Source organism: Bos grunniens, chromosome 7, assembly GCF_055505025.1.
Source record: "Bos grunniens cultivar Pamir isolate PY7600 chromosome 7, Bosgru_T2T1.0, whole genome shotgun sequence".
Classification (NCBI taxonomy): domain Eukaryota; kingdom Metazoa; phylum Chordata; class Mammalia; order Artiodactyla; family Bovidae; genus Bos; species Bos grunniens.
The window spans coordinates 31,926,430-32,464,688 of NC_141171.1; the positions used below are offsets into that span (position 1 = coordinate 31,926,430).

General features: G+C 37.9%; 1 protein-coding gene, 2 long non-coding RNA genes and 2 pseudogenes across 6 annotated transcripts; 3 read left to right on the forward strand and 2 right to left on the reverse strand.

Annotated features, from left to right (window-relative positions):
- Window positions 1–79,354: 79,354 nt before the first annotated feature.
- On the reverse strand, window positions 79,355–80,862 carry FTMT (ferritin mitochondrial). The gene has a single exon (XM_086410713.1). The coding sequence runs from the start codon at window positions 80,385–80,387 to the stop codon at window positions 79,659–79,661; it is 729 nt and encodes a 242-aa protein (XP_086266839.1). The 5' UTR covers window positions 80,388–80,862; the 3' UTR covers window positions 79,355–79,658.
- A 36,615-nt stretch (window positions 80,863–117,477) lies between these two features.
- Window positions 117,478–123,965, forward strand: LOC147369009 (uncharacterized). Its single transcript, XR_015167075.1, has 2 exons — window positions 117,478–117,964; window positions 118,974–123,965. It is a non-coding gene; the product is annotated as an uncharacterized LOC147369009 (long non-coding RNA).
- A 38,725-nt stretch (window positions 123,966–162,690) lies between these two features.
- On the forward strand, window positions 162,691–452,290 carry LOC147369010 (uncharacterized). Of its 3 annotated transcripts, XR_015167073.1 has the most exons (5): window positions 168,129–168,269; window positions 168,483–168,624; window positions 268,002–268,062; window positions 436,981–437,037; window positions 451,934–452,290. It is a non-coding gene; the product is annotated as an uncharacterized LOC147369010 (long non-coding RNA). The 3 variants fall into 3 exon arrangements; XR_015167072.1 differs by lacking the exons at window positions 168,129–168,269; window positions 268,002–268,062 and adding an exon at window positions 162,691–168,067; XR_015167071.1 differs by lacking the exon at window positions 268,002–268,062.
- Window positions 236,177–238,418, reverse strand: LOC147369011 (PRELI domain containing protein 3B-like; annotated as a pseudogene).
- On the forward strand, window positions 402,288–406,901 carry LOC147369012 (large ribosomal subunit protein P2 pseudogene; annotated as a pseudogene). The gene has a single exon (XR_015167070.1). The product of XR_015167070.1 is annotated as a large ribosomal subunit protein P2 pseudogene (transcript).
- Window positions 452,291–538,259: the final 85,969 nt, after the last annotated feature.

The window sequence follows — 538,259 nt, forward strand, 5'->3', positions numbered from 1 at the left end:
CACAAATTCACAGAATTTGAAGGAGCTGAGGGTGGGCAAAATAAGAACTTCACCTAATCTGACTTCAGAAATTAATTCTACCACGTTTACCTTTGTACCTATTAAATGGAACCTGCCTTTTGTCATATTTTTATTACAGTGTAGCATCAGGAATGGAATCTACTCTCAGTTTTACTTTCTTTTACATGGTTCCTAATATTTCTGTCTCAAATAAATTTCTAGAAAGCCTTTTAAGAAGCATTTATAAGTTTTTTCAGGGTCTTGGTATTTTTCTGTTTACAGAGTAAAATACATAGTTGAGTGGGAGAAAAGTCTGTAAATATTATACATGATTTAAAAAGTTACATATTTTATTTTTTTGCTTGATTTGCAAAAGATAATGCTTATAATGTCACATTGAATAAAACTTTAACTTTGAGATATGCCTGAAGATATTATCCTCTAATATGGAACCAAATTATTCATTTTTTTAGAACTTCAATAACAACTATGAATTGGTTATAGTAATTTAGGTTGACCTAATCTTGATACTTCTTTTGAGCATAGTCAACTTTCAAGTATTTTAAAATTCCTGTTTTTCAAACTTAGGTAATTCTTATAGAGTTATAAGTTTTGACCTGTCCATTTACCACCCTCCTATTATTTACTTAATATTTTTTGAAATAGCTTTTAAATAGAAAATAAAACCTAAGTAATGTTTCAGCCTTTTCCTTATAATCAGAGAAGGCTATGGCACCCCACTCCAATACTCTTGCCTGGCAAATCCCATGGACGGAGGAGCCTGGAAGGCTGCAGTCTATGGGGTCGCTGAGGGTCAGGCACGACTGAGCAACTAAACTGAACTGAAGAACCACAGAAAAAATAGATCTTGCATGTAGTCCTCTTTTAAGAGGAAAGTATGTGGCTGGATTTCTTTCCTTCGCTTGAATGGATGAATGGATGGATGGATGGAAGGATGAATAAATGAGCCACCAGGAAGCCCAGAATAAAATCACAGATTGCTCTATTACTGGTGGTGTTTTAATGATAAAATGGCACATTTGGTAAATATTATTGTACAGACATAAAATCCTCTTGAATACAATCATAATGATACCAAGAGGTATATTATTCTACAGATATAAAAACCTCTGGAATACCAAGATTCCAGAGGTTTTTATATCTGTAGAATAATACCTACCATATATGCTGTTCAATAATTAAAAAGCCACCAGTATTAGAACAATGTTATTATTTCATCCATCCATCTATCTATTCATTCATTAATTCATATATTGAGCTCCTAATATGTGAAAGCACCTCCACCCCTTTACCCTTCGGTAACCATAAATTTGTTTTCTATGTCTGCAAGTCTATTTCTGCTTTGTAAATAAGTCCATTTGTATCAATTTTTTAGATTCCACATATAAGCAATTTCATCTGATATTTATCTTCCTCTTTCTGGCTTACTTCACTCAGAATGATAACCTCTAGGTCCATCCATGTTGCTGCAAATGACTTTATTTCCTTCTTTTTTTTTAATGGCTGGTAATATTTAATTGTATATGTGTACCACATCTTCTTTATCCATACCTCTGTCAGTGGATACTTGGGTTGCTTCCAAGTCTTAACTAATATAAATAGTGCTATAATATACACTGGGATGCATGTGTCTTTTCAAATTACAGTTTTTTTCCAGAGATAGGCCCAGGAGTGGGATCACTGGATCATATGGTGACTCTGTTTTTAATTTTTTAAGGAAGCTTCATACTGTTCTCCTTAGGGGCTGTACTGATTTATATTCCAACCAAAAGTTTATGAGGGTTCTCTTTTCTCCTCACCCTCTCCAGCATTTATTTTTGTAGACTTTTTGATGATGGCCATCCTGACCAGTGTGAGGTGATAAATCATTGTAGTTTTGATTTTTTTTCTCTAATAATTAGTGATACCAACATCCATTTTTAAGTGGAACATGTAAAAGACCAAGTCTCCACTCTGTGGAGCATCTCATCAAGGTGGCCCATTTGGATCAGGATAGTGAGAAACAGATGGATTATAGATAAGTGTAAGGCTAGCTGGTTCTTAAAGCTCTGTGAAAGAGTAACCTAGGTCACAAAAGTTTTAGTTCAGCAAAAAGGACTGAGAATATCTTAATAAAGATGTTGATAATGGCAGTACTTCTGACAGAAATAAGTGCTACTAATCAATTTAATAGTGCTCTCAGACCTCAAACCTAGCTATTGTTAGATAATTGGAAGAACTGGTGCTACTCCATGACACACATGATAGCTTTAAGGAGAGAATTTTGTAAGAGTAATACAGATAGTTTGGGCAGAATATTAGGTATAAACTAGAGTAAGATCAGAGAAGGCAATGGCACCCTACTCCAGTACTCTTGCCTGGAAAATCCCATGGACGGAGGAGCCTGGTAGGCTGCAGACCATGGGGTCAGGAAGAGTCAGACACAACTGAGCGACTTCACTTTCACTTTTCACTTTCACGCATTGGAGAAGGAAATGACAACCCACTCCAGTGTTCTTGCCTGGAAAATCCCAGGGACAGGGGAGCCTGGTGGGCTGCCGTCTATGGGGTTGTACAGAGTCGAACACGACTGAAGTGACTTAGCATCAGCAGCAGCAGCAGCAGCAGAGTAAGATACAAATAGTGTCTACAAAATCAAGTCACATTAATTTATATCATGCAGATTCTAGAGTGTTGTATCTAATTTTGATGTACATTAATTTATTAAACAGTTATTGGATGACAGCTATGTACCAGTCACTTTTAGAGTTCTGGAAATATAAAAACAGAAACTGTTTTCTAACTTAAAGGAGCTTACTGTCGAGTGAAGGATGTTCATGATAGCAATAATTACCTTTCTAAAGAACATTCTCTAGGGACTGGAAAACTCATTTGTGTCTCTCTACAATAAACTCAATGAATTTTAAAAGCTCTTTGTTTGTTGACATATTCATATATCTGTGAACTTTTGTCAGTTCAGAACATATTTATTGACTACCTAATATGTATGCCAAGCATTTTGTGAGAGGTTAGAGAGACCATGACAAAGATTTTGGTCTTACTTTCAAGAAACGCTTAGTCATATGTGATATAGAGCTGACTACATGCCAGTTTTAAAATATATTACTAAGTGAATCCAAACTCAAAGAAAGGAACAAAATATTATGCACAGTCTTGTTTTCTTCTTTTATATTCCTTTTCTCAACTCTTTAGTGCTTTTTGGTTTTATGATGTTTGTGTAAGTTTGGATTTGTTTTGTTTAGGTTAGCAAATCAATTAGGATTCTTGGTGGTGACCAATAGAAACTGACTTTGATTAACTTAAGCAACAAACAAAAGGAATTTAAAGGACACATAATGCATTACTCATAATGGAAAATGAATGTTCAAAAACATAGGCTTTGGGAAAGAACAGAAACCCACTGTTTCTCCAGTGATCTTGGCAGTGAGGACCCATAATCATTTTCCTTGGAAATAACTCAGTTCTGTCTTCTAACTTTTATATGTCACCATCCAATATTCACATTCCTAGGAGAGAGAATTTTGATTGTTCCAAAGTGAGTTATGTGCCCATACCTAGGATAAGGGAAAAATAGCAGCATGATTTATAGTTCTCCTAGAACCACATGGAGTAGAGGAATGGTTTTTCAAGGCAAGAGTGAAAAGAGTAATTTTTAGTCAATTACAGGACAACGGATGCTGAGTATATAAGAACAGTGTTTCTCAAAGTTGAGACATGGATGGCCTCTTAAATGATAAAAAGATGATCACAGCTCTCCTCAGAGTAGTTTAAAGTTATTTCACTTCAACATGATTTTCAATATTTTAAAATGTTCAAACATTTTATGCTTATAAGAAATATACTACTTCCTTTTATAAGTTTGTTGGATGGGGAAGCATAGAAACATGATCACTATTTTTTGTTTCTTGGTTTAAAACAACATGGAAAATTACATGTAATAGTACAGTAATACTGTGTTTCTGTTTTCCTTCCCAATGGGGCTGTCAACTGGTAGCTAAGGGTGGAGAGTAGTTTCCCATAATTTCCATACAACCCTCCTGCGTAATCTTCAAAATTATCTTACCAATCAAATGCAAACAAAACTAAAAGAGAACATAATATTTTTATTTTAAAACATTGCTTGCCTGTGACAGATGATGTTGTTTACTGAAACTTAATCATTGCTCAAAACATATATATGAAACCAGCTGCTACAAGGCAGTTTCCTTTAAGTTTGGAATGTCTGTATCACAATATGCTCAGAGCTACCTCAAAATCTCCTTCATGTTTCTTCACTGAGACAATTTCATAACCATTGTTTTCAGAAACTTTAGTGATAACCGTCTAACCTTCATTTGGCATGAAAATGTTTGTATATTAAGTCCACATCTGTGCTTTTGTCATTAGCTTCAACAAATGAAGCTGTTTAGTTTCACTGTGATAGTATAGACAAATGCAAAATTGTTGAAATGATAAAGCTACTCTTAAGTATAAGGCAGCTATCCAGGATATTCCTGTGTATAAAATTTTAGATTATTATCAAAATAAGTACATTAAATTAAAAGAATTGTCTTGAATAGAAATCACATATCCTAATTGGGCACTGCTTTGGGCAGTCTGATTGAAGAGGCAGGTGAAGGATAGAAGGATAGGAAAGATAATCACTATGGGCAGGACACTGCCTACATCTCTGCATAGCTCTCCTTTCTTTCTTATTTGAACTTGGTTGCCTGGAAAATCCCATGGATGGAGGAGCCTGGTAGGCTGCAGTCCATGGGGTCGCTGAGTCAGGCACGACTGAGCAACTTCACTTTCACTTTTCACTTTCATGCATTGGAGAAGGAAATGGCAACCCACTCCAGTGTTCTTGCCTGGAGAATCCCAGGGATGGGGGAGTCTGGTGGGTGGGGTCAGGCAGAGTCGGGCACGACTGAAGCGACTCAGCAGCAGCAGCAGCAGCAGTAGTCTTTAGTGAATGCACACAGCACTGATCAAGTTTTCTTTTTCTTTTACAAAAAATTTTATTAGGTAGAAAAGAATGAGAGAAACTACACATTTTATAAGATGATTTACTATATGTTATTTGTTGACGCAAATCAGGAAAACTCCTTCTCAAGAAATAGTAGACTTTCATTTATTTATAAAAGGAGACACTTGTCATGAAATTATACATGTGATAGATCCTGGTTCACACTCGGATGGTTCTCCTGCTTTGCAGGCAGATTCGTTACCATCTGAGCCACCAGAGAAGCCCCTTGGATGGTTCTGAAACAATTGTTGTTAACAAATTATTTGAAATTTGAACTTTGTATAAGCAGTTTGTTTCAAGGTGTAATAGAAAGCCAATTCTTTATTAGTAAACATACAACCCTCTTTACAAGGTTGTTGGTTGGAGAAGAATGAAGAATGACTGCCTTTGAAGGAAATTAAATCAGTATTTTGAAGAAATATCAACACACATGTTGCATTATGTGTTGCACACATTGCAGCATTATTCACAATAGTCAATATACGGATACAACCTAAATGTCCTTTGACAGATGAATAGATTAAAAAAAATGTGATGTGTGTGTGTGTGTGTATATATATATATATATATATATAATAGAATATTAATAAGCCATTATAAGGAAGAAAATTCTGCCCTTATCTGTGATAACATGGATAAACTTGGAGGACATTATGCTAAGTGAAATAAGCCAGACAGAGACAGACAGGATCATATGGTATCATGTATATGTGTAATCTTTTTTAAAAAGCTACCTTCATAGAAACAGAGAGAGCTGCCAGGAGCTGGGAAGAGGGTGAAATGGGAGATGTAGTCAAAGGGTTAAAAACTTCCAGATATGCAGATGATACCACTCTAATGGTAGAAAGCAAAGAGGAACTAAAGAGCCTCTTGATGAGGGTGAAGGAGGAGAGTGAAAAAACCAGCTTAAAACTCACTATTAAAAAAACTAAGATCATGGTATATGGTCCCATCACTTCATGGCGAATAGAAGGGGAAAAGGTGGAAGCAGTGATAGATTTCCTATTCTTGGGCTCTAAAATCACTATGGATGGTGACTGCAGCCATGAAGTTAGAAGACAATTGCTTCTTGGCAGGAAAGCTTCTTTGTCATCAAACCCAGACAGTGTGTTAAAAGGCAAAGACATCACTTTGCTGACAAAGGTATGTATAATCAAAGCTATGGTTTTTCTAGTAGTCATGTCCAAATGTGAGAACAGGACAATAAAGAAGGAAGAGCACTGAAGTATTGATGCTTTCAAATTGTGGTGCTGGGAAGTACCTTGGACAGCAAGGAGATCAAACCAGTCAATCCTAAAGGAAATCAACACTGAATGTTCTTTGGAAGGACTGATGCTGAAGCTCCAATACTTTGGCCACCTGATGCGAACAGCTGATTCATTGGAAAAGACCTGGTGCTTGGAAAAATTGAAGGCAGAAGGAGAAGAGGGCTACAGAGAATGAGACAGTTGGATGGCATCACTGATTTAGTGGACATGAACTTGGGCAAACTCCGGGAGACGGTGAAGGACAGGGAAGACTTGCATACTGCAGTCCATGGGGTCGAGAAGAGGCAGATATGACTTAGCAACTGAACAACAACAACACAAACTTCCAGTTATAAGAAGAAGTTATGAGGATCTAATGAGGAACTACCATGATAATGGTAGTTAATAATATGGCATTGTATACTTGATAGTAGATCTTAAGCATTCTCACCAAACACGCACGCACACACACACACACACACGTTAACTATGTGAAGACAGATGTGTTAATTATCTCAATATTGGTAGTCATTCCACAGTGTACATCAAATAACTGTGCTGTCCACTTTAAATATGTACAATTATATCTGTGAATTATTCCTGAAGTTAAGGAAAAATGGTTGTCTAATTTTTGTTTCTAAAGCGATATGAAAATTTGTCTCTAAGTATAGTAATATGAGGTCTTTCTTGACCCATCTGGCAGTACCATCAGTTGGTGGTACAAGAATATGTTCCATGCAGTCTACATTAGCTTCCATTCAAGCCAATCCAAATGGACATAGGCTTTAAATAAAATAGTACGCTTATTATGAAACTATACATTTAAGACTAGTCCCATAGGTACACTGAATCATGATGCTGTATTTCCAGTAGAAATTGGTGAGTTTCTGTGGAAATTCTAGAGCTGCTGGCACATTGCCAAGCCTTAAGAAAAGCTGGCTGGGGTGATTTGACATGAGAAGACCCACATGTTGCTGAAAAAAATTTGGCCTTTTAGCAAACTGACATATTTCTCTGTGAAGAAGCCTAGTACATTTACATGCCAAAAAGAGTTTAATTGACTTTGAATGAAAAGAATTTGAACTACACAAATGTGAAATAAACTCTATTTGGAGGGTAAACACAATAAAAATAAAAATGAATTTACTTAGAAATGGTTAGTTTAGGGTTTAAGACCTTCCCTTTAATGAAATGGCAAAAAATGTAGACTTCATTTATTCTCACTTAGATAAGAATTTATACTGATTATCTGAAGTCAGAGCTAATAATCCCAATCTGTCAAAGGTCAGCTCTTACATGTGGGTTTTACAGTGTGTAAAAACACTCATTTTATGATTTTTCCACTCTGGTAGATTGAACAAAGATTGAATGCTAGCTGCACAGATTTGTGCAAGGTGCTGCAATGAGACAAAGATAAACGGAGCAAGAAAACTGCAGATAAGATACATATACACATTATCATGGCATATTACTGCAGTGACAAGAGAAGTGAGGCGGTAGCTCTAGTAGTACAGAACCCACCTGACAATGCAGGAGACTTTAAGAGAAGTGGGTTTGATCCCTGGGTCGGGAATATCCCCTGGAGGAGGGCATGGAAACCCACTCCAGTATTCTTGCCTGGAGAATCCCATGGACAGAGGAGCCTGGTGAGTTACAGTCCATTGGGTTGCAAAGAACTGGACACAACTGAAGTGACTTAGCACAGTTGTGCATTAGTATAGGAATAGAAACTTTGCACATAGGAAGTAAGAAGGGGGAATGATTGCATACCCAGGTGCTATTAATATAGAGAAAAAATAGATACCAGTCTTTACCTTCATGGAGCTTTCTGTCTTGTAGCAGAAACAGAAGTAGACCAGTAATTATGCAAGTATTTAATCATACATGCTTATGAACACCACAAAGGAGAAGCACAATGTCAGGAGAATATGAAGTAGAAGACCTAATCTACTCTGAATTTTTAACAAAGTGTTCCCTGAGAAGATGGAATCTGAGCAGAGATCTAAAGGAGCTAGGTTACTAGGTTGAATTGGCAAGGGATTAGTTTATGGCATTATTGGGGATGTTGACCTCAGGTAAAAATCTTGACAGTGAATACAGTGGACTCAGCAAAAGAAGGAGAGTTTCCAGGGAAGATCCAAGACAGCCATCTAATTGTCAGAATCATGGCATGATTTGAGGGGAATCAGTGGGAAAAAGTATGGGAGAAGTTGGGGTCAGAACAGAGTGTGGATTTGAATGCCTTTAATGAATACTTACCAAAGTACTTGGACTTCATTTTGATGTTCAGTAATTGTTGAAGTCATTTGAGCCGGGGGTGTACTGGAAGCAGGACAAGAAAAAGCTACTGTCCTATGAATGTACACAATGCGTTTGTGAGGAATCAGTCAGAGAAGTTGCAGTGGAGGTGTTACTGAAACTTCGAGAAGTCTGAATGAGAGTAACCTCAGTGGAAATGGAAGGAAGGTTGGAGTTAGATGTAAGGGTAAGTGGAGTGGCAAAAGTGACTTCCAGGCTTTGGTTGTTTGATGCCAGTGTCAGAATTTCTGGACACAGGGGATTTGCTGACTGTCCAGTAGTAAGGACTCTGTGCTTCCACTGTAGAGAGCATGGATTTGACTCCTGATGAGGAAACTGAGATCCCTCAATCCACAAGGGGATGGCCAAAAAAAAAAAAAGAATTACAAGACTCACACAAAAGGATAAACTTTTAAACTTTTGCTGAAACGTGAATGGGATTTGTGAACTTCAGCTAAGTAAATGCTTTTTTTTTTTTTTTTTAAAGAAGCAGTAATATCTAATAGGTAGACAGGATGAATAAATTCATGTGACAGATTTCATTTAGTACAAAAGTAGAGGAAAAAAAACTGTAGTTTTTTTTCTGCAAATCTGCTTATATGAATGAAATATAAATTATATTTTTAGGTATCACATTAATTTTTAAACTTTTTTTCCCTTTTTTCTTGTTTCCCAAAATTATTAACACTCTAGGGTTGTTAAAGAGGCAGGGAAGAAGTATGTAGGAAAGATTATTTATAGTGTACTTCCTGCCACTTAGCCAGCAGTTTAATGGCTATCCCCCAAGGGAGAGGCTGGCAGCTCTCTGGTTCAGTAATATGAGTCAAAGGGTAGGGTAAAACCAGGTAGCTTGGCTGTCCCTTTAATGAAGCATCTTTACACGATATATAGTGGCTTGTTTACTCTTCTTCCAGAAGCTTAATTTGTGACCCCGAACAATTAAGGAGTGTTTACTTAATTCATTTAAAAAGAAGCAACAGCTAATCCCACTCTGTCTATAATAACCAGCCAGTTGAACCAATTCAAGGCCTCTTAAAATTTTTTTATTTTGCACTTATACAATTTAAGAAGAATGTCTTGCTAGTCCACAATTGTGTTTTATTCATTCATAAAAAGAGTGGAAAGTCTTATTCCACTCACCCTGTAATATGATAGAGTTAACATGTTCATTCAACCTGCATTCACATTTTGTCAACTGTGGAAGTTCAGTGAATTGACTCTCAGTTATTGGATCAGATCAGATCAGTCTCTCAGTCTTGTCGGACTCTTTTCGACCCCAAGAATCGCAGCAATCCAGGCCTCCCTGTCCCTCACCGACTCCCAGAGTTCACTCAGACTCACGTCCATCGAGTCAGTGATGCCATCCAGCCATCTCATCCTCTGTCGTCCCCTTCTCCTCCTGCCCCCAATCCCTCCCAGCATCAGAGTCTTTTCCAATGAGTCAACTCTTCGCATGAGGTGGCCAAAGTACTGGAGTTTCAGCTTTAGCATCATTCCTTCCAAAGAAATCCTTAAGCTGATCTCCTTCAGAATGGACTGGTTGGATCTCCTTGCAGTCCAAGGGACTCTCAAGAATCTTCTCCAACACCACTGTTCAAAAGCATCAATTCTTCGGCGCTCAGCCTTCTTCACAGTCCAACTCTCACATCCATACACGACCACAGGAAAAACCATAGCCTTGATTAGACAAACCTTTGTTGGCAAAGTAATGTCTCTGCTTTTGAATATGCTGTCTAGGTTGGTCATAACTTTCCTTCCAAGGAGTAAGCGTCTTTTAATTTCATGGCTGCAGTCACCATCTGCAGTGATTTTGGAGCCCAGAAAAATAAAGTCTGACACTGTTTCCACTGTTTCCCCATCTATTTCCCATGACGTGATGGGACCGGATGCCATGATCTTCGTTTTCTGAATGTTGAGCTTTAAGCCAACTTTTTCACTCTCCACTTTCACTTTCATCAAGAGGCTTTTTAGTTCCTCTTCACTTTCTGCCATAAGGGTGGTGTCATCTGCATATCTGATGTTATTGCTATTTCTCCCGGCAATCTTGATTCCAGCTTGTGTTTCTTCCAGTCCAGCATTTCTCATGATGTACTCTGCATATAAGTTATATAAACAGGGTGACAATATATAGCCTTGACGAACTCCTTTTCCTATTTGGAACCAGTCTGTTGTTCCATGTCCAGTTCTAACTGTTGCTTCCTGACCTGCATACAAATTTCTCAAGAGGCAGATCAAGTGTTCTGGTATTCCCATCTCTTTCAGAATTTTCCACAGTTTATTGTGATCCACACAGTCAAAGGCTTTGGCATAGTCAATAAAGCAGAAATAGATGTTTTTCTGGAACTCTCTTGCTTTTTCAATGATCCAGCAGATGTTGGCAATTTCATCTCTGGTTCCTCTGCCTTTTCTAAAACCAGCTTGAACATCCGGAAGTTCACGGTTCACGTATTGCTGAAGCCTGGCTTGGAGAATTTTGAGCATTACTTTACTAGCGTGTGAGATGAGTGCAATTGTGTGGTAGTTTGAGCATTCTTTGGCATTGCCTTTCTTTGGGATTGGAATGAAAACTGACCTTTTCCAGTCCTGTGGCCACTGCTGAGTTTTCCAAATTTGCTGGCATATTGAGTGCAGCACTTTCACAGCATCATCTTTCAGGATTTGAAATAGCTCGACTGGAATCCCATCACCTCCACTAGGTTTGTTCGTAGTGGTGCTTTCTAAGGCCCACTTGACTTCACATTCCAGGATGTCTGGCTCTAGGTCTGTGATCACACCATCATAATTATCTGGTTCATGAAGATCTTTTTTGTACAGTTCTTCTGTGTATTCTTTCCACCTCTTCTTAATATCTTCTGCTTTTTTTAGGTCCATACCATTTCTGTCCTTTATTGAGCCCATCTTTCCATGAAATGTTCCTTTGGTATCTCTGATTTTCTTGAAGAGATCCCTAGTCTTTCCCATTCTGTTGTTTTCCTCTATTTCTTTGCATTGATCGCTGAAGAAGGCTTTCTTATCTCTTCTTGCTATTCTTTGGAACTCTGCATTCAGATGTTTATATCTTTCCTTTTCTCCTTTGCTTTTCACTTCTCTTCTTTTCATAGCTATTTGTAAGGCCTCCCCAGACAGCCATTTTGCTTTTTTGCATTTCTTTTCTATGGGAATGGTCTTGATCCCTGTCTCCTGTCAATGTCACGGACCTCATTCCATAGTTCATCAATCACTCTATCTATCAGATCTAGGCCCTTAAATCTATTTCTCACTTCCACTGTATAATCATAAGGGATTTGATTTAGGTCATACCTGAATGGTCTAGTGGTTTTCCCTACTTTCTTCAATTTAAGTCTGAATTTGGCAATAAGGAGTTCATGGTCTGAGCCACAGTCAGCTCCTGGACTTGTTTTTGCTGACTGTGATAGGAGAATGCTTTGCTGGACAGTTCTAGGAATAGTCCTAATGCTGTTCCAGGAAATACCTCCCCCCGCCCCACCCTCCCCCCCCCCCCCCCCCACCATTTACAAGATACTTATGTGTCTGTCCCCTAGCAGATTAGAGGGTTTTAGAGATGCTCTCTCAGTATTTAGGAGTGCATCTTCTGAATCTTTTAAAGAAAAAGTTCAACTGCTATAATTAATTGAAGTTTTGGGGTCAGTTTTATATTCACAATTAACCTGCTTTTGAATTGAGATTTCCATACAATCATTTGGTGACAGTAATAGAAAGACTTAACCAGCTAAATAAGACAAAGCATGTTGTTTTTGTCTTTGGTATTTTTCCATTTGGAGGATGATGGAGATGAAATCATGTGTAATTGAAGAGAATAAGGACAACGCTATGAAGAAAAGCTGTTCAAGCCTTACTGTGCGTGAACTTGAACCTGTGTCTATCCTCTTTCCCCTGTGGCACTTATTTACCCTCCCTGTGAACTGAATGTAGTAATCACGCTTCACTTGATTGAGAGCACACTCTTAGGAAAATTTTCTTTAAAGGCAACATTTGGCCAAGTTTTCCCTGCATAAAAATGCTTCAAACACCCCCGATGATACAATTTTAAAAGGAGAGGCTGAAAATATGAAACCTCAAGAAGAACTTCCACAGACTGGAAATCTAACAAAAGATCATTTGGCAGAAAGCAGAGTAACATTAGCAATTTTCAGAGATTGTCAGTTGAATTGGGACCTGGATAACATTAAGATGGCATATTCAGTCAATTAGGAATAAAGAGGTAAATGTAAACTCTATATATCTCCAAGTATTGGATTTTGGCTTACTTTGCTACCTGTATAGTGGTGTGGAAGAAATTTTATTTTACTGTGGGATATTCCACAGGAAAATGGGTTTCTTTAAAATATAGGCAGATTTGGTGGAAACAATACACTCTAGTTGGTTTAATATAGGGATGATGTGAAGCTCTGCAGTTTTGACAATGTGTTCTCATATCTTATCAAAATACACTTCCTCTCCAATATTCTGTACTCTTAAACGCTTTAAAAAGATATAATCCAGGGTGAAATACTGAAAAAAATTATTCAATTTCACTTTTGTTTGCCTTATAAAAATCCTGGGGGAAATTGCACAGAGAAATGTGTTTGTAGCGTATCCTATAATGTCAGGTATTGTGCTGTTGTGGCTGAAGAATTTCGTAAATACTTCCTTGTATTATCAGAAAGATCAAAATAGAAAATCACCTGGAAGGCTGTTTAAAGTTTCCTTATCTCCTTTAAAAAAGGGCATGCTCTAGTTTAGTAAAATTCAAATAGAAACATAGTGGACGGTTTTTCTTTTTATGTAAATATTTCATTCCTTTCACTGGTGCCTCTTCGCCTTAAGACAGTGTTTCTACTCTGCAATTCAGAAAATGGCTTGGAGGGTTTTTTATGAAGACAGACTGTCTACAGGTCCTTCCAGGCAATAGATTAAAAATGATGTTATTTTTTCAAAGCATGTAGAGGGTATGTGGCCACAACTAACAGTTAAGGTTATGAAATAATATATCCACAGTTATATAAAGTGCTAATTAATGTAAGAAATGTGAAAATTCACTGACTTTCATAATCTGTCTCTTAAAAAGTAAGCCTCATTCTGAAGAGCTCTGGGCTTCCTGCTGTGTGCACATGATTAGCGGTAATGGAAATTAGATAAGCATGTGTAGTGTAAACTCACCCTTGCTTTTACATTGGGCTTGTCAAGTGGAGATCTAAAATGAGATGTGCTGTTAATGCTCCACTGCTCTGTGGACATATGGTAGGCTTTTAGCAAAGTGGCATCCTGGGAGGATATTTGCTTATTTTTCATGCCTGGCATTGAGACACACAGCATCCTCTCCCCTAATGTCTAGTACAGAGTACTAAGAAAAACAAGTGGCTTGTTTTTTGTACTTATGACCTAACAGAGGGTCCCCATTCATTATAAATTATGTCTAATATAAACTTTCATAACTGAAGTTTATTTAATGTATTTTCAATCTATGGTACTCTTCTTTTCTGTCCTAAAGTTTTCTAGAAAAGTCTATAATCTCCTGTTACAGAAAGATTGGAGAATGTAGGATTTAGGAGAGCATGTGGTTAATGTTTTTGAGAATCTATGAGTCCAGCAATGTTTTAATGTTATTTTGTTTAATATTTACCATACACTTTTGAGATAGAAATTATTCCCAATTCATAAACAAGGAAACAAGATGGTTTTGTTCCTTGCCAATAATCACAAAATTTGTGAATGACAAAGTTGTAATTAAAACTCAAAGCTGTAGAACTACACTCTTTCACTCAAGTGTTGGCCATAGCTCTTAATTTCCCCCTACCTTCTGCATCCCTGACTTGGACGGATAAAGTTAAAAGCCTACTAACTTTATATCATGATTCTCTTATCCTGTTACACAATCACCCTACCAGTGAAAATTCACACTCTATGATTATGCAGTTATTAATTGACATTCAGTTTTCTCCCAAAATTCAGTGGGGATATTGAAATGGATTTGGTACCTATTCTTTGCAAATCCTACTATTATCCTGAGTAATTTCTTTTTTAAAATTATTTTTAATTGGAAGATAATTTATTTGTAGTCTTGTGTTGGTTTCTGCAATGTGCTGTGCTGTGCTTAGTCTCTCAGTCATGTCTGACTCAATGCAACCCCATGAATTGTAGCCTGCCAAGCTCCTCTGTCCATGGGGTTCTCCCGGCAAGGATACTGGAGTGAGTTGCCATGCCCTCCTCCAGGGAATCTTCCCTACCCCAGGATCGAACCCAGGTCTTCCACATTGCAGGCAGAGTCTTTACCACTTGAGCCTAAATATGTCCCCTCCCTCTTGAACCTCCCTCCCACCCCACACCTCATCCCACCTCTCTAGGATGACTAGCAGACTCCTGAACATTATCATCATCCAGAAAGGCTCTATCTCTAAAATGCTAAATACTAACATAGAAAAGATTGCTAGTTACCTAGCAACCAATACTTTTCTCCTTCACCTTAAGCATAAAACCCATGACTTGTGGTAAACATAAGTATCTAGAAGAAATATTTTTAATTAATTTAATTAATTTGATTTTTGGCTACACTGGATCTTTGTTGCTCCATGTGCTTTCTCTAGTTGTGGTGAGTTGGGTTAGTCTTCTTTGAGCTGCTCAGGCTTCTCATTGCAGTGGCTTCTATTGTTGCAGAGTAAAGGCTCCAGGGTGCACAGACTTCAATAGCTGTCGGCACATAGTCTCATGGGCTTAGTTATTCTGTGGGACGTGGAATCTTCCTGGACCAGGGGTCAATCTTCTGCATTGGCAGGTGGATTCTCATCCACTGCACCACCAAGGAAGTCCCCGAAGAAATATTTTTTTCTAGATTTTCATATCTCTTAGCCAAATGACAGTTCTGATCAATAAGAGATAAGCAAAAGTTTGTGTAAAACTGTCCTTAAAGGGAGTTGGGGCAAGAGATTACTCTGTTTCCTACTTCTTCCTGGCTTGACAACAAATGTGATACCTGGACCATTTTGAACCATCAGAAGGAAAGCATGAGTTGAAGATGATTGACGGACAAGAGAGTAGGAGACTGGTTCCCTGATTCTTAGACTGTTCTTATCAGCTCTGGGCTGTCTATTTCTGGACTTGCTTTACATGAAAGAAAAAAATAACTCTATTTTTTTAAAGTGAGTATTAATTTATGTCTTCAAATTCAGCCAAGGGTAAACCTGATGTGTTAACTCTCAGACACAGTACCAAGTTGTTCATTATCTCACACTTCAGTGGCTGTCTTCTGATGACCATTGTTTTCCTAGCCAGTCCAGCACTCACAGTCAAACACATGAACAGCTCTTTCACTGACACTGTGGTTATTATTTCCTAGAAAAATCAAAGAATACCATCCCAGACTTTATGCAGCAATCTAGAATTGCCTAGATTTTCTAGACTATACCATTTATTTGCACATTAATTTTCCTTGATCTAGAATGCCAACCTCTCCATGACTCTTCAGAAAATCCTAGTATCTTAAATATCACTATATACAGTATGTAGTATATATTAGGTTGGTACAAAAGTAATTGTGGTTTCTAATGATGAATTTTAAATCATATGACTAGGCTCAAGGGCTTCTCCAGTGGTGTTAATGGTAAAGAATCTACCAGTGCAGGAGAATAAGAGGCATGAGTTTGATCCCTGGGTTGGGAAGATCCCCTGGAGGAGGACATGGCAATCCACTCTAGTATTCTTGCTTGGAAAAATCCCGTGGATGGAGGAGCCTGGCAGGTTGCAGTCCATAAGGTGGCAAAGAGTTGGACATGACTGAAGTGACTTAGCACATGTAGCACAAAATAAGTATAAAATAAATAACAAGTAATATGTCATTAGCAAAAAAATAAAGTGAGAAATATGCATTGAAATGATGTATAATATAGCCACATTTGTTTAAAATGTATTCCAATATCAAATGACAAAGTTCAACAATGTAAAACCGCAATCACTTTTGCAGCAACCTAAGAATATATAATTATGTATGTAACATAATCTTTGGTTACAACTTTATTGACATGATTATACAACACTTCCTCCTGGTCCAGGATACCCAGTTGTTTATATTGTCAGACTTACTGATTTTCAAAACGTTTTCTATTTTCAACAAGTCTGACATTTCTAAGTCATCAATGAAATAGCCTACGAATTTAATTGATGCTAATAGGAGAGAGATGTATACATATATCTTCTAGTATTTTGTAAGAAGAATGTTCAGGGATCATTTGAACATAATGTTCTATATTTGCATTTAAATCTGACAGACATATTCCTCCTTTGTTTTTAAGAAACTAAAACATTTAAAATGATCTAACGAAATATAACTTTCAACTTCAAAAGGCATATGTCCATCCTTTATTTAAATTTTATTGTTGATAATGTCAGACTATTTCTATGTAAATGAAAACAATATCTTTTAATTTAGTTTCATGTAACATTAAAATGTACAGCATAATATCAATGAAAACTGGATTCTCCTGAAAAGTATTTATTATCTAGTATAAATATAGAAACCTATATTTCTATATTCTAGAAAATCTAGAAATCTCTAGTTTAAAAAGCTGTAAAACAAGATTGGGCTGTCATTGCAAGTTATGTTAAAATCTCTACAGCATTGCTAGGTATGATACTATATCAGGATAAATATTGTGATCAATAAATGGTATAAATGCTTGGATTTTCAAGTTATTTACAGAATCTTTAGAAAATCTGAAAAAAATTAAATTTCTGAGAGGTGCAAATGAATCTGCTAAGAACTTAATCATTTTTATGATAATTTCTATTTCATTTGTTTTCTCTTCTAGTTTCTCACTTATCAGCGATTCATAGCTGATTATCTCTCACAGACTATAGAAGATTCTTTAGGTAAGATATGATTTCTTTAATCATTACTAATGATTAAAAAAGTATGTTTTAAAACCTAGAAATATTAGCATTTAACAAAATATAGTTGAGACTAAATTTTTGCTGATGAGAAATATTAGAAGGCTAGTGAACTGATGGGCATTTAGGTTGCTTCCATATCTCAGCAACTGTAAATAATGCTGCCATGAACAGGGGTGCGTGCATCTTTTTGAATTCATGTTTTCCATTTTTTCAGATATACACCCAGGAGTGGAACTGCTGGGTCATATGGTAGTGCTACTTTTAGTTTTTTGGGACACCTTGGTACTGTTTCCCACAGTGGTGTACCAATTTATATTCCCACCAACAGTGTATGTGTCCCCTTTCCCTACTCCATGAAATGCCTATTCATATTTTTGCCCACTTTAAAATGAGTTTGCCCCTTAAAAAAGTAATTGTTCTTTTCTTATTGACTTTTATAAATTCCCTGTGTAGTTCGTTCATGAATTCATCACAGTTTGTGTTCTGGGGAAGCAGATACTGAGAGTGAAACATGTGAATTTTATTAAAGAGTAACACCTTGTAAAGTGATTAGATAGGGACCTCACCACTGAACGACTAACACACACAGACACACACACACACATACACACACACACACCAAGAAGAATATGACCTGAGCTACTACATTCTTGGTCAGCATGACCCTGAAAAAAGCATGATCTCAGTTCACAAGCCGAAGGAGACTCTGAAGGTATTAATAGCTGAAAGCTGACAGCTACCCATACTCTTAGTAATGGGTGAGTTCTTTCTTAAAGGGAATACACATCTCTTCATGTGTGACAGACCCTTTTTTAGTTGTATATATTTATTGCAGATATCCTGTCAGTGGCTTGTATTTTCACACTTTTAGTGTTTGTTTGTTTTTTTTTTTGATGAATATGACTGTCTAATTTTAATGTAGCTTAATTTATTAAAATTTCCATTCATGTTAATTTTGAGTTCTGTTAAAAACTATCCCAAGTTAATTATGGTATTCTCTTAGTGTTACTTACTACAAGTATTATTGTTTTGACCTTGTACCTTTAGATGTACACACCATGTAGAATTGATTTTGGTCAACAAAGAAAAATAGGGGTAAAATTATCTATGTATCTAGCATCATCATCATCATCTGTCTATAATTATCCTTGGACAAGATATATATAGACATCCAATTAACCCAGCAGAATTTATAGATCATTCTTTTCTACTATTCTTCAGTGGCATCTCTGTCATACCTTAATGGTCAATAAATGCACAAGCTTGTTTCAGGGCATTCTGTTTTATTGTATTAGCCTGTTTATCTCTCCCTGCAGTACCCTCCCTGATTTAATTTCTGTGGTTTCAGAACTACTCTTATTATCTGCTGATATCATTCCTTGTTCTGTTTCTTCAAAACTGTCTGCCAGACTTTCTCAATTGATGTCCTCATCTGAATAGAGGGAAAAAAAATAATTTGAGTAAAAATTTTATCAATTCTCTCAAATATGTTACCATTCTAGATGCACAGGAGAGAAGTTATTAATAACTCATGAAATGGAAGTTTTAGGGCATTAGACTTTAGTCCTCTCTTGAAACTCTGGTTGAGATATCTGAGAGAGCTGTTCATGGTTCCTTGCTTTATTCCAATACTTTGGCCACTTCATGAGAAGAGCTGACTCACTGGAAAAGACCCTGATGCTGGGAGGGATTGGGGGCAGGAGGAGAAGGGGACCACAGAGGATGAGATGGCTGGATGGTATCACTGACTTGATGCACATGAGTTTGGGTGAACTCCGGGAGTTGGTGATGGACAGGGAGGCCTGGCGTGCTGCGATTCTTGGGGTCGCAGAGCCAGACACGACTGAGCGAATGAACTGAACTGAACTGTAATATTTCCAGAAAAATTTTATTGGGAGTTTTATGAGTGCAGAAATTAATCTATATTCCCTTTGAAGAAAACCAAAATCTTTACAATATGAAGTCTGAAGTCACTAATATGATATATTGTTCCAATTATTTAGGTCTTCTTTAATCTCTCTCATTAATGTCTTATAATTTTATAAGATCTGATGTATATTTTGTTAGATTTGTTCTTAGATATTTGTTATGTTGAATGTATGTAAAATAACACTTAAAAATTTTAAAATTTTCATTGTTGACATTATTCAGAAATAAATTGATTTTTAAAATATTGACCTTCTAATTCTTAGCCACAATAAATTTACATATTACTTCTCATAGTCATTCTGGAAATTCTTTTAAATTTTCTGCATGTACAATTGTCTATTGGATCTATCTGTGAATAACTACAGATTACTCCTTCTCCAATCATTAATTTTTTTTATTTTATGGCACTGGTTGCAATCTTCATTACAGTCTAGAAAGAGCAATAATCATACTCATTGCCAATTTCTTGAGGGAAAGCTTTCAGTATTTTCCCCTTAAGTACAATGTAGATTTCTTTCTACAAAGGATTCTCCTTATTATATTAGCAATGGTCTTTGTCCTCTTAATTCTACTAATTTTTATTATGAATGGGTAGTTAGGATGATCATGTAATTTTCCCCTTTAGAATATTAATGTTATGAAATACCTAAATTCAAATGTTAAAATAATCTTGCATTCCTGAAATAAATGCAGCATTGTCATTTCCCCCACATTTTGTATCTTATCAGTTCACTAATGCACTGTTTAAGATGTTTGTACCTACGCTCTTGGGAGAGATTTGCCTATAAATTTCATTTGTTAATGGGACTTTCAGTGATTGCTATCAAAGTTATGCGGCTGCTGCTGCTAAGTCGCTTCAGTCGCGTCCGACTCTGTGCCACCCCATAGACGGCAGCCCACCAGGCTCCCCCATCCCTGGGATTCTCCAGGCAAGAACATTGGAGTGGGTTGCCATTTACTTCTCCAGTGCATCAAAGTGAAAAGTGAAAGTGAAGTCGTTCAGTCGTGTCTGACTCTTAGCGACCCCATGGACTGCAGCCTCCCAGGCTCCTCTGTCCATGGGATTTTCCAGACGAGAGTACTCGAATGGGTTGTCATTGCCTTCTCCAAAGTTATGATAGTATTGTGAATTCAAGTGGTCTCATTTTCTGTTCTGAAAATGATTGACTAAAATATATTTGATCTCATCTTAAATTATTTCTTAGTTGATTGGTAATGTCTTTTGTGCCAGAAGCTTTCTTTGTTTAAAAATGTTTCATTATACAATTATTTAATAAACATAGGACTATTCAGAATTTCTATTTTTTCTTAAGCCAATCTTTGTAAATTTTGTTTCCATGAATTTATTCATTTCACTTAAATTGTCATGTTTTGGACATACAATTCTTGGCCTATTTCCATCTTCCCACTATGTAACAGTGGCTTTTTGAAGTTTTCAGATTTAATAAGTGTGCTTTTTCCTACATTCCAATGCATATTTTTACATTTTATAGTGTACTTTCTGGGTCACTTCAATTGGGATTAATAGGAAGTCAGCTATACCCAAATACCTCACAAAACCAGATGTTCCTCTTAAAGCACAAAGCTCCTTATTAATAATTTTGAAAGTTAAAATTAAAGTTAAAAAGTGTAAATGGAACAATAAATAAATGAACAATTAGTGTGTGTACACACACGCACACACACACACACACACACACACAGGATGAGAGAGAAACAAGAAAGCTGAAGCCTGAAAACATTGAATAGGTTACCATGCTTTCTACAAAAATTTTCCATAATTTTAATATATATCAACAAGTCTTAACCTACGCAATTATGTGTATAATATGAAGATAGGTAATGTATGAATTATCCAGGTGTTATCCAGCTTTTAATAAAAATATTTCTCAGAGTGTGCCCCCCAAATAATCAGCAACTTGAAGGACAGATTAAAACCAAATTCCTGAATCCAACCCCACATCTACTGAATTAGAATCTCTCGGGGTAAACTGCAGAAACTGTCCTTGTAACCAGCTCTCTAGGGGAGTTTCAGCCACTGATATTTGAGGTTAATCTCTTTGCGATTAATTTCTTTAGATTAACCCCCTGCGGGTAATATACCAGACTGACTTTACCTTTGTTGTACTGTGCTGTGCTTAGTCACTCAGTCACATCCGACTCTTTGTGACCCAAGGACTGTAGCCTGCCAGGCTCCTCTGCCCAGGGAATTCTCCAGGCAAGAACATCGGAGTGGGTTGTTATGCCTCCTTCAGGGGTCTTAACAACCCTGGAATCGAACCCATGTCTCCCACATTGCAGGCAGATCTTTACTATCTGACTTTATGAGTCACCAGGGAAACCTGAGATGGAGGATAACTGTCTCTAAAGAGAGAAGATACAATATCTGTACAGATATCTGTACAACTGAGGCTGTTATGCCTCCTTCAGGGGTCTTAACAAGCCTGGAATCGAACCCGTGTCTCCCGCATTGCAGGCAGGTCTTTACTATCTGACTTTACGAGTCACCAGGGAAGCCTGAGATGGAGGATAACTATCTCTAAAGAGAGAAGATACAATATCTGTACAGATATCTGTACAACTGAGGCTATAAGAGGAAGACCTTTTCAGACATTTCGTTGATCCAATTTAAAGTGGAAATTGTTTACCTAACCCCAAGACAGTTTATTTGTTTGACTAAAGCCTCATTCTATAATTTTTTTTCTGATAAAGAAGAAAATGAGTTACATAATTGTACTAAAACTCAGTCATAATGAATCAAAGCTGGATATGATATGTGTCTAGATGCTCAAAAATAAATAACTATCATTTGTCACTTCTCAATCTCTACTAAAACAATATCAGTTTAGAGTGGGGGAATATGATCACACAAAATGTATCTTTTTCTAATAATAAATTTTCTTTTTACTTATTGGTGCTTAATGAGTTAACTACAACTGTGTCAATATTTTTACATTCAAACAATATACCTGATGGTAGGAAAGCACAACCATTCTTTCTGTTTTACCTTGAAATGAAAAAAGAAAAGTTTTCTAAGTAAATATTAGAATTTCTGATGATAGTTTCTAGTGATGATGAACTAACGGCTATTACCCTGGGTACTAGGTGTTGTGTGATATTAATAAGCTTCTCTGTAGACCTCATATCTGGGTTTGCTCTACACTGCCTAATGTCATATTCTGCCTTATGTCATGTGTCATACCTTTCTTTAAGACAAAGCAATGTAATAAATTCATCCTATTTATATATACTGTTAACTTGTATATTCCATAACCACCTGGGTTGAACTGGTCTTGAAGCATTGGATGGTATGAAGCTGAGAGAGTGAGTCTTAACATCTGCATTGAGTTTAGCTTATTCATGAGGACAAGGAGATAGCTAGGAGGTATGGTTCAGTTCAGTTCAGTTGCTCAGTCATGTCTGACTCTTTGTGATCCCATGGACTGCAGCACACCAGGATTCCCTGTCCATCACTATCTCCCAGAGCTTACTCAAACTCCTGTGCATTGAGTCGGTGATGCCATCCAACCATCTCATCCTCTGTTGTTGCCTTCTCCTCCCACGTTTAATTTTTCCCAGCATCAGGGTCTTTTCAAAAGAGTTAGTTATTCGCATCAGGTGGCCAAAGTATTGGTGTTTCAGCTTCAGCATCAGTCCTTCATATGAATATTCAGTATTGATTTCTTTAGGATGGACTGGTTGGGCCTCCTTTCAGTCCAAGGGACTCTCAAGAGTCTTCTGCAACACCACAGTTCAAAAGCATCAATTCTTCAGCACTCAGCTTTCTGTATAGTCCAACTCTCACATCCATACCTGACTACTGGAAAAACCCTAGCATTGACTAGATGGACCTTTGTTGGCAAATTAATGTCTTTGCTTTTTAATATGCTGTCTAGGTTGGTCATAGCTTTTCTTCCAAGGAGCAAGCTTCTTTTAATTTCATGGCTGCAGTCACCATCTGCAGTAATTTTGGAGCCCCCCAAAATAAAAGTCTCTCACTGTTTTCATCGTTTCCCCATCTACTTGCCATGAACTAATGGGACTAGATGCCATGATCTTATTTTTGAATGTTGAGTTTTAAGCCAACTTTTTCACTCTCCTTTTTCACTTTCATCAAGAGGCTCTTTAGTTCGTCTTTGCTTTCTGCCGTAAGGGTGGTGTCATTTGCATATCTGAGGTTATTGATATTTCTCCCGGCAATCTTGATTCTAGCTTGTGCTTCATTCAGCCCAGTGTTTCTCATGAAGTATTTTGCATATAAGTTAAATAAGTGAAGTGAAAGTGAAGTTGCTCAGTCATGTCCGACTCTTTGCGACCCCGTGGACTGTAGCCTAGCAGGCTCCTCCGTCCCTGGGATTCTCCAGGCAAGAATACTGGAGTGGGTTGCTATTTCCTTCTCCAGGGGATCTTCCCAACCCAGGGATCGAACCTGGGTCTCCCACATTGCAGGCAGACGCTTTACCCTCTGAGCCATCAGGGAAGCCTGAAGGAGGGTGACAATATACAGCCTTGATGTACTCCTTTCCCAATTTGTAACCAGTCTGTTGTTCTATGTCCAGTTCTAACTGTTGCTTCCTGACCTGCATAGAAATTTCTCAAGAGGCAGGTCAGGTGGTCTGGCATTCCCATCTCTTGAATTTTCAAGTTTGTTGTGATCCACCCAGTCAAAGGTTGGCCTAGTCAATAAAGCAGAGATAGATGTTTTTCTGGAACTCTCTTGCTTTTTTGATGATCCAGCAGATGTTGACAATTTGATCTCTGGTTTCTCTGCCTTTTCCAAATCTAGCTTGAACATTTGGAAGTTCATGGGTCACGTACTGTTGAAGCCTGGCTTGGAGAATTTTGAGCATTACTTTGCTAGCATGTGAGATGAGTACAATTGTGCAGTAGTTTGAGCATTCTTTGGCATTGCCTTTCTTTGGGATTGGAATGAAAACTGACCTTTTCCAGTCCTGTGGCTACTTCTGAGTTTTCCAAATTTGCTGGCATATCATGTAGCACTTTGTAAACTGTTAAGATATATTAGAACAACAAAGTGAGCATTATAAAATATTCATTCCAGAAATCTTCAAATTATTGTCTAAGATATGCTTAAACTTGCCAATGCAGGATTCAAAGATAACATGTTACTTTATAACTGAGATTAGTATTCAGTTTGATTTTGCTTAGTAGTTGCCCATTAAAAAATAATCTTGATGATATTTAAATGAATATACTAGATATTTAACGATGAAGTAATATATTACATACTTAAGAAATTGATGGAATTATTTAATAGAAAGGAATGAAAATGATTCCCTCCTTTATTTTCATCTTCCCATTAGCCCATTATATAGTCAGTATTTTTTTCCAAATACATGAATAAGAAGAAAACTTGCAGAATATCATAAAAATTTAATCAAATCCCTTGCAGGAACATTTACAGACAATTGCTAAATGCTGTAATCACTTCCTGCAGTCTTGATCTTTTATGAGGCAACATAATTAATGTCCTTAATCTTTTGGGAGTTATGTGTAATTATTCTGTGCCTCATCTATCTAGGACTAGGAACTCAACTCTTGAAGGAGAACTGCTCTTACCTTGTCTGCAGTGATAAAGAGTCAAATCCTTTTTCTGAACTTCAGGGATCCATTCCTTGCCATGTATTATTCATTTTAAGTAAGTTAATGTCATTGGGAGTCAGAGTTTCTGCCTTGTATGATAAAATGATTTTAAGTGAGGTATAGTTAATTACTTATCACCTGTGCCCTAGTGTGCTTTTCCATATGGCCTTTTTTTGGCATATGAGTGACAAGAAGTCATCAGGGCAAAATCATAAGCAGAATTTTTATATTAAAACTTTAATGTATCAGTGCCCAGGGCACTAGCTAATTCCAGTTTTCTAGCTACAGAATCTGGGCAAATAATTTACCATCTAGTGCTTCTCAATATGCGTATTTTAGTTCAACTTCTTCTGTCTCTTAAATATAGAATTATCTCCCAAGTGCTTCAGTTGCATGTGTCAGTGACACATGAAGGAAAGTTTTATTAGCAGAACTCCAGTCTCCTCAGGGGTGACATACCAAACCTTTTAAACCACAACTGTCAGTAAAGTTTTGGTGTGAAAAAATCCAAAATGTTCATAGTGGAAAGAAAGTTATAACATTTCTTTTAGTTGTCTTAGATTATAGAAAAGAAGGTAAAATGCTCCTTTACCTTTTATAATTAGGAAACTGTGCTTTAAAATATTCCTTGCTTGACAAATACTTGTTCTGGTACAAGTCTTGTCAACCAATGCATATAATAATTATTGGAACTGAAGAATTAAGAGTGTGAGTGGTTCAGCTCTTTTCTGCCTACCTCAGGGAAGCTTGGGGACAGCAGTCTTGCTGTGTGGGTGGGTTGTGATTTGGCATCATGTTGCTCTTGTGTGTGTGTGTGTGTGTGTGTATGTGTTTAGTGGCTTAGTCGTATCCATCTCTTTGCAACCTCATGGACTGTAACCCGCCAGTCTCCTCTGTCCATAGAATTCTCATAGTAGGCCACTGTTTTTACTTTGTTGGTTGGTTCATTTGAGAGTAGTCTTGTGTCCTATTCCAAATGTGGTCTAAAACTTCTCCCATAATAGGACATGTTACTACTGTGTCATACTGAAATATTAGATCTAGAAAGGTTTTCAAAATTATTTTAGAGTAAATTATTTTATAGTTGAGAAAACTGAGGGCTAGAAGTTAGAAAGATTCAGTCAGGATTACAGTTTAATTCTTTATTGTTTAATGCCATTAAAAAGCTCTCTTAATTCTAAAATAAATTAATACATGTGTGTGATTCACTACTCCTAAATAGGTATCAGAAAACCACAATCAAACCACAATTTTTCTTTTTTCTTATTCGCTTCCCAGGTGGCGCTAGCAGTAAAGAACCCACCTGCCAGTGCAGGAGACATAGGAGACATAGGTTCGATCCCTGGGTTGGGAACTCCCAGAGAAGGGTATGGAAATCCATTCCAGTAGTCTTGCCTGGGGAATCCCATGGACAGAGGAGCCTGGCAGGCTACAGTTCATGGGGTTGCAAAGAGCTGGACACGACTGAAGTGATTTAGTGCAGTACAGCACAGTACAATTCTTTCTCTATGCTGGCTGTAAGAAGGTGGGTACCAAGAAAGCTAGTAGCAACATATGTGTTTTTTAAAGCAGAAATTGTATATACTTTAAGCACAAATGTGAGATATATTTCAGCTTCATAATTTACATATTACATGTTAGTGAAGTTGATTTTGCCTTGCAAAAGGGAATTTGTACTTGGGAAAGATTTTCATTACTATTGCACTTGTCTTAGATGCTTATGATGCTGAATGATAACATTCTTTCAGTTGAGTGAAAAAGGGTGCTTAACTATAATGCTACTTTCCTTACACTGTAGTCATAATTTTATTTTTAAAAATGATACTTTGCATATTGTCATTTTAGAAAGAAATCTTTGATAGAAAGTAATAAAAAAAGAAAGAAGTTTAGTTAACTTCCAATGAAATAAAACTTGCCAAGAAATCAAGGCCAAGTCCAATTTAATAGTGATTAAATAGCAATTATAATTTTAGAGCTATTAAGGCAACAGTGTGAATTGATTTGGGTTCTATTCACTCCGGAGGAGGGACAGACGCACATTGTGTCAACAGATGCAATCACTTCACTACATAATGCTCTGGAGGGAAAATAGGGAGAGCTGAATCTATCATCAGCTTTACCAGTAATTTTGCAGAGCTCCTATTTTGCATCACAGAATTTTAATCTATGGCTATTATTGCTATTCTTGCCTTTTTCTTGTAGAGAGAGTTTGATGGACAAAGAATTCTGAGACAGTGGTAAATTTAAGCAATGTTTTGCATGTTTTCAAAGCATTTCACTACTGAGAATATAGTTGTTGTTATTGTTAGTCTCTAAGTTGTGTCAGACTCTGCAACCCCACGGACTTCAGCATGTGATGATTCCCTGTCCTTCACTATCTCCCAGAGTTTGCTCAGATTCATGTCCATTGACTCGGTGATACTATTTAACCATCTTATCCTCTGCCATCCTTTCTGTTACATAAAGTTGTTGTTTGTTCAACGACTAAATACTTAAGTAAAGTAATGCTCAAAATTCTCCAAGCCAGGCTTCAGCAATATGTGAACTGTGAACTTCCAGATGTTCAAGTTGGTTTTAGAAAAGGCAGAGGAACAAGAGATCAAATTGCCAACATCCGCTGGATCATTGAAAAAGCAAGAGAGGTCCAGAAAAACATCTATTTCTGCTTTATTGACTATGCCAACCTTTGACTGTGTGGATCACAACAAACTGTGGAAAATTCTGAAAAAGATGGGAATACCAGACCACCTGACCTGCCTCTTGAGAAACCTGTATGCATGTCAGGAAGCAACAGTCAGAACTGGACACGGAACAGCAGACTGGTTCCAAAGAGGAAAAGGAGTACATCAAGGCTGTATATTGTCACCCTGCTTATTTAACTTCTATGCAGAGTACATCATGAGAAACGCTGGGCTGGAGGAAGCACAAGCTGGAATCAAGATTGCTGGGAGAAATATCAATAACCTCAGATATGCAGATGACACCACCCTTATGGCAGAAAGTGAAGAACTAAAGAGCCTCTTGATGAAAGTGAAAGAGGAGAGTGAAAAAGTTGGCTTAAAGCTCAACATTCAGAAAACAAAAATCATGGCATCCAGTCCCATCACTTCATGGCAAATTGATAGGGAAACAGTGGAAAGAGTGGCTGACTTTATTTTTCTGGGCTCCAAAATCACTGCAGATGGTGACTGCAGCCATGAAATTAAAAGATGCTTACTCCTTGGAAGGAAACTTATGACCCACCTAGACAACATATTAAAAAGCAGAGACATTACTTTGTCAACAAAGGTCCATCTAGTCAAGGCTATGGTTTTTCCAGTGGTCATGTATGGATGTGAGAGTTGGACTCTAAAGACAGCTGAGTGCTGAAGAATTGATGCTTTTGAACTATGGTGTTGGAGAAGACTCTTGAGAGTCCCTTGGACTGCAAGGAGATCCAACCAGTCCATCTTAAAGGAGATCAGTCCTGGGTGTTCATTGGAAGGGCTGATGTTGAAGCTGAAACTCCAATACTTTGGCCACCTGATGTGGAGAGCTGACTCATTTGAAAAGACCCTGATGCTGGGAAAGATTGAGGGCAGGAGGAGAAGGGGATGACAGAGGATGAAATGGTTGGATGGCATCACTGATCAATGGACATGGGTTTGGGTGGACTCCGGGAGTTGATGATGGACAGGGAGGCCTGGCGTGCTGCAGTTCACGGGGTTGCAAAGAGTCAGACATGACTGAGCTACTGAACTGAACTGAACTGAACTGAAAGACTTAATCCAATATCTTTAACAGAAGATTTTCCTTCTCTTTCTGTTAATCCTTTATATATTTTCCCTGTGTGTAACTTTCTTTCCTTATTCTCAGCTATCACACAAAGCTTGATATCTTGAAAATCTCACTTCAGGTTAGTCACTCTGCTAAGATTCAAGCTCTATTTCTACATGCCAGTTTGATCTTTCCAAATGGATGTCTCATATGCACTTCAAACCTACTAAAGCATCTGAATTTAACTTTCCTGTTATCTTTCTTATTAAACACCTTTCTTTCTTCCAGAAGCTTATTACTTGTGCTAGGAAATTTAGAACTGCTTTGTATAAAGTTCCTAGCTTGGTGTCTAATATGTTAAATTACTAGCAATGATAGCCTCATAAGTACACTATCTTTTCATGAATTTGGCTGCTACAATTATCTCATGTTCACCTTGAGTAGCCTTTATAATGCTGCCCAAAGTGAATACTGGAGTGGGTTGCCATGCCCTCCTCCTGGGTGTGTGTGTGTATATATATATATATATATATACACACACATATATATATATAGTGGTTTAGTCTCTAAGTCATGTCCCACTCTTCCGACCCCATGGACTATAGCCTGCCAGGCTCCTATGTCCGTGGGTTTTTCCAGGCAAGAATACTGCAGTGGGTTGCCATTTCCTTCTCCAGGGGATCTTTCAAACCCAGGAATTGAACCCAGGTCTCCTGCATTGCAGGCGGACTCCTGCATTGTAGGCAGATTCCTGCATTATAGGTAGATTCTTTACCAATTGAGTTATGACAGAAGCCCAAAGGGACAGGAAGGTACTTGTATTCCAAGAGTGGGGAGAAGACTTGTTATGGTGCAGAATGAACCTAGATACTTGGAGGTTGGGATGGAGATAAGAAAGGATCTCAAATGCCACCAAACTTCAGACAGTTTGAGCTCTTGAAGGTTTTTAAAGTTTGAGAGAGACTCAAACTTGTTTGTTCTGCTTCTCCCATCCTGAATTGCTTTTCTCCATTTTACTTAATAGCAAAACTTCAGATATAATCATTATATCTGCTTTGAAGTTTTTCCTGACTCCCACCCTTGTTACATAGAAAGGTGATTAATTCCTGCTCTGGAAATTCTTTATCATTTGTTAACATAGCTAATTCTAATTGTTAACCTTTGTTGACTTTTATCATGTTTTTAATACCTCTGTAAGTGTTTAACATATATAAATTTATGCATACTTTATGGGAAGACACTATTTTTAATCCACATTTTTTAGATGAGAACCTCAGGCAAGAGTGATTAAGAAACTTTGCCTAAGTTCAGACAGCCTGCTAGTGGTGGAGTCAGGCTTTGACCCAGGATGTCTGGCTTCTGTGTCTATGCATATATCCACTTTTTGTTGCCTCCCAATAGTATTTAACACTGGATGCACTGTCATGTACCCCTGTCTTATCCTTGGCATTGAGGGAAGACTCCAGTCCTGTGCAATACATGCATCAGTTTGGCTGTAATAAGTACAATTAGAGGCAATTGAGATGTGAGCCCTTTAGGATTATTCAAATGATAGCTGATTGCAAATGGTTTTCACTGCTAACTGGTTTTGAAAGTGTGATTATCCATAATACTGAATAATCAACTTATTAAAGGAGTGATTATTCATTTTTGTGACTTGCTTCTTTGTTATTTACTGACTTTTCCTTTGGCCCGTCATCCCACCCACTTTTTGTTTTGTTTTGCTATTTCTCTGCTTATTAGTGTACCTAATAGAAGAAAAGAGAGGAGATAAATTCTAATCATACACCCTTGTAAGCTACTAGAGTAGGGAAAGGTTATACTATTGGACAACATAGTGCTTAGGGTTATAAGGTAAATTTTTATGCGTACATACTTATTTTACATTATTTTACATTACATTACTAAAACTCATTTAAAATTTAAGAACCATGTGTTGAGTATTTACTGTGTGCTCAGCTTTGTGGATTACATTAACTGTTATTTTAGGAGCCAGGAAGGGTAAACTTCATCTTATATTTTCACCTTTTATTAACATAGAACCAGTCTGAGAAGTCTCATGTAATAACTTTTGACAGTATGTATTAATTAACTTGACAGTGTTCATAAATACATCTGTACAAAAGCTCTGACTTTAGGAAATTTGGTTCATTTTTCATTGGCTGAGTATGTATGAATCCCTTGCTTTGACATTTACAGCCTCCTGTTATCTTGTATATACATTGTGCTTCAATTGCAGGTCTCGAAATCTTCCCCAAGAGCATTCTACTGGCCACAGTGAGGAAGTTCCCAAACACACCCCATTCATGTGTTCCAGGAAACTTCATTGTGTTACATTTTTCTTTCTTGTAACAATGATTTATGACACCTTTCTTTTCTTTGACATACAATCTAGAATATTTTCAGTTTATTTAATATATGCCTAATAAAAATCTATTCCTGTCTCTTTGGGTGGGCACACTCAAAGCCTGGAGTAAGGCTGAGTGTCATCAGTGACCCTCTTGTTAAAAAAGACCCTTGAGAAAAAATTTGACTCAGACAGCAGGGGTTGGCATTCTCTTTCTTATCTCTTTTGAAATCTACCAATCACTTTTATTGATACCTTTTATATCTTGTCAAGAAGCTAAATGCTTAGTTATCTTAACATTACAAGCAATTGTTTTTTACTGTGGGGAGTTGTATATAGTTATTAATAAATTTAAAGCCTCACACTTTGCATATTTTGTCCAGAAGATGCCTTTTTCCAGACATTGTTTGCTTAAAAATGTATCTTTCATTTTTAATCCACTATAAAAATACAAATAAACTCTGTGGGTACATTTTTGAGGAATCATTTCTAAATAGTAAACCTCTTAAGATGTATTTTAGCTACAGAAATTAAATTAATTTCTGCTTGGTTTCAGGTTGTTCTGTGAGCTGAGGTCCATGTCGTCTAATCATATAATTTATACTTTTTCAAAATGAACTTTCTCACCCTCTTCAAGAGACACCTCTATATTCAGGAAGGACTTAAGCAGTTAAGATTGAGGGCAGGAGGAGAAGGGGACGACAGAGGATGAGATGGCTGGATGGCATCACTGACTCAATGGACATGAGTCTGAGTGAACTCCGGGAGTTGGTGATGGACACGGAGGCCTGGCATGCTGCGATTCATGGGGTCGCAAAGAGTTGGACACGACTGAACTGAACTGAACTTAGCAGTTAAGACAAAATTTTCCTTTTCATTCTATCCTCTGCCTTTGCTTGGGTCATTTGATCTGTTTGACCTTCTCAAAACTCTAGCCTTATGATCCTTTGACTTTCTCTAGTTTAAAAATCTTAGAAATCTGTTCCAGTTCATCAATTTCTACTTAGCATTTGGAACGTGTCATCACCTACAACTGCTCAAGTTGAAAGATCTCATGTCTTTAATCTCAAAGCTTTATTCTTTTATTTCTGCCACAGAACTTGTTCTTTTCCTTCCCTTGACCATTAGTTGCTTCATGCATGCGTGCGTGCTAAGTTTCTTCAGTCGTATTCAACTCTTTGAGATCCTATGGACTATAGCCTCCCAGGCTCCTCTGTCCATGGAAATCTCCAGGCAAGAATACTGGAGTGGGTTGCCATGCCCTTCTCCATGGGATCTTCCTGACCCAGATTAGTTGCTTCACTGTATCACTAATCTCCCATCTGCCAAGCATTTCTAGACTTCACCCGTGTCTCTATTCATCCTAAACTCTTCTAGCAATTGGATCATGTTCTCTCACTCTTATAAAATTTTGGGGTTCCTGCCTTATCAATATTCAAATATATGATTTATTTATACTTGCCTTCTAGACTTATTTTGTGACCCAAAGTCACATGACTTGAAAAGTTATCTCCAGCACAAATCCCATAATTTCCAAATAAGCGTGTTATAAAAAAGAATAAACTTGAAATTAGATTTTTTTTTTCCTGGAGAAGTGTGAGTTGTTCAGCTTGATACCTTTAGTGGAAAATGAAAGAGAATGTAACTGAAAAGATGAATTAGACCTAGGTCAAACAGTAGTCTAAAATACTCCACTAAGAAGTTGAAATTCATCCCATAGATAAGAGGGAGTAGTTGAGAAAAATCTAAGTGGGTGAATAATATTCTTAAAGCTGCATTTTTAGAAATAAAAATGGTGATGTGGGAGATTATTAGCATGTGAAGAATAATTGAAAGCCATCAGACTTGTTTGGAAGCTGTTGAGATTGTACAATCATGAACCTTAATGGCCTGAATTGGGCAGCTGGGGTAAAAATGAAGAACTGTTTCTCCTTCAGTGTGTTCTTCAGTGAACTAGTATTTTGCATTTTATTTGTAATGATCTATAGCTCTATAGGAGAACTTCAGAAAAATCTCTGGTCTCTTTAATAAGATGACATATTAGTTTATTTTCCTCATGGGAAACAAAGGAGTTTACCATACTATTTTTCCTTTGTAAAATCTGCTATGTATATTTCCAGAAATGGAAATATTATACATACTAGAACAAAGGAATTTAACATGTGATGTTTGTAAACTTTTGAAAAGTATTTTACTGTGTAGAAGTTATGCCAGCTTGCTATTTAATTTCTATTAGAGAGGAGAAATGGTGTTTCCCCTCAGTGTTTCACATGGGATAAGACCACTGAACCTACCTGAAATGATTTAAGAGAGTTATAATTGAATTGTCACCAAGATCATCCAATCTCTGCCAGGGACTTAATAAAAATGTTTGGAAGTACTTTCTACTTTTAAAGCGGCCACTGGACTTGACGATATAGCCTGGCTAGGGGTTGTTGGCAGACCCAGTCTGTATTGTCCCAGTGACTCCAGTGAGCTAGGCAAGTTAAGAGTCCTGGATAACACTGCTTGAGAACACAAAACTTTAGACAAAAGATGACAGCCACAAGAATAGCCTGAATGTTCCTTGGCATTGCCTTGGATAGGAAATAAATGTATAGTATAAATTCTTATGAAGTATTTTCTCTCTTTTGTTACTGTGAACTTTCCAACTTACTTTAAAAGAAAAAAAATATTCTCAGGCCTGGGCTGAAGAGGAGAGAAATATCTAATTTTGTCAGTACTGTCAGATACCATTATAATTTTATCATTTCATATAGTCAAATATTTTTCTCTAATTTAAGTTGATGTATTGTCTGCACTGGTAAAATAGAAGTGGCTAGAACCTGTCAGATGGCAACCTATCTTGAAAAAGAATAACAATAAATCAAAATTATATTCTGATGACTCTGATTCAAGTTGCTTGCTATATGACCTTAGTTTTGTATTTTTCCATCTTTTTGAAGATTTTAGGTGGGTGCGTGTAAGTTTTTATGTTTAGTTAGCTGTCATGGAACAGAAATTCAATCATTAACACTTAATAAAGCCTGTGGTATACATTTATTAATTCAGCTTACTCTAATTTGAATGAAACTGATGCTTTATATAAAACTATATCTCTTACTGTAGTTCTCTTTTCCTTCCTCTGTTAAGGTTTGTATATATTTGCTATCTTCTTTCCAACCTTCTGCCATGTTAGGCGTTGGAAAGCAGGGATTGAATCTCTCATTTTTGAATTAGTGCAGCGTCAACACAGTATTACCACCTTTTTTTCACTTAACAGGATAAAAATACCATGAAATCTATCTTAATAGTGCAACTGTTACCCCACATGAAAAAGCATTTTTATTAAATGTTAAGTCTTGAACTTATGTCAATATGGTCATGTAAATATAGGGCATCTTTTACATTTCATTTTATTCAGCAACACTACTTTGAGCACTTAGATTTCAAATTTTTTGTTAGGAACTTGAAATACAAAGAGAAAATGGAGTCCTAGTTGTCTAATAAGGATAATACTTAGGAATTAGAAATCCATTTAGTTTTTCTCAAAAAGAATCTGAATTATTCTTTCAACTAGTTTCCCATTTCACAACATTAGGCAATTATTATGTAGTGGACTTTAGCATGTTAGAAATATGATAATTAATTATTGCCTAGTAGACTATGTGGAAAACGAAGTAGTTTATTTGAGTAGAGAAGAGTTATGAGTTCTGATAGTTTTCAGTGTTCCAGAGCTTTTATTCCTCATTTCACACACACACACACACATAAACCTATACCAAAATGGCTTTATATATGTGTGTGTATATATGTGTATTTACACACACATATATAATTATATGTATATATATACTATATTGTATATATATACTATATGTATGCTTTTGAACAAAGTTATTTTCATTCTAGCATTATCATTGGAGAAGGAGACAATATAAAAAGAGAAGTGTTCTTCTTACTCCCAACAACAAACCCAACTATAGGATGTATGAAATCCTAGGTCAAATAAATCAAAATAAGACCTAATGGAAAAAAAGGAAATATCTATTGAAATTTTTCATGATTGCAATAAATGAGAGAGTGGAAATGAATATTTATGGTTGAATTGATCTCAAAGAACATGAACTATAGTCATAGCTTAGATCTTCTTGGGTTTGGATGCTTCACATTTTTTATTTCAACAATTTTCCATGGATTTCATACATTTCTACATGTCTTATGAACCAAAGCACTGTCTATTTTATCTTAGACTATCTGCTTAAGGATGTTTGTAAAGCAAATACTCTTAGAAGAAGTGGGCAATGTCTTGCTCCAGAGCAAAGCTGATTTACTGTTCACTATAATAAAGATTGGAGAAGGCAATGGCAACCCACTCCAGTACTCTTGCCTGGAAAATCCCATGGACAGAGGAGCCTGGTAGGCTGCAGTCTATGGGGTCGCTAAGAGTTGGACACGACTGAACGACTTCACTTTCACGTTTCAGTTTCATGCACTGGAGAAGGAAATGGTAACCCACTCCAGTATTCTTTTCTGGAGAATCCCAGGGACAGAGTAGCCTGGTGGGCTGCCGTCTATGGGGTCGCACAGAGTCGGACACGACTGAAGCGACTTAGCAGCAGCAGCAGCATAATAAAGATAACATCTACTTTTGGGGCAAAGTTCAAGCAGGTTTACTGCCCATTCCAAGATATTTGGGTTTCCTAACTGCAGGGTTCCGTTCCTGTAATGTGTCCTCCTCTATGTGTGGGTATACCCAGCCCTCTTTGCAGTGACTCATGGGAATTTGGGCTCAGAGAACCGAGCAAAAGCAGCATCTTCTGGCTACTGCACTGCTAGTGCTTTAAGTAACAAATCATGCATTGTTTCTGACTCAGGAGCATAGTGTCGCCCATCAAACTATGGCAGGCTAACTTGTAAGCTCGCAAGTAGGGTAAAAATCTCAAACCCTTCATAGTTCTTAACAGATACAAGAGGTTGATTTCCTATTATAGAATCATATAAATGGACCATCTTTAACTATTTATCAGTAACTTGATATGGAATTGTTTTTATTTTTTTTCCCCAAAGTCATACAGCTTTATTACTATAATTATTATAAATATGACCAAAGCAAGGACAATGGAAGCTTCAGGTAGAAATATTCTCCTAAGAAATACTAAATAGAGTAATTGCATGGTTTTGTTGTTGTTGTTGTTGTTGTTGTTGTTCTTTTAGTTAAATTTTTAGGCTACTACCCTTCTACACAGAGATCTACTTTATCATTTTCACCTCTTCACAATGCTATGCCTTTTGAGATTCTTAGCAGACAAAGTCTAGGTGTATTATAGGAGCTAAATAGAACTACAAATACAGAGCATTTGCAGACCAACCCTCACCCACAACTCTGTGGGGAATCAAGCAAATGGCAAGAGTGTTCTAAATGCAAAGCTTCTAATTTCAGTCCTCTGTTTTGTCTTTTCTGTACTAATGTGAATTTCCATCACGTAGTTATTGGAATCCTTTTTGAAGTGAAGCTTGGACAAGTATTTAATTGAACATTATGTAAGGACTAAAAGGAAAACACTGTATGTTTTAAGTGTACTGTGTGTGTGTGTGTGTGTGTGTGTGTGTGTGTGTGTGTATGTGTGTGTATGCATGTGATGAACCCATTTAGGAAGCCTGAGATGATTTCCCCAAGTCTATTATCAACATCTCTCTTCATAAAGAGAGTTTAGAGAGACAAATACATAAAAAAGACAAGTATTTTGCTCTTTGTCTTCTCTGCATTGTCATTAACTATGGGCTGCTCACTAAGACATTTTAAAAATAAGCCTGTGAATCAGGTAGTGGGGTAAAGCAAATTTTTGGTGTGTAATTTGTTTCTGTGCCAATATAAATTTTTCTTTAGACCATTAACTTTTAGAAGGCAAAGCCTCTGCCTTATTTATCTTTGAATTTTCACTCGACTCCATTGGGTCTGGCTAATAGGAGGTGTTCAGTGAGTGTTTGTTTGTTTGAATTAATGAAAAAAATAACAGAACTAAAAAATAGTAGATGGGCATTCAGTTCAGTTCAGTCATTCAGTCGTGTCCGACTCTTTGCGATCCCAAGAACCACAGCGCACCAGGCCTCCCTGTCCATCCAACTCCCAGAGTCCACCCAAACCCATGTCCATTGAGTTGGTGATGCGATCCAACCATCTCATCCTCTGTCATCCCCTTCTCCAGCCCTCAATCTTTCCCAGCATCAGGGTCTTTTCAAATGAGTCAGCTCTCCACATCAGGTAGCCAAAGTATTGGAGTTTCAGCTTCAACATCAGCCCTTCCAATGAACACCCAGGACTGATCTCCTTTAAGATGGACTGGTTGGATCTCCTTGCAGTCCAAGGGACTCTCAAGAGTCTTCTCCAACACCACAGTTCAAAAGCATCAATTCTTCAGCGCTCAGCCTTCTTCACAGTCCAACTCTCACATCCATACATGACCACTGGAAAGACCATAGCTTTGACTAGATGGACCTTTGTTGATAAAGTAATGTCTCTGCTTTTTAATATGTTGTCTAGTTGGGTCATAACTTTCCTTCCAAGGAGCAAGCATCTTTTAATTTCATGATTGCAATCACCATCTGAGTGATTTTGGGGCCCCCCAAAATAAAGTCAGCCACTGTTCCCACTGTTTTCCCATCTATTTGCCATGAAATGATGGAACTGGATTCCATGATCTTCGTTTTCTGAATGTTGAGCTTTAAGCCAACTTTTTCCTCTCCTCTTTCACCTTCATCAAGAAACTCTTTAGTTCTTCTTCACTTTGTGCCATAAGAGTGGTGTTATCTGCATATCTGAGATTATTGATATTTCTCCTGGCAAGTTTGATTCTAGCTTGTGCTTCCTCCAGCCCAGCACTTCTCATAATGTATTCTGCATATAAGTTAAATAAGCAGGGTGACAATATACAGCCTTGACGTACTCCTTTTCCTATTTGGAACCACTCTGTTGTTCCATGTCCAGTTCTAACTGTTGCTTCCTGGACTGCATACAGGTTTCTCAAGAGGCAGGTCAGGTGGTCTGGTATTCCCATCTCTTGAAGAATTTTCCACAGTTTGTTGTGATCCACACAGTCAAAGTTTGGTGTAGTCAATAAAGCAGAAATAGATGTTTTCTGGAACTCTCTTGCTTGTTCGATTATCCAGCGGATGTTGGCAATTTGATCTGTGGTTCCTTTGCCTTTTCTAAAACAAGCTTAAACAGCTGGAAGTTCATGGTTGATGTATTGCTGAAGCCTGGCTTGGAGAATTTTGAGCATTACTTTACTAGCGTGTGAGATGAGTGCAATTGTGTGGTAGTTTGAGCATTTTTTGCCATTGCCTTTCTTTGGGATTGGAATGAAAACTGACCTTTTCCAGTCCTGTGGCTACTGCTGAGTTTTCCAAATTTTCTGTCATATTGAGTGCAGCCCTTTCACAGAATCATCTTTTAGGATTTGAAATGGTTCAACTGGAATTCCATCACCTCCACTAGCTTTGTTCATAGTATATGGACATATTTTCAGCCAAATTATTGTCAAAAGAGAATTAAGAAAATGGTTTACTTCTGACAGAATAATACGTCTCATTTCAAATATCCAGGTATGTTTTAAAAATGGGTCTTCAATAATCTTCATCTACTCTTTTTATAATTTATAATTTTCCTCATTATAATGGGTCAAATAAACAAATAATTATAGCAAAAACTAACTGAAAGCTTACCAAGTGCCAGCTACTGTTTTAAGCTTTCTTCATTTTTACCTCATTTACCCATCAAAAAGCTAAAAAAAACTATTATCTTTATTTCTATTGTGCAAGTGAGGAAATGGGTTAAAGGGAGGATAGATAATTTGCCCAAGGGCACACAACTGGTTTTCAAGACAATATAGAGTCAAAGAAAGACTGCTTGATTCTAGATTTGTGTCTTAATCAATACTGCCTCTTAGAGAAAGGTTAAAGTACAAGTGCATCCGTTAAAGATAATCCGCATCTGCAGTAACTAGCTGTGTGTCGTGTGTGCTCAATCGTGTCTGACTCTGTGTGACCCCATGGACTGTAGCTCACCAGGCTCCTCTGTCCATGGGATTATCCAGGTATTAATACTGGAGTGGGTTGCCATGCCCTCCTACAGAGGATCTTCCTGATGCAGGGATCTAACCTGTCTCTTGAGTCTCCTGCACTGGCAGACAAATTATTTACCACTGTGTACCTGGGAAGCCCTGACACAACTATTAATAGGTATTAATTGGAGAGGTTAAAAGGAAATTGAAATGTGAACTATTTTGAAACAACTTTCTGTTGTAGCAAACTAGCAGCTGGCTTTAAAATCATTTTTGTTTCTTCATCCTTGGCAAAACTTTACTTTCCAGAGATTCTGGCTGGAGTCCATTAAACCTGGATACTGGAAGGGAGAAAAAAATACATTTTGTACTTGACCCGAGGCTGAACTTTATATAAAGATCATGCCACATAACAGGTGTTAAACAAATTATTTTATGGTAGACTGAGGATGGCATTAGATTCTAAATTGCTATCTCATTTTAAACTGATTTGTTTAAACTGATTCCAGTTTACAGACTATCTCATTCCCATTACTCCTTTGATGGAATTTATATCTAAATCTTAAATGAGAATATGACATTGATTCTGCAGTAAATTTTATATGTGTTTTGTATGGTATCATAGTTAGGAAGTGAAAGTGAAAATCACTCAGTCATGTCCGACTCTTTGCAACCCCATGGACTATATGGTCCATGGAATTCTCCAGGCCAGAATACTGGAGTCGGTAGCCTTTCCCTTCTCAAAGGGATCTTCTCAACCCAAGGATGGAACCCAGGTTTCCCACAATGCAGGTGGATTCTTTACCAGCTGAGTATAAGGGAAGCCCAAGAGCACTGGAATGGATGGCCTATCCCTTCTCCAGTGGATCTTCCCTACCCAGGAACTGAACTGGGGTCTCCTGCACTACAGGTGGATTCTTTACCAACATAGCTATCAGGGAACCCCATAAAGTAACTGGCAAACATTTTCTGATGGTGATTCAATTTTCTGACATTTTAGAGTAATTCTGTATGTGTATAAATATATAGGCTAAAAAAAATTAATAGATCAAGAATCAGAAGTCCTAAAGCTTAGTGGGGATTTCATAATATTATGTAAGGAAATTAACTTCCTCGAAATGGTGTTAATAACTCTGAGTTCTTGGACTTTTAATATTCATATCTAGTGGAGTTCAGGGACTTTTCAAAAGAATGGCCTCTAAAATTTTAAAAATCACAAAAATAATCTAAAATTAATTGATATAAAAACATCTGGGGATATTTAAGGACCACGTAATCTAGTACTGAAACAAGATGTGACGGTTGGTGGTTGGCTTTTACCTTGGGAGTGTTTTTCGACCTTCACACTGGCAACACTTTGGACTAGATGTCTCTTTGTTGTGGATCTGTCCTGTGTGTTATACCACATTTAGCAGAATTCCCGGTGTCTAGATGATAGTAACCCCCTTCCATTTGTGACAATCAAAAATGTCTCCATATGTTGTCAAATATGCCATGGAGGCAAAATTGCCCCCATGGAGAACCATTATGCATTAGTGTCTAACAACAAGTTTAAGTGAAGAGGTACTTCCTTTTCTTTTTTTTTCTAAATTGAAGTGTATGTGTGTGTGTTCAGTTGCTCAATTGTGTCTGACTCTTTGTGACCCTATGGACTGCAGCCTGCCAGGCTCCTCTGGAATTTTCCAGGCAAGAATACTGGAGTGGGTTGCCATTTCCTACTGCAAGGGATCTTCCCAACCCAGAGATTGAACCCAGATCTCCTGCATTGGCAGGTGGATTCTTTACCACTGAGCCACCTTTGATTTAAATTATTATATTGGTTTCAGATGTACAGCATAGCGATTCAGTTTTTTTTATAGATAATGCTCAATTAAAAATTTTTGCAAGATAATGATCATAATTTCCTGTGCTATTCAATATATCCTTGTTGCTCATCTATTTTATATGTAGTAGTTTGTGTCTCTGAATCTCATACCCCATCTTGTCCTTCCTCCCTTTCCTCTCCACACTGGTAACCACTAGATTGTTTTTTATATTTGTGAGTCTGTTTTGCAATATACTTTATTTTTTAGAATCTACATATCACTGATGATATATTATTTTTCTTATTTTAGCTGATTTATTTCATTGAGCATTTCTCTAGGTCCATCAGAATTCTGCAAACGGCAGAATTTAATTTCTTTTTTAAGGCTGAGTTATATATATATATATTTACATATATATATGTATATACACACCACTTTGATGAGAGTTTTTTTTTTTATCATGAATGGGTGTTGAATCTGATAAAATTCTTTGTTTACCTGTATTATCATGTGATTTTTATCCTTTCTTTTGCTGTGTTCTGTATCATATTGGTTGATTTGTAAATATTGAACCATTCTTATATTCCTGGAATAAATCCAACTTGATCAAAGTGTGTCATTCTTGTTATATATTGTTGAATTCAATTTGCTAATTTTTTTTTTAGGATTTTTGCACCTCTATTCAACAAAGATATTGGCCTGTAATTTTCTTCTGTTGTAGTCTTTGTATGGTTTTTGATATGAGGGTTATGCTGGTAATCCATCCTTGTAGAATGGATTTGGGGGTGTTCTGTCCTCTTCAATTTTTTGGAATAAGTATTAGCTCTTCCTCCCTGGTGACTCAGTAGAAAATGATCTGCCTGTCAATGCAGGAGACACAAGTTCCATCCCTGGGTTGGGAAGATCCTGTGGAAGAGGGCATAGCAACCCACTCCAGTATTCTTGCCTGGAGAATTCCATGGACAGAGGAGCCTGGAATATTACAGTCTGTGGAGCTGTAAAGAGTCGGATATGACTTAGCAATGAAACAACAATATGTTTGGTAGAATTCCTTTGCGAAGCCGTCTGGTCCTGGGATTCTATTACCTGGGTATGTGTGCACTGTTAGCTGGGAGTTTTCTAAATTGCTAATTCAATTTCACTCCTAACAATGTACGCGTCCTCTAGGAGTGGAGTCTCTGTTTCCTCCAGTCCTGTGTAACTCCTGTGACCAAGACCCACTAGCCTTCAAAGCCAAATACTCTGGGGGCTCCTCCTTCTGATGCCAAACTGCCAGACTGGGGAGCTTGATGCAGAGCTCAGAACTCTCACCTACATGGGAGAACTTCCATGATATAATTCTTCTCCAGTTTGTGGGTTATCCATCCAGGGATATGGGATTTGAATATATTATGAATGCACCTCTCCTACCATCTCATTGTGATTTCTTATCTTTATATGTAGAAAATGTTTTTTAGTAGATTCCGATAATATTTACTGATGGTTGTTTGGCAGTTAGTTATGATTTTGGTGTTCTCGTGGGAGGTTAGCCCAAGGCCTCTACTCCACCATCCTGTCTTCTCTATCATATTTCTGGAAGAGAGAGGCACTGATTCTTTGCACCCACTCTGAGGAATTTAGAACTCAGTTGAAGGACCTACCTGAGTCATGGGAGGTGGAGCTCATAATAGTTTTAATAGAGAAAAATCTTAGAATACTTGAGTCATCAGATATCATAGGATAGTGTAAACTTTCTGAAATAAGGGGACAAACCTGTACTGAAGCATGTAAGTATTATATTTACATTTCATTGCAGCATAATAATTTCATCTATCACACTACATTAATGTTGTTAATTTGAATATTATTGCTTTTCAATTTTGTTTGTATATATTTTTAACTCATTTTGGTGGTAGAATTAAAGCCCTAAGCATAAGCTCTAAGCATTAAGAGTTTATACATAGTTGTTGCTGTTCAGTGGCTAAGTCATGACCGATTATGACCACATGGACTGCAGCAAGCCAGGACTCCCTGTCCTTCACTATCTCCAGGTGTTTACATATATTTAACAAACATGATAATAAAAATTATCAACACCAGAAAGACTCAAAGATGATTTTTAACATTGAAAGGGATTAGTGCATTTCTGAAGTTTGAGAAACACTGGATTTGAAGTATCAGAGGTTGAATGGAGGCAAGGGCAGCAGATCAATGGGGGAAAGTCATCCCTGATAAATTTGGGGGAAACTCTAGACTTAGATGCTGAACTTGTGCTGCATCATCTTAACTTATGTCAAGCACATAAGAAATTAAAATACCTAAATTTACACCTTAAAAAAAACTAGAAAAAGAAGAAACAAAGAACCTCAGGGTTAGTAGAAGGAAAGAAATGATAAAAATTAGATCAGAAATAAATGAAAAAGAAACAAAGGAGACCATAGCCAAAATCAAAACTAAAAGCTTGTTCTTTGATAAGATAAATAAAACAGACAAACCAGTAGCCAGATTCATCAAGAAAAAAATGGAGAAGAATCAAATAAAAAAATTAAAAATGAAAACGGAGAAATCACAATAGACAACACAGAAATACAAAGGATCATAAGATACTACTATCAGCAACTATATGCCAATAAAATGGACAACTTAGAAGAAATGGATGAATTCTTAGAAAAATATAACCTTCCAAACCTGAACCAGGAAGAAATAGAAAATCTAACAGACCCATCACAAGCATGGAAACTGAAACTATAATAAAAATCTTCCAACAACAAAAGCCCAGGATCAGAGGGCTTCACAGGTGAATTCTACCAAAAATTTAGAGAAGAGCTAACACCTATCCTACCCAAACTGTTCCAGAAAATTGCAGAGGAAGGTAAACTGCCAAACTCATTCTATGAGGACACCATCACCCGAATACCAAAACCAGACAAAGATGCCACACAACAAAAGAAAACTACAGGCCAATATCATTGATGAACACTGATGCAAAAATCCTCAACAAAATTCTAGCAAACAGAATCCAACAACATATTAAAAAGATCATACATCATGACCAAGAGAGCTTTATCCCAGGGATGCAAGGATTCTTCAATATTCACAAATCAGTCAATGTGATACACCACATTAACAAATTGAAAGATTAAAAACCATATGATTGGTTTTTAAGAATCCTTGCATCCCTGGGATAAAGCTCTCTTGGTCATGATGTACGATCTTTTAAATATGTTGTTGGATTCTGTTTGCACGATACTGGATGCTTGGGGCTAGTACACTGGGACGACCCAGAGGGATGGTATGGGGAGGGAGGATGGAGGAGGGTTCAGGATGGGGAACACATGTATACCTGTGATGGATTCATTTTGATATTTGGCAAAACTAATACAATTATGTAAAGTTTAAAAAAAAAAAAACATATGATTATCTCAATAGATGCAGAGAAAGCCTTTGACAAAATTCAACATCCATTTATGATAGGGAAAAAAAAAACACAAAACAAAACAGAAAGCAGGCATAGAAGGAGCATACCTCAACATAATAAAAGCCATGTATGATAAACCCACAGCAAACATTATCTTCAATGGTGAAAAATTGAAAACATTTCCCTTAAAGCTGGGAACAAAGACAAGGGTGCCCACTCTCACCACTACTATTCAACATAGTTTTGGAAGTTTTAGCCACAGCAATCAGAGAAGAAAAAGGAATAAAAGGAATCCAGATGGGAAAAGAAGAAGTAAAACTCACTGTTTGCAGATGGCATGATCCTCTACAAAGAAAACCCTAAAGACTCCACCAGAAAATTACTAGAGCTAATCAATGAATATAGTAAAGTTGCAGGATATAAAATTAACACACAGAAATCCCTTGCATTCCTGTTCACTAACAATGAGAAAACAGAGAAGTTAAGGAAACAATTCTATTCACCATTGCAATGAAAAGAATAAAATACTTAGGAATAAATATACCTAAAGAAACAAAAGACCTCTATATAGAAAGCTATAAAACACTGATGAAAGAAATCAAAGATGACACAAATAGATGGAAAAATATACCATATTCATGGATCGGAAGATTCAATATAGTGAAAATGAGTATACTACCCAAAGTAATCTATAGATTCAATGCAAGCGCTATCAAGCTACCAATGGTGTTTTTCAGAGAACTAGAACAAATAATTTCACAATTTGTATGGAAATACAAAAAACCTTGACAGCCAAAGCAATCTTGAAAAAGAAGAATGGAATTGGAGGAATCAACCCGCCTGACTTCAGACTATACTGCAAAGCTACAGTCATCAAGACAGTATGGTACTGGCACAAAGACAGAAATATAGGTCAGTGGAACAAAATAGAAAGCCCAGAGATAAATCCACACAGCTATGGACACCCTATCTTTGACAAAGGAGGCAAGAATATACAATGGAGAAAAGACAATCTCTTTAACAAGTGGTGCTGGGACAACTAGTCAACCACTTGTAAAAGAATGAAACTAGAACGCTTTCTAACACCATACACAAAAATAAACTCAAAATTGATTAAAGATCTAAATTTAAGACCAGAAACTATAAAACTCCTAAAGGAATACATAGGCAAAACACTCTCTGACATAAATCACAGCAGGATCCTCCATGACCCACCTCCCAGAGTAATGGAAATAAAAGCAAAAATAAACTATTGGGACCTAATTAAACTTAAAAGCTTTTGCACAACGAAGGAAACTATAAGCAAAGTGAAAAGATAGCCTTCAGAATGGGAGAAAATAATAGCAAATGAAGCAACTGACAAAGACTTAATCTCAAAAATATACAAGCAGCTCATGCAGCTCAATTCCAGAAAAATAAATGCTGAATCAAAAAAATGGGCCAAAGCACTAAACAGACATTTCTCTAAATAAGATATACAGATGGCTAACAAACACATGAAAAGATGCTCAACATCACATATTATCAGAGAAATGCAAATCAACACCACAATGAGGTACCATCTCACATCAGTCAGAATGGCTACTATCAAAAAGTTTACAAACAATAAATGCTGGAGAGGGTGTGGAGAAAAGGGAACCCTCTTACACTGCTGGGAATGTAAAGTGGGAATGCAAAGTGGTACAGCCACTATGGAGAACAGTGTGGAGATTCCTTAAAAAATGAAGTAGAACTCCCAAACGACCCAGCAATCCCACTGCTGGGCATACACACCAAGGAAACCAGAATTGAAAGAGACATGTGTACCCCAATGTTCATTGCAGCACTGTTTACAATAGCTAGGACATGGAAACAACCTAGATGTCCATCAGCAGATGAATGGATAAGAAAGCTGTGGTACATATACACAATGGAATATTACTCAGCTATTAAAAAGAACGCATTTGAGTCAGTTCTAATGAGGTGAATGAAACTGGAATCTATTATACAGAATGAAGTAAGCCAGAAAGAAAAACACCAATACAGTATATTAACACATATATATGGAATTTAGAAGATGGTAATGATGACCCTATATGCAAGACAACAAAAGAGACACAGATGTAAAGAACAGACTTTTGGACTCTGTGGGGGCAAGCGAAGGTGGAGTGATTTGAGAGAGCATTGAAAGATGTATATTACCATATGTGAAATAAATCCCCAGTCCAGGTTCAAGGCATGAGACAGGGCACTCAGGGCCATTTCACTGGGAAGACCCTTAGGGATGGGATGGGGAGGGAGGTGGGAGGGGGGTTCAGGATGGGGGACATATGTACACCCATGGCTGATTCATGTCAATGTATGGCAAAAATCACTACAATATTGTAAAGCAATTAGCCTCCAATTAAATTAATTTACAAAAAAAAATCAATGTTCTCTTTTTTATAACTAACAAAATTACAGAGACTGCTCACTGAGTTATTCGGTATATTTCCTGTTGACAATATAAAAAAGTTTATAAACACACTGTTGCCTTGTGTAAAGTGCAATGTGAAAAGAATTCTTATTTAAGCAAGATTGCTTCAATTTTGATCATAACTGAAGACATCAGAAACAGAGATGGAATTGGGTATATTTTCAGGTGACTTTGACAATTTATTGTGTCACATTGTCCAAACAAATCACCCCTTGTGATTTTAGGGCAAGTGTAATGGCCTCACAGGCTGAAGATCATGCTCTCTTCATCTGATATGCTCCCATTCCCTTCAGTTGTTGTTACTTTACTTCTCTGTTGTACTGATTTGAAGAACCCTTGAGACTTCACTGCCCTATATACCAAAGGAACTGGAAAACCTTCTGCTTCCAGCCATAATAATCCTTTGCCTCTTTTTTCTTTCATTATCTTCTTGTGGAGAGTGTTTTGGACTGGTGGTCAGCAAAGTACAAGGGTAAAATTGGTCATGAACTCATCATGGTTGCAGTGGTTGAATTGGAAGCTCTAGCTCCAGGAGAGTTATAGATTATACTCATCCAGTCTATGGCCAGACCACACTGAACATGCCTGATCGTGTCTGAGCTCGGAAGCTAAGCATGGTTGCGCCTGGTTAGTACTTGGATGGAAGATTATACTCATCCTGATAAAAATATAGGCAATAAATCAGACAAAAATTTTACTACAATATTAGGATGGGCCTTTGTTAATTAGGCTCACTCCTTCAAAAAGTTAGATGACTCAGGTTACATTTTAGATACAACTTTTTGGAAAGAAACATTATTTGGTAATTAATTGGACATAATTTTCACAAAGTCTAACTGAAAAGAAGACTGTTTATGCAATTTATCTGTCACTTTATGAGCTCTAATATATAGTACTTATGCTTTGAGGTCCTGATGTTTGAAAAAGGAAATTCTTCAAATTACTGATTTTTGAATCAAGTCTCTCATTCTTATAAATAAAATCAGCATTGTTTGATAGAAAAATTTAAGTCCCTGTTTCATAATGTCAGATTTCAGTAAGATAAGTGAAAATGTAGGTCTAGATTCTTGTCAACATAGTTGGGTTGTAAACCCCAATACTTTTTATGGATGTAACTTGTACTGAGTTTGTTAAAGCTATGGAAAGAAATCCCAAGAAACAGGAATAGAGACTGTAACTTTCTGAAAGTTCATAAGCTCATTGAAAATTGTTTGGACATATTTCTGATTATCTTTGTAAAAGAAACAAGGTCTGATCTCTTCCAAAAGACCAGTCTTCCAGAAGATGCACAAATGTGCTTTATGTATTGACATATTTCTCAGAACTTTAAATTGTTGAAACCAAGTATATCTGAAATTTTATGAAACAAATTCTCTCTTGACTATATTATTTGTTGTCTCTTGAACTTATATTTATATTATAGGGGAACAAGCTGTCATGGTTATTTTAAAATTGCATTTTGAAATTCACTTATATTATGGGTAAATCTGGTTCTATATTGATAAGAAATAAAAAAGCTAAATGATGAAAAATTCATTCCTCTTAAAGATTCAAAAATCATTCCTTTTAAACATATTTTTATTTTATGTTTTAAATAGAAGTAACTTCTAAGTGGAATGCTTTCAGGTATGTGCATCACAAGCTACCTATTATTTTTTATTCTTGAGGAAGAATTCTTTTCTAAGAAGATAATGCTCATGACTGTGGGCATTGAAAGCTGGAATTTCAGGTATCAGACCAGAAAAAATACTTTCAAGCCTTTGATCTGAAATAAAGAGCCATCTGAATAAAGTAGAGACTGATCATCAACCACAAAGAATCTAGACAACCCTTTCCTGGAGCTGGTTTTATAACACTAGAGCACTTTTTCTTCCCTGTTGCAACTTTTCCCCATTGTTCTTATTATGCATGTTTTCCAAGTACAGACTAAAGTATCATGTTTTTCTATTTCTTCTCTGCATCAGAGAGGATTACCTAAGGAATATGGAAATATATTTTCATTGCTAAGTTTTGAGACATATACTTCATTTTCCTTCTATTTCTCTCCATTTTCCTACCTTTCTCCTCATTTGGGGGAGATTTCTTCTCCATCAGTTATAGAATTAACTTTGTGTATAAAGAAAGGCAATGTCTCAGATGCTAATAAAGAATAATTTTCATTGAAGCATTTTTCATAAGATTTGAAACATTACAAAGAGATCTAAATAATTCTTGTCAGAGAGGGAACTCTAATTCTCATGACTTTGGCAATCATTCATTCAGCAACTACTTCCTGTATGCTTAAGATGTACAGGGCACAGTGTATAGCTCCATATATTAATTAGAAATTGTCATCTAAAAAATATAGTCACAACCTGAAAGTAAAGAGTTATTTTAGTTGGTGGGAATGTTTATGACTCTAAGCCTGGGAGATAGCATCTCAGTAGCTCTGAGAAAACTGCTCCAAGGAGGCAGGAGGGGAAGTCAGGATATATACAAGTTTGCAACAAAGGAAGCAGGCACTCTGAACATCAAAGATCAGGTATCAAGTTAAGGAATTTGGCATTCTATGTATGGGAAGATGCAAGCCTCTGGGCTCACAGAATTCATTCTTTTCATATGCATTTCAGCTATCTGAGGCCAATCCTGCTTCCTTGATCACCATGCTTCTTGGATTCTCCCAGCTCCTCATCTTGCATTCGCCTAGCTCCTCATGAATCAAGTGGCAGCATCTGCAGGATCACAGTTTGGGGAACCAGAAATCACTGATGGCTGTGACAATTCTTGTTTATGGATATGGCAGATATTTTCATTTCACAAAATTGCCCGTGTCTTCCTGTAGGAGAAATAAATACTTAATTCAAATTAGATCTATGTCTAGTCAAAGCTATGGCTTTTCCAGTAGTCATGTATGGTTGTGAGAGTTGGACTGTAAAGAAAGCTGAATGCCGAAGAATTGATGTTTTTGAACTGTGGCCTTGGAGAAGACTCTTGAGAGTCCCTTGGACTGCAAGATCAAACCAGTCAATCCTAAAGGAGATCAGTCCTGAATATTCATGGAAAGGATGGATGCTGAAGCTGAAACTCCAATACTTTGGCCACTTGATGCGAAGAACTGACTCATTTGAAAAGACCCTGATGCTGGGAAAGATTGAGGGTGGGAGGAGAAGGGGACAACAGAAACAAGATCATTGGATGGCATCGACTCAATGGAAGTGAATTTGAACAAACTCTGGGAGATAGTGAAGAACAGGAAAGGCAGGCATGCTGTAGTTCACGGGGTCACAGAGTCAGGCACAACTGAGAGACTGAAAAACAAATTTATCATAAACCCACTTGAAGAGCCAAGAATGCTTCCTAGAAAATAAATGGCATTTGAGCTGGATCTAATATATAAACAACAGTTTTACCATGGAAGAACAGAGAAAAGGACATCCAAAGAAAGTAGAAGAATATATTCAAATGCATAGAGGTAGTATCTTATGAAATATAAGGAAGTGTGGTAGACTAAATATTTAAACTTTTTTTTTTCAGCTCAAGACACAGCGTATCACTGACTTTTCCCACTTTTCACCAACCATCTTTATGCTGTTTAACCAACTTTTCCCAGCCCTACCTAGTCACCCCAGTTGAAAGACCTGGTGCAGCTTTGCCCAGCACTTGGAACATTCCTGATCAGAGTTGAAGTCTTATTGATTTCTTTGGTCCCAGCAACAAGGAGAGTCTGGAATCAATCCTGTTATCCTGAATCCAGGTTCAGCTGTGTGGGGGTGGGGAGGTGAGAAGGGGGGGTGAGCTACATACCAGCTCTACCACTTCTTTGGTCCACTGTGCTAAACTTCAGCTAAACTGCCAGTCTCTTCCTCTATTTCAGGGTCCTACTCCCAGCATCCTCATTCCTAGATGCCCTACTATTTTGAAGGGCTTGGTTGGTCCATACTGACAATACAATTGTTTATGTAAAAATATAGTTCCTGCTATCTGTTCTCTTGCCAATGTGCATTTTTCCCTGCTATGAATCTCCTTTAATGTCAAACCTTGACATAACCAAGACTAATGGGTCCACATCACTTTGATACTGCTGTTGGAGCACTGACTTTGTCTATCAGCATCCCTTCTCTCTATTTTGAGGCCAGTTCTAAACTCAGGCCAGCTTCTCAGTGAAACACTTGGGATAATTTTATGAAAGTAACAGAAAACTTATTTGAGCTAATCTAAGAGTGATTGAGACTAGGAAACATTTATTGGAAGAGTATGGGACTTCCTAGGTGGCTCAGTGGTAAAGAATCCATCTATCAATGCAGGAGACACAGGAGACATGGATTCGACCCCTAGATCAGGAATATCCCTGATAAAGGAAAGAGCAACCCACTCCAGTATTCTTTCCTGGAAAATCCCATGGACAGAGGAGCCTGATGGGCTACAGTCCATGGGATCATAAAGAGCTGGACATGGCTAAGCGACTAAGCACACATGCATATGGGAGTTTCTCCCACATAGACAAAAATGTTATAGGATTAAATCTTTGTAAAGGTAATATTGAGTCCAGAGGCAGCAGGAAATGATGGGCCGTTTGTTCAAGATGCCATCACCTCGTAATGAAATCAACTGCATATCTTTTCTCTTGAGATTCTGAGCTTAATTCCAGAGAGAGTTAAGTTCCTTAGAGTAATTGTGTATGTTTGAATGGTCTAGATTAATCTATGTTTTCCCCTTCCATTTGGGCCCCTTAATTGGTGTCCCACAGTCAGTGGGAACAGAGTAAACATCCAAACAAAATGATAGTACTACACACAGAAGTTGTCATGGAGATTGGGTGAGCTATTCCAATACTATCAACTGTACTCAGCCTCTCTTTTTGTGTATGGTCTAAGTTATTTTCTCCACACTGGCTGATACTATTTGGGTCCAGTATGCATCAAGATTAAGCCCTTTCAATGTATGACAATACTAGAAACTAGAGTTGCATTTTCCTTTATGGGGCTTCTTGAAGGATTCTCTTAAATGTTGGTCATCTAGGTTGCTTCCATGTCCTGGTTACTGTAAATAGGGCTACAATGAACATTGGGGTATGTGCAAATTATGGTTTTTTTAGGGTATACACCCATGAGTGACATTTCTGGGTCATATGGTTGTTTAATTTTTAGAGTTTTAAGGAATCTCCATACTGTTCTCCATAGTGGTTGTGTCAATTTACATTCCCACACTACTGTTAAGAAAGTTCCTTTTTATTCACACCCTCTCCAGAATTTATTATCTGTACATTTTTTGATGATGGCCATTCTGACCAGTGTGAGGTAAAATAGATAGCTAGTGAGATGCTGTTATATAGCACAGGGAACTCAGATCGGTGCTCTGTGATGACATAGAGGGGTGGGAGGGAGGTATATGTATCAGATCAGATCAGTCGCTCAGTCATGTCCGACTCTGCGACACCATGAATTGCAGCATGCCAGGCCTCCCTGTCCATCACCAACTCCCGGAGTTCACTGTGACTCACATCCATCGAGTCAGTGATGCCATCCAGCCATCTCATCCTCTGTCGTCCCCTTCTCCTCTTGCCCCCAATCCCTCCCAGCATAGAGTCTTTTCCAATGAGTCAACTCTTCACATGAGGTGGCCAAAGTACTGGAGTTTCAGCTTTAGCATCATTCCTTCCAAAGAACATCCAGGGCTGATCTCCTTCAGAATGGACTGGTTGGATCTCCTTGCAGTCCAAGGGACTCTCAAGAGTCTTCTCCAACACCACAGTTCAAAAGCATCAATTCTTCGGCGCTCAGCCTTCTTCACAGTCCAACTCTTACATCCATACATGACCACAGGAAAAACCATAGCCTTGACTAGACAAACCTTTGTTGGCAAAGTAATGTCTCTGCTTTTTAATATGCTATCTAGGTTGGTCATAACTTTCCTTCCAAGGAGTAAGCGTCTTTTAATTTCATGGCTGCAGTCACCATCTGTAGTGATTTTGGAGCCCAGAAAAATAAAGTCTGACACTTTTCCCACAGTTTCCCCATCTATAATCTAATTCATGTGGTTCTACAGAAGAAGCTAGCACAGCATTGTAAAGCAATTATATTCCATTAAAAATTATAAATTTCTTCAAAAAAATAAACAATGTTTGGTCAGACTTGGGTTGTTTGCCTAATGGAATTAGAATCCAAAAGTCTGTAGTCAAGGGACCACATTTACTTTACTTCTGTTAGACTTGAGAGGAATAACAAGATACGATATCATAACTATAATTCTGGTAAAATCTACTGAAGCTTGAAAATGAAAAAAGTAATTTGAATACAAATTACATCTGTGCCTGTTGTAGTTTAATATATTTTGCAACTGTTAATTATGTAATTAATAAGATTTGATGTTTCTTATTATTGACTTGAGATTCAATACATATTTAAAAAAAATTCTTTCTCTTAAAACAATACTGTAACATTTTAAATGTATGTAGTCCTTGTTTTTTTTTTTTTTTTTTAATGTTGTTTCTAAATACCTGTCCTTAAAACATTTCTCTCTTTCCAATTGATCAGCCATGAATTTTATTGTTTTGCTTCACTTGAACAAAAGCTGAGTGGTCAACATATTAAGACAAGATGATATTTAAAGCTATTTTCAGTTAAAATATCTGTAGTCAGTGATTCTTTGACACTTCATTATATTGCTGGGCTTTATCTTTTCCTCTTGTGATGAGCATCTTCATACATATAAAAGAGTGCTTAGTTCAATAAATTATAGCCAATTTTGTCTCCTAATTTTGTTCGACTGTGATGCTCAGTATGTCAAAGTGGCTAACTTTAGCATTATGTCAACCAGACACTTTTGCAGAGAACTTTCCTCTTTTGATTACTCTCTAATTATTGGGTTGGCCAAAAGGTTCATTCAGTTTTTTTTTCTAGATAGCTCTAGTAGTGATTAGATGTCCAACTGAACTTATTCAAAACAATTTTGTATTGTGACAGCTGTCAAATCAGCATGCAAAAACAAATTGGTGAATTTGTATGTAGCCATTTTGATATTGAAGATGGAAGAAAAAAGCAACATTTTTGGCTTATGCTTTATTATTTTAAGAAAGGCAAAAACACAGCTGAAGCACAAAAGAGATTTGTGCAGTGTGTGGAAAATGTGCTGTGACTGATCAAATGTGTCAAAAGTGGTTTGCAAAATTTCATACTGGAGATTTCTCACTGGATAATGCTCCATGGTCTAGTAGGCCAGTTGAAGTTGATAGCGATCAAATTGAGACATTAATTGAGAACAATCAGTGTTCCATGGGAGATAACCAACACACTCAAAATATCCAAATCAAATGTTTATAATCATTTGCACCAGCTTGGTTATGTTAATTGCTTTGATGTTTGGGTTCCACATAAATTAAGTGAAAAAAAAACCCCTTTTGACCATATTCCCACGTTATTCTCTAATTAAACATAATGAAAATGTTCTGCTTTTAAAACAAATGGTGACAGGCAATGAAAAGTGGATACTGTACATTAATGTGGAGTGGAAGAGATTGTGGGGCAAGTAAAATGAAGCACCACCAACCACACCAAAGGCCAGTCTTCATCCAAAGGAAGTGATGTTGTGTATATGGTAGGATTGGAAGGGTGTGCCTATAATGGGCTCCTTCTGGAAAACCAAAGCATAAATTCCAACAAGTCCTGTTCCTAATTAGATCAACTGAAAGCAGCACTTGATGAAAAGCATCCATAATTAGTCAACAGAAAACGCATTGTCTCCCATCAGGACAATGCAAGACCACATGTTTCTTTGATGACCAGGCAAAAACTGTTAAGCTTGGCTGGGAAGTTCTGATTCATCCACTGTATTCACCAGACACTGGACCATCAGATATCCATTTATTTCTGTCTTTACAAAATTCTCTTAATGGAAAACATTTCAATTTCCTGGAAGACTGTAAAAGGCATCTGAAATGTACTTTGCTCAAAAAGAAAAAGCTTTGGGAAGATGGAGTCCTGAAATTAGCTGAAAAATGGAAAAACGTAGTGGAACAAAATGGTGAATACATTGTTCAATAAAGTTCTTGGTGAAAATGAAAAAAAAATATGTCTTTTATTTTAACTTAAAAACCAAAGGAAGCTTTTGGCCAACCCAGTACATACTGTCACTCAACCAATTTCTAGATATCAATGCATGTACTCTGTCACCAGGAAAAGGTATATCAGGTGGATGAACAACTCAATATAACACATAACCAGGACTGGAGAAAAAACAACTTAGACTTGCTTTTTTTCCCTCTAACAATAGTCTTGTAATATTATCTCAGTTGTAGTACACAAGTGAAATGGTAGCATTGTCAATTTATAAGAAACTCAATTAAAAAGTAAATGATAAGATATTTTCAATTTATTTCTTTGATTGTAACTACTATTTATAGCAATAGTAGTTACATCATCTGGCACTCTTAACTAGAACTTAGCTTTCTGTGCAACACATTTCAGAAATATTTCATGAAAACAAGAAAAGCTATCATATTGTCTTGGGTTAAAAACAGTGTACAAGTTGTAGGGAGGTGGGAGGTGAAAGACTCTCCTGATATTAAATATAATAACATTTATCACTGCACTTCTTAGAAAGCAATGGAACATTTTTAATCTGTGCTCAGCTCCATTGATTTCAATGAATTCTTACCATAAACGCACTGGATCAATCTGGACTCAACTGAAAGCAATAATGTAATATGCGAAATAGTTCTCCCAGTTCTTTGCTGTCAGTGAATCAGCTCATGGTAGAAAACACTATTGATTTCATTTGAAAAGTTGTTAAATATATAGTATGAGTATATAAAAGTATAATTTAAAAAATATTATAACCAAGCCTCAAAAATGCTAATATTTGAAATTATGAAAAATATATATTAGGAATTACCTTAAAATATAGCATATTGAAACACATGACTCTTTTCTATGAGATGTATGATAGGCACATTTTGTTACAGGAAGAAAGAAATCTAAGATTGGCATGAAAGCAATAGATTAACAGAAAGTCCTTATGAAATCCACAAATCTATATTAAATACCTATTATAGCTCAGCATAATGCTAACATGGTAGGATAATGATTTTCAAAGGGTAGAGATGGGGACATAACAGAATATGTCATGGAATTTTGAATTAAATACACCTATTTTTGAAAAGAATTTGAAACTATATCCCTGTACTATATATACCTTCAATATTTTTGAGTGTGAATAATGTGATCCAATTGTTATTGAGAAAAACATGAAATGAAAGGTAATTCAAATGAGTTCAAATATTATGTATGCAATAAATCCTCTAGCGTAAATATGAAAAAAGATGTTTATATTTCTGTGAACATAAAAAAAATCAGGTTTTTTCCATACAGGGTAAATGCTGAACTTATATATAAGGGCTCTGAATTTGATGGAATCCTAGGTTTTTTGTTGCTTGGACTAGCTGTGAAAAGAAGAGAAGCAAAAAGCAAAGGAGAAAAGGAAAGATATAAACATCTGAATGCAGAGTTCCAAAGAATAGCAAGAAGAGATAAGAAAGCCTTCTTCAGCGATCAATGCAAAGAAATAGAGGAAAACAACAGAATGGGAAAGACTAGGGATCTCTTCAAGAAAATCAGAGATACCAAAGGAACATTTCATAGAAAGATGGGCTCGATAAAGGACAGAAATGGTATGGACCTAACAGAAGCAGAAGATATTAAGAAGAGAAGGCAAGAATACACAGAAGAACTGTACAAAAAAGATCTTCACGACCCAGATAATCATGATGGTGTGATCACTGACCTAGAGCCAGACATCCTGGAATGTGAAGTCAAGTGGGCCTTAGAAAGCATCACTACAAACAAAGCTAGTGGAGGTGATGGAATTCCAGTTGAGCTATTCCAAATCCTGAAAGATGATGCTGTGAAAGTGTTGCACTCAATATGCCAGCAAATTTGGAAAACTCAGCAGTGGCCACAGGACTGGAAAAGGTCAGTTTTCATTCCAATCCCAAAGAAAGGCAATGCCAAAGAATGCTCAAACTACCGCACAATGGCACTCATCTCACATGCTAGTAAAGCAATGCTCAAAATTCTCCAAGTCAAGCTTCAGCAATATGTGAACCGTGAACTTCCAGATGTTCAAGCTGGTTTTAGAAAAGGCAGAGGAACCAGAGATCAAATTGCCAACAACCACTGGATCATGGAAAAAGCAAGAGAGTTCCAGAAAACCATCTATTTCTACTTTATTGACTATGCCAAAGCCTTTGACTGTGTGGATCACAATCAACTGTGGAAAGTTCTTCAAAAGATGGGAATACCAGACCACCTGATCTGCCTATTGAGAAATTTGTATGCAGGTCAGGAAGTAACAGTTAGAACTGGACATGGAACAACAGACTGGTTCCAAATAGGAAAAGGAGTTCGTCAAGGCTATATATTGTCCCCCTGTTTATTTAACTTATATGCAGAGTACATCATGAGAAACGCTGGACTGGAAGAAACACAAGCTGGATTCAAGATTGCCGGGAGAAATATCAATCGCCTCAGATATGCAGATGACACCACCCTTATGGCAGAAAGTGAAGAGGAACTAAAAAGCGTCTTGATGAAAGTGAAAGTGGAGAGTGAAAAAGTTGGCTTAAAGCTCAACATTCAGAAAATGACGATCATGGCATCCGGTCCCATTACTTCATGGGAAATAGATGGGGAAACAGTGGAAACAGTGCCAGACTTTATTTTTCTGGGCTCCAAAATCACTGCAGATGGTGACTGCAGCCATGAAATTAAAAGACACTTACTCCTTGGAAGGAAAGTTATGACCAACCTAGATAGCATATTCAAAAGCAGAGATATTTGCCAACAAAGGTCTGTCTAGTCAAGCTATGGTTTTTCCCGTGGTCATGTATGGATGTGAGAGTTGGACTGTGAAGAAGGCTGAGCGCCGAAGAATTGATGCTTTTGAACTGTGGTGTTGGAGAAGACTCTTGAGAGTCCCTTGGACTGCAAGGAGATCCAACCAGTCCATTCTGAAGGAGATCAGCCCTGGGATTTCTTTGGAAGGAATGATGCTAAAGCTGAAACTCCAGTACTTTGGCCACCTCATGTGAAGAGTTGACTCTTTGGAAAAGACTCTATGCTGGGAGGGATTGGGGGCAAGAGGAGAAGGGGACGACAGAAGATGAGATGGCTGGATGGCATCACTGACTTGATGGATGTGAGTCACAGTGAACTCCGGGAGTTGGTGATGGACAGGGAGGCCTGGCGTGCTGCAATTCATGGGGTCGCAAAGAGTCGGACACGACTGAACGACTGATCTGATCTGATCTGGACTATCTTGATTTGTCCCCAACTTTTAAATTCAGAATAAAATCTAGTATAAGATGGCCTAGTGCAGTCATTATTAATCCTGATTGATAAGGTAGAATTAAGAGAAATATTGAGAATTGAGCGCTGACCCAGAAAGGAAGTTCAGAAACTAATTTAGAAAAGAAAATAAAGGATGATGAGTGCCTTATTGACTACTTCCTGAGATGTCTTTTTGTCCATTTGTTAACTGCTTTTGTTTTAGTTAACTGCATTTTTAGTTCAATAAGTTAATAGTCACATATGTTGCTACAAACAACGCTTTATCAAATTTCCAAAATAGCCAATTGGCATTTTTGCTTTTTAAAGGATTGCACAACAGCAATAAGAGAGACCAAGGGCTTTTCTCTGGTTCCATCACCAAGACATCTGATCACCTTTGTAACTAAACTATTTGAACCGTCTGCAGTTTGTTGAACCTTGACCCTACATTAACTGAAGCAGCTTCAAATCCATTACAGGAAAGGTAAGTCACCTTTGTAAGTCAAAGATTATAATTAATTATTTTCATTATAGACTAATGATCTGTGGAGATTTAAGGCTTTCCAAGAGTTGAAGGTACTGTTTTCTGTACTGTGGTGCAGGAGGGAAATTACAAATTGTTTTAAAACTTCAGCCATTTAGAGGAAATCAATTCAGACTCCATCAAAGTAGCATTTTGGACCAGATATTCTGTGGCCATTAGTGCAGAACAGCATTATTTCTTTTACAAATATTGTGAATGATGGATATGCTCTGGCTTATTTTCAAGTTTGGGGAAAGGTCAAATTAAATAGTATTCGTTTATAATAATTCTGATAAACTTTCATTTTTTGCCATATCCCACTTGACACAATTCAATCACTGTGGTAAATGCTTTACACACTTTAAAGTAACACTCTTCAGAACCCTTTCAAGAAAATGAGAAAACAGAGAGAGCTCTATAATTTACCCAAAGCAACACAACTGGTAAGTAAAGAAGTCAGATTTCAAACTCAGACCTGAATTTTAAATCCCTTCACCATTAAGCAGGTGTAATTGCTTTCCCCAAGTCACATGGCTGATGTGTTAGCCAAGATGGTTTATATAAGTTTTTTTTAGACCCTGCCCAAAAAAACCTTATGGAAAGGAAAAAAGAAAATATGTTGGGAGAGTGTAGGGGTGATCAACGTCATTTTTTAAAGTGCTAAAGAAACCAGCTGTCAGGGTCAGGGCTTGAAAACAAGAATAAATTGGACCCATTACTCTTTTCACTTCCTATATTATGGTGGACAAAGAAATTTGGGGCTTCCCTGGTGGCTCAGTGGTAAAGAATCTGCCTGATGATGCAGGAGACATGGATTCAACCCCTAGGTCAGGAGATCCCCTAGAGAAGGAAATGGCAACCCTCTCCAGTATTCTTGCCTGGAGATCCCCATGGACAGAGGAGCCTGGAGGGCTATAGTCCACGGGATCACAAAAGAGTCAGACATGACTTAGTGACAAGAAAGAAATTTTACACATAGTGTTTTGTGAAAGTGTTTTATACCTTTGCAAATACTGTCTGGTTAAGCTGCCATTATTCCTTTTGTCAGCTGTGATAACTAAGACAAAATAAGTGAATTGATTTGTCCAAGGTGGTTGGCTGTTCCAGAAATAGTGCCCAGCCCTCCAGACACTATGCTCTGATAATCTATTTCTCTTTCATAAAGTCCTATTGAATCAATATTCCTATAAGTATTAAAGACTTTTTGATTTTAGTGAGGCTAATGTAAATGTTAATACATTTTAAGGAGAAAACCAATTTGATATTTGAGATTCTTAAGTGAAAAGCAAAGGAGGAAAGGAAAGATATACCCATTTGAATGCAGAGTTCCAAAGAAAGCAAGGAGAGATAAGAAAGCCTTCCTTGGTGATCCATGCAAAGAAATAGAGGAAAACAATAGAATGGGAAAGACTAGATATCTCTTCCAGAAAATTAGAGATACCAAGGGAACATTTCACGCAAAAATGGGTTCAATAAAGGACAGAAATGGTAGGGACCTAACAGAAGCAGACGATATTAAGAAGAAGTGGCAAAAATACACAGAAGAACTGTACAAAAAAGATCTTTACGAACCAGATAATCATGATGGTGTGATCACTCACCTAGAGCCAGACATCCTGGAATGTGAAGTCAAATGGGCCTTAGAAAGCGTCACTATGAACAAAGCTAGTGGAAGTGATGGCATTCCAGTGGAACTACTTCAAATCCTGAAAGATGATGGTGTGAAAGTGCTACAGTCAATATCCTAGCAAATTTGGAAAACTCAGCAGTGGCCACAGGACTGGAAAAGGTCAGTTTTCATTCCAATCCCAAAGAAAGGCAATGCCAAAGAATGCTCAAATTACTGCACAATTGCATTTATCTCACACGCTAGTAAAGTAATGATTAAAATTCTCCAAGCCAGGCTTCAGTAATATGTGAACCATGAACTTCCAGATAGTCAAGCTAGTTTTAGAAAAGGCAGAGGAACCAGAGATCAAATTGCCAACATCCGCTGGATCATGGAAAAAGCAAGAGAGTTCCAGAAAAACATCTATTTCTACTTTATTGACTATGCCAAAGCCTTTGACTGTGTGGATCACAATAAACTGTGGAAAATTCTGAAGCAGACGGGAATACCAGACCACCTGACCTGTCTCTTGAGAAACCTGTATGCAGGTCAGGAAGCAACAGTTAGAAGTGGACATGGAACAGCAGACTGGTTCCAAATAGGAAAAGGAGTACATCAAGGCTGTATATTGTCACCCTGCTTATTTAACTTCTATGCAGAGTACATCATGAGAAATGCTGGGCTGGAGGAAGCAAGAGCTGGAATCAAGATTGCCGGGAGAAATATCAATAACCTCAGATATGCAGATGACACCACCCTTATGGCAGAAAGTGAAGAAGAACTAAAGAGCCTCTTGATGAAAGTGAAAGAGGAGAGTGAAAAAGTTGGCTTAAAGCTCAACATTCAGAAAACGAAGATCATGGCATCAAGTCCCATCACTTCATGGCAAATAGATGGGGAAACAGTGGAAAGAGTGGCTGACTTTATTTTTCTGGGCTCCAGAATCACTGCAGATGGTGATTGTAGCCATGAAATTAAAAGACGCTTACTCCTTGGAAGGAAAGTCATGACCAACCTAGACAGCATATTAAAAAGCAGAGACATTACTTTGTGAACAAAGGTCCGTCTAGTCAAGGCTATGGTTCTTCCAGTGGTCATGTATGGATGTGAGAGTTGGACTGTGAAGAAGGCTGAGCGTCAAAGAATTGATGCTTTTGAACTGTGGTGTTGGAGAAGACTCTTGAGAGTCCCTTGGACTGCAAGGAGATCCAAGCAGTCCATCCTAAAGGAGACCAGTCCTGGGTGTTCCTTGAAATGACTGATGTTGAAGCTGAAACTCCAATACTTTGGCCACCTCATGCGAAGAGCTGACTCATTTGAAAAGACCCTGATGTTGGGAAAGATTGAGGGCAGGAGGAGCAGGGGATGACAGAGGATGAGATGGTTGGATGGCATCACTGACTCTATGGACATGGGTTTGGGTGAACTCTGGTAATTGATGATTACCAGGAGGCCTGGCATGTTGCGGTTCACGGGGTCGCAAAGAGTCAGACACGACTGAGCGACTGAACTGAACTGAACTGAGTATACCTCATATGGAAACTCTTCCTGGTGGCTCAGACAGTACAGAATCTGCCAGCAATGCTTGAGACCAGGGTTTGATCCCTGGGTTGAGAAGATCCCCTGGAGAAGGGAATGGCAACCCACTCCAGTATCTTTGCCTGGACAATTCCATGGACAGAGGAACATGACTGAGTCACTTTCACTTTCACTATACCTCAGACATCTTTATCAATATTGACCATATGAAACCCAGAAGTGTTTGGCACTAAATTATAATTATATAAAAATAACCTTCACTAATACAGATTTCATTAATTCTCTGAAAAATTTTTTTCGTTAAAATGCCTTGATAACATATAGCTATTTTGAAATATAGCATTTGGTTTGTAGCTGATATACACAGGGAAAAATACTTTTTTGGTAAAAATTATTCAGTATTCTTTTCCTAGTATTCAAACATGCTAATAAACATGTTTATTTTGTGCAAACATGGTAATAAAATAAAGATAAAGCTATGGATTTGTTTCTGTGATACTTAGAAATTTTTTTACCTTTTGCTTTGTAAGTGATTTCAGATAGACAGGTTTCCAAATTAGATGCCTTATCCACAAGATGGTGTCCTAACATTAACAACCAATAGGTTGTGCTTACAAAAAGTATTGACTTTACTAGATGAAATGTTTTTCAAGTTGAAAATGTCAAGTGCCATGCATAAAAATAATTACTTCTCAGCCTGTGGTTTTGCGCAAAATATACTTGGGAAAATGTATTGTTCAACTCAATTTGATTAACTCTCATCATAGATTTGTATTTATTTATGATAATGCTATACTGGAATAGTTAGTTCATTAACTTCTAATTTATCTAAAACAATGAGGAAAACTGTTTTCCTTGCAAATCACAACAAATTTTCAAATGGTACAATAGTTGAATTTTGTGTAATGTACATTCTTTTTTTAAATGTCATGAGAAGTTCACTTAAGAACTTAATAGTTTTATCTTGTATTTTTAAATTTCCATAATGATTTGCTTTTGAAATCATGGAGGGTAACATTTAGTTAACCTTGCACCTGAATGCATTTAAAATTTGAATATGATAAGTTGTATATTGTTTTTTGCTTTTAAAAACTAACATTTATTTCCAGGATCCTGAGAAATCTCTGGTTCTAAAACTTCTTACTGGTTATCACTGAATTTTGAACACATATAGATACTTTATAATACCAATTTCTGGGGAAAAGAGGTTGAATACATTATACTACATTTAAGAGAGTCTGAGTAAAAAAAGAAATTGTTTCAGATAATATTAAATAGATTGATAGCCTCTAATTCTGTTTTAATACTAATTTAAAATAAATCTGGACTTGCCCTACATTGAAAACAGTACTTTTGCTTTTAAAAAGGTATTTTCACATGGGAAAATAATCTTAAAAGATGGGAGATGTGTATATGTGTAACTGATTTATGCTGTACACCTGAAACTAATACAATATTGTAAATCAACTGCACTCCAATAAAAATAAAAAAATAAAAAGATAGTTTACATGTTTTGTTAGCTGTTAAAAACTTGTTAAAGAGTGTTTTGGGGACCTTTCTATATTTTCACCCTGAAAAAGAAGTTTCATACAAAATCACTTGGCTATAGTAGAGGGCAAGAAAGAAGCATGTAAAATTGAAATATATAGAATCACTTCATAAGTTCTCTTCTGCATTAGTGTTAATTTTATACAGTTTTGAAAATAAATCTGCAATATATATTTGAAAAAAGTATATACATACTGAACCTAGTGCCACCTTTAGAAATCTATCCTACAGAAATAGAAGTGCATATGATATGATATGTACAATAATATCCACTCCAGCACTTTTCATGGAAACCAAAATAAAAGTACTGTAAGACTGTGGGTCCCCATCCAAAGATGAGTGATTGAATATATTATTATATGTCTATACCATGGAATGGGCTTTCCTGGTGGCTTGGTGGTAAAGAATCTTCCTGGATGCAGGAGGATTTGGTTTGACCCTGAACTAAAGAGCCTCTTGATGAAAGTGAAAGAGGAGAGTCAAAAAGTTGGTGTAAAGCTCAACATTCAGAAAACTAAGATCATGGCATCCAGTCCCATCACTTCGTGGCAAATAGATGGGGAAACAGTGGAAAGAGTGGCTGACTTTATTTTTCTGGGCTGCAAAATCACTGCAGATGTTGATTGCAGCAATGAAATTAAAACACGCTTACTCCTTGGAAGGAAAGTTATGACCAACTTAGACAGCATATTAAAAAGCAGAGACATTACTTTATCAACAAAGGTCCATCTAATCAAGGGTATGGTTTTTCCAGTGGTCATGTATGGATGTGAGAATTGGACTATAAAGAAAGCTGATCACCGAAGATTGATGCTTTTGAACTATGGTGTTGGAGAAGACACTTGAGAGTCCCTTGGACTGCAAGGAGATCCAAACAGTCCATTCTGAAGGAGATCATTGGAAGGGCTGATATTGAAGCTGAAACTTCAATACTTTGGTCACCTGATATGAAGAGCTGACTCACTGGAAAAGACCCTGGTGCTGGGAAAGATTGAGTCAGGCAGGAGGAGCAGGGGACGACAGAGGATGAGATGGTTGGGTGGCATCACTGACTCAATGGACACGGGTTTGGGTGGACTCTGGCAGTTGGTGATGGACAGGGAGGCCTGGCGTGCTGCTGTTCATGGGATCACAAAGAGTCGGACATGACTGAGTGACTGAACTGAACTGATGGGTTGGGAAGATCCCTTGGAGAAGGAAATGGCAATCCAGTCTAGTATTCTTGCCTGGAAAATCCCATGGACAGAGGAGCCTGGTGAGCTACAATCCATGGGATCACAAAAGAATCAGACTTTATTTAGTGGCTAAACAACAACAATACCTTAGAATATTATTTACCTGCTAAAAGAATGTACTAAAGCTTTGGAGCAATACAAATTGCCTAGAGGAAATCTAAACCTATATAAGTATTAATACCTATATATATTAATAGGTATAATAGTGCTTTTGAATGGGGAAATTAAGGAATTTATAATAAGATCTCATTTTAAAAAGCAAAAATCATATATTTATAATATATTATATATGTATATTTATTTGCCCATATGAGACAGTCATGGAAGGAAGCATGGAAGAATTCATATTAGCTTATTTACATGAGCTCCTTCTTGAGGGTTCTTATTGGTTCCCCAGAAAGCAGACTCTGAGATAGAAAATGGAGTGCAGGAAGTTTATGTAGGAGTGGTCTCAGAGTCAACCATTGAAGGGAAATGAAGGATAGTATAGTAGATTAAGCTGAGGCAAAGACTGGGCTAGGCTGCAATCACAAGAGCGGGTCAGTTGAGACCTCTGGAGCTGGGATATTCCTGCATAGTCATTTCCAACTGGACCAAGGAAGTCTTTTTGCTCTACATTCTCTATTTGCCTTCCCCCACCTAACCCTACATGTTGGCTAACCCTCCATGTTTGGATGTGGACTGTCACCAAAAAGGAGGTGTGATATAACTGTAGCTCTGCTGAAGGTGATCCTTAAAAAGCAGGCTTGAGCTGTGAGCATCAACCATCAACATTCCCAACCACTGAAACGGTAAGTGCTTTAGTCCTGAAAGGGCTAGGGAAATTTAGTCCTGAAAGGGCTAGGGAAATTTAGTTGGCACACCATAACATTCTCTAAAGAATAGGGTGAAGAATAATGTGATTGATCGGAGGAGAAAGGAAGAGGTAACCATACAAGAAAACAGAAAAATAATTTTAATAAAAGCATTTAAACAAGTGGTAAATGGGCATTAATATTGCAATGTGTGGGGGTACCAAAGCTATGAAAAATTCATATTTTACCTGGAAAAAACCTTCCAAAACCTTCCTTGACCCAATTTTCTGGGTCATTCTTGCTTTTCAATGTACTGTATTTTCTTTGACAACACCCAAGAAATACAGTGCTCAGTAAAGAAGAACTGAGAAATAAGCTTAAAGATTTTATTTTTAGAAGGAATAAATGTCTGATGAAGGAAATTACATCATTCTCTACACTTACTGCAGTATTTTGGCTATGGTAACTGTATTCTTACTAAGATGCTATATTTGGAAAAAAAAATGTCTTGGGAGAAGAGATAAACATGCTGATAATCTACTGTGCCTTAATATATATTATAGTAAGCCTCTGAACTACTTTTGCTAGACTTTATATACAGCTTTGTAGTTTTCATTTATTGAATAGCTATCATATGCCAGGCAGTTTATTAGGCCCTGGGGGACTAGAAACTACAGACTTAGTGGTTCAGAGCCTTGTAGGAAAGACAAATGCATCAAGGTAATCACAGAGTGATAAACGCCATGGTACAGACAGTTAGAGTGTTATGGGAGCTCAAATGGCTACCCAAACCAGAAGTTTGCAGCCTGAGGGTGTCAAAGCTTTTAGGAAGAGAATACTTCTGAATTGTGGGGTGGATATTTTGAAAACTGAGTAATAAAGAAAATCCAAATAGGAAAAGGAGTACATCAAGGCTGTGTATTGTCACCCTGCTTATTTAACTTCTATGCAGAGTACATCATGAGAAACGCTGGGCTGGATGAAGCACAAACTGGAATCAATATTGCCGGGAGAAATATCATTAACCTCAGATATGCAGATGACACCACCCTTATGGCACAAAATGAAGAGGAACTAAAAAGCCTCCTGATGAAAGTGAAAGAGGAGAGTGAAAAAGTTGGCTTAAAGCTCAAAATTCAGAAAACTAAGATCATGTCATCTGGTCCCATCACTTTATGGGAAATAGATGGGGAAACAGTGGAAACGGTGTCAAACTTTAATTTTCTGGGCTCCAAAATCACTGCAGATGGTGATTGCAGCCATGAAATTAAAACACGCTTACTCCTTGGAAGGAAAGTTATGACCAACCTAGATAGCATATTCAAAAGCAGGGATATTACTTTGCCAACAATGGTCCATCTAGTCAAGGCTATGGTTTTTCCAGTGGTCATGTATGGATGTGAGAGTTGGACTGTGAAGAAAGCTGAGCTCCAAAGAATTGATGCTTTTGAACTGTGGTGTTGGAGAAGACTCTTGAGAGTCCCTTGGACTTCAAGGAGATCCAACCAGTCCATTCTAAAGGAGACCAGTCCTGGGTGTTCATTGGAAGGACTGATGCTGAGGCTGAAACTCCAGTACTTTGGCCACCTTATGCCATTTGAAAAGACCCTGATGCTGGGAGGGATTGGAGGCAGAGAAGAAGGGGACGACAGAGGATGAGATGGCTGGATGGCATCACCAACTCGATGCACATGAGTTTGGGTGAACTCTGGGAATTGGTGATGGACAGGGAGGCCTGGCATGCTGCAAAGAGTTGGACACGACTGAGTGACTGAACTGAACTGAAGGATAAAACGGCCTCCAAAATCACGCAGATGGTTACTGCAGCCATGAAATCAAAAGATGCTTGCTCCTTGGAAGAAAAGCTATGACAAAGCTAGACAGTGTACTAAAAAGCAGAGACATTACTTTGCCACCAAAAGTCTATATAGTCAAAGCTATGGTTTTTCCAGTAGTTGTGTATTGATGTGAGAGTTGAACTATAAAGAAGGCTGAACGCTGAAGAATTGATGCTTTTGGACTATGTTGTTGCAGAAGACTTGAGAGTCCCTTGGACTGTATGGAAATCAAACCAGTTAATCCTAAAGGAAATCAGTCCTGAATATTCATTGGCAGGACTGATGCTGAAGCTGAATCTCCAATGCTTTACCACCTAATGGGGAGAGCCAATTCATTGGACAAGACTCTATGCTGGGAAAGGTGGAAGGTAGGAGGAGAAGGGAATGACAGAGGATGAGATGGTTGGATGGTATCACCAACTCAATGGACATGAATTTGAGCAAGCTCCAGGTGATGGTAATGGCCAAGAAAGCTTGGGGTGATGAAGTCCATGGGATCTCAAAGAGTCTTACACAACTGAGTGACTGAACAACAGGGAGCTGTAAATAGTCTAGTATATTGTAGTCAAGACTGTACGTTGTTTTGACTGGCATGAGGGCATAAGTCTTAGGAGACCATGTTGGAGAAAGAACCATTAGGAGGAGTGGGAACAAGATTATAGTCAGGATCCTGATACAGGGGACAAATAAGATAATTCAGAGAGAGTATAATAAAGCAGCTATTTGTAAAGAAGTGGTGGGGGAGTAGGGCAGGGATTGGACATTTCCACCCCAGGTCTAATACAGCCAGAGATAGAGTGGCTTATTAGAGCCTAAAGACAGAATGGCTAAGTAGAGGGAGCTGCCTTCCTCACAGGAGGCATTGAGTCTGTGGAGGGATGCTGCAGAGCTGCAGTGACATTGAAAGGAGGGAGCTGGGAGAACAAATACCTTGATGGGACTGCAGGGAAACTGTTGTTATGTCCTTGCACGTTAGAATGGAGAGAGGGAGAGAAGAGAGAAAGCTGTTCTGGAAAGGGCAAAGAGAAGATCTCCTCCCAGCATAAGTGACACTTGTAGAATTGAAGATTAAGTAGGAGGTGAGTTGATGGAAAAGGGAAGGAGGCAAACAGAGCAATATGGCAAGAGGCTGTGGCATGAGTGTGCCTGGTGAATCTAGAGATGAAAATAATGCCAGTGCAGCTGGGGTGGAGAGAGCAAGGAGGTGGGATGTGAAGTTATGAAGGCAGACTAGACAGGGCCAGTCATGCCACATTAAATACTTTTGCCTTTTTCCCAAGAGCAATGCAACATCACAAAGGAGTCTGCTCCTGAATATTAGACAGTGGTATGGGGAATAAGTTAACTTTATGTGAAGGTTCTTTATAAATCACACAGTACAATGTTAATAGTACTTAGTGTTATTAAACTTTAAGAACACTGTCTCTATTTCTAGTTTTCTTGAATTCACAATAAATTGGTTCCTATTTTACTATCTATAATAATTCAAAGATACTTATTAAATGAATGAAATGCCTGACAAAAATCAGAAAAAGTGTTTTTAGAATGACACTCTTAACAGAAAATTGGTTTTCTGCTTTGGTGGATATACAGATAATTCTTATTTTTCAGGGCAGTGCAGGGTATAAAAATGATCTTGCAAGTTGAAACCATCCAAAGTGATCTTAATAATCACTGGGAAAATTATGATCATTATATAACCTTTAAATATTTTTTGGCAAAACATGAAATACTCCCTTACTGTTGGTTATCAATGTAAAGGGAAATGAAAAAAATGGTAAAGCCAATATTTATTTAATACTTAAATTTAAAGTATTTTATTTCTTTGAAAAAAGAGACACAAATGGCCTACACAATGAAAAAGTCTTACTAGCACTGCTTTCCCAACTACCGGGTTTTTTTCTTCATTGAGGGCAAATGACATTATCCTTCCAGAGGTAGTCTTTGCATATGTAAGCAACCATACTCACAAATACACTGACAAAATTTTCTCCCTTTTAAAAACCCCCATTCTAAGCAGCTAATATTTATTGAGCATTTGCCATATACCAGAAAATGTGCTGACCTTTCTATTCTTTTCGAGAAGAAAATGGCAACCCACTCCAGTATTCTTGCCTGGAGAATCCCACGGACAGAGGAGTTTGGCACTGAGCTACAGTCCATGGGGTTGCAAAGAGTTGGACACGACTGAGCAACTTTCACTTCACTTTATATTCTTTATTTCATTTAGTCTCCCAGTAAACGTTGCAATAGGCTGTCATGGCAGAGGGAAATCCGTCTCTGAAAATTTAACGTCTTTTCCCAAGATCATGCGTTTGGTATGTGGTAGAGCAGTTATTCTCATACAAGTATTTTGAATTCTCGAGTGCAGGCTATTAATAACCAGACTACACTATCTAGGATCTGTGTGTAGGTCACGCAATAGTATTTTATTAGTCCGACAGTCCTTTTATGGTAGGGGAAATGCTTTTTTACTAATTCAGTCTATGAAAACATGGTGCTCAGGGGGTTTGAGAGAGACTAAGGTTTGTCCAAAAGCATTAGATATCTCTCTCAGGAGATTGTTTGGCCACCATCTGCACTGGGAAATTGGCCAGGCCGCTTGGAAGGAGTCCACTCCTGAGTGCATGTCTATGTTCTGTTCTCTGAAAACCGTCAGGCAGTCCCTCCTTGCTGGGCATTCTCACCCAGCCCGGGAGAGCCCCTGCACTCGCACGTACACACAGGCGTCGTTTTGCTCATTCCAAAGCAAATATACCCAACAAAGTGTCTTAAACCTACATGATAGAAATATGGAGCTTAGGAAAACTAATACGTGCCAAAGTCTGTGCAACTGGGTGCCCTTGGCAGATTATGTTTAATAGTCTGTTGTAAGCAGAGATACCACCCTGGTCAGCTCTGATGAGCAGTTGTGTGTGTTTTCTAGCTGTCTGCTTCCTGAGTGTGTCTCTTGGAGCACTCTTGAAGTGTCTCATTTTCTCCACCATGGACACCTCACCTTTGTTTGTGACAGTGGTGATGCTGAGTGTTTTCTCCAATGTCTTTCATTTGAGAGTGGAAAGTTTGAAGGTGAAGTTCAACTTTTAAAAAAAGTCAGGTGAACTGTATTGGCTTCAGAAACTCTGGGTCAAATTTCAGAAAGAAATGTATACACTCTGTCCTGAGATATTTTGTCATGCAGACTAAGTGCTTCCCCAAGGAAGTTTTCAAAGGAACTGTGCAAAACCTGATTAACAATTGCAGGTGAAGGACGATGACTTACAATAGATGCTAATGTTCAGGGGAATACGCTATATTTTCCCGCCAATCTGAAGGCCTTGACCTTGGCATCATTGGGTGTTTGTGTTCAAGAGTAAAACAATGTCTCAGGATATTTAAGTGTTTGGAGTCATTTCTTTCTATACTAGGTTTTTGTTTAGAAATCTAGTTTCCACTTGGTTCAGCTCCAGGCACATACTCTTTGACTTGTAGCTTTTTATAAATACTAGACAAAGAGCAAAGATTATATCCCATCTGTAAAATGATTTATATTTACTATTTTGTAATAATATCTGGTAAATGAAACTGTTACGGGAAGCACACTGACTGAAACTGCCCACCCTGGCCAGGCACCATAGTAACCATTTGCATTAGTTGTTTTATGACAGGAGGTCCTGGTAAGGAACACAGAACTAATAACCCACCACCAACCACAAGAGTTCAGAAAAGGTCAAAAAGACACCACATGTGCGACCACCTCCCAGAATCCTTCTTGGCATCCATCTTGGCTGAACAAGGCCTGCACCACTGGAAGGACTTTGAGTCAGAATGATTGGCTAAAGACAACCCGGAAATTAATCCCATAAATTAATCACCATAAAACCTGAGACTGCTAGCAGAGCAGTTTTCCTGGTTTCCCTTTCCCTACTGCTCTCCATCTGGGTGCCCTTTCCCAGTAAAATCACTTGATTTGTCAGCATGTGTCTCCTTGGACAATTCATTTCTGAGTGTTAGACAAGAGCCCAGTTTCAGCCTCTGGAAGGGGTGCCCCTTCCTGCAACAAAGCTAATTAAAATATTTCTAGGTAGAGGTTGCTATATCTCAGTAGATGACCTAATTTGCTACTTTTGATCCTGCGTGGCCTTGGCTTGCAGTTGCTTGCAGTCGGGATTTTAGTTCTGGGCCAGAGGTTGAAGTCAGGCAGTGAGAATGTGGAATCCTAGCCTCTAGACCACCAGAGACCAGTGACCAGTGACAAGGCCCTTGCCCGTCAGCTGTGTAGAAATGAATTTTCACATAGAGATGGGATGTAAAGAAGCAAGTAAAGTGCTTATTAAGAGGAAAAAGGGTACATGTGGATAGATAACACAGGTGGGCTCAGAGAGTTCTGCCCTTGTGGTAGTTTGAATTACTTTTGTGGGGCGTTTTTCTGTGTTTCTTTCTGCCAATCATCTTGCTTTGCCTGGTTTTGAGTTTGTATTTGGTATATCTCAGGGTCCTCCCACATGTGTTGATGGATCTCTTAGGATGGATTCTAGCAAAGAGGCCTATGAGCTGGTTGACATCACTACTCTGGGGTGGCACCCCCTCCCTTTTTGAATTCCAAGAAGCCTTCCTGTGCGTGTGTAGGTGGGAAGGTCTCCTTGACTTCAAGAATGAGAAGTGTGGTCTTTCGTCTGGTCAGGGCTTAGCCCCCTCTCTTCTTCATCTTGAAGTATCTGTCCACAGGGCACAAACTCCAGCTTCTCAGCCTGAGACCCATCTATCTCCTGCCTCACTTTATTTGGAAGATTGAGTTCAGCCAGGGTGAAGTGACTTTCAGTTTCATCTTAAAGCTTATTTTCTTAAAGTTTAATTTCTTCCTCTTTTATTCATTCTGTTTTTGGAGGACATGTCTTTCCAGGTCATACCTAGGTTTTCTTTTAATCTTGTGCTCCATTCTCCACTAGAACCTGACTCTATCACTTGCTTCTCAAATCTTTTCTTTTTACTAGCTTCTCTTGTCCTGAAAGCACTCATAGGCATTCTGTACCCTCTAGTAGCTTCAATTACTTAAAAAAGAAAAACTTTTCAAATAAGAATTCTATATTCTCTACCTGTTTACCCCCATGAATATGGCTTTCTATCTCCACCACTCCTAAAGCCACTATTCTGAAATAACAAATGAGTTACTGATTTGCCAACTCTGATGCCCCTTTTTTAAATTGAAGAATTAATGATTTACAATAAAAAAAATCCTAATAGTTACCAGTGAGGGGAGGGGAAGAAGGAAGGGCATGATAGGGATATGGGCTTTAGAGACACAATAGGCCAGGGATGTATTTTACAGCACAGGGAAATGTAGCCACTTTTTTGTAATAATTTTAAATAGAATATAATCTGATGCCTTTCAACCCACAATCTAATTAAGCTCTATAGCATTTGATGGAAACTCTCTCTACTACCATGGCTTCCAAGACAAGAGTTTTTTTTTTTTGGTTTTGATATTTTTATGTTCTTTTTCTGTATCCTGTCAAGGTTTCTTCATCTAATATACCCTAAATATAGAGCTACTTTAATTTTCCAAGTGTCTCTGTCTGGACCCCCCTCTGCTGTCTTTCTTTTTATTAATATATCCTCTCTTCTTTGTCATTTCAGCCTTTTCAATTTTACTTATGATCTCTATGTGGATAACTTTCAGGTAACCAGTGTTACAGAAAATAATGCAGGGGGATAAAAAGACAGGAGTTTGTACTAAAGGGGCAAGATGAAAATTGTTAGCATTGGTAAGATTCAGGATTTTGCTGAATGTCTGGTAGAAGGTATGAGAGAAAGCGAGTGGTCAAGAATGACAAGACCCTAGAAACTGGTAGAATGGAATTTTCTTTTACTATTAAGCAAAAGATTTTAACTAGGTTGTGGAGGATGGAGAAATCAAGTGTATGTTTTTGATGTCTATGTTTCGTAGACATTTCATATTTAATATCAGACCACCTTAACTGCCTCTTGAGAAGTCTGTATGCAGGTTAAGAAGCAACAGTTAGAACCAGACATGGAACAGTGGATTGGTTCCAAATTGAGAAAGTAGTACATCAAGGCTGTATATTGTCATCTTGCTTATTTAACTTCTGTGCAGAGTACAGCCTGTGGAACCAGGGCTGGATAAAGCAAAAGCTGGAATCAAGATTGCCAGGAGAAATAGCAATAACCTCAGATATGCAGATGACACCACCCTTATGGCAGAAAGTGAAGAGGAACTAAAGAGCCTCTTGATGAAAGTGAAAGAGAAGAGTGAAAAAGCTGCCTTAAAACTCAACATTCAAAAAATTAAGATCATGACATCCAATCCTATCACTTCATGGCAAATAGATGGAAAAACAATGGAAACTGTGACAGACTTTATTTTCTTGGGCTCCAAAATACTGCAGATGGTGACTGCAGCCGTGAAATTAAAAGATGCTTGCTCCTTGGAAGAAAAGCTATGACAAACCTAGATAGCAGAGACATCACTTTGCCAACAAAGGTCCATCTAGTCAATGTTATGGTTTTTCCAATAGTCATGTTTGGAAATGAGAGTTGGACCATAAAGAAAGCTGAGTGCAGAAGAATTGATGCTTTTGAGCTGTAGTGTTGGAGAAAACTCTTGAGAGTCCCCTGGATTGCCAGGAGATCAAATGAGCCAATCCTAAGGGAAATCAGTCCTGAATATTCATTGGAAGGACTGATGCTGAAGCTTAAGCTCCAATACTTTGACCACCTAATGCAAAGAGCTGATTCATTAGAAAAGACCTTGTTGCTGGAAACGATTGAGGGCATGAGGAGAAGGGGACAACAGAGGATGAGATGGTTGGATGGCATTACAGACTCAATGGACATGAGTTTGAGCAAGCTCCAGGAGATGGTGAAGGACAGGGAAGCCTGGCGTGCTGCAGTTCATAGGCCTGCAAAGAGTCAGACATGACTGAGCGACTAAGCAACAACAATGAAACATCTAAGGGGAAATATCAATAAATATTTACATACATAATTTATTTTTTTAATTGGAGCATAATTGCTTTACAATGTTATGTTGGCTTCTACCATACAACAGTGCAAATCAGCCATAATTATACATATATCCGCTCCCTCCTGAACCTCCCTCTCACCCCTCTGCTGCTGCTATGTCACTTCAGTCGTGTCCGACTCTGTGCGACCCCATAGATGGCAGCCCACCAGGCTTCCCTGTCCCTGGGATTCTCCAGGCAAGAACATTGGAGTGGGTTGCCATTTCCTTCTCCAATGCATGAAAAGTGAAAGTGAAGTTGCTCAGTCGTGTCCGACTCTTCGTGACCCCATGGACTGCAGCCTACCAGGCTCCTCCATCCATGGGATTTTCCAGGCAAGAGTACTGGAGTGGGGTGCCATTCACCCCTCTAGGTTATCACAAAGCACCAGGTTGAACTCTATATTATATAGCAACTTCTCACCAGCTGTTTTGTTCATGGTAGTGTGTATATGCTGATGCTATTTTCTCCATTCATCCCACTCTTTCCTTCCCTCACTATGTCCAAAAGTCCATTCTCTGTCTCCATTCCTTTCCTTCAAACAGGTGCATCAACACCATTTTTTCTAGATCCCATATATATGCGTTAATATACTGTATTTATTTTTCTCTTTCTGACTTACTTTACCCTGCATAACAAACTCTATGTTCATCAATTTCACAGCTGCTGCTGCTGCTAAGTCGCTTCATTAGTGTCCGACTCTGTGCGACCCCATAGATGGCAGCCCACCAGGCTCCCCTGTCCCTGGGATTCTCCAGGCAAGAACACGGGAGTGGGTTGCCATTTCCTTCTCCAATGCATGAAAGTGAAAAGTGAAAGTGAAGTCGCTGAGTCGTGTCCGACCCTCAGCTACCCCATGGACTGCAGCCTTCCAGGCTCCTCCGTCCATGGGGTTTTCCAGGCAAGAGTACTGGAGTGGGGTACCATTGCCTTCTCCGTTCCATGTCCTAGCTACTGTTAAAAAAAATGGGTGTAAAACTTAGACAGACACTTCTCCAAGAAGGATATACAGATGGCCATAGAGCACACGAAAAGCTACTCAACATCACTAGTTATTAGAGAAATGTGAGTCAAGGCTACAGTGAGGTATCACCTCACACTAGTCAGAATGGCCAATATAAAAAAATCTACAAGCAATAAATCCCGGGGAGGATATGGAGAAAAGGGAGCCCTCTTGCACTGTTGGTGGAAATGTGGATTGGTACAGCCACTGTGGAGAACAATATGGAAATTTCTTTAAAAACTAGGAATAAAACTACAGTATGACCCAGAAATCCCACTAATGGGCATCTACTCTGAGAAAACCATAATTGAAAAGCACACATGTACTCCAATGTTCATTACTGGTGATCTTGACAACAAAACAAAACAAAACAAGGTTGGTGTGGTGAACAGTGAACACAGCCTTACTTGGGAGGTACCAAAGAGAACAGAAAATTTGGACCCAGGAAGCAGGAACAACTTTTTCAACTTTCATTGTAAAAGAGAAAGTGGTAACTTAGTGTTTGCAAAAAGGAATGTAGATCCAAAGGTGAAATTTTTTATTAGAAAAAATAACACTATTTTTGTTTCTCATGGGAACCAACCAATAGAAAGTGAAAGAATAATTGTAGGTGTGACGTCCTTTTGTCCTTGAGTGTGTGGGAGGGTTGGGACTCAGGGCAAAGCAGGAGATTGGTTTTAGAAAGCAAAATATATGCTTCAACCTTTGTAGCAGATTAAAGTGCTTTATATGTGAACACCGGGGCAAATACGTAATCAATTCAATGAGGAGAATATGTGAAGTTCTTCCATGATTACTTCTGAATTTTCAGTGAAATAAGAGGCTTATCAAATGACATTGTGGAAGGAGAGGAGACTGAGAGATTTGAGATGAGAATGTATAATAATTTTCTAGGATAATGGCTATTGAATGTTTTTGACAGAAACATAGAATAAGAAATATCACTATCCAAGATGTAAATACATGAAAACACGCACACACTAAGAATTTCAGGATACAATATCCTTACTTCACTTACTTTCACTTCAATTCTATTTTATTAACAAAAGGTGGATAGCAACTCACTAATCTTATGACACATCTATAGGCTGCAATATGCAGTTTGAAACACACTCATCTAGAGGAACTGAAGAGGACATTTTCTGCAGAAATGTAATAGCACTCCTATGAGGCAAGATAAACCAACTTAAGTATAGACTGTATAGTGAGATTGATCCACATAATCAAAAGCAAATCATCATGGACTCTCCAACCTCAATTATTCCTCTTGTTGTGATTCCTGCTTTTTTTCAACTTGTCTATTCTGTGGTTTGAACTCTACACATTTTCTTCCTATACCCCACTTCTGAATTCTCTTCATTAAAGCATCTGCAAAATTAAAAAGATTCTATCTCTAAACTCTCTCCAGCATGTCTTTGTTTCTATATTCTTTGGTTTCAACATGGTTCAGCCCTTTTTGCTTTATTTTATAGTTTTACTTTTCTATCATTATGATAATTGGTGCCCATGATAAGAAATTTATTTTAAAAAGACAAGTAGCTAAAGAAAATAAATATCAAACACAACATCACTAAGAGATTTTCCAGTTACATTTGTTGGTATATATATTTCCATTTTTATATGCATATATTTTATATAATTTCCCCTGGAAGTCTATACATATGCAATTATATAATATAACCCTACCTTGCAATATGCTTATTTTTAAGATAACACATTGTGAATTTCTGTCCACCTCATTATGTGTTTGACAAAATTGTATTTAATAGCTGCAGAACATTTCCAAGTATGCGGTTTTAAATTGTTTTGTTGAGTTTGTGCAGTCATGTGTGTGTAGCTCTCAAACCTGGTACTGAAGGGTGCACAATTTGCCAAAGACCCAAGCTGCTGTGCTCTAAAATCGATCCATCCCTTAGTTTGTTGCAAGGCTGCACTTCCTATGGCCATGACTCTTTGCAAGCCTATGGACTAACCCGCCAAGACTTTTCTGTCTATGGGAGTCTTCAGGCAAGAATACTGGAGTGGGTTGCCATTTCCTCCACCATGGGATCTTCCCAACCCAGAGATTGGACCTGTGTCTCCTGCGTCTCCTGCATAAGCAGGCAGATTCTTTACCACTGAGCCACCTGGGAAGCCCCTCTTACGGATCACTCCTAGTCAATAACTGAATGCCAGAAGTGTACATAAGCAGGCCCATTTCTCGGATGCTTGATATTCTTCTGATGAGCAATTTTAGCTGGAGGTCTCCCAGACAGGTCTCTCTCTACTCTATTCAATTGTAGAATTTCCTGGAGAACTATGTACAACTTCTCTTTCTTCCTTCTCTCAGGATCAGACTCACACAGAGTCTGAAGTCTCTCTCTGCTTCTCCCAGCTCTTTTCCCATTTCCTTTCAACATCCTTTATTTTTTCCCTAATACAGTTCTTCCCTGCACTTAATCCCATCTTGGCATCTGTTTCTCAGAGGACCCAAACTAACACCAACATTGAGGTTGTTTTCAGATTTTTATTCTCTACAACTAAACTTCTGATTGTTCAACATTTAGCACAGCATTCTTCTGTTGGGATCCCTTTGAAGCACTGCCATTGCTCCCTAAACTGAACCTAACCTTTCCTTCTCACCTCCGTAGTTGGGCTCTAGCCCATCTTTCCAAACACCACCCAGCACTCTTAGTCTAGCCAAAGGTCTACTGACCAAAATACATTAAGTCCCCTACATACGAATGAGTTCCATTCCAAGGGCAAGTTTGTAAGCCCAATTTGTTAGTAAGTCCAACAAGGTTAGCCTAGTAATCCAACTAACACAATTGCATATAGTACTGTACTGTAATGGTTTATACTGCTTTTCACATAAATAATACACAAATGACAAAAACTACGATGTTTCTAATCTTACAGTTTAGTACCTTGAAAAGTACAGTAGGGCAGTATAACATCTGGCATACAGGGGCTGGCTGGTATTGAGCAAAAAGGCCAAGAAGAGATACTGGCTGGAGGATGGAGACAAGGTGGGAGAAAACAGAGTTGAAGGATCCATTTGCAATAGAAGATGGAGGACAAACTGCAATTTCACTCATGCCTGGTGTTGCTGGCACAGGTTCTGGTTTCTTGCTGGATTCAATTCTACTTAAAAAGATACTGTACTACTATACTCTATGTAGTGTGTGTGTGTGTGTGTGCGCGTGTGTGAGCTAGTAACTCAGTCCGACTATTTGTGACCCTATGGACTGTAGCCCGCCAGGCTCCTCTGTTCATTAAATTCTCCAGGCAAGAATACTAGAGTGGGTTGTCATTTCCTTCTCCAGGGAATCTCCCTGACCCAGGGATCAAACCCTGGTCTCCCGCATTGCAGGCAGATTCTTTACCATCTGAGTCACCAGGGAAGACACTCTATACAGTGCTATACAGTAAAGTACACAAAAGCACAACCACTTGCAGAGGATGCACACATGTGACAAAGTACGCCAAACACATGAACTAACTTAACATGATTGGACATGTGAATGCATGCTTGCATCTTTGAACGCTCGAAACTTAAAGGTTCGTATGTAGGGGACGTACTGTATTCTCCTACTCACTTTATCGCCCCTTCTCCCACCTCCCCAAGAAAACATCTGCCCAGCTGATGCTTCTTTTACTCTGGATCCCTTCTTGACTTTTCCATCCTAATGTTCTTTCAGCTTCACTTTAAAGGCCACAGGAATGTGTTTTCTGCAATGTATTCACTCTTTTTGGTATGTTAAAAGGGAGGCTGTATAGTCTATTATCAGATACATAGGTATGGTTATATTATCATTGCTACCATGAAAAGCTAGCTGAGATTGGGTTTGTTTGGGAAACACTGAGCTAAATGAAAAATAAACCAATAATTTTTTTGGTTTGGATTTTGTTTTTAATTTCAAGATTTACCAGAGCCCTGAAAGTGTTAGCACACATTGTGTCTTTCCAAATCCAGCATTTATACTTTTTTAGCTTTTCTTGAATTTGGTTGATCACAAAATCCTTCAAAAACAGATTGCACTTTTAGAAAAGGGTAAAACTTGTTAACAGAACTTTGCTCGGATTATTTTTGCAGTACTACATATCCTTCATCTTGCTATAGTTATTTGCATATTTATCTTACACATATTTCCACTTTAGCCTTTAACATAACGTCTTGAAAATAACAGGCATTTGTTGAGTTGAAATTCATCGATATTTATTGCAGGGTCATGGTCTGGAATAATATTTGGTAACTGTAAAAATTTAGTTTGCATCTATTTCAGTAGCTTTTTTGCAGTCTTTTTTATACCATCTCATTCTGGGCTGGGAAAATCATCTTGATGCTGGGCAAACAGCCATTGTTAACATGGAGCTAAATACATTTTCTCTACAAATCACTTTATTGAGACATTATAAGAGAAGAATATAAAAAGAAAGGAGGAAACAGCTGCCTCTGGGTTCTGGCACACCTTGTTTGTGAAGGCAGCCTTTGGGTTAGTTGTGATTGTTTTCATTTCCAAGGGTATGCTTGTCAAAAAGGTACTCTGCCAGACCAGACTCGGGGGCCCCCATCTTAACCAAGTTATTCACGTGGTCACCTAGTTCTTTGATAGACTTCACCTGCTCATTCAGATAGTGGGTTTCTAGGAAATCGCACAAATGGGGGTCACCTTTGTCTGAAGCCAGAGTGTGCAATTCCAGCAACGACTGGTTCACATTCTTTTCCAAGAGCAGAGCACACTCCATTGCATTCAGCCCACTCTTCCAGTCGTTCTGGTCCGGTTTCTTGATGTCCTGCAAGCAGATCAGTCCTCCCCGCTGGTTCTGCAGCCTCATCAGCTTCTCCGCGTGCTCGGTCTCCTCCCGGGACAGTCGAAGGAAATATCTGGCAAAGTTGTGCAAGGCCACGTCATCTCGGGAGAAGTAATAGGCCATGGACAAGTACACGTAGGAGGCATACAGCTCCAGGTTGATCTGGCGATTAATGGCGGCCTCGGAGTCCGGGTGGAAGTTCTGGCGCACCCGGGAGGGGGCGCCGGCGCCATCCGCCGGCCCCCGGGAAGAGGCGGCTGCGGCCAGCAGGCGGATAGGGGGAGCGGGCGGGTAATCCGAGGACAGCCTGGGGACCCAGCGCGGCAGCAAAGCGAAGCCGTGGCGCGCACTGCGCAGGAACACCAACGATGTGCTGATGTGCTTGGGCAGGAACGAGAAACAGGGTAGCATGGCCTCCCCTATTTAGAAGTAGGGAAACTGAGGCCAGGCCGGCTCAGCGCGCAGTCAAGCGCCGCCCGGGCACCAGATCTGAATCAGAACGCAGCCTTAGGCGACAGCGACTGCGTCACACGCCCCTTCGCTTCCATACTCACCGAATTCCAGGCGGAGGGCTGCTGCGGGCGCGGGCGCGCGTCATTCGCGGTGGGGAAAAGGCTGATAACAGTTATAAGCATTGCCCCCATCGTCGACGCGAGGTTTCTGGTCTTGGGCGTTTCTAATTTACTATTTCATCTAAGTTTAAAATGCTGTCGAAAAAGTAGATGCTGTGACTTGAGTCAAACCTTACTTGGCCTCCCTCTCTGACCTTTTTCTGTCCAAGGACCAAGAGATGGGGGAGACAAGGCAGTGAAATAGGATAAAACAAAAATCAACACTGATTCATCTGAGAGTAAATAAAGGTCCACATCCAAAGAGGATGTTTATAAATTGACTTTCTGGTTATTTTTACAAATTTAAGTACGGAAATAGTTGCCAGTATTGCAGTAGGTGTATACTGGTGCGTGCATGCTAAGTAGCTTCAGTTGTGTCCGACTCTTTGCCACCCCGTGGACTGTAGCCCACCAGGCTCTTCTGTCCATGGAATTTTCCAGGCAAGAATACTGGAGTGGGTTGCTGTGCCTTTCTCCAGGGGATGCCTCCGACTCAGGGATGGAACACGGGTCTCCTGTGGCTCTTGCATTGCGGGCAGATTCTTTACTGCTGAGCCACCAGGGAAAGTGTATACTGGTATTTCATTGTATTTTTAGTTTGCACTTCCATAATAATTAGTGATGTTTAGTATATTTTCACATATTTCTTGCCAGCCATATGTCTTTGATGAAGTGTATGTTCAAATCTTTTTCTCATTTATATATTGGGTCATTTTTTATTCTTCAGTTCAGTTCAGTTCAGTCGCTCAGTCGTGTCTGGACTATTTGTGACCCCATGAATCACAGCACGCCAGGCCTCCCTGTCCATCACCAACTCCCGGAGTTCACTCAAACTCATGCCCATCGAGTCGGTGATGCCATCCAGCCATCTCATCCTCTGTCGTCCCCTTCTCCTCCTGCTCCCAATCCCTCCCAGTATCAGGGTCTTTTCCAGTGAGTCAATTCTTCGCATGAGGTGGCCAAAGTATTGGAGTTTTGGCTTCAACATCAGTCCCTCCAATGAACACCCAGGACTGATCTCCTTTAGGATGGACTGGTTGGATCTCCTTGCAGTCCAAGGGACTCTCAAGAGTCTTCTCCAACACCACAGTTCAAAAGCATCAATTCTTTGGTGCTCAGCTTTCCTCACAGTCCAACTCTCACATCCATACATGACCACTGGAAAACCCATAGCCTTGACCAGAAGGACCTTTGTTGGCAAAGTAATGTCTCTGCTTTTCGATATGCCATCTAGGTTGGTCATAACTTTCCTTCTAAGGAGTAAGTGTCTTTTAATTTCATGGCTGCAATCACCATCTGCAGTGATTTTGGAGCCTCCCAAAATGAAGTCTGATGCTGTTTCCACTGTTTCCCCATCTATTTGCCATGAAGTGATGGGGCCAGATGCCATGATCTTAGTTTTCTGAATGTTGAGCTTTAAGCCAACTTTTTCACTCTCCACTTTCACTTTCAACAGGCTTTTTAGTTCCTCTTCACTTTCTGCCATAAGGGTGGTGTCATGGTTGTTTAATTTCTTATGGTTAATATCTGAATCTTTGATAGTAGTACTGCTTCTGTTCAGGTCTTGTTTATATTATCTATATATTACTTTCCTATATTTCTGTGTGCAAGTCAAATTTCCTGTCTAGGTCAGTTTCCTCAGTTGTAAATTTAGGATCCCCCTTGCCTCCAGTGAGTGGTTGAAAATATTAAATAAGAGAATGTATACAGAGGACTTATCAGAGTGCTTGACATGGAATAAGCACTAGAAATATTGTTTCATAGTTTTTATTGGATAATTTCTAAGTGGTTATTCATAATCAATATATTATTGAGCAAGTGATGATGGTTATTATTGCATTTGGTAAGACTTACACAACTTATAAAGAATGCTGACATGTATTATATAGTTGCTATCATGTATGGGTAGTGAGGTAGAAATTCTTTTATTATATGAACATATCAAGCTTGTAGCTTTGGAGTAAGCTCCCTAGTCTCAAATGAGCTTCTTAAAGTGTACCATAAATAAAGATGGATGCCTCAAATCTAAGCTTCCCTGATAGCTCAGTTGGTAAAGAATCTACCTGCAATGCAGGAGACCTCAAATCTAGTGATACTCAAACTCTGTAGTAGAATGTGATTGATATTCACTGAGCAATTTCTCACTAATTTTTGCTTCTCCAAACCCATTTCTGCTTTTATTTTCCTCAAACTTTTTCTACTCCTAAAATGTAGTTCCCTAAAGAGAGGTTATGAAAATGATTCTTTAGAGTGGTATTAAATGCCAACTGCTCCTACTAGTGTTTTAGGAGAAATGATGCTCTTCATATAAATGCTTATCCCCAAGGTAATAAAAAGCACAGATATAAAACAAATGAAATACATGAGATGTAATGAAAAATAACACCATAAAATAAAATGCACATTTAAATATCACATGTTAACTTGTCAAAAATGTTTCTTTTTCTCATTACAAAATTTGTCATATATTTTGCTAGACTTCTAAAACGCAAAGATCTGGTAGGTGTTATTTTTATCTTATGGACATTTTAAAAAATCTTATGGACATTTTGATTTCTAGTATTCACAGTAAAATTAATGTTGTTATACTAAAAATATGAAAATAGATCATCACCCACCCCTCTTCACAAATCATTTCTTCCTCAGTTTCAATGGCTTCTTTTATTCTTTGAACACCTCCTTAAGCTTTCATGCTTCTCTAGGATTCCCTCTGCTTCTTTACCTTCCTCTCTTCCTTTTTTTCACTGTCTCATGAAATCTATCTCATCTTTTAATTTCCCATCAAATATATTCCCTACTCTTGTAAGTCTTACATAACCTCATGTAGAATTCATGACTACTTTTTGTTGTTGCTGGCAAAAATTTGTTTATCTTGAGAGCTTATCATATATTGTATCATAATTATAATCATTATCATAGTTATAATTCCTTGTGTAAAGTGTATGTATGTGTCCTTAAGGGCAGAACCATCATCTTAGTCATTTTAGAATCCTCAGGCCTAGCATAAAGCTTGACTATTTTTAAAAAGCACAAATAAATCCTTTCAGGTGCCAAAATAGATAGGGACAGAAATTTTTACTTCATATTACATACCAGCTTGGTTGGATGCACTTTTATAAAGTATATTAGTAGATGGCTTCACTTTAAGTTCTCTGAGCCTGTCCAGAAAAACCTCTGTACTTAAATTTCATTCTCCAAATGAATAACAAGATTCACTCATCTCTTCTTTTTGGATATATTGGTTATTTATCTTATATGCTAAAATGCTTTGCAAATTGGAAATTAAAAATTATATGAATGTGGATTGTTATTCATTCAGTCATGTTTTGATTTATGTAATACACATGGATCAAATTTTATGACATTATTTTCTTTAAAGCATTTGGTTGTAAATACTAAATTTTTAAAAAAACTTACCTACTTTGGAAAATATTTAAACAACACTCTACACTTCTGCATAAAATAGATGGAAGCAGTTTTATAATAAGGGAAAGAAAAGATGAAAAGTAACTTCACTCTCATATTTGTTTTTGTAGTAAAGGTATTTTTTTCTCCTGTTTTCATTTCTTTTTATTCTCATTGCTGTTGCTGTTGCTAAGTCACTTCAGTCGTGTCCGACTCTGTGTGACCCCATAGACGGCAGCCCACCAGGCTCCCCTGTCCCTGGGATTCTCCAGGCAAGAACACTGGAGTGGGTTGCCATTTCCTTCTCCAATGCAGGAAAGTGAAAAGTGAAAGTGAAGTCACTCAGTCGTGTCCGACTCTTCGTGACCCCATAGACAGCAGCCCACCAGGGTCCCCCGTCCCTGGGATTCTCCAGGCAAGAACACTGGAGTAGGCTGCCATTTCCTCACTTTTATTCTCATGTTTACTTTCAAAAAAGGTTAGTAGCATAAACAACTCTTCATTTTCACTGATTCTGGTCCTTTCTAAAATTGCTTTTCTGTGAGACGTGACAAAGCCAGGGTGGAGAAAAGTCCATTGATTACTAAGGATCATCTACTTGCTGTTAATAGAGTATTTGAGAATTTTGAATAGAGAACAATAGAGGAAGTTGTCTTGAAAAAATAAAAAGTATCATATATGTATTGCTAGTCTGTGTATTATCACTAGGAAATCTCTCAAAATTCCACAGGGAGTGTTTGGACTCAGCTGTGGAGCCCTTTCTGACCTCACTCTGGGATCCTTTCAAAACTGGGAAACCTTCTGGCTCACCTGATCAATGAGCCAGAACTGAACTCTCAAGGGCAGTACATGCTGCCTCTAAAACTGGAAGAGGTCTAGCAAACTGTTTTGTTCATTTTATTCACCCAGGGTCAGAGGGGCAAGGTGCAGTCACTCTTACTTTACCTTGGAAGAGGTACCTGGCAGGCCTCAAACTGTTAGACTCCAAAAACTACACCAGTATCCTAGCCACTGACTATCTTCCACCTTCTAAACCTGAGTATCCAGAGTATTTCTTTGCTTACCAGATCTGATCAGCTTACTGCCATCTTTCTAACATGATGCCCTGTGGAATGTTCAGATGAGCCAGACTGTCTTTGGACGTATTGTGACAGAGGGCAAGCAATTTAGCATATCTCTGAAGTGAGAATGAGAAGACACACTGCTGCCTATCCTAGGTGAATGTGAACTACTTCAGGTGCTCCTTCCTGGTAGATATTGAAAATCATACATACTCTAAGTTCAAAAGTCACATACATGAACTAGAGGCTTAGTTGACCTGTTTCAGTAAAGATGCCGTACCTAGAACAACAACTTCAATTAGGGCTCCTGTTTGGATAAGTACACTATCCTCCAGTATGATTCATGGGATTTTGCAAAGACTAGATTGGTGACTTAAATGGTGACGTATGTAGTAGTAGTAGGGACCATTACGCTTGCCTCTTTTAAGCCTTTAGGGATGGCCCTGATCGTTGCCATTGTAGCCAGCGTGTGGCACTCATTGGCTTTAAGAACTCTGATGGATGGGGGCTTGTTCTCAGCCTTTCTGTCAGCTCTTATTCCATGTGTCAAGGAATCGGTGTAAGGATCCTGGGACCTGCTAAGTGTCCATTCCAATTATGCATTCAGAACTGAGATGATAACTAGATAGGTCCACAGATATATTGGACCCAAAGTGAGATAATCCTGGGAACCGAGGCCTTTACCTATAACAGCACCCTTTCTAGTCAGTCCTGGCCCACATTTCTGAGCTTCTGATGAATGCTGGTGATTGCCTCCCCATCACATTATATTTTGTCTTGTGTAAACAGTGAGTGCCACCAGTCAGTGGACTGTTGGATCTTATATACCAGACCCAATCTATCATGCTCACTTTCTAAGCCTTTCCTCACTTAGAATTCTGCATTCTGCCAACATTTTCTTACTTAGACCATGCTGAGATTTGAGCTTAATTATTCATATAAGGGTGGATGGAATGAATATCTGTGTGCTAATGGCACCCCACTCCAGTACTCTTGCCTGGAAAATCCCATGGATGGAGGAGCCTGGTAGGCTGCAGTCCATGGGGTCGCTAAGAGTCAGACACAACTGAACGACTTCCCTTTCACTTTTTACTTTCATGCATTGGAGGAGGAAATGGCAACCCACTCCAATGTTCTTGCCTGGAGAATCCCAGGGATGGGGGAGCCTGGTGGGCTGCGGTCTATGGGGTCACACAGAGTCGGACACGACTGGAGCGACTTAGCAGCAGCAGCAGCAAGTCACTTCAGTCGTGTATGACTCTGTGCAACCCTATGGACTATAGACCTCCAGTCTCCTCTGTCCATGGGATTCTCCAGGCAAGAATATTGGAGGGGGTTGCCATACACTCCTCCAGGGAATCTTCCCAATCTAGCGATGGAAACCATGTTTTGTACATCTGCTGCATTGGCAGGAGGGCTCTTTATCACCACCTGACAAGTTCTTTGCAGATATAATCAAGGTAAAAGGAGACCATACTAGATTTGGGTGGCAGTGACTTGAATTCCCACGTGGCACAAGTGGTAAAGAGCTCTCCTGCCAGTGTAGAAGATGTAAAAGACATGGGTTCCATCCTGGGTCGGGAAGATCCCCTTGAGGAGGGCATGGCAGTCCACTCCAGTATTCTTGCCTGGAGAATCCCATTTACAGAGGAGCCTGGTGGGCTACAGTCCATAGTGTCACAGAATCAGACATGACTGAAGTGACTTAGCATGGACACAGCACGTATTTAAGTGACTGGTGTCACTAAAAGAAGAGGGCAATTTAAAACAGACACATAGATACACAAGGGAGAAAACCATGTAAAGTGAGGAAGAGATTAGAGTGAGAGACTCCTTGGTCAAGGAATGCCAAGGATTGTTAGAGATCGCCATAAACTATAAGAGGCATGGAAGGATGCTTCCTTAGCATCCTCAGAGACAGAGTATGTCCCTGCCAATATGTTTCAAATTTCTAGCACCCAGAACTGCAAGAGAATAAATTTCTGTTGATTTAAGCCAATTGGTTTGTAATACTTTGTTATGGTAACCCAGGGAAACTAGATTTATGCTGTTCTACAAACCCGGGCTTGTAGGACACCTGCCTCTGTTGATGCCTCTGTATAGACTCTAGACTAGCTAGAGAGGGGCATGCTTCTCCCTTTTAACAGGAGGAAATGTGCTGCTTTTGCAAGCCAAGAAAATCCCTGTAAAATCTGTCAGTCAAATAAACTTGAGTGCATCTTACCCAGATGTCTCCATTCCAACTCTCTGTCCTTCTCTATCAAAATCCTGATTTTGGTGAGGGCTGCAAATTCGGTCTTCACTGAAATTCTCCCTTCACAATCAAGTTGTATGTCTTGTCTACAGCTCAGGCTACCCTCAGACTCTAGGACAGGGATTTGCAAGCTTTTTCTATAAAGGACCAGATAAATATTTTAGACTTTGTGGACCATACAGCCTCTGTCACATCTGTCAGCCCCACTGTTGTAGTGTGGGTGCAGCCATAGACTATACATAAGCGATAAGCATGTCACGTTCTAATAAAACTCGATTTTCAAAAACAATAGTTTGTCTCATTGTGATCAGGGCAGGACCAGTTAGACAATAGATGGCACATGTAAAAATTAAAATAGTTCTAGAAAAGTTCAATAAAGGGATTATATATGGATATATGTGAAAGGAAGATAGATGAGATAGTTCATCAACTCTGGAGCCAATCTTAAGAGCAGTGCTGTGCTTAGTTGCTCAGTTGTGTCCAATTCTTTGCAACCCCATCCCCTGTCCATGGGGATTCTCCAGGCAAGAATGCTGGAGTGGGTTGCCATGCCCTCTTCCAGGGGATCTTCCCAACCCAGGGATTGAACTGGGGTCTCTTGTGTTACAGGCGGATTCTTTACTAGCTGAGCCACTAGGGAAGCCCTCAAGAGGAGTACTGGTTACCAGAACCCAGGTGAGATTGTGCTGTTGAGAGGGACCCACCTGGGAAGGAGCAATGACACTTAGTCAAGGGACAAAGCCCATTCAGGAAACCTTATGGGAAGAATCCAGGGAAATAAATACATGACCTCGCTCACTTCTTTCCCTTGCATCTCTGGCTAGAGCTCCACACAAGTGTAGCTCCATTTTGCATTCTAAAATGTAAGTATGATTACATCATTCCCTACATCAAATCTTTTACTAATTCTACATTAAACTATAGTCCTGCAAGATACATTCTCCCTTGCTTCTCTGTGACATTTCTTTCTCATTCCCACACTTTTTACACTTCTGAACACTTGATATGCTTCAGTCATTGTACATTTCTTTTTAGACACTGGAATGTACCCTTTTTCCTTTCCCTAAGGAGTCTACAGGCTGTCTCCTCTACCTCGAGCACTGTTTTGCCCAGAAGTAATCACAGAGGGTTTGTGGGTAGAGGGTTAACAAAATCTTTCCCATATCTGCATGAGATTGTGACTGCTGATTAGTCTAGTTCTGTTAAGATGTGGAGTGTATGTCTAGGCAATCTCGCTTGTAGAAAAATTACCTCCGATTGGCAAATTAACATTCTTACTTCCTGGAGTATGGTGACTCTTGTTTCTGGGAATGCCTTTAGTGCATTTGCTATGAGAGATACTGGCTCCTCTGGGACATGAGGCTTTTTAGCAAGGGCATCTTCCATACTCATTTTATGGGAATCTTGAGAGGAAGCTTGGGATATTCTGATGCCGGGAAGCTGTGGTTCTTATCCTCTGTTCTTCTGAGTGGTATGGCGCTAGTCTTGAAATATGAATGTTTAGTTGAATCCAGGAAGGCCCTTTGTGGTTGCTACAGGGACTAAATAGATTAACATTAATTTACCTTCTGACCAACCCCTGACTGCTGCTGCATCCCATAGTCATGCAACTGTGTCTGCCACTCTTCCCTCTGCATCTTTGTCTTCTGGCTAATTCCCACTGTTTTCTTGATTACATTTTAAATGGTTTTTAGAAGCCTTCAGTGAGTCCCATAATCTCTTTTACTAACCCTATTACCAGTCCAGGTTCAATGCACGATACTGGATGCTTGGGGCTAGTGCACTGGGACGACCCAGAGGGATGGTATGGGGAGGGAGGAGGGAGGAGGGTTCAGGATGGGGAACACATGTATACCTGTGGTGGATTCATTTTGATATTTGGCAAAACTAATACAATTATGTAAAGTTTAAAAATAAAATAAAATTAGAAAAAAAATAAAATAAATAAATAAAATTAGATAATATAAAAAAAAGAATAAATTATAATTATCTATTTAGGTTTTTTTTTACCCCAATATATTGAAAAATTCTGATTATTAGGAGAATTTCCATCTTTTTCATTCTTATATTTCTAGTGTTTAAGATGCACTCAATAATACTGTTAATAAAGTGAATTAGGGACTACAATTTCCTCAAGTCTCCAAACTTTCATTTCCAAATAATACTTAAGTAGCAAAGTTAAGGGAGTTATAATTTAACGATTTAGTTGCAGTTCATTTAATAGCTTATTTTTTGTCATGCTCGACTACTACTAGAAGCCAGTGAATAATTATTAATTTTGAGCCTTATATTCTTAGAGGTTGAACATGCATCATCTTCAATTTGATTTGACTTAATTGGATTCAATTCCAAGTAAATATATTGAACACTTGATGCTAGAAGAGTAAGTATATGATATGGTTGGATATTGAGGCCTTTGTGGATTCAAAAAATTGATATAGATGATTTTATTTACAAAGCAGAAATAGAGACAAAGTACCAAACAAGGGGCTTCCCTGATATCTCAGTTAGTAAAGAATCAGCCTGCACTGCAGGAGACCCGGTTCAATTCCTGGGTTGGGAAGATCTGCTGGAGAAGGGATAGGCCACCCACTCCAGTATTCTTGGACTTCCCTTTTGGCTCAGCCGGTAAAGAATCTGCCTACAATGAGGGAGACCTGGGTTTGATTCCTGGGTTGGGAAGATCCCCTTGAGAAGGGAAAGGCTATCCACTCCAGTATTCTGGCCTGGAGAATTACACGAACTGTATAGTCCATGGAGTTGCAAAGAGTTGGTCATGACTGAATGACTTTCACTTTTTTTTTTTCTCCCCACAAGTACAGAACAAATGTATGGATGTCAAGGAGGAAAATGGGGGGGTGGGGTGAATTGGGAGATTGGGATTGACATAAATACGCTGTTGATTGCTGTTGTTGCTTAGTCTCTAAGTTGTGTCCAACTCTCTTGCAACTTAATGGACTCTAGCCCGCCAGGCTCTCCTGTCCATGGGATTTCCCAGGCCAGAATACTGGAGTCGGTTCCCATTTCCTTCTCCAGAGGATCTTCCCAACCCAGGGATCGAACTTGTGTCTCCTGCATTGGCAGGAGGGTTCTTTACCGCTGAGCCACTAGGGAAACCCTGTATACTGTTAATACTGTGTATAAAACAGATAACTAATGAGAACCTACTGTATAGCACAGGGAACTCTATTTAGTGCTCTGTGGGGATCGAAATGAGAAGGAAATCCAAAAAAAAAAAAAAAAAGAGGATATGTGTATATGAATAGCTGATTCACTTTGTTCTACAGTAGAACATTATATAAAGTATAATTTTGTAAAGCAGCTATATTCCAATAAATTTTTTTTTAAAGATAAAATAGAAGAGCCACATTCAATCATTGAAGTTTGACTGCATTAGCATCTCAAACCAAGTTCAGGATTATTAGCGACTGCATTGTAGAGAAGGTCAGATTTGACTATGGTCTTAAAAGAAGTTGGGAGATGGGAACTCTATGCAGAAAAAACATCATGGGAAGTTCCCAAAGGAGAGAGGATATAGTTTCATTTGAACAGAAAGAGGGTAGGCAAAACTTCAATGGCATTTGTTTGCAATAGGGACAGTGTATACACTGTATCTTAGGAGAGAATTGATTTAATTGGATCAAAGTTTTGAATCTTCTAGGTCTAAAGAATTTAATTATTGATGCCATCCTTTTGTACTGTAATATGTTGCAGTTTGAAATCTTTTAAAACAATAAAGTGCATAAAACATACTTGTGCTGACCTTTATATATGCTTGGAGTAACTATTTTAAGTGCAAGAACCCTGGGATGCCACTTCCACCAAAGATGTGCTTTGCCAATGTTACTTAAGTTACATAACAAAGGGTTCTTTCAGTTCATGGGTTGGATACCAACAATGGTTTATGACAATAAATGTATTCTTTTTAAGCTCCATTCTCTCTCAACATTAGCTCAGGACTAAATATGTTTGAAAGAATTATTTTCTTTATAAAAGGAGCAGGATCACATACTTATGTCATAAAATTTTGCTATAATGATTTATTACTTAATTCTGCTATTGTGAATAATTTTATAATTTAAAACAGGATATAGTGATACAACATTTTAAATTTTATTTTTATTTATTTTTAACACCAAATCATTTTGTATTGGGGTATAGTCAATTAGCAATGTTGTGATAGTTTCAGGGGAACAGTGAAGGGACTCAGCCATGTGTATTAATGTATCCATTCTCCCCCTAAAGCCCCCTCCCACCCAGGCTGGCACATAACATTGAGCTGAGTTCCATGTGCTATACCATACATTTTTGTTTGTTATCCATTTTAAATATAGCAGTGTGTACATGACATTCCCAAAGTCCCTAACTATCCCTTCCTCCCTGGCAAACCTGAGTTCATTTTCTAAGTCTGTGAGTCTCTTTCTGTTGTATAACTGAGTTCATTTGTATCATTTCTTTATAGATCCCACATATAAGGGATGTCATATTTCTCCTTTGTCTGACTTACCTCACTAAGTACGATGCTCTCTAGGTCCATTCATGTTGCTGCAAATGACCGTATTTAATTCTTTTTAATGGCTGAGTATTATTCCATTGTATACACACACACACACACACATATATACCATATCTTCTTTATCCAGTGATACAGAATTTAAACATAAACTCAAAACCTTCTCCAATGATCATGAGAAAAGTAATAGTCACTAATTAGCTGTATGTGAGAAGCCCTATACAAGTTATTCTAAGTACTTTCTCTCACTGTATCTTCACAAAAGCACTGTAGAAGGAATAAGTACATCCATTTTGACTGTTTACAAATTAAAGAGAATATACACACATGTAACTCAAGTTTTACATAATCTGAAGGGATTTAGGAAAAAATGTTTCTAATACTTTCATTTTCAATCAAAATAGGAAGAATATTTTAAAAGTTGAATAGTATGGCAATGCTATCTTTAGTGACATGAATTATAGTAGAGAATTTTAGAGCCAGAAAGGACCATAGGGTTTGTCTATTTTACTTATCTGTTTTAAGAATGAAGAAGCTGTGTACTAGAGAGTACTGGCACAGAGTGACAAATTTGGATAGCAACACACTTGCCTTAAGAGTGTATTTTTTTTCAAGTATACTATACTCACTTAATACATGCTCTATTTTCCCAAAAATGATTAGTATTTTAGAATTCAGTAAAATCATGAGATGCTAGTGCTTACTCAGTGACAATGCAGTATGGCTTTCCTTTCTATCAAACAGAATAAAACATTACCTCTCAGTAAAGAATTGCCTATCACCAGAACCTTGTAAACTGAAGCTTTAGATGGCTGTCTAGATAGTTTTATTTTTTGGTTGTAGGGAAAAGTGATGGAGAAAGCAATGGCACCCCACTCGAGTACTCTTGCCTGGAAAATCCCATGGATGGAGGAGCCTGGTAGGCTGTAGTCCATGGGGTCGCTAAGAGTTGGACACCACTGAGCGACTTCACTTTCCACTTTCATTCATTGGAGAAGGAAATGGCAACCCACTCCAATGTTCTCGTCTGGAGAATCCTAGGGATGGTGGAGTCTGGTGGGCTGCCGTCTGTGGGGTCGCACAGAGTCGGACACGACTGGATCGACTTAGCAGCAGCAGTAGCAGCAGCAGTAGCAGCAGCAGGGAAATGTGAAATGGCCATTCAATTGTATTTGTTCAGATTGTTTACTAGAGCCAGTGTAGACAACCACTAACACCATTTGATAACTACCATGGGCTTCCCAGGGGGCTCAGTGGTAAAGAATCCACCTGCCAAGCAGGAAGCTTGGGTTCTATCCCTGGGTTAGGAAGAGCCCCTGGAGCAGAAAATGATGACCCACTCCATTATTCTTGCCTGGAAAATCCCATGGACAGGAGAGCCTGATGGGCTACAGTCCATGGGGTCACAAGAGTTGGACACAGCTTGTTGACTAAAGAACAACAAACTACCATAGTTAGAATATTATATGAGTCCTGTAGGAATCTACATATAAATTCTATTTACAAAAATGTCATAAAATGTTTTGATTTAGCAATCCTATTTTGAGAAATTTATTATAGGGAAAAATATGGTACATAGTAAGTACATAAATACATGTTAATCGCAGTGTTGCACTTAAAAATAAAACTATCATTCATTGGAGCATTGATAAGTTATAAGTTATGAGTTATACAATGAAACATCATACAGCCCTTTAGTAGAATAAAATAGTTCTCTTTGTGTTAATATGGCTGCTGCTGCTGCTAAGTCGCTTCAGTCGTGTCCGACTCTGTGTGACCCCATAGACGGTAGCCCACCAGGCTCCCCCGTCCCTAGGATTCTCCAGGCAAGAACACTGGAGTGGGTTGCCATTTCCTTCTCCAATGCATGAAAGTGAAAAGTGAAAGTGAAGTTGCTCAGTGGTGCCTGACTCCCAGTGACCCCATGAACTGCAGCCCACCAGGCTTCTCCATCCATAGGATTTTCCAGGCAAGAGTACTGGAGTGGGGTGCCATTGCCTTCTCCAGTGTTAATATGGAGAGGTATTCTAAAGATATTCTCAATGGAAAAATCAACATGTCTGTGTTTTTATACACAATTTCATATTTGAAAGGAAAAAAAGAGTGTATATATAAGTGTAAAATATTAATATAGAATAGTTGTGAGAAAGATTAAGAGCAAGTGTACTTACTGGAAGGAGAAATGACAATTTGTGATAGCCTAGAACACAACTGAGCAATTGAGCACACACACACACACACACACAGAAAAAATATATAGATTCTAGAGAATTTCCCAGGAATCTAGGGCTTTTGTATTGTTATAGGTGGGTGTTGCAGAGGCTTTGATTTTAATTACCTTTTAAAATGTTATTCATAGTTTATCAGCATATTTTCTATTACTACCAGAGATATTTTCTATTACTCTTCTTATAATTTGTCCACCTAAATATAACTTATAGTGAAGAAAATATAGTTAAGAGAATATATTTCAAAATTGACATATAAGCTTATTCTTGTTTTAAAAACTAAAAATAATACAAATTTCAGTGCAATAACCTTTACAATTTCTTGTTGCCTTTGAACATGAATAAATTTCTGTTCAAAAAATCTGCAATGTGTTTTAATAAATAAGTTTTGTGGTTCATTTAATTGTAAGCCTAAAGCTAAGTTGTGTATTTATCTTCATGATATAGAAAAATGGTGTTATCAAACTTCTCACTCACTGAATTGATGACATGCACTCATGCATGCCTACTGGAAAAACACTAACCAAAATAAATGAAATATGGAGTTATTTTAGGGTAGTGTATGCAGGACACTTTTGAGACTGTCTCACTTCATCCAATAATTGTTTCTGTAACTATAGATATTAGTCATTTTTACCCAACTAATTTAAAAAAGATCTCACTTTATTTTTCATTCTGCATAAAGTAAGATTGTATTGCTTTGTAGTAAGTACTCATAGGTCTTCCCTGGTGGCTCAGTCGATAAAGAGTCTGCCTGCAATGTGGAAGACCGGGTTCAACCCCCAGGTTGGGAAAATCCCCGGGAGAAGGAAATGGCAACCCACTCCAGTATTCTTGCCTGGAGGATTCCAGGGACAGAGGAGCCTGGTGGGGCTGCATGGGGTCACAAAGAGTCAGACACTACTGGATGACTAACACTTTCTTTTCACTTTCAAACTCATAGGGTACATGGCATTCATAGTTTAGGTCCCTGTTCATAGTCCATTTATAATCCAACCAGAAGATAGATGACTGGGACAAGCATACTATAAAGGCATTCTACCTTTCTTTCCCTCTCTAGCAGATAAAAGAGTTCCTTGGGACAAAATCAGTCACAAAGCTTGCAGGAATTTCATTGCTGTGGAATTGACAGTTATTCACATCTTTTGGCTTTGGGATTCTCCTGACTGTTCTCTCTGATCTCTGTATTGGCCCCCAAATCTCCTACATTTTAATCTTTCCAGCTTAATGTTTTGGATTGCAGGGGTGGCATTGAGTTGGAATGTTTGCTGGGGGCCTGTGTTGTTCCCTAATACATTCTAAGTCCCACCACCTGGAAGAGGACTGCCACATATGATTGTGCAGTTTGAACAAGTGGGTATAACTGAGGGATCTATAGGTGGCCAAAATCCTGCCTGTGATTCCTGTGTAGGCTGTGTCCCTTGAAAAAGGGGGTGCTCATTGTACAACAGCATTGTTCAAGTGTCAATCTGAGACCAGTGGGGTTGCTAGTTTTTAATTTGTATGAAGGCACTGTATGGCTCAGCACTGATCTTGACTTGGAAGAATTTTAATGTTGATCCACATTTTAATGATATTTACATTGACATAGTGATTATGTACTTCAATCATAGGTCCAAGGGTCCAAATTTTAAAAGTTTGAATTTAGTTCTCATCTATGAATTTTTCAAGGACAGGGACCTTCTCTTCCTTGTTTCTGAATTCCCAGTGTCCTGGATATTGACTAGCATATTCAACAATAAGTAGTTTATAAGTGAAAGGGTAAATGAATAAATGATTGATTCACTCAGCTCCAAATATTACATGTACGGGTGGATAATTAGGTGATAGAGAATGGCACCCCTATAGGATAGTAGACTGGATTGTTGTGAGTGATTGATAAATGTTTTGCTTTATTTTCTGATGTGTAAAGGAAAGGCTAAAAGAGTTTACTGTAGAAGTGCCGTTAGTTGTTTCAGTTATGCAAAGATATGACTCTGTGTAAAAAGCAGAGACATTACTTTGCCAACAAAGGTTCGTCTAGTCAAGGCTATGGTTTTTCCTGTGGTCATGTATGGATGTGAGAGTTAGACTGTGAAGAAGGCTGAGCGCCGAAGAATTGATGCTTTTGAACTGTGGTGTTGGAGAAGACTCTTGAGAGTCCCTTGGGCTGCAAGGAGATCCAACCAGTCCATTCTGAAGGAGATCAGCCTGGGGATTTCTTTGGAAGGAATGATGCTCAAGCTGAAACTCCAGTACTTTGGCCACCTCATGCGAAGAGTTGACTCATTGGAAAAGATTCTGATGCTGGGAGGGATTGAGGGCAGGAGGAGAAGGGGAAGACAGAGGATAAGATGGCTGGATGGCATCACTGACTCGATGGACGTGAGTCTCAGTGAACTCCGGGAGTTGGTGATGGACAGGGAGGCCTGGAGTGCTGCGATTCATGGGGTCACAAAGAGTCGGACACGACTGAGCGACTGATCTGATCTGATACTTGATCCATATACCAAGACTTTAGTCCAGAGGTAGCTGAAAATCTGTGATGGAGTCTATTAGAGGTGAAGGAATCCTAGAGGGAGCACAGCATTTCCTGTGGGACACTAAAGATTTGACATCCCGAAGAGCCAGCTCATTAAGATCCTAGCACATTGACTAGTGTTATGGACTGAATTGCTTTCCCTGCAAATTCATATGTTTAAGTCCTAATTCCCAATGTGACTATAGCTGGAGATAGGTTCTTTCATGAGATAATTAGGTTAAACAAGATCATAAGAATGAAGCCCTAATCTGATAGGGTTGGTGTTCTTGTAAGAAGAAGAGGAAGAGACACTGGGATTGAGCTGCACAGAGAAAAAGCCACGTGAGGGGGGAGAAGATGATTGTCTGTAAGCCAAGGAGGGAGTTCTCACTAGAAACCAACCCTGCTGTCACTTTGATCTTAGAGTTTTAGCCTCTAAAAAATAGGCTTCCCTGGTGACTCAGTTGGTAAAGTATCTTCCTGCAATGGAGTAGACCCAGGTTCAATCCCTGGGTGGGGAAGATCCCCTGGAGAAGGAAATGGCAAACCACTCCAGTATTCTTGACTGGAAAATCCCATGGACAGAGGAGCCTGGTGGGCTACAGTCCATGGAATTACAGAGTCAGACATGACTTAGCAACTATACCACCACCACCACCACTATAAGAAAATAAATTTTTGTTGTTTAAGCCACCCAGTCTTTGGTATTTTGTTGTGGCAGCCCTAGCAGCCTAATACAGACTAATTTAAAGCTGATGATTCAAATAGCAGTTAAAAGAGCTATTTTTCTGGTTGGAATTAGACATTTATGGGTTTTTTTGGTAATCAGATTTTTATTTTTTGGCATATGGAATAAACAAATTTTTAAGGTAAAGCTTACTTTTTATCACTCATTATTTCCTTTTTACATTGTTTGACTTGCAAATCTTAGCAATTTGATGCAAATAAATTCATACATGGACCCTTTATGCTTTGGTAAAAGTGTTTTTCATTATCATTCTAAATGAAGAGCTGTTTCATTATTCTTCACATTATGTGCACTCCTCAATATACCATGTGTGTGTGTGTGTAAATACATTTGTGAACAATTCTTCCATGAACTTGTATTATCATTTATGAATAACCTCTAAACATTACCGTCTACTTCTTTTAATGAAAGCAGTTAGGAAAATAAAGTTACCTCTACATTTTTAAAAGTATCTAATTCTCAGTATTCTCAGCATATGTCTTACATGATTGCTAGAAAAAATTTTTAAATGGCATTCTTAAAAATGATGAATCATTGTAACAGAGGGTATTCTGAAAGCCTTGAGAAGACGATTGTTCTAAGAGGTGTGATTTTTGCAGATATCCATAATCATTAGATTCTGTCTCTTGTCACATCCAACAGCTTCAGTTTAGGGCCAACCACAGGCAAGAGCCAGGTCAGGGAGACAGATGTGAAATGATTTTGTCCTCCAAGCATGACATCCCCTGTAAAACCAATAGGTCACAGGATTGGCCTGACTCCTTACTACTTAAAAAAAGTAGTAGGAATCTACTGTGATTCTAATGGTCTGGTACCATTACTTGTTTCAGGAAAGAGAGCTAAAAGTGTAATAGCCTGATATAGAATACATAGGAAAAGATCCCTTAGAAAGCTGTGAGGGTCAAAAGTGGTAACTCGTTGAAATTTTAATCTTTGATGATGCTTATATAAAAAATGGTATAAGTGATTTAGAGCAAGACTTGAAATAAAATTTTTTACTTTGAGGAGAAGATGAGTTGAATGCTGTATGAGTGGCAGATAGGGATGTTATATATATTTTTGATTGACACTGTAATTTTTCCATTTTTTATTTAAAAAATTAGAGGTAATGATATATCTGGGATGAATCAAGTTTTCCAAGTCTTTTACATTTTTGTCTGTTTCTATCTACAATTTAATCCCTTATCTACCGAATCAAAAGAATATTCTTGCCTAACTGAAATGAATTATTCTTCATCAGATTTGGTTTACTAATACTTTACCAGAGGATTTCATAAATTTCATTTCCAAACAGTATAATTCAATATTTAACCATTATTCAATAAGTAGAAATTACTTGTGAAGACGATTATAAATAGTGCAAAAAGTTCAAGTTGTTTTCTTACAATGTTAAAAATGGCCCAACTTGAAAGATATAACTTACTCCATATGAAAGAATACATTATATTTAAGTGTGCTTATTGGAACCTTTAGTGCAGGAGGTGCAGATAACTAAATTGGTCATATTGATATAGAATATTTGAATCAATGCTCACAGATAATGGCTGCTGATTAAGCAAAATTGAAGTTTAGAGGATGTATTTCCAATAAATTTTCAATACAATATGTGAAACACAGCTTTCACCCCAGATGATCCCTAGCTCCTGTTATCCACACTTTTGTATAATACCCTTCCCTTGAGTGTGAGCTGGACTACTTACTGCCTTGCTAATGAACCGAATATGGTAATCGATATGGGATGTGACTTTCAAAGCTGGATGGAAAAAAGACTATGAATTTTAGTTTGGTTGTTCTCTCCTGCCTACTCTTTCTTGGATCATTTACTCTATGTGGAAACAAATTGCTATGTTGTGAGGCAGACCTGTGGGAAGGGACAAGTGAGCGAGCTTGGATGTAGGTGTTCCAGGGCTTGCCAACCCCCACCTGACGCACCTTGGAAGGCCATCCTCTCTCAATCTAGTCTTGTGATAAGAGCTTGACCCCAGGCAGCAGCTTGACTGTAATTTCATAAAGGCTCTGAGCCACAGGCACCAAGCTGTGTTGCACCTGGAGTCAATCCACAGGAACTGGAAGGTAATAAATGTTCGTTGTTTTCAGCCACTAATTTTGTTAAATAGAAATAGAAAACCAGTACACCATGTTTATTAATTCATTAACTAATATTAGGTTATTAAGCCATCTGTCACCTTCTTATTTTAATTGATATAATTTCAAATGCTGTCTTACTAAAGACAGCTTGAGTTGAATAATGCAGATATTTGGCATAGCATTTGAATTGATTTATATTACATGTTGCTGGTATTTTTAGGAGAATTTATGTTTATAAGGGAAAACCTTATATTTACGAGAGTGTATTTGATTCCTAAATTTCAGAAATGCTTACATCCAGGGAAGGCAAGGTGAAAAATTTAGAAATGGAAATTGTAAAATGATAAGATTAAATCCATTTGCTTTAAAAGACTATTTGTCTTTTGATCTATCAGATCACCTTTTGAAGCCTTTATCTAAAATTAATTTTGTATTGCTATTTTTAACATAGTTTTGAAAATGTTTATATCCAGAATATGATTTTTCTGGCCCTCCCTCGTAACTTGCTTCAGTGGATCTATGCCTACTGCTTCTAAGGATAAATAAATACAAAATAATAGAAATCTATTTCCAAGTACATTCTATTAAGGGCCTAGGTTACAGAATAATGATTATTTTACATGGGAACACACTGTCTTCTAACAATTATAGTGTACATAAAATATTCATAGCATTACTGAATGTGTATCGGTATAACAAAAGATATCAACTGATTATGATAGTTTTCATAGATGATCTCAAAGTACTTTTTCAGAGTCAAATTCCTATTTCTGATGTTCCTAAATAGGGCAGCGGCTATTATCTTTAAGAGAAATACACCTGAATTTTAAGCTTCTGTCAATAAAACAAAGAGGAATAGAGTGAGAAGGATCCAGTGACATGCACACATGCTTGACCCCTCCCAACCTGCAGAGAGAATCCAAGCCTTAAATCATAATGATAGTTTAGCTGGATCCAACAGTCATCCTACTCCTAACAGATAATTACTGTGTTTTTCCAGTGGCTGCCAGTTCCCTCTGGTTAGGTCTTCATTTCTAAAAGTGAAGCAAATGCATAATTTCATTGAAATAAGAGTCAAAATATAAATCAAGGAATTTAGACAAAACCTTTGACCGTGGAATGCAGGTCTCTTAGGAATAAAGAGTAGACTAAGCAAATGTGCTTGGCTTTCCTGGTTAAAGTCCACCCTGAATTATCAATTATGTAGGCTGGTCTGGCAGCCAGTATTCTAGCAGCTGTCCATGGTTGTCTGGAAACTGACTCAGCTGCTGCCTCTGCTTGCTCGCATGCATGCTAAGTCACTTCAGTTGTGTCCTACTCTTTGCATTCCTATGGACCACCAGACTCCTCATCCATGGGATTCTCCAGGCAAGAATACTGGAGTGGGTTGCCATTCCCTTCTCCATGGGATCTTCACAACCTGGGGATCAAACCCAGGTCTCCCACATTGTAGGCAGATTCTTTACCATCTGAGCCACCAGGGAAGTCCGTGCTGCCTCTGCTTGGTGACTGTCATAAAGTGACCTTTGCTACAAAGTATACATTAAGAAGTCTCACTTGCTTTCCCCCCCCCCCCGCCCCCTTACTTTGTTTGTAGTGTGTTGATATTAGGCAAAATCTCATACCCACAGTCTAGTGTAATCCTAAGCTTTTTAGCTTGCAACAAAGCACTGAAATGTCACACTTAATGAGAAAGAAAACATCATGCAAAGTGTGAGCATTTCCACTCCTTTGGAAAAACATCTTCCTAACTAGGATAATCAGGTTTTGCTGTGACACCTGCTATACTACAGGAGCATGGGAAGAATCTGAAATGAATTCTTCTTCTTCTGTCTCAGTGCATTAAATGATCTGTTGGAGGAATCTGTCTTGAACAAACAGCTAAATAAGTCATAAATCTCTTGATACAACATGAAACAAAATGTAACAGTGATACTACACTGTATTAAATCATTGCTTTCTCTAAGAGCTATTAGCAGCCTTCTGCTCTATTATCTCAGTGATGTGACAAAGAACAGTGAGATACGTGAAGCCATAGGTATGAGAGGTGCTGTGGCAGAGCTTTGGCACTTGCTGCTTCAACAGCATTGTCTAAAATCTGTCATAACTGGTCATTTTACTAAGACGCAAACTTGAATTGTGTGCATGGTTTGTTAGGATGAGGTGAGGAATGTGTCACCTAGCTTTCTCAGGAGCTTTGTCTAGTTTTGATACCTGCAATTCAAGAAAATTTCACTGGTCCTTACTAGAATTCAGTATCGCTTTGAAGTGCTCAAGTATTTGATAATTTAGGGAAAGTGCAAAGTTATTCAGGTTAATTTTATAAGAATAGAGGCCTGCTAGCAAGCATCACCGACTCAATGGGCCTCAATTTGAGCAGACTCCAGAAGACAGTGGACAACACAGGAGCCTGGCATGCTGCAGTTGCAAAGAGTTGGACGCAGCTTAGTAGCTGAACAACAACAATTAGCAAGTAGAGTTAAGGCTGCTAGAGATCTTCTGAGATCAATGGAACCATTTCCTGGGACTGGACATGTTGTTTGATGTTCAGTCACTAAGTCGTGTCTGACTTTTTGCAACCCCATGGGCTGCAGCACACCAGGCTTCCCTATCCCCCACTATCTCCTGGAGTTTATTCAAATTCATGTCCATTGAGTCAGTGATGCTACCTAACCATCTCATCCTCTGTTGCGCCCTTCTCCTTTTGCCTTCAATCTTTCCCATCATCAGGGTCTTTTCCAATAAGTCAGCTCTTCACATCAGGTGGTCAAAGTATTGGAGCTTCAGCTTCAGCACCAGTACTTCCATTGAATATTCAGGGTTGATTTCCTTTAGGATTGACTGGTTTGCTCTCCTTGCCATCCAAGTGACTCCCAAGAGTCTTCTCCAGCACCACAGTTTGAAAGAATCAATTCTTCAGCGCTCAGCCTTCTTTATGGTCCAACTCACATCTGTGCATGATTACTGGAAAAACTTTGACTATAAGGATATTTGTCGGCAAAGTGATGTCTAATTTATATAAAATTCTAGGAAGAGATTAGGCCGTTGTGAGTGGTTTAGTTCATTCTTCCCAATTAGAGAACAGCACATAAACCGGCCAAAGACAAGGCTGCTTTCTTGATTGAAGATCCATAAGGAGTAAGCTTTCATAACTCTCTGGATACCTTATTATTTGTGTGTTGCTATCCAGAAGGAAGAAAGCAGCCAGGGAGTTTTGGTGGTCATAGTTTTAAGTTTATAGAAAATGTAAAATTTTATGGTCTTGCCTTGTATGCTTCAGGGTCTACTTAGACAAGCACATTTTCTGGCACTAACAGGGCCCTTGAAAATCATGGTATATTGCTGTTCAGTTTTCTGCAGATATTCAGTGGAAACAGTTTTTCTCTCAAACATTTTCAAAACATATTCTTCAAACTAACTTTTGGTGGTTTCCTGGGAGGTAATAACAGTAGCAATTTGCAAAAACTACACCATAACTTTTAAAGAGATAATGGTTTCAGCAGATGCTTTGTAAATCAAAGACAAGCAAAAGACTATTTTGAGAATATCACCATTGCACTGTTGGGTGGTAATCCAAGAAAATATTGACATCCTTGATAGAAACTTACAGTCAACACTTTTTATTTTAGATATCTAGAATTCAGATAGAGTAATGAATGAACAATAAAAAGGGAAAGATAATATTGGGTTGGCCAAAAAGTTCATTTGGTTTTTTACATGCTATCTTATGGAAAAACCTGAACAAACTTTTTGGCCAACCTCAATACTTAAATTATGCTTAGCAGTGACAATAAGGTTTTGAGGAATATGTATGATATTGGCAGATACCAAGTGAAGCAAATAGGACTCTGTATCTTGGCCAACTTAATGGCCAATTTAATGGTAAATTTACTATCTTGCTATGAAAGGGGCAAAGAATAAAAAAAAAAAAAAGTCTTAGTTATTTTTTGTCTAGTTCTCAAGTTTGTTGGCTAGGAACTTTCTGTGAATATTGATGGTACAATATTGTGTTACACAATTTTTCTCCATCAAACCTTGGTAACTAGTTCTCCCTGGGACAAGAAAAATGTCTATGTTAAAATGGGAAAAATCAAGACAACTCTAATGGCTTTTGTTCCGTACTAAGGCACACTGAGCAGAATTGTAGTATCACTTAATGGTTGTGAGTGATGAGTGTTAAGAGTTTCCTAACTCAGCCATTCTTTGAAAGTTCAAAAGAAACTTTATAGGAGCTGTCACATTCCCAGAAAGCACAGGATATATCTGTTTGCTTATCTCAGTGAAGTCCATACTCCTAATTCGTGTCTGGTACTACAATATGCCTGCTCCCCAGAGCTCGTGGGCCCCTGAAAGCAAAGGACAAGTCTTGTTTTGTTATTTCCCACTAATGGTCCTTTGAGAGGTGTATCATCTCTGTTTCTGTGGATCTTCTTTCTCTGTGACAACTCAGTTATGCTAAGTACCCATAGGATCAGCCAAAAGCAGAAACATAAATCAAATTGACATGCGTCCAATTCAAAATCATAAATCAGTTTGACAAAAGTTGAATTTTAAAATGTATGAGCTATCCAAGATTGACTGTGATCTTCTGAAGCTGTTTCAGTAGAAATATTTGGTCATGGTAAATCATTTCGGGAAGATTTTAGAAAAGGTTGACATACAGGCCAAAAACTTGCCTGGGCCTCTAAAAAACTTGGCCATCATTAAAATAACTCCTCCATATCAGTTTTCTTTTTAAAATTGATCATGGACGTGGTTACAGTGACTTACTCTTACATTTGACCTCACTCAGATATATATTTAGTATATTAGATATTTTCAATGAAAAATCCTGTTGTTCACCTTATTTTAAAAGTTTCTGTTTACCTTATAATCTATCCTTAATTTGCAGATGTCTTCTTATTTTATCATGTCATAGTTTCATCCTCATATGTATAATTATTGTCCAGGCAGAGAAAATAACCTTTCAAATTTAAGGTTCTAATATTTCAAATATTTCTACACTCCCTGAATAAATCATTCTGTGCCAGCAGGATCTCTCTGATGACTGAAGCCATGTTCTCATATTAGGGGGTATAATTTTAGACTGCTAGCAAAATACAGGTCTGAGAGCTTTGTCCTCCTATAAATCGCTGCATATTGTGCTGACATTGTGATTATAGCTCTTTAAGTCATTTCCTAGAAGCCCATGATGTATCTGGGTTTAGTAGAATGTTGTTCTTCTGGTGTATGTTTATTGTTTGGAGGATTACTGATACATGACTTCACTTACAGTTTTAATCTCACTCTTTACTACTAAACTGAGGAAATCCAGTTTTTCTCCCTTATATGCTATATACCTCAACATACATATAGAGTACAGTAGCAGAATTCTATGGAATTTTTTTTTTTGGTACTTCTTCAAAATTATAGAAGATGTGAAGATGGATTAAGAGGCAGTTCTTGTAGGAAAATATTTACATGCATTTTAAGAAGATGGAGGTCTTCTCATGCTGGCTGCTGACATTGGTCTTTTCTTGTAAATCCATTTTCCAGGGGCTGATTATGTCTTGTCTGGATGAAGATGATCATGAACAATGTTTCCTCTGTCTGCTCTTCTTCTCCTTCTCTCCCATCTCCTACTCCTCCTTTTCTTTGCCCTGTCCCTTCTCCTCCCTTTCTTCTTTTTCCTCTTCTTCTTTCTTTTCAAGGTGAATGTCATGTTAGTGAAGAAGCATGTAATGGTAGAATGAGGAAGACTGAGGCAAATGTTAGGCAACTCAGGCCCATGATGGCTGTGAAACTTTGGACAAGTGATTTAACTTCTCTCAGGTCCAGTTTTCTCATTAAGATGATAAATGAACTATTGAATGCTAATCCTTCATGAATCTATGAATTTATTTTGTGACCTAGAAAGCACCAGGTTTCACCATTTCTCTCCTCTTGTGGCTATGGCTTCTCCAGAATTTGCTTCTATTCTCATCTCCATTTCCTTGTTTTTGCTGTTGTTCAGTTGCTAAGTCCTGTCCAGCTCTTTTCGATCCCATGGACTGCAGCACGCTAGGTTTCCCTGTCCTTCACTATCTACTGGAGTTTGCTCAAACTCATGTCCATGGAGTCAGTGATGCCATCCAACCATCTCATCCCGTCACGCCTTTCTCCTTTTGCCTTCAGTCTTTCCCAGAATCAGGGTCTTTTACAATGAGTCGGCTCTTTGCATTGCCTCAGTTCAATGAGCCACTCAGACACTGCAGTAGGCAGTGCTGGAGTGCCACTCCCATCCCCCCTGCCCACCCAACATTCACCTGCAGGGAGAATGTCCATGGCTTTCTGACTCTGTGCTTGGGGCATTCTTTGATCCTGGGGGTATGCTGTGGCCCCTGACCAGCATTCTGGGGAGTTACCTGCCCCATGGCAATCCTGAACCAATGAAGGATAGGAATTGGAGAAACTACCTCAGCTTTCTTACCCAGCAGGAGGCAACTCTGAGGGAGTGATCTATTCCATCTCTCAGAGGGTCCCCAGTAGAAATACGTTCCAGTTTTCCACAGGGCAACATGACCCTTATTAGCCTTCTTCCTTTCCCTGTCTCACATCCCCATGAGCTTCCTGCAGTAACTTTCAAAACAAACTCCTTGAATCCAAAGGCTTAGCTCAGTCTTTGTGTCTGGGGAAAATGCTTATTTGTCTACTGTCTGCTCCTTCCTGCTTCTGAGACTGCACTGCTTGTTTGCAGTTTTAAGTCATCATATTCTTATGTGTCAGTCAGGACTCACTCCCTTTACCCCAAATTTGTAGTCAGCATCTCTTCAAGAGTCACTACTGCAGCCCAGGCTCTTCTCTCCTCTGGGACTGCCCTGCCCTTCTGGAGAAATGCCTGTTTTCCATGTCTCTGTTTGACCTGTTTTTCTCTCTCCCACAAACCAAGAAACAATTTACTTAACCAACTCTTGCTCATCCTTGTTAAACATTCCTTCTTTAGGGAAGTCTTCCTACACACTTTAAAGAGGATGATGCCTCCCCACCTCAGTGGCTCCCATTGCCTCCTGAGTTTCTATTCTATTATGATATGAATTACATTTGTAATTACTTATTGACTCTTTATTCCTAATGGCATTATACACTGCATGTTGTTTCTGTTTACTCCTGCAGTTTCAGGATTTAGTACATTTCCCAGCCTCTAACAGGCACTAAGTATACAATTACTGAAGAGTACGTGACTGAACCTAAGGAATTGCTTAGCTCAAATCTTCATTTTCTAGAAGATCAGAGCCCCAAAGATATAAAATTAAGGCAGAGAGTGGAACTAGAATTCAGAAACCCTAACTCTCAGTCCACGGATTATATTAGCATATGCAGTGCTTGCATGCATGCTCAGTCGTGGCCAACTCTTTGCGACCCCATGGACTGTAGCCCACCAGGCTCCTCTGTACATGGACAACTCCAGGCAAGAATACTGGAGTGAGTTGTCCCGCCCTCCTCCAGGGGATCTTTCTGATCCAGAGAGCGAACCCATGTCTCGTGTCTCCTGCATTGGCAGGCTGGTTCTTTATCATTGGCGCCACCTGGGAAGCCCAGCATGTAGAGTAGTCCCTCCCATCTGTGTGATATGTTCCAAGACCCTCAGTTGGTGCCAAAACTATGGATAGTACTGAATCCTGTATTTACTATGCTTTTTCCTATACATATATATCGATAAAGTTTAATTTATAAATTAGGCAGAGTAAAAGAATATCTGAATTGCCAGCGTCACTAGTCTTGCATTCAGGGGCCATTATTAAGTAAAATAGAGTCACTTGAACACAAGCACTCTGATAACCTAGACGGCTACTTAGGGAGTGGGCAGGATACACTGGACAAAGGATGATTCATGCCTGAGCGGGAGAAAATGGGACAGAGTGAGATTCCATCATGCTACACAGAAAATTCCTGGCAATTTAAAACTTCTAAGTTATTTATTTCTGGAATTTTCCATTTAATATTTTTGGAGCATGGTTGATTGGAGGTAACTAGAACCTTGGAAAATGAAACTGTGTGTTAAGAGGGACTACAGTATGCTGCACAATACTTTTTCCTTCCCATTCGATCTGTAACCAAAAACCTTCATGTGCAGTGTTTTGCAAATGAAGTTTCATGAGATGACGGAGCGAGCGAGGGGGCTTGAAGCCTTGGCTGCCTCCGGTTTCCCTTGCTGGTTTTCTATGCTCCCTGACTCCCTCCTTCTTGGGCCCCACCAACCTCCTCCTTCCTCACCCTGTGGCCCTACCCTGTGATCTCTGTCATCCTTCATCCCTGACAGGGGCCTGGCTATAGGTGCAGGAAGGTCAAGGTGGGTGCTTGGAACCTGCAGTGTCTTAGAGTCAGAATGACACTAACTGTCCCCACCAATACTAGTGGCATCCGCCCTGTGGTGCGTCCACTGGGTGCTGCGTCTGGCCACTTGACCGTCCTTCATCCAGGTATGAGTGTCTCCCACCACAGAAGTTTAAAGACCCTTCAGGGTCCCCTGTCTGTTGTAGAAGGGGGAGTCAATGCACCAGAGATGCATGGAGGGGAGTTGACTTGTCCAGATCGGCCTCCTCCAAGGCACAGCTCTGGAATCTCCTACAGGCCAGAACTTAGGCCCCACATCAATGGACAGCCCCATACCTGTGTCACCTGTTAGAGTTTACACTCGCCCCATAATCCCTGTGCCCCAGGGCACTCTCTGGGCTGGCTGTTACCCTGAGGTGGGCCAGGATCCTCTCTTTTTCCTTCTAGATTTTCTGAGTCTTGCTTGCATCTCTCACTTCTATCGGTCTGAAAGGAGCCATATAACATGAACTGTGTAATTTTGGTGATTCTGCATGTAAATTTAATGCTTTGATATTTGCATTTGAAACTAGCATCACATAATAGAAACAGTAAACATCATGCTCTCATCTAAAATGTTAACTGTTTCTTTACTGAAAATGGCATGAAATAGCAAATGAAAAAGCAAAAGGTTAAATAATCTGTGAAAGAAAGCAAGCTTCTCATGTGCATTAAGAATACTTTTCCTCTGCCTTCTGAACAAGGGTGCCCACATTCTCAGTTGGCGTTGGGGCCTACATATTACACAGCCATCCCTTCTATTGCCTACAAGCCTGTCCCTGCACCATGAGGTGGTACACGTTTACCACCTGGTTGGTTTCCACAGAACTACTACAAGTTGCAATAATTGCCTTCTGTAACAAAATAGTTCAGGTAAAAAATGAAGCTCTGGTTGTTCTTTGCTGTAGAACACATTACCCTAAAGCCTAATGACTTAAAACAACAACATTTATTTGATCCCTTCTGGCTCTGAGAGCTGACTGCCTTTGATGTGGCTCTTCTCACTTAGGGTCTGCACGTGTTGCTGTCAGACAGTACCTGGTGAAGGCTTTGTCACTCACATCTCTGGAGATAAGGTTGGATGTTGGCTGGGATTTCAGCTGGAGCTGTGTTCTAGAACAATTAAATATGGTTTCTGTATATGGCCTGGCTTCCTCAGAGCATGGTTGCTGAGATGCTTTAGAGAAAGAGAGAGAGAGAAGCAGAAACAGTATTGTCTTTTCTGAGCTGACCCATCCTGGGAGATCACACAGCATCACTTTCTACTCATTCTGTTTATTAGATGTATGGAGGCTGTGATTATTAGAGCAGAGGCCCATATAATAATGTATGGTTCCTAGGACTCACCAGCAGGACTCGGCGACCTCTCAGAGAGGAAAAATTTTGTCACATGGTTGGTGCATAACCAATGGCAGGTACTTTTGTCTTCAAAACTCATTTTCTGATGTTAAATATAAACCATGGAACACCTTTACCTTTGGTTCTTCAAAGAACACTATTTCTAATATTTGACTTCAAGAGCTGGCTCTATACAAGGATTCCCTGATGGTTCAGACCGTAAAGAATCTGCCTGCAATGCGGGAGACCTGGGTTCGATCCCTGGGACAGGAAGATCCCTTGGAGAAGGGAATGGCAACCTACTCCAGTATTCTTGCCTGGAAAATTCCATAGATAGAGGAATCTGGTGGGGTACCATCCATGGGGTCATAAAGAGTCAGACACAACTGAGTGACTAACACTTTCACTTTCTGGCTCAATCTAATATCTAGCTGTTAGCCTTTACTCAAGCCATTAAAATTTTCTGAGCAGCTGTTTCTACCTAATTTTTGTGCAAATTAATAATAAAATATGTGCAAAATCACTTTGTAAAGTGTAAGTAAAAAATTGCAGTTCCATTGACAAACTCAGTGGCAGTTCTAATTAGTTCTATAGACTTGAGTTTTGCTTTTATGGTGAACCATTAATTCTTCATATAGAATTATTACCTTCTGCACTCTCCTCTCCTTCTCTGTCCCTGCCTGCTTGATTGTTTTTAAGAACAGACTATTGATGATACTCTGTTCTCTTCTTATTTACTATCTTTATAACTATTCTAGTCATATTACCTTCTACCTTAAAACTGTAAGCTCTTGAGTATTTGTGGTTTGGGGAGTGTGGGATGGAAAAGAAAAGCGTTAAGAGAGGTAATGATTTTATCCTTAAAAGAGAGCCGAAGAAGGAATCCCAAGTCAGCTTAACTCTGATACCACTTTACAACATAAATCTGTTTTGATTGATATTGACCTCCAAAACCCTCATCACTCATCAAAAAATTGACACCTAGCTTGTATTGAGTTTTTTATACATGTTTTATTCACCAGAGAAGAAACCTACGCTTCTCAGGTTTTGTTTCCTTCCTCCGTACATGCTAACATGTTCTAGAGTAACTTACATGGCACTGAAGTTCAATACATTCTCCTGATACATTGCTTCATATTCATAGTTTCATTATTGTATGCCCCATAGTCTCCTGCTGTGTCACATTAGATGACTTAAATCTTCTTATGATGAACTCTGAAACCTTTGTTGCTAACATAGTTGAAAATTGTGTCTTCTGCTTTTCTGTTCACTGATTCCTTCTTGGTATTTTAATCCTGCCATTTAAGGAGTGGATATTTCCAACCTGAAAATAAGGTTGTACTGTAAGATTTAACAACAAATGCTTACAGAACACGTACTATGTCTGAGGCACTGTATATCAACATCATTTTATCTTATTGGATAAAATAGAGCATTTTTGTGTGGTTCATTGTAAAAAAAACTGGTTATAGTATTGTTCCTTGGAGTGTTTTATTATAACTCTGTATGTGAAAATGAGATTTCTGTTTTCTCCTAGGGCATTTAACATGCACTTACATTGCAAAGTAGACTGTGTCCTCTGTGAAAATAAGAGCTGTGCTCAACTAGGTTCTAATTCTCAAAGTGGTTAGTATGGTGCTATTTCCTGCTATTCCCTGTACGGATTCTCAAGTACTGTTAAAAACAGTAGTGTAGACAGCGCCTTGGCAATATTTTTAAGACTGTGATTCTGAATTCCCTTCATCGTTTCTTAACTTACAAGCGTCTCTGAATGTAAATTAAATTGGGAAAGTCAGTTTTTCCATTTTACATAAAAATTATTTTTGTTCAAGCTCCTTTTCAGAAGAATTTTGAGGCTTTATAAACCTTTATACATTGGAAATGAAATTCAATACTAACCTTTTCTTCAGCCTCCAGTTTTCGGCTTCTTTCTTTGGTGGTCTTTCATTGGTACTATGTGATATTGCTTATTCTCTTTACTAAAGCGACGGTTCTGAAAAGGAAGGAAAAAAATGCATTTAACATAAGTTATGTGGTAACGTACATAAAAACGTCCTGCCCAAGTGTTTAAAAATTTGTTCCCAGGGACGACCCAGAGGGATGGTGTTGGGAGGGAGGAGGGAGGAGGGTTCAGGATGGGGAACACATGTATGCCTGTGGCAGATTCATTTCGATATATGGCAGAACCAATATAATATTGTAAAGTTTAAAAATAAAATAAAATTAAATTAAAAAAAAATTTGTTCCCAGTATGACAGTACCGTTTGCTGTTTACAGAAAATAAGACTGAGCTTGCCCTTTTGTATTTTTATTACACAGTCACACCTCAGAGATAGTGCAGGTTCGGTTCCAGACCACCACAAATGAGTCGTGTGGTATTTTTGGTTTCCCAGTGCATATAGAAGTTATGTTTATACCATATAGTAGTCTGTTACATATGTAAATAACTATTTCTAAAAGAGTAATGTACATATCGTAATTAAAAAATACTTTATTGCTAAAAAATGCTAAGCATCATCTGAGCCTAGTATTTCTGACACATAATATCAAAGATCACTGACCACAGAGCATTATAACAAATAAGATAAAAATTTTGAAGTATTGCAAGAATTACCAAAGGTGGCACAGAGACACAAAGTGAACAAATGCTGCTGGAAAAAAACGGCACCAATAGACTTGCTTAACACACGGTTGCCACAAACCCTTACTTTGTGCAAAATGCAAAATCCACCATGTTCAGTAAAGCCAAATGAAATCAAAGGTGGAATGTCTGTTTGGGAACCAGTTCCTAAAATAACTGAAGAATTGTCATTTTCATTGAAGATAGAACAATGTCATTCTTTTAGAAGTCTGAAAGAAAAGCCCTGAGGAACTCAAATTTGCTGTCAGCCAGAGATCTCTAAATTTAGCACACAACAGACATACCTGCAGAGCTGATTAACACACAGATTGCTGGGCTCACTTCCCGAGTTTCTGATTCAGCAATTCAGGGACAGGGCCTGAGAATTTTAATCTCAACGAGTACCCAAGTGACACTGATGCTACCTTCTAGAGATTGCATGTTAGGGCCTACTGCCACAGGCTTGCGCTGAGAATCACTTCTATGCTTACTTTTGTGGCATTATAAACTGTGAGGCTCTTTTAACAAAAATAATCTATAACAAGAATAGAAAATAGCTTTATTTGAGCCAAACTAAGGACTAGCCCATGACTAATACTTTCATGACTGCAGCCATGAAATTAAAATGCTTGCTCCTTGGGAGAAAAGTTATGACCAACCTAGAGAGCATATTAAAAAGCAGGGACATTACTTTGCCAACAAAGGTCTGCCTAGTCAAAGCTATGGTTTTCCCAGTAGTCATGTATGGATGTGCAAGTTGGACTGACTATAAAGAAAGTTGAGCACTGAAGAATTGATGCTTTTGAACTGTGGTGTTGGAGAAGACTCTTGAGAGTCCTTTGGATTGCAGGAAATCCAACCAGTCCATCTTAAAGGAAATCAGTCCTGAATATTCATTGGAAGGACTGATGCTGAAGCTGAAACTCCAATACTTTGGCCACCTAATGTGAAGAACTGACTCATTTGAAAAGACCCTGACACTGGGAAAGATTGAAGGCAGGAGGAGTATGGGGACAACAGAGGATGAGATAGTAGGATGGCATCACCGACTCAATGGACATGAGTTTGAGTAAACTCTGGGAGTTGGTGATGGACAGGGAGGCCTGGGCTGCTGCAGTCCATGGGATTGCAAAGAGTCAGACATGACTGAGTGACTGAACTGAACTGAACTGAAGAACCAGCCCAGAAGCCATCTTCCCAGATTACTCTGAGAAGTTGCTTTGGAGAAGCAGGTTATTCAGCATGGTTTTATATCTTCTCAGAACAAAGAACTTTAAACAAATCAGGGTTACATTTCTTCAATGTTTCAAAAAAAAGACCAGCACATACGCAGTGAGTCAGGATGGCCTCAGCACTTGGAGAGGGAGTGTATATCATCAAAGGAGTACCAGCATTGGCATCCCAGGAAGGGGAGCATTTAATTTTTCACATGAACATTTTTTTTTACTTCTGTTCAATGTGCCCTTTTCTTAAATAATGAAAGTAGATGTCCAATGTAGTTGTGATAGGCCATGCATAGGCTATTTCAGTTAACATAAAATTCAAATTAACTCACGTATAAGTCAGAATGACTTCCCAATAACTCAATATATGAACATCTGCCAGCTCCAAACTTTTGGAAGCCTAAATTTATTATTAAACAAATATAATCTCTAAAGATAATTTGAAGTAAGTTATTTTTTTTTTACAAGTAGAATTTTGTGTGCTGTTGTTCAGTGCTAAGTTGTGTCCATCTCTTTGCAACCCTGTAAACTGAAGCACACTAGGCTTCCATGTCCTTCACTGTCTCCTGGAGTTTGCTCAAACTCATGTGCATTGAGTCAGTGATGCCATCCAACCATTTAGTTGTCTGTTGCCCTCTTCTCCTCTTGCCTACAATCTTTCCCCAAATCAAGGTCTTTTCCAATGAGTCAGTTCTTTGCATCAGGTGGCCAAAGTATTGGAGCTTTAGCTTCAGAATCAGTCCTTCTGATGAATATTTAGGTTTGATTTCCTTTAAGATTGTCTGGTTTGATCTCCTTGCTCTCCAAAGGGCTCCCAAGAGTCTTCTCTAGCACCACAGTTCAAAAGCATCAATTCTTCAGCGCTCATCCTTCTTTATGGTGCAGTTCTCACATCCATACATGACTACTGGAAAAACAATACCTTTGACTAGATGAACCTTTGTCAGCAAAGTGATGTCTCTGCTTTTTAATATGCTCTCTAGGTTGGTCATATCTTTTCTTTCAAGGAGCAAGCATCTTTTAATTTCATGGCTGTAGTCACTGTCCACAGTGATTTTGGAGCCCAAGAAAATAAAATAAAAGGAGCTCTCATCTGAATAGTACCTATTTATAACTGCAGTTTAAATATTGCCTTTAGTATTCTATAGCATCTAAAATTGCTTTCAAAATATTCAGTAATTTATTCCAAGAATACTCACTCTGTGGCCACTGAGTCTCAATCCCCTGGAAGAGATACACTAGCACACAGCACAGGTATGGAATTTATAGGTATATTTCTATCATGATGCATTGGCTATAGCTATATGGATTCTGATAGCCATTTGAAAACAAAGCAGACTGAACACGAGGGTTATTATTAAAATATGCCTTTCACACTTCTTGTCCTTAGAGTTCATTCTCAATATAAACTACTCTGACAAAACTGTATCCAAATATTTGAAGTAGTAAAAATTTTAAGGAAGTTTGTCCAGTTATGACAACTGATTAACAGATGGAGCATGAAATTAAAAACAGGAAGTTGGCTTGCTTTTGTAATTCAATTCAGTTCAGTTCAGTTGCTTAGTCTGGTCTGACTCTTTGCAACCCCATGAATCACAGCACGCCAGGCCTCCCTGTCCATCACCAACTCCCGGAGTTCACCCAAACTCATGTCCATTGAATCGGTGATGCCATCCAATCATCTCATCCTCTGTCATCCCCTTCTCCTCTGGCCCTCAATCTTTCCCAACATCAGGGTCTTTCCCAATGAGTCAGCTCTTCACATCAGGTGGCCAAAGTATTGGAGTTTCAGCTTCAACATCAGTCCTTCCAATGAACACCAAGGACTGATCTCCTTTAGGATGGACTGGTTGGATCTCCTTGCAGTCCAAGGGACTCTCAAGAGTCTTCTCCAACATCACACTTCAAAAGCATCAATTCTTCGGCACTCAGCTCTCTTCATAGTCCAACTCTCACATCCGTACATGACTACTGGAAAAACCATAGCCTTCACTAGACAGATCTTTGTTGACAAAGTAATGTCTCTGCTTTTTAATATTCTGTCTAGGTTGGTCATAACTTTCCTTCCAAGGAGTAAGCGTCTTTTAACTTCATGGCTGCAATCACCATCTGCAGTGATTTTTGAGCCCCCAAAAATAAAGTCTCTCACTGTTTTAATTGTTTCCCCATCTATTTGCCATGAAGTGATGGGACTGGATGCCATGATCTTAGTTTTCTGAATTGAGCTTTGAGCCAACTTTTTCACTCATTTCTTTCACTTTCATCAAGAGGCTCTTTAGTTCTTCTTCACTTTCTGCCAAAAGGGTGGTGTCATCTGCATATCTGAGGGTATTGATATTTCTCCTGGCAATCTTGATTCCAGCTTGTGCTTCTTCCAGCCCAGCGTTTCTCATGATGTGCTCTGCATATAGGTTAAATAAGCAGGGTGACAATATACAGCCTTGTATATTGTACTCCTTTTCCTATTTGGAATCAGTGTGTTGTTCCATGTTCAGTTCTAACTGTTGCTTCCTGACCTTCATACAGGTTTCTCAAGAGGCAGGTCAGGTGGTCTGGTATTCCCATCTCTTTCAGAATTTTCCACAGTTTGTTGTGATCCACACAGTCAAAGGCTTTGCCATAGTCAATAAAGCAGAAATAGCTGTTTCCTGGAACTCTCTTGCTTTTTCAATGATGCAGCAGATGTTGGAAATTTGATCTATGGTTCCTCTGCCTTTTCTAAAACCAGCTTGAACATCTGGAAGTTCACGGTTCATGTATTGCTGAAGCCTGGCTTGGAGAATTTTGAGCAGTACTAGTGTGTGAGATGAGTGCAATTGTGTGGTAGTTTGAGCATTCTTTGGCATTGCCTTTCTTTGGGATTGGAATGAAAACTGACCTTTTCCAGTCCTGTGGCCACTGCTCAGTTTGCCAAATTTGCTGGCATGTTGAGTGCAGGCCTCTCACACCATCATCTTTTAGGATTTGAAAGAGCTCAACTGGAATTCCATCACCTCCACTAGCTGTGTTCATAGTGGTTTTCCTAAGACTCACTTGACTTCACATTCCAGGATGTCTGGCTCTAGGTCAGTGATCACACCATCCTGAATATCTGGGTCATGAAGATCTTTTTTGTACAGTTCTTCTGTGTATTCTTGCCACCTCTTTTTAATAGCTTTGCTTCTGTTAGGTCCATACCATTTCTGTCCTTTATCAAGCCCATCTTTTCATGAAATGTTCCCTTGGTATCTCTAATTTTCTTAAAGAGATATCTAGTCTTTCCCATTCTATTGTTTTCCTCTACTTTTTTGCATGAGTCACTGAGGAAGACTTTCTTATCTCTTCTTGCTATTCTTTGGAACTCTGCATTCAAATGGGTATATCTTTCCTTTTCTCCTTTGCTTTTCACTTCTCTTCTTTTCACAGCTATTTGTAAGGCCACCTCAGACAGCCATTTTGCCTTTTTGCATTTCTTTTTCTTGGAGATGGTCTTGTTTCCTGTCTCCTATACAATGTCACGAACTTCCATCCATAGTTCATCATGTACTCTGTCTATCAGATCTAGTCCCTTAAATCTATTTCTCACTTCTACTGTATAGTTATAAGGGATTTGATTTAGGTCATACCTGAATGGTCTAGTGGTTTTCCCCACTTTCTTCAATTTAAATCTTAATTTGGCAATAAGGAGTTCATGATCTGAGCCCTTTGTCAGCTCTTTGTCATGTTTTTGCTGACTGTATAAAACTTCTCCATCTTTGGCTACAAAGAATATAATCAATCTGTTTTCAGTGTAGGCCATCTGGTGATGTCCATGTGTAGAGTCTTCTCTTGTGTTTTTGGAAGAGTGTGTTTGCTATGACCAGTGCATTTTCTTGGCAGAACTCTTTTAGCCTTTGCCCTGCTTCATTCTGTACTCCAAGGCCAGATTTACCTGGTCTTGCCTTGCCTGGTGTTTCTTGACCTCCTACTTTTGCATTCCATTCCCCTATAATGAAAAGGACATCTTTTTTGGGTGTTAGTTCTAAAAGATCTTGTAGGTCTTCATAGCATTGTTCAACTTCAGCTTCTTTGGTGTTACTGGTCAGGGCATAGACTTGGATTACTGTGGTATTGAATGGTGTGCCTTGGAAACAAACAGAGATCATTGTGTGGTTTTTCAGATTGCATCCAAGTACTTCATTTCAGACTCTTGTTGGCTATGATGGCTACTCCATTTTTTCTAAGGGATTCCTGCCCACAGTAGTAGATATAATGGTCATCTGAGTTAAATTCACCCATTCCAGTCCATTTTAATCCAGTGATTCCTAGAATGTTGATGTTCACTCTTGCCATCTCATGTTTGACCACTTGCAATTTGCCTTGATTCGTGGACCTAACATTCCAGGTTCCTATGCAATATTGCTCTTTACAGCATCGGACCTTGCCTCTATCACCAGTCACATCCACAACTTGGTGTTGTTTTTGCTTTGGCCTCATCCCTTCATTCTTTCTGGAGTTATTTCTCCACTGATCTCCAGTAGCATACTGGGCACCTACCAACCTGGGGAGTTCCTCTTTCAGTATCCTATCATTTTGCCTTTTCATACTGTTCATGGTGAGAGAGTCAGTTCCTAGGCAGGTTGATAAGGAGTCTAGGGGTCCCCAAGGAGAGAGAGGTCTGGAATTCTCAAGGAGGAAGAAAGGACAAACTTTTTTTTCTTTCTCCACATTCCTTAGGATTATATAACAATAATGTATCCTGCCTAAGGACAATCTCTGGATTAAACCTTCTGGCTAATTCTGTTATCTTAAAATGTAAATTATGAGAGGTCTTTACAACCTCCAGACATTCTTTGGAGTATATAACTTCATTGTTAACACTAGCAAGTGGGTACTCTTTCTGCCCCCTTCTGATGCCTATGTCAGAAGCTTTCTCTATCTCCTTTATACTTTAATGAAACTTTATTACACAAAAGCTCTGAGCGATCAAGCCTCGTCTCTGGCCCCGGATTGAACTCTTCTCCTCCGGGGGCCAAGAATCCTGGTGTCTTCGCGTGATTCAACAACAACCTTTCATCTTGGGGGCTGGTCTGGGATCCTTCAGGACAAGGTAAGGATGCTTGGAGCTTTAGTTCTGTGTTCTCTTAGCGAATACGTTTTCTGCTGTGCTTTACTAACTCTACGGTGTGCTTGTGTGAATGAATGACAGGCCCTGCGTGAAGCAAGTAAGGAGCCCTGCTCTGCGGTTCCACGGTGATCTCATATGGCTTATGGCAGAAACCTGTCGGGGGCTTATACTGACCTGCCAATGCCAAGAGGCACCCAATATCTCCTTGGGGAACCAACCAGAAATGGGCAAAGTGTGTGGACTGAATTCTCCTTTCTTGGTCAAACTTTTCGGTCTCTTTGACCATTTCATAACTCCTTGGGAATTAGAAGTACTAACCTAATCTATTGGATCATAGACTTGGGACTTGTGATCTATACTGTTATTGTGTACTGTGGCTTAGGTCCCAAACTTGGATTGGTAGTCAAAAAAGTGCCTAGCCTCGCTAGGAATCAAAAGTTTGGAAGCTAGATGGAGCTCTAGCTCCAAGAACATCTCTGAGGTTAAAGGTTACTCAGATTGGGACTGCGATGGGTTTTTTTTTTTTCCTTTGGTCTTAGTGGATCAGAGGAGGCTGTTATACTGGTGTGGTGATACTTGGAAAGAACATCTCAGTTTTATGTTCGCGTTGGTCTTATTGTGGTCAGGAAATACTCAGGGTCGTGCACAGGCACTCAGGTGACAAATGTTTTCCCCAGCGGTCTTAGCTTGGGAGGCATTCCAGAAGGTTACTCTGATTCACCCCAGGTGACATCAGAGGTAAGCAAGGTTAAAGGCGAAGAGCTGGATGTCAAGTAGGGATGCTATCAAGTCTACCCCTGGTACATCCCCACCCCATCTCGGTGGTAGAACCGGGAGGGATGTGGACTGCGCCTGCGTCGGTAAGGGACAGACTAAGTCCGACCAGAAAGGAAAAGCTTTTGGTGTAACGTCTGTCTACACCCCCATCTAGAGCAAGGAGGGACGCCTCCATTAGAAAAATGGCACTGGTCGCTTTTGTTCTCTCTTACAGATGGGAGCTAACAATTTCGGCCTCACTCCTTTGAACTGTATCCTGAAAAACTGGGATAGATTTGATCCCCAGGGCTTCAAGAAGACACACCTGGTCTTCCTATGTGGTACTGCATGGCCACGGTATCCACTGGAGGAAGGTGAATGGTGGCCATTTGGAGGGTCTCTTAAGTATAATACTGTTCTACAATTAGACCGGTTCTGTAAGGAACAAGGGAAATGGGTAGAAGTAGCATATGTGTTGCCCTTTTTCTTTCTGTGAAATATGCCAGACTTATGTCCTAAGGGTATAGATTTGGGCATGAAACCTTCAGCTCCCTCCTGTCCTCTTCCAAACAACTCCTGTCTCAGTACGACCTCAGACTACTTTGGTTTCAGTAGAAACTCAGACCATCGAAGTAAGAGATGAGATGGAGGACAGGAGACAAAGAAAAACAGGTTTCTCCAATCTATCCCTGGGATCATATGCGCAGAGCAGGCAGAGACTGAGGAACAGCCACACAAGCTGTTGCCTCTTTATGAAACACCCACTGGGAGAAATAATCAGTCTGTGAGAGTTAATAAGCCTTTTTCTTATCGAGAAATACAAAGAATCAAGGATGATCTGGGAGACTATTTAGAGGACCCAGAAAAATATATTAGAGCGTTTAAAGGTGTTACTCTGCTTTATGACCTCATTTGGAAGGATGTGATGTATATCTTGGTACAAACGCTGACTCCCAAGTCAAAGACTTGAGTTTTGGGAAAAGCGGTTGCTTATGGAGATGAATGGCTTGGTAATGAATCAGTAGGGAAGAGGGAGAACGAGATAGCGGCCTTCCCCACTGGGAATCAGGCAGTCCCAACTATAGAACCAGACTGGGACTACAACACAGCTAAAGGAAGATGGGATCAGAGTCATTTTTTTAGATGTATTCTTGAAGGACTTAGGCAGGCGCGTTCTAAGCCTTTAAACTATGGCAAATTGGCAGACATAGAACAGGAGGAGAAGGAAGCTCCTGGTAAATTCCTAGATAGACTGAGAGAAGGCCTTCGCAGATTCACTGAGATTGATCCCAAAAGTGAAGAGGGAAAAGTGATCTTAAAGGATAGATTTCTCACTCAGTTGGCTCCAGATATCCGCCATAAGCTATTAAAACGGGTGTATGGACCAAATCGGTCTTTAGATGCTCTGTTACAACTGGCTTAGACAGTCTATTATGGTAGGGAATATGAGGAAAAGAAAGAAAGGCAAAAGAAGACAAAGGAAAAGGCAGAAGCCTTCGCCATGGCTATGAAAAATGTTCTTAAACAGCCTGAGAAAAATGCCCAGAGGGGCCCAGGTGAAAAGGGATGGGCTTGCTATTACTGTGGAAAGGAGGGGCATCTCAAGTGGGATTGCCCTCAGGCATCTAAGCCGCCCCCTGCTCCATGTCTGTTTTTGGTCTTTTGGAAGAGAGACTACCCCCAGAGGCATAGGTCTCCGGGGTCGGACTCTCAAGACAATCAGGACTGAAGGTGCCCGGGGGTCCCCACACAAGCTCCCGTCCTAATTACACCCGAGGAACCCCGGGTATTAATAATTGTGGGGGGCCAATCCATTGATTTCCTTTTAGATACTGGGGCAACTTATTCTGTGCTTACTGAAGCCCCTGGCCCACTTTCTTCCCGATGCGCTTCCATAATGGGACTGTCTGGACAAGCCAAAAGGTATTATTTCAGTTATTCTTTATCTGGCAACTGGGATTCTGTGCTGTTTTCACACGAGTTTCTGATCGTGTCAGAATCTCCCTCACCCCTTTTGGGAAGGGATATACTGAGCCAGGTCCATGCCTCTGTTTTCATGAATATGGAGCCCTTCCTTTCTCTCCCTTTAGTTGAACAAAATGTAAAACCTAGAGTATGGGCTGATGGAAAATCTGTGGGTCGAGCACAAAATGCTATTCCTGTAGTTGTTAAGCTCAAAGACCCGCACGTATTTCCACATAAGAAGCAGTATCCACTGAAACCTGAAGTTAAGGAAGGGTTAAAACCCATCATCAAAAATTTAAAGGAGCAGGGACTTTTAATTCCCTGTAACAGTCCTTGCAACACTCCTATTTTGGGTATAAAGAAATCAAATGGTAAATGGAGACTAGTTCAAGATTTACGAATAATAAATGAGGCTGTTGTTCCTTTACACCCCATGGTGACTAATCCTTATACTCCACTGTCTGAAATTCCTGAATGGAACAAATATTTCTCAGTAATTGATTTAAAGGATGCCTTCTATTCAGTGCCTTTGGCGGAAGAAAGTAAATTTCTATTTGCCTTTGAAGACCCTACACAGCCAGTTTCTCAGTTAACCTGGACAGTTTTGCCCTAGGGATTTCGTGACAGTCCTTACTTATTTGGACAAAGTTTGTCACAGGATCTACAAAACTTTAATAGCTCTGAAGCGGTGGTGTTACAATATGTAGATGATATTTTGCTCTGTACTGAGACAGAGGAAGCTTGTTCGCCAGTCTCAGAAGATTTCTTAAACTTTCTGGTAGGCTGTGGTTACAAGGCATCAAGAGAAAAGGCTCAGCTTTGTCAACAATCAGTTGGGTATCTGGGCCTAATCATATCAGAAGGGACTAGGGCCATAGGCCCTGAGAGAATTAAACCTATACTAAATCATACCCTACCCATGACTTTAAGACAATTAAGAGGATTTTTGGGAATCACAGGTTACTGTCGCATTTGGATTCCAGGTTACGGGGATCTTGCCCAGCCTTTATATAAACTTATAGCTGAAACTCAGCAGGCCCAAACCGAAAAACTGGTTTGGTCTCCAGAAACTCAAAAGGCTTTTAAGATTTTTCAGACTGCTGTCCTGTAAGCTCCAGCTCTGAGCTTGCCCACAGGGTCAGAATTTAATTTGTTTGTCACTGAAAGAAAAGGTGTGGCATTGGGAGTTTTGACACAACCCCGAGGGCTTCACCAGCAACCTATTGCTTATCTAAGCAGAGAATTAGATGTAGTTCCACGTGGGTGGCCCCACTGCCTAAGAGTAATTGGGGCAGCAGCTTTATTAGCACCTGAAGTTTTAAAAATAATTAATGGATGAAACCTTACTGTACTGACTTCTCATGATGTGAGTGGAATCTTAAATTCTAAGGTTAATATTTGTATGACAGACAGTAGGCTTCTTAAGTATCAGTCATTGTTGTTAGAAGGACCAGTAACGAAGCTTAAAGCTTGTGGAAATCTAAATCCTGCCACTTTCCTTCCTGAGAAGGAAAATGAAACACCTGATCACGATTGTTCTCAATTCCTAACTTTAAACTATGCAGCTCGGGAGGATCTAAAGGATACCCCATTAGACAATCCTGACATGGAAATACTTACAGATGGCAGTTCTTTTGTTTGGGATGGAAAGCGTAAAGCAGGTTACGCCGTGGTGACTGCTGAACAGGTTTTGGAAGCAAAATCTCTCCCCCAGGGAACTAGTGCTCAGTTAGCGGAGCTTGTGGCCCTGACCCGAGCTCTAGAATTAAGCAAAGGGCAGCGGATGGGCCTGATAATCTATGTGAGTCTACTTCTGCTGACTCCAAAAATCCTGAGTCTGCCGTTGGATCCTCAAGACAATGTCTTCCTGCCTTGGGCTCACTCCTATGCTGCATTCCTCAATCGGTCTAACTGCTGGGTCTGTGGAGCGCTCCCCTCTTCATCAGTGGAAGGCTTCCCGTGGTGGACATCCCCACTTCAAGGAAAAGACTTTCTCCAAGTCTGTGAATACCTTCGACAACAATCACATGCAATGCCTCTTCTTCATCTGATGACATTTACCAACCCTAAAATGGACTGGTGCAGCACTTTGCACTTTAACTATGGACATGATGTGACTTTTAATTTTGATTCTGAATGTTGTGTTTTTGCTGTTTGCTCCCTGCATCTGTAATTGTATAACTGGATTTGTTTCTAGCCGTATGAAAGCTTTTAAGTTACAAATGGTTGCTCAAACTCCTGCTACTGCTGCAGCTTCCTCCCACTACTATTTGGGGCCCCTGGATCAGATATCCTCAATATGAGGATTAGGAGAATATGTTGCCTCACCAATTTAGGGACAACGCCCCTTGTCAGCTCGTTAGCAGTTATGGAACGAGAACGACGCCCCTTTTCCCTAGGCAACATAATTCTCCTAAAAGAAAAGGGGGGAATGAGAGAGTCAGTTCCTAGGCAGGTTGATAAGGAGTCTAGGGGTCCCCAAGGAGAGAGAGGTCTGGAATTCTCAAGGAGGAAGAAAGGACAAACTTTTTTTTCTTTCTCCACATTCCTTAGGATTATATAACAATAATGTATCCTGCCTAAGGACAATCTCTGGATTAAACCTTCTGGCTAATTCTGTTATCTTAAAATGTAAATTATGGGAGGTCTTTACAACCTCCAGACATTCTTTGGAGTATATAACTTCATTGTTAACACTAGCAAGTGGGTACTCTTTCTGCCCCCTTCTGATGCCTATGTCAGAAGCTTTCTCTATCTCCTTTATACTTTAATGAAACTTTATTACACAAAAGCTCTGAGCGATCAAGCCTCGTCTCTGGCCCCGGATTGAACTCTTCTCCTCCGGGGGCCAAGAATCCTGGTGTCTTCGCGTGATTCAACAACAACCGTTCAATGGGGTTCCCAAGGCAAGAATACTGAAGTGGTTTGCCATTCCCTTCTCCAGTGGACCACATTCTGTCAGACCTCTCCACCATAACCCTCCCATCTTGGGTGGCCCCACATTGCCTGACTTTGTTTCACTGAGTTAGACAACGCTGTGGTCCATGTGATCAGATTGGCTAGGTGTCTATAATTGTGCTTTCAATATGTCTGCCCTCTGATACTGTCTCTCAGCGCCTACCATTTACTTGGGTTTCTCTTACCTTGATCGTGGGATATCTCTTCATGCTGCTCCAGAAAAGTGCAGCCACTGCTCCTAACCTTGGACGTGGGGTAACTCTTCTCAGCTGTAATTAAAATTTTGTTAATTTTTAAAATGAAATGCACAGGGCTGGGTTTTGTTTCTTCTCAGAACAGTTCATGTCGAGTAGCTAATCATTCCCAGTCATTTACTGTCTACATTTAGACACATGGTACTTACATCCCCTTTCTTCTCTCCTTAGTACTTTGTATGTATTAACATTTAAACAGTTCTAGTCAATGGACTTCCCAGGTGTTGCTAGTGGTAAAGGACCTGCCGGCCAATGCAGGAGACATGAGATGTGAGTTAGATCCCTGGGTCTGAAAGATCCAATGGAGAAGGGCATGGCAACCCACTCCAGTATTCTTGCCTGGAGAATCCCTTGGACAAAAGAACCTGGTGTGCTACAGTCCATAGTGTTGCAAATAGTCAGACACAACTGAAGTGACTTACCACACAGGCATTTTGTATATATTGATTGTCTATAATAGTCTATGAGGTAGTAATATTGATCAATATACATATTTTACAGATTAGGAAATAGGCCTAGAGAGGTAAAAAAAAATTGTCTAAGCTGCACAGCAGGTAAGTGATGGGGCCAGGAGCAGATTTTGACAATCCGACTCCAGAACCTACTCTCTTCTCCATTAAGCTCTGCTGACTTATATGATATGATATCTCTGGTACTTGTCATACATTATGTTTTAGCTTATAGTTTGATTTCTATAAATACATATATTTCTGTTCCAATTAATAGTAAGGTCTTTGAGGGCAATCTAGGCTTGCCTATAAAGTGTCAAGCACAACACAGTACATATAACAGGCATTTAATAAGTACTTTTCCATGGACTTGGAGAAGGAAATGGCAAACCACTCCAGTATTCTTGCCTGGAAAATCCCATGGATAGAGCAGCCTGGCAGGCTACAGTCTATGGGGTTGCAAAGAGTTGGACACAACTGAGTGACTTCATTTTCTTTCACTTTTCAATGGGCTGATTGGTGAAACTACTAACTGCTTAATATTAGAAAATACAAATTTATATTTTCCTATATAGATAAAGTTAGCAATGTGCATTTTCTTTCTTAAAATAGATATATAAAACTTCTATATATACCTATATTAAAGAATATAGTTGTATGAATTCAACTGCCATTGTAACTGAAAGTGGGGGGTTTCTGACTGCTTCTCACAAAAGCAAGTAGGTAGGCCAGGTTGGTGGAAAGAAAGAGAGGGAGGGGTAAGGCAGGGTGGCAGACTCCTGTCCAAAGGCCAATGCCACCCCCTCCTCCACCCCCCAGCACAGTGGGCCAGAGGTTTTATAGACAGAGGGAGGGGGCTACATGTAGAAGCAGCACAGCCAGCTTTGGCAGTCATCTTGAAATTGGTCATCAGTGGTCTGATAGCATCATCCTGATTGTTTCAAGTACAGCTAATCTTCAGTTCCAAAGTTGGTCTGTTTCTATTTCCTTGAGGCTAATTCTCTGAATTGTGGCAGTTTATGTTACAACTGAGCTTCCCTGGTAGCTGGTAAAGAATTCACCTGCAATTAGGAGACCTGGTTCAATTCCTGGGTCAGGAAGATGGACTGGAGAAGGAATAGGCCACCCACTTCAGTATTCTTGGGCTTCCCTGGTGGCTCAGATGGTAAAGAATCCACCTGCAATGTTGAAGACCTGAGTTCGATCTTAGGTTGGGAAGATCCCTGGAGAAGGGAAAGTCTACCCACTCCAGTATTCTTGCCTGGAGAATCCTCATAAACAGAGGAGCCTGGTGGGCTACAGTCCATGGGGCCACAGAGTTGGACACAACTGAATGACTAAGTACAACACATGTCACAGCTACAGTCTGGTCATCATGTAGTTAATTTCTCCACCTGGTGGGTGTTTCAGTACCTATAAGACAGGTCACAGGATGTGGCTCAGAACACTACCTACTGCCCTTGGGTGGTGGGTGGTTTAGTTGCTAAGTTGTGTCTGACTTTTGAGAACCCATGGACTGTAGCCCTATGGATGGTAGCCTGCCAAGCTCCTCTATCCATGGGATTCTGCAGGCAAGAATACTGGAGTGGGTTGCCTTTCCCTTCTTCAGGGGATCTTCTTGACCCAGGGATTGAACCCAGGTCTCTTGCACTGCATGTGAATTCTTTACTGACTGAGTCACCAAGGAAGCCCCCTGTGGAGGTACTAAATGTCCTTGACTATTCTTAATGACTACCTTATTATTATTTGGTCTCCTTTGACTATTTTCCTTTGTTTATACATTTTCTCACTTATCTGATTAAACTTATCCTTTGGCTAAAGTTTTTCCACAGAAAAAAGGAAGGCTAAAGACATGGGGAAGTGGTGGGAGTCAGGGGGGCAAGAACCATAGAGTCCTGCTCTGTTTCACTGTGGAAGACATTGCCATTAGCATAATGGTCAGACAGGCTTCAAAATTTGAAATGGAATCAGAAAAGTATTTTAAAGTAAGATACAAAATCAAATTTCATTTAATCCAGTCTCCCTTATTTTACTTATTAAGCAGTGGAGAAAAAGAACTATTCTAGATCACATATATTTAATAGTTACTGGAAAGAACTAGCTCAGGTCTTTTGTTGGTTTAAAAATTGGGCCTTATATGTGGAGGACAAGGAGAGGCTAAAGAAAGGCAGACTACTTCAGATTAATAGGTGGCCATTCTAATAAACAAGGGAATTTACATATGATTCTTGTCTTCACCAACCCACCAGAAGCTACAAAGTTTATATGGAGGCCTTAACTGGGTTCAGTCACATCTACCATCCAGATGGTCTCAACAATACATTGTTCTTTTAAGGCCGAGTCCTTGAAAACACCTTCCACTGTGGAAACAGTGAACAGAGTATGCTTTCCAAAAATGGGGTGAAAGTGAAGTGAAAGTGTGAGTTGCTCAGTTGCGTCTGAGCCTTTGCAACCCCATGGACCATAGTCCACTAGGCTCCTCTGTCCATGGGATTTTTCAGGCCAGAATACCGGAGTGGGTTGCATTTCCTTCTCCAGGGGATCTTCCTGACCCAGGGATCAAACCCGGGTCTCTCACATTACAGGCAGATTCTTTACTGTCTGAGCCACCAAGAAAGCACAAAATGGGGTTCGGAGTCTCTCATTGACTCGGACCAGGTTTTGCATCAACAGGTGGTTACATCCTTTGAAGGACCTCCTTCAACATCTTTCAGTTTTAACTGTCTGAGTCTCCCTATCCCATATAATTTATTCTTTTTGGTTTTTAAGATTGTATTTCTCCAGCTTCCCAGGTGGTTCAGTGGTAAAGAATCTGCATGCCAAACAGCAGATGTGGGTTCGATCCCTGGGTCAGGAAGATCCCCTGGAGAAGGGAATGGCTACTCACTCCACTCTTCTTGTCTGGAAAACCCCAGGCACATTTGGTTCAAATATGGACAGAGGAGCCTGGCAGCCTATAGTCCATGGGGTCACAAAAGAATCTGACAAGATTTAGCAACTAAACAACAACAAACAAAATTCTCAGGCAAGTGTCAATACATTTTTTAAAATAAGTTTTAACTTTTCCCCCAAAATGTGTTCCTTTTAACAAACAAAAAACTCCTGCTGCTGCTGCTGAGTCACTTCAGTCGTGTCCGACTCTGTGCGACCCCATAGATGGTAGCCCACCAGGATGCCCCGTCCCTGGGATTCTCCAGGCAAGAACACTGGAGTGGGTTGCCATTTCCTTCTCCAATGCATGAAAGTGAAAAGTGAAAGTGAAGTCGCTCAGTCATGTCCGACCCTCAGCGACCCCATGGACTGCAGCCTTCCAGGCTCCTCCATCCATGGGATTTTCCAGGCAAGAGTACTGGAGTGGGGTGCCATTGCCTTCTCTGAAAAAAACTCCTAATCTTTACCAATCTAGATTTTTGAACTTCTCAGTTGGAGATATAGAACCCTTTCAAGTTATTCTTTTAAGATTACATATAGACATTTGTGTAGAAGTAGCTTAGTCCTGTGTATTTGTCTTTGTTGTGTAACAAATTAGTGGCTTAAAACCTTTTGCTGAACTACGTAGTTTTTGCAAGCCTTCCTTGAGCTGGGGCTGTGTGGCGCTGGAGCTGAGCTACTTTGAGGAGATACCCCACGTCCAAGGGCAGAGAATCAAGATTGCTGGGAGAAATATCAAACACCTCAGGTATGCAGATGACACCACCCTTATGGCAGAAAGCGAAGAACTAAAGAGGCTCTTGACGAAATGAAAGAGGAGAGTGAAAAAGTTGGTTTAAAACTCAACATTCAAAAAACTAAGATCATGGCATCTAGTCCCATCAGTTCATGGCAAATAGATGGGGAAACAATGAAAAACAGTGAGAGACTTTATTTTTCTGGGCTCCAAAATCACTGCAGATGGTGACTGCAGCCATGAAAGTAAAAGACGCTTGCTCCTTGGAAGAAAAGCTATGACCAACCTAGACAGCATATTGAAAAGCAGAGACATTACTTTGCCAACAAAGATCCACCTAGTCAAAGCTATGGTTTTTCCAGTAGTCATGTATGAATGTGAGAGTTGAACTATACAGAAAGCTGAGTGCCGAAGAATTGATGCTTTTGAACTGTGGTGTTGGAGAAAACTCTTGAGAGTCCCGTGAACTGCAAGGTGATCCAACCAGTCCATCCTAAAGAAAGTCATTCCTGAATATTCATTGGAAGGAATGATGTTGAAGTTGAAACTCCAACACTTTGGCCACCTGATGTGAAGAACTGACTCATTTGAAAAGACCCTGATGCTGGGAAAGATTGAAGGCAGGAAGAGAAGGGGACAACAGAGGATGAGATGACTGGATGGCATCACTGACTCAATGGACGTGAGTCTGAGTGAACTCCGGGAGTTGGTGATGGACAGAGAGGCCTGGTGTGCTGCGATTCATGGGGTCGCAAAGAGTCAGACACGACTGAGTGACTGATCTGATCTGAGCTAGAGCCTCATGATTTAAAAAAGGTCTGAATATGGTTCTTGGATGTGTTTCTTTCACTCCCAGAAACAAAAGAAAAAGGAATTAAAATTACAAGTTGTCTGTCCCCCACAAAGAATGGTGAGACAAGGATAGATAAAGTAGTTATTAATATAACTGACTTTTCCGCTCAAACAAATGAAGAGAAGGAGGCAGATAGCAGGCACTGATTCTTGCAATTCTGAAATGCCACAGGGGAGATGCTGCTGTGTCTTCTGACTCTGGAGCCAGGGGATATTTTTGTTTTTTTTTTTTGTTTTTGTTTTTGCCTAGGGTTTAGTTCTCCTTCAGAGAAGGCACTTCCCAAAGCAAAATTTCTAAGTTTATTTGTGTGTGGTTTCTTTATCCATTGTTCTCCATGAATCTTGACTCTATCACATGGGCGCTTGCTTCTATCTTCTAAAATGTTGCCTTTTCCACGAAAATTGCTTTGTTTGCAACTGAGTAGCTGTCTTAGTTTACTTCCTCGTATAGAAAATTGACATAGAGAGGTTTTTTTTGTTGCTGAAATTTTAACAATCTCAATTTCTTTTCATCTAAAATAGTGGCCTTTTTTACTGATATAACTCCCATAAAATTTTTGTGTTTTTTTTTTTAGATTCTGGTGTACTCTAATCAATGAAATCCAAAATCTCAATTGTTTTTGAAGCTGCCTCTCTCTGTAGATTTAATAAACACCTTTTTGGGTGTTAAACTTTTGTGTGTATGGGTGCATGCTTAGTCTCTCAGTTGTGTTGGACTCTTTGCGACGCCATGGGTTGTAGTCTGCCAGGCTCCTCTGTCCATGGGATTCTCCAGGCAAGCATACTAGAGTGGGTTGCCTTTCCCTTCTCCAGAGGATCTTCCCAACCCAGGGATTGAACCTGGGTCTCCTGCATGGCAGGCGATACTTTACCACCTGAGCCACCAGGGAAGCCCCAAACTTTTGTGTGACCACACCCTTATAATTTTTAGAAGCCTTGTGTAAATCTCAGAAAGGACATTAAGCACTCCTTGAATCTTTCAGGATTTTAACAAAGGCTTTTACAGACACACCCTTGATTTTCTCTTTGTTTTCATTTTATTTTGAAAATATTTTTCTGGTTGGAGATACTGGAAATGAAAATCGGTTTTGCTTTCTGGGCCAAGTCCTACAGCTTTATTTCCCCTTTAAATTTTGCCTGAGAACAGAACCGGTCTCTTTTTAGTTTATCTCTCTCTTGCCATACCTTATCCTAGAAGCTAAAAGAAACCAGCTGACACTTTGAACGTTTTGCTTGAAAGCTATCTTATCAATGCCAACAAGTTGATCGGATAATTTTCTGCCTAACGTGTCACTACAGGTGACAGTTTTGCCAATTGTTCTTCTGCTTCAGCTTTTACAGCAGTTTCCTCACTGCTTTTCCAGCTTCAATTTACTATCCAGTCCTAAATCCAGTGCCATATTATTTCAGGTTAGTTGGTAGCAGAACATCCCTTAAAGGTACCTATTTATACATCATCTAATTTGCTTGTGTAACAAAACCCCAAACCTCAAAACTTACTGTTTGAAAATATAGACATTTTTTAGCTTAGGATTCTGTGGGTCTGCAGTTTGGACTGGGTTCAGTGGTGGCTCTTTTGATCTGTGGTGGGCTTGGCTCAACTTTATTGGGTTAGCTTATGCATCTGCTGTTAGTTGGCAGATTGGTTGGGGGCTGGCTGATCCAGGATGGATCAGACTTTTTCTAGTGATTGGCTAATATCTGGAAGATAAGCTGGCTGAGTAATGTGTCTTCTGTCATCTAGTAGGCTAACCAAGGCTAATGATGATGACAAGAGATCCCCAAATGGCAAATAGCTAAGCTTCAATGTGCAAATGCTTTTCAAGTCTCTGCTTATGCCACAATTTGCTAATAACTTACTGTCAAAAGCAATTCACATAGCTCAGCCATACTCATGCACTGGGGAAATAGACTTGGTCTCTTCTTTGGATAAATGAAGAATTGTTGTTACTTTAACAATCTACTACACTCTGAAAATATTCTCTATGACTACAGTCCATTGTCCACAGTCTAATATTTTCAGTGCCTATGGAATTCAAAAGGGAAATGGGACCTGTCTCATATCTACATTTTTGAGGATGCATTTCCTAGAATAAACTTCAATTCTGTTTATTGTATATGTAAAAATAATCTGAATATGAAATAAAATCAATACTTACCTGACGTTTTAAATCTTACTGTTCTATTGATAATCAATGTATGTATTTCCTTGGTAACTATTGAGTTCCTGTCTTTGATTACTAATCTAAATATTTACATAAAACAACACAGGCAAAGCATATACATGATAAACATTGCAGAAAATACTATTATTCCATAGGAAGTCAACTTTTAATAAATATTTGTGTGTAAATTTTAGTGTTTGTAGTACATAATGGTATGCTGGCTCATGAATTATCTGCTCTGTCTCCTGGTGTGTTTTCCTGAATTATTGAGGCTTAAAAGGTAAAACTAAATTTTCCAAACTCCTTGCAACTTATGTTCTTTGTGTTTATCTGAGGTCTACCAGGCAGATCAACTGTTGAGGTTTGGAAGCCAGAGATACGTAGTATTATGTCTTGTTGAATTCAGGGAGAGATCACCTTGTGGGGAGGATTTTCATTTTTCTTGGATAGATAAAGATGTCTTCAATACCAAAATGCAAATCTGGTTTTTGGATTTGAGTATCAACAAGAAACAAATGGCACACTATTTACAAAGGAACTAATTGTAAAGGTCTGAGTGGTATATAAGAGATCCCAATAAATACAGCAAGAACCCTAGTTTAACAGGAGCAGAGGTGTACCCCAATCTTATCTCAAGGGACTGAGGAAAGGGGAACAGTTGCTGGAATCCAGAGGGAGAGAGAGTTGTATATGGCAGGTTGCCTTGAGGAACACAGCCATCCTGAGGAAACCTAACAGAACAAGAAGGAACCTACATTAATAAGTGCCATACATATACTCTTTATTCTTTCCAGTAATTCTTTCCAGTCTTCTCCCAGTATCCTCCTGGACTATCCAAGGAAAATAAACAGAGGTCATTAGCTTGTGATGGAGTCTGAAAGACTAGCCTCTTACGGCACAGGGAAGAGTGAAATAGAGCAGAGTGGATCAGGAAGAGCAAATAAGAACCCACCTGCCGATGCAGGACACATAAGAAATGTGGGTTGATAATGGTGAATACAGTGGAAGTGAGAAATAGATTCAAGGTATTAGATATGATAGACACAATGTCTGAAGAACTATGGATGGAGGTTTGTGACTTTGTACAGGAGACAGGGATCAAGACCATCCCCAAGAAAAAGAAATGCAAAAAAGCAAAATGGCTGTTTGAGAAAGGCTTAAAATAGCTAAGTAAAGAAGAGAAGTGAAAAGCAAAGGAGAACAAGAAAAATATATGCATTTGAATGCGGAGTTCCAAAGAATAGCCAGGAGAGATAAGAAAGCCTTCCTCAGTGATCAATGCAAAGAAATAGAGGAAAACAATAGAATGGGAAAGACTAGAGATCTCTTCAAGAAAGTTAGAGATGCCAAGGGAACATTTCATGCAAAAATGGGCACAATAAAGCACAGAAATAGTATAGACCTAACAGAAGCAGAAGATATTAAGAAGAGGTGGTAAGAATACACAGAAGAACTATACAAAAAGATCTTCATGAACCATATAGTCACGATGGTATGGTTGTTCACCTAGAGCCAGACATCCTGGAATGTGAAGTCAAGTGGGCCTTAGAAAGTATCACTACGAACAAAGCTAGTAGAGGTGATGGAATTCCAGTTGAGCTCTTTCAAATCCTAAAAGATGATGGTGTGAAAATGCTGTACTCAACATGCCAGCAAATTTGGCAAACTCAGCAGTGGCCACAGGACTGCAAAAGGTCAGTTTATATTCCAATCCCGAAGAAAGGCGATGCCAAAGAATGTTCAAACTACTGCACAATTGCACTCATCTCACACGCTAGTAAAGTAATGCTCAACATTCTCCAAGCCAGGCTTCAACTGTCCATGAACCATGATCTTTGAGATGTTCAAGTTGGTTTCAGAAAAGGCAGAGGAACCAGAGATCAAATTGCCTACACCTACTGGATCATCAAAAAAGCAAGAGAGTTCCAGAAAAACATCTACTTCTGCTTTATTGACTAAGCCAAAGCCTATGACTGTGTGGATCACAACAAACTGTGGAAACTTCTGAAAGAGATGGGAATACCAGACCACTGACCTTCCTCCTGAGAAATATGTACATAGGTCAGGAAGCAACAGTTAGAACTGGACATGGAACAACAGACTGGTTCCAAATAGGAAAAGGAGTATGACATGTATTTTGTCACTCTGCTTGTTTAACTTCTATGCAGAGTACATCATGAGAAATGCTGGGCTGGATGAAGCACAAGCTGGAATCAAGATTACTGGGAGAAAAATCAACAACCTCAGATATGCGGATGACACCACCCTTATGGCAGAAAGTGAAGAAGAACTAAAGAGCCTCTTGATGAAAGTGAAAGAGGAGAGTGAAAACATTGGCTTAAAGCTCAACATTCAGAAAACGAAGATCATGGCATCTGGTCCCATCAGTTCATGGCAAATATATGGGGAAACAGTGAGAGACTTTATTTTTTTGGTCTCTAAAATCACTGCAGATAGTGATTGCAGCCATGAAATTAAAAGATGCTTACTCCTTGGGAGAAAAGTTATGACCCACCTAAACAACATATTAAAAAGCAGAGACATTACTTTGTCAACAAAGGTCCATCTAGTCAAAGCTATGTTTTTTCTAGTAGTCATATATGGATATGAGATTTGGACTATAAAGAAAGCTGAGCGCTGAAGAACTGATGCTTTTGAACATGGTGTTGGAGAAGACTCTAGAGAGTCCCTTGGACTGCAAGGTGATCCAACCAGTCCATCCTAAAGAAAATCAGTCCTGAGTATTCATTGGAAGAACTGATATTGAAGATGAAACTCCAATACTTTGGATATCTGATGCAAAGAACTGACTCATTTGAAAAGACCCTGATGCTGGGAAAGATTGAAAGTGAGAAGTGAAGAGGATGACAGATGATGAGGTGGTTGGATGGCATCACTGACTCAATGGACATGAGCTTGAGTAAACTCTGGGAGTTGGTGATAGATGGGGAGGCCTGGCGTGCTGTGGTCCATGGGGTGGCAAAGAGTCAGACAGGACTGAGTAATGAACTGAACTGAAAGGATGAAATATTAACATTAAATATACTAATAAAATATTATTTAAAATGACCAATGTGTTTAAGTAAATCTTGGAAAATGTCCAAAAAATGCCTCCTATAAAATTTCAGACTTGAGGAATCCTTGAAGTGTATCTGTGAACTCAAAGTTAACATTCCTTGTTCTGAAGAACCATGAATGAATGACATAAATAGATATATATGAAGGTTGTAGTTACAATATTCAATGCTAATACCCTTTGCTACAATGTTAGTTATTGTAAAGAGACACTCAGTTTGTCCAATATGAGCTGGCATATTTTGTGGCACTTATCCTAGTGAGAAAGTGTCTTGATCTAGGGGTTTATCAGCCTATATATAGGAGTCCATATATATATATATATATATGGAGTTTGCTAATGGAAACTGAGATGCCTCTAAAATTGTGAAATAAAAGAACTGATCATTTTCTTCTGAGTTTATAACAATTTGAGAAGTGCATGACTTTGCATCAGAAACTATAATTTGCTTTTACTTAAGTTTTGAGCTCAGCAAGTCACATATTTCCTAAAGTCTATTTGAAGCAAGATAGCATATCTGGTAAAATTTATATTTAAAATTAGGGAAACTATATTGAGTATGAGCTATTAAATTGTTTTTTACATTTTAAAACTGAGCAGTAGAAAGAAAATATGTGGTAATGAATATACATACATAATGGCATATTTTGAGTACATTTGAGCATTCTTTTGTCACTTATAAACCAGCTTTCAGCAACATGTCTTCAATAACATAAATGCAAAATATCTGCTATTTTAAGTAATCTTAAGGCAACTAATAGGATATGTGGTGTATATAACTGTTTTTCCCCTTCCCCCTCCATGATCCACCATCTGGGCTTTCAAGTAGACTTTAGGTGGTTGAATAGGCTTTTGCTCTGCATCTTCTGTTTAAGTTGTTAAGCGAAGTCACTCAGTCATGTCCAGCTCTTTGTGACCTCATGGACTTCAGCCCACCAGGCTCCTTCGTCCATGGAATTTTCCAGGCAAGAGTACTGGAGTGGACTGCCATTTCCTTCTCCAGTGGATCTTCCTGACCCAGGTATTGAACCTGGGTCTGCTACATTGCAGGCAGATGCTTTACCTTCTGAGGCACCAGGAAAACCCTGCATCTTCTGTTTACTTCTGTTTAAATTGTTGATCTGTTGAGAATCAAGACGAGTAAAGATGAAGTGAACTAAAAAATGAAAAATAGTAGAACTGTGCATTGAAAAATGGTGTTTTCTGGACTAGAAACTAAAACACAAGTTACAGGAGTAAGGGGGATATGTAAGGAATATAATTATTTGATAGGTGGTAATAGTGTCATAATAGTGCCTCCCACTATGTTGGCAAGAGATATTATTTTTGCTTTATCAGAGCAGCCAAGTTGTCATGTTTCATTTTTTAAAAAATAATCTTTTATCATAAACTTCTGAATTGGCCAAACTGTTGATTTATTATTCTCTGTGTAGCTGCACTGATCTTCCCACATTATAACTTCTTTTGGAAATTAAATTTTTGTTAGCTAATGACTTCTTTTATATGTATGTTTGAAAAACGTAAGTTGGATGCACTTTATAAAAGAAGGAAAATGGAAGGGCAAATTAGTTGGACTTTGAAACTAACTTGTTACTTAAGTTCTTCATCACCACCAATATGCACTTGAGAGACTGAATATAGAAGTGAAAGTGAAATTCATTCAGTGGTGTCTGACTCTTTGGGACCCCATGGACTATACAGTCCATGGAATTCTCCAGGCCAGAATACTGGAGTGGGTAGCCTTTCCCTTCTCCAGGGGATCTTCTCAACCCAGGGATTAAACCCAGGTCTCCTGCATTGCAGGCAGATTCTTTACCAACTAAGCTATCAGGGAAGCCCTGAATATATAAGTAGGCAATGTATAAAAATAGATCTCTAACCCACAATTTGCAGCAATCAGTTAGAAAGCTAAACAACAACCCCTATAATAATGAGCAACCAACCAACCAGTTCTTGATCAATAACTGACAGCTTCCCTAATTTTTACCCATGCTTCCAACTTAGGATCAACTGGAGAGAGCCAATCAATCACAGAGCATGCCCCACTTTTAATTAGTCCACTTATATCTCCCCCCTGCCAATAGCCTTCAATTAGGGCATACCTGAAACTGTCCCTTTTCCCACTATAAAGCTATTCTTTTTTCCTCCCTGTCTTTAGGTGGCTGCCAAACACAAGTGATTGTAGGTGGTGGGGTGAATTCCTTTCCATACCAAACAATATTGTAATTTGTGTAATCTTTAATTATTTCCATGTTTATTAAGGTTTTCCTTTCTTAGCACCCTGAGAATACATCTTCATTGACTCTCATCATTATAGAGAGAAATAGTCCACTTATGTGCCTTCCCCATGAGCATGAGATACCCTAGAAGGAACTGTGTCTCACAATGCCTGACAATGTCTATTATGTAGTGTTTTTCTAGTGCTCAGTCTCTCAGTTGTGTCTGATTCTTTGCGACCCCAGGGACTATAGCCTGCCATACTCCTCTGTCTATGAGATTTTCCAAGCAAGAATACTGGAATGGGTTGTCATTTTCTCTTCCAGGAGATCTTCTCCACCCAGGAATCAAACCTGTGTCTCCTCCATTGACAGGTAGATTCTTTACCATTGAGCCATCTGGGAATCCCTCTAATTAAATATTAGGTTCTCAGAAATGCTTATCCATTTACTTGTTGAATGGATGGTATTAATAGTAGGAAACCAAGTGCTGTAATGTAAGGACTCTAATCTCAAAACACTTAAATTTCTCATTATTTTTCCAGGTAAAGCTTGCATATGCAACTTTTGATGATACCCAAAGATAATTGGCTAATTTCCGAAGACAAGATAGCATCTTACTGGATTTGAGGACTGCTATTTGGATACAGTGTTTTTACTAGCCTCATAAAATTTCATGACTCATTAGACCATTTTACTCTTGCTCAGTTTTAGATCAACATCCTATTTAGTAGTTTCATTTAGGTTTGCTCTTAATGGAAATTTATTCCTGCCAGCCCTTTAAAATCCCAGTGTTTTGAAATTGCAGGTTTAGAACCATATCTATTCTGTTCTCTTCTCTTTTGTAAGGTAGTTTTATGCTAGAATTTATTTATAAATGACTTTAGGTGAAAGAAGTTGATCAACATTTTCAGGAAAGATATTATTCCTTGAAACTGCTTCTTCTGTATTCTTTCTTTGAGGATGTTCTGTTTCTATTCTGTTCATAGCAATAAACCACAGAGGAGCAAAGTAAACATTTTCTTTGGCTGTGTTCATTCTTCTCCTCTGCCTAAAAATATTTTTCTCCCAATTCCTTGTCTATTGAAAATACCACTTTTTAAAAATTTTCTTTCCAACCTCCTCTACTTCCTGTTATTCTTCAAATATATTTGAGCACTTACTATTTGGTGATGCAGGAATGAACAAGACAGATCCAATCCTTGTCATTCTGAAACTTCTAACAGAATGGAGAAAGATTCACAATAAGTTGACAAATACAACAGCTAAAAATTGTGGAAATTTTTAATTAAATAAACAGGATAATGCAATAGACAGGATCTGAGAATTGGTTGCGATAGTTCTTCAAAGAGTGTACGAGAAAGCCTTTTAGAGGTATAGATATTTAAGATAAAAACACTTTGCCCTTTTTATTTTTCTTATTCATCAGTTTCAAATAATACTTTTCAAAATACAAGGTTCATAGATTATTTTAAATTTTCTAAAATTCCCATATTATGACTTGACTATTGCAGGATGTGAGCCCCAGAGGGAAACACTACCTGTTTTCTTTCTTCTTGAGAGAGTTATTATATGGTCATTATTTAACCAATGATTTTTTAAAATTGTTTTTTAAGTACAGTTATAGAACATTGCCTACCTCAGTAGACTGGATACTTTTGTTTCCTCAACTGAAGAAAAGCAAAATCAAACTTTTCCTATAGTGGGCCATGTGAGCAATTTAGGCTTTCTAAAAAGCCTAAATCATGGTCTGCTACAGCTGTCCAAGTCTGCTGTTGTAGGATGAAAACAGCCATAGGCGATATGTAAATGAATAAGGATGACTGTACTACAATAACCATTTAATTACAAAAACAGGTAGCAGGTCATATTTGGCCCTCAGGCCCTAGTTTGGCAACCCCTCGCCTATCTGATGGTGGTTGTGGACTTAGTTGCTCAGTCGTGTCCGACTTTCTGTGACCCCATGAACTGTAGCCTGCCAGGCTCCTCTGTCCATGGGATTCTCCAGGAAAGAATACTGAACTGGGTTGTGAGTAAGAGTAATACCTGAGGTAGTGCACTTAAGATACTAATCTCAGTGACTTACCAGTGTTCAGTAAATATGTTATCACAGATAGTAAAATTATGATTAGCATCATTATAGATATTACAAAGACTATGGATGTCAAATGTTGGGCAAAATTCTTAGCTTGATGTTGTTCTCTCTTTCTGGTTTTCTCTCATTAAATTTCAGTCATCCATCACTGTTGTATCATACAGACTCTCAGCTCAATCTCACTCTTTTGTTTGGCTGTTGTCGGGCAAAATTTGTCAAAATTTGAGTCATTTGGGAATCCATCTAAAGAAAAAATAGGAAAAAAAGTCCACTAAGTTTTCCTGGTGACTCAGATGGTAAAGAATTTGTCTGCAATTTGGGAGACTTAGGTTCAGTCCCTCGGCTGGGAAGATCCCCTGGAGGAGGGCATGGCAACCCACTGCGGTAGTCTTGCCTGGAGAATCCCACAGACAGAGGAGACTGGTGGGCTACAGTCCATGGAGTTGCAAAGAGTTGGACACGACTGAGCGACTAAGCATAGAAAAGATCCTTCTTAGTCTACCATCCTTCTTAGCCTAAATGACTACAATAGGCAAAATGTGAATCATGTAAAAATTTTTTTTGAAGATAAAAATGACAACACAAAGACAAACATATTAAAGTAGAGCAAAAAATGAGTAAAAACATGACAGGAGGTATAGACGCACCAAAAATTTGAATAACAACTGGATTTTTAAGGAACAACTTTATTCAATTTAAAGCTTACTTGGCATCATCAATAAATGTCTCATACAAAAGAAATGAAAAGAACCACTTTTTATATCTTAGAGAACAAGCCCAGAGGTGAACATATTTATTGAAAACATAAAAATGAATCTCTCCAAAAACAGAGAAACAAGTCATATAAGTGAACTCATTTTTTTTAAAAGAAAGCAAAGACTCTGTACAATGTTATACTTGCTTAAATATTAGATGTTTTCTCACTAAAATATCCAGTTATATTTGAGTTTCTTTTGTGTGTTAGCGAATTGAGCAATAGATAATTGTTGAGGAATTAGTGAGTAGTCTTGAATCACTGTTAACCTAAATATATTTTTACTTAAGTTTTTATAGTTAATTTTTAATGGCAGATCAATACTTTAAATAATATTAAGGATAATAAATGCCTTCTTATCTTGTTCGTGATCCCCAAAAGGCAATGCACTATAGTCAGTATCCCTGAAAACAGTACAATTTGTAGTCTACCTGGCAATTCTCTGTCCTCTCTGTTCTCTGGGTCCCTTTTTGTTTATCTGTATCAGCTCTTAAAATATATATTGTCCCTGGACACCTTACATTTTCATTGTCTTCATGTATGCCTCTCCTTTAACCTCATCCATACTGTGCAGTTTAGAAACAGACAATTTAAAAACTGCTGCTGCAGGTTCTCTAAAAGATCCTTTCAAGTTAGGAGAAAAGATTAAAAAACTTTTGCTGTTAAGAAAAACAGAATGCTTAATTAGATGAAGCAGGAGTGTTTCTATCTGTACCAATGTTAGATAGCATCACTGACTCAGTGGACATGGATTTGAGCAAACTCTGGGGACAGTGGTGGATAGAAGAGCCTGGCGTGTCACAATCCATGGGGTTGCAAAGAGCTGGACACAAGTTAGTGACTGAAAAATAACACAACAATTAATTAATGTATTTTGTGTGACTATATTATTTTTATGGAATGCATTTGAGCTCGTTAAAATATTTGATCCAGAGTGTAATAGGTGGTGGGCTTCCCAGGTGGCACTGGTGGTGAATAACCCACATGCCAAAGCAGGAGACATAAGATATGGGTTCCATCTCTGAGTGGGAAGATCTCCTGGAGGAGGGCATGGAAACCCACTCCAGTATTCTTGCCTGGAGAATTTGGAAAATGTAAAATGTTTTCAGAATTGTTTGAAGATTTTTTTCAGCATGAGATTAAGGCCAAATAGAACAGTGCTAAAGTTAGGGAATATACAAAAATTTACTTTTAAAAGATAAAGTTGCTATCCTTGTTTATTATTATAAATCCTGGTGAAACAATAAATTACATATAATTATACTTGATTACTTGATATGATTTACAATCATGCATAGTCAAAAGCAGAGACATTCTTTGCCAACAAAGGTCCATCTAGTCAAGGCTATGGTTTTTCCTGTGGTCATGTATGGATGTGAGAGTTGGACTGTGAAGAAAGCTGAGAACTGAAGAATTGATGCTTTTGAACTATGGTGTTGGAGAAGACTCTTGAGAGTCCCTTCGACTGCAAGGAGATCCAACCAGTCCATTCTAAAGCAGATCAGTCCTAGGTGTTCTTTGGAAGGAATGATGCTAAAGCTGAAACTCAAGTACTTTGGCCACCTCATGTGATGAGTTGACTCATTGGAAAAGACTCTGATGCTGGGAGGGATTGGGGGCAGGAGGAGAAGGGGACGACAGAGGATGAGATGGCTGGATGGCATCACCGATTCGATGGATGTGAGTTTGAGTGAACTCTGGGAGTTGGTGATGGACAGGGAGGACTGGCGTGCTGCAATTCATTGGGTCGCAAAGAGTCGGACATGATTGAGGGACTGAACTTAAATAAATTGAAAATCAATTACATAAATTCAGTTGTTCAGTTTATTAAAAATGCTGTGGTTAGTTACATACCTAAAAATAAGTATTTAGCAAGTCTGGATGAAAGAAAATCCACAACTGTTTAGAAAGCACATCAAATTGGACTGGTGGGGAAAATCTTCAGTCTGTAAAAGAGAAGACTTTTCAGCTGGGAGAGGACAGGATTGCTGCTTTCAAGTTAACAATAATAAGAAAAAAGCCTGATACATTGAAGAGGTATCAAAGTTTTAGAATATAAAATTCTCAGGGGTATAACTGTGATGTGTGAGTTTTTGCAGTAAGACAGAATTCATGAAGTAAATCAGTGGTTCTGAACCTGTTTTGAGTCACTGAATTGATGGAAGATGTACTTGTCAACAATATGGCAAATATTTATGTAGGATTTCAGGCTTGTAGATCAAGTACTTTGGGGAAGGGGTTTCAATAGATGCCAGATTAAGGATCCCCCTAGAGTAAACGAGAAAACTTTCTAACATATGGAACTGTTGAAAAACTTAATTGTGGACTCTTTCTTTCATTGCTGTTCATTTGATCAGTAGATACAGATAAATTTTAAAAGGTAATATGTTCTATGCATGAGGTTTGTTGTATCTTTCCCTTGAAGCATTTAAGAGTAGGATAACTGAATACCTCCATTTAGGAAAAAGTGCTTGAATATAAATGAATCAATCAGTGATAATTCTTACCAAGAACCATTTGAAATTATTATGGGTACTGAGTGTGCTTTGTATCTAAAACAGTGGAGACAACAGCATTCTAGCATGGATATTGTGTTCATTTGCATTATCTTATCAATTATTTAATTTTAAAGAGAGAGTTCATAAACTCTTCCTATTTAGAGATTTCTCTGAAGATTCTCCCATTTGACTTGCTAGAGAATTTACAAAACCAATATTGGTTTGAGAATGATTTTTTATTGGAGGGAAGAGGATTCAGAACTCCCATCTAATAAAGAGGCAATGCAATTTGCTTAGATACTAGATTAAGCCAACTTTCGCTTGAATTTTTAAATGGTAAAATTGAACGCAGATGCATTATTTAGCATTTTTATCAGTCTACAGTTTTTCATTAAGGTACCTCACACAGGGAAGTAATTATTACAAATTTCTTAGGCATATTCTGAGAGACCACATTCAGTCAAAATGTAGTCCTTAGACCAGGAGCATCAGCATCACTTGTAAGCTTGTTACACTGCAAATTTATGATTATTGCCTCAACCTTCTCCCTCAGAATCTCTCCTGATGTGAACAAGCAACTATTTTAACAAGTTCTCCAGGAGATATTAATGTATGTTAAGGTTTGAGAACCACTCATATAGTTGAACTTATATGGGCTTTGGGGTCAGATAAACAGTCTTTTAATTCTGATTTCTCTATTAACTAATTTTGTAAACTATTGAATCTGTCTACTGAGTGACTTCACTTTCACTTTTCACTTTCACACATTGGAGAAAGAATGGCAAGCCACTCCAGTGTTCTTGTCTGGAGAATCCCAGAGACAGGGGAGCCTGGTGGGCTGCCGTCTCTGGGGTCGCACAGAGTTGGACACGACCGAAACGACTTAGCAGCAGCAGCAGCATACTTGTTTCCTATAAAGAAGGGGTAATAAAAATTTTCAAGGCTGCTAGAGGATACGTGAAAATGTGTAAAAGTAATAGAATCCTCCCACAGAATAATAGGGTGCACAGTAAATGGCAGATTTTTCATACGGGTGTCATGATATATGCTATTAGTTGACTATTTACCTTGTACCAAGGTAACTGCTCTACATGTTTTGACTTAGTTGATCCTCATAGCAACCTTATTTGGTATGTATTTTTATCCATTTACAGAGGAAAAAATTTAGGCATATAATAGTGAATTTTCAGCTCAATGAACAACTGAAAACTGAACAAAGGTTAATGTAAAACTCAGTGATAAATATTTGCTTTACCTTTGCAATTTTTAATTTAAAACATTTGGTAATGGTACTTTGGCTTCTTTTTTGAATCTTAAAAATCCAAAAAAAAAATATTTGTCATTAAGTGCTGATTTCAAATTAAATTTAACCTGCTCATGTCACTGTGTCATCTACACGATGTTTTTTTCCAGTCATTTACTTATGCTTAGTTTCATCTCTGATAGCCTTTCCATGAGCTTTAAATCAGTGTCGATGCAGTCAGTTAAATAATATCAGAAATCTGACTGGTTGCTACATTTAATCATTTTTAATATTTGTATTTGAATAGAAATTCTTTAGTGCATTCTCTGTTTTGTGGTGTGTGGATTGAACCTAAGATAAATTATATGTTTTAGGCTTAACCACCATTTTCAATTTCATTATATTTGAATTAGAAAGTTCCCAGACTATTGGGTTCTTTATTGTCATACTAAAAGGATAATTTATTTTCATGAGAAATATGTCTTAAAATCATGGCCTTTTGATGGAAAAAATGCTAAGTTCAAGGCAAATGAATATGCAAAATATTTGTTCAGGACTGGGTCATGCACTTTTCAAATGAAATGCCCACATGATATTGCTGTGAATTGAAAATTAGTGCCCTCTCACCTGACAGTTCTGATGGCACTCTGAGCACTTTTAATCAACACTGCTTTCCTGATGGTGAATAGTGAGAGCTCAGTGATTAGGAGTTATTTTTTTCTTGATTCCTAATTTTTCCCCACCTCTTGGCTACAATTTTTGCCAGCTCTGTGGGGTATAAACTTGCATTAGTCTCAAATTTTTCTGCAATACAGATAGAAAGATTTAATTACTTCTTTTGTTTTGAGTCTGTGGGAAACTAAAAAGATTTCTAAGTGATCATTCAAAGTTAACTAGGAACTGGTTAAACAAATACATTTTGTGTGTTCTCTTGAACGTAGGAACAGTAAAAATGAAAACAAATTTCTAGAAGAAACGACTTCATAATTTAGTGTTCTCAATTAGCAAATTAATTTCTTCTGTTATTATTTGAAGCAAAACAGCAAACTATCCCTTGTTGTAGTCAAAATTAACATCCTTGTTGCTGATTTAATATTTGATAAGCACTCATTAATTCTTACTGAATGTATGATTCTATTTTTTTTGCATAATCTTCTAGAATAGTCTATTTTTATATGCAATTTTGATTTTCACCATATAGGAGATCTTATTCTTAAGTATTTATCCAAAGACATTACTTTTATCTATAAATTCATTTTTATTGTTGGGTTTTATTTTTTTATGCTTGAAATTGTCTTCCTTTTTAATTTTCAGCTTTTTCAAAGAGAATGATTATGATGGTATTTACAAGTAGTATTGTTTAACTATGATAATGATGAGCTACACACTGATCTTTTTCTATTCTTATTTTTATTTCCATCATTGTCCTTTGGAGTGGGAATATTTTATACAGAATAGTTTGGTAGAAATAGCAGGTTAATGTTTGCAGATGAACACCTGAAATCAGAAAGTGGAGAGGAAAAGAGAAAGGAAAAAGATGAATTAAAAAATCATAGTATAAATCTGTGTGAGTGAGGTGGGTGACATGAACGCACTCTGCAGTGCAAACTTTGTGGCCTTATGTTAATCTAATCAAGAAACTATTTCCCTCTGGTACTGTGTCTATTTCAGGTTGTGAAAACAAAATATGAGTCAACAGTGCTGAGCTCTCTTCAGATGTCACCGTTCTAGGCATGTTGTCATCCCATTTAGAGAATAATCTTGCCTTGGCATTAGAAACTATAGCTAAGATTTCTACTTACTACAAAAATGACAAAATATGTATCCAAAGCATGCACACTAGAAAGTTCTTCTATCATATTACTAAAGTTTGGCTCTTGAAATTAGTGTGTTATAAACATCTTCAGTTCAGTTCAGTTCAGTCACTCAGTCCTGTCTGACTCTTCGCGACCCCATGAATCCCAGCACGCCAGGCCTCCCTGTCCATCACCAACTCCCGGAGTTCACTCAGACTCATGTCCATCGAGTCAGTGATGCCATCCAGCCATCTCACCCTCTGTTGTCCCCTTCTCCTCCTGTCCCCAATCCCTCCCAGCATCAGAGTCTTTTCCAATGAGTCAACTCATCGCATGAGGTGGCCAAAGTACTGGAGTTTCAGCTTTAGCATCATTCCCTCCAAAGAAATCCCAGGGCTGATCTCCTTCAGAATGGACTGGTTGGAGCTCCTTGCAGTCCAAGGGACTCTCAAGAGTCTTCTCCAACACCACAGTTTAAAAGCATCAATTCTTCGGCACTCAGCTTTCTTCACAGTCCAACTCTCACATCCATACATGACCACAGGAAAAACCATAGCCTTGACTAGATGAACCTTTGTTGGCAAAGTAATGTCTCTGCTTTTGAATATCCTATCTAGGTTGGTCATAACTTTCCTTCCAAGGAGTAAGCGTCTTTTAATTTCATGGCTGCAGTCACCATCTGCAGTGATTTTGGAGCCCCCCCAAAATAAAGTCTGACACTGTTTCCACTGTTTCTCTATCTATTTCCCATGAAGTGATGGGATCGGATACCATGATCTTCATTTTCTGAATGTTGAGATTTAAGCCCACTTTTTCACTCTCCACTTTCATTTTCATCAAGAGGCTTTTTAGTTTCACTTCACTTTCTGCCATAAGGGTGGTGTCATCTGCACATCTGAGGTTATTGATATTTCTCCCAGCAATCTTGATTCCAGCTTGTGTTTCTTCCAGTACAGCGTTTCTCATGATGTACTCTGCATATAAGTTAAATAAACAGGGTGACATTATACAGCCTTGACGTACTCCTTTTCCTATTTGGAACCAGTCTGTTGTTCCATGTCTAGTTCTAACTGTTGCTTCCTGGCCTGCATACAGATTTCTCAAGAGGCAGGTCAGGTGGTCTGGTATTCCCATCTCTTTCAGAATTTCCCACAGTTTATTGTGATCCATACAGTCAAAGGCTTTGGCATAGTCAATAAAGCAGAAACAGCTGTTTTCTGGAACTCTCTTGCTTTTTCCATGATCCAGCGGATATTGGCAATTTGATCTCTGGTTCCTCTGCCTTTTCTAAAACCAACTTGAACATCTGGAAGTTCATGGTTCTCGTATTGTTGAAGCATGGCTTGGAGAATTTTGAGCATTACTTTACTACCATGTGAGATGAGTGCAATTGTGTGGTAGTTTGAGCATTCTTTGGCATTGCCTTTCTTTGGGATTGGAATGGAAACTGACCTTTTCCAGTCCTGTGGCCACTGCTGAATTTTCTAAATTTGCTGGCATATTGAGTGCAGCACTTTCACAGCATCATCTTTCAGGATTTGAAATAGCTCAACTGGAATTCCATCACCTCCACTAGCTTTGTTCATAGTGATGCTTTCTAAGGCCCACTTGACTTCACATTCCAGGATGTCTGGCTCTAGGTCAGTGATCACACCATCGTGATTATCTGGGTCATGAAGATCTTTTTTGTACAGTTCTTCTGTGTATTCTTTCCACCTCTTCTTAATATCTTCTGCTTCTGTTAGGTCCATACCATTTCTGTCCTTTATCGAGCCCATCTTTGCATGAAATGTCCCCTTGGTATCTCTAATTTTCTTGAAGAGATCTCTAGTCTTTCCCATTCTGTTGTTTTCCTCTGTTTCTTTGCATTGATCGCTGAGGAAGGCTTTCTTATCTCTTCTTGCTATTCTTTGGAACTCTGCATTCAGATGTTTATATCTTTCCTTTCCTCCTTTGCTTTTCACTTCTCTTCTTCTCACAGCTATTTGTAAGGCCTCCCCAGACAGCCATTTTGCTTTTTTGCATTTCTTTTCCATGGGGATGGTCTTGATCCCTGTCTCCTGTACAATGTCACAAACCTCAGTGCATAGTTCATCAGGCACTCTATCTATCAGATCTAGGTCCTTAAATCTATTTCTCAATTCCACTGTATAATCATAAGGGATTTGATTTAGGTCAGACCTGAATGGTCTAGTGGTTTTCCCTATTTTCTTCAATTTAAGTCTGAATTTGGCAATAAGGAGTTCATGATCTGAGCCACAGTCAGCTCCTGGTCTTGTTTTTTTTTGACTGTATAGAGCTTCTCCATCTTTGGCTGCAAAGAATATAATCAATCTGATTTCGATGTTGACCATCTGGTGATGTCCATGTGTAGAGTCTTCTCTTGTGTTTTTGGAAGAGGGTGTTTGCTATGACCAGTGCATTTTCTTGGCAAAACTCTATTAGTCTTTACCCTGCTTCATTCCGTATTCCAAGGCCAAATTTGCCTGTTACTCCAGGTGTTTCTTGACTTCCTACTTTCGCATTCTAGTCCCCTATAATGAAAAGGACATCTTTTTTGGGTGTTAGTTCTAAAAGGTCTTATAGGTCTTCATAAAACCGTTCAACTTCAGCTTCTTCAGAGTTACTGGTTGGGGCATAGACTTGGATTACTGTGATATTGAATGGTTTGCCTTGGAAACGAACAAGATCATTCTGTCATTTTTGAGATTGCATCCAAGTACTGCATTTCGGACTCTTTTGTTGACCATGATGGCTACTCCTTTTCTTCTGAGGGATTCCTGCCCACAGTAGTAGATATAATGGTCATCTGAGTTAAATTCCCCCATTCCAGTCCATTTTAGTTTGCTGATTCCTAGAATGTCTACTTTCACTCTTACCATCTCTTGTTTGACCAATTCCATTTTGTCTTGATTCATGGACCTGACATTCCAGGTTCCTATGCAATATTGCTCTTTACAACATTGGACCTTGCTTCTATCACCATTCACATCCACAGCTGGGTATTGTATTTGTTTTGGCTCCATCCCTTCATTCTTTCTGGAGTTATTTCTCCACTGATCTCCAGTAGCATATTGTGCCCCTACTGACCTGGGGGGTTCCTCTTTCAGTATCCTATCATTTTGCCTTTTCATACTGTTCATGGGATTCTCAAGGCAAGAATACCTAAGTGGTTTGCCATTCTCTTCTCCAGTGGACCACATTCTGCCAGATCTCTCCATCATGACCTGCCCATCTTGGGTTGCCCCATGGGCATGGTTTAGTTTCATCGAGTTAGACAAGGCTATGGTCCTAGTGTGATTAGATTGACTAGTTTTCTGTGAGTATGGTTTCAGTGTGTCTGCCCTCTGATGCCTTCTTGCAACACCTACCATCTTACTTGGGTTTCTCTTACCTTGGGCGTGGGGTATCTCTTCATGGCTGCTCCAGCAAAGCGCAGCCACTGCTCCTTACCTTGGACGAGGGGTATCTCTTCACCGCCACCCTTCCTGACCTTCAACTTGGGATAGCTCCTCTAGGCCCTCCTGTGCCCGCCCAGCCACTGCTCCTTGGACATGGGGTTGGTCCTCCCAGCCGCAGCCCCTGGCCTTGGGCGTGAGGTTGGTCCTCCCAGCCGCTGCCCCTGGCCTTGGGCGGAGGGTAGCTCCTCCCGGCCGCTGCCCCTGGCCTTGGGCGTGGGGGCGTGGGGTAGCTCCTCCCGGCAGCTGCCCCTAAACATCTTACTGTTGACTAAATTACAATGAGTTAATAAAATTGATATTGGCTTGAGAGATTAACATTGGGTCTGTTTCTTCAACTTCTGTTTTCCTTCTTTAGTTTGAAAACTCTAAAAATGACTCTATAATCTTTTATTTATCTATGGGTTAGAATTTTGCATTTTATGTACTTAAAGAATATATGACTGACTAATGGGAGTACAGGAGAAGGCAATGGCACCCCACTCCAGTACTCTTGCCTGGAAAATCCCATGGATAGAGGAGCCTGGTAGGCTGCAGCCCATGGGGTCACTAAGACTCGGGCACGACTGAGCGACTTCACTTTCACTTTTCACTTTCATGCATTGGAGAAGGAAATGGCAACCCACTCCAGTGTTCTTGCCTGGAGAATCCCAGGGACGGGGGAGCCTGGTGGACTGACGTCTATGGGGTCGCACAGAGTCGGACACGACTGAAGCGACTTAGCAGCAGCAATGGGAGTACAAACTGTAAGATTTTAATCTATCATCATGCTTATCTGTTAATTAGGTAAATGTGAAATAATTGAATAGGTCTGGAATTATTGAAAGTAGTTTAGTCTCCACCTTCTTTAAACTGTGTGCAATTTTCCTACATCATTATAAAAGAACACCTTTCAATTTATGTTTTTATCTTTAGACTCAATAATTCTAGATATAATTGAAATCTGTTATTTTTATATCACTGAATTGAAATAAAACTTTTAAAGCAATTAGGCAAATGTTTCTTCTCCAGACAAATAATCCTATTCCTTGTATATCCTTGTAACATTTTGTGGTTCAAGTTAGCTCTGTTTAACTAGTCCTAGAAAATCTGACTTTACTTACTATTGCTGGGTTATTATAAAGGATGCAACTCAGAAACAGCCAGATGGAGGCAAGGTATTTGGAAAAGGGAGTGTGCCACCCTACCGACATCTCCTTGTGTTCACCAACTGGGAAGCTCTGCAAACCCCATCATTTAGGGGTTTTCGTGGAGGTTTTATTACATAGGCATAGTTGGTTAAATAATAATGCACCACTAGAAAAAAGAGAAAATCACTCAGTTGTGACCAACTCTTTGTGATCCCAGGGACTATACAGTCCATGGAATTCTCCAGGCCAGAATACTGGAGTAGGTAGCCTTTCCCTTCACCAGGAGATCTTCCCAACCCAGGGATCAAACCCAGGTTTCCCACATGGCAGGTGGATTTTTTGTTTGTTTCTTTTTTATTTTTTAAAATTAATTTATTTAATTGGAGGATAATTACTTTACAATATTGTGGTGGTTTTTGCCATACATTGACATGAATCAGTCACACATGTACATGTGTCCCCCCATCCTGAACCCTTCCTCCCACCTCCCTCCCCATCCCATCCCTCTGGGTTGTGCTAGCGCACCGACTTTGAGTGCCCTGTTTCATGCACCAAACTTGGATTGGTCATCTGTTTCATATATGGTAATATACATGTTTCAATGCTATTCTCTCAAATCATCCCACCCTCATCTTCTCCCATAGAGTCCAAAAGTCTGTTCTTTATATCTGTGTCTCTTTTACTGTCTCTCATAAAGGGTCATTGTTACCATCTTTCTAAATTCCATATATATGCATTAATATACTATATTGGTGTGTTTTTTTTTCTGACTTACTTCACTCTGTGTAATAGGTTCCAGTTTCATCCATCTCATTAGAACTGACTCTCATGCATTATTTTAATAGCTGAGTATTATTACATTGAGCATATGTACCACAATTTTCTTATTCATTTGTTCACCAATGGACATCTAGGTTGCTTCCATGTCCTAGCTATTGTAAACAGTGGTGCAATGAACATTGGGGTACACGTGTCTCTTTCAATTCTGGTTTTCTCAATGTGTATGCCCAGCAGTGGGATTGCTGGGTCATATGGCAGTTCTATTTCCAGTTTTTTAAAGGAATCTCCACACTGTTCTCCATAGTGGCTGTACTAGTTTGCATTCCCACCAACAGTGTAAGAGGGTTCCCTTTTCCTCCACACTATCTCCAGCATTTATTGTTTGTAGACTTTTTGCTAGCAGCCATTCTGACTGGTGTGAAGATGGTACCTCATTTTGGTTTTGATTTGAATTTCTCTGATAATGAGTGATGTTGAGCATCTTTACATGTGTTTGTTAGCCATCTGCATGTCTTCTTTGGAGAAATGTCTGTTTAGGTCTTTGGCCTGTTTTTTGATTGGGTCATTTATTTTTCTGGTATTGAGCTGCATGAGCTGCTTGTATAGTTTTGAGATTAATTCTTTGTCAGTTGTTTCATTTGCTATTATTTTCTCTCATTCTGAAGGCTGTCTTTTCACCTTGCTTATGATTTCCTTCATTGTGCAAAAGCTTTTAAGTTTAATTAGGTTCCAATAGTTTATTTTTGCTTCTATTTCCATTACTCTAGTAGGTAGGTCATAGACGATCTTGCTGTGATTTATGTCAGAGTGTTCTGCCTATGTTTTCCTCTAGGAGTTTTATAGTTTCTGGTCTTACATTTAGATCTTTAATCCATTTTGAGTTTATTTTTATGTATGGTGTTAGAAAGTGTTCTAGTTTCATTCTTTTACAGGTGGTTGACCAGTTGTCCCAGCATCACTTGTTAAAGAGATTGTCTTTTCTCCATTGTATATTCTTGCCTCCTTTGTCAAAGATAATATGTCCATAGGTGCATTGATTTATTTCTGGGCTTTCTATTTTGTTCCACTGATCTATATTTCTGTCTTTGTGCCAGTACCTTATTGTCTTGATGACTGTAGCTTTGTAGTATATTCTGAAGTCAAGCTGGTTGATTACTCCAGTTCCATTCTTCTTTCTCAAGATTGCTTTGGCTATTCAGGGTTTTTTGTGTTTCCATACAAATTATGAAATTACTTGTTCTAGTTCTTTAAAAAATACCATTGGTAGCTTCATAAGGATTGCATTGAATCTATAGATTGCTTTGGGTAGTATACTCATTTTCACTATATTGATTCTTCTGCTCCATGAACATGGTATATTTCTCCATCTATTTGTGTCATCTTAGATTTCTTTCATCAGTGTTTTACTATTTTCTATATATAGGTATTTTGTTTCTTTAGGTAAATTTATTCCTAAGTATTTTATTCTTTTCATTGCAATGGTAAATGGAATTGTTTCCTTAATTTCCATTTCTGTTTTCTCATTGTTAGTGTATAGGAATGCAAGGGATTTCTGGTGTTAATTTTATATCCTGCAGCTTTACTATATTCATTGATGAGGTCTAGTAATTTTCTGGTGGTGTATTTAGGGTTTTCTACATAGAGGATCATGTCATCTGCAAACAGTGAGAGTTTTACTTTTTCTTTTCCAATCTGGATTCCTTTTATTTCTTTTTCTTCTCTGATTGCTGTGGCTAAAACTTCCAAAATTATTTTGAATAGTTGTGGTGAGAGTGGGCACACTTGTCTTGTTCCTGATTTTATGGGAAATTCTTTCAATTTTTGCAGGTGAATTCTTTACCAGCTTAGCCACAAGGGAAGCTCAGGGATACTTGAGTCGGTAGCCTATCCCTTCTGCAGTGGATATTCCTGACCCAGGAATCCAACTGGGGTTTCCTGCGTTGCAGGCAGATTCTTTACCAACTGAGTTATCAGGGAAGCCTAGAATGTGCCCCTGATGATAAATAAACCTCCAATCTCTCTCCCCTCTCGGAGATCGAGGGGTGGGGCTGAAAGGTCCAAGCCTCTAATCATGCCTGGTTTTTCTAGTAACAAGTTACCATCCTGAAGCTACCTAGGGGCCCACCAAGAATCCACTCATTAAAATAAAAGATGCTTCTGTCACTCAGGAAATTACAAAGGACTTGAGAGCTCTATGTCAGAAATTAGGGAAAAAGACTAAATACCTGTTTCCCATAATATACCTTCCACAATCAGAAAGTATACAGAGAAAGGTCATTGCTTGTCCAATGCATGTTGAAACTTCCAGAATGCACAAGACTCTTCTTTTTATTGTTGGTTACAAAATGACAAACAAGTAACTAGCTTTCATTCTAGCTAAGTCCTCTCATCCCTTTTCAATTCCACATTTACAATAGGGTGGAAACAAATTCCCTGTTTTTTGTTTCTTTCACAGCTCTTAACCCATTGTCTTGTATAGAACATATTCCCAAAATATGTTGAAGGGATGGGGTCTAAAATAAGCACCATAACAGCTTATTGAGATTCTAATTCCTCATGTTAGTAAAACATTAAAAACAACCATAATGACAATAAATGCTTGAAAAAGTTGAACATCACTTATGTATCAAGAACTATGCTAGGTTTTTATATGCTATCTCTCTAACTCATCAATATTTGGAGATATGCCTTACTTTCTTCCATTGTATACGTGAAGCTCAAACAGTTTAATTGACTTTTTCCATAGCTGAGTTCAAATAAAGGACTATTTGTAACTATTCCCCATGCCAGAAGCTTTAAAAAATGTTGTGTATATATTAAATGAGTTTTTCACAAAATGAAACAGAGTTGAGAAAGTCACAGCAATATTTTTACTGCCCTACATTCTCATTCCTCAAAAACTTCAGTCCCTCTCACCCCACGGATTACTTCCTTATTGTTCTACATCTGGCTTATTTTTATCAAACCTAAGATTGATGCCAAGGAAGAAAAATGAAAATAGATCTGTGTCATATGGTATCACATTGGAAAGCTGATGTCAATTAATTGAGTATTTTGCTATAAAATTTAAGGACAAAATGACTTTCTCCCTCCTTTTGCAGCTTTGCATTTGAATGTAAAGTAACAAAACATAGAGGTGAATGTATATACAGTACAGATCTATTTCTTGTTCTATTTCTAGAGGCTGCAATCAGTGCCTTTGTGGCATTTTTTTTTTTTTTTTGCAACAGCTATACTATATGCTTTTATAATAGAAATCATTAAATAATCATTGCAATGTATTTTATTTTTATCATAGCTAGATGAGAACACCCTTTGCATCATTTATTGTTTGGTAGTACCAGAATTTTAACACTAGACAGTTTATTGATCAAAGACAATAGCTATTTGAATAAGAGGTATGGGCAAACTCTCCCTAATAAATGTGGTATAACGATATTGACAAAGTTTCAGTCTACAGTCTGACTTGCAGAATCTCTGCATATAGAGAAAAATCACAGTCTGACAAGCTCTAATGTTTTATACAAAATTCTTTTCTGAGTTTTACTTTGCATGTATCTGATTAGAATTAAATAGCTCTTTCTAGTCAACTGAGAAATTGATATTCAGAACTAATCTGGTATCAAATTTGACTCCCAGTTTTAATCCTATGCTTAATTAAAGCTTCTCATGTATGTCTTATCTCTCATTGTCTTTTTAAAATAATTCTATATAGAAATAATATTCATGAATTAATGATTTCAGCATATAATTAAAGGATAATTTGAAGTGATATCGGTTTAATGAAAATACAGAATTTTTTGTGGCATTAGAGTGGATTTAAAAGTTTCATTATTCGGTTTACTCATCTGGACTTTTGGCAGGTATTCAGTTCCTCCAGCTTTCCAGTTGCTCTGAGGAATACTCATCATCTTGTCTATAACCTCAGAATATCTTCCCAGATAGTATGACAAAGTGAAGTTAAAGGGAACGGAAGGGTTTATGGAAGATTGTATCAGTGTCCCCTCAAATTTACTTCTCCTTTTTGAAAGAAAATTATGATTCCCATTTCTTTTAAAATTTTTTAATTTTATATTGGAGTATCATTGTATGGAGTATATTGTGTTAGTTTCAGGTGTACAGCAAAATGATTCAATTATACATATACATGTATCTATTCTTTTTGAAATTCTTTTCCCATTTAGGTTGTTGCAGAATATTGAGCAGAGTTCCCTGTGTTATACAGTAGGTTCTTGTTGGTTATCTATTTTAAAGAGAGTGGTGTGTATATATTCATCTCAAACTCACAATGTATCCCTAGCCACAACCTTTCCCCTTTGACAACCATTTGTTTTCTGTTTGTGAGTCTGTTGTTTCTGTTTTGTAAATAAATTTATTTGTATCATTTTTTTTAGATTCCATATATAAGCAATATCATATGATATTTGTCTTTGTGTGACTCACTTCACTTAATTTGATAATCTCCCTCCAGTCAATCCACATTGCTTCAAATGGCATTATTTCATTCTTTTTAATGGCCAAGTAATATTTTATTGTATATGTGTACCACATCTTTATCCTGTTATTGATGGATGTTTATGCTGTTTCCATGTCTTGGTTATTGTAAACAGTGCTGCAGTGAACACTGGGGTGCATGGATGTTTTCACATTATTGTTTTCTTTGCATATATGCCCAGAAGTGGGATTGATGGATCATATGGTAGCTCTATTTTTAGTTTCTTAAGGAAACTCCATACTGTTTTCCATAGTGGCTATACCAGTTGGGAATGTAATCACCAGTATAGAAGGGTTCCCTTTTCTCCAACTTTCTCCAGCATTTGTAGACTTTTTAATGATGGTCATTCTAACCAGTGTGAGGTGATATCTCATTGTGCTTTTGATTTGCTTTTATCTAAAAATTAGTGATGTTGAGCATCTTTTCATGTGCTTTTTGGCCGAGTGTATGTCTTCTTTGGAGAAATATCTATTTAGATCTTCTGCCCATTTTCTGATTGGGTTGTGTGGGGAGAGAGCAAATTAGCCAAGATGGCATGTTCAGGCTCTCTCACCCCACCTTTTATAAATAGTGACTGTGTAACAACCGAGATCACTTATAGCACTGTGCATGCACGTCACGAGGTACTCAGTCATGGGCTACTTTGTACACAGGGCTACTTTGTGTGTACATGTATATGATCACCTAAGAAGCGGTGACATTACTGCTGCATCATGCCTGTGTCTTTTGGGTCAACCATGAGAGGTGAGAAGATAGTGTGTCTGCTGCTATGGCTCCTGCTATAGCCAGGAGAGAATAAAGTCATCTGCAGTTCCTAGAGCTCCTTGAGTTTTCTTCCAGCTTCCCTCCTTGCACCTTGTCTACCATGGGTTCAATGAACAGTGCACACAGTGAGACACAGTGAGACAACTGGCACTGTGAACAGGATCAGCAATACAGGTTGTTTGCTGTTTTTTGATATTGAGCTGCATGAGCTGTTTATAAATAGTTTTGAAGATTAATCCTTTGTTGGTTGCATCATTTGCAAACATTTTCTTCCATTTTGTGGGTTTCTATGTAACTTATTGTGCTTACTGTGTGAAATAGAGATTCTTATTCTATGGACATTGACCTTTGTCCAGTGGAATGTGGTCAGCAGGTAAATATACTACATCTAAGCAGACATCTTCAACAGCCACTGTGTCTTATTCCCACCAATTCTCTTGTGCTTTCCCTCCTGCTTTGAAAATTTGATGTCCCAGGAAGATGTGTCATCTTTGGCCTGAATCCTTGAATGACAGAACATGTAGAGCAGAGACCCACAACTGTCAACATGAAAAGTAAAAAGTAAAAGTAAATATTTATTATTATAAGCCATTGAGATTTATAGCTTATTTATTACCATAACACAGCTAACTGATTCAAAATGGTTGTATGTAACTTAGGGAAATTACAAACAGATTGGGTTTATATCAGTAATGAAAACAAGAAAATGGTTAATTCTTTTTAGTGTTTGAAGTAGAGAAGTGGGATTAATCTCATTTTAGAGCTACTCCACTGTGAACATGGATTCAAGAGTTATAAGTCCAACCTTCAATTGCAAATATGTAGAAATAATGGTTTATTGTTTAGAAATTCATTATGTTGTCATATGAACAATGAATAGTTGCTGTTTCAAAGGGATTTGTTTTTCAGTCCCAAGGGCAAACATTTTCAAGTATAATTCCAATCAAATTTAAGAAACTGTCATAGCCTTTTGTTGAGCCAAAATGGAATTTAACTGTATTGAATACTTTAAAATAAGTAGAAACTTAACTGTAGTTTGTAAATCTTTTCTTATGCTTCATTGTATTTGTTTTTTTCTAAATTTAATTTGCATGTAATGATTATCTAGTCTAGTACACCAAAACTAACAAATCCATAACAAAAGTTATTGAGGTTTAAAACAGTTGTGGAACTATGCATATTTTGCAGTCATTGGAGTTCCCAATCTTACAGTAGCTATAAAGTAACTTATTTACATAGTTAAAAATAAACACAAACTACTAATATACAAAGAGTGGAAAATGAAAAGTAAAATATTCTATTTAATCCTATAATCTTACTTCTAAGAGGTAATAATCAGTAAACATTTCTATTTTTAGTTCAAGTTTTTGTTCCCCATGCCCTTAATTCTAAATATCATTCTTGAACTTTTATTTCTTCCTTGATTTATCAACTTTAGATCTTATCAGTTTACTTGTGATATGGTGAGCCACTAATTTAGATCATAACCAGTTTTTCTCAAGCTTTGATGTAAATACACATCCTATGGTGATCTAACGGAAATGTGGATTATAATTAAGTACACTCAGCCTTTTAATCATACTTCTTGCTATTTGGTCAGGTTGGGATGGACTGTTGTCTAAATCTGACAGAAATGGGTTCTTCTGCAACTTCTTGTCAGCTGTCTGTTGAGTTAACGTCATTGTTTCTTGGCTCTCCTATTTCTTTTCTGTTAGATTTTCTGTTTTAATTTTTTTTCTTGGTTTTTACGTCAAATAATTTCTCTTTGTTCCTTTATAGCTTCAAATGTCTTTATTTTGTTTTCAAAATCAAAGCTACTAATATTTTAAGTGTAGAATTTAAGATTTAAAATTTACTGTTTTTGGACTTTTAAAGACATTGCTCTGGTTGCCAGTAATGCTGATGGGAAATTAGATGCAGAATCATTTTTATACTTCTGAAGGTAAGTTTATTTTTTAGATACTTTTAAAACTTTAAATTTATTCTCAGAGGTCCGAATCATATGAAGAGGAAACTAGGTTTGGGTTGTTTCAGATTCATTATGCTATGCGTTTAACAATTCTTTAGAGGGGAAGACGTAGTTAGGGAGTTAGGGAGTTTGCAATGGACGTGTACACACTGCTTTATTTAAAATGGATAAACGACAAGGTCCTATTGTATAGCACATGGAACTCTGCTCAATGATATGTGGCAGCCTGGATGAAAGGGAAGTTTGGGGGAGACTGGAAACCTATATACGTTTGGCTGAGTTCCTTCATTAGACAGTACCCCAATAGGAAATAAAAAGTTTAAATTATAAAAAAAAACCCAACAACCCCAAAACCCTTAAATTCTGAAGACTTGAGTCTGGCTTTCAGCTATTGCTTCTTAGATGTCTCTTATTCCTGTTTGTTGTCCTCTATTGTACAGTCCAACATCGAAATAGTCTGCCAGTCCAATTCTGTGGATATCTTTTGGCCTGTTTGTTTTCTTCTGTGAGTGTCTCACAATTTTTAATTGATTTTAGACATAATTGCTATAACTGTCTTTGGACATACTGTCATAGTATAGGGCTTCTCTGGTCACTCAGGTGGTAAAGAGTCCACCTGCAATGCAGGAGACCCAGGTTTGATGCCTGGGTCAGGAAAATCCCCTGGAGAAGGGAATGGCTACCCACTCCAGTATTACAGGAAAGACTGAGTGAAATCATCTTAATGTCTGGCAATGGGCAGGTCTCTTCTGCTATACCCTTGGAATAAAAGGTTGAGTCCGTATTGCAGGACTTGAGTGAGTCTGGAATTTTTTGTTGCTATGTTTACCCTCAGGGCACAACCAGCTTCAGTTGCTCTGGTGTTTCCTCCTGTTTAATCTGGGGTTTGCTGAAAAGTGTGTCTCAATGTTCCCTTGCACTTTCAGCTTTCTTTCAACTGTGCCACAGTGCAAGTCTCTCTCCATACTTTTCCTCTCCTCCAGCAGTAGACAGATGTTGCACATTCTAGGTGTTTTCTAGGCTGGTGGTGGGGGATGGGGAACAAAGAGTATTGTCTCTTGTCCTGATTCAGCCTGAGTATTATATATGCCCTGGGTCCTTGGGTGAGGGGTGTGCCCTCTGATCTCCCTCTCTGTCCCCCTGACATCTAATGTATGACTTTTTTATTTTGGAAATGTTGGGCTTTTTTTTTTTTTTTGTCTTTCTCCATAAGTAGGAGACCCCAGCTGATATGGAATTTGGAATATTCCTTGCCTCTCTCTCTCAGGGGTAGGATTTTCCTCTTTTTTTTTCCTGCAGCCACATTGAGTCTTCTGTGCCCGGGGTGCAGGGCTTTCTTTTATCCTTCAGACAATTCAGGATTCTGTTTCATAGCTGCTGCTGCCGCCGCTAAGTTGCTTCAGTATCGTCCGACTCTGTGCAACCCCAGAGACGGCAGCCCATCAGGCTCCGCCATCCCTGGGATTCTCCAGGCAAGAACACTGGAGTGGGTTGCCATTTCCTTCTCCAATGCATGAAAGTGAAAAGTGAAAAGTGAAAGTGAAGTCGCTCAGTCGTGTCCGACTCTAGCGATCCCATGGACTGCAGCCTACGAGGCTCCTCCATCCATGGGATTTTCCAGGCAAAAGTACTGGAGTGGGGTGCCATTGCCTTCTCCATCTGTTTCATAGAGAGGGGTCTAATTAGAACTTCAGGCTTCACTCCTACAGACCTGCAGCACCAGCAAAGGCTCTCTTTGGTGTTCCACTTTGCCCCCAATCTTTTTCATGAGCCCAAGGTGGAGGTCAATGGAAAGGAGCCTGTGAATGGAAATAAAATCCCTTTGTGTATACAGCTTTCCAGGGTTCAACATGCTCCTGCTAGGCTAGTTCAGGTTTTCATAATTGTGATGGTTAATCTGATGGGTCAACTCAGCTAGATATGTAAGCACAGTGCCTGGATATTTGGTCAGACATTATTCTAAATGTTTCTGTGAAGATGTTTTTGGATGAGAGTGATGTGTAACTAGGTGAATCCTCTGTAAATCCAGGTTGCCCTCTGTAATATGGATTGGCCTTATCCAATCAGTTGAAGGCCCAAATAAAACAAAAGTCTTATCTTTTCGAGTAAGAAGGAATTCTGCCTGCAGATGACCTCTGTAATTGAACATCGGCAGCAGCTCTTTCCTGGGTTTCCAGCTTACTGGCCCATCCTATAGATTTCAGGATTACTAGCCTCCATAACTGCATGAGCCAAATCATTAAATTGTGTGTCTGTTTGTCTCTCTCCAATTAGTTCTATTTCTCTGGAGATTGCTGACTACTATAGCAATGAAAAACAAATTTTCCTGAATTTTAAAAGTCTTAAACTTTGATGGTGCCTGATTTCTTCTTCCCATGTTCTGCTACAGGTAAGCAGGAACTCCTGGTTCATCTCTTTGAGGAAAGACCCATCTTCCCTTGGATTTCAGGCTTCTTTATTACCTTGCAAACTCAATTCAAAAAAATTATCATTTTTTGAAGTTTATCCAGCATTTTCTAGTTTTTATTGTTGGCACAATGTTCTTTCCAGCTCTCTAAATCCTAGACTTAAAAAGAGCTTTCAGTAATGATTGTCTTTAATCTCTCTTAGCATAAAACTAGAGGTATTTATTTTAATTCCTTTCTGCTCCTTTTTGTTGTTGTTATTCAGTCACTTAGTCATGTCTGGTTCTTTGCAACCCCATGGACTGAAGCACGACAGGCTTCCTTGTCCATCACCAACTCCCGGAACGTACTCAAACTCATCATGTCCGTTGAGTCAGTGATGCCAACCAACCATCTCGTTCTCTGCTGTCCCCTTCTCCTCCTGCCTTCAATCTTTCCCAGCATGAGGGTCTTTTCCAATGAGTCAGTTCTTCTCATCAGGTGGCCAAAATTTTGGAGTTTCAGCTTCAGCAGTAGTCCTTCCAATGAATATTCAGGATTGATTTCCTTTAGGATGGACTGTCTTCATCAAGCTAAACAACTCCCATTGCTGTGTTAGTGTTTTCTTTTTAAGCCTTGGGTTTGTAATTTTCTGTAGTCTGATTTTTCTACACTTATACTCTCAAGTATATTCTGTCTGCCAGAAAAATTTTCCTTCTTCAATGGCATATTTCCTATTTGTAGATTATATATTTTCTTTTTTATGGTATTTCTTCACTATCATCCCAGTGTAATTTTGGGGGTCAGTAAAGAAAAATGCTAACAAATAATCCATTATCTTGAATCAGAAGTTTCCTTACAGACTTTTAGCAAAGGATAAATAACACTACTTTTGGTAAGTGTGATTTCAGTCCTGCTTAAATAATAATATGACAGTCCCTCCTACTATCTATTTGTTTGCTATTCATTCAATAAACATTCGGGGCTTTTTAATTTATAAGGCACTGTCTAAGGTATATGTATTTTTGTTGCTGTTTAGTCCCTAAGTTGTGTCAGTCTCTTTGAGACCCTATGGACTGCAGCATACCAGGCTTCCTTCAGTTCAGTTCAGTTCAGTTGCTCAGTAGTGTCCAACTCTTTGTGACACCATGAATCGCAGCACGCCAGGCCTCCCTGTCCATCACCAACTCCCGGAGTTCACCCAGACTCAACGTCCATCGAGTCAGTGATGCCATCCAGCCATCTCATTCTCAGTCGTCCCCTTCTCCTCTTGCCCCCAATCCCTCCCAGCATCAGAGTCTTTTCCAATGAGTCAACTCTTCGCATGAGGTGGCCAAAGAACTGGAGTTTCAGCTTTAGCATCATTCCTTCCAAAGAAATCCCAGGGCTGATATCCTTCAGAATGGACTGGTTGGATCTCCTTGCAGTCCAAGGGACTCTCAAGAGTCTTCTCCAACACCACAGTTCAAAAGCATCAATTCTTTGGCGCTCAGCTTTCTTCACAGTCTAACTCTCACATCCATACATGACCACAGGAAAAACCATAGCCTTGACTAGATGGACATTTGTTGGCAAAGTGATGTCTCTGGTTTTGAATATGCTATCTAGGTTGGTCATAACTTTCCTTCCAAGGAGTAAGCGTCTTTTAATTATCCTTCACCATCTCCTGGATTTTGCTCAAATTAATATCCATTGAGTTGGAGATGACATTCAGCCATATCATCCTCTGTTGCCCTTTTCTCCTCCTGCCCTCAATTTTCCCCAGCATCAGGGTCCTTTTCAATAAGCCAGCTCTTTGCATCCAGTGGCCAGAGTTTTATATGTATAGTGGAGAGCAGACAGATAGAAATTAGCTTATGTTTTATTAGGAAAGTAATTAATTATTGATGATTTAATTACAATTGTAATAGATTCTAAAAGAAGAAACTAGTTTGGAATGACAGTATTTAATAAGAAACCTAATCTAATCTGGCAGACAGGAGAGATTTCTTCCATAAAGTAAAATATGAGTTCCCCTCTAAAGAAGAATGTGTAAAAATTTTTAAGAAAGCAGAGGCTCAGGAAAAATAGTATTTTAAACTGTAAAAACAGCATCAAATGAGGTCCCCATTGTCCCTGGGATTTAGTGAAATCTACAACCCTCTTCTTTGTAGAGCCTATGATTTCCTTTTTTAAAGAAAATTATGTTATAAGTGTATGCAATAAATTAATGTCAGGGAGTCAAGAGGTGAGTCCTAAAACCTGCACTGTTACTGATGAAGTCCTTTATTTTGGGTAAGTTAAGTTCATTTCTTGGTGATTTGCTGCCCTATTAAATGGTTTAAATTATTATAGTTGCTATGAGAATTTTGGAGAGAAGATATAATAAAGATATTAATAATAATCAGGAGACATAGAAATGTTTGTATGTTTTTCTTAAACACTACTACAGTTATTTAACTCCATAGAAATAATTCAAAAATAGTATAAAGCTAAAAGTGTGCCAAATATTTTTTGAAATATTATCCACAATAGCAAAAATATAGAAGTAACCTTAATTTTAAAACTATGTTACATCAAATTAGTGAAAATTATTCAGCTACTGAAATGAATGGCTATATAGAAGCATGGGAAACTATATTCTAAACCAAGTCAAAGCAGCAGATTATATTAATAAGTTTGTATGGGTTTGAATTTGCAAAAGGGAATAAAGTTCTGTTGATGCTGCAGCTTCTAGAATTGTATCTTTTTCTCAAAAGAGTCTTTGATCTGAATATCATCATTTAGAAGGAAAAATGACAGGATAGCTATGAAAAGTATGCCCCTTCTGACTTGGCTTCTGAGGCCTAATAAAACAAAATATGTCAAGATCTCTGAGCTAGAAATGGCAATTTTTTGATGCTCATGGATAACATAATTCTCATGCTCCAAATACAGAAGATGATATAAAATGAGAGATGGTTACCAAATCTCTTTATGCATGTGTCAAATTCAATCATCTGAAAAACATTCCTTTGGGCCTTGAGCCTATTTGTTTTTATAGATTTCTACTAAAATATAAATGGTCCTGGAAAGAGTAACTCCTTAAGGCATTATTAACTAGCATCTTTGCTGACCCCAGTTGGTTAAGCCCATAATTCTGTGACAAAAAGTTATAAGGAACTCTAGGGTGAAAATGGAAAGAAGCCAAGTTGATAAACAGCAGAGAGTAGGAACTACACTCAATCTAGTAGAATGCCCAACAAATGTTATCCCAGCGAATAGTCTTGCCTTAGGATCAGTTTCATATTTGTGTTTGCTTTTGCAAAAACATTAGTACCCATCTGCCAATCTAGTATACATCAATTATCTACTTTCTTTTCAACCATGTAACCTGAAGGATATGGGGAGGTATTATATTTTAAAAGAAGTCTAAGTGGGAAATTAAAATCTGGAAAAAAACTTCTAGTAGGAAATCTAAATCCTATTTTAAAAAACCGTAATTATGCTAACAAGGTGAATTAGCAAAGATATCACAGTTGTGCCTTATCTTTGGTTCAATGTTATCAGCAAGCCAAAAATAAAATAAATGGAGACATCATTCATCATATATTTCTGATCATAAAACCAGCAGAAAGGAAGCATGCTCGTTTGACTAGAATCACAGCATCTGATTCAACTGAATGATGAAATATTTCTTGCTCATGGGAGGGAAAACCCATTTTAATTCTTTTCTCAGGCTACTTTTCTTTTCATGTAAGTGCATGCTAGTGCACTGTCCCCAAGTTCTGTACGTTGGGAGAATTAGCTCTGGCCACTGACTTGCAAGCTATCTCTTGAGTGAGGATATTATAACTGCTGTCCATTTTTGACTGCCACCCACCTACTAAGCCATTCCATCTCTGAACCAAGCTCAGGCTTTTCTTCCTTAGTCAGCCGGTTGTATGAGAGGCCTCATATGGCCTCAGGCATGAACTGAGGGAGAGTTAGTGGTGCAGCAGTGATGACATGAGGTGTGGGCTGCAGGCTCACACAGCGTGCTTGTAACCTCTGGTTCTGCTTCTGCTAGTCCCATCTTAAGACAGATGGCCCACTTTTTCATATGACTTGGTGGGTCTGAAAATACCAAACTCATGTTGGGCAGATTTGGCAACAAGATCACTTAGTACCACATGGATAAACTATCTTAGGAGCAAGCCAGGAGGTATTCTTCAAAAGGTGCATAATTTCAGCTATAGGTAGCATGGTTTTGCCGAAGACTTCTAGCACTATCCATTGTGATTTCCTAGTTTTCCTAAGTTCCAAGTGAATGTTTTCCCACCACCAAAATCTTTAATACCATAGGTTTCCCAGTTGATTTTTTCAAGTACCTGAGCTACTTACATTGCAGCTTGAGAGCTCAGCAGGGCCTTTCTTGCTATGGGTCCCAAGGCAAGCTGCTTGGCTTTCATGGTTTAAAAACTGAGTTCTAAGAAAATCTTATTTTGGCAGAGCAGATCTTTCTTGGTTGAAGGTTTAACCTTCTTTGAAGTTTGGTTACCCCAGCTATTAAGTCTTGGGCCTGGGCCTCAACTTTCTCTGCCCTCTACAAGAGATTAGCTCTGTGAGCTTCCAAGGAGGCCCTCTGGTATTTCACACTTAACTATTCATCAATGATTAATTACTCAGCTTTTCTTTATCTTTTCTCAGAATATCAATTGTTAGTAATAACCACCCAATTGCATAGTCTTATTTTTAGTTGCTGTTACTCCCATATTTCTTAGATGTTTGATACAGGGCTTCCCTGGTGGCTCAGAAGGTAGAGACCCAGGTTCAATCCCTGGAGAAGGGAATGGTTACCCACTCCAACTATTCTTTCCTGGAGAATATCATGGACAGAGGAGCCTGGTGGGCTATAGTCCATTAGGTTGCAAAGACTCGGATATGACTTAGTGAGTAACACTTTCACTTTCTGTCACCAATTAATGTATTTTCCTCCACTGGAATAACATTCAAATTTATGGCTCTGGAGAGTTTTAACAATTGGACTGCCACTTGTGTCAGAGACTACAGTGCGCCATCTGTAACCAACAGTGGAGATCCCTATCACCAATGGGTAGCAATTGATTTAGTTACAAAACTCTAGCTTAGCTATCTTTTTCTTGGACCACGTCAAGAACTGTTGTAGGTGTGTTCCCTGGGATGCACCCTCTGAGATTCAGTTTTTCTTTTTAAATTTATTTATGATTTATTTGGCTGTGGGGCTCTTAGTTGTGGCATGGAGGCTAGTGGTTCCTTAGCACATGGGGGATCCTAGTTCCCTGACCAGAGTTTGAACCCGTATCCCTTGCATTGGAAGGCAGATTCTTAACCACTGGACCCCTAGTGAAGTCCCCTGGGATGCAGTTGTAACATACTCGTGCTCAGTCTGTCCAAGATTGGCTTAGCTTTCCTCTATCATTCTTGAATTCCCATCTTTCTGATTGGAAGTTCACAAGTTTTGCTGTGAATTCATTTACCACAGAGAACTCCCAGAAACCTGTGCTAAAAATCTCAGGAAAACCTTTAAAGTACTATAATAAAAACTAATCAATTAAAATAATATATTTTGTCTGTCCAGTGTGGACACATATATACTTCCTCATATACAAAATGCTGGAAACGTTTACCTGACTCTGGTTGCCAAATTCATGGTGATTAGAAGCATAAATACAGGCTTTCATTATCAGGATTTCAGAAAGCTGTTAACATTCATAGAAACTCTCCTATTATTATACTTAGGGGAACTTATTATAGACTCTGGCCAGATACAGGCAGTGTGGTCAAGTGTTAGGTTCTGTTTATAGTTTAGAAAGTTGTTTTCCTAGAAAAATGACTGAATACCTTTATGGGTATTTTTGGTCTCTAATTATGCAGTAGGGAGCATAATTTATATGCTTACTTATTTCCCAAGAGTAATAACATGACTTATATTACCCATAAAGTATTTGGAGCTTTTAAATGATAAATAGAAAGCATTGTTTGTAAGGATTTTATTTTTTAAGTTTGTTCCACAAGTCTAAGCTAATAGTGATTTAAAATTTTTAGTAAAAATTAAAAAAATAAATTCTTGTGAGGTGCTATTAGTTCCTTTGATTAACCCCACTTCTTGCTTTAAGAGCTCACCTCTTAAATTCATTTAAGATTAAAATGTTAGAAGTCAAAATCTTCATGAAACTATAAACTGATTTGGGTAACAAATCAGTTAAAATGGGTTATTTTATCAAAAGTTGAAAAAAATGTGGTTTATAGATATTTTCTGCAGTACAGAGGCTGTCAAATTTAGAGAAAATCTAGCATGAATACTGAAAATATAAAAATGGTTTAACCAGAACAGAAGTGTGGTGTCAAAATAATAATTTGGTGATATGTCTGCCTTGGGTAATATCAGACTCTCTTAAGTGTTGCCATTCCTTTCATTTGTGGCTCTGAGGTATACTTTCCACAATATCCTTAGAATTATGCTCCTGTGTTCTTTTTCTTTCCCTATGTGATAACTTTTTTTTTTTTTCCTCTCTGGAGGTATTTGCAGTTAACCAAAGCATAGGAGTCAATCTAGAGAACGGAGTGAAATATTGGGTATCAGAGAGCAGTTGGGAGAGTTTGTGAGGGTATTTGGACTTCAGTTCAGTTCAGTTGCTCAGTCGTGTCCGACTCTTTGTGACCCCATGAATCACAGGACGCCAGGTCCCCCTGTCCATCACCAACTCCCAGAGTTTACCCAAACTCATGTCCATCGAGTTGGTGATGCCATCCAGCCATCTCATCCTCTGTCGTCCCCTTCTCCATCTGCCCCCAGTCCCTCCCAGCATCAGGGTCTTTTCCAATGAGTCAGCTCTTCACATGAGGTGGCCAAAGTATTGGAGTTTCAGCTTCAGCATCAGTCTTTCCAATGAACACCCAGGACTGGTCTCCTTTAGGATGGACTGGTTGAATCTCCTTGCAGTCCAAGGGACTCTCAAAAGTCTTCTCCAATACCACAGTTCAAAAGCATCAATTCTTCGGCATTCAGCTTTCTTCACAGTCCAACTCTCACATCCATACATGACTACTGGAAAAACCATAGCCTTGACTAGACGTACTTTTGCTGGCAAAGTAATGTCTCTGCTTTTGAATATACTATCTACGTTGGTCATAACTTTCCTTCCAAGGATTAAGTGTCTCTTAATTTCATGGCTGCAATCACCAACTTTAGTAATTTTGGGGCCCCAAAAAATAAAGTCTGACACTGTTTCCACTATTTCCCCATCTATTTCCCATGAAGTGATAGGACCAGATGCCATGATCTTAGTTTTTTGAACGTTGAGCTTTAAGCCAACTTTTTCACTCTCCTCTTTCATCAAGAGGCTTTTTAGTTCCTCTTCACTTTCTGCCATAAGGGTGGTGTCATCTGCGTTTCTGAGGTTGTTGATATTTCTCCCGGCAATCTTGATTCCAGCTTGTGTTTCTTCCAGTCCAGCATTTCTCATGATGTACTCTGCATATAAGTTAAATAAGCAGGATGACAATATACAGCCTTGATGTACTCCATTTCCTATTTGGAACTAGTCTGTTGTTCCATGTCCAGTTCTAACTGTTGCTTCCTGACCTGCATATAGGTTTCTCAAGAGGCAGGTCAGGTTCCTCTTGATGGTCCTTTTTTTCTGTCAAGATCCATGAAGGGTGAGAGATTTTACTCTGTTTGCCAGTTAACAAGTTTTCCTGCCACAGTTCATAGATGATGACAGAAAACACGGGACTCCTAGGTCAGGGACAGATAAACAGTAATGTGGGATGAATGAGCAAAGATCAGAGGTAGACCTGTGGGTAACAAAACAGAAATGTTCAGCCCAGCTGTGGAGGGGGTAAGGGACGAAAGAGTGGTGAGAGAAAGGGTTCCATGCAGAAAGAAACCTGTGCAAATGCATGAGAGCACCAGAGAATCTTGGAATGATCAACTTCAGCTGTCTCCTGATTTTTTTTAAATACTTATTTGTATATGTATTTTTCAAAAGAATGCAATGCACAATACACTGATCTGAAGGACAAAGGCAAAACAAGGAAATTTGGAATCTCTTTCAATAATCATCTCCCTTTTGGGTGTGATAAGTTAAGATGCAATGTAGGCATCTTCTGGTTTCTCAAACTTCCATTGTATTAGAATCACTTGGGGCACTTGGTAAAAATAATGTCTTGGGTCCTTCAATGAACCTGTCTCTTTATCAGCTTTCAGGTGATTCCCACACACACACCAGAGTTTGATAACTGCTGCTTTAGAAGATGGCTAAAAATAGCTTAGGCTTAAGTAGTCTCAGGCTAACTCATACACTGTTAACCCCCCACCCTGCCAGGGGCAGGCCCAATCTGCCAACTGCAGGACAGAGCCTTCCAGACTTCTGTAAGAGGTAGCAGAGTCTTTAGCTTCTCAGAAGAAGGCTTAGTGATCCAAATAAGTCCCTGGCGGTGGTCAGGAGAGCTCAGTTTTAATCTTGTGGTCGAAAGACTAATCTTAGACCAGTCCTCTACCCTTCGTATTGGTATTGCTCACTGTCTGCATTACTATGGAAAATTACGCATTGTTTGTATGGATACTGCAGGAAGAACGAGGTTGGTCTCTCAAACCTCTGTGTAAAATAAGTTACTTTTGGCCCTAAAGCTCTGACTTCTCAACTTTGAAGGGGCACAAGTCAAGAGCAGGCCCTCTGGGGGACCCTGAATTGTTAGGGAGCAAGCTGGGGTGGAGGAGGGTTGGAGAAGCGCCGGGGGTTGGACTGACTCCCCCGCCACTCCTGGGCTTTCTCTTCCTCAATTCCTGCTCAGAGCGCTGCAGCCATAGGCCAGCACTAGGCAACAGCCCTGCAGCCCAGTGAGTCCAGTGAGGGCATGGAGCATGACTGGAGACTGAGGCATCGCAGGAGGAGGAGCAGAGAGCATGGCCTGGGAAGGAGCTGGCAGCAAGCAGGCAAGTGACCTATTCTTTCATGAATTTTGAGAATTGCCTTGCTAGGCACTGTAACCTGTCAGAAGAAAGATTTAAAAATCAGTGTTGAGCGATGAGTGTTGTAATGCATTTGGCTCCATGTTCAGATTTGGTGAAGGGAGTTGGTTGATGAGAAGGGGGCAGTTTCTGCCGCCTCGTCTATTTGTTAACTGTGCCGTGACTGAAGCTTGGAGGTTAGTTTCATTTTTAAAGGGTAATGTAACACTTCAATAGCTATCCTATTATACAGAATCACACTTGAGGGCCAAAAAATAATAATGGTAACTACTTGAAATCAAATTTTGTTTTCTTCAGAGATTTCTGCTTTTGTATTACACAAAACTTTGAATTCTAATAACAAAACCATCATTCTGCTGAACTTTTTTTTTTTTTTAGCATCCTATGCTTGACACCCTGCTATCTGTTCTTTAATTTTCCTGGGAGCCATGATCCATATTCATGGCTTCATTTATGGCCTCCCAAATGTTCATGGCTCCCAGGTCCTTAATTCACATTCTTAACTGCTTTTTCAACATATCTATTATAGTTAGTTGTACTAGCGGCACTTAGCATTGTAAATCTCCCAAACTAGATTTATCTATTCATTAGAAGATGTTCATCTATGTTATTTATTTAATCTGTTACTGTTATCAGCCTGTTACCTAATATTCTTTCATCCATGTACACCTCACCTCCCCAATACTTTCTTTAATTCATATTCTGTATCAGCTGGCTGCCTTGGCAGATTCTCATTTTCTTGCCTATACCACTATGTTGAGAAATTTAAACATGGAAAACATTAAGGAATTAATTAATTATTGTGCTAGTACTCTGAGAGAGGAGATATAATTAGAGGAAAGGCAAGGAGGGGAGTCAGCTGCAGGAAGAGAAGAAGCAGGGAAGAGGCAGGACCAGGTGGTGTTTAGAGGCCTTAGCCTGGTGTCATCAAAGGACTTCTCTGCCACATTGTCAGTAGCTTTGGGAGACAAAGTCCCTTCTAGCCTGGCACAGGGATGTAGAGTGTGATAGTGTCACTATCTTTAGCGATAGGCAGGATATTATATTGGAATGCAACATCTAAGAGTTTCTACTCTGTCGTCAGCATGTCAATGGACGAGAACAGGGAACATTAGCAAAAGGTGGGGATGGTAAAGGAAGAAGTAGCCACACGGATGTTTGTGTAGCATATGTAAGGGCAAGGGATGCATTGTGTCACGTATACAAGGTGGATCATGAGGGACACCAGGACATTTGAAACAGAGTGGCAGTCTTGGCTACAACCCAGTGATAATACATCCTTAAACAATATGTGGATTAACTGAGTTCCTCAGCACATGTTTAGGGACTGACTACTACCATGTGCCAATTGCTTATCTAGGGCCTGTGGAGAGACAGCTATGAGCAAGACTGTGTTACAGCCTTTATGGAGCTGACCTTGGGATGGAGAAGTCTGACAGTAAACTAGTCTTTTCTCCCCAGAATATAATTTCAAGCAGTTGTAAGTGCCATTTTAAAAATGTAGGCAGAGAATGATGTAGAAGAGGGGCTATTTTGTATTCAGTGTTGAGAGAAGTCTTCATACGAGGTCATGTTGGCAGATACCTGAATGAAATGTGGAACCAAACCGTGCAATGATCTAGGAGAAGTAGGTTCCACATAGAATGATCAGCAAGTTCAAAGGATTCTTTATACCCTGATTCTGTTGAACAGATCAGGATGCTGTTTGAGAGACTGAAAGAAATAACAGGTGTGAGATACCTGGATTTTCTCCTGCCTTTTTGAGAAAAGAAATAACACAGAGGGTTAGGACAACACAGAGGAACTATGCTGCTGCTGCACTTGATTGCTCGCTCAGATTCCTTATGCATTTTCATGTTTTTTTCATATGAAAAGCCAAATGCACACCTCGTCGCCTACATGGCTAAAGATACATACATGAGAAGACTTAGTATGGCCTTCCCGTGTGCTCCTATCCCTCAGTGCACATTCATTTTTCATAAATGTTCTCACTCCATAATGCAGTGGTTTCATGACTTGTGTGTTCTCTCTACTCTACCCTTCCCTACTCCTAATACTACCAACACAGTGACCTCCTTGAGGGGAGCAGGTACTCACTACTAACCGTTTGTATTATTTTCATTATGAGTATAGATACACAATAGGATGAGAGCATCTGTGTCTTTGTCATTAGCAGAAATAACATTTTTTTTCCTACCATATTCCAGTTGTTACAGATACTACAAAATATCATTTATGCTTGTCAGCACTTTGAATTTATGGTCGTTTCTAGACTTACCTCCATAGTTAGTGTATTAAAAATAAATAACTATTTTAAATTTAATTTTTATAGTTGGATAAGTGTATTTCAGAGTAATTGGTTTCCTTGTTATCCTGTGCATTTTATTTTATACATTAAGAAAAATTATTATGAAAAGTGTGTCCATAGATGTCATCATTCTACCAAAGGAGTCTGTGACATGAAATATGTAAGTTTTTGTTTTACAACTCAGTTGATTTATATAAAAATGATCTAGGTAAACTAGAGACAGTATTATTTTCTCATAACAGTTAGGTGATCTCATTAAGTCCTCTGGCATGGTGGTAATTACGAACACATTCTGATGACTCTTATTACAAAGCCAGACCATTTGTTCGAGCTAGGATTCAAAGTATATATTTGCTTATTTGACATCTTCATGTCATCTCAAACTCAGATAGCCAAGACTAAGCCTCTAATTTTCCTTTCTGAAATCTGTTTCTGCCTGGTCTTACCTGTTGAGAAATATTCAGCCTGTTGCTTAAGCTGGTAATCTGATGTCATTTTTGATTTCTCCTTTCCTATTTCCCCAACATCAAACCCAGGAGAAGGTCCTGTCAGCTCTACCCTCAACTTGAATGTGCTCACTTCCCTCTATCTCCACTCTTTCCACCCTAACATAGACCTCTGTCACACTTTTTGTCTAGTTTATTGCCATAGCTTCCATATGGGTCTCCAGAGTTCTACTATTTTACTTATGAGGACTCTGAGATACACATGACACTAAGGACTTTCTCCAAGGTCACACGCTAGCTAGTGATTTAGGTGGAAGGCTAATATATAAAGATACATTGTGCTTGCCGGAGCCTGTATTTTGTTGTGTTAAATGTCTTCTAAATGTGAAGACAAATTTTGTAAGTAATAGGGTATACTTTGAATGTTAACTAATTTTTTTTTTTTTTTTTACATCTCCAAGGTGACTTGTAAATGTAAAGATGTAAATAAATGGCTTATTTAACACCTCTCATTTTATGACTTTGAATCATTTTACAATGCTCAGTAAACTGTGTTATATTGTATTTTTCCAAATAAGCTTTCACTCCAAATAAAACTATGACCCCAAACACAATCATAAAAATCTAAAATTCTACTGTACTCCTCTTAGCTTTTCCTTTGTACAAATATGTGGATTAGAGGGCCTATAAATCCTTTTCATATCTATCTAAAGAAACTGTTGGGCAAAAAGTTAAGTTGTCTTTGTTGAAAGAATCCACCATCAATTAGTTTTCATCAACTTGTGGAGTATAATTGCATTTCCACATGTTTGGACCAAAGACCTTTCATTTTGTGTGATTATTAAATGTGTGTGTGTGTGTGTGAGAATCACTCTGTTGTATCTGACTCTTTTTGACCCCATAGATTGTAGCCCACTAGGTTCTTCTGTCCATGGAATTCTCCTGGCAAGAACACTAGAGTGGGTAGCCATTCTCTTCTCCAGGGGATCTTTCTGACCCTGGTCTCTGGCATTGCAGGCAGATTCTTTACTGTCAGAGCCACCAAGAAAGCCCAATTAAGAGTAGAGCTACTCTATTTCACCATCTCTTACAACATATAAGGAATAAAGACTGTGTAGGTTTGCCATTGTACTTTTACCTGTTTTGGATTTATCTCTTTCACGAATAAGTAAACAGTAGTTACCAAAATGATATCACTGGATGGATGTTCACGGTCATGGTTTCCTGATCAAATAGAAATGAAACTCTGTAGAATCTGTTACCTTTTAAATTCATTAAATTCTTGGGCACGTCAACTGCTCTGAGAAATCCTATAGTAAAAAAAAAAAAAATCTGTTAATATAGTGTTTTTAAATTTAGTTGAACAGAAAATTTCCATGAAAGACACCTGTAAATACTGCTATTTGTTGTTCATTTGCTTAGGTGTGTCCAACTCTTTGCGATCACATGGACTGCAGCAAACCAGGCTTCCCTGTCTTTTGTCATCTCCCAGAATTTGCTCAAACTCATGTCCATTGAGTCAGTGGTGCCATCCAACCATCTCATCCTCTGTTGTCCCCTTCTCCTCCTGCCTTCAGTCTTTCCCAGCATCATGGTCTTTCCTAGTGAGTTGGCTCTTTGCATCAGGTGACCAAAGTATTGGAGCTTCAGCATCAGTCCTCCCAATGATCATTGAGGGTTGATTTCCTTTAGGATTGACTGGCTTGATCTCCTTGCTGTCCAAGGAACTCTCAAGAGTCTTCTCCAGTATACTGCTATAGGCTTACTGCTGCTAAGTCACTTCAGTTGTGTCTGGCTCTGTGCAACCCCATAGACAGCAGCCCACCAGGCTCCCCTGTCCCTGGGATTCTCCAGGCAAGAACACTGGAGTGGGTTGCCATTTCCTTCTCCAATGCATGAAAGTGAAAGTGAAGTCGCTCAGTCGTGTCCAACTCTTAAACATTAAAAAAAATTTTTTTACAAGGTATTGGTTTCTGCCATACAACAATGGAAATCAGCCATAATTATATATATATATCCCCTCCCTCTTGATCCTCCCTCCCTTCCCCCATCCCACCCTCTAGATCATCACAAAGTACCAGACTGGGCTCCCTGTGTTATATAGCAACTTCTCACCAACTGTTCATTTTACACATGATAGTATCTATATGTTGATGCTTCTTTCTCCACTCCTCCCATTCAGTCCCTCCCCAGCTGTGTCCACAAGTCCATTCTCTACACCTGCCTCTCCATTCCTTCCTTGAAAACAGGTTACTTAATACCATTTTTCTAGATTCCATATGTATGTATGTATTTACTATATTTGTTTTTCTGACTTTACTCTATAACAGGCTCTAAGTTCATTTACCTCACTAGAATTGACTCATTTATGATTTTTTATGGCTGAGTAATATTCCATTGTACATATAATATGTACCACACATCTTTTATCCATTCATCTGTCAACATCTAGGTTGCTTCTGTGTCCTGATCGTTGTAAATAGTGCTGCAGTGAACATTGTGGTACCCGTCTCTTTTAGAATTCTGGTTTTCTCAGGGTGTAGGCCCAGTAGTTGGGCTGCTGGGACATATAGTAGGTTTATTCCTAGTTTTTTAAGGAATCTCCATACTATTTTCCATAATGGCTGTATCACTTTACATTCCCGCCAGCATGTAGGAGGGTCCTCTTTTCTTCTTATCCTGCCCAGCGTTTGTTTGTAGATTTTTCTGATGATGGCTATTTTTACCGGTTTGAGGTCATACCTCATTGTAGTTTTGATTTGCATTTCTCTAATAATGAGTGATGTTGAGCATCTTTTCATGCATTTATTGGCCATTTGTATATTTTCTTTGGAGAAATGTCTGTTTAGTTCTTCTGCCCATTTTTTTGAGTGGCCTTTTTGTTTTTCTGATGTTGAGCTGTATGAGCTGCTTTTGTATTCTGGAGATTAATCTTTTGTCAGTTTTGTTTGAAAATATTTTCTTCCATTCTGAGGGTTGTCTTTTAATCTTGTCTATTGTTTTCTTTGTTAATTTGGTCCCATTTGTTTATTTTTGTTTTTATTTCCATTACTTGGGGTGGGGGCGGGACACTAATGGTAAAGAACCTGCCTGCCAGTGCAGGAGATGTGAGTTTGATTCCTGGGTGGGGAAGATCCCCTGGAGGAGGCATGGCAACCCACTCCAGTATTCTTGCCTGGAGAATCCCATGGACAGAGGAACCTGGTGGGCTACAGTCCATGGGGTTGCAGAGAGTTGGACTCAACTGAGTGTCTGAGAACACACACAAGGAGGTGGGTCAAAGAGAATCTTGCTGTGATGTATGTCAAATAGTGTACTGCCTTTGTTTTCCTCTAAGAGTTTTATAGTTTCTGGTCTTACATTTAAGTCTTTAATCCATTTTGAGTTTATTTTTGTGTATGGTGTTTGCTATAGGCTTTTAAAATATGTTTACATATCAGCATGAGTAATGTATTGTCTAATAAATATGAGAACAGAATTGACCTTAAAATAACCAATGGAAAAGCCTGAGAAATTCCCTGAACTATTGTAGGAGAAATACCCACAACTCTGATTATTCTTACTGTTTGTATTCTCCTTATAGTAGCTGTGAACTCTGTGAACTGTCATGAAACATGACAGTTACCCATAATTAATTTTATGTGTGTCATAGAAGTATCCTCCCATAAAAATGTAAAGGCAGATTGATTACAGGTAGTAAAGATGACCATTCTGTTTCTATTAATATGTGTTAGAGGCCAAGAAATACAGTTCTAAATTGCCAACAATAGTAATTTGTCAATGAAATACTTTGGTTTTCTTCATTTATTATTTGGAGTGATTTTGAGGGAAAGGAAAATGGAAGAGAGTGATATCTGTAAGTCTTGGAACATTTTCAGAGAAAAACATTAGTCCAATTATTGAGTTGAGAATTACAAAGTTTTTAAATGTAAGACTTAAATGCGGCCTCAGAAGCATAATTGTTACTTTCCATGTAACTGGATGGTAATAATTTTTAAAGCTCCCCTTTCTGATCAACTACTTTTACCCTTTTATTTGACTTCTGGACATCTTTATCCTGCATTCTTCTAAACTCTTTCTCTATTGACTAGATTGCCTAAGTCACTACTGCAGTATCTTCACATTGGCTCGTCATTTCTTTCCCTGGCTTCCAAGATAAATACCTCCCCAAACTGTGTTATATGCAGGTTGTGTGAAGAACAGCCTTTCTTACTGCAAACACCCAAACTGTGGTGTGTCCTTTGGACTCTTCTTATTTCTGTCTACTTTTTTCAGTCCTCAGTAGCTGCACCTGTGCCTGATGAATCAAATATTCAGAAAGCACAAATTGAGAGATGATTATGTTTTTGTAGGTGTTCTATTGATAAGACTGAGTCTCTCTATGTCATTTGCTACTTATGAAAAGGGTGCTTATATTAGGCAGGTGATTTGGGTTTGGGTGATTAAATGAATATTATAGCTTCTTGACTTAAACAGAGGTAGACTGAGGAAAGCAAGGAGATCAAACCAGTCAATCCTAAAGGAAATCAACCTTGAATATTCTCTGGAGGGACTGATGTGAAGGTGAAGCTCCAGTACTTTGGCCACCTAATGTGAAGAGCTGAATCATTGGGAAAGACCCTGATGCTGGGAAAAATTGAAGGCAGGAGGAAAAGTGGACAATAGAGGATGACACGGTTGGATGGCATCACCCAGTCAATGGACATGATTTTAAGTGAACTCTGGGAGATGGTGAAGGACAGAGAATCTGGGCATGCTGCAGTCCGTGGGGTTGCTAGGAGTCAGACATGACTGAGCAACTGAACAATAACAACCAGAAACTGGGAACATTCAGTTATTGAATTAACAGTAGAAACCTTCTCTTATGAGCCACACGACTTGTCTATTTAATTTTAAATTATGTACATTTAATTATGTACAATATATCCTTATAGCATATTTATCTTATATGTAGTAATCTGTGCCTCTTAATCCCCTATATCTTGCCCATCCCCTCTTCCCTCTCCCTACTGGTAACCACTCATTTGTTCTCTGTATCTGTGAGTCTGTTTCTTTTTTGTTTTATTCACTGGTTTTATTATTTTTTATATTGTACATATGAATGACATAATACAGTGTTTGTCTTTCTTTGCCCGACTTCTTTCACTTGGCCTAAGACCCTTGAAGTCCATCCATGTTATTACAAATGGCAAAATTTCATTCTTTTTTATAGCTGACTAGTATTACATTGTGGATTTCCCTGGTGGCAAATGGTAAAAAATCAATCTGCAATGCAGGAGACCTAGATTCAATCCCTGGGTTAGGAAGATCTGCTCTAGAAGGAAATGGCTACCCATTCCAGTATTCTTGCCTGGAGAATGCCTTGGACAGAGAAGCTTGGTGGGCTACAGGCCATGGGTTGCAAAGATTCAGACACGACTGAATGACTAACACTTTCAGTTTTCCATTGTATATGTATACCACATCATCTTTAACCTTTCGTCTACTGATGTACACTTAGATTGCTTCCATATCTTGGCAATTGTAAATGTTTGGCAGTAAATAGTGGGGTTCATGTATCTTTTCAAGTTAGTGTTTTGGCGGTTTGGGGATATATACCTGGTAATGAAATTACTAAGTCATAAGGTAGCTCTTGGAGAAGGAAATGGCAATCTACTCCAGTATTCTAGCCTGAAAAGTCCCATGGACAGAGGAGCCTGGTGGGCTACAATCCCTGGCATTGCGGAGAGTCAGATACAACTGAACACACATGTGCATGGTAGCTCTATTTTTAGTTTCTGAGGAAATTCAATACTGTTTTTCACAGTGGCTGCACCAATTTATATTCCCACCAACAGTGTACCAGGGTTTACTAGATGCTTATTATTAGAACATTGTAAGGAAGTGTGAGAATTATCAAAGAACATCAGAGACTAGATCATGTTTGGTTTTGTAGATCAAGGTTAAGAGTGGGGTTTAAGTGTTAAGGGAAGCTGTTGAAAGATTTTATGTATAAGAATAAGATCTTAATTTTTTTTTCATGTTACAAAACCTTTTTAATTCAGTACCATTCTTTTTAATTTATTCAAGTACACTTTATATTTTTTAAGTAAACAAATTCTGTTTTTAATTTCTTTTACACTGCAAAAGAATACAATGTTGTATTAGCTTCTACTGTACAACAAACTAAATATATCTCCACTTTTTTAGGATTCTTTTCCCATATAGGTCATTAGAGACTTTCAGAGTTCCTTGTGCTAGAGTAAGTCCTTATTAGTTAACTATTTTATGCACTTTATATTTTGTAATTCATCACTATAATCTCTCCATCTAAGCACCTACAGCATTTTAATCCTCTGTCATATTTGCCTTGCCTGTCTGAACAAAGAGGAACTCAGAAACATATTACATTTTCCTCAAAATGGGTATTCTGGTGAAAATAATATCAGCTGGATAACACATTTGTATCTTCAGAAGAACATCCAACACTACCAAAAACCTACTTCAATTTGGTGTTCCCATCACATGAAATGATAGCCTCAACAGATTATCCCCTCCAGTCACCAATCCTGACCCTGACTACCCACCAGCAGCAGAAAGACTAATGATAAAGCCCAAGGAATCTGCCAGGAAAAAAACCCTCATGCTTCTACCACCAGCAATTCCACATGCAGATATATATGCATAATCACCTGTGGTGAAAGAAAATTGAGTGTTTCTAAATTACTACCCTCTCTCCTCTTCAGCAAGTCCTCTTATTTCACTTCAACATCTCTCTTGATCCCACATCTACTCCACCTGTCCAGAGCTACAACCCTACTCCTGGGTCCACTCTTTACCTCAGGAATTACTGTACTAGCTGGTACATCTCCAGGTCCACCCTTCACTCCAATATGCCTACAATGTGTGGAGAAAGTCATCTACTTGATGACATAACAAATAACCCAGTTCAGTCATGCCAACTCCCTCTCCTTTATTTTCTCCTTTAAGATACACAGGCCTTGGTGTTACTGCTGATCACAACCAAGAATAATTCATTTCCCAATAGTGAGGATGCACTTTCAGAGGAGCATAATACTCAAAACAATGAATATTAAGCATGAACAAAATTCTTTTGAGGAAAGAATGCTTTTCTCCCTGGAATTTATATCAGTTCAGTTTAGTTCAGTGGCACAGTTGTAGCTGACTTTTTGTGACCTCATGTTGTGCAACACGCCTTGTGCAGGACTTCCTTGTCCATCACCAACTCCCGGAACTTACTTAAAATCATGTATTGAGTTGGAATTTTAAATGATTATTTAGGTTGATTATTTCATCACGATAATTATTTCTGGCTTCTGTGTCATATGTAGGCTGAAACAGATTAAGAGTCTATGGCAGCAGTCCTTAGACTATTAGTCCTTAGCTAAGAGTCTATGATGAAGAATCTATGGCAATTTGGAGAAGAGAAGATTTGAGGATTTGGAGTTGACTTTAGATGTTAACATTTTTGTTGTGCTTGTTAGACATCAAAGGTTGATACCAAATTAACCTTTGGATATACAGGACAGAGTTCAGGTAAGAGTTTAGGACCAGCGATAAAAATAAAGTTTTTAGTGTGGAGATTGATTTTAAAACTGGAATGAATCTGATCCCAAAGGGAATAAGTGTAAATAAGAGAAGAGATGAGAGATGAAGGTTAAGAGTTAAATTCTTGGGTGAAGTCAAGGAGACTATAAAGAAACAGCTGGCAAAGTAGGAGAATCAAGAAAGTGTGGTATCTAGAGAGTCATTTTAAGAAACAATTTCAAGGGGAAAATAATAACTGTGCTAAAAACACTGAGAGATGGAGGAAAATGAGACAGATAAGTAATTATGGATTTGGCAACATGGAGATCAGTGGCAATCTTTGTAAGAGCTTTTAGTGAAGTGTTGAAGAGGAATAGGACAATAGGGAAGAGGAAGTGCAAAATAACAATTGTTAATTCTTACAAGGTTTTTGCTATTAGTATTTGGAAGTAAGAGAAATGAAGGAGTCACTTGTAAGGCATAAAGTCAGATTGTTTACTTATTTTGTTAGATAAGCAGTATTATAATATGTTTGTATATTGATGGAAATAATCGTATCAATAGGAAAGGTGATGTTGCAGGAGAAAGTAATGAATTGCAGAAGTCCTTGAATAAGCCAGCAAGGATTGGACCTATTGCTAAAGTAGAGAGCTTATTTTTTAAACACTGTGACAGAAGTGAAGACCACCTATAGAAAGATATAGAAATTCTCTTTCAATTGTTTATATTTTATCATTGAAATATTTGGGATTCCCAGGTGGCTCAGTGGTAAAGAATCCTCCTGTAATGCCGGAAGCACAGGTTCAATCCCTGCGTTTGGAAGATCCGCTGGAGGAGGAAATGACAACCCAGTTCAGTGTTCTTGCCTGGGAAATCCCACGGACAGAGAAACCTGGTGGGCTACAACCCATGGGGTTGCAGAGTTGTGCACAACTTAGCAACTGAGCATGCACACACATCGAAATATTTAAAATAGTGTCTGTTGAGAGGGAGGAGGCTTTGGGAAATAGAATGGATAAGAAGAGGTAGTAAATGGTCCACTCTGAGAGAGGCAGTATGGATTGGCTGAAAAAAAAAAAAATAGGGGAGTGTCAGGGCAGTTTAGGAGAAGGCAATGGCACCCCACTCCAGTACTCTTGCCTGGAAAATCCCATGGATGGAGGAGCCTGGTAGACTGCAGTCCATGGGGTCGCTGGGAGTCGGACACGACTGTGTAACTTTCAAGTAGACAACCTGAGCGACTTCACTTTCACTTTTCACTTTCATGCATTGGAGAAGGAAATGGCAAGCCACTCCAGTGTTCTTGCCTGGAGAATCCCAGGGACGGGGGAGCCTGGTGGGCTGCCGTCTCTGGGGTCACACAGAGTCGGACACGACTGAAGCGACTTAGACTTAGCCGGGCAGTTTAAACATCTACTCAAGTTTCATGGTCTTTAAGTCAGAAAGGTTAGGTGGCTTTGTTCTAGCCACAGGAACAAGATCAAAGTCATCGGAGTTGGAGTTAATCTTAATTGGAGTTTTTCTACTTGAGTTTGAAATACAAAAGAGTAATGGAGATGTTGAGGGTGAATGAGAAGGTGAATAAAATGATTAACCATGGGAAACCTACTTAGGTAAAAAAGAGAATTTGTATTTCTCTAATGTACTTAATGTAAGCCCCAGGTGGCTCAGTGGTAAAGAGTCTACCTGCCAATGTAGGAGATGCAGAAGACATGGGTCCAGTCTCTGGGTCAGGAAGATCCCCTGGAGGAGGAAATGACAACCCACTCCAGTATTCTTGCCTGAAAAATCCCATGGATGGAGGACAGGCCACAGTCCATGGGGTTGTAAAGAATTGGACCCAACTGAGCAACTGAGCAGTGCAATGCAATGTATTTAACATAATTTTATAAGCTTTAATTTCTTTTTTTGTGTGTAGTGCCCTCTGAAATCAAAAGCAGACATTAATCTTCCTAGCAGACAGTGCCTAAATTCAGCTCAATATCCTCCTGTCCAGTAGACCAAGGACTCTACAACGTGTTGACAAGGTCACTCAGGGAATTCTTACATTCAATAGAGTATAAGAATTATGAAGATGTTTCATGAAACTAGATTCTTTTAGGAACTATGAAGTGTAGCAGTTTTAGACTGAAAAATACATTTTGATTTTTTTTTTAAATCATGACTCATGAAGGCAACTTGAGCATGCTGAAGAATCTACCAGCTCAAGGAGATCAATCCACTGGTTCTTAGATGTGTCACATCTAAGCAGGATGTTATTTCCTGGAGCTTGATTTTCTTTTGATGAAACAAAAAATGTTTGTTCTAGAGAGAGCTGTCAGCCCTGAGTTCTATCATCTGTGAAGCAGTAGGAAGACATAAAAACAGCAGGTTTTTACGTGAGAGGATGTTTGAGGATGAAGTGGTGAAGTTGCAGCTCACTGCAGCACACAGCTGGATCCACGCTGTCACATGCAGGCTTTGAGTTCTGGTCTAGTGTCCGGATGTGGGAGACTTGGTGTGTGTGCGCCTGTGCTCAAATGGGATACTTCATAGTCCTCCATGTGAAACTTCTGAATGTCATAACAAATTGGTATATTTTGTAACGTAAATTGATTAAATACCTTTTGATTCTTTAAAGGATCAACAGCTGTGCTCTTTTATAACTACACAAAAACAATTGTTTTGTTCTATTATTTGAAAAAAGCTAGTAACAAGGCATTTGTCTTTCTCTTAGCTAGTGGCTTAGGAATAGGATTAAGGGAGCAAACTCTAAGTGTTTTATTGTAAAGGTGGAAATGTCTTTTCCTAATGACACTTCTTTTTGAAAGGGGATTTTTATAAACTTATTAGTGCCAAATGGAGTGTCCTAAATTGATCTAGAATTAAAAATAGATAGCTATTATATTCAGTTTAATGCATTTTATATTGGAATCATTTATTCAGCCCTTAGAGCAACCATAAAATTACCCTCAATAAAGCAACATATTGTACCCTCTGTGATATTTTGCCAACAAAAATGCTCATGGAGAATCATTCTTATAACAAAATAATTTCTGAGTTTGTATAGTGGAAATGTTCTCAAACTGTGGCTTCTCATGACATTGGAATCCCTGAAATTTTATGTATAATGTTGTGTATGTCCATATTTTCAGGAGAGAAAAGCTAAAGCTTTTATCAGATTCTCAAAGAAGTCTCTACCTATTTAAAAATATTAATAAGTATTCTAGTTGTAGAACTAAGAAATTATTTCTTTGGGGATGTCTGGATCTACATACAAGAAATATTATGTTAAGAGAAAACTACCACTACCCAGGACATGATAGACTTTCAATAAATGTTGGCTAAGTTTCCACTGATAGTGCTAAGGCAAAAGTTGCTAAAGATCATTTTGAAACAAGCTATATCAATACATTGGGAAATAAGAGAGAAATGGAGTTTTGAATAAAGGAATTTTGAAAGCAAGGACATTTTAAATAACAAAACTATATCAAAAAATACAGAAACATAGAAATAGAAAGGGAACAATGACTTCTTTCCATTAATCTTAAAATCCTGTTTCCATTTTTGAAATTTGATATTTAATAAATGTATTATTTATGTATCAGTGGGTTTATATTTTTCCAAATTAAAAGTTTAAAGTTGTGATTGTAGACAAGTTTAAAAGAAAGATGCTAGATTATTACCAGGTTAAGTATCATGAAAAAAAGTTGGGACATATAGTGGAAAAAAGGATAGATTTTCAATAAATAGTTCTGGATTGATTGGATATTTATAGCTTAAAAGTATCTTTATTCCTATATTATACTATACACAAAAATCAATTTTGGATGGCTTGCAATCTAAATGCAGAGGGCAAACCACTGAAGATTTATAAGTACACAAGAAAACACTTTCATGATCCTTTGTAGGCAAGAATTTCTTAAATTAGACACCAAAAAGTGCCCATGATAGAAGTAAGAATTTATAAATTGATCTATAGTAAAATTAAACAACTTCTATTTATCAAAAGACAATATTAAGGGACTGAAAATACTCAGAATAGGAAAAGATACTTTAATATTGATGACATTTATCTATAAGGTACTTACAGCCATAATTTTTAAGGAATTATTATGAATTAAAGAGAAAGATGCATGACGTTGTAGGAAAATTGACAAAACACTCGAACAACAAAAATATGGCAAATTAACACAGGAAAAGTATTCCAGCTAGTTATGAAAGAAATGCTAATTAAACTGCAATGCTATACCACTGCATACCTAGCAGAATGACTAAAAAATAACATGAAGTGTTGATAAGCATGTAAAGCAACTAGAACACTCAGTCAACTACTTGAGAGTGAAGATTGATTTAACCAATTTTTTAAACTGATGCATGCATGCTAAGTTGCTTCAGTTCGTTTAGTTCAGTCACTCAGTCGTGTCTGACTCTGTGACCCCATGAATCACAGCACGCCAGGCCTCCCTGTCCAGCACCAGCTCAAAATTACTCACTAATTTTGAACATGCATACACTATAACTCAGCACTTCTACTCCTTGACAAACATCCAACAGAAACACATACTTATATTCACTGATAGAATATAAGAATGTTCAGTAAAGCACAATTTGTGATAATCTCAAACTGAAAGCTATCCAGCTAATCATCAATGGGATAATGGATAAATAAGTGGTGACATATTCATCCAATGGAATACTACGTATAGAATGAGAATGAATGATCTATAATACAGCAATATGGAAGAATCTCATAAACACAATGTTGAAAGAAAATTCATATACAAAATATGTGCCGTGTGATTCTTTTTATATAAAGTATTAGTTCAGTTGCTCAGTCATGTCCGACTCTTTGCGACCCCATGAGTCGAAGCATGTCAGGCCCTCCCTGTCCATCACCAACTCCCAGAGTCCACCCAAACCCATGTCCGTGGAGTTGGTGATGCCATCCAGCCATCTCATCCTCTGTCGTCCCCTTCTCCTCCTGACCCCAATCCATCCCAGCATCAGAGTCTTTTCCAATGAGTCAACTCTTCACATGAGGTGGCCAAAGTATTGGAGGTTCAGCTTTAGCATCATTCCTTCCAATGAACACCCAGGACTGGTCTCCTTTAGAATGGACTGCTTGGATCTCCTTGCAGTCCAAGGGACTCTCAAGAGTCTTCTCCAACACCACAGTTCAAAAGCATCAATTCTTTGGCGCTCAGCTTTCTTCACAGTCCAACTCTCACATCCATACATGACCACTGGAAAAACCATAGCCTTGACTAGATGGACTTTTGTTGGCAAAGTAATGTCTCTGCTTTTGAATATGCTATCTAGGTTGGTCATAACATTCCTTCCAAGGAGTAAGCGTCTTTTAATTTCATGGCTGCAGTCACCATCTGCAGTGATTTTGGAGCCCCAGAAAATAAAGTCTGGCACTGTTTCCACTGTTTCCCCATCTATTTCCCATGAAGTGATGGGACCAGATGCCATGATCTTAGTTTTCTGAATATTCAGTTTTAAGCCAACTTTTTCACTTTTCACTTTCTCTTTCACTTTCATCAAGAGGCTTTTTAGTTCCTCTTCACTTTCTGCTATAAGGGTGGTGTCATCTGCATATCTGAAGTTATTCATATTTCTCCCGGCAATCTTGATTCCAGCTTGTGCTTCTTCCAGCCCAGCATTTCTCATGATGTACTCTGTATATAAGTTAGATAAGCAGGGTGACAATACACAGCCTTGACATACTCTTTTTCCTATTTGGAACCAGTCTGTTGTTCCATGTCCACTTCTAACTATTACTTCCTGACCTGCATACAGGTTTCTCAAGAGGCAGGTCAGGTGGTCTGGTATTCCCATCTGCTTCAGAATTTTCCACAGTTTATTGTGATCCACACAGTCAAAGGCTTTTGCATAGTCAATAAAGCAGAAATAGATGTTTTTCTGGAACTGTTGCTTTTTCAATGATCCAGCAGATGCTGGCAATTTGATCTCTGGTTACTCTGCCTTTTCTAAAACCAGCTTGAACATCTGTAAATTCACAGTTCACGTATTGTTAAGCCTGGTTTGGAGAATTTTGAGCATTACTTTACTAGCGTGTGAGGTGAGTGCAGTTGTGTGATAGTTTGAGCATTCTTTGGCATTGCCTTTCTTTGGGATTGGAATGAAAACTGACCTTTTCCAGTCCTGTGGCCACTGATGAGTTTTCCAAATATGCTGACATGTTGAGTGCAGCACTTTCACAGCATCATCTTTTAGGATTTGAAATAGCTCAACCGGAATTCCATCACCTTGACTAGCTTTGTTCGTAGTGATGCTTCCTAAGGCCCACTTGATTTCACATTCCAGGATGTCTGGCTCTAGGTGAGTGTGAGTGATCACACTATTGTGATTATCAGGGTCATAAAGATCTTTTTTGTACACTTCTTCTGTGTATTCTTGCCACCTATTCTTAAAATGTTCTGCTTCTGTTAGGGCCATACCATTTCTGTCCTTTATTGAGCCTATCTTTCCATGAAATTTTCCCTTGATATCTCTAATTTTCTCGAAGACATCTCTAGTCTTTCCCATTCTATTGTTTTCCTCTATTTCTTTGCATTGATCACTGAGGAAGGCTTTCTTATCTCTCCTTGCTATTTTTTGGAACTCTGCATTCAGATGCTTATATCTTTCCTTTTCTCCTTTGCTTTTCACTTCTCTTCTTTTCACAGCTATTTGTAAGGTCTCCTCAGACAGCCATTTAGCCTTTTTACTTTTCTTTTTCTTGGGGATGGTCTTGATCCCTGTCTCCTATACAAGGTCACGAACCTCCATCCATAGTTTATCAGGTACTCTGTCTATCAGATCTAGTCCCTTAATCTATTTCTCACTTACAGTGTATGGTCATAAGGGATTTGATTTAGATTTAGGTCATACTTGAATGTTCTAGTGGTTTTCTCTACTTTCTTCAATTTAAGTCTGAATTTGGCAATAAGGAGTTCATAATCTGAGCCACAGTCAGCTCCTGGTCCGACACAACAAAATAATCTATTGTGATAGAAGTCAGCATAGTGGTAAACTTAGAGACAATGATTGGAAGCAGGGCATAAGAGCATCTTCTAGGTGCTGGTCATGGTCTCCTTTTGATCTGGGCATTGCACAAATGCAGGTTATTTGTGAAGGTTCATAGAACACTATGCTGTGCTGTGCTTAGTCGATCAGTTGTGTGCGACCCCATGGATGTAGCCCACCAGGCTCCTCTGTCCTAGGGATTCTCCAGGCAAGAATACTGGAGTGGATTGCCTTTCCCATCTTCAAGGGACCTGCCCAACCCAGAGATTGAACCCAGGTCTTCTGATTTTCAGGAGGATTCTTTACCAGCTTAGATACCAGGGAAGCCCAAGAATACTGGAGTGGGTAGCCTATACCTTTTCCAGGGGAACTTCCCAACCCAGGAATTGAATTGAAGTCTCCTGCATTGCAGGCGAATTCTTTACCAGCTGAGCTACCAGGGATACTTTTAAAATATGTATATTCTCCAATAAAAAGTAACAAACTAATTCAAAATTACCTCGAAATAAAACTAATACTTAAAAAAATTGGTAATTAAAAAATTGAAGTGCTTTGCTAGATTTTAGTACTTTTTATCAGTGAAGAAGACTGCAGCGTTGGGCAAAGTATAAGCGTGCTTTATTATGACCTTCTTTTGCACAGTGGAATAGAGGCCACAATATGTCACAAGGGAAGTTTCCTAGGAAAGACTTCAGTAATGATTTACGCTTCTGCAAACACATTATTTGCTGAAATAAACACTTCAACTGCTCTGAGGATTTGGAGAAACTGTTCATTAAACTGCAAGAGAATGACAAAAGAATTCACTGAACAGAAAATAAATAGCCTGCTATGTAGCTTTTCTCTCTCAGATAACTTGGAGATTAATGAGATTAGATTGCTGAGAATTGCTCTGTTCTTCCCAGCCCAAACCAAATATAAACAAACTAATTGAAAAGCATCTCATATCTGATGTGTTTGAAAGACTTTTTTTTTTTTTTGAGTAAGAAAGTAACTTTCAAAATGTGTAGTATATTGAACACTCTTAGAAAAACTACTTGGTAATGGGGTGAGTGGGAATACTTATCCAGAGATGAATTGTGGCTTTATTGATGTAACAACTTGAGGCTAACTGTTTCTAAGAAATGAGCAATAAGTATGATCCTTGAGCCCTTAGAAAAAGGTTTTTCTGTGTACTTTACTATCTGTATACTTCTATCTGTGTGGTTCTTTCAGCTAGCCAAGTTTATGCCTATTTACATAGAACTATTTTATGTGAACTGTCAGGGAAAACCTGACTGAATTTCTTGTTTTGTATTTGTCTGCATGTTAATTGAAGTTTATGCCACTAGTAAAGGAAAGTAATAATATAATAAATTTCAATATTCAAGCAGGTAAAAGGAACCAGTTAATGAGAAGATCAAGTGAGTGAGTGAAATCGCTCAGTCGTGTCCGACTCTTTGCGACCCTGTGGACTGTAGCCCAGAGAAGATCAAATTATGTTATAAATCCTGTTTTTTTAACTTAAAGTACTGCAGTTGTCTATTCTAAGGCTTGGCCACTTCCCTTGTAGCTCAGTTGGTAAAGAATCCACCTGCAATGCAGGAGACCCAGGTTCAATTCCTGGGTTGGGAATATCCCTTAGAGATGGAAATGACAACCCACTCCAGCATTCTTGCCTGGAGAATCCCATGGACAGAGGAACCTGGAAGGCTACAGTCCATGGGGTCACAAGAGTCAGACACAACTTAGCAACTATACCACCTCCACCACCACCACCCTTCTAAGACTTAGGCATGGGGAATGAATGACAAAAGCAAGCCTGAGAATTAGGAGGTCAGTAGCTAAGGGTCAACAGGAGTAGCACTTGGAGATTTTCTTTAAGAAACTTGGGAAATGCTTTGTTTTAATTCAAAATTTTTGAAGTGTGAATTATTACATGTAACTTTTAACTGCTAGTTTTCGGAAATTTTTCTCTAGAAAGCTAGGAAACCCCTTTAGCATCTTTTAACATTACTGAATAATAAGCCACTGAAAATAATACATGATGGCTGCTGTTCTAGACAAAACCAGAAACTGAACCAGGAGTGAGCAGAAATAGATAAGCCTGGGAAGAGAATGTGAGTGGGGACCAGAAAACTCTGCCATTGCAGCTCCTTGTACTTGCCTTCAGCTCATTGAATAGAACCCCATTCTGAGGTCAAGCAAGGGAGAAGTCTTTATCACTGGCAGTACAATGAATAATTCTCAAGGAACCCATCTTCATTAGTTTCCTGATGCTGCTGTCACAAATTACCAGGAACTAGGTGGCTTAAAATAGTAACAGTTTGTTCTCTTACAATTCTGGAGGCCAAAGCCTGATGCTCTAGGGTAGAAAGAAGTCCTTGCTTCTTCCACTTTCTGGTGACCCCATTTTTGGCTTCTTCCATCCATCTTCCTTGGCGTGCAGCCACATCACCCTAGTCTCTGCCTCTGTGGTTACAACATGTCATCCTTTTCTGTGCGTCTTTTCCTCTATGCATCTGTCTCAAAACTCTCTCTCTTTCTTTGTATCATTATATCTAGAGCCTACCTGGGTAATCCATATAAATCTATATACTTAAAAAAAGCATATAGCTTCAGGCTTAGAAGCCAAGTGAAAACAATTTGATTTCTTCTGACTCACACATTGGTTAACTCTGGTCCTATTTAGATACCTTTTCATAGTATTCAAAAGTTTGAAATAGTCAAGTCTACAGACTTAGGCAGGGACTAGGAGGTAAAGTCCAGCTTGCCCATTTCATGAGAATACCACTGGCAGCTACTTGGTCAGTGGCAAATAAAACAAGGTTATCTGAAGACATGGAATTCCAGTTGAGCTATTTCAAATCCTGAAAGATGATGCTGTGAAAGTGCTGCACTCAACATGCCAGCAAATTTGGAAAACTCATCAGTGGCCACAGAACTGGAAATGTCAGTTTTCATTCCAATCCCAAAGAAAGGCAATGCCAAAGAATGCTCAAACTACCACACAATTGCACTCATCTCACACGCTAGTGAAGTAATGCTCAAAATTCTCCAAGCCAGGCTTCAACAGTATGTGAACCGTGAACTTCCAGATGTTTAAGCTGGATTTAGAAAAGGCAGAGAAAACAGATCAAATTGTCAACATCCGTTGGATCATTGAAAAAGCAAGAGAGTTCCAGAAAAATATCTACTTCTGCTTTATTGACTATGCCAAAGCCTTTGACTGTGTGGACCACAACAAACTCTGGAAAATTCTGAAAGAGATGGGAATATGCCTCTTGAGAAATCTGTATGCAGGTCAGGAAGCAACAATTAGAACTGGACATGGAACAACAGACTGGTTCCAAATAGGAAAAGGAGTACATCAAAGCTGTATATTGTCACCCTGCTTATTTAACTTATATGCAGAGTACATCATGAAAAACGCTGGGCTGGAAGAAGCACAAGCTGGAATCAAGATTGCCAGGAGAAATATCAACAACCTCAGATATGCAGATGGCACCACCCTTATGGCAGAAAGTGAAGAACTAAAGAACCTCCTGATGAAAGTAAAAGAAGAGACTGAAAAATTGGCTTAAAGCTCAACATTCAGAAAACTAAGATCATGGCATCTCGTCCCATCACTTCATGGCAAATAGATGGGGAAACAGTGGAAACAGTGAGAGACTTTATTATTTTTTTGGGCTCCAAACTCACTGCAGATGTGGTTGCAGCCATGAAATTAAAAGACGCTTTCTCCTTGGAAGAAGTTATGACCCATCTAGACAGAGAATTAAAAAGCAGAGACATTACTTTGTCAAGAAAGGTCTATCTAGTCAAAGCTATGGGTTTTCTATTGGTCATGTATGGATGTGAGAGTTGGACTGTAAGGAAAGCTGAATGCCAAAGAATTGATGCTTTTGAACTGTGGTGTTGCAGAAGACTTTTGAGCATCCGTTGGATTGCAAGGAGATCCAGCCAGTCAATCCTAAAGGAAATCAGTCCTGAATCTTCATCGGAAGGACTGATGCTGAAGCTGAAAATGCAATACTTTGGCCACCTGCTGTGAAGAACTGCCTCTTTTGAAAAGACCCTGATGCTGGGAAAGATTGAAGGCAAGAGAAGGGGATGACTAGGATGAGATGGTTGGATGGCATCACTGACTCAACAGACATGAGTTTGAGTAAATTCTGGAGGTTGATGATGGACAGGGAGGCCTGGCGTGCTGCAGTCCATGGGGTCTCAAAGAGTTGGACACGACTGAGTGATTGAACTGAACTGAACTGAATCTGAAGGAATAGTACTCAGGACCTTGAACTGTTCTTTCTACTTCATGAAACTGAATGATCATGCTAATTGGTTTAAGTAATTTGTTCCTGAAAGGCATTCAGTAAAGATTTTCTTTCTTTTTATTTATCAAAAGAAACTAACAAATATGATATTTTTATGATTAAGATAATTTGATAATAATAAATGACCTTAATAATGATTATAATAATATCATAATAATAATGATTGGAAAAGACTCTGATGCTGGGAAAGATGGAAGGCAAAAAATGAAGACGGCAGCATAGAATTAAATAGTTGATTGGCATCACCAACTCAATGGACATGAACTTGGGCAAACTTCACGATATAGTGAGGGACAGGGAGGCCTGATGTGCAGCAGTCCATGTGGCCACAAAGATTTGGACACAACTTAGCAACTGAACCACAACAACAAAAATAATGATTAGGATAATGTGATAATAAATGACCTTAATAATACTTAAGGACAAAAGTACAAGTTATGTGTAGTAATAAATGAAATTATAAATTAATTTATAGCACTGTCTCTAAAATGGAAAGTATACTAAGCAAACTTTTCAAAGGCATTTCTATATTTGTCACTTCTCATTTTTAGTTTTCTTATCCATTCAGGCTTTTGCAGTGTAACTTCAAAAGATGCATTACTTTGAAGTTCTTAGATAGTTTTTATTTTTCCCTTTGTAAGGTCTATTACTAGCCCACTAGGAAAACTAATATGAATTGCTTTGTAAGAATGGCATTGCTCAGAGAAACCATCAATATCTGAACAGAGCATACATTTTCATAATGTTAAATTATGCCATCTATTTTCAGAATTATAGGAACTTGTTACTCCACATAAAAGCACATGTGGTTGTCTTTTCTCATCATGAACAACTTCTTTTGAAATCAGAGATAAAAGTGGAAGTCAAAGTGAATCCTGTCTACCCATGGAAGGATTTTGGTGTCCACAAGATGAAAATGGAATCCAGTTAGAAAAATAATGAGAAAATGTGTATGCCAGTGAGAGAGGGGAGAAGAGAAGGAGTGATAGATATACTAAAAGAAAAAGAGAGAGGAACCAGAGCATTATAAATTTGGAGTCCCAAGGAAAGAGTTGTTTAAGGCACTTTTATAAATCATAACCAGTCTGTATATTTTAATGTTTATTTTAAGAGTATCATTTGTAAGTTACTTTTGTAAATAAGTTTAATTTGATTGAGTAAAAGACAATACAATAAATATTGATGTAGATCTGGAAGTATCCTTTGCCTTCCCACCTCACCTTCAACAAACACTCTGAGATGAAGGAAGTAGATTGGTTTTTGAGAATTAAACTTTTATGCAACACTGTAGGTATTAGGAAAAGTATGCCTAAAAATGTTTTTTATGTCTCCCAAGCTGTAAGACCTGAAATAATCTCTCAAGGAACATTTTACAGATAGATTGTGTCAGTCTGAAGTGGCTTTGGAGACGAATCAACTAAATATACCTAGAAGAAAAAGTTACAAGAGACATATGAAGTTTTTAGTCTTCACATTAGCATTGTCCAGGAAAAAGACTTGGCCCACAAATTTTCAATTTGTATTTCCATTTTGTTATTTATTGACTTCACAAATTTACTTTTACTGAAAGATGCAAAGAAAAGAGTCTATTAAATTTTTTTAATATTAGCTAGTTGGATTTTCCTCATGAAATTCTTAATCTTGCTGAATGTGGTCATTTTTTGGTATCCTCAGGGTATTCTCTCCAGAATCTGTTTTGGATACCAAAATCCACGGGTGCTCAAGTCTCTTATATAAAATGGAGTAGTATTTGCATATAACCTACACACATTCTCCTGTATACTTTAAATTATCTCTAGATGATGTATAATACCTAATGCCATGTAAATGCTATGCAAATAGTTGTTAATACAATGCAAATTATATGTAAATAGTTGCTGAAATGCAGCAAATTCAAGTCTTGCTTTTGGAACTTTCTGGAATTTTTTTTTCCTCTGAATATTTTCAATATGCAGTTGGTTGAATCCTTGGTTATAGAACCTGCAGATATGGCGGACCAACTGTAGTAAATATATGGGCTGGGCAACTAAAGATTTGACTTCAAAATAGTAATTCAGTGTAATATAATAATAAAAGAAACTTTTAGATAAATGCTCCATATTAGAGTTTATTCTTTTCCCCATTTCTTTTCAAGTGGTATCTGGTCATATGGAGGGGAAAACGACATGTGTCCTCTTGGCAATAAAGGGGAGGAAAGGGTCCTCTGACTTGTATGGCATCCACTGGAATCTTGCCAATCTCTGTTGGATATAGTTAATCTGGGTTGAGTTAGCTATATCTGGGTTCAGTCACTCAGTCGTGTCCGACTCTTTGCGACCCCATGAGCTGCAGCACGCCAGGCCTCCCTGTCCATCACCAACTCCCAGAGTTCACCCAAACTCATGTCCATCAAGTCGATGATGCCATCCAGCCATCTCATCCTCTGTTGTCCCCTTTTCCTCCTGCCCCCAATCCCTCCCAGCATCAGAGTCTTTTCCAATGAGTCAGCTCTTCCAATGAGGTTGCCAAAGTACTGGACTTTCAGCTTTAGCATCATTTCTTCCAAAGAACTCCCAGGACTGATCTCCTTTAGAATGGACTGGTTGGATCTCCTTGTTACTACCTGACTAATGACAACTAGTGCCTTTCTGTATTGTGTCCAGGCATTTCCCAGGTTTTTCCCAGCTGACCTTGGTTACCGGTGGTACAACCAACTCCCTAATGGAGTGATATGTTCACCCTTAGTTTTTTTCTTTGGGATGGCCCTCTCTTTTGCTACAGGAGACTACCTGGGACAGGTTCATAAACTCTTAACTCACTTATCTTCTGCGACCTTGGGTCATGTGGCAACCTCTGGGTTTCTGTACTCTATGCCACATGGGAACTAAAAGGCCCAGCCTTTACCTCATTACTCAGTTTATTTTGAATGGCTGCTTCTAGGTTTGCTTGGGTATAGTCTCTAAATTAACTTCTGGGATCCCCAAATTTCCCCTTTCTGGGATTTTGACCTTGAGACACGGTATCATGCATGGGTTGTTTCATTACTGAATCCTTACCATCTTCTGCTTGTGATTTGGCCAGCATCTCCTTAAAATAAAGCTTCTGTATCAAGGCCCTGGTGGCTCAGACAGTAAAGCGTCTGTCTACAATGTGGGAGACCTGGGTTCCATCCCTGGGTTGGGAAGATCCGCTGGAGAAGGAAATGGCAATCCACTCCAGTACTATTGCCTGGAAAATCCCATGGACAGAGGAGCCTGGTAGGCTACAGTCCATGGGGTCGCAGAGTCGGGCACGACTGAGTGACTTCACTTTCCTTTCCTTATCAAGGCCACCAAGTCAGTATCCTTATTACAAAATGGTGATAAAGAGATTTAGAACATTCTTTTTCTGTAATAGGCTTTTGAACATGTTATCTTATATCAGAGAGAAATGGATGATCCTTTTCTGTTTATATTCTTACTATGGCAAACTATGAACACTCTCTCCATCTCCATTTAGTTAGACAGAAGCCTTAGGCTGACTTGATGGGTGTCATATGAATAGAGATACAAAAGAGAAAAACATAAGTTAAATAATTCTAAAAATATTCCCCACCTTACAAAATTTGAGAGCACCTCCACTGAGATAACTGAAGTGGCATATTAGAAGGTCAGGAGTGATCAGTGATGGTTATCATGAGTTTCAGAGAGAAATGAAGGAGAAGAGGAATATCTGTCCTTAAATTTTCCATCCTTGAGATAGTTTATATATAACAGTGGTATAAATTTCATTTCTTCTGATAATCAGAAAGCATTTCATATGCCTGCTCTGAAAAATGTTTTAAAGCTGAAAGTTTTCCTACACATGCAGTTTGGTTGGGTTTTCACAGTGTGTTTAATCCTGTTGATGTGGGAGTTGAGGTGATGTGAAAGCATTTTTGTGTCATTGTTTTATTTTTCTTCTTCTTTTAACCATTAACTCCCTTATGTTATTTGAGATCATAAACACAATTTTGGGAACATGCCTTTCAGCGAAAATTGCCTAATTTAGTGTTTTTATGACTCTCTTCTCTACTTCCCTGAATCAATTTTTATTTTGTGCTTCTTCCATATGGCACTGTATTTTCTATATCTTTCAAAGGTAATCAACTTATGATGGACAATATAAGATACTATTTGGGTGATGAAACCTGTCAAATTCTCAATGTGGTTTTTATTATCATTTACAGTTTGAGAATAAAGTGTAGGTCGTAAACTCTCAGTTAACTTTCTGCCTCATTCCTGACTTTGATAGCCTAGAAGATTACTTATATGCATTCCAAAAGTGAGAAGCATGTAGAACCAAGATCTTTAGGCTTTGGTATATTCTCCATGTTTTCATCTATTCCAAATATCAAGGAACCAAATTTAAGTATGACCTCTCCAAGACCTCTCCATCTCAAACCACCCTATCCTATTCTTACTGTCTTAAACCCTGTTGGCCTCGTTTATGTCCTTTGGGAGTTTTGCGTTTCAGTATTCTCTGTCAGGCTTCTGGGTGGCTTGGTGGTAAAGAATCTATCTGCCAGCTTAAGAGATGTGCATTCAGTCCCTGGGAGGGAAAGATTCCCTGGAGAAGGAAATGGCAACTGGCTCTAGTATTCTTGCCTGGGAAATTCCATGGACAGTGGAGTCTGGTGGTCTACAGTCCATGGGGTTGCAAGAGTCAGACATGGGCTTTTGTTTGTTGAAAGATTTCTCATTACAGTTTGAATTTTTTGTGCTTATGATGGGTCTGTTAAGATTTTCCATTTCTTCCTGGTTCAGTTTTGGAAAGTAGTACTTTTCTAAGAATTTGTCCATTTCTTCCAAGTTGTCCATTTTATTGGCATATGGTTGGTGATAGTAGTCTCTTATGATCCTTTGTATTTCTGTGTTCTCTGTTGTGATCTCTCCATTTTCATTTCTAATTTTGTTGATTTGATTTTTCTCCCTTTGTTTCTTGATGAGTCTGGCTAATGGTTTGTCAATTTTATTTATCTTCTCAAAGAACCAGCTTTTGGCTTTGTTGATTTTTCCTATAGTCTCTTTTGTTTCTTTTGCATTTATTTCAGCCCTGATTTTTAAGATTTCTTTCCTTCTACTAACCCTGGGGTTCTCCAATTCTTCCTTTTTCAAGTTGCTTTAGGTGTTCAGTTCAGTTCAGTTCAGTCACTCACTCGTGTCTGACTCTTTGCGATCCCATGAATCACAGCACGTCAGGCCTCCCTGTCCATCACCAACTCCCGGAGTTCACTCAAACTCATGTTCATCAAGTCGGTGATGGCATCCAGCCATCTCATCCTCTGTTGTCCCCTTCTCCTCCTGCCCTCAATCCCTCCCAGCATCAGGGTCTTTTCCAATGAGTCAACTCTTCGCATGAGGTGGCCAAAGTATTGGAGTTTCAGCTTCAGCATCATTCCTTCCAAAGAACACCCAGGACTAGTCTCCTTCAGAATGGACTGGTTGGATCTCCTTGCAGTCCAAGGGACTCTCAAGAGTCTTCTCCAACACCACACTTCAAAAGCGTCAATTCTTCAGTGCTCAGCTTTCTGCACAATCCAACTCTCACATCCATACATGACCACTGGAAAAATCATAGCCTTGACTAGACGAACCTTTGTTGGCAAAGTAATGTCTCTGCTTTTGAATACGCTATCTAGGTTGGTCATGACTTTCCTTCCAAGGAGTAAGCGTCTTTTAATTTCTTGGCTACAGTCATCATCTGTAGTGATTTTGGAGCCCCAAAAAATAAAGTCTGACACTGTTTCCACGGTTTCCCCCTCTATTTGCCATGAAGTAATGGGACCAGATGCCATGATCTTCGTTTTCTGAATGTTGAGCTTTAAGCCAACTTTTTCAGTCTCCTCTTTCACTTTCATCAAGAGGCTTTTTAGTTCCTCTTCACTTTCTGCCATAAGGGTGGTGTCATCTGCATATCTGAGGTTACTGATATTTCTCCCTGCAATCTTGATTCCAGCTTGTCCTTCTTCCAGCCCAGCATTTCTCATGATGTACTTTGTATATAAGTTAAATAAACAGGGTAACAATATACAGCTTTGATGTACTCCTTTTCCTATTTGGAACCAGTCTGTTGTTCCATGTCCAGTTCTAACTGTTGCTTCCTGACCTGCATACAGGTTTCTCAAGGGGCAGGTCAGGTGGTCTGGTATTCCCATCTCTTTCAGAATTTTCCACAGTTTATTGTGATCCACACAGTCAAAGGCTTTGGCATAGTATGGCAAAGCAGGAATAGATGTTTTTCTGGAACTCTCTTGCTTGGAGAATTTTGAGCATTACTTTACTAGCGTGTGAGATGAATGCAATTGTGCAGTAGTTTGAGCATTCTTTGGCCTTGCCTTTCTTTGGGATTGAAATGGAAACTGACCTTTTCCAGTCCTGTGGCCACTGCTGAATTTTGTAAATTTGCTGGCATATTGAGTGCAGCAGTTTCACAGCATCATCTTTCAGGATTTGGAATAGCTCAACTGGAATTCCATCACCTCCACTAGCATTGTTAGTAGTGATGCTTTCTAAGGCCCACTTGACTTCACATTCCAGGATATCTGGCTCTAGGTGAGTGATCACATTATCGTGATTATTTGGGTCGTGAAGATCTTTCTTGTAGAGTTCTTCTGTGTACTCTTGCCACCTCTTCTTAATATCTTCTGTTTCTGTTAGGTCCATAGAATTAGGTTATTTATTTTGCTTTTTTCTTGTTTCTTGAGGTAAGCCTGTATTGCTATGAACCTTCCCCTTAGCATTGCTTTTACAGTGTCCCATAGGTTTTGGATTGTTGTGTTTTCATTTTTATTCATTTCTGTGCATATTTTGATTTCTTTTTTTATATCTTCTGTGATTTGTTGGTTATTTAGCAGCATGTTGTTCAGGCCCTATATGTTGGAATTTTTAATAGTTTTTATCCTATAATTGAGATCTAATCTTACTGCACTGTGGTCAGAAAAGATGCTTGCAATGATTTCAATTTGTTTGAATTTACCAAGGCTAGATTTATGGCCCAGAATGTGATCTATCCTGGAGAACATTCCATGTGCACTTGAGAAAAAGGTAAAATTCATTATTTTGGGATGAAATGTCCTATAGATATCAATTAGGTCTGACTGGTCTATTGTATCATTTAAAGTTTGTGTTTCCTTGTTAATTTTCTGTTTAGTTGATCTATCCATAGGTATGAGTGGGGTATTAAAGTCTCTTACTATTATTGTGTTATTGTTAATTTTCCCTTTCATACTTGTTAGCATTTGTCTTACATATTGGGGTGCTCCTGTGTTGGGTGCATATGTATTTATAATTGTTATATCTTCTTGGATTGATCCTTTGGTCATTATGTAGTGTCCTTCTTTGTCTCTTTCACAGCCTTTGTGTAAAGTCTATTTTATCTGATATAGTATTGCTACTCCTGCTTTCTTTTGGTCTCTATTTGTGTAGAATATCTTTTTCCAGTCCTTCACTTTCAGTCTGTATGTGTCCCTTGTTTCGAGGTGGGTCTCTTGTAGACAACATATATAGGGGTCTTGTTTTTGTATCCATTCGGCCATTCTTTGTCTTTTGGTTAGGGCATTCAACCCATTTATATTTAAGGTAATTATTGACAAGTATGATCCCACTGCCATTTACTTTATTGTTTTGGGTTCGAGTTTATACACTCTTTCTGTGTTTCCTGTCTAGAGAAGATCCTTTAGCAGTTGTTGGAGAGCTGGTTTGGTGTTACTGAATTCTCTCAGCTTTTGCTTGTCTGTAAAGCTTTTGATTTCTCCTTCATATTTGAATGAGATCCTTGCGGGTTACAGTAATCTGGGCTGTAGTTTATTTTCTTTCATCACTTTAAGTATGTCTTGCCATTCCCTTCTGGCCTGAAGAGTTTCGAGATTAGCTATTATCCTAACAAGTGGTTCTGGGAAAACTGGTCAACCACTTGTAAAACAATGATACTAGAACACTTTCTAACACCATACACAAAAATAAACTCAAAATGGATTAAAGATCTACACATAAGACCAGAAACTATAAAACTCCTAGAGGAAAACATAGGCAAAACAGTCTCTGACATAAACCACAGCAGGATCCTCTATGACCCACCTCCCAGAATATTGGAAATAAAAACAAAAATAAGCAAATGGGACCTAATTAAAATTAAAAGCTTTTGCACAACAAAGGAAACTGTAAGCAAGGTGAAAAGACAGCCTTCAGAATGGGAGAAAATAATAGCAAATGAAGCAATGGACAAAGAATTAATCTCAAAAATATACAAGCAACTCCTGCAGCTCAATTCCAGAAAAATAAACGACCCAATCAAAAAATGGGCCAAAGAACTAAACAGACATTTCTCCAAAGAAGACATACAGATGGCTAACAAACACATGAAAAGATGCTCAACATCACTCATTATCACAGAAATGCAAATCAAAACCACCATTTCAGGCCAGTCAGAATGGCTGCGATCCAAAAGTCTATAAGCAATAAATGCTGGACAGGGTGTGGAGAAAAGGGAACCCTCTTACACTGTTGGTGGGAATGCAAAGTAATACAGCCACTATGGAGAACAGTGTGGAGATTCCTTAAAAAACTGGAAATAGAACTGCCATATGATCCAGCAATCCCACTGCTGAGCATACACACTGAGGAAACCAGAATTGAAAGAGACACGTGTACCCCAATGTTCATGGCAGTACTGTTTATAATAGCCAGGACATGGAAGTAACTTAGATGTCCATCAGCAGACGAATGGATAAGAAAGCTGTGGTACATAAACACAATGTACCATTATAAAGAGTACATTTGAATCAGTTCTAATGAGGTGGGTGAAACTGGAGCCTATTATACAGAGTGAAGTAAGCCAGAAAGAAAAACACCAGTACAGTATACTAATCCATATATATGGAATTTAGAAAGATGGTAATGATAACCCTGTATGTGAGACAGCAAAAGAGACACAGATGTATAGAACAGTCTTTTGAACTCTGTGAGAAAGGGAGAGGGTGGGATGATTTGGGAAAATGGCATTGAAACATGTATATTATCATATGTAAAATGAATCACCAGTCCAGGTTTGATGCAGAATACAGGATGCTTGGGGCTGGTGCCCTCGGATGACCCAGAAGGATGGGATGGGGAGGGAGGTGGGAGGGGATTCAGGATGGGGAACATAGGTACACCCTTGTATGGCAAAACCAATACAATATTGTAAAGTAATTAGCCTCCAATTAAAATAAATAAAAGAGTCAGACATGACTTAGTGACTAAACATTCTCTGCCATAAATGTGGCTACCTTTGGTTTTGATAAGGTTTGTTCAAATCTAAATGTCATCTCTTCACACAGTTCTTCTCTGACTTCCCTAACCAAACTGTGCAGCTTTCCACACCAAGCTCCTTTCACCAGTCACACTTTATTAAGTTGTGGTTTTTATTTCCATATAACACTTATCACTGTTGTTTGATAGCATGGCCATAATAAAGTGCCACAGACTGAGGAAACTTAACAGACTTTTATTTTCTCAGTTTTGGAGGCTAATAAGTTTGAGATAATTCCTTCTAAGAACTATTTACATGGCTTGTAGATAGCCATCTCCATTGTCTTTATACAGTCTTCCCTCAGTGTTTATGTCCAAATTTCCTCTTTCTATAAAGAAACAATAATAACTGGATTAAAGCCCACCCTAATGACCAGATTTTAGTTGAATTAACTCTTAAAGTCCATATATCTGAGAGTAGTCATATTCTGAATTTGGATTCCAACATCAGAATTTTTCAGGGTGGGGACACAATTCAACTATCAATAACAACTAGTAGAATCTAAAATAATATGGTCCTCTTCTTTATTTACTTTTTTCCCCTTTTCATCCATCATCCCCACTGGAAATGAAGCGTCATGAGGTCAGGGCTTTATCTGTTTTTCTCCACAGTCTACCAGTACTACATATACTAATACCTGACTCAAGAGCAAAGGGTCAAAGCTTAATCTAAATTAAACAGAAATATGATACATCATCTTGAATTCTAAGATTTACTCATTACTGGCATTACTAAAATTCTCTGGCTGCTTCCTCTGCTTTGTGAATATAATGAAACATAATACAGGAACATTATGTGAAGTTTAGGAATTTCTTTTTTTTTAATTTATTTATTTTAATTAGAGGCTAAATACTTTAGGAATTTCTTGTTCTGAGCTTATAACCTGAGATAAGTGGTTAATGCTCAAGCAATAGCTACCTTTCCCCTCTGTTGGTACCCATTCTTTGTGATTTGATACTATTATAGATTTCTAGAGGCCAGATGGCTGGTAAAACATTATTTCTGGGTATATCTGTAGGGATGTCTCTGAAAGAGATTTGCATCTGAATCAGTAGACTGAGTACAAGAGACTGCCTTCACCAATGCAGGTGGACGTCATCCAACCCACTGAGGGCCTGAATAGAACAAAAAAGTGAATTTGTCTCTCAGAGCTGAGATAATCCATCTTCTCCTGCCCTTGGATGTAAGTGCTCCTGTTTCCTGGGATTTTGAATCAGCAGAGCTTGTAACAGAGACCACATGATTGTTACTCCTCCTGATTCAGACTGAATCACACCACTGGCTTTCCTGGTTCTCCAGCTTACTCTTACACATACCTATATAGCTATATCTATCATATTGGTTCTGTTTCTCTGGGACATCCTGAAAAATCTAGCATCTCTGGTTCTTTCTTGGTTTATTTATTCTTCCCTATAAAAGACCTTTCTGTTTAACTTTTGAGAGTCTTGAAAATCTTAGGTGAGAGATTTCTCCCTATTGGAATTGTCTTCCTCCCCTTATTGATATTTTTAATATATAAGTCTCTCCTTAGCTAAGCTTGAAAAAAAATTTTTTTTTGGCATGCTGTGCAGCATATTCCTTAATTCCCAATCAAGGATTGAATTCAAGCCCCATAGGTGGGGTGCACAGAGTCTTAACCACTGAGCCACTAGGAAAGCTCCCTGAATGTGTTTTTTATTTTATAAGTGTGTCATTGAAAATTCATTTGTGTATTACTTGAAGACAAGAAAATACAGTACATGGATTTGTTGTCCTATAATTTGTCTTGGTCTTTGCATGAGTTTAAAATGAGAAAATAAAGACTGTTCCAAGGACAGTTTTGCTTCTTCCTAACTATTTTTGATAAGATTAAATTTTAGCAGCTACTGCTGACTACTATCAGAGAAGGCAATGGCACCCCACTCCAGTACTCTTGCCTGGAAAATCCCATGGACGGAGGAGCCTGGTAGGCTGCAGTCCATGGGGTCTCGAAGAATCGGACACGACTGAGCAACTTCACTTTCACTTTTCACTTTCATGCATTGGAGAAGGAAATGGCAACCCACTCCAGTGTTCTTACCTGGTGAATCCCAGGGATGGGGGAGCCTGCCGTCTATGGGGTCGTACAGAGTCGGACACGACTGAAGTGACTTAGTAGCAGCAGCGGCTGACTACTGTATAGAATACATCTGCATTTTAGAATGCATACTACTACTTTTTCTTATGGTTTTTCCATATAAATATTATATCTGAAAGTATTTACAACTGAGAATTTGGTCAGGTTAAGGAAAATTGATTGGCTTCATGCTGATTACCGAGTGAATGGTGCTGTTTCAGGAATCAAAATTTCTAACAAAATTTTTTTTTTGTTAGGTTGCTAATGAGTTAGAAGAGGTAATATGAACCCTGAACAACTTTCTATCGTTAGCTTAAGTATAATAATTTTGTTCTTTTGATGTTTGAAGTTGGCAAACTTTATCTAAGGAGACAATAAGCTGAAAGGTCCCGCTCGCCTTCTGATTTAATGATTCACTAAATTAAACTACCAACAGAACTCAGAAAAACTATTACACCCACAGTTATAGTTCATTATAGTGAAATAATATGTATTAATATCGGCAAAAGTAAAATGTGCATGTGGCAGAACAGAGTCCAGTAGAAACCATGCTCAAGGTTCCAGTTTTCTTTTCTTAGTGGAATTGGAGAATCCCAGGGATGGGGGAGCATGGTGGGCTGCCGTCTCTGGGGTCGCACAGAGTCGGACACGACTGAAGTGACTTAGCAGCAGCAGCAGCAGCAGCAGTGGAATTGAATGTACAAAGCTTAATTTCTGCAACAACAATGTCTGACAATATGTATGCAGTCTTGATAATCAGTGAAGCTCACCCAAGCCTTGATATTCAGAGTTTTTATTGTGATTGGTCTCCGAGTACTCTAGAGGTTTCAGATGGATAATTTGTGACCTAAGGACATCATAAATCATATTGTTAGCATAAACTGTCTGGCATGGCCCAAGGCCTCAGATAAACTAAGACAATTTTAGCAGGCAGGATATTCTAAGGGAAGATGTTACCACCCAGGAGCCAGTCAAGGGCCATATCTTTCTTTGAAAGTTACAGGGTTTGAATACTGCAGACCTGCCAAGTCAGCCATCTTTCTATAAAGGCCCAGGTGGTATATATTTTTGGCTTTGTTGGCTTTATGGTCTGTCATAGCTACTCAGTTTTGCCTGTTAATGTAGAAGCAGTCATAGTAATGCATAAATGAATAACAATTATGTTCCAATAAAGTTTTATGTACAAAAACAGAGGGAAGACAAGATTTTGGTTCACAGGTCATAGTTTGAAAACTCCTAGGCTAAAGTATGCAAAATAAAATTGAATGTTGTAAATTGGAAGGTTGAATTCCATTGAGTAGATAACCTTATTTTAATTTTCATTTCTTTGCATGGAGATTAATGTTAAGATTTTGCAAGGAATTCGTTCTAACATGATGAAGAACCGGTGACCCTTGAAATAAATTTATTCTTTCTTAATAAATTTGTAGTTATATGTCTATTACATAAATATTTAATGGCAGTCACCATTATTATGCAAATAAATTTATGTTTTTATCTTAATATTAATCTGAAATGAGGTTACAGAATGAAGGGTATTTAATTAATTTGGCAATGCTGATAATTATGTCTCATGGTCGTCATGGCCTGTTTAGTTCTTTGAGATATCTTTAATTCTCTTTCGTGAATTAATCAAAATTTAGGCTCAGTATAACACAAAATTTTGAACACAGAGAAATTTTGTTATGTGAGGTTTACATATCATAAGCCATCAGAGAAACTATATCACTTGGTTTTATATTCTAAATAGAACTAAGAAATAACAGTCTGAAACCACCCAATTGTTTCTCTAGCACAGAGGATGCGATTCTACTGATGAGAATCTGTGTGTGATAAGAGTAACTTGATACAAAGAGCTTGAAACTCTGACCTTGGGTAAGATAATGAATTTGGACATATTTTATTCTTTGCTGAGCTTCAATTTTCTCTTCTATAATGCAGATAATATTGTTCTCATAGGTTTGTGAAAGGATTTAATAAAAAATAATTTAAGATTCTGGGTACATAATGAAAACCTAATTGTTATTATAACTGAAATTTGTTGAGTACTTACTGTGTACTAGGTACATTGCTAAAGTACCTTGTATGCATTTTTCATTTAATCCTCACAAGAACCCAATGAGGCAGGTTCTATTGTTACTCTCATTTTATAGATCAGGAAGTATGATTAGTGAGATTAGGAATTGAGCCAAATCAAACAAACTGTTAGGGATAGAGCTGTTAGCTGAGCATTTAGTCATTCAGTTGCTAAGTTGTGTCCAACTTTTGGCAACCCCATGAACTGCAGCATGCCAGGCTTTTCTGTCCTTCACTATCCCCTGGAGTTTACTCAGACTTATGTCCCTTGAGTCAGCGATGCCTTCCAACCATCTCATCCTCTCTCACCCTCTTCTCCTCTTGCCCTCAACCTTTCCCAGCATCAGTCTTTTCTGATGAGTTGGATCTTCGCATCAAGTGGCCAAAATATTGGAGCTTCAGCATCAGTCCTTCCAATGGATATTCAGGATTGATTTCTTTAAGGATTGACTGGTTTGATTTCCTTGCAGTCCAAGGGACCCTCAAGAATCTTCTCCAGTGCCACAGTTCAAAAGAATCAATTCCACAGCACTCAGCCTTCTTTATGGTCCAACTCTCACATCCGTATATGACTACTGGAAAAACTATAGCTTTGACTATATGAACCTTTGTTGGCGAAGTGATGTCTTTGCTTTTAATATGCTGTCTAGGTTGGTCATAGTTTTTCTTCCAAGGAGCAAGGGTCTTTTAATTTTGTGGTGCAGTCATCTTCTGCATTGGTTTTGGAGCCCAGGAAAATAAAATCTGCCACTGCTTCCACTTTTCCCCTGTCTATTTGCCATGAAGAGACCAGATCTTCATTTTTTGAATGTTGAGTTTTGAGCCAGCTTTTTCATCTCTTCTAGCTGAGGAGTGAATAATTCCATTTAGGGGAGGTGAGTGCTCTATAGTTTATCATCAATCCTTATTGCCTCTGTCGGCCGCTCTAGTCTTTCTTTTATCTACTATTTCTAAGGCATTTTGGAAGCTTTGCTCTGTTAATGCCCCAGTTTCTTTCCATCAGAGAAGTTAAATGCCTACCTTATAACAAGTTATAAAATCTCAAAGTAGGAAAGGTTCTCCAGTATCTTGTTTGGTGACCTCTAAACTTTACGATGATATATCTCTATCAAAAATGGTTTTAATTTGAACTTTCAATGTGTATGTTTCATACATATATTTGCTACCATCAATTCACTAAGTGTCCATAAAATATTTCTTTTTTAACTTATTTTACATAATTTTTTCCAAATATTTTCTTCCTATGTTCGAATGATTGTGTTGCCTAGCTCTGGGAAAGTATGCTCCTGCTTTGAAGTTCTCTAACTGGTCTAATCATGGAAGCTAGTGTCTTATCTATAACTAGGTCTAGCATTACAGATTTCTAATCCAGTCTCTTTGGTTTTGCTCTCTGATTCCCTATAGAATAGTGAAATTTTATTTTCAGAATCAAAGCTGTGCTATATGATAGGAATGTTCCAGCCAAAGTTTATTTTTAAAATTTGCTGGTAGAATAAGCCTTATGCTTGTTTTGACAGGAATATAAAAAAAAATCAGATGATATATTATTACTTGTTTATTATTACCAACTTAAAATTGTGGCTAAGTTCTAAAGTAATTGTTCAAAGACAGATCTTTTTTGAAAATCTCGGTAATTTTATCTTAGGATAGTATTAACTATCTTGTCACAGTCTGAGACAATGAGAGAAGAAATAGTGTTCTTGACCACTTTCTTAACTGTTAATTTGAAAAAAGCTTTCAGGATAATTCACGGTATTACAGTTGGCTCACTTAAAGCTGTCAGTTTTATGAAGTAGATGATACTATCATGCCACTGTCTTTATTTAGTACAGACCACAGCTGCTCTTCTGAAAGAGTTCAGTCAGTGGGCCTGTATCAGTCTCCTAGGATAGCCATCAAATTTGTCTCTTGAGTCTGCCACAGATGATCAGTGGTGGTGGCTGCCTAGAGCACTCTTATGAGGAAGGTTCTAAAGCCTCATCTAGACATGATGTCATTATACGTCTGCCTATCACACATAGGCATGTGGATAATTAAAGGGGGTATACCACACTTCCGGAGAAGGCAATGGCACCCCACTCCAGTACTCTTGAATGGAAGATCCCATGAATGGAGGAGCCTGGTAGGCTGCAGTCCATGGGGTCGCTAAGAGTTGGACACCACTGAGCGACTTCACTTTCATGCATTGGAGAAGGAAATGGCAACCCACTCCAGTGTTCTTCCCTGGAGAATCCCAGGGATGGGGGAGCCTGGTGGGCTGCTGTCTATGAGGTCTCACAGAGTCGGACACAACTGAAGTGACTTAGCAGCAGCAGCAGCATACCTCACTTCCCACGTAGTTCAGTTGGTAAAGAATCTGCCTGCAATGCTTGGAACCTGGTTTGATTCCTGGGTCTGGAAGATCCCCTGGAGAAGAAAATTGCAAACCCACTCCAGTACTCTTGCCTGGAGAATGCCATGGACAGAGGAACCTGGCAGGCTATATATAGTCCATAGGGTTGCAAGAGTCAGACCCAACTTACTGCTATCTTTCTTTCTTATACCACACTTCGCAGAAGTATACTGGGGAGATACATAGTCTATTTTCATTTAATTGTAAAGCTCTTTTCTCTTAATTTATTTATTTATTTTTTTTATGGAATTTATTTTTTGTTTTTTTTTATTCTTCCAATTTTATTTTTAAACTTTACATAATTGTATTAGTTTTGCCAAATATCAAAATGTGAAGGATAATTGCTTTACAACGTTGTGTTGGTTTCCTTCACATCAACATTAACCAGCCGCATGTACACACATATCCCCTTTCTCTTGAACTTCCTTTCCACTTCCCACCCGTCTAACCCTTCTGGTTGTCACATAGCACACTGCACTGGGTTTGAGCTCCCTGCTTCAAACATCTAATTCCCATTGGCTATCATGGCGTCGCACAGAGTCGGACACGACTGAAGCCACTTAGTAGCAGCAGCATCAGTGTATATGTTCGGAGAAGGCAATGGCAAGCCACTCCAGTACTCTTGCCTAGAAAATCCCATGGATGGAGGAGCCTGGTGGGCTGCAGTCCATGGGGTTGCTACGAGTTGGTCGCGACTGAGCAACTTCACTTTCACTTCACGCAATGGAGAAGGAAATGGCAACCCACTCCAGTGTTCTTGCCTGGAGAATCCCAGGGACGGCAGAGCCTGGTGGGCTGCCGTCTATGGGGTCGCACAGAGTCGGACACGGCTGAAGCAACTTGGCAGCAGCAGCATATATGTTTCAATGCTACTCTGTCGATTCATCCCACCCTCTCCTTCCTTCAGGAGGTTTGCTTATCTCATCTTTTCTGAATGATGATGTTGTTTAATTATTTTATCTTTGATGTCTAAGTTAAATAAAATTGATCATTCCTATCTCAATAGCAACATTTACACATAATGTGATGTTGAATAAGCTTTTCATAAACCTTAAAAACTCCATGTCCTCTCCTAATAAAATGAAGCTAATATTACCTGTTTCATAATGATTTTATAATGATCAAATTAAAAAATATATAAGGCACTTTACACTGTTGGTTAATTATTAATTAACTTGGTTAATTAAATGCTTGGTTAATAGTGAGTCCATAATAAATGTTAGCTGTAATAATTTTACCTATTAGTGGTTTAAAGTTTTAAAGAGTATAAGGAGTCTTTACTACTAAATAGGTCTTTGGATTTTTTTTTTTTTCTCTTGAGGTCATGCTTCCAAAAGTAAGCAATTTCACACAGAGAACTGCTAGGAAGGGAAAATTTGATTTTGTAAAAAAGTAAATTGGGAAGTGTCTGTGAGAGATGAGTCTTTATTATAAGTGTTTTGGAGAAGTAAAATAAAAGTAAGAAATTCCAAAGTTTAAATTTGGTAAACTCAAAGATCTGAATGAGTTTTGTAATTTTAAGTATTAAAGCCACTACCAGACCAAGGATATATCTGTGTGCTTAGACCAGGTATATAGCAAGCAGCTGGATACTAAGATGGGTACTCTACCATTTTCTCATAGTCAATTTAAAGAGGGTAGGCAGAGAGAGACCGCTGAGCCTTCAACTGAGAAATTGACATTCCATATTGAAATAGATGCATGAGCCTTCCTGAGTTGGCACAAACTGACATAGTTTGATTGCCTTGCATTCTTCAATAGATGGCAAAGGTAAGTACTCTGCAGAGAAAAGTGTTTCCATCAAAACATTTTAAAAAACATCTGAAATTATGTTCTGCAGAGAATTGATGACCAGTTAAATATGTATTTCCTCTAAAAGGTGATAGTAGGACATATCGTTATATACCTTTTGTCATTCACTTAATGAAACATTATGAAGCCATGAAAATAATTATTCAGACTATGTATTAACGTGAAAAATTACAATTCAGTTCAGTTCAGTCACTCAGTTGTGTCTGACTCTGCGACCCCATGAACCGCAGCACACCAGGCCTCCCTGTCCATCACCAACTCCTGGAGTCCACCCAAACCCCATTCTATAGAGTTGGTGATGCCATCCAACAATCTCATCCTCCTGCCCTCAATATTTCCCAGCATCAGGGTCTTTTCCAATCAGTCAGCTCTTTGCATGAGGTGGCCAAAGTATTGGAGTTTCAGCCTCAACATCAGTCCTTCCAAAGAAATCCCAGGGCTGATCTCCTTCAGAATGGACTGGTTGGATCTCCTTGCAGTCCAAGGGACTCTCAAGAGTCTTCTCCAACACCACAATTCAAAAGCATCAATTCTTCAGTGCTCAGCTTTCTTTATAGTCCAACTCTCACATCCATACATGACCACTGGAAAAACCATAGCCTTGACTAGACAGACCTTTGTTGACAAAGTAATGTCTCTGCTTTTCAATATGCTGTCTTCAGTTCAGTTCAGTTCCATCACTTCATGGGAAATAGATGGGGAAACAGTGTCAGACTTTATTTTTTGGGGCTCAAAAATCACTGCAGATGGTGATTGTAGCCATGAAATTAAAAGACGCTTACTCCTTGGAAGGAAAGTTATGACCAACCTAGACAGCATATTCAAAAGCAGAGACATTACTTTGTCAACAAAGGTCTGTCTAGTCAAGGCTATGGTTTTTCCAGTGGTCATTTATGGATGTGAGAGTTGGACTGTGAAGAAGGCTGAGCACTGAAGAATTGATGCTTTTGAACTGTGGTGTTGGAGAAGACTCTTGAGAGTCCCTTGGACTTTATTTTTATACTGCTGTGGGATGCTGCATCTACAGTCATTTTGAGGTCTGAGGAGAGTGAGACAAAGCAAAAGTGGGAGAGAGAGAGTTGAGTAATTATAAAGTAGGAACTGCTTTGATGCCATGTTTTCTAGACCAAAGATTCAGAAGACATTGGTGCAAAGTTTTGAAGAGGACATTGTATATTCTGATTTTGATTTTGTTATGTATGGGCGCTTTAGGATTTTTTAGAAAATGTTGTACAATCCAATTTAAGAAAATCAAATGAATAATTTGATTCAGGGTTTAAATATCTGACCAGAACACATTTCTCTCTTTTTGTTTAAAGAAAAAAAAAATTAATTTTATTGAAGGACACAAAGACTTGAATTTGTATTTTCACCTGGTCTTCACAAAGATGCTTCAGATGGGTATTATTTCATTCTTTTATGCCTGGAGATCAGGTAAGTGGCTCCAGTCTCCAGAGTGGCAGAGCTCAAGTTCAAACCTGGGTCAGCCAGGGTCTCACGTTTGTGCTCTGTATGATAATTTACACTGGCTGAAAGGAACTGATTAACAAAATGACAAAATGTAATTTCAAGTCTTCCTTTACCCCAAGTTATTCTGTCATGCACACTCACAATGACAGACTCACAGTTACAGGAAGTTTCCCTTTTGGCTGTAAACACAATATGAATCTTATATTTGTGGCAAGACCCATCTAACACTGAAAGGAAATTTAGAGGTTTTTGAAGTTAATGTTGATAAGATTCTAAAATGATAATTGATAAAGAAGTGCCTCAGGACCTTTGCACTTGTCCTTCCCTCTATCTAGAAAGCTTTCCTCCTAGATGTTGACATCACTAGCTTCCTAAATTCTTCAAGACTTTGTTTAAATATTACCTTCACAAAGACTTCTTCCCTGATCACCCATTTAAAACCATAACTTCTCCTGGCTTTACTAGAGAGCTTATTAAAAAGCAGAGACATCACTTTGCTGACAAAGGTCCATATAGTCAAAGCTATGGTTTTCCCTGTCGTCATGTATGGATGTGAGAGTTGGATCATAAAGAAGTCTGAGTGCCAAAGAATTGATGTTTGTGGATTGTGGTGCTGGAGATGACTTTTTCTTTTTTTTTTTGCCTTGCTTCCTGCTTCCCCACTAAGGAAAATTAACACTATTTTCAAGTTGGTTGTCTACCTGTGACTCCATAGTTGGTTTATAGAAGTGCCAGGAGCTAAATTGTACATTTAGAACCAGCAGAAAAGAATATAGCCATTGGGATACTTTTTGATAAGGAAGGAAAAAATTTAATCCACAGGAAATGTCTCTCCAAATCCACTGGATTCTGAATGACTTAATATCCCCATTCTTGTACCAATCATTGTGGCTAAGAAAATGGAGATATGATTATCTTAAACTATGGAAAATTGTCCACTGGAGCAGGGAGTTGGTTTAGGTGTATGCTGTGATGTTGTTTAAAAGTTCTGTTGGTGGAAGAAGGGATATGGATGCAGAGAAGACCACCCACAAAAGTGAAAGTGAACCATCTATGTGTGTACATATATCCCCTCTTTTTTGGAATTCCTTCCCATTTGTCACCATAGTACATTGAGTAGAGTTACCTGTGTTATACAGTAGGTACTCATTAGTTATTTTATACATAGTATTGATAATATATGGACTTCCCAGGTGGCACCAGTGGTAAGGAACCCACCTGCCAATGCAGGAAATGCCAGAGACTGGGGTTGGATCCCTGGGTTAGGATGACCTCTGGAAGGAGGGCATGGTGACCCACTCTACTGTTCATGCCTGGAGAATCCCATGGACAAGAACCTGTGGGCTCCTGTCCACAGGGTCGCAAAGAGTTGGACATGACTGAAGTGACTGAGCATGCATGCAAGCATCAATTATATAAATGCCCCATATACATAGTTATTTTTAAAAATTTCCCTTAAATTTTAATCTCTGAATTTGTTTTGATATGGCTTTCTTTAGCTAATTAATTACCTCCCATTGCAATGTAAACTCCATGAGAGCAGAAACTGTACCTTTTTTATTCTCCTCTATAGCCCCACCATTTCTACCAGTGGTAGCTCTTAGTAACTTTGTAAAAATATTGAATGGTGAATGAGTAGAATAGATTTTGGGGTAACAAATGTAGTGATATTATTCTAGGTTGAATTTGTATGACATTTTTCATTGCTAAAGCTACCATAAATAAAAATAAAAGTCTTTATAGGTGACCCATTTTACTCTTCTAGAGTTTACAAAATATTTGAAGTTAAGCTTTTAGAAAAAAATCTGAATTACTTTGGTTTCTATTCTGGTAAATTACTTGTCTAGCAGTTTTCTAGTGAAGTACTATGATAGCACAACATTCAATTAAAAAGCAACTAAAATGGTCATTTGTAATATATATATATATATGGGTATATATGTGTGTGTGTGTGTGTGTGTGTGAATTGTTTTTCTGTGCCTATCAGAGGAAATTCTTGAAGCTGCTTTTCTATCTCTGTCTTTAACATCCTTTACTTTTAGATCAATTTGGATTGTTTTACATATTTACACTATTTTTATTTTTAAGAAATTAACAAGTTAGCTGAGGAGATAGCTAGTTTTCAAATATCCCAGTTTGGTGGTCAGCATTTTTTTTTATATTCTAAAATTTGAAAACAGGTGAATTCACTAGGAGAATGTGATTACGTGTCACACATAAATCAATGGCAAAGATTAAAATAGATGCTAGATTCCTTACTTGCAATTCACTTTCTTCTAAATATGTATTATTGAATTGTCATTAATACTAGATATCTAATTGTAGTGGACTTTAAACCTGTGTTTTGTAAAACTCATTTATTAAATGGATTTTATATGAATTTAAACATTGTTTATATATTTAGGGAGTTTAAGGAAATCTGTTATAAATTTATTTAAAAGAATACTTTACAATATAAATAGTATAGCCTTAAATTAGTTACTTTGTAAAAGATAGGTTAGTATGGAAAGAACATGAGATTTGAAGTCAAAAGACTTTGTATTATGTACTATTCCATTGTTCCATTGTTTAACTTGTGATCAATCATTTGCCTTGTAGTTTCCTCACCTAAAAAATTGTAATAATCACATTTTAGGTTGTGTTTATGAAGATTAAATTATATAATGTATCTAAGATGCCTGGCATATATAGGGACTCAACTGTAAAGTTATTCTTTTACTTTGAAAATTTTTTATTTTAACTAATATATTTTCTTTGCTATAGCAAAAATAAAGTAATACAAGAAAATTGTGCATCACCAAGTTGCAGGAGAAAGATAAAAAGCAGTGGAGGAAAAAGAAAATGAAGAAAGAAATGGGTGGAGGAAAGGGAAATATCTATTTCCCTTCTCTAGCATCTTTCTTCAATACTAAATTATTTCAGGGATTCTTGAGACTAACTTTTTTAAGATCATTCAAGATTTCGAGGTCTGAAATCTTTTCCTCTTTGTGGAAAGCATATGTGTGTTTTATACTTTTCCATTATTTTTTATCCAGCATATTTTGTTTGGTACCTACTGTGTGCCAGGCACTGCACTAAACACTGAAGGTGTAAAATGATACAGTTTATCATTCATGCCTTTTAGGGACTCACAGTCTATTGTTCTGGAAAGAATACACTTCCAGAGATGAGCTGTTTGCTCACTTGGCCTTTGTAGTTTTGTGTCCCTAATTGAACTATCAGGCATTCCTGGTTCCTGTTATTAGTTTCTGAAGCCCACTTTCTGAAACAAACATTCAGATATTTATGTGAAATCAACTCAGGCCAAAAGGCAATATGGCTGGGTAGATAAAGATGTGTAATGACTGCTGCGATCAAATACACATGCTTGTCAAGAGAAGTAAATTCATAAAATGACTGAGTATAAAATATGGGTACTAAAAGCTGGAAATTGGAGAATATTTATGGGGAAATCTGAAGTTACAGAGTAATAAAAAATATCTCATTCCTATTTATTCCATATAACTGAAAGCCAACCCTTTCCCTTGAATTTCTAGAACTTTTATGAGTATAATCAACTAATTTCTTGTTCCAGATAACAGATTATCATCATTGCATCTTAGAATTTGGATGAGTTGAGCTTTACTGGAATTCACCAAAATATCATTATTTCATTTGTATTTGTGGCTCAGCGGGTAAAGAATCTGCCTGCAATGCAGGAGACCTGGGTTCGATCCCTGGATATGGGAAGACCCCCTGGAGAAGGGAACGGCTACCCACTCCAGTATTCTGGCCTGGAGAATCCCATGGACTATAGTCCATGGGATCGCAAAGAGTCGGACACAACTGAGGGACTTTCACTTCAGTTCACTTCATTTGTATTTGTAGTTGAAAGGTATAGCACGTTTTCCTTCCTTTTCCTTCCTTTCTCTTTCCCCTTTTTTTCTAAAAAATAAAACCAAAGAAAACAATCCTTCATTGTTGCTTTGAGAAAACGTATCTTGGGAATCAAAGCATATCTTACCTAACTCAAATTTTTACTTTTTATTCTTAGTACTAGGATTGGATGCTGTTCTTCCAGGAGAATGTAAGAATGGTTATAGCAAATAGTATTGTTTATGTATATTTGTGGTATTATAAGGGCCTTAAATAGTCATCCAATAACACTTGGGTGTTAATTTCTAGTATCTGTGTTATTACATACATAACTTAAGCATTTTAAAGAGAATTTATAAACCAATATTATTTAAAAGTTTATTTTTGAGCATCATTTGAGTCCCAAATATTAGAAATACATGTGCAAATATGCAGATAGATAGAAGCAAATGACTGATTTCAGAGAGGATTTAGAGAATTACTTATTTCAATTTAGAATGGGTATGTTTTCCCATTATACAGTCCCAATGTCTTTGAATGTGGCTAATCTCTTTCAGTGTAGACCAGTCTAGATCTGAAGGCTGACTAATGATGGAAATTCTTTGCTTTAGTAGTTAATGAAGAACCCCTAGAACTCTGTCACATATATTAGTAGCTTATATTATCAGCAACTTTTGAAATATTTTTTTAAGAAGAGACAAGGTGAGGGACACCATGGAACTCCTCCTTTCTTCTTCTAGACTGAATTTTCTTATGGATGTTCATGAATGTGTTCAGCAGGACCAGCATTGCAATTATATTAAAATGCTTGTTACAGCATTACAGATTTTCTTTTTGGACACAAATATCTGTAAATTATCTTTCTTACTTATCCTTGGTCATTTTGGGGGTCTCTGGAGCTTCCACTTCATATCAGCATAAAACTAAGAGCCATCCTGGTTAGTGTGGCTATCTTGCAGTTTTGATTTTACTCCCAGCATTTTCTTCTTGGTATTAGGTCCTATCAGCCTGGAAGGGAGCCATCTCTGGTCAGTTCTGAGACTTCTTGTTAGGTAGTCCACTTCAGGTCTTTCTATTTTACAGTAATCTTTGGCATTTACCCACTAATGGAGTGGGTTAAATTCTTGGCAGTTCAGATACAGCTTTCAAGATGGCTGCTGTTCATTCCACTGAAAATGGAATGAGCAGCAGCCATCTTGATGGCCATTTTTTTGATGGCCACCATCAAAAAAATCCAAAAACAAATGTTGGAGAAAATGGAAGCCTCCTGCACTGTTTGTAGGAATATAAATTGATACTGCGTCTATGGAGAATAGTATGGAGATTCCTTAAAAAACTAGGAATAAAACTACCATATAACACAGCAATCTCACTACAGGGCATATACCCTGAGAAAACCATAATTGAAAAAGACAAAGCAGCCATCTGTTCTCAGTCAGACACCTAGTTGTTTCCCTTTCTATTCTCTCCTGTCAACGCTGATATTAAGCTGGTCTTGTGGATGTGGGTGGTTTGTCTGTGTGCTCTTTAATTCTCATGCTTGTCACCTGATTTTACAGTAAATATTTTTGGGGAGTTTAAAGTTTTATAGTTTGTTACTCTGACCACTTAGTATAGAGATTCAGAGAGTGAAAGACTATGGTGTCATTCGTCATTACCTCGATTCTTCTTAGAATCTTGGTTTTTTTTTCCCCCTCTATCCTTTTGAAAGAGAATTAAAATATAATGATAAATTCCCATTCGACTCATGACTTTATCCTTATTTTATACACAACCTTGAAATTGTATATAATTTTAATTTTTTATTATTTTTTTAACTTTTACTATGTGTATGGAATAGATTTCAGGTACCTATACTGTGTACCTAATGGGGATATACCTGTGTAATTGACTTTTTAGTCACCTAAAAGTCACCTTTTAAAACAAACTAGGGTTGTTATCATTACTTTTACCACTTGGGCAGATTTTTCCAGAAAAAGTCATGTGGAGCCAAAAGGTTATAAAAGCCCTCATGAGAATCACGGAGCCTTCTTAAATATCATCATATTCACTGGTTTTATTGGCAACAGAGTGATTTCATGGTGACTTAGGGTATAGGGTAGCTTCTTTCAAATAGGAAGAATGCTTTTGAGCTTTTGTTCTGAACAGTAATTTTCAAGATATAAATTCTCATAACTTTTACTTCCTTAAAGAAACCTGTAATTTGCCTGTGTTTGGTATGTTTCTATAAATTGCCTTGCTTCTGTGATACACACAAATATCCATATATATATACATATATATATATATATGTATATACACACACACAGTATTCTGTATTTTCAGTATTTACATAAGCAGAAGCATGCTGTATCTTTGCTTTTGCCACTAGCTTTGCTGCCCTGATATTTTATTTTCAAATATGTTAATTTGATGTAGATCTAATTAAATTTACCTGCTATCTAGAATTCTGTAAAAATGCCCTACAGTTTATCTGTCCATTTTTCCTACTAATGTGTGTTTTAATATACATCCTTATATATACCCTCTGATGAACATAACCCAGGAGTTTCTCCATATTATATATCTGAAAATCTAGGGCATGCATATATTATAATTTTTTATTTCTAATTTGTTATTACTGTCCATAGTGGTATAATTTAAAAGCCATTCAGCAGAGTTTTTCCAAGTTTGAGCATCGTTCTTATTACTTACTAAATTTGATTATAGTTCTTATTACTACTCTGCTGCTGCTACTACTGCTAAGTCCCTTCAGTCGTGTCTGACTCTGTGTGACTCCATAGACTGCAGCCCACCAGGCTCTGCCATCCCTGGGATTCTCCAGGCAAGAGTACTGGAGTGGGTTGCCATTGCCTACTCCGACTTACTACTCTAATATGTTTGAAATTGTATCCCGTTGTTGCTTTAATTGCATTATCTTATTTAATGATGAGGCTGTCCATCTTTTATATATGTTTATTGCAATTTAAGTTTCTTATTCAAGAAGTGCATTTTTAAAAATGTATGTATTTTTAATTGGAGGATAATTGCTTTACAGTATTGTGTTTCTGCCATTCATCAACATGAATCAGCTATAGGTATACATATGTCCCATCCCTCTTGAACCTCTCTCCCACTGCATCCCACCCATCTAGGTTGTCACAGAGCACTAGGTTTGAGCTCCCTTCATCATACAGCAAGCTCCCACTGGCTATCTGTTTTACCTCTGGTAATGTGTATGTTTCCACGCTGCTCTCTCAGTTTGTCCCACCCTCTCCTTCCCCTACTGTGTCTACAAGTCTTTTCTCTATGTCTGCATCTCTATTGCTGCCCTGATACAGGTTCATCAGTATTACCTTTCTAGATTCCATATATGTGCTTTAATATATGATACTTGTCTTTCTCTTTATGACTTATTTTACTCTGTATAATAGGATCTAGATTCATCCACCTCATTAGAACTGACTCAAATGTGTTCCTTTTTTATGGCTGAGCAATATCCCATTGTATATATGTACCACATCTTCTTTATCCATTCATCTGTCAATGGATATCTAGGTTGCTTCCATGTCCTAGCTACTGTAAAGAGTACTGCAATGAACATTGGGGCACATGTGCCTTTTTCAATTATGGTTTTCTCAGGGTATATGCCCTGTAGTGAGATTGCTGTGTTATATGGTATTTTATTCCTAGTTTTTTAAGGAATCTCCATACTATTCTCCATAGAGGCAGTATCAATTTATATCCCTACAAACAGTGCAGGAGGCTTCCATTTCCCCAACATTTGTTTGTGGATTTTTTTGATGGTGGCCATTCTGACCTGTGTGTGGTGATACTGCATTGTAGTTTTGATTTGTGTTTCTCTAATAATAAGCAGTGTTGAGCATCTTTTCATGTGTTTGTTAGCTGTCTGTGTGTCTTCTTTGGAGAAAAATCTGTTTAGGTCTTCTGCCCATTTTTTGACTGGGTTATTTGTCTTTCTAATGTTCTGAAAGAGATGGGAATACCAGACCACCTGATCTGCGTTTTGAGAAGTCTATATGCAGGTCAGGAAGCAACAGTTAGAACTGGACATGAAACAACAGACTGGTTCCAAATAGGAAAAGGAGTACGTCAAGGCTGTATATTGTCACCCTGCTTGTTTAACTTATATGCAGAGTACATCATGAGAAATGCTGGACTGGAAGAAACACAAGCTGGAATCAAGATTGCCAGGAGAAATATCAGTAACCTCAGATATGCAGATGACACCACCCTTCTGGCAGAAAGTGAAGAGGAACTAAAAAGCCTCTTGATGAAAGTGAAAGAGGAGAGTGAAAAAGTTGGCTTAAAGCTCAACATTCAGAAAATGAAGATCATGGTATCTGATCCCATCACTTCATGGGAAATAGATGGGGAAACAGTGGAAACAGTGTCAGACTTTTCTTTTTTTGGGTTCCAAAATCACTGCAGATGGTGACTGCAACCATGAAATTAAAAGACGCTTACTCCTTGGAAAGAAGGTTATGACCAACCTAGATAGCATATTGAAAAGCAGAGACATTACTTTGCCAACAAAGGTTCATCTAGTCAAGGCTATGGTTTTTCCAGTGGTCGTGTATGGATGTGAGAGTTGGACTGTGAAGAAGGCTGAGCACTGAAGAATTGATGCTTTTGAACTGTGGTGTTGGAGAAGACTCTTGAGAGTCCCTTGGACTGCAAGGAGATCCAACCAGTCCATTCTGAAGGAGATCAGCCCTGGGATTTCTTTGGAAGGAATGATGCTAAAGCTGAAAGTCCAGTACTTTGGCCACCTCATGCGAAGAGTTGACTCATTGGAAAAGACTCTGATGCTGGGAGGGATTGGGGGCAAGAGGAGAAGGGGACGACAGAGGATGAGATGGCTGGATGGCATCACTGACTCGATGGACGTGAGTCTGGGTGAACTCCGGGAGTTGGTGATGGACAGGGGGGCCTGGTGTGCTGCAGTTCACGGGGTTGCAAAGAGTTGGACATGACTGAGCGACCTATCTGATCTGATCTGAATGTTGAACTGCATGAGCTGCTTGTATATTTTTGGAGATTAATCCTTTTTCAGTTGTTTCATTTGCTATTATTTTTCTCTTATTCTGAGTGTTTTTACCTTGTTTATAGTTTCCTTTGCTATGTAGAAACTTTTAATTATGTTTCAATTGTTTATTTTTGTTTTTATTTCCATTACTATAGGAGATAGTTTAGAGGACTTTGCTGTGAGGTATGCCAGAGTGTTCTCCCTCTGTTAGAAAGCACATGTTTTTCACTTTGCCCATTTCTCTATAGAACTGCTTCTTTTTTTTCTTACAGGTTTGCGGAAGTATTTGTTGATTTGCAGGAGGTTTTATGTTTTGGATATCGAACTTCTGTTAATGTGTATCATTGTAAATTGCAAACATCTATATGCTTAACTCCTCAACATTTCAGCACACATATCATTAACTACACTTAGATATTCACTTACTGATCCTGTTTTTAGGTAAAATTTACGTTAAATGAAATGCAAAATCTAAATATAACATTTGATGTGTTTTGAGAAGTGCACACACCTGTGTAACTGAAACCTCTATCCAGTACATTCTGTATGGCTTCTGTATAGAACACTGTCATCAGTCTAGAAAATCACCTGATAATCCTCCAGACCCACAGAAATAGCTATTTCTTCTCAAATTTTTTCTCCAGGTAAAATAGGTTAATTTACCTGTTTTAGAACTTCATATAAATGGAAAATAAAACATATAACCCTTTATAAAAGGCTTCATTCCTTTGGCCTATTTTTGAGATTATTCTGTGTTACGGTATGTTTGGAGTTCATTACTAAATGTTACTCTTGTTTTATGGATATCAGTTCAGTTCAGTCGCTCAGTCGTGTCTGACTCTTTGCGACCCCATGAATCGCAGCACGCCAGGCCTCCTTGTCCATCACCAACTCCCAGAGTTCACTCAGACTCACGTCCGTTGAGTCAGTGATGCCATCCATCCATCTCATCCTCTATCGTCCCCTTCTCCTCCTGCCCTCAATCCCTCCCAGCATCAGAGTCTTTTCCAATGAATCAACTCTTCGCATGAGGTGGCCAAAGTACTGGACTTTCAGCTTTAGCATCATTCCTTCCAAAGAAATCCCAGGGCTGATCTCCTTCAGAATGGACTGGTTGGATCTCCTTGCAGACCAAGGGACTCTCAAGAGTCTTCTCCAATACCACAGTTCAAAAGCATCAATTCTTCGGTGCTCAGGCTTCTTCACAGTCCAACTCTCACATCCATACGTGACCACAGGAAAAACCATAGCTTTGACTAGACGAACCTTTGTTGGCAAAGTAATGTCTCTGCTTTTGAATATGCTATCTAGGTTGGTCATAACTTTCCTTCCAAGGAGTAAGCGTCTTTTACTTTCATGGCTGCAGTCACCATCTGCAGTGATTTTGGAGCCCCCCAAAATTAAGTCTGACACTGTTTCCCCATCTATTTCCCATGAATTAGCATTTTCTGAATGTTGAGCTTTAAGCCAACTTTTTCACTCTCCTCTTTCACTTTCATCAAGAGGCTTTTTAGTTCCTCTTCACTTTCTGCCATAAGGGTGGTGTCATCTGCATATCTGAGATTATTGATATTTCTCCCGGAAATCTTGATTTCAGCTTGTGTTTCTTCCAGTCCAGCATTTCTCATGATGTACTCTGCATAGAAGTTAAATAAGCAGGGTGACAATATACAGCCTTGACATACTCCTTTTCCTATTTGGAACCAGTCTGTTGTTCCATGTCCAGTTTTAACTGTTGATTCCTGACCTGCATATAGACTTCTCAAAAGGCAGATCAGGTGGTCTGGTATTTCCATCTCTTTCAGAATTTTCCACAATTTGTTGTGATCCACAGAGTCAAAGGCTTTGGCATAGTCAATAAAGCAGAAATAGATGTTTTTCTGGAACTCTCTTGCTTTTTCCATGATCCAGCGGATGTTGGCAATTTGATCTCTGGTTCCTCTGCCTTTTCTAGAACCAGCTTGAACATCAGGAAGTTCACAGTTCACATATTGCTGAAGCCTGGCCTGGAGAATTTTGAGCATTACTTTACTAGCGTGTGAGATGAGTATAGCCCAACTCTTTCATTCGTTCTTCTGTTGATGAATATCTGGCTTTTTCCAGTTTGGGGGTATTATGATTAAAGATTCTAAAAACATTTTTTAGAGTGTTTTTGTTAACTTTCATGTTCATTTCATGTCTCTTGGTTAAGTACCAAGAAGTGGAATTTCTCATTTAACAGAGTTAATTATCCCTTTTCAAAGATAACTTCCCCTAGTATATTATAGTGGTTAGGCCAGGCATAATTAGATACATAACAAAAAATGACTCTATTTTGTTATTTTTGGTAGAAAGAAGGATATCCAAAGACAGAGCACAAGAGATAATCCAAGAATGCTGGGTATTGCTGGTATGTGCAGTACAAGATGTGAGGAATAATGGAGCATAAGACTGGAGAAGAAGGGAAATACCTTGAGTGACATATTTAAACAAATATGGATTTTATTTTGTAGATTTTTTGGAGGATATTAATGTTTTTAATGTAGAAAAACAAGGGTAAGCCTCTTTGAAAAATAATTATATTAGCAGTTTAACAGGACAGTTCAGCTAGAGACAAAGAACAATTAATATTAATGGTCTAACGTCTGACCTTCTACTTTTCCATACTACAATACAACATAGATAACATTCTTTGTATAACATTCAATTATTGATACCTAATAAATTAATATGTATAATAATTTATAGAAACATTGTCTCTTTTTAGTTTTATGAATTGTATTTTTGACATCTTAACTTAAAATCACTTTATGTAACCCAAGGCCAAAAATATTTTCTCCTAATATTTTACCCAATATTTATAGTTTTGGGTTTTGTAATTAACATTGTGGTCCATCTACATTGTGAGCTAATTTTTGGTGATGGTGCAAGATAATGATTAAACTCAATTTTGCTTGTATTGATAGTTGTCCAGCATTATTTGTTGGAAGGAATACCCTCTTCCCTTTAAACTGCACATCTATAAGAGTCAATTGATGATAAATGTAGAGATCTATTTATGCAGTCTGTCTTCTATTCTGTTGATGTGTGTGTCCATTTTTTTCTCTAATACAAAACTGTTTTGATAATTGTAACTTTGTGCTAAGTTTTGAAATCCAGTGCAGTTTCACCTTCTTTGTTGGTCTCCTTCCAAAGTATTTTGTCTATTCCACTTCTTTTATTTCTCCAGATTTTTGGGATCAGCTTGTCAATTTCTACCAAAAAATGCTGCTGATACTTTAATTGGAATTACTAAATCTATAGTGTCTAGAGAATTGACATTTTAATAATATTAAGTCTTATAATCCATGATCATAATTTATTTGTACTGTGTTTGTTCAGACTTTAAAAATTTCTTCCATGTGTTCTCAAGTTTTTAATGTGCAGTTCTTACATACATATTGCATAATATATTACATTTTGTTATAACTAAATATTTAATATTTTCTGGACTCTTCAATTCCAATTTCTACTTGTTAAAAGTGGTGTTCCTCCTTAGGAGGAAGAAGTTTGTCTTGGTGAAGAATGTAGTTGGACTTAGAGCTGAAATAGGTGAGGCTTTTCAGGTATCTTTAAGTGTTCACTCCCCATGAATTGTCTGGTATGGCTGCCTTACTCTGGCTAACCAGCCAGGTTTTTCAGGATTCCTTCGGTGTATATTTCAAGACAGAGAAAATCAGAAGATATCATTTATTGCCAAATCCCAAAAGACATACAACAGACCTTTTGATATCAGAGTCTCTAGACTCTTGAGCCCTATCAAGAGTCAGGAAAAAAAACATGTGGGGTGAAAAATGTAGGTGTAACAATATTTGGAGAATACAATCTGCCATAGTTTTGTTCACTAATGCATTCTAAATGTTTATGTTAGTGCTTGGTACAGAGGAGACACTCAATAAATATTTGTGAAATGAATGGATCATTCATTCATTGTGCCCAGCTGAAACTGAGTAGAAATGAAGGTCCCATTCTTTCTGGTAGGACCATGGTCTGGAAAAACAGAGACTCAGTCCAAGAAAAGTTATGACCAACCTAGATAGCATATTAAAAAGCAGAGACATTACTTTACCAACAAAGGTCCATCTAGTCAAAGCTATGGTTTTTCCAGTAGTCATGTATGGATAAGAGTTGGACTATAAAGAAAGTTGAGTGCCAAAGAATTGATGCTTTTGAACTGCGGTGTTGCAGAAGACTCTTGAGAGTCCCTTGGACTGCAAGGAGATCGAACCAGTCCATCCTAAAGGAAGTCAGTCCTGAATATTCATTGAAAGGACTGATATTGAAGCTGAAACTCCAGTACTTTGGCCACCTGCTGTGAAGAACTGACTCATTTGAAAAGACCCTGATGCTGGGGAAGATTGAAGGCAGGAGGATAAGGGGACGACATAGGATGAGATGGTTGGGTGGCATCAATGACTCAATGGACATGAGTTTGAGTAAACTCTGGGAGTTGGTGATGGACAGGGAGGACTGGCATGCTTCAGTCCATGGGGTTGCAAAGAGTAGGACATGACTGAGCAACTGAACTGAACTGAACTGAACTCCCTAGTGTCTTGAGTAGGTTGGTTTGGTTTTATAGCAACCCAGGCAATTAGTTGCTGAAATTTCTTATTCTCCTTTCTATTGTCAAGAAGGGTTTGCCCCACTCAGAGGTAGGAGTAAACAGGGAGTCAAAGCGTTAGGTAAATTAATCTTTTATTGAAAAATGCCTGGAAATGAAATAAAATAACACTCTCAGTGAAACTCAAAGTAAAATATTTCTTAGCATTTTAACATCACTTTAGTCAAGGGAAAGATTTTTCCTATACATAATCACCTTTCCTCCAGGAGTCTAAGTTGTTCAAATGTCTTGGTTCTCTGGATAGCACACGGGGATGGGTCTGATGGAACATGTGTGAGGGCTGAAAGTCCCAAACTAGTCAACTGACGAACCATGCTTTGCTGTTGGCAGTCGCTCATACCAGAAAGTTATGTGTGAAGTCACACGGTATTCTGCTTGAATGCCTGCCATTGATATGGTTGATGCTATTGGATTCTTTCTCTCTGTTTCTTATATATGTGGTTTCTCCTTCCTCTATTTCACCTTTTCTTGGGATATTTTAAAAATCTGGTCTCCAAAATCAGGAAGAGGGAAAGTTTGCTCTATGTTGTTTTGAACCTTTTAGTTCCATACTTGGTCTGATAGTTTTTAAGCTTTGAAAAAGAGGATTTGTAGTCTCCATGTTTGGTTTTATAGTCATTTGTAGTTATATAGACTGAGAAGGGTGGAATGGTGAAGCAGATGAGGTATGGATTGGAAGGAATCCCATGATCAGTAACACACACACACACACACATACACATTCATATATATGCACAGTATCAAGATTATTGGAATTTCTCTTCTTTGTGCATGCCCAAATCAAATAATCAATTTATCTTCTAAGCCAAAATATCTGAGTTAAACAGATATTAAAGGGACTATTATTAATAGTTAAATGCTGATAACAAGCATAAACTACTGCTGTGTTTGGCAAACTGGGGCTGTGGTAACCTTAATAATAGGGCTTCCCAGGTGGCGCTAGTGGTAAAGAACCTGCCTGCCAATGCAGGAGACATAAGAGATACAGGTTTGATCCCTGGGTTGGGAAGATCCCAGGGAGGAGGGCATGGCAACCCATTCCAGTATTATTGCCTGGAGAATCCCCATAATATGATGCTGAATTCCAAATGGAAATTCCTTCCATAAATGCATGTTTTTAATGATAAAGTCCTTTAAGGATGGATATGTTTTATGAGTTTTGTATTGAAAGTTCTAAGAGAATCATATTGGCTGGTTGAGCAATGATTCCAATGCGGCAAGGAGATTTCTAAATGAATCTGATAAAGTTTCTTGAAACAAATACCTTTGGGTGTGCATCTCTCCTCAAGAATGGTATAGAAATTACGGCTCCAATTTAACATTCTCTGAAACCATCATGGACCAAAACAAAATATTGGAAAGTAGGCTTACCAATGTGTTTTTAATATCCTGGCCAAGATTAGTATATCTGGAGACAGATGCTTGCACTGAAGTCTGGGCTCCAATACCTATATAGTTGTGTGATCTTAATTATTTAACTTTCCACATCTTTGTTGCTGCAGTGGTTAAGTTGGATAGTTATAGCACTTGCTTCCTACGGTTGTTATAAAGGTTAAATCACTTAATACAAAAAACAAGTACAATGCCTGGTACAGAGCAGGTGTTTGATTTAGCATTTATTATGATCTTCTGCCTTAACAACTGGCACAACCAGCTATTTATTGCCAGAGCAAGAAACCAGGAAATCATTACCACATTCTCGTTTTACTCCTTCTAATCACTGATGTGATTTTTAAGGTGGACTATTCTCTCAGTGAGTTTTCCTCAGTCCACAATTGTTCCCCAACAATAGACATATTGTCATATCCCCTGTCATATTCACAGGCAGCCAGAATGACTTTTATAATGTATGCTGTGATAAGTCACTTTTCTATGTAAGTTCCTTCAGTGGCTCGTCATCCTTGGAATGGGTGCACCAGGCTCTTCAAAATATGACTTCTGTTTACTTAATTCCCCAGCGTCATTTCTTGCCACATTTTCCTCATATTTACAGACTTACTAGACAAACTTTCCTGAAGCTCTATGAAAGACCGCCTCATTTGAGCCTTTCTTCTTTCACATAATACTGCTTGTTTTATTCCTGCTTTCTCTTACTTTGGCCTTAACACCCTTCAGGGCTGAGCTTGTCTATTTCTTCCTTCAGAGCTATCTGGCACTTAAATGTGGTTAGATGCCTTCTCAATGGCCTGTGTATACTTCTGCATATACAAATGGCCTGCATATACTTTTCTCAGAGCTTCTTGCGCATTTCTGATATGAGTACAAAGAGTGCACAGTCTGTCTCTTCAATAGAGTGTAAACTACTAGGCAGGAGCTAGGATCTTCTTTGTTGTTATTTCTGTTCTCTGTGCACAACATACGACATGTAATGTCTGTGCAAAAGATGCTGGTTGAGTGAATGCATACCTGTGGTATTGATTAATAAATTATAGGAGGTCATTTTTGGTGTTGGTTTTTGGCTTTTTAAAATAAAAATGCTAGATTTTTTTCCTACAGATTTAAAGGTTTTTCTGAAACTGCCTTTTAAAAGGTTGAGTTTTTCTCCTTAAATTTGTATGATGAGATCAATCCTCATTAAGTTTGTAGAGTCTCTCAAGAGATAAGGAGAGAAGAGAGCATAAAAAAGTTAATTAAGGAAATACAAATTTATGGAAATGGTATGTCATCCTTGAAATTGCAAATGGGATTGAAAATAACACTAATTCTTATGCCCTGTTGCTGTATATTCTTTTCGTTGCATGTACTATTCCATTAGCTGTCTTGTCTTGTCTCGGAGACTTATTTCCATAGAGAGGATTGGGACATCTTTAAGTAGAATATGCAGCCAGCTAGATGCCTTGAATGAGAGGTCTCAAATTTTTATCTGACAGCAATACAAATTCAAAACTATAGCTTATGACTACATGTTTATACTGGATAACTGAGTTTATAAACTTGGTAAGAATTAAAGTGTTTTAAATAATTTTGAGATATTAGTAAGCATAAACTTTGTCTTTTTTCTTTAGAAATAATTATTTTCATAGGAAATTGATTGCAAATATTCATTCCTCTAAGGCTACACTTTCAATATGTTAGCCACTAGCCACATGTATTGAACCGTTGAAATGGGCTAGTCCAAAATTAGATGTGCTATAAAGTTTAAGATTTCAAAGAATTCGTTTAAAAAGCAATGTAAATTATTTCAGTAATTTTATATTACCTCAATAATTTTATATTTTATTACATTTATATAGTTATTATATCTATATATAATTTATATATTTATTTGCAGGAGTATTTTTAATATATTTAGTCAAATAATTTTTTCTTCAAATTAATTTCACCTCTGAATTTTTATTTATTTATGTATACTAGAAAATTTAAAATTACCTATGTGGCTCATATTATATTTCTATCGGACAGCTCTTCTCTAAAGTGCTTTCCATTTTGTAGCTTGTTTTGTGTGCGTAGAGTCCTGAGGAAGTTTGTGATAAAAGGACTTCATGCCAAATACCACTAATAAAGCTATTGTAATACATTAGTGTCAGTATACACAATACTGTGAATGTGTGTGTCTGCTGTTACTTCAGTCATGTCTCTGCGACCCTATGGACTGTAGCCCACCAGGCTCTTCTGTCTGTGGGATTCTCCAGGTAAGAATAGGGGAGTGGATTGCCATGCCCTCCTCCAGGAGGTCTCCTTTACCCAGGGACTGAACCCCTGTCTCTAATGTCTCCTGCATTGGCAGACCGGTTCTTTACCACTAGCGCCACCTGGGAAGCCCAAAGTTAAATGCACCTGGTACTTAATTTTTTTCTTAAGAATATTTGAAACATATCAAATATATGATCTAAATTTGTGAATAGCTGTAGTCTACAGTTTATGTCTTAGTCAGAGATTTTATGTTTCAAATATTTTGATATAAAATTATCCTTCTGAGTCTTCAGTTGAATTATTATTTCTTTTATTTACTCTAAAATGCTGAAGGAAGTTGGAAACTGGCAAAAAATTTTTTGCACCAACATTTGCTCATCACTATCAGTTTTCCTCCACTCTTTTGGAACAGTGAGTGCATCAGGCTTGGGAACGCATACCAGGGAACTTTGTGGGTAGGAAGGGACTTGCCTCCTAGGGGCAACATATGAAGCAAGGCTGCCTGGAGGCATGCCAGAGGAAGCTGAAACCAAAGCCCAGCAGACAGTCCGACTGTGCTATTATTACAGAGTGACAGATTCCATATAGGCTGCAACGGTTGGGAACTATGGAAACCAGACTAGAGTGAGAGTACACAAGGGTGGCAGACAGAGCTGGAGAAGTCCCAGGAGCTGCAGGACCACAGGCAGATGGTACTTTTATGGGGCATTAGAGGCAGTGGGCTGTGTGGTCATTAGGACATCAGCCCATTTCAGACAACCAATTACAGCTTGTACAGGTTTAAGTGTATTTTACAATATAATTAATGTTTGATACAAACAGTGAATTTAATTTGTGAATTGTGTCAAGTAGCTTTTCTGTATTATCAAACTGAACCAATGGTTTTACATAATAAAAAGCTGAAATTATGCCCCACACAAGAAAGAAATCAAACGCGATCTTTGGTTCAAAATTCTTCACTTGAGCTCTCATATTCGTTTTCCATTTCAGTGCTCAAGTGTCAAATTTCAGCCCTCTGGGTTCATTTATACTTGTTTTTGTAAAATAGATAATAAGCCATTTGGTATCTCTTTAATAATATACTTGTGTAGTCACAGAAAAACCCCACCATCACCAATTTTTGCTGCTTATTTGTGTTTGGCTAACATGATAGCAATTTCATTTTTACTTTTTATTTTATACTGGAGTATAGCCAGTTAACAATGTTGTGATAGTTTCAGGTGGACAGCAAAGGGACTCAACCATACATGTACATGTATCCATTCTCTCCCTGTGTTATTAGGACCTTGTTGGTTATCCATTTAGATATACCAGTGTGTACATGTCCTCAAACCCCTAACTATCTCTTTCCTCCATTTCTTCCCCCAGACAGTCATCAATTCATCACTAACTCTGTGTCTGTTTTGTAAATAAATTCATCTGTATCATTTCTTTTTAGATTTCACATATAAGGAATGTCATATGATATATCTCCTTCTCTGACTTACTTCACTCAGCACGACAATCTCCAGGTCTTCCCATGTTGCTGCAAATTGCATTATTTCGCTCTTTTTAATGGTTGAGTAATATTCCATTGTATGTATTTAGCACATCTTCTTTATCCATTACTCTCCTGATGAACATTTACATTGCTTCCATGTCATGTTTTGGTTGTTAGAAATACTGCTGCAGTGAACACTGGGGTGCATGTATCCTTTTGGATCATTTTTTTTTGTTTTCTGGGTATGTGCCCAGGAGGGAGATTGCACAGTTATGGTAGCTCTAATAGCAATTTAAATCCTATTTAGATGTATGCTGGAAGGAAATGGCAATCCACTCCAGTATTCTTGCCTGGGGAATTCCATGGACAGAGGAGCCTGGTGGGCTACAGTCCATGGGGTCCCAAAGAGTCGGACTTGATTGAGCAACTAACACAGACTTCTTGAGACACAGCTTTAACACAATCAATTTATGCATGGTAATATTTTAAATATTAACCAGTTTCTTGGTGATTAGTCTAAGAACATGTAATAAATTATCCTAGTTATTGATAAAAGGATAAGATAGTCCAAAGCAAGTGATTCATTCATTGGGTGATAGGAAGGGTAGAGTCAAGCTGGACAGTGGTTTTGGAAGAGTTTCCCATTGGAGTGCTGCATCTTAATTTTGGGTTGACTTGTTGATAAGTTAAGATTTTAATCTTTACAAATGGGAGGAATTTTTTCCTTATTGACAGTGCCTCCATGAAGTCATGGAAGTATACTCATGGAGATGTCTTCCTGTAGCTCTTAGGAGAGGACTGAGGAGTTAAGCATTCTATGGCTTCTGCAATGAAATTGAGACTCAGAAGTCCAGGTCATCAAACTTTTTCATTTATATCTCAGCATGAGATGGCCAAAGAGGAAGACAGAAATTCTGGGCCCATCTCTCTGGAATCTTAGGAGAGAACCCCTACTGCCAGTCTGGTCTCTATTTTTCCCACACCACAGAGTTCTGATTCCAAGTGGCGTTGGGTGTGTGGTTTCCCACTCTTTTGCATATTTACTTTTTATCTTTCAACATTTAATATACAGATGGATATAATATGGTGGCCCAGTTTAAGATGGACCATAGATGGGTTTTGTTCACTTCCTGTGGCTCTAGGCCAGGAGTAAGGAGAGACAGAGGCTTTCACTGGGTTGATAAATCATGAACAGACTCATACATATCGATTAGAACTTGGCTCTTAATATTTCCTAGTTGGGTAAATTAACTTCCTTGTGTCTGTTTTCTCTAAAAAAATGGAATTAAAAATAACACATGTCTTATAAGGGCTGCTTGAGGATAGACTGATAATTAAATGAAAGATGTTTAGCCAGTTTCTTCCATGTAATATGTATTCAAAAAGGCTGGTTATTGTTATTATCAAAGAGAAAAAATGTCTCAATCTACTGCTACATTTTCTTTGACCTCTTATGGGGCACCTCCTTAGGTAGATAGGGCTATAAAGAAGGTTGAATATTATGCAATGTAAAGATAGTAAGCAGTTGATAGACAAATTAAATTCCATGTATTCTTAGGGGAATCCTATGTCTAGCATATGTCTAGCATATGTCTAGACCCCTCATAAAAGCTTGATAACTATCATCAAGTTTCTGTATCTGAAGAAACACCATGGAACTCAATTATTTTTAATGAAATTCCCACTTTTCCAAAACATAAATCATGAACAAGTTTTAAAAAAATGAAGGTTGCCTTGGAGACTGTCAAAATGTGACTCTACACTGACTTACATTTATCAGTCCTATTTATTACATATTTTCTCTTTTAATAAAAAGCCGTTGGTTAGTCAATCATACAATTAATTGTACACTGTATCTCTTCTATCAAAACCTTCAATATGAGACAGAAACATTTTCAGTGTTAGAGATATTTTTCCATTGTGTTGTCATCATTTCCATTTATCAGATGAAGTACTGCAAAGAAAATAATGTTTGGTGGATTGAACGTCTATCTTCAGAAAAAAACTTGATAAATCATGGCATAGCAGGAAAGTGAAACCTGAGAAATTACAATTTGTCTAATGACAAATTAACAGCTAACAAAACAGACAAATGAAACTATGACATTATTTAAATAAGTATTCAGGAAAAATTACTAGCATATTTTATGTTATTAAATCTGAACTAGTTAAAAAAGGGGACTGATGGATTTTACAAATCTGCTATTATCTCGTTATTATAAAATATATTTAAAGACAATTAGCTCCAGATATTTGCAACTTTTTTTATAGAATATTTGAGGACTAAAGAATGATAAACTGTCTACTCTGTTCTCCATTTTTAGAAATACAAATCAGATGCTCCCATAGAAGTAAGACTGCAGTTCTGAGAGATAGTATAGTAGATAAAAACAATCCTTTGAGGCAGTAGTTTGAGTTAGAAGATACTTTGTTCCCTTGAACAAGTTTAGTAACCTTGAAGCTTCATATTTCTCATCTGTACAGGTGAGATGTACACCTTATAGGTGTACATAAGGTGTACACCTTATAGGTGGATTCTATATGATTTTTAATAAATCAATTCATTTGAAGTTTTTAGAAAAATTTGCCACATAAAAGCATTCTGCCAGTTAATATTATCATTATTTTTATTATTGTTATTGCTACTACTGTTATTCTATATAAAGCTATTGGTTGGCCAAATTTAGGAACTCATTCTTGGCAATTCAAAATTTGCTTTAAAAAAAAAAAAACTTACTTTAAGATTAACTTATAAAGTGTTTGTTCTAACATATCAAGGTTAAAAGAAAAAAAGAGGTGAGGTTATAATAGACCAGAGGCTTCTTACTGTCCAAATAAATCACCACTGAAATTCTCATCATTATTAATAACTTTAGAAAAATATGCATTATCATTTAAATTGGTGACATGTTGTTACATGTATCTTGGACTAGTTATGAAGAAAGTTAGTGATTAATATTTCTTAATTTCATTTCCTACAATGCATATATGTTGGAGTAGTTGGCAACTTAGATTCTGGATGTTGTAGCAAAAACCCTGGACAGCTAAGAAATGAGATCCAGATGAGATACTTTGATTTCATAACTACATGCCTTCAGAAACAGTCTTGAGTATTTATCAAGCCTCTTACAGTTCAAAATTCTACAAGTCTGAGAGTAATGATGGAACTGTGGTAAGGATACTAATTCAGAGTAATAACTTAATCTTACATAATTAACTCGAAGCCAAGCTCAAAAAAGCCTTCAGTATAAAATATAGGAAAACTCGTTTATGATAAAATAATGTACTGTGTGAATTTTAAAGTTCTGTTTAAGTGTTTTAAGTTCGTTCTACCACCGCATTTTGTGTACAGAGGCAGAGAGTTGTGTGTGTGTGTGTGTGTGTGTGTATGTATATATATATATATACACACACTTAACTTTTAAGTAAATATATTCTATTTCTCCAATTAGGTGGTACATACCTCAAAAAAGGAAGCTCAGGTATGTACCACCTAACAGACAAAATAGAATATATTCTTAAAAGTTACATATCCATAGTTTTTTTCAACAAGTAACTGATATTCTTTTTAAAAGTTACCTCTAAAGTTGTGAAAATATTTTGTATACTTGAAATTGTATTTTTCTACTTAGATACATTTAGTGCAGGAAGTATACATCCCAGGCAAGGAAAATGGTGTGAACTAAAGCTTGATAGTAGGGATATATATGGCTTGTGTAGGAGTAGTGTGTAGACTAGTTTGGAAGGAACAGAGGGTTTGGGGGAGTGGACAGAGAGCTTCAAACTAGGATGGAGAACATATTGCTGACTGCCTTGACTACCTGTTAAAAACATATAACATAGTTCGCTAGAAAATGTAGAATGATCACAAGTTTTTAAAAAGATTGTAATATATGCAAAGTGTTTTTTTTTTTTATAGTGAAATTAATCTGGCAGCACTGTGGAGGTGAATTGGATATGAACGAGAATAGAGTCAATGAGCTAGTTAAGACTGGTTTAGCAGCAATAGAAATGTAGAAGGAGGAATAAATGCAAGTGATGTGAGTCCTGTAGTGCAAATATAATCTTATTCATCATTGCATCTTAAGCACATAGTATAACAGATGCTTTATTTAAGCACAAAAATTTGTTTATTAAATAGATATTGGAAAATTTTATTTTAAACAGAAAAAATGTTTTAATTTACACATGAATTCTAAAAAAAAGGAGACCTAAGAAGTGACAAAAAGCACTTTTATACTTTTTAGACAGTTCAGTTCAGTTCAGTCACTCAGTCGTGTCCAACTCTTTGAGATGCCATGAATCGCAGCATGCCAGGACTCCCTGTCCATCACCAACTCCTGGAGTTCACCCAGACTCACGTCCATCGAGTCAGTGATGCCATCCAGCCATCTCATCCTCTGTTGTCCCCTTCTCCTCCTGCCCCCAATCCCTCCCAGCATCAGAGTCTTTCCCAATGAGTCAACTCTTTGCATGAGGTGGCCAAAGTACTGGAGTTTCAGCTTTAGCATCATTCCTTCCAAAGAAATCCCAGGGCTGATCTCCTTCAGAATGGACTGGTTGGATCTCCTTGCAGGCCAAGGGACTCTGAAGAGTCTTCTCCAACACCACAGTTCAAAAGCATCAATTCTTCAGCGCTCAGCTTTCTTCACAGTCCAACTCTCACATCCATACATGACCACTAGAAGAACCATAGCCTTGACTAGACGGACCTTTGTTGGCAAAGTAATGTCTCTGCTTTTGAATGTGCTATCTAGGTTGGTCATGACTTTCCTTCCAAGGAGTAAGCGTCTTTTAATTTCATGGCTGCAATCACCATCTGCAGTGATTTTGGAGCCCAGAAAAAGAAAGTCTGACACTGTTTCCACTGTTTCCCCATCTATTTACCATGAAGTGATGGGACCGGATGCCATGATCTTCATTTTCTGAATGTTGAGCTTTAAGCCAACTTTTTCACTCTCCTCTTTCACTTTCATCAAGAGGCTTTTGAGTTCCTCTTCACTTTCTGCCATAAGGGTGGTGTCATCTGCATATCTGAGGTTATTGATATATCTCCCGGCAATCTTGATTCCAGCTTGTGCTTCTTCCAGCCCAGCGTTTCTCATGAAGTACTCTGCATATAAGTTAAATAAGCAGGGTGACAATATATAGCTTTGATGTACTCCTTTTCCTATTTGGAACCAGTCTGTTGTTCCATGTCCAGTTCTAACTGTTGCTTCTTGACCTGCATACAGGTTTCTCAAGAGGCAGGTCAGGTGGTCTGGTATTCCCATCTCTTTCAGAAATTTCCACAGTTTATTGTGATCCACAGAGTCAAAGGCTTTGGCATAGTCAATAAAGCAGAAATAGATGTGTTTCTGGAAGTCTTGCTTTTTCAATGATCCAGTGGATGTTGGCAATTTGATCTCTGGTTCCTCTGCCTTTTCTAAAACCAGCTTGAACATCTGGAAGTTCACAGTTCACATATTGCTTTTAGACAAAGAAACCACAAATTTCTGAGGAAGTGGCAGGATCGAGAAACTTGGGCTTTTGGTGCATATTTAGTGAAGAACCTAAACAGTTTGGGCTTGAGGCAGTAAATAAAGAAGGAACATGGTTTGTTTATTAGACCTCTTTGACTGAATTCCCAGCTTTGGCAGTAAGAGTGTCCTTCTACCCCGAGATGCAGGGAGGGCACCTTTCACACAGGGGATTCATTTCTAGCTTTTACAGAGACAAGAGAGGAGAGTCAGGGTGTCGTTCTTTCATAGGCCATTATTATGTAGTTTTAACTTGACATAATATGCCACTTTGGCATTTTTAGGGATGGCCCATCCTAAGCCCCCGTGTTGATGAGGATTCACCTCCCCTCTTATTTTCTTCCTCAGCCCTGGGGAGGGAGTGGCTTTCTGTAGTTATTGATCTGGGCTGCCTTGACATTCCCCTTCATATCCCATTTCCTGCATAACCAACTTTCTGCCTCAAATATCTTCTTCTTAAAAAATTTTTATTTATATTAGAGTATATGATTTACCAGAGAAGGCAATGGCACCCCACTCCGGTACTCTTGCCTGGAAAATCCCATGGATGGAGGAGCCTGGTAGGCTACAGTCCATGGGGTCGCTGAAGGTCGGACATGACTGAACGACTTCACTTTCACTTTTCACTTTCATGCTTTGGAGAAGGAAATGGCAACCCACTCCAGTGTTCTTTCCTGGAGAATCCCAGGGACGGGGGAGCCTGGTGGGCTGCCATCTATGGGGTCACACAGAGTCGGACACGGCTGAAGCAACTTGGCAATTAGCAATATGATTTACAGTGTTGTATTAGTTTCAGGTATACAGCAAAGTGATACAGTTTTCTGCATACAAAGAACTTAATCATGTCCAACTCTTTGCGACCACACAGACTGTAGCCCATCAGGCTCCTCTGTCCATGGAATTCTCCAGGCAAGACTGGAGTAGGTAGCCATTCCCTTCTCCATGAAAGTTTCCAACCCAGGGATCGAACCTGGGTCTTTACTGTCTGAGCTACCAGGTTATACGTGTGTGTGTGTATACACATCTATTTTACATATATATAATATATATATACACACACACACACATATATTCTTCAGATTCCTTTTTCATGTGGGTTATTACAGAGTATTGAGTAGAGGTTCCTGTGCTATACAGTAGGGTATTGTTATCTATTTTATATGTATTTTTTTGTGTATTAGTATTAATCTCAACCTCCTCTAATTTTCCCCCACCCCCTCATTTTCTGTTTGGTAACTATAAGTTTATTTTCTAGGTCTGTGAGTCTGTTTCTGTTTTCTAAATAAATTCATTTGTTTCATTTTTTAAGATTCGACATATAAGTGATATCATATGATATCTGTCTTTCTCTGACTTCCTTTAGTATGATAATCTCTAGATTCATCTATATTGATGGAAATGGCATTATTTTATTGTTTTTATGGCTAAGTAATATTCCACTGTGTACATGTATCACATCATCTTTATCCATTCCTCTGTTGGTGGGCATTTAGGTTGCTTCCATGTCAGCTATTTCAAATAGTACTGCAATAATTATTGGTTGCATGTGTCTTTGCAAAATATAATTTTCTCCAGATATATACCCAGGAATGGGATTGATGGATTACATGGTAGTTCTGTTGTTAGTTTTCCATATGTATATTTTTCATAGTGGTTGGGAAATTTACATTCCCACCAACAGTGTAGGAGGGTTCCCTTTGTTCCACATCCTCTCCAGCATTTATTGTTTGTAGACTTTTTCATGATGGCCATTTTGACTAGTGTGAGGAAGTAGTTCATTGTTGTTTTAATTTGCATTTCTCTGCTAATTAGCACTGTTGGCAGTGTTGAGCACCTTGTGCTTTTTGGCCATCTATATATCCCACTTTTTTTTTTTTTTCTGGTAATGACTTTATTTTTTCAGTTAACATAACCAACCCATGATACAGCATACTAAATCCTAAAGTACAAATCCAAGTAAGGTAATACCTTTACTAAGTTACAAAACTTTGGCAAATCAGTACAGTACTCTTTAACACAATATAATGTACTTTTGTTGGAGTCATTTATTACTTTTGTGATAATTTTTACTCCAAAATAATGTTATCTGGGTATGAAATGAAAACATAATGATTTTTAATGGTGGTTTATAGCAGAGCAAATTATTTTATGCAGTTAATGTCTTTTTAAAATGATACAGTTTCTCCTTTAAAAGTGAGTTCCCTCATGTAAGCTCTCCAAGATTACTGAAACAGGGCAGTTGTGCATATACAGAGGGGGCTCTGTTTGCTTCTGAGGTTGGTCCAAAGCCAGATAGAATTCCAATGAATGAAAAGCTTTAAAATTCTACCTTAAAGAGGTTTCACCAGCCAATACCAATTTCCAAACATACTTTTCAAAAATTGTTAAAATTTTGCATGTATTGAATTCTCAAAATCAGTCATTTCTGACCATATGAATTTCAGCTGATCCCTTTTATTTAGAAACCCTGACCTCTTTGGTTTGATCAAGTCACATAGCTTTAGCTTATTAAAAAGAATTCTACCTAAAATAGGGTTGTATTTTTTAAATAACAAATAAATATACTGCCAGCTTGTAGAGACTTGGGGAACTGGGTGCCGTGTATCAACTTTCATTATCATTTCTTCACAAATGCTGCTGCTGCCATTGGTGTCTGTCCTGCCAAAGCTGTCAGTTCCTCAATTTCAACATTTAGTTTATGTATTACACACTCCACTGATTCTCAGCCTTTATTCAGTTCAGTTCAGTCTCTCAGTTGTATCTGACTCTTTGTGACCCCATGGACTGCAGCACGCTAGGCCTCCCAGTCCATCACCAACTCCTGGATTTACTCAAACTCATGTCCATTGAGTTGGTGATGCCATCCAACCATCTCATCCTCTGCCATCCCCTTCTCCTCCTGCCTTCAATCTTTCCCAGCATCAGGGTCTTTTCAGATAAGTCAGTTCTTCTCATCAGGTGGCCAGAGTACTGGAGTTTCAGCTTCACCATCAGGCCTTCCAATGAATATTCAGGACTGATTTCCTTTAGGATGGACTGGTTGGATCTCCTTGCAGTCCAAGGGACTCTCAAGAGTCTTCTGCAACACTACAGTTCAAAAGCATTAATACTTCAGCACTCAGCTTTCTTTATAGTCCAACTCTCACATCCATACATGACCATTGGAAAAACCAAAGCTTTGACTAGATGGACCTTTGTTGGCAAAGTAATGTCTCTGCTTTTTAATGTACTGTCTAGGTGGGTCATAGCTTTTCTTCCAAGGAGCAAGCATCTTTTAATTTCATGGCTGCAGTCACCATCTGCAGTGATTTTGGAGCCCAAAAAAATAAAGTCTGACACTGTTTCCCCATCTATTTCCCATGAAATGATGGGACCAAATGCCATGATCTTCGTTTTCTGAATGTTAAGCTTTAAGCCAACTTTTTCACTTTCCTCTTTCACTTTTATCAAGAGGCTTTTTAGTTCTTCTTCACTTTCTGCCATAAGGGTGGTGTCATCTGCATATCTGAGTTTATTGCTATTTCTCTCGGCAATCTTGATTCTAGCTTGTGATTCCTCCAGCCCAGTGTTTCTCATGATGTACTCTGTATATAAGTTAAATAAGCAGGGTGACAGTATACAGCCTTGACGTACTCCTTTCCCGATTTGGAACCAGTCTGTTGTTCCATGTCTAGTTCTAGCTGTTGCTTCCTGACCTGCATACAAATTTCTCAAGAGGCAGGTCAGGTGGTCTGATATTCCCATCTGTCTAAGAATTTTCCAGAATTTGTTGTGATCCACATGGTCAAAAGCTTTGACATAGTCAATAAAGCAGAAATAGATGTTTTTTTCTGGAACTGTATTGCTTTCTTGATGATCTAGTAGATATTGGCAATTTGTTCTCTGGTTCCTCTGCCTTTTCTAAATCCAGCTTGAACATCTGGAAGTTCACGGTTCATGTACTGTTGAAGCCTGGCTTGGAGAATTTAAAGTATTACTTTGCTAGCGTGTGAGATGATTGCAATTGTGTAGTAGTTTGAACATTCTTTGGCATTGCCTTTCTTTGGGATTGGAATGAAAACTGACCTTTTCCAGTCCTGTGACCACTGCTGAGTTTTCCAAATTTGCTGGCATATTGAGTGCAGCACTTTCACAGCATCATCTTTCAGGATTTGAAATAGCTCAACTGGAATTCCATCACCTCCACTAGCTTTATTTGTAGTTATGCTTCCTAAGGCCCACTTTACTTCTCATTCCAGGACGTCTGGCTCTAGGTGAGTGATCACAACGTTGTGGTTATCTGGGTCATGAAGATCTTTTTTGTACATTTCTTCTGTGTTCTTGCCACGTCTTCTTAATATCTTCTTTTTCTTTGTTAGCATTTGATGATATCGTACTTGCCATCAGCCCTTCAAGGTAACTGCTGAGACTGATCTCTTTCACGGTAATTATGGCTTCTCGAGTCAAGTATTTTTTTCTGGGTCTTGAGGATGTGATTTATATATCTCTCATCTACTGAAACCATATTTGTAAATGAAATATTTGTAGATTTAAGTTCCATTATGGATCCACTACAGAATATTCTTGCATATATGTTTTGGTTCTTGCTGCACCAATAATAGATTTCACAATGGAAGGCAGTCCCCACTCTGTGCTGAGAAGTCTATGGCTGTGCAACCTTCCAGAGGGGTATATGTGTCTGTCCAGTACATCAGCTCCAACCACACTCGGGTTCATAGAGTTTGGGTGTTTCTGCATTGCAGCTGTTGTAAAAATTTCCCATGGGTGGTCAAAGACGTGCTCTGAAGTCCAGATCTTCATGGTGATGGTGGCCAGTACAGTTTCCCGGTGATGCTAGGTCACAAATGAGGCAAAGAGACCACTCTTGCCCAAGCTCTGCCCCTCAGCCACCCTGCCAGCTGCCCAGTGTATATCTTCTTTTTTTAATTGAAATGTCTTTTTAGATCTTGTGCCCACTTGGGGGTTGGGTTATTTGGCTTTTTGATCTTGAGCTGCATGAGCAGTTCATAAATTTTGGAGATTAATCCCTTGTTGGTCACATCATTTGCAAATATTTTCTCCCATTCTGTGTGTTGTTTTTCTGTTCTGTTTATGGTTTCCTTTACTGGGCAAAGGCCTTTAAACCTAATTAGGTCCCATTCATTTTTTATTTTTGTTCTTATTTTCATTATTCTAGGAGGTGGATGCAAAAAGATACTGCTGTGATGTACATCAAAGAGTGTTCTGTCTATGTTTCCTTCTAGGAGTTTTATAGTATACAGTCTTAATTTAGGTCTTTAATCCATTTTCAGTTTATATTTGTGTATGGTATTAAAATTTTAATTTAATTCTTTTACATGTAGCTGTCCAATTTTCTCTGCACTACTTTTTGAAGGGACTCTTTTCTTCTTGTACATTATTGCCTCCTCGATCATAGATTAAGGTGACCATAGGTGCATGGGTTTATTTCTTGGTTTTCTATCCTATTATATTGATCTATATTTCTGTTTTTCTGTCAGTGCCATACTGTTTTGATGACTGTAGCTTTGTAGTATAGGCTGAAGTCAGGGAGACTGACTCCTCCATCTCCTTTTTTCTGCCACTAAGGGTTGCTTTGGCTGTTTGGGTTTGTGTGTGTGTGTGTTTCCATACTAACTTTGAACTTTTTGTTCTTGTTCTGCAAAAAATGCCATTGTTAACTTGATAGGCATTGCACTGAATCTGTATATTGCCTTGGGTAGTATAGTTATTTGACAATACTAATTCTTCTAATCCAAGAATATGGTATATCTTTCCATCTGTTTGTGTCATCTTCAATTTTGGTCATATCAATGTCTTACAGTTTTCAGAGTATAAGACTTTTGCCTCCTTAGATAGGTTTGCTCCTACTTTTTTTTTTTTTGATGTGATGGCAAATGAGGTTGTGTCCTCTCAATTATCAAAGAAATCAGATAATTTCTTTCTGAGCTTTCATTGTTAGTGTATAGGAATGCAAGATATTTCTGCGTATTAATTTTGTATTCTTCAACTTTACTAGATTCATTGATTAGCTTTAGTAGTTTTCTGGTGGCATCTTTAGGATTTCCTATCTATAGTATCATATCATCTGGAGACAGTGACAGTTTTACTTTTTTTTTTTTCCGATTTGGATTCCTTTTTCTTCTTTTTCTTCTGATTGCTGGCCTAGGACATCCAAAACCAAATTGAATAGAAGTGATGACAGTGATGACAGTTATTCTTGATCTTAGAGGGAATGCGTTCAGCTTTTCACTGTTGAGTATAGTATTAGCTGTAGGTTTGTAATATATGACCTTTATTATGTTGAATGATGCTCTTTCTCAGAGAAGGCAATGGCACCCCACTCCAGTACTCTTGCCTGGAAAATCCCATGGATGGAGGAGCCTGGTAGGCTGCAGTCCATGGGGTCGCTGAGAGTTGGACACAAATGAGCGACTTCACTTTCATGCATTGGAGAAGGAAATGGCAACCCACTCCAGTGTTCTTGCCTGGAGAATCCCAAGGACGGGGGAGCCTGGTGGGCTGCCGTCTATGGGATTGCACACAGTCAGACACAACTGAGGCGACTTAGCAGCAGGAGCATGCTCTCTCTATGCCCACTTCCTGCAGAGTTTTTGTTTTAAATAAGTGTTGGATTTTATCAAAAGCTTTTTCTGCATCTATTGAGATGATCAGATGGATTTTATCCTCGGTTTGTTAATGTGGTATATCATACCGATTGATCTGTCGATATCAAAAAAATTATTACATCCCTGGGATGAATCCAACTTGATCATGATGTATCATCCTTTTAATATATTGGATTAATTTTTAAGGGTTTTTGCATCTATGTTCATCAGTGATATCTGTAATTTGTGTGTGTGTGTGTGTGTGTGTGTGGTATCTTTGTCTGGTTTTGAAGGTGAAGGTGACCTTATAGAATAAGTTAGGGAGTGTTCCTTCCTCTAATTTTTGGGATAGTTTGATAAGGATACATTTTAACTCTTTTCTAAATGTTTGATAGTATTTGCCTGTGAAGCCATCTGGTCCTGGACTTTTGTGTTTTGGAAGATTTTTAGTCAGTTTCAGTTTTAGTGCTTGTGATTGGTCTGCTCATATTTTCTTTTTCTTCTTGGTTCAGAGTTGGAAGGTTGTATGTTTCTAAGAACTTTTCCATTTCTTCTAGGTTGTCTATTTTATTGGCATATAATTCTTTTTCGTAGACCCTTGTGATACTTTGTATTTCTGTGGTGTCTAACTTCTCCTTTCTCATTTCTAATTTTCTTGATTTGAGCCCTCTCCGTTTTTTTTCCTTGATGAGTGTGGCTAAAGGTTTATCAATTTTGTTTGTTTTTTCATAGGACCAGAGTTTAGTTTTATTGATCTTTTCTATTGTTTATTTCTGTTTCATTCTGTGATATGATTGTTTTCCAGTTTGTGAGTCACCCACCCAGTGGGTATAGGATTTGATTGTATCTTACCATCTCATTGTGGCTTCTACTTTGTCTTTGGAAGTTAACTACCTTTTGTGGTAGGTTCCTGTCCTTTTTTGAATGTTTTTTTCAGCAGTTAGTTGTGATTTTGGTGTTTTTATGAGAATAGGTGAGCTTAAGTCCTTCTGCCCCATGATCTTGTCTCCTCTTTCTCCCTCTTCTCTTTTTCTAGAAAATCCCCAAAATTTCCAGTCATGTGATATGGGTGGGATTAAATCCACACAATCACCTTACCAAAATAGAGGATCACATTCCCCTGATCCTCACAATCAGAGGTTGACAAAGGAAGTGGTTGGCTCAAGGAAGTTCAAGATTTTGTGTGGGGTTTGCAAGAAGAGAACATATTTCCGCCTTCCTATAAGAGACATGTAACTCTTGTCAAAGCTATCTAACCTAAAAGTACAAGGATGTTCATGTTTAGATAAAATATATATTGTGGAAAAGAATGGAGGGTCAGAATGAAATCAAGAGCTTATTAGTATTATTGGATCACTACATCTTTAATTTTTCAGTTACCTGAAGCACTAAATACCTTTTTTCCTAATACTTTCAACTGAAGGGAGTTTTCCTAATACAAAGTCAAATAGGGATTAAATTTCCTGCTTCCTCTAATGCCTTATGAGAATTGGTTTTTGAACATTGTATATATTTAAACAAATTGAAATAAAATCTCCTATTTATTAGTCTTTCCCTCTTCCTCTTGAATTAGAAATGAACCTTCATAATTGAACAGGATATATGGGAAACAGAAAATAATAGATAATTTTATGGCTAGAATAAAGTATCAGGTGGCATTTTCTATGTACATGGTGATGATTTAAATAAATAATGATGATTTTATGCATAGCAAAATACAAGGACAGTTTTATTCATTGACTAAGTTATACCAGTGTCATCAAATTTGGTTTGTGTGCCAAAATAGCCCAGGTTGGAGGCCATAATTGCTGATAGCAGTTCAAAAGTGATTTTACAATGTGCCAAACAACCAAATTCAACTTGAAATTTCAACTCAATTTATATATGTAAACATAGAAGTTATTTCTTCAAACTTTATAAACTGGTGCTGAGTAGATTTTTTTTCCACATGTAAAAAGAAATAATTTTGTATATATTCATTGACTATTGTCACCATATATGTTAACTATATGTGTGTGTGTATATATATATATATATATGTATGTATATACACACATGTACCTATACATGTCTATTTATATAATCTCTTTACACATATAAAATGTACACATGGTATATAATATTTTTCTATAAAAATATATTTACCTGAAAGTATGCTATTTTCTAGTCTCCTTATACAAGTCTAAAGAAATTGTTTTTATACAACTATTCTTCTTCTATAAATATACATAAATTTTGGAGAAAGCAATGGCACCCCACTCCAGTACTCTTGCCTGGAAAATCCCATGGAAGGAGGAGCCTGGAAGGCTGCAGTCCATGGGGTTGCTGAGGGTTGGACACGACTGAAGGACTTCACTTTCACTTTTTACTTTAATGCATTGGAGAAAGAAATGGCAACCCACTCCAGTGTTCTTGCCTGGAGAATCCCAGGGACAGAGGAGCCTGGTAGGAGGCCGTCTATGGGGTCGCACAGAGTTGGACACAACTGAAGCGACTTAGAAGCAGCAGCAGCAGCAGCATATATAAATTTGATTTTGAGAGAACATATTTGAACAGTATGGCACTGACTCACTAATACAGGAATATTATCAAAGTAAACTGTAAGGAAAATTGTGCAATAAACTTTTTGACAATTTTTTTTCTTTTAGAATCAAGTTAGACTAAAGTGTAATGTAGAAAAAAAGGTATGTGGCCTCAAGTTGTACTCAGTAATTCTATGCATACTTATAGATATGACAGAAATATTATAATAATAAAGATAATGTTTTTTATAGAAAACTTCAAATGGGTGTGAGGTTAGAGAAGTCATGGGAGTTTTTATTTTCAAAATGATTTCTAGAATACTGTTGTCATCTTAAATTTTTAATCAGTTTAATGAATAGCTACTGTAAAACTTATGAGGAAAAAATCTGCAAATGAGATGCATTTTTATTCTGAAGAATATTTTTACAAAGAGATAGCATTCTCATGCTATCAAAAGATTATGGGTCATTGTTTTTAGAAGAAAACCATTTCCTCCTCTCATACTTTTTAGTCATGTCCCAATGATCCTCTGGAGGAGGTGCCCGCTGAGAGCAAACTGGGTTCACAATTAATGTACTGACTCCTCCAGGAAACAGGGCTGTGGCGGCTGCTTAACTATTCTGCTGCCATATTCCACAATGACACTTTGGGTCCAAAGAAAGAGAATAAAACTGCTTGTCCCCAGGTATAAATAACAATTTGGGTGATGAAAAATGAATGAAAATAGCTCAAATCCACCTTTCCCGTAACTAATGAAATAATTGGTTCCAACAATAAAAGAATCCATTGACAAAGATAACAATTTCTAAGCCTCCTAGAAATTTGCAGTCTAATATAATATGTGTTTTCCTAATTTTGAAGTCTTCCCTTATGGCTCAGATGGTAAAGAATCTGCCTAAAATTCAGGAGACCCAGGTTCAATTCCTGGTTTGGGAAGATCCCCTAAAGAAGGGCAAGAAGGCCATCCACTCTAGAATTCTTGCCTGGAGAATTCCATGGACAGAGGAGCCTGGCAGGCTGCAGTCCATGGGATTGCAAAGAGCTGGACATGACTGAGCAACTAACACTTTCTCCCTATTTTTAAGAGAAAATTTGAAGGCTATTTTTTTTGAAAAAAATTCATTTATATGTGTTAGTTGCTCAATCATGTCTGATTATTTGTGACCCCATGGACTGCAGCCCACCAGGCTCCTCTTTTCATGGAATTCTCCAAGCAAGAATAATGGAGTGGGTTGCCATTTCCTTTTCTAGGGAAAAAAATTCATACATTATTTCAATTTTTACTTATATTTTTATAAAAAATACATGCAATTTAAAACATATATAAATTTAAAAAATATGCAATTTTATTATTTAAATTTTTATTTAAAAATACATGCAATTTAAAACAGTTGAAGATCCCCAGTGAAAACAGTGTCATTTCAGTTTTCTAATCTTGATTATCAGCAATGATCAGAGTTGTTGGCTTCTTGTGTATCCTATAAATATTCTACATCCTTCATGCATCTTAGTTCAGATATGTAAATATATTTGTTACATGATTTTGCAGTGGATTTCTAGAAAAAGGGTGTTTAAGTCAGGGTAGGCTAAGTTACATTATAGTAACCGATGTCAAAGTGTAAGAGACATAAAACACCAAAGTTTAATTTTCACTTATGTTACATGCTCATTTACAGTCAATTGAGGTCTCCATGCAGCCTGGAGTGATGAAGCAGCCAGTGTCGGGAACATTCATCTGTGGAGTTGATTTCTATTTCTAGTTTGTGGTCTGCAAATTTGCTTCAGTCAGTTTAGTTCAGTTGCCCAGTCATGTCTGACTCTTTGCTAACCCATGGACTGCAGCACGCCAGGCTTTCCTGTCCATCACCAACTCCTGGAGCTTGCTCAAACTCATGTCCATCCAGTCAGTGATGCCATCCAACCATCTCATCCTGTGCTTTCCCAGCATCAGGGTCTTTTCCAATGAGTCAGTTCTTCGCATCAGGTGGCAAAAGTGTTGGAGCTTCAGCTTCAGCATCAGTCCTTCCAGTGAATATTCAGCACTAATTTCCTTTAGGATTGACTGGTTGGATCTCCTTGCAGTCCGAGAGACTCTCAAGAGTCTTTTCCTACATTACAGTTCAAAAGCATCAATTCTTTGGCACTCAGCCTTCTTTATGGTCCACTTCTCACATCCATACATGACCACTGGAAAAACCATAGCTTTGACTAGATGGAACTTTGTCAGGAAGGTAATGTCTCTGCTTTTTAATATTCGGTCTAGGCTGGTCATAGCTTTTCTTCCAAGGAGCAAGTGGCTTTCAATTTCATGGCTGTAGTCACCATCTGCAGTGCTTTTGGAGCCCAAGAAAATAAAGTCTGTCACCGTTTCCATTGTTTCCTGATCTATTTGCCACGAAGTGATGGGACTGGATGCTATGATGTTCATGTTTTGAATAATGAGTTCTAAGTCAGCTTTTCACTGATATTTCTCCTGGCAGTCTTGATTCCAGCTTGTGCTTCATCCAGCCTGTCATTTCACATGATGTACTCTGCATGTAAGTTAAATAAGCAAGGTAACAATACATAGACTTGATGTACTCCTTTCCCAATTTGGAACCAGTCCATTGTCCCATGTCCAGTTCTAACTGTTGCTTCTTCTTTTTTTTTTTTAACTGTTGCTTCTTAACCTTGAGAGATTTCTCAGGAGGCATGTAAGGTGGTCTGGCATTCCCATCTCTTTAAAAATTTTCCAATTTGTTGTGACCCACATAGTCAAAGGGTTTGGCATAGTCAATAAATCAGAAGTAGATGTTTTTCTGGAACTCTCTTGCAAATTTCCCTACTTGCTCAAATTTATTTGTATCCAACAACCAAGACAATACCCATGGGACTGTTGTGGCCATTCAGACATGCACAGAATGGCAAAAAAATCAAGTTGCCTAACATACATGTTTTCAAGCTAAGATCAAACAAGGTGATGCAGTGCCCTCTTGTTCAAGTCTTATACTATAAACAATTGACTTTTAATGAAGTCTATTTAGTGCCATTTTTTTTTTTTTGCTTTGTTAGTGATTTTGCTTTTTAAGACGGCCACAAGTCTAGTGTTGAAGTGCTGTCTCATGTTCATAAGCATAAGAAGGCTGTGATGTGCTTTATGGAGAAAATAATGTTTGATAAATTTTATTCAGGCCTGAGTTATAGTCCATTGGCTGTGAATGCACTGTTACTGAATCAACAGTACAGTACATCCAGGAAAAGAAAAAGAAATTTACATATCTGTATGTGAGCCTGCTCCAGAAAGGGCTAAAGTAACACCTACAGTATTAAGATTCAAGCTATATAGTAACATCTGAAGCTAAAGGAAGGATGAAAAATAGTTAAATTTGTGGACTCATGAGAGGACAATCAATTTAAAAAAAAGAATATTGCATAGTATTGTTACAAGGCTGAAAAATAAGATAATTTACAGTCGTGTTATCCAGCAGTGAAAACACTCATTTTAGCTACTACTATTTTACTATAAAGAAAAACTGCATTTAAATTTTGTAAGAAATATATATTCCATAATATCTTTAGGCAGAAACATATATAAAACATGTATTATTAGTTGTATTGATCAGTTAATAGAAAGGAACCTAACCATGTATTTCTCCTAGGAGCTGTGATGTAGGATTTGTTACTTCACTATTCATAGAGATTTTTAAAAATTTATTTATTTATTTTAATTGGAGGCTAATCACTTTACAATATTGCAGTGGTTTTTCCCATACACTGACATGAATCAGCCATGGGTGTACATGTGTTCCCCATAGAGATTTTATAGAACAAAACTACTGTAAATTGTTGACTATAGCTTGCATTTGGTCTTAAAGACTAGAAGTGACATACATCCTTTCTGTTCATATATCATTGCCCAAAGCAAGTCACATGACTATTACTGGCTTCCAGGGGGTAAGGAAGGATAATTTTCCCCCAGGAAAGGAAAACTCGATATTGGTGAATGGCAATCCATCTACTAAAAGGGGTTTGAAATAGCCAAGTATCTTCTAACTTCCAAGCCACTTGTATTCCTAACAGCATCTGAGAGTGCTGTTTCCCTACACACTCACATACTGATATAGGGAATTGAAAAAGTAGGTCAAATAGTGCATCTCTTTCTCCACACCCTGTGTAACTTCTGTAAATATGTTTCTGACCAAGGAGAATATTATCGTTTCTTTGAGAGTTTCTGATAAATTGTTGCCTTCATTGTCTTTTTTTTTTTTCTTATAAGACTACTCCTACTTCCGTCATGAATGGAGGAATACTGGGAAAATATTCTTTTTCTGGCTAGCAAAATAAGATTACCTATGTTTATATATTTTACCTAGATGAATATCCTTTTAAAAAATTCTGAACAGATTTAGAATCTTAGATTTATTTTGGTATGTAACAGTGTATATGAGTCGTTGGAAAATTGTGGAAGAAATAGATCCTGCCCCTGGTGTCTGTTTAATATTTTAAGATCCTATAATCATTTAAGAAATTCTTATTCAGAGTGATAATCTGTCCCAACATCAGCCTTTGTTCTCAGGAATTCACAATTCATCTTGTCAGCTTGTTCTATCAATTACTGAATGAAATATATCAATCTCTCTTTGCAGTTTTTGTGTTTGTCTTCTGTAGCTTTTTTTTTTTTTTCAATTTTTCTTTGTATGTTTTGAGACCATGTTATTCTGTGGGAAGATTTTTTTTTAATTTAATTTTATTTAACTTTACAATATTGTATTGGTTTTGCCATATATCAAAATGAATCTGCCACAGGTATACATGCCACAGGTATACATCCTGAACCCTCCTCCCTCCTCCCTCCCCATACCATCCCTCTGGGTCGTCCCAGTGCACCAGTCCCAAGCATCCAGTATCTTGCATCGAACCTGGACTGGCGACTCGTTTCATATATGATATTATACATATTTCAATGCCATTCTCCCAAATCATCCAACCCTCTCCCTCTCCCACATAGTCCAAAAGACTGTTCTGTATCATTTTGGTGAGCTGAGTCTTTTTACTTCATTTTATCCTCTTAAAGTCCTTTTGTTTGTAATTAATAATTTTGATTAATATTTACATGATATACCTGATTTCCTTTTTTCAGTTTCAGTTTTTCTCTAATTTTGTGCTGTTAATATATCAAATGCATTTTAATACAGTTTGAAAATCTTTGTATTTTTATTGGAATGCTATGCTATGCTATGCTAAGTCACTTCAGTCGTGTCCGACTCTGTGCGACCCCATAGACGGCAGCCTACCATGCTCCCCCGTCCCTGGGATTCTCCAGGCAAGAACACTGGAGTGGGTTGCCATTTCCTTCTCCAATGCATGAAAGTGAAAAGAGAAAGTGAAGTCGCTCAGTCGTGTCCGACTCTTAGCGACCCCATGGACTGCAGCCTACTAGGCTCCTCCATCCATGGGATTTTCCAGGCAAGAGTACTGGAGTGGGGTGCCATTGCCTTCTCCATTTTATTGGAATACCGACTACATTTATTGCAATTACTAATATATTTGAAATTCTGCTACCAAACTATGATCTTCCTTGACTTTCCCAAACTCTTGTTCAGCCAGATAGGCATAGCTTCTTAGCTGTAAATTCCTGAGGTGTGCTTCATACACCAGTCTTCTGCATCAACTAAATTATGGAAGCTATGTAGAATGTCCTTGAGAAGCCTCTTCCTTTGATTTAATGTAGAAGGAAGCCTTCTCCCCTCATTGCCATGGGGTAATACTAGCTCACTGGCATGACTTTCCAAGGCAATTCTCTCTGTGAAGATTAAGCTTTAAATTAAAAAAAAAAATTAATGCATTCTACATGATATAATGTATATGAAAAGTGGAAAGCACAGCAAATGTAGATTCTCTTAACAGCAGATGGTGGCATACATGTTGGGATATGATCTTTTTTTTTTTTTTTTAATTTTTCAGCACTTTATTTTTTTTTTTATTTGATAAATTTAACGCCTTTTATTGCCATACCTCATTTTACTGTGCTTTGCTTTAGTGAGCTTTATAGATACATGTTTGTTCCTTGAAATGAACCCAACCCACCTCTCTTTAATTTCTATTCATAGATACTAATTATGAAGACAGACCTGTAAAACTTTGCAATTAGTTTTAAAGAAAAAGTTATTTATGACACTTGTTAATGCATTAATGCAGACTTTATTCAGGAGGACTGCCACCATAGGTATAAGGCGTATTGAAATGAGATTTTGCAGTAGAGAAGAGAGATGGAGCTCAATTCCTAATAAGATGAGGACTTATTGGGGAATATGGCAAAAGATTAGTTTGGAGGATCAGTGGATGAAAAATTACTCAGAGGAAACATTAAAATAGGCCTGATGGGAAAAAATAAATAAATAAAATAAAAAAAAAATTAGGTGAGGTGGCTAATGTTGTAGAACCTCAAATGTTTCTCATGTTCTGGCATTGATGAACCACATCTCACTCTAGGATATATGAGTACTTGGCATATAGTCTATAGTTGTCAGCCTTGGAGGCCTTCTCTGAAGGCAAGGTAGAAAGATTATCATTTTAAACTCCTATTGCACTAGTTCTTTGAGAATACTTTGGCATCTCTTTTATATGATTGCATATAATTTTTAATATAGATTTTTTATATGCTTGCAATTTAAGCTTAAGGATTGCAATAGTTTTTTAAAATTATTATATCATTTGCCTTGATTGGGTTGCAATCATTGTTTTTGAAATTGCAGCTATAACATATCTTTTGTAAAAAGTGTATAAGAACAGAACACATGTTATTCAATTGAAATTATAAACCTAGAATTTAAGGCCATTCTAAAGATTATGTTAATAGAATAAGCTTTAGATTGGTAGAAGTTCAGCTGAAATTCATAATTGAAAGACTGTTGATAATAAGACTCACTCTTGAGTCCTACAATTGCAAAGATATTTTCCTTAAAAATTATCTACTTCTTGCCAAAGGCCAAATAAGTTCGTCTAGTGAGAATTTCTGATTTGTGATTGCTGTCCCATCTCTTTTGAATCAGAATAAGAGTACATTTTCACACAATATTCAAACCACTAGACTGCATACTTATGTTTTAATCAGCTTGTACACATGTGTTCTTTCTATTTCACATTCTATCTCTCTCTGTTGCTTATATAAATACATATATATTTGAAATAGAAGAAAAACTGCTTGTAATATTTAGAGAATTCTCTCGCCTTTAGTATGGTTTTGACTAATTTGTAGAAGGTCGTAGGATTATTATTAACCACTTAATATTTAAATTTATAGGTAGAGATAAAGTCAGTGATTAGCAAAGTTAAAGGATGTGTCTCTCTTGATTTTGTAATGGAAGCAAAGAATTACACAAGTTTATCTGGGGTAATGCTAGTGGACCAATGCAATGGACATAAACTTGGGCAAACTAGGGACAGGGAGGCCTGGTGTGCTGCAGTCCATGGGGTTGCAAAGAGTTGGATATGACTGGGCGACTGAACAACAGCGCTGCTGCTGCTGCTGCTGCTAAGTCGCTTCAGTCGTGTCTGACTCTGTGCGACCCCATGGACAGCAGCCCACCAGGCTCCACTATCCCTGGGATTCTCCAGGCAAGAGTACTGGAGGGGGTTGCCGTTGCTTTCTCTGGAACAACAATGCTAGTGTATCACAATAAACATGAAATTTGAATTTGCTTTTTTGTGTAAGTCCTACTGGCATCTACAAAATTCTTGTGTGCTTCCCTGGCATTCAGTAAGTGTTAGTTGAATTGGAGTTGGACAGCAGAATGGTTCTGAGGCTATCATGGGCATATCTGAATGAGCTTGGTAGCCAACCAGCATCGGCTGACTTCCTTTCAACTTCTGCTCTCCATAGCAGATCAGTTTTGCAAGCAGATTTTCTAACACATGTAAGCGAAAGTAGTTTTGCTTTGTCTGCCAAACGTACACTGATCCTATATATTTCCTCCATTTCTAGCAATCCCTGTCATTTTTAATGGCTTCTCATAGCCCAGGGGAATGTGGAAACAAAATGTTTTTCTATTTGAAAACTATTAGGTGGGCAGGTGGAAGGTAAATTGTGAGCTAAATATTGGGATTTATGGATTTTTCTCCCTCCAGTACAGCAATTTGGCTGGAGAGCAAGAAAAGCTACTTCTCAAATTCATGCCAAGGCACTCAAAAGATGTGACAGGAAGAAAAGAGAGATAGCCGTTCTGACACCAAATTTGAGGTGAATAACATTTTTATTTTTCTCTCTACTACATGAATAAATGGAGAAAGTTTGAGGACTTTGAAGTATTTTTTTAAGGTCACATGGAAAGATGTTCTTTTCTCAAGTTTTCTAACTTTATCTTGAATGATACGAGACTATATATCTCCAAAGTTGCCAGAGAAAATGGCAGTAAGCCCTCTTTTTAGATGCATATTTAAAAGAAATATCTTAGATTGTAATTAGCATTCAGAAAGGACCATGTAATTTTTAATTTATAAAGGATTTGTAAGATCACCAACTTTCCTAATTCTCTATTCAATTGATGAGGAAATTGCTGTTCCAAATAGCTGGATGATTTCTTCAAGGTCACACAACTAATTTGCTAGGTATTCTGGTTCCTAGTGCTTTGCCTTTTTTATTGTTATCTGCCACTTTGGGGGTTGGATATTTTCCTTCTGACAAGACTCTTCTAATTCTTAGTAATGAACATCTGAGTCTCTTGACACAACAGAAAGAGCTTAAGATACGTGCCCAATCTAGCCTTGTATCTGAATGTCAACTCCTGCATTTACTGACTGTGATCTCTTAGCCAACTGATTTTCTTATGAAGCTCAAACTCAGATTGCTGCTGCTGCTGCTGCTAAGTTGCTTCAGTCATGTCTGACTCTGTGCGACCCCATAGATGGCAGCCCACCAGGCTCCCCCGTCCCTGGGATTCTCCAGGCAAGAACACTGGAGTGGGCTGCCATTTCCTTCGCCAATGCATAAAAGTGAAAAGTGAAAGTGAAGTTGCTCAGTCATGTCCGACTCTTAGCGACCCCATGGACTGCAGCCCACCAGGCTCCTCCATCCATGGGATTTTCCAGGCAAGAGTATTGGAGTGGGGTGCCATTGCCTTCTTCGCAAACTCAGATTACCAACATGTAAAATGAGAATAATGGTACCTGAGTTGGATGGCTGTTATTATATTAGACGATGTATATATAATACCCACAAAATAGTAAGCTTACACAAAAGCATGTATTTTCATCAGTACCTGTTTGTATTTTTTATATTTTTGTGTTATACTTCAAGCAAACTGTATTACAAGCAACAGGATTGAGAGATGTGTAGGGCAGAAAGGTGGCCATGAAAATAATCTAACTTCAGAGGAAAGTTTTATTGGTTTTGTTCAGTTAACTATATCAGAAAGTCATTGTGAATTCTGATGAAGCAACTTTGTTTATGCAGTGTAAGGTGGGAGTGACAGACTGACAGAACAGAAGCAGATCCAAGAGAAACTCAAAGACAGTCCTTTGTCACATACTGTTATAATCCAGGCAAGGAGTCTGTCTATTCACAATGGGTCCCCAGAAATGTAGCTGCAAGGTTTAGAGTTCTATGCACAGCTCTAGTCTCAGCAGGGAATAATACTAGGAAGGAAACTGAGACAGAAATTAAATTTCTCCAAAATATTCCAATTTGTAATGAGGGAAATAGGAAGTATTAAAGTACAAAGAGCACACAAGTCCTCAGTGCTTATTCTTAGAACAATGGATACTGAGCCTGTTGGCAATAATATCAGTTAATCTGGGGGCACTGAAAATCCTGATCTAAACATAAATGAACAAGAATCTGCCTATGAACTAGGAAAGGACTGAGTCTGCCGGCAGCTTCACTATCAAGTCAGCCTGTGAGGGTCTGGGGAAGGCAGGGGCTCCTGGGAGGAGGCAGAGACTGAGACAGAAGCATATTCGTTCCTGCGGCTTTTGCTGTGGTGAAAAGTGACAGAGAATCAGGTAGCACTGATTGTCTCTGTTTGTTTTTGTTTTTTGACTCTTTACCCATTCCCACATAGGAGCAGCCTCTTTTAGCTCACGGGTGACAGAAGACTCCTGGTAACTCAGTTCCAAAGCTGCAGAGGCTCTGCGGTTGCTCTTTGTGTTACGTTAGTTTGTGTGTATGTGAGTGTGTGTGTGTGTGTGTGTGTGTGTGTGTGCTGTGCTGTTCCTAGTTGCTCAGTCATGTCCAACTCTTTGCAACCCCATGGACTGTAGCCTTCCAGGATCCTCTGTCCATGGGAGAATTCCCATGGCAAGAATACTGGAGGGGGTTGCCATGCCCTCTTCCAGGAGAAGTCCCCAATCCAAAGATTGAACCCAGGCTTCCACATTGCAGGCAGATTCTTTACCATCTAAGCCACCAGAGAAACCTAAGAATACTGGAATGGGTAGCCTATCCCTGCTCCAGGGGATCTTCCCCATCCAGGAATCGAACTGGGACCTCTTGCTTTGCATGTGGATTCTTTACCAGCTGAGCTGCCGGGGAAGCTCGTGTGTGTGTATAAATACATATAAAATATGTATAAATATGTATGTGTTGTTGGTCTAGAAGTTGTGTCTGACTTTTTTGGACCCCATGGACCATATCTTACCAGGGTCCTCTGTCCATGTAATTTCCCAGGTAAGAATACAGGAGTAGGTTGCCATTTCTTTCTCAAGGGGATCTTCCCAATTCGGGGATCGAACCCACATTGTCTCCATTGGCTGGTGGGTTCTTTACCACTGAGTCACCAGGGAAGCCCCTCAAACATGACTATAATACAATAAGTACTCTAATTTTTGTAATAAGCTATAAAGACTTAAATATATTTCTGTTATCCTGTGTTTAAAAAGTTATCTTTGGTTATAACTTAAAAAGAAAAAGGTTCAAGAATAAGAAAGCTTGCACTCAAGGGAAGTGCATAGATTTAGGTGATTAATGGCAATGAAATGTTCAACTTTTGAGACAGAATTGAATCCTTCCCCTTTCAAGCACAGGTATTTACAAACCTCATGCATCATTAATATTAGACAATGCACCATGAGTCATGTGAAAACAACAGAATTACAGACACTTTGTCAGAATTCTTGCAACTATCAAAATAATTCAGGCAGCAAAAGAATATTTTCTGAATAAACAATAATGGGTAGCTGCAGTTAAAAAAAAGCCATTGGAAGTTAACTAAAATGATACCTAATTTACCAAGAAAAACAAAACTTGTGTTTTGAAATCTTGAAGCTGAAGTCAAAGATATTGAAGCAGATGGGACTGTCTTGTTTTTAACCATTAGATTTGGTCTAAGTCTTTTTGTACTTATTATACATTGTACTTATTATGTATTGTTATCTGTGCTTAGTAAATATTCGTGGAAAGAAAAAAAAATGGTAGAAAGGAGAGGAAGAAGGATTGGGGAAATAAAACAACCTCCATAGCAATATAGATGAAAGAACACATTTTAATACTGAGTAAGCAGAAAGTGAAGAGGAACTAAAAAGCCTCTTGATGAAAGTGAAAGTGGAGACTGAAAAAGTTGGCTTAAAGCTCAACATTCAGAAAACGAAGATCATGGCATCTGGTCCCATCACTTCATGGGAAATAGATGGGGAAACAGTGGAAACAGTGTCAGACTTTATTTTTCTGGGCTCCAAAATCACTGCAGATGGTGACTGCAGCCATGAAATTAAAAGACGCTTACTCCTTGGAAGGAAAGTTATGACCAACCTAGATAGCATATTCAAAAGCAGAGACATTACTTTGCCAACAAAGGTCCGTCTAGTCAAGGCTATGGTTTTTCCTGTGGTCATGTATAGATGTGAGAGTTGGACTGTGAAGAAGGCTGAGTGCCGAAGAATTGATGGTTTTGAACTGTGGTGTTGGAGAAGACTCTTGAGAGAGTCCCTTGGACTGCAAGGAGATTCAACCAGTCCATTCTGAAGGAGATCAGCCCTGAGATTTCTTTGGAAGGAATGATGCTAAAGCTGAAACTCTAGTACTTTGGCCACCTCATGTGAAGAGTTGACTCATTGGAAAAAAGTCTGATGCTGGGAGGGATTGGGGGCAGGAGGAGAAGGGGACGACAGAGGATGAGATGACTGGATGGCATCACTGACTCGATGGACGTGAGTCTGAGTGAACTCCGGCAGTTGGTGATGGACAGGGAGGCCTGGTGTGCTGCGATTCATGGGGTTGCAAAGAGTCGGACATGACTGAGCGACTGAAGTGAAGTTTGCATGAAGTTAATTATAAAATCTGGACAGAATTTCATACTAATTTATACAGTAATACAGAAAATTTAAGGCTTCTCTTATCTCCTTGAGGGACAAGAAGATTTGATTTGTGATTGTCTCCTATATATTTTATGAGAAGGGACTCCTGTTTGGCAATAGTCTGCATTTGATTTTGTTGATTTCCTGTTGAGGCAGATTCTCTCTTCCCATAGACAAGCAGTAGGAGCTGTGGCATTAAAAAAAAAAAAAAAAAAGAAATCTTAGCAACTGTTTTTTTAGTGGAAGAAAACAATTCTCTCCCCAGTGGTTTTTCACTCCCTACCCACTGTTCTTGCTCCCTCTCTTCCATCCTTGAGTCTTTTTTTTTTTTAAGGGGTCTCAATTTTAATCTCACATGCAGAATGGTAAAGAAAGAAATGACAGGAATCTGACAAAGGGATATTCAGTGTGTTTCTTGTACACATACTTTAGTGATCACCCTGATAATGGAGAATGTGACAGTAAAGAATCTGCCTGCAATGGGGGAGCCCTGGGTTCGATCCCTGGGTTGGGAAGATCCCCTGGAGGAGGGCATGGCAACCCACTCCAATATTGTTGCCTGGAGAATCCCCACGGACAGATGAGCCTGATGGGCTACAGTCCTTGGGGTCACAAAGAGTCAGACACGACTGAGCGACTAAGCACAGCACAGTAGCCTGTTTAGGTTATTCAGTGGTTTGTGAATAAAAGTAGGGAAGGAATATCTTTTCTTTACATGACAGATATGAGGAGGATAATGTGTTCAGATTTCTAGCACCATCTCAGATTTAATGGTAACAATTGTGGTCATTATTTTTTAATTTACTAAGAAAAAATTCGCTCAGAAATCTTTGTCCCAAAAGACAAACAACACAACTTACATGGTACAATTTGAGCATCAAATTCTCCTTTGCAATAATTTTTTCTGGGTGATTGTAGAGATTCAAGGAATTGTTTCCATAAATACTCCAATTATGACTTGTGGAAAAAAGTTTGTCTCTTATCAAACCAACAGATAGAAATCTGTTTTTGTGCTACATTTGCTCCAGAGGAGTTGATTACATTTGAAAAACTATATAAAATTCAGGATAATTACTTTAACTTACCAGTTCTGATGCCTTGTTTCATAACATTTACCTTTGTCACTAATAAATTCATTTCTGTTGCAAGTGAAATATTGTTGTAGAGTATAAGATTCTGCTTCCAGAAACTCTATTTCCTTTGCCACTGAGAACAAGAAATTCTATTTTTTTTAAATCTGTCATAACTTCCTGGTCTTTAAAATATTTACATTTGGTAAACTGTCAATGTAATTCAGCAAGGTAGGGACACTGTAGGTTTTTTTGTTTTTTGTTTTTTAACATTCCTTCAAATAATTTTAAAACTAGGCCACTTTTGGAAGGAACATAAATCCCCAAACTTAAGTGCATGTGAGGTTTCTCAGTCAGTCCCCTCTGGCTGCTAATCCTTTACTTGATTCTTTAGTCAGGTGCTAAAAAGCATTACTGTACAGTTTCCTTAAAATAAACTTCTGCGATCTGCATATGATAGTCAAGTTGGGTTGAACCAGTGCCTTTTAAACTCAATATCCTTGTTTATCTTGCATGTTAGCAAGCTCTGATTACATATTTCCAACAAAATTATTAGAAAGCTGTTTTGCCAGAGACCTATAGAGAAAAAGGTCAGATTTAGTGCAGTCAGCAGTAAGAAACTTTATTCACTAAGTTGGAAGAAAATAAGAAATTTGGGGTCTACTTGTGTTTTCTTAAATTGCTACTGCCTGCTTTTGAAATGAGAGAAAAATGAAGCATGTCTGTAAAATGCTCATTTTCAGGAATTTGTTTCAGAAAACAGATAACCTTGTCTCAGAGATGAGAGCACCCCTTTTCTCTAGCTGATTAAGGCAATTGAGCTTTTATGTGAGAGCCCCCTGATTGGCCAGAATTGCTTCATGTTATACCAGAACTTTGGTTATTGGTTCTTACACGAAAACAGATAAATTAATAAATGAACAAAAGTATATGTTTATAGTCTATGAAGATTAATAAATGTCCCACAAATTTAAAAAAGTCTTGTGTCAAATATGGGCTTCCCTTATGGCTCAGCTGGTAAAGAATCCACCTGCAACATGGGAGACCTGGGTTTGATCCCTCTGTTGGGAAGATACCCTGGAGAAGGGAAAGTTTACCCACTCTAGTATTCTTGGGCTTCCCTTTTGGCTCAGATGGTAAAGAATCCTCCTGCAATACGGGAGACCTGGGTTCGATCCCTGGGTTGGGGAGATCCCCTGGAGAAGGGAAAGGCTACCCACTCCAGTATTCTGGCCTGGAGAATTCCATGGACTGGATAGTCCTTGGGGTTGCAAAGAGTTGGACACGACTGAGCGACTTCCACTTTCATTTTTCACTTGTGTCAATTATAAATATATATAGTCTGGAAAATTATAATCTATCTGGTCATGTTTGTTTAATTTGGGGGATTTATCAAGTAACCATTTTGCTCTCAGACAACTGACAGCAATAAAACTAAACGGATAAAACAAAAAGAAATAGATTTCTGAGTCCTATAAAAATTCCTTACTTAATATTTTCCTTTCATCCTATTTAAACCTCTGTCAACATGCTACACATCTAAATTTTGTTACTATTTATACACACACACTTTTGACTCCCACAAAAATATGATATATTTAAAGCAGAGTCTGAGTCATAATGCACATATGCATTTAAAATAATGTATATGTTGATGTATGTGTTATGACATATAATATACATACATATATGTTGATATTAATTCTTACTATTCTGTAGCCACCATGAACTTAAATAATGTTCTGATGAATAGAAGTACTGGCTAACTAAGAGAAACTTAAACTGAACTGTATTAATGGAAAAACATGTAGGCACACTAAACTTCTGATTGTTTGTGCCTTATTTGCCCTTGGACAAAACGAAAAATAACCCCAAAGGGGTTTTGATTTATCTGGTAAAAGTGGATGACATAAAGAAAACCTTTGTTACCTAAGAATAATTCTGTCACCAACAGAATCCATTAAAAATGTAAATGAAAATTTCATGGTGACTAATGAAGACTATTTAATTTGGATTATACTTTGAAAAATAAAAGAAGCATGTCTATTATGTATAAACCAAAGTTTCACCCACCCTAATTCTAATGATGAACTTTGAATGTAATTTTTCTGACAAGTTGGCAACACACTACTAATTTCTGTATTTCACCTTTGATTTTGCTATGTGACCTTAGGGAATACAATTTATGCAAAAAAAAAAAAATCTGAGTTTTATTAATACTCATAAAGACCACTAGCGATTCTTAGATCCTTAAATCACTATTTGAAAACACTTCTTTCACCATTCTTGCTGATTTCCTTTTTCAGTATAGCTTGGTTAGATCGTCCTTATATAAAGAGCTTTTATATGATTCAAGTTCATTCTCCAACACTACTTTTATGTAATCTTTGACAAGCTTTGCTTGTTTACTTTGGAATTACTTTGCCTTTTTATTTCAGCTTTGGTGTTAATGTTCGAATACTCAACTGTTCATGTGAGAATTCCTGACAAAGGACCTGATAAAATGGGATAAGGTACTAGCAATAAGCCACAGAGGGATATTTGCGTGGACATTAAATATTTACAGATATTCAGCTAATTGGTTATAGATATGCAAGTTTTGCAACTGAAGAGACTTGTATAATGAACATCACATAAAATGCGCAATCTCACAAATTTTATTAATCCTTCAGGACATTAAAATTACATTCTAAAGTGATGGTAACAACTGTTATAAATTTCACCAACAGTGATCAGGCAAGGTTTATTTGACCTGCTTTTATTGCTTTTCATCTGTAATTATAGTTTTAATTAGTTTTTAAAGGACATAGCTCCCATTATTTCCCTAGATTTTCTTTAGCTCTTCTTAAGTTTTGAATTACAATTATGTTAGCAACCAAAGTATGTATTTCAGAATGCAGAAGAGCTAGTAATAATTATGTGAGATTTGAAAAAATGTGTACAATGTGGACTCTTTTCTTCCATTCACAAAATTATCTTTATTTTATGAAACATCTTATATTGCAACATTAATTACCTATGATATGAAAATTTCAACAAAAATAGTTGATCAACTTTCAAAAAACTAGTCAGCAATAAAGGGAAATTGTTTTACTTTAATATAAAAATAACAATACTCAGAAACAATTTGAATACTAGGTATCTTTTAAAAGTCACTAATGTGATATATAGGCTTGAGAACTAATGGTTTTATCTTTCCTAAAACTAGTTCCATCCTAATGTAATTTTTGAAAAAAAGGTGACTTCTTCTCCCAAGTGATTTCTTAATACTTTCTCTTAAAAAAGTTTATTTTAGCATAGTTTGGTTAAAAGTTATGTTAAAAGTAATGAGAAATTCATCATTTTTACAAAGTTCATATGTGATACCTAAAATGCAGTTAAATATGATTTAATTGTGAATTTTAGTTTCATGTTAAACAAGAAACAGATGCATACAGAGAGGCTTAGTCATCTGCCCTTTGCCTACCAAAGTGCTGGGCTCATTTAGTTGTCAGATATTGCTTGAAATTTTTGGTTTTATTTTATCTAACTTTGTTAAGAAAATTGGCCTTTGAACAATACAAGTTTGAATTGCATGAGTCCAATTATGTTCAGTTTTTAAAATAGTAAATACAACATGAAAACACAGTCCATGGTTGGGTGAATTTGCAGATGGAGAGGAACTGTGAGTATGGAGGGCTTACTGTAAATTATGGGTGGATTTTCAACTATGTGGCTTCCCTGGTGGCTCAGACGGTAAAGCGTCTGCCTACAATGCGGGAGACCCGGGTTCAATCCCTGGATCGGGAAGATCCTCTGGAGAAGGAAATGGCAACCCACTCCAGTACTCTTGCCTGGAAAATCCCATGCATGGAGGAGCCTGGTAGGCAACGGTCTGTGGGGTCGCAAAAAGTGAGACACGACTGAGCAACTTCACTTCACTTCAACTATGTGCCCCAACTGCCATGTTATTCAAGGATCAACTTTTTATCTTTGATCCATATCTGTACTCCATTAATAATAACAGCAATTAGCAGGAGATGAAATTAGATATCAGATTTGTTGATGCAGGACAAGATAGATGCCAAATCAAAACTAATGGTCTTTGAGTTTCTTTATTATTTGTTCTTAAAATGTTTAAATAGAAGTGAGGCTTCCAATTATTTTCCTCAAATTTAGTTTCTCTCTGTAGCTAGCTCCTGTTTAAAATGCTATAGAATAGAAATAAGATTGCTTATAAAGAAAGACAATATAGAGATATTCTATGTCAACTTTAGTAATGGCAACAATAAAAATCTGACCTTGAATACAATCTGATCTTGGTTGTTTCAGTTTCTTTAAAATTATGTTTTCAACTTTCCTGTGTTTGGATGTAAGGGAACCCCAGGTGGCAGTTTCTCATATGCCCTTTCCCTTCTGTAATTGCCAAAGTAAATTCTGCATTTTTGTGTTTAAAAATATAGATTATTAGACTTTTTCCATGGTGAAAGTGTGATGGATATAAATCTAATTTGAGGTAAAATATGTTATTTAGATAAATGAAAAACACATGTAAATATTATCAGGTATTCAATTTAAAATATACTCATTAAATTTTTATTGATAGTGGAACATAGGCAGTTTAATTAATTTTTATTGAAGTATAGTTGATTTACAATGTTAGTTTCTGGCATTAAGCAAACTTATGGTTACCAAAAAGAAAAGGGATAAAGAGAGAAATTAGTAGTTTGGGATTAGTAGATATAAACTACTACATATAAAATAGATAAACAAGAAAGTCCTACTGAATAGCACAGGGAACTATATGCAATATCCTGTAATAAACCACAATAAAAAACCCTAAGTTTGCTTTTTATGTCTGTGAGTCTGTTTTCTGGTTAATAAATAATTTCATTTGTGTCATATTTTAGATTTCACATATAGGTGACATCATATGGTATTTGTCTTTCTTTTTCTCACTTCACTCGGTATCACAGTCTCTGGTTGAATCCATGTTGCTGCAGATGCATATATACTGCATCTTCTTTATTCATTCCTGTGTCAATGGACATATCCTGGCTATTGTAAATAGCACTGCTGTGAACATTAGGTGCGTGTTTCTATTCAAATCATAATTTCTTCAGATATATGCACAGAAGTTTCCAAGGAGCCTCCATACTGTTTTCCATAGTGGCTGCACCAATTTACATTCCAATCAATAGTGTAGGAAGAATCTCTTTGCTCCACACCCTCTCCAGCATTTATTATTAGTAGACTTTTTATTGATGGCCATTCTGACTGTTATGAGGTGGTGCCTAGTTATACTGGGTTGTCCCAAAACTTTGTTTGGGTTTTTCCATAACATCTTAAAGAAAAATCCAAAAGAACTTTTTTGCCAACCCAGTAGTTTTGCATTGCATCTAATACTTATTGAACATTTTTTCATATGCTTATTGGCCCTGATGCTGGGAGGGATTAGGGGCAGGAGAAAAGGGGACGACAGAGGATGAGATGGCTGGATGGCATCACCAACTCGATGGACATGAGTTTGGGTAAACTCCGGGAGTTGGTGATGGACAGGGAGGCGTGGCGTGCTGTGATTCATGGTGTCGCAAAGAGTCGGACACAACTGAGCGACTGAACTGAACTGATTGGCCATTTGTATGTCTTATTTAGAGAAATGTCTATTTAGTTTTCCTGTCCATTTTTTGATTGGATTATTTTATTTTGTTGTTGCTGAGTTATATGAGCTCTTGGTATAGTTTAGAAATTAACCCCTTGTTGGTTATATCGGTTGTAAACATTTCCTCCCAGTCTGTAGGCTGTTTTTGTTTTTTCATTTTGTTTACAGTTTCCTTTGCTGTGTAAAAGCTAATAAATTTGATTAGGTCCCATTTGTTTTTGCTTTTATTTCTAATGTCTTGGGAGGCTGACCTAGGAAAACATTGATGTAATTTAACATTAGAATGTTTTGCTTAGAACATCAGTAATTTAATGTTGCACTTAAGGGTTGCTTTTACCATCTTACTACAATATGCAGGACAATTTGCATGAGTTTAAAAGGGCCAACAAAGCCTGACAAATGCTTTGAACACCTATCAATTTTGATAAAATTCTGTGTGGCAATTAATAATCTGAAGGTAGGAACCTATCAGAGCTCTCTAGTTGGATACCATCAGTAACCAAAAATTTACCCACACCTGCACAGCCCTATCCAGACATATTTTCTGCCTAACATCAGCTTCATATAAATCTGTAAACTCTCCTGTATTTGTATTTGGGTCCCTAGTCTTTTAACAGAATGTTTGGATCAGAGATTGAGAAGGATAGGTAGGATAGATCTGAAAATAGAATGTCCCTGTCTTGGGAGGGCTAACATTTTTTTATCAAAGTTTGAGAAAGTTGAGTTATTTCCAAATTTGGTACACTATAGCCCCCACAAGTGTTTCTAGTTTCCTTGCCCCCATTCTCTTGGAGAAGATTAAAGTTATCAAGTGCATACTCCTTTATATAGCTTAACTTCATCTTTAAACATCAAGAGTTATATATATATATATATATATATGTGTGTGTGTGTGTGTGTGTGTGTGTATCTTAGTGTTTCAAAGGAAGTTCATATACCTCTCTATATTCTAGATCTAATTCCTTCTCTCTGCATATTACCCTCATCATTATCCCTTCTGTCTCTAGACTCCTCCCCTCTGCTTTCCCTCATTAAAAAAAAGCAAAGGTAAACTATCATTCGCTCTCATCCTGCTATTCTTTATTTAAAAATAAGTGCCTATTTAATTGCTAGCTCTGTGATTGGCACATCTGTTAGCACCACCCTAGTCTTCTCTTTCCTTTCTTGGCTCAATGCTTGTGGTAACTGATCAAAATCGTTTCATCTGAATTCCTTATAGCACCATAAAATTTAACTGTGTATTCTATCACACTAATGATGCTTACCTTTTGTAATTTCTATCTATTCTCTAAACAGATTTCTCTTCTGAAAAAAAAAAAAAAAATCTGTAGAATTTGGCATTATGGAATACCCTTAGCTGTTTTTTAGTGCTCATTTTTTTTTTCTCTGTATTCTTGTTATTTCTCTATTTTGCTTCCCCCAAAGTAATGTCTTTTTTTCTGCTGTTTCTTCTGATTGAATCTGAACGTGAACATTTCTCAAGACTCTAGCTTTGACTCTTGCTTGTCTTGCGTGCGTGGTGGTAAGTCATTTCAATCATGTCTTGACTCTTTCCCCATGGATGCAGCCTTCCAGGCTCCTTTGTCCATGGGGTTCTCCAGGCTAGAATACTGGAGTGGATTGCCATGCCCTCCTCCAGGGGATCTTCCCAACCCAGGGATGGAACCCGCATCTCTTGTGTCTCCTGCATTGGTAGGCGGGTTCTTTACCACTAGAGCCACTTGGGAAGTCCCCTTGCTTGTCTTGATACACTGTTATTTTGTTGTTGTTGATTTAACCACTGTTTCTATGAGATTGAGATGTATCTAGTCAGATGTGACCTCCAACGTTTGTACCAGTTCCACGTTTCTGTTTGTCTTTCTCAATCCCTTTATTTGCCTGTTGTGCCGTTAACTGTATAATCTGAATATCCCTATGTCTTAGCCAATTCTGGATGCAAATGATTCACATTAATGGTAATAACTCAGATTTCAGTGGCTGTGACTCCTATATACACAGCCAGGACACCAATACTCTCCCAGAGTCCTTCCACTTTCTGGGGTTCCCTGGATACCATGCATGTGCTCAAAGACTGTTCTGTCCTGTTCTCCTCTTCTGATTCCCTCATAGATGTTCATTGTCCACGGAGACCTGAAGGAAGATGCTGCTGTTAACACATGTCCCTAGTCAGACACCCTTCCTTGCCAGATACTGTCTGCCCAGTTGCCTCTTCCACACCCTGTTTTAGTTTTTTTCATAGATCTTGTTGATACCAAACATTATATTTTTTTCTTTAGGTATTTTTTATTGTTGAACTTTTATTAAATAAGACTTTGTCTTGTTTACTATGCTACACCTAGTGCCTATAACAGTGCCTGACACTTGAGAGGCTTAATACATACTTCTTCAATGAAGAAATGAACAAATTGATAAGCCTAGAATGCCAAGGTGGTGCCATCTTCCCTACCATTCTCATTTTATGTGTATTCTCTGAGTTAGATACAGAGTTGAGAAAAATGCCACTTTTAACACTGTATATCACATTTACTACTCGGACATCAAATATGTGCTTTTGTGTCCCATGCTCCCTGAAGTCCCATATGACAGCCAAGGGCCAACTTTGAAAGTGGGCCTTTCTAAGGATAGCCATTTTGGGTCTTCTATTTAATCATTAAAAAATGAAATACAAGAAAGAAAAACCTCAATAGAATTATTTAATTGAGTGTGTTATACTGAAGCCTGTGTCCAAATCAAAAATGGCTAAAGTCCTTATTCTTGAATATACTTGAATGCAGGATGTCTAGTCTTTTAGCAGGTTTTCCTCCTCCAGTATTACAGAGTGTACCAGGAATCCTTGATGCCCCACAGCTAGTTCTGAGAGTCACTGCCCACATCAGTCTGATGTCACATTGTGGACTAATGCCCAGGGGTCACTTTGCCCTCCCTTGCTGGTTACCTGCTGCCATCGCAGGGTGGAATGTTTCTTACCTTGCTGCTTCTCTCTCCCACAAAAAATATCTTTCTCTCAAGGATTGCACACAGTTTCCCTCATTTACTCAGGTTACGAGGGAGATGGAGGTTAAGATTGTAACTTGGAAGCAGAATATAGAAAGTTTGGGAATAATGGAGGGGGAGTCTGGCATAAATAAACTATGACAGCTCCTGAATGTGATGGCATGCAGACACCACCAGATACAACACAGTCTCAGAAGCCTTTCCAGAATATTCTTCGGCTCAGTTGCTAGCCTGGTGTCACCTAACAAAATGAAGTTTATGATGCAATATTGACTATTGTTCCCTGTGTTATACAGTAAATCCCTGTTGCTTATCTATTTTATATATAGTAGTGCATAGCTCTTAATCCCATATTCCTATTTATCCCATCCCCTTCCCTTTGGTAACTATGAGTTTGTTTTTTTATGTCTCTGAGTCTTTTTCTGTTTTGTAAATAGATTGATTCATTTGTATTATTTTTTTTTTTTAATTTTATTTTATTTTTAAACTTTACAAAATTGTATTTTGCCAAATATCCCCTTATAAGTGATATCATATTTGTCTTTAAGAGAAAATAATCTGCAAATAATATATATATATATATATATATATGCATAGATATAGCACTTTGCTTTATACCTGAAACTAATACAATATTGTAAATCAATCATATTTCAATTTTTAAAAAGTAAGTTTACCCAGAAGGAGTATTTTAACCGTTTCTATTCAAAACTGCTCCCAGGATACTGAGAGAGTAATCGGTTTCTTTGGCACTTCGAACGCAAGGCTTACATCTCCATTTTTCTTTTTGTCATTGAATGATTAGTGATCAGAATATCCACTCTCCTTGGTTAAAGTCTCACCCCCATCTACAGGTATGTGGTCTGGTCTTATCCTTCTCGTACGGTAGTCTTATATCAGAACATCTACTGGAGTCTGAATTACTCGGCCTTAAGTACAGCCATGTGAAGCAGCACCAGTGCAGAACAACACAGCCTGGAATCGAGATCAGGCTAGCAGACCTTTTCTGTGGTCTTTTGCGTCTCTGCTCCTAATCCCCTTTAAGTAACTTCTTGTTCAAGGATGTATATGTATAGCTCGCTGAAAATAAGCAGTGATGTACAGATTCAGGGAGGAAAAACAATACAGTACTATTTTAAGGATACATGGTCCAGATTGTTGTAGGTCTGCTTACATTCCGACCAGCTCTTACATTAAAAATGAAAGTGATTTCATTTTTCCCAAATAAAAGACAATTCAGGTCTTCACCTCTTGCAAAGAGAAAAGTAATGCTGAAAGTTCTAGAATTGCATAATTTCCTTGTTTTTAACCTATGTCCTTGATCCTTCCCTACTGAAAAGAGAAAACTGATGTCTCTCTACTAGATGTAATTATGGCTTAAGATAGGATTTAAAGTTAATTACTATTTTGACATAGCTATTTTATACTTTATATTCTTTATTTGAATATCATGAAAGAGGAATATGCTCCTAAGGTATTCTAGGGGACACTAACCATGTATTGTTTCAAGTTTCAATTAATCTAAGAAATTTATGCCAACTTGGCAATGTCTAAAATCATGCTACTATAAAACCTTAAAATGTATATAATCCAGAGACATCTAGTTAATTTTAGCAAAGTTCTGTTACAAAATCTGAATTTTTAGGTTACCTTCAGAGTCTTAATAATTTAGAGGTTGTTACTAAGGAGAAGTGGGTTTCCCAGGTGATGCTAGTGGTAAAGAATCTGCTTCCCAATGCAGGAGATGCAAGAGACTTAGGGGTTTGATCCCTCAGTTGGAAAGATTCTCTGGAATAGGAAATGGCAACCCACTCCAGTATTCTTGCCTGGAGAATCCCATGGACAGAGGAACCTGGCGGGCTACAATCTAGGGGGCCACAAAGAGTGAGATGCAACTGAGCATATTAAGGAGAAGTAAGCATTTGCAGAGTAATACCAATCAGCGGGTAAGAAATTACTGCAGGGAACATAATTTTGAGCAGGATTCATAAGTAAGGAAGGCATCTTGCTGACTTTTTTACATTCCATTGATTTAACATTGGGACGTAAAATCAGGAATATTTCAGATCTAAAATTTTGATACTCAAGTCTCACTTCCATCTTTGGCCTGAAAGAAACTTTGCCAGTGTATGGGATGATTGCTCGCAAAATTTTTTTGAAGAACTCTATCAAATTCAGAGATGAAATAGAAAATGTCCTAAAAAAGATGACTGCTGAAAGGGGAGGCAGTGTCAGAGTTAAGTCATTTTGGAATTTGTGCCAATGAGGCTGAGTTGCTTGCTAACCTGGAAGTCTTTCATATAAAAGCTTTGTCAGTGTTATACTGCCAGGTTTAAGTTTAATGCATTGGGATTTTGTAAAGCTCACTTTAGTTAAGATGCTAAAGACAATTTGGCACTCAGTGTTCATGTAAACATTTAGTTAATTGGGAGTCTCTGATATTTTTAAAGGAAGAGAGGTGAAGATGACCATTGTTAACATCACTTTTTAAAAGAATGACTATAGATTATGTTATCAGATTCAAAGAAATTTAAAAAGCCCTCCAGCTGTTTATTTTTTGCACTCTTAGTTATGAGCCACAACTGTAAGATAAACTGTAAGTAATTTGCCTAAAGAAACTTACTAAATAAAAAGTTACAGGAGAATGGTTTTAGAATGCCAGACTATGGATTTCTCTCAAAAACAGCATTTAGCCATTGGCTTGAGGTTTAACTGCAAAAACCAGAAATGTAGGTCAGGCAGAAAAGCTGGGGTCCTGTGACATGAATTCGTGGAAATTAAGCATGTTGTCATTAAAGTTTCCTGGAAATTGAAAGAGCATATCGTTCCCATAGTTTTTTTTTTTTTTTTTTTTTTAAATATTGGCCAATTGACTCTCAGAGAGGAATTGTTTCAGTTTGGCTCAAACAGAAGTATTTTAAATAAGACTTGCAAAAAAGCAACAGCATGCTAGCCACAGTTCTACAGTTTGCTGTTTAATTTCCCCCTTGAACTCATGAGAAGTAAAGAATGGAAATACTTTGAAAGGAAACTGGTATTGAACATTTTGTTCTACTTTAAGTAAAGGAACAATTTACTGTTTGTGATTACAAGGTAATTTAATTTAGACACAATAGCATATTAGAAGTTTTTGATTATTGTACTTCTTACATTACTTATTTCTTGATTAAAAATGGATTCCATTCCCATTTGTGGTACAAATGAGAACAAAGGAGAAAGAAACAAATAAGAAAATTCAAACTATTCAGTCTTTTTCTCCAAAGAAATAAACATTTAAATATATTTTCTTCAAATTTTTTGTTCAATGAATGTATTTGAAGGAATGAAAATTTTGCTTTCTAGTGCCAGTCATTCCATTGTCTGGGGAACAGCCAGCAATAGACAAACGTAATTAACCACTAATGTAAGTATAATTTATAATCTACCCCCCGGGTCACTGTTTCTTACCCCTTAAAGATTTTAACTTCTTGTTTACTTTCCTTTTCTCCAGTATCAGTCCTGTTGTGGTGATTAAATATTCATGTTTTGTCTGTTCAAACTTCCTCTCTTCCTTTGATCTTGTCCTGCTCTCCATCAACCACTCTGTCCCCTGGTTACTCTCTAGATCTTGTCCATTTCAAGCGCCATGCCTCTGACCACCACCTTCTATCTTTTTCCACTCACATCCAATCCAAATAATTCTTTAACCCTATCAGGATCTTTAAACCAATGAGCTTACTACTTTTTCACTGTTCCTTTTATCTTTTCATGTTCTCCTTTCCCCCCTGGGCTTCCCTTATGGCTCAGCTGGTAAAGAATCTGCCTGCAATGTTGGAGACCTGTGTTCAGTCCCTGGGTTGGGAAGATCCCCTGGAGCAGGAAAATGCTACCCACTCCAGTATTCTGGCCTAGAAAGGAATTTTCCATGTAGTCCCTGGGGAATGGAATTCCGTGTAGTCCCTGGGGTGGTGAAGAGTCGGACACAACTGAGTGACTTTCACTTTTCCCCCTAAATTGTAAGTTCTTAAATTTCATGGTCTTTCATTTTAATCACTTCTTTGCATATATCCTTATCTTCTTTGTCCTTCTATTGCTTCATCATATTCACTCAGAAGTTCTAGGTAAATCAATCTCTGACATTCCATAGAAATGTGGTAAGAGAAAAATACATAATTAGACAGGTGGATCTTACTTTCACCCCATGTTGGCCTTTAGTATGATCAAGACAGACATAATGTTTTGCTCAGATTGACCCAACCTTAGAAAAGTTTCTTCCTGACAGTAAGTCCCTGACCTTTCTTATCTTAGAAAACTTTCAATTATAGAATCTTTCTCTGTTCCTATGAGATGTAAATCTCTTAGCCTCTTGCCAGTTTTGAAACCCAGGAATGTCTTTCTCAATGATTTGGGCACCATCCTTTTGAATGTAATCATCAAGAAATATAAGGCCCGTGTCTTCCATTCTCTGTAGGAGGGTAGGAGCTTAACATTGATAAGCACCCATTAGAAAACTCAGAGAAGGCAATGGCACCCCACTCCAGTACGTTTGCCTAGAAAATCCCATGGATGGAGGAGCCTGGTAGGCTGCAGTCCATGGTGTTGCGAAGAGTCGGACACGACTGAGCAACTTCACTTTCACTTTTCACTTTCCTGCATTGGAGAAGGAAATGGAAACCCACTCCAGTGTTCTTGCCTGGAGAATCCCAGGGACGGGGAAGCCTGGTGGGCTACCATCTAGGGGGTCACACAGAGTCGGACACGACTGAAGCGACTTAGCAGCAGAAAACTCAGATGGTCTAATCACATGGACCAACTCCTCCCCACCCAGCAGCTGTCCTCCATTTTTACATTTAACTGTCTATTTCAGAGAAGAAATTGAAGCAATTAGAAATGAACTTTTACCAGTTCCCATCACCACCAGTGGATGCTTAACCTTTTCTCCTGGTCATGTAAAGGCGTTCTTATGCTAACTTCCCCTACTGTGTCACATTTTTGTCCATCAACTCAAGGACATTGTTTCAGGAATTCCCCCTCCTCTGTTTTGCACTGTCATTTTTTTCCACCTCTGGAATGACTTTTCCATCAGTAAATAAAAATGCTCTATGTTTCATTTTAAAAACAAAGCCAAAGCATACTGAAACTATATCACTTCTTTCTCATTCTAGCCACCACTCAATTTATCTGTCTGCATAGTAAGAGAAAAAAATATTTGTAAATTTTTTAAAGGGTGCTCCAACATCTGGTTTTTTGTTCTTTTGACACTGCCTATTCTTATTTGAACTCAACCTCTTATGTTGTTAAATCCAGTAGCAAGCTCTCAGACTTCATCTTACCTAACTGAAATATTTGTGGATCACTCCTTTCTGTTGAAATAGTTTCTTTAAAAAAAAAAAAAAAGCTTAGAGGCTACCACATTCCCCTGTTTCTCTTCTTCTGACCATTAGTTTTCTATCTCCTTTATCAATTTTTCCTCATCTTCCTGACTTCTTAATGTTGGAGTATCGCAACACACAGTCCTTTTTCTTTATACATTCACTATTTTGGGGAATCTCATCAATCTTGAGGCTTTTAATATCTGTCTGTAAGGTAATTAATCCAACATGTATATCTACAGTACCTCCTCTCTCAACTCTAGACTAAGATATCCAACTGATTTGCCAAATAACTCCTGCTGGCTATCTAAAGAATGTCTCAAACTTCAGATTTCAAAAATTGAGACCATAGTCACTCCTCCTCTACTACCACCTACAAAATCCTACCCCTCCATAATGAGCAACTTCCTCTTCCATTTGCTTTGAATAAAACCTTTGGAGGCATCTTATTCTTCTAAGTTTGTCATATCCCATATTTTGTCAGTAAAAATCTTTTACTTGATTCTCAAAATATATCCCATATCTCACTATGTCTTTCAAATTCTGCTGCTAAAGTGCTGTTCCAAGCTACTATTCCATCTTCTCCTACCTGTCTTATTGCAGTAGCGTCCAACTGACCTTGTTGCTTTCTCCTTTGGGTCTGTTTCTAACAGAGCCACAGCAGTAATGTTGTTTAAAAGTAGGTTAGATAATATCACATAAGATCATGTCAATTAAATACAGCAATGGCTTCCCACATCATGAGACTAAAAACTAATATCCCTGCTAATCACCTAGAAGGGTCCACACAATGTATTTCTGCGGGGAGCCGGCGGGAGGCACTCCGCCTGTGGCAAAGGTCATGAGGAAGGAGGCTCGACATAGGCAAAGGCGGGATCGAGCCTCAGAAGTCCCCCTGGAAATCCTCAAGCATCTACCCCCATAACCAGAGCCTGCCTACTTTACTACTTTGTGCTCTCACCTACACCTCTGACTTTACGGGGGGCTGTCCCCCACCACCTCTTTCAGAGAAAGGAGTTAACTTAGAGCTCCAGCTAATAATAATTCCTGGGCGTGATAGGAGTGTTTCAACCTACAAACTCCTCTGAAGGTTCTCTAGCCTGCCTGACAGGCTTGTCCAGCCACATGTGATTTCTCACAGCCTCCCAATCGTGAGAGGTATGAGATGCTTTAAATCTTCTAAAAACAGGTTCTTTAGAGAAGTTAGAAAACTATTAGTATAAGTATAGTGGGCTGATTAGAAATTGTATTGGTGAAGGGTTTTCCATTTGTTGAGCCAATGTTTACTGCTAAGTCTCCACATCCCCTGCCCTTATACACATTAATGAATATATAGAAGAAATAAGTATTAACCTTTGATATAAATCACGTTAGACCTTAGGCTAAGTAAATTCTTTCCTTAATTAAAACCCACTACACCCTCACCCTATAGGAATGTAACTTTATCTGGTACCTTGGAAGGTGGTGTCTGTTGTAAGAATAATCACCCCTGGAGAAATAAGTGTTGACTGACTGCTGTTACAAGGAGAGGGTCATAAATTGTCAGCAGGCCCCCCTGGACAGAAGATGATGTAATACCCCTAAGACCTCTGTATACATTTGTATGAAGCACCTGACTTTGATAAAAGTCAGGACTGCTGACCCTGCGTGACTTTTGTATAACATCTCAGTGTCTAAAAACAGACTCTGGAAAATAAAGAATTGGGATCAGTTCCTCGAAATACTGGTCTCCCCATGTCGTTCTCTCTCTCAAACTCTGGCTGAGTCTCCATCTGGAGCGCGGAGCCCGCCATGCTTACTAATTATGCCTGAGCTTCTAAGATCCGACTGGGGAGGCCTCAGTGTCTCCTCTCCTTCAGGAGAACGGAAGGATGCCTGCGGCCTATGTAAGTGGTGCAAGCTTCTTGTCTTGAAGTTTTATTGGTTTCCCACATAAACCAAGCTACTCAGCCTCTTTTCTCCACTGAATATTCCTGCTGAGCTATCCTCATTCCATTACTCTTTATATCTTTAATTAATATTTAAATAAGTCGCTGACGCCGTCCCTGCTTCGAATACCCTGGATGAGCCGGGGCTGGACCCCGGCATATTTCCTCTCTGCTCCACAATGCTCTTTGTCATTTCTCTCTCTGTTGCTTACTTCTCACTACCTATATCAGCCTCATTACTATTCCTCACTCATTTCAAGCAGAGTAAATATTCAAGGCCTTTGTGCTTGTCCTTGTCTCTGTCTTTGTTCTGTGCGTGGGCCAGGCTGTGTGTTAGGTTGTTAGGTTAGGCCTTCTGAGATTCCCAAACTCCCCACAGACCCACCTGTGAGAGGGGTTCCTACTGTGTGGAAACTTTTTTCTCCTTCATGACTCCCTCCCCAGGACAGGTCTGTGTCCCTAACTCTTTTGACTCTTTTTGTCTTTTATAAGCTAGCTGGCTACCTTCCAGCCCCTACTCATCTTTTATAACCTACCAGCCTCTCCCTGCCCAGAGGAAGACAGCCAGAGCCAGAAGGCAAGGGGCTGCTACAGTCTCAGCCCCGGAGATGGCATCTTCCACCAAACTGTGAGCAGGCTCCCAGCTGCTAACCACGTCTTCCTGAGATCCTGGATGGTTGATATCCACCAGGAGGGTCGCAGCCTGAGATCAGCTCTCTGGAGGAGACGTATGGCACACCTGAGTGATGCTGTCATGGCACACCCAGGAAACTGAAAGGCCAGGAGTGGGGAGGTGACTAAGATGCACAGTCCACCTGGGACAGTGTGCTTGCCAAGCACCTGGTCGCCCGAATGCTCAGACCTAGGAAGGGCACAAAACACATGCTCAACCCACAGAAACTGAGCCAGAACCATGTCTGAGTGTCTCCTGTGAGGGTACTGGTCAGCAGTGGCCTACTGCAGGGGCTCTGGGTGCAGCAGACTTGGGTATGGCATAAGCCATCTTGGAGGAGGTCGCCATCAACCCACCACAGACCCACCAGAACTTACACAGGACCGAGGAAACAGACTCTTGGAGGGCACAAACAAAACCCTTGTGTGCACCAGGACACAGGAGAAAGGAGCAGTGACCCCATAAGAGACTGACTCAGACTTGCCCATGAGGGTCCAGGAGTCTCCAGCGGAGGCTTGGGTCAGAAGTGGGCTGCTGCAGGGTTGGAGGTACTGAGTGTAGCAGTGCAGGCATGCGACCTTTTGAAGGAGGTCACCATTATCTTCATTATTTCCACCATAGTTTGGCCTCAGGTCAAGCAACAGGGAGGGAACACAGCCCATCAACAGAAAACTGGATTAAAGATTTACAACATGGCCCCACCCATCAGAACAAGACCCAGTTTCCCCCTCAGTCAGTCTCTCCCATCAGGAAGCTTCCATAAACCTCTTATCCTTCTTCATCAGAGGGCAGACAGAATGAAAACCACAATCACAGAAAACTAACTAAACTGATCACATGAACCACAACCTTGTCTAGCTCAGTGAAAATATGAGCCATGACTTGTAGGGCCACCCAAGATGCACTGGTCATGGTGGAGAATTCTGACAAAACCTGGCCCACTGGAGAAGGGAATGGCAAATCACTTAAGTATTCTTGCCTTGAGAACCCCATGAACAGTATGAAGAGGCAAAAAGATAGGACACTGAAAGATGAACTCCTCAGATTGGTAGGTGCCCAATATGCTACTGGATATCAGTGGAGAAATAACTCCAGAAAGAATGAAGAGACAGAGCCAAAGCAAAAATAATACCCAGTTGTGGATGTGACTGGTGATGGAAGTAAAGTCTGATGCTGTAAAGACAAGTATTTCATAGGAACCGAGAATGTTAGGTCCATGAATCAAAGCAAATTAGAAGTTGTCAAACAAGAGATGACAAGAGTGGACATTGACATTTTAGGAATCAGTGAACTAAAATGGACTGGAATGGGTGAATTTAGCTCAGATAACCATTATATCTACTACTGTGGGCAAGAATACCTTAGAAGAAATGGAGTAGCCATCATAGTCAACAAAAGAGTCCAAAATGTAGTACTTGGGTGCAATCTCACATGACAGAATGATCTCTGTTCGTTTCCAAGGCAAACCATTCAATATCACAGTAATCCAAGTCTATGCCCTGACCAGTAATGCAGAGGAAGCTGAAGTTGAACAGTTCTAAGAAGACCTACAAGACTTTCTAGGACTAACACCCCCAAAAGATGTCCTCTTCATTATACGGAAATGGAATGCAAAAGTAGGAAGTCAAGAAAGACCTGGAGTAACAGGCAAATTTGGCCTTGGAGTACAAAACGAAGCAGGTCAAAGGGTTAATAGAGTTTTGCCAAGAGAACTCACTGGTCACCACAAACACCCTTTTCCAACAACACAAGAGAAGACTCTACATATGGACATCACCAGATGGTCAATACTGAAAACAGATTATATTCTTTGCAGCCAAAGATGGAGAAGCTCTATAGAGTCAGCAAAAACAAGACTGGGAGCTGACTGTGGCTCAAGTAATGATCTCCTTATTGCCAAATTCAGACTGAAATTGAAGAAAGTAGGGAAAACCACTAGACCATTCAGGTATGACCTAAATCTACTCCATTACAATTACACGGTGGAAGTAACAAATAGATTCAAGGGATTAGATCTGATGGACAGAGTGCCTGAAGAACTATAGACAGAGGTTTGTGACATTGTATAGGAGGCAGGGATCAAGATCATGGCCAAGAAAGAGAAATGAAAAAAGGCAAAATGGCTGTCTGGGGCCTTACAAATAGCTGAGAAAAGAAGAGAAGTTAAAGGCAAAGGGGAAAAGGAAAGATATACCTATTTGAATGCAGAGTTCCAAAGAATAGCAAGGAGAGATAAGAAAGCCTTCCTCAGTGATCAATGCAAAGACATAGAGGAAAATAGAATGGGAAAGAGTAGAGATCTCTTCAAGAAAATAGCAGATACCAAGGGAACATTTCATGCAAAGCTGAGTACAATAAAGGACAGAAATGGTGTGAACCTAAGAGAAGGAAAAAATATTAAGAAGAGGTGGCAAGAATACACAGAACTATACAAAAAAGATTTTCATAACCCAGATAACCACAATGTTGTGATCACTCACCTAGAGCAAGATATCCTGGAATGAGAAGTCAAGTGGGCCTTAGGAAGCATCACTATGAACAAAGCTAGTGGAAGTGATGAAATTCCAGTTAAACTATTTAAAATCCTAAAAGATGATGCGGTGAAATTGATGCACTCAATATGCCAGCAAATATGGGAAACTCAGTAGTGGCCACAGGACTGGAAAAGGTCAATTTTCATTCTAATCCCAAAGAAAGGCAATGCCAAAGAATATTCAGACTTCTGCACCATTGCACTCATCTCCCACTCTAGCAAAGTAATGCTTAAAATTCTCCAAGCCAAGCTTCAACAGTATGTGAACTGTGAACTTCCAGATGTTCAAGCTGGATTTAGAAAAGGCGGAGGAACCCAGATCAAATTGCCAGTATCCACTGGATCACTGATAAAGCAAGAGAATTCCAGAAAAGCATCTACTTTTGCTTTATTGACTACGCCAAAAGTTTTAACTGTGTGGGTCACAACAAACTGTGGAAAATTCTGAAAGAGATAGGAATACCAGACCACTTTACCTGACTCCTGAGAATTCTGCATGCAGGTCAAGAAGCAACAGTTAGAACTGGACATAGAACAACAGACTGGTTCCAAATCAGGAAAGGAGCATGTCAAGACTATATATTGTCACTCTGCTTATTTAACTTATATTCAGAGTACATCATGAGAAATGTTGGGCTGGATGAAACACAAGCTGAAATCAAGGTTGCTGAGAGAAATATCAATAACCTCAGATATGCAGATGACACCACCCTTAAGGCAGAAAACAAAGAAGAACTAAAGAGCCTCTTGATGAAAGTGAACGAGGAGAGTGAAAAAGTTGGCTTAAAGCTCAACATTCAGAAAACTAAGATCATGGCATCTGGTCCTATCACTTCATGACAAATAGATAGGGAAGCAATGGAAACAGTGAGAGACTTTCTTAGGCTCCAAAATTACTGTAGATGATGACTACAACCTAGAAATTAAAAGACGCTTGCTCCTTGGAAGGAAAGTTATGACCAACCTAGATAGCATATTAAAAAGCAGAGACATTACTTTACCAAAAAAGGTCTGTCTAGTTAAAAGTATGGATTTTTCAGTAGCCATGTATGGATGTGAGAGTTAGACCATATAGAAAGCTGAGCGCTGAAGAATTGATGCTTTTGAAATGTGGTGTTGGAGACGACTCTTGAGAGTTCCTTGGACTGCAAGGAGATCCAACCAGTCAATATTAAAGGAAATCAGTCCTGAATATTCATTGGAAAGACTGATGCTGAAGCCGAAATTGCAATACTTTGGCCACCTGATGCAAACAACTGACTCATTGGAAAAGACCCTGATGCTGAGAAAGATTGAAGGTGGAAGTAGAAGGGGACAGCAGAGGATGAGATAGTTGGATGGCATCACCAACATAATGTTCACAACTTTGAGTAGGCTCTGGGAGTTGGTGATTGATAGGGGAGCCTGGTGTGCTGCAGTCCATAGGGTCACAGCGTCAGACACAACTGAGCTTGCCTCTGTCTAAAACATTCTTTTCTCAGACATTGACTTGAAAATCTGCTTTACTTCCTTCAGATCTTCACTCAGGTGGCCCTGAGTGAAGTCATTCTTAGTCACGTCATCAAGAGTTTACATATGCTGAACTTCTTGTTCATCCTCTTGCTTTATTTTTCTTCAGAGCATTCATCACCTTCTTAGATATATGTTTATTATCTTCTTTGTTGCTGTCTTTTGTTGTTGTCTTTTTATCCACTAAAAAGCAAGCTTTCTGAGGGTAGGAATTTGTGTCATTTTCTCTCTGGTTGTGATACCAGTACCTAGAACAGGGACTGTCTCAATAGATGCTCATTATGCATTTGTTGAATGAACAATAGAAAGATACCACAAAGGCTGCACCAGAATACAATCTGACTTAGTCCTTAATCAAAGTTTAACTCTCTGAGAGAAGCTTCTAATAGAATATGACAAGAAAGGAAATAAATGAGAAATTCAAAGCACTGTATGAAGGAAGAGTTAAGAGTGAGCCATTCTTAGAATTAATAATAGAGAGTCTGCCAATGAAGATATTTGACTCAGAACTGGGCAATAGTAACAGGACTAAAAATCTATGATGTGTGAATCAAATTATGCACAATGATTTACTGTTTTATATTTATATTTATATTTATATTTATATATCCCTTTGTATTTATTCCCAGGAAAATGTCTCCAAAGAAAAGCTCTTCATGTGGGTGGGTAAGAATTCAAATCTTAAGTGGAAAATGATTATTTTAATATTTTCTCTATTTCATTGCTTACAGTGTGTCATATGTCAGAGTGACTTAGAGTGCTTTACACAAAACAGTTTTTCATGATGTCGAGCTTAGAATGTAAGTGAGATCTTAGGGGACTGTGTGGACCACTTTAAGAAAGCAACAGGGGGAGGTCATACTCTGTACATAGTTTAAAACAATGCAGAAAATCTGCTTAATTGATGAATTAGGGAGAAATAGAACCTTGAAACAAGAGCAATGCAAAAGATTAGGATATGTTAGAAAAAATGCATGGCTTAGAAGAGGAGATTTTAAGAAGTTTCCATAGAATAAAAAGTGAATTTTCAAACCATAAATTTCAAGAAAAGTTTAGCTTGATAAAGTTCTGTATTTTAATTGCATATATTGTGATGATTAATATATTGAGTGACATTTAAAGACTCTTCAGTATCTGCATGGGACTCTCTAGCAATTTACAGTCATTTTTTTTTATTGAATTATAGTTGCTTTATAATGCTGTGTTAATTTCTGCTAGACAGAAAAGTGATTCAGTATCTACACTATATACATTCTTTTTAAAAAATATTCTTTTTCATCATGGTTTATCATGGGATACTGAATATAGTTCTTTGTACCATACAGTAGTTGTCTATTCATCGTATATATGTAAAAGCTTAAATCTGCTTACCCCAACCTCCCACTGCGTTGCTCCTCCTACACTATTCCCCTTGGGAACCACCAGCCTGTTCTCTATGTCTGTGATACTGTTTCTGTTACACAGATAGGCTCATCTGTGTCATATTTTAGATTCCACATATAAGTGATTTTGTTGTTTTTAAGTTGCTAAGTCATGTCTGACTCTTTGCAACCCCACAAACTGCAGCATGCTAGGCTTCTGTACCCCTCACTATTTCCTGGATTTGCCCAAGTTCATGTCCACTGAGTCAGTGATGCTATCCAAGCTACTGATCCTCTGCTGCCTCTTCTCCTTTTGCATTCAGTCTTTCCCAGCATCAGGATCTTTTCCAATGAGTCAGCTCTTCATGTCAGGTGGCCAAATTATTGGAGCTTCAGCTTCAGCATCCGTCCTTCCAGTGAATATTCAGGGCTGATTTCCTTTAGGGCTGACTGATTTGATCTCCTTGCTGTAAGGGACTCACAAGTGTCTTCTCCAGCACCACAGTTTGAAAGCATCACTTCATTTGTGTTCATCCTTCTTTATGGTTCCTCTCTCACATCCATACATGACTACTGGGAAGACCATAGCTTTATCTATACAGACCTTTGCCAGCAAAGTGATGTCTTTCCTTTTTAATATGTTCTCTAGGTCGCTAATATCTTTCATTCCAAGAAGCAAGTGTCTTCTTCTTTCATGGCTACAGTGGCAATCTGCAGTGATTTTGGAGTCCAAGAAGAGAAAATCTGTCCCTGCTTCCACTTTTTCCTCTTATATTTGCCATGAAGTGGTGGGACTGGTTTCCATGATCTTAGTTTCTTTAATATTGAGTTTGAAGACAAGTTTTTCACTCCCCTTTCTCCCTTATCTAGGGCTTCCCTGGTGGCTCAGAGGTTAAAGCGTCTGCCTGCAATGTGGGAGACCTAGGTTCGATCCCTGGGTTGGGAAGATCCCCTGGAGAAGGAAATGGCAACCCACTCCAGTATTCTTGCCTGGAGAATCCCATGGATGGAGGAGCCTGGTGGGCTACAGTCCACGGGGTTGCAAAGAGTCGGACACGACTGAGCGACTTCACTTTCACTTTCTCCCTTATCTAGAGGCTCCTTAGTTCCTCTCTGCTTTCTGCCATTAGAATGGTATCATTTACATATCTGAGGTTGTTGTTATCTCTCACAGCAATCTTGATTCTAGCTCGTAACTCACCTAGCCTGGCATTTTGCATGATGTATTCTGCATATAAGGTAAATAAATGGTATGACAATATACAGCCTTTCTGTCCTTCTTTTCCAATTTTGAACCAGTTAGTTGTTCCATGTAAAATTTTAACTGTTGCTTCTTGACCTGCATACAGGTTCATCAGAAGACAGGTAGAGTGGTCTGGTATTCCTATCTCTCTAATTTTCCAGTTTGTTGTGGTCCACACAGTCAAAGGCTTTCACATAGTCAATGAAGCAGAAGTAAATTTTTTTCTGGACTTCTCTTGCTTTCTCTATGATCCAACAAATGTTGGCAATTTGGTCTCTGGCGCTCTGCCTTTTCTAAAGGCAGCTTGTAAATCTGAAAGTTCTTGCTTCAAGTACTCCTGAAGCTTAGCTTGAAGGATTTTGAGCATAACCTTACTAGCATGGGAAATGAGTGCAATTGTCCAATAGTTTCAATATCCTTTAGCTCAGTTGTGAGTATGTCAGGTGGTGGAAGTAAAATCCAATTCTGTAAAGAACAATACTGCATAGGAACCTGGAATGTTAGGTCCAGGTTCAAGTTAAATTGGATGTGGTAAAGCAGATGGTGGCAGGAGTAAACACTGACATCTTAGGAATCAGTGAACTAAAACTGAAGGAATGGGAGAATTTAATTCAGAAGACCATTGTATCTACTACTGTGGGCAAGAATCCCATAGAAGAAATGGAGTAGCCCTCATAAATAACAAAAGAGTCCAAAATGCCGTACTTCAGTGCAATCTCAAAAACAGCAGAATGATCTCCTTTCATTTTCAAGGTAAACTGTTCAACACAGTAATCCAAGTCTATGCCCCAACCAGTGATGCTGAAAAGATGAAGTTGACCAGTTCTATGAAGACCTACAAGGCCTTCTAGAACTAACACCAAAAAAAGATATCCTTTTCCTCATAGAGGATTGGAATGCAAAAGCTGTTGAATATAGCTTTCTATTATTGTCTGAAGTTTGAGCGGGTTATGCCTCCTGCTTTGTTTTTTTTTTTTTTTCTTCAGGATTTCTTCAACAATTCTGAATCTTTTATGGTTCTATATGAATTTTAAGATTATTTTCATTCTGTGAAAAATGTTTTCATTTTTCATCTCTATAAAATGATTTGATAGAGCTCTCTTTAAATTTGTGCTTCCCGCATAGCTCAGTTGGTAAAAAATCCACCTGCAAAGCAGGAGACCCCAGTTCAATTCTTGGGTTGGGAAGATCCACTGCAGAAGGGATAGGCTACCCACTCCAGTATTCTTGGGCTTCCCTTGTGGCTCAGCTGGTAAAGAATCTGCCTGCAATGTGGGAGACCTGGGTTAGATCCCTGGGTTGGGAAGATCCCTTGGAGAAGGGAAAGGGTACCCACTCCAGTATTCTGGCCTGGAGAATTCCATGGATTAAGTCCATGGGGTTGCAAAGAGTTGGACACGACTGAGTGACTTTCACTTTTCACTTCATTAAATCTGTAGATTTGTTTTGGGTAGTATGGCCATTTTAACAATATTAATTCTTCTAATCCAAGAGCATGGGATAGCTTTACATTTCTTTGAGTCAATTTTCATTTTCCTTTACTAAGGTTTTATAGTTCTCAGCTATAAGCCTTTCACCTCCTTGGTCAGATTTATTCCTCAGTATATTATTTTTGGGATTACCATTATAAAAGGTATTGTTTCTTTGCATTCTCTTTCTGATATTTCATTGTTTGTACAAAGAAAGGCAACTGATTTTTGTATGTTAATCTGTATCCTGCTACCTTGCTGAATTCACTTACCAGTTTTAGTAGTTGTTATGTGGAGTCTTTAAGGTTTTCTATATATAGTATCATATGACCTGCATATAATGACAGTTTTACATCTTCCCTTCCAGTTGGGATACCTTTTATTTCTTTCCCTGTCTGATTGCCATGGTTGGGACTACCATGTATATGTTGAATGGAAAAGGTGAGGGAGGGCATCCTTGTCTTATTTCATATTTTAGCAGGAACACTTTCAGCTTTTCAACTTTGAGTATTATAGTGGCCATGGGTTTATTGTAAGAAGCTTTTATTATTTGAGATATATTCCTTCTGAACCCATTTTGATAAGTTTTTTAAAAATCATGAATGGATATTGAATTTTGTCAAATGCATTTTCTGAGTCTACTGAGATGATCATGTGGTTTTTGTCTGCGGTTTATGTGCTGTATCACATTGATTACATATGTTTAACTAGTCTGGTGAACCTGGGATAAATCCTACATGGTTGTGGTGTATGATAATTTTTTGTGTATTGTTGGATTCTATTTGCTAATATTTTGTTGAGAATTTTTGCATAGATATTCATCAGAGATACTGGATGGTAATTTTCTTTCTTGGTGGTGTCTTTGTCTAGTTTTGGTGTCAGGGTGATACTGGCTTCATAGAATGTCTTTGGGAGTGTTCCCTCCTCTTCAGTTTTTTGGAAGAGTTTGAGAAGGATTGGTATATGTTCTTCTTTTTTGGTAGAATTTACCTGTGAAGTCTATGGGTCCTGTACGTGGGATTGTAAGGAGTTTTTCAATTACAGATTTTACATCATGTATAGTAATTGGTCTGTTCAAATTATCTGTCTCTTACGGATTCAATTTTGGTGGGCCATTTGTGAGTCAGGAAGTATCCCCTGGAGAAGGAAATGGCAACCCACTCTAGTATTCTTTCCTGGGAAATCCCAGGGTCAGAGGTGCCTGGCAGGCTACAGTTCATAGGGTCACAAAGAGTCACACACAACTGAGGGACTAAGCATGCACACACATGTTTCTAGACATTTGTTTGTTTATTCTAGGTTGTCAAATTTTTGGTATTCACTTTTTTTTTTTGGTATTTCTGCAGTATCAATTGTTTTGTCTCCCTTTTCATTTTTTATTTTGTTTATTTGATTTCTCTCTGTTTTCATAGTAAGCCTGGCCAGATATTTGTCAATCTTGTTTCTACTTTCAAAGAATCAACTCTTAGTTTTACTGATTTTTTCTATTGTTTTTCTATATTTTTATGTGTCTATTTTATTTACTCTCTGATCTTTATTATTTCCTTCTTTCTTCTGAATTTAGCTTTTGTTTATTCTTCTTTTTTCTGATTCTTTTAAGTGGTATGTTAGACCGTGTGAGATTTTTCTTTTTCTTTCTTTTGAGGAAGGCCTGTATTGCTATAAACTTCCCTCTAAGAACTGCTTTTGCTGCATTCCATAGATTTTTTTAATGGTTGTGTTTTCATTGTCATTTTTATTAAAATGACAATGGTATTTTAACCTTGATTTCATTTTTATTATTGACCCATTGATTTTTTTTTTCAGTAGCATGTTGTTTAGTCTCCATGTAATTGTTTAGTCTCCATGTAAACCCCCTTGGTTAATTTCTAATTTCATGCCATTGTGGTCAGAAAAGATGCTTGCAATAACTTCTATACTCTCACATTTGGTGAGCTCTGTTTGAACTTTAAAATAGTGTGTATTCTGTTTTGTTTGATGTAATACTCTGAAAATATCAAGATCTCTGTTGCTTTATCTATTCTCTGCCTAGAAGATCTTCCCTTTGATATTAATGGGACAGATCTCTTAGTATCACTGTATTTCTGTCATTTTCTCCCTTTATGCCTTTCATATTTGGCATATTTTTTTGTTTTTTGTATTTGGATTCTCCTATATTGGGTGCGTATATGATGATGAGCATTAGATCATCTTGTACTGATACTTTTATTATTCAATAGTGTCTTTCTTTATTCTTAAGCTTCCCTGATGGCTCAGATGGTAAAGTCAGCCTGCAATGCAGGAGACCCCAGTTCAAGCCCTGAGTCAGGAAGATCCCCTGAAGAAGGAAATGGCAATCCACTCCAGTATTCTTACCTGGAGAATCCCATGGACAGAGGAGCCTGGTGGGCTACTATCCAAGGTGTCACAAAGAATCGGAGATGATTCACCTCTTTATTCTTACTAATGGACTTTCTTTGAAAATCTATTTTGTCTGATATGACTATTGTGATCTCCACTTACTTGTCATTTCCATTTGCATGAAATATTTTTCTATTCCCTCATTTCATCCTATGTGTGTCTTTACCTTAAAGTGGGTCTTTTGGAGGAGGCATCAGTTCAGTTCAGTTCAGTCGCTCAGTTGTGTCTGACTCTTTGCGACCCCATGAACTGCAGCATGCCAGGCCTCCCTGTCCATCACCATCTCCCAGAGTTCACACAAACTCATGTCCATCGAGTCAGTGATGCCATCTAGCCATCTCATCCTCTGTCATCCCCTTCTCCTCCTGCCCCCAATTCGTCCCAGCATCAGAGTCTTTTCCAATGAGTCAACTCTTTGCATGAGGTGGCCAAAGTACTGGAGTTTCAGCTTTAGCATCATTCCTTCCACAGAAATCCCAGGGCTGATCTCCTTCAGAATGGACTGGTTGGATCTCCTTGCAGTCCAAGGGACTCTCAAGAGTCTTCTCCAACACCACAGTTCAAAAGCATCAATTCTTCAGTGCTCAGCTTTCTTCACAGTCCAACTCTCACATCCATACATGACTACTGGAAAAACCATAGCCTTGACTAGATGAACCTTTGTTGGCAAAGTAATGTCTCTGCTTTTCAATATGTTATCTAAGTGGTCATACTTTTTTTCCAAGGAGTAAGCATCTTTTAATTTCATGCCTTCAGACACTATCTGCAGTGATTTTGGAGCCCAGAAAAATTAAGTCTGACACTGTTTCCACTGTTTTCCCATCTATTTGCCATGAAGTGATGGGACCAAATGCCATGATCTTCATTTTCTGAATGTTGAGCTTTAAGCCAACTTTTTCACTCTCCTCTTTCACTTTCATCAAGAGGCTTTTGAGTTCCTCTTCACTTTCTGCCATAAGGGTGGTGTCATCTGCATATCTGAGGTTATTGATATTTCTCCTGGCAATCTTGATTCCAGGTTGTGCTTCTTCCAGCCCAGTGTTTCTCATGATGTACCCTGCATATAAGTTAAATAAGCAGGGTGACAATATACAGCCTTGACATACTCCTTTTCATATTTGGAACCAGTCTGTTTTGTTCCATGTCCAGTTCTAACTGTTGCTTCCTGACCTGTATTTAGGTTTCTCAAGAGGCAGGTCAGGTGCTCTGGTATTCCCATCTCTTTCAGAATTTTCCACAGTTGATTGTGATCCACACAGTCAAAGGCTTTGGCGTAGTCAATAAAGCAGAAATAGATGTTTTTCTGGAACTCTCTTGCTTTTTCCATGATCCAGCGGATGTTGGCAATTTGATCTCTGGTTCCTCTGCCTTTTCTAAAACCAGCTTGAACATCTGGAAGTTCATGATTCACATATTGCTGAAGCCTGGTTTGGAGAATTTTGAGCATTGCTTTACTAGCGTGTGAGATGAGTGCAATTTTGTGGTAGTTTGAGCATTCTTTGGCATTGCCTTTCTTTGGGATTGGAATGAAATCTGACCTTTTCCAGTCCTGTGACCACTGCTGAGTTTTCCAAATTTGTTGGCATGTTGAGTGCAGCACTTTCACAGCATCATCTTTCAGGATTTGGAATAGCTCAACTGGAATTCCATCACCTCCACTAGCTTTGTTCGTAGTGATGCTTTCTAAGGCCTACTTGACTTCTCATTCCAGAATGTCTGGTTCTAGGTGAGTAATCACACCATCCTGATTATCTGGGTCGTAAAGATCTTTTTTGTACAATTCTTCTGTGTATTCTTGTCACCTCTTCTTAATATCTTCTGCTTCTGTTAGGTCCATACCATTTCTGTCCTTCATTGAGCCCATCTTTTCATGTAATATTTTCTTGGTATCTCTAATTTTCTTGAAGAGCTCTCTAGTCTTTCCCATTCTGTTGTTTACCTCTATTTCTTTGCTTGATCGCTGAGAAAGGCTTTCTTATCTCTTCTTTCTATTCTTTGGAACTCTGCATTCAGATGCTTATATCTTTCCTTTTCTCCTTTGCTTTTTGCTTCTCTTCTTTTCACAGCTATTTGTAAGGCCTCCTCAGACAGCCATTTTGCTTTTTTGCATTTTTTTCCATGGGGATGGTCTTGATCCTCTCTCCTGTACAGTGTCACAAACCTCAGTCCATAGTTCATCAGGCACTTTATCAGAACTAGTCCCTTAGATTTATTTCTCACTTACACTGTATAATCATAAGGGATTTGATTTAGGTCATACCTGCATGGTCTAGTGGTTTTCCCTACTTTCTTCAATTTCAGTCTGAATTTGGCAATAAGGAGTTCATGATCTGAGCCACAGTCAGCTCCTGGTCTTGCTTTTGTTGACTGTATAGAGCTTCTCCATCTTTGGCTGCAAAGAATATAATCAATCTGATTTTGATGTTGACCATCTGGTGATGTCCATGTGTAGAGTCTTCTCTTGTGTTGTTGGAAGAGGGTGTTTGCTATGACCAGTGTGTTCTCTTGGCAAAACTCTGTTAGCTTTTGCCCTACTTCATTCCGTGTTCCAGTGCCAAATTTGCCTGTTACCACATGTGTTTCTTGACTTCCTACTTTTGCATTCCAGTCCCCTATAATGAAAAGGACATCTTTTTTGGGTGTTAGTTCTAAAAGGTCTTGTGGGTCTTCATAGAACTGTTCAAGTTCAGCTTCTTCAGCATTACTGGTTGGGGCGTAGACTTGGATTACTGTGATATTGAATGGTTTGCTTGGAAATGAACAGAGATCATCTGTAGTTTTTGAGATTGCATTCAAGTACTGCATTTTGGACTCTTTTGTTGACCATGACGGCTACTCCATTTCTACTAAGGGATTCCTGCCCGCAGTAGTAGATATAATGATCATCTGAGTTAAATTCACCCATTCCAGTCTATTTTAGTTCACTGATTCCTAGAATGTTGTCATTCACTCTTGCCATCTCCTGATTGACCACTTCCAATTTGCCTTGATTCATGGACCTAACATTCCAGGTTCCTATGCAATATTGCTCTTTACAGCATCAGACCTTACTTCTATCACCAGTCACATCCACAGCTGGGTATTGTTTTTGCTTTGGCTCCATCCCTTCATTCTTTCTGGAGTTATTTCTCCACTGATCTTGGGCACCTACTGACCTGGGGAGTTTCTCTTTCAGTATCCTATCATTTTGCCTTTTCATACTGTTCATGGGGTTCTCAAGGCAAGAATACTGAAGTGGTTTGCCATTCCCTTCTCCGGTGGACCACATTCTGTCAGACCTCTCTACCATGAGTGGCATTAGTAACTATAATAAGAGGAAAGTCAAAATTAAGCCTTCAGGAAGTCATACTGGAATAATTTAACTGGTTTTAAAGGCCTTCTTGGAATAAAGCAAACACTATATATTGGATTGCTTGCTTTTGAAAAAAATGAACACATAGCAGTAACCCTGAGAAAGAAAATCTACTCAATTCTGATTCTGCCTCTGTGCTATTAAGGGTAGTGGTTTTAACTGCAAAACAAAACAACCATAGTTAAAGCCATCTGAAAGCTAAGTGAAATGTGGTGTATTTCTAGTTTGGAGACTGAAGAGAAAGACTCCGGGAAGGGTTTATCATAACTGTAATGAAGTCAGGAGAAATTTTTTCCTAAGTTCAAACTTTTTATCCTGGACAGAGTTAAAAGAGAAAGCTCTTATAAAGTCAGTAATACCATTTGGTGTTCTCTTTTTATTCACTCCTTAAGATTTCTAATCTTAGATGAATAACACACCATGTGAATCTGAGGTGTTCTGATATCTAGAGCCATCCTGTCCACATTTTTAATATTGTTTCTTTCTAAGAAAGTATATTTTCCATCATGGTGTTTAACTCACCAAATCATTCCAGCAATAGTTATACTATCGACATTTTACAACTTAATTCCTGTGTAATTTGTTGTGGGCCCTCTATATCTGTACCTGAGGTTTCTCCACAGGTTCAACCAACCACAGACCATGTAGCACTATAATATTTACTATTGAGAAATATTTGTGTGTAAGTGAACTCAGTTCAAACCTGAGTTCTTCAAGGACTACCTGTAAAACTATTTATTTTTTTCATTTTCTTTAAGTTTACTTTTTTTTTTTTTAACCTGGGAAAGTGGTTTTCCTTTTGTATGGCTCTGGAGCCACAGAGCAATGTTTGCAAGCACTCCACAGTGTTATTTGGTGACAGCCATGAGTTATGGTGAGGACAATGGCTGTGGAAAGATAGGCTCTCCTTAGTTTGTCTGTCATCTTTTTCAGACTGTATATGCTAGAGGATTTCTAAATGTTTATGAAAAGATTTTAGAAGTGGAGTCTAGAGTATGTGAAAATGCTTTCTTCCTCTATGGAGCATGCACTCTGGAGCTGGTATTACTTGGAGTCTCAAGACGCCTGAGGTGTGAATTAGTGCACTTCCCAAATTGAAAAGCCATTTATAGCATTGATGACTGTAGTGGTTGATCATTTGCTATGTCCTCTTCCTCTTCCAAAGTTTTATAATATAAAATATAATATATATAATAAATATATACATTATAATATAAAACTAAAAATTGAGATTAATTATCACTTGTTCTCTAAACTTCTTAAGTTTTCTACTGAGACAGAAAATTTCAAGTCATGTTTTAGCTTTATTTAGATTATAGATGTTATTTCAGTATGATTTCAGATTCTGCAATTTGGCACTCAAAATTTTGCTGTTTGTTGAATGAAAGGCAGAGAATTTCCCAGTTAATGCTATGAATAGCTAAAGTCAGTTATATTCATAGTGATGGCTTTATAAAGCTTTAGATCATTCAATTAAAGTTGTAAACTTATAGAATTTTTTTATTGACCCTTTAAGATTACTTCATTATTTTCTTATTGAAGAAAATTTTCAAAAGGAAAAAATAGCTCTTATTACCTAGATATCTATATTTATTATTAAGAAAGATATACTATTATGCTGCTAAGTCACTTAAGTCGTGTCTGACTCTGTGTGACCCCATAGACGGCAGCCCACCAGGCTCCCCCATCCCTGGGATTCTCCAGGCAAGAACACTGGAGTGGGTTGCCATTTCCTTCTCCAATGCATGAAAGTGAAAAGCGAAAGTGAAGTCGCTCAGTCGTGTCCGACTCTCAGCGACCCCATGGACTGCAGCCTACCAGGTTCCTCCATCCATGGGATTTTCCAGGCAAGAGTACTGGAGTGGGGTGCCATTGCCTTCTCTGTATACTATTATAGTATGTTGTAGTAGTAAATATAGATATCTAGGTAATAAGAGCTCATTTTTTCCTATCTGGAAGTGTAGACTTCCCTGATAGCTCAGTTGGTAAATAATCTGCCTGCAATGCAAGAGACCCTGGTTCAATTCCTGGGTTGGGAAGATCCACTGCAGAAGGGATAAGCTATCCACTCCAGTATTCTTGGGCTTCCCTTGTGGCTCAGCTGGTAAAGAATCTGCCTGCAATGCAGGAAACCTGGGTTTGATCCCTTGGTTGGGAAGATCCCCTGGAGAAGGGAAAAGTCTACCCACTCCAGTATTCTGGCCTGGAGAATTCCATGGACTGTAGAGCCCATGGGGTCACAAAGAGTTGGACATGACTGAGCAACTTTCGTTTTCATTCTGGGAGTATAATTATTGCTGTGAGACGAAACAAAATTAAAGTCAGTTGTTTTTTTTTTAATTTAGTGAATGCTATTAGTCATTGTCACTTGATTAAGGTCCTTTTATAAAATTAACTATCTTTATAATGCTTATTTGTGCTCTTATAAGGGAGAGCATATTTCTATGGCTAATAAAGTTTACAAACCTGTTAGAGAAGACTGGTTAGTGAAGAGAAGAATGCATGGGTATAAATCCCAATTTAATTAGCATATACTATTGAAGTAATTAATTGTTATGGATGTTTCTCATTATTTAAACTAAAAGGTAGGTTAAAACAAAAGTGTGAGAAGCTCCTTTTGCTAATGGTTTTTCTTCATTTAGTAATGATAGAATCCCTGGCAGTTGTTCAGAAAACATTTAATTTATTGGCATGAAAAATAATTAATATGTAATCATCAACTGGGCCTGAACAAAAATTTCTAATTTATTAAGTTTTTTAAGAAAAAGAAATTTATAAAAATAATAAAGTAATTTTTATTAACCACCAAAATTATAATTGCACCTTTTCTGCAGGTCTTAAAAAAATAAAGTAAGAAGTGATAAGGTCCTACTCATTGTCAAATAGCTTGGGACAGGAGGGACCAGTGTGAAGTGGGTTCTGCTGTAAAGGTGAGAGAAGAAGTGAGCATTATAAAGGTCTAAGCCCTGAACCCAGATTGAAGTGCCACCCTTGGCTTCATGACCTCCCTTTCAGGATGACTCACTAAGTCCCAGCTATACACCTATGATTTTCCACAAATGGGAATGTTGAGACTTTCCAATTTGAGAAGATAATCAAGCAAGAATTATTAACATAGCATCATCTATTCTATGAGATGAAATGTTAATCACTCAGTCATGTCTGACTGGGATTCCATGGCCCACCAGGCTCCTCTGTCCATGGAGTTCTCCAGGCAAGAATACTGGAGTGGGTTGCCATTTTCTTCTCCAGGGGTTCTTCCCGACCCAGGGATTGAACCTGGGTCTCCTGCCTTGCAGGCAGACCCTTTACTGACTGAGTCACCTGGGGAGCCCTATTCTAGTCTACATAAACAATATTTTGTTAGAATTCTCCATGCCTGAGTCATTGCCGTGATCATTAAAAGTATGATGGCAATGATTCAGGCATGGAGAATTAATTGTCAGGAAGCCATGGGTAATGTATTTGTATTCTAGTGATTTATACTACTTAAGTAATGCCAGAAGTCTGTATGAGTACCTACAAGTACTTGATATGTAAGGAAACATAATTTGAGAGATATATAGGAGGTCCTTGAGGCCAGATTGGGATGTGACAATAATGTATACTTAAAATTAAAAGTTGCAAAGAATCAGACATGACTGAGTTGACTGAACTGAAAATTAAAACAGGTATCAGCTTTAGCCAGCTGGGTATATAGGAAATACTTCCTCTTGATTTGTAACCATTAAAATACTGAAAAAACCCTTCAGAGCCACAATTATTATCAGACCCATTCACAAAACTTTACATATTAATAAATTAATTAATATTAGCTGTCTGGATTAACTGCACTGATTCCATCAGGAAATAATCTAGAACTAAGCTATATGCTAAGGAAGCATTAAAATATTCTAGTCTACATGAATAATATTTTAATTCTTCTTTAGCATATAGCTAGTAAAGATATAGCCATATCTTGCCTTACATTTAGATTGTTTAATCATTTGTGAGTTTATTTCCATGTAGGGCATTAGGGAGTGTTCTAATTTCATTCTGCTACATGTAGCTCTTCTTTTCCCAGTACCACTTACTGAAGAAACTGTCTTTTGTATATTCTTGCCTCCTATGTCATTAGGTGACCATAGGTGTTTGGATTTATCTCTGAATTTTCTGTCCTGTTCTATGGATCTGTATTTCTGGTTTTTTGTGCCAGTACCATAATGTTTTAATGACTGTAGCTTTGTATCAATAGTATAGTCTGAAGTCAGGGAGCCTGATTCCTCCAGCTCCATTTTCCTTCAACAGGATTGCTTTGGTTATTCAGGGTCTTTTTTATTTCCATAAAAACTGTAAATTTTTTGTTCCAATTCTGTGAAAAATATCATTGGTAATTTGATGGGAATTACATTTCTATCTGTAGATTGCTTTGGGTAGCATAGTTATTTAGACCATATTTATTCTTTCAATTCAAGAACATGGTTTATCTTTCTGTCTGTCTGTGTCATCTTTGGCAACATTTTATACATGTTGTCACAATTGGAAGTTAGAGGATTTAAGCATATCCTGTGTAACTCCACTGTGAGAGAACTCTTGGAAGCTTGAGCATGGAAGTTTCTTCTTTTTTTTAAAAAAAAAGTTATTGAAGTATTGTTGGTTTACAACGTTGTATTAATTTCTGCTGTATAGCAAAGTAATTGTTATACATGTATATATTCTTTCTTTATATCCCTTTACATTATAGTTTATAATAGAATATTGAATATAGTTGCCTATGCTATCCAGTAGGACCTTACTGTTTATCCATCCTTTATTCGATAGTTTGCATCTGCTGATCCCAAACTACATTCCATATGCCTTTCCTCTTTGCTGATTTTATCTACCTTTACTACAATAAATCATGGCTACGAATATGACTATATGCTGAGGCCTATGGGTCCATCTAATGAATCACTGAAACTGAGGGTGATCTTTGGGAGTTTGATCATAAGAAGTCAATAAATTTGTCAGTATTTTTGCTACCTAGGCTTTTTTGGGTGATGAGGAATATATACCAGAATTTCTTTGTGAGAATGCCTATTACAAAGCTGCATAGGATCATGAAGGATCAAGAAATGTTACAAACCACAGTCCCATTTTTTAGATATTAGTCACTCTGAAACTGAGAATTTCCAGAATTAAACTGTGAAATAGTCATGGAGAGAGAAAAAAAAAAATGCTAAACTGTTTGATTATTTCTCTGCCAGGCTTTATCACATATATAACACCCCTACTGGACAGAATGTTAGGCCAAGCTACCTCAGAGAAAGGTGATCTTTTCCATGACCAACCTAGGCTTCTTTGCCCTTGATTTGGACACAGCTTCTGGTACAGTCATCTGTGGCCAATGTATCAGAGATAGTATGGCTTATATGTCACAAGGAGAACAGAATTAGGGAAAATCAGCCTCCTGGATTCATACTTCACTGATAGGTGCTTGCATTGAGGCAGACATTTAGACCTTAAGATCCTCTTTACCAGTACAAACGAGAAGGGGTATGATGAGTGTATCATTATTCTCTCTTTATACTGAAGCCAGGACCAGGAACATGGCATAATTAAAAATGAATTAAAGAAATGATACCTATTAAGTTCTCAGTAAGAATTTTCCTGATTTTTCCTAAGGGCAATGAGGCAGAGAAATAGAGGAGAATATAATGTTCTGTGAGAGAAAGGACATGGCATCTGCTCCACCAATCCCCCTTCACCCACAAAAATAGTCTCTTGCAGTTTTGTCCATTCTTTTAAACTTTATATAAATTGAATCATATTTTAGTTGGTCTTGCATATTTTTACAATTTACATACAGTAATAGCAACTCTTCCCAGTTCCTTAAATGGACATCATCACATATATCATTCTCTGGCAATAGAGATTCACAACCAGACTAAAAATTTCAACTCCCTAAGTTGTGGTGTTTAGATTAAATTAACAAGGACATGTTTAAAAAGTAACTAGATTCCCAAACTATGCTGGAAACATAAGTAGCGGAAGAGAGATGGAATTTGATTATAAAAATAAATTGTTGCCTTCGGACATTCTGTTCTTTAGAAGAATTTAGAAATGACAAAACATTCTTGCAAGGATCCTCAGCAGAAATACATTTCCTTAACTTATAACCATGGTAGACAACTTGAGACAAAGTAAAACAATATGGTCTGGTGAAAGACCATATAATCAGTAGAGAATACTGGCAAAATGAAAATAGTAAGGGTTGTAGGGACTTAAACTATAATGATATCTTGTATTGAAAATGCTGATACCCTTTCACAATTATTGATGACCTTTCTGCTTTGTAATATGTGAAATTTTTCCCAGCTCTGACTTCAGGATATTCAAAAAGAATAATTTTATTCATGTCAAGGCCAGATAACTGGTTCAAGGTGCCCTGAGCAGTGAAAGAAATAATCATCAGAAAACGAAGTGTTAAGTTAAGCAATGAACAATAGACCTTAAAATTGTAGAGGCTGTAATAATTATCTTAAAATGCATATCATGAGATACAGATGCAAATACATGGGGATTCTAACTTCAGTACTGCCCTAATAACGCCTAACTTCAGGTATAGCTATCACAGAGCTAGAATTATACATTGTCATAGTGTTATGTCTGAATGGCTAACTCTCAGAATCCTGAACATTATACAATGGATGTTCTTTTATATACTAATTTTGGGGTTGTTTATTGCACTAAATACCTGAAACACTAGACTGTGACTCTACTCTCTTAGTTTCCCAGGATCTTCATTCATCCTCCTCAATGATTCTATCATATGATCAACCAGTGCTTCCTAGTAATCCTGGTGGTGGCTTCCTAGTAATCCTGGTGGTGGCAGAGACATACCTTTAATCTCCCTTCAGTTCCACTGGGGAGGACTTGCTTCCAGAAGAAGCTTATTTAATGAATTTTAGTTCACCCACATCCCCAACTTCTTTGACAACATGAATACTCTTTTTACTTGTTTATTTAGATATTTGCATATATCTTCCACCTTCCCTCCCCACAAAGAACTCTTTCATTCAATTATTCAGCTAGCATTTATTGAAAACTTTATCTGTGTCAGACAACATTTCTGGCATTATAGAGCTTCCACTCCAAAGAATGATTCACAAATACCAGACCAGCATCATGGTCTGAAGTCTCTCTCTGCTTACTCCTTCTCTCTCACTTTATCTTTTACAGATAGATAGTACCATTAATTAATCATTTTCATTTCCAACTCCTTTTTGGCATCTGCTTCTTAGGATACTCCTTCCCATCCTTGTATATCTGAATAATTCTTATTCAAAATTAAGTATAAAGGAGGGATGAATTGACTAGACTTTAACAATGCAGTCTAGGTAAGGAAAAGAAAGTGATGTGTTCTCTATCCTTCATTACAGGAGACAAAGATGATACTTAATACAAGGGAGCTTATAGTTGAATTGGATTTTCTACTAAGACTATTTTTTTTATGCACAAAGTAACTATGGCCAGATCTGTAAACATTAAGCCCATGCATAGGGAGTATGTTAAGACCAAATGACTGGCTGCATCTTGCAGTGAATATTTTTTTTCCAGGTTTTTCCTAGGAGGCACTGAAATTACTCATCACCCATGAGATCACTAACATCTCAAACCAGGATGCCATTCTTTGTGTTTTTCAGGATTAGAAGCCCGATTTTGGTACCACTCCCCTGTGTGTTGTGCTTAAAGGCTGTCTACTTGATTTACTATTTCATTTGTTTATTTATCTTCCAGTGACTCTGCTAGACATTTTCTGAAGAAAATTAAAGGACTTTTGCCAGGCTTTTTGCTACATTCAGTTCAGTTCAGTCACTCAGTCGTGTCCGACTCTTGAGACCCCATGGACTGCAGCACACCAGGCCTCCCTGTCCATCACCAACTCCCGGAGTTTACCCAAACTCATGTCCATTGAGTCAGTGATGCCATCCAACCATCTCATCCTCTGTCGTCCCCTTCTCCTCCTGCCTTCAATCTTTCCCAGCATCAGGGTCTTTTCCAATGAGTCAGTTCTTCGCATCAGATGGCCAAAGTATTGGAGTTTCAGCTTCAACATCAGTCTTATCATCACTTATTGCAATGACTGGCACACAGTATGTCCCTGATAAATCTACCAGAGTGAAGGTGTTTCATTATTGGACTTCTTAACAAATAAACTCTCTCTTTGCTCAATTGGATTTTCCTCAGGTGGTGACTTTGCTGCCTTAGATATCTAGTTGAGGATTTGCATTAAGAAAAAAGAAAACCAGCAACAAAAATTTTATTGTAATGTGATATTTGAGGCATTTCATCACTGAATTGTTTCTGTGGTAGTGTCTTATGATTGTCAAAACATGTCAAGGAAATGTAAGTATGAACAAAGATGGTATTTAGATTTAGTACATTATTTATTAGCCATACTTCCTCAATTATTGAAAATTAGCATAGGCAACTCTGCCAATACAAAGTGAAAGGTATTCTTTTCTCATTAATTATAGAGACATTCCTTTCTTGGCATTCACTTGTTATATTACCATTAAAAAATAGAAATTTAAAAGAGGAAAACAACATTTAAGGCTTTAGTTCTGGGTCCATTTTTTAGGAAGGTAGAATTCTTGAACATATGGCTACTTGATTACATAAATTTATGATTGCTATCTATGATATTATATATCCATTAGTTGTTTTTATTCATTCATTTATTTATTTTTATTCATTTATTTATTATTTTATTCATTTATCCATTTATTCCTTTTATAGAAGTGAATACAAATTTATAAATAGTTCAAAATACAAAATGCTAGGTACTAAGGTAAATAAGAATTTGATCTAGGGATAAAATTCTCTTCTTGTTTCTATAGGCATTTAAATATTCCCAACGTTGTGATCTGTTTATGGGCGCATCTCACAGGACATGCAGGGGACAGGCCCATGGAAAAGACTGAGACCATGTGTCCTTAGGGTATAGCATCTTTGGACAGGTCCTGCTAGGCTCAGATTTAATTGTGAAGCCAAATGCAGTTGCTCTTCTATGCTAATTACTTATAAATCCATCCCTTCTTTTTTTATATCTAGAATCCTTTTTTCCTGCAGTTTTGAATGTTTTTGTATTCACAGACCCAAGGAGAACTCTTCATATCATTTGTTTCAAGATTGGGTAGGGATTTGGGGCTGAGCGTGATGGGAGAATAGAGCTTTCTCCACCCAGCACAACTACTCCAGTAACTACTAGATGCCACAATGAGAACTCACTAGGTAGTGAACTATCATAAGAACAAATCACCTTCTTCTGAAACATCAAACAGTTTTCTTAGAAGGAGGAGAGAGATACGCAAGTAATGCCATCTGGCAGTCAGAAGCACTTCATACATACCGTAGAGAAAAGGGTGCTAGCACATCCTATACATCATGGGTGCTGAGGCAGGGAGTCACACAAGGTGAAGAGGTGCGGAGGCCCTGCTTGCAGGAGAGATTAGTGCCTCAAGGACAGGAAGGAGCCCCTAGGACACTGAGGGCTTTAAATTCTTTAGGTGGAAGGCTCAGACGGTAAAGACTCTGCTTGCAATGCAAGAGACAATGGGTTCCATCCCTGGGTCAGGAATATCCCCTCGAGAAGGGACTGGCAGCCCACTCCAATATTCTTGCCTGGAGCTTCCATGGACAGAAGAGCCCCCCGCTGCAGTCTGTAGGGTGGCAAAGAGTTGGACACGATTGAGCAACTTAACACACACAGAGTTCATTAGCAGAGATCTGTACCTGAGGTTCCTTGCAGGGATCAGCTACCAGTCGTGTCCAACTATTGCGACCTCTGGACTGTAGCCTGGCAGACTCCTCTGTCCATGGGAATTTTCCAGGCAAGAATACTGGAGTGAGTTGCCATTTCCTTCTCCAGGGGATCTTCCTGGTATAGTAGGCCAACTTTTATTTCTTCTGTGTCTATATAATGGTTTTCATATTTTTGTTTATTGAAGCATAGTAAGAATATTTTATATTCTGTTTGATAATTCTAGGATTTAAGTCACTATGAGTCTTATGCTGCTATCTTCTTCATAAACCTGTTTTATGATTTTTATAATGCAATTATCTTTCTTGGAAGTTTATTGGTGAGAATTCTCTGATGCTTGAATTGAAAGTGGGTCCTTGTAGAGTTGATTTATATTTGCTTCCATCTGTCACTTAAAATTACTACCTTTCATCAGGGCCACTTTGAGATAAATTTTGACTGTGAGATCTTTCACATAATGTGGGTTCCAGCTAAAAACCTAGGTGAGAGCCAACTTAATGTGGTAAATCCTTTGGAGGGATTTTTCCCTTTAGTAAATGGTAATTTTTGAGGCAGATTATATTTTTTATAGCACCATGGGGGTGTATTTGTGTTTTTAGAACTTCCTTACTCTGATGACAAGATCTTTTAGATTGGGTGCTCTGTGGCTTGGTCATGTCCAGTTCTTTGTGACCCCATGGACTGTAGCCTGTCAGGGCCCTCTGTCCATGGGACTGTCTCAGCAAGAATACTGGAGTGAGTTGCCATTTCCTTCTCCAAGGGATCTGCGTGACCTAGGAATGGAACTCGTGTATCTTGCGGCTCATGCATTGGCAGGAGGGTTCTGTACCCCTAAACCACCTGGGAAGCCCCTCTTTTGGATTGGGGTTTCTTCTAATAGATGTTATAATTTGGGTAGGCTGTGGACTTTTATCATCATCTCTAAGGCCTCTTGATGAAGGTGAAAGAACAGAGTGAAAAAGCTGACTTAAAACTTATAAAAAACAAAACAAAACAAAAAACATAAAAAACCTAAGATCATGGCATCCAGTCCCATCCCTTCATGGCAAATAGAAGAGGAAAAAGTAGAAGCAATGACAAGTTTTATTTTCTTGGGCTCCAAAATCACTGCAGACAGTGACTACAGTCATGAAATTAAAAGATGCTTGCTCCTTGGAAGAAAAGCTATGACCAACCTAGGTACCATATTAAAAAGCAGAGACATCACTTTGCCAACAAAGGTCCATCTGGTCAAAGCTATGGTTTTTCCAGTAGTCAGGTATGGATGTAAGAGTTAGACCATAAAGAAGGCTGAGTGCCAAATAATTGATGTTTTTGAATTGTAGTGATGCAGAAGACTCTTGAGAGTCCCTTGGACTGCAGGGAAATCAAACCAGTCAATCCTAAAGGAAATCAACCCTGAATATTCACTGGAAGGAATGATGCTGAAGCTGAAACTCCAATACTTTGGCTACCTAATGCAAAAAGCTTACTCACTGGAAAAGACCCGGATGCTAGGGAAGATTGAAGGCAAAGAAAATAAGGCAGCAGAAGATGAGATGATTAGATAGCATCTCTGACCCAATAGACATGAGTTTGAGCAAACTCCAGGAGATAGTGAAGGACAGGGAGGCCTAGTATGTTGTGGTTCATGGGGTCGCAGAGTGGGACATGACTTAGCCAGTGAACAAGGCCTTGAATGGCCATGAAATATCAAATCAAAGGTATTACATAAGGTAATTTCCTTTAAGGAGAAAGCCACATTTAGACCTCTACTTGTGTTTTAGACTGTAGAGCAAGGCTTGGCAAACTATCTTTGGACCATGTAGTAAATATTTTAGAATTAATACTAAATCAATACCACATACTGACAGGCTACATAATTTCTGTCATATATTCTTCATCTGCTTGTTGTTAGTTTTTCTTTTAACTCCTTAAAATTGTAAAAACTATTCTCAGCTCTGGGCCATGCTTTTTATTTTACCCATTATTAATAGACTTCTACTTAAGAGTCTAAATTCCTCTTTCAATTAAATTTTGGCCTCTGAGATTCTTTGTAATTCACTGATATGTTTTTAAGTCTATGAAAGTTGTTTTCTGGCATTTTTAATAGTTTTCAGATATATGTCATTCAGGATACCCCATTACTGCTGGAAATAGAAGTTTTAGTCTTTTTGTATGGAGTCTATAAATATTTATTTAAATTAATGATCATATTTGCCATTTTATATTCTTACTGTGTTTTTCTTCTATCTCAGACCTTTTTGGCCTGATATACTTTCTCTTTACTAGCGTGTGAGATGAGTGCAATTGTGCGGTAGTTTGAGCATTCTTTGGCATTGCCTTTCTTTGGGATTGGAATGAAAACTGACCTTTTCCAGTCCTGTGGCCACTGCTGAGTTTCCCAAATTTGCTGGCATATTGAGTGCAGCACTTTCACAGCATCATCTTTCAGGATTTGAAATAGCTCAACTGGAATTCCATCACCTCCACTAGCTTTGTTCATGGTGATGCTTTCTAAGGCCTACTTGACTTCACATTCCAGGATGTCTGGCTCTAGGTGAGTGATCACACCATCGTGATTATCTTGGCTGGAAGATCTTTTTTGTATAGTTCTTCTGTGTATTCCTGCCACCTCTTCTTAATATCTTCTGCTTCTGTTAGGTCCATACCATTTCTGTGGAAACAGTGTCAGATTTTATTTTTGGGGGCTCCAAAATCACTGCAAATGGTGACTACAGCCATGAAATTAAAAGACGCTTACTCCTTGGAAGAAAAGTTAGGACCAACCTAGATAGCATATTCAAAAGCAGAGACATTACTTTGCCAACAAAGGTACATCTAGTCAAGGCTATGGTTTTTCCAGTGGTCATGTATGGATGTGAGAGTTGGACTGTGAAGAAAGCTGAGTGCCGAAGAATTGATGCTTTTGAAATATGGTGTTGGAGAAGACTCTTGAGAGTCCCTTGGACTGCAAGGAGATTCAACCAGTCTATTCTGAAGGAGATCAGCCCTGGGATTTCTTCGGAAGGAATGACGCTAAAGCTGAAATTCCAGTACTTTAGCCACCTCATGCGAAGAGTTGACTCATTGGAAAAGACTCTGATGCTGGGAGGGATTGGGGGCAGGAGGAGAAGGGGACAACAGAGATTGAGATGGCTGGATGGCATCACTGACTCGATGGAGTTGGTGATGGACAGGGAGGCCTGGCGTGCTGCGATTCATGGGGTCACAGAGAGTCGGACAGGACTGAGTGACTGAACTGAACTGAACTGATACTTTCTCTTTCAAATACATACTTCAGTTAGAGTTATGTTGGCTAAATTTTTGCAATATGTATTCTTTTAAAAATATTATTTCACTATGCATTCAATTATATGTTCCATTTTATTTTCTTCAACTTTCTGAAGATACTGTGGACTTACTTTTATTTATCCCGAATGGGATGTTTTGTGCATTCTGATTCTGGCAATTTATATATTTTTAAAAATTAATTCCAGGAAATTTTAAGCTATTGCCTCTTTGAATGATCTTATCTAATTCTGCTTTGTTCTTTAGAATACTCCAATTAGATACATGTTAGACCTGTCAGTCTCCACTTTCTTTTTCATTGTGTCTCCATCTTCTTCTTCCTCTGCTCCCTTTCCTCCTCCTCTCATTTCCTGGTAATTTCCTGGTGTGTTGTTAGTATTTTACTATATCTTAGGGTGCCTTTTTTCCATTCTTCTTTTTCTTTTGATATTTTAAAGGGTTTGCAGAACATTCTATGTGGTAATTCTATGAGTCCTAGAATGAAAATACTGGCTTTTGCTAGGTATCTGGATGCTTTCCCCATACTGGATAGTTGATTTAAATTAATTAATTTCTTGATTTAAGGTTTTTAAACCATGTGGCTAGTAAGCCTTTCAATGCCATTTCAACATGTAGTCTGACTTTTGAATATGTACTCTCAGGGAGGAACATTCTATTTCACTCTATTCTTAACAAAACCAGGGATTACCAAATTTTGTTGCTATCTCCATAGGCAGAGATGGATTATTTTATCAGCTTACTTTTTCACTAAAGGTGAACCTCTTCAGGAATAAGCACTTAAAGGGTTTTCTCCGTTCTATTTTCTATTAGACTTTTTCCCACTATATGCTCTTTGTTACCAAGAATCTGAAATGCCCTCAGATGCAGCTTTTTTTCAGTAATTGGTGTGTTTGCTTTGGTTCTGGTCTCTTGAGGCTATATTCTTTTTTTCCCAGCTATACTTTTAAAAGGATATCATCACTGTTTTCACTAGTATGTTTGGGAGAATGAACATTTTCTGGATTTGTAGGATTTCCCAGAAAAAGATATTTTGTGTTGGCATCTTCAAAGTGAAAATGATAGTCGCTCAGACATGTCTGACTCTTAGTGATCCCATGGACCGTAGCCTGTCAGGTTCCTCTGTCCATGGAATTCTCCAGGCAAGAATATTGGAGTAGGTAGCCATTTCCTTCCCCAGGGGATCTTCCTGACCCAGGGATCGAACCTGGGTCTCCTACACTGCAGGCAGATTTTTTACTGTCTGAGCCACCAGGGAGGTGCATTGGCATATTACTTTAAGGCATTGACATCTTACTTTAACTCTTTTTATTTTTTTCCTTCAGAGAAGACAAAATACTTATGGTGTAGGATTAAATTCTTTATTGGAATCAGTTACTGTTATCATGATCTTAGGGAATAACTTACATTTAGCATTTCAATATCTTCATCAACTAATTTGGCTTTCCAGGTGGCTCAGTGGTAAAGAATCTGCCTGCCAATGTTGGAGACACATGGGTTCAATCTTTGGGTCAGAGAGATTCCCTGGAAAAGGAAATAGCAGTCCATTCCAGTTTTATTGCCTGGGAAATCCCATGGACAAAAGTGCCTGATGGGCCACATTCCTTGGGGTTGCTAAGAGGTGGACACAACTGAGTGACTGAGCACAGTACAGAACACACATCAACTGAATTGCTGCTGCTGCTGCTGCTGCTAAGTCGCTTCAGTTGTGTCTGACTCTGTGTGACCCCATAGACAGCAGCCCACTAGGCTCCTCTGTCCCTGGGATTCTCCAGGCAAGAACACTGGAGTGGGTTGCCATTTTCTTCTCCAATGCATGAAAGTGAAAAGTGAAAGTGAAGTCGCTCAGCTGTGTCCGATTCTTAGCGACCCCATGGACTGCAGCCTACCAGGCTCCTCCGTCCGTGGGATTTTCCAGGCAAGAGTACTGGAGTGGGGTGCCATTGCCTTCTCCGTCAACTAAATTAGGGCCCTATTAGTACCAGCCTCACAGTGTTGTAGGTTGGTATAGGCAGTGGGTATTAACATACTTTTCAAAACCATAATGCACTATACAAACACTTGGTAATATTATTAACATAATTACTAGTTCAACATGTTTCAATTAAGTGGTTCTTTAAACCAAAAAATAGAACTTTTGCTAATATATAATTATAAATTAATGTTTCAGATACAGAAAAATATTCCTTCATGGTCTTATGAAATTCAGAAGCTTTTTTTTTTTTTTTTTTGAGAATAAAACAGAAAGAAATACATCTATAATAGAATGAAAACTTATTTGTGTTTATCACTTAGAAAAATAGCAAAGTCAACTAAAGCCAATAGTTCTTTTTATAATACTATGGTTAACTTTGATAATGTCTCAGGGAAGAAAACAAACCCAAATTCTCTTATTCCTAAGTCAAAGTAAAGCACAAATGTAGACTTCCTCAGTATAAGAGGCTATTTGACAAGCAAGTTTAAATTAAACTCCCCTAAAATGTTTAACAAACAGTATATCTGGTTCTTATCTGGTGTGGTATATAATACCATTTATTTATACAACTTTTAAGACATTTAATACCACTTTACTATATAGTTCATCTTTTCCACATTTCTTGCAAAAAGTTTTCATATAATTTCAAGTTGTCATTATTTGTACTACTTACAGTGAAGTATTGTGTTTGGCTGCTACATTATTTACTTGCCTGAAATATAATTTATTACTTCATCTTCTAGCAAGGGCAATACAGGAAGACAGCTTTCTTTCTTAACCATAAATTGTTCATTTGATCACAAATATGTCTTGTTTCATGACGATCATAGGTAAAGTTACGGCTTCTGTGGAAAATATTGTTTTAATTCATGTTCTTTTTTTTTGTTAATTATTTGGTAAAGAAGTAAAGCGTTTAATATCAGTGTTATAAGGAATATGATCAATTTAGTTAAACAGAATTTTTTTTCTGATTGTGTAAGTTTAGAAAATTTGAAGGAAAAATAGAACCTGCTTCCAAAAGCAAATTGAAAACAGCAATTCGTTCTGAATCTGAATTCAATTAGAAACACATTTGCAAAGTTTTTATTTATCTAGTTTTAGGAAAATACTTAAAATTTTTTTCCATTTCTTAAACTTCAATTGAGTAATGCTTCTCTTTCAGGTTTACTTCTAAGCACTTAATAATGTTAATATCCTTAAATATGCCAATACCCCTGTGTATCTGTTTCCTGCAGATGAATAAACAAAGAATATAGTATTTAAAAACTTGCAGGTTAAAAACTAAAAGGTTAGTTAGCTAATAGACAGCAAAGTCAGAATTTCTACAAAGTTTTGGAGTTTCTATATTGCCTCCAACCAACATTTTGAAAATTTATTTAAAATTTTCTGTTCATATTGAAGAACAGACACTCAGAACTGTTCATTTTTTATGGATAACCAATCTGAAAATATTTGGATTTTTAAAGAATGCTCAATCAAGTGGATGTTTACTGATGTGACTTCAGTAAATAGAAAAAGCAAAATGAAGAATTTGAGGCAACTTGAACACATTTTTGTACACAGAGAGCACCAGGGGGCATGTTTTCACCAAGAAATAGTTCCTAAATTTTCCAGCTATTCTCTAGTGTCACTGTTCTGACTGTAGTCTCCCTAAATGTGTTGACCAAGATACCCTTAGTATTCCACTCAGCTCCACTAAATTTTAGACAGACTTCTTTACTATAGGACCCTGACCTCTTTTCTGGGAGCATTTACCTAAGAAAATTTTCCATTGTAAATTCTATCTCTGCTTCTTTGAACTGTAAATCTTTTTTCAGGCTCTTGACAGTTTTACAAACCAAGACTCTTTCTGGAGTCCCTGGGAGCCCTCCCTTTGAAATGTAATCATCAAGAAAGATAGGGCCCCTGTCTTTCAATCTCTGAGGGAGGGTAAGAGCCCAACTTTGATAAGTGCCAGATAGTAAACACAGAAGACCTAATTATTTTGACCAGCTTCCTCAGAATCCTCTAATTCTTTTCTACTAGCTCATACCTCTCCCTAGTGTTTAAGAATAAAAAGCTTTCTGTTTTGGTTCTTTCCCTCTGCCCCACTGCAAAATCTTTATCTCCATTGCAGTTGATTTGAATAAGGTCTTTCTTGCTGTTTTAAACAAGTGTCCAGTGTAGTTTTTCTTCTACAACATTACTATACTGTGCCTTAGCTCTGGAATATGGAGGTGGTCTCTACAGGCTCCAGAGGGGGACTATTTCTCTTTTATAAGAAAGATTTATACAAATTGTTGACTGTCTAGATTGTTTTTGTTTCCTTTTAGTCATTATTTTAGTTAGTATTATCTGATAATTTTTCTTTGTGATTCAGTATATAGAGACTCCTCCATCACAGGGCAGGAAGACTGAAAACCACAATCACAGAAAACTAACCAATCTGATCACATGGACCACAGCCTTGTCTAACTCAATGAGACTATGAGCCATGCTCTGTAGGGCCACCCAAGATGGACTGGTCATGGTGGAGAATTCTGACAAAATGTGGTCCACTGGAGAAGGGAACGGCAAACCACTTCAGTATTCTTGCCCTGAGAACCCCATGAACAGTATGAAAAGGCAAAAAGATAGGAACTGAATGATGAACTCTCCAGGTCGGTAGGTGCCCAATATGCTACAGATTAATGGAGAAATAACTCCAGAAAGAATGAAGAGACAGAGCCAAAGCAAAAACAACACCCTGTTGCAGATGTGACAGGTGAGAGAAGCAAAGTCTGATGCTGTAAAGAACAATATTGCATAGGAACCTGGAATGTTAGGTCCATGAATCAAGGCAAATTGGAAGTGGTCAAACAGGAGATAGCAAGAGTAAACACAACATTTTAGGAATCACCAAACTAAAATGGACTGAAATGGATGAATTTAGCTCAGATGACCATTGTATCCACTACTGTGGGCAAGAATCCCATAGAAGAAAAAAGTAGCCATCATAATCAATGAAAGAGTCCAAAATGCAGTACTTGGGTACAATCTCAAAAATGACAGAATGATCTCTTCGTTTCCAAGGTAAGCCATTCAATATCACGATAACCCAAGTCTATGCCCTGACCAGTAATGCTGAAGAAGCTGAAGTTGAATGAATCTATGAAGACCTATGATACCTTCTATAACTAACACCCCAAAATATATCTTCTTCATTATGGGGACTGGAATGCAAAAGTAGGAAGTCAAGAAACACCTGGGCTAACAGGCAAATTTGACTTTGGAGTACAGAATGAAGCATGGCAAGGCTACTAGAGTTTTGGCAAGAGAACAAACTGGCCAGAGCAAACACCCTCTTCCAACAACACAAGAGAAGACTCTACACATGGACATCACCAGATGGTCAATACCGAAATCAGATTGATTATATTCTTTGCAGCCAAAGATGGAGACACTCTATACAGTCAGCAAAAATAAGACTGGAAGCTGACTGTGGCTTGGATCATGAACTCCTTATTGCCAAATTCAGACTTAAATTGAAGAGAGTAGGGAAAACCACTAGACCATTCAGGTCTGACCTAAATCAAATCCCTTATGATTACATGGTGGAAGTAACAAATAGATTCAAGGGCTTAGATCTGATAGAGTACCTGAAGAACTATGGACAGTGTTCGTGACATTGTACAGGAGACAGGTATCAAGACCATCATCAAGAAAAAGAAATACAAAAAGGCAAAATGGCTGTCTGAGGAGGCCTTACAAATAGCTGTGAAAAGAAGAGAAGTGAAAAACAAAGGAGAAAAGGAAAGATATACCCATTTGAATGCAGAGTTCCAAAGAATAGCAAGGAGAGATAAGAAAGCCTTCCTCAGTGATCAATGCAAAGAAATAGAGGAAAACAATAGAATGGGAAAGACTAGAGATCTCTTCAAGAAAATTAGAGATGCCAAGGGAACATTTCAGGAAAAGATGGGCACAAGAAAGGACAGAAATGGTACGGACCTAACAGAAGCAGAAAATATTAAGAAAACATGGTAAAAGTACACAGAAGAACTGTACAAGAAAGATCTTCATGACCCAGATAATCACGATGGTGTGATCACTCACCTAGAGCCAGACATCCTAGAATGTGAAGTCAAGTGGGCCTTAGGAAGCATCACTACGAACAGAGATAGTGGAAGTGATTGACTTCCGGTTGAGCTATTTCAAATCCTAAAAGATGATGCTGTGAAAGTGCTGCACTCAATATGCCAGCAAATTTGGGAAACTCAGCAGTGGCCACAAGACTGGAAAAGGTCAGTTTTCATTCCAATCCCAAAGAAAGGCAATGCCAAAGAATGCTCAAACTACCACAAAATTGCACTCATCTCACACGCTAGTAAAGCAATGCTCAAAATTCTCCAAACCAGGCTTCAGCAATACGTGAACCGTGAACTTCCAGATGTTCAAGCTGGTTTTAGAAAAGGCAGAGGAACCAGAGATCAAATTGCCAACATCCACTGGATCATTGCAAAAGCAAGAGAGTTTCAGAAAAACATCTATTTCTGCTTTATTGACTATGCCAAAGTTTTTGATTGTGTGGATTACCGCAAACTGTGAAAAAATTTTTAAGAGATGGGAATATGAGACCACCTGACCTACCTCTTGAGAAATCTGTATGCAGGTCAGGAAGCAACAGTTAGAACTAGACTTGGAACAACAGACTGGTCCCAAATCGGGAAAGGAGTACATCAAGGCTGTATATTGTCACCCTGCTTATTTAACTTATATGCAGAGTACATCATGAGAAATGCTGGGCTGGATGAAGCACAAGCTGGAATCAAGATTGATGGGAGAAATATCAAAAACCTCAGATATGCAGATGGCGCCATCGTTATGGGAGAAAGCGAATAATAACTAAAGAGCTTCTTGATGCAAGTGAAAGAGGACAGTGAAACAGTTGGCTTTAAGCTCAACATTCAGAAAACTAAGATCATGGCAACTGGTCCCAGCACTTCATGGCCAATAGATGGGAAACAGTGACAAACTTTATTTTTTGGGGGGGTTTCAAAGACACTGCAGATGGTGACTGCTGCCATGAAATTAAAAGACACTTACTCCTTGGAAGAAAAGTTATTACCAACCTAGACAGCATATTAAAAATCAGAGGCATTACTTTGTCCACAAATGTCTGACTAGTCAAGGCTATGGTTTTTTCCAGTGGTCATGTATGGATGTGAGAGTTGGACTATAAAGAAAACTGAGTGCCAAAGAATTGGTGTGTTTGAACTGTGGTGTTGGAGAAGACTCTTGAGAGTCCCTTGGATTGCAAGGGATCCAACCAGTCCATCCTAAAGGAACCCAGTCCTGAATATTCATTGGAAGGACTGATGTTGAGGCTGAAACTCAGATATTTTGGCCACCTGATGTGAAGAACTGACTCATTGCAAAAGGCTTTTAGTGCTGGGAAAGATTGAAAGCGAGAGGAGAAGGGGATGACAGAGGATGAGATGGTTGGATGGTATCACTGCCTCAATGAACATGAGTTTGAGTAAACTTTGGGAGTTGGTGATGGACAGGGAGGCCTGGCATGCTGCAATCCACGGGATCACAAAGAGTCTGACTTGACTGAGCAACTGTACTGAACTGAACTGACATAGAGACTCAGATAAATATAATACTAGTGGAACAGAGCAAGTTAGGCTATGTTCCCAACTGGAAGAAATATGAGCCTTTAATTTAAAAAAAAATTCAACAAGTATTTCTATAAGGATTCATTCAACTAATATTAATTGTGCAATTCCCAGGCACTTTTGTAAGTGCCTAGGGTTACATGTACTGGAGGATAAGTGAGACAAATTCCCTGACCTCAAAAGCTTATTAATACATTCTATTAGATGTTGTGAGTCACACAAAACAAGGCTTACAACACTTTTTTTTTAAGGGTAAATAAAATTCTAAACTGAAGAAGATATGTATGTATTGTATCTTGTGCATTTGACAATTGTTGGTAAATGTATGCACATAAGATAAGGTCTGAGGCTTCCCTAGTGGCTCAGATGGTAAATAATCTGCCTATAAGGCAGGTGACCCAGGTTTGATCCCGGGATTGGGAAGATCCCCTGGAGGAGGGAATGGCAACCCACATCAGTATTCTTGCCTGGAGAATTCCATGGACAGAGGAGCCTGGTGGGCTACAGTCTGTGGGGTCGCAATGAGTTGGACACAACTGTACGACTAACAAGATTTGCTGCCAGTAAAGGGCTTCCCTGGTGGCTCTGACAGTAAAGAATTCTCCTGCAGTTCAGGAGACCTGGATTCAATCCATGGGTTGGGAAGATCCCTGGAGAAGAGAATGGCTACCCACTCCCTTGTATACTCCCAAGTATTCTTGCCTGGGAAATCCCATGGACAGAGGAGTCTGGTGGGCTATAGTCCATGGGGCTACAAAGAATGCGACTGAGCCACCAACACCTTTATTGTCAGTAAAGCACTACATTTTGTCATTCTTTCTGTATATTTTCTTTATGTTCCCACTCTTATCTTAACAAAAAGGCCATTAAGTGCTGACATGTATTTGTCATCTCTGACACAGTTCTGGCTTGACATGATTTGCTCTATGCAAATCCTTAGGGCTGCCAAGTGGAGCAGAAGGCTGAGCTCTTGAGGAGAGATATAATCTCACATTTTAGAACCACAGACACATGCACAAAACATAGAGTTAGAAAGGAGGAAAAAAACAGCTCTTTATGAGACAAGGAAGGTTAAGGAATAATTAGGAATTTGTGAAAAGATGGGCTTGTTACAATCCATGATAATTTCCTGAAAACATCCTTATTTGTATATAAAACATCCCTAGAATTTTCTTTTGTAAACATTCACCATCTTTGCATCACGACTGTATTTCTTTAACTTGTTATAAAATAACTAGTTCATCTAAACTACTGTGTTTTTGAATTGTGATAAAATCATTTTGTCAAAGCAATAATGGTATTTTCATTTCCATCCTATATGTAATGCATGCTCATTACTATTACAAGCTGAAAAATAATTTGCAGTTTTTGTATATGTGTCACACAATGTCTTGGTAACATTTCAGTGCACTCATTTATATGACTGGATAGTATGCTTTTAAAACTATAGTAATTAGAATAGGCATCACTATATTGGTTTATGAATGTTAAATAATGAGAAAGGACAAGTCTGAAACTAATTGTTTTTCAGGATAAAAATATATTTTTGAGGAAAATTTCATGCAAAACAACTTTGTTGTGCTCTAAGCTGTAAATTAAACCTTGTCACCAACAAGAATGTCATAGACTATTGATTTCCTTAGCCATTAATTCACTCAAAGCATTATCTTATTCTCTACAGCATTTAGCTGCTCGAATTTACTTATCAAGCTAAGGATAATCAGCTTCCTTTCCCCTTTCACTAAACAAATCAACAGAGTAATTTTCTCTAATCATTTACTATTGTATTTCAGGAAATACATCTCATAGAACCCTGGGTGGTCCTTTCACAAACACACACACACATACACACAATGTGATACAATCATTATTTTAGTTTCATAAGGGATAACTTAAAATGTGGTGGAACCATTGCTTTATATACAATGACACATAATTTTTGTGATTTTTTTCCTTGTTGGCCGGTGTATGTCTCCTGTGTATTTGGCAGGAGTAATGGTTGAAAGAGCTGAAGTATGTTAAGTTGTCCTTCATGTCTAAATGTTGAATTTGATTGATATCAAGTTCAATATTGATTTTGATTAATATCAAATTCAACTTTCATGATAAAGAACACAAAACCTATACCCAACTGTCAGTTCAGTTGCTCCATCATGTCCAACTCTTTGCAGTCCCATGGACTGCAGCATACGAGGCTTTCCTGTCCATCAACAACTCCCTGAGCTTGCTCAAGCTCATGTCCATTGAGTAGGTGATGCCATCCAGCCATCTCATCTTCTGCCATCCCCTTCTCCTCCTGCCCTCAATCTTTCCCAGCATCAGGGTCTTTTCCAATGAGTCAGTTCTTCGCATCAGGTGGCCAAAGTATTGGAGTTTCAGCTTCAGCATCAGTCCCTTTCAATGAATATTTGGGACTGATTTCCTTTAGGATTGACTGGTTTGATGATCTTGCAGTCCAAGGGACTCTCAAGAGTCTTCTCCAGCTATAGAAATTTAAATATTCTGTTGAGATTTTGGTATTCATTCTTCTTTGACCTTTGAATACAGTGAGCCCATTGCTCTTCTTCATTCTAACTAAACTCATCCATGGGCCAATTTTTAACTATTACCTCAAGGAGACACCCATTAGTCTAGATTATCTACCCTTGAGCCTCTTTGAATCTCAGCCATGTAATATTGTAATGGCTAATAATGGAAGCAACAATGAAACCATCTTTTATACATGAGCTATATTTACATTTCTCCATAAGCTATATGTAAGCTTGGGAAAATATTTCCATATGTCATTACCTTGTTTTAACCATGAAATACTTTGACATTGGTAGGGAAGGCAATATTCTTCCTGACATGTCTTCTATGTAGATTCCTTAATAGTGCTTCAAGCCTAACATTGACAAAGTGACCCCATATGATTTCCCACTATTCATTTGTATCAGAGGAATCCAGACTAGACAACTCTGTTGCTACTCTATTCTCTTCCTTTCACCTGTTCTGTTAGAATATACTATTCTTTGTTTGATATAGCTCTTTGATTTGTAGCTTCTCTACTTCCACAACCCTTTGTTTTCAATCTTCATCATTGCACAGTTAACTCATTCTAACAACCTCCTGGTTGTTTCCTTGATTCTAGAATTTTATCTCTTTATACTGCATATTAAAACCAACCTATTGTCAGATGTGTGATCTCCAAAGAAGATTTAGCTTTCGGACCAGGGACTAGGCTTGAGAATGTGAACTACAAATTGGCACTTACCAAGAGCATTGCCAATGACTGAGCAACAAAGGCGTTTGCCATCTGCCTTTATGGAGATTGAACCACATGCTGCTATAGCTGTTGACAACAACCCCTGAGGGAGTTCAGGGTGGACTGAGGCAGTCTGTGCTCAGGGACAGGTGGGACAGGTCTTTAGATAGTTGGATGTTTTTAGGAACAGATTTTATGATCTCAATCCTTGCATCTCCTCATATCTAGAGAAGCACTAAATCCCTTCATGGTAACATCAGATCCTCATGACCAAGAAAAAGCCTTTTGTAAAATGAGTGCTTCATGGTATTGAACTCCTCCTTCACCAAAACCTTATTTATTGTCTTTCCCCCACTGCCACTTTGGAGCAGTCTCTCAGAGCTATCTGAGATGCTGCCTCCCGGGCTGCAGTCCTCATTTTGCCCCAAATAAAACTTAAACTCACAACTCTCAAGTTGTACATCTTTTTTTAGTCAACAGTTATGGCAGCTGATGATGTGACCCAGAGTGGACTTCCTTCCTTTGACTGGACTCCACGAGGAATCAGAGTTTTGGTACCAGCAGGAGTACTGGTACCAGTACTCCTCGGGGAGTACAGACGAATTTGGGTATGTCTCTCCTGGTTCTTGAATCTCCCATATTGGTTAAGATTCTGAGTTTTATTTGGCAGTGGAGCAGGTTACCTGCTCCCTCCTAGTAGGTAAGATACTAGGGGGGGCCCAGGTGAAACATCCGGGCATACCCATTCACGGTCTAGACACTGAGTGGGGCTCGGTTGAAAGATACCGAGGAATTCCCACCCAGTCAAAAGATGCTAGGTGGGGGGCTGGCTGAAAGATGCCAGGAGAATTGCCCACCCAGTGGAAAGGTACTGGGTAGGGGGGCTCGACTGGGAAAAAAAATTGAGGAATACCTGGGGCTCGGCTAAAACATGCTGAGGTCGCACCATTGTAGGGGACTGAATGATCTTGGTTGAGTGGTTAAGTAAGAGGCTGATCTGACACTTTTCCTCAATTTGACTGTCTTTATAGAATTTGTCAGGATAAAAGTGAGGAAAATACATGAGAGCTTTGCTCTGAAGAAAAGGGACACGACTCCCCCCGGCCGTTTTCGGTTTTCTCAGGTCACTGAGACATTTATGGGAGTGGTGGAGGCCTAGTCCTCATACAGTGCAGTGGTCCCATAGGGAAACCCACTCATTAATTAAAATATTTGCTTGTCCGGGGTCGCACATAAGAACTGTCCATTCGGTGACCTGAGCAGCCACAATGGTCTTAGATTGCCAGAGGCAGAATCCGAGACACGTAAGATGAGCTGAAACGACTCTGGGGTGACTCCTGGAGAAGGTAAGCTCACAAGCAGCACATGGACCCACTACACAAGTTCACTAGTGATTTTTATCCCTGACAAATCCAGCTTAAAATGGGAAACAGAATCTCTCAACAGAAATAAAGCGGTGTCAGAAAGCCAGCCTCTGACTAATACTCTAGCCAGATTCATGTACAATACATACAGAGCCCATACTTGCAAGTACCTAGTTAATTGGAGAAATTATGCTAAAAGAGATCTCAGCCTAAAATGGCCAAATTTGGGTTCTTTTTATATTCTAAAATTGATATTTTTATGTGCACAATTAGAAAAGGCCAGCCGTGCTTTGACTGGTATCTAGAAGCTTCTAAAACAAGAAATGATAGAGTAACTTCTTTGCAGAAAATCAACAAGAAATAGCTTGACACTATCAGAACTAAAAAGGCTGACTTTGCCAGGTCGCAGGTCTAGCGGAACTGGGAAGTCATGTTTGGCATTTATGCCATTTGACTTTTAATTTTTAGGCATCACTTTACCATCTTTTTGGGGGCACTCTTGCCATTTGGCTTTTGATTTCTGGGCATTTCTTTGCCTTTTGTTTCATTTGGAGTGTAACTCCTGGCTGGTGAAGTTCTGGTTTGGTTTGTTGGTTTGGTTTGAGTGCACAGATATCTGGTACAAACTGTTGGAGCTAATATGTGAATTGCTCACTCTAAGGTTGCACACCTCATCTGGGAACCCCTTGGGAAAGTTTTTTAAATGACTGGTCAATCTATAGCTATGATCTAGTGACAAGAAAAATGGCCTAAAAATATTAGATCTTTATTGACATAGGATAGGAAAATGGACTGAAGTTTCCTTAAGTCCAGGACTTCTTCCCGTAATCAACAGCCAGGGGCTGATCAAACTAAGACCCCTACTTCCCCAGAAGGACAATCCCTGCTGGGACCAATCTGCCCTTGTTATCAGGGCCAAGTTGAGCACTATCTGGTCTAAATTTTGGCTATAAAACTATGGTCACACACACACACACACACACAAATACAATTTGACAATGTGGTCATAATATTCTTTAGACTCCAGAGGAAGCTTGAAAAAAAAATTATCTCTTTAAGAATTCTTGCCCTGAGAAAATAACTCCTTCTATACCTTTAGACCAGAGCTCTCTGGATCACTTATCTAGACCATATCTAATTCCTGAAACCAAAAGCAACAAAAAAGGGAAACAAAGCCTTTTGAAGTCTTACTCCAACCATTTTTTAATCATAACTAAGTTTGGGAAACAAAGCTATAGGATCTCTTGTGTCTGTTTGTATGTATATATGTCTCAGTGTATGTATTTGTTTATTTGATAATATTGGTGATTTCTGAGACCAGTTTGTAAATGAGCTCTAATATAACTGGCCTTAAAAAAAAAAAGTAAGCAGTTTCAAATCAAATAATTCTAAATACAAGAGAAATTAACCTAAATGAATTTCAGGTTCATGTGAAATGGGAAATATTCAGTGTTAAATACCAAAAATTAATGTTTGTTTGTTGATCTAAATAATGTAGACATGTCTAAGAGTACTTACATTAAGCAGAATATTTTCATTGTGCCTAGGTTCAATATAAGTTAAATATTATTATATCTGTTACAAGTTTGTCAGCAAGGAAATTACCTCGAGTGAAGAGGTAATTTCTGTCCTCTTTTGTGCTCATCTTTGCATGGAATGTTCCGTTGGTATCTCTAATTTTCTTGAAGAGATCTCTAGTCTTTCTGATCCTATTGTTTTCCTCTATTTCTTTTCATTGATCACTGAGGAAGGCTTTCTTATCGCTCCCTGCTATTTGGAACTCTGCATGCAAATGGGTTTGTCTTTCCTTTTCTCCTTTGCCTTTAGCTTCTCTTCTTTTCTCAGTTATTTGTAAGGCCTCCTTAGACAGCCATTTTGCCTTTTGCATTTCTTTTTCTTGGGGATGTTCTTGATCACTTCCTCCTCTACAATGTCACAAACCTCCATCCATAGTTCTTAGGGCACTCTGTGTATCAGATCTAATTTCTTGAATCTATTTGTCACTTCCACCATGTAATTATAAGGGATTTGATTTAGGTCATACTTGAATGGTCTAGTGGTTTTCCCTACTTTCTTCAATTTAAGTCTGAATTTTTAGTATAATAATTTTGACAATGTTGATTCTTCCTATCTAATAACATGTTGTTATAACAGTTGTGTCTTGGATGTCCTGACACAAATTTGGCAATCTCTTCTCTAAAGACATTTAATAATCAACAATTTTATCTGTAGATTTTATGACTTTCATTATTCCTTCCTGTTCTATGAATGCTTTTCACATCTCTATAATTTAGCCTGAAACAGATTTGTCTAGTAGACAAATTATTAAGATTAATTATTATTAAGATTATTTTTAATTATTATATTAAAATTATTATTATTAAATTTAATTATATTATCTTAATTATTATTAAGATTAATATTCTGTCCAGAGAGGCAAGGCAAAATGTATTCTATTCTGATGACTCTCTTTCTCATGACCTTAATTATTTCTCAAATATTCCTTTCATACAAACTTCAACAAATTAGAGACAGCATGAGATAGGGCTTTGCCTATGTTTAGGTGGTTAGTAATGCAAATCTGACTCTTTCTGGTTATGTAACCCAAATTTGGTGGGTTATGGTGTAAAGTGAGGGACTCCCAGCTTTGCGAGTGACCTTTTACCTGTAGAGGGGATGTGTTGCAGGAGGCAATGGTGGGTCTTTCTTCAACCACACTGACTTCTAGGAGTATCTTGAAAAGAAAGAGCAGGTGAATTCTACTTTTACTGCTTGTTCCAGATTGTTCTTTGTTTTCACCCTGAGTTTTATATATTTCCTTATGTGTTTACCACTTTCAAAAGAAGGTGATGAATGTCACTCTTTTTGCAAAGAAAAGTTAGAGCTGTTTGTTCCCAAATGATTTCTACCCCTCTCCCCTGCTCCCAGTTGGTACTGATAGTGAGTTGAACTTACATAAGCAATACTATATGTTTACTGAATGTGATATACCCACATGCTTTAAAGATGAAGCAAATTTCCCTTGTGATATCTGAAACTTTCTATTGTACAGAAAGGTCCTGTAGATAATTAATGCAATTAACTGTGGATGTAATTGACTGTTTTTGAAAGCAATTATTCACTTAACTGTCATATAAGAACAGAAAAGACAAAATACATACAAATTAGAGAGCTGTCGTTGTGATTATTTGAGGTTATTGCAGAGAAATCTTCTCTATGTTGGATATTTAACAAGACCCTGAATCAACATGGGCAAATTAGAGATGACTGTTTTGAAACTTTAAAAAATATACTACTTTTGGTTTAGTCAACCAAGTTTGTTTAAACTTTGAGAGAACCTTAATATTAGGCAAATCTAAAGATGTTAGACAACCCTAAGTAATGTTAAAAATAGTTTTTTTTAATGTCGTGTTCATTGGGATTACTTCGAGACAATTAGGAATTTAGAGAATTTCACTTCTACTTTAAACTATAGAAATAAAAAATTTAAATATACAAATATTTATAGCTTAAAGAAAATTAACTTTAGTAACAAGTTGCTAAGTATACAAAGAATTTGCCATTATTCAAAGTTCAAAAACTCTGATTTTTATAGGCTGCAGAAACAAATCAATAGGGAAGAGATCTGTGACAGGTATTAACTATGACAGATGGTCATATGCTGAAGTTAATACTTACCATTCCCATGCTTGGAAAGTTCCTTTCCTTTAGAATTAATTTCTAAACTGTGACTATATGTAACTTACTGGAAAAGATAGAGTATGGTAAAGTTCATTAAGGAAATGAAAGAACAATACATCTGATTATTTTTGACATATGGTATACCCTTTAGATGATCTCCAAACAAAATAATTATGTATGCTGTGATAAAGGAGTATTAAAACAAAGCCAATTAGTATATTCCACAGAGACTTGTATTATAACTAAGTCATTGGGGCAAATAAGTCAAAGTTCTATATCAAGACCTTTAGCAAAGTCCCCTGAGTATGCTTCAGAGAGAGTGTGCTGAAGACCCAGCTTCACTGGTGAAAGGCCAATAAAACTAGTGACAGTGATAGGCCAAAAGTACTTTTTTTTGTTTTTCTTTTTGCAGGTGTTAAGTCATGTTTTACACAATGACAAGCTTTGTGCAGCATTACTTATTCCTTTTTCCTGGTGATCCACATAACCTTACATAAAATAGTGCTATTATAAAGGAAGAATCAATCACAAAGGATGTTAGGAGTATGAAGGGATTGTTAGAATTTCCCATTCATTCAGTCATGTATATAACAGACATTTTTCAGATCTGCAGTGGTTAGAAATGTAGTTAGAAATCAATATATCATAATATTTCCTCAAGGCTCTTATAGTCCAGTATAGTGATGGAATCAAATAAATACACCAGTATTTTAGTTTCTGGAAAAAAGTATATTTAGAGGATATTATAATAGCATATAAAGGATGGAGAGGCCATTTTTTTTCTGCAAGAGATAGCAAAGACCTTATAGAGAGGTGACAACAAATGTGTGAATTAATTAAACAATGATTTGTAGATTGTCTCATATTTTCTGCACTGCAGACACAATGAAAAAGCAAGACACAATCTTTGTCTTCAAGGATCTTATAGAATTTTGGAAAATAGATAGTTAGCAGACAAGGGGAATAAAAGTGGAAATACAGAGGTTTTGAGTATATTTGGATATATTAGTCAATGTGCCTTCCACACCTTTCTGTCACTTTGAGATTAAACTTCTAGTGCTCCTCTTATCCTGCCCCCAGGGAAATGATGCTCAGTGTGTTTTCTTTTTCTGGTTCATTTTAGTTTTGTTTTCCCTACATGCTCTGAGCATCAGTCTTAGGTTCAGCCCAAGTAGTAATGAGTTGAACTAGATTTGCAATTTACTGACAAACAGCAGATAACCAGTAGGCAATGGGCTCTGGAGCAGAGATGACTTTGTATAGAGTTGTGCATTGTGGGCAGGATGTTTCATGTAACAAGATGAGCTGAGGAGAGAAGGCATGTCAAGAATTTGACTCAGGGAGCTGACTCAGGGAGGCAGATATTCGAGACCATGCCATAAAAGGACAACTTAAATTATTTTTCATTCAGAGTTTCACTCCCTGTGAGCTGATTTGTACTTATACATCACAATCTGTGAGCTGTTCATACCTTTATCATTAGTATCTCCTTCCATTGGCTTTAAATGTTTCGGGTGGGTTTCTATTGTTTTTATTGAAAAGTAGCAGGGAATGTTGGTGAATCTCTAGATAGTTTTTTGAGGGTGAAAAGTAGAAAACAGAGTCCTGAAAGAAAGACACGGCCATAACTAACAGTTTTGTGTGCTGTGATTAGGAATTTCGGATTTATGTTATGAAAATGAAAATCACTGTAGGCTTCCAAGCAAAGTGGCATGATCATTATATAATGGTCACTTGGGTGCTTTTTAGGAGTCATAAATGGCGGTAGAGGATGACATTGATGAAAGGGATAGTAAAAGTCTGTAGTAAGGCAGAAGCTGTAGGAATATAAGGAAGATATTTAAGACATATCAGTATTGTGGAGCTTACATGACTTGCACACTGATCTCATGAAAGGAGTAAAAGATTAATGACAAATGAATCAAATGAATTAATGACAAATGAATTTCCTTTATCAATACAGGAAATCATGGAACTAATGTTGTATTTGACAGAAGAAAAATGAGTGTAGCTGTCGAGATATTAATATTGGGATGTTTCTTCACTGAGGATTCAGTCAAGGAAACAAAGTGCAGTAAAATAATTTGTTTTCAAATGTCTTAGAGTTTCAGTGAAGAGAAGAATTCAATGCAGGAGTTAAGGAGGAAAAGCACAAATGGATGATAAACACTTCCTAAGATTATTGTTATTCAATTACACCTGCTATTATTATATGGGCTTTCAAGGTGGCACAATGGTAAAGAATTTGCTTGCCAATGCAGGAGATGTAAGGGACTTGGGTCCCTGGGTCTGGAAGATTCTCCTGGACATCCCCTGGCAACCCACACCAGTCTTCTTGCCTGGGAAATTCCATGGACAGAGGAGCCTGCTGGGTTGTAGAATCAGACATGACTGAGCGACTGAGTACAGAAGTACTTGATGTCAGAAGCTGGATAACAAATTCACATGTGTACTGTTTGATTTTTCCTAGTAATCATCCTCTAAGGCAACTATTAATATCATAATTTTGCAGTTGCAGTAGCTTGGCTATGCAAAATCTAACATGCCCAAGGTGATAGTAATATAGTAAATATTCAAGCCATTTTGAATATTTGAATATTCAAAGAAAGCAACATCTGTCTGATTCCATAGCTTGTGCAATGAACAATGTGCTCCATGTTGCGTTTCAAACACCAGATGAGCTGAAGAAGGCACAACTGTCCATAACATTCACCATGAGCATTTGTCATTTGAACATTTCAATTCTCATAGGAGACAAGCTTTCCTGTGGGCTGGGGGAGAGTGAGGAGTGTGAAAAGTGAGAAGGTTCCATGGGAGAAAAGCAGGTTCAAGATCAGAAAATGAAATGATATTTTCCTCCTCTTTAGCCTCTGAGGTTTTAACCATTGAACTTTAGAGTTAGCCTAAGACACATGTGAGCAGAGGAGCTGTGGTGGCTGATACTATCCCACAGCATCACACTGGACAGGTTGGGAGAGAGATTTTTGTATGAGATGCTCTTTAGTTCTGCAGGATAATTATTTATTTCTGACAGTTGAGATCATAGGACACAAACTTGAGACCTGATTTGTATTTGTACTTTAAGTGTAAGACCAATCTTTCTATGTTGCAAAGAGGAGAAAAGTCACTTTTTATTAAATATTCTACAGAGCATGCCTTCAATTGTTAATGTTAATATCATCCTGGGATATCTTTGCAAATGCCATCCCTTAGCTTGTTCTGCAAATGTAAAGGTTAGAAACGGTTTCAGGAAGCATGGTCACATGTTTTAAATAACTTTTTTCCTTTAAGCAGCATAAATTTATGTACATAATTCATTGTTTTGCATTAAGGAATACTAGAAGAAAATGACAGAAATCTAATATTTGTGAGGAGGCAGAAACCAGTGTCTTTTTAGATAGGATACTGCCTGATGCTTAGGTGGTCTTCTTGGGGCTGCATATGCATGCTAAGTCACTCAGTCATGGCTGACTCTTTGCGACCCTGTAGTCCACTGGGCTCCTCTGTCCATGGGATTCTCCAGGCAAGAATGCTGGAGTGGGTTGCCATGCCTTCCTCCAGGGCATCTGTCTGACCAAGGGATTGAATCTATGTCTCTTATGTCTCCTGCATTAGCAGGCAGGTTCTTTACAACTAGCACCACTGGGGAAGCCCTTTTTTGGGGTTAGAAAAGAGAGAATCTGGTATTGAACTGTCAAATAATGTAACTCTTTAAATAGTTGTATGTGGCTTTCTGGATTTAAATTAATTAAAATTAACTGCAGTAAGAAATTTATTTTCTTACTCATAGTAGTAATTAAAGAAACAGAACAGATTAAAATGGTATCAAGGATGAGAGAGTAGCAGCTCTGTCAAAATATATTGCTTAATTAGCCCTTTTATGTATGTGAGATTATGGGTCAAATATATGTTAACCTAGTTTTAGACAAACTTCTTCTGCATTCCTTTGTTTCTAATTATTTTTTAACAATTACAAATATGTGTCTGTATTGAATACTTTCTTCTTTTACTGAAGACAAGAACATTTTAAACAATGAAAGAATTATAACCATTCATCCATTTATCCAGCCCTCTATTTGTCATTTATGTTCGTAGAAAGTTTTTGGTTTCATAAACGTACCAAAAAGTAAGCAATCATGGTAATGTACCACTTTCTATTATTTGAATACTTTTAGTTGAGTTGAGTCCTCTATTATACCACAGGAGATGTATCTCTGTAATCATTATAGATATGGATACAGAGATCAAACAATCTAACAACTTCAATGTCTATGATAATACATATAAAAATAGTTATTTATAAAACAGTTTCATATACATGTTTATAGATATACTTTCCTAATATAGTCTTTATTATATACATTTGTGCATTTGTTTTACATACATATATATGAAAACATGACATTGTAAAATTAATTTCTTATATTATTTTTTTATTTTATTTTTTAACTTTACAATATTGTATTGGTTTTGGCATATATTAACATGAATCTGCCACAGGTATACATGTGTTCCCCATCCTGAACCCTCCTCCTTCCTCCCTCCCCGTACCATCCCTTTGAATCGTCCCAGTGCACCAGCCCCAAGCATCCAGTATCATTCATCGAACCTGGACTGGAGACTTATTTCATATATGATTATTATTCATGTTTAAATGCCATTCTCCATCACTCATCAGAGAAATGCAAATCAAAATTAATTTATTTTAATTGGAGGATAATATCTTTACAATATTGTGATGGTTTTTGCCACACATCAACATAAATTGGCCAAAGACCCTGATGCTGGGAGGGATTGGGGGCAGGAGGAGAAGGGGATGACAGAGGATGAGATGGCTGGATGGCATCACCAACTCGATGGATGTGAGTCTGAGTGAACTCCAGGAGTTGGTAATGGACAGGGAGGCCTGGCGTGCTGCGATTCATGGGGTCGCAAAGAGTCAGACACGACTGAGAGACTGAACTGAACTGAACTGAACTGATACATATGTTTGCCCCATCCTGAACCCCGCTCTCACCTCCCTCCCCACCCTATCCCTCTAGGCTGTAATTTTAATAACAGTAACATTAACTGAGAAATTGCTAGATCCTTGGTCCTTTAATTAGATCCAATAAGGGAAAATTATTGGCCTTAATATAAACTCAAAACTAATTTCCCAAAATGAAATAATTTGTCTTATTCAACACTTTTAGTCGTATGGGTTCTTACCCACTGTGTGTCTGTGTAAAAAAGTTCAGTATATGTTGTTAAAAACACCATCCTGCTCCTGATGTTACTTCAGGTTCTCTCACTGCATTCCAAGTATCCTTCTTTGTTGTTGATGTTCAGTCACTAAGTTGTCTCTAACTCTCTGTGACCCCATGGGCTGCAGCATGTCAGGTTCCTCTGTTCTCCACTATGTCCTGGAGTTTGCACAAATTTCATATCCATTGAATCAGTAATGCTATCTGATCCTCTGCTGCCCCCTTCTCCATTTCCCTTCACTCTTTCCCAGCATGAGGGACTTTTGCAGTGAGTTGACTCCTCACCTCAGGTGACCAAAGTATTGGAGCTTCAGCTTCAACATCAGTCCTTCCAATGAATATTCAGAGTTGATTTCCTTTAGGAACGACTACTTTGATCTCTTTGCAGTCCAAGGGATTCGGAAGAGTATTCTCCAGCACTACAATTTGAACAGGTTAATTCTATGGTGCTCAGCCTTCTTTATGGTCCAACTCTCACATCCATACATGATAACTGGGAAAACCATAGCTTTGACTACAGGGACCTTTGTCTACAAAGTGATTTCAGATCTCTGTTTTTTAATATGGTGTCAAGGTTTTTCATAGCAGTTCTTCCAAGGAGAAAGTGTCTTAATTTTATGGCTGCAGTCTCTGCAGTGATTTTGGAGCCCAAGAAAATAAAATTTGTCATTACTTCCACTTGTTCTCCATTTGTTTGACATGAAAAGATGAGACTGAATGCCATGATCTTAGTATTTTGAATGTTGAGTTTTAAGTCAGCTTTTTCACTCTCCTCTTTCATCCTTGTCTTGAGACTCTTTAGTTCCTCTTTGATTTCTGTCATTAGAGTGATCATTTGCATATCTGAGATTATTGATATTTCTCCCACACATCTTGAGTCCAGCTTATGGTTCATCCACCGGGTATTTCACATGATGTACTCTGCATAAAAGTTAAATAAGCAGGGTGACAATATACAGTCTTGCTGTCCTCCTTTCCCAATGTTGAACCAGTCTGTTGTTCCATGTCCAGTTCTAACTGTTGCTTTTTGATCTGCATACAGGTTTCTCAGGAGACAGGTAAGGTCGCCTGGTATTCCCATGCCTTTAAGAATTTGTCACAGTTTGTTGACATCCACACATCTCATCCTCTGTCATCCCCTTCTTCTGCCTTCAATCTTTACCAGCATGAGGGTCTTTTCCAATGAGTCAGTTCTTCGCATCAGTTGGCCAAAGGATTGGAGTTTCAGCTTCAGCATCAGTCCTTCCAATGAATATTAGGACTGATTTCCTTTAGGATGAACTGTTTGGATCTCCCTGCAGTCCAAGGGGCTCTCAAGAGTCTTCTCCAACACCACAGTTCAAAAGCATCAATTCTTCAGCACTCAGCTTTCTTTATAGGTCAACCGTCACATCCGTACATGACTACTGGAAAAACCATAGCTTTGACTAGATGGACCTTTGTTGGCAAAGCAATGTCTCTGTTTTTAAATATGCTGTCTGGGTTGGTTGTAGCTCTTCTTCCAAGGACCAAGAATCTTTTAATTTCATGGCTGAAGTCACCATCTGCAGTGATTTTGGAGGCCATGGATCTATTTGCCATGAAGTGATGGGACCGGATGCCATGATCTTAGTTTTCTGAATGTTGCATTTTGATTTAAGTTGGGTATTATATCAGTGAGGTAAAACAGATTTTAAAATACAGGTTTTCTATTATAATTGTCACTTAGTTCATTTTTAGAACAATAGAAAATCTATTGTTTGAAATTGGGAATCTTGTTGAATTGGTTCCAACTCAAAGATCATCTGTAAGATGATAGAATACGAAGCATGTGCCTTTCTAAGAGCAAATACATATAGATTTATAGATAATTAAAGACTTTTTCTTGTGATTAATCTTTGTTGAAAGTCAACACTAATATGGAGAAGGCGATGGCACCCCACTCCAGTACTCTTGCCTGGCAAATTCCACGGACGGAGGAGCCTGGTAGGCTGCAGTCCATAGGGTCGCTAAGAGTCGGACACGACTGAGCAACTTCCCTTTCACTTTTCACTTTCATGCATTGGAGAAGGAAATGGCAACCCACTCCAGTGTTCTTGTCTGGAAAATCCCAGGGACAGGGGAGCCTGGTGGGCTGCCGTCTATGGGGTCACACAGTCGGACATGACTGAAGTGACTTAGCAGCAGCAGCAGCAGCAGCAACACTAATATTGCTAAGCATGTAGACTTTTACTTTCTTGGAAAATAATTTTACCCTTGACATAGGAGAATAGGCATTCACTGGCATTTTTTAGACTTTTTATTTTGCATGTTAGGTAACTTGACCCCTTGTTGATGCAAGTGGAGGAGGCCCACAAAAGCCCCCTTTACTAGATCATACTAGTAATCTATTCATAGGTGCTCAGTCCAAATTATACACTTGGGCTAAACAAGGAAGTTGTGCATACATACACATATGTATACATACACACACACACACAAGGTTATATATGTATATATAGTTTAAGTCCCCTATATATCAAAATATATCTTGATAAGAATTGTAGATATAGATAGCAAATGAATTATCAAGTTAAATATATATATAAATCATATAAATTTACTGAATTTTTATAATAAATTTACTATTATTTAAATTTAATTATAACATTATAATTATAATGAGGGTGTATACATACTCACACACACACACACACACACACACACAGAAAGATAGATAGAGAATCAGCCTCTTTGTGTAACTGCATTCTTAATAATCTCAGGAGCTTTAAAGAGACATTGTATATCAGATAGTATGATGTGTGGGAGAAGCCAGTCTGTAGAAAGAAATACAACAGAAAAAGATGTGCAGAGAAGCAGAAGAGTGTTTCTGTGTCTTCAGCAGTATTTAGATCCACGTTTATGTAATCCTGAGGCTCTGCTACTTCTTTCACACCTCATAGTCATTAGATTCTGAGAGATAGCCCTACAGCCTTCAGAAAAATGTTCTCTTTTTGTGTAAGACCTCTTTGCATAAAATCAGAGTCCTATGTAAACTATTTGGGAAGAAAACCATTGCTTGAAGGACAAATAACCAGTTATTAGAACACTGCTGCAAAATAATAAAATGCATTTTGAGTCTATGGAGAAAGGCTGTATGTTTTTGTCTTTGCATGATATTTAAATATATTTGAGCTCTGTTATAGTGTATTTTTTGGAGAAGACTCTTGAGAGTCCCTTGGACTGCAAGGAGATCCAACCAGTCCATTCTAAAGGAGATCAAGCCCTGGGTGTTCTTTGGAAGGAATGATGCTAAAGCTGAAACTCCAGTACTTTGGCCACTTCTTGCGAAGAGTTGACTCATTGGCAAAGACTCTGATGCTGGGAGGGATTGGGGGTGGGAGGAAAAGGGGACGACAGAGGATGAGATGGCTGGATGGCATCATCGACTCGATGGACGTGAGTTTGAGTGAACTCCGGGAGATGGTGATGGACAGGGAGGCCTGGCGTGCTGTGATTCATGGGGTCGCAAAGAGTCGGACATGACTGAGTGACTGGACTGAACTGAACTGACTGATAGTGTATTTCCATTGAAGATGCTTGTAATGGGCCACAGCAATACTGCTGGGGATCTAACTGTGGAAAATTCTGAAAGAGATGGGAATACTAGACCACCTAACCTGCCTCTTGAGAAATCTGTATGCAGGCCAGGAACCAACAGTTAGAACTGGACATGGGACAACAGACTGGTTCCAAATAGGAAAAGGAGTTCGTCAAGGCTGTATATTGTCACCCAAAACAGGTGATTTAACTTATATGCAGAGTACATCATGAGAAATGCTGGACTGGAAGAAGCACAAGCTGGAATCAAGATTGCCGGGAGAAATATCAATAACCTCAGATATGCAGATGACACCACCCTTATGGCAAAAATTGAAGAGGAACTAAAAAGCCTCTTGATGAAAGTGAAAGAGGAGAGTGAAAAAGTTGGCTTAAAGCTCAAATTCAGAAAATGAAGATCATGTCATCTGGTCCCATCACTTCATGGGAAATAGATGGGGAAACAGTGGAAACAGTGTCAGACATTATTTTTTTGGGCTCCAAAATCACTGCAGATGGTGACTGCAGCCATGAAATGAAAAGATGCTTACTCCTTGGAAGGAAAGTTATGACCAACCTAGATAGCATATTCAAAAGCAGAGACATTACTTTGCCAACAAAGGTACATCTAGTCAAGGCTATGGTTTTTCCAGTGGTCATGTATGGATGTGAGAGTTGGACTGTGAAGAAGGCTGAGTGCCGAAGAATTGATGCTTTTGAACTGTGGTTTTGGAGAAGACTCTTGAGAGTCCCTTGGACTGCAAGGAGATCCAACCAGTCCATTCTGAAGGAGATCAGCCCTGGGTGTTCTTTGGAAGGAATGATGCTAAAGCTGAAACTCCAGTACTTTGGCCACCTCATGGGAAGCGTTGACTCATTGGAAAAGAGTGTGATGCTGGGAGGGATTGAGGGCAGGGGGAAAAGGGGACGACAGAGGATGAGATGGCTGGATGGCATCACCGACTTGATGGACGTGAGTCTGAGTGAACTCCGGCAGTTGGTGATGGACAGGGAGGCCTGGTGTGCTGCGATTCATGGGGTTGCAAAGAGTCGGACACGACTGAACTGAACTGAATATTCCAATTATAACAATATTTTAAAATATCCCTACCACCTACTGTTAAAGACACATCTGGAGGAGAAGGGGACAACAGGGGATGAGATGGTGGATGACATTACTGACTCAATAGACATGAGTTTGAGTAAACTCCGGAGTTGGCAATGGACAAGGAGGCCTGGCATGCTGCGATCATGGGGTTGCAAAGAGTCTGACACGACTGAGCGACTGAACTGAGGCGCAGTAAAATCCATAATAGTGTCATTGCAGTCTGATTATGGGGATGGAGTCTTGTCCTATCACTGTAGTGAGGGGATTTATTGCTCTCTTTCTTCTTAATCTGCCTTTTTGTAAATATGAAAATAACATTTTGAAAAACTTACTTTGTCAGAGTTAGAACATAAAAGCTTTTAAGTTCATCCACTAATGTTTGTTATGTATATGTAGCGATGTTAATAATAATATATATTATTTTTTCACATTCTTTTCCCTTATAGTTTATTACAAAACATTGTGTATAGTTCTCTGTTCTGTACAGTAGGTCCCTGTTGGTTGTCTATTTTTATACGTAGTAGTGTGTATATGTTAATCCAAAACCCCTAATTTATTCTTCTCCCCCTTTTCCTGTTAGTAACCACAAGTTTGTATGCCTATGGGTCTATTTCTGCCTGGTATATAGTTCATTTGTATAATTTATTTTTAAGTTCTACATATAAGCAATATCATATGAATATTTGTCTTTCTCTGTCTGGCTTACTTCACTTTGCCTTTTGATGATATTGTTAAAGGGTGTTTTTTACATTTTAACCATGTAGGTAGGTTATATAGTGGTACCCTATTGCAGTTTTAATTTGTATTTTCTTGATCAATATCAATGTTGAGTGACCTTTAAGATGTTTATTGGTCATTTGGTTTCCTTCTTTTGTAAAGTGCCAGTTCAAATTTCTTATTTACTAAAGAATTGACTTGTCTTTTCCTTTTTAACTAATAGGAGGTCTTTATTATTTCCTTAATGTGAGGCTCATTGTCAGTTATATTGTCAATGTTACACTCATTGTCAGTGTTGAATATATAATTATTCATTTTGACCTTGATGTTTATATTCTTTTTGTGTCTTTTTATAAAAAGAGTTACTAATACTAGTCTAAGTTATCTATAGTTTTCTTTGTGGTAGAGAATTTTTTCTTGTTCAACAAACCATCCTATGCTTTGAAAACATGGTTGTTTTTGTTCTAGAATTTTTATTTTTTACCTTTCACATATATAGTATCCATTTGGAATTGATAATTGTGTATGTTGTGAAGTGGGGGTTATTTATTTCTCTAACTAGTTAATTTACAAACTGCCATTTATATGATAGAAAAGATTGTTTTTCACCCCTGCTCTACAATACCAGTTTTGTTAAAAATCAAGGGCCCATTCCCATGTGGGTCTATTTCCAAATTGTCTCTTCAGAGAACTGAAGAGATATTCGTCTCTTGGCCCATTCTCTCCTTGTACCATCACACTGCCTTAACTACTATTGTTATCATGCTTGGTATAGTAAGTGTTCTCACTTTGTTCTTGGCAATTTGGGGCCCTATTTATATTTGTGTTAATATTAAAATCAGCTCTGTAATTTCATAAGAATTCTAGGATTTTACAGGGGTAACGTTAAATCAGTACATTAACTTGAAAAGACTTTCAAACAAAAGGCATGATATTTCCCTTTATTAAGGTAGTCTTTAGTTTCTCCCAATAAAGTTTTATATTTTTCTAGTGCAGGGCTTTTGTACATCTCTTATCAGATCTATTCTTTAGAATTGTGTGGGTTGTAAATGGTATTATTTTTAAAGATCTATTTTGTAAAATTTTGTTGGTGATTAAATAGAGAAATAGAACTATTGTTTATAATAATTGTGCATCTAGATATCCTCATTAACTTCCTAGTTCTAACACATTAGGTATAAGTAGATTTCGGATTGTCTACACATCCTCTTCAAATAATGACATTACTATGTATTTTCCTATAACCCTAGCTTTACTTGTATAACACAAATTTGAATGCCACATTTTCAATATAATTTGGTTCAAAATACTGTGTAATTTCCATTTTGATAGCTTTTTTCACTAATGCACTATTTAGTAATGGATTGTGCGTGTGTGCTAAGTTGCTTCAGTTGTGTCTGACTCCATGACCCTATGGACCATAGCCTGGCAGGCTCCTTTGTCCATGGGATTCTCCAGGCAAGAACACAGGAGTGGGTAGTGATATCCTCCTCCATGGCATGGATCTCCTGACCAAGGAGTTGAACTCATGTCTCTTACATATCCTGTGTTGGCAGGCTGATTCTTTACTACTAGAGCCACTGAAAAGCCCAGTCTTGGAGTCAGTTCAGTTTAGTTCAGTAGCTCAGTCATGTCTGACTCTTTGTGACCCCATGGACTGCAGCACACCAGGCTACTCTGCCCATCACCAACTCTCAAAGCTTGCTCAAACTCATGTCCATTGAGTCAGTGATGCCATCCAACCATCTAATTCTCTGTTGTCCCCTTCTCTTCCCGCCTTCAATCTTTCCTAGCACTTGGGTCTTTTCCAAAGAGTCAGTTCTTCACATCAGGTAGCCAAAGCATTGGAACTTCAGCTTCAGCATCATTCCTTCCAATGAATATTCAGGACTGATTTCCTTTAGGATTGACTGGTTGGATCTCCTTGCTGTCCAAGGGAGTCTCAAGAGTCTTCTCCAACACCACACTTCAAAAGAATCAATTCTTCAGTGCTCAGCTTTCTTTATAGTCCAATTCTCACATCCACACAAAACTACTGGAAAAACCATAGCTTTGACTAGATGGACCTTTTTTTTTTTTCAAAACAATGTCTCTGCTTTTTAATATGCTGTCTAGGTTGGTCATAACTTTCCTTCCAAGTAGTAAATGTCTTTTAATTGCATGGCTGCAGTCACCATCTGCAGTGTTTTTGGAACCCCAAAAAATAAAGTCAGCCACTCTTTTCATTGTTTCCCCATCTATTTGACATGAAGTGATGGGACTGGATGCCATGATTTTAGTTTTCTGAATGTTGAATTTTAAGCCAACTTTTTCACTCTCGTCTTTCACTTTCATCAAGGGTCTCTTTAGTTTCTCTTCACTTTCTGTCATAAGGGTGGGGTCATCTGCATATGTGAGGTTATTGGTATTTCTCCCAGCAATATTGATTCCAGCTTGTCCTTTATCCAGCCCGGCATTTCACTTGATGTACTCGTATATAAGTTAAATAAGCCAGATGAATATACAGCCTTAAAGTACTCCTTTCCCAATTTGGAACCAGTCTGTTGTTCCATGTCCAGTTCTAACTGAGGCTTCTTGACACCTGAATACAGATTTCTCAGGAGACAGGTAAGGTGGTCTGGTATTCCACTATATATATCAGATCAGATCAGTCGCTCAGTCGTGTCCAACTCTTTGCGACCCCATGAATTGCAGCATGCCAGGCCTCCCTATCCATCACCAACTCCCGGAGTTTACTCAACCTCACGTCCATCGAGATGGTGAGCCATCCAGCCATCTCATCCTCTGTCATCGCCTTCTCCTCCTGCCCCCAATCCCTCCCAGCATCAGGGTCTTTTCCAATGAGTCAACTCTTCACATGAGGTGTCCAAAGTACTGGAGGTTCAGCTTCAGCATCACTCCTTCCAATGAACACCGAGGACTGGTCTCCTTTAGGATGGACTGGCTGGATCTCCTTGAGGTCCAAGGGGCTCTCAAGAGTCTTCTCCAACAAAACAGTTCAAAAGCACCAATTCTTCAGCATTCAGCTTTCTTCAGAGTCCAACTCTCACATCCATACGTGACCACTGGAAAAATCATAGCTTTGACTAGACGGACCTTTGTTGCCAAAGTAATGTCTCTGCTTTTGAATATGCTGTCTAAGTTGTTCATAATTTTCCTTCCAAGGAGTAAGCATCTTTTAATTTCATGGCTGCAATCACCATCTGCAGTGATTTTGGACCCAAAAAAATAAAGTCTGACACTGTTTCCACTGTTTCCTCATCTATTTCCCATGACGTGATGGGACCAGATGCCATAATCTTCATTTTCTGAATGTTGATCTTTAAGCCAACTTTTTCACTCCCCTCTTTCACTTTCATCAAGAGGCTCTTTAGTTCCTCTTTACTTTCTGCCATAACAGTGGTGTCATCTGTATATCTGAGGTTATTGATATTTCTCCCGGCAATCTTGATTCCAGCTTGTGTTTCTTCCAGCTCAGCATTTCTCATGATGTACTCTGCATATAAGTTAAATAAGCAGGGTGACAATATACAGCCTTGATGTACTCCTTTTCCTATTTGAAACCAGTCTGTTGTTCCCTGTCCAGTTCTAACTGTTGCTTCCTGACCTGCATATAGGTTTCTCAAGAGGCAGGTCAGGTGCTCTGGTATTCCCATATCTTTCAGAATTTTCCAGTTTATTGTGATCCACACAGTCAAAGGCTTTGGCATAGTCAATAAAGCAGAAATAGATGTTTTTCTGGAACTCTCTTGATTTTTCCATGATCCAGCGGATGTTGGCAATTTGATCTCTGGTTCCTCTTCCTTTTCTAAAACCAGCTTGAACATCTGGAAGTTCACGATTCACATATTGCTGAAGCCTGGCTTGGGAATTTTGAGCATTACTTTGCTAGCGTGTGAGATGAGTGCAATTGTGTGGTAGTTTGAGCATTCTTTGGCATTGCCTTTCTTTGGGATTGGAATGAAAACTAACCTTTTCCAGTCCTGTGGCCACTGCTGAGTTTTCCAAATTTGCTGGCATATTGAGTGCAGCACTTTCACAGCATCATCTTTCAGGATTTGAAATAGCTTAACTGGAATTCCATCATCTCCACTAGCTTTGTTCATGGTGATGCTTTCTAAGGCCCACTTGACTTCACATTCCAAGATGTTTAGCTCTAGGTGAGTGATCACAGCATCATGATTATCTTGGCCATGAAGATCTTTTTTGTACAGTTCTTCTGTGTATTATTGCCACCTCTTCTTAATATCTTCTGCTTCTGTTAGGTCCATACCATTTCTGCCCTTTATCAAGTCCATCTTTGCATGAAATGTTCCCTTGGTATCTCTAATTTTCTTGAAGAGATCTCTAGTCTTTCCCATTCTGTTGTTTTCCTCTATTTCTTTGCACTGATCACTGAGGAAGGCTTTCTTATCTCTCCTTGCTATTCTTTGGAACTCTGCATTCAGATGCTTATATCTTTCCTTTTCTCCTTTGCTTTTCACTTCTCTTCTTTTCACCTCTATTTGTGAGGCCTCCTCAGACAGCCATTTTGCTTTTTTGCATTTCTTTCTCTTGGGGATGGTCTTGATCCCTGTCTCCTGTACAATGTCATGAACCTCAGTCCATAGTTCATCCAGCACTCTATCTGTAAGATCTAGTCCCTTAAATCTATTTCTCACTTCCACTGTATAATCATAAGGGATTTGATTTAGGTCATACCTGAATAGTCTAGTGGTTTTCCCTATTTTTTTCAATTTACGTCTGAATTTGGCAATAAGGAGTTCATGATCTGAACCACAGTTAGCTCCCAGTCTTTTTTTTTTGCTGACTGTATGAGCTTCTCCATCTTTGGCTGCAAAGAATATAATGAATCTGATTTCGGTGTTGACCATCTGGTGATGTCCATGTGTAGAGTCTTCTCTTGTGTTGTTGGAAGAGGGTGTTTGCTATGACTAGTGCATTCTCTTGGCAAAACTCTATTAGCCTTTGCCCTGCTTCATTCCGTATTCCAAGGCCAAATTTGCCTGTTACTCCAGGTGTTTCTTGACTTCCTACTTTTGAATTCCAGTCCCCTATAATGAAAAGGACATCTTCTTTGGGTGTTAGTTCTAAAAGGTCTTGTGGTTCTTCATAGAACCATTCAACTTCAGCTTCTTCAGTGTCTCTGGTTGGGGCATAGGCTTGGATTACCGTGATATTGAATGGTTTGCCTTGGAAATGAACAGAGATCATTCTGTCATTTTTGAGATTGCATCAAGTACTGCATTTAGGACTCTTTTGTTGACCATGATGGCTACTCCATTTCTTCTAAGGGATTCCTGGTCACAGTAGTAGATATAATGGTCATCTGAGTTAAATTCACCCATTCCTGTCTGCTGATTCCTAGAATGTCGACGTTCACTCTTGCCATCTCCTGTTTGAGCACTTCCATTTTGCCTTGATTCATGGACCTGACATTCCAGGTTCCTATGCAATATTGCTCTTTACAGCATCAGACCTTGCTTCTATCACCAGTCACATCCACAGCTGGGTATTCTTTTTGCTTTGGCTCCATCCCTTCATTCTTTCTGGAGTTATTTCTCCATTGATCTCCAGTAGCATATTGGGTACCTACTGACCTGGGGAGTTCCTCTTTCAGTATCCTATCATTTTGCCTTTTCATACTGTTCATGGGGTTCTCAAGGCAAGAATACTGAAGTGGTTTGCTATTCCCTTCTCCAGTGGACCACATTCTGTCAGACCTCTCCACCGTGACCCATCCATCCTGGGTGGCTTCACAGGGCATGGCTTAGTTTCATTGAGTTAGACAAGGCTGTGGTCCTAGTGTGATCAGATTGACTAGTTTTCTGTGAGTATGGTTTCAGTGTGTCTGCCCTCTGATGCCCTCTTGCAACATCTACCTTCTTACTTGGGTTTCTCTTACCTTGGACAATGCTGACCATGAACGTGGATCAGCTCCACTTGTCCTCCTGCGCCCGTGCAGCCACCACTTTTTGGACGTGACTACTTCACTTAAATAATACACGAATATTTTCCATTACTTTTTGCTACTTATTTGTAGTTGAATTACATTGTAGGAAGAGAACATCCTGTATATGATTTCACATAGATGCACAATTTTTGAGATTTGTTGTTTGGCTCATAATCTTGACATCTAATACCCTAGGACTTCGCTCTCTAATTTTTCCTCCATTAGACTCTCTAACCACTTTAAAGTAGCTCTTCATTCCATCTCAGTCTAATAATTTTTTGACATAGCACCATATCCATTTCTTTGATGATATTTATCACAATTTGTAGATGTGTGTGTGTTTGTATTCTATGATTTCAGGAACTATGTCTGCTCCTATAATACTGCTTCCTGCTATAGTGAGACTTCAAATATGTATGGGCCCTAAAACAATATTTGATGAATTCAGTCAGTAGTGATTGAGTTTCTGGGTGAAGGCAAAATGGGCTACGGAGAGTATGTGGCATACATAAAGACAACCAAAGGTAGAACTTTGAAGATAGGCAGTCATAGATGAGAATGTAGTGTGGAAAACTGAGAAAGAATGACTTGAGGGATAACAGTAAATTAGGACAGTGGTGTATCATGCATGCTAAAAGAGAAGAAATGTCACAAGACAGCAATCAATAACCAACTGTCACAAGTTGTAGATGGGTCAAGAATAATAAGTATGTGCATTTGACTTAGAATTGAGGAGACTGATAACAAGGGTAAAAACTTGAAGTAATGTGGATGCTAGACATTACCAAATTTAAGATGGTTGCAATGTAGTAGTTTATTCAGATACTTTCTAAAAATGTGTGCATATTATTTTCAGAAGAATCCCTCTTTTCACTGTATCAATTAAATTACATAGTTAGGAGAAAACTTGATTTAAATTTTCTTTTTAAAAGAGGTAAGAACTGAAGCCTGAGATTGTGGAGTCAAAACAGAACCCACATGCCTTATTCTCATTCCATTCTTTTTTCTCTTGCATCAACTATTGTTTGTAAGTTGCTTCCTTTCAGAGGGAAGCATAGTATCATATGAGCGACTGAAGGCAAGGTATTCTCTTGGGACACAGTAGTTTGCTGTAGAGTACCATTTACCTGATTGGTTAGTGTGGTTGTTGAATATACATTATTACTGCTCTTTAAAATTTCCTTTCAATGTCATGCGACCATAAAGGGGAATACAATGCAGAGTGCATAACATACTGATTGTTAAAATAAGGTGGACCATTCAGGAAATAATATACAAATTGAATGAGGAGTTTAAAATGTGAGGTTGTTATCCAGTTCCAGGAAAAATGCAAAGTGGGGAAAAATCAAGATAACCAGTAGCAACACAGAGGTTTTGAGCTCCTGGGTGTGAGATGGAAGGGAAAGGAGAGAAAGAAAATCACCTTTATTGAGCGTCTGTCCTTTAAGGCACTTTGAAATGACTGAGCAATTTATCTTAATCCTTAAGATAAATCTTGGCATAGATGCTATTGTTGCTACCTTTGTTTTTCTAAAGGGAATTCCAAGATACAAAGAGCTTGTAGAAAGAACTTGCCTGAGAACTCAAGTGAACCAGTGACAGCCCTGGGATCTGAGCCTTAGTGTGTCTTTCTTCAGAGCCTGTCTCTTACCCACTGCATCGTATGGCAGATGAGGAAACTAAGTCTCAGGAAGATTTTCCACTACCTAAGCTTGTAGAGTGACAATAAACTAAATCTGGATCTCTGCCCAGTTGTTTCATTCTGTAGCCTGTGCACCTCCTCCTCCATCTGCTTTGAGAAACTATGCATGTGCTCTCTCATTCTTGGGGGGTTCATAATCCAAATTAATAAACTGAAAGCTTTGGGAAATCTTGTAAAGAAAAAAAAAAAAAAACCTGGTTACTTTTACTAAATTGAGCTTTCCTGGTGTGTCCAAATTTATTTGATCATATGATGCCTCTTTTACTTGTGGGTTCTATTAACTTTGTACCAATTTGGTATATTATAGAATGCCTTGAGGAATAGTGCCTCTTGCTAGATGGTGTCACAGTTGACCAAAGGATGTTTAATGAAGCAAAAAAGGCATATTTCATCTAGCCTTTTGATAAGGGCTTTATTGCTGATGATTTAACATGCATCTCATACTATTGGGGTAGGAGGAGTAAGAATATTCTTTTAAAGGATATTTTAAAAGACCAGAGGATGTAGACTCTGAAATAATTTTTTGTATCTGAAATTCACATGAGTACTGCCTGAAACAACTCTTAGGAGTGGAGCTGAGATTAACATTCAGATCCTGTTCCTGATTTGAGTGAGAGTAAGCTGGAATTATGTTGCATTGTACAATCTTTAACAGCAAATCAGACTTTGTTAAAAATTTCACACTAGGGATGAAAGGGATTTAACTTTTTAAAAACAGATGAACAGGGAACCTGACTGTTGTGGTACAGTGTTGTTATTTCCAGAATTCCTGAAAATAATCCACTCCCTACATTACCTATAAACAATTTAAATGCAATCAGGTAATATGATGAAGTGTTTGGTGAGCTGTGGCTAACTCCTATTTACATCTAATTAAGTTTTGAACGTGATCTGTGTAAAGAAGGACTGAGTAGCTTTGTAAAATGAGAGAGGCTACATATTCTTACATAATTTTGCACCTAAAATTAGTTATTACCTTTCTTGTGACTTTTCCCCTTCTTGTTTTATGTCTCCAATTCCCTTGTTGTGTATCTTCAACATCCTATTATTCACGCCCCGCCAACATCTTAATTTGAATAATGTGCTTAATCTGAAGAAAGAGAAAAAGGCAGGAGAGGAAGGGAAGGAGGAAGAGAAAGACACAGAGAATTGTGTGTTTAGGATTCAGAAGAACCTGTTTTTAAGAAAGAGCAAACATTAAGTGTGTGCTGTGTAGGTTAGCTGAAACAATAAACATTTAATGTTTGTAGTAACTGGTGTAAATCACATGGTAGTTAAAGTTATATGTAAATTATTGAATCACAATTGAGCACTCAATATACTATCCAGCCATGATAAGATTTACCTAAAAATATTTAACTTAAATGCAATTAAGCATATTTTTCTTTCCATAGTTTTCTTCTTATATACATATATCTATATATATGTTTGCATTTTCCCATCATATAGTTAAATTCATTACATGGACCATTTTTGAGGGAGCCAAAATGTCAACTACATTTTATAAGGGAAAAGATAAACTTTATAAATATGCTTTTACAGAAAATATTTCCAAGGATAAATCTATTGCCACAGACCAAGGAAAAGAAAAGAAGTTTCATTTCCATTATGGTTAATAGGTTTTCTATGCTTATCAAAATAAAGATTCATTTTCCAAAGCTAAGAATTTATAGAGAAGTAAGCAAATAAAAGGTTGGAATTTTCAAAGTTTAGAGGGTATTAATGGAGGATGGTATTATGAAAAATGAAGTGGTGAAAACATACTCTGAATGTGACTGATAAAGGACTTGGCAAATTAAGAAGGTTTGGAATGGTTTTAGATTTGGGGTTGTGGATTTCAAAGTTCACCTGAGAGTATGTGAAAAAAGGGGGAGTATTTGGCTTGTTTTTCCATTGTCCATGTATGCAGTCAAATTTGAGTGGGGAAATGGATATATGTATTTAAATTCTCATACTTCCTTTTGCATAGGTATTAAAGGTGCCATTCCTTCTAAAGATAATTTTATGTCATTTTTAAAGAAATGGTAAGAAATGGCAAGGGATGAATCATTATTTTTTTTTTCAAGTTGACTTTATTTTATTTTTAAAATTTATTTTTAATTGGAAGAAAATTAGTTTACAATGTTGCGTTGGTTTCTGCTGTACAACAGTGTGAATCAACTATAAGTATACAGGTATCCCTTCCTTCATGGGCCTCCCCCCAACCCCCAAATAATTGTTTCTTGATCTCAAAGATAGAACAAATATTTAAATAAAACAGATAGATTAGAATACTTTTCTTGTGACTCCTCTGTATGAAATAAAGCATTTTTGCTGTTCAATTCTGATTTTGTAAACTCAACTTTTCAGAGCATTGTAATGCTACTTTATGTAGAGATGACTGATAAGTATTATTCTTTGGTAATAAAAGTTGCCGGTAGATTTGATCATGACTTAGCATCTAGATGGCTCATTAAACTATAGAAATGAAAGCAAAAAATAGTTTAATGACTATTACAGTATAAAAATGTAATAATTTAATAGGATATAAACATGGGCAAACTATAGATATATTGGCATTTTATACCTGTGTGGGAAAATACTTTTTTCAGTAAACAGTATAGACTCTTACTTGAAAGTCAGTCAGTCATAAACCATTGGAGCTCTCCATCTGATCTCAGCTTTTCCATATATCTTATCTAGACTCTTAGCTAAATTTCATGTCTAAACAAGTGACTCTTTAGTAAATATATCTAGCTTGGCTCTCTTGAAAACATTGTTGACATTCACTTATTCATTAATGAATTAGGTTAGAAAATACAGTTATATTACATCACTTGCTTTTGATCATTTGTAGCATTGCAGCTCCTGATACTATGCAAGGACCAACCCTCACATACATTTTTTTTTAAATAAACACAAAAAAGCCCTGCCCTAAGAAAATGTAGCCCTGTTTTTACAAATGAGAAAAAAAAAAAAATCACAAAAAGATAAATAACCTTCCCCCAAATCTATAACTAGTAATTGTCAGAACTGGTTTTCAGATTATGTTCTGATAGGCTATGTGTCATGGTGTTTCTACTATACTGTTTCTTCCAAGTAGAGCCATTCAAATTATCTATAGAATTCAGTCATTTCCCTTAATCTGAGGCAAATCAGTGTTTAATAACAATGTATTTAATCATAATGTTATCATGATAGCTATAAAAAATAAAAAATTTTGCATATGAAATAAATATTATTTCTTCTATCTTGTTTGGGGATATTTAATTGATTTCTATATCTTATCATACATAAGTACAGACTAAGCAATATTCATATCAATAAGGCAATATGCAAATAGTATAAAAACAGATTGTCTCTGGGTTAGCATTAACATATGAGTTTACTCATATGTTTACTCATAATTTTTAATAATGTTTACTCCTGTTTACTCATAATTTTAGTAGTTGAGGTACTCCAAGTCTAGCAGTAGCTATATGGACCTGCTTATTTTTCTGTCTGTGATCCTCTCTTCATCCGTCTAGAACCTTTTGAAAACTGACTTCTCCTTGGCTGTTTCAAATTCAGTGATAAGTGCTAGATGGATTATTTGAAGAATAATCATAAACAACATTTAAGTTCTTGGGGTTGCTGTGGAGAGACACAGTTTAATTGAAAGCATCAATGACTCAGTTTTGGAGATTTTTTTAAGTATGAGAAATCTGTGGGATATCTGTGGGATATTCTCCTAACAAGAGACTCTGAAGTGAAGCAAAAGTCACTCAGTCATGTCTGACTCTTTGCAACCCCATGGACTGTAGCCCACCAGGCTTTTCTGTCCTTGGAATTCTCTAGGCAGGAATACTGGAATGGGTAGCCTTTCACTTCTCCAGGAGATTTTCCCAACCCAGGGATCGGACCTGGATCTCCTGCATTGCATGCAGATTATTTACCATCTGAGCCACCAGGGAAGCCCTTATTCCAAGCTAAAAACACACAGAGATTGAACGTGAGGAGATAAAAAACATATTTCATGCAAACGAAAATGACAAGAAAGCAGGGACAGAAATATTCATTCAGACAAAATAGACTTTAAAACAAAGTCTACAAAAAAGGCAAAAGTAGGGCGTTATATAATGATAAAGGGGTCAGTAGGAGATATAACACTCGTATGCATGCCTGCTTGCTTGTGTTTAGTTGCTCAGTCGTGCCTGACTCATTGCAACCTCATGAACTGTAGCCCACCAGGCTCCTCTGTCCATGGGATTTTTTTCAGGAAAGAATACTGAAGTGGGTTACCATTTCCTCTTCCAGGGAATCTTCCCAATCTAAGGATTGAACTCGAGTCTCCAGTGTCTCCTGAATTGCAGGTGGATTCTTTAACTGCTCCTCAGGGAAGCCCACTCATATGCATATATACATGTAATAGAGAAGCACCAAAACATATAAAGCTAATCTTAACAGACAAAAGGGAGAAGTTGACAATAATACAATAATAGTAGAGGACTTTAATATTTCAATTACCTCAAGGGATAAATCATCCAGACAGAGAATAAATAAGGCAACAGTAGTCTGAAATGACATAGCTTGGATTTAATAGATATCACATTCCATTCATATGGATATGAGAGTTGGACCATAAAGAAAGTTGAGCGCCAAAGAATTGATGCTTTTGAACTGTGGTGGTTAGAGGAGACTCTTGAGAGTCCCTTGGACAGCAAGGAGATCCAACCAGTCAATCCTAAAGGAAATCAGTCCTGAATATTCACTGAAAGGACTGATGCTGAAGCTGAAGCTCCAGTACTTAGGCCACCTGACGTGAGGAGCCAACTCATTGGAAAAGACCCTGATGCTGGGAAAGATTGAAGGTGGGAGGAGAAGGGGACAACAGAGGATGAGATGGTTGGATGGCATCACTGACTTGATGGACATGAGTCTGAGCAAGCTCTGGGAGTTGGTAATGGACAGGGAAGCCTAGCATGTTGCAGTTGATAGAGCCGCAAAGAGTTGGACACGACTGAGTGACTGAACTGAACTGACATTCCGTTTGAACATAGCAGAATACACATTCTTTGCAGGTGCACATGGGGTGTTTTCCAGAAGAAAGACATCCTAGGACACAAAACAAGTCTCAACAAATTTAATTAAGAGAATAGAAACTACATCTAGCATTTTTTTCCTACCACAATTATTTGAAACTAGAAATCAATTACAGGAAGGAAAATGGGAAAAACACATATGCAGAGACAAACAACATGCTACTGAAAAGACAGTAAGTCAGTAAAGAAATGAAGATATAAAAAATTACCTGAGACAAATGAAAACCAAAACACAGTTTTCCAGAATCTGTAGGAAACTGCAAAATCAGTTCTAAGAGGTTTAGAGTGATTGAGGCCTAGAAAGTCAAGAAACAGAAAATTTAAACAACCAACCTTATTATCATCTAAAGGAATTAGAAAAAGAATAACAAATCCCCAAGTTAGTAGAAGAAAGGAAGTAATGAAGATCAGAAAGGAAATAAAATAGAAACAAAGAAACAATAGGAACAAAATCAATGAAAACAAGCTGGGCTTTTGGAAAAGATAAGCAAAATTGATAAGCCTTTAGCTAGACTCATCAAGAAAAAAAAGGGATCACAAGTAAAATAAGAAAGGAAAGAGGAGATATAACTCATATCACAGAGGTAAAAAAATGAGAATACTATAAACAGATATAAATGCCCAAAACTTCAACAACTTAAAAGAAATGGAAAGTTTGTAGAAACATAACCCTTTGAGACATTGATGAAGGAAATTGATTATGATACAAATATTTTAGTTATTTCCTTGTTCATCTCTGTTTGGTTATTCTTTATATTTTCTCAGTCTTTGATTAAAAAAAAATAACTTATTGCTCTGTGCATCCATTCTTTTTCAAAGTTCTTTGATCATCTTTTCAATCACTACCCCGAACTCTTTCTTGGCTAGATTGTCTGTCTCCACTTCAATTCTTCTGGCATTTGCCTTGTTTGTTTGGAACGTTTTCTTCTATTGCCTCATTTTTCCCACCTTGGGAAAGTGGCCTTTTGCAGGAAACATCCTGTGTTTCCCAGTAGCACACTCCTCTCACATCACTGAAGGTATATGCTCTGGGGATTCCCTCCTTGAGAGCTGTGTGAATCGTTTAGTTGCCTGTTGCCAGGCCCTGCCTTCTGCAGAGGCTGCTGGTCACTAACTGGCAGGACTGGATGACAAGGTGACTGGCTGTGGAAACTCCTGGCAGCCCTGGGGCTAGTGCTGGCTCACCGGTGCATGGAAGTAGGGTCCAGAAGACTCCAGGGGTATTGCCTACCCATTGGTGGGTGAAGCCAGGGCCTGGGGCTAGTTCCAATCTACTGTCTGGCAGAGCTGGGTCCTGGACTCTGGTTGAAGGGCTCAAGAGACCCAGAGCTGGTATCTGATCAATAGTGGGAGATGTGGTTCCTGACACAGTTGGCTGTGGTTCTCTTGTATGTGGGTGCAGATTCAAGGTAGTCTTTAGGGCAGGTTGTGGACTGTTGCTAGGCAGGCCAGAGAGTGGGGCTATAGTTTTCTTGGGACTGGTGTCTGCCCTGGTGAGTGGAGCTGAATCCTATGGTCTCTGGCTGGAGGGTTCTGGGGGTTCTGAGTCTAGTGCCTGGACACTAGTGTGTAATGTCAGGTCCTGGACCCTCTGGTAGGCAGGGTTATGTCCAGGGATGGCTGTGGGCTCTGGGGGTCTTAATGTAGCCTGCCTGCTGGTGGATAGGGCTGTAAGCATGCCCAGTGTCTTGGTCTGAGAGACCTCAGCACAGGTGTCTACTGGCTTTTGGTCCAAGGAAGCACTGGATCCTGGCGCTAATAAACTAGAAAGAGGATTCTAAAATGGCACTTGTGGGTGCCACTGTTCTGGGAAAATGAGCTTCAAAGATGGCCACTGCTACTATCTGTGTCCCCAGGGTGAGTGTTAGTCTCCTCCTGCTTCTCTGGGAGACGCTCCAAGATCAGCAAGTAAGTCTGACCAAGGCTCATACCAAATTGTTGCTTCTGCCCTGGGTCTGGGAGTGTGTGAGATTTTTGTATGTGCCCTTTCAGACTGAAGTCTCTGTTTACGTCAACCTTCTGGGACTAGTGCAAGTAAGCTCGGCCGACCTTCCAATCCAAATGTGCTGGGGGCTTGTCTTCCCAATGCAGGACCCTTGGTCCATGGAGACTGATGTGGTGCTCAGACCTCTGTTTCCTTTGGGAGATACTCTGAAATTGTAATTATTGGTAGTATGGGACTTGACCATATCAAAACTCCTCCCTTCCTTACCATCTTGTTGTGGTTCCTTTTTATATCTTTAGTTGCAGATCATTTCTAGTAGGTTCCACTCTTTTTTCATCAATGATTGTCCAGAAAATAATTGTGCTTTTCATGTGCCTATGAAAGGAGATCAATTCGGTATTTCTACTCTGCCATCTTGGCTGATCTTTATCTGCTGCTGCTAAGTCACTTCAGTCGTGTCTGACTCTGGATCATACAAATACATGGAAAGATATTTCATGTTCATATATTAAAATAAGTAATCAGTTCAGTTCAGTCGCTCAGTCGTGTCCGACTCTTTGCGACCCCATGAATCGCAGAACTCCCTGTCCATCACCAACCCCCGGAGTTCACTCAGACTCAAGTCCATCGAGTCAGTGATGCCATCCAGCCATCTCATCCTCTGTCGTCCCCTTCTCCTCCTGCCCCCAATCCCTCCCAGCATCAGAGTCTTTTCCAATGAGTCAACTCTTCGCATGAGGTGGCCAAAGTACTGGAGTTTCAGCTTTAGCATCAGTGCTTCCAAAGAAATCCCAGGGCTGATCTCCTTCAGAATGGACTGGTTGGATCTCCTTGCAGTCCAAGGGACTCTCAAGAGTCTTCTCCAACACTACAGTTCAAAAGCATCAATTCTTCGGCGCTCAGCCTTCTTCACAGTCCAACTCTCACATCCATACATGACCACTGGAAAAACCATAAAAAATAAATAATATTAACTTGCAAAACAATTTTCTGAGTAATAAGAGTGTCTTTTGTATATTAATGATATGACTGTCTTGGCTGAGGGGACTCTGAAATAGCTTCAGGGTGGGAGCCAGTCACTAGAACTTATATGATTAGAAGGTTGAAACTTTCAGCTTCCATACCCCCTGGCTTCTGAGGGAAGGAGAGGTCTGGAGACTGAGTTATAAACACTCCTAAACAATAAAGATTTGGAGAGTTTCCAGGTTAGTGAACACATTAGCATACTCTCAGAGGAACATGCATAAAGTGGGTATGTAGGAGCTGTACTATCCCTGCCTATACCTTATAATACGCATCTCTTTCGTTTGGTTGTTTCTGAGGTGTATCCTTTAAGATAAATCTGCAGTAGTAAATATAGCACCTTCCCAAGTTCTGTGAGTTGTTCTAGCAAATTATCAAACCTGAATGAGGTGGGGGAAGTCATGGAACTACTACTTCCCATTTGTAGTCAGCCAGGTAGATGTCCAGGTAGCCTGGTATCTTCAGGGCAGTCTTGTGGGACAGTGCCCTTTAACCTGTAGGGTCTGGGCTGCCTCTGGGTAGTTAGTATTGAATTGAATTCTTGGACACCCAGTTGGTGTTGGTGAATGAGAATTGCTTTTTGATGTTGGAAGACACATCATAGATGGTCACATAGCTGCTGCTGCTGCTGCTAAGTCGCTTCAGTTGTGTCCGACTCTGTGCGACCTCATAGACAGCAGCCTGCTAGGCTCCTCTGTCCCTGGGATTCTCCAGGCAAGAACACTGGAGTGGGTTGCCATTTCCTTCTCCAATGCATGAAAGTGAAAAGTGAAAGTGAAGTTGCTTAGTCATGCCTGACTCTTAGTGACCCCCTGGACTGCAGCCTACCAGGCTCCTCCATCCATGGGATTTTCCAGGCAAGAGTACTGGAGTGAGTTGCCATTGCCTTCTCCGGTCACATAGCTGGGATATACCTAAAATATATCTAAATGATCAGCTCACTATGGGACTCTTCTCCCCTAATGATGAGCAGATTTTGGATTTCCTGATATCAAGATGCTTTACATACATACAGGTGGTACTTCCATACCAAAGGAGATATAATATATTCTCTAAGGCCCAGGTGAGAAAGGAGAGAGGTCTGTATCTGTGACCTCAGATTCCTTTCAATGCATAGGCTTTTCTTGCTATCGTGTTGTATCTTGTACTGGAGCTGTTCTCCATCAATCTTTGCTAATATTCTTAGACATTGTAGTAGACTGGTAGGTGAAGGGAGAATTCAAGTATATAGAAATCTATCCTGCCTGTGAAATCCTGGTACCATTAGCTGCTATATATTAATTGGGCTTCAATCCCATAGAATTCCAAAAGTGAAAGTAATCATCATGCTTATAATTTCTCTAAAATACTGAGTTATTTTTCTTTTCAAAAGTATACAATTTATATTATTATAGATGGTAGGAACTCAGTATATTCAGAATTACTTTCAGCTAGTCATTGTATTTACTATTTTTTTCCTAAAATTCCACTTTAATAAGGATACAGGGAAAGTATATCACCACTACTACTACTTCTTCATCTCTGTCCATTCATTTCATATACTATTTGAATCACAAAGAAAATTTTGACAGTCATATAAATTCTATGTTGAGTTTAGTCATATAATGTTTATCATGTTCATTCATCTTCTTGTACAAGAATAAAGTTTACATTTGATTATTAATAATTTTTGTGAATAGATGTAATTTTACATAATAATGCTAGCCTATTATGGCTAGATTTTTTTAAAAAACTAAATAACATCTGTATATATAAATGCCTAATGAAAGGGAGTGTTTACAGCTTGGAATTTTAAAATATTGATATCAATTAAGCACACGTGCAATTTTTTGATATTTAAACACAGTAACACAGTGAATAATAATTGCTTTATTTCCTGGTAATGGAATAATGTTGAATATATGCTTTTATTTAACCAGTGATTAATTTTCATGTGTCTACTTTGAAGAATTAAGAAAATTCAGTTATTATAGCTAATTAAGAATTAGAGGGTTGTTTTCAGTACTACATACCAACACAACTGTCTCACTGAAATTTCAGTGTCTATCGACCAAGCAGTCTGTGCATGACAGATAAACCCAAGTAATCATTGTGCAATAAGCAGTTTTATATTTTCGGACATTCTGTGGGCATCATCTGCTTTTGACAGACAGCCGTCCTCCTCCATAATCACCCACACATGGTGAGAAATGAAGCAGCAACACCAGATTCTTTTTACAACAAACTGGAATAAAGAATTCCAAATAAGCCACTAATTTAAACAGAGAAAAAGGAAAACAAAGTCATTTGGCCATTTGCTCATTGTAATATGCCTTTTCACACTATTATTTATCAAATATCAGTTTTCCAAAATTATTTGTGTATATTTCTTTGAGTCATAGATTACCTACAAAATAGGGTATTTCATATTTCCTTTGTGGAAATTTTCACTTTCTACTTGCTTCCTGGGTAATTTACTAATGGAAACTTCTGAATTTACTTTGACTTATGCTGAATGTTATAGCTCTAACAGATTTGATAATTGATTTAGGACCATCAATATAAAAATATTGGCTTTTATACCAGAGGATGTATTAACCATAGGCTGTTTTGAAAAATGATTTGGTTTAAGTCAGTTAGGTCATTAGAAATAGAGGCTGGTGGTGGGCTGCAGTCCAAGGGGTCGCTAAGAGTCAGACACGACTGAGCGGCTTCACTTTCACTTTTCACTTTCATGCATTGGAGAAGGAAATGGCAACCTACTCCAGTGTTCTTGCCTGGAGAATCCCAGGGACGGGGGAGCCTGGTGGGCTGCCGTCTATGGGGTCGCACAGAGTTGGACAAGACTGAGGCCACTTAACACCAGCACTCCAAAATAGAATACATAGTTTCTTCTAAGTTTGAATTTTGATGACTTGAGTTACAAAAAATGCTTCTACTACCCCTTTCTGGATGAATGTGTACTAAACAAAGAGATTCTCAGAGCATTTATAAAGTGAGCATAGTAGTCACCTCCCTTCTGTGTATCTGCTAAGATAAGTATGTGGATAAAAGTATCCAGTAAAGTGTTTTTTTATGAAGCTATTCCTCATGCTCTTGGCATTGTTGTTCTTTGTTTACAGTTATCTATGGAAGACCTTATCTTCTGCTATGAATTATAGTTATTTATAGAGTTGCTTTACTCCAGTATCAGCATTGAAATTTAAACCCTTTGAGTGTAGAAACTGTGTGTTGCTAATGTATCTTTACCAATAACAAACAGTGCCTTCCGTCCAACAATGATGATAAAAAAAAATATCTTATGTATCACTCTAGGAGGATATTCATATCTGTTTACCAGTTTGTTAGAAGGAAATCAACTCATACACACACAACCACGCATATATCTGTCTGAGATGTGACTTCTGAGGGGTGACTTTATGTTAAACCATTAGGAAAACTGAAGGACGAATTTCTTCTTCATCTTCAAGCACACATAATAAGGGGCAAGCTCGGAGACCAACTTTGCTGAGTGGTTATTATTTCTGGTGTGAATTAGATAATTGTACTTTTCTTGCTTCAGAATAATAAATATGCCTGTATTTGTTTGTTTTCTTCTGTGTTAAACACATAGGATTTGGAGATGGACAATAGGATGCCTTAGTAAAAGGATTCTAAACTTTTTTCAGGGGAAGAGGGTATACAAGAAAGGTAATTGTCCTGGAGGAAAGTGCCCTGGACAGAGAGCCAGGAGCCCAGTGTTCACAGTAGAGGCTGACTTATTACTTTAGTTACATCCAGTAAACTTTCTGTGCCATCATTTCCGTATCTGAAAAATTATAAAGAAGATGGTTTGATCCTGAGACAGGCAATGATCACAGGGAACCATAAGAGTGAGAGTGAGATTTTAGTCTTGTTTTTAAATTGAGTCAGACCTTGCATTGTTTCCAAGGGCAGATTAAAAACTAAGAATATTCGCACTGAGAGAACAAGTTGACTACTGAGTGTGGTTGTATCCAGGACTGTTCACTGTGTTAAGTGAAAAATATGGCATGTAGAAAGAAAAGAGACAGGAAAGCAGTACTCATTTTTCGAAACATTGACCACTTTGCCAAAAGATCTGCAGTTACTAGCCAGCTCAGAACAGACACTCCTGAATTATTGCTAATAATTCTAGAATATCTACATTTACAGCAACAGAGCCCTTTGACTACCATGATGTTGACAGTGGACACATTTAAATTTCTAAGTTTGGTTAATAGTAAAGGATGGAGAAAGATATCGCAAGCACATGTTAATGATGGAATTCAGGATGAAGAATATTAACAGTAGTAAGGAAGGAGATTTCATGATGACTAATAGTTTACCAGGAAGATATATCGTAAATGCATATTCACTTAAAAATAGAGCTTCAAATATAGGAGGCAAAGACTGATGAAACTGGAAAAAGAATATGTACATTCATGATTGTAGTTGGTGATACCAATAATCTTCTCTTAGTAATTGAAAAATAGTAAACAAAACAAAAAAAAGCTGTAAGGATATTAAAGGCTAAGAATAGTGTTAACTGACTTGACCATACTGATACTTATAAAACATCCCATCCAAAAACTGCAGAAAATGTGCTTTTCTAGCGCACAGAATGCATCCACCAGGATAGTAGTTGTTGATAGATAGTAGGTCTGCTGTAGTATGGAGGGTCTCCAGTCATAACTTTAAGTTCGATGATTTGCTGGAAAGATTCACAGATCTCAGGAAAGCCATTGTACTAACAATTACAATTTATTACTAAAATAATATGCTTATATGATATCTAAAACTCTTGAAGTGAAGCAAAATAATGGACCCAGAGTGTAATATACAGTTCACTAATAAATTTGCCCCTTCTTGAGACTGACCTAAGGTTTCACCTTCTATAGGCAGTGAACATTTTCTTAGTCATACCTAATCCTATGGCTAAACTAAGTAGAACATCTACCACTGTTAAAGATGAAACTGATCTTTAACTGTTAAAGATTGAAAAGCAACTGTTAACAAAACAATCGTGAAGTGATTTTCCTGAGAAATGTTTTAGCTATAGCATGCATCTGTAGCCTGTGTCTAGACTACCCTACTGGCCACAGCCGTCTCACTGTGAGTTTAAACATCCTTACAAATCCTATGGATGCTCCTTACAAATTCACAAAACTGATCTCCAAGATCCACCCACTTCTCTTGGATGGTCTTGGTTGACAGACTGAAACCCAGTAATTAAGAGACAGCATAAAGACTTGGGAAAACAAATTTCTTTAGATTAACTGTCCTTTATTGATGAGCTTTATTATCATCAATAGTTTTGCAAACTCGAGTTGTTTCCCATCCCATGGGAGGAAGAGTTGTACCAGGACTTAAGCTAAAATATTTAAGGCCTTAACACGTATCTTCCTTTACCAAAGGACATAAGATCCAAAATTTCTAGTCATATATATGCTTTAATGCTCAATTTTGAAGATTCTAAAAAAGGCAAACCTCTCACTGAAAATTTGTAGAACTGACCTGAAAATTGCTTTAAAATATAAACTATGAAAATGAAAAGATTTGATGTTTTAAAATATAAGAAGTTTAATATTTTTAAGATGGGGAAAATAAATGTTTCCTTGGCTTCAAATGGTACAATGGGATGTTTCTAATGTTCTTTCAGTGGATATGCATTTCCTCTACAATATCCAACTTTGATTTATTTTAAATATTAGTAACATAACTAAGTAAAAACTGGAAGATGATTTTTACAATTAAAATTATGTGGAAGATGTTAAACTATATTCCATTATTTTTTATAATCTTTAATGTTTTCCAAACTCTATATCCTTCATGGATATTTATTTCCTACTTTTTTTTACCTGTGGTGGTGAATTCTAGTGGAGAGTATATGTCGATATAAGTACATTATTTTCTGTTAGAAATAATTTTGGAACTCATTGCTTGAAAATATTTATAGCAGTGACCAGTCATGACAGGTCCTATATTTGGTGCTTTGCATATGAGTCTTGGTAATACATAGTTTAAAACAAAAACAACTCCTTTTCATAAATTTCTCTTCTCACCTAATCTCTTATTGCTTATCCCTTCTCAACGTTTTTTGAAAGATGGGCTTGTGTTTTAAGAGCAATCCCTCCACCCCCCGCCTTTTTTGTTTTTTTAAATTAAGCATCTCCCCAGACTGGCCTTAACTTCCTGGAGATGACAGAATCATTTTGCTTTTTACTACTGCTGTTTTAGTGTTGAGCAAATGAACATCCAGACTGTGTCATGATTCTGTACCTTTCTGTGTTTGTTGTTTGAAAATGCACTCACAGTGATTGCTTTTGTGGCAAGTATACGTGATAACCACACTATTTCCCAGAAACAAGATGTTACTTCAAGAAGTCCACATTACATTTTGAGAAATATTTACTTTAGACATGTACCAGAAAAGAAATTTCACACATATAAACAGAATGAAATGTTTTACAACAGACAGTTTTATTATACTTTTAAGAATGTGCAGATTTTATCTCCACTAAAGAAAGTTAACTTTTTTCTATGTATTCATCATTTTCACTTCATTTTAAAGAACTTTTTTTTCAATTAAATTGCTGTTTCAAGATTAGCATTAATGTATTATACTGCTTTGTTTTAAAAATGTGCATTATAATGTCAAATTCCATCTCAGATGTTATGATCCACAAAAATTGTAAAATAATCTGCATCTATCTCCTTCCTATTCTTCTATAAATGATCATTTTTCATACTCATTTTGCTTTACAATTCCAGAAATATATAGAATGACATTCGTTTTCCTACTTCTGAGGAAAACACAGATTGTGTAAAAGTAAGTGTTTGAGTGATTAACTTATTTTCCAAACAAGTTTCATTTGTATAATCTTGTATATTAATGAAAAATTATGTATAAACATCAGAAAAATAACCAGCTTTTCCATTCCAGTTTATTTTTCCATTTAGCAACCAAAATTGCTAGCTGATCATATCCTGTTGCATTCCTATCAACCTCATCCTGTGATGAATGAGTGTTTCTAAATTTCCACTTCATATACTTATTCTGACTTCAAATAATTTCTTCACTTAAAATAATTATGCAAAAGTATGACATTTCTTAACTGTCCTTTCTTAAAGGAGCAGGGTTTATGAAAAAAGTGACAATTGCAGTGATCTTCAGACAACATGAAGTAAGGGTACTTGACAACAGTCCACACCGCATACAATTTTAGTCATGAAAGAGTAAAGAACACACCAGGCCAAAAAAGAGTAAAAACAACTTGGACTGGAAAGAAGAGAAGCAGCCCTCTAATCAATCAGTTTGAGAGGAGAGGCACAGATAAAGCCAGCTGTGAAGTTAACTGGAAACATTGTTTGTCCTAAAGGCAAGATATGCTGCAGCTGGAGAATGCTAAAACCACTCTTCTTTGAGTGATGACTGCTTTATTATTAACGATGGTCCCACACCTACATTTCTGTGCCTTTCTGTACCTGTGCCTGTTGCTGTTCGGTCGCTAAGTCATGTATGATTCTTTGTGACCACATAGACTGCAGCACACCAGACTTCCCTGTCCTTCACCATCTCCTAGAGTTTGCTCAAACTCATGTCCATTGAGTCTATTACTGCTGCTGCTGCTAAGTCGCTTCAGTCGTGTCCAACTCTGTGAGACCCCATAGATGGCAGCCCACCAGGCTCCGCCGTCCCTGGGATTCTCCAGGCAAGAACACTGGAGTGGGTTGCCATTTCCTTCTCCAATGCATGAAAGTGAAAAGTGAAAGTGAAGCTGCTCAGTCGTGTCTGACTCTTAGCGACCCCACAGACTGCAGCCTACCAGGCTCCTCTGTCCATGGGATTTTCCAGGCAAGAGTACTAGGGATAGCAAATTGCTAAACTACCTCCATCACACGATAGTACTCAATCCCTACTTTATCACCACTTCTGTTAATCTCAACTCAGAAGCAGCAATCCATCCATAATCTATCCCTGCTTCTCTTAGACTGACCTCCAAGTTTTTCAGAATGCATCCCAGTCCAAATAAGGGGCTTCCTTTGCCTTCTTATGAAATATCATTCAATAGTTTCTCTGGAATGTTATCCCTTTCTGCATTGAGCCATACAGAAAAAAGTGATACTGTCTAATCGATACATGACTATAAATCCTGGGAAGAAAGCCAGTCTGGTAATTCTTCCCTTTTGAATGAAACAGATATTAACAAATTCAGGGGAAAAAGAGAAAACTCTCTCATATGCAAGGTAAAAGAATCAAAGTTACAGCACCAACAAATCCTTACTGGAGGTGATAAATAAAAAGGAAAGAGAAGACTTGATTATAAAATCATTTATATAGGCTACTTAGCAAGATGGCTGGAATGCTGGGTTCACTTTGGATTCTGGGATTGGCTTGGTCTTATGTGATGAATGCTGTTCAGAATACATGTTTAAGTCAAAACACTTGGTACCTTGAAATATGACTTTCTTTGTAAGTAGGGTATTTGCAGATGCAGTCAAATTAAACATGACTGGCATTCAGTATGACTGGCATCTGAATAAGTAGACAGAAATTTGGAAACAGGGACTCTAGGAGAATGCCATATGATGACAGAAGCAGAAACTGTCCTGACACAGCTACAAGCTCAGGAACAGCAAGGGGTGTGGCCACCACTGGACGCTAGGAAGGGGCAAGAATGGGTTCTATCCAGAGTTTCAGAAGGAACAAGCATGGTTCTGTGGACCTCATTATTTTGAACTAACCTTCAAGACTGCAACAGAATACATTTCTGTTGCTGTAAGGTACCCAGTTTGTGGCACTTTCTTATGACAACCCTGGGAAACTAACAGAGCTTTTGATACTGGAAAGTGGAAAAGCGCTGGTGTCAGAAACAACGAAAACTGTAGAAGTGGCTTGGAATTAGGTAGCAGGTAGAGGGTGGAAGTATTTGGAACACTTGATAGTGAAAACCTAGATTTTCCTGTAGAGACTTTTGATAGAAATATATCTGCTGCTAAGTTGCTTCAGTCGTGTCTGACTCTGTGCGACCCCATAGACGGAAGCCCACCAGGCTCCTCCGTCCCTGGGATTCTCCAGGCAAGAACAGTGGAGTGGGTTGCCATTTCCTCCTCCAATGCATGAAAGTGAAAAGTGAGAGGGAAGTTGCTCAGTCGTGTCTGACTCTTAGCGAACCCATGGACTACAGCCTACCAGGCTCCTCCATCCATGGGATTTTCCAGGCAAGAGTACTGGAGTGGGGTGCCATTGCCTTCTCCAAGAAATATATCTAATAAGCAGTTAATATCCAAAATATAGAAATAACTCATACAACTCAATAGCAAAAAATAAAAATGCACAAAAATTTGATTAAAAAATAAGAATTTTAATAGACTATTTTTTCCCCAAAGAATACATACAGATGACCAACAGGTACATGAAAAGTTGTTTGACATCACCAGTCATCAATGAATGATAATTAAATCCATTAGAATGGCTATTATCAAAAAGACAAATGTTGGTGAGGATGTGGAGAGCTATGGCGCCTTTGTGCACTGTTGATGGAACTTGGTGTAAATTGGTATAGCCATTAAGAAAAACAGTACAGAGGCTTTTCAAAAAATTAAAAATAGAACTACCCTATGAGCTACCAATTTACTCTGGGTATTTATCCAATGAAAATTAAAGCACTAACTAAAATATATGCACCTCCATATTCATTGCAGTGTTATTTACAATAGCCAAGATATGGAAACAGCCTAAGTGTCCACTGATGTATATATGGATAAAGGAAATGTGTATATTTATACAATGGAATATTGGACTTCCACTGCCACTGTCTGTCACACAATGGTGGGGTGTCACTCTGCGACCTTTCTCAGACATGTAAACTCCTCCATCCATTAAGACACTGGTGTCTATGTTGCAGACTCTGAGCTTTTTGGTCTTGAGGCTAGGCAAGCACAGACCTTGTAAGCCTGTGGGATGCAGCCCAGCATAAGTCATGACGATGTAAGGTGTAGCATGGTGACTAAAGTTATTAATATTGCATTGTATATTTGAAAGTTAAAAAGAGTTTTAATTTTGAAAGTTCTTATCACACACATAGAATTTGTCATAGAATTTGTAACTATGTGTGGTAATGGATATTAACTAGACCTCCTGTGATGCTTCTGAACTGTGGTGTTGGAGAAGACTCTTGAGAGTCCCTTGGACTGCAAGGAGATCCAACCAGTCCATCCTGAAGGAAATCAGTCCTGAATATTCATTGGAAGGACTGATGTTGAAGCTGAAACTCCAGTTCTTTGGCCACCTGATGTGAAGAACTGACTCATTTGAAAAGACCCTGATGCTGGGAAAGATTGAAGGCAGGAGGAGAAGGGGATGAGAGAGGATGAGGCACCGACTCAATGGACATGAATTTGAGTTGACTCTGGGAGTTGGTGATGGACAGGGAGGCCTGGTGTGCTGCAGTCCATGTGGTCGCAAAGAGTCAGACATGACTGAGTGACTGAACTGAACTGAACTGTGGTGATCATATTGCAATATATACAAACAAGGAATTGTATTATACAACTGAAGCTATACGTCAATTACATCTCAATTAAAAAAAAAAAAAGCAACTAGAAATAGAAGGAAAGTCGCTCTACGTAATAAAGGTCCTACATGATAAGCCACAATTAACATCATACTCAACAGTGAAAACCAAAAAACTCTACATTAGAAACAAGGCTAGAATGCCTACTGTTACCATTTCTGGTTAACACAGCACCAATTCTAACAGTGGTGTAAGTCTTTTTCCTGTAAGTTGGCCTTCGCTTAAATTCCTGTTAGCATCTAACACAGCAGTTCTCAAGGTGTGATTTCGTGATTGGCAGCAGTAGAATCCTCTGAGAACTTGTTAGAATTGCAAATTCTTGTGCTTCACCCCAGATTAGCTAAATCAAAACAGTAGGTGTGGATATCATCAAACGTGCTGAACAAGCCTGTCCTGTGAATTGGTTTCACACAGGTTTTAGAACAGCTATTCTATTACCAGCATACACCAAAGCAAGAGTAGAAGGGGAGAATCTAGTGGGGGAAACTGAGAAATGACAGCCTGAGGATCACTGTTTCTTTTTAAGAATAAGAGATAGGGGTAAAGGAAGTGGAAATAATGAGCGGTAGAAGCCTGGGTCCAATAATTTAGTCAACTACGCTTCCACTAGACTGTCAGACTTATGATGGGAAAAGTCCAGGATCTCTTGTTGACTATATTTTTCATGGTGCTTGGAATAACGTCTGGCACACAGTAAGCTCCCTCAAGTATCTGTTCAGTTGTTTAGTTGCTAAGTTGTGTCCTACTCTTTTGGAACCCCATGGACTGTGTAGCCCACCAGGATCCTCTGTTCATGGTATTTTCCAGGCAAGAATACTGAAGTAGGTTGCCACTTCAGGGATCAAACCCATGTCTCCTGATTGGCAGGTGGATTCTTTACTGCTGAGCCACCAGGGAAGCCCATTTGCTAAATAATGGGAAAGATTTTTGCAAATAATACAAATGTTTTTTAGGAAATAGTCCAAATCTCTGGCTGCACAGAGGAGGGAGGACCAGAATGAATGAATGAATGAATGTTCTCTCAGGAAACAGATCTGAGAAAAGAGAATCTTGAAGGAGCTGTGACCCCAGCATGTGATTTTCTTCTCTGAAATTCAGCAAGATGTATCACTCATCAGCCTTCAAAGGAATTAGAGAAGATATGGAAGACATTAAGATTTTTATTTTAATGTAATCCTTAAAGCAGTAATATCCAAAATCCTGTGGTAGATGTTTTTTAGTTGTTGGATTAAAAATGTTTTGATGAGATGTCTGAAGATTAATTGACATAAAAATAACAGCACTCATGCAGACTATACATTTTAAGTTCTGTTTTATTTATATATCCATGAAACAGTCACCACAATTAGGATAATGAATACTACATCACAAAAGTTCTCTTGTGCCCTTTTGTAATCAGTCCCTCTAATTCATCGCTGCACTTCCCCAGCCCAGACAAACATTTTTTATCTATTCTATCACTATAGATAGAATTTCTAGAATTTTATGTAAATGAAATCATAGAGTATGTGCTTTCTTTGGTTTATTTTAATACTTTGTCTCATAATTTGTGATTCATTCACACTGTCTTGTGCATATAGCCAATTCCTTTTTATAGGGAAATAGTATTTCATTACATGGATCTATCAGAATTTGTTCATTGACCTTTGTTGGATATTTGGTTTGTTTCTTGTTTTGGGACAGTTGTAAATAGAGGTGCTATAAACATTCATAAACAAGTCTTTTTGTGAATAGATGCTTTCATTTATCCTGAGTAAGTACCATATATTTTTATTTATGTATTTTTGGCTGTGGGGGCTACTCTCTAGCTGTGGTGTGTGGGCTTCTCATTTTAGTGGCTTCTGTTGTACAACACGGGCTCAGTAGTTTGGGCACACGGGCCCACAGTAAGTGGACTCTTCCTGGAGCAGAGATGAACCCATGTTCCCTGCATTGTCTTAGCCAGACCACCAGGAAAGTCCCTGAGTAAGTACCTTAAAGTGGGTGTATATATATTTATATATGTTGTATGTTTCACTTTTTAAGAAACTGCTAAAAATATTTTACAATTTGTTTTTACCGTTTTTTATTCCACAATGTTTGAGAATTTCAGTTTCTTCAAATTCCCACTAGCACTTAGGATGAGCACTTTTAAAAAATATTATTCTAACAGGTGTGTGCTGTTATATCATTGTGGTTTGTCACATTTTCTTAATTACTATTTATGTTGAGCATCTTTTCACTTGGGTATTTGTGATTTGGTATCTACTTGGTCAAATATAGGTTTAAATATTTTGCTCATTTTTAGATTGTGTTAAGTTTTAAGAGTCATATATTCTAGATGGAAGTAGTTTATCAGATATACAACCTACAACGGTTTTTAACAGTCTTTGATTTTCATAGTCATTATCTCATTTTTCATTTTGTAGCAATGTTTTTGAAGAACTTAATTTTGATGATGTTCAGTTTATAAATTTGGCTGCTTTTGCATGCCTGGGGATATTTTTGTTGGATGCTAGACTGTGGATTTTGCTTTCTTAGGTACTGCATATTTTTGTTTTCCTATAAATATCCTTAAATATATTTAAGTTGTGGGATGCAATTAAGTTACTTGGAGACATTTTGATCTTTTGGGATTAGCTTAAATTTAGTTAGGTGGGAATAGGGGAGTGGTTTATATAGGGGTAATTGTATTTCAATTGTGAAGCGTGATTCTTCTGAGTTCTTTCCTTCTGCCTCCTGAATTATAAGTTTTCTACAGTGACTAGGGATTGTGTTCCTTGAATGTTTTTAGGTAGTTTTTCCTGTGTGTTCACGTGTAAGGCGACCCTCTGGAGATCAGCATCTTTTCTGTATTTGGTACTCTACCAGTGAATTCTGGCTGCCATGGCCGCTCCAGACTTCCAAATCCGATTGCCCAGCTGAGGGACAGTATTGCGTCCTGCCTCTTCCCTGTATGGTTTCTTCTTCCTTGTACCGTGACCACTGCCATGCTCTTCAGAAGGCAGTAAGCTGGGACAATCAAAGAGATTCTTTCATTTGTTTAGCATATCTCTGGACCCATTGATGATACATGTTTTGAAAACCTTTCTTTATATATATTTTTTCTTTATGCTTTTCAGGCAAAAGGGTAAATATGATAACTGTTACATTTTGCTTCCCAAAGCAGAAGTGAAGTGAAGTCGCTCAGCTGTGTCCAACTCTTTGTGACCCCATGGACTGTAGCCTAGGCTCTTCCCTCCATGGGATTCTCTGGAGTGGGTTGCCATTTCCTTCTCCAGGGGATCTTCCCAACCCAGGGATCGAACCTGGGTCTGCCGTGTTCCAGGCAGACTCTAACCTCTGAGCCACCAGGGAAGCCCCAAAGCAGAAGACCTACTGAATTTCTAATATTAAAAATAAGAGGAATCATAGAGACTCATAAGCCTTACATATAATTTTGTGGTATTAATTACATGCTGTCTTGTTTAACTACAACTCTTTTAACAAAGATAATACAGTGATGCTAAGTCTTTTATATAAACATATGTAAATTAAATAGTTGCTGTTTAATTTGGTAACTATAGAATTTTATTAGGTAAGTGTGGAATTTTATTAGGGGTGTTGACCTTAATCACAAAATATACGTTTCTGATAAAATATCTAATAGGAAGCAATGCATTTTGATTAGAACTTTTAAAAATTCATCATGCCTCTCCAAGGATATAATTCTTTATAAAAATGAGGTCTGTTGGAAGAAACAGTATCATATGGATCACAAGTATTTAGGGAAGCCTAATGAGAACAAATCGAGATTTAAACTAACCCTAAAATGTAGGATATGGACAATTCAGTAGTTCTTTTCATACCATTTTCCTTGTGGTGTATGGGCATGAACATCCTCTGGCACAGAGCTTTCCAGTGTCACAGCACACAGTGGGTACATGGATATGTCTGAGATTTTGATATCTGGAACTGTTTACATGGTCTGGCAGAGTCTGAGGAGGCTGAAATGTATAGAATTCCCTCTAGCCATAATCAGCATCAGCTTTCCACACTGTGCCCTACAAATACAGTGCTGTAATGCAGAAAGGTTAGGACACACTGCTCCAGTAGGTATGAGTTTCTGTTTGTTTCATCTTCCGTAATGCCATGCTCAGTTTATAAATTTGTGTTGCTTTCTTTACTTCAAGGGATGGCTGACTTGCTTAGAAAAGGAATGCAGCCCGTGAAAAGAAGGGGCTTTCTACAGCTGTCTTTATTTCTGAACTCTATTGCCTTGGGGAAACTTTATTGTTAAAATGAAAATTCCATGTGTGCGGTTTTACTAATACATATCTACAGTTGTAGAGTTCAAAAACACTTGATGATGTAAATCAATACTGCGTATACTTTGTAAAAAAGTGAATCTCATCTTTTAAAATGTCCTTAAGAGAATGTGTTCATTTTTATGACAGATATTACAGCCTTTGCAAATACTAAGCAGATGACTGTGATACCCATTTAAATCACCTGTCCTGTACTCTGGCTTCCCCTTGAGAAATCTGTTCATAAGATGTAGTTTGCATTTTAGTAAAGAAGAAAGCTTTAATCATGTTACTTGGGGAGTGAAAGGACTTTATTATTCAGCCTGTGTACATTTTCCAAATTTAAGAGTCTGGTGGAATAGTTGTTCCATCCTGCATTTCACAAGTTCTAGCTGTGGTCTGTTTACAGATGTGGTCTACAGTATTTAAAGGGGCCAGTGTTTTTTGTTTTTCTATTTTGGATTAGAATTTGTTCTCATAGATCAAGAGATTTTAAGTTTTTGCATCATTTTATCTAGTACGGGAAAAGAAGCTAAGAGAACAAACTGAACCAGAGGTATTGAGATAGTTTCAATTTCTGCCTATACCTTTTGATGTTGTAATTAGAAGACTTCTTACCCGTGGATTTGCCCCATATTGTGGAATTTACCATTTCACTTTTCACCTGAGTTTTGATACTGGATAAATAGCAGAAATGGAAAAGCATGAGGAAGAAGAAATGATATTACTTTTCTTTATTTAATAGTGGGAAAAAAAATAGAGGGAAAAGTCTGATGATGGGGTGATTTTACATATTCTGCCCTTGTTTGTGTGTAAAATGACTATATATAAACAAGCAGCAATGTGGTTTTTACCTCCATGACTACTTTTTTCACTTTGATTGAGGTATAATTGGCATACAATAAATTGAACATATTTAAGTATGCCATTTATTAAGTTTTGACATGGAAATATCATGAAGCAATCACTATTATCAAGATAATGAGCACATCTGTTACTACAAAATTTCCTTGTGTTTTTTAATAATTCCCTCCATCCCACTGAGCTCCCTCAAGACAACCATTCATCAGCTTTCTGCCATTTTATATAAATGTGAGTTTTTGTGCCTTTTCACTTAGTATTGTTTTCAGAATCATCCATATAGCTGCATGCATCTTTAGTTCTATTTATTACAGAATAATGGCCCCTTTTATGAATGTACTGTAACTCATGATTCATTTGTTGATGGACATTTGTGTTATATCCAGGTTTTGGTTCTTATAAATAAGAATGTTATTAACATGCATATACAAGTCTTTGTAGTAACATATGCTTTTGTCTATTTATAGACACATAGCTAGAAGTGGAATGACTAGGTATGTGCCAGATGTATATTTAACCTAAGAAAAGAAAAACTACCAAGCTGTTTCCCAAAGTGGTTGTACCATTTTATATCGCCAGTAATAGTGCTTGAGAGTTTTATTTGCTCCATATTCTCACTGTTGTATTTTGTCTTAACTGTATAGATTCTAAAAATTATATAGAGTATCTCATTGTGGTTTTTCTTTGCGTTTCACCAGTGATGTTGAAGACCTTTGCAAGTGAGCATTTGTGATTAGCACATCTGCATTGACGAAGTATGTGTTCAAACGTTTCCCCTGTTTGTGTTGGTTTGCTTTTTGCATTTTGAAAGTTATTTTTTCAATGTATATTCTGGATAAAAGAACTTAATCAGATGTATATTTTCCCAATCTAGACCCTTCGTTTTCTTTCACTTCATTTTTATTTATTAATTTATGTCTGTTTTGGGTCTTTGTTGCTTTGCGTGGTCTTTTCTCTAGTTGCAGCAACTTGGGGATACTCTTCATTGTGATGTGTGGGCTTCTGTTTGTGGTGGCCACTCTTGTTGTAGAGCATGGGCTTGGGAGTTGTGTCTTGTGGCCTCTAGAGCACAGGATCAGTAGTTGTGGCACATGGATGTAGTTGCTCCGTGGCATATGGAATCCTCTCTATTCAGGGATCGAAACTGTGTCCCCTGGATTGGCAGGCAGATTCCTATCTACAGTGCCACGAGGGAAGTCCCTCTTTGTTTTCTTACCAGTGTCTTTCATAGAGTAGATATTGTTAAAGTTGATAAAACACTATAATTTTTAAAACGAATATAACTTTTGTAGTCACGTCTTAATCCAAAGTCTCAAAGGTTTTCATCTATGCTTTAAGAAATTTTATAATTTTCCTGGCTTTTATATTAAGGTCTGTGATTAATTTTGAGTTAATTATTTTACATGATGGGATAGAATTTTGGGGTTATTTTTCATTGTTGTTGTGCAGTTGCTCAATCAAGTCTGATTCTTTGCAACCCCATGGACTGCAGCACGCCAGGCTTCCCTGTCCTTCACTGTCTCCTGGAGTTTGTGCAAACTCATGTTCATTGAATTAGTCATGCCATCCAGTCATCTTATTCTCTGTTGGCCCCCTCTCCTCCTGCCTTCAATCTTTCCCAACATTAGGGTCTTTTCCAGTAAAGTTGGCTCTTTGCATCAGGTGGCCAAAGTATTGGAACTTCTGCATCAGTCCTTCCAATGAGTATTCAGAGTTGATTTCCTGTAGGATTGACTGGTTTGATCTCCTTGCAGTCCATGGGAATCTCAAGAGTCTTCAACACCACAGTTCAAAAACATAAGTTCTTTGTGCTCAGCCTTCTTTATGGTCCAGTTCTCACATCTGGACATGGCTATGGAAAAGCCAGAGCTTTGAAAGTACGGACCTTTGTGGGCAAAGTAATGTCTCTACTTTTTAATGTGCTGTTTAGATTTGTCATAGCTTTTCTTCCAAGAAGCAAGCTTTTTTAAATTTCATGCTGCAATCACTGTCCACAGTGATTTTGGAGCCCACGAAAATAAAAGTCTGTCACTGTTTCCATTGTTTCCCCATCTATTTGCCATGAAGTGATGGGACCAGATGCCATGATGTTAGTTTTTCGAATGTTGAGTTTTAAGCCAGCTTTTTCACTCTCCTCTTTGACTTTCATCAAGAGACTCTTTAGTTCCTCTTCATTTTCTACCGTTAGAGTTGTGCCACCTGCATATTTGAGGTTATTGATATTTCTCCCAGAAATCTTGATTCCAGCTTGAGCTTCATCCAGCCTGGCATTTCTCATGATGTACTCTGCATATAAGTTAAATAAGCATTGTTCCTGAATTGTTCCTATAATATTTAAAAAAAACTTTTTCCTGTTAAATTGCTTCCATATCTTTTTTTTTTTTTTAGTTTTTTTTTGTTTAAACTTTACAATATTGTATTAGTTTTGCCAAACATCAAAATGAATCCGCCACAGGTATACCCGTGCTCCCCATCCTGAACCCTCCTCCCTCCTCCCTCCCCATACCCTCCCTCTGGGTCATCCCAGTGCACCAGCCCCAAGCATCCAGTATCGTGCATCGAACCTGGACTGGCGACTCGTTTCATATATGATATTATACATGTTTCAATGCCATTCTCCCAAATCTCCCCACCCTCTCCCTCTCCCACAGAGTCCATAAGACTGATCTATACATCAGTGTCTCTTTTGCTGTCTCGTACACAGGGTTATTGTTACCATCTTTCTAAATTCCATATATATGTGTTAGTATACTGTATTGGTGTTTTTCTTCCTGGCTTACTTCACTCTGTATAATAGGTTCCAGTTTCATCCACCTCATTAGAACTGATTCAAATGTATTCTTTTTAATGGCTGAGTAATACTCCATTGTGTATATGTACCACTGCTTTCTTATCCCTTCATCTGCTGATGGGCATCTAGGTGGCTTCCATGTCCTGGCTATTATAAACAGTGCTGCGGTGAACATTGGGGTACACGTGTCTCTTTCCCTTCTGGTTTCCTCAGTGTGTATGCCCAGCAGTGGGATTGCTGGATCATAAGGCAGTTCTATTTCCAGTTTTTTAAGGAATCTCCACACTGTTCTCCATAGTGGCTGTACTAGTTTGCATTCCCACCAACAGTGTAAGAGGGTTCCCTTTTCTCCACACCCTCTCCAGCATTTATTGCTTGTAGACTTTTGGATCACAGCCATTCTGACTGGCGTGAAATGGTACCTCATAGTGGTTTTGATTTGCATTTCTCTGATAATGAGTGATGTTGAGCATCTTTTCATGTGTTTGTTAGCCATCTGTATGTCTTCTTTGGAGAAATGTCTATTTAGTTCTTTGGCCCATGTTTTGGTTGGGTCATTTATTTTTCTGGAGTTGAGCTGTAGGAGTTGCTTGTATATTTTTGAGATTAGTTGTTTGTCAGTTGCTTCATTTGCTATTATTTTCTCCCATTCTGAAGGCTGTCTTTTCACCTTGCTAATAGTTTCCTTTGTTGTACAGAAGGTTTTAAGTTTAACTAGGTCCCATTTGTTTATTTTTGCTTTTTATCCAATATTCTGGGAGGTGGGTCATAGAGGATCCTGCTGTGATATATGTCGGAGAGTGTTTTGCCTATGTTCTCCTCTAGGAGTTTTATAGTTTCTGGTCTTACATTTAGGTCTTTAATCCATTTTGAGTTTATTTTTGTGTATGGTGTTAGAAAGTGTTCTAGTTTCATTGTTTTACAAGTGGTTGACCAGTTTTCCCAGCACCACTTGTTAAAGACATTGTCTTTAATCCATTGTATATTCTTGCCTCCTTTGTCAAAAATAAGGTGTCCATATGTGCATGTATTTATCTCTGGGCTTTCTATTTTGTTCCATTGATCAATATTTCTGTCTTTGTGCCAGTACCATACTGTCTTCATAACTGTGGCTCTGTAGTAGAGCCTGAAGTCAGGTAGGTTGATTCCTCCAGTTCCCTTCTTTCTCAAGATAGCTTTGGCTATTCGAGGTTTTTTGTATTTCCATACAAATTGTGAAATTTTTTGTTCTAGCTCTATGAAGAATACTGTTGGTAGCTTGATGGGGATTGCATTGAATCTATAAATTGCTTTGGGTAGTATACTCATTTTCACTATATTGATTCTTCCAATCCATGAACATGGTATATTTCTCCATCTATTAGTGTCCTCTTTGATTTCTTTCACCAGTGTTTTATAGTTTTTTATATATAGGTCTTTAGTTTCTTTAGGTAGATATATTCCTAAGTATTTTATTCTTTCCGTGGCATATCTTTTTTGAAAACCAATTGACCATAGATGTGTTGGTTTATTTTTAGACGCTATTTTCTGTTTCATTTTTGCCTTTTATGACCATACCACACTGTATTATTGATTTAAAATGATTCTTAAAATCAGGTAGTATAAATTGAGCAACTTTGAATTTCCTTTACCATCATTGTTTTTGAAAGTTCTGGATCCTTTTTCTAATTTTTCTTTAATATAAAATTTGAAATCACATTGTCAATTTATACTAAAAAAATCTGCTTGAATTTTGATTGGGATTGCATCAATGCTGTAGAATAGCTTGAAAAGAATCAACATCTTAATATAATACTTCTTAGTTGTCTGATCCAGAAGCGCTATATACTTTCTAGTTTCTTTAGTTCATTTTCAGATTTTATCAGCAATGTTTTGCATTTGGCAGTATATGGGTCTTCTCCATCTTTAGCCAAATTTGTCTAAAACTTGAGAGGTGAGCATATACAATAACATTGAATATCTTCCTTATAAGTAAGCTAGTTAAAACAATTTAAAATAAAGTTGTCACACTTGCACAGGCATGCAACTGAACAGTAAAACTTGCTTGATGGTCTCTAAATATGACTTAATCTTACTTTTCAATGTGAGAAAAGTCATGTTGTATATCTGGTATATTTTAGGGGAAATTTTTTTAAAGTCCTTTTCAAGCATATTTTAACAGGCTTCAATTTATTCTGTAAAGGGACCATATTTACTTGCCCATTTCCAAGGGAAGGACTTGCTTTTCTATTTTTGATAGTTCTATATTTCACTTCAGGTATTTTCCCCATAACTTGGAATTAAGATTTTTTTTTTAAAGACACAGTATGTAACATGCTAATTTTTCATCAAAATCTCATAACATTTTAATGGCTTTTGTTAAAGCCAAAAATTCTTTGTGCACAACTTTTAAGTTCTAATATTCCATTACTTTGAAAGAAGTTTTCTGACTTTCTATGGTTTTGGTGATCTAAATTTTTTATATGTAATTGATCAAATTTACATTTAAAATTATGAAACACTACATATTCTTTAGAATAGTTTACCTCCTATGCTCTGAAATACACTTTGTTCTTTTAATAGAATTTGCTTCACTTGATATAATTTAACCTTACAAAATCTTTTAAATTGAGCACAGATTTTAAAATAATTTTCTGAAGTAACTGCTCCCATGAAAAAATGTGGCAGGGAAAGGAACAAAGTCTGTTGTGAAGATTTGTGGCACGTTTCTTTCATAGAGTGAATTAATCTGTGTTTAGTCTCTATCTTGATTTCTAATTTTTACATTGACTTACTACAAAAGCAAATCATAAATGTTTGTCATTTGCATAGCTCATGTCATGCTGAATCATGTCTGACATCCTACTATGCATGGAATTATTAACTTTTTTTCAGCCTGTATTTTAACATGCAAACCTTATTTTGATTTTTTTTAGTAAATTATGACCTAAAACTTCTGTTTGCTATGGCCAGTAGCCATATTGATTCTTCATAAGAAACAGAATATAAAAGTGTATGTATATATTAGTTTTCTGTAATGCATTCAAAGCAAGGGAAAATTATTAGAACATATTCATGGAACATATAATAGGTGGCATATATAAACAATTACTTATTTGATAAACATTTAGATTCAGCCTTATGCAACGGAAGAGTCACATTTTCATCAAAGTAAAGTGAGTTTGATTTCCATTTCTCCTACCAATTAACAGAACCATCTTTGAAAAATCATCAAGTATCAGATTCTGCATTTTTCAGTTGCATATTAGTATATTTACATCACAGGATTTATTGGAAAATTAACTATAAAAACGTATGTAGTAGTGGGAATACATGTAATGTCAGTGTTTAAAATCAATATCCTCTGTTCTAGTTTATTCAGCAGAATTCAAAGTATTATGGTATATACAGAAGTATAAACATATTCCCCTCTAGCTAATCATTTACCTAGCAGCAATATTGACAATGTAAAATATGTATTAAACTTATAGAAATGTATAACAGTTAAATAATGAGATAAAGAATATAGATACTTTGGAGGTTTTCAGGTGGGGAAGATCAGTAGAAAAAGAAGCCATCATGGTTTTAGAAAAGGCAGAGTGCCAAGGAATTGATGTTTTTGAACTGTGGTGCTGGAGAAGACTTTTGATAGTCTCTTGGGCAGCAAGAAGATCAAACCAGTCAGTACTAAAGGAAATCAACTCTGATTACTCATTGGAAGGACTGATGCTGAAGCTGAAGCTCCAATACTTTGGTTACCTGATGCAAACAGCCGACTCATTGGAAAAGATCCTGATGCTGGGAAGGATTGAAGGCAGAAAGATAAGAGGGCAAAAGAGGATGAGATGGCTGGATAGCATCACCAACGCAGTGGACATGAACTTGGGCAAATCTGGGAGATGGTGAGGGATGGGGAGGCCTGGGATAATGCAGTTCACGGGGTTATGAAGACCGAACAACAGAAAAGATTCAAGTAAATATGTTGTTATATTCATAAAAATTATATAACCTTCCCCACATAGTTATGATTTCATTTATAATAAAAATTAAAAAGTAGATCTCCCAAAAGATGCAAAAATTCCAATTCTGGGAGTAGATCCAAAAACACCAAAATCACTAATTGGAAAAAATATATGCTCTGCTGTATTTATTGTATATTTCACTATTCCCAATAGTAAAAATATGGAAACAACCTAAATTCACATTAACAGATGAATAGATAAACGAGATGTGGTGTAAACACACATGCACGCATGCGTGAATGTTATTCAGCCAAAAAAAGGAGAATGTCCTGCCATTTACTACATCATAGTTGAACCTTGAGCTCATTATGCTAAGTGGATTAGTCCAATAGAAAAAGGCAAGTAGTATATGATGTCATATCTGTGTGGAATCTTAAAAAATCAAACTTATAAAAAGCAAAGTAAAATAGTGGTAACTAGAGAAGGATAGGACAATAAGATTGGTGTTTAAAGGCCCCAACCTGCAACAAGTATCAGGTAATCCATATACATCTAATACACAGTGTAGTGGATACAGTTGTCTTTGGTTGATATCATACTGTAGAAAGAGAAATTGGCATATTCTGTGATATTTTTAGACATATCATTTATAAAATTTCTCTAAGGTTATTCCTATTTTTGCTTGTAGTTTAGCTATTTTTCCACTTAGTGAATGTATTTGCTTTTATGGTTCCCTTTACCTTAAAAAATTACCTCGTTGTTGAGTTGTTTATAGAAAAATCTTATGCAATAAATAGCCCAAGTCCATTCTATAATATGAGCAACGTCAGGTAATTGCACCTATGTAACAGAATATGTGAATCACATTGTCTTTTTGAGGTTTATTCTATCTTGTTACATAGAGATTTACTTTAATTTTCATATGATACTGGTACATGTAGGATACCAGTGAAGTACATTTGAATATACTGACTTACTTTATTCTCTTTAAAATTTATATAAATTTTATTTTTATTTCATTATTGAACCATGTGTATTTTTTCTCTCCCACTGAGCCTTTTCTTAATTTTTAAATTGAGTTATAGTTAATATACTATATTATATTAGGTTAAGGTGTGCAACATAGTGATCTGATATTTTTATACATTATTACCACTGCAGTAAGTCCAGTTTTCATCTGTCACCATACTGTGCTGTTAAAATATTATGGACTATATTCCCTGTGTGTATATTACATCTCTCTGACTTATTTTATAGCTGGAATTTTGTACCTTGTTATCCCCTTCACCTATTTCCTCCATTTCATTGATCTCTGTGTGTGTATTTTGTGCCATACATTTTTTGATTAGTATAACTTTGTAGTAGAGTTTCAAGTCTGGAGCATGATGCCTCCAGCTTTGTTCTTTTTTTTGCTTGATTGCTTTGTCTAGTCTATATTTTGTGGTCCCATACAAATTTTAGGAATTTTTGCTCTAGTTCTGTAAAAAATGCCATTGGTAATTTGATAGGGAGTGAATTGAATCATAGATTGCTTTGGCTTTTAGGGACATTTTATTAATAACAGTATTGATTCTTCCAGTCCATGAACACAGTATATCTTTCCATTTATTTGTGTCATCTTCAGTTTCTTTCCTTAGTGTTTCATAGTTTTCAGAGAGTAGTAGGTCTTTTACCTCCTTGGTTAAATTTATTTCTCTTTTATTATTTTTGATACAATTATAAATAGAATTTTTATTCATTTCTCTTTCTGATATTTTGTTATTAGTGTATAGAAATGCAACAGATTTTCCTATATTAATTTTATAATCTGCAACTTGAATGAATGTATTAGATCTAAGTTTTATGATGGAATCTTTGGAATTTCTATATATAATATGTCATCTACAAATAGTGACAGTTCTATTTCTTTCTTTCCAAATCAGATGATTATTATTTCTTTCTTTGACTAACTGTTGTAGCAAAAATTGGTGAGAAGGGGCATCCTTTTCTTCTTGCTGACCTGACAGGAAGAAGTTCATCAGTGACGTGGTTTGTATTTCTCTTTTCTGTGTACTCTTTGGATATTTTGGATGTTTAGATAATGGTGATCTCATAAAATGAGTTCAGAAGTGTTGCTGCTTCAATTTTTTGGAATAATATGAGAAGGATTTGCACTGACTCCTCTTTACGTGTTTGGTAGTATTCACCTGTGAAGTCATCTGGACTCGGACTTTGCTTTTTAGAGTTTTTAAATTACTGATGCAATTTCATTACTAGTGATTGCATATTCAGATCTTATATTTATTCATGATTCAATCTTGGAAGGTTGTGTGTTTCTAGAAGTTCATTTTTGGGGTTGTCTACTTTTTTGGCATGTATTTGTTCATAGCATTCTCTTAAGATATTTCATATTTCTGTGCTATCGGTTGTAATTACTCCTCTTTCATTTATGGTTTTATTTATTTAGGCTCTCTTTTCCTTGATTAGCCTGGCTAATAGTTCATTGATTTATCTTTTCAAAGAAACAGTTCTTAGTTCCATTTGCTTTTCTCTTGTTTTTCCTAATATTTATTTCATTTATTCTTGCTCTGATCTTTTTAATTTTTTTAATTTGAGCTTTGATTGTTATTTTTCTAGTTAATTAAAATGCACATTCAGATTGTTTGAGATCTTTCTTATTTCCTGAGGTCAGTGTAAATTGCTGTGAACTTTAAAAACTGCTTTTGCTGTCTCCCATAGATTTTGTAAAATTGTGTCTCCATTTTCATTTGTTTCCAGGTATTTTAAAATTCCCTCTTTGATTTCTCCATTGACCATTGATTGTTTAGTAGCAATTGTTCTGTAGTCTCCATGCATTTGTGTTTTTTCCACTGCTTCTTGTAGTTGATTTCTAGTTTCATAATGTTGTAATGAGAATAGATTCTTGATGGGATTTTAATCTTAGATTTACTGAGACTTGTTTTGCGCCCTACATGTGACCTATCTAGAGAATGTTATATGTGCAGTTGAAAATATATATTCTGCTCTTAGATAAAATACTCTGTGTATATTTATTAAACTCATTTGTTAATGTGTTATTTAAGGACAATGTTTACTTAATGATTTTCTTCCTGGATGTTTTATTCATTTATATAAGTGGGGTACTTAAGTCTCTTACTATTACTGAGTTGCTGTAAGTTTCTCCATTTATTTTTGTTTCTCCACTTATATTGCTTTATATATTTAGGTGCTCCTGTGTTGGGTGCATAAGTATTTAACAAATATTATATATTCTTGTTGGATTGCCCTCTTTATCATTGTATAATGCCCCTTTTTAATCTTTTGTTACAGTCTTTATTTTAGAGTCTACTTTCTGATATATGTATTGTTACCCAAGTTTTTTTTTTTTTTTTCACCCCCACATGCCTGAAACATCTTTTTTCTTCTCTTCACTTTCACTCTGTGTGTCTTTAGCTCTAAAGTGAGTCTTGTGGACAGCATATAGATAGATCTTGTTTTTGTCTATTCAGCTACTCTATAGCTTTTGATTGGAATATTTAGTTCATTTACACTTTTGTTATTAATATGTATGCATATATTGCCATTTTATTCATTCTTTTCTGGTTGCTTTTATAGTTCTCTGTTTCTGTCTTATTCTCTTGGTTTCTTCCCTTTTGATTTGATGCATTCCTTTAGTGTTATATGTAGATTCCTTTCTCTTTATCTTTTGTGTATACTTCTTCTACTTTTCAACTTGTTCCATTCCATGACTTATAGATAGGCTTATAATTTATTTTGATCTAGAGTGCAAAATGAATTCTATTCACACCGTAATTTTATTTTGTGACAGAATAGTGAATCTTGATTAGATAAAAGTGAAAGATGATTTGAAATGTATACTTAAGTCCACATCAAAGGATATGATAAAAATCTAACCTAAAAATCTAATCTGAATAATTACATTGGAAAATTTTAATTTGTACAAAGCTATACAGGCTATTTTTCATTTAAAGTAAATATTCTTACTCTATATTAAAATTTTTTAAGTCTCAGAAAAATTATTGTATCTATGTACCAACTTTTCCAATTGGAAAAGACTCTGATGCTGGGAGGGATTGGGGGCAGGAGGAGAAGGGGACGACAGAGGATAAGATGGCTGGAGGGCATCACTGACTCGATGGATGTGAGTTTGAGTGAACTCCGGGAGTTGGTGATGGACAGGGGGGCCTGGTGTGCTGCGATTCATGGGGTCGCAAAGAGTCGGACATGACTGAGCAACTGAACTGAACTGAACCCAATAAAAACCAATAAGGTTCACATATATTGCAAATCAGTTGCTATAGAAGGGCTAATGAATACTTTGTAAATCACAGTTTGGTAACTATCACAATAACAGTTTCAGACAGTAAACATCGATGGATGTTAAAACTAATGGGTAAAAGTTTAATTAGAAGCAGTATATTTACATAATCTCCAAGTATTTGCCCATAATATCAAGGGAAATTAAATACTAAGGGGAAAAGATTAACTTTCAGTAAGATAAACCTGACAAATGCTACCTAGACCAAGTGATCCAAGTTAATAGTACCATTAGAGAAACAAATATACATTATTTGCCTCTTAATATGATGCACTTGAAAGAATACATCAGGTCTCAAAAAAGTATGTGAGATAAATGTAATCATGAGGAAACATATAAATCCAACTTGAAGAACAGTCACTAGAATAAATGGCCCATACTCATCAAAAAAAAAAAAAAGTTAAGAATATAAAAGATAAGAAAAACCAAAAAACTCTTTCAGGTAACAGAAAATGAAAGACATAAAAATTGATGACAATAAGGGGTCCTGAATTAGACTAGGAGAAAGAAAAAAAAAAACTTTCTCTCTATAAAGGTCAGTAGTGCCGCAGTTGTTAAAATTAACTTATTAATGAATAATAATGTCAAAATTGTTCATAGGGTTCTCATGGCAATGCCAAATAATGCTCAAACTACTGCACAATTGCACTCGTCTCGCACGCCAGTAAAGTAATGCTCAAAATTCTCCAAGCCAGGCTTCAGCAATACATGAACCGTGAACTTCCAGGTGTTCAAGCTGGTTTTAGAAAAGGCAGAGGAACCAGAGATCAAATTGCCAACATCTGCTGGATCATTGAAAAAGCAAGAGTTCCAGAGAAACATCTACATATGCTTTATTGACTATGCCAAAGCCTTTGACTCTTTGGATCACAAAAAACTGTGGAAAATTCTGAAAGAGATGGGAATACCAGACCACCTGGCCTGCCTTTTGAGATACCTGTATTTCTCAAGAAATACAGGAAACAACAGTTAGAACTGAACATGGGACAACAGACTGGTTCCAAATCGGGAAAGGAGTATGTCAAGGCTGTATATTGTCACCCTGCTTATTTAACTTATATGCAGAGTACATCATGAGAAACGCTGGGCTGGAAGAAGCACAAGCTGGAATCAAGATTGCCAGGAGAAATATCAGTATCCTCAGATATGCAGATGACACCACCCTTATGGCAGAAAGTGAAGAAGAACTAAAGAGCCTCTTGATGAAAGTGAAAGAGGAGAGTGAAAAAGTTGGCTTAAAGCTCAACATTCAGAAAACTAAAATCATGGCATCCAGTCCCATCACTTCGTGGCAAATAGATGGGGAAACAGTGAAAACAGTGGCTGACTTTATTTTTGGGGGCTCCAAAAACGCTGTAGATGGTGACTACAGCCATGAAAATAAAAGACGCTTACTCCTTGCAAGGAAAGTTATGACCATATGAAGGCAGCACATTAAAAAGCAGAGACATTACTTTGTTAACAAAGGTCTGTCTAGTCAAGGCTATGGTTTTTCCAGTAGTCATGTATGGATGTGAGAATTGGACTATAAAGAAAGCTGAGCGCCAAAGAATTGATGTTTTTGAACTGTGGTGTTGGAGAAGACTCTTGAGAGTCCCTTGGACTGCAAGGAGATCTAACCAGTCCATCCTAAAGGAGATCAGTCCTGAGTGTTCATTGGAAAGACTGATGTTGTAGCTGAAACTCCAATACTTTGGCCACCTGATGAGAAGAGCTGACTCATTTGAGAAGACCCTAGTGCTGGGAAAGATTGAGGGCAGGAGGAGAGGGGTACGACAGAAGATGAGATGGTTGGATGGCATCACCAACTCAATGGACATGAGTTTGAGACCTGGGAGTTGGTGATGGACAGGGAGACTTGGCATACTGTGGTCCATGGGGTCACACAGAGTTGGACACGACTGAGTGAGTGAACTGAACTGAATTAAACGCCAAAACTGTGTTGCTGCTGCTGCTAAGTTGCTTCAGTCGTGTCCAACTCTGTGCGACCCCATAGACGGCAGCCCACCAGGCTCCCCCGACCCTGGGATTCTCCAGGAAAGAATACTGGAGTGGGCTGCCATTTCCTTCTCCAATGCATGAAAGTGAAAAGTGAAAGGGAAGTCGCTCAGTCGTGTCAGACTCTTAGCGACCCCATGGACTGCAGCCCACCAGGCTCCTCCGTCCATGGGATTTTCCAGGCAAGAGTACTGGAGTGGGGTGCCATTGCCTTCTCTGCAAAACTGTGTTAATTTTATGTTAATAATTGCACTATGATTATATAAGAAAATGGCTTTGGAAATACACAAGTGAAATGTTTGGGGGTAAAATGCATCACATCTAGAATTAGTTCTGAAATGGAGGGGAGTGAGTAGGAGAGAGAGAGGCAGGCAGAATGAGCTGTGAGAATGAGAGCATGAGAGAAAACGGTAGGGGTGAGGGAGGGGAATAAAATCATAAATGTGAATGTTTGAGTTTCTGAGTGAATGGTAAATACATTATGTTGCCAGGGACTGTTTCAAGCTTAGATAGGATATTTGCCACAGATTATCTCCTTTACCACTCATGTGAACTGAAATTCCTTTCTCTCTTTATTGTGCCTCTTTGAAAACCTTCTGCTGGACTCTTTCTTTGCAGATTTCCCCTTAGATCCTTCTTGCCTTATAGTCTACTTAAGGAGTCCTCTCTGGTTCTAACCATGGACATTTAAACATGATTTTATAGTTTTGTTCTGGTTCTCTATACTTTCGTATGGAATTCAGAGATTATGTCTCCATTCAATCTTCCCCCATTTTTTAAAACTTAAGTTTTGATCTTGGAATTTTTGATACTTTTAACAATTTGGAAAATTTCCAGCACTTGGGTGATATGCAAATTATGAATTCTGAAACTTTCAATTGTCGTTTAAAACAATGTCTATTCGCTGCATCAGGTTTTAGCTGTGGCAGGCGGGTATTCATTGAGTCATGCAGGATCTTTTGTTGTGGTGCCCAGACTCCCCAGTTGTGGTGCTCGGACTTAGTTGCTTTATGGCATGTGGGATTTTAGTTCCCCGAGCAGATTAAAATTATTGGTACAATTTTTATAACTTTTCTGTAACTCTGAAGTTAGTTTGAAATACTTTAAAAATCAGAATAACTATAGTAAATAAATATTTCACACAAAAACAGCTAAGAGAGTTCTTAATCTAAGTGGATTAATTACTTATTTGAATTTCGTATCAATTAACATTATTGGATCCAGTGGTTGTACAAATGAATTTGTACACATTTGTACACATTTACACAAATATACACATTTACAGTTGTAGATGTGAATTTAAGAAACCAGTAGAGGGTTGTTTTTTTGTTTGTTTGTTTGTAAATAGTAGAAACTACACAGGGAGTGCTAAGTTTATAAATACATAGTCAATCTTAATTTATATCATTTGATTATTGTCACAGAGTACATAAAATTGTCATTGAGTTATCTGAAACATTGTCTTCTGGATTGATTTTTGGACTCAGATATGCTGCTGTAAAATCTCTCCTTAATTCTTCTCCTACTAGGATTTGTGCACAGTGGCTCTAAAAAGAGTATCATTCATCAGGAATCTAGTCACAAATATTTAATTAAGACAGTTTGAGGAATATAAATATCATTTCATATGATTCAATTCTTTTTTAAAAATCTTAATTGGAGAATAATTGCTTTACAAAGTTGTGTTTGTTTCTGCCATACATCTACATGAATCAACCATAGGTACACACATATCCCCTCCCTCTTGAACTTCCCTGCTAACTCCCACCCCATCCCACCCTCTACGTTGTCACAGAGCACCAGTTTGAGCTCCCCATATTATATAACAACTTCCCATTAGTTATCTGCTTTACATATGCTAATGTATATATTTCAATGCTACTCTCTCAATTCGTCTCACTTTCTCCTTCCCCTGCTATGTTCATGTCTGTTCTCTATATCTGTCCTGCAAATATGTTCATCAGTACCATTTTTCTAGAATCCATATAGATGCATTAATATACGGTATTTGTTTTTCTCGTTCTGACTTACTTCATTCTATATAACAGACTCTAGGTTATTCCACCTCACTAGAACTGACTCAAATTCATTCCTTTTTATGGCTGAGCAATATTCCATTGTATAAATGTACCACAACTTCTTTTTAATTTTTTTAGTGGCAAAAGTTCTTTATATTTGAAATTTTGAAATGATGACTAAATAAATATACATAGACACACATGGAGTAACTATAAATGTAAGAGCTGCAAATGCAGATGGATGCAGGTATGCTGTATTAAACACTATGATTTGGTGACATGATTTTCCAAAATGGTGAACAACTGTGATATAATTTCAAATGAAAGAAAGTATAATCCTTCCTCAGTTTACATTCAAGGAAATTGCAGTCTTTGAAAATTTAGTAGTTATTAGTATTTAGTAGTATAGGAAACTTTGTGTCTATAAGTAAATTGGGGTTGGATTCTAAATTTAGATACTTATAAACAGGAATTTTCCATCTACAGAAAAATCCAGTGAGACATTGGAAAGACTTTCAGGATGCAAGATAAGTCTTTGTTATTGAAGACTGTCCTGTCTAGCATGCCTGGTTCCAGTTCCCCATTGTGATCATTGAAAACACCCAAAAATGGCCCCAGGGGCAGTGCCGCTCCCACTGAGAACAACTAGTCTAAAGCTGTTCTTCACCACTTGTGCCCACGTGGGGTCCTGTCCAAGCTGTAGTGCTCTTTGCTTCCTGACTTAGCTTGGCACCAAGCTGTACCACATGTGGGTGCCTCTTCCTGCTCTGGGACTGTTCTTCTTGAAGCCCTTTCCAGATGTCTGGCTGATAACTTCTAAGGATGCTGAAATCTGCTCAGGTGGTTTCTAATTCTCCTGATTCCTCAGCCCCTTTCTTGAGATACATTTTATAGATTCTTCAAAGGTTATTATGTATCAAAGGAAGTGAATTGTTAGGTAGTTTTCACTCCTTTTCAGCACCTTTCTGATTACAGAACTGGTGGTGGTTGTTCTTGCTGGTGATTTATTGACTGATTGGCTGTTTTTCTTTCTGTTGTCATCTAAATTTCATGGCCATGTCCTGGCATTTGTCTGTTGCTCAGTATCCCTGCCACCACTTCTGATCGTGATCATCATCACTGTTGCAGTTCTCTTTTACTCTCACTCCTCTTAACTTTATCAAAGTGTCTTTATGATATGTCACCACTCCATTAGACTACTTCTTTCCTTCCAGTTCATCAGTATCATGGTCCTCTGCTGTGCTTTTTAAATTGCTGTAAACTCAGGGATCACTTCTTTAATACTGTTTTTTTTTTTAATTCATTTTGTTTTTTGTTTATTCCTTTTTTTGTTCTGTCTCTACCAGAATGAGAAATATCTAAAAGACTTGATCTAGAAAGCCCTAGTTTCTTTGTCACAGAAATCCTTTAGTGTGTAATGTAATGTATTAATTACATTAATGTAATGTAATGTATTTCATGTTTACCACATGGGCACAGTAAGATTTTGCCTTTCGTTTGGTATGACAGAAAATAGTCAGTACTTGTTCTTGACATGAGTGAAATAATCAAAGTTATATTCTAATTACTTAAATTGTATTCATTCTGCAGGGGGGTTTTGTGGGGGTTTTTTTTGTTTTTTTTTAGAAAAATTGTATGTGGATTCTATTTCAATATGTGGAGTATTACGAAACTTATTCAAGGTTTTAAATATGCCATCATCATCATCTTTACCAACTAGAAGAAATTTCCATAATGGTTGACATATCAGAAACCTGTTAAAGGAAATAGGGTCAGATTTTGTTTTGAGTAGAAGATCAAACTCTGCTTCAGGGTCATGTGTGGCATGGTACCACAACTTCTTTATCTATTCATCTGTCAGCAGATTTCTAGGTTGCTTCCATGTCCTGGCAATGTAAATAGTGCTGCGATGAACGCTGGGGTACATGTTTGTTTTTCAGTTATGGTTTTCTCAGGGTATTTCAATTCTTATAATATTTATAACTCTTAACAGTTGCAATTAAGTAGCCTGGGTGCCTTTCTGGTTCCTGTTTATCAGTAAAGATTATATTTTGGCCCATTCCCTAACTTTATGTGAGCATTTGGTAATCTTTGTGGGTTGGTCAATATAATAAAATAAAAAAGTTCAACCACATGCTACTTTAAGGAAAAAAATTATATTATTTTTAACTAAAAGTTATTATAATGAAATCACTATATAAATCTAGTAAAGATGATGCCTAGATTGAGTTGGCCTATGCAGACTGTGACAGTCTCAACAACTTCTAACTTCTCTTCTTCAGTAGCATATTTTTTTCCTGTCTGGATGGAAAATTATGTTTTCTTTCTCCCTTACCTTTAAGTTTTTGTAATTTCACCAAGACATTTAAAAATATAAATAAATAGTGAGCATCTCTGTCTTGTTCTTGATCTTAAAAGTTGTCAATTTTTCTATTAAACAGGAAGATAGCAGTAGGTTTCTCTTACCACTTTTATTAGATTCCTTCTATATCTAGTTTGTGAAGGGATTTTTATCAAAAGGGATGTTTTATTTTGTCAAAGGCTTTTTCTGCATCTATTGAGAAGATCTTGTGATTTTGACCTTATATTCTCTTAATATGATATGATGATTTATGTTACCAACTTTGCATTCCACACACACACACATACACACATTTAGAATCTGTCTATCTATCTATCTATCTCCCTATTGTCATTTAATATAGACTTTTAAGTGTGTTCTTGACTTTGGTTTGCTAATATTCTTTTTAAAATTTTTGCATCTGTATTCATCAATGATATTAGTATAGTTTTCTTTTCCTTTAGTATATTTCTCTGGCTTTTGTATCAGGGTAATTCTGGCTCGTAGAACTGGTTTTGAAGTGTTTTCGCCTTTTCATTTTTTAGAAACATCAAAAGATTGAAATTAATTCTTTGGTAGATTTTGTCAGTAAACTCTAATCCTAGAGTATTCTGTATTGGGAGTTTTTTGATTACTTCTTTACTCATTATTGGTCTGTTCAAATTTTTCATTTCTTCCTGATTCTGTCATAGAAGGTTGTATATTTCTGGCAACTTATTCCTTCCAGATTTATCTAATTTGCTGCAATTTAATTGTTCATGTTGAAACAATTAAATTGTGTACTTAATTGTTTAATTGTTCATCCACTGGATCGTTGAAAAAGCAAGACAGTTCCAGAAAAATGTCTACTTCTGCTTTATTGACTATGCCAAAGCCTTTGACTGGATCACAACAATCTGTGGAAAATTCTTAAAGAGATGGAAATACCAGACCACTTTATCTGCCTCCTGAGAAATCTGTATGCAGATTAAGAAGCAACAGTTATAACTGGACATGAAACAACAGATTGGTTCCACATCAGGAAAGGAGTACGTCAAGGCTTTAACTTATATGCAGAGCATATCATGTGAAATGCTGGGCTGCATAAAGCACAGGTTGGAATCAAGATTGCCAGGAGAAATATCAGAAACCTCAGATATGCAGATGATACCACTCTTATGGCAGAAAGTGAAGAAAAACTAGAGAGCCTCTTGATGAAAGTGAAAGAGGAGAGTGAAAAATTTGGCTTAAACCTCAATATTTAGAAAACTAAGATCATGACATCCAGACCCATCACTTCATGGCAAATAGATGGGGAAACAATGGAAACAGTGATAGACTTTATTTTGGGGGGCTTCAAAATCACTGCAGACGGTGACTGCAGCCATGAAATTAAAAGATGCTTGCTCCTTGGAAGAAAAGCTATGACCAACCTAAACAGCTTATTAAAAAGCAGAGATATTATTTTGCCAATAAATGTCCACCTAGTCAAAGATATGGTTTTTCCAATAGTCATGTACGGATGTGGGATTTGGACTATTAAGAAAGCTGAGCACCGAAGAATTGATGCTTTTGAACTGTGGTGTTGGAGAAGACTCTTGCTAGTCCCTTGGACTGCAAGGAGATCCAACCAGTCCATCCTAAAGGAAATCAGTCCTGAATATTTATTGGAAAGACTGATGCTGAAGCTGAAGCTCCAGTATTTTGGCTACCTGATGTGATGAACTGACTCATTGGAAAAGACCATGATGCTGGAAAAGATTGAAGGAAGGAGGAGAAGGGGATGACAGAGGATGAGATGGTTGGATGGCATCACCAACTCGATGGATGAGTTTGAATTAGCTCTGGGAATTGGTGACAGACAGGTGACAGACAGCCTAGCATGCTGCAGTCCATGGAGCTGCAAAAAGTCAGACATGACTGAGTGACTGAACTGAACTGAGATCTTTCTAATTTAATATATTACTTTGTTCTCAGAATTGCTTTTGCTGCTTCTCATAAGTTTTGGTATGCTTACATTTTGTTTGTTGTTTGTTTCAAGATATTTTTGATTTCCCTTTTATTTCTCCTTTGACTCATTGGTCTTTCAGAATCACAGTGTTTAGTTTCTACACATTTATAGATTTTTCTATCATTCTTTTGTTTGTTGATGTCTATTTTCATACCACTGTGGTCAGAAAAATTAGTTGGTATGATTTCAGTCTTCTTAAATTTGCTAAGATTTCTAGGCTATGTTCTTTATTTTTTCCATATGACTCTGATTCTTTTTTAATCATTGTTTTTTGACAACATTATTATTATATATTTTGGATAAGATCTTTTTCCATTGTTAGAGTCTTCTATTAGCTTTGTGTCTTGTATATTTAATTTCTTCTCCAAATTTGGGAAATTCTCAGCTATTATTTCTCTAAATGAACTCTTTGTTCCTTTTTCTCTCTCCTCTCCTTCTGTTAGAGGTTTTTTGTTGTTGTTGTTGTTGTTTTTCAATATTTGCCTTTCTGATTAAATCTGATAGCTCTTATAGGGTTTCTATCTAAGTTCTCTTCTTTTAACTGAAATTATTTCTATAGGCCTCTTTCCCAAGTCATTTAATCTTTCTTTCATCTAGTCTGAGCTGTTACCTGTGTTCTCTATTGCTTTCTTCATGTCATTCATTGAATTCTTCAGCTCCAGAATTTGGTTCTTTTTAAATTTCAATCTCTTTGGTAAGAAATTCCTTCTGTTTATTAATTGTATTCCTGAGTTTATTGAATTACCTTCTGAATTTTCTTGTAGCTTATTAAATTTCTTCTTAACAACTATTTTAATCCTTTACCAGTTAGAACACAATTTTCTATGTGTTTGAGTTTGGTTGCTAGAGAAATACCATTTTCTTTTTGTGATACCTGATTTATCGTTTCATAGTGTTTGATATACACATGTGCTTTTACATTTGAATAGAAGACACTTTCTTTAGCTATGAATTTATGTTTTCTTTGTTTCTTACAATTCAGCAAGCTGATGATTAGTAACCTTACTTTAGCATTTTAGAAGGTGGCACTATACCTCAAGTTTGTGGTTCTCCTCCTGGTTTCTCCCCAGGATCTCCTGGATTCACTCTGATATTGTGGGAAGTAGCAGTAGAGTGGCAGGAGATGTTGTCTCAGCATCTGCAACTTTGGAGGTTGACCACAGCCTAGTAGGGAGATCTTTAGTGGGGCATTCTAAGAAGTCTGTAGGTGGATTGACTACTGAAATCCCAAAGCACACAACAGGAATGCCTTCCTTCAATGCCCTTTAATACTTTTTGTCTCCCTCCGTCCTTTTCTTCTTTCTCCCCCCAATCACAGAGATGCCTTCTCAGAAATCTAAGTGTTACTTGAGAAAAATGTGTATCTCTAGCTGTAGCCTGAACTAAGGCAGATGGATGGTCACTCACCACTTTTGCTTTCCACCAGCTTTGCTGAAGAGGTAAACTTTGATGTTGCCTAAAGCCCAGTGCCTTACAGTGTTGCCCTGGCAGGGAGGCCAACTTAGAACATTTCTCCATCTCCTCTACTCAAAACTCATCTCTGTTCCACTTAGATGGTGTGCAGGCTGGACCTCCACAAATTCTCTATCCACCATGCTTCAGTACCCTCTTTCCAGATCATGGAGAGTCAGAAGTTGGGCAGGCTCACCAACTCCTTGGCTCTGCAGCCTGACCAAGGTCCTATCTCTTTTTAATTCACAATTGGATGCTGTAATGCTAATGTCACTCCGTTTTTCCTTCTTTAAATTGGCACTTTGTGTCTTTAATTTCTTGATCAGTTAAAGGTTAATGGCTTTTCTGATATTTTTAAAGAACTAGCTTTTGGTTTCATTGGTTTTTCTTTCCTATTATTTCTGTTTTAAATTTCACTAAGTCTGCTCTTATGATCATTATTCTTTCTGCTTATTTGGGACTTATTTCTACTTCCATTATTCTGCTTCTTCTGGTAGAAGTTAGCGCCATTAACTTGAGACCTTTATTTTTTTTTTTTCACATATATGTTCAATGCTATAAATATTCCTGTAAGCACCATTTTAGTTGCATCTTATATATCCTTCAGTTCAGTTCAGTTCAGTCGCTCAGTCCGTCCGACTTCACGACCCCATGAATTGCAGCACGCCAGGCCTCCCTGTCCATCACCAACTCCCGGAGTTCACCTCAGACTCACGTCCATCAAGTCAGTGATGCCATCCAGCCATCTCATCTTCTGTCATCCCCTTCTCCTCTTGCCCCCAATCCCTCCCAGCATCAGAGTCTTTTCCAATGAGTCAGCATTTTGCATGAGGTGGCCAAAGTACTGGAGTTTCAGCTTCAGCATCATTCCTTCCAAAGAAATCCCAGGGCTGATCTTCAGAATGGACTGGTTGGATCTCCTTGCAGTCCAAGGGACTCTCAAGAGTCTTCTCCAACACCACAGTTCAAAAGCATCAATTCTTCGGCGCTCAGCCTTCTTCACAGTTCAACTCTCACATCCATACATGACCACTGGAAAAACCATAGCCTTGACTAGACAGACCTTTGTTGGCAAAGTAATGTCTCTGCTTTTGAATATGCTATCTAGGTTGGTCATAACTTTCCTTCCAAGGAGTAAGCATCTTTTAATTTCTTGGCTGCAGTCACCATCTGCAGTGGTTTTAGAGCCCCCCAAAATAAAGTCTGACACTGTTTCCACTGTTTCCCCATCTATTTCCCATGGAGTGATGGGACTGGATGCCATGATCTTCGTTTTCTGAATGTTGAGCTTTAAGCCAACTTTTTCACTCTCCACTTTCACTTTCATCAAGAGGCTTTTGAGTTCCTCTTCACTTTCTGCCATAAGGGTGGTGTCATCTGTACTTTTTTTTTAAGTCAACTTGCTCTATCAGTTGTCAGTACTGAAGAATCTAAGGATAACAGTGAGTTTGTTTACTTCTTTTACATTTTTATGTTTTGGCCTTATGAAGCTCAGTTATTTGTGTTTGGAAATATATTTTTCATGATGTGTCTTTTTAGATCACTTTACTTTAAAACTATATTATTCTTATTTTTAGGGGGACAAATTTATTAACATACTTATTACATATACTTTTTAACAAATATTTTTAAATGTCATTTTTATATTGTTGGGCATAAACTTATGATCTTGCTTTTTATTTTGTTATTTCTCATCTATACTTTATTTTTTCCTCTTTTATAATTTTTATCTTATGTCTTTTTCTGTTCTAAGTTTTCACCCATGGCCAATTTACCTTTAATTATCATGTCTTTACAGACTCTTTTTGGTTATAAGAGTTGTCAGACTCCTTTTATTTTTCATGTTCTTGACAGTTTTAAGAAGTATTCATCATCTATTTTGTAGATGTCACTTTGTCATAATTGTTTTTCTCATGATTAGACTTGGGATATATATTTTGGGGCAGAGATCATACACATAAAATACCACTTTTATCATATCTTAATGGTTTCTGTTGTTGTTCATTTGCTAAGTCATGTGTGACTCTTAGTGACCGCATGGACTGTAGCATGCCTTAACATGATATATGGATGTTGATACTGATCTTAAGCACTGGACTGATTCAGTCTTTGCCAGGGTTTTTCTGCTATATTTCCTTTTCCATTCTGTATTATTTTTAAGGAAGTAATGTATACAATCCACAGTTAAAAGAGTATGGGATTTTGTTTGTATCAGAATAGACTCATTTGTATTTATTTTATAGTTTGTGTTATAAGCCAATACTGTTCTTCTTTTTTTCTTCAGATGTTTGGCTTAGTAGGTTATTGCAAGCTCTTTCATTTAACTCCTGTGTCCCTTTGATGTATTCACAGTGGTTTGTGAGTGTGTGTGTGTGTTTGTGTACATGTGTTTTAAGTACTTTCTTAATTTCTGTTACTGTAAAATGTCCCCACCTCATGTTATATTGCCTGCTAAGTCCTAAAATTAGACATTTCCCCTAAGAATCTTTGTTTTTTTTTTTTTTTTTTTATTGGGGAATAGAGTTAGAACACAGTACTGGGTGAACTTCTTACTCCTGGGTGTCATTGTTTTTAAGCTCTCTTATCCAACAGAACAGAGGAATGCGTGTGTTTACTCACCTACTATAAATACATATCTATACATATTTCATTAGCCTTATCTGAGTGAAGAAGGGACAAGTGCCTGTGTTCATAACAAAAAGTGAAAACTATAGCTGTTAATATTTCAGGAAAATACAGGCCATGTTTACATGTTTATAAATACATTTATATTGGTGTGTGAACCCAGGTGTGTATTTATAATGTTTGATACTTTATTATCATTTATTGTGTTTGACCATGCTGACAAATCAGATTATTGGTCCTGCTCATCCTGGATAGAGAACAAAAGACAAAAGTTATTCAATAAGGGAAAAAGTTATCCGTATCTATGTTAAACATGAGCTCATATTGATGTCTCCAACTTTAATTCATCACCACAGAGATCACTATCCTCTTACTTTGCCTTATTTGTAAATTAACATGACAGCAATGAGAAATCTGGCTTCTACCATCTGCCATTCATTTACTTAATTGTTCATTTCTAATATTCATATATAATAGTTTTCAAATTGTTAATCTCTACTCCCTTGTGAGAGAACATTATCAGTCAAAATATATTGCTTATGTGAAGTGTCCTATGGTGAAATTTATAGACTCTACTCATTTCCAAAGTTACTTACCATTATATCTCCTCTCATCATCTCCTTCAGTGAATTTGCCTTAAACTTTCCCACAGTCTACATTCTTTCTCAGCGTCCCATGAATTGTAAATGATTTTTTTTTAACTTTGTTTAAAGTAAGAGTGCTTTGAAGTTTGGTGGGTCTTGATAAATTTATGTCATATATCCACTTTTAGAGTGTCAGTCAGAATAGTGTCTCCTACCTGAATGTTCCTTCATGCTTCATGCATTCAGTACTTTTCAATTCTTTCAAACCCCAGCAACCACAGAGTTTTGAAAATTTCCTGTGTTTTGCCTTTTCCAGAATGCAATACAATTTGAGCCCTATACTGTGTAGCCTTTTCAAGATGGCTTCTTTCATTCAGCAGTATGCATTTATACTTAACCCATGTCTTTTATGGTTGACAACTCATTTCTTTTTATTACTGAATAATATTCCATCAGGTGATGCACCACAGTTTGCTCATCTGTTCACGTATTGAAGGACAACTCACCTGTTTTCAATTTTTCGTAGCTGTGAACAAAGATGCTCTAACTGTTGGCACTCAGGTTTTAGTATGGATATAACTTGTCAAATCAGCTGCAAAAAGGGAGTACTGTTGTTGGATTATATGATAAAACTATATTTAACCTTGTACGAGGCTAACAAACTCTTCCAAAATTGTTGTACTGTTTTGCATCTCCACAAATAATCAATGAGAATTCCTCTTGCTCTGAGTACTCACCAGCATTCAGTGTTGATCATTTTTTGGATTCGAGCCATTCTAATAAGTGTGAAATTTCATTGTTTTAATTTGCAATTCCCACATGCCACATGGTGTTGAGCATCTCTTCATATGCTTATTTGCCATCTGTGTATCTTCTTTGGTGAGGTATATATTCAGATGTTTTGCCCATTTTAAAATTGTGTTCTTTTTTTTTTTCTAATTGAGTTTTAAGGTTTCATAGTATACTTTGGATTCAATCCTTTTATCCAATACGTGCTTGGCAAGTATTTTGTCTCATTTTGTGGCTTGTCTTCTTGATGCTTTTTATTTGCCTTTAGATTTCTGAAAAACCAGTATGACTGTTTATAGCACCACTGCCTTTCTACACCTTTACCTCTAATCTAGTTGCAGTCTACTCTTGACTGGTATTGCTTTCAAGGCTTATGGTGGGGTCAGGTTTTCTCTAAATTTCAGCCTCTGTCCTGACCTGTGCTCTAGAATCTTAATGGTTATATTTTTCAGCATTTCTGTCCCTCCCCTATTTGTCGTATCTTTGTAACAGTTGAAGGTCTTAGATAGAGCATGATGCCTTCCCTCTCCCATCCATGACAGCAGTCAGTCTTTTGCTGTGGATCAGTTTAGGGTCATAAGAACAAGTGGATTTTCTGTCACTCTCTCTGTGTGAAATTTCTTTTAGCTCTACCCAGCGACAGGGGCTGGGATCCCAGTTTTGCCTGGGATCAGGCTGGTTGAGGATTGTTTGCCATTTCTTCAATGGTAGACACCTTTCATTCCTGTCAATGAGCAGCATCCCCTCAACTCCTGCACATATGTGGCCATTTCAGTTTTCCTGCTGTAACCATAACCTTTTTTGTTAGAACCATTTGAGATCCTTGCAAACTGGCTGGAGAGTAGAGAAAAACAAAATCATGCTTTTTATTGGGGATCTCAGAGAATCTGAACTGCTTGATAGTGAGCTACACATGGCCCCTAAAAATGCATTCAAATCTCATTTGTAATTTTTTTTAACATGTCTTTATGGATGACACCTCTTTCAGAACTTATCTGTGGGCAAAAGAGTTCATGTATTTTGTCTTTCTTTAGAGGAGATTATTACCATTTAAAATTCAAAATACCTAATTATCTGAGGAGAAGGCAATGGCATCCCACTCCAGTACTCTTGCCTGGAAAATCCCATGGATGGAGAAGCCTTACCGGCTGCAGTCCATGGGATTGCTAGGAGTTGGACACGACTGAGCGACTTCACTTTCACTTTTCACTTCCATGCATTGGAGAAGGAAATGGCAACCCACTCCAGGGTTCTTGCCTGGAGAATCCCAGGGACAGGGGAGCCTGGTGGGCTGCCGTCTATGGGGTCGCACAGAGTCGAACACGACTGAAGTGACTTAGCAGTAGCAGCAGCAGCAATTATCTGATGACCTCAGCTTTCTTATGCAAACCAAAAATAGTTATGATTTTTTTTAGATTATTTGAATTCTCCTTGATATTAGTATAGAGCAACATTCTTTTATGAATCCTACAAGGAAGAACTCTTCAGGTTGTTTCTTATTGTTGTTTAGTGACTAAGTTGTGTCCAGTTCTTTTGTGACCCCATGGACGATAGTCCGCCAGCCTCCTCTGTCCATGGAATTTCCCAGGCAAGAATACTGGGATGGGTTGCCATTTCCTTCTCCAGGGGATGTTCCCAACCCAGCGAGTGAAACCACATCTTCTGTACTGGCTGGTGGATTCTTTACCACTGAGTCACCTGGGAAGTCCATACATATATACAGATATAAATGGGTTCCACAGTATATCAGTAAGATTAAAAATATGTACACATTTTTATAATAAATAACTTTGTATATGAGTACATATATTTGTACACACAAAGGAAAAATATTTGGTATATGTAATTGGACTGGAAAGATTCTGACTATAGTTTAAATTTATAGTTATTATTGTTGCAAGAAATATGTCTTAATTTTATAATTGAAAAGACAAATGCCTGCACACATACTTATTTGGTATGCTAATTTTCATGTAGGAATTAAAAGAGCGGAAGCTTCCTTTTGTGATTCTTATTTTTATTTCCTGTGTGAGCAATGATGAGATAACAGCTATGCTGAAGTTTTTATAACTTTAGGGCCATATTTACTACCTTTACATGTTTTGTAATTTGTTCTCACAATCTTATAGCTCAATGTGCACTATAAAATTAGCATCAAAAATCAAGTCTGAATAGTTTAATGCCAAAACTTTTGCTATTTTGTTTACTCACTAAATATGTATTAATTATTTTAGTATTACCTTTTCAGCAATTGGTAGAATTAAAAAGCCATGAAAATAACTTTGATAAAGTTCCAATAAGTAATAATTTAAAAACTACCTGGTTAATGACAGTAAGATATTGATCCTTTTAAAAATTTGAAAATACGGGCTCCAATTTGGATCATAGAGAAAGTTTCCTGTGTTGGGAAGTGCACACAATAAATATGCTATATGTATATTTAGATCAGTCTTCCCAGGGGGCACTAGTGGTAGAGAACCCGCCTGCCAATGCAGGACATGTTGAAGACAGGGGTTCGATCCCTGAGTCAGGAAGATCACCTGGAGGAGGGCAAGCCAATCCCTGGACTGCCTGGGAAATCCCATGGACAGAGGAACCTGGTGAGCTATGGTCCATAGGTTCACAAAGAGTCAGACACAACTGAAGCCAACTTAGCACACACACATATTTAGATCATAGCAGAACCCTTTTGGGCACTCAGTTTTTGACTCTAGTTTTCATGGTGGCTGAGACTATTTCAAAAAATCACAGTCCTCATTTACAGCACAGAAGTCAGAATCATGAGCAACAGCGCCATTTCTACCAAGTAGATGTCTGTTAGGTCTGTATGGTTTTACTGCCTGCATTGGTTATCATGTTGTTATGTTCCATGGGTTCTCTAGGCAAATTGTGAATAAATGCCACATTTCATCTGACAGTCTTATGTGTCTGCCCTTACCTTTTCATTCCCCTTTGTATTCTTCTCTTTTTCTCATTATTTTTTTCCTTATTTCCTTCTTTGTATGTTTCCTGTCTCCCTTCCTCCCTCAACCTTTCTTTTCTTCTGGTTTGTTCATTTCCTTCACCTGCGAATTCTCTTACTTTATCCCCTTCTTTTTTTCTATTTCCTTCCCTTCTTTTAAATTCTTCTCTTATTTCACTGAGTTTTTCCTTTTCTTGACTTTGGTATCTTACCTGCAAAATATTGGAACTAGATAAATTAACTACTACCATAATTCCCAAAACAGGCTTTTTAAGATTTAAAACTACCATAGAATCTATTTTTCTCATGAAGGGTTAAATAAATACTACATGGGAGTGGGTAGCTATAGGTAATCAAGATTTTTTTTACATGAGGTAAATATACAGGACTTGGAGAAATTAATGGATGTAAGATTAGAAGAAATTATGACATGGAACATTTTAATTAATAGGTGGAATGTAAATAAAAGTGGATTGATTGCATACAGCAGATAATAATTCTTCCCCATTATAATCAGCAGCCATTCTATTCCTTCTTGAACTAACTGAATTCTATACATTCCTAGTGCTAACTCTATGTTCTTTAGAGGGGCCAGCCCCTCTCTGGCCCTAGGGAGTGAATTGTAGTTGGAATGCGTGGGCATGAGATGCAGTTTCAGATAATTAGTGATGGTAGGGGGCATACCATAAGGCTCTAGGAAAGGTTTCCTTGAGTTTTATAACATTTTCCAAAGAGACTTTTAAATAGTTCCTCTTTTGCAACTTATCAGTGACATGTCAGTGTGTGGCACATAAAATTTTGTCACCTCCCTAGGGCTGTGAGGGAGACTAAGCTGAGAAGAACATGCTGAGGGTTACAGACTGTAAAAATTGCAGGTACTTGGGTCTTTAAAGAAAGTATTAAGTCACTGTATTAATTTTTATTATTGCCCTGTTTCAGATTTCTGATAATGTAAGATCATGCTAAACCTTGTCAGTTAAGCTTTTTGGAGTCATTTCCAAGTTATTTGTAATCACAGACTTTATAACAATGTCATAGCAGAAAATATTATTCTATAGATAATAAGATGTTTTGCTGGGGAAGTCAAAGTCGATTTTCGTCAAGGAAACTGACATTAAGAAAAGCCATGTAACTGAATTCCTTGAGGAGAGTTTAGATGTGAAAGGCTTGGCAGTATGGACTGATAGTGATGTCCTGTGCTGTGCTTAGTCACTCAGTCATGTCCGACTCTTAAAGACCCCATGGACCATAGCCTGCCAGGCTCCTCTGCCCATGGGAATTTTCCAGGCAAGAATACTGGAGTGAGTTGCCATGCCTTCCTCCAGGCGACCTTCCCATCCAAGAGATCAAATCCAGGTCTCCTGCATTGCAGGCAGGTTCTTTACCATCTGAGCCATGAGGGAAGCCAAATAGTGATGTCCTAAATAGTTGATGCTTTTGAACTGTGGTGTTGGAGAAGACTCTTGAGAGTCCCTTAGACTGCAAGGAGATCCAACCAGTCAATTCTGAAGGAGATCAGCCCTGGAGTTTCTTTGGAAGGAATGATGCTAAAGCTGAAAGTCCAGTACTTTGGCCACCTCATGCGAAGAGTTGACTCATTGGAAAAACTCTGATGCTGGGAGGGATTGGGGGCAGGAGAAGAAGGGTATGACAGAGGATGAGATGGCTGGATGGCATCACTGACTCGATGGACATGAGTCTGAGTGAACTCTGGGAGTTGGTGATGGACAGGGAGGCCTGGTGTGCTGCCATTCATGGGGTCGCAAAGAGTTGGACACGACTGAACGACTGGACTGAACTGAACTGAACTAAATAGTGGGGAAAAACCTGATGAATAAAGTTTTAGAGTGATTATTGTATCAGTTACTTGTAAAATAGATTGGAATGTAAGGATCTAGATATTTAGGAAGACGTGAGTATATATACTTTGAGTCTCTGTGACATGCAGCTGAAACAATTTCCATTAATAAGATACCAGAGGTTTTATTGTTGTTGTTGCTATTGTTGTTTGTTTGTTTTAAAGTAGAAATTCTGTTGAGATGGCTTAGGTAAAATTTGATGCAGGGGAATATAGACTAAAATAGTTACTAGCTTTATGGCCATTCATTTTTTAAAAAGTTCAGATACGCTTCACATACTATGTAATTCCCTAATGTACAGTATACAGTTCAGTTTGGTTTAATATATTCACAGGATGAACCACCATCATCAAAACCTTATTTTAGAGCATTTTCATCACCCTGCCTCATGAAATCCCATTCCTGTTACCAGTTATTCCCAAGTCCTTCTCTGCTGTCACTGCCCTTCCTACCTTAGCCACAGAAAAATACTACTCTGTCAGTTTAGTTCAGTCACTCAGTCATGTCCAATTCTGCAACCCCATGGGCTGCAGCATGCCAGGATTTCCTGTCCATGACCAACTCCCAGAGCTTGCTCAAACTCAAGTCCATTGAGTTGGTGATGCCATCCAACCATCTCATCCTCTGTCGTCCCCTTCTCCTCCTACCTTCAATCCTTCCCAGCATCAGGTTCTTTTCCAATGAGTCAGTTCTTCCCATCAGGTGGCCAAAGTATTGGAACTTCAGTATCAGTCTTTCCAGTGAATATTCAGAACTGATTTCATTTAGGATTGACTAGTTTGATCTCCTTGCAGTCCATGGGACTTGCAAGAGTCTTCTCCAACACCACAGTTCAAAAACATCAGTTCTTTGACTCTCATCTTTCTTCGTGGTCCAACTCTCACATCCATACATGGCTACTAGAAAAACCATAGCTTTGACTAGGTGGACCTTTATAAGCAAAGTATTGTCTCTGCTTTTTAATATGCTGTCTAGGTTGGTCATAGCTTTTCTTCCAAGGAGAAAGCATCTTTTAATTTCATGGCTGCAGTAACCATCTGCAGTGATTTTGAAGTATAGAAAATAAAGTCTGTCACTGTTTCCATTGTTTCCCCATCTATTTGCCATTGGGCAATGGGAATTGATGCCATGATTTTAGTTTTTTGAATGTTGAGTTTTAAGCCAACTTTTTCACTCTCCTCTTTCACTTTTATCAAGAGGCTCTTTAGTTCCTCTTTGCTTTCTGCCATAAGGGTGGTGTTATCTGCATATCTAAGGTTATTGATATTTCTCTTGGCAATCTTGATTCCAGCTTATACTTCATCCAGCTTGTCATTTTGCATGATGTACTCTGCATATAATTTGAATAAGCAGGGTGACAATATACAGCCTTGACGTACTCCTTTTCCTATTTGGAACCAGTCCCTTGTTCCATGTCCGGTTCTAACTATTGTTTCTTGACCTGCATACAGATTTCTCAGGAGGCAGATAAAGTGGTCTGGTACTCCCATCTCTCTTAAGAATTTTCCACAGTTTGTTGTCATCCACACAGTCAAAGATTTTAGCATAGTCAATGAAGCAGAAGTTTTTCTGGAATTCTCTTGCTTTTTCTATGATCCAACAGCTGTTGGCAATTTGATCTCTGGTTCCTCTGCCTTTTCTAAATCCAGCTTGAACATTGGAAGTTCTCAGTTCACATACTGTTGAAGCCTAGCTTGGAGAATTTTGAGCATTGCTTTGCTAGCATGTGAGATGAGTGCAGTTGTGCAGTAGTTTAAACATTCGTTGGCACTGCCTTTAAAGATTTGCCCATTCTACACTTTCACATAAAGGTAATCACATAATGCACGGTCTTATGTGACTGACTTCTTTCACTTAGCATAAGTGTTCTTGAAGTTCACTCATGTAGCTTCATTCCTCTATTGTTGATGGACAATTCATTAGTTGATGGACATTTTGCCTGTTTCCACTTTTTGTTTTTTATGAATAATTTTTCTATCTATAGTCATGCACAAGTTTGTGTGGACATATGTTTGTAGTTCTTTTGAATATATGCCTAGGAGTGAAATTGTTGGGTCATCATGGTAAAGAATGCACCTGCAATGCAGGAGACCCGGTTTGATTCCTGGGTCGGGAAGATCTGTTGGAGAAGGGATAGGCTACCTAATCCAATATTGTTTAGCTACCCTTGTGGCTCAGCTGGTAAAGAATCTGCCTGCAATGCAGGAGACCTGGGTTCAATACCTGGGTTGGGAAGATCCCCTAGAGAAGGGAAAGGCTACACACTCCAGTATTCTGGCCTGGAGAATTCCATGGACTGTATAGCCCATGCAGTTGCAAGAGTTGGCCATCACTGAGTGACTTTCACTGGTAACTCTATGTTTCAAATGTGAGGAACTAAATATATTATTTTAAAAGTGGCTGTACGATTTTGCATCTGCACCAGCAAAGTGTAAGAGTTCCAATATTCCATTTCCTCACCAACACTTGCTATTTTCATTTCAATTTTAGAGATCCTGGTGAATGTTAAATGATATTCAGTTCAGTTCATTCGCTCAGTCATGTCCAACTCTTTGCGACCCCATGAATCACAGCAGGCCAGGCCTCCCTGTCCATCACCAACTCCCAGAGTTCACTCAGACTCACGTCCATCGAGTCAGTGATGCCATCCTGCCATCTCATTCTCTGTCGTTCCCTTCTCCTCCTGCCCCCAATCCCTCCCAGCATCAGGGTCTTTTCCAATGAGTCAACTCTTCACATGAGGTGGCCAAAGTACTGGAGTTTCAGCTTTAGCATCATTCCTTCCAAAGAAACCCCAGGGCTGGTCTCCTTCAGAATGGACTGGTTGGATCTCCTTGCAGTCCAAGGGACTCTCAAGAGTCTTCTCCAACACCACAGTTCAAAAGCATCAATTCTTTGGCGCTCAGCGTTCTTCACAGTCCAACTCTCACATCCATACATGACCATATTACATCATCACTAATGATGTTGAGTATCTTCTTGTTCTTATTGGCCATTTGTACATCTTCTTTGGGAAATTTTCTATTAAAATCATTTATCAAGTTTTAATTTTCATGAATTTTCTGTGGTTTGTCATTTTACTTTCTTGTTGATGTACTTTGAAGCAGAAATGATCTTAATTTTGATGAAGTCCTATTTATGAATTTTTTCTTTTGATGCTGTTCTTTCAGTGTGGTATCCAAGCAACTATGCTTAATCCAATGTTATGAAGATTTTCCTCCTTTCTCCTAGAAGTTTTATTGTTTCATTCTTTATTTAAGACTATGATCCAGTGTTTTTGATATGTGATGTAAGGAAAGAGTCCAAATTCATTCTTTTGCATGTAGACATCTAGTTTCCCAGCATTGTTTGTTGAAAAAATACTTCTTTGTAATGTAACTACTTTGGAATTCTTCCCATCAAGTGTTGAGTCTCTTTCCTACACCTTAAATCATGGCTCACCTTTTGACATAATTTTTGTTAGAGAGGTGTCCACTAGTTTTCTTACTCTGCCATTCCAGACTCTGGCCCTTCAATTTCGAAACAAGTTTTTAAAGACAAAAGAAAAATGAAATTGGATTTGGGAAAATGCTTATAATGTAAGATAATTATGCATTAATATGGCTTCCCTGGTGGCTCAGCAGTAAAGAATCTGCCTGCAATAGAGGAGACCGCCTCCAGAGGAACAGACACGGGTTCAATCCCTGGGTCAGAAAGATCCCCTGGAGAAGGAAATGACAACCCACTCCAGTATACTTGCCTGGGAAATCCCATGGACACAGGAACCTGGTGGGCTACAGTCCATGGGGTCACAGAGTTGGACACGACTAAGCATATACTAACACTAACTTTAATGCATTAATATGTAAAAAAAAAATTGTGTATTTAAGAATACTGTAGAGAAGAAAAGATGAGACCTTTTGAAGAGAATATGATTAAATTTATTCCTCTTGGAATTAAATTTTAAAAAATAGGATTTTTTAAAATGTTGGTCTATCATTTGGAAGTACAAAAAATGCTTCTTAGTTTTCCTAAATATTTCTTGGTTTGTTATTTTTAAAAAATAGCATGAATTAATATGAGTATTAACATGTCACCATTAATTTTTCAATGCTATGAATAGACACTATTAAGTATTATTCAAAACATTTAGAGTTTTGAGCCAGTCTTGCCAAAAAGGCAATTGTATATCATCTGGCAGTTGCTGAAAACTAAGTTGCAAACTTTGCCAGCTGAAACGTGATTATGGGTTAAACTGTGAAAGCTGCATAAGCAAGCAGCAAAAAATCTCTTTATATATTAAGTTTTGATGATGGAAAGAATATAATTCTGCACAGTATAAACAACTAGTATCTTGATCTCAAAATGTGACACATTACACTAATCTTCAACTTTGGTCAAATTTTACAGTCTTGCAATAGGAGGAATGAAAATACTGGTTTATGGATTTCACATGTCGTTGTGTGTAACTTGTTGAAGTGAGTTATTTACTTTTTATTTTCTTATCAATGTCTATGCCAAATATGTTGTATGTGACTCTCAGTGAGTCCTTTGAATTATCTTTTATGGCTCCTTTGATTTTTTTTTTTTGGTATCAGTAGTAAAAAAACTGTTTCTTTTTGACAGCTAGTGTGTATTTCACTTATCATATTGGAAGAGCAATCATTGTCAAGTATCTATCATCAGTGACAAAATGTACATTAAGTATATGTTATGGAATAAATGTGGAGAAGGATGGCAACCCACTCCAGTATTCTTGCCTAGAGAATCCAGTGGACAGAGGAGCCTGGTGGGGTGCTGTCCATAGGGCTGCACAGAGTTGGACACGACTGAAGCAACTTAGCATGTGTGGAATAAATGTCCAGCCAGATACACAGCTGATTATATAACTGTAAATAGTGTTTGAGACATAAATTTTGGGTTTTAACCCATAAGTGAAATATTTACTACTGAATGTCTAGGAAAGGTATTAATCAGAAGTTAGTTTTGTGTTCAAAACCAGAGGGGCATCCTCAAAATAGAGCACTGAGATCTGAATCCTACAGTGAGTTGCCAAAGCCAACGTTAAGGGCATATTTTTCCATGAGATTGGCCTCAGTTCACACACAGGTTCAGGGGTTCTTGGTGCCACCTTTATTTCTCACCAGCTGGTTACAAATTTTGGAGTTCACATACACACACATACACACACAATTGATTTTATGTCTTTGGAGAATACTGAGTAATATAAATACTATGTATATATGTGACTAATATAAATACGGTGTTTTGGCCTCTATAGAGTCTCAAATTTAGGGATGCTTGACTGAGCGACTTCACTTTCACTTTTCACTTTCGTGCATTGGAGAAGGAAATGGCACCCACTCCAATGTTCTTGCCTGGAGAATCCCAGGGACGGGGGAGCCTGGTGGGCTGCCATCTATGGGGTCACACAGAGTCGGACATGACTGAAGCGACTTAGCAGCAGCAGCAGCAGCAATCTATCTTTGATAGGTAATTTTGAAACTTTTTTAGTATAAATAAAACAAAATGTCTTTTAAACTGATGCATCTTCTTTGTAGGATAGATGGTTTTTGAGTTTGTGATTGTAAACAAAGGAAAATCTCAATCTGCAAAGAGTCAATAACTAGATTTACTCTACTTTTATTTCCTCTACAGTTTTCCAACTGTTTTTTCCTCTACAGTTTTCCAACTAGTTTTTGCTGTTTTCCAGAGATAAGATTCTTTAGAGAAGGATTTTTTGTTTGTTTGTTTATTATTATTTTTATTATTTCTGGGAAGGGTTGTGCATAGCTACTAAAACTATTTGCTTTCATTGTAAAGGTATAAAGGAAATACAATTATATGTTTTTAAAGGAGTTCTCAGGTCTTAAATTAAAAAAAAACTATTTTAGAGTTGCTATAATAGGAGATACAGAGTATTGGAAAAAATGGTAACCTTTTCTCAATATAGTCAGTGTTGCTCTCAAGATGTGGGGAAATTGAATTAACAGATGTGACAGCTGACAACTGTATATTTCTTGGATTATTGAAGTAATAACATGTCAAGTTACTCATTCCTGAAGTGAGGAGATCAATTAAATTTTTCCTGGCTTCCTGCTCTCTTGCGTTGAAAGTTTTCTGCCCTGTAGAATTTTTGTAACTCCCTGGAGGATTCAGCCACTTTTTAATTGAAGGAAATGAAAGGATTTTTCTTTTCCAATAAAATCATGCACATTCCAGAGGTTTAACATGATTTATTGAATGAATGAATGATTTAGTTTAGAGATAAAATAAATACTGGACCAAATTTGAGAACCAAATATCTGAGTAGATGAGATTGTGAAACTTTCCTTCATGGTATCAAACTGTCTTAATTGATCATTAAACTATTCTACCCACTACCTCCTTCTGTAATGGAACTTTTATAATGAAAAAGATGTGGCATTGCCCCAGCCCTGCAGTATCTGAATGGGCAGCAACTGTGTTTAAAAGCAGAGAGAAACCTGTCACCCATCAGTGCTCCCTTCAGTTTGTGATTATTACTTGAGATTAGCCCTTTAATTAGGTAATAAGTCATATACTTACTAAAGCAATGCCTGAAATGAATGAAGGCATGCTAGCTATTAATTTTTACTGCTGTATTCTTTCTTCTAAGTTGTCAATGTCTGGGAGATTTGAACAAACAATAACAGAAATGGCTTTGCATTGACCAATTAATGGTACCTCAGTGTTTCTCTCTAGATGATTATCTTTACATGACTCATTTCCTTTGAGGAAAAAGCTTGCTTCCAGATGTCCTCTCATTATCCTCCTCTGTCTTTTCCTCACTTAAAGGACATCTGCTGTGACATTTTGTCCTTTCTGACTCTGAGTTGAGTGGCCAATGTTAATTGGTTTCCATTAAGTGGTGGCTAGTCTCATCTAGCTCTTGGGAACATTTTACCAGGACTCATTGTCGAAGTTCATGGCCACCAATGTACTTCCAGTCAGGAAGTCCTTGCACACTGCAACCTCTTTGCCCTGAACTCAATCCTCAATGGGTAATGGCTTGTCCATTCATTCAATAATTTTGTGTGTTCTCCTTAAGCAAATAAAGGGAGAACATTTAGATAATCTTCACACTGTATCCAGGATGTAGGGAAAAAGCTGTTCACCTCCCTGTGATAATGCATGCGTAGATGCTAAGTCTCTTCAGTCATGTCCAACTCTTTGCAACCCAATGAACATAGCCCACCAGGCTCTTCTATCCATGGAATTATCCAGGCAGGGACACTGGAGTGGGTTGCCACTCCCTTCTCCAGGGGTTTTTCCCAACCCAGGGATCACACCAGCATCTCTCATATCTCCTGCATTGGCAGGTGGGTTCTTTACCACTAGCACTGCCTGGACTGAGGCATGTATCTTGTGCACCTTGGGAAGTAATCTCAAAATAAATACTGAGTCCTAATCCTTACCCTTGTTATCCTTAGGGAAGTAGGCTGTAGCCCAAAGTATCTTCTTATCTGCTCATTTCTATAATCCACACCTTGGGGTTCCTTGGTGGCTCAGATGGTAAAGAATCTGACTGCAATGCAGGAGACCTGGGTTCTTGCCTGGAGAATTCCATGGACAGAGGAGCCTGGCGGGCTATGGTCCATGTGGCAGCAAAGAGTTGGACATGACTAAGTGACTTTTATTTCATGAGCCACACCTTAGGCTTTAACCTTAAGGCAGATAGATGGCACAGAAGCCTAGAAAGTACTGTGACAACTAAATTCTTCAATTGTCTTTTATATCTCATTTTCCCAAACTCCTTAAGGTCATGACGTAGGCCTCTTATTCTTTGCAGGAACTTCTTCTGTATCTTCTTTCTTTCCACTGACACAAAGTTTCTTAAATTTTCCTTAATGCATTATAGGACAGAAAGAAAATATTGGAATACTACTAATAAGGGCACACCTATAGGGAAGGAAGTATTTTAAAAATAGTTTTTACATGATGTTCTTGCTTGTCTAGGGAAATCCCCTGTTGCTGGAGAACATTTATTGTCATCCAGATATGCCCCTACTTCTGAGAAGGAAGAAATGGGTAGATTTCTTTATCTCAGTTCCCAATCTCTAGTTTTCAAGATGTGTCTGTGTTAAACCTGGATTCTAAGCGAAATGATTGCCTCTTAGAAGTAGGGGCACTAATCAATCTCCAGGGAAATTGACTTCTAAGTACTAGGTCAAAAAATACTTTGCCCCATCACAGAGGCATGTAAAATATTCATTGGAGAAAAAGAAGTCTCAGGTTCTAGCAGTAAGCCATATGAAGAGTTGTCACTGCTTAAAGATACAAGTAACAGAGTCTGGCAGCCCAACTCTAATCTTGAAGTCTGCATTGGCTACACATTAGAATCACCTAGGGAGGTTAAAAAAAAAAAAAAGCAAGTACAACACAGGACACATCCAGACCACCTGAATCATAATGTCAGGTGGGATGTGTTTTGTAAAAAAGTTCACCAAGTGGTTCTTTGTATATGAGTCTTAAGAGCTGTTGAAGCCATTGTCTAGTCTCTGGTCCTAGCTCCTGGGGACCTGGTTGTAAGTGGGATTTGTTTTGCAGGAGTCATAGAATCTATTTTCTGGTTTGACTGGAATTTTCCAACCTACCTAAATTTTTGCATTTTTGGCTTTGGGTCCTCTTTCTGACCTGCTGTGGAACTTTCTTTTGTCATACAAAGCACGAGTACAGACAGATGGAGCCCCAATTATTTAATGGATGGAATTTTTGTAGTTGGAATTGCATTCAGGATTTCCAAATTTAGAGCATCCAAAGGGAGCTTGCCAATGAATGTTCCTCCCTATCTCTTTCTGTCTCTTATTCCGTATTGCCTATTTTCTCTTTGATTCTACACACTTGATGTCACAGGGTTACATCTCAGGCCTCAAGATGCTTAGCTTGCTTATTTTAATCCAAAATGGGAACACATACTGTGAGATTTTAAAGAATCCCAGAGAATCTCTTACATGTATTTCATTTCCTATAACTCATTCAGTACCTCAGGTTGCTGGGAAAGGTGGGAGATGGGAAAAAGGAGACGGCTCTTAAAACCTGTTTAAATAATACTACCTGTTGTTAGTCTCAGCCTTCGGGGGGCAAATGCTATGTCTTGGAGATTTTCTCACCTCTTCCTTTTCTTTTTTTTTCCTCCTGATAGGAGACTTACTTGGCTGCAAGGAGATGGAACTGGGCTTTTGGAGGACAGATTCCTTTTTTTTTTTTTTTTCTGGTTTCTGGTGTCCGCTGTTTCATCCCCTGTATTGCTGTCCAACAAGATGATCCTGCTTTTATCTGACATTTCACAGGTTTCTGTGACTGAGATCTATAGTCACACTGTTGGCATCCTGCTATAAAGATATCTCTAATTATATACTTCTTCTCAATCTCATGACTTCAGTGACCCACTGGAATCTTTCAACACTTCTCTGTCCATTCACTGGGGCATGTGCACCCTTGGATGTCCTGAGCACTGTATGTAGACTATGGGGAGTCATGAGGTTTATCTTAGTCTCATTCATCTCTGGAGAAGGCGATGGCACCCCGCTCCAGTACTCTTGCCTGGAAAATCCCATGGACAGAGGAGCCTGGTAGGCTGCAGTCCATGGGATTGTGAAGAGTCGGACACAACTGAGCGATTTCACTTTCACTTTTTACTTTTCATGCATTGGAGAAGGAAATGGCGACCCACTCCAGTGTTCTTGCCTGGAGAATCCCTGGGACAGGGGAGCCTGGCGGACTGCCGTCTATGGGGTCGCACAGAGTCGGACACGACTGAAGCGACTTAGCAGCAGCAGCAGCAGCGTTCATCTCCACACCTTCCTCCATCTAGTGCCATTATACCTCATATTGGATTTAAGGGTAAGTTCAGTGTTGGTCTTCCCCCAGAAGTTAAGTTCTCACATAGGTTACACCTTGGGAATTATGTCACTTGCTCTGGGATTCTCAGTTTCCCACATACTGTTAATGCCTGACATTAAAGTTTAGCCCCACAAAGTCAGTAACAGTAACTCTGCTGACCTGTTTTCTCACATCTGTCACCTCCTTTCCCATTATACCCTCAGACCAGAATGAATGGGATTTCTACTTTTTTATATTTAGAGAGGCCTCCCTGTTATTTCATACCCTCCTCTTCTCAAGAACACTGAGCCCTGTGACTCAGCATTAAATGTAGTTGAGTTGGAGGATAAGATAAACTCATCTGATGATAAGAGAACACATTCCAAAAAGTATTTTTATCTGTCAAATGCACATTCTTGAAAATCATGCTTCTCTTTGAGCTTTGCTGGCAAAGATACCTGCAGCTAGCAGGGATGTTCTTCATGATTTCCTAAACTTCCCACCCCCTGGGCTTTTTAGCCCTGACTCTACTACCAAAGGCATTTACCACAAATATTTTAGCATATATAATTAATTTAGCAAATATACTGAGTGTGTGCTATATATCAAGCACTATTCTTAGAAGATAATTAAATAGTGATCAAGACTAAGTTGGTCAAAGAAACCAGGAGGCATTCTACTTGAGTTAATAACACAAAGGAAGTGACTGACAGTTGAAGAGATGCTTGAAGAATACAAAGAAGGCTCCTATCCTTGAGAAACTTGAAGCTTAGATGGCCAGGGAGACATTTTATGTATTTAATATGGGAATGGTCCAAAGAGGTTTTATGGAAGCTTAAAAGAAAACATGGCTAATTCTGCCTGGGACAGTTTAAAAGCAATGATTTCTTGAAAACTCTTGAATACTAAACTTATTTTTGCCTTAAGTAAGGCAAGTCTAGTTAGCATAACATGATTGGTTTTGCTGACAACCATTTACTCAAGTTGATCTGTTTTTTGGCTGCCCTTAAATTGGCAGACCTGAACTCATTATCATTCAGACCTGAAATACCACATATTTCTCACTCTTGCTCTCAGCTTTTTAAAGTTATTTTTCTGTGAATTGGAAGGCAAGGACAACTTAATGTGAAGGATACAGTTCACTGAAAATTTAGTTGATATTATATATAAGCTTAATACAATTACCATTAAGAGGGTTACACTATTTAATTTTAAATTCACTTAAGAATGTTATAAGTGAGAAAAGTCTGGACCAGGCAAAAAGATGAGACAAACAGTGCTGATTCTTACCAGTATCAGTATTCCTTCTCTTTTGGGGGCATACAGACCGTATTTCTAAATTTGTCTTTCAATCACATACAGTAGTCTGACTGACTTCTGACTGTGGTCACACAGGAAAGAGGTGGTAAAGCTAAGATGTGAACTCAAGTATCCTGGCTTCTAAGTGGCACTAGCAGTAAAGAACCTGCCTGCCAATGTAAGAGATGTAAGGACGCAGGTTCGATCCCTGACTCAGGAAGGATCCCCTGGAGGAGGAAACAGCAACCCACTCCAGTATTCTTGCCTGGAGGATCCCACGGGCAGAGGAGCTTGGTGGGCTACAGTCCATAGCATCACAAAGAGTCGGACACGACCAAAGTGACTTAGCAGGCAAACACATTCTGGCTTCTGTTCCGTTGCCTTTAATAAGCTAATTGTAATTCTAGGCCTTAACCAAGTATAGTGTGATTAAGGCACTGAAGATAGTTGAGTGTGCCCAGGTGGCAGAAGATAAGAGAGAGGATATTAGAAGATGAAGTTGGAATTGTGTAGAGCCATATAGACCATAAAAACTTGGGATTTTATTATAAGAGCAATAAGAAATTAGTGATAAAAATCTCATTTGTGATTTTAACATAACACTGTGCCATGTAGCAAATGAATTATATGAGACTAAGAGAACTATTTCAGTGGCCCATGTAAGCAATAATAGCTTACAAAAGTAGTATGGTAAAAATGGAGAGAAATGAATTGGATTTATTTATATGTTGAAGATAGAGCCAATAAGGCTTTCTGTTGGATTGGGAAGAAGCTGAGGAGGAAAAAGACAGAATCAAGGGTAATAATTAAAATTTTTAGCTTTAAGCATGAAGGGATAGATAGTGGTGCATTTACTAAAATAGTGAAAATTGGGAGAAGAATAGGTTAGGGTTAAAATCAATAGTGTTTTTTTTTTTTTTTCTTTGAACAAAGAGGCCTAGGATAAATATCCAGTTAGAAATCTATACATCTGGAGTATTTTAAAGAGTCTGAGCCTAGAGGTGTACATTTGGGTGTAGTTAGCACTGAGAAGGCAATGGCACCCCACTCCAGTACTTTTGCCTGGAAAATCCCATGGATGGAGGAGCCTGGCAGACTGCAGTCCATGGGGTCGCTAAGAGTCGGACACGACTGAGCGACTTCGCTTTCACTTTTCACTTTCATGCATTGGAGAAGGAAATGGCAACCCACTCCAGTGTTCTTGCCTGGAGAATCCCAGGGACAGGGGAGCCTGGTGGCTGCCGTCTATGGCGTCACACAGAGTTGGACACGACTGAAGTGACTTAGCATAACATAGCATAGCATAGCACTGAGAAAGCAATGGCACCCCACTCTAGTACTCTTGCCTGGAAAATCCCATGAAGCCTGGTAGGCTGCAGTCCACGGGGTCGCGAAGAGCCGGACATAACTAGGCGACTTGACTTTCACTTTTCACTTTCATGCATTGGAGAAGGAAATGGCAACCCACTCCAGTGTTCTTGCCTGGAGAATCCCAGGGACGGCGGAGCCTGGTGGGCTGCCATCTATGGGGTCGCACAGAGTCAGACACGACTGAAGCGACTTAGCAGCAGCAGCAGCAACACTGAGAAGGAAGTTTTAGTCATTGGGCTAAATAAGGTTAGCTACAAAGATATATGGCAAAACCAATACAATATTGTAAAGTTAAAAAAATAATAAAATAAAATAAAATAAAATAAAATTTAAACAAACAAACAAAAAGTGTCCCAACTTGGTTTGAGCAGAAATATTTGAGCAGAAATAGTGTGACTTGCAAAGAAGGCTGGTCAAGTGGGGTCAGACAAGAAAGAGAAAAAGTAGGAGAGAGTATAAGTGAACATGAACATTTCAAGGAGGAAATGCTCCTGAAATGTCAATTAAGATGAAGACATAGATGTTACCCTTGGACCTGGTATCAAAGAAGACATTTTGATAAAGTCATTTATCTGTGTTTTAAACAGATTTACTGAAGTAAAATTGAGATACAGTAAATAAACTTCTCATATTTAAAATGTAATCTACTACTTGAAAAATTTTGATGTTAAGCATACATCCATGAGGGCTTCCCAGGTGGCACTAGTGGTAAAGAACCTGCCTGCCACTGCAGGAGATGTAAGAGATGCAGGTTTGATCCCTGGGTCGGGAAGATGCCCTGGAGGAGGGCAGGGCAACCCACTCCAGTATTCTTGACTGGAGTATCCCCATGGACAGAGGAACCTGGCAGGCTACAGTCCATAGGGTTCCCTGGAGTGAGACACAACTGAAGCAACTTAGCAGGCGTATGTCCATGGAGCTATCTCTGTGACCAAGATAATTAACGTATTTGTGCTCCTGAGTTTTGTTCCCCTGAATAGTTCTTCCCCTCTCTTCCTCCCTAGGAGGAATTTGTCACATCCTTGAATTTGTCCTCATGCTTTTGTCCTCGGCTAAGCAAATGCAGAGTTCCAAAGAATAGCAAGAAGAGATAAGAAAGCCTTCTTCAGCGATCAATGCAAAGAAATAGAGGAAAACAACAGAGTGGGAAAGACTAGGGATCTCTTCAAGAAAATCAGAGATACCAAAGGAACATTTCATGCAAAGATAAGCTCGATAAAGGACAGAAATCATATGGACCTAACAGAAGCAGAAGATATTAAGAAAAGATGGCAAGAATACACAGAAGAACTGTACAAAAAAGATCTTCTCGACCCAGATAATCACGATGGTGTGATCACTGACCTAGCGCCAGACATCCTGGAATGTGAAGTCAAGTGGGCCTTAGAAAGCATCACTATGAACAAAGCTAATGGAGATGATGGAATTCCAGTGGAGCTATTTCATATCCTGAAAGATGATGCTGTGAAAGTGCTGCACTCAATATGCCAGCAAATTTGGAAAATTCAGCAGTGGCCATAGGACTGGAAAAGGTCAGTTTTCATTCCAATCCCAAAGAAAGGCAATGCCAAAGAATGCTCAAACTACTGCACAATTGCACTCATTTCACACGCTAGTAAAGTAATGCTCAAAATTCTCCAAGCCAGGCTTCAGCAATATGTGAACCGTGAACTTCCTGATGTTCAAGCTGGTTTTAGAAAAGGCAGAGGAACCAGGGATCAAATTGCCAACATCCGCTGGATCATGGAAAAAGCAAGAGAGTTCCAGAAAAACATCTATTTCTGCTTTACTGACTATGCCAAAGCCTTTGACTGTGTGGATCACAAGAAACAGTGGAAAATTCTGAAAGAGATGGGAATACCAGACCACCTAACCTGCCTCTTGAGAAATTTGTATTCAGGTCAGGAAGCAACGTTAGAACTGGACATGGAACAACAGACTGGTTCCAAATAGGAAAGGAGTATGTCAAGGCTGTATATTGTCACCCTGTTTATTTAACTAATATGCAGAGTACATCATGAGAAACGCTGGACTGGAAGAAACACAAGCTGGAATCAAGATTGCCGGGAGAAATATCAATAACCTCAGATATGCAGATGACACCACCCTTCTGGCAGAAAGTGAAGAGGAACTCAAAGGCCTCTTGATGAAAGTGAAAGTGGAGACTGAAAATGTTGGCTTAAAGCTCAACATTCAGAAAACGAAGATCATGGCATCTGGTCCCATCACTTCATGGGAAATAGATGGGGAAACAGTGGAAACAGTGTCAGACTTTATTTTTCTGGGCTCCAAAATCACTACAGATGGTGACGGCAACCATGAAATTAAAAGATTCTTACTCCTTGGATGGAAAGTTATGACCAACCTAGACAGCATATTCAAAAGCAGAGGCATTACTTTGCCAACAAAGGTCCCTCTAGTCAAGGCTATGGTTTTTCCAGTGGTCATGTATGGATATGAGAGTTGGACTGTGAAGAAGGCTGAGCACCGAAGAATTGATGCTTTTGAACTGTGGTGTTGGAGAAGACTCTTGAGAGTCCCTTGGACTGCAAGGATATCCAACCAGTCCATTCTAGAGATCAGCCCTGGGATTTCTTTGGAAGGAATGATGCTAAAGCTGAAACTCCAGTACTTTGGCCACCTCATGAGAAATGCTGACTCATTGGAAAAGACTCTGATGCTGGAAGGGATTGGGGGCAGGAGGAGAAAGGGATGACAGAGGATGAGATGGCTGGATGGCATCACTGACTCGATGGACGTGAGTCTGAGTGAACTCCGGGAGTTGGTGATGGATAGGGAGGCCTGGCGTGCTGTGATTCATGGGGTCGCAAAGAGTTGGACACGACTGAGTGACTGATCTGATCTGAAGCACTTACTGGCATTGTCACTATGTACTAGTTTTATTTCTTAGAATTTTATATAAATGGAGTCATACAGTGTGAATTACTTTTTTTCTGACTTCTCTTGACACAATTTGAGATTCATCTCTGCTTTTGTGTGTTATCATCTTCTTTTATTGCAGAATAGTAACCCACTGTATGAATGTTCTACAATGGTTTATCCATTTATTTTGGAAGGACAGATAGGTTGTTTTCAGTTTGGGCTGCTTAAATTAAGGCTTCTATGACAAAAATGAAAATTAAAATCTATGGGTGGGTCATGTGATGTGGTAAATTGTTTGAAAACCTGACACACTCTTTTCTTTTCATGGCCTGTGGTATTGGTGTCATACTCAAGAAACTTCTGTATGACCCAAAGTCATCCTCTAGAAGTTTCACAGTTTTAAGTTTGACATTTAGTTCTATGGCCCATGTTTTGAGTTAACTTTTGAATATGATGTGGAATATGAATTAAAGTCACTTTTTTTGCATATGGACATTAAATTGTTGTAGCAATACTTGTTGAAAATACTGTCAGTTCACCACTGAGTGTCCTTTGGTCGTTTTCAAAAATTAGTTGTCCATTTATGTCTGGATCTTTTGGGAACTCTCTGTTGTGTTATATGGAAACAGGCATCTTTTTTAATTCCAGTATTATACTATCATAGTTATTGTAGCTATAAGTCTTTAAGTCAGGTAGCATTTGTTCCTAAGCTTTGTTTTTTTCTCAAATTATTTTGGCTATTCTAGGTCCTTAATATTTCCTTATAAATTTTAAAACCAGTTCATTAATTTCTGCACAAGTGTCTGCTGTGATTTTGTTTGGGCTTATGTTGAATCTACAGATAAATTTGGGGAGAATTGACATTCTCAAAGGATGTCTCTATATTTATTTAGAGCTCCCTTTCTGTCAGTAATCTTTATAATTTTCAATATACAGTTCTTTCCCATATTTTACTAAATTTATTCTAAGTATCTCAAAGTTTTGAATCTTTTATAAATTGGATTTTATTGCACTTCACTTTCCAATTGCTTGCAGCCAGTTTCTAGAACTACAGTTGTTTTTCTTTGTATTAATCTTGTGACTTGTCATGTTAATACTGAAATCACTTACTTATTCTAGTAGTGTTGTTGCAGTTCTTTAGGATTTTCTGTGTAGATAATCATGTCATCTGAGAATAATGGACATTTTCTTTTTTCTCTAATCTGATGCTTTAAAATTTTTTACCTTTCTTGATTGCTCTGACCTGTATCTCTAGTACAGTGTCTTAATAGAAGTGATGAAGGCAGACATCTTTATTTCTTTTCTACTCTTCAGAAGTAAACATTTGGGCTTGACTGCTAAATATTATGTTGAAAGTGAAAGTCATTCAGTTGTGTCCGACTCTTTGTGACCCCGTGGACCATACAGTCCATGGGATTCTCCAGGCCAGAATACTGAAATGAATAGTCTTTCCCTTCTTCAGGAGATCTTTACAACCCAGGGATCGAACCCAGGTCTCCTGTTTTGCAGATGGATTCTTTATTAGCTGAGCCACAAGGGAAGCCTAAGAGTATTGGTGTGGTAGCCTATCCTTTCTTTAGAGGATTTTCCAGACCCAGGAATCAAAGCAGAGTCTCCTGCATTGTAGACAGATTCTTTGCCAACTGAGCTATAGCTGTAGGTTTTTTGTAGATGATAGGTATCCATTTAAGGAAATTTCCTCTGTTCATAGTTTTGCTGTGAATTTTTATCAGGAACAGATGTTGGATTTTGACAGATGCTTTTCTTTCATCTAACCAAATATGACACGGTTAGGAAAAATTACCTAAGCTTGGTTAACTGTCAAGCCCACCAGCTGGTCCACAAAATTCCTGAGGTGACCCAGGCCAAGTAGCTAGCTGGGCAGGGACACAACCTCACCTACCAGTAAAGTGACTGCCGTGGCCACCCTGACTACCAGCCTTACTCACCAATGGGCTGAAACCAGTCTAGGATCTGGGCCTGGCAGTCAGAGATACCTGGACCTATTTCTCTCAGTGAGTAACCATAGCCCCAGGACCTGGACTAACCCACCAGTCGGCAGGGATTGGTCCTGGGACCCCACCAGGACCCCATGTCCATAGATTCCAGAACCCATATCTGCTCACTAGTAGGCTGGCACTAGACTCAGGCCTCTTGGGCCATTCAGCCAGCTGTCAGAACCTGGCCCCACCCACCAGCAGGCTGATATCAGCTCTGGGACCCTGAATGCCACAGCTAGATGCTCCAGGACCCAGTTTCACTCATCACTAGATCAGAACTAGCCATGGGGACCTTGTTGCCCCAGGTCTCTTCATCTAGTTACCTTGTGACCCAAGCCCATCTACCAATGGTCAAGCAACAGGACTGGGAAAACCTGGGCTAGTTGTGCCCAGACGAGCCCCACTCACTAGCAACTGGCAGCCTCTGCACTAGGAAGGCCTGGTAAATAACCTGACCAGGGCCAGCCACACATATCAGGGCTCCCACAGAAGTTAGCCTGACACAGTGGAAGGGACCACACATTCCCCAGAGAGAGCATCACTAGAACATGTGGCTTTGGTGACCAGAGAAGTATGCTGCTGGGCTCCTAGGACAACCCCTACATAAAGACACTTCTCTAAGACCAGGAAACATAAACCACATACTTAGAAAAAACAGCAGAGAATTAGGCAAAATGAGGCAATGGAAGAATATGTTCCAAATGAAGGAATATGATAAAACCCCAGAGACAAAACTAACTGAAGTGGAGATGTGCAACCTAATTGATAGATAGTACAAAGTAATGATCACAAAAATGTTCAAAGAACTTGAGAGAAGAATGAATGAACTTGTATTCATTTTTAGACAATTGTAAAAATAGTTATAAAATAAGAACCAAACAAAGCTGAAGAATACATTACTTAAATAAAAATACACTAGAAAAAATCAAGAGTAGATTAGATAATATAGAGGAACAGATCAGTGAATTTAGAGATACTGTAGTGGAAATCACCCAAGCTTAACAGAAAAAAGAGAAAAACATAAAAAAGAAATTAGTTTAAGAAACATCTGGGACAACATCAAGCATACAATTTCATATTATAGAGATCTTGGAAGAGAGAGATAAAGGTGAAAAAAACATATCTGAAGACATTCTTTCTGAAAACTTCTCTAACTTGGGAAAGAAAACAGACATACAAGTCCAGAAAGCGCAAACAGTCCCAAAGAAGATAAACCTAAAGAGGATAGCATCAACACATTTAAAAATAAAGAGAAAATAAAAGCAGCAAGGTAGCTGTGTAGAAGGGAGCTCCCATAAGAATGTCAGTTCACTTTTAAGAAACAACTCTGCAGTCCAAAATGGAAAAAGGCATGATAAATTTAAAGTGAAGAAAGGAAAGGCTCTACAACAAAGAATACTGCACCAGCCAAGGCTGTCATTCAGATATGAAGGAGAGGTCAAGAGTTTTGCGGACAAACAGAAGTTGAAAGAGGTCAGCACCACCAATCCAGCTTTACAAGAAATGTTAAAGGGGCTTCTCTAAGCAGAAAAGAAAAGGCCACAACTAGACTTAGGAAAATTATGAAAGAAAAAAAAAATCTCATTGTTAAAGACATATGCATAGTCAAGCTAGTAGATCAACTAGTTATACAGCTTGTAGGAAGATAAAAGTAGCAGAATCACCTATATCTACAATCCATAGTTAAGGTGGAGACAAAACAAAGAGATGTAAAATATGATGTCAGAAACATTAAATGTGAGTGAGGGATTTTATTATATATATAATTAAATATATCTTTATAATATATAATTAAATAAGTATATATCTATTAAATTTATATATTATATATAACATATTTATACATATTACTATATATAAACCTCATGTAAATGGAATAAATGCTCCAATCAAAAGACAAAGACTGGCTTGATACCAAAATAAGACCCAGCTTTCCATCCCTGATGCCACCGAGGTCGCATGTGCGAGGCTGCTCTGCCACCGCTGAGATGCGTTACGTTGCCTCATACTTGTTGGCCACCCTCGGGGGCAATTCCTCCCCCAGCGCCAAGGACATCAAAAAGATCCTGGACAGCGTGGGCATCGAGGCAGATGACGACCGGCTCAACAAGGTCATCAGTGAGCTCAACGGAAAGAACATCGAGGACCTCATTGCTCAGGGTATCGGCAAGCTGGCCAGTGTGCCTGCTGGCGGGGCTGTGGTCATCTCCACTGCCCTAGGATCGGCAGCACCCGCTGTGGGTTCTGCTCCAGCCGCAGTGGAGGAGAAGAAGGAGGAGAAGAAGGAAGAGTTGGAGGAGTCAGATGACGACATGGGCTTCAGCTTGTTTGACTAGAGTCCCGCTCCCCTGCAAATAAAACCCTTTTTATGTTAAAAAAAAAAATAAAAACATTAACAAATTGAAAAATAAAAACCATATGATTATCTCAATAGATGCAGAGAAAGCCTTTGACAAAATTCAACAGCCATTTATGATAAAAACTCTCCAGAAAGCAGGAATAGAAGGAACATACCTCAACATAATAAAAGCTGTATATGACAAACCCACAGCAAACATTATCCTCAATGGTGAAAAATTGAAAGCATTTCCTCTAAAGTCAGGAACAAGACAAGGGTGCCCACTTTCACCATTACTATTCAACATAGTTTTGGAAGTTTTGGCCACAGCAATCAGAGCAGAAAAAGAAATAAAAGGAATCCAAATTGGAAAAGAAGAAGTAAAACTCTCACTAGTTGCAGATGACATGATCCTCTACATAGAAAACCCTAAAGACTCCACCAGAAAATTACTAGAACTAATCAATGATTATAGTAAAGTTGCAGGATATAAAATCAACACACAGAAATCCCTTGCATTCCTATACACTAATAATGAGAAAACAGAAAGAGAAATTAAGGAAACAATTCCATTCACCATTGCAACCAAAAGAATAAAATACTTAGGAATATATCTACCTAAAGAAACTAAAGACTTATATATAGAAAACTATAAAACACTGGTGAAAGAAATCAAAGAGGACACTAATAGATGGAGAAATATACCATGTGCATGGATTGGAAGAATCAATATAGTGAAAATGAGTATACTACCCAAAGCAATTTATAGAGTCAATGCAATCTCTATCAAGCTACCAACGGTATTCTTCACAGAGCTAGAACAAATAGTTTCACAATTTGTATGGAAATACAAAAAACCTTGAATAGCCAAAGCTATCTTGAGAAAGAAGAAGGGAACTGGAGGAATCAACCTACCTGACTTCAGGCTCTACTACAAAGCCACATTTATCAAGACAGTATGGTACTGGCACAAAGACAGAAATATAGATCAATGGAACAAAATAGAAAGCCCAGAGATAAATCCACGCACATATGGACACCTTATCTTTGACAAAGGAGGCAAGAATATACAATGGATTAAAGACAATCTCTTTAACAAGTGGTGCTGGGAAATCTGGTCAACCACTTGTAAAAGAATGCAACTAGAACACTTTCTAACACCATACACAAAAATAAACTCAAAATGGATTAAAGATCTCAACGTAAGACCAGAAACTATAAAACTCCTAGAGGAGAACATAGGCAAAACACTATCTGACATACATCACAGCAGGATCCTCTATGACCCACCTCCCAGAATATTGGAAATAAAAGCAAAAATAAACAAATGGGACCTAATTAACCTTAAAAGCTTCTGCACAACAAAGGAAACTATTAGCAAGGTGAAAAGGCAGCCTTCAGAATGGGAGAAAATAATAGCAAATGAAGCAACTGACAAACAACTAATCTCAAAAATATACAAGCAACTCCTACAGCTCAACTCCAGAAAAATAAACGACCCAATCAAAAAATGGGCCAAAGAACTAAATAGACATTTCTCCAAAGAAGACATACAGATGGCTAACAAACACATGAAAAGATGCTCAACATCACTCATTATCAGAGAAATGCAAATCAAAACCACCATGAGGTACCATTTCACGCCAGTCAGAATGGCTGTGATCCAAAAGTCTACAAACAATAAATGCTGGAGAGGGTGTGGAGAAAAGGGAACCCTCTTACACTGTTGGTGGGAATGCAAACTAGTACAGCCACTATGGAGAACAGTGTGGAGATTCCTTAAAAAACTGGAAATAGAACTGCCTTATGATCCAGCAATCCCACTTCTGGGCATATACACTGAGGAAACCAGAAGGGAAAGAAACATGTGTAGCCCAATGTTCATTGCAGCACTGTTTATAATAGCCAGGACATGGAAGCAACCTAGATGTCCATCAGCAGATGAATGGATAAGAAAGCAGTGGTACATATACACAATGGAGTATTACTCAGCCATTAAAAAGAATACATTTGAATCAGTTCTAATGAGGTGGATGAAACTGGAGCCTATTATACACAGTGAAGTAAGCCAGAAAGAAAAACACCAATACAGTATACTAATGCATATATATGGAATTTAGAAAGATGGTAACAATAACCCTATGTACAAGACAGCAAAAGAGACACTGATGTATAGAACAGTCTTATGGACTCTGTTGGAGAGGGAGAGGAGGGGAAGATTTGGGAGAATGGCATTGAAACACATATAATATCATGTATGAAACGAGTTGCCAGTCCAGGTTTGATGCATGATACTGGATGCTTGGGGCTGGTGCACTGGGATGACCCAGAGGGATGGTATGGGGAGGGAGGAGGGAGGAGGGTTCAGGATGGGGAACACATGTATACCTGTGGTGGATTCATTTCAATATTTGGCAAAACTAATACAATATTGTGAAGTTTAAAAATAAAATAAACAAACAAACAAAAAACAAAATAAGACCCATACACACACACACACACACACACATTCACACACACATATATATCCTATAAGAGACTCACTTCAGGTCTAAATATATAAGACTTAAAGTGATTGAATGGAAAAAGTTATCCCATGCAAATGGAAATTAAAAGAAAGCTGGAGTAGCAACACTTATATTGTCACCCTAAGAAAATATAAGTATTAGGATGACAATATAAGTATTGCATATTAGACAATATATTAAAAAGTAGAGACATTACCAACAAAGGTTTGTCTAGTCAGAGCTGTGGTTTTTCCAGTAGTCATGTATGGATGTGAGAGTTGGACTATAAAGAAAGCTGAGAGTCAAAGAGTTGATGCTTTTGAACTATGGTGTTGGAGAAGGCTCTTAAGAGTCCCTTGGACTGCAAGGAAATCAAACCGGTCAATCCTAAAGGAAATCAGCCCTGAATATTCATTGGAAGGACTGATGTTGAAGCTGAAATTCCAGTTCTTTGGCCACCTGATGTGAAGAACTGACTCATTGGAAAATAGCCTAATGCTGGGAAAGATTGAGGGCAGGAGGAGAAGGGGATGACAGAGGATGAGACCGTTGGGTGGAATCACTGACTCAATGGATATGAATTTGAGCAAGCTCCAGGAGTTGGTGATGGACAGGGAAGTTTGGCATGCTGCAGTCCACGGGGTTGCAAAGAGTTGGACACAAATGAGTGACTGAGCTGACTGAGCAATACTTACAACCAACAAAATTGACTTTAAATCAAAGATTCTAACAAGAGACACAGGACATTACATAATGATAAAGGGATCAAGTCAAGAAGAAGTTATAACAATTTAAATATATATGTATTCAACCTAAGACCACTTAAATTCATAAAGCAAATAGTAACAGACATAAAAGGAGAAATTGACAGTAATACAATCATAGTAGGGGATTTTAACACCCCACTTACATCAATGGACAGGTAATTCAGACAGAAAATAAATAAGGAAACTCTGGCCTTAAATCAGCATTTCTTTTTAAATTGTGTTTATTTTGGTAAGATTCCTCAAGTACATCTTAGTTGAGATATAACTATTATCAAACTAGATTTAAGAACACATGTTTAACATCTTAGAAACATATATGAAGATTTAATGAAGAATCTAAAATTTTTTTGATAGATTCTGCTTCCCACATTCTTTCCACTTACTATTGAAATATCCTTGCAACTGTCTTGTGGGAATGATCTGTGACTGACATATGTAGACTATGAATGGATCCAGATGAGGAACAGTTGCTAGAGAATGTTTCTAATTCATGGCACACTAAAGATACAACAGTGTTTCCTACATGGTTACCATGACCTTGATAAGATGGTGGTTAGGAGTGTTTTTACATAGCAACACTAGTATGAATTTCTTTAACTTTTAATTTTGAACAAAGTGTCTGAGAAGAATAGTAATGACCTACTTTGCATTTCCTGATTAGGTAAAACACATGTGAAATATACTGCGATGCATCCAATAGATACACATCTGATTTATGTAGTCACCCCTCCCTTTCCCTGCAAGTCTTGTCCTCTTGGGTGGTGGTTTCATTCTGCCAAGAATAACGCTGTGAGGCATTTAATGGCAGCAGAGCTTTAAAAATATCTTATATGAAGATGGAAAATTCTACTGTCCTATGTTTTCCTGTTTTAAATGCTGTTGCTATTTTTATTTAATTTCTCTCTCACATCTTATTCCTTTCTCTTACCTGGCTTTCTTGACTTTTAATCCCAGTCATATGTTGTTGAGTGATTGACTAAAAGAGACTTCTCTTTGTAGAAGAAATTTTTATTTTTGTAATGTGTTAGGCCAAGTTTCCTGATGCTACTTAAGTTTTTATTAAAATTGGCTTCTTCATGAGCCTTTTTTTTTATTCCCAAGGCTCTTCTTTGGTCAATACTATGTAAAAAGAAGTCTATGAGAACCCATTATGATTTTACAGACATAGGGTTGATGACCAATTGGACACAGGAATGAATTTGAAATGGTCATTTTTATTCTGATTTCTTCAGAACTATTTGTAGAAACAATATAATGTGAGTAGATAGTTTTCTTTATTGTTATGGAAACAACAGTGATTTCAAATTTATCTTAAAATTTTTTTTCTCTGCCTCCCAGAATGTGGAATTATCCATACATTCATATTTCTTATTTTAACGTAGTCAGTTTTCTGAAGGAAGAAATAAGTAATAGTAAGGGAAGCTTACTAAAAAATTAGGGTTAGGGTATTTAAATAAATCCCAAGCTCTTTCCCTAAATGTTTTGAGCTTCACACTGAAGCAATTTGAGGATATCTTCCAGGCACAATTGCTGCAAACTGAAAAGAAAAAAAAAAAAAAAAAAAAGCAACCAACACAGAAATTGCAGAAACAAGCACAATGTCTTGCTCTGTGGTTTAGTTTAATCCTTGCATAATTGAAGTCCTTCGATAACATTCCAGAATACTACCAGAAGTATTCCTAAGATGATAAACTCTAACTGTGGAATTATCCAGTACAATAAATGTCTCATTAAATTTGAGCACATTTTAAGAAGCTGGGTTTTCCTATGGTGAAAATTCACTTCTCCAGAATACTGATCAAACCCCCCAAATACACTGTTGTTTGTAAGCCAAATTCTCGTTCTCTCCCATACTGATTTCATACTGAAGGTAGAGCTCATATTGGGCCAGGGTGACTCGACATGATTATAAGCTTATATTGGTCAGAGCTCCAAACTGTTCATTTACTGGGAATAGTAAATGATATACCAAACAGATGGCCAAGTGAATGTTTGTTTATGTACAAAAACATTAACAGATACAGTCTGGTGTAGAATAAGGATTTTTCAAAACTGGTCAGCTCTTGAAAGCCTGAGGCCATATCTATGCTGTCAATGCACAGTTTGGTATCTGCAAACATGAGACTACTATAATCTTTTGATACAGATATAGTAGATTGATTATAAGAAACCTAGGCATATTATTTTCTGGTAACTATAAAACAAATTCTTTTTTCTGACTCACTTTTTGCATGCAACAGTAGTTTTAGTACAGGTTTAGACAAAACTGGCAAGATGTTTAGGTAGAAAAGACAGCTACCTGCACAGTTGGGTTTTGAGCAGCCTGAGGAGAATGTCTCTCTAGCCTCCCACTGTACAATATAGAGCCCTTCTCTTAGTACTAACTGTATGTCTAAATCCTCACATTTTGATTGAGGTTAATTTTAAACTCCAATACTTTGGCCATCTGATGCGAAGAACTGACTCATTGGAAAAGATCCTGATGCTGGGAAAGATTGAAGGCAGGAGGAGAAGGGGACGACAGAGGATGAGATGGTTGGATGGCATCATGGACTGAATGGATATAAGTTTGAGTAAATTCTGGAAGTTGCTGATGGACAGGGAAGCCTGGCGTGCTGCATGGGGTTGCAAAGAGTCTGACACAACTGAGTGACTGAACTGAACTGACTTTTAAACATCTTCTAAGTACTAGCTCTGTGACTTGGGGCATGTGTCTTTATAATTCTGAACCCTAGTCTATCCATTTCTCAAAAGGGATAATGTATGAATGTCACAAAATTGTTCTGAGGGCTACATGAAAGAATTCATATCAAGTGTTCAATACTGTTGCTAAATAGTTTTTGTTGTAATTATTATCACTGTCATCAACATCAGGTCTTTACAGACGTTAGTGCTTTTTAGAGTACTCTGTGTTCAGTACCAGGATCGGGAAAGGAAATCAATCAGTGGAACAAGCAGCTAGGGTTGTTAGTAGCTCAAGACAATTCTAAACAGTTACTGAAGAATGTGCTTTTCCATCACTATGGACTGGGGCTGCTGCCCATATACCAGTGGCTCTAGGTAGAAACGAGACTACCTGGATCCCTTTAGATCTGGCACCTGTGCACTGGCTTCCCTCTTGTCAGTGAGTGATGCACAGATCCATATGCATGAAAAAGTCTCCACATGAGGACTTCAGAAGATTTTTTTAAAAGTTATCACTTGTGGTCAAAGCACTGTGATTTCACCCATCATCCATAGTCAGAACTTTCCTCTATTTTTCATTGCTGTTCAGTTGCTAACTCATGTTGGACTCTTTGCAACCCCATGGACTGCAGCACGCCAGGCTCCTCTGTCCTTCACTGTCTCCCAGAATTTGCTCAAATTCATGTCCATTGAGTCAGTGATTCTATCCTCTGCCACCCCCTTCTCCTTTTGCCTTCAATCTTTCCCGGCATCAGAGTCTTTTCCAATGAGTCAGCTGGGCTGTTTGCATCAGGTGGCCAAAGTATTGGAGCTTCAGTATCATCTTTCCAATGAATATCAGGATTTATTTCCTTTGGGATTGACTGGTTTGATCTTCTTGAAGTCCAAGGAACTCTCAAGAGTTTTCTCTAGCACGACAGTTTGAAAGCATCAGTTCTTCAGGGCTCAGACTTCCTTATGGTCCAACTCTTACATTTGTACATGACTACTGGAAAAACCATAGCTTTGACTATATGAACCTTTGTTGGCAACGTGATGTCTCTGCTTTTTAATATGCTGTCTAGATTTGCTGTCTAGACAGGAACCAGTCTGTTGTCATGTCTAGTTCTAACTGTTGTTTCTTGACCTGCATTTAGGTTTCTCAGGAGATAGATAAGGTGGTCTTGTATTCCCAGCTCTTTATGAATTTTTCAGTTTGTTATGATCCACGCAGTCAAAGGTTTAGCATAGTCAGTGAAGCAGAAGTAGATGTTTTTCCTGGACTCCCTTGCTTTCTCTATAATCCAATGAATCCTGACAGTTGGATTTCTGGTCCCCCTTGACTTTTCTAAACCCAGCTTGTATATCTGGAAGTTCTCAGTTCACATACTGCTGAAGCTTAGTTTGAAGGATTTTGAGCATAACCTTACCAACATGCGAAATGAGCTCAACTGTATTGTAGTTTGAACATTCTTTGGCATTGTACATCACTGATGTATATCACTCTAACCCAAATTAATACAATCATTTATTTGTACCCTATTCCATCAGTGTATTATTATTTAGAGGAGGATGCCCACAACAATGCCAGACAAATTGTACATATGAAGTTCATTCCTTGTAAGACATTCTTTTACAGTTAATAAACTGGAGACTTATTTTATTGAGATATAATTGACATATAGTAGTTTTAGGTATACAACATATTGATTTGATATTTATAAATACTGCAGAGTGATCACCGCAATGTCTCATTAACATCTGTCACCATGCATAGTGACAAAATTTTTCTTGTGAATTTTAGGATGTACTCATAGCAACTTTCAACTATGAAATAAAGTACTATTAAGTATAGTCACCATGGTGTACATTATATCCTATGACTTATTTATTTTATAACTGGAAGTTTGTACCATTTGAATCCATTCAACTATTTAGTCCACCCCTCACTATCTGCCTCTGGCAACCACTAACCTGTTGATTGGATCTATGGCCTTTATTTTTTTCTGGAAATGAGATCATATGATACTTGTCTTTCTCTGTCTCACTTATTTCACTTAGCATAATGCCCTCGAGGCCCAGCTGGGTCACAAAAGGTGAAATTCTCTTCTGTTTTATGGCTGAGTAGTATCTAATGTGTGTATATACTACATCCTCCTTATCCAGTATATGTTGATGGGCACTTGGGTTGTTTTCATATCTTGGATATTGTAATTAATGCTTCAGTAAATATGAGGGTGCAATGTCTTTTTGAGTTAAATGTTTTCATTTTCTTGGAATAAATACCCAGAAGCAGAATTACCGAATCATATGGTAGTGCTATTTTTAATTTTTTCAGAAACTTCCATAATGTTTTCCATAGTGGCGGTACCAGTTTACATTCCCACCAACGGTGAAGAAGTATATTTTTCTCCATATCCTTCAAAGTGTTTGTTATCTCTTACTATTCTTATGATGACCATTCAGACAGATGTGAGGTGATATCTCATGGTGGTTTTGATTTGTACTTCTCTGATGATGAGTGATGCTGAGCACCTTTTCATGGACCTACTGGCTACCTATAGTCTTCTTTGAAAATTACCTATTCAGGTCCTTTGCCCATTTTTAATTGAATTATTTGAGGACTTTTGCTGTTGAGTTATATGACATTTATTTTGGCTGTTAACCTCTTATCAGATAGATAATTTGCAAATGTTTTTTCACATTTGGAAAGTTGATGGTTTATTTTGTTGAATGTTTCCTTTGCTGTGCGGTGGTTTTTTAAATTAATGTAGTCCCACTTCTTTATATTAGCTTTTTCTTGCCCTTGCATTGGGCTATCAAATCCAGAAAACATCTCCAAGACTGAACTCAAGAAGTTTACTGCCTGGATGTAATTTTTTCTGAGTTTTTGGCATATAGTAGTCTCTCATGGTCCTTTGTATTTTTTGGTATCAGTTGTAACATCACTTTCTTCAGAATTTCTGATTTTGTTTGAGTGATTTCTCTCTTTTGTTGAGATTCTAGCTACAGTTTCATTAATTTTATTTATATTTTCAGGTACCAGTTTTTAATTTCATTGATCTTTTATATTATCTTTTTAGTCATCAGGCGCCAAGTGTCTCTTTCATTTATTTCCTTTCTGATCTCAGTTATTTCCTTCATACTTCTAAATTTGAATTTTATCTTTTATAGACACTTCAGATGTAAAGTTTCACTTGGTATTCATTTGCACAGCATATTTTTTTCATCTTTCACTTTCAGTCTTTATATCTGAAGTTAGTCTCTTCTATGCTGCATACAGATGGATCTTAAACTTTTTAAAAAAATCCATTCAGCCACTCTGTGCCTTTTGATTGGAGAATTTAGTCTATTTACTCTTAATTAATGATAGGTATGTAATTTTATTGTTTTCTTGCTGTTTTGCAGTTCCTCTGTTGCCTTCTTTACTTTCTCTATTGTATGCTTAGATTCCTTTCTCTTTATCTTTGGTATATATTGTATGGGTTTTTGCTTGGTGGTTACCATGAAGCTTACATATAACATCTTAAAGTTACAACAGTCCACTTTATGTGATAAACTTAAATTTGAATGTATCCAAAGGCTTTATAATTTTACTGTCCCCTCAAAATATTTTATGATTTTAATATCACTTTCAACATCTTTTTATCTTGTGTACCCCTTAACTAATTACCATATTTGTAATTCTGGCTGCTTTGGCTTTTAACCTTCATACTAGCTTTATGAATGATTAATTCACTACCTTTGCCTGAATATGTAACCTTTACCAGTGAGATATTTACTTCCATAACTTTTCTTATTACTAATTAGTAGCCTTCTTTGTCAGTTAAAAAATATCATGCCTCTCCCTTCTGGCCTGGAAAGTTTCTGCTAAAAATCTGTAGGTAGTCGTATGAGAATGCCCTTGTACAATACATAACAAATTGTTTTTCTGTTTCTGCTTTTAAGATTCTCTACTTATCATTAACTTTTGAAATTTTAATTATAACATATCTTGGTATGTATCTCTTTGGGTTCATCTTATTTGGAATTTCTTGAGCTTTCTGGATCAGTATGTCTTTTTCCTTTTCCAATTTAGGGAACTTTTCTGCCATTATATCTTTAAATAAGTTTTTCACTTCTTTCTTACTTCTCCTCCTGGGACCCTTATCTGGGTCTTGAAGATTTTTTTGTACAGTTCTGTGGATTCTTGCCACCTCTTCTTAATATACTCTGCTTCTGTTAGCTCCATACGATTTCTGTCCTTTATTGTGCCCATCTTTGCATGAAATGTTCCCTTGGTGTCTCTAATTTTCTTGGAGAGATCTCTAATCTTTCCCATTCTATTGTTTAGAACTAACACTCCAAATTTCATGGCTGCAATCACCATCTGCACTGATTTTGGAGCCATGAAATTAAGAGACGCTTACTTCTGGGAAGGAAGGTTATGACCAACCTAGATAGCATATTAAAAAGCAGAGATATTACTTTGTGAACAAAGGTCCGTCTAGTCAAGGCTATGGTTTTTCCAGTGGTCATGTATGGATCTGAGAGTTGGACTGTGAAGAAAGCTGAGCACTGACGAATTGATGCTTTTGAACTGTGGTGTTGAGACTCTTGAGAGTCCCTTGGACTGCAAGAAGGTCCAACCAGTCCATCTTAAAGGGGATCAGTCCTGGGTGTTCATTGGAAGGACTGATGCTAAAGCTGAAACTCCAATACTTTGGCCACCTCATGCAAAGAGTTGATTCATTGGAAAAGACCCTGATGCTGGGAGGGATTGGGGGCAGGAGGAGAAGGGGGATGACAGAGGATGAGATGGCTGGATGTCAACACCGACTCAATGGACATGAGTTTGGGTGAACTCTGGGAGTTGGTGATGGACAGGGAGGCCTGGCGTGCTGCGATTCATGGGGTCGCAAAGAGTTGGACACGGTTGAGTGACTGAACTGATTTACAAAGGGTCAATTTATAGAGGCGCTTTAAATAAGGTAACTACAATGTGTCATATAGTACCCTTGAACTAACTTTTACCATCCCTAGACCTGAAGATAAGAGGGATAGATTCCATTAACTGAGAAGTAAAACTCCAGTTATTCGTTCATTCACTTTGATAATCACAAATTTGTACAACCATTACTACAGTGTACTTTTAGAACATGTTCATCATCCCAAGAAGAAACCCCCTTGTACCATTAGCAGTCATTCCATATTTCCCCTCTAACCCTTTTGGAAACTACACCAGTCCCACTTTGTCTTTATGGATTTGCCTATACTGAGTACTGTACAGATATACTATATTTTGTTTATCCATTGATCAAGTTGATGGACATTTAGTATATTTTCACTTTTGGTTATTATGCATAATGCTATGAACATTCATGTACCTGGGTATATATGTTTTCATTTCTCTTGAGTATGTATCCTCAGGGAATGGATTTTCTGGGTTATAGGGTAACTTTATGCTTAACACTTTGAAGAATTGTCAAAATATTTTACAAAGTGACTGCACCATTTTACATTCCCACCAGCAATATATGAAGAATACGAATTCTGAACATCTTCACTAATACTTGGTATTATCTTTGATTTTAAACATCCTAGTGGATGTCACCCAATATCTCAGTGTAATTTTGATTTGCATTTCCTCAATGACATCATTGGGCATCATTTATTTACTGATCATTTGTTTATTTCTTTGGAGAAATGTCTATTCATACCCCATGCTAGGTATTTACATTGCATTATTTGTCTTTTTACTTTCTTGGTGTTATTCTTTTTAATTCTGATGAATTTCAATTTAACTTTTTTTTTTTTTTTTTTACTGGTGTCACATCTAAGAAGTCATGGCATAGTATATGGTAATTAAAATTTATTCATATTTTATTCAAAGAGTTTAACAGTTTTAATTCTAACATGAAGATATGATTTATGTATATGATTTCACGTATGGTGTGAGGTAGAGGCTCAAAGGCATTCTTTTGTTGGTAGATATCCAGTTGGCACAGCACTATTTGTTGAAAAGATTATTCTTTCCCAACTGAATTGTCTAGGCATGTTGACTGAAAATCAGTGACAAATGTGAAGCCTTATCTTCTGAGACTTCACTTCTGTTCCATTGATCTATATCACTATCCTTATGTCATTACCATGTTGTCTTGATTACTGTAGCTTGGTACTAAATTTTGAAATAGAGTGAGACTTCTAATTTCTTCTTCTTTTTCAAGATTGTTTGGGCTCTCCATTTCCATATCATTTTAAAATCAGATTATCAATTTATGAATTAAACAGCTGAAATATTGATAGGATTTGCATTGAACCTGTAGATCAATTTGGGGAGTATTGTCATTTTTAAATGTTCTGGTACATGAATATGAGAAATCCAGTTTTTTTAAGATTTTATTTAATATCTTTTAACATTTTGTATTTTTCAGTATATAAGTTAGGGGCTTTTCTTTTTGCTAAACTTATTTCTACTTATCTGTTTTTTGGGCTTCCCTTGTGGCTCAGTCAGTAAGGAATCCACCTGCAATGCAGGAGACCTGGGTTCCATCCCTGGGTTGGGAAGATCCCCTGGAGGGGAGGACATGGCAACCCACTCCAGTATTATTGCCTGGAGAATCCCCATGGACAGAGGAGCCTGGTGGGCTACAGCCCATGGGGCACAAAGAGTCGGACACGACTGAGTGACCGCTATTATCAATGAGATTGTTTTCTTAATTTCAGTTTTGTATTCTTCATTGCTAGTATATATAAATACAATTATATTTTTATGTATCAATATTTTATCTTGCACATTGTTATACTTGTTTATTCGAATCAGTTTTTAGTTGATTTATTGAGATGTTTTTAATATAGGATCATGTCATCTGTAAATGGAGAAATTTTTACTTCTTCCTATCTAATCGGAATGTCTTCTATTTCTTTGCATTTTATTACTGCCCTGAGTAGTTAAATGTTGAATAGAAGTGGTAAGAGCAGATTTTGTTCTTTACTCCTGATATTAGAGTGAAGGCATCCAGCCATTTCCCAATAAGTATGATGTTCGCTAAGGGTTTTTCACAGAAGCTCCTTACCAGGTTGAAGCAATTCCATTCTCTTCCTAGTTTGTTGGTCTTGATCTGTTGAGATGATCAGGTGATTGCTGTCCTTTATTCTGTGACTGTGGTGTAATCCTTTGATTGATTTTCAGAAGTTGGAACAACCCGTTGTGAGGCATGCCACTTGGCCATGGAATATAGCTCTTTTTATAGGCAGCTGGATTCAATTTGCTAGTTTTTATGAGCAATTTTGTGCCTATTTTTATAAAGAATATTGGTCTGTATTTTTCTTGTTATCTTTTTGTATGGTTTCAGCATCAGGGTGATTGTAGCCTAATAAAATGAGACAAAAGGTGGTGTTATTTTTTTTTTATTTTTTGGAAGAATTTTTGAAGAATTGGTAAAGAATTCTTCTCTAAGTATTTGGTAGAATTCAGTAGTGAAGCCATTTTGCCCTGAGGTTTTTGTTAGATAATAATTAATACTTTAATCTCTTTGATGAGTATAGACCTATTCAAATTATTTCATTCTTCTTGTGTCTGTCTTGGTAATTTACCTCTTTCTAGGAATTTGTCCATTTCATTTCAGTTATCAATTTGTTGTCATATAGTTGTTCAAAATATTCCCTTAATATCTGTTTTATTTCTGAAAAGTCTAGTAATTGTTCCTCTCTCATTCTCTAGTAATTTGAGTCTTCTCTCTTTTCTTGGTAAATCTAGCTAAGTTTTATCATTTTTGGTGAACTATTCAAATAAACATTTTATTGTTGTTTTGTTGTTAAGTCATGTCTGACTCTTTGCAACCTGTGGTCTTAGCCTACTAGGCTCTTCTGTCCATGGGGTTTCCCAAGCAAGAATACTTGTTCAGTTCAGTCACTCAGTCATGTCCGACTCTTTGTGAACCCATGAACCACAGCACGCCAGGCTTTCCTGTCCGTTACCAACTGCCAGAGTCTACCCAAACCCATGTCCATTGAGTCAGTGATGCCATCCAACCATCTCATCCTCTGTCGTCCCCTTCTCCTCTTGCCCTCAATCTTCCCCAGCATCAGGGTCTTTTCCAGTGAGTCAGCTCTTCACATCAGGTGGCCAAAGCATTGGAGTTTCAGCTTCAACATCAGTCCTTCCAATGAACACCCAGGACTGGTCTCCTTTAGGATGGACTGGTTGGATCTCCTTGCAGTCCAAGGGACTCTCAAGAGTTTTCTCCAACACCACAGTTCAAAAGCATCAGTTCTTCGGTGCTCAGCTTTCTTTATAGCCCAACTCTCACATCCATACATGACTACTGGAAAAACCATAGCCTTGACTAGATGGACCTTTGTTGGCAAAGTAGTGTCTCTGGATTTTTAATATGCTGTCTAGGTTGGTCATAACTTTTATTCCGAGGAATAAGTGTCTTTTTATTTCATGGCTGCAGTCACCATCTGCAGTGACTTTGGAACCCTCCCCCCCCCAAAAAAAAGTCTGTCATTGTTTCCACTGTTTCTTTATCTATTTGCCATGAAGTGATGGGACTGGATGCCATGATCTTAGTTTTCTGAATGTATTTCTGAATACTTGAGTAGATTGCTATTTCCTTCTCCAAACTGTTTTATTACTTCAATGATTTTTTAAATTGTTTTTACTGTTCTATTTCATTAATTCCATTCTAATATTTTCATTTCCTTCTTTTGGCTTGGTTTGGGATTATCTTACTCTTCTTTGGATGGTTTTTGAAGGTGGGGTTTTATATAGTGATTTGCAATTTTATTCTATTTTAAAAAAGACTAAATAAATTTACAGCTCTAAATTTTCCTCTAAAAAGTGACTTTGCTGTATCTGCCAAGTTTAAGTATACTGTAGTTTTGGTTTCATTTGTCTCTTGCTTTTTCTAATTTCTTTTTTGCTTCATTTTTTGACTTATTATTTAGGAGTATGTTATTTCATTTCTACATATTTGTAGATTTAATTTTTTTATGTTAGTAAGTTCTAATTTCATTCCACTGTTTGAAAAATATCCCTGTGTGATTTCAATGATTTTGAATTTATTCAGGATTTTGTTATGACTTAACATATGATCTACCCTATATTGCTGGGAGAAATATCAATAACCTCAGATATGCAGATGACACCACCCTTATGGCAGAAAGTGAAGTGGAACTAAAAAGCCTCTTGATGAAAGTGAAAGTGGAGAGTAAAAAAGTTGGCTTAAAGCTCAACATTCAGTAAACGAAGATCATTGCATCCGGTCCCATCACTTCATGGGAAATAGATGGGGAAACAGTGTCAGACTTTATTTTTCTGGGCTCCAAAATCACTGCAGATGGTGATTGCAGCCATGAAATTAAAAGACGCTTACTGCTTGGAAGAAAAGTTATGACCAACCTAGATAGCATATTCAAAAGCAGAGACATTACTTTGCCAACAAAGGTTCGTCTAGTCAAGGCTATGGTTTTTCCTGTGGTCACGTATGGATGTGAGAGTTGAACTGTGAAGAAGGCTGAGCGCCAAAGAATTGATGCTTTTGAACTGTGGTGTTGGAAAAGACTCTTGAGAGTCCCTTGGACTGCAAGGAGATCCAATCAGTCCATTTTGAAGGAGATCAGCCCTGGGATTTCTTTGGAAGGAATGATGCTAAAGCTGAAACTCCAGTACTTTGGCCACCTCATGCGAAGAGTTGACTCATATGATGCTGGGAGGGATTGGGGGCAGGAGGAGAAGGGGATGACAGAGGATGAGATGGCTGGATGGCATCACTGACTCGATGGATGTGAGTCTGAGTGAACTCCGGGAGTTGGTGATGGACAGGGAGGCCTGGCATGCTGCGATTCATGGGGTTGCAAAGAGTCGGACAGGACTGAGCAACTGAACTGAACTGAACTGATAAGATAATGGGTATGATTTTCTGTGCTACAGAATACATCTTTGTTACAACCTCTTTCATATATATAGTAGTTTTTACCTGTCAATCCCATAACCCTATTTCTCCCTACCGCTTCTTCTTCTCTTTGGTAATTACAAGCTTGTGTTCTTAACCTGTGAATCTGTTTCTGTTTTGCATACATGTTGATTTGTATTTTTAAGATTCTACATGTAGTTGATACCATATAGTATTTGTTTTTTCTGATGTATTTCTCTAAAGCATATTAATCTCTAGGTTCATCAATAATGCTACAAATTGACAGTATTTCATTCGTTTTTATGGCTGAATAATAATCTATTGTGTGTGTGTGCTATCTTCTTAATCCGATCATCTGTGGTTAGGCACTTGGGTTGCTTATATATCTTGGCTATTATAAATAGTGATGCTATCAACACTGGGGTACATGTATCATTTTGAATGGGTGTTTTCTGTTTTTTTTTTCTTTTTTTGTATATATATACACATGAGTGAAATTGCTGGATCATATGGTAATTCTATCATATTTTTAGTTTTTTAAGGACCTCTATACTGTTCTCCATAGTGACTGCACCAACTTACATTCCCACCAACAGTGTAGGAAGGTTCCCTTTTCTCTACATCATTTCCAACCTTTTTTTATTTGTAGACTTTTGATGATAGCCATTCTGATAGGGTGTGAGATGGTATCTCACTGTGGTTTTGATTTGCATTATTCTAATAATTAAAGATATGAGCATCTTTTTATGTGCCTGTTCAGTTCAGCCACTCAGTTGTGTCCAACTCTTTGAAACCCCATGAACCACAGCATGCCAGGCCTCCCTGTCCATCACCAACTCCTGGAGTCCACCCAAACCCATGTCCATTGAGTCGGTGATGCCATCCAACCATCTCATCTTCTGCCATCCCCTTCTCGTCCTGCCTTTGATCTTTCCCAGCATCAGGGTCTTTTCCAATGAGTCAGCTCTTCACATCAGGTAGCCAAAGTATTGGAGTTTCAGCTTCAACATCAGTCCTTCCAATGAACACCCAGGACTGATCTCCTTTAGGATGGACTATGTGCCTATTAGCCACCTGTATATCTTCTTTGAAACAAATTTCTACTCAAGTATTCTGCCCATTTTTTGATTGGATTTTTTATATTGAATTTTATGAGCTATTTATATGTTTTGGATATAAACTTCTTGTTGGTCACATCATTTGCAAATATTTTTCAACCATTTGGTACCTTAATGGCTTCCTTTGCTATGCAAACTGTTTTTAAGTTTAATTAGGTGAAATTTGCTTGTTTTCACTTTTATTTATTTGCCTTAGGAGACTGATCCAAGAAAATATTCCTGTAATTTATGTCCAGGAATATTCTCCGTATGTTCTGTTCTAGGAGTTTTATGGTTTCAAACATTACATTTAGGTTTTTAATCCATTTTCAGTTCATTTTTAATATGGTGAGAGGACATGTTCTAATTTCATTCTTTTACATGTGCCTTTTTATATTGACTGATCCCTTTATCATCAGTAATGCCATTGCCTTTCATTATAGACTTTATTTTAAAGTCCATTTTGTCTGATATGAGTATTACTATGCTTGTTTTCCTGTCATTTCCCTTTGCATGAAATTTCTTTTCCCATCCTGTAACTTTGTCTGTGTCTCTCATCCTAAAGAGAATCCTGTAGGCAGCATATGGAAGGGTCTTGTGTTTTTATCCAGTCAATCATTCTGTGTCTTTTGTGCAAGTGACCTGAAGTCTCGTATGTTTTCTTGCCATTCCACCATGTTGGTTTAGGCCCCTGTGGGTCACATGTTATCTAAGGGTCTTTGTCCCTAGTGTCTCTCCTCTACACAATCTAGTCTGCTCAAGCTGTCATAACAGACCACTACAGACTGGGAGGCTGGAGCATACAGCCCATTTCGTTCAAAATAAATATTGATAGGTTTGTAATTACTACCATTTTATTACTTGTTTTCTGTTTGCCTTTGTAGCTTTTTTCTGCTCACTTCTTGTTCTGTTTGTTTCTCCCATTGTGACTTGATGATTTTCTTTTGTAGTATATTCTTGTGTACCTTTTTAATTTTTGTGTATCATTGTGTATTTCTATTTGTGGTTGCCATAGGGTTTGTTTATGTTGACCCGTGATTATAGCTAGTTGTTTTAAACTAAAAATCATGTAAGTTCAAACACTTTCTTAAAAGACCTGCATTTTTACTCTTGCCCCCCTCATTTTGTTTTTGATGTCATATTTTACATTTTCATGCATATCCCTTTACTATTTATTGTAGTTATAATTGCTTTAACAATTATTTTGTCTTTTAATCTCGGGACTATCTTATAATCTAGGTACTATCTTATTTAAGTGATCTTCAGTCTTTATATTTCCCTTTCCTAGGTTCTTCTCCATTTAGAGAAGACTTTCCAATATTTATTTTAGGGTAGTTTTAGTATTGCTAACTTCTTTTATTTTTGCTGGTCTGAGAAATTCTTTATCTCTGCTTCTAAAAGACAGTCTTTCTGGGTAGAGTATCCTAGGGTTGCAGGTTTTCCCCTTTCAGGGGTTTGAATATATCATGATAATCACTTCAAGACTGCAACATTTCTGCAGACAAATCAGCTGATTCCCTTGCATATGACCCTCTGATTTTGTCTTGCCGGCTTTAGAAATCTGTTTATTTTTTTTACTTTTCCCATTTTAATTATGATATATCTTGGTTGAGTCTTTTGGGGTTCATCTTATTTGGGATCTTCTGTGCCTCCTGTACCTGGATATGTGTTTCATTCTTTAGATTTGGGAAGTTTTCAGCCATAGCTTCTACAAATATAGTTTTCACTACTCCCCTCTCTTCTAGAACCCCTACGATGCAAATATTAGTAAAATTTATACTATCCCATAGATTTCATGTTTCTTTCTCTTTTTTCCATTTATTTTTTCTGCCTGCCGTTCTGATTGGTTTATGTCTATTTTTCTATCTTCCAGGTCCCTTATGTGTTCTACTGTGTCATTTAGTCAGCTATTCATTGCTTCTAGATTGGTTTTTATAAATTTCAGAAATTTAATTATCTGTTTTTATTTGGGTCTCTTTATCATTTCTAGTTCTTTGTTAAAATAATCTGTACTTAGATTGGTTCCTTCTCTTAATTCAGTTAGCATTTTTAATACCAACTTCTAAAATTCATTGTCTAGTAGACTGATTATTTCTGTTTCATTATTTTTTTAGGCATTTTCTCTTGCTTTTTGAATTGAGAGTAATTCCTCTACCTTTTAATTTTACATTACTTTCTCTGTCTCTATAAATTTAGGTGAAAGTTACCTATTGTGGTTTTGAAGGGGTGTTTTTATGTGGAAGCATCTTTATATAGACTGTGCATGCCCAGTATCTTTGGTGTGAAGGCTAGATATGAATTGGATGCCAGAGTGCTTTTCCTTAGGGTGTGCTGGCCACTATCAACTTTATAGGGATATGTGGCTAGTGTTGGAAAAACTGGAGCCTGCACTGGACGTGAGGTAGGAGTTTCTCTCTGCTCAGAGGCAGTCCTTACCTTGTCAGGGCAGAGTCTGCTCCCAAGCTGTTGAATCAGCAGCCCTGAAGCTCACACGTGAGCTAGCTCTGTTCCCTTTAAGTGTATGCTTTCTCTTCTCCCCACACTGGGACCTTTGCCTCAAAGCAGGAGAGTGCTGAAGTAGGTGTCTACCATTTGACTCAGACACAGCCCAAGGTTGTGTCTTTTCCCCTGTTGCAGTCATCCCGTATCTAGTACAAGGTGGTGTGTAGTGGGTGGAGCAAGAGTGTTCATTCGGCTGGGTCTGGGGATTGGAGCGTTGTGGGAACTGAAGCCACTGGAAGTCTGGGCCACTTCGGTGCTACTGTTTGAGTCAGAACCAACAATAGCCATCACGCCCACCTGGACTCCAGGCCCCTGACCCTCTCTGCATCCCTCAATCAAGTCCTTGCCGCCCTAGATCTGTTCCATGCTGTAGTTTGGGGTGAGAAAGGCTTGGGGGCCTCACTCAGCTTGGGGTGAGTCACATGGTAATGTGGTAGATGCTAAGACAGACCTCTCTCCTCCATGTCTTGTGGGAAACAGCAGTGGCACACTTCTTGCAAGTGAAGTATAGACTTAGGTTTCTGCAGCTTTCTTTCTGTCACAGTGGCTCTCCAGACAGCCAAGGGGACTTGTCTTCTCCTTGTAGGACCCCAGGACTGGGATGCCCAGTCTGTGGCTTGACCTGCGAACTCCCCAACATGAATGTCCCCTTGTGTAATCTCCCTTTCCTCCTTATTCCTTTCCCAGGGGCATGGGTCCTAACCTGATGTTTTTCTTCTCATCCTACCCAATTATGTGGGAATCTTTCTTTCTGCCTTGGTTGTTGTACAGGCATTCTGAAAGTTTCTAGTTAGTTTTCCATGAGGATTATTCCACATATGCATGTATTTTTTGATGTATTTCTGGGGAAAATGAGCCTTTTACCCTGCCATCTTGATCCATCTCCACCTCTTGTCTCTCTTCATAGCCATTCTAATAGGTATGAGGTGATATTTCATTGTGGTTTTTGTATACATTTCCCTAGTTATTAGTAGTGGTGAGCATCTTTTCATGTACCTGTTGGCCACTTGCATGTCATCTTAGGAAAAATTTCTATTTAGTTCTTCTGGCCGTTTTTTAATCAGGTATTTTGTTAAGCTGTATGAGATCTTTATATATTTTGGATATTAACCCTTTTTCTGATACATAGTTTACAATTTTTTCCCCCACTCTATAGGTTGCCTTTTCATTTTCACTTTTTCTTAACTGTGGAAAAGATTTTAAGTATAATGTAGTTCCATTGTTTATTTTTGCTTGTATTATTTGTACTTTTGCTGCTATTGTTGTTTTAGTCTCTCAGCCTTGTCTCTTTGGGACCCCATGGACTGTAGCCCGCCAAGGTCCTCTGTCCTCTACTGTTTCCCAGAGTTTGCTCAAATTCACATCTATTGAGTCAGTGATGCTATCTAACCATTTCATCCTCTGCCACCTCCTGCTCCTTTTGCCTTCAATCTTTCTCAGCATTTGTACTTTGGTATTATATGAAAAAATTATCACCAAGACCAATATGAAGGAGCTTCTTCCCTATGTGTGTTTTTTTTTTTTTTTTTTTTGTGGGAGTTAAATTAGGTCTCATGTTTAAGTCTCGGATCCATTTCAAATTAATTTTTCTGAGTGGTGTACGATAGGGGCTCAGTTGCATTGCTCTGCACGTGTTTATCCAGTTTTCACAACATCAGTTTCTGAAGAGACTATCCTTTTGCATTTGGTACTTTTGGTTCCCTTGTGATGAGTACCACTGTTATTTTGAAGGGGATTTCTTTGAATCTGTAGATAAACTGTGGGACTGTTAAGTAGTAAGGACTTTTAACAGTATTCTTCTGATCAATGAACATGATGAGTTCTTTCCATTTGTTAGTGACTTCTTCAGTTTCTTGGAGCAGTCCTGCAGTTTTCATTATCCAGAACTTTCACTTCCTTAGTTAATTCTATTCCTATTTTATTATTTTTGATGCTGTTATGAATATGGTAGTTTTTTTTGGGGGGGGTATTTCATCTTTAGCATATAGAAATGCAACCAATTTCTTTGTGGTGATTTTGTATCCTGCAACTTTATTGAAATCATTAATTAGTTCCAACAGTTTTTGTTACTCCTTGGGATTTTCTGCCTAAAGAATTATCTGCAAATAGTGACAGTTTAACCTCTTCCTAATTTGAATGCTCTGCATTTCTTGGTGTTGCATAATCACTCTACCTTGGGCTTCCAGCACTACATTGAACGAGTGGTGAGGCTATGCATTGTTGCCTTGTTCCTGATCTTGAAAAGCTTTCATTTTTTTCCATTGAGTATTATGCCAGCTGTGTGTCTGTCATATATGGCCTTTTTTATGTTGAGGTTTGTTCCTTCTATACCCAATCTGCTGAGGATTTATATCATAAAAAGATGTTACATTTTGTCAAATGATTTGATTTTTTAATTTCATTAGGATGACCATGTGATTTTTATCTTTCATTTTATAAATGTAATGTACTACTTTGATTAATCAGTATATGTTAAATTATCCTTGTACTCCAAGAATCAATCTCCCTCGGTCTTGGTTTCTAATGCTTACTATTTGTATTCTTAAATGGAGTTTGCTAATATTATTTTGAGAACTTTTCCAGCTATATTCATCAGGAATATTGGTCCATAATTTTCCTGTGGTGCTCTATCTGGCTTTGTTGTCAACATAATGATGAATTTGAAGGTTTTCCCACCTCTTCAGGTTTTTTGGAAGAGTTTAAGAAGGATTGGTTTGGTCTTAATTTTTCTTTGGGTACTTGGTAAAATCCACTTGGGAAGCTGAATGGTCCAGGGGTTTCTATGTTAGGAGGGTTTAAATTAGTGACTCAGTCACTGATTATCAATCTGTTCAGATATTGTTTCTTATTCATTCTTAATAGCTTGTGTGTTTACATTTCTAGAAACACACAAGCTATTAAGAATAATAAGAAACAGAAAATCTGAACAGACTGATAATGTATACATTTCTCCTGGGCTATCTAAGTTTTTGGCTATTAGCTTCATGGAATTATATATCCAGTTCCTTTGCCAGATTTGTGAAGTTCTTAGCTATTATTTTGCTAAATTCAACTCTTCTCCCTCTTTCTCTCTTCTGGTAGACAAATTGTTCCTATATCCTTTTTTCTTGCCATACCTAACAGCTCTTGTGGGGCTTCTTGAATTAAAAAAAAAAAAAAAAAATCTTAGTTCTCTCTTCGTCTCCTGTGTCATCTCTAAATTTCTATCCTCCGTGTCACCAATTCTTTCTTTGATCTGAGCTTTCCTATTTTTCTAAGCAGTCTAATGCATTCTTCATCTGATTCACTGAATTTTTCAGCTCCAGAGTTTCTTTTTTTTTTTTTTTTTTTTTTACAATTTGGTAAAGAACTGCTTTGTGAATTTCTAAGTTAGATAGCCTTTTTGAATTTTCTTCTAGCTCATTAAATCTTAACAGCTATTTTGGATTCCTTGTCAGGTAGGTTACACTATTCTGTGCATTTGGTTTTGCTTGCCGGTGAATTACTTTCTTTTTGTAGTACCATATCACTGTGATGGATTGTAGTGTTTGATGATATGTGCCTCTGCCCTCACACTGGAAGTAGCATACACCTTTTTAACTTGTTTCCTTTTGCCTAGTTTCACACACTGGTAATTGAAAGCCTTTCTTTTTGTTTTCCCAGAAGGTGGCACCATAGTTCAAGTTTGGGGGTTCTTTTTACTTGAGTTGCCCCTGGTGCTGCACTCTTGGGGATGCATAAAAACAGCTGGTGTAGAAAAGCTGGTGGTAGAGTGTAGAGAGGTAAGGGCTTAGCACCTGAGGCTTTGTGAGCGCCCACTGCCCAGTAGGAAACACCTCAAGCAGTGGTACTCCTAGAGTTACCTGGGCAAACCTTTTGCTGGAAGCAGACAGCAGGGAATATATTTCTTCTATGCCCTTTGCTATTCTTGTCTGCCTTTTCCCCTTTCATTTTCCTTGCCTCAGTTATAGAGGTCCCTCCTTGGAAATCGTGCTGCTGGAGTGAAAGTGGTTTCTCTGGCTGTGATCCATGTGGCTATTGGTCACTCACTCACCGCTTTTGGTTTCCACCTCGCATGTGAGGAGGTCACCATTGTCAGCACTGGCCAAAACCCAGCAGACTGCATTGTCACCCTGGAAAGGGGGACTGACTCCACAAGAACCTCTCTTATCGTGCCTTCAAACTCAACTCTATCCCACTCCAAGGGCATACCTGGTTTTTCCATCAGGCTGCCTGGACCGCCACAAATTACTTGTTTCCCTTGTGTGCTGGCTTGATTTTATACTCTCTTGGTTTGCTTTTTCTCTCATCTTGGTGAGTAGGGTGGGGCAGGCTTACCATATGCAGCCCCCTTTAAAATTATATCAACCCTTTCTGAAGCACAGGTGCATAGAGTTTTCCTGGGTGTTCTGGTGTAATATGCACAGTCCCTTTTATTTAGTTATTAAGAAATAATTAATTGTTCCTTTTCTCTCTACTCTCTACAACTCACATCTCCACAATGCTGATGTCACTCCTGCAACGTGTTTTTTTTTTTTTTTTCCTGAGTTATTTTTGTACTAGTTTTCTTGGAAATCACAATCAGCATGTTAATTTAAAACAGATAAACAGATTTTGAATAATTCTAATTTAATGTCAGTAGTATGCAAAAACTTTGCTGCAACATACTTCTGTTGTCTTATTGTTCTTTTGTAATATTACTGTCATATGAACTTTATGTTATAGCCATGCAATACAGTTGTATAATTATTGCTTTATGCAGCTACCTTAAAAGAAAAAAGTAAGCTATAGTGTCTTTTATAATATCTATGTAGGTACCCTTAATGGTGCTCTTTACTTCTTCATGTAGATTCACATTACTATCTAATATCCTTTTACTTTAGCCTGAAGAATTTTGTTTTGTTTTATGAGGCAGGTCTGCTACTGATAGTTTTTTTTGAGAATGTGTATTTTCTACTTTATACTTAAAGGAAAGTTTAGAGTTTTTGTTTCTTTCATTTCTTTACAAATGTCTCCCCACTCTCTTCTAGCTTCAGTGGTTTTTGATGAGAAGCAGCTGTTAATCCCTTGTATTTAATAAATGATTTTTCCTTGCTGCTTTCAAGATTTTGACTATGACTTGTATATGTGTAAATCTTTTTGAATTTGTTCTATCTATAGTAAACTAACCTCTCAAATATGCAGATTACCACTCTTCATAAAATTGGAGAGTTTTATACCATTATTTTTTCCAATATTATTTTTTTCCCCTTTCTCTGTCTTTCTTTTGGGATTTCTATTCTGTATTTCTTAGTGAACTGATGGTGTCCCACTAGTCTTTGAAACTAAATTTTCTTCCTCAGTTTTTTTTTTTCTGTCCACTCCCCAGACTGAATATTATTATTGATTGCCATCAACTTCACTATCTTTTGCCAGCTCAACTCTATTTGAATCTCTCTTTAGTGAGTCTCTCTGGCAAATTTTTATTTTTTTAATTTAAAAAATTAAAATTTTGGTGCATTTTACATAACTAGGATTTGTTTTTATAATTACAACTTCATTATTGATATTCTCTTTTTGAAATATGGTTATACATTCCTTTAATTCTCTGTACTTGCTCCTGTAGTATTAAAAATATTTATAATAGCTTATCTAAACTCTGCTTATTTAACTTATATGCAGAGTACATCATGAGAAACACTGGGCTGGATGAAGTACAAGCTAGAATCAAGATTGCTGGGAGAAATATCAATAACCTCAGATATGCAGATGATACCACTCTTATGGCAGAAAGTGAACTAAAGAGCCTCTTGATGAAAGTGAAAGAGGAGAGGGAAAAAGTTGACTTAAGGCTCCACATTCAGAAAACTAAGATCATCTGGTCATCCAGATGATCATCACTTCATTGCAAATAGATGGGGAAGAGTGGAAACAGTGACAGACTTTATTTTGGGGGGGGCTCCAAAATCACTGCAGATAGTGACTGCAGCCATGAAATTAAAAGACACTCCTTGGAAGGAAAGTTATGATGAACCTAGAGAACATATTAAAAAGTAGAGACTTGACTCTGCCAACAGATGTCCATCTAGTCAAGGCTATGGTTTTTCCAATAGTCATGTATGGATGTGAGAGTTGGACTATAAAGAAAGCTGAGTGCCGAAGAATTGATGCTTTTGAACTGTGGTGTTGGAGAAGATTCTTGAGAGTCCCTTGGACTGCAAGGAGATCCAACCAGTCCATCCTAAAGGAGATCAGTCCTGGGTGTTCATTGGAAGGACTGATGTTGAGGCTGAAGCTCCAGTACTTTAGCCACCTGATACAAAGAGCTGACTCATTTGAAAAAACCCTGATGCTGGGAAAGATCAAAGGCAGGAGGAGAAAGGGATGGCAGAGGATGAGATGGTTGGATGGCATTACCGACTCAATGGACATGAGTTTGAGTAAACTCTGGGAGTTGGTGATAGGGAGGCCTGGTGTGCTGTGGTCCATGGGTTGCAAAAAGTCGGACATGACTGAGTGACTGAACTGAACTGAAACTTTTTATTACTAAATCCAAAATGTGTTCCCTCTTATGGATACTTATTATAGTGTGTGGCATACTTTCCTGTTGGAAAATTTTGCTTACTTTGACCAAAGGAGAATTCTGAAAGGACATCAGATAGTGTAAGAACAATAAACATCAAAGGTTCAGTTGAACCTGCAGTATATTAGTCTCTTTACTATGGTGGTATGGAGAAGGAAATGGCAATCCACTCCAGCACTCTTGCCTGGAAAATCCCATGGACAGAGGAGCCTGATAGGCTACAGTCCATGGGGTTGCAAAGAGTCGGACATGACTGAGCGACTTCACTTCACTTCACTTCACTATGGTGGTAACAGTTTTTTTTTCCTGAAGAATTACTCCTTGCTGAAATAACTGAATGCTGAATACATAATGACATATAGATAAGAGCTAAGACCAGATGGAGTCAGAACACACAACAATTCTATAATTTGAAGATAAAGGAGCTTAAACTTTTAGGATCATTAATCTGCTTGGTTTTGAGAGTCTCTTGCCAATATAATTAAACAAAAGAACTAATGCACAACAATGAGGACAGCTTTTACATGCTTTCCTTTTGTTTAATTTTTATCACATTCTTGATGCGTTGCCAGAATTTTTATTTTTATGTTAATGTGGAGTGTTCTGCATGTTTGTTGCATTTCTTTCTCCTTTAAAGGTGGAAAAACTCAATTTATAAAAAGGAACAGATAATTAATAGTACTATATTGTTTTAATCTTCAGATCAGATCAGTCACTCAGTCGTGTCCAACTCTTTGTGACCCCATGAATCGCAGCACGCCAGGCCTCCCTGTCCATCACCAACTCCCGGAGTTCACTGAGACTCACATCCATCGAGTCAGTGATGCCATCCAGCCATCTCATCCTCTGTCGTCCCCTTCTCCTCCTGCCCCCAATCCCTCCCAGCATCAGGGTCTTTTCCAATGAGTCAACTCTTCGCATGAGGTGGCCAAAGTACTGGAGTTTCAGCTTTAGCATCATTCCTTCCAAAGAAATCCCAGGGCTGATCTCCTTCAGAATGGACTGGTTGGATCTCCTTGCAGTCCAAGGGACTCTCAAGAGTCTTCTCCAACACCACAGTTCAAAAGCATCAATTCTTTGGCGCTCAGCCTTCTTCACAGTCCAACTCTCATAGACTGTGATAAATGTGCATCCCTGATCATGTTTACAACATGTTTCAATAGTTTGTTTCTTTTCATAGCCCTTGAACTGAAAAACGGAAGCTTAAAGAAATTAATTCTGCACTTTGAAATTGCTAAATTCATTTCTACCTAAGAGATTTTTGTATTTCAGTCTGTTTTCTTTCTGAAACACTCATCCACGAAGTTTACACATGGTTGGCCTTTTCTAAACATCCGTTCTTTGTTTATTATGGCCTCCTAAGAGAAGGCTTCCTCCATCACCCAACCAACCATGTCATTCTATTCAATGTTTAATGCAGAAGTCTACTTTGTTTTCCTTAATAATGATAAAAAGTACCTATTGTCTATTTCCTTCTACTAGAATATAAACTTCACAGAAAGAGATCATACCTGTTTCCTAAACCTCTTTATTTCCATTGCCTAGAACAGTTCCGGACACTAGTGAGTACACAATGCTGCTGCTGTTGCTGCTGCTGCTAAGTCGCTTCAGTCGTGTCTGACTCTGTGCGACCTCATAGATGGCAGCCCACCAGGCTCCTCTAGTCCCTGGGATTCTTCAGGCAAGAACACTGGAGTGGGTTGCCATTTCCTGCTCCAATGCATTAAAGTGAAAAGTGAAAGTGAAGTCGCTCAGTCGTGTCCAATTCTTCGCAACCCCATGGACTGCAGCCTTCCAGGCTCCTCCTTCCATGGGATTTTCCAGGCAAGAGTACTGGAGTGGGGTGCCATTGCCCTCTGAGTGAGTACACAATAATTTATAGTAAAGGAATGTATGCATGGTTCTCTTCATAAATAATACAATTTAAGCTGTAGTTTAAAAAAAAAGTCAGTGAACCTAAGCATGCACTTAATGTTTTTTCAAAAACTGCTGAACCCTGGTCTCCCACATTGTAGGCAGATTCGTTACCATCTGAGCTGCCAGGGAAGCCCTCAAAAACTACACAACATTCTAAAGGTTTGTTTATAAATAAAAAGCTGTTTTCATTAAGGAAAAAAAAAAGGACTGAAGAAAAGTGGATGAACTAAGAAATGGAAAAAAAAAAGTAGCTGTCCAAAGCCTTTAAAAAAAAAAAATTCATTTCACTGACTACTGGTCATAATAGGGCTTCCCTGATAGCGCAGTTGGTAAAGAGTCTGCCTGCAATGCAGGAGACCCCAGTTTGAATCCTGGGTCTGGAAGATCCTCTGGAGAAGGGATAGGCTACCCACTTCAGTATTCTTGGGCTTCTCTGATGGCCTAGAATAACTATAAAGATCTTGTAGTTACTGTGTTAATGTAGACCTTCAGGTTTAGCAGTATAAAATGCCTGACTAGCTAGCTTTGGTACCTACACCCTCTTGCGGATTCCTGCTTCTTTTGTCAGCAAATCTCTGGACTTGCCAACAGAACTCTTTCAGTACCTTAAGACTGTGATCATGAGTGATGAACCTTGAGCAGCTATTCTCAAAAACTGGTGCTCAGTCCAATGACAGGCCATAAGGATTGTTCTCAAGGTATCGATATATAAAAATGAATGTATTTTCTTCCATTCTTACAAATAAATGCCATGCATCCTTAACAGCTCCACTGCGTACAGTACATAGGAGTGAGAGAGTGTTTGGTAGTAATTATTATACTTACTGCATTACTACTACTAATAATGAACATATACAGTATTTCTCTATATCAAGTATTGTTTTGAGAACTGTTCATATGTTAATCAATTTAACCATTACAAAAATTCAGTGATGTAGGGACTTTTTAATTAGTCCAAATTTTTCAAATGAAAAACTGAAACACAAAGTTTAAAAAGACTCACACAAGGATATATAATGAAACTAGGATTTTATCCCTTAACTATTAAAATGTACTTAAATTTTGCATTGACTAATATAAAATGAATAACAAAAATGAACTACTTTCCATTTATTTTCCTTAATCTTTAGAGTATCAAAGCATGTGGTCTTTAAGTGGTCTTTCATAAAGGTCATGGATAAAGCATTTAAGAACTGATAAATTAGAAGAACATTTCTAAAAGGGACTGAGAAGATGGAGAGACAGAAGAGTGTGCTCATATTCCTATGCTTGACTAGTGGCAATGGTGAAAGAATAATAAATGAAAGAACAGGGCAAGAACTGTGGCCAAAGAACATCCAAAAAGAAAAAACAAAAAAAACAAAACCATGAAAGAGATTAATACCCAGGGAGGCAGAAGCTCAGTGTTGACATTTTGTGATTATATTCATGCCCTTAATTTGTATCCATAGTTTAAAAATAACTTATGGTCATGATATAAAATTGTGGCCTAATAATCAATCAAAAATTTCAGTATAGTTAAGGAGAATATCGGAGAAGGCAATGGCACCCCACTCCAGTACTCTTGCCTGGAAAATCCCATGGACGGAGGGGCCTGGTAGGCTGTAGTCCATGGGGTCACTAAGAGTCGGACACGACTGAGCGACTTCCCTTTCACTTTTCACTTTCATGCATCGGAGAAGGAAATGGCAACCCACTCCAGTGTTCTTGCCTGGAGAATCTCAAAGACGGGGGAGCCTGGTGGGCTTCCGTCTATGGGGTCGCACAGAGTCGGACACGACTGAAGCGACTTAGCAGCAGCAGCAGCAGCAAGAAGAATATGTCTCCCAAATGTGTAGTTTTTATCTTTCAGACTCGGCAAGTTAGGCCATATAATATTACATGAAGTGTTCTAATAATGACAAAATAAAGTGTTTGAAAATGATAAGCATCTGAAAAAAGTATTTGCTGGGGAATTTGGTATTAAACTTTAATTTGCAGAGTTGCCATAGTGATTATCTTATTTTGTTAATTTTTAAGTGTTCTGAGAGAGTACTTAATTATTTTCTAGTGTACTTCCTCAGTGTCCCCAATTAAAGAAACAGCAATATAATATTGAAATACTAATACTACATATAATTTAAAAGTTGAATTAATAATGGCTATAACCCAATAACATGACCTAGGACTTGGCAGCATCACATAATCACTAATTATGATCTTATAAATAATTACTGATAGAGTTAACTGCATTAAATTTTTCTCATAATTATATTTGACAGCAAAATATTAAGGAAAGTCAAGCTTACAGTTTACTGCGAACACAGAAAAATCTAGAGGTAAGCACTCAAGTCTACAAATTGTTAACTTCAGATAAGGTAACATGTACCACATTATTTTTTTCTAATTAAAATATATGGAGAAAAAGTAATAATGAAAATTGAAATATTTTATCTTTGTTCTATTTAACATGTTATTTTTCCTATATCTTAATTCACTGGACAAGTAAAGCCTGTGAGTAAGAAAATATTTACTACTATATTATTGTATCAGCAGCTTACATATCTGTCTTATGCATTGTACTATGAAATTCTTGAGCATGAATTAGATATTTTTATCTCTAGTAACTATATCTGTACCTGATATAAAATAGGTATTAAATGAGTTATTAAGTTATTTGCAATTTAATCCATTTTATACAACTTTATAAAATAAGGCAAATAGATGCATAATGTCAAATTCTGGCTTACAATTACATATGCAATTGTACAATGAAACTATTATCTATATTAACTGGATATTAAAGCTGAAGTAATAATGTTTGTGAGTTAAATTCACCCATTCCAGTCCATTTTAGTTTGCTGATTCCTAGAATGTCGACGTTCACTCTTTCCATCTCTTGTTTGACCACTTCCAATTTGCCTTGATTCATGGACCTGACATTCCAGGTTCCTATGCAATATTGCTCTTTACAGCATTGGACCTTGCTTCTATCACCAGTCACATCCACAACTGGGTATTGTTTTTGCTTTGGCTCCATGCCTTCATTCTTTCTGGAGTTATTTCTCCACTGATGTCCAGTTGCACATTGGGCACCTACTGACCTGGGGAGTTCATCTTTCAGTATCCTATCATTTTGCCTTTTCATACTGTTCATGGGGTTCTCAAGGCAAGAATACTGAAGTGGTTTGCCATTTGCTTCACCAGTGGACTACATTCTGACCATTATATCTACTACTGTGGGCAGGAATCTCTCAGAAGAAATGGAGTAGCCATTATGGTCAACAAAAGAGTTCAAAATGCAGTACTTGGATGCAATGTCAAAAACGACAGAATGCATTTATTTCTGCCCTAATTTTTAAGATTTCTTTCCTTCTATTAACCCTGGGGTTCTTCATTTCTTCCTTTTCTAGTTGCTTTAGGTGTACGGTTAGGTTATTTATTTGACTTTTTTCTTGTTTCTTGAGGTATGCCTGTATTGCTATGAACTTTCCCCTTAGGACTGCTTTTATCGTGTCCCACAGGTTTTGGGTTGTTGTGTTTTCTTTTTCATTAGTTTCTATGCAAATTTTGATTTCTTTTTTGATTTCTTCTGTGATTTGTTGGTTATTCAGCAGCGTGTTGTTCAGCCTCCATATGTTGGAATTTTTAATAGTTTTTCTCCTGTAATTGAGATCTAATCTTACTGCATTGTGGTCAGAAAAGATGCTTGGAATGATTTCTATTTTTTTGAATTTACCAAGGCTAGCTTTATGGTCCAGGATGTGATCTATCCTGGAGAAGGTTCCATGTGTGCTTGAGAAAAAGGTGAAATTCATTGTTTTGGGATGAAATGTCCTATAGATATCAATTAGGTCTAAGTGGTCTATTGTATCATTTAATGTTTGTGTTTCCTTGTTAATTTTCTGTTTAGTTGATCTATCCATACGTGTGAGTGGGGTATTAAAGTCTCCCCCTATTATTGTGTTATTGTTAATGTCTCCTTTCATACTTGTTAGCATTTGTCTTACATATTGCGACGCTCCTGTGTTGGGTGCATATATATTCATAATTGTTATATCTTCTTCTTGGATTGATCCTTTGATCATTATGTAGTGTCCATCTTTGTCTCTTTTCACAGCCTTTGTTTTAAAGTCTATTTTATCTGATATAAGTATTGCTACTCCTGCTTTCTTTTGGTCCCTATTTGCATGGAAAATCTTTTTCCAGCCCTTCACTTTCAGTCTGTATGTGTTCCCTGTTTTGAGGTGGGTCTCTTGTAGACAACATATGTAGGGGTCTTGTTTTTGTATCCATTCAGCCAGTCTTTGTCTTTTGGTTGGGGCATTCAATCCATTTACGTTTAAGGTAATTACTGATAAGTATGATCCCGTTGCCATTTACTTTATTGTTTTGGGTTCGAGTTTATACACCATTTTTGTGTTTCCTGTCTAGAGAATATCCTTTAGTATTTGTTGGAGAGCTGGTTTGGTGGTGCTGAATTCTCTCAGCTTTTGCTTGTCTGAGAAGCTTTTGATTTCTTCTTCATATTTGAATGAGATCCTTGCTAGGGACAATAATCTGGGCTGTAGGTTATTTTCTTTCATCACTTTAAGTATGTCCTGCCATTCCCTCCTGGCTTGAAGAGTTTCTATTGGAAGATCAGCTGTTAGCCTTATGGGAATTCCCTTGTGTGTTATTTGTTGTTTTTCCCTTGCTGCTTTTAATATTTGTTCTTTGTGTTTGATCTTTGTTAATTTGATTAATATGTGTCTTGGGGTGTTTCGCCTTGGGTTTATCCTGTTTGGGACTCTCTGGGTTTCTTGGACTTGGGTGATTATTTCCTTCCCCATTTTAGGGAAGTTTTAAACTATTATCTCTGCAAAATTAGGGCAGAAATAAATGCAAAAGAAACAAAAGAGACCATAGCAAAAATCAACAAAGCCAAAAGCTGATTCTTTGAAAGGATAAATAAAATTGACAAACCAGTAGCCAGACTCATCAAGAAACAAAGGGAGAAAAATCAAATCAATAAAATTAGAAATGAAAATGGAGAGATCACAACAGACAACACAGAAATACAAAGGATCCTAAGAGACTACTATCAACAATTATATGCCAATAAAATGCACAACGTGGAAGAAATGGACAAATTCTTAGAAAAGTACAACTTTCCAAAACTGGACCAGGAAGAAATAGAAAATCTTAACAGACCCATCACAAGCACGGAAATTGAAACTGTAATCAAAAATCTTCCAGCAAACAAAAGCCCAGGTCCAGATGGCTTCACAGTTGAATTCTACCAAAAATTTAGAGAAGAGCTAGAACACCTATCCTGCTCAAACTCTTCCAGAAAATTGCAGAGGAAGGTCAACTTCCAAACTCATTCTATGAGGCCACCATCACCTTAATATCAAAACCTGACAAAGATGCCACAAAAAAAGAAAACTACAGGCCAATATCACTGATGAACATAGATGCAAAAATCCTTAACAAAATTCTAGCAAACAGAATCCAACAACACATTAAAAAGATCATACACCATGACCAAGTGGGCTTTATCCCAGGGATGCAAGGATTCTTTAATATCCATCAATCAATCAATCAATGTAATACACCACATTAACAAATTGAAAAATAAAAACCATATGATTATCTCAATAGATGCAGAGAAAGCCTTTGACAAACTTCAACATCCATTTATGATAAGAACTCTCCAGAAAGCAGGAATAGAAGGAACATACCTCAACATAATAAAAGCTATATATGACAAACCCACAGCAAACATTATCCTCAATGGTGAAAAATTGAAAGCATTTCCTCTAAAGTCAGGAACAAGACAAGGGTGCCCACTTTCACCATTACTATTCAACATAGTTTTGGAAGTTTTGGCCACAGCAATCAGAGCAGAAAAAGAAATAAAAGGAATCCAAATTGGAAAAGAAGAAGTAAAACTCTAGTTGCAGATGACATGATCCTCTACATAGAAAACCCTAAAGACTCCACCAGAAAATTACTAGAACTAATCAATGATTATAGTAAAGTTGCAGGATATAAAATCAACACACAGAAATCCCTTGCATTCCTATACACTAATAATGAGAAAACAGAAAGAGAAATTAAGGAAACAATTCCATTCGCCATTGCAACGGAAGGAATAAAATACTTAGGAATATATCTACCTAAAGAAACTAAAGACCTATATATAGAAAACTATAAAACACTGGTGAAAGAAATCAAAGAGGACACTAATAGATGGAGAAATATACCCTGTTCATGGATTGGAAGAATCAATATAGTGAAAATGAGTATACTACCCAAAGCAATTTATAGAGTCAATGCAATCCCCATCAAGCTACCAATGGTATTCTTCACAGAGCTAGAACAAATAATTTCACAATTTGTATGGAAATACAAAAAAACCTTGAATAGCCAAAGCTATCTTGAGAAAGAAGAATGGAACTGGAGGAATCAACCTACCTGACTTCAGGCTCTACTACAAAGCCACATTTATCAAGACAGTATGGTACTGGTACAAAGACAGAAATATAGATCAATGGAACAAAATAGAAAGCCCAGAGATAAATCCAAGCACATATGGACACCTTATCTTTGACAAAGGAGGCAAGAATATACAATGGATTAAAGACAATGTCTTTAACAAGTGGTGCTGGGAAATCTGGTCAACCACTTGTAAAAGAATGCAACTAGAACACTTTCTAACACCATACACAAAAATAAACTCAAAATGGATTAAAGATCTCAACGTAAGACCAGAAAATATAAAACTCCTAGAGGAGAACATAGGCAAAACACACTCTGACATACATCACAGCAGGATCCTCTATGACCCACCTCCCAGCATATTGGAAATAAAAGCAAAAATAAACAAATGGGACCTAATTAACCTTAAAAGCTTCTGCACAACAAAGGAAACTATTAGCAAGGTGAAAAGGCAGCCTTCAGAATGGGAGAAAATAATAGCAAATGAAGCAACTGACAAACAACTAATCTCAAAGATATACAAGCAACTCCTACAGCTCAACTCCAGAAAAATAAATGACCCAATCAAAAAATGGGCCAAAGAACTAAATAGACATTTCTCCAAAGAAGACATACATATGGGTAACAACCACATGAAAAGATGCTCAACATCACTCATAATCAGAGAAATGCAAATCAAAACCACTATGAGGTACCATTTCACACCAGTCAGAATGGCTGCGATCGAAGTCTATAAGCAATAAATGCTGGAGAGGGTGTGGAGAAAAGGGAACTCTCTTACACTGTTGGTGGGAATGCAAACTAGTACAGCCACTATGGAGAACAGTGTGGAGATTCCTTAAAAAACTGGAAATAGAACTGCCTTATGACCCAGCAATCCCACTGCTGGGCATACACACTGAGGAAACCAGAAGGGAAAGAGACACGTGTACCCCAATGTTCATTGCAGCACTGTTTATAATAGCCAGGACATGGAGGCAACCTAGATGCCCATCAGCAGATGAATGGATAAGAAAGCTGTGGTACATATACACAATGGAGTATTACTCAACCATTAAAAAGAATACATTTGAATCAGTTCTAATGAGGTGGATGAAACTGGAACTTATTATACAGAGTGAAGTAAGCCAGAAAGAAAAACACCAATACAGTATACTAACGCATATATATGGAATTTAGAAAGATGGTAACAATAACCCTGTGTACGAGACAGCAAAAGAGACACTGATGTGTAGATCAGTCTTATGGACTCTGTGGGAGAGGGAGAGGGTGGGGAGATTTGGGAGAATGGCATTGAAACATGTATAATATCATGTATGAAATGAGTCGCCAGTCCAGGTTCGATGCACGATACTGGATGCTTGGGGCTGGTGCACTGGGATGACCCAGAGGGAGGGTAGGGGGAGGGAGGAGGTTTCAGGATGGGGAATACAGGTATACCTGTGGTGGATTCATTTCGATATTTGGCAAAACTAATACAATATTGTAAAGTTTAAAAATAAAACAAACAAACAAAAAATGACAGAATGATCTGTTTGTTTCCAAGGCAAACCATTCAATATGACAGTAATCCAAGTCTATTCCCCAATGAGTAACACTGAAGAAGCTGAAGTAAAACGGTTCTATGCAGACCTACAAGACCTTTTAAAACTAACACCCCAAAAAGATATCCTTTTCATTATAGGGGACTGGAATGCAAAAGTAGGAAGTCAAGAAACACCTGGAGTAACAGGCAAATTTGGCCTTGGAATACAGAAAGAAACAGGGCAAAGACTAATAGAGTTTTGCCAAGAAAATGCATGGTCATAGCAAACACCCTCTTCCAACAACACAAGAGAAGACTCTACAAATGGACATCACCAGATGGTCAACACTGAAATCAGATTGATTATATTCTTTGCAGCCAAAGATGGAGAAGCTCTATACAGTCAGCAAAAACAAGACCAAGCTGACTGTGGCTCAGATCATGAACTCCTTATTGCCAAATTCAGACTTAAATTGAAGAAAGTAAGGAAAATCACTAGACCATTCAGGTATGACCTAAATCAATCCCTTATGATTATACAGTGGAAGTGAGAAATAGACTTAAGGGACTAGATCTGATAGATAGAGTGCCTGATGAACTATGGACTGAGGTTCGTGACATTGTACAGGAGACAGGGATCAAGACCATCCCCATAGAAAAGAAATGCAAAAAAGCAAAATGGCTGTCTGGGGAGGCCTTACAAATAGCTGTGAAAAGAAGAGAAGTGAAAAGCAAAGGAGAAAAGGAAAGATATAAGCATCTGAATAAAGAGTTCCAAAGACTATCAAGAAGAGATAAGAAAGCCTTCCTCAGTAATCAATGCAAAGAAATAGAGGAAAACAACAGAATGGGAAAGACTAGAGATCTCTTCAAGAAAATTAGAGATACCAAGGGAACATTTCATGCAAAGATGGACTCGATAAAGGACAGAAATGGTATGGACCTAACAGAAGCAGAAGATATTTAGAAGAGGTGGCAGGAATAATACAGAAGAACTGTACAAAAAAGATCTTCATGACCCAGATAATCACAATGGTGTGATCACTCATCTAGAGCCAGATATCCTGGAATGTGAAGTGAAGTGGGCCTTAGAAAGCATCACTACTCCACAAAGCTAGTGGAGGTGATGGAATTACAGTGGAGCTATTTCATATCCTGAAAGATGATGCTGTGAAAGTGCTGCGCTCAACATGCCAGCAAATTTGGAAAACTCACCAGTGGCCATAGGACTGGAAAAGGTCAGTTTTCATTCCGATACAAAGAAAGGCAATGGCAAAGAATGCTCAAACTACCGCACATTTGCACTCGTCTCACATGCTAGTAAAGTAATGCTCAAAATTCTCCAAGCCAGTCTTTGGCAATACGTGAACCGTGAACTTCCAGATATTCAAGCGGGTTTTAGAAAAGGCAAAGGAACCAGAGATCAAATTGCCAACATCTGCTGGATCATGGAAAAAGCAAGAGAGTTCCTGGATCATGGAAAAAGCAAGAGAGTTCCAGAAAAACATCTATTTCTGCTTTACTGACTATGCCAAAGCCTTTGACTGTGTGGATCACAATAAACTGTGGAAAATTCTGAAAGAGATGGGAATACCAGACCACCTGACCTGCCTCTTGAGAAACCTAAATACAGGTCAGGAAACAACAGTTAGAACTGGACATGGAACAAAAGACTGGTTCCAAATAGTAAAAGGAGTACATCAAGGCTGTATATTGTCACCCTGCTAATTTAACTTATATGCAGAGTACATCATGAGAAATGCTGGGCTGGAAGAAGCAGAAGCTGGAATCAGGATTGCTGGGAGAAATATCAATAACCTCAGATATGCAGATGACACCACCCTTCTGGCAGAAAGTGAAGATGAACTAAAAAACCTCTTGATGAAAGTGAAAGAGGAGAGTGAAAAAGTTGGCTTAAAACTCAACATTCAGAAAACGAAGATCATGGCATCCGGTCCCATCACTTCATGGGTAATAGATGGGGAAACAGTGGAAACAGTGTCAAACTTTATTTTTTTGGGCTCCAAAATCACTGCAGATGGTGACTGCAGCCATGAAATTAAAAGGCACTTACTCCTTGGAAGAAAAGTTTTGGCCAACCTAGATAGCATATTGAAAAGCAGAGACATTACTTTGTCAACAATGGTTGGTCTAGTCAAGGCTATGGTTTTTCCAGTGGTCATATATGGATGTGAAATTTGGACTGTGAAGAAAGCTGAGCACTGAAAAATTGATGCTTTTGAACCGTGGTGTTGGAGAAGACTCTTGAGAGTCCCTTGGACCGCAAGGAGATCCAACCAGTCCATCCTAAAGGAGATCAGCCCTGGGATTTCTCTGGAAGGAATGATGCTAAAGCTGAAACTCCAGTAATTTGTCCACCTCATGCAATGAGTTGACTCATTGGAAAAGACCTTGATGCCAGGAAGGATTGGGGGCAAGAGGAGAAGGGGACAACAGAGGATGAGATGGCTGGATGGCATCACTGACTCAATGGACGTGAGTTTGAGTGATCTCCGGGAGTTGGTGATGGACAGGAAGGCCTGGCGTACTGCGATTCCAGGGGTCGCAAAGAGTCGGACACGACTGAGGAACTAAACTAAACTGAAAAATGTTTCTATGGAATATTTTCTATATTTTTCTTTGTTTTGATAGCATGTTTCTAGAACTGGCATGAACATTCAGAACTAGTTGAATTTCAACACTATTTCATTATTGGGAAAAATAATTTTGTTTCACATCTCAAAATATAGTATTGTAATCTAGAGAAGGTTGGTATTTGTGCACAATAAAACTCAGTTTAATTAAACATTCAAAATGCTTCTCCTCATCCTTGTCATCTGACTGATATGAAATGACTTGAATAACAGAAGACCCACCAAGAACAATCAAGCACATTCCCTCACAGCCTCTCTCCAACAGCCACACTGCCTTAGCTCTAGTAGGGTAGATATATCTAGTAGACCTGGGCTATCTTCCTGTGGTATTTAAGCATGTTCACATTTGCCCCTGGATACATGAGCACTGCTGTCAGCTAAGATTAATTCCTTGCACGTATGTGCACATCTGAAGACAGGAACAACATTGTCTCTTGTGAGCAAAAGGCCTGTACAGATCTCTCAGTAGTCAATGTTGTTGGCATAGCTACCAGAAGATGAAAGAGTCTCCTGAGTTACTATCATAAAGTAAATAATCCATAGCATGAAAAAGAATGTGGTATACTTCAAACAAAGGAACATCACCCATCCAATTTGTATCAAATCATAAATTCTCTGTTATGTATGGAGCTTAGCTTTCCTGATACAAGATTTGAGTAGATGACATACATATCTGGTAAATATGAACATGCAGAGCTATGGAAGCCATCTAACTCAGCCAGAATAGCAGCATAGGGATGAGGATGGTATTATTTTTCATTGACTCTAGTCTATCTTGCAACTCCTGAAAGTTATCCAAGTATTTAATTTATATTGTTCAATTCAGAAAGTAACTGCCTTTTCACAATATTCATTTACAACAACCAACAGATTTTTTCACTTTTGCCTGATATGTAATAAGAATTTAATAAAAGCTAGTTATTATGGTTAATATTATTATAGTATTTACTCTATAAAGGGCCTGGTAGAATATATAAAGATATATAAATTGTGGACCTGTCAATACAAGGTCTCAGAATCTAGTTGAGAAGAATAAACACTGAGGCAAAAAATCAGTATACGACTGAAGCGACTTAGCAGCAGCAGCAGCAGCAGCAGGGTGTTTAAAAAGAAGGAGCAAAGACTAAGTTATTTGAAGAACTATAGTTATTCAAAGAATTAATAGTTCTTTGAAGAACTATTCAAAGAAAGATGTACCTCATTGGGAACTTCAGGAATGGCTTATAGCTTAAAAAGGACTCAAAATGCATTTAAAAGAGAAACAAAGGTATTGAGGACAAAGATTAGCAAGTTGAATGAGTATACTATATTCAAGAGACTGGGAATACAAAAATGCTAACTCTGTGTATTAAGGATAGTAAGATAGTTAAATGTATAATTTAGTAGCAAATATTTTTCATATCCGAGAGTCTTTGCTCATATTATTGTTACCACCTTGATATAGCCTTTTAGATCATAGGTTGGGAAGCAGGATATACACATGAAAAGAATGAAATTAGACCTTTTTTAATACCATACACAAAAGATAACATGGATTAAAGACTTAAATGTAAAACCTCAAAATTTCAAACTCTTAGTAGAAAACATAGGGAAAAATCGTGACACTGATCTGGGCAATGGGTTTTTGGGGTGTGACACCAAAAGCATAAGCGACAAAAGTTAAAATAGACACATGGGATTACTTCAGTCTTATGGGCTTCTGCAAGAGAAAGCAAAGTGTCAGCAGGGTGAAAAGGCAACCTATAGAATGGGAGAAAATATCTGCAAGTCACCTTTCTGATCAGGGTAAGAACTCCTACAACTTAATAGCAAAAGCCAAATAATCGTATTTTCAAAATGGGCAAAAGACTTGAATAGACATTTCTTTAAAGAAGACATACAAATGGCCAACAGGTATATGAAAAGGTGCTTAACATCACAAATCATCAAGGAAATGCAAATTAAAACCACCTGTAAGAATGGCTATTCTCAAAAAGACCAGAAATGAGTGCTGGGACGACTGCGGAGTAAAGGGAACCCTTTATACTGTTGATGGGAATGTAAACTGGTACAGCCATTACAGACAATTATATGGAAGTTCTTTGAAAAATAACAACTAGAACTATCTTATGATTCAGCAGCCCCACTTCTGGATACACATCTAATAGAAATAAGACCAGTATCTGGGAGAAATCTGAATTTCCATATTAACTGCAGCATTAGCCAAAATGTAGAAATACCAATGGATGAGTGAATAAAGAAAACATAAATATATTTACACATATACATACAATGGGATATTATTCATCCATAGGAAAAAAAAAAAATTCTGCCATTTGTGATCAAATAGATGAAACTGGATGAAACAAGCCAAACACAGAAAGATACATACTGCATGACCTAATGTATGTGTGAAATCTAAAATAGTCAAACTCATAAGAGAAGGGAGTATATTGGTAGTTACCAGGAGCTGGGAGGAAGGAAAAATGACATGATGTTGATTAAACTATCGAAACTTCCAATTATACTAGATGATTAAGGTCTGGATATCTAGTGTACAGCCTTGTGACTATAGTTATATCAATAATATGTACTTTAAATGTGTTTGGAGGGTAGATCTGAAATGTGCTCAAAAGTAAGGAAGGAAAGAAGAAAGGGAGAAAGGAGGGAAGGAGGGATGAAAGACAGGTGGAGGGGAGAAGGGCAAGAGAAAAGAAAGAAAATGCTAAATAAAACAGTAAGAAAGAAAAATGTGTTATACACTTACAATGAAATATTATTCAACCATAAAAAGAAGGAAATCTTGCTACATGCAGTAACAGATGAATTTGATAACATTATGCTAAATGGAATAAGGCAGTCACAGAACAACACATACTTGATTATTCCCTTATATGAGATCTATATTGTAGTAATATTTATAGAAGCAGAAAGTCATTGCCAGAAGCTGGAGAGAGAAATAAATGAGGAGTTGAACATGCATAAAGTTTCAATTTTGCAAGATGAATAATTTATAGCGATCTACAGCATTGTGCTTATGGCTAAAATACTCTACTTTATATGTCAACCTTTATAAATAAAATGGTAGGTCTCATGTTATTTTTGCCACAATAATAAATAAAATTTTAAAAGTCCTTGCTATTATAATGCATACCAGGAACTGCTTCAGAAAGCTCACTGCTATTTCTACACCAGAACTCATGGTTGATGGGTTTCTCTGGTGGCTCAGATGGTAAAGAATCTGCCTGCAGTAGGGGAGAACTCGATTTGTCCCTGGGTTGGAAAGATCCCTGAAGGATCCCCTGGAGGAGGGCATGGCAACCACTCCAGTATTCTTGCCTGGAGAATCCCCATGGACAGAGGAACCTGGTGGGCTACAGTCCATGGGGTTGCTCAGTTGGACACAACTGAGTGACTAAGCACAGAACTCATGGTTGATGGGGTATAAAGGAGTGTTCTGAAGTAGTGCTCACATTTAGATGTACAAAAATAACATATAAAATATTCGCAGCCTAGAGATATTAAATTCTGTTCATAAACAGAAGCAAAGAATATACTGTTTTTGCCATTTAAGGGATATTTAAAAAGCCCATATGAATGTGATGAAACAACAGATGAGATCTGAAATCTATAGAAAGCTACAAGATCTTAACAGAGATTTTTTTAGGCTGTTCACATAAAATACTATCTTTTAAGAAATAAAAGAGATGGATGGATTAGAAATTAACAATGAGTTTCATATATTCTGAATAATGAATTTGTTTTATGCTTTTTCTCACTTGCTCCAAAGAAATAAACAACTGTAGGTAATTAATAACATGTATAATTATACATCATTTGTTGTTTAGTGAAAACAACACATTAAATACCAAAATGAGAATGATCCATAATGTGTCTGTCATACATGAAAAATGGAATACATAAAATAATGTGTCACAGTCATAGATTAATGAACCCAAGTCATCTAGCAGTAGCGCTTCCATCCATAAGTTATTGTGTTGGGGATGGGAGCTCAAATTCAAGGTATTAAAGTCATCTGAGGCAACAATAAATCAAATTGAAAGACACTATATACCATAATAAGTTGATGGGATATACTGGAGAAAAAAAGCCTTATATATGGCATTGTCTTTTCAAAAATCAATCCAATAATAATAGGAATGAAGACAAAAAAGTTATCTCCAATTCATTAGGAAATGATCACATGCAAGTCATAAGGAAAACTGTTAAGTGAAAGGAAATTTGGATCAAATAAAGGGATAATAGCTATAGCAGATAATATATGACTAGAGATCCACAGAGTAGGTTGAGCGTATAGAAAAGCTTATCCAGAGGACCCTTACTTAGACAATGAAGTCTCGTATCATTAGTCCAAGAGAATCTTTATGAAGCACATTCTGTCTGTAAAAGGGAAGCTGTGAAGAGGTTAAGAATGAACCATACTGATGTAAGTAAAATTAGGTGGGAGACAGCTTTACGGCTGCTAATCATAGAAAACTAAACAAATATGAACAAATGCCAAGTCAACATATACTTAAGCCCATAATATTCAGGGTTTTATCAGCAAATCAGAGATAGAGAACCCTAATGTCCCATGTGGGTGGTACTGGGCATGAAGAGAAGAAGTTCTCTGAAGAAAAAGTACCAAGATGATGAAATGAGCTACAGTTATGAAAGGGTATTTAAGCACTATGTTCTTCATAATTTATGATTTATGTATGTTTACAGTTAATTAATCCTGAAACTATCAATATAACCATTAAAAATATAAGCACAGTTTGATGACAAATCCTAACATAAAAATTCAAACAAAGAAATTATAATAAGTGAGTCCCACTATATGCTGAGGGAAAATGTAAAAATGTAACACTAAATGTTTAACATAGAGACACCATACTTTATTAATATATTAAATTGTTTTAAAATATATTTCAAAAGTGGTAGTTCATAACATGGAAGCATCAAGCAATCAGTAATGGGAAATGATCAGTATTGGTTGTTCTTAGTTTTAAGTTTCAGTTAGGAAATACTCCTTCTGCTGCATTTTTGCACAGCGTTTAAGAGTTGTATTTAGAAGGTGAATACATAAATTGCAAAGAAGTGAAAGACTAGAAGCAAACCCATACTAGAACTAAGGAGTATGGCAACCTTGGAAATACTGGGCATGCTTAGTCACTCAGTTGTGTCCGACTCTGTGACCCCATGGACTGTAGCCCATCACACTCCTCTGTCCGTGAAATTCTCCAGACAAGAATACTGGAGTGGGTTGCCATTTTCTTCTCCAGGGATCTTCCCTACCTAGGGAATGAACCCACATGTCTTCCATTTCCTGCATTGCCGGCCGATTTTTACTGGCTAAGCCACCAGGGAAATACTGAGGTGGAACACATAGGCTTCAAAACCAAACATGGATATGGGGTTTCATGTTCTAAGTAACTGAAGTGAAACCAGTTAATTCATGCTGTTATAGTGTATATTGCTTTATCCTATATTTCTTTATCCTCCTGCTTATAATTTCTTGATTCAAAAATATCTCTCATTGGCAAAGAATGGTAGTTTCTTGATCATTGCCTATTCTCATGTTCTGTCAAAATTTAAACTAACTCTGAACAATACTAGTCAGCGTTCTAGGAGAAGAGAGGGGAAGGAACATGATTTGATAGATAACCAAAAATGAAAGAGAATTTTCCTGCAGGCAGATTTGTCTATGCCCAATAAGCAGTATGCAAGCACCCAAGACATATCCAGAGAAGTAAACATTTCTCAAAATATATTTATATTGATACAGACACATATTCCTCCCCAAAGAAATTATCCAACACTTTACTTTTATTTTTTAGTTTTTAACCAAGAGTAGATGTTAAATTTACAAAATACCTTTTTAATATCTATGGAGATAACTGTATGCTTTTCCTACCAATACAGAAAATTATTTGTGTAATTCTAGAATTCATAGAAAACCTATACCTGTTAACAGTATATCATTTTTTAGAATGTTTCTGAATTATCTATAGTTGTCTGTTTTGTTCTACTTTTGAGTTTTGATACCAATATTATGATAGCACCTTAAAAAGAATTTTAAGATTTTTCTCCCTTCAAATTGTATAAATACAACTAAAACTTTTATTTCTTAGAAGTGTAATAGAATTGCTCCAAGAAAACTTACGGTGACTTTTGCAGAATAGTTCTTCAATAATTTTCTCTATTTTACTTATTATGATTGGTGAGTTTGCTTTCTGTCTTCTGAAGTTGCTTTGATAATATTTGCCCATAAAGTTGTCTGTTGATATTCTAAAATTTATTTGTATAGTGATCAAGATTTTCTTTTCAGATGCTTTTAAATCAGCTTGTGTTTTGTGTATGGTTATTTCTTTATAAGGATTTCTTATTTTGTAATTTATGCTTTTTAATCATTTTCCCACAAAGATCAGTTCTTGTATTAATTTACTAGTGCTTCCATTTTCATTTCTAATTTAAAATTTTCTATTTTTACCTTTATTAAGTTTTGTTATGCTTTCTTTTATTAAGCTTTAAGCTATTATGCTTTATTAAGCTTTTGTTATAGTTTCTTTTGTCTTGAATATTCATTGGAAGAACTGATGCTGAAACTCCAACCCTTTGGCCGGGCCACCTGATGCGAAGAACTGACTCATTGAAATAAACCCTGATGCTTGGAAAGACTGAAGGCAGGAGGAGAGGGGACAACAGAGGATAAGATGGTTGGATGGCATCACTGACTCTGTGGACATAAGTTTGAGTAAGCTCCTGGAGTTTGTGATGGATAGGGCAGCCTGGCGTACTGCAGTCCTTGGAGTCGCAAAGAGTCAGACACAACTGAATGACTGAACTGAAGCTTTCTTTGGATTTGTTGTAGTTGTTACAAGTTTTGTTGGTTGCTCAATTCACTTATTTTAATTCCACTGTTTATTAATAAATGCTTTTTAGACAATACACGCTTACCTGACTGCTGCTTTAAGTATATCTAAGGCTGTAGTGTATAGTTGTTAAGAATCCCAACACTGGAAGTAGACTACTTGGGTAAAATTCCTCTTCATTTACTAGTTGTGAAATTGCGAAGCAAGCCACTATGCCTTGCTGTAGCTGTATTTCTCATCTATGAAATGTTGATAGTAACAGTTTCTTAACTGAATAGTTATCATGAGAACTAAATGGATTAATACAAGAACAATTCCTGACACCTAGAAGAACCTTTAAAAATAGTTCTTGAATGAAATATCTACATGATAGATATGTTTAATCTCAACTTTAATTCACATCTTGCAGAGTAGATAAAAAGGCTAATCTATAAGCCAGGCACAAGGGCTTCTAGCTGCAACGTACATTTCTGGATCTTAAGAAACATTCAAATCTAAAACACCTTGGACCTGATGGAAATATCCTGGGTAAAGGACAGCTCTCCTGGAAACTGTATAGACTCAAGGCCAGTGGAGCCTCCCTAGCCTGTTGCAGCATGGTCTGGTTGGAGATGGTGGAATTAAAAAGCAAAACTTACTGAGTTGTATTTTCAGAAGAGGTCAAAATGATAGAAATTCAGAACAAAAATTAACACAAAATGAAATAAATGATTGCCATCTACCCTTTATGACAGTGGCCCCAACAGAGACCAGATTTAACTCTCTATCTTAAGCACATAGAAAAACAAACAAAATATATGAAATGAGTTTTTAAATATTGGCAACACAGAACCATTTTCTTGAAGAAATAGAGAAGAAAGAAAAACTAGAAATATACCACTTGATGGCAGTTTTCAGGGCATGAGATTAACTCCAATCCAAATCCGCCTGTTCTGACGAAGACAGATGACTACCAGCATGTGAAGGTGCCTAGAATTTACAAGAAAGAGTACCAGGAAGGAGAGAGCTGCCCACCAAGAAAAATCTCTAGAGATGAAGGATTTCCTCCAGGCCTTGGACATATGCCAAACTAGGCTATGAGAAGAAATGTTACTCTCAGGAAAGAACTCACAGCAGAGTAGGCAGGGAAATTTTTAGAGCTCACAAAAGGATATGAAATGTTGGTCCTTCCATAAGCCAGAATATAAAGACCTTGTAATACATGAGTTTTGAATAAAATTATCTAAAAAGGTGTTTACATAGTAGAGGATCAAAGTTAACTCTGTATTAAATGCCCCTCTGTTATCTCTCAACAGAATTTAAAAACAAGCCTGAAAATGATTGAAACTGATTCCAGTTACCCGTATAACAGAAAACAAACAAACAAACCAAAAAAAACCTTTAACCCAGAACTCACTTAGGGAAAGAGCAAGATGTAACATCAAATAGTGTATAATTTACAGTGACAGGATTCAGTTCAAAATTAGCATTCATGAAAATGAGCAGGAAATGTGACCCATTATCAAGTGAAAAATCAGTCAATAAAACAGACTCAAGGATAGCATAAATAATACAACTGGCAGTGAAGTGAAGTGAAAGTCTCAGTCTGACTCTTTGTGACCCCATGGACTATACACAGTCTGTGGAATTCTCTAGGCTAGAATACTGGAGTGGGTAGTCATTCCCTACTCCAGAGGATCCTCCCAACCCAGGGACAGAACCCAGGTCTTGCACATTGCAGGCGGATTCTTTACCAGCTGAGCCATAAGCGAAGCCCAAAAATACTGGAGTGGGTAGCCTATCCTTTCTCCAACAGATCTTCCCGAACCAGGAATTGAACCAGGGTCTTCTGCATTGCAGGTGGATTCTTTACCAACTGAGATACCAGGGAAGGCCCAGGTGAGGAGATTAAGAAAGTTTTAAATATGGTTACTATCTCAAAGTCTAGGGGAAGAAATATAAATTAAGAGTAAGTAAATGGAAGATATTAAATAAACCAAAATTAAACAATGAGTAATGAAAAAAATAGTACCTGAAATGAAAATTAATACTATAAAAGACATGGTAGAAAGAGAGATAAGTGAACTTTAAGACATAGTAGTAGAGCCTATCCAGATGAAAACAGATTAAAAAAAAAAACACCAAGGGCAACAAAAAATTTCTGATGACCTGTGGTATTAGAAAAATTACCAAACAGTAAAGACATTTTAACAGCTGATACATTATAATCATACTGGTCTTAGAATCTCAATTAAGCTCAAAGTCACTATTTAAGAGGGGAACGCAAATAAAAAGAGAATTCTTATCAGAAATAATGGAAGCCAGAAGACAATAGAGCAGTATCTTTGAACTATGGAGCAAAGGAAGTGCCAACATAGAATTCTATACCCAACAAAAAATGTATCTCCAAAATAAAGGTGAAATAAAGATATTTTAAGCCTAAAATAAAAAGCTGATACCATTCATCATCAAAAAATGTGTAACAAAGATTGCAGAAATTTTTTCAGATCAAGAAGATGGACTTTGGACCTATACATGTGAAATGTATGAAAATGGTACCACAAAAGATGGGCAGGAAGGTGGATTTATACCATGGCTTCTTTAAAAATCTAAGAAGTATACAATTATTGAAGATCAAGTTAAATATATAAATAGTATAAGAATATAAATAGTAAGAAAGTTACATCGCTGATAATCTAATAAATAGTGGACAAAAGTAGCTTATAAAACATTCTCAATTCATGTAATGGAGAAAAGGAATAATATTAAAAATGTAAGAGGAACAAATGGGATACATAGAAAACCAAATGGAAAACAACAAATTCAAAATATGTCAATATTCATGACTAAATATAAAGGGTTTGAATATGCAATTAAAAACCAGAGATAATCAGATATGATAAAAGAGCAATATCCAGGCACGTACTTCTGAAAGATCTAGTTTTGCTATAAAGCCACGGATATGTTACACATAAACTGCTGGAAAAAGATACACCATGCAAATACTAAACACAAGAAAGACGGTATGCCCTCACAATGGTCAGAATGGCCATTGTGAAAAAAACTACAACCAATAAATTCTGGAGAGGCTGTGAAGAAAAGGAAATCTCCTACGCTGTTGGTGGGAAAGCTGGTGAAGCCACAATTGAAAACAATATGGAGGTGCCTTTAAAAAATAAAAATAGAACTATATGAACCAGCAATCCCACTCCTGGGCATGTAAGTGGAGAAAACCATACTTTGAAAAGATACATGCACCCCTGTGTTCACTGTGGCACTATTTATGATGGCCAGGACATGGAAACAACCTAAATGCCCATCAACAGGTGAATGGATAAAGATGTGGTACATATATACAACAGAATGTTACTCAGCCATAAAAAAGATGAAATAATACCATCTGCAGCGACATGGATGGACCTAGAGATTGCCATACTGTGTGAAGTCAGAGAAAGAGAATTTCATACGGTATCACATATATGTGTTATCTTTAAAAAAAAAGAAGGGGGGTACAAATGAACTTATTTACAAAATAGAAATAGTCTCAGATGTAGAAAACAAACTTATAGTTACCAAGGGGGAAAGAGGAAGGCGGGATAAACTGGGAGACTGGAATCGACATATACACACTATTATATATAAAATAGATAGCTAATAAGAACATATTGTATAGCACAGGAAGCTCTACTCAATACTCTGTAATGACCTATATGGGAATAAGAATCTGAAAAAGAGTGGATGTATGTATATGTGTAACTGATTCACTTAGTCGTACAGCAGAAACTAACAACACTGTAAATGAACAATAGGTCCAATAAAAATAAGTTAAAAGAAAGCTTGTATGACTATATTAATATTAGCAAAGCAGATTTTGGACTAAAAATATATCTAGGGATAAGAAGGGAGATTCCATGGTGATAAATTGCTCAAGTCATCGAAACGGTTTCCCAATTCTAAAAGTAGATAAACATTTAATAAAAGTATTAATATATATGTATTTAAACACATAAATCAAATGTGATATAACCAAAAAAGGCAAATCTATTATTATAAATGGAGTTTTGAACTCTGCATTCTCAATGATCAGGGACATAAATAGGGCGAATATCAGTAAGAATGCAGATGGCTTGAATAGCATTATGAACCAAAGACGTTTTCTCTGACAATGGCAAGATAACAATTATTTGAAGTGCACATAAAATATTCACCAAAATAGACCATATTATGGGCCATAAAATGAGTCTCAATTTTTAAAAATTGAAGTCATACACAGTATGTTGACCACAAGAAACTTATGAGATGAAATTAAAAACAAAGACAGAAAAAGTATCTAGCAAAAATATTTTGAAATTAAAGAATACACCTTAAATAACCCATTGACCAAAGGAAAAAAGCTATGAAAGAGATGATAAAATATTTTTGATTGAATTTGGGAGATTAAAAATTAAATATCTTGACTGTGAAAAATGAATGAATATATATGTATATAAAATACAATCGTACATTTAAAGTTGGTGATTTTTAAATGAATGTTTTACCACAACAAAGTTTAAATACTTAACTAATAATGATTTTTCTCACACTTGAATTTCTTCATGGAATATATCTTCCCACTAAATCTAAGAAAACTATATTCAAACACAGAATTTTAGTAGGAATCATGGAAAAATTACTTTTTCCTCCTTTCCACTCAAATTTTTATTACATTCATTTCTATCACTGCTTCACATTATCACACTTATTTCTGCCACCATTTAATGTTAGTTTTATTGATCACACTTTAATTATAGCCAGTCTTTTATTTACATTTACTTCAACCACCAATATTAATTGTTTAGTCATGCATTATGTTGATATCTTTCCTTATGTATCCCAACATCTCACAATTTTGTGGCTTTCTGCTCCAAATATACAGGAAATTAATACTTATGTTCTATTTATCTTATATGGAATATCGTATCTAACTCAAATTGTTTTAAGAGTCCTTTCAGTTGAAACATATATGAACCTTAAATCGTAATAACACTTTTCAAGTTACTTCCAACAATTATAACCCTGCAAGCTGATTGCTCAGTCACGTTTGACTCTTTGTGACCCTATGGACTGTAGTCTGACAGGCTCCTCTACCCAAGGAATTTTCTAGGCAACAACCCTGGAGTGGGTTGCCATTTCCTTTTCCATGATTTCTTCCCGACCCATGGATTGAACTCATGTCTCCTTTGTCTCCTGAATTGCAGGCAGATTTTTCTACCACTGAGCCATCGGGAAGCTCCTAATTATAACCCTGTGAAAGTGAAAGTCGCTCAGTGGTGTCCGACTCTTTGGGATCCCATGGACTATACAGTCCATGGAATTCTCCAGGCCAGAATACTAGAGTGGGTAGCCTTTCCCTTTTCCAGGGGATCTTCCCAAGCCAGGGATAGAACACAGGTCTCACTTTGCAGACGAATTCTTTACCAGCTGAGCCACAAGGGAAGCCCAAGAATACTGGAGTGGGTAGCCTATCCCTTCTCCAGCGGATCTTCCTAACCCAGAAATCCAACCGGAATCTCTTGCATTGCAGGCAGATTCTTTACCAACTGAGCTATCAGGGAAGTCCAATTTTAACTCTAAGTAACATTAAAAATAAAGTGTTAAACTTTCTCAAAATAGCAATTTCTAATTAAGTTTTCACCTAAAATAGAGAATAAATTTAGTTCTTTTCTATCTTAAGAATAAGGAAAATATCTAGGAATAACATATTATATAATGCAAGAATATAGAGGCTATAAACATACATTATAAAGTAAGTAGAGCAGAACTTAGGAAAACGTATTCAGCTTTTGGTTTAGGGCATTCCCTGGCTTTGCTTTAAGAATTAGACAAACTGAGGAAGTTAATAAAACAATTGATCCATGCTTCACTTTACTGCAGTCAAATACATTCTAAAATGTTTTAGAAAAGAACTGACTAGAACTTAAAAAAAAAAAAAAGAAAAGAAAAAAACACAATGGAGGCACGGTGAAGTAAATTATTTGTATTCCCTTCAAGTAAAACAGTATAGGTAGAGTTAAGGAAAGAGACCCTAGTGGTTGTACATGCTGAAAACTGCAGGATTTACACAGTACTCAGAATATCACAGAAATAGTAGTGTGAAAGGGATAAAATTGCATTTAATTTTTAAAACTGCCTAGAACTTGGAGCTAAACTCATTTAGGGATCTGAATTTGTCCTTCAAAATAAAACTGACCCTTAAACAACAAGGGGGTTAGGGACACCAACTCCAGACTATCACTATATAGATGGCCCTCTGACTGACTGGCTAACTTGTCTATCAGATCAAATCAGATCAGATCAGTCGCTCAGTCGTGTCCAACTCTTTGCGACCCCATGAATCGCAGCACGCCAGGCCTCCCTGTCCATCACCAACTCCCAGAGTTCACTGAGACTCACGTCCATCGAGTCAGTGATGCCATCCAGCCATCTCATCCTCTATCGTCCCCTTCTCCTCTTGCCCCCAATCCCTCCCAGCATCAGAGTCTTTTCCAATGAGTCAACTCTTCGCATGAGGTGGCCAAAGTACTGGAGTTTCAGCTTTAGCATCATTCCTTCCAAAGAAATCCCAGGGCTGATCTCCTTCAGAATGGACTGGTCGGATCTCCTTGCAGTCCAAGGGACTCTCAAGAGTCTTCTCCAACACCACAGTTCAAAAGCATCAATTCTTCGCCGCTCAGAGGGAAACGTCAAGAGCAATCATTCATGGTGAGCATTGCATTTCAGCTACCTCTAGGCATCTTTGATAATGAGTACAGAAATTACTGACTTTTTAAACATAACTTTTGAGAAACTATGACAGAACATGATAAAGAGAAAAATATCCAGATCACTAAAGGGAAAAATTCTATGAAATTAATCTACTGCAAGGACATTTTAGTAAATTAGTTTCTTGCTACTAATGAAATATGAATAGATAGGATTCTAAGGTACAGGCATCAAATTATATTTAAGCTGAAGATGAATATGATAAGGAATGGTGGCAAGGAGACAAAAAACACAAGGAATGTAACCATAATGTAGCCATGGTTTTCATGCATGTTGCTGGAAATTTATCAATGACATGAAATTTTAAGTGGAAAAATTGACAACGATATGAAAATCATGTGAACAAACAGAAGATATGAGTTACCAGGAGAATTCAAAATACAATTTTCTAAAGGTGAAGAAAATCTGAAATAAATCACCATTTATCAAGTAATCAGTGAATTGAATCTTAAAGATTCATAAACATGTTTGAGGCACAAGTATATTAAAATCTTACTTCTACTGCTGCTAAGTCACTTCAGTCGTGTCCAACTCTGTGCGACCCCATAGACGTCAGCCCACCAGGCTCCCCCATCCCTGGGATCCTCCAGGCAAGAACACTGGAGTGGTTTGCCATTTCCTTCTCCAATGCATGAAAGTGAAAAATGAAAGTGAAGTAGCTCAGTTGTGTCCAACCCTCAGCGACCCCATGGACCACAGCCTTCCAGGCTCCTCTGTCCATGGGATTTTCCAGGCAAGAGTACTGGAGTGGGGTGCCATTGCCTTCTCCGAAAATTTTACTAGTGGCAAGTAAAAATTAAACAATATTCCTACATAGAAAAAAAACCTTTAAACATTCACATTTCTAAATGGGAAAAAACAGTAATAAGTGAATTGCAATTGAACTATACAACTTTGTGTCAAAAAATAAATGCTGCAATATGAAAGTAATGACAAAAACAATTAAAAATATAATTTGATTGTAAATACTAGAATGTTAGGTATCTTCACAAAGATCAAATAAATAGACAAACCAGTATCTCAAAGAGATAGAAATTATGAGGTTGCGAATTGGTGTGTATGTGAAAGTGTTTAGAGAGAAAGGGAGGAGAAAAACAGTAAGAGAAAAGAAGAGAGGAGAGGAGAAAAAAATCTGCATAATGTACAAAAACAAAAAAATTTGATGTGTTTAAGTAAAATGAGAGAAAATAAAACCGTTATGATAAAATTTTGTGATTTGTGATAATTTCTATATCTTATATCAAATAAACTACCAAACTACAGGAATAAATGTTAGAAATCTTATTACAGTGACAGTAGAGGACGGGCATTAAATAAACTTTTCAAAGAACTAATTATCCCTATTAAAATTATTACAGATCACAGGGAAGAAAGGAAAGTTTTCAAATAGTTTTCATGAAAATATCATTTCAAGGAATCTAAAACTAGACGAAGGGTTCATATCATTTTTTTTTTAAATATTGATATCACTGAATATCAGCTTCAGCTTGGAAGGACTGATGCTGAAGCTGAAGCTCCAATACTCTGGCCAAATGATGCAAAGAGCCAACTCATTGGAAAAGGCCCTTATGCTGGGAAAGATTGAGGGCAGCAGGAGATTGGAGCCATAAAGGATGAGGTGGTTGGATGGCATTATCGACTCAATGGACAGGAGTTTGAACAAACTCCAGGAGATGATAAAGGACAGTGAAGCCTGGTGTGCTGCAGTCCATGGAGTCACAGAGTCAGATACGACTGAGTGATTGAACAACAACAATCACTGAATAAAATATTTTTTAAAAGTCAAGATTATACATTAAAATTCATGATCATTTTACATTTAATATAGAAAAAAGATCTATTAATAACATTTTTCATTCATTCATTCAGCAATCATTTATCTTGTGTATGACCCAAATCTTGGACAATCTCAGCCCTCATGGAATTTATAATTGAATAACTGACAGATAATAAATAATAAATTTACTAATATGTTACTTATAATCATTAATATGAAGAAAGTATATACAAGGAAAAGAAATGTGAATGGAGAATGATTGGAGTGTTTAGGGATTGCTTCTCTGGATAAGTACAAGTCGAGTGGAGAAATAGACATGTGGGGTACAAAGCCAAAAATATTTGGGGAAATTTTATTAAGCATAACAAATAAAATCCCCCATTTCAAAATATGTACCTTTTAAGAATATATGAACAAATATGTACCTTTTAAGAATATATGAACAAAAACAAAATAAGTCCTCTGTCAAAAATAAAATCAAAATTTAGAATGCCAGTGTAAGCACTAAGGTGCCTAAATAGATGAGATAAAATAAGTGAAATCGAGAAATGAACAAATTGAGCACACATGAATTGTGAGGCACTGTGATAAAACAGTTTAGGTCCTATTCTTGAAACTCTGGTAGTGTAGAAACCTAAAGGAGACAACCCTGTGGACTGCAGAATGTCCAACTTCCCTGTCTTCCACTATCTCATGGAATTTGCTCAAGTTTATGTCCACCGAGTTGGTGATGCTATCTAACTATCTCATCCTCTACCACGCTCTTCTCCTCTGCCTTCAATCTTTCCCAGCATCAGGGTCTTTTTTTTTTTTTCTCCTAAATTCTCTTAAACAAATTTTTGACACTTCCTATATTACATGCTTTATTTTCAGGCTTCTTCTTCTTTTTTTTTTTTTTTTAATACTTCTTAGAAACATAGAGAAAAGAAAGAATGGCAAAAACAATTCAGAACCTGTAAAAGCTGTGGGACAGTATCAAATAATCTAACACAAATAAAACAGGATTACCAGAAGAGAAGCAACAACATGTGGCAGAAGTATTTAAAGACATAAAAGCTGATATTTTTACAAACTAATGGCTGATACCTAATGATAAATCCAAGAGGTTCTGAGATCGGATATGACTTAGTGATTAAACAAATAAAACAACAACAACGTGTTCCTATTCTCCATCTTGACAAGAAAACTTTACATCAAGCAAAAATGAATGCCAAATAAAAATAAACACCTTGGCCATTTGTATGTCCTCTTTGAGGTAATGTCTATTTAGTTCCTTTGCCCATTTTTAAATTCAGTTATTCTGTTTTTGCTAATGAATTGTAGGACTTTCTTATGTGTTTTGGTAAAAACTTATCAGATATACCATTTATAAATAGTTCCCTCTCCTATTTAGCTTGCTTTTCTTCTCTGTAAGTTGTTTCCTGTGCAAAAACATTTTTGTTTGCTGTGGTCTTACTTGTCTACCTTTCATTTTGTTGCCTGTGTTTTTAGTGTCATATCCATGAAATCATTGCCAAGATCAAGGTCACAAAAACTGTATCCTATATTTTCCTCTAGTATTTTTACCATTTCAGAACATTTTTAATCTTTAATCCTGATTTGATTTTTTTCTGTACATACAGCTTCCTATCAGATATCAGGGGCTTCCTAGGTGGGGCAGTGGTAAAGAATCTACCTGCCAATGCAGGAGATGCAGAGGAGGAAATGGTAACACACTCCAGTATTCTTGCCTGAAAAATTCCATGGACAGAGGAGCCTGGTAGGCTACAGGCTGTGAGTTGCAAAAGAGTCGGATATGACTTAATGATTAAACAAATAAAACAAAAACAACGTGTTCCTATTCTCAATCTTGACAAGAAAACTATACATCAAGGAAAAAAATGCAAAAAGAATTCTACTCTCATTCCAATAGTATTGAAGTAAAAATAATCACAATAATGAAGAAACAAAAACCACACAATTTGAAGTTGGACAGAACTAGTGTCTGTTTAACTGTGATTTTTAAAATCACAGTAATCATTCTGATCTCCAAATAAAGGCAATTTCTTAGAGAAAAAATATTTATGGTAAGAACCCTTTATACGAGCTCTTTTTCAACAAATCTTTAGTGTATAATACGGGATTGTTAACTATAGGCCCAAGGTTATATAGCATATCTCTAAAATTCAGTCTTATGTAACTGAAACTTTATAACCTTTGAACAATTTTCCATTTCTCCCTCTTCTTAGACTCTAGCAATCACCATCCTACTCTACTTTTATGATTTTAAGTATTTTAGATATCTCACCTTCTATAAATGAAAACATACAGTATTTGTCCTGTGATTGGCTTATCTTACTTAACTATATAATATTCCACTTTTCTCATTTTGGGGGGAGATCCTTCTGGATTGATCCTTTGGATCCTTTGGATCGATCCTTCTGCTCGATCAAGTATTTTTCACTTTCACATATTTTCCCTTATATAGACTTCTTTTAATATACATTTTTAAACTACTAATTTGAGTGCTTATCCTTGCGATTACATTTATATCTATATCTTAACAGATCTAAAGTAAATGAAGTATTTTGTGGTTTTAACACTAACTGTAACTACGTCTCTGTTGCCTATTGTTTTATTATTGTTTCCGTTTTCAGTAACACATATATTTTAAGCTAAGATACTGAACTGAATAGTGGATGCTGAGTTATATGGTCCTCCTTCAGTTTTTATTTCTTCCTGAATCCTGGGCTTTAGTCTGGGATCTTTCTCATTTTGTCTGAAGAGCATTCTTTTGAGTTTCCTTTGGTTGGGTCTTCTAGTGATGAGTTTTCTGAATTTTTTTCTGAAAACATTCTTACTGCATCTTTACTTTGGGATATTATATTTTGACAGCTATATTATTCTTTACAAACATTATTTCTATTGAGATACAGCTGTCATTTTCATTTTGACCCTCTATATGTGCTTATCCACTGTTTTATTATGATGTAGACATCCTTGTAGTTCAAATGGCAAAGAATCTGCCTGCAATGCAGGAGACCCAGGTTCAATTCCTGAATCAGGAAGATCCTCTGGAAAAGGGAATGGCAATCCACTCCAATATTTTTGCTTGGAGAATCCCATAGACAGAGAAGCATGGAGGGCTACAATTCGTGAGTTTGCAAAGAGTTGGACAAGATTAAGCAACTAACACAAAGACTTATAATAATGTGTTTCCATATGGTGTTTTATCTTATTTGAGATCCACAGCTTTTCCTGCCTATATGGGTTGATGAATTTTAGCCATTTGAAATAATCTTAGCTTGTATTTCCTTATTTATTAAGTCTATCCTATATTCTATGTTATTTTCCTCCTACTATTTCAAATCACAAACCTGCTCAACCTTTTAACTGTGTAATATATGTCACTTAAAATCCTTATTTTAGGTAAGACAAAAGTGAGATGCTACTACTCACCTATTATAATGGCCAAAATCCACAACACTGACCACATGAAATGCTGGTGAGGAACACCCAGACCTTGCTGATAGGAACTGAAACTAGTATAGCCACTTTGGATTACAGATTGGTAGTTTCTTACAAAACTAAACATACTCTGAATATGTAATCCAGTACTCATGCTTCTTAGTATTTACCCAAAGGAGCTGAGGACTTGTCTACACTAAATCTGCACACAGGTGTTTATAGCAGTTTTATTCATAATTGTTAAATCTTAGAAGCAACCAAGATGTCCTTCAGTAGGATAATAGATAAACTCACTGTGGTACATCCAGATAATATAATTTTATATAGTACTAAAAAGAAATGAACTTTCAAGCCATGAATAGACATGGAGGAATCGTAAGTACATACTACTAAATAAAAGAAGCCAATCTGAAAAGTCTACATACTATATAATCATAACAATAAGACATTCTGGAAAAAGCAAAACTATGAAGACAATAGAAAGATCAGGAGTTGCTAGGTTGGAGGTGAGAAGATGAATAGTAGAATACAGCAGCATTTTAGTGCAGTGAAAATATTCTGTAGAATACTATAATGATGGGTATATATCATTATACATTTGTCCAAACCCATAGTATGTACAACACCAAGAATGAACCCAACGGTAAACTCTGGGAATTGAGTGATTATGATGTATCACTTGGAAACATTATCTGGTAAATGATGTTGATAATGTAAGTATTCATAGATGTGTGGAGGCAGGGAGTGTATGAGAAATCTCTGAATTTACCTCCTAATTTATGTTTTACACTGCTCTGAAAAATAAAATCTTTGAAAAAATCTCTATTATTATTTTCTGTAATACAGGTTGGAATTTTTATACTGAACTGTCTTATAGTTCAATCTCTTGTCTTCAGCTCTACTTAATCTGTAGTAAAATCCATGTTTTGGATTCTCAATTTTATTACGCTTTGATTGAACAATTTCTGTTGATAGCTTTTATAGATTTTTTAGTCCATTCGGACCTTTTAAAATAAACATATGTATGTATATTTCTAAAACTTAAAATACTGGATTTTTGGTGAGTCTATCTCTAATGACTATTTCTTTCATGTGAATTTTACTTATTTTCTCTTGCATACTGAAATGCCAAGTTTTTATTAAATGTTAGGCATTATAAATATTGTGAAGATAATTTTAAACTCTAGATGACACTGTCTTACTCAAGAGAGGATTTTCTTTTGCTTTTAGCATATGTGTTTACTAGAGGTATACCATTTTGAACCAGTCCACCATTAAACTGATTTAAATTAAAGATTTAGTATTTGTTAAAGTGGTCTATTACTGGCTAATATTTATTCATATGATTAACTCTTCAGGAATCTTAATTGAAAGTCTGGGGTATATTCCTGGGCTACTGTCTCTTACATTCTCTTTACTTCTACCACAGTAAAAATGCTTACAACTGTCCTCAGTCCATCATACCTTAGTTTTCCCTTGGTTCACTGTCTAATTTTTTCTTCTGAGCTTCTTATTCATCACTTCATTTTCTGTTACAGATAATTTCAGCTACTTGGCTTCTATACTTGGATGCTTTAGCTTAGAAATGGTTTAGCCTCAAGGGAAAAAATCTACTCAGAATACTGTACTTACTTCTGTTCTTTGTTTTTCTCTTTGATCATGGAATCCTCATATTTTTAGTGAATTGGTAGTTTTATTATTTTAGATAATATTTTTAAATATTACTCATTCTTTCCTGTTAGGCATTCTAAGAGGCTTTGTTTTATACAAGCTATTCCTACATGGCTGGAGGTAGAATTCCTGCATTCTTTAATATATTTATTAACTAAATATATTCTGAACACTTACTGTTTATTTATTCAGTATACACTTATTGAACATACATTATGTGCTTGGTACTCTTCAAGGATGACCCTATTCTTATATAATGTATATTATAGTGTGGAGGCATAAACTAAAAATATAAACATATAGACATAATAAATGTTAAACATTTGTTGTAGGTAGGTAATTATTGTATAATGAATAATAACATATGATAAGAAAATAGTGATAAGAAGTGTATTTTTAGATAGGTGGGTAGAAGATTTCTCTTTGTGGAGGTAAAAGGAGCATCATGAATGAAGTGAGGTACTAAATTACTTGAGGAAAGACAATACATAGAGAGAAGAGAAAGTGCAAAAACCTAAGAGTAGAAGACTGATGCTTTTTCCTGAGATTATCAAAAAGTCTAGTATGATGGAGATGAGTTATTGAGTTATAACAATATGTTATATTGTGTTATATATATATATAATATACATATATTATATTATATATTATATTGTGTCATATATATTATGTACATATGTTATATTGTGTTATATATATTATATACATATATGTGTGTGTGTGTGTTATATTACACATAATATGTATATTGTGTATATATATGTGGACCCAGATACATTTAGGATGCAGAGCATGTAAGGGCTTACAGATCATAGTAATAACATAGGGTTTTATTCTAAATGTGACAAGTCATTAGAGGGTGATATGATATGGCTTAATGTTTCAAAAATATTTCTTTGGTCACTTTATTGTTAAAAGAATGAAAGAGGCCAGAAAGGAAACACGGAGACTTCCTCAGATTCTGTTCCAATCTACTAAGCAAAACTTTATGTTGATATAGACAAGAATGGTACTAAAGTCTTGAAAAACAATGAATTCCTTAGATATATTGTAAAGTAATTAGCCTCTAATTAAAATAAATAAATTTAAATAAAAAAAAAGAAATCCTTAGATAGTGAATAAAAAGAGAGGAGACAAATTAAATTGAATGACTACTGAATTTAAAAGTTTCAAGATTTCAGAAGGATAATTTAGCAACTGAGTATGAGAAGGAACTATCAAAGAGGCAGGAAGAAATCCAGGAGAACGTGATATCTTGGATTCCAAGATCATTATTTAAAGAAGATGGTGTAAAATGTTACCAAGAAATTGAGTAAGGTGAGGACTGATAATTGAGCACTGACTATGGTCAGCCTCTTCTCCAGGTGCATGATTTAAAATGGAAATCATAAAGAGATATATGATTTTTATCTTTACGGGGCTCATATCCCAGAGCGGGTACAAACACATCCATCAAATGGTTACCAAAAAAAGAAAAGAAAATTACATTTGTGTGAAGTGTTCAGAAATAAGGGGTCTACAGTGCTAGGAAAACTAAATTTGATTTAGTTCTGTGGGTCAGATAACAACTCTTTTCTGAAGTAATATTTTGGCTGATAGCTGGAGGATGAATTGGAATTAAATAGGTAAAGAACACAGAAAAAAACAAGAACAACTACTGTAAATTGTCTATGTGAAGAAAGAATACTGAAATAAGAAAGAGCTGACAGATCCAAATTGTGACTGTAGAAGAGTGTGTATAATGTGAGAGGCGCAAGTGCTGGAGAGACAAAACCATGTAGGACTCATTCAGTGACATGAATTAACCCAAGCATAAAGCAGTATAATGCAGTCTCAAGAACAGAGACTCTGGTGTCAGACTGTCACATGGTCACTATGCCCCTTACATGATATAGAAAATGGATAAAGCAAAGTACTCAACCATCCTTCCATTCATTGATAAAGACCATTATAGTATGTACCTTACAGAGTTATCACGAAGATTAAATAAGAATATAAATGTTAACACTGTAACTCAATTCCTGATAAACAAAGAAACACAGAGGTGATGCTGATATAATTTTTACATTGAAGATAACATTTTGGGAATTTTTACTCCTCTTTTCAGAATATAAACAATATAATTATAAAGTTAAGACATCCAAAAAAGATCTTATTTTTGCCTCAGTTTGTATATGTTAACCAATGTACACATATATTGTAAGTAATTTTTTATCTTAAATATGACACAATATCTAGATATTCTCATTTTTTATTATATGTTAAGTACTTCTGGTACTTTCTATATCAAAACATAGAAGGTACTTGATAAATGTCCGTTGAATGACTGGAGGAAGAAAAAGATAGGAGGGAGGAAATAAGAGAGAGTAAAGTGATTTGACACTACTCCCAATATATTTAACGCATGCCAAAAAGAACGCTGTATACATGAGTTAACCCTGAGACTCTATATGAATTCTAAATAGCCTACATTAGCTATTAGTAGAGATTAAGCCAGGCAGATAATTTACATAGGTTATCTTTGCTAATACCATATTGATAAAGCAATACATTAGAAAACATGTTAATCACATTTACTACTGCACTATTTATAGCATTATTTGATGGATCCTTTTTTTTTAAATTTTATTTTATTTTTAAACTTTACATAATTGTATTAGTTATGGATCCTTTTGAATTAAAAAAATGTGAAACTGTTTTCACACCTAATGTAGAATTAAGTATACCAAGTTTTCAAACATTTTTATACGAAATATTGTTTGAAAACCTAGTATGTAAATGAGGCATGGTGATTTGGAGACCAAAATCTTAGGAAGGAGCGTGGAGCCAAGTTTGACACTCACGGTTCTGTACAAGCTTCTTCAATATTCTCAAGAGAGAATTCAACACATAGCTGAAGAAAATGACCAGATGGAAGCATTAGTAAAGTTACTCTCGAGAGTAACAACTTTAAATAAGTGTGAAACATCCTTGGGATTCCTTTTGTGACATCATACTCATTCTTTGGAAAGTTTTTTTTTTTTCCTTTTTGTCCATTCATATTTTAGCCAAAAGTCTGTTCTTTATAGCTGTGTCTCTTTTGCTGTCTTGCATATAGGGTTGTCGTTATCATCTTTCTAAATTCCATATATATGCATTAATATACTGTATTGGTGTTTTTCTTTCTGGCTCAATTCACTCTGTATAATAGGCTCTAGTTTCATCCACCTCATTAGAACTGATTCAAATGCATTCTTTTTAATGGCTGAGTAATATTCCATTGTGTATATGTACCACAACTTTCTTATCCATTCATCTGCTGATGGACATCTAGGTTGCTTCCATGTACTAGCTATTGTTAACAGTGCTGCAATGAACACTGGAGTACATGTGTCTCTTTCAATTCTGGTTTCTTCAGTGTGTATGCCCAGCAGTGGGATTGCTGGGTCATATGGCAGTTCTATTTCCAGTTTTTTAAGGAATCTCCACACTGTTCTCCATAATGGCTGTACTAGTTTGCATTCCCACCAACAGTGTAAAAGGGTTCCCCTTTCTCCACACCCTCTCCAGCATTTATTGCTTGTAGACTTTTTGATAGCAGCCATTCTGACCAGCATGAGATGGTACCTCATTGTGGTTTTGATTTGCATTTCTCTGAAAATGAGTGATGTTGGGCATTTTTTCATGTGTTTGTTAGCTATCTGTATGTCTTCTTTGGAGAAATGTCTGTTTAGTTCTTTGGCCCATGTTTTGATTGGGTCATTTATTTTTCTGGTATTGAGCTGCATGGGCTGCTTACGAGTACTGTAACAAAACATGGCCCACAGGAGAAGGGAATGGCAAACCACTACACTATTTTGCCTCGAGAACCCCACGGACAGTATGAAAAGGAAAAAAAGATATGACACCAGGAGATGAGCCCCCAGGCTGCTAGGTGTCCAGTATGCTACTGGAAAGAACAAGGAATGGCTCCACAAAGAATGAAGAGTCTGGGCAAAGAGGAAATGACACACAGTTGTAGATTTGTATGGTGCTGAAATTAAAGTCTAATGCTTTAGTCTAAAGAAAAACATTGCATGGGAACTTGGAATGTTAGGTCCCAAATCAAGGTAAATTTGATGTGGTCAGGCAGGAGATGGCAAGAGTGAACATCAACATTGTAAGAATCAATGAACTGAAATGGACAGAAATGGGAGAATTTAATTCAAATGACCATTATACCTACTACTGTGGGCAAGGATCTCTTAGAAGAAAAGGAGTAGTCCTCATAATCAGCAAAATAGTCCTTGTATCCAGTCATGATACTATTTACCTAGAAATATCTTAGGCAGAGGAAGTAGAGATCAAATTGCCAACATCCACTGGATCGTAGAAAAAGCAAGGGAATTCCAGAAAAACCCCTACTTCTGTTTCATTGACTATGATAAAGCCTTTTACTATGTGAATCACAGCAAACAGTGGAAAATTCTTAAAGAGATGTAAATACCAGATCATCTTACCTGTCTCCTTAGAAACCTGTATTCAGGTCAAGAAGCAACAGTTAGAACCAGACATGGAACTACTGTAGTTCAAAATTGGGAAAGAAGTACATCAAGGCTGTATATTGTCACCTGCTTATTTAACTTATATGCAGAGTATGTCATGTGAAATGCCAGGATGGTTGAAGCACAAGCTGGAATCAAGATTGCCAGGAGAAATATTGACATCCTCAGATATGCAGATGATACCACTAATGGCATAAAGCAAAAAGGAACTAAAGAGATTCTTGAGAGTCCCTTGAATAGCAAGGTGATGAAACTAGTCAGTCCTAAAGGAAGTCAACCCTGAATATTCATTGGAAGAACTGATGCTAAAGCTGAAGCTTCAATACTTTGGCCTCCTCATGTAAGACCCTGATGCTGGAAAAGATTGAAGGCAGGAGGAAAAATGGGCAGCAGAGGATGAGATGGTTGGATGGTATCACCGACTCAATGGGTGTGAGTTTATGCAAACTCCAGGAGATAGTGAAGGATATAGGAAAGGCTGGCATGCTGCAGTCCATGGGATTGCAAAGACTCAGACACAACTTATCAACTGAACAACTTTTACCAACATAATAATAAGCATTGCCAGGCAGACTGTATAAAATTAAGAATAAATGTAAAATGAAAAACTCTTAATATTGCTGTTATTTAAAACTTAATCCAAGGTAATTAAGATGAAACTTTATTGAACTTAATTAACATATATGTGTCTTGTTCAAGATGGCTACATAGGATGACCCTGCACTCACCTGTTCCCATGGGTGCATTGAATCAACAAATACATATGAAAAAAGTTCCTCTGAAAAAAATGTAAAAATTAGGTAACTCCTATATATTGGGCAAATGAGAGAAAAACTCACTTCAAATTGGATAGCAGAGGCTGAGACATTATCTCACCATAAAACCCAGCCCTGGTACTGCAACTTACAATTGAGACTGAACTCAAAACCTGGAACTTCTCCCTAAAGGAGTAAAGGGTTTGAAATGCACATCAAGAACCCCATCTTTTAAGACTTGCGCCTGATAGATGGGTCCAGAAACATTTAGCTTTGAAAATCAATGGGGTTCATATTTTCAAGACCCACAAGGCTGTAGCACTCTGAGAAATGGCCGTTAAAGGGCTTGTACTTTGGACTCACAAGGACCAGGGAAAAGGCTGCCAATTGACAGGCACCCATGCTTTATGTGAATGAGCTTTCTTTGCTTATTATCTTAAACCATTAGCCTGAGGGATAGGTATGTCTTAACACATATTCAGAGGCCTGCTGGGGTATATCTTCAGGGATAAAGCTTGGCAGGAGGCATCTTTTTAGTCTCCCTGGTCAGTAGGCACCATCTCCATGATTTAATGATATTTCCCAGAAAGGAGGTTTGTAAGCACTCTGATTGTCTTGACTTTTTGGCTGCAATCCAGAGGACAATACCAATCGCCCAGCTATAGTTGTCAGTGAGGCTTATGTTCCAGAGTCTTACATGACTTACCAGAGCAGACAGAGTTCTTAAATGACTACCACCTTCAGAGCAGAGCAAGAAGCAAGTCTCAAGAGCCCAGGATAGCAAAAAGGCCTATTAGTCTATCTTCATAACTGTGGCTTGAGGAGCGGGTTTCTAATGAAATACACTTTTAGGAGCCAGTCCTTTCTAGAGATCCCAGATGGTGGCCTATCTTCATACTCTCCCTGTTCCATGCTCCGGATCACCAGTGTCTCCCAGGGGGGAGCTTTTACATGCATTTTGGGACTGCTCCCCAGTGGACACCCTGTGATCACTGGGCTCTAAAGGCCAAAGGATCTTATTTTTCTAGAACCCAAGGACTATAGCAATCAGAGAGACAGTTCATGATTGGCTAAAACCTGAGGGCGCTGCACAGATAGAGAACTGAAATGTACCTGTAGGCTTTCTGTGAAAGAGGCTTGTCCAGGTGCTTGGCCAGAAAGGCAGACATCTGGTTTAGTACACACCCATGGCCATGAAATTGAAAGACGCTTGCTCCTTGGAAGAAAAGCTATGACAAACCTAGACAGCATATTAAAAAAGCAGAGACATTGCTTTGCCAACAAAGTTCTATCTAGTCAATGCTATGGTTTCTCCAGTAGTCATGGATGTGAGAGTTGGACTATAAAGAAAGCTGAGTGCCGATGAATTGATGCTTTTGAACTGTGGTGTTGGAGAAGACTCTTGAGAGTCCCTTGGACTGCAAGGAGATCCAACCAGTCCATCCCAAAGGAAATCAGTCCCGAATATTCATTGGAAGGACTGATGCTGAAGCTGAAACTCCAATACTTTGGCTACCTGATGGGAAGAACTGACTCACTGGAAAAGACCCTGCTGTTGGGAAAGATTGAAGGTAGGAGGAAAAAGGGATGACAGAGGATGAGATGGTTGGATGGCATCACTGACTCAAAGGGCAAGACTTTGAGCAAGCTACAGGAGTTGGTGATAGATAGGGAAGCCTGGCATGCTGCAGTCCATGGGGTCGCAAACAGTCAGACATGACTGAGTGACTGAACTGAACTGAACTGAACTGTGGCCTATGAAGGTGCTCTCAGGGAATAGAGGCCAGGGAATGCAATTTTTGTGTTCTCTGTCTGCAATGCTCCAACTTCTGGTACCCACCTTAAAAGAAGTTTGTACCCTTTCTCTGTTTCTCTCTTCTTGTAGCTGCTTCCAGGCAACACCTCTGTATTACCTGGTTCTGATGGCCTGCAGGGCTTATTTTATCTATACACTGAAAGCTGCTGCATGAAGGTCTGGCTTCCAGTCAGCCTGAATCTAGGTGCTGACTGATATCCTCTCATTTGGGATACTGACATGTCTCAGCACACCCTCAACTACTGGGAGCCATAAAAATTAAAATAGAGTACTTGGAGAATCACAAAAAATGGAGAAACAATCAAGAACTACCGTGGGATTGAATATATAATTTATCTCTTACAAAGGGCCTTTCCTTCAAAATGGGGGGGGGTGGTACTTGTTCTAATTAATGCATAGAATCCAACCACATAGGAATTTGATCCAAATGAAAAAATAATATGAAACATCAGAAAAAAAATGAAATGGAGATAAGTGGTATATCTGATAAAGAGTTAAAGATGATGGTCTTAAAGATGATTATCAAGTTCAGGATAATAAAGGAGAAGCACAATGAGAACTTCAAAAAGAGAGAGTATAAGAGAAAATCAAATAGAAGTCACAGCTGAAAATTATGACTGAACTCTGAAAAATATACTAGAGGGATTGAAAAGCAGACTAGATGAAAGAGAAAAAAGGATCAGTGAACTTAAAAGATGGGACAATGAAATTCACCCAAGCTGAGTGGTAACAAGGGAAAAAAAAGAATTTAAACAAAAATGAATATATATACTTTAAGGATTTATGGGATAATATCAAGTGGATGAATATTCAAATTAAATTATCCAAAAAGAAAATGAAATAATGAGGCAGAGGACCTATTGAAGAAATAATGACTAAAAACTTCCCTAACATGGAAAAGAAAAAGATATCCTGGAAGCCCAGAATTTCATATAAAAGGATTACACAGAGACACATGCCAAGATACCTAATTAAAATGTCAAAAGCTAAAGAAAATTTTAAAAAGAGCAGGAGAAAAATAATTTGTTATGTACAAGTGAATCTCCATAAGGCTGTCAGCAGATTTTTTCAGCCGAAGCTTTTGCTTCTTCAAAAGTATTCTCCATGTTACACTACATTCTAGGCTTCATTGCCTCCATGTCTTATTAAGTTCAGATTGGCCATTAGGAGATCATTAGAAGACCATTAGAAGATCAAATTTGGGGAGAAGAGGAAAGTTGGGGTTTAGCCACTTGGCTTCTTTTCTGCTGGACCATGGCAGCCCCCTCGAAAGAATTCTGGGTCTTGCTGGATTATTACAACTCACTCTTCTTCCTTCTGGCTCAGGGGTGGTAGGTTCTTCCTGATGCTGCCAAGGAATATGTTACCACGCCTTAATGGTTTTCATTAACCCAATTTGCAGGGCTTCCTTGGTGGCTTAGTTGGCAAAGAATCCATTTGCAATGTAGGAGACCTGAGTTTGATCCCTGGATTAGGAAGATAACCTGGAGAGAGAAATGGCAACCCACTCTAGTATTTTCGCTTAGGAAATCCCATAGACAGAGGAGGCTATTTGTATTTTGTAAACCACTCCTCCATTATATTCTCTTTGTTACGTATTTTGAGTATGTCATTGGATAATTTTTTAAATTACACTAGATCCTAACAAAGTATTGCCAGAAAAAATAATTTTAACACAGCAAAGAAATATAAAAGATGGAAAATATTAGGGAACTATTAGAGATGTGGCTATAAAATACACCAAGTATGTATCTTATCAAAGTTCCAGAAGGAAATAAGAAAGTGACTGAGAAAAATCATATAGAAAAGATCTTAGCAATGAAGTTTTCAGAACTAGTGAAAGATATCAATCCACACATTCCAGAGTCAAAAGAATTGCTATAGTCCCAATATTTGTGCCCATCTCAATTCATATGTTGAAACCTAACACTTAGGAGATGAGTCCTGGGATTTCTTTGTAGGGAATGAAGCTGGAACTCCAGTACTTTGGCCACCTCATGCAAAGGGTTGACTCATTGGAAAAGACTAATGCTGGGAGGGATTGGGGGCAGGAGGAGAAGGGGACGACAGAGGATGAGATGGCTGGATGGCATCACTGACTTGATGGACGTGAGTTTGAGTGAACTCCGGGAGCTGGTGATGGACAGGGAGGCCTGGCGTGCTGCGATTCATGGAGTCGCAGAGTCGGACATGACTGAGAGACTGAATTGAACTGAACTGAACTGAACCCTTAAGTGTGATATTATTAGGAGTCAGACTAGTTGGGGAGATAAATAGGTCATGAGGGCAGAGCCCTTTTGAGTGGGAGTCTGCCCCTATAAAAAAGGTTTGACATAGATATTTCTCCAAAGAAGACATGCAAATGGCTAATAAACACATGAAAAAATGCTCAACATAGCTCATTATCAGAGCAATGAAAATCAAAACTACAATGAGATATCACTGCATACCAGTCAAAATGGCCATCATCAAAAAAATCTACAAATAATAAATGCTGGGGAGGGTATGTAGAAAAGGGAACCCTCTTGCACTATTGGTGGGAATGAATATAAATTGATACAGCCACTATGGAAGAAGATATTATGGAGATTTCTTTAAAAACTAGGAATAAAACTATAGATGATGCAACAATACCACCCCTGGGCACATACCCTGAGAAAACCATAACTGAAAAAGACACATGTACCCCGATGTTCATTGCAGCATTATTTACAATAGTTAGGACATGGAAGCAACCTAGATGTCCAACTACAGATGAATGGTTAAAGAAACTGCTGTAGGGATACACAATGGAATATTACTCCACCATGAAAGGGAACCCATTTGAGTAAGTGCTAATGAAGTGGGTGAACCCAGAGTCTATTATACAGCGTGAAATAAAAAAGAGAAAAACAAATATCATATATTAGCACATATAGATGGAACTTAGAAAGATGATGGACCTATTTATAGGAGTGGAGCATATGGAGCAGCAGTGGAGATACGGACAAAGAGAACAGATTTATGGACATGGGGTCAAAGGGAAACAGAAGGTGGGACAAATGGAGAGAGGAGCATGGAGACATATACACTACTATATATAAAATAAATAGCCAGTGGGAATTTGCTATATGATTCGGGGAACTCAACTGGGACTCTGTGACAACCTAGAGAGGGGGGGATGGGCTTGGAGGTGGGAAGAAGGCTCAAGAGGGAGGGCACATATGTGAACCTATGGCTAATTCATGTTGATGCATGGCAGAAACCATACAGTGCTCTAAAGCAATTATCCTTCAATTAAAAATAGAGAGAGAGAGAGAGAAAAAAAAAAAAGGAAGGTTTGAGAGAGAGTTCCCTTGACCTGTCTTCCATGTGAGGCTACAGTGAAAAGAAATGGTGTTGATTAGTTGATGATAAGCCACCTAGTTTTTATTATAGCAGCACAAATAGGCTAAGAGAAAGTCTGAAGCTGGATAAATATAAGAAAACAGACGTAGTGACATTTTGGTAAAACTTCAGACCATAAAGACAAAATGATAATCAGCATAGTCAAAATAGTAAAAAGGAGTATCTTCTTTCAGAAAAAAGCATTCAGACTGAGAGATGGCTTCTCAGCAGCAAGAGTTGGAGCAAGAAGACAGAGGAATGATCTTTTATTCTGTGCTGAAACAGATCACCAAGCAACAAATTAATTCATGACAAAGATGTAGTTCTAGAACATGGCCAAGGTAAAACTCTTTCAGAAAATAAACTGAGCTAAAGAATTTCTAAAGGGTATATTTTCATCCTAACTGGAAGAGTTTTAAGAAAGGCTGGTATGGGCAAAATAAGTGTTAAAATACTAGTAAAACTATTTAAGTATTGACTATTTAAAAATTATGCTAAAGCTGAAACTCCAGTACTTTGGCCACCTCATGCGAAGAGTTGACTCATTGGAAAAGACTCTGATGCTGGGAGGGATTGGGGGCAAGAGGAGAAGGGGACGACAGAGGATGAGATGGCTGGATGGCATCACTGACTCGATGGACGTGAGTCTGAGTAAACTCTGGGAGTTGGTGATGGACAGGGAGGCTTGGCGTGCTGCGATTCATAGGGTGTCGCAAAGAGTCAGACATGACTGAGTGACTGATCTGATCTGGTCTGATTTAAAAATATGTGCTTCCCTGGTGGTTGAGGTAAAGAACCCGCCTGCAATGTAGGAGACTGCCTGCAATGCAGGAGATATGGGTTCAGTCTCTGGGTCAGGAAGATCCCCTGGAGAAGGGAATGACAACCTACTTCAGTATTCTTGTCTGGAAAATTCCATGGACAGAAGAGCCTGGCAGGGCTACAGTCCATGAGTTCACAAGAGTCAGACATGACTTAATGAGTAAACCACCACCACCATTTAAAAATATAATAATGTATTACAGAAATAAAATCTTTCACAAACCTAAATAGAATGAAAATGTATGACAAGGGTGCGGGGTCAATGGTCAATATTGCAGAGTAAGAGGACATGTAGCTCACTTCCCTCCACAAGCAAATCAAAAAAGAAAAAAATCCACATGTGGAATAATTCTTATGGAAAACTAACATAATTATTATTATGGAAACTGGCAGAATAACTCCTGTATAACCAAGACTGCAAAAATATAGCTATATAATCAGGTAGAACAGGAAGAAAAGCATCAGGTCAGGACCTGCAAACCTGGTGGGCGGGTGACTAAGAGGAAGGAGAGATTGTAGAGTCAGGCACTCACTCTGAAGAGTGAGCAGGTCAAGACACAGACTGAGTGTCCCAGTCCCGGGGTTCTATGTGGAGCAGACAAGCTTATATGCCTGCTTGGAGAACTACTGAGACAGACAGAAAGGCTGGAGAAACCCAGACTTCACCGGTGAGGAGTAAGCAGGTACTGGCTTGTCATCAGACAAGGCAGAGGGAGGTCTACCCTAGTGGCCAAAAGCTCTCTGATCTGAGTGAAGGCCCTGGCCCTACTCATTTAATGCCACAGCTTGTCACTGGACACAAGACAGCCAAGAAGTGGGAAAAGACTCAATCTAGCGATATAGAGTCTCGGGGAGTGGTCCAGGTATGGTGCTGGTGGTTGCTATTGGTGCTTACTCAACCAGCACCCCAGAAGTATACCAGATCTCTGATGGCAGCCCAGCTGCCTGAACTCTCTTGACTAACATGGAACAGTCTGATGGCTTCACAGGATAATTTTACTAAACAAATAAAGAAGGACTAACACCTATCCTTCTCAAACTATTACAAAAATTTGAAGTGGGCAGAACACTCCCAATTTCAATCTATGAGCCCACCATTACCTTGATACTACAACTTCTAAGGCAAAAGAAATAAAATCAGTAGAGAAAAAAAAGTATAATGGTTAACATAAATTCTTTACATCTAACATATATAAGAAATGAGAGAGGGAAAAAAGCCTAGAACAGGTGGGACAGCTAGAAAACAGGAATTATGTGATATATAGAATTTATAAAGATTAATTCCTATAGTGATAGACAACAACCATTGCATTAGAACTTTAAGTAATTCAACTGTAAAAATAAAATAATGTATTGCTTCTAATAGAAATCTATGAGACACAAGAATGCAGAAAGTTGGAAAAAATAATGGTAGAAGAAAATATTACAGGCAGAAATATGAAAATTACCACCTCCATACAGACAATGCAACTTCTGGAAAATAATGAAAAGAAATGGAGCTAGAGGTAAACCACTCTTGGAAGGTGAGCCACTACAAGCAAACTTAGAAAAAGAGTGTTTCTGGCAGGGCATTTGGGAGACTGTGGCTTGTCAGCCAGTGGAGGGAACACAAACATTCAGACCGTAGCACTTAGCAAACCAGAACTACTGAAATGGCTTCAAGTAGGCTAAATGGGTAGAAACTATATGGTACTGGGGTTTGATCTATTACTTGGAAATTTGATGCTGTTAAAACCTTACATTGGAACAGAACTCTGGAAATCAAAGCTCCTCATTAACAGGGGTCTTATTTGGGGTAATAATTTGGAAGATTAATAAAATGTGATTTTGTATTTTGACAGTTATATGAGCAGTCAGGCTAAGGAATGTGCATTCATCTAGCTAATAAGTTAGCTATACATCTGCAAACAAGAGTAAAATAGCACCAAACAAACGGATGCCAGGCCATCAAGAGAATGTTAGGAAAGCATTTCTCAGAATTTCAGTCTCTAAGTGTTTGAGAGTAGGAGAATTTAAGATGTGACCTACAGCAAAAACTGAAGATCAAATATGTTGTAGCACTAGGGTAATGAATAAGAAAATGGGAAATGGGAAAACCCGGTGTGCTCCTAGACACTGACTATAAGAGTAAAATTTATGTATTATTGGTTAAGGGCAGAGTAAACTAGACATAAATTACAGAATCTACTGAGTCACAAGTAAAGCTATAATATTTGTATTTTATGATTATGTTTCATACAATATCAGGATTATAATGCTAGATTAATACATATTAAGCTGAAAAAATGAATTTTAGAAGAGGTCTAAAGTCTTAGGAAGAATTTATCAACTATTTTCTTCTTACTGCCTATGAGAAAAAATAGAGACAGTAAACAAAGTTTTGATTGATGCTGAAGTTAACTTGCTTGTTTGACCTCAACTTTCTTTCTTTCTTTTCCTTTTTTTTTTTTTTTGCCACTATGCAGCATGCAGGATCTTAGTTCCCCAACCAGGGGTCAAACCCGTGCCTCTTGCAATGGAAACATGGTCTCTTAACCACCAGGGTAGTTCCTGATCTTATTTCTTTTTGAAAAGAAAAAAAAAAAAATCTTATAAACAGAGACAGTTTCCACCACTTGTTCAGTTATTCTTTTTAAAAGAAAAATAAACCATGTGATAAATATAGCATAGCTCCAGCAAAGAAGCTGTTTCCAGTTGAGGGTACTTACCCAATTTCTTAGAAAAGTGTTGCCAAACCTCAGCTGTCATTTCAATTTCAGTTTTCAAGTGGTATGCTCAATCTTTGTCATCCTCTCCAAAACATCCTTCCCTCAATATACAACCAAATAAAAGGATTAAAAAAGAAAATGTTCTCTTAAAAGGAAGACCATGGGTTGAGGATACTGAGACTAAGAAAAATTAACCTTAAATGGAAGCTGAAGACTTCCTGTTTCAAATGGAAAGGGGAAAATGGCAAACATAAATGCTCTTCACAGAAGGATTCCACTAACTCTTTCTTCATCTTATATCCAGGGGTTTGTCTCATGGGAATTTGGCAAGTCTGTATATACGTTCCAAACTGGAAAAAGGTACATCAGAAATTACATTTTCGTATTCAGTTTTGCTCATATTTTAATGTGGATAGTTTGAGAAATGTTTTCACTTGGTTCCTGTAGTTCATTAAATCACATGCAAGAAGTGAAAAGATATATGACTTTTAGGTGACAAGATCCTTAAGGACTCAACTAACACTGCAGGTAAATTCAGATTATCCAGTCTACATAGCAAATCAGAGATGCTACTCACATGCAGGAGAAGATCATAAAGTTACAGGCCTTCTTATGTGATAAACACTGCCTAAATATTAAGAAGTGCCTGTGGGTATTGCCAATTTTATTACAACCACAAAATAAATCTTTTTTAGTAAATGTGAAAAAGGAGTAGGTAGTTGGTGATTCTTTCTGTAGTGTGTTAAGGCTAAAATAAAAGAACAACATTGTTTGAGGAGAGTTCAAATAGGTGAGGGAGAGACATTATTTTCAGTTCAGTTCAGTCACTCAGACGTGTCCGACTCTTTCCAACTCCATGAATTGCAGCACGCCAGAATTGTCCATCACCGACTCCCAGAGTTTACTCAAACTCATGTCCATTGAGTCGGTGATGCCATTCAACCATCTCATCCTCTGTCGTCCCCTTCTCCTCCTGCCCTCAGGGTCTTTTCAAATGAGTCAGCTCTTTGCATCAGGTGGCCAAAGTATTGGAGTTCTAGCTTCAACATCAGTCCTTCCAATGAACACCCAGGATTGATTTCCTTTAGGATGGACTGGTTGGATCTTCTTGTAGTCCAAGGGACTCTTAAGAGTCTTCCCCAACACCACAGTTCCAAAGCATCAATTCTTTGGAGCTCAGCTTTCTTTATAGTCCAAATCTCACATCCATACATGACTACTGGAAAAACCATAGCCTTGACTAGATGGACCTTTGTTGGCAAAGTAATGCCTCTGCTTTTTAATATGCTGTCTAGGTTGGTCATAACTTTCCTTCCAAGGAGTAAGCGTCTTTTAATTTCATGGCTGCAATCACCATCTACAGTGATTTTGTAGCCCCCCAAAATAAAGTTAGCCACTGTTTCCACTGTTTACTCATCTATTTGCCATGAAATGATGGTACAGTACGCCATGATCTTAGTTTTCTGAATGTTGAGCTTTAAGCCAACTTTTTCACTCTCTTCTTTCACTTTCATCAAGAAGTGATGGGACTGGATCTTATGATCTTAGTTTTCTGAATGTTGAACTTTAAGCCAACTTTTTCACTCTCCTCTTTCACTTTCATCAAGAGGCTTTTTAGTTCCTCTTCACTTTCTGCCATAAGGGTGGTGTCATCTGCATATCTGAGGTTATTGATATTTCTCCTGGCAATCTTGATTCCAGCTTGTGTTTCATTTTAATGTTGGTTAATTGATCACATGTGGAAAAACATCTTCATATTGATAATTTTATAGTGTTACAGGTCCTGACTGAACATCTCCTATGTAATTCCTTTACTTTTCTCTTAGAATTGCAAATGGGAAGAGAAAAAATATTTGGGTAATATAATAAGATTTATGTAATGATAGAAAAAAAATGATAATAAGGAATATGTGGAAATTATTCTGTTGTAACAGGTTAAAAACATAGATTTAACAAGATTGAACTTTTGCATTAAGTTAATAAAATGTCACCCAAATTAAAGTGATATAAAAGGCGGCAAGAAGGCCCCTTCCATCCAGAGAAAATTGCTCCACTATTAGAATTGCTCTGATACATGAAATTCCAGTGTTAGCAGTCCTTTCCTTTCTTATAATGTCTTCCTTGTAGTTTTTACCACAAATTTTCCTCAGGACAGGTAGCAAAACCCTCACATGATTTTTCTGATGACACATGAAGAAATAGTTATCGATAAGAATCGATAAAACAGGTGTCAGAAAAGAGGAAAATTAACTTATAGCAACCTAATTCACTTACTTGAAATTTTATCTAGGGCTTTTAGACAGGGATAGTCATAAGAAAGTTATCCCATCAAGGAAAACTCCAGCACTTTTGAACAAATATTTTTATATCAAATTTGCCTCTCTGACATAGTGACATTATCACTATGTCCAAGGGTATGGACACATCCACAAAGGAAAAATGGGCAAGGCCAAGAAAAGACTAGAACCTTAATTTCCTGATATGTTCATGATGGCAGTTAGAGGAATGGGGTGTGAATGTCAGGGTTAGGTTTCCAGGGAAGCTGACTTAACATAGAAGATGTCATTGGGGAAGTTTCCTAGGGGGTGCTTTAGGAATCAACATCCATGGGTAAAGATACAGAACTGGGTAGAGAGGAAGGCTGGACTATACTGCAGTACCAGAAAGGCCTCAGACAGCCCTGCAGTGACCTCTGGACCTGAGATGACCCTTCAGAGTTGTTTGGATTTGGGTTTGGGGCCTGTGTTTTCAGGTTCCTGTGTCAAAAACTCACTACTGCTGCTGCTGCTAAGTCGCTTCAGTTGTGTCCGACTCTGTGCCACCCCAGAGACGGCAGCCCACCAGGCTCCCCCGTCCCTGGGATTCTCCAGGCAAGAACACTGGAGTGGGTTGCCATTTCCTGCTCCAATGCATGAAAGTGAAAAGTGAAAGTGAAGTCACTCAGTCATGTCCGACTCCTAGCGACCCCATGGACTGCAGCCCACCAGGCCCCTCCGTCCATGGGATTTTCCAGGCAAGAGTACTGGGGTGGGTTGCCATTGCCTTCTCCTCAAAAACTCACTGGATACAGGCTATTCCTGGAATGGGGTCTGACCTTGGGTCAAGCTCTCTTCAGCTGAGTTAAGCTTTCTGAAAAGGGGCAACAAATCAAGGACTGTCAGTCAAAAAACTTTCCAGCATCTGGGGCAGAAATTCTTCAGTCCTGATGGTGATCTGGGTGGCAAAAAACAGCATTCACAACAAAAATGTGCTGCTTTCTTCAAGTTTAGACAAATTATTGATTGATGATCCTAGACTGAAATGTCACTTTAACTCTTTTATATTTTCAATACAATCTACACTTCAATAGGCTCCTGTTTTTCTGCTCCTTTCTCCTCCACAAGTCTACCTCCTGCCATTTTAAATGTGTTTATTCATTGTTGTCTTGTCTGCCAAATACTTGACTAAACCATTTGAATATATATAGGGAAGATAAAATCATTTTTAAAGGACAATAATATCTTGTACATATTTTCTGTTTGTGGTTTGCATTGTGCTTTTTTTAAAAAATTCTAAATAAAACCATAGAATGTCACTGTATCCAGAGTATTCATTTCAGTTATCCTCACTTTACATGCAGAAACATATTTGTATGTTTCTACATAATTGTAACCATAATCCTGTTACTATTTATTAGTTAATGGTAGTATTGAAGTATCCGCTCCTTATGACAGAACTGTGAGTGCTTACTTCATTATGCTGTTTTAGAGAGAAATACATGCTGTTTGCTCATTACTGAATGTAAATAGGACAGGTAAGCTTTCCTTCCACAAACCCCATCTTGGATTGTCTGAGAAAACATAATATCCAGAATGTAATACAAGAACTTTCATTTTATATATAACTTATTCACTGATACTCTGAAAAATATGAAGTTTTACTGTGAGAAATTTTAAAACAGTAAATATCAAAAACTGAATTCTCATTTTTAGTATTGTGTATCAGAATTTTAGAGGTGTATGAGTAATTAAAGAGAGTCAATTCTATCACAGATTTATCACAGATTCTCTGGTTGTCACGATCTGTAACACAGTTATAAAACTGTATTTCAAAGACCACTACATGATGAGTTTTCTTGATGGAACACTGATTCTGACAAGTTCTTGATGCATATTCTGAAGACATTGTTTTTCAACTTCCCCTGACACTATCATTTTTATAAGAATGACTCACTTAATCTCACTATTCAGAATTCAATCTTATATGAGTTCACCAGACTCAATTCTAAACTATGCCATCCCTCCATTGTATTGCAACATGGACTCCTGTATATCCCTCATATCATGTTTGCCAGATGAATATTAAGTATATAAGCTATGTGTTGTTTCTGTTTGTTTCTGTTTGTCTGTCCATAATTGTTTCTGTTTGTCCAGTCTGCAGAGCTCTAAGCTAAATCAAGAACTAAGTGTGTCGTTCACCCACTATATCCCTGCTGTTGCTTCTAAGTTGCTTCAGTTGTGTCCAATACTGTGTGACCCCATAGACGGCAGCCCACCAGGCTCCTCTGGCCCTGGGATTCTCCAGGCAAGAACACTGGAGTGGGCTGCCATTTCCTTCTCCAATGCATGAAAGTGAAAAGTGAAAGTGAAGTTGCTCAGTCGTGTCTGACTCTTCGCGACTCCATGGACTGCAGCCCATCAGGCTCCTCCATCCATGGGATTTTCCAGGCAAGAGCACTATATCCCTAGGGCCCAGGAAAGGGCCAGGCGTATAGGAGGCAGTTCTTAGTATCTATAGGATGACTACATGAATGTCAGCTAAATTCTCAATGCATGGTTTATCAAATCCATATTCACTAAAATTTTGAAAATAAATTATAACTCTTGCCCTTATTCTTCAAGAAATGGATAATAACATTCATATAATATTTATACTTTCTATATTTAATCAGTTGTTATTCTGTTCCTCCCTTCATCTAACAATTACTTATTTGACACATATTTGCCAAACTCTGGGTTTATAATGGTGAGAAAAACAGACTACCCTCAGTCTCAAGGATATCATAGCCCATGTGGAGAATCAACAGTAATCAAGTATTGAATACCCTGCCCAGAGTATTATGAGCATCACACAAACACACCCACAAAAACTATTAGGGAACCAAGACTGTGTAAACAGCACATGAACATAACTGCAAAAAGCATCTGAGCTGGGATTTGAAGGTGAATTAAGGATAGGGGTAATATCTATCCAAGCATTTTGCTGTACACAGGTCTTGCAGCAAACACCACTGTTACCAGCTGATGATGATGGATCAGATTGGGAGGGTCAGGTGAAGATCAGTCACCCAGTCTCTGAAACTTACAGAAAAATGACCTAGTGATGTGTAGACTGCTATGGGCTGTGCCCTTTCAGAAGGACCTTGCTCCTTCTTTGTGCTTCCAGGTTACGAGGTTAGCATGAGAGTGGTTTGTTCCTGAGAGAGAAGATGACAAAATAAGCTCAGAACAATTGAGTTGAAGTACATAACTCATGGAAAAGCATCTGCCTGCAGCATAGGAGACCCAGTTTCAACCCCTGGTTTGGGAAGACCCCCTGTAGAAGGAAATGGCAACTCACTCCAGTATTCTTGCCTGGAGAATTTCATGGACAGAGGAGCCTGGAGGTCTGCAGTCCATGGGGTAGCAAAGAGTTGGACACGACTGAGCTAACACACACACACACACACACACACACACACACACGTGTTCCATGGTATGCTGGAAATGCTATCCACTAGCATACTGCGTCCCCAGGCTTGTGAGAAACTGAGTTCAGATAAATGCACTTTAGAGAGGAAGAACCTTATCTACAAGGTAGCTTGTTGCCAAGCAAACCAGGTACCTCACTAGAGTTGATCATTAAACAGCCCTGCTTTCCTCAAGGCAGAGGTAAGGAGTAGCAGACTACAAGGCAGGAAAAAGAACAGGTACCTGAAGATGTAAAAGAAGGCTGGTGTAGCTGGAGCAGAGATCATCAGAGAGTTCTTAATTATGCCTCATACAAAAGGCCACGTGAACTGATTTTGGGCTCCAAATTCACTGCAGACAGTGACTGCAGCCACGAAATTAAAAGACGCTTGTTCCTTGGAAGAAAAGCCATGACAAACTAAGATGCATATTACAAAGCATAGACATCACTTTGCCAATGAAGGTCCGTGTGGTCAAAGCTATGGTTTTCCCAGAGTCACGTACAGATGCAAGAGTTGACCATAAAGAAGGCTGAGCACCAAAGAACTGATGCTTTCGAATTGTGGTGCTGGAGAAGACTCTTGAGAGTCCCTTGGACAGCACAGAGATCAAACCAGTCAGTCCTAAAGGAAATCAACCTCAGTGTTCACTGGAAGGACTGATGCTGAGGCTCCAATACTTTGGCCACCTAATGTGAAGAGCCGACAGCTGCAGGAAGCACGTTCAGCTATATTTATACCTTCAGAGAGGTAAGCCAGGGATTTCTGGATCACTTACAAAAATAGGTATGTTCTCAATTGCATTCTTGATTAAAGGCTGGTGTGCATTATAAACATTGACCATCACATAAAGGAAATAGTTCTGGAACATCCCACCCTGAAGTGCTTCTGTTTCTTCTCTCTCTGTTATAGTTTCACTATGACCCTGCCACTGATTCAGCACTTCTGTCCATCCCTGGACATAACCTGAGGCTTTTTTCTCCAGCATTTTATTTCAATCTCTAAATGCTCAGCTTCCCCAGATATTCATACTGCTCCTGGTAGACATTATATAACTTGGATGACAAATACTTTTCATCCTGAGTACTGAATTTTATAGATCAGTAAGGGGTCCCTGGAGTACTGTGGTGAAGCATCATTTATCTGTGTTGTAAGCTACAGTGGGACTGATAGCAAAATGCATTGATGTTCATTATGATGTTAGCTACACATGGTAGACAGGGTGGGAAAGGAATGACAATTTCTGCTGGGTAAGTTCCATCATATGTAGAGAGAAATTAACATGGACTTTGGCATTAGACCTAAAATTCTGCTTCATGGAATGATGGGTGGAAAAATTCTTAAAAGCTCTTAGGTTGAAGAAACATAAAAAACATGTTATTACATATAAAATAAGTCTAAGAAGCACCATGTAGCTAACAAGAGAATGAAAGATCTTTGAGAAGATGAAAATATGCTTGGTAAATGAATAAAGCATGTGGTAATGCTTTTGCACAGTGGGAATTAGCTGATTCAGAGGAGGTAGTGAGGAGTCATTGTATCATTTATTAGGACAGTTTCCCAAACAGGAAGATACTGCCTTAAGTCCCTGGACTATTTCAAATAGCACAAATTACAGATTTTATCCAGTATCAAGTTGGACTAATAATGTCATGAATATAGGAAGACAGCAGAGCAGGAAGTAGCAACACAGCCCTGCAGGTTCTTTCTTGACACATTGCTATGCTCTCTCTATAGGTCAGATTAATTAATATCTGAAGTCTCCAAGTTACAGATATGATAATATCTATAAGATAATATCTGTAATATCTGACGCATAAGAGAACAGTCTTAGTGGCAGTATGTCATTGTTTTATACAGGAAGTCCACTACATATGGATGAGGAATGAGTTCCACTCTGAGAGTGCATTTGAAAGTCTAATTTGTAAGCCCAACAAAGTTAGCTTAGGTACCCAACTAGCATCATCAACTATATAGTACTGTACTGTAATAGGCTGATACTGCTTTTCACACAAGTAATACATAACACACACACACACACAATAGAACATTTTTAGTCTTACAGTATGGTACCTTGAAAAGTATAGCAGTGCTGTATAACATCTGGCATACAGGCGCTGGCATCGAAACAGGAAAGAAGAGTTACTGACTAGAGGAGGGAGAGAAGGCGGGAGATGGTAGAGCTGAAGGATCATCAGCAATAGGAGACGGAGGGCGAGCTGCAGTTTCACTCATGCCTGATGTTGATGGCACAGGCTCTGGTGACTTGCTGGATTCAGTTCTATCTACCCTCTTAAAAAAGCAATCTGATGCTGTCTGGGTAGTAACTCTTTTTTTTTTTTTTCTTGTCATAGATGACATTCTAGGCTTGAAGTTAAGATGCTGTCCTACTTTATGCTGTACAGTACTGTCAAGCACACAAAAGCACGGCCAGTTGTAGAGAACACATGCATGTGACAATGTCCGCCAGGCACATGAACTGACTTATGGGACTGGACATCGAACTCACGTTTGCATCTCTGAAAGGTTGCAACTTGAAGGCTGGTATGGAGAGGACTTACTCTACTGTGATAGTACACGTTACTTGGCATTTTTCATGACCCATAAATGTACACATTCCTTATTTGTTTGCCATAAATAACCCAGACAGACCAATTACATGGTATAGAACTAGAACAGAAATGCCATTAGTGTAGGTGTTTGCCAAGAGGAATATTATTAGCATATTTTAAAGATTTATCTGGGTCAGTTTCCTTTTCCTGTTCCCGGGGGCAACTTCTTAAGGGAGGAACTAGATTCCAAGCCAGCTGCTAACCATTTCCTTCCCATATTCTGACATTTCTTATAGGTGGTAACATAATTAGAAATGTTTTTCTGCTCTAAGATAATAAAATTATCTCTCTCATTTTTTGCATTTAAACATTTGTGCCATCTGCAAATTGTTTTTTATATAAAAGGTATGAATCTAAATGTATTAGACTTGCATGCTACTCAAGTATACTAATATTATTGTGTGTGTTAGTCACTCACTTGTGTCTGACTCTTTGCTACCCCGTGGACTGTAGTCTGCCAGGCTCTTCTGTCCAGGGAATTCTCTAGGCAAGAATACTGGAGTGGGTTCCCATTCTAATATTATGAGCTTCATACTAATTTGAAGATAAAAATTCATTATCATCTGTACCCTATGAAAATATATAACACCTAGTACACATTCAGGATTAAAACATAATGTTTTACTTCTAGAAAAACTTGAATTTTCTGAAATTATTAAATTTTTAATTTGCTTTAGTGATTAATAAAGAATTTTTGTATTAATGATATAGTATGGCTTTTTTTCATTTCTAGAAGTTATTTTAATAAGATATCTTCTTAATATTTATCTTAAAGTACAAGTCCCAATGTTGCTTGCTAGGATTTTTAATATTTCTCCTAACAGAACAACTTTAATAATATAAGCCATTTAATCTTCTTTTCCAGTATGTGCTTGTTTTGTCATTTATTTTTCCTTTTTAAAGTGAAGTTGCTCAGTCATGTCTGACTCTTTGTGACCCCATGGACTGTAGCCTACAATGTTCCTCCATCCATGGAATTTTCCAGGCAAGAGTACTGGAGTGGGTTGCCATTTCAAATCCAAATTATATTTGAGTTTAGCTTTTGCTTATATTTTTACATTTTTTCTTCTTTTATACAAATGATATTTTCCTAAGGTTCTGACTCTGCCTCAATTATTTATTACCTATTGTATACAAATATCAGATATTTTAAGATTAAATAGCTGGAGTGGGAATGGTAGTCAGAGAATTGCATCTCATCCCATAAATTTCAAACTTAACTCATACTTTAACTCTCATACTAGACATAGAGTGAAGGTTGCTCAGTTGTGTCCAACTCTTTGTGAGCCCATGAACTGTACAGTCCATGGAATTCTCCAGGCCAGAATACTGGAATGGGTAGCTGTTTCTTTCTCCTGGGGATCTTCCCAACCCAGAGGTCACAGCCAGGTCTCCCACATTGCAGGCGAATTCTTTACCATCTGAGCCACCAGACACAGAAGGGGTGGACTAAATGGGAATTCAAAGCAACTCTTGATTTACTTAATGACCTTATATTTAATTCATTGTAGTAAAAAGCACTTCAGTATGGCTTTTTCCTTTTTAAATGATCAAATCACATTACTTACACTGCATATAATCAGATTGCTTACACTGATATTATTCATTAAGTTCCTCTCTATCCCCTACTAGAATAAAGAAATGAAGGAGTGAGAGAGAAAAGAGAAAGAGATTAGGGAAAGCAGTTAATATTTGCTAAAAAATAGGTAGGGTTGTCGAATAAATGTTAAATAAGTCTAATAAATAATAGAAATATGGGTGAGATATTGAACAATAATTATTTTTAATTTAAAAGTATATGAAGAATGTCTTTATATATTGGATGAAAATTATAAACTATAACAATTCTCAGCTACTTGAATATTCATTTTTCAAGTTAGACATTGACCCTAATCTTTTTGAAAAACTTGAAAAAACAGTTACATATCATAACATCTATAATAACACATATTTTTATTTTTTAGTTATTAAGGACATATCCCTGTGCTCAAACAACTGCAAATGTCAGTTAAAATTTAAATACTTCTCTTCATTTTAAAGAAATCATCTATATTTCTGAGTTCTAATTGTATTTACAGAAGGAGTTATTCCTTCCATTTAGAGGTTGTATGGAAGTATCAAGACAGGTATAAGAAACAATAAGAATTCTCAGAAATTTTTTTTGTTTGCTTTTCCTTTAAATTATGGAATGATTAAAATGAACTGAATATAGAAGAATACTAAAATTAAAATTATATGGATATTACCTTGAAAATGTTTCACACTGAATTGCAGGCATCATTATATTTCAACAATAAATACTTCTATAATGACTCTCTCAAAAATGAGACTTCCTTTACATAACTGTGAAATGATTATCAGGTTTAACAAAAAAAACAATAATTCTCCAATTATATCTACTATCCAATCCGTATTCATATCTTCTCAACGTTCTACAATATCATTTACAGCTGGGTGAATAGATAGTTACCTATTCGGTGGCATGCTTTTGGTTGTCATGGTTCTTAAAGCTTTCTTAATCTTAAAGAGTCTTCCCTTTGAGGAATCAGTGCTTTGCTGAAGAGGCAGGATATTTGTTCTGTAGATATTTCTTACCTTCTGTGTTGATCTGATTGTCTTTTCATTGTAGCATTTGACATTTCAACCACCTTTTTTACTGGCAAAATAGATGTTGTACTTAAAGGATTAAGTAGATTTAGGTTAAGATAATGTTGGCAAGATGACTTAAGAGTTGCTGCTGTATGCCATAGACTGCATCACATTAGGAGGCCCATCAGACTCTCTTGCCCAAACATTAGTGATGCTGAGATTCATCTCTGACTTCAAATAGTAACAGGTATTGCTCTCAAACATATGTTTTTTCTTTCTGTAGCCCATAGCCTGAGGGATTATACTTAGACACCTTGAGTTTGCCATCAGTAGTCTGCCTAATGTTTTATGGATGCATTGAAGATCCTACCCATCTCAATATTTTAAGGGCAAAAAAAAAAAGTTGGAAAATTAGAAATATATTATCACTCTATATTCACTGCTGTTCTTCAGTAAAGAAGATATTTTTCTCATTTATTTCATGATTTTAACTGCAAAAATATTTCCTATAATAAAGTCAAGATTAGTGCATAATTTTCCCCTTATTAATTTTCAGAGAAAGAGTGGGTCATTCCTAACAATGGCAATTAAATATTTATTGTTGCTGTTTGTTCACCTTTCACTTCCTCTTTTTGAACATTATAGACATAACTTATCATGTATTTAGTGTGTTTCCTAAATAATAATTTAGCAAATTATTCCTCTAGTAGTTTTTAAATTGGCCATATGCTGGCTGCTGCATCTCTTTAGCATCATATGTTTGTTCATTTGCTTTTTGCCTTTCTCATAACAAAATGTTTCAGGCCCTGCTCACATATTCCTTATTGAGAACTCCAGGCTGCTAGTTCTCCAAGAAGTCCTGATTCTGCTTTGTAAAGAAGGTGGTTTATTGACATTTAGGGATGAGGGTTTAATATCAATGAGTATTACTGCTTCTAAACTCTTTTCATACAGTAGGAAATTTGAATAACTTCCAGTTTGAATTTACTATTTCAGGATTTTAATTTTTATTATTTTGTTGCATATGTATATCTATTTTATTACACATTAGAATTTGATTTTAAAAACTTTAGCATGATGATTTGTTGTTTATACAACATACATAGAATAGTTTCAAATGACTATACAAATACTATATTAAGTGTAGGACTACTGAGAGAAACATATTTCAACATTTTTTATCCTTAAGCACTGTATTTACTTGCATTATCATCTGTTTATTGAAATTTTTGGATCTAGACACATTATTAAAGCATATATTTTCAAAAGTGTGTTTATTTAAAATAGCAACTATAAATCATCTAGTTAAACTATTTATAAAACTTTTCATAGTCACAGATCTATTTTTCTGAATCACTTTTCAACTCAGCCATCAAAGTCTGTATTCTATTCTATACTGTCCTGTTAGTCAAAAAATTATCAGTAAAGTACCATTTCTTTATACACTGCATATGCTAATCTCTGGATTTTTCTTCCAAGTGGCTGGTACCCATTTTGGTATCTTATTGTTTAAATAGACTAAATCTTTTTACTCAAATTGAGCAGAAAGTTTTTGACAAGCTGATGCCCACAGTTTAAAAAGGGAGCCCCGATTACTGTATGAATTTGTCCCATTAGTCTATTAGCACTCTAGAAGTCTTCAACTATGCGCTAAACTCAATTACTTGCCTTCAGTTGTACTATTTGGCACACACCCCCACATGTTCATTACCACCTCCACACATCACTGCATTCAGATGATAAAAACAAAAACCATTGACAGGTAAATACGTAAAGGTAATAAGGGTATGACCAACTCCTGATCCAATAGAAAGATATCATTATGTGAAGAATACAATCTGATTTCAGAGAGGTAAGAAAAAAAAAATGCTTACTCGGAAATCTGAGATAAGAAATTGCCAAATGTCATCCATATAAGGATGAATAAAAGGATAGCTTTTCTCATAAGTTTGTTATCAAACTGATTTCTATGATCTCGAGAGACAAGTAAACATGTTTAGTGCTGTTTCAGTTTGATTTTACCTTATCAAGAGTAAATCTGAGCATTGTTTTCATGTGTTTAAAGACTATTGTCATTTCTACAAAAAACCCAGAAACTGGGCAGAAGACCTAAACAGACATTTCTCCAAAGAGGACATACAGATGGCCAATAAACGCATGAAATGATGCTCAACATTAATCATTATTAAGTTCAGTTCAGTTGCTCAGTTGTGTCTGACTCTTTGAGACCCCATGAATCGCAGCATGCCAGGCCTCCGTGTCCATCACCAACTCCCGGAGTTCACTCAGACTCACGTCCATCGAGTCAGTGATGCCATCCAGCCATCTCATCCTCTGTCGTCCCCTTCTCCTCCTGCCCCCAATCCCTCCCAGCATCACAGTCTTTTCCAATGAGTCAATCTTCCCATGAGGTGGCCAAAGTACTGGAGTTTCAGCTTCAGCATCATTTCTTCCAAAGAAATCCCAGGGCTGATCTCCTTCAGAATGGACTGGTTGGATCTTCTTGCAGTCCAAGGGACTCTCAAGAGTCTTCTCCAACACCAAAGATCAAAAGCATCAATTCTTCAGCACTCAGCCTTCTTCACAGTCCAACTCTCACATCCATACATGACCACAGGAAAAACCATAGCCTTGATTAGACGAATCTTTGTTGGCAAAGTAATGTCTCTGCTTTTGAATATGCTATCTAGGTTGGTCATAACATTCCTTCCAAGGGGTAAGCATCTTTTAATTTCATGGCTGCAGTCACCATCTGCAGTGATTTTGCAGCCCAGAAAAATAAAGTCTGACACTGTTTCCCCTATTTCCCCATCTATTTCCCATGAAGTGATGGGACTGGATGCCATGATCTTCATTTCTGAATATTGAGCTCTAAGCCAAAATTTTCACTCTTCACTTTCACTTTCATCAAGAGGCTTTTTAGTTCCTCTTCACTTTCTGCCACAAATGCTAATCAAAAGTACAACGAAGTATTAACTCATACCAGTTAGAATAGCCATCATCAAAAAACCTCAAAAAACCAAAAGCTGCAAACAATAAATATTGGAGAGGATGTGGAGAAAAGGGAGCCCTACTGCAGTTTTGGTAGGAATGCAAATTGATACAGCCTCTATAGAGACCATTATGGATATACACTCTGAGAAAACCACAATTCAAAAAGATACATGTACCCCATTGTTTATTGAACCACTATTTACAATAGCTAAGACATGAAAGTAATCTACATGTCCATCAACAGATGAATGGATAAAGAAGATGTGGTACAGTTGAATATATACACAATAGAATAGTACTTGTTCATAAAAAGGAACAAATATGAACCAGCTGAACTGAGGTGGATGAACTCAGAACCTATTATCTATCTATTATATATATATATATATATATAAAATATATATATAACCTACTGTATAAATATCATATGTTAACACATATATATGGAATTTTGAAAAATGAGCCTATTTATAGGAAAGGAATGGAGACAGAGACATGGAGAACATGTTTGTGGACACAGTTGGGGAAGGAGAGGGTGGGGTGAGTTGAGAAAGTAGCATTGACATAAACAAACTACCATGTATAAAATAGCTAGCTAGTAGGAAGCTGTTATACAACACAGGGAGCCCAACCTGGTGCTCTATGACAACCTAGAGGGGTGGGATGTGGTACTGGGAAGGAAGCTCAAGAGGGAGCTTCCTTATATATGTGTATATATATAACCTTCAAATATATATGTGTGTGTATGTGTGTATGTATGTATGTGTGTGTGTGTGTGTGTGCATGTCTATGTGTGTGCATAGTTATGGCTGATTTCTGTTGCTATATGGCAGAAACCAATACAACATTGTAAAGCAGTTGTATCCTCCAATTAAAAAAAATTTTTAAAGTAAAGACTTATTGGCATTTCTTTAATGATAAATAAATTTTTTTATGTATGTCTTTGTACTTGAACTTTTTTTTGGTAATTGATTTCAAAGAGATTTTAATGAGTTTGTGAGATTAACCTCTTGCCTGTCATATAAGTAATAATTATTTTCCCACAATTTTGTCTTTGGATTTGCTTATGACATTTTTTCTATAAAAATCATTTAATTTTACAATCAAAGCAATTAGTTTTCTTGTACTGCTTCTTAAATTTGAATGCTAAAAATGTTTTTCTGTTCTTAAGGTTATAAAAGTCAACCAATGTTGTTCTAATAATGGTATGGTTTATATTGATATATCTAAATCTCTAACGCATGTGGAAATGATCAAAAAGTAAAATGTGACATAACAGTTTACAAGTGGCTACCCAGTTGATCTAACAGCATTTATTAAAAAGTCTACTTTTTTCTCTCATTGATGTGAAATACCATGTCTATTGCATACTGATTCCCTTATGTACTGGATTTTCTATATGGATTTTATATTCATCTCCACTAGTCTTTCCATATGTTTGTGCCAAATATAGTAATTTTATTTCTGAAGCTTCATCTTCTGTTTTAGTATCTGGTAGTTTTTTTGGTACATGTTACTCAGCTGTTCTAGCATTGCTCACGACTAATGCCGTTTCTCAGGACCTACTTGCCATTGTCTTCACAGAAGTTTAACCTATTTCTTATTTTCATATTGAAAATGAAGCTTTCTTTTCCATTATGTCTTCTAATTGGTACTGTGTGTATATATGAAAATAGATAGATTTAAGTTAATTTAATATCCCTCTCCTTTACTGAATTTTCTCATGGTAATAGCTTTTGCATTGATTCTTTTTGGTTTTCCTTCTTTATAAAATAGAAATCTCTTAACAGAGTTAGTTTTACCTCTTTATACTTGTTATAAATCTAATTTCTGTCTCCTGTCTAATCTCATTGACTAATGTCTCCAGTATGTTTAATTTTGTATATTTTAAATATTACAAATACATAGGAGTCCATATTAAACAAGCCTACAGATCAATAAATTAATATAACCCACCTATTTAATCACCATTCATGTAATAAGAATGTTTCACACATCCTCTTGTTGATATTAATGTACCTACATGGGCTTTCTACTGACCAATTTTTTGTATTAAAATTTTCATTTAGAATACTGTATATTTCATGTCTAGAGTTTCTGTTTGACTGTTTATTATAACATCTACTTTGTTCCTCATTATGGCCATGCTTTCCTTTTGATATTTGAATATATAAAGCATACATATAAACATTTTAAAGATCATGTCTGCAAACTCCAACATCTTTGAGACTGCTGTTTCCATCAACTGATTACCTCCAAAAGGACACAATTTCCTATGTCTTGATATGTCTAGTAATTTTTCATTTGATGCTGGACTTGGTGATGTTACATTATTCAATGCCTGGACTTTGTTGTCTCACTTTAAAGACTGCAGTCTTTGCTCTGGTAGGTAGTTACTGACAAATTAGCTTGATAATTTTGGGACTTGTTTTCAGGCTTTAAAAAGAGATGATCCAGAGTAGACTTATTCATTGGTGAGTTCAACTTCTTTACTATGGTGAAATTCTTCTGGAGTCTCCACTGAATACCCTGTGCATTCAACAAAGTCTACTTTGGTGAAACTCAAGCTGCCACCTTTCTGAGACTCTTCATAATTACTGGCTTCCTCAGAAAGTTTTCTTTCTCTGGGAGTTTTTCTTTGCTTGCACCTCTGGAGTTTTACCATATAAGCATAAATATTGATGTTCATACAAAGCCTGAAGTGGTCTCCTATGCAGATTTTTAAAACTCTATCTTTGCGTGATTCTCTCCTGTCTCATTCTGACGTGCAGATTCCAGTAATTTTAGGCTCACCAAACTCAAATCTGTTGGATTCTCTTTGTATTCCCTCTCCTGTTTACTGTTCAGAAATTGCCTGAAGGAAAAAATTCAGAGCAATTGTAGAGCTGACCTCATTTCTCTATCCCCTCTTTCCTCAAAAATAATAGTCCTCTGCTGCCCAATGTCCAATACCTGAGAAAAATTATATTATGTATGTTTTGCAGTTTTTAAATTATTTACGGTAGAATGGTCATTCTGGACTTGTTATTCCAAAATTCTTAGAAGCAGATCTCTAATGAATTTTTTTGTTGTTTTATAGCAACTTATTTCCTGTTTGCTTATTGCTCTGTACTATTTCAAATTCAGCAATAAACTCTGAGATAAAAGCCTAGCAGAAAAACTAGCTGACTTCTGTGAGAATGTGTTTTCCCTGAATCTTGCGACATTTTTGCACATGTTATCATTTCATTTTTCTTGTTAATACTTGAGTATGTTTTTCCTGTACTATCTTTTAGAGATTTATTTTGGTTGGAGGGAGGAAGAGTTTCTATGGTTTTCCATGTTTCGGTAAAGAAGGTTTTCTGTTTCTATAAAATAGAATGTTTCACTAATATACTGCACTCTTTTTGTTGTTGTAACTTTCTCTGTTTTGTTTTAGACAGGCTCTCGCTGCTGTGCTGTGCTTAGGTGCTCAGTTGTATACAACTATTTGTCAAGATACAAAATTGAAGAAATGGAAGGAAAAACTAGGTACTTAATGTGTTATACATGTTTGGTACTGTAGCAAAAGAGACTGGAAAAGGGTATACTTTTAAACTATTCCCTGGCACCCTGTATACTAAGTTTGTTTAACAAAGCATCTCAATTCCTAGATATTAAGCAATGAGGCTGAAGGTCTTCAGAATGTATCTCTATCCCTGAACCTTGTGCATGACTGATCTGCAGACAGGAAATACTTCTATTGCTATTAATGTGAAACTACTAATTTTTGAATATTTGTATGTCTATGAGGTTGTAATTGTACTAATACTACAGATAAAGAAGGTATGAGAAACATAATCTACCCAGTATCAAACCACTGGTAAATACTCCCTTCTGTGTGATTCTAAAGCTAATGTCGTTAATTTCTACATTTGACTCTCTCCAGGCAGACACTGGGAGAAGGCAGTGGCACCCCACTCCAGTACTCTTGCCTGGAAAATCCCATGGACGGAGGAGCCTGGCTGGCTACAGTCCATGGGGTCGCTAGGAGTCGGACATGACTGAGCGACTTCACTTTCATGCATTGGAGAAGGAAATGGCAACCCACTTCAGTGTTCTTGCCTGGAGAATCCCAGGGACGACAGAGTCTGGTGCTGTCTATGGGGTTGCACAGAGTCGGACACGACTGAAGTGACTTAGCAGTAGCAGCAGCAGGCAGACACTAGCAATTGTTTTGTAGTTCTACAAGCCAGTACTATGGAATTATCAAGGTGACATAAATTCTTAAAAGTGACCATGCATCATCTTCTCAAAAAGGGTTTTTTTCTTTTAATGGTGGTACACCTTGATGGCAATCATAAAAAATTTTTTAAAATCTGAAATGAAATACATTGACACAGGAAAAGGTAGAGTTTGGGAATATAAGATGATCAAGAAAGCAGAAACATAAATCAGAGAGTAGGTTTATGAATGTGCTTTTCCTTTAAAATAGAGATACATACAATAGAGATATATTTCAGGGTTGTATATCAATTTGTTTTTAAAACTTCCATTTTCACAACCAAATAGTTTATACCTTTCAATACACCAAATAATTAACTGTCCCTTTTCTGCTTCTAAGCACTTCTGGAGTTTGGAATCTGGCACCAGGTGGTTGCATAGGTAGCACCCTCAACTGAAGTTCATATGATGTTTTCCTAAGATGCTACTCTTTGGTAATAAAAATTAATTTTTATTTTATTCAGAAGATATGTGCTGAAATTTTACATTGTCTTTTAAACTATCCACATTCTCCTTCAATTTCAGTTCAACTAAACTAAGGAATGTCAGAGCAGCGATCACATTAAATTAAGCAGGAAAACAATGTACTACTTTTAGATATAACTGTACAGATTCCTATTAATAATTAGCTACTAATTTTTGAGTGTTTATATCTACAGTTTCTTTATACAAAATATGTTTGCTACTCAACAGCAAAATTATGCCTAAGTGATGACTTTTATAAAAAGTTAAGAAACATAGCTTTGGTAACTATGAAAAAATAAATGCATGTAAATAAGGCAATTTTCTCTTTTCCAAACTGATTATCTTAAACATCTATTGTTTGACATAATAGAGTCCCTTAGCTAATAGCAATATAATGCAGGTTTAATGGATGTCATTTTTCAGGCATTTAGATTTTTAATTGCTTTCCTTTCAGCTTCATTAGCACAATGGCAACTCTTTAGTCATTTCAATTTTAGGTAAGAAAAAAAATTTTTTTCTGCAACTTTTTTTCTAGTTTCAAGAAAATGCGCTATTAAATAAACATGTCACAGAAATTCAGGTTTTCTATACATAGAAACAAATTTCAGAGTGGCTGAAATGGCATCCATTGTTTGGCTTTTCTAACACCTTTTGCCCATAATCTAATAATATTAACACTGTTTTACTCCAGAAATCACCTCTTTTGCAGCTCCATCTCTTCCAGATAGCCTGTCTATCATAATGTCTGGGTCAGCTCCCTAATTCTACTAAAGGTGTGGTTGTCAAAGGTCATGAGATCCAGAAAAGTAACCAAAGCAGCCCAGAGCCTTAGCCCATGAGCTATTAGGACTTTGGAAGTGTTATCTGGTTGACAGCCATTTTCTCTAACTGTATGTATGACTCTCTCTATACAGAAATATGAAAACAGGGGATTTTAGAAATAGGGTAAAAATTACATTGTTTGGCATGTTAACTGTGCCGCACTTTAACTTAGGTTATTAACCTCTGTACTTCCCAGTCATGTGAGTCACTATATCTCTGATTTTGATTTTTGTAACTAGCTCAGGTTAGTTTTCAGGCACAGTGAGTCAAAATCAATTTTCATTAATTCAATCATTTCAGTGAAGTGGCTCAAGAAATCATAATATGCAGTACTGGAATCACGGACTAATAGCCTCAAAATGTCAAGGTTGGACTAAAGGCTCCTGTGACTGAGTACACCACAGATTTCTCAGGAAGTGACAATGTTACAGAAAGTTGGTGAACATATATGTGAATTCCTCTGCTCTTCTCTGATTATAAAGTATTGCTAGGGTGATCCTATGAAGTCAAATTCATCAACTTACTGACCAATGAACTCATTCAAAAAATTGCATGCAAGAAACAGACAAGTTGCTTGTTTGTCTAAATTACTTCCTAGCTGCTGCTGCTGCTAAGTTGCTTATGTTATCTTCAGGTGCCAGATGTAAAAAAAAAAAAAAAAAAAAAAAAACCTCTCTGGGAGCTATAGAAAATTGCTTTATAGGCTGCTGCCATAGCTTTCAACTTGGAAAGCTGTTGTCCTGAAAAGCAAATTTGACTTTCCATAAGAGCTGTTTCATTATACAGAGTCTTTAAGAAGTAAGCCGGCATATGTCCAGGTGAGAAGACAAGGCAAAAAAGAAAGAATAAACCTTAAAGCTATGTGCTATAGTTAGTGAACTTCATAGAAGACAGAGAATAATTCAATCCAGGAGAAACTGAAGAATATTTAAGACAGTGTGGCAATGGTAAATTTGAGAAAAATGCTGCTGCTGCTAAGTCGCTTCAGTCGTGTCTGACCCTGTGCGACCCCATAGACGGCAGCCCACCAGGCTCCCCCGTCCCTGGGATTCTTCAGGCAAGAACACTGGAGTGGGTTGCCATTTCCTTCTCCAATGATGAAAGTGAAAAGTGAAAATGAAGTCGCTCAGTCATGTCCGACTCTTAGCGACTCCATGGACTGCAGCCTACCAGCCTACCAGATAACACTTCCAAAGTCCTAATAGCTCATGGGCTAAGGCTCTGGGCTGCTTTGATTACTTTTCTGGATCTCATGACCTTTGACAGGGATTTTCCAGGCAAGAGTACTGGAGTGGGAAGTATATATAAATTTAAAATTTTAACCTTTTCCAAACTTACAATATATCTTTTGCAAGTAGTAAGGATAAATTAATGAAAAAATTAACATCTCTAAAAACAGTTGTTAACTAATTTTATATTACCACAAACAACTGAAATCTTTTTGAGGTGGCCTGAATAAAGTATAATAAATGGGACAATTTTAGAAAGTCAACTATTGATGAGTAACCTAGTGTTTACTTTTTCTTTTTTTTCCTTTTTAAAAAAATTCTACATGTGATACAGTTTATGTTTATAACAGTGAATTAAATTATATAATTCTAAGTAGAAATATTGCTGGGAGAAATATCAACTTCAGATTTGCAGATGATACCACCCTAATGGCAGAAAGCCAAGAGGAACTAAAGAGCCTCCTGAAGAAAGTGAAAGAGTAGAGTGAAAAAGCTGGATTAAAACTCAACGTTAAAAAACTAACATTGTGGCATCTGGTCCCATCACTTCATGACAAATAGAAGGGGTAGAAGTGGAAACAGTGGCAGATTTTGTTTTCTCGAATTCCAAAATCATTGCAGAGAGTGACTGCAACCATGAAATTAAAAGACACTTGCTCCTTTTAAAAGAAGAAAAGCTATGACAAACCTAAACAGCATATTTAAAAGCAGAGACATCACTTTGTCCACAAAGGTCCATATAGTCAAAGCTGTGGTTTTTCCAGTAGTCATGTCCAGATGACTTGGACCATAAACAAAGCTGAGTGCCAAAGAATTTATGATTTTGAATTCTGGTGCTGGAGAAGACTCTTGAGATTCTCTTGGACAACAAGGAGATCAAACCAGTCAATCCTAAAGGAAATCAATTCTGAATACTCATTGGAGGGACTGATGCTGAAGCTCTAATACTTGGGCCACTTAACGCAAAGAGCTGACTCACAGGAAAAGAGCCTGGTGCTGGGAAATACTGAGGGCAGGAGGAGAAGGGGGTGACAGAGAATGAGATGGTTGGGTGGCATCCCCAACTCAATGGACATGAGTTTGAGCAAACTCTGGGAGACATTGGATGGGGAAGCCTGGCATTCTACAGTCTATGGGGTCACAAAGGGTCAGACACAACTTAGTGAGAGGACAACAACAAAATAGAAACATAGACGCATTACAAAATACATGGCAAATATCTATGGTTTTCCTTATGCTTTTCAAGAATAAACTGAGCCTATCCCCTTTGACAGTGCCAAACAAAACTTCCTACTGAGGGCACCAGTTTTAGAAAATGCTGCAAGTATTTTCTCCTTTCTTTATGGAGAACTAGATAGGCCTTTTGTCAGCTCTGAGACCCAGATGTGTCTTTCTCAAGAACCTGGGAGCCAACCCTTTGAAATGTAAATATCAAAAGATACCACCTCTATACCCCAGTTTCTGTGAGAGAGTAGGAACCTCATCTTTGCTCCAAGTTCCAAAGCTTTCTGTCATAAAGATATGAGAAGTTATTTTTCTCCTGTATTAAGCCAATAAGCTAATATAGATGGTTATTCCAAATATTAGGTTAAAGTCAGGATGATCTATATGTGACAAATGGTGCTGTCAAGTCCTCTTACTTAAGGACTAATTGTACATCTTGAACACAAATATTGAATGTGTCTTCTCTGCTGAGCTGTATAAGGAAGTGAGATTCCTTTGTTTTTGCATCAGTAAATGGGTGCCATTGACATGCATGACACTGTGGTTTAATGCTTATTCCATGATACAAGTGGTTTCTATCTCCTCTGTCTTTGTGGATGGCTTTCTGGTTTGGAGTAGTGTTTTCAATTGTATTTCCCAACAGTGCACACACACGCATTTTGTATTTAGTATGTTTTCAAAGTTGCCTTGCACTTCTTTTTATTATTTAAATCCTTAATATGAACAACTTTTTTCAATACTTCTATTTGCTCTGATATAATTTAGGGAAATTCTCCTTGATGCTTTCTCAACTAAGACCTTTATGTCATCTTCATCCTGACGATACTTGGGGAACCTTCCAGGAGCAGAGGACTATGGCTAGTCATACAGGGTTAAGTCATGTGTTGGCTTATTATGCAGTCTATTTATCAAATTATAAGCTTGGCAAGGCTTTAACCTTATTCACTCACCCCACCATTGTATGTCTTTGCCAAAACTGATGAAAAGCATCTGCTACAACCTCTTTTAGATGTTTACTTTTTAAGGTTGTATACTTATAGAACTGTTTTGTCTTGCTACTGGTGAATTCTTTGCTTACCTTTAATATTTTTAACGATTTGATTATGTGATGAGAGATAGATATTAGTGATACTATCTCTTTTTCCTGTCATTATTTCAGTATCTCCTATAATTTATTGTGTTTTCTATACTTCCTACATGAAGATTTAGGAGAGAGAATAATTTCCTCTCCTGGATTACACTAATTCCTTAAAAAAAAAAAACCCTGCTTTTTCTCTCAGATAGAGCTGAGCCAACTCAACAGAAGAACAAGTGTTGATCAGACAGATGATGTATTTTATGCAAATTCCTCATCCCTGAACTGGCTATTACTCCTTTTAAATGAGGCCCTTTCTCCAGCAAAGAAAATACTCCTTGTTACATTGTACTGTGCTTAGTTGCTCAGTCATGTTTGACTCCTTGCGATCCCATGGACCGTAGCCTGCCATGCTCCTCTGTGTGTGGGGATTCTCCAGCAGGAATATTGGAGTGGGTTGCCATGCCCTCCTCCCTTGTTACATTGGCCCCTAATTCTCCTATAATTATGTACAATGAGACCACATCCTTTTACTGGGGCACATTCCGCAGTCTCTAGTGGTGCCTAGATCAGCACACATCACTGCGTGTAATGGAGAGACTAGGGGTGTGTGTTGGGGAATGTGTATACTAATTGTAACCCTTTCACAGTTAATTTTTCGTTATGTCCACATTTTTTGTCTACTCCCTTTATATGACAAAGATTAATCACCTTAATTTAAAAAACAACACAAGTACATATTTTCAAAAACAATGTCCTCACTATGTTTAATGTCCTATGCTACAAGTAATTATAGAGCCTGACAGCAAATAGCTATCATTCTATACATCAACAGGTAAGAGGTTCCATACTACTTCAGAGAGAAAAGATTACTTAGGGTCTGAGGAGGAGTCATTTCAGAATTTTTGAAACCTTCCTTATTTACTTCAAAGATATTCTGCATCTTTTCTTATCTGGGCTGGTTTGTGTTTTCAAAAAAAAAAAAAAAGAAAGAAAGAAAGAAAAAAAGGGAATTTAAAATAATTGGTCCTTTGGAGAAAGTCAAGAACAAATCACTTGTAAAGAAGTACAAGAAACTGTTGTCCATCTCTTACAGCGCTCTGGTAGGCCCCAGTGATTTGCAAATCAGCTAAGAGGACTTGTCGCCCTGGTGTCAAGTCCCAGGGCTGGAATACCCAATATGTTGCTTAAACTCCTTCCTCTCCTGGGAGGACACCCAAGCCTGTTACATCCCCCTCCTCTTCTGGGTCACCCCTTAGAGGTGCAAACAACCACTCCTTCCCTTCTACCAGACTCTACATGGTTCTTTATTTACAACCTTGTTTGTAGAAGAGCTATTCTGCTAGTCTTCATATTTCTTCATATTTGACATATACATTTATGACTTGAGCTAGGGAGCCAGAATGCCCAACTATTAGTTCCAAAGTTACAAATGGATATTTGGAGGTATATATTTCTGTATACCTAGAAGATTACAGATACCAAGGGAACAGTTCATGCAAAGATGGGCACAATAAAGAACAGAAATGGTTTGGACCTAACAGAAGCAGAAGATGTTAAGAGGAGGAGGCAAGAACACACAGAAGAACTGTACAAAAAAATGTCTTCATGAACCAGATAAATACGACGGTGTGATCACCTACCTAGAGCCAGATATCCTGGAATGTGAAGTCAAGTGGGCCTTAGCAAGTATCACTATGAAAAAGCTAGTGGAGGTGAAGGAATTCAAGTTGAGCTATTTCCAATCCTAAAAGATGATGCTGTGCTACACTCAATATACCAGCAAATTTGGAAAACTCAGCAGTGGCCACAGGACTGGAAAAGGTCAGTTTTCATTCTGATCCCAGAGAAGCAATACCAAAGAATGATCAAAATACTGCAAAACTGCACTCATTTCACATACTAGCAAGGTAATGCTCAAAATCCTTCAAGCTAGGCTTCAATAATACATGAACCGAGAACTTCCAGATGTACAAGCTGGATTTAGAAAATACAGAGGAACCAGAGATCAAGTTGCAAACATCCGCTGGGTCATAGAAAAATCAAGGAATTCAGCAAAACATCTATTTCTGCTTCATTGACTATGCTAAAGCCTTTGACTGTATACATCACAACAAACTGTGGAAAATCCTTAAAGAAATGGGAATACAGACCACTTTACCTGCCTCCTGATAAACCTGTATGCCAGTCAAAAAACAACAGTTAGAACCAGACATGGAACAATGGACTCGTTCCAAATTGGGAAAGCAGTACGTCAAGGCTATATACTGTCTCCCTGCTTATTTAACTTATATGCAGAGTACATCATGAGAAATACCAGACTGGATGAAAAGCAAGCTAGAATCAAGACTGCTGGGAGAAAAGTCAATAACCTCAGATATGCAGATAACACCATCCTTATGGCAGAAAGTGAAAAGGAACTAAAGAGCCTCTTGATGAAAGTGAAAGAAAGAAGAGAGTGAAAAAGCTGGCTTAAAACTCAATATTCCAAAAACTAAGATCATGGCATCTGGTCCCATCACTTCATAGCACACAGAGGGGGAAAAAAGGAAATAGTGACAGACTTTATTTTCTTGGGTTCCAAAATCAATGCTGACAGTGACTGCAGCCATGAAATTAAAAATGCCTGCTCCTTGGATGCCTGCTGTGTGGGCGCAGGAGGGCCTAGAGGAGCTATCCCACGTTGAAGGTCAGGAAGGGCAGCGGTGAGGAGATACCCCTCATTCAAGGTAAGGAGCAATGGCTGTGCTTTGCTGGAGCAGCCATGAAGAGATACCCCACACCCAAGGTAAGAGAAACCCAAGTAAGACGGTAGGTGTTGTAAGAGGGCATCAGAGGGCAAACACACTGAAACCATACTCACAGAAAACTAGTCAATCTAATCACACTAGGACCACAGCCTTGTCTAACTCAATGAAACTAAGCCATGCCCGTGGGGCAACCCAAGACGGGTGGGTCATGGTGGAGAGATTTGACAGAATGTGGTCCACTGGAGAAGGGAATGGCAAACCACTTCAGTATTCTTGCCTTGAGAACCCCATGAACAGTATGAAAAGGCAAAATGATAGGATACTGAAAGAGAAACTCCCCAGGTCAGTAGGTACCCAATATGCTACTGGAGATCAGTGGAGAAATAACTCCAGAAAGAATGAAGGGATGGAGCCAAGGCAAAAAGAATACCCAGCTGTGGATGTGACTGGTGACAGAAGCAAGGTCCAATGCTGTAAAGAGCAATACTGCACAGGAAACTGGAATGTCAGGTCCATGAATCAAGGCAAATTGGAAGTGGTCAAACAAGAGATGGCAAGAGTGAATGTCAACATTCTAGGATTCAGCGAACTGAAATGGACTGGAATGGGTGAATTTAACTCAGATGACCATTATATCTACTACTGCGGGCAGGAATCCCTCAGAAGAAATGGGGTGGCCATCATGGTCAACAAAAGAGTCCGAAATGCTGTACTTGGATGCAATCTCAAAAACGACAGAATGATCTCTGTACGTTTCCAAGGCAAACCATTCAATATCACAGTAATCCAAGTCTATGCCCCAACCAGTAACACTGAAGAAGCTGAAGTTGAATGGTTCTATGAAGACCTACAAGACCTTTTAGAACTAACACCCAAAAAAGATGTCCTTTTCATTATAGGGGACTGGAGTGCAAAAGTAGGAAGTTAAGAAACACCTGCAGTAACAGGCAAATTTGGCCTTGGAATACAGAATGAAGCAGGGCAAAGACTAATAGAGTTTTGCCAAGAACATGCACTGGTCATAACAAACACCCTCTTCCAACACTAGAGAAGACTCTACACATGGACATCATCAAATGGTCAACACCGAAATCAGATCGATTATATTCTTTGCAACCAAAGATGGAGAAGCTCTATACAGTCAGCAAAAACAAGACCAGGAGCTGACTGTGGCTCAGACCATGAACTCCTTATTGCCAAATTCAGACTTAAATTGAAGAAAGTAGGGAAAACCACTAGACCATTCAGATATGACCTAAACCAAATCCCTTATGATTATACAGTGGAAGTGACAAATAGAATTAAGGGCCTAGATCTGATAGATAGAGTGCCTGATGAACTATGGACTGAGGTTCGTGACATTGTACAGGAGACAGGGATCAAGACCATTCCCATAGAAAAGAAATGCAAAAAAGCAAAATGGCTGTCTGAGGAGGCCTTACAAATAGCTGTGAAAAGAAGAGAAGCAAAAAGCAAAGGAGAAAAGGAAAGATATAAACATCTGAATGCAGAGTTCCAAAGAATAGCAAGAAGAGATAAGAAAGCCTTCTTCAGTGATCAATGCAAAGAAATAGAGGAAAATAACAGAATGGGAAAGACGAGGGATCTCTTCAAGAAAATCAGAGATACCAAAGGAACATTTCATGCAAAGATGAGCTCTATAAAGGACAGAAATGGTATGGACATAACAGAAACAGAAGATATTAAGAAGAGATTTCAAGAATACACAGAAGAACTGTACAGAAAAGATCTTCATGACCCGGATAATCACGATGGTGTGATCACTCATCTAGAGCCAGACATCCTGGATTGTGAAGTCAAGTGGGCCCTAGAAAGCATCACTATGAACAAAGCTAGTGGAGGTGCTGGAATTCCAGTTGAGCTATTTCAAATCATGAAAGATGATGCTGTGAAAGTGCTGCACTCAATATGCCAGCAAGTTTGGAAAACTCAGCAGTGGCCACAGGACTGGAAAAGGTCCGTTTTCATTCCAATCCCAAAGAAAGGCAATGCCAAAGAATGCTAAAACTACCCCACAATTGCACTCATCTCACACACTAGTAAAGTAATGCTCAAAATTCTCTAAGCCAGGCATCAGCAATATGTGAACCGTGAACTTCCTGATGTTCAAGCTGGTTTTAGAAAATGCAGAGGAACCAGAGATCAAATTGTCAACATCTGCTGGATCATCGAAAAAGCAAGAGAGTTCCAGAAAAACATCTATTTCTGCTTTACTGACTATGCCAAAGCCTTTGACTGTGTGCATCACAATAAACTGTGGAAAATTCTTCAAGAGATGGGAATACCAGACCACCTGATGTGCCTCTTGAGAAATTTGTATGCAGGTCAGGAAGCAACAGTTAGAACTGGACATGGAACAACAGACTGGTTCCAATAGGAAAAGGAGTTCATCAAGGCTGTATATTGTCACCCTGCTTATTTAACTTCTATGCAGAATACATCATGAGAAACACTGGACTGGAAGAAACACAAGCTGGAATCAAGATTGCCAGGAGAAATATCAATAATCTCAGATATGCAGATGACACCACCGTTATGGCAGAAAGTGAAGAGGAACTCAAAAGCTTCTTGATGAAAGTGAAAGTGGAGAGTGAAAAAGTTGGCTTAAAGCTCAACGTTCAGAAAATGAAGATCATGGCATCCGGTCCCACCACTTCATGGGAAATAGATGGGGAAACACTGGAAACAGTGTCAGACTTTATTTTTTTGGGCTCCAAAATCACTGCAGATGGTGACTGCAGCCATGAAATTAAAAGACGCTTACTCCTTGGAAGGAAAGTTATGACCAACCTAGATAGCATATTCAAAAGTAGAGACATTACTTTGCCAACAAAGTCCGTCTAGCCAAGGCTATGGTTTTTCCAGTAGTCATGTATGGATGTGAGAGTTGGACTGTGAAGAAGGCTGAGCGCCAAAGAATTGACGCTTTTGAACTGTGGTGCTGGAGAAGACTCTTGAGAGTCCCTGGGACTGAAAGGAAATCCAACCAGTCCATTCTGAAGGAGATCAGCCCTGGGATTTCTTTGGAAGGAATGATGCTAAAGCTGAAACTCCAGTACTTTGGCCACCTCATGTGAAGAGTTGACTCATTGGAAAAGACTCTGATGCTGGGAGGCATTGGGGGCAGGAGGAGAAGGGGACGACAGAGGATGAGATGGCTGGATGGCATCACTGACTCAATGGACATGAGTCTGAGTGAACTCCGGGAGTTGGTGATGGACAGGGAGGCCTGGCGTGCTGTGATTCATGGGGTCGCAAAGAGTCGGACATGACTGAGCGACAGATCTGATCTGCTCCTTGGAAGAAGGGCTATGAACAACCTACACAGTGTATTAAAAATGAGACACATCACTTTGCTAACAAAAGTTCATATAGTCAAATCTATGGTTTTGCCAGTAGTCATGTACACATATGAGAGTTGGACCATAATGAAGGCTGAGCACTGAAAGTTGATGCTTTTGAATTGTAGTGCTGAAAAGACTTCAGACTCCTTTGGATAGTAAGGAGATCAAAGCAGTCAACTCTAAAGGAAATAAGTCCTGAATATTCATTGGAAGGGCTGATGCTAAGGCTGAAGCTCCAATACTTTGGCCACCTGATGTGAAGAGTCAACTCATTGTAAAAGACCCTGGTGCTGGGAAAAATTGAAGGCAGGAGCAGAAGAGGGCAATACAGGATGAGATGGAGGAATGGTATCATTGACTCAATGGACCTGAGTTTGAGCAAGCTCTGGGAGATAGTAAAGGACAGAGAAGACTGGTGTGCTGCAGTTCATGGGGTTGCAAAGAGTCAGACACAACTGAGTGACTGAACTGAACACTAATCATTACTATTTCTTATGATGAACTTAAAATTTCAGTCTAATAATTATCCTGGAAAAATATAAATGCAAATAATATATCATAAATGTCAAGTTAGGTTTGATTAGTCACTTTATAACCAAAATAAGGGACAAAAATTAGACCTTGCTAAAGTCAGGCCACCTTTTCCACATATCTCCTGTCCCTCAAAATTTCTTCAAATTCACTGTAGGGAAGCAGTGGAAATATAGGAGTTATGTGTCTCTATTTCATACTAACTTTTTTAACCTAAAGATGTTCTGCTATTCATTCATTCACTAATTCAATAAATATTGATGAAGCAGTATGCACTGAGTATACAGTGGTGAACTCAGAAAATATGGCTTACAGTTTAATAAGAGAGACAGATTTTAGTCAATGCAACAAATAAATATACAATTTAAATTTGTTTAAAAAATTTTTTTTGGAAGAAAGGCAAAAATACCCAGCAGTTATAGTGAAGCCTGGAGGAATATATTTAGATGTGGGTCAGAAATGGTTTCTCTTTGGAAGAGATTTTGAGACTCTAAGAATCACTGAGAGTGATGGAAGAATGGTAGAGATACCAGTGTGTGTGAAAGGATAGAGACAGGAAGAGAATAAAGCAAACTTGTCTAGACCAAGTGAAGAAGAGAGGAGCAAAAGACTCTGTAGGTGAGGTAGACTGGGGTCAGAAAGTGCCTTACATACTATATACTGAAAATAATACATAATACCACTTAACTGCTGCTGCTGCTAAGTCACTTCAGTCGTGTCCGACTCTGTGCGACCCCATACACGGCAGCCCACCGGCTCCCCCATCCCTGGGATTCTCCAGGCAAGAACACTGGAGTGGGTTGCCATCTCCTTCTCCAATGTGCGAAAGTGAAAAGTGAAAGTGAAGTCGCTCAGTCATGTCCGACTCTTAGCGACCTCATAGACTGCAGCCTACTAGGCTCCTCCACCCATGGGATTTTCCAGGCAAGAGTACTGGAGTGGGGTGCCATGGCCTTCTCTGACTTAACTGCTAGTATAAGTTAAATATGTATAAACTCATGAATTATTGTCCTCTCTCTCTTCTTGGTAAACACTTGGTGCCTGTCTCAAACTACTCATGGAAGCTCAAGTTTCGAAGGTTTCTTTCTTATGAGCCTGTGTTCCCCAATCAGTAACCAATTTTCCCAGGCCTTTGCTGCTGTCTTAATTCAATCTATCTCAAATTAGACCAGTCCTATTTCATCTCCTTTGAGCTTTGGGGGAAAAGTTAATTTGATGAAGTAATATGTGCTAAAATGTAAACAGTTGAAAATAACCCACAATGTCATCATCCCTGAATATTTCCATTTATGATGCTCTTAAAAGTGCTAACACAAAGAACTGAGGGATGTGAGAATTGCAACAAATTGTCAAGGGACAAATGCAGGTGATATCCTAAGTGAGAAAAGTTTGATCTTAACAAAATGACATCCATGGCCATTTTCTGTCCCTAAATGTGTGTGACCAGTGACATTTTAGCAAAGAGCATTTTAAGTAAAATATGCTGCCTAAATGACATTTTTCCAGAATCAAGAATCAAATAGAATTTTTAGATCTTGGGATTAGGAACAAATGTCTTTTAGTTTTATTTCTTCTCCAGGGCAAATACACTGAAGTATATAAAAATAAAATAGTAAAGTATTTTAAATTGCTCAGGCCACAGTATACAAGTCATAAAAAATCTCTTTCTCAAAATTCATTGTCTGTAAAAGATGCCTTATGTGTGGGGTGATATTGCTAGATTCCAACACTTGTGAAATACTGAAAAATATTCATGGGGATTCTTAGCAATTTTAATATTTTTAAAAGTAAATATAAACTGAATGATGACTTACTTTATAATTTAGTGAGGTAATAAAACTATAAGAAAGGAATTCCCATTTTTTTTCTGAAACCAAATATATTTATTTTTATATCAATATTTTCCCTTCTGTTTTAAACATCAATCCCCATTTCCCTACCTTTTAAATTCCTTTTTCTTAGTAATTTGTCTCTCTTTTCTATTACGAATTTCTCCTTCTATACAGTCATCTCTGCCCTTCACATATCTTTCTAGCAAATTCTGCCAATTTTTACAATCCAGTTTGGTGTAAGTCTTCATCATTCTACTAAAACTGCTCTACTTTGATGCCCTTATCTAGTGGAATGGATTTATGCACCTCCCTGAATGCTAACTCTAAGCTCCGATATTCAATGGCTTACTTGGGATCTACATATCAATATTAAGTAAGTGCATATGCACTAAGTCGTTTCAGTCATGTACAACTCCTTGTGGCCCCATGGATTGTAGCCCACCAGGCTCCCCTGTCCATGGAATTCTCCAGACAGGAATACTGGAGTGGGTTGCCATACCCTTCTCCAGGGGATCTTTCCAACCTCCAATTTAAGTACCTCCAATTTAAGATTTTAAAAACAATTATTGTTGAAAATAACAAAGCAAAACAATAATTAATACAATCACTTTCAGTGCAGTCTTTAAGATATAATTAAAAAGATATGAAGCCAGAACTAGAAATTTTAACATTTTCCTTTGATGATAATGGTGAACACCAAAATTTAAAAGCAATAAACTGCAATTTGATGTATAAATTCATTTTCATTGCATTTTATTATATGCAAGCCAAACATATTTAAGAATTTATTTACTATAAAATCACACTTAAACTACATCAAGAGATCTAATTTATATTTGTATTCTTTAAAATCAATGTTTCTTCTATTTAAAATTGAGATGAAGCCATTTCTGTGTCAGATCAGATCAGATCAGTCGTTCAGTTGTGTCTGACTCTTTGCAACCCCATGAATCACAGCACGCCAGGCCTCCCTGTCCATCACCAACTCCCGGAGTTCACTCAGACTCATGTCCATCGAGTCAGAGATGCCATCCAGCCATCTCATCCTCTGTCGTCCCCTTCTCCTCCTGCCCCCAATCCCTCCCAGCATCAGAGTCTTTTCCAACGAGTCAACTTCGCATGAGGTGGCCAAAGTACTGGAGTTTCAGCTTCAGCATCATTTCTTCCAAAGAAATCCCAGGGCTGATCTCCTTCACAATGGACTGGTTGGATCTTCTTGCAGTCCAAGGGACTCTCAAGAGTCTTCTCCAACACCAAAGATCAAAAGCATCAATTCTTCAGCACTCAGCCTTCTTCACAGTCCAACTCTCACATCCATACATGACCACAGGAAAAACCATAGCCTTGACTAGACAGACCTTTGTTGGCAAAGTAATGTCTCTGCTTTTCAATATGCCATCTAGGTTGGTCATAACTTTCCTTCCAAGGAGTAAGCATCTGTTAATTTCATGGCTGAAGTCACCATCTGTAGTGATTTTGGAGCCCAGAAAAATAAAGTCTGACACTGTCTCCACTGTTTCCCCATCTATTTCCCATGAAGTGTTGGGACCAGATGCCATGATCTTCGTTTTCTGAATGCTGAGCTTTAAGCCAACTTTTTCACTCTTCACTTTCACTTTCATCAAGAGGCTTTTGAGTGTACATGTGTATATATTTACATATATAAATACATAGATTTATACACATGCATATACGAATATATAAAGTTATTTTGAAGGTATTCAAACTTATATTAGCTTCAGAGGCCATTATTATATTATTATTTTTAATAAGAGGACACTTTCTATTTGACCATTTGACCCAAATTCTTCCAGCTAGAAAAATTAAATTTCTACTTGTGTTACTTACTTCCTCATACAGTATTGTTGATGTATATACAATTCTTTTTTGTATTTTGCCTATGAATATAGGATTTAAATTTAGTTCTATACACAACAAGGAAAGATAAATGACATTATAAAAAATATGTTCTTTAGTAAGGAGAAAAGTATAGGATATTAGTGTACTTACCAAGATGATAAGTTTAATAGGTACATTATTATTGGTCATGGGAATAATGATCATAACTCGAGTAATGAATGATAATAAAACACAAAATATTTGATAAACTTAAGCCATACTAATGCTCAGTGTTTTTTAATCTATATTTAAATTATATACAGCTAGAGAGGCAAACAGAGAGTCTCACACGACTGAGCAACTTCACTTTCACTTTTCACTTTCATGCATTGGAGAAGGAAATGGCAACCCACTCCAGTGTTCTTGTCTGGAGAATCCCAGGGACGGGGAAGCCTGGTAGGCTGCTGTCTATGGGGTCGCACAGAGTCGGACATGATTGAAGCGACATAGCAGCAGTAGCAGCAGCAGCAGAGAGGCAAACAAGCATATTTCCAAGAGTCTCCAATCAAAAAATGGGCAGAAGACCTAAACAGACATTTCTCTAAGGAAGAGGCAAGTGAAAAAATGCACAATATCACAAATTATTAGAGAAATATACATCAAAACTAAAATGAGATATCATCTCATATTGGTCAGAATGGCCATCATCAAAAAATCTACAAAAAATAAGTGCTGGAGGGGGTGTGAGGAAAAGGGAGTCCTCATTTGTATTGTTGGCGGAATTGTAAATTGATACAGCCACTAGGTAGAACAGTATGAAGGTTCCTTAAAAAACTAAAACTAGAACTCTCTAATGACTCAGCCATCTGATTACTGGGCCTATAACATAAGTGATACATTGTCTAGATATTTATTTTATCTCCTAAAGTATACTTGAAAAAATAAAGACTATTAATTTAGAGCAGTTTCAGACTCACAGCAAAATTAAAGGGAAAAGCACAGAGATTTCCATATACTTTCTGCCTCCACACATGCAGAGCTTTCTCCATTATCAACATCCTCAGTCAGAGTGGTAAATACGTTGGTTAAAATGGATGAACCTACATCGACACATTATAATCAGGCAAAGTCGATAGTCTACCTTAAGTTTTACCCTTGGTGCTGTACATTCCGTGTTTGGACAAAGGTACAGGGACATATATCCATCGCTATTATATCATAGAGTATTTTTGCTAACCTAAAAATCCTCTGTTCTCCTATTTATTCCTCTTTGCTTCCTATAATGAATCACATATTGGTGCGAGGAGTTTCTTGGGTCAATGTTTTTGGATTTTTTGCAGAGAAGATAATGTCATTTGTGAATAAAGATAGTTTTTTTTTTCCTTCCATATCTGTATATCATGTATTTCTTTTTGAGTCTCACTGCATTAGCTAATACTTAACGGTATAATGTTGAAAAGGAGTGATGAGAAGGAATACCTTGCCTTGTCCCTGATTCAAGTGGGAATCTTTCAAGTTTCTCACCTTAAAATGTGACATATATGTAATTTTTGTATATATTCTTTATCAAGTTGAAGAGGTTTCTCTCTATTCACAGTTAGTACTGAGAAAGTGTTGGGTTTTTTCAAAATATCTTTCTATATCTATTGATACTAGTATATGATTTTTGTTTAGTAGCCTGATGATATGATGGGCTACATTTACATTTTTTCTTTATATAAGATTTGGATAACTAGGAGTTCCACAAAAATTTTGGATATTAATGACTGGTGATACTGGTTTTTGTTTCATTTTCCTTTCAATTCTATATTTTCTTTAATAAACAACTTTGACTTGAATGTATAACAAATATTTCAATCATTTCTTCATAGTTTCATGTCTTTGTCTTAAGAAAGTTGCTGTTCAATTTAAAATTAAAGTGTTCAGAAGTGTATTTGATAAATTAGGTTTTTTTTTAAATTTTATTTTATTTTTAAACTTTACAATATTGTATTGGTTTTGCCAAATATCGAAATGAATCTGCCATAGGTATACATGTGTTCCCCATCCTGAACCCTCCTCCCTCCTCCCTCCCTGTACCATCCCTCTGGGTCGTCCCAGTGCACCAGCCCCAAGGATCCAGTATCGTGCATCAAACCTGGACTGGCGACTCATTCCATATATGATATTATATATATTTCAATGCCATTCTCCCAAATCTTCCCACCCTCTCCATCTCCCACAGAGTCCATAAGACTGATCTATACATCAGCGTCTCTTTTGCTGTCTCGTACACAGGGTTATTGTTACCATCTTTCTAAATTCCATATATATGCATTAGTATACTGTATTGGTGTTTTTCTTTCTGGCTTACTTCACTCTGTATAATAGGCTCCAGTTTCATCCACCTCATTAGAACTGATTCAAATGTATTCTTTTTGTATATATCTATATAAATATTGTTTGGATACTTTAAAAAGTTTTTTTTTTTTATTGTTTTTGTTGCAAGCAGTGTTCTAAACCGTGGTGAGTTTGGATATTTGAGTATTACCAACTTTTAAAATAAATTTTGTAGCTTTCAATGTTATTGTCAAAATTCAAATAGTATATATAATATGCGAAGTTCCTATTGCCTAAAAGTTGGAAGTCTAACTGATATTTGGGCTGTGGTTTAAGCAAAATAATGTGCTTCTAAAAAACTCAAGGTATTATTACAATGTAATGAGTCTGTTCTTAGACTTCTAATGTTATTATTATAATTGCATGTATCATCTTTCAAATTACCTATTTGGCAATTTAAAATGATTAATATAATATAAAATATTTAATTCCCACATCTGCTTATTAGAATATCTCTTTCAATTCTAATAATTTGTATTCTCTTCTGCACAGTAAATAATCAACCAAATGATAAGACAGCCTATAGAATGAGAGAAAATATTTGCAAAACATTTATCTAATAAGATGTTAATCTTTAAAACATATAAGAAACTCCTATTACTCAGTAGCAACAACATTTGTAAATCAATTGGAAAATGGGCTAAGAACTTGAGAGTCATTACTTTAGGGAAGACATACAAAAAGACAAGTATATGGAAAAAAGTTCAACATCACTGATCATCATGGAAATGCAAATCAAAACCACAATGAGATATCACCTCTCTCTATCAGGATGGCTACTATTAAAAAACAAAAGTCAAGTGTTGGAAGGATGTGGAGAAACTGGACCCCCTGTGCACTGTTGGTGGAAACACAAAGAAGCACAGCCTGTACGGAAAGCAGTGAGGACGTTCTGCAAAAACTTAAAACTAGAACTACCACACATAATCCAGCAATCCCACTTCTCAATATTTATCTAAAAGGATTGAATCAGGATTTTGAAGAGTTTTTAAGACTCTTATGTTCATTGCAGCACTATTCACAATAGCCAAGACATGAAAACATCCAAATGTCTATTGACAGATGAAGGGAAAAATGAAGTGTGATACAGGTTCCGGTTGAAGATAGTAACACAAAAAGATCTTGAACTCACTTCCTTCCACAAACACACCAAATATTCTGCTACATAGGGACAGTTACCTCTGAAAAAGCTTAAAAATTATTTGAGCCACTCTTATACATCAGGAAAATGTCACACACACACACACACACATTTAAGCAGGTAGGAGAGGATGAGACACAATCACCTGATAAACACCAACCAACCCCAGCACAGTTGACACACCACTTGGAGGAAACTCACCCTGGAGTTTCTCCGTGAGGAGTGTAGAGTTTGGATCCCACACTGGGCACCACAGCTTTTAAGAGTCTGCACCAGAGACAGCCTAAGTCCCCCAAATTTCTAGCTTTGAAAACAAATGGGGCTCCTATCCCCAAGACCCACCAGGTTAGAGAGAACCAAGGAAACAGTTCCTAGAGACAGCATGCTCAGCCTCACTCCTACCAAGACCAAGCAAAGAAACAGAGTCGCACAAACTTTATGTTAAAGTGGCTTATGTGCTTATCTAAAAGCAATGAACGCACAGGCAGGCATCTAGTTTGACACATAACTAGGGGTCCACCGAGAAGGGGGGTCAACCAAGTAAGGGTTAACTTCACACTCTTCCGCTGCTGTGGTCAAGTTTAGGGTATTTCCTGAAAAAGTGTGTGTAACCTCCTCTGGTGTCCTGATATTTGTGACTGCTGTCTGAGCATTATCTCTAGATTTATTAGCTCTGGTGGCCAGCAGAGCTCATGCTAGAGGATCCCATGGACTGTAACCAATGCAGGAAGAGTTTATGAACAGCTACTTCCCCCAGGGTCTGCAGCTGCTGCTGCAGCTGCTAAGTCGCTTCAGTCGTGTCCGACTCTGTGCGACACCATAGACGGCAGCCCACCAGGCTCCCCTGTCCCTGGGTTTCTCCGCTTTCCCCCAGGGCCTAGTAAAAGGCAATAATCCCTGGGAGCCTTTGGAGCTCCTCTCAGGGGACAGAGGCTGGTGGACACAATGTTGCCTTCTCCTTTTGCCTCTGCAGTTCACCAATGTATCCCAGAAAGGGGCTTGTATCCCTGTCAGACACCTTGAGTTTTGTGGCTGCTGCCAGGGGACAACACTAGATCAGCTAGTTCTGGTGGCTTCCACACACCCACACAGCTGTCACAGGATTGTAACTAACAAGGAAAGAGTCATTAAAGGGCCACCACCCTCAGTTCAGTTGCTCAGTCGTGTCTGACTCCTTGCAACCCCATGGACTGCAGCACGCCAGGCTTCCCTATCCATCACCATCTCCCAGAACTTGCTCAAACTCATGTCCATTGAGTCAGTGATGTCATCTAACCATCTCATCCTCTGTTGTCCCCTTCTCATGCTTTCAACATCAGTAGAGCACCACCCTCCAGAAACAGTGAGAAGCAATAGACTCAGGAGCCCAATCTTTCTGAGAAAGAGGCCTATTAGCCTATCTTCATAGATGCTGCTTGTGGAGTAGGCCTCTGATTAAACACACATCCGAGGGCTAATGGGAACCTTTTCCAGAGATCATGGACAGGCAAGAGCTACCTTTGGCTCTCCTATGTCACACCCCAGAGCCCCACTATGTCCTGGAGGGGGGCTTTAACATGTGTCCGGTGCCTCAATTTGTACATATGGTGCCCTGGTTTAAGAGGCTTTCACCTAGAGGAAACCTCTTGATCATCTGGCTCTTGTGCCTAGTGGGTTTCTCAGAGTTGACACCAAAGGTCAAGGCAACAAAAGCAAAAATAAACAAGTAGGACAAGATCCACACTTGATCTTAGCCAAAAAACCAATAAGCAATGCTGGCCAAGATTGAAGGCAGGAGGAGAAGGGGACAATAGAGGATGAGATGGTTGGCTGGCATCACAGACTTGATGGACATGAATTTGAGCAAGTTCCAGGAGATGATGAAGGACAGGGAAGCCTGGCGTGCTGCAGTCCATGGGGTTTCAAAGAGTCAGACACTACTGAGTGACTGAACTGACTGAGGACAAGATGAAACTAAAAAGCTTCTGCACAGCAAAGAAATCCATCAACAAAATGAAAAGGAAACATAATAAATGGGAGAAAATATCTGAAAACCTTATATTTGATAAGGGGTTAATATAAAAAATGTATAAAAGACTCATACAACTCCATAGCAAAAATCAAAGTGAAAGTCACTCAGTCATGTTTGACTCCTTGCAACCCTATAGACTGTAGCTACCAGGCTCCTCTGTCCATGGAATTCTCCAGGCAAGAAAACTGGAGTGGGTAGCCATTCCCTTTTCCAGAGGATCTTCCCAACTTAGGGATCAAACTTGGGTCTCCTGCACTGCAGGTAGATTTTTTTTTTTAACCATCTGAATTATAAGGGATCAAAAAATGTGACTAAAAAATGGGAAATTGACCTGAATAGACATTTTCCCAAAGCAGACATACAAATGGCTAGCAGGTACATACAAGGTGCTGACCATCACTAATAATGAGGGAAATAGAAATCAAAATAGTGATATTGCCTCACACCTGTCAGAATGGCTATTATCAAAAATAAATAGCAAGAGTTCAAGAATATAGAGAAAAGGGAATCATCACTCATTGTTCATGGGAATGTAAATTGGTGCAGCCAATATGGAAAAGAGTATGGGGATGTTTCAGATAATTAAAAACAAAACTACCATATGATTCAGCAATTTTGTTTCTGGGGTTTTATTTATAGAAAAAGAAAACACTAACTTGCAAAGGTATATGCACTCCCATGTTCACTGCAGCATTATTTACAATAGCCAAGATGTGGAAACAACCGTAGTGTCTATCAGTGGATGTGTGGATAACGTACATGTGAGACACACACACACGCACAGTGGAACAATATTCAACCGTGAAAAAGAAGGGAATCTACCATTCGTGGCAACACTGTCCTTGAGTACATTAGGCTAAGTGAAATAAGTCAGACAGAGAAAGACAAATACTGTATGATTTCCCTTATGTGTGAAATCTAAAACAAAAATAAGAACAAAGAGTTCATAATTACAGAGAACATATTGGAGCTTGCCAGAGACTGGGGTTTGGGTGTGGACAAAATGGATTAACAAGATCAGAAGGCAGAAATTATGTTATAAAATAAGTAAGTCAAGGGGATGTAACTTACAGCAAGGTGACTATTTTCTTTTTTAAGGTGACTATGTTTAATATTGTATCACATATTTGAAATTTGCTAAGACAGAAAATCTTCTATTTACATAAAAACTTTTTATAACAAAACATGGTGATAAATATTAACTAGATTTATTGTACAAATTTTTAATTATTATGCTGGGTACTCAAAACTAACATAATATTTATTTATTATTTCAAGTTGCTCAGTTGTGTCCAACTCTTTGCAGCCACATGGACTACACAGTCCATGGAATTCTTCATGCCAGAATACTGGAGTGGCTAGCTGTTACCTTCTCCAGCTGATCTTCCCAACCCAGGGACTGAACCCAGGTCTCCCACATTGAAGGCGGATTCTTTACCAGCTGAGCCACAAGGGAAGCCCCAAAATACTGGAGTGGGTAGCCTATCCCTTCTCTAGTGGATCTTCCCAACCCAGGAACCAAACTGGGGTCTCCTGCATTGCAAGGTGGATTTTTATTTTTATTTTTTTTTACCAGCTGAGCTACTAGGAGAGACCAAATTTTTAATTATTATGCTGGATACTTGAAACTAACATAATATTATATGTCAATTATATGTGAATAAAAAGAATGTGATAAATATGTGAAATGATACACTATTCAGTCACAGAAAAAAGGAAATTCTGTAATTTGCTACAACATAGGTAAATTTTGGGAGAAGGCAATGGCACCCCACTCCAGTACTCTTGCCTGGAAAATCCCATGGACGGAGGAGCCTGGTGGGCTGCAGTCCATGGGGTCACGAAGAGTCAGACAGGACTGAGCGACTTCACTTTCACTTTTCACTTTCATGCATTGGAGAAGGAAATGGCAAACCACTGCAGTGTTCTTGCCTGGAGAATCCCAGGGAAGGGGGAGCCTGGTGGGCTGCCGTCTATGGGGTCGCACAGAGTCAGACACGACTGAAGCGACTTAGCAGCAGCAGCGGGTAAATTTTGAGAACATTACAGTAAGTGAAACAAACCAGTCACAGAAAGATAAATACTGCATGATTGTACTTATATGAGACATCTAAAACAGTCAAATTCATAAAATTAAAGTGTGGCATGGTGGTTGTCAGGGGCTGGGAAATGAGGGAATTGAGGAGTTCCTAAGGAGGTACATATAAAGTTGTGGTTAAGCAAGATGAGTAAGTTTCAGTGACTTGGTGTACAACAATGTTCATGTAGTTAATAATACTATATTGCATACATGCAAATTTATTAGGATGGTAGATTTCAAGCTACATGCTCTTCCTACAATAAAATAAAAATTTAAAACATTGCTACTTAAAAATTAGTGAGAAAAACCTGAAGAATTAAACTTTGCCTAAAATAAATTAAGAAATCAAATATTCTTATTCTATTTTTTCTCTTACCAGATTTTCTATATATTTTACTATTTTACTAAGGTGTATTTTGGAAAATTCAGCCATATAGTTTAAAATTTTACCTTTTTATCTCCATTATATTTACCTTTAAGTGTAAAAATATTTCCATAATTCTATAATTGCAATTTTAAAATTTTTTAATTTATCAAGTTTATATTCTTTGTTTCATAAACATAGATTTAAAGCATATACCACTGTGTCAAAATCATTTTAGTATTTTACAAATATTCAATCATTGCAGTGTTGACTTAGTAATTTGTTCACTAGGTATGTATAACACTTATAACCATTAGTGTAAACATTATATATATATACTTGAAAGAAAGGCATGCCCTGTAGAGAACAAACTTTAACACGTAACTATTATTTTAGAATATACTACCCACAATTCTCTGCATTTTCTGTAATAATTTGCCAAATATTAGCATCAATAATACTATGTTTAGAAATTCTCTTTTCTCTGATTTTATATAGGAAATTACATCTGAATAATATTATTATTAGGTGAAAGTTTCATGATTTAGCATCCTCCCTGATTTTAATTACTGCTACTTTACTCATTCTTGTTTGTGTTTTACTGTCACGCTTCATAATTTTGCCATGTATTATGCTTCGTTACTAATCCTAGTTCAGTTCAGTTCAGTACAGTTGCTCAGTCGTGTCCAACTCTTTGTGATCCCATGAACTGCAACATGCCAGGCCTCCCTGTCCATCACCAACTCCCGGAGTTCACTTAGACTCAAGTCCATCGAGTCAGTGATGCCATCCAGCCATCTCATCCTCTGTCATCCCTTTTTCCTCCTGCCCCCAATCCCTCCCAGCATCAGAATCTTTTCCAATGAGTCAACTCTTCTCATGACGTGGCCAAAGTACTGGAGTTTCAGCTTTAGCATCATTCCTTCCAAAGAAATCCCAGGGCTGATCTCCTTCAGAATGGACTGGTTGGATCTCCTTGCAGTCCAAGGGACTCTCAAGAGTCTTCTCCAACACCACAATTCAAAAGCATCAATTCTTTGGTGCTCAGCCTTCTTCACAGTCCAACTCTCACATCCAGACATGACCACTGGAAAACCCATAGCCTTGACTAGATGGACCTTTTTTGGCAAAGAAATGTCTCTGCTTTCGAATATACTATCTAGGTTGGTCATAACTTTCCTTCCAAGGAGTAAGCGTCTTTTCATTTCATGGCTGCAGTCACCATCTGCAGCGATTTTGGAGCCCCCCAAAATAAAGTCTGACACTGTTTCCACTGTTTCCCCATCTATTTCCCAGGAAGTGATGGGACCAGATGCCATGATCTTTGTTTTCTGAATGTTGAGCTTTAAGCCAACTTTTTCACTTTCCACTTTCACTTTCATCAAGAGGCTTTTGAGTTCCTCTTCACTTTCTGCCATAACGGTGGTGTCATCTGCATATCTGAGGTTATTGATATTTCTCCTGGCAATCTTGATTCCAGCTTGTGTTTCTTCCAGCCCAGCGTTTCTCATGATGTACTCTGCATATAAGTTAAATAAGCAGGGTGACAATATACAGCCTTGACGTACTCCTTTTCCTATTTGGAACCAGTCTGTTGTTCCATGTTCAGTTCTAACTGTTGCTTCCTGGCCTGCATACAAATTTCTCAAGAGGCAGATCTGGAGGTCTGATATTCCCATCTTTTTCAGAATTTCCCACAGTTTATTGTGAGCCACACAGTCAAAGGCTTTGGCATAGTCAATAAAGCAGAAATAGATGTTTTTCTGGAACTCTCTTGCCTTTTGGATGATCCAGCAGATGTTGGCAATTTGATCTCTGGTTCCTCTGCCTTTTTTAAAACCAGCTTGAACAACTGGAAGTTCACAGTTCACGTATTGCTGAAGCCTGGCTTGGAGAATTTTGAGCAACTTTACTAGCGTGTGAGATGAGTGCAATTGTGTGGTAGTTTGAGCATTCTTTGGCATTGCCTTTCTTTGGGATTGGAATGAACACTGACCTTTTCCAGTCCTGTGGCCACTGCTGAGTTTTCCAAATTTGCTGGCATAGTGAGTGCAGCACTTTCACAGCATCATCTTTCAGGATTTGGAATAGCTCAACTGGAATTCCATCACCTCCACTAGCTTTGTTCGTAGTGATGCTTTCTAAGGCCCACTTGACTTCACATTCCAGGATGTCTGGCTCTAGGTCAGTGATTCCATCATCGTTATTATCTTGGTCATGAAGATCTTTTTTGTACAGTTCTTCTGTGTATTCTTGCCACCTCTTCTTAATATCTTCTGCTTCTGTCAGGTCCATACCATTTCTGTCCTTTATCGAGCCCATCTTTGCATAAAATGTTCCCTTGGTATCTCTAATTTTCTTGAAGAGATCTCTAGTCTTTCCCATTCTGTTGTTTTCCTCTATTTCTTTGCATTGATCACTGAGGAAGGTTTTCTTATCTCTTCTTGCTATTGTTTGGAACTCTGCATTCAGATGCTTATATCTTTCCTTTTCTCCTTTGCTTTTCACTTCTCTTCTTTTCACAGCATTTGTAAGGCCTCCCCAGGCAGCCATTTTGCTTTTTTGTATTTCTTTTCCATGGGGATGGTCTTGATCCCTGTCTCCTGTACAATGTCACGAACCTCAGTCCATAGTTCATCAGGCGCTCTATCTATCAGATCTAGTCCCTTAAATCTATTTCTCACTTTTACTGTATAATCATAAGGGATTTGATTTAGGTCATACTTGAATGGTCTAGTGGTTTTCCCTCCTTTCTTCAACTTCAGTCTGAATTTGGCAATAAGGAGTTCGTGATCTGAGCCACAGTCAGCTCTTGTTCTTGTTTTTGTTGACTGTTTAGAGCTTCTCCATCTTTGGCTGCAAAGAATATAATCAATCTGATCTTGGTGTTGACCATCTGGTGATGTCCATGTGTAGAGTCTTCTCTTGTGTTGTTAGAAGAGGGTGTTTTTTATGACCAGTGCATTCTCTTGGCAGAACTGTATTAGTCTTTGCCCTGCTTCATTCTGTATTCCAAGGCCAAATTTGCCTGTTACTGCAGGTGTTTCTTGACTTCTTACTTTTGCACTCCAGTCCCCTATAATGAAAAGGACATCTTTTTTTGGGTATTAGTTCTAGAAGGTCTTGTAGGTCTTCATAGAACCGTTCAACTTCAGCTTCTTCAGTGTTACTGGTTGGGGCATAGACTTGGATTGCTGTGATATTGAATGTTTCGCCTTGGAAACAAACAGAGATCATTCTGTCATTTTTGAGATTGCATCCAAGTACTGCATTTCAGACTCTTTTGTTGACCATGATGGCTACTCCATTTCTTCTGAGGGATTCCTGCCTGCAGTAGTAGATATAATGGTCATCTGAGTTAAATTCACCCATTCCAGTCCATTTTAGTTTGCTGTTTCTTAGAATGTCGACGTTCAGTCTTGCCATCTCTTGTTTGACCACTTCCAATTTGCCTTGATTCATGGATCTGACATTCCAGTTTCCTGTGCAATATTGCTCTTTACAGCATCGACCTTGCTTCTATCATCAATCACATCCACAACTGGGTATTGTTTTTGTTTTGGCTCCATCCCTTCATTCTTTCTGGAGTTATTTCTCCACTGATCTCCACTAGCATATTGGGCACCTACCAACCTAGGGAGTTCCTCTTTCAGTATCCTATCATTTTGGCTTTTCATACTGTTCATGGGGTTCTCAAGGCAAGAATATTGAAATGGTTTGCTATTCCCTTCTCCAGTGGACCACATTCTGTTAGACCTCTCCACCATTACCCGCCCATCTTAGGTGGCCTCACTGGCATGGCTTAGTTTCATTGAGTTAGACAAGACTGTGGTCCTAGTGTGATTAAATTGACTAGTTTCTGTGAGTATGGTTTCAGTGCGTCTGTCCTCTGATGCCCTTCTGCAACACCTACCATCTTACTTGGGTTTCTCTTACTAATCCTAGGACCAGATCTATTAAACTTTGGAATTTCCTGATACATCTTTTCATATATATTCCTTTTTTCAGTGTGTGAATTACAAATATCATAAAATTGCACAATTTCTGATTCAAGTTGGAGAAACTGTTAATAAAAGAGAATAATATGTTTAGTTAAGACATATATATTAATACTTTGCCTTAAATTCCTACCAGGTTCCAAGTATTTTTTAAACTGACTTCTGGCTCTTTTTCAGTGTTATTTTATCCTTTCTTTCATTTAAAAATAATTCTATACAGTCTTATTGACTTGTTCTTTTCATTGAAGATAAATATTATTTGAAAATTCTATGAATACATGATGTTACATTCACATTGCACATCTGAGATCCATTAGAATATCATGCTGGCTGGATTTCAAACTTTATCCACTGCCACTACTGCCCATATTCTATTCTGAACAGCCCCCAACTTTTTCTAGTTTTTAATACTAGCTTCCTAAGCAGTCATGCTGATTTTACCTTTTCTCAGCAGCATGAATACTCCTTTTAAAGCAAAAGTCAAATCAAATCACTTCCCTATTTGGAATTCTGCAATACTTTTCTCATCAATCAGAGTCAGTAGTGATGTCCAAGGTCTTGCACTGTGTGACTGCGCAGTTATATCTCTGATTTACCTGCTTACCAGCCACATCTCTAACTCCATTCAGGCCAAACTGGTCTCCCTGATGTACCTTGAACATAACAGACAAGTCTCTACATCTTTGCATTGACTGCTCCTGCTGCTCTAAAACTCTCTTCTCACAGGAAGCTTAACTCCCTCGCTGCCTTCATCCTCAGCCCAGACCATTAGAGGTAGTCTGACAGATGAAGGGCAGATGCCTGAGAAGCCTTACCCTGAGACCCAGACAATTAAGATTGGCAATACTGCCTTTCTTCATGACATCTCTCCACTTGGCTGTATGCATGTGTGTGTTTATGTGAAAGTTGCTTAGGAGTGTCCAACTCTTTGCAATTTCATGGACTATGTAGTCCATGGAATTCTCTAGGCCAGAATACTGGAGTGGGTAGCCATTCCCTTCTCCAGGGAGTCTTCTGGACCCAGGGATCTGAACCTGGCACTCTTGCATTACCAGTAGATTCATTGCCACTGAGCCATCAGGGAAGCCTGTTTGTCTGATAAGTACAAAAAGACCACTGGAGAGGGGAATGAGTACAAAGTACAAAGTGAAGTCTCACAGTTGTGTCCAACTCTTTGTGATCCCATGGACTTTAGCCTACCAGGCTCCTCTATCCATGGAATTCTCCAGGCAAGAGTACTGGAGTAGGTTACCATTTCCTTCTCCAAGGGATCTTCTCAACCCAGGGACTGGACCCAGGCCTCCTGCATTGCGGGCAGATACTTTACCATCTGAGCTACCAGGGAAGCTGCCAGGGAAGCTACTAGTGTGAAGAAAAGAGAAGGGAACAAGTGTGAAGAAAAGTGTCCTCTAGTGTACAGGTCAATCAGGATGGCCTAAAGCTAGACAGAAAGTATGAAAAGGCAAAAAGATATGACACTAAAAGATGAATTCCTCAGGTTGGTAGGTGCCCAATATATTACTAGAGAAGAGTGGAGAAATAACTCCAGGAAGAATGAAGAGACAGTCAAAGCAAAAACAAAGCCCAGTTGTGGATGTGACTGGTGACAGAAGTAAAGTTCAATGATGTAAAGAACAATATTGCCTAAGAACCTGGAATGTTAGGTTCATGAATCAAGGTAAGTTGGAAGTGGGCAAACAAGAGATGGCAAGAATGAACATCAACATTTTAGGAATCAGTGAACCAAAATAGACTGCAATGCGTGAATTTAATTCAGAGGCCCATTATATATACTACTGTGGGCAAAAATCCCTTAGAAGAAATGAAGTAGCCATCATAGTCAACAGAAGAGTCCAAAATGCAGTACTTGGGTGCAATCTCAAAAACAACAGAATGATCTCTGTTCATTTCCATGGCAAACCATTCAATATCACAGTAATACAAGTCTGTGCCCAACCAATAATCCTAAAGAAGCTGAAGCTGAACAGCTCTATGAAGACCTACAAAACTTTCTAGAACTAGGACCCAAAAAAGATGTCCTTTTCATCATAGGGGACTGGAATGGAAAACTAGGAAGTCAAGAGAAACCTGGAATAACAGGCAATTTTGGCCTTGGAGTACAAAATGAAGCAGTTCAAAAGCTAACAGAGTTTTTCCAAGAGAACACACTGGTCATAGCAAATACCCTCTTTCAACAACACAAGAAAAGACTCTACACATGGACATCACCAGATGGTCAATACCGAAATCTGATTATATTCTTTGCAGCCAAAGATGGAGAAGCTCTATAGAGTCAGAAAAAACAAGACTTGGAGCTGACTATGGCTCAGATTATGAATTCCTTATTGCCAAATTCAGACTTATATTGAAGAAAGTAGGGTAAACCACTACACCATTCAGATATGGCCTAAATCAAATCCCTTATGACTACATAGTAAGTAAGTAAGTAAGTAAGTAAGTGTTAGTCGCTCAGTCGTGCCCAACTCTTTGTGACCCTAGGGACTGCAGCCCACCAGGCTTCTCTGTCCATGAGATTTTCCAGGCAAGGATACTGGGGTGGGTTGACATTTCCTTCTTCAGGGGATTTTCCCAACCCAGGGATTGAACCCAGGTCTCCTGTACTGCAGGCAGATTCTTTACCAACTGAGCTACAAGGGAAGCCTATACAGTGGAAGTGACAAATAGATTAAAGGGATTAGGTCTGGTAGACAAAGTGCATGAGGAACTATGGATGGAGGTTCATGACATTGTACAGGAGGCAGTGATCAAGACCATCTCCAAGAAAAATAAATGCAAAAAGGCAAAATGGTTGTCTGAGGAGGCCTTACAAATAACTGAAAAAGAAGAGAAGCTAAAGTCAAAGGAGAAAACAAAAGATATACCCATCTGAATGCAGAGTCCAAATAGCAAGAAGACGTAAGACAGCCTTCCACAGTGATTAATGCAAAGAAATTGAGGGAAAAAATAGAATGAGAAAGACTAGAGATCTATTCAAGAAAATGAGAGATACCAAGGGAATATTTCATGCAAAGATGGGCACAAGAAAGGACAGAAATTGTATGGACCTAACAGAAGCAGAAGATATTAAGAAGAGGGGGCAAGAATACACAGAAACTACTACTGGGGTCCAGCCCCAGCAGGATTCAGGGGTTTCGAAGGGGAGGTGGCTTCAGCGATCAGGATATGATAGAATTAAAGATATAAAGAGTGGTTAAATAAGGATAGCTCAGGGAAGAAATTCAGTGAAGAAAAGAGGCTGAATAACTTGGTTTACGTGGAAAGCCAATAAAATTCCAAGACAAGGAATTTACATCACCTATGTAGGCCGCAGGCATCCTCCCGTTCTCCCGAAGGAGAGGAGACACTAAGGCCTCCCCGGTCAGATCTTAGAAACCCAGGCATAATTAGTAGGCTTGACGAGCCTCCACGTCCCAGATGGAAATTCAGCCAGAAGGTGAGAGAAAGAATGACATGGGGAGACCAAGCTTCGGTGAGCAAGGCCTGCACTTTATTTTCCAAAGTAGTTTTTATACCTTAAGTTGTGCATAGAGGATAATGGGGGAAGGGGTAGAGTCAGCAGTAAGCCAGGCTTTCTTCCTGCAAACTTATCATATGCAAAAATATCATCTTCTGGCCAGGAGGCCTGTTAACATTTTATGATCCTTTCTTCAGAAAACTTATTTTTCTCTAAAGGTGATTATTCTAAAGTAAGGTGCCACCCTCCAAAAGCATTAGATAAAGTTGCATTCCTATAGGGCAAAGGTGTGGTGGGCTATAACAAGAAAAGAATTAACTCAAGGGTCCAAGGTTACAAACATTAAAGCTACTACTCACATTCCTATACACCAATTATATTAATCAATACACTCCCAGGGACACAGTAGGTAAGGGATATGGAAACTTGGCAGCAAACATTGGCCCAACAAGTGAAAAACCCTTCACCAATACAATTCCTAATCAACCCACTATACTATACTAATAATCTTCTAACTACTCAAAGGAATCTGTATTTAGAAAGTTTAGAACATCTAGTGCCTCTCACACTTGGGAGGCTGTGAACAATCACATGTGGCAGGAAGAATCTGTTCAGGCAGGCTAGAGAACTTCCAAAGGAGTTTGTGAACTAAAACACTCTTGTCACGCCCAGGAACTTTATTAACTGGAGCCGTAAGTTAACGCTTTTTCAGAGAAAGAGAGAGAAATGGTGGTGGGGGACAGCCCCCTGTAAAGTCAGAGGTATAGGTGAGAACACAAAGCAGTAAAGTAGGCAGACTCTGGTTTTGGGGGTAGATGCTCGAGAATTTCCAGGGGGACTCCTGAGGCTCGAACCCACCTTTGCATATGCCAAGCCTCCTTCCTCATGACCTTTGCCACGGGCGGAGTTCCTCACGCTGGCTCCCGGCAAACTACACAAAAAACAACTTGATGACCCAGATAATCATGATGGTGTGATCACTCACCTAGAGCCAGACATCTTGGAATGCAAAGTTAAGTGTGCCTTAGGAAGGATCACTACGAACAAAGCTAGTGGAGGTGATTGAATTCCAATTGAGCTATTTCCAGTCCTAAAAGATGATGCTGTGAAAGTGCTGCACTCAATATGTCAGCAAATCTGGAAACCTCAGCAGTGGCCACAGGACTGGAAAAGATCAGTCTTCACTCCAATCCCAAAGAAAAGCAATACCAAAGTATGTTCAAGCCAAACTACCACACAATTGCACTCATCTCACACTCCAGCAAACTAATGCTCAAAATTCTCCAAGCCAGGCTTCAACAGTATGTGAACCGTGATCTTCCTGATGTTAAAGCTGGATTTAGAAAGTACAGAGGAACCAGAGATCAAATTGTTAACATCCTTTGGACCATCAAAAATGCAAGAGAGTTCCAGAAAAAAATATATTTCTGCTTTTTTGACTATGTGGATCACCACGAACTATGGATAATTCTTCAAGAGATGGGAATAACAGACCACCTGACCGGCCTCCTGAGAAATCTGTATTCAGGTCAAGAAGTAACAGTTAGACCTGGACATGGACCAACAGACTGGTTCCAAATTGGGAAAGGAGTACATCAAAGCTGTACTCTCACCCTGCTGATTTAAATTCTACATCATTCAAAACACTGGGCTGGATGAAGCACAAGCTGGAATAAAGATTTGTAGGAGAAATATCAGTAACCACAGACACGCAGATGATGCCACCCTTATGGCAGAAAGCAAAGAAGAACTAAAGAGCCTTTGATGTTTTGCCAAATATCAAAATGAATCCGCCACAGGTATACACGTGCTCCATTATGTAAAGGTTAAAAATAAAATTAAAAAAAAAAAATAAAGAGCCTTTGATGAAAGTGAAAGAGGAGAGTAAAGAAGTTGTCTTAAAACACAACATTCAAAAAACTAATATCATGGCATCTGGTCCCATCACTTCAGTTCAGTTCAGTCCCTCAGTCATGTCCGACTCTTTGCGACCCCATGAATCACAGCACGCCAGGCCTCCCTGTCAATCACCAACTCCCGGAGTTCACTCAGACTCATGTCCATTGAGTAAGTGATGCCATCCAGCCATCTCATCCTCTGTCGTCCCCTTCTCCTCCTGCCCCCAAGCTCTCCCAGCACAGAGTCTTTTCCAATGAGTCAACTCTTCCCATGAGGTGGCAAAAGTACTGGAGTTTCAGCTTTAGCATCATTCCTTCCAAAGAAATCCCAGGGCTGATCTCCTTCAGAATGGACTGGTTGGATCTCCTTGCAGTCCAAGGGACTTTCAAGAGTTTTCTCCAACACCACAATTCAAAAGCATCAATTCTTTGGTGCTCAGCCTTCTTCACAGTCCAACTCTCACATCCATGCATGACCACAGGAAAAACCATAGCCTTGACCAGACGGACCTCTGTTGGCAAAGTAATGTCTCTGCTTTTGAATATGTTATCTAGGTTGGTCATAACTTTCCTTCCAAGGAGTAAGCGTCTTTTAATTTCATGGCTGCAATCACCATCTGCAGTGATTTTGGAGACTAAAAAAATACTCTGACACTGTTTCCACTGTTTCCCCATCTATTTCCCATGAAGTGATGGGACTGGATGCCATGACCTTCGTTTTCTGAATGTTGAGCTTTAAGCCAACTTTTTCACTCTCCTCTTTCACTTTCATCAAGAGGGTTTGGAGTTCCTCTTCACTTTCTGCCAGAAGGGTGGTATCATCTGCATATCTGAGGTTATTGATACTTCTTCCAGCAATCTTGATTCCATTTTGTGTTTCTTCCAGTCCAGCGTTTCTCATGATATACTCTGCATATAAATTAAATAAGCAGGGTGACAATATACAGCCTTGATGAACTCCTTTTCCTATTGGGAACCAGTCTGTTGTTCCATGTCCAGTTCTAACTGTTGCTTCCTGACCTGCATACAGATTTCTCAAGAGGCAGGTCAGGTGGTCTGGTATTCCCATCTCTTGAAGAATTTTCCACAGTTTATAGTGATCCACACAGTCAAAGGCTTTGGCATAGTCAATAAAGCAGAAATAGATGTTTTTCTGGAACTCTCTTGCTTTTTCCATGATCCAGTGGATGTTGGCAATTTGATCTCTGGTTCCTCTGCCTTTTCTAAAACCAGCTTGAACATTTGGAAGTTCATGTATTGCTGAAGCCTGGCTTGGAGAATTTTGAGCATTACTTTACTAGCATGTGAGATGAGTGCAATTGTGTGGTAGTTTGAGCATTCTTTGGCATTGCCTTTCTTTGGGATTGGAATGAAAACGGACCTTTTCCAATCCTGTGGCCACTGCTGAGTTTTCCAAATTTGCTGGCAAATTGAGTGCAGCACTTTCACAGCATCATCTTTCAGGATTTGAAATAGCTCAACTGGAATTCCATCACCTCCACTAGCTTTGTTCGTAGTGATGCTTTCTAAGGCCCACTTGACTTCACATTCCAGGATGTCTGGCTCTAGATGAGTGATCACACCATCATGATTATCTGGGTCATGAAGATCTTTTTTGTACAGTTCCTCTATGTATTCTTGCCACCTCTTCTTAATATCTTCTGCTTCTGTTAGGTCCATACCATTTCTGTCCTTTATCGAGCCCATCTTTGCATGAAATGTTCCCTTGGTATCTCTAATTTTCTTGAAGACATCTCTAGTCTTTCCCATTCTGATGTTTTCCTCTATTTCTTTGCATTGATGGCTGAGGAAGGCTTTCTTATCTCTTCTTGCTATTCTTTGGAACTCTGCATTCAGATGTTTATATCTCTCCTTTTTTCCTTTGCTTTTTGCTTCTCTTCTTTTCACAGCTTTTTGTAAGGCCTTCCCAGACAGCCATTTTGCTTTTTTGTATTTCTTTTCCATGGGGATGTTCTTGATCCCTGTCTCCTGTACAATGTCACGAACCTCAGTCCATAGTTCCTCAGGCACTCTATCTATCAGATCTAGGCCCTTAAATCTATTTCTCACTTCCACTGTATAATCATAAGGGATTTGATTTAGGTCATACCTGAATGGTCTAGTGATTTTCCCTACTTTCTTCAATTTAAGTCTGAATTTGGTAATAAGGAGTTTACGATCTGAGCCACAGTCAGCTCCTGGTCTTGTTTTTGTGGACTGTATAGAGCTTCTCCATCTTTGGCTGCAAAGAATATAATCAGTCTGATTTCGGTGTTGACCATCTGGTGATGTCCATGTGTAGAGTCTTCTCTTGTGTTGTTGGAAGAGGGTGTTTGCTATGACCAGTGCATTTTCTTGGCAAAACTTTATTAGTCTTTGTCCTGCTTCATTCATGGCAGATAGATGGAAAACAATGGAAACCGTGAGAGACTTTATTTTGGCAGGCTCCAAAATCACTGCAGATTGTGGCTACAGCCATGAAATTAAAAGTTTCTTGCTCCTTGGAAGAAAAGCTAAGACCAACCCAGACAGCACATTAAAAAGCAGAGACATTACTAGACAAAGCTATGTCTAGTCAAAGCTATGGTTTTTCCATACATGTCCATGTGTAGTCATGTATAAATGTGAGAGTTGGACTATAAGGAAAGCTGAGTGCTGAAGAATTAATGCTTTTCAACTGTGGTGTTGGATAAGACTCTTGAGAGTCCTGTGGACTTCAAGGAGATCCAACCAGTCCATCCTAAAGGAAATCAGTCCTGAATATTCATTGGAAGGACTGCTGCTGAAGCTGAAACTCCAATACTACTGCTACCTGATGGGAAGAAATGTGTCATTGGAAAAGACTGTGATGCTGGGAAAGATTAAAGGCAGGAGGAGAAGCAGAAGACAGAGGATGAGATGGTTGGATGGCATCACCAACTTGATGGACATGAGTTTGAGCAAGCTCCGCAAGTTTGGGACAGGAAAGCCTGGCGTGCTCTAGTCCATGAAGTGGCAAAGTGCTGGACACAACTGAGCCTCTCAACTGAACTGAACTGAAAGCCAGATGGACCAGGAACACTGAGTAAAGTTCTATGGCAAATAATTTACAAGAAAACTCCAAAGGAACTATCTCCATGAGAGAGATCTTTTCCTCTCACCTGTTGCTGTAGGTCTTTACCTATGCCTTGGGCTTCCCCAAGGTGCCTTAAGGCTTTTGCCCACAGAGTAGGATTCAAGTAGGGTTTCAGCATCTTCTCTATGGGAGCTGACCCTTCTTGCAGACCAGCCCATGATTGGAAGCTTTCTCCATTGTTTAGTCCTGCCACCAGTTTCTCTCCTGAATGACTAGTAAGGTCTATAGCCTATTACTGGGTGAAAACCCTCCTTTTACATGCTCCATCAAGGTGTTCACTACTTTTTGGTAGTCCACATGCAGTTGTTAGCAACTTGGTAAAAAAGGTTAGCTGATTAATTTTCCTTCATATACATTGTAAGCATGTCTTCTTTCTTCCTCTTTTGCTCTACCATAGGTAAGTCAATGCTTGTTTTCTGTTTTCTCTCTGAAGTTGCTGACTTTTTAACTTCAGATTAGCTGTTTGCTCTGCAACCTAACCTCTCTGTAGGGTTCAAGGAAAAGTTATGACTTTGCAGACAATCTGCTTTTTTCTTGTCAGGGGAAGCAATGCTCTCATCAGCTGTCTTTAACCTGGGTGTTATCAAAATCTCACGCAGCTTATGTTAGATGGGAATTGTTATGCTCTATTGTATATTTTGTGAAGGCTCTCTGGAAAGCAAAATACCACATTCCTTTAGTTTTAAGTGGATCTGACTTTCTTCATTTGTATGCAATTTTATGAAAAAGATAACATGTATTCAGTTTGATGAGCCATTTTTTTCAATATTAATCAATGCCATTTTCTTATTGACTATAAGAGAGTGAACTTCTGTGTAGACTTTTTCCCCACTATTTTTCCTAGTTCCTGGGTTACTCACTGGAGTAAATTGTGAGTTAACTTATTTTGGGTCAATCATTTCTTAATTTTCTTTTCTATTCTATTCTACCATTTTCTATTGTGTTTTCCTATTTCCCAGCAAAGAAGCATTTGCATTTCTTAGCTTTATTCCCTAACGAGTCTTAAATGTTCCTCCAGCTAAAGCAGAGGCTGCACTTGAGGCATGTTAAAATTGTTCTTGAGAGCAATTAAGCAGAGCCTCCTATCTTTCCCCCTATGTATTATAAACAGAAGACTCTACTCCATAGCCTCAAAATTGTTTTGATCTTTGCCAATTGTGTAATTCTTCCCAGTAAACCATCCCAACTACCCTGAATCTTACATGATATGGAATAGTTCTCCCCTATTCTAAGTCTTGGTCTTAAAAATATAGAAAAGGAAAAGAAAGAAAGAGAACTTCTTAAAAGAAAACAGTTATTTAATTATTATTATTATAGCCTAATAATAGCCTGTTTGGAAAAGTTGTTTTTCTTCCAGTATATTGATTCTTCTTATGCATAGATTATTTTGTGCAGGTAAAGTAGTACTTACAGATTCATCAAAGTAAGCATCATCTTCATAGCATTATTTTTTAGCACAATATAGCCATCACCTTTGTGAATTAGTGATAGCAATAGAGGGTAATTGACTTGCATTTACTATGCTGAGGTTTGAGAGGCAATTTCCATATATTTTACACATTTTACATAGTAGGATCCAATTCAAATCAATAAGACTTATTTTCTGACCTGCCTTGGATGTATTCTAAATTCACATGTATATATGGAGACAAATATATGCATAACACTAAAGAATGGGGAGGTTTTCAGCCCCATATTCTAGGAGGAAAGATGTCTATATTCATTCTAGCTTTATCTGTGTTGTCCTAGCCCATTTAATCTGGAAAACTCAGATAATCTCATATAGCAGTGTTCCTAAACCAAGGTACATGAACCCCCAATTACTGGAAATTATGGGAAAAATTTAGGCAAATATTGCAGAAGACTTATAAGTCAGAAGACTTATAAGACAAATAAGCTATATTTGTCTGGGAAAAGAGTCACATATATATATATTATATATGTATATATAATCCAAATATATATATATATTTATATCCAAATATATATATATTATATATAATATATATAATATATATTTTATATATTATATATATTTATATAAATTATATAATATATATTTATATCCAAATATATATAATATTTATAATATTATATATTTATATAAATATATAATATATATTTATATCCAAATATATATATATATATAAAATCCAAAACATCTGCAATCCCTCCCCCCCAAAAAGATTGATATAGCATATCTTAATAAAATACACATATAGACTATTTTCTTTTCAATTTTCAAAGTAAAAAATAAAACACAGTATAACTTCCATGGCTTATTTCATTTAAAATTATATTCCTGCACTCTTGGAATTTTGTTCAACTCCTTGTAGTGTTTGTTTCATTCAAGATTCAAGCTGGATCATGTTGCAAGGGAAAGCTATACTGAACTTTTTTTATATCAAACTTTATGCTTCTGCTTTCTAAACAGACATAAACTGCTAAAATGGCTTTTTATTCCATAGTTTCTGATTGCCATTTCCTCTACAATGTTCATAGTAAGACAAGAGTTAGAATCTATCAGATTTTCAATAAGGATCTGGTCAAAATTCTGAGTTACAGGGCACTAATGTCATCATAAATTTTTCTACTTTGTTTCTAAAAAAGCAATTGACCTTATCCACACATTTCACATGAATGATGCTAAGAAAATACTTTTGTTCAAAAAGTAAGAAGTAAAAATGACAGTTTTTGATATGAGTTGTTTATATACAATGAGAAAACCATTTACTGAATGTAAACTTTGGTGAAACTTGCTGCTGCTGCTAAGTCGCTTCAGTCCTGTCCGATTCTGTGTGACCCCATAGACTTGAGGCAAGTTTTAAGTTTGTGAAGGCTGTCTTGGCTGTGATGCTTCAAGTTTAAAATATTAATGTCCAAGGCACTGATGCTATTTGAGTATTTAAAGTCTTGCATCATGATCAAAAGACTAGTGTACCATATTAAGTTTGGTTGGAGTAGGCTGCAGTTACAGGGGTTTTGGAAAAGATGTCACAATGTGAAATAGTGGCACATTCCAGCGGGCAGCAGTGTGATCAGTTAATCTCGTATTGGCAAAAGTCGAGCAATGGTTCAAGCCATCTTCATTATTTTTTTTTTCATGTTCTTATCCTTAATTTACAGGTTCATCTCAAAGCCTACCTTGCCAGAGTTTCAATTTTATCTGTTTCTTCATTTTCAACATCTGGAGTTATTAACCTTGAGACATTCCCACCTATTTAAATGACATCATTAACCACTGTGTATCATAATTTGAAAAAGCTAAGAAGAGCCTAATGTAAAATCATATGAGGACTGGAAATTAATTCTGTTCAAGTGGAATAGTAAGTGTGTGCATGTATATCTTTACACCATTATTCTACTTCTACATTATGCAGTTCTATCTACTTATTTATCTAAGATGTTCTGTCAAACCAATTTTTCAAACAATCCTGTCCCAAATATCTTTTTGAATACATGCTATTTTCTATGCGTAGTGCTTGAAGCATTTTCTTTTCTTTTCAAATGGGTTTCTTCCAAACCATCTTGCCATGCTAACACATGTGAACTGATACAGTAGGTCTCCTCTACCCATAGTTTTCTTTCAGTTACCTGTCAACTGTGGTTCAAAAAAGTTAAATAGAAAATTCAAGAAATAAACAATTCATAAGTTTTAAATTACATATGATTCTGAGCAGCAAGGTGAAGTCTGTCCAGCTCTGTCCCACATGGTAGCTTAAACATCCCTTTTCTCAGCTTACTCATGCTGTGTATACTCCCTGACCGTTAGCGTAGGAAAAAAAACAGCATATATAGCGTTCAGTACTATCTGTGGTTTTGAACATCCACTGTGAGTCTTGGAACATATCCCCTGTGGATAAAGGGGGCTGATGTATATGAGTTAATAGATGATTTAATAGAAATAATTACTGACTTCCAGAAGAATGACAATTGTCTTATTGCCTCAAAGAGACAGTGTATAACCTCATGTTACATCTAAAATATCAGAATCATAATTAATATGTATATATATAAAGAACAAATATTCCATGTAAAATTTTAGAGAGAAACATATCAAAATTTTGAGTAGAAACCATCAGGCTACCTTAAAAATAAAATGTAAAACTTGTGGATTTATTTATAAAAGCCTACAGTTAAGTCCTACAATTTGCCATTCACTGGGTTACTTTTTAGATATGCAATGATTAATGTTTTGTTTTTTACTTCAAAGAGCACTTATTCTGGTGGGAAAAACAAACTGACACTAAAACATAATTACAATTCAATTTCAAAAGCAATACAAAGAGAGGTAAAAGAAAATGAGTTTACCAACTCCGAGGGAGTCAAGGAAATTTCACAGAATAGATGAACTTAGGCTAAGAGGATCAAAAAGACTTGGAAGTCAACAGTCAGAAAAAGCAGAAAAGATAATTTCAGATAAACACATGGAGTTTTGAAAGAACAAGACTTGAATAATCAAAAGTCTATAGTTCATACGGACAGTATATTAACGCATATATATGGAAATTAGCAAGATGGTAACAATGACCCTATATGGGGAGACAGTGAAAGAGAAACAGATGTAAATTATAGACATTTGGACTCTGTGGGAGAAGGCAAGGGTGGGATGATTTGAGAGAATAGCATTGGAACATGTATAT

Coding starts and splice junctions, on each gene's coding strand:
- FTMT (XM_086410713.1), bottom strand. CDS start 80,387: ATGCTACCCTGTTTCTCGTTCCTGCCCAAGCACATCAGCACATCGTTG.